The sequence below is a fragment of the Helicoverpa zea genome, chromosome 4, assembly GCF_022581195.2.
Source record: "Helicoverpa zea isolate HzStark_Cry1AcR chromosome 4, ilHelZeax1.1, whole genome shotgun sequence".
Taxonomy (NCBI): Eukaryota; Metazoa; Arthropoda; class Insecta; order Lepidoptera; family Noctuidae; genus Helicoverpa; species Helicoverpa zea.
The window spans coordinates 1,055,776-1,632,491 of NC_061455.1; the positions used below are offsets into that span (position 1 = coordinate 1,055,776).

General features: G+C 37.4%; 19 protein-coding genes, 1 long non-coding RNA gene, 1 other non-coding gene and 1 pseudogene across 28 annotated transcripts; 9 read left to right on the forward strand and 13 right to left on the reverse strand.

The window, feature by feature from the left end:
* Nucleotides 1–16,324: 16,324 nt before the first annotated feature.
* Nucleotides 16,325–45,556, forward strand: LOC124630000. Its single transcript, XM_047163703.1, has 6 exons — nucleotides 16,325–16,666; nucleotides 41,849–42,059; nucleotides 42,643–42,781; nucleotides 43,043–43,157; nucleotides 44,200–44,453; nucleotides 44,715–45,556. Exons 1-6 carry the CDS (start codon nucleotides 16,370–16,372, stop codon nucleotides 45,001–45,003), a joined length of 1,305 nt encoding a protein of 434 aa, XP_047019659.1. The 5' UTR covers nucleotides 16,325–16,369; the 3' UTR covers nucleotides 45,004–45,556.
* On the reverse strand, nucleotides 20,923–22,589 carry LOC124630001. The gene is made up of 3 exons (XR_006984365.1): nucleotides 22,177–22,589; nucleotides 21,825–21,970; nucleotides 20,923–21,736 (listed from the first exon to the last, which is right to left on the reverse strand). It is a non-coding gene; the product is annotated as an uncharacterized LOC124630001 (long non-coding RNA).
* A 6,290-nt stretch (nucleotides 45,557–51,846) lies between the features above and the next one.
* Nucleotides 51,847–59,456, forward strand: LOC124630132 (cell wall protein RBR3-like). Its single transcript, XM_047163868.1, has 6 exons — nucleotides 51,847–51,959; nucleotides 53,687–53,738; nucleotides 56,672–56,737; nucleotides 56,906–58,031; nucleotides 58,261–58,586; nucleotides 59,147–59,456. Exons 1-4 carry the CDS (start codon nucleotides 51,927–51,929, stop codon nucleotides 57,808–57,810), a joined length of 1,056 nt encoding a protein of 351 aa, XP_047019824.1. The 5' UTR covers nucleotides 51,847–51,926; the 3' UTR covers nucleotides 57,811–58,031; nucleotides 58,261–58,586; nucleotides 59,147–59,456.
* A 221-nt stretch (nucleotides 59,457–59,677) lies between these two features.
* Nucleotides 59,678–117,349, reverse strand: LOC124629621 (dynein axonemal heavy chain 2). Its single transcript, XM_047163112.1, has 80 exons — nucleotides 117,229–117,349; nucleotides 116,481–116,909; nucleotides 116,105–116,386; nucleotides 115,404–115,998; nucleotides 114,991–115,195; nucleotides 114,687–114,824; nucleotides 114,246–114,392; nucleotides 113,757–113,879; nucleotides 111,024–111,118; nucleotides 110,696–110,771; nucleotides 110,257–110,382; nucleotides 106,481–106,579; nucleotides 106,175–106,414; nucleotides 105,982–106,096; nucleotides 105,658–105,906; nucleotides 105,308–105,504; nucleotides 105,059–105,220; nucleotides 104,868–104,985; nucleotides 104,632–104,786; nucleotides 104,296–104,471; nucleotides 103,900–104,067; nucleotides 103,660–103,827; nucleotides 103,221–103,446; nucleotides 103,022–103,141; nucleotides 102,799–102,932; nucleotides 102,452–102,722; nucleotides 97,444–97,587; nucleotides 97,045–97,143; nucleotides 96,637–96,856; nucleotides 96,174–96,336; nucleotides 95,344–95,522; nucleotides 94,782–94,974; nucleotides 94,099–94,240; nucleotides 91,181–91,318; nucleotides 89,557–89,775; nucleotides 88,996–89,239; nucleotides 88,482–88,618; nucleotides 87,863–88,018; nucleotides 87,277–87,482; nucleotides 86,756–86,941; nucleotides 86,267–86,431; nucleotides 85,876–85,988; nucleotides 85,252–85,397; nucleotides 84,481–84,664; nucleotides 83,993–84,111; nucleotides 83,506–83,612; nucleotides 81,434–81,595; nucleotides 80,939–81,087; nucleotides 80,364–80,479; nucleotides 79,796–79,948; nucleotides 79,204–79,343; nucleotides 78,418–78,559; nucleotides 77,545–77,726; nucleotides 76,882–77,005; nucleotides 76,287–76,490; nucleotides 75,431–75,535; nucleotides 74,857–75,083; nucleotides 74,177–74,406; nucleotides 73,440–73,594; nucleotides 72,998–73,097; nucleotides 72,787–72,911; nucleotides 72,283–72,505; nucleotides 71,701–71,876; nucleotides 70,873–71,043; nucleotides 68,685–68,884; nucleotides 68,100–68,263; nucleotides 67,517–67,663; nucleotides 66,898–67,043; nucleotides 66,437–66,597; nucleotides 65,635–65,839; nucleotides 65,071–65,256; nucleotides 64,480–64,664; nucleotides 63,910–64,051; nucleotides 62,893–62,973; nucleotides 62,364–62,531; nucleotides 61,850–61,952; nucleotides 61,434–61,591; nucleotides 61,012–61,127; nucleotides 60,435–60,568; nucleotides 59,678–59,867 (listed from the first exon to the last, which is right to left on the reverse strand). The coding sequence occupies exons 1-80, from the start codon at nucleotides 117,347–117,349 to the stop codon at nucleotides 59,728–59,730; spliced, it is 13,515 nt and encodes a 4,504-aa protein (XP_047019068.1). The 3' UTR covers nucleotides 59,678–59,727.
* On the reverse strand, nucleotides 97,688–102,356 carry LOC124629812. Its single transcript, XM_047163377.1, has 4 exons — nucleotides 102,155–102,356; nucleotides 101,562–101,828; nucleotides 98,946–99,193; nucleotides 97,688–98,072 (listed from the first exon to the last, which is right to left on the reverse strand). The coding sequence occupies exons 1-3, from the start codon at nucleotides 102,200–102,202 to the stop codon at nucleotides 99,005–99,007; spliced, it is 504 nt and encodes a 167-aa protein (XP_047019333.1). The 5' UTR covers nucleotides 102,203–102,356; the 3' UTR covers nucleotides 97,688–98,072; nucleotides 98,946–99,004.
* Nucleotides 106,862–109,773, forward strand: LOC124629811 (DNA-dependent metalloprotease dvc-1). Its single transcript, XM_047163376.1, has 3 exons — nucleotides 106,862–107,165; nucleotides 107,438–107,672; nucleotides 107,830–109,773. The coding sequence occupies exons 1-3, from the start codon at nucleotides 107,008–107,010 to the stop codon at nucleotides 109,468–109,470; spliced, it is 2,034 nt and encodes a 677-aa protein (XP_047019332.1). The 5' UTR covers nucleotides 106,862–107,007; the 3' UTR covers nucleotides 109,471–109,773.
* A 1,697-nt stretch (nucleotides 117,350–119,046) lies between the features above and the next one.
* On the forward strand, nucleotides 119,047–122,079 carry LOC124629622 (RDS/peripherin-like protein xRDS35). The gene is made up of 7 exons (XM_047163113.1): nucleotides 119,047–119,223; nucleotides 119,370–119,579; nucleotides 119,965–120,057; nucleotides 120,187–120,287; nucleotides 120,393–120,492; nucleotides 120,970–121,110; nucleotides 121,873–122,079. The coding sequence occupies exons 1-7, from the start codon at nucleotides 119,062–119,064 to the stop codon at nucleotides 122,077–122,079; spliced, it is 1,014 nt and encodes a 337-aa protein (XP_047019069.1). The 5' UTR covers nucleotides 119,047–119,061.
* An 824-nt stretch (nucleotides 122,080–122,903) lies between these two features.
* Nucleotides 122,904–293,109, reverse strand: LOC124629730 (muscle-specific protein 300 kDa-like). Of its 8 annotated transcripts, none has more exons than XM_047163253.1 (50): nucleotides 292,605–293,109; nucleotides 238,018–238,079; nucleotides 237,359–237,454; nucleotides 236,768–236,944; nucleotides 234,280–234,443; nucleotides 232,927–233,203; nucleotides 231,517–232,697; nucleotides 230,557–230,763; nucleotides 229,948–230,181; nucleotides 229,317–229,493; nucleotides 228,296–228,539; nucleotides 227,709–227,888; nucleotides 226,930–227,304; nucleotides 218,552–226,594; nucleotides 218,396–218,470; nucleotides 214,294–218,021; nucleotides 214,037–214,214; nucleotides 213,561–213,746; nucleotides 212,843–213,190; nucleotides 212,408–212,668; nucleotides 211,572–212,042; nucleotides 210,188–211,486; nucleotides 209,588–209,761; nucleotides 207,462–207,563; nucleotides 206,892–207,129; nucleotides 206,464–206,798; nucleotides 203,803–206,253; nucleotides 195,000–195,132; nucleotides 194,458–194,630; nucleotides 193,355–193,506; nucleotides 183,314–184,106; nucleotides 183,087–183,245; nucleotides 182,801–183,013; nucleotides 182,436–182,711; nucleotides 170,874–181,901; nucleotides 168,846–168,956; nucleotides 164,280–164,462; nucleotides 153,619–163,749; nucleotides 153,216–153,416; nucleotides 152,709–152,887; nucleotides 151,905–152,031; nucleotides 133,125–133,349; nucleotides 129,638–131,953; nucleotides 129,273–129,461; nucleotides 128,703–129,082; nucleotides 127,527–127,565; nucleotides 126,705–126,867; nucleotides 125,840–126,421; nucleotides 124,988–125,049; nucleotides 122,904–123,239 (listed from the first exon to the last, which is right to left on the reverse strand). In XM_047163253.1, exons 1-50 carry the CDS (start codon nucleotides 293,092–293,094, stop codon nucleotides 123,011–123,013), a joined length of 49,797 nt encoding a protein of 16,598 aa, XP_047019209.1. In that variant the 5' UTR covers nucleotides 293,095–293,109; the 3' UTR covers nucleotides 122,904–123,010. The 8 variants fall into 8 exon arrangements, 7 of the variants coding, with proteins under 7 accessions (XP_047019209.1, XP_047019208.1, XP_047019207.1 ...); XM_047163252.1 differs by lacking the exon at nucleotides 292,605–293,109 and adding an exon at nucleotides 268,004–268,541 and having other exon boundaries at nucleotides 164,289–164,462; XM_047163251.1 differs by lacking the exon at nucleotides 292,605–293,109 and adding an exon at nucleotides 268,004–268,541.
* Nucleotides 293,110–309,442: 16,333 nt separating this feature from the next.
* Nucleotides 309,443–317,419, forward strand: LOC124629935 (STE20-related kinase adapter protein alpha). Its single transcript, XM_047163611.1, has 7 exons — nucleotides 309,443–309,793; nucleotides 310,333–310,565; nucleotides 311,598–311,775; nucleotides 312,278–312,473; nucleotides 315,173–315,296; nucleotides 315,742–315,863; nucleotides 316,304–317,419. The coding sequence occupies exons 1-7, from the start codon at nucleotides 309,629–309,631 to the stop codon at nucleotides 316,378–316,380; spliced, it is 1,095 nt and encodes a 364-aa protein (XP_047019567.1). The 5' UTR covers nucleotides 309,443–309,628; the 3' UTR covers nucleotides 316,381–317,419.
* A 634-nt stretch (nucleotides 317,420–318,053) lies between these two features.
* LOC124629934 (triokinase/FMN cyclase-like) lies at nucleotides 318,054–322,863 on the reverse strand. The gene is made up of 14 exons (XM_047163610.1): nucleotides 322,621–322,863; nucleotides 322,050–322,187; nucleotides 321,774–321,837; nucleotides 321,439–321,549; nucleotides 321,153–321,331; nucleotides 320,928–321,045; nucleotides 320,578–320,705; nucleotides 320,379–320,496; nucleotides 320,024–320,256; nucleotides 319,642–319,804; nucleotides 319,231–319,378; nucleotides 318,853–318,952; nucleotides 318,610–318,737; nucleotides 318,054–318,184 (listed from the first exon to the last, which is right to left on the reverse strand). Exons 2-14 carry the CDS (start codon nucleotides 322,185–322,187, stop codon nucleotides 318,070–318,072), a joined length of 1,743 nt encoding a protein of 580 aa, XP_047019566.1. The 5' UTR covers nucleotides 322,621–322,863; the 3' UTR covers nucleotides 318,054–318,069.
* Nucleotides 322,864–324,493: 1,630 nt separating this feature from the next.
* Nucleotides 324,494–331,006, reverse strand: LOC124630043 (neutral ceramidase-like). The gene is made up of 15 exons (XM_047163751.1): nucleotides 330,860–331,006; nucleotides 329,747–329,994; nucleotides 329,291–329,434; nucleotides 328,910–329,086; nucleotides 328,563–328,690; nucleotides 328,100–328,298; nucleotides 327,625–327,831; nucleotides 327,383–327,502; nucleotides 327,110–327,199; nucleotides 326,918–327,031; nucleotides 326,533–326,760; nucleotides 326,311–326,406; nucleotides 325,971–326,138; nucleotides 325,586–325,698; nucleotides 324,494–324,895 (listed from the first exon to the last, which is right to left on the reverse strand). Exons 2-15 carry the CDS (start codon nucleotides 329,987–329,989, stop codon nucleotides 324,715–324,717), a joined length of 2,208 nt encoding a protein of 735 aa, XP_047019707.1. The 5' UTR covers nucleotides 329,990–329,994; nucleotides 330,860–331,006; the 3' UTR covers nucleotides 324,494–324,714.
* A 1,670-nt stretch (nucleotides 331,007–332,676) lies between these two features.
* LOC124629883 (neutral ceramidase) lies at nucleotides 332,677–361,674 on the reverse strand. Its single transcript, XM_047163540.1, has 14 exons — nucleotides 361,412–361,674; nucleotides 347,830–347,937; nucleotides 341,816–341,971; nucleotides 339,754–339,930; nucleotides 339,175–339,302; nucleotides 337,832–338,033; nucleotides 337,183–337,392; nucleotides 336,748–336,867; nucleotides 336,291–336,494; nucleotides 335,710–335,928; nucleotides 335,488–335,583; nucleotides 335,120–335,287; nucleotides 334,494–334,615; nucleotides 332,677–334,194 (listed from the first exon to the last, which is right to left on the reverse strand). The coding sequence occupies exons 2-14, from the start codon at nucleotides 347,929–347,931 to the stop codon at nucleotides 334,017–334,019; spliced, it is 2,082 nt and encodes a 693-aa protein (XP_047019496.1). The 5' UTR covers nucleotides 347,932–347,937; nucleotides 361,412–361,674; the 3' UTR covers nucleotides 332,677–334,016.
* On the reverse strand, nucleotides 338,744–338,907 carry LOC124630156. The gene has a single exon (XR_006984389.1). It is a non-coding gene; the product is annotated as a U1 spliceosomal RNA (small nuclear RNA).
* A 2,112-nt stretch (nucleotides 361,675–363,786) lies between the features above and the next one.
* LOC124629760 (bacchus-like) lies at nucleotides 363,787–367,891 on the reverse strand. The gene is made up of 3 exons (XM_047163292.1): nucleotides 367,685–367,891; nucleotides 366,014–366,203; nucleotides 363,787–365,661 (listed from the first exon to the last, which is right to left on the reverse strand). The coding sequence occupies exons 1-3, from the start codon at nucleotides 367,787–367,789 to the stop codon at nucleotides 365,609–365,611; spliced, it is 348 nt and encodes a 115-aa protein (XP_047019248.1). The 5' UTR covers nucleotides 367,790–367,891; the 3' UTR covers nucleotides 363,787–365,608.
* A 795-nt stretch (nucleotides 367,892–368,686) lies between these two features.
* Nucleotides 368,687–384,411, reverse strand: LOC124629758 (DDB1- and CUL4-associated factor 8). Its single transcript, XM_047163290.1, has 11 exons — nucleotides 384,103–384,411; nucleotides 383,660–384,023; nucleotides 381,835–382,031; nucleotides 381,229–381,402; nucleotides 379,223–379,398; nucleotides 378,225–378,403; nucleotides 377,357–377,534; nucleotides 376,395–376,534; nucleotides 375,454–375,655; nucleotides 374,176–374,295; nucleotides 368,687–371,871 (listed from the first exon to the last, which is right to left on the reverse strand). The coding sequence occupies exons 1-11, from the start codon at nucleotides 384,221–384,223 to the stop codon at nucleotides 371,701–371,703; spliced, it is 2,022 nt and encodes a 673-aa protein (XP_047019246.1). The 5' UTR covers nucleotides 384,224–384,411; the 3' UTR covers nucleotides 368,687–371,700.
* A 302-nt stretch (nucleotides 384,412–384,713) lies between these two features.
* On the forward strand, nucleotides 384,714–391,560 carry LOC124629757 (tRNA (guanosine(18)-2'-O)-methyltransferase). Its single transcript, XM_047163289.1, has 7 exons — nucleotides 384,714–387,486; nucleotides 387,564–387,626; nucleotides 388,152–388,479; nucleotides 389,049–389,720; nucleotides 389,995–390,149; nucleotides 390,626–390,799; nucleotides 391,154–391,560. Exons 1-7 carry the CDS (start codon nucleotides 384,818–384,820, stop codon nucleotides 391,299–391,301), a joined length of 4,209 nt encoding a protein of 1,402 aa, XP_047019245.1. The 5' UTR covers nucleotides 384,714–384,817; the 3' UTR covers nucleotides 391,302–391,560.
* On the reverse strand, nucleotides 391,514–393,709 carry LOC124629759 (acylglycerol kinase, mitochondrial). The gene is made up of 3 exons (XM_047163291.1): nucleotides 393,496–393,709; nucleotides 393,009–393,307; nucleotides 391,514–392,758 (listed from the first exon to the last, which is right to left on the reverse strand). The coding sequence occupies exons 1-3, from the start codon at nucleotides 393,603–393,605 to the stop codon at nucleotides 391,914–391,916; spliced, it is 1,254 nt and encodes a 417-aa protein (XP_047019247.1). The 5' UTR covers nucleotides 393,606–393,709; the 3' UTR covers nucleotides 391,514–391,913.
* A 1,796-nt stretch (nucleotides 393,710–395,505) lies between these two features.
* LOC124630055 (transcriptional protein SWT1-like) lies at nucleotides 395,506–404,568 on the forward strand. Its single transcript, XM_047163768.1, has 12 exons — nucleotides 395,506–395,719; nucleotides 395,868–396,021; nucleotides 397,482–398,215; nucleotides 398,714–398,846; nucleotides 399,191–399,349; nucleotides 399,755–399,858; nucleotides 400,306–400,488; nucleotides 400,841–401,027; nucleotides 401,469–401,688; nucleotides 402,114–402,254; nucleotides 403,162–403,296; nucleotides 403,625–404,568. Exons 1-12 carry the CDS (start codon nucleotides 395,591–395,593, stop codon nucleotides 403,707–403,709), a joined length of 2,364 nt encoding a protein of 787 aa, XP_047019724.1. The 5' UTR covers nucleotides 395,506–395,590; the 3' UTR covers nucleotides 403,710–404,568.
* Nucleotides 404,569–409,231: 4,663 nt separating this feature from the next.
* Nucleotides 409,232–417,580, reverse strand: LOC124630077 (ecdysone oxidase-like). The gene is made up of 4 exons (XM_047163799.1): nucleotides 417,373–417,580; nucleotides 413,101–413,231; nucleotides 411,452–411,585; nucleotides 409,232–411,203 (listed from the first exon to the last, which is right to left on the reverse strand). The coding sequence occupies exons 1-4, from the start codon at nucleotides 417,453–417,455 to the stop codon at nucleotides 409,668–409,670; spliced, it is 1,884 nt and encodes a 627-aa protein (XP_047019755.1). The 5' UTR covers nucleotides 417,456–417,580; the 3' UTR covers nucleotides 409,232–409,667.
* A 4,233-nt stretch (nucleotides 417,581–421,813) lies between these two features.
* Nucleotides 421,814–428,918, forward strand: LOC124629977 (probable ATP-dependent RNA helicase DDX28). Its single transcript, XM_047163661.1, has 5 exons — nucleotides 421,814–422,404; nucleotides 422,499–422,770; nucleotides 424,018–424,190; nucleotides 426,967–427,243; nucleotides 428,278–428,918. Exons 1-5 carry the CDS (start codon nucleotides 421,894–421,896, stop codon nucleotides 428,524–428,526), a joined length of 1,482 nt encoding a protein of 493 aa, XP_047019617.1. The 5' UTR covers nucleotides 421,814–421,893; the 3' UTR covers nucleotides 428,527–428,918.
* Nucleotides 428,919–432,150: 3,232 nt separating this feature from the next.
* Nucleotides 432,151–485,176, reverse strand: LOC124629624 (gamma-aminobutyric acid type B receptor subunit 2). The gene is made up of 16 exons (XM_047163117.1): nucleotides 485,161–485,176; nucleotides 483,883–484,067; nucleotides 483,309–483,452; nucleotides 477,261–477,373; nucleotides 467,833–467,995; nucleotides 449,787–449,852; nucleotides 449,106–449,282; nucleotides 439,394–439,651; nucleotides 438,696–438,756; nucleotides 437,119–437,347; nucleotides 436,555–436,690; nucleotides 435,286–435,374; nucleotides 434,517–434,706; nucleotides 433,873–434,191; nucleotides 433,411–433,634; nucleotides 432,151–433,191 (listed from the first exon to the last, which is right to left on the reverse strand). Exons 1-16 carry the CDS (start codon nucleotides 485,174–485,176, stop codon nucleotides 432,283–432,285), a joined length of 3,279 nt encoding a protein of 1,092 aa, XP_047019073.1. The 3' UTR covers nucleotides 432,151–432,282.
* Nucleotides 485,177–567,782: 82,606 nt separating this feature from the next.
* On the forward strand, nucleotides 567,783–569,767 carry LOC124629627 (annotated as a pseudogene).
* Nucleotides 569,768–576,716: the final 6,949 nt, after the last annotated feature.

Sequence of the window (576,716 nt, forward strand, 5' to 3'; positions counted from 1 at the left end):
TACAAGCGTAGTTGCGTAAGTTTTAAGTGATTAGGTAAAGCTCATAGCCAGTTAAAGACAGTTTTAACTAAAATCGCTAGGGTCTTTTTCTTTATCTTTCTTTCAAAGAATCTAAGAATGGATGGTTAAACGGAAAACAGGGGACAATTCCAAAATTGAAATACACACTTGGCACAATTTTTTATATTATGTTATATCCATCCAGTTTATGTGTGAGTGGTTAAATAAAGGTTTTAAAGTTGTTTAAAAGATTTTTGCGCGATTTGAAAGATTGCTTTCTCCATAAACTTAGAAGTTAACAGCTGTGTTACGATGACTTACGATTTACTTAAACATTATAAATTCGTTTATTGATCCACAGTTACATTCACAAATCACTTCTTAATGTTATGAGGTAGATTACAATAAAGGTAAACTGTAACTATATTACTAGAGTCATTTTTATCAGTTCTGTGGTCCCCAAACTAGGCTGTGCCTGTATCTTGGGGACCTATTTTCTAATTACATTGTGTTTTTATGCGTAAACTCTGATTGTAGGTCAGATAATAACATTAACATTATTTTGTATGTAATCGGTGGACACTTAGGAATATATAAAACTAAATTAACATATATTAAAGGAGATCAGCAACTAAAACATAAATCGCATTCTTGCAGATAAATAGTTCTCTCTCTGGACATTAAAGTAATATCATCCTCCGAGCCTTTTCCCAACTATGTTGGGGTCGGCTTCCAGTCTAACCGGATTCAGCTGAGTACCAGTGCTTTACAAGAAGCGACTGCCTATCTGACCTCCTCAACCCAGTTACCCAGGCAACCCGATACCCCTTGATTAGACTGGTGTCAGACTTACTGGCGTCTGACTACCCGTAACGACTGCCAAGGATGTTCAATGACAGCCGGGACCTACAGTTTAACGTGCCATCCGAAACACAGTCATTTGGTGTCTAAGCTATACTTAGAAAGTACATACAAACTTAGAAAAGTTGCATTGGTACTTGCCTGACTTGGAATCGAACCCGCGCCCTCATACTCGAGAGGTTGGTTCTTTGCCCACTAGGCCACCACGACTTCTCAACATTAAAGTAATAAAAATAAAATAAAATTTGAATTAGGTTAGTGAGGTCAAAAACTGAAAACATAAGTTGCTTTTTCGTGCAAATTAATTGTTTTGTTTCTCTGGACAATTAAGTTCAAAAAAAAGAAAAGGATAAAAATAAAATAATAACATGAATAAAAGAAAAAGAAATGAAATCCTCTTCTTTTTAGCTAATAGGTAGATCTTTGTATGTTCTTGGTGTTTGTGTGTGATGTTTGGTGTTTGTGTTCGTGTTTTGTGTGTGATGGTTGGTTTTGTGTGTGTTTTGTGTGTGGGTGGTGTCTGTGAGGGTATGTGTGAGTTAGTGTGTCTTTTCAAGTGTTGATGAAGCGGTGAGAATATTCTCAGTTTCTTCGTATGTGAGTTCCATTAACAATTTCTTGATCACCTTTTTGCATGCGAAATACGGAAGTTCATTTGTGCTGCGGGATATACTACGGTTGACGTTGTTGAATATTGTAGTGTGCAGGTATGTAGGGCATCTTCTGGCTAGGAGGGAGATGGTGCGTGGTACTGGGACTTGGTTAGTTCTTTTAGATATCAGCGTTTGGTAATCCGGTCTTTTTTTTAGTTGTTTGAATGTGTGTAGGTATGCATTTAGAATATAGAGTTGACGGACTCGAAGTACACCAAATTCGTTGAATAAGGTGTCTGTGGGATATAGGAATGGTTTCTTGAGGAGCACCTTGATGACCGCCCTTTGGGCTCTCTCGAGTTCTATGAGAGTGGTTTTGCCAGCTCCTCCCCAGATAGATATTCCGTATTGAATTATAGATTGACATATGGCGTAGTAGACCATGCGCTGTGTGTCTTTAGATGTCCGATCTCTTAGTTTTTTCATAATATAGATGAGCTTTCTGACTCGCGTGGATAAAGACTGGATGTGCTCTTTGTACGACAGATTTTCATCAATAATTAAGCCGAGGTATCGAATAGAGTGAGTGCGTTGTATTTGTTCGCAAGAGCAGCTATCTGTTGGTGTGTTTGTGTGGCATGTGTGGAATTTGAGTGAAAGGTTAGAAGGCGGACTGGACGTCATGGTTTTGAAGAATGTGATTGCTTTGGTCTTTTTTATGTTTAGAGTTAATAGGTTATTGTTGAGTGTTTGTGCTACTGTTGACAGCCCCTCTTCTGCTAGGGAGAATAATTGCTCCCAGGTTTTTGCTTGAAATAAGATAACAGTATCATCGGCATAATTATGATATTAGTTCTGCACTGTGTATATTTAGGTTGAGTATGTCGTTTATGTATATAGTGAAGAGTGTTGGGCCTAGTAGACTACCCTGCGGGACGCCAAAGTTTATGGAAAGTTTGCTGCTAGTGAGACACTCTGATTTAACGTATTGGCTACGGTTAGTGAGGTAACTACGGAACCAGTCCAATGGTATACCTCTAATGCCGGAGGCGTCTAGTTTCTTGAGGAGAAGATCAGTAGAGATGGTGTCGAAGGCTTTAGCCAAGTCTAGGAAGACTGCCATGCATCTGTCCCCTTTTTCTATACAGTTTGCAATCGATTTTGTTAACAAAAGAGCGGCATCTTCAGTAGATTTTCCCTTCCTAAAGCCGAATTGCCTTTCTGAGATTATGTTATTTTTCTCCAAAAAGTTAACTAGTCGGGTATTTACAACCTTTTCAAGAATTTTAGACAATATGCTAAGAAGTGCTATGGGACGGTAGTTTTCCGGTTTATCAGGTGGTCCTCCTTTGTGTATAGGGCTTACTGCAGCGACTTTCCATTGTTCTGGAAATACTCCTGTTTCTATGCTAAGGTTAATGATATAAGTAAGAGGAGCAACTATGAATTTCTGTATTTTTTTAAGAGTTTGGCGCCAATTTTGTCTGGTCCGGGACTACTGTCTTTTTTCAATTGATTAATGAAGAGAGATACTTCTGTTTCGTCAGTGGGTTGAATGAAAAAAAGAGAGAGGTAAGTTTTTTTGTGGCGTGTATTTGTTTGTCAGGGATGTCTGTGTTTCGGATATTCTTGTGAGTATAGTGTCCGCGAGGTTCTTGCCTACTGTTGTGAAATATGTATTGTATTTGTTTAGGCAATCAATTGGGTCTGGGCAGTTTGGTGTAACACTGGATGTTTTATTCTTCTGGGTGGAGCTAGGATCGTATATCGATTTTAAAACTTTCCAAAGAGTTTGAGGATTTTTACTGTTTTCTTGCAGCTGTCGACTATCGTATTCAATTTTTATTTTTCGTAAGAGGTCGTTGCAGAAGTTTCTATAGCGTGTATATATCAGTTTTTTGCTGGTGTTTTTTGGATCTGCCCTCAGAGATAGATGAAGCCTGTCTCGGTGTTTGATACATCTCATGAGCCCAGGTGTGATCCAAGGCTGAATGTTGAGTTTGTTACGAGGTGTTTTGATTTTACGGGTGTGTTTTTCAATTAGGTCTACGAGGGTTGTTGTGAGCAAGGTTGCCGCCGTGCTCGGGCACTGTTGGGTTAGGACGTCTGACCAGTCCTTGTTGGCTAAGTCTAGGATAAGGTCGTCGTCATTAATTTTGTATTTCCAGGCATTTGGTTTTCTCCTTGATGCGTCAATATTTGGTAAACAGGCTATTGCTATGTCATGGTCTGTGATGGAGCTTTTACATATAATACCCCTGGGCTTCGGCTTGCTCTTAATGAATATGTGGTCAATACATGATTTGCCTCTGGTTGGTTTGGTTATGACAGGAAGCAGGGAGTGTGAAGCCATTAAGCACAAGTAATCATGGTGTTTGTTATTTGTGGTGTTGCATATGTCGATATTTGTGTCACCGGAGATAATAATTGTGTCGTATTTGTTCATTGTGGTTAGGAGATTGTCTATGGAAGCGATGAAATCTGATTGAATGACTGAATGAAAAAAAATGGCAAAAAATTGTCCCAGACCTGAGAATTGAATCGGAGACTCACTAGTCGTGATCACAACCACAGGAATTAAAGCGCAGACGCAGTCTAGTTAGCGAGATAAAAATAGATCAAACAAATATACCAAAATGCTTACGTGACCCAACAGACATACACACTATAGTAATATTATTAGAGTACCACCAAACTGCAGACTAAACAGTAGGCCGACAATTGAGGCGAAGATTGTTTTTTTTCTTAAGAAAATCTTGTTTCTAATCAAAGCTTTCAGTATGTCTGATACTGACTAAATACCTGATCTTTGTAATGTGCATACAGGCATACTACCATTCATCGCCATACTGATTTCTGAACCCAAACAAACTCATCATCTTCCGAGTCTTTTCCCAACTATGTTGGGGTCCGCTTCCAATCTATAATCTAACCGGATGCAGCTGAGTACCAGTGTTTTATATGGAGCGTCTGCCTATCTGACCTCCTCAACCCAGTTATCCGGACGACCCGATACCCTTGGTTAGACTAGCGTCAGACTTACTGGCGTCTGACGACCCGTAACGTCTACCAAGACTGCCAATGTCAGCCGGGACACAGTCATTGGTGTCCAAGATATATGTACTTAGAAAGTACATACAAACTTAGAAAAGTTGCATTGGTATTTGCCTAACCTGGAATCGAACCCACGCCCTCATACTTGAGAGGTTGGCTCTTTACCCACTTGGCCACCACTACTCTATCAACAAACTATCGACCGATTAAAAGTTTGCAGTGTGCGTTTACTTTTTTTAGTCAGCTTAGCGTCTGGGACGAAGCAGGTCGCTCCGTGACATATGGATAAACAGAACGCCTGAAAGCGGTGCCAAATTGGATGTAGTTTATTTTTCTTGGATAGATAGATATTGTTGATCTGTCTTAGAGTGAAAAAGAGGCTAGTTAATGTCAGTAGATATGTATTTTTTAAAGATTATTGGGTATTTTCTTGCGACACTTTTTGGGAGAAGTTGTAACTTTTGACGCAAAATTCTTATGAAATTAGGTTGAACGTGATGTGAATGAATGATATAACTTTGGGTTTCTTTACTTAACCCCTTTTTTCATAGAAAACTGGCAGCCTCTACGAGAAAATTAAAAAACCGGTAAGATGAGAATGTAGCCAGACAATTTTAAGCTTAATTAATTTATTTTCATCTTCAATTTACAGGGGGTGAAATAGTTGCGATAAGCCTATCGCTATCGTCCTAGTCAATACAGCGTATCTTTTACTTCAACAATCTTCTATGTGAAGTCATCTCACAACTATAGTTTTCGGCACGCATATTGATACCTGACCTTCACCTGCGCAGAAGCGATTTATTGGTTAATTGCCTTATGTGTACAGTGCGCAAAGCGATCCCCACTCTTCCGCTGAGAGCCCAATATCCGTGCCGGTAACTATAACATAGGTTTTCTTTAACTTTCCAGCTGTCATAATGTAGTCTTTCTTCTAAAAGACACTTAAGTAACTTATTCTTACCCATCATTTTAATTAAGTATTTATTAGCCAAATGAAATCTACATCGCTACTTTCTCTTCTCAAGAGTCGAAAGTAAGTACATTTGAAAAGAAAATACCAAGTAATTAAACGATGTTAATTTCTAAAGCTTCTTAAGAATCCGCAGAGAGGCAAGTCTTTGTGTTAATATTATAAATTCTTAGTATTTCTATAAAACAACTCTCAGAGCTACATTGTAGCCTACTTCTTTGAAACCAGACGCATTGAAAGACTTTGTAATGATGTTTTTACGATGCATTTAGCAATGCAACTACAGTGCACTCAGTGTGCAGCTGAACTGATATTTAATACTAGTCGATTGCCCCCAGTTTCACCCTCATCCCGTGCGAACTGCTGCCCGTACCGGGGTAAAATATAGCCTGTGTCATTCAGAAAGAGGGTAGCTTTCCAACAGTGAAAGAATTTTTCTAATCGGTTCAGTCGTTTACCTTTAACAGTCGTGTACAAACAAACGATAAAATGTTTCCTCTTATACATAGATGCCTGTAGTTTTAATTATAAATTTCTCTCTCTTTAGAGATGTAAGTAGTTTTCTTTGATAAAAGGAAAGTACATTGTCGCAAATTGTATTCTTGCATTGTTCGTTTATGCATTCTATGAATAAGAAAATCTTGACTTTGAAAGTCTATAAATAATAATACCTAGGCTATAAAATACTGCGAATAAAACATAGGAATTAATGTTTAGTTGCATATGCGGATTACAGTATAGGTATCTAGGCAGTTAACTTAACGATAACTGAACTATGTATTTTCAATCGTCAAAACGCCGATTTGTCCAATGGGCGGCAAGAACACGACTGGATATGGTTCGGTTATCGTTAAGGTTAAAGGGCACACCTCACCCCTAGTACCTAAATATTTTTACTAGAAGATTTAAAAAAAGAAGTGACGCAACCCACAACAATCTACATAATACAATTAGTAGGTACCACGTAATTAATCCATTAAATTACCACATCGTTGACTCTAACTTCTGGCCAGACTGTGGTCGAACACGAGCCTATGTAGACAATAAAAAAAATAAGTATTCAAATCTAAGCCAAAATATTTCGAAACAAAAGAACGATCATGTTTTAAAAACCTGTGCCCTAAGCCATTTGACCTCACGTGAGGTGCAGGTCAACTGCTGACATTTACGGAGACAGCTCTGTGTACGGATGTCATATGTGGACATGGACTCAAGAAGGAAATTGTAGACATGGCATCAATTTCAGGATGTTTTAGTTTTATTTTATGTTGGTGTGTTGTAGTAAAAAAGTTAGATAAAAAATGAAATTACCATTAAATCTTGAAGCTGAAGAAACAGTTTTTCAGTCGGTATTTCAACGTATCAATTTTACCGTTTTTATTCTTAAAAATGAGTGGAAAGCTAGCTAGTAGTTATCTAATAGATACACAGGTAGCTTTTTACTTCATCTGATAGTTTTGTGACTAAAATCTTAACCTTGTATTCTTCATTAAAAGCTTATTTCGGTTCAGACACTTAAGCTTTACAACACCTTTTTAAGATCCATGCTTATAAACAAAGATTTCACATTATGACTCTCGACCTGTGCCACCTAACATCATAATTGCTATTCTTCATACTTAAGTAGGTATACTGTTTTGTAACTGATTAGCTGTTACGTTTCAAATGTCGTATTTCTCAACCTTAAAATAAAGCCTCTTTAGTATCTTCCTTATTACCTACTGTCAACTGGGAGTATGATGCTCTTCTAGCCGATTATCGGCCACGGCGGCTGTTCTCATATAAGGAGATCAGCCAGTTGCGCAGGATATTTAATAGCGCAAAGCATTTGCGCAGACACAGGTGCACTCACTATTCCTTCACTCTCATAGCCCGATGGGATAGCAAATCGACACGACCGGAGAGAGATCAGGAGGACATCTAGGAGGCGATGTTAAAGTTATGTTGAAAATCCATTGGAATAAGGAAGCCAACTTTTTTAATTAATTATCAGTCATTTACTAGGGAGCAGTAAAAATTATCCCTTCCGTTATGGATGGAGTAAAGGGGAGTGCCTGACTTACTAATTCCTATAGATACCCACCACGTGATTCCTAAAGCCCTTTGTGTTTCATGGTTAAGTTGACTTTTTTGAACATTCTGCGACCATTTAAATCTGGTTAAATGTGTTAATAAAATATTTAATTAGGTAGGTATGCTGGTGCTAATGTGCCAATAAAACCATCAAACAATTTAGAACCTCGAATCATCGATCATGCGATGTTTATAGTATTTAATTATAGGCTTAATTAACTGCTTGTAGGAACTACTAACGCCCGGTTCCCAGTAGCAATATGAACATTATTCGTCTAATAGGAAGTGGGGAGTGGGACGCTCGTAAACCATCGAATAGGCATCCCAGTGTGTTAGAAATCGAGAACTTTTGCTTCCGAGTATTTTATAAGGACAGCTTGAAGAGGAATTTGTGTCACGGTTCCTGTTTTGTTTTGTTTTTATAATAGTTGTTGAACTTTTGAGAACTGATCGTGTTAATGGATTGTGGAAACAAAATTATATTTTGGAGGTAGCTCTGGTACACGTCAATTATATTGGAGAGCCGAAAGCTCAAAGTATCCTTTCATCGCTTCCTAGTGTGGCTGAGAAGAAGAAACGCTGATGAACAAACATACCAGCAACACAGCTGTCTATTACACTTTTAATCATTTCATTTTTTATTACTTTATAGATTCAAAATTATAAAAAATAACACTTTTGTCGTTCACTTCGAAGCTGCCATCTGTGTTTATCTGTGAAATCATCATTATCATGAATATTATAATATGCTTTTTTAATGTTTTCTAATTAATCACAGTATTTTCACGATGCTTCTTAAACGAGGCATGTGGGAACTATGCGAGTGAAATCGGGCAAAGACTTCTTATTCCTATTTCTAACAAGCTAGGCAATCATCATAAAATACCATAATAATGTGAATACCATAGTAGTCATCAATTGGAAAATAACTGAAATACCTACAAGCTAGTAAATTCATATTGATTATATTGTAATTGCAACTAAGAGCAATCAATTTTATGATGGAAGCTAATCGTGGAAATAATTGTTGTGACTAGATACCTATTTATTTAGAGGTAAGTACGTATGCGAAAGTTGATGTGTTATGCATGTTTTTTACATATACAATCTGCACGCGCAAACGGCTGAACGGATTTTGATAAAACTTGTCAGTAATATAGCATGAAAATGACATGCCCAGCCTACTCCCGCGATCCTGGTGTAGGAAGTAGTTAGTCCTTAGTATAAAAAATACCATCATCCTCCGAGCCTTTTTGCCAATCATGTTGGGGTCGGCTTCCAGTCTAACTGGATTCAGCTGAGTACCAGTGCTTTACAAGAAGCGACTGCCTATCTGACCTCCTCAACCCGGGTTGCCCGGTTAACTGATCGATGGTTAGTATAAAAAATACCAACATAGTCACTAAGCAATTAGTCAAGACATAAAATTACTTGATTTATGAACGTTATATAAGTAGGTACTTAGACCTAGAGGAATGCAATAAAAAACATTGTTATTTGTTAAATGACTAATCAATCGACGTTTAGTGTGGTATTCAATTAATTGCAATAAATTATTGCAGTCTGCGATTAGGTTTAGCTACAGAAATCTTCCTATCACATAGACATACCTCTGCTTATTTAATTATTTGTTATGAAAATTATAAATGAAAACCAGTTTTTAATCCATTTTTACATAGTTTATGCTTCTATTTTTTGTCTTACATTTTGAAGTTTTAAAATAAATCTTCCTTTAGTGATTTTTACCTTAATCGTTTATAAACCCTATTATTGTGATAGAACATTTTACCAGGTCGAACTCAAACAAGGAACTGTATTCTATAATAGAACTGTATCGTTCAAACCACAGCATAGTCAACAGCCTATAAAAACCTCGGGTTTGCCCACAGGCAGTCACGAAAAACAGTAAGGAACTCACAAATTAGAATAACAGTTTGTTCTATATTTTTATGCGCCATTTCTTATTACATCATCTTATTAAATGCCTACAAGATGAATGTGAAGTCAAAAATAACTACAGCTGTGTCTCACTCTTTATTTTTAGTTCGTGCGCTATTTTGGCGGCCATATTGGCATTTGTAACTGTCAAATTGACTTTTGATGTCAGCTTTTTTGAAGAGAGAATACTCTTTCATTCAGTAGTTTGTTGTTTTGGTTATATAATGATTAATTGGTATTATATAAACGGGTTTTAATTAATACGGTCCATTCATGCTTATTCAAGCCAACACGAATTTGGTGGAAGTCGGTCGGGGCGCTTTTAATTGTCAGTTACGAATAGATAACGAAAGAGGTTGAATTTTGTTAGTAGACTATCTAATATTTATTTATTTATTTATTTATTTACTTATTGGAAAACCAACGGCTATACAAAACAATGTTGTAAACATATATAGAAACAGAAAGCCAATTATAGGTTTTCACGGATAATAATGGAATAACACGCTTAAAGCTAGGTAATCAGCTGGTCTATGAGGTATTAAAATTATATCTATGAGGTATTAAAATATATTGCCAACACTTCTCACGGTTTTGCGGGAACTTTCTTAAAATTGTTTCATGAACGCGAAATTATAAAAGACATGTGAAAATCACTTTGCCTGTACTTAGGGCTTTCACATCAATACTAATGAACCGATTTAGATTTAAGTTACACACATAGGCTAGAACCTCTGGAAGGAAATAGAGAGAGTATATCTTACAAGTTTGCCGATTTTTTTTTCCAGGATGTAGGCAAAATCACGAGGAACAGATAAGTCGTCACTGCAGTTAGCCATAAATTCAAAATGAGGCCTTCATAGCTCTCTAGCTGGAAAAGACCAGGTGCATAATGCAATTATTCTTAAGCACTAGAATGCTCGACTGTGAGCAGACGGACGGGATTCTGGGAAATATCCTCAAGGATTACTATGCCAGACTATGCGGGGACAGCAGAACTGTCGCCTGGTGAATACGTAATGTGATGCATCTTATTGTTAAGGAATGGTTTGTGTAGGAAGCTCTTATATCTTTGACGAACAGTGATACCTATATATAATGGTATTTTTTGGCCATTTTTACATGAGAGCTGGTGAAGATCACCAGCTTATTAAACAATTAACATACATATATAGATGTCAGGAAGACTAAGTGGTGTTGTTCTGGTGTTTATTTACTTATTTAGGTAACGTGTACTTAAGTATCTACCATCAATCTAACTATGAAATCCTCTATTTGAGTCTGTTAGGATGGTTTGCACCATGTTATTTTAACCTACTGATAAACTGCGCCCATTGCATTGGTTAAATCTGCGATTTGATGGCTGGTTATGATTTGGTTATATGAATTTACAGTTACATGGTGCAACCCAGCTCAAGGTACCTAATGGTCTTGCTTTGTTTCATCCACTATGAAGCTTGCTTTGGGGAAAATCTATCTTAGTCTTCCTAACGGTCTCAATCGATGCTTAGATTGGGCATGATGTCAATAGGTTTTTCCACTTAGGATTCCTTTGCTAAATAACTGTTTGTAACATAAAGTTAGCGGGTTTTAGGTAAGTATACCCATGCACTGTACAGTGAAAAGTAATTCAACCTTCTTTTTGTTTATAAATCGGAGTGACTCATTTAAAATGATCAGCGTATGATTGATTTAAAAATTCTTTGAATTTGTAATGGACTTAAAATAACTGTTAAACCGTCAGAAAGGCATGTTCTTTTTTATGAACCGCTTTCTATATAATGTCGATACGATTATTATTGTTGATTTTAAATACTAATAAAAGTACCCGAACATGTAAAGAAAATTTAAAGTAGGTTAAAAATCATGTCACTAGAAATACGTAGTACGTAAATCATCATCCTCCGAGCCTTTTTCCGAATCATGTTGGGGTCGGCTTCCAGTCTAACCGGATTCAGCTGAGTACCAGTGCTTTACATGAAGCGACTGCCTATCTGACCTCCTCAACCCAGTTACCCGGGCAACCCGATACCCCTTGGTTAGACCGGTGTCAGACTTACTGGCTTCTGACTACCCGTAACGACTGCCAAGGATGTTCAATGACAGCCGGGACCTACAGTTTAACGTGCCATCCGAAACACAACCAATGGTGTCTAAGATATTCTTAGAAAGTACATACAGACTTAGAAAAGTTGCATTGGTACTTGCCTGACCTGGGATCGAACCCGCGCCCTCATACTTGAGAGATTGGTCCTTTACCCACTAGGCCACCACGACTTTTTACGATCGTATTTACGTAGTACGTATTTACGTAGTACGTAAATACGATCGTATAAACTACACCAAGTGGTTCTACATAAGTTATTCAATGACCAAACTTATCTGTTGAAAAGATATAGGTAAGTTTTTAACACATAATAAAGTGCTCAGGCAAGCACATATCTGACAGTATTGAGCACAAAAATTCATAATAATTCGTATTTAATTGAACCACCGAAGGTTAATGGTATTTTGATCGCAAAAAATGTTTAAAGTTCCGTACACACTGATGCGAATTCCATATAGGTAAGTTATATTGAACGAGTTTTTTTACACGTTCCAATATTCAGGTGCATAACAGTCAATTTCATAATATTGAAAGTGGTGAAACAAATTGAAATTACTTTAGATTTTTTTGCGCGGTAACGTTTTTTTGTTACTTTTCAGATGAGTTGGTTCAAAAAAGAGAGAAAAGAAAGAATAAATCAAGAGAGAGAAAAGAGAGAAATTGTCTTAGGAACAACCAATAAAAGTAAAACTAAGCTAAGTATTTAAATAAAAAAAGTATCTACTTTCACTTAAATTATTTGACTCAGGAATACAAAAACAGCTCAAGTTTACAAGGACCTTAACAACTGACCTACATATTTAAAAATGCAAATAAATGATCTAACGGGAAGGTGCATACAGCGAGTGAATTAAAACCTTTTACTTATTTTTTATCGACACCCAAAGATTGTAAAGTGAAATAAAAATATCTAAAACTTGAATGAATGTGATTTTTATTGAAGGTACACAGACAGGTAGAATTCAGTGCTAACTTTTAATCGGCCAATAATATGGTCCGAGCTCATAAATCAGTATGGAAATGAAAACATACATTACAAAGATCAGGTATTTCGCCGGTATCAGATCCACTGAAACTTTGATTGGAAACAAGGTACTATTTAAAAAAAAAATTGCTAATCATCGGGTCAACTGTCGGCCAACTGTTTAGTCTGCAGTATAGGTTTTCTAGTCTTTCTATTGCTAATTGGATAACCTAAACCTGATTTCACGGAACAAAAAGAACGAGCTTTTTGTTCCAGATATGGGTACCTATTAACTATCAATATTGTTTAGCTAGGACCTTTCCCAGAGGTCATATCTAACTAACCTTACCCTAGACTCTAGCTAGACGATTATGGTGAATTTAAATTAGATAATTTGATTCACCATATTTATTCTAGAACTTTCTGTGGCCCTTACCCTTAATACCCTTACTAGTAAGAACAGCACTTATTGAACCACGAAGCTCGCCGTATACCTAGGAAGAAAGAATCCTTAGCAATATAAAAAACGCGAAAGGTAAATTGTTTATTTGTTACGCTAAAACTAAAATTATTATATTTAAAAAATTATTGGCTTAGTTAAGTTTGGTGCTTAAGAGAGACCAATAAAGGCTTTTGGACGAAGTCGCGGACGAAATCTAGTGAGCTATATTTAAGACTTTTAAATAAATTATGTGTGTGCACCAATTGTCGGCCACTAGGGCATGCAATACCGGTTTACCGGTTTCGGTTTTACCGGTAAAACCGCCCATTTTCGCGATTTTTAATTTACCGGTAAAAATAATATGTAACCGGTAATTTACCGGTTTATACGTTTTTGTGATAATATATAGCAATTGTTCATTTAACGTCAAATCTTCATTATGTGGCCTGAACATAATGTAATATTGCATACATTACATATTGTAAGAGTGTTAAAATTGCTGTTTTTTAGGAAAGTAAACTTATGTGGCTCCATAACTACTCTAGGTTAGATACAAATCTTCATTCTCATCTTAATTTATAATATCTAAACAAATTTTATTCATTCGGTTATTCTGAATATCCTCATAGCTGTCAGCTCCTATTAGGTAAAAATGTAGGTTATGCTTATTTTACCTACTCTATGACCTTATTGAGCAAGGGCTTTTACTGCACTACCATGCGGACAGCTCTGAGGACACGGTGGAGCACACAGTCTAGGTGTGCACGGCCTGGGAAGGGTACCGCCGTGTCGTCGTCGAGCCAATAGGCAGCGGCGACCTCTCGCGTCCGGCCCTGGTTCAAGTCATGGTCCGGAGCGAGAGGGAATGGGAAGCCCTCGGCTCCTTCTGCGAAGCAGTCATGCTCGAGGAGACGGTTTAGCGCCTGCGAGTTCGCACCTCTCATCCCAGCCGCTGTAGTGGACCAGGAAGACACCACGGGCGCCGAGTGTCGAGAGACGACTCCCGGCCACCGTAGGCGTCGGTCTGTGGACGGTGAGTTCGGGTGGCTCATCGTTCCTCCGTCTGCATAAACAACAGACCCGTGTCGGCGGCCCGAGTTGTTCCACGCGCAGGGCTAAGGCCTGCCGGGGTTGCGGGATTGTTCGAAATGTCCATTTTTTCACGGTAATTCTTAGCGTTTATCCCGTCTTGTGACGGGGTCCGCTTTCCGTATCTTCTTCTTCCACTTCAATCTATCCAGGACATCTTCCTCTTCGAGTTCGTAGATATTCTTGTCATTCATTAGGACACTCAACCACCACCGTTTCCGTATATTAAGATACAACATTGGCGATGTATTCAGGTGGTCTCCTTTTTACATGGCCGAACCATCGCAGCCGTTTCTCTTGCATTTTGTCGGCGACATCACGTACGGATGGTACTGACATGTTTTTTGTTACGGCCCACGTCACAAAAAATGTTTACCACCTTATACCTTGTATTTTTAATTATTTTTTGCTTTTAGAATACCCAATCTTATTGATATAATATCACATTTAAAAAAAATACAAAAATTACCGTTTTACCGGTTTACCGGTAAAAATATTTTAATTACCGAATTTTTACCGGTAATTTTTATTTTACCGAAATTGCATGCCCTATCGGCCACAAGCTTTTTATTCATTGTTAAAATGCGTTTTATTGCAGCGTGATTGTTCGAATATAAACAATGCACTTCTCTGCATTGTCTGAGAGCTTTGATTGGACGAAATTACAGGGAATTTTGATTTCATCGTATGATAAAATGGCAGTATTTTTGTCACCGCCTTTGTGTCTGTGGGTAATTATTTTAATTTTACAATTTATTTCTTCTCATTATGAAGCCGAAAACAACTTTATCTGTCTATCTGTTACTATTCTAGTGCAAAACCGTTGACCCAATTTCGATAAAATTTTGTATGGCAATCGGGGAAGCACTAAAAATATTGTCGTTAGGTTGCATAAATATGTAGTTTTCTGGATATGAGTAAAATTAAGTCTGTATTAAAATAAGTAAATAGTCAGTCTTGCTAATTATTTTTAAAACCAACGGGTTTGTCCAAAGATTTAAAAAATATAAACAAATTGCTCTGTAGCAACAGCTCAAAACAGACATTTTTACCAATTATGGACCTTATTTCATACAGATAGAATTGAATTTATAAAATAGTGACTCATGAGCGGCAATTAGCGTGTTTTATAAACTAAGATAAAACTTCAAAAATAAACAATTGTATACAGAATGGTCCTATTTTTAGACCTTGTTGACAATTCAGAAGCTACATCTATAAAATAGAATGGAAAACACCCGTTTAAGTATTTCTTAAGTTTCATAAAATATTATTTTTTTGTAAATTTTGAACAAGCATTTACTTGTGTGTATATTAAAATCTTTGGTATTTCATTCATCCGGTGCAAGTGATAACACGAAATATATATTTTTTCTTCCGGCATAATGAATAATGTTGTGAATAGGTATTATTGCAAAATTATTTCAAAACATTATGAAAATGTATTTAATTGAAAAAAAAAACTAACTGGTTGAAGTTATTATAATTTAATTACTTAGTCTTCTATTATTTATATTATGGTCGTAATTTAAGAGATTTTCAAAAATATCTGTACTTACTTAACAGTTGTAAAGTGTCGAAGCGTGATAACAAATGTAGAATATCGCATATTGCATGAGTAAGAACATTTATTATCTTGTATTGTGGTAATCTTTAACCTGGGATATCCCTAAGATAATATGTTTTTAGGGTACCGCATTCTATGTTGCAAAACTGCACTCGCTATTAGTTGTTAACTTAACTCTTGTTTTCACATGAATAAGATCATCATCATCAGACTTTTAATCGTCCCACTAATGGGTAAAGCTCTCCTCTCAGATAGTCATGAAAGGATAAGCATAATTTTTTTATTAATAGGTATTTATGGGAGTTGTAATATTGTGGATAATATTGTTATAACATCGGTAATCAGGTCATCTTTGTGGCAAAACAGGATGAGATTTTAAACCCACATGAACATTTTTCTAATTAAAAAATACATGAACTGGCATACAGAATTATCTTAGAGAACTGACATTTATTGGTCCATTAACCTCATTAGCACTTCTTACACTATTAAAGAGCACATAAAAACCTACGGAACCACAACCAACAGACCTTCTCCCACTTAACAACCTACAACATTAGCAAAAGATTTGTATAAACACTGAATTAGATAAACCCGTACTCACAGCGCAATCAAAAAACGCCGACTCGATCCCGCTCCGTAGATCGGGCGCTTACCTACCTATCCCATCCCAGTCAGTCTTGTTCCGAACGCCGGACCGCAGACACGATGCTGCGTTTATGCCTCGTGATCTTACTGACCCACCGTATACGAACCGCACATGTAACCGACACACCGTTCACCAACCGTTTCGACAGATTATACCAAAAATTGGATCGTTTAAACTCTCTTTCGCCAGAATTGACGGATGAAGATGAAGAACAGTTGCTTTCGGCTATGAAGGCATGGGGAGGGTTGAGCTCGGAGCAAATGGATGGGGTGATGAAGGATCTGCAGAGGATGAAGGTCGAGAGGACCGGGGATACAGGAGAGCAGGATTATGGAGAGTCTTCGTGGGATGATGAGGTAGGTGATCGGTTTAGAACTGTGAATTTGATAAAGTGTTTTCGCGGTTGTGTTTTTAAGATGTGTGTGTGATAGCTGTTTCATTAGGTATTTATTTGCATCAGCTGTTTTTAAATAAAAGATTATTTAAAGTTTTACTCATTAAGTAAGCGTAGTGATTAACGCTCGATCCTTCTCCGTATGAGAGACCTGTGATGATAATGTTAGTTTTTAACTGATTCTAAATGTTCGTTTGTTAATATTTTAGCTAAATCCTAGTTCTTGTAAGTGCTACTTATGTCATAAAAGTGAACGTTTGCAAAGTTGTTTAAACGTTTGTTACTCAATAACGCATAAACAACTAAACTGATTTGACATAGTAGGTAATTAAACGTACCAAGTTTATTCATGTTTTGTGTGGATATCGCAACTATCTTAGTTCAAAGCGTTTCGCGTACTTAGTCAAAACATTAGGTACCCATTATTTTATCATGTTCAACAATTAGCTCTGATGGTTTATTATTAGTAAAGAGCTCTTACGTTACCTCTATAATCTACACTAATATTACCTATTTAATTGTTTGTTTTTTTTTTGTACAATAAAAGCTCCGGTCCTACGGAACCGATTTAAAAAAAATATTTCGCATTTGGCTACACCCTTCTCGAGTAACATAGGCTTTATTTTATTCCGTATTTTATCCCGACCCGCAGCAGGTCCCGAATCGAAGGCTATCGAATCGTAACATAATATGCAGGCAGTTAGCATACAAATCATCCAAAAATTGTACCATAGTATCTATATTACTCATAAAACTGTTTAAACTAAAAGCATGTGTCATATTTGTTCTAGTTTTTTGTCGTCTCAGCCTAATTCCGTGTTATCTCTTTATCATTATGCACTCAAATGCACCTGACTCGTTGTACTCAACATGAAGATATTAGTAGCATACGATTCAATGGAAGGATTTTATTATTTACTCGACTGCTTCAGAAGATGGATTATGTTTTTATTCATTTTGATGAAATTTTGAGAAAGTTCTGGAATTTTACAATTTTAATAGAGATATTTATTGTTTAAACAAACATAATTAATTTGACAGCCGAACCGTCGTGTGACGAATAGGTTTGAATTGTTTGAGGTTGCTTTAAAGTAATAATCTGAAATGGATTTAACAAAAAGTCGTGGTGGCCTAGTGGGTAAAGGACCAATCTCTCAAGTATGAAGGCGCGGGTTCGATCCCAGGTCAGGCAAGTACCAATGCAACTTTTCTAAGTCTGTATGTACTTTCTAAGTATATCTTAGACACCATTGGCTGTGTTTCGGATGGCACGTTAAACTGTAGGTCCCGGCTGTCATTGAACATCCTTGGCAGTCGTTACGGGTAGTCAGAAGCCAGTAAGTCTGACACCAGTCTAACCAAGGGGTATCGGTTTGCCCGGGTAACTGGGTTGAGGAGGTCAGATAGGCAGTCGCTTCTTATAAAGCACTGGTACTCAGCTGAATCCGGTTAGACTGGAAGCCGACCCCAACATGATTGGGAAAAAGGCTCGGAGGATGATGGATTTAACAAAATTGATTATCATAACTATAATGTTACGATTACTAACACCTCAGGAGGCTCTCGTTGGGCGGCTGGATCAAGGGACTGATTCAAAAGGCAGTACTCCTTGATACGGCACGTATTGTGAGGAGGTTTCTGTCTCTGGGACCTTAACCACCGGTACCTTGGACCCTGTGCCCGATATCGGTGGCAACCTATTTTTTATATTTTTAAATGTTTTTTTATATTTAATATTTAAAAATGTAATAAATATGTGCAAGAATAAATAAATAAAAAAAAAAAATTTTCGATTACTAAAATTATCTACATTTTTCAAATCCTGGTTAAACTGACCATGCAATTATCTCAGAACAAGAATTAAAAACCTTAACCGAAGTTCGTTAACTATTTACTGCACTTCCACTTAAACTGCACTTTCTTCAAATAAAATTATAACTAAGCCTCCGTTTAAATCATTTTTTTCTATAAATAAAATTAACACTTCTCTTTCATTATTTTTTATTTTTAACCATTTTACTGTCATCACAAGTTAAGATTGAAAGCCGGTTAAAACTGGGTTTAATTCAAACAGGCTTAGTTACTGGTTTAGTAATAAAAATAAATGCTTAACTAGCTACGCGTTAATTAAACTAAATAAGAATAAAACTTGTTACGGCGTCTAACCGCAAGTTAATTCTATTGGTTAACCTTAAACTCGTTTAAATAAATCTGTGGATTGTTCATCTGTGGAAAAGTTAGACATAAGTAGCTTTAACTGTGGTCTTCCTCTCATCCTAGACTGTTTAAGCGTAATTTGGAAAAATAACGAAAAATGATTTTCAAAAATCACGAAACAGGAAAAACTCAATTTTGGTGTGCATCGCTCTAGACCTCGTTATATAGATATTATTGCTGCTCACATTTGTCTATCTAGAGCGAAATATTTATATTGCAGAATCCTCCCCTTTTTGAAATCAGCTCAATATGCTCTTTGTTTCACTTTCTAAAATAAAAGGAATAAATGTATCGTGCACTACTTGCACAATTTTTATTTTATTTTATATACTGGTTACTTTCAGTAAAAGTTTTATTGTTTTGAATTCCTCGTAAGTATAAACTGAAGTTAGGTTTGTAGTAGGTTGCATTTTATTGCGTGTAGGTTACCTAATAAAATTCCTAATTCTCAGCACTTGGGTGGTCTAGCAATCCCACACTCATTCCGTAGTAAAACTGAGGTAATTGCATTTGGTTTTTTATTATTTTCTTACTCTAAAAAAGTAAAAGAACGTCTTCAAGAAAATTTTATTTCTAGCTTCTGCCAGTGGTTCCTTACACGATGATTATAGGAAAATTCGATTTTACCCTTTCTTATCCATATCAAATCATATCGTTTATTGCATTCCATATGTACATTAGGTTTAAACTTAAACATTAGCCAAATCTGTATTACAGCCAGTTTCTTCATTCAAAAGTTAAAGCCAAAGTAAAAGTCAAAGTAATGTCTAAAGTAAAAGTAACGGTCAAATTCAATTTTTCTATTAGTTTTGCTGTCACTTTAGCCTTGAAAAAACGTATTTGACCGTTACTTTTACTTTAGACATTACTTTAACTTTAACTTTTGATGAAGAAACTGGCCGTTAGTATTATAAAGCGGAAGAGTTTGTTTGTTTCTTTTTGTTTGCTTGAACGTGATAAACTCGGAAACTACTGGTCCGATTCGAAAAAATATTTCAGTGTTATATAGCTGATTTATCGAGGAAGGCTATAGGCTACCCCGGGCTATTTTTACCCGGGTTCGTGCAGAGGTTCCCACGGGATGCGGGTGATACCGCTGGCAGAAGCTAGTTATACCATTCAAATCGTTTGTGGTCTTGCATAATACTGAAACTGCCTACTTAATTTATCAGCCATGTAATTCCGCCATTACACATTAAAGATGTAACAACTAAACGCATAAACTAGATGATAACTATCGACTGTCATAGACAAAACACGAGTTACGTTTAGTTCCAAGTAATGCACTAACTGCAGTTACGTTGCATGAAACTAAACGCGATTGCGTAAATGATTAGATTGAAGTTATTTTGGTTTATAAGTAACTAGCCGTTTGATCGCGGTTTCACCCGCGTCCCGTGGAAACTGCTGTGGGATAAAATATAGCCTATGTTACTCGGGAATAGTGCCTATACCTTACCAACAGTGAAAGGTTCAAGAAATCGGTTAAGTAGTTTCAAAGTCTTTCGTCACAAACAAACAAATAAGAAAATGTTTCCTCTGTATTGTATTAGTATTAACCATGCAAATCCAGAGCTTTTAAATAGATAGACCTATTAAATATTGCACGCATTGTTTTAACCGATATTGACGACCTCTGTGGCGCAAAGGTCACCAAGCCGGACTGCCGAATCTGAGGTCCCGGGTTCGATTACACGTCGTCGTCGTCCGTCGTCGTGACAGGGGGGAGGGTACAATTTTGGCTCTGTTAGATTTTTCCCGCGCTTTTGATGCAATTAACACCGCTCTACTTCTGTCAAAGTTAGCTTTCTATGGTTTCGATAAGAATACGGTGGAGTGGTTTAAAAGCTATCTTTCGGGCCGATTTCAATTTGTAGAGATGCAAAGAGAGGATGGGTCCAGAGTATCATCCTCCCCCCTAAGCGTGTCCAGGGGCGTTCCCCAGGGATCGATTTTGGGGCCCTTGCTTTACATCTTATACAGTGCGGATATTGTAAAGTCTTTCACCCATTGCAAATATCACATGTACGCTGACGATATACAGCTGTACTTGTCGTTCAAGGTCGATGAAACATCGGAGGCGGTGCAGAAAATCAATGAGGATTTGCATAGGGTGGTTGTATGGTCGGAGATGAACTCACTGGTCCTTAACCCGCTCAAATCTAAATTTATGATTCTGGGTTCCAGAAACCAAGTTCTAGCTATTCAGTCAGCTAACCCTGAGATAGTGATCATGGGAGAGAGAATCGAGAGGGTTGAGCAAGCATGCAATCTGGGCCTGACTATGGACCCGGAGCTACGCTTCGAGTCACACATAACAAGAATCCTAGGAAGTTGTTTTTATAGGCTAAAGGTATTATATGGTATACGGAAATATTTGAGCATTCCTTTGCGCAAACAACTTGTTGACAGCCTCGTCCTATCGAAGTTAAACTATTGTGATATAGTGTATGGTCCATGTCTTCTCTCTAGAACCGAGCGCGTTATCCAACGTATTCAAAATGCCTGTGTTCGTTATTGTATAAATATTCCACGTAGAAGTCATGTTACCCCATACATTAATGAACTAAAACTATTAAAGATGGCTGCCAGGAGAAAACTTCATTTGGCCAATCTGTTGTTTGGTACTGTTAGGGCTCAAACACCAGAATATCTTTTCAAAAAGCTGACCTGGAAACAAAGCCAGATAAAGCATGGTCTTCGCTCCATAGTGTGTCCGCTGACCGTTCCCACGCATCGCACTACGGCTTTCAGAGGATGCTTCAAGTTTGCAGCCACGCGCTGCTGGAATGATCTCCCTCCCCCATTTCGATGCCTGAAAACAAAACATTCTTTTAAAACAAAGCTCAAAAATCTGTTATTACAAGAACAAATTACTTTTAATCCATAATATTATTCCATACCTCAGGTTTCATGGCACACATGCTTTGGTTTGGGGATCACTTCCTGCGGTGTGGGCTGCTTTTGAATCATTCTCTTCGGTATGGAGGAGCATCTGCTCTGGTCAAACTTATTTTCCTCATCTCTCTGTCATTTCCTCTATTTTTGTCTGCAATTTTAATTCAAAGTTTATTTCAATTCTTTAATTTTGTAATCACAATTTATATTCAATTCAATGGTAAGTATGTCAATTTCTAGATTAGTATTTGTGTCAGTCCTATTTTATAACTTTATATGTACAAATATTCATTTATAATTCAAGGAAGTGGCGTGCCTAGGCATAAAAAAGAAAAATATACAATAATTGTCACTTACCTACGCCATCCTGGTAGCAGGATTACGATCGACCTGCATACTCGTTCACACTTAATACGTTATTTTATTTTATTTTTCTTTCATAACACCATTTCAGACACTCATTTCCACAATTTGAACACAATGATGCCTTGCATAATAATTGTTGATAAGCACTCGTCGCCATTACGTAATTCGTAAATAGTTTGCATTGTGTGTGTATGGTCATTGGTGAACGGCTTTGACCATAGCTAATTATAGAATTTTGTGAAGCACGTCAAGTGTCACTTCCATTCACATTCGTTCAGAATGTTGTTATGTTAGTTAGTTTTTTCTATTTATATTTAGTATGTTTTTATAGCAGTATATTATATTTTATAAATATATATTACACACTTAGTATGTATATACTTAGTTAAGGTTACACACCGATTGACGTCACATGTTAGTGTTGGCCATCGCTGAAAACCAGCGCCGCAACTCTGTCTCGCATAGGGTCGCTGCATATGCTGAGCGAGGGCCATTTCGCGTGATCGTGACGCATATTTTCCTTTTCCCATTCTCTTTTTTTTTCGTTTTCATTCCTGTTTTGTTTTATTTTTGTGAGCTTTTATATGTATTCGTTTTTGTGTGTGCGTCACGAACGCGAATAAACGTTTTGATTTGATTTGATTTGAAATTTGATTCGATTCCCGGTTCGATCGACATTTGTGTGATGAGCATGCTTGTTGGTCGTGGTCTGGGTGTTATGATATATACCTGTAAATATGTATATATGTAGCTATATGTAGTTTATCAGTTGTGTCAGCACCCATAACACAAGTTAATTAATAACTTACCATGGGGCTAACCGACCGTGTGTGAAAAGTTGTCCCGACATTATGTCCCGACATTATTTATTACTGATGTCTGAAAATGTATATAGTTTAAATGTACCTAGTAGATAATATATTGCAGCCTAGTTCCGATTCTAGGATCAGTTTTATCCGGATCCGTCACGTAATTAACTCGGTTTTACAGCCAGTAATTACATACACTATAACTTTTATTGCACTAATAAACACAAGACACAGAAATAATAAAATTATGTCTCGTTACGTTCGCAAGCTTAGAAACTTTAATTAATATTCATGTTTATGTAGTTACAACATGATACATGTTTGAAAACAAATTGAAATACGCCCAATTGAATAAAATGTTTCTTACATACAGACGTATATTTGTTATGGTAATATATGGAGATATATTGCATAATGCAACATAACATGGGTTGTATAACCCAAGCTTTTATGGTATTCAATCAAATCGTGTGCCAATCAAAAATCAAATAAATCAATTTTGGAATTAAATTCTACGGGTATTGCATATAATTTAATCTCCAATTATTTTATATCAAAAAACCAGATGTGAAAATATTTCAAAATTAAAGTTACAAGCCCTTTACCATGTTGACAGAAATATTTTTAATCCAATTATAATAATGCTAAATGAAGTAATAAACTCTTAAACCAACGAACGATAATATTAATAAATCTTTCGGTATTTTAAAGCATATACATAGTTTAGCTTTTACCAGTAATTTCACCCGCTTCTCCAGGGAACTGCTTCCCGCACCCGCATGAAAAGTATCCTATATGTTATTCTGATATAGGCAAATAAACTTCCTTCTTCCAAGTTCCAACGAAATCCATTCAGTAATTTTAGCTTAAAAAAGAGTGTCATAAGTTTCTTGCCGGCTCTTCTCCATGAGACCAACTTTTTGGAACCGTGTAACAAACTAGTGTGAACTTGAAAAAGGAACAAACATTCATACAAAAACGTTCGTATTTATAATCTTAGCAGATATCACGATGTAAAAATTACCAACAACCTCATATCCAACGTTAGGTATTAAAGGCGAGGCATGAAAACCAAAATAATATTACTACTAACAAATATTACTAAAGCATTTATCTCGACTACACTACAAAATAGTTTCAACTAACTACAAATATTTAACAAAATATTCTACGCTACAGAAATGAATTGAAAGCGAAACAATGTTTATTTAATCTGAATCTAAATCGTCAATTAGCAAGAAAATGTTCTCTATTTACTTATTTATTTATACTATTATAATCAGAATAATTGAATGTTTAAGATCATTTCATAAATTGATTGCTACCAGCTGTTGCCATTTATTTCAAACACTTTAAGTAGGTTGTAAATTTAAATCAATTATTATGTCTCATAAAACGTGTTGCTAAAACAAAATTAAATGTCTGTCCGTATCTAATTCAATATATCTACTACACTTAGAAAATTATGATAACTGAAAAAAAGGTTTGAACGTGTTAATATGAGGTGTTACTGGACCGATCTGAAAATTTGTTCCAGTGTTAGGTAGCTCATTTATCGAAGAAAGCTTTTTATCAGGGTGCTCGGAGTAATTCCCATATAGGTGAAACTGGCGGAAGGAGTAAGTACGTAGCTTTTTAAAGACTTGAAATAATGTTGAAAACAAAAAATAAAACATGTATTTAAATATTCATGCTCAAAACCATAGAATGGTAAAGTGACACAAATATCAAAGGCATGCGGTCTCACAATCGTCAAATAGTTAACATAATCGTAAATTAACTAACTAATGTACGCGCCATTAGACTTTGACAAAACTATGACCGACCTAGAATAGCGAAAGACGTACTGTATCTCAACTCAATGCAAAAACTCACTACAATTGAAAAACGAGTATCTTTGTAATTATCTTTGTATTCACTTACACCTCAGCTGTGCAGCGTTTTTCCAAGAAAGTTAGGGTCGGCTTCCAGTCAAACCTCCTTCAAATGTAAAATGTAAACCTTGGTAAGTGTGGTGGTCAGACATTCTGATTAACCGTAACGACGACGGCCAAAGACGATCAAATGATATTCGGGATCCACAAATGTAGCCTGCCATCCGAAACCCACCATAGACCAATCAAAGCAGTCAGCTAGGGAAAATAATTGTTTATAAGCCACTAGAAATATTCTCTATCTGAACTCTGAAATGTTTTTCTCGAAGAAAATCAGGGAAAGAAAGTAAACTTTACCTACTCAAAAACTGACATCTAAAAAAACAGTTATAGAGTTGCGGAAGGTATCGAGAGCACATTTGAAACTTGTTCTAAATAAGTCAAAACAATTTTATGGGTGAGAAGTTGATTCATTAAAAGTTGCATCAAAAGTTTATCTTGGAGTAGGTACATGTGAAACCGGTAAGTCCATGCACAATCTCATTAATTTTATCTAGAGGTAAATAACTGGAAAATACCGATACATACATAAATAATACGAAAATATTTACACAATAGGTGCGTTAGGGATATAATGATAAAATGAAAATCGATCATTAAGAGCTCCGACTGCAAACTTTTAGTCGGACGATAATTTGTTTGGGCTTATAAATCAGTTCGAAGATGAGCGGTAATAGGTACCTGCGCACATTACAAAGATCTGATTTTTACCCAGTATGAGACCAAAAAAACTATATTCGAATCAAGACTTTCTTTGAGTTTTTTTTTGCTAACCGGATCATCTGTCGGTCGACTGTTTAGTCTGCAGTGAAGTCTTACGAAATCATAAACTCTTTCCAAGCAGCAGACACACAAAACAACAAAGCGAAAATCAAATGCATTAGTTAAAAAAATCGTTTAAAAATCCACATTCTTTGATCGCACTACTTTAATCTTCGAAATGTGTTCCAAAACTATAAAATGGCGGCGTTCGTTCGCGCCAGACTTGCTGTCGGTCACACCTAAAATTAAATGGAGCTCGTAATTGTGTCAAATTGTTAAACTAGACGTGACCCGTGACTTCTGTTGGATTTTGTAATAGTAGGTATATAGGTATGTAGTTGAAATTCCGTTGTGATATTATGTGTCATAGGATAGATAACAGCGAATGACTTACCTACTTCACAATTTCACATACCTAGTAGCTAGGTACCTATATCTATCTAGTTTTGAGTTTAAATGAGCTATACAATTGGTTTTTGGATTTATAGCACTTATTTTCAGAAAGTTTCTAATAAGAATATACTTAATATCGATTATCGGGACACCTTCACACGGTCGGTAAGTCCCATGGTAAGCTATTATTGATTAGATTTTGTTAAGGCACAAGACACACGAAAGTATGTAAGTATGGATGCGAATAATATTGTGTATGGATGTTTATTCCCCTTTCTCTCAAAAAATAAAAGCTAATTTACCTATCAGAATGGCATAAGTATTTCCCTTGAGATTACTATTAACTATTTACAATATAATTAACAGCATAACATGATACTAATTGATCTAAGATACAATCAATTCACAATCCTTTACCTTCACACTGCATAAAATTAAGTTATAAATATCTCCAGCTTCCAAGTTCCGATGCTCAGAGACAGGTAACTAATCTTCTTCCCAATAAGGTCACAGCGTGATGACACATGAACTACAGACGTGCGCACGCGACGATCATGGTCACAGCGCGGTTATATGATACGAAGGCATGGTGTTTATATTAATAGAGAATTTGAAGTATTAATATTGGGACTATACCTAATGTAACGAAGACTGTATTAAACTTGATAATTACCGCTTTAAAACTGAGATAATTTCTATTGAAAAAAAAAATCAAATGCGTATTAATTTTACTTATTATAACTTTTGGCAGCCAGAAGCCAGAAAGTCTGACAACCAGTCTTACCACGGGTTATCAGGTTGCTAAGGTAACTGGGTTATGGAAGTCAGAGGGGCAGTCGCTCCATTTGAAATACCGACTCCAACAAGACGATAATATGCACCAAAAAATATATTTCACTGTCGGGAAGGTAAGATATCTCCATGTCACGAAATGAAACAAAATAACAAGAAACAGTTATATGCTTTAGTATACTTTGAGAGTGAATTTTGGCCCACAATGAATATCCCACACACGAATCTATGTTATCTATTATCCTACAGGTCAAAGATACCAGTGCTATACAATTTTACGATCAGAAATTATGTATTTTAATATGCCCATTACCAGGTATAATAAAATAAAACATTATGCATCCTTGTACTATTGATTATGAACTATAAAATTTACTACAAAACATTAATTGCTTTGAAATATTGTAGCTACAAGATATATTGCTTAGATACAATGATGCGTTATAGGCATGTTTTATGATAATATTAATTAATACTTTTTGATGTGAACTCAAAAACGCAATACCTACGGTCTAAAAAACATAAATAACATCGAAACAGAAATATAATACAAAGCTCCGGATCTATTGTGACCCTTTTCTACTTTCCTTCAGAAGCTCGCTTCAATCTGCCTTTGTTTATTTAAGAACCAGAGGCCCGTGGCTTACTATTTCCTGCACCCGGATAAAAAAAAGCCTGTGTCCTTTCTCAGGCTCTATAGTAAGTACCTATTTCACCGAACTTCATGTAAGTCGTCGAAAAAGTCTTTTACTTATTTTGGCAAGAAAGCCGGACAGACAAATGTTATACCTTTATTTTTCACAAGGCCTAGTATGATTTAATGAGACATGGCGATAATATATTATCCGTGTAGTACATTTAAATTAATAAAGAAACACCATGTGGGCGAGTTATTTATATGCCTACGCCATAACTTTTACTTCCTCATAGTGAATAAATACATTAATACGGCACAATATTGATAGGGATAAAATGGCGGCCTATTTGGCTGCGCGTGCGCACATCTGCGTAAGGTTCCGGGTTTTCTTCCTGTGTTGTGACCGATATTTTATTGAAGTAAAAGTGGGATGGTTAATTAGTAGATTTTGTATTTAGATTTATGCCATACCACTAATGTTCGGAGATATGACTAGAAAATTTTGAATATTCACAACTCTAAGACTTCTTCTTCCTGCCCTGTTCAAAATTTTATTTAGGGTTGGCACAATATGTCTTCCTCTTTCATTCTTCCCTGTCACTCGTCATACTAACACTCACTCCCTTCTTATTCATGTCATCTTTCAGGCAAACCAACCATCTTTTCTTAGGTCTTCCTCTCCATCCATATACATTCATACTTAGCAAGAAATACAACTCTAAGATATTATGAAAAAATATTATCTAGGTATATTAATGGTGCTAACCTATAAATTTTAATATGAGTTTGTAGGAAAAAACCTAGATATCTGGAATAACATCATTAGTGTTATTTTTTATCCTAGGTTATTTTCCTGTTTCCTCCATTACTACTAGATTCCTGTGGTCAATCGTATCCACAGGAATGTATGTTGTTGCTTTATAAGGAAGCGAGTTGAGTTGCTGACGTTGGTCGTTTTTGTTGCCAACTTCTGGGTCCTGAAACATGACTGTAACTAAAAATATGAATGTTAATTAAAACACACAGATATAGGAACACTTTTGAAGTATCAGATTACTATTTATGCCGTATATTCGTGCCGGTGCCGTGCCTGTGCTGAATTGCTCTGAAGTTCTCCAAAAGAAACGGCCAACCTTTTTAGTTACTGACTCTCTCTCCCACTACACCTACAGCGGGACGGGGCATCAGATGTTTTCCAATTTCCAAAATATACCAAAAGGTGTCTTATTAGGTTATTCTGGGTGGTTTCACCCGCTTCCCGTACCAGGATAAATATCAAAAAAGTACCTAACCCGAAATTGTTGCGTCGGTGATCGAGGCAATAACAAAAGAAAATTAAATCATCAATAGTCAATAACATAGAAGGGAAAAGTTTAAAACTATTTCTGAAGTCAACAACCTCAACTTGGGCTGTAAATCAGTCGTAAAATTAGTTAAGACTCATTCGAGGAGAATACCTAGGTATTCCATTACGTCAGGTATATAATTACTCGCTCATTCTTCACGTCGAAATATTATTTCAATCGTAAATGTCAGGTATTTACGATTACGTTAATGCTGTACGCATTCTCGGGGTATTTGTTATGATCGTAGCTATGATGTTTTAAAACTCCATTTAGAATCCTAGATATATGTATGTATAATTCGTCTAAGCTGGAATAATGCACCACACTGGGCATAGAGATGGTTTGAAGGAGTTACCGCGGTCCTGGTACACAAAGGGTTCTAGAAGGAACATTGTGGGTTTTAGTTAGAAGCGGAGTCTGACACTCCCTCAAGCTGCACCTACAGCAGGAGGGATCATTTGATGATTTACCATCAGAAAAAAGAATGCGCCCCGTTTACAACATTTAGGCATTATTTGTATGCATCAATTCGGTAGTGGAGCGCTTAATTTCAGCTTAGACGAGTTCTTTCGACGTATGATTGATTTAACTGAAAAATAAGACAATTTTACTAAGGATAAGAAACGAACTTCTTAGTGCTTCTTCCCTAACTTTTTCTTGATAATCCGGATAAAAGGTATTTCCATGTTCTTTCTCAAGCTCTAGACTATTTGTCCACTAGATCGGTTAAATAGTTTTGGCGTTAACTTGTCCCTTAGACGACGACCTACAGTCATTTACCCTAAGTTCAGTAACAATCAAAGCAGCAGTTAATTTTAACCGCTTGATAATATTAACGATTGAGCGACGGACAACCTGACCCCACATCCTTTTAAGATAATAGTTATGTCTGTTATTAGTTTTCTTATACTACGTTAGCAAATACTAAGATACTTCTTAAAGAACATATATCAAAAATCGATTAAAAGATTTTGAGAGTTTCTTATACCTTAGCTGAAATGCTTACAATCATCATCTGAGCCTTTCCCCAACTATGTTGGGGTCGGCTTCCAGTCTAACCGAATGCAGCTGAATACCAGTGTTTTACAAGGTGGGACTGCGTATCTGACCTCTAAGACTGGTTGTCAGACTTACTGGCTTTGACTAATCGTAGCAACTGCCAAATGTTCAAAGCCAGCCGAGTAACAATAGAAGCCGAGAGACAGTAGGAGTAGATAACTATGTTAACTACCAAAATAATTGAGAGTTTTCCACGGTTAAAATAAAAATAGACTTTCCCGCTCAATTTTCCTCTACAACAATAATTAAATTTTCGCATCTCAACCGTGTTACAATTATATTACCTAAACTCTATTTATTGTTGTGACGTCACCCTGTCGGCGTGCGCGCAGCTATCGACCAAAGACAAGTGCACTGTGATTTATCTATCTGACACTCTGACACTTTAGTCATAAAGTCACAACTGAGGAACTATTACGATGTAACATTTCCTAGGAATGGAAAAATAGATAGTGTTTAGTCTTTGTAGTGGTCTTAAGTATTTCTGTTAAGTACTTAACTAGTTTATCGTCAGTGGAAGAGTTATATTAATAAATCTACTAATATTATAAAGACGAAAGTTGTATGTGTGATTGTGGTGAGAAAGTATGTTATTTTGTTCCTCTTTCACTCAAAAAGTACTGAATAGATTTTTAAGAAACGTGGCATTAATGTAGCAAATAGGTATAGATATCTGAATAAAACATAGGTAACGTTTTATCCATGTGCGGGAAATAGTGTAACCTAGAGTGTGAGCATCGAAAAATTTGACTTACACATTAGATATTCTTATATTTAAATAACTTTAAAACTAAATAATTGCTTGACTTGACATATTACAGGAATGTAAATTGAATTTATTAATAAAATCGAATATTGTCAAGTACTCCTTACACCTACATCGATTTTCGATTAAATTGTCAAAGTAAAACTGTAAAAAGAGCAAGTTTTTGATCGATCGGCGCAGGCGCAGCGGTTACTCTCTGACGTTACTTTGTTTATTTTTCGAAACGAGTTATTTCTGACCTCCTTGAAATTATTTATGTTCCCCTTTATAAATGTACGTGTACAATGAAAACATAATTCAAACAACGGTAATTCGAAAACAGGGTATGAAGGATTTTAAAGGAGAATTTTCAAAAAAGTAAGGAAGGGACTTCACGTTATTTATTTAATGAAAATGGGGTGAAGTGGATGGAATGACTCAAATGTTGTGAAGAGCCCTCTAATGATTAATTATCTAATGTGTGTATCAATATACGAAGAAACTTAATTTGTAGGAAAATACACATCAAATAGAAAAGTCGTAAAACGAAAGGGAAAGAGATAGGTTTTACCACTGACCTCTATATTTACCACTGGACAGGCTGTTGTCAACGTGCTTTTGTGCTCGTTTGATAATCGCCATTTTGGCGCTGTTAGACGTAGCGAGTGTCCGTGGTACTAAAATTATTTTACAGTGAACCAATGAACAAACACTTCTCTCACAACCATTTGAAATTAAACGTCAAAATTAGTTCTGTAGACACTTGCTTAGACGATATTGGCGCTTCAAATGGGCACAACAAAATTGCTGTCAAACGTACGGAACAGCCGGTCCAGTGGTAAATATAGAGGTCAGTGGGTTTTACGAAATAAATAACATACTATGTTACTCGGGAAGAGTGTAGCTTTCCAAAAAAGAAAGAATTTTTTAAATCGGTTCATTAGTTTCGATTTGTTTGGGGTACAAACCAACAAACAAACAACAGAACTGACCTATCTATAGATAATGATATCAAGAATGGTGCCAGAATTCGCACCACAAACGCAATTTAATCAATGACTGTTCCCTCTCATTGACTCACTTGAAACAATTGTTTGTGAACCACTTATAAACATCTGGTTATCGTTAAGTGAGAAGCTTTCAACTACTTTAATATCAACGGACACTGATGAATGGCTGGGGTACAATACAATGTAGGTATACAGGGCAGGCCCTCTGAAATGAGCCATTTTACGCCCATGAGATAGTGTTTAGGTTTTAATTCATAAGTACTAGAAATAACAATTCTAATATCTGCAAGTCATAAGCTCTAGAGATTCTAATATCTGCAAGTGTTACTGGAACAGTAAACCTGTCTCAAAATGTCTTGTTAGTATTTCATTTATTACGATTAGGTACCATTACATAGGTAAAGTTAAAATTCAAAGTTTTAATTTCAAATATGAATCGTAAGAAACAGTTGCAAGATTCGAAGTGGATCCCTTTGGCAAGAACCGTCAAAAAACTCCGTGGACATTTTTCAAAAATGATATTGTATACAAAAACTTCATTTCAATTATAATCATATGAGAAACTTATGTTATACTTAAACAGAGTTATTTTAAATAGAATAGTAGTACCTAGCTTAAGAATAGTCAAGGAAAATAAAGTAGAAAATCCAAGATTATGACGAAATGGAGTGGTTCTCAGAAACTAGCCATGTTTATTTATGTGCGGTTATGAAAGTACACACGGAGTTATATGTAGATAGGTATATATGAGTATGTATGACATTACTACATACATAGCAAAGGTGAGAGAAGATTATGATGACCTACATAGTAGTTAAACATTTAGGCGAATCACAACCCCGGTAGCCTGGCAAGTTACCTCTGTAAGAACCACAAAACGTAACTAAGAGATTTTTCTATTAAAAATACAAGTGTGGGACACAGGCTTATTAAACTATACTTAGGTCATATTAGATATTTTTGAAATCCCTGAATTGTAAAAACCATTCTACCGTACCAACTACTAGCCTCCGTGGAGAAGTTTTCTAAAAGCCACAATTTGACTTTGACCCTAATCCAAGATCACTCACAAGAAACATCGTTTTCGCGACCACTACACTGTCTAAATATTCGAGGACAACATAAAATAACTGGACTCCACTCAAACAGTACATAAATTAGGTTCAAAGTAGGACACGGGTATCAAGCAGTCCACCTGACTATTGTAAATCTTGACCTGTATACAAATTCCCGCTGTCGGTACACACGTACGGCTGATAACCTCCCAACTCCTCGGTGAATGGGCTGCGATCTGCGTGCGCGCATGTGACCCTAAACCAAACCGCTTGAATGCTTACTAGATAAAGATATTTATGTTGAAGTTTCTTGAATTATTTGCTGAGTTTACTGTTTATTATGTAAATGTAAGATATTTAATGATGGTTTATGTAGGTTAAAGAGAATGCTATTAGGGAAATGACAAATTAAAAAAAATAGCTTGGGGCAGGAGGATATTGTAACCGACATTCTAATCAGAAGGTGTAACTGATTTCTGTAACTTTTTATATTTAAACTACGAAATATATTATATCATGTATTCAGTAAGGAATCAGTTACCAAAAACTCGTAAATTTCCTTTATATGCTTTGTACTAATAAAATAACCGTGACTTCTTTTCTGTATTGCGAATTTACCGGATTACTTGCCATAGACTATCTAACTGTTCCTAGTTTATAAAAGGCATTTCTCAACTCACAAAATCAAAGCAACTATACCTTCCCTACTTCTATCCTGTAGGTACTAGTATTCACATAAAAGCATTTACGAGCAGCTACCGGTAGTGGTCGGTTTTGTGGCTACCGCGATAATAAGATGTTACCGGCGACAAGTAATGGTGTAGTTATCGCACCTCGCCATTACTGGTTGTGCCGGTAACATATACTGGTGTTACTGTGACTCCCGGGTTTGTTCGTAAAGTTGTCATCTTTGTGGAAAATTTTGATCATCTTCGGCATTTTAATTTTGCAAAAATGAAACTCTAATAGAGACCGTGCTGGGTTACAGACTATTTGACAAAATTGTACCTACTTAATTTTATAAACGTTATACCTAAGTATGTGTTTGTGTACGAAAGTAAAATAGATACGGAGTATTTTTTTAAACAAAATTATAATGTGTATGTTCACATAAACTGACAAAAAATATAAGTCAAGTAGGCTATAACTAACTAAACATTCGACAAGAGTAAATGGAGTTAGTATCACAAAATTATGCAAAAACTAGTTTTCGTTATAAAAATAGATACGAAAGAAAATTAAACAGTGTGAATTAGGAAACCAGAGGACATACAAACAAACTTTCAGAATAAAGTGTTAGTCAGCACCTACATAGCAACAAGAGAACATAGACATACAGATCGTAGAAGCAATCCATTAAACCCGCGGGTCGTTGCACCAACTTGTCACAGAAATAAGACAAAAGACGCGAGTGTTTGATGCTCTCACTGTTACCGGATTCCTTTAATTCCAAATAGATCTTTGACACTGTCCTTTGTTTTGGTATCGATTTAGAGGTTAAGCTATATTTGTCATGGTCAGACTTGGGATCGAGTTCAAATGGAAGTCAATGCCTGGGTCAGGCAAGGTTTAAATGTTATAAAATTGAATATTGCAGTCTGGATTTTAAAACAAACGGATTGTTGGGGGGATTTTGAGCTTTTAGACAATCGAGGAGTAGTATTAAATAATGTAAATATAAGCCTTTAAGCTAAATGGTCAGTTAACGGACTTTACCTATTACTTTGAAAATACCAACCTCATTCTATTTAATCCGTATTCGTAATTTTTACCGACCAGCATCTTACATTTTCACTGCAAAAATTATCGGGAAAACTTAAATCAATTTCTAGAGAAATATTACATATCATCACTAGCCAGTGGTATGCCGATAATAAGCAGCTTACGACTACGCGATCCCGGCAGATGTCACTAGCAGTAGGTTTACGGCAAAGCCGCGAGAAACGACCGGCTTACGCGAAAATTATCTGCTTTCCCCACTAATTGGTGGAAAGTTATTTAATTTGCCATACTAGTTGGTTATTAAAAAGGGATTATACTCATTTGTATTAATTGTATGTGTAAGTTTAAAGGTTCGTGATAATCTGTTAAGTGAATATGTTCTTCTATCTGTCAATTACCATTAGTTTGGCGCAGTCGGGTAAAAATAGACATGATATTAGATACATATTGACACCTAACATACAATAAAATTACGATGATATCGCCAGTCAGCATTATGTTTTAAAAATAACGAAATGTTTAAAATACCTATACCGCTATTTTAATAAGACCTTTTACAAAAATAAATGTAATTCAGAATCGCCCTTGAAAATCTTGCAAGACTCAGAATGATATGGGTGTAATCCAAAGACAGACTACAGTCTAATTTATACCAATATTGTAAACATAAATTGGCTCCAAAATACTGAATCAATTGTAAAATTCTTTCACTGTTGGCAAGCTACACTATTCTCAGATGTCAAGCACTCAAGCTGTATTTTATCAGAGCCTAATAATTTCTCCAGGACGCGGATGAAACCACGGGGACCACCTAGTATATTATACAATGTAATAAGCTCTCAATCGGTCAAGCGTGACCTGTACCCACAGAGCCAGTTTCTCCAGACATGTCGATATGATGATCAGTCATCGGAGAATGCAGCATAAAAACTGCCTGGAGAAAAACTTGATTGCCATCAATGTACCAGTTCCTCTTGTTGGTGTATTATGCTTATCTGTGCGTACGATACTTCTGTTGTGTTCTTTATTATAATGATTTTTTGAGAGGTGCGATTTAAAGTAGTAACGTTACTCAATATAGCTAGTTTTTTTGAAACTGTGTCATCTGATAACTTTGAAAATATCTGCAAATAGAGCTGGGTAATTTCAATGGGATATCAGAAGTTACCTACTTATTGTATATCCTGATGATCAGTTCAAATTCTACTAATATTATAAACTCGAAATTTTCTGCAAGCGGTTTCATCGGCTTCACAAGGGGACTACTTCCTTGACATATTTAAAAAGTAGCCTCATTTTATTCTGATATGTAAGCTATATTTCTGCCAGATTTTATCCAAATATATCCTGTAGTTAATGCATGAAAAAGGAACAACCAACCATAGGTTTAAACTTTCTCATATAAATAGGTATATCTATAGTAGGATACATGTCCCAAGTGATTTTGCTTCCAAATGGCTCTTAGATCAGCAACATAGTACAAAGCATGCACAATAGTAACCCGCTTATCTTCAGTTGTAAAAATGGAAAGCAGGTTACTGAGGTGTTCAGTGATAAGATAACCTCGTGGATTGCTATGTTTGAACTTTGTTGTTGCTGTGACTGACCTTAATATGTTGCAGCTTTGTATACACAAACTAGCTGTTATCCGCGACATCGACAATTTTGTGCAAACTTCTCATAAGCCATCTACTACCTAAATAGTCCGAACAAAGATTTAACCATTTAGTTTGGATAGGTGTGCCCGTTCCCGAGTTAAAAAATTATGATGACAAAAAATGACATTCGTTTTTATATTATAGAGAAGAAGATGAGTCCATTTCTTTGAAGTTAGTTCTAGAAAATACTGTGGACAATTTTAATGCAAATCTTGGTGAACAAACAAACTATAGAATTTAATTTATTTACTTGAAACGTGGTTACAATTTATTAGACAAACTATTTGATAAGATTGATTGAAGGAAAGAAGTTAAGGCGATGGAACCATAAGCGTTATATGTACGCGTTAATCTCAGGAACTATGGACCCAACTTCAACTAATCTTTCAGTGTTAGTTAGCGCATTTATCTAAGTCTATCCAGATAACGATTTTTTGGTATGAATCTAGTTTTAACATGAAGTGTACTGACGCAGCAGAGTGACTTTTCACAATAAGGGCAGGTGTAGTCTCTTCGGTTTGCCAAAACTTAAATAAAGCAAATAAAATACCTACTGATAATTCCAGTCATCAAAACATAATCAAGAGTAGGTAACGTTATTATTAACTCTCATATACCCTGTCCTTGACTAGTGAGTCTGCCCTTTTAAGACAAGACGATAAACAATCCAGCATTCCAAAACTGATATTACCGCGTTCTTCGAATTAAAAGCAGGTGCTACGGAAGTATAAAATCCAGAAGTAATCGCGGTGAAATTAGTTGGCATACCTACAACCAGTTTTCAAACTTAATCAAAAAACAATAAGATCCAATTTACAGCTACGTTATAAAGTGTTTTATGAGTGAATTTGACGAGGTAAGGTTTACACTTTCAAGAATTAGACGCGTGCGCTTTGCCAAGCCTGTGATGCCAAATTACTTGTTATTTTAGCTGCAGTTATAGAAATTGTCTACATTGTAAGATGAGTCATAATATTATTGCAATATAATTGGCTTTTCTGTGAAACTGTTTCGGCTTACTCAATTGTTTAGTCTGAGAGGTGAGTTCGAATTTATCTATTGGTCATGCAACACTATTTCTTTCTTCAATACATTGGAAGTGTGTTCTTGAAGTACCTACTGTTATTTGGATATTATTCAATTGCCTTGTTAGTGTGGTGTATTCTATCTGCAATCTTAGATGTTTTATAGCACTGATAGTGATTTTAATCCAATGCTCTCTTTACTAAAGTTTGTTAATCAGTTCGTAAATTACATCAGTCTGATATTTATGAACGCTACTTTTATCTGGTTGCGCTAAATAGTTTTTTCCTCGAGCCAAGTCGAAGAATACCACTAGTTCAGGTTGGCAAATAGTCTTAGAAACTACTATTATTCTTCTTGTAATTTTGACTAGTACAAAGTATATTTTGTCATCTATACACTGGTTGACACATTTGTACAACAATTGATATTGCTTGCTCTCGTTACATATGTTTGTAAGCAATTATGAAGAACCACGCGACGTATTTAGTTGTCATGCAGCTCACGTCCAGAGCTAAGATCAGGACTAAATAAATTAGGTATCCTGAAACATTCACGAATACTTGATATAACGTGATTTAAGATTGTTATGCATTATTGTATTCTAGCCAAATTGTAAGGAGTTCCTCAGGGATACATTTTAGGACCGATCTTACTTTGCCGTCAGCAAGAAGTAATTTTTATAAGCAGAACAAAACTTTGACACAATTAAAATGATATTTAATTATAATAATATTAAATGTAAAACTATGTATGACCAAACTTTCAATAACTTTTAAATCCATTTGCAAATACGAAAATCGAAACTCCAAATACCATAAACTAAGAACCACAATACCATAACCTTATAAAGATCAAAAACACTCAATAGATTATTTTTTGCTTTAAAGTTTATCGATTGACTCGAAGCTAAACGAAGAGAAAAGAAACACATGGCCTCCTATAAATACGGGAGCTATTCTGGGTAGCGGGTTCAAGCCCGGACGAAGCATTCCTAACGAGTGACTACACGCTTTTGTACTTAAGTTATAAGGCGTAACTTAGTGTACATGTACTGATTTGAGAGCTATTAATTGGATGTTATGGTCGCCATTTTGTTATGAATCAACAATAGCTTTGGTGTTGGTAAACTTTGATGGTTTGTACTGAGAAAGTTTCTCTTCAAATATGTTTAGAATAACTCGATAGAATCGATAAAATCGATAGAAATAACCAATAAAAACAAGTGAGTACTTCCTCTAACAAGTTTGTAGGTAATATTGTGTCGCTATTTTCAGGCATCACAGATTCAGACCCCCTAGGACACAGGTCGATATAGATACAGGTCTTAGACAATTTTAACTTAGGTTTAAGTTTTTTTATTTCCTTAAGGGTTGATTTATATTAGGCCGGGCTGTGTCCGGGGCGTGCCGTGAACGGGGCACGGACGTGAAACGTTACATACATTTTGTATGACGAGCGTCGTTTGCGGCCTGGACGGGCCACGGCCGGGCTTTTACTTCATACAAAATGTAGGTATGTAACGTTTCACGTCCGTGCCCCGTTCGAGCCACGTACAAGGCACGCCCCGGCCTAATATAAATCATCCCTAAAGAAGTGTCGGACATTCATTTATGTTCATCATTTATTTAATAAATTCTTACATAGGCTTACATAAATTAAATAAGCAATATTTCCTCTGGAAGTTTTTATTTTAGATTCATCAATTAGTACAAGTGTTTGAGCCGATTTAAATGTTTGAGTACTTATTTAATTTTAAACGCTGTCAGTGTAAATAATTATCTATCAGTAGAGAATGAATTGAATGTTGAATGAGTGCCAGATATCTATTGTATCCGCGACTGGCATCTTGTAGTAACTGCACTGTAGAATACTGAAATAAGACTAGTACGAAATATACATGAGATTTTTGTAAGATTTTAATTTTATTTAATTACTTACTTCCGTAAGCGGTTTCGCTCGCTTCTTGAGCTATTACTTCCGGAACAATTTCCAGCATCCGAATAAAAATTAGGTAGTACCTATGTTATTCTGATGGGTTAGTTTTACCTAATACTGCCAAGTTTTATCGAAATCCGAGCAGCTGTTAGCCCGTGAAGAAATAACCATAAAGTTATAAATATTATGTATTATGTAATATAAATACGCGTTTACAATAAAAACTTTAACTTTAGAAATCTATCTTCGGTAAGACAGAGGAACGTATTTTGATTTAAAAAATTCTTTCACTGTTGGAAAGAAGAAAGAGTACTCTTCCCGAGTAACATATTATGTAGGCTATGTTTTATACCGCGGGAAAATTACTGCATATATTCAAAGTGTGCTATTACTAAGGGAATTTAATTTATATGACAACACAGAGGTAGAAATATCAGAGCGCCGGTCGTAAATAGCGAACAGTTTACTTAACCACTCAGTGAACTAGGTCACTGAATGTGAAAACTATGTGAACGAACAAATTGACAGCTGAATTTACGAGTGCGTTAGATGCGTCGCCTTTTATAGCTATAGAGAACCTGCAGACCAAAAACTTTTAGTCGGCCGATAGTTTGTCTGGGCTCACACGTCAGTCTATCTCCCGAGCCTTTTTCCAACTAGGTATGTTGGGGTCGACTCCCAGTCTAACCTTATGCAGCTGAGCACCAATGTTTTACATGCACTGCCTATCTGACCTCCTCAACCCAGTTACCCGGGCAACCCAATACTTCTTGGTAAGACTGGTTGTCAGACTTACGGCTGGCTTCTCAAAAACCGTGACGACTGCCAATGATGTTAAACGACAGCCTGGGCTCATATCTGTATGAAGATGAATGGTAGTGTACACATTAGTACAAAGACCAGGTATTTAGCTTTAGGTATCAGACCGACTGAAAACTTCGACTGGAATCAAGATCTTTATAAAAAGTTCTTGCCCACTGAGTCAACTGTCGGCCGACTATTTAGTATGCAGTCTAGTCCTACAAATTGTATGCATTTATGCGTTGTACATGAACGTTGAATGCTCATGTTTGTTACAACAAATTGGAATTTAGACTGCTGGTGGATTTATTGCCTGTTTATAGTAGTTTGTGGGTTTATGTTATTACTTAATTATATTGTTGACTCTAGTTTCTTAGGTATCATGTATTTCTAAAAAATATGTTTCTGAGAACTCTGTTTTTGTCGCAAAATTGGTGGTGTATTTTAGACACAGTGATCTGGCTTTCTTTTTTATTATCTAGTTTTGAAGAACGCTTACAGACTAATTGCATAATATGGGTAAAAACACTATCTTAAACATTGCTAATAACAAGGCTCTACATAATGTATAATGAATAAACGCAGTTCTACCAGGCCTCTGTCACTCGACGTACTTGCGCGCGATAAATGCCTACCGCTCGCTGGGTTACCGGTAGCCCCACGCGGCTCAGGGCTTTCAACAGTCACACGCGCCGCGCACGCTCTAATATTATTATTTTTATTTCATGGCATGTTATGCTGTTGGTTTTTATTAGGTTTTTTAAGCTACCTCACAAACTGATGGATTATTTTGAGTTGTGTTGGTTTATATGCTACTATTGTAAGATTTAGAAACATTTTATATGTATGAACTTATCTAGTAATTCTATTTTTTTTTATAAATTAATACATTTCTACTTTATAATTTTAACAACAGAGATCATTAGGTACTTATTTTACTTTAGATACCTACGTAGTTATATGAACTGTATTGTGAGTTTTGTAGCTCATAACACATCTCGAGTGTAAGTAGGTATAGTTCCAACTTAATGACAACTCGGAACATTACGCGTGTCGCTACGCAGAAACCAATTTTAGGTATGTATCAACACACTCGACGGAGTTGTACCATATGGGGTATGGCACTTGTGCTCGAAAAATAGTTGGAAACCGACTTTGATTTTGACGAAAGCTTTACTTAAGTACTTACCTATGCTTACGTATTAGGTAATATTTAGTTAGTAATATATACCCATACTCCATTTTAGTAGGCAATACAATAGTTAACTAAAGAAAAATATTCTTGATATTACTTTTTATTTAAAAACTCAGTTTTAAAAATGGCTCTCTTAAAATAAGCGTAACTTTGTTTTCCTATTTAAATATTAATAAATTGTAAGAAGCAACCCTAAGCACGGCCACGGCACGGTTGCGGTCACTGAACTGTGCGCTATCGCATTGGAATAACAATCAAGCGCTCGAGCTTTTAGGGTCAATTCCCACTGAAAGAGCAGCGGCCGGCAGCGGCCGTAAGAGCACGGAAAATGTAAGAGCGCGGCGCGGTGCGGCGCCGCGCGGCGCCGCGCGGCCCGCCGCGCTCGCGCTCAATCCCTTGCAATTACGGCCGCTGCCGGCCGCTGCCGGCCGCTGCTCTTTCAGTGGGAATTGACCCTTAAGGTTCATTTTATAACGCAGATAGGAATTTGTAGGTAGTTGGGGAACTTGTAGGTGCTTATAACAGTAGGTATAGACTTTTTTGTATGGAGTGATTTATCTGTTACGTAGTAACTATTATATAATCTGTGGTTCTACGTTAAAAATCCTCCATTAAGTTAGCAGTACTTCACACCTTTTCCTAAGTACAATAGACTGCACATCAGTGGTAACTGTCATGTACCTTAACTCAATAGTTATAAGTACAATTTTCCTATAAAACTGTTACCACTGACCTGAAGTTGACTGTACGTGACAGCTATATAACAAGTCCCTCTCACTTCCAGGATTTTGCAGGCGACTACCCAATGGATGGTAACGAAGCCAATGATGACTGGGATTCTGATGACCTGACGGACTCCAGCTCCACCTCCAAGCCTCAGATCCTCGGGGTGACGCCTTCAGCCTTCACCAGGACGGGACCTGTGAAGACTGTCGTGGTGTCTGCTGTGGAGACCATCGCGGCTACTAATGCGAGGCCCAGGATCTTGGAAGACCGTGAGTACCTATTATTTATAATATTAAGAAGTTATAAGCAGTTGTATTAGTCAGAACTGTGTTGTGAAGGTTTGATATTGATCTTTTTACCTGGATTTATGCTGAATTCCGTCCAATCTGGAAGCTTCAGCATTGTTTAATTCGTTCAATGTGTTTCAAAGGATTTTTGTCGCATTCGCTGAGCAAGTAGGTAACTTGTAAATACCGTAGATATTAATTAATATAATGTTCATAAACGTGGAGACACTTGAAATACTTGTTTAGTATCAATCAAATATGTTAGTCACAAATTCACCGAAAACATAAATGTTACTTTCCTTTAAACAACTGTTTACAATGAATTTTCACTTTGAATTGAAAAAGTAACCGTTTTCTTTTAAATGGACGTTTTTGTACTTATTACTTTCGGAAATAGCTGACAATAAAATAAAGCACGCCGGTGACCATGGATGCTGTAAAGGATCCGAAACGTCGGGATTAAATAATATTAATAAAACCGCTATCAAATCCGTCAAAGTAGTTTTATTTAAATTACTAATATTCACGTAAGTGTCAGATATCAACGATAATGTAAATGTTCTAGCAATGACGCCGGTGGAGCGTGCAGCACTGCGCCGGGCTGCAATGGGCAGCATGAGCGACTTGCTGAAGAACGGCAAGTGTGTAGACCCGCAGCCGCGCTGGCTCATCGTCAGGCAGCTGGCACCAGCTGCTGACACCAGGTGTGTAATAAGTTATCACTAGTTTTAAAGTATCAAGGTAACCTAAAAATACAAAATAAATACAGGGTGACCCGACAGGTTCTCGATGTCTAGATGTTCCTAGGTAGAAGGGTTTATGATGAGTTCCTTCATGTTTCAAAAAAATAATAATTGTGACCGATTATTTTGCTTGACCACCCTCATAATATTTTAATAGAGATACGTAGTAATGCGTAGAGTTTTTGGACCACTATCCCAAAATTGTCTGGTGCACAATTGCAGATACCTGCCTCCATGCGTGCAGCTACACCGCTGCGCGCCCGACTCCGGCTGCTGCGTCAACGAGAGCGAGGTGTGCGCTCCCATCGAAGGCAAGAGTGTCGTCCTGCCCTTCTATGTAAGTATATTTCGTAGTTTTTTTGTAGGCTACCACTGAGTACTTCAATTTCTCCTTAAAGGCCTATTCAAACCTGAGCGATATTCGCTGCCGCTGTGGGTAGAGGTACATACCGCGCGGGTTTCGCTCAGGTATTTAGTATCAGGTAGGTACCGCGGCTAGAGCGACCTGAGCGATATTCGCTGCCGCTGTGGGTAGAAGTACATACCGCGCGGGTTTCGCTCAGGTATTTAGTATCAAGTAACGCGGCTAGAGCGACCTGAGCGATATTCACTGCCGCTATGGGACGCCGCCACTCACTCCGCATTATTCATATTGCACAAATTAATTACACTATATTTATGTATTTATAAAATTTGTATTAACCTATATATAAGGAACATTCTTTCAAGACCGAACTGCAAGCCTTACTATTTTTGTTTCTGTTTTTTCTTTATATGTGATTTATTGTAACGGATGAGCATATGATTTGTGTATTAATGTATAGTATGAAATTCTGTCTCCTCTTTAGTACCTCAAAATCTGTAAATGAATTGTAAAAGTGACAACGAATGAGCCTGGAACTTACGACACAGGGAATCCTAGTGTAAGTTTCAGGAATCAAAACAATTGCTTGTAATTTATAAACAATAAATTATTCTTATTCTTATTCTTATTCCGCGGAAATTTCTTACCTCTCTGAGCGAAACTCAACTACCGCGCGTTATTCTACCCACAAGGATAGCGAAATCCGTTTTGGTGTGAACAGTAATATTATCGCATACCCACTGGGTTTTCTCTGCCGCAGATGGTAGCGAATACCTCTTAGGTCTGAACAGTAATATTACCGCATACCCACAGGGTTTTCTCTGCCGCAGACGGTAGCGAATGCCGCTTAGGTCTGAATAGGCCTTAAATGAGATCATGCCTACTGCCATTGTCATGTAAGCTGCCACTCAAGTCCTCAACAAAATGAAAAGTAAATAGGAGGCATATACTTAGACTAAAAATTAAAAAAAATACTCAAGCAATTATTAACCAAAATGACATTCACTCCTTCCAGCTCCACAAAGCAATTGGGCCAATGAGCGTGGTGAAGATGCAGTTCTTCAACCACACGCGCTGCGCATGCGTCTCCCGGGACACCCTGCAGATGACCATCCCCTCCAAGGTGCAGCCCAACTACGAGAGTCAGGAGGAGCTCGAGAGACCCTCGCGAAGAGTCATGGTGGAGAGCCAGAACGACTGGAGAACCCCCACTGAGGAACCCAATTTGGGAAAAGATGATGAACCTACTGCGCCTCCTCAGTTGCGCAGGTAGCTATTGAAATGTCTATCCTATTTTAGTGAACTGTATATCACAGTTTGAAAATGTGTTATGCTCCTTTCTTGTTTGCACCTATTTTGCAAAAAAAAAAAAAAAATACAAAACTAATGATCGAACCCGAAAATTCTTTCCGTGCTTAATTAAACCCATTATTAATTTAGGACGACAGTAGTTTGGCTTTTATTGCGAAGTAGTTTCTTGAGACAAGGGAAACAGAACACCACAATCTCAACACCAACTTATCATTGCAGATGCACATGCCCAGGTTTATTCCTGGCCAGCATGACAGACAACGAGCCTTGCCAATGCGTGTGCGACTGGCCTGACTCCGCGCGCCGCCGCGACTGTCAGTACCTCGCCAAGGGGAGAGAACACTTCGGGCTCCGGGACCGCGTCTGTGTCGCCCGAGGGGACTGCACCACCCCGGCATGCGAGTACGGACCCTACGACAAGTCTGTGGGCAAGTGCCCCATCAGAAGGTACAGGAGAATGAGGTTCCATACGAGAGGAAGGTATCAGGAAAAAACTATGGTGGTGTGAGGGAATGACCGTGAGGAGTTAGGTATTCTATGGTATTATGCAAACAGGAGATTTTCGTAGCAGTCTCGCGATGTTTTTGTATGTTTTAAATGCCAAGTATTGGTTTGGTTTTAAGAAATTGACATGTTATTGACAATAGTTGAAAACGATTTCTGTATCTACAGGTCGTTTAGGTAAGGCCCATTTTCGCTGACAGCATAAACGTCACTTTTTTCTTAAAACACTGACTAAACTTTAGAATTTACAGTTAACAGTTGCTTTAAGAAAACTGTCGTTTATGTTATTGGTGAACTTAGGCCAAAAGTATATCCTGCAGTACATACATAAAAAACCGCTGATTTAAGCGGTTATTTTAAACACAACTGACGAAGTATATCAATAAGAGGTTTATGTGAACTTGAAGAGAAATCAATCCTGTTCCTTTTACAGAATTAATGAGGGTTTTCTAAAATGGCGTCCACGAGGTGGCAGCACAGAGTCGTCAGGTCCAGGTAACTGTCAAAGTGCTTATCTTTACTATGAATAGTGAACGATTTTAGTGTTTTTTTTTTTATTTTATAATTAAAGCACTGCATTATTGTTTTACTATTGCGGTTGAGTAAATAAAAAAAACTAAATCATATTGTGTTAACAATTTTTTCAACAAGCTTTTCCTTAGTACCAGTGACTTTTGCACCCTCTCTCTTAGCTCAATTTTTAGTTCGGAAACCTTATTCTGACCGTAGTCCATAATAAAATCAATAACACTTCCAATATAACAGAATTTCAATAAACAATAAGTTCGGCACCTACAATTCCATACTATTTGACAGCTGTTTGGACCAGACGCATACGTGGCGCCACCCGGTGGCAGAAAAAATTTAAAAAACCCTCATTCAAGCATTGTTGCTATAATAGGTTTCATAAGAGCCAGCCCTTTGCGCCATGAAAGTTCATGAATTATTTACGGCCAGTTTCTTCATCAAAAGTTAAAGTTAAAGTTATGGCTAAAGTAATGTCTAAAGTAAAAGTAACGGTCAAACTCAATTTTTCTATTAGTTTTGCTGTCACTTTAGCCTTGAAAAAACGAATTTGACCGTTACTTTTACCTTAGCCATAACTTTAACTTTAACTTTTGATGAAGAAACTGGCCGTTAAACTGTGCATACTGCGAAGATTAAGTTATAAAAATATAATCATTAATATACTCGTATTATTTGACCATGTGCTTGTAAAACTCTTATGTTTTATAAGCTAATGGTTTCAACAAACCGTCTTTACAGTTGTAAGTTTTTCTGATGTATGTAGCTTGCGTAATTAACTTACGCTTAACTTAATTCCTTAGATAAGTACAACTTAGGAAGTTACGCATTTTTACGGAAGCTACTACAAGTGTAAAGTCGGGGTTAGAATAATTTTCAGTAAAAGTCACATGAGCTACTGATCAAAATTGAATGTTTACGCAAATGTTTTTTTTTTTCATGTCACCTGTTTGTGCAAGTGAATTTTAAATGAGACTGCTTATTGCATGTTATTTTATTACGATTATATATTTAAATTAAGTTTAAGTAGGTACATTCGAGAAAATTCTGTAGGTACTTAGTTAAAAACAAAAAAAAACACCTGAAAAAAATGTGGAAAACTGTAAAATTTTTAATTAAGGGTGAGTTACACTATACAACCGTAACGCTAACCAAACCATAACCAGCCGTGTACTTGCCGCCTATTGGTCGTGGTGGCTTAGTGGGTAAAGGACCAACCTCTCAAGTATGAGGGCGCGGGTTCGATCCCAGGTCAGGCAAGTGCCAATGCAACTTTTCTAAGTTTGTATGTACTTTCTAAGTATATCTTAGACACCATTGACTGTGTTTCGGATGGCACGTTAAACTGTAGGTCCCGGCTGTCAGTGAACATCCTTAGCAGTCGTTACGGGTAGTCAGAAGCCAGAAAGTCTGACACCAGTCTAACCAAGGGGTATCGGGTTGCCCGGGTTACTGGGTTGAGGAGGTCAAATAGGCAGTCGCTTCTTGTAAAGCACTGGTACTCAGCTGAATCCGGTTAGACTGGAAGCCGACCCCAACATGATTGGGAAAAGGCTCGGAGGATGATGTACTTGCCGCCCATTGGTCGTATCGGCCAATTTGACAACTGAAAATGGTTCGGTTATCGTTATAGTTAAATGATGCAACTGACCGTAAGATTATTTTATATTTTGTTATCCAAGAATTCAACGAAGAATGAAGCCAGTGTTTTTTATACAAAGTTGTAGATTGTGCCATATCGCTAAAATGAGTCAGTATCATATTTTTTGAAATTAGTTAAAAGGGCATGTATGTGAACCCTTTTCCTTAATATTATTATAAGATTTACTTATTAGTACGAAAGTAGGTTACTCTAGTCTGTCTGTTTTGTTATAAGTTTTCGCTGTCTTGTTGCGCTAATTTTGGTTGTAAAGAAAATTAGCCTATTCTGCAGCCGAGTCTCAAAGGAAATATTTCTTAAATATTATGTAGGTAACTATCTATGTATTTCCGAATTTCAAGGATTACTTACCATTGCTTATTTATTTTTTTTATTTCAAGATCATTTATTTGTTAGATATGGGCAGGAAGAATAATTTTATACATGTAGGTAGGTAGATCTTATTATCGTATGTTTGCGAGATATATTGTCATATTTCTGATACATATGAGATTAATGTACGGTAATTTATAGGTAATCCGTTCAAAACAATATACAATTCTTCTTTAAAATATCTTCACGTATTAAGTGCAATTGAAAAACTTAAGGATTTGCATAGCTACTCATACATAAAGGTTGGTACTAAGTTTAGTTGCTTAATTTTGTAAATTCCGTAAATTGTATTAAAATCGCATAATATTAGATATTTGTAGTATTAAGTTGTAAATAAATACAATTTTAAAACATATAACTTACGTTTTTTTAACACACATTATTTTAACTGAATAAATACCTACCTGAACATCATTTTGTTAAGTTTTTTCAAAAAAATCCCAAAATACCTATATGTATATAGTATTCAATAAGTTAAAAAAAAAAAAAACTAAAAACGTTAATTTACCAGACGGGTCTACAATGTGCATGGGGTTATAAAGTTAAGGGCTTGTTCCCAACTGCTCCACAAATTCCTTTCCAACGGGTCCAAAGCGAAAAAAAAAAATTCTTTAAAAATAATAAAATCCTTCCCCCGTAGCTCCAAAAGATATGAAGATTTTGATATTTGGCTGACGATACACAAAACCCTTTGGAGCTATGTGGAAGGAATTTGAAGATATATTTTTATTTATTTGTCCTGCAAAGTTTTGGACACAAGTGGAAGAAATGTATAAAAAATTGGTGACAGAAAAGAAGAGTAAAGGGGAACAAGCCTTAACCGACCTACACAACATTGGTTCTCAAAGACTAGATGATAAATGAAGTATAAAATTACTAAGTACTTAAAGAAATATGACGCAAAACTGTTTCCCCAGCTTATAAAATTTTAACACGTAGCATGAAACATTTAACTGTCATTATCAACTTAATATTTACTTGCAGTTAAATAAAAAGAGAGGAAAAAGCAAATACAAAATATTCATTTATTATTTTGTCTCCAGAGATACATATTTATACAGATGCACTGTGCACCTAAATATATCATTTTAGCTTATTCTTCACTAGCTTAAACCGCGGTTTCACTCTCATTCTGGTAGGTAACTACTCAAATCACACCAATAAAAAGTAGCCTATGTCTGTCCCCTGGGCACTAATATATCTGTGCCAAATTTCATCTCAATTGGTTCAGCCTTTCTAGCGTGATTGCGTAATACTTTTCTCATTGTTAATAAGACTTATGTGGAAGTTTGATTCCTTGTGTGTTGTGTATTTAGGTCAGACTGGAAGCCGACCCCAACGTAGTTGGGAAAAAGGCTCGGAGTATGATGATGTGTGTTGTGTATTTAAAATCCGTGTGCATAAAAAACACTGAATAGCAAAAAAAAAACTATTCTTAGGTGCATCGGCCTAGAAGTCAGTGTCTAATGGATGTTCCTGAGTTTATACGCCACCGACTTCTAGGCCGATGCACCTAAGAATAGTTTTTTTTGCTTTTCAGTGTATGTTTGTATCGTATGTTTGCGAGATATATTGTCATATTTCTGATACATATGAGATTAATGTACGGTAATTTATAGGTAATCCGTTCAAAACAATATACAATTCTTCTTTAAAATATCTTCACGTATTAAGTGCAATTGAAAAACTTAAGGATTTGCATAGCTACTCATACATAAAGGTTGGTACTAAGTTTAGTTGCTTAATTTTGTAAATTCCGTAAATTGTATTAAAATCGCATAATATTAGATATTTGTAGTATTAAGTTGTAAATAAATACAATTTTAAAACATATAACTTACGTTTTTTTAACACACATTATTTTAACTGAATAAATACCTACCTGAACATCATTTTGTTAAGTTTTTTCAAAAAAATCCCAAAATACCTATATGTATATAGTATTCAATAAGTTAAAAAAAAAAAAAACTAAAAACGTTAATTTACCAGACGGGTCTACAATGTGCATGGGGTTATAAAGTTAAGGGCTTGTTCCCAACTGCTCCACAAATTCCTTTCCAACGGGTCCAAAGCGAAAAAAAAAAATTCTTTAAAAATAATAAAATCCTTCCCCCGTAGCTCCAAAAGATATGAAGATTTTGATATTTGGCTGACGATACACAAAACCCTTTGGAGCTATGTGGAAGGAATTTGAAGATATATTTTTATTTATTTGTCCTGCAAAGTTTTGGACACAAGTGGAAGAAATGTATAAAAAATTGGTGACAGAAAAGAAGAGTAAAGGGGAACAAGCCTTAACCGACCTACACAACATTGGTTCTCAAAGACTAGATGATAAATGAAGTATAAAATTACTAAGTACTTAAAGAAATATGACGCAAAACTGTTTCCCCAGCTTATAAAATTTTAACACGTAGCATGAAACATTTAACTGTCATTATCAACTTAATATTTACTTGCAGTTAAATAAAAAGAGAGGAAAAAGCAAATACAAAATATTCATTTATTATTTTGTCTCCAGAGATACATATTTATACAGATGCACTGTGCACCTAAATATATCATTTTAGCTTATTCTTCACTAGCTTAAACCGCGGTTTCACTCTCATTCTGGTAGGTAACTACTCAAATCACACCAATAAAAAGTAGCCTATGTCTGTCCCCTGGGCACTAATATATCTGTGCCAAATTTCATCTCAATTGGTTCAGCCTTTCTAGCGTGATTGCGTAATACTTTTCTCATTGTTAATAAGACTTATGTGGAAGTTTGATTCCTTGTGTGTTGTGTATTTAGGTCAGACTGGAAGCCGACCCCAACGTAGTTGGGAAAAAGGCTCGGAGTATGATGATGTGTGTTGTGTATTTAAAATCCGTGTGCATAAAAAACACTGAATAGCAAAAAAAAACTATTCTTAGGTGCATCGGCCTAGAAGTCAGTGTCTAATGGATGTTCCTGAGTTTATACGCCACCGACTTCTAGGCCGATGCACCTAAGAATAGTTTTTTTTGCTTTTCAGTGTTTTTGGCTTTTCAGAAACAAGCATAGTTGTCATTATACGCATTTGTGGAAAGTTCTCATCAATATGAATAATATAAGCCCAAACACGAGGTAGTTTACATATTCAGTTGTCGAGTTCCCTCGACCTTCTCTCGTCTCCATCATCAGGTCAGCTCCAAACCTTCACTGTTGCATAGTGTTATCAGACGTACACCTTATTGTCAAGTTGTTAACCTATGAACGCCTACAATTTTCGAAAGTTGCCCTCGATTTCTCAGGGTTTCCATCATCAGATCCTAACCTGGTGATTATGGGACCACCTGGAAGGTATACCCTATCAAACAAAAAAAAAATTTGCAAATCTGACCAGACATCTTCGAGTTATCGGTGAACATACATAAAAAATAATAAATAAAGAGATCCCGATGAATTGAGAACCTTTTTGGGAAGTCAGTTAAAAATCTGCAGTACCTATAGATTGAAACCACACTGTTCGCGACAGTTGACTTTCCATCGTGTGTCCAATAATTCGAAAGGTCAAAAAATAATTTATTTGTAGTCATCTGGACAAAGATGGTCGTGGTATCCACTGGTGCGTAATTTTTAGGGGCGAGTGTATTCAGTCAGCAATAGTACTGAATTCAGGTCAGTCTTTGTCATCATCTGCCTAGCCTTTTCTCAACTAAGTATCTTGGGGTCGGCTTCCAGTCTAACTAGATTCACTTGAGTACCAGTGTTTTACAAGGAGCGTCTGCCTATCTGACCTTGTCAACCCAGTTACCCGGGCAACCCTATTACCCCATGGTAACACTGGTCAGTCTTTGTGAAATAATTTTTTACTCATATGTTGTTTGTGAAGTGTTTTATAGTTTACAACTCACTAAATCACCAAAAACCAACAATTCCATGTGTCTTTAGAGTGGACTTCATGATGACCAATTCAAAACTAGTAATAATGTCCTTGGAACATTATTTTTATATGTTGTTTTTTTATATAAAGATATTAAAATTAAGTCAAATGAGTGGATAGATGAAATTAAGAAAATTCCTTGAACAATTTCATAAACGCGTACATAACTATAATAATAACATCTCGAAACAGAAGTGCATACCTATTTGCATTTTCGCGCAGTAGTTATTACAAACACTGAAACCATCTGTAAGTACCAATCCTTCAGGAAGTATAACTTGCACTGGGTAAATAACTAAAAGTATTAATTAATTTTTTCCTTATTATTTGTTCAGTTGGTATGGTAGTCAAAAACTAATATGGTGTTCGTATAAAAGGCCCCACATGCCGAACGAAGGTACAATTTGCTTGATCACCGAGCTACGGGACTTTACAACAACTTAAGATATTATATCTTCAAAAATGAAGACTGTTCTACTGTTGGTTGTTGTTATTGTAAGTACATTTTTTTACTATTGTTTTCATTAGTTATAACTTTAACTTTCTTACTAGAGAAAACCTAACATGTCACCTTTTATACTTCGGCCGTTCAGAGAATGCGTTCCTGACACCTATCAGTTAGTCACGACTAGTGATGGGCACAACATAACACTGAGTTCGTTACCGTTCCTTCAAAATGAACCGCCGCATTATTTTAAGATTATTTTCGTTTTAAATTGGCGGAATCATTTGTTTTATATTTTAGTTATTTAAGTGGAAACCAAAAAAAGGTAATATTCATATAATAAAATTGTTTTATTTATTCTTTGTTACAAGTACATTGAATTGAATGTGCGAACAGAATATTAATCAGACTCCGATTTGCTTGAGGAGGTGGTGTCTTCATCATCATCTTCGCCTACATGTATAATTATATTATTATCAATAACAGAATCAATCCTGATATCTCGGTCTAACAAAAGCCGGGTAATCAAATAAAAACAGATCGAAAACACTTGAAAAACGTGGTCTATGCGCACGAAACGACAACGGACGACTGTTTTAGCGTCACAAAATGGCGGCCCATAACGCCATTTGGGGTTACCATTTTTAATCTAAGTATAAAAATGCGGTTTGGTCATAGTTTTATTTTTATATTTCATAAACGTTATAATTAAGTCTTATAGTCCATTATTTTCCAATTCTTAAAAAGAAAATCAAAACGTATTATTTTATATTATAACTGTATAAGAACAGATTACGATACTTGCCTGTTATTTTTAGCACAGCACTACAAAATATAAACCGCTGACATAACCTTGTAATAGCGCAGTATAGATTTAGAAAAATATTGTTTACCAAGTTATTTGACACTCAGTTTGGCACAAAATTATAACATTCATTGATTATTGATATAATAATGTTGTTTTAATGCTCCTCAATTGTTAAAACGGTAAACAACCAGCAAAAATATTTTTATCGTAACTGCAACGCCATTGCAAAGTTACGTCGTCAGTTCAATCGCGACGTGTCAGGAACGCATTCTCTGAATGGCCGAACTATAGTTGCTTTTGAAAATGCCAACTCTATCCCTATATCTCATTAGGTAGTGATATCACCAATGCCTAAGTACCTATATGCATTATGAAATAAGAGCGTAAATGCAGTTTCCTAGGCACTCGTAAATCTGTAGTCTAGTTTCTTAGTATATAAAACAGTGAACCAAACTAATCATGTACAAAAAAGTTCGAAAGATAAATACCACAGATGACTATAATCCTCGTAGATTTAAGTTTATTTTCAATGCTAAGCTTAGTTTTAGTATTTTACATTTTAATCAAGAATCTAACAAAATTAGTAAACTCGTTATTAGCCGCTAATTTGGTAGTTTTCATATGAAATAGCCTACTTATAGCGCACGTATGTTTGAACAGTTGTAATTTCGTTTTACGAAATGACTGCGCAAATCGTGATCGTCATCACCAATTTATGTCCCTTTAAAAGTGCGTAGTGCCAAAGTTAATTTCTTAGATTTTTTAGTAATTTCGTATGTGATATTAGTGATCCTAAAATCTGTATGGCTTTCTGTTTTTTCTTACACATGAAAACCTTTGATTAGCTTCGTGTTACTTATACTATTGTTATTTGAATGTTACAGTAGTCGGTTCTTCTATGAATAAATATGTTTACCTTTTACTAGAAGCTGTAATTTAATAAAAAAAAAATATGTATTGTTTTCTTAGGCTGCAGTAGCGTATGCGCGAGATGTAGCGAGTAGCACCAACGCAGACCAAGGTATGAATTTAAAACAATATTTACCTACATTAAAATGAGAGTGCAATAAACATTTTAAAATTAAATTTAAAAAAAAATCTTTTTTCACAAAATAACTAACTTTTCGCTTACTAACTTGATAAAATTCTGTATTACAAAATGTTTTTAATTTTATATTGAAATTGAAGAATTATACGCTTTACAATCATGGATTTCTATACCTAACCGATCGATCAGTTCATTAGCGATTAGAAATTGATTTCGTCATCTAAATGATGTCCAATCACAGACAGATCGTTGATAGAAATTAGCAGTAAGGTATTTAATTGTATCTATGGATCATTGTAGGTAAGTAATCAGTAATCTTAATCTTACCTTACAGTAAGCCAAGATGTTTTAACAGATCAAGAAACATGGGTTAAAAACATTTGTTAGGTCCTCCAAACTTTAACGATGTCGTCGGTAACAATATGAAGAAGCCTTTCTTTATTCGTTTCAGTTCAGTTTCTCCTGATAAAGCAAGAGGATTTTAAAAATTACTCTCGAGTAATCGAAAGAACGCTGTATTGAGCCCTTTTTTTGTTTTTGTATGATGGATTAAATATACTGTTCTGTATTTGAAATTCCCATTCCTCGCTGGGATATCGCTGGTCTAGATGTTGCATAGCATAACTGGCATTCACATCTCCTTAACGAAAACGGCTGCAGCATCATCATCAGCCTTTTTAGCGTCCCTCACAGGTCTCATCTTACACAGAAGCCTATTAAGCATTAATCACTACGCTTGCGGGTTGGTTGGTCCATTATAAGTATATTCTGATTTCTAGTGGAGTCACTGTGTGACTTATAAGGACTTAGAGAACATTTGACTTAGGTAGATTGGAGTATTTGTGGGATTTCATCATCTTGGTCAAAATCGAATTCTCTTCTGTAAAATATTCTCAATCTTGATAAGTGACGCCGCCAGCCAGAGTGTACAAAATATTTTAAGAACACAAATTAACTTTGGAAAAGCCTGGTTTCAAGATTCATTTGTTGCTGTGTAGTTTCCAGTTTTGAATAGGGCTGATCCATATTATGCCGTGGGTGTCGTAAGAGATGATTAAGGGAACTTTGGATCCAGTCCATATCCCGCACAAGTGGGTCAACTCTCAGGTAGAGGGAAAATTACGAAGAATTGCATTCCCAAAGAGGGTTAACATCAGGAGGAGGAGCCAAAGTCATTTGCAGAGTAAAATAGCGGAAAATATATTGCGATATATTCCTAATTTGGAACAGGGCAGGAAGAAGAGGAAAGTTTCAAGATTCATTTCATAAAAGAAAAGATACCGTGGAAAAATCCCGGTCAAGCGCACATACACGAGGGATTATAAAGTAGGTAACTTTTGTGAATCTCTCCCTCCAACTAGACGACCTGCCTATTCAGTCGCTTACTTCAGGAGCTTGTCATACGGCGAATTCACCTTTCCAATACGAAAATTGTTCTACTTCAGCATCAGCAGAGTTGCCACATCAACTAATAATTTTCAGTTTGGGAGTGTTTGTAACACTCATACTTATAACGAGAGAAGCTGTTTCGTGCTTCACCTTTGATATTTTTGTATGAGCGTCTTCCTCAGGAACTCTTGTAAAAAAACTGGCTTCTAGACCTAGCGGTTTCAAGTGTGGTTTATTTTCCCTGCCTGGGATCATTCAGTCAGGCAATTCTTTCTCAGTTACTCGTTTCAGTCTTTTGCAAATGCTGTCGGACATGATTTGCCGCGCTGATGTTTATGATGCAGTCTGCCAGGAATGTTGCAGTACCTACACTTCCTTGAGGTTCATCACGACTACCAGATATGAAGATAATGATTTCACCTGAACATATTGCTCTAAAGCTGTAAAACAATGCTGTGAATATCATCTAAAGTTAGCCGAGGATGCTGAGGTTACCAATACCGCCCATCTAACATTTTTTATTGCTAATCTATCATTGACAACTGAATAATAAAATAAAGTAGCGTGGATAAAGATCGCTGCATGAAAATGACCTCACTTTGTTCAACAAAATCAAAACGAGTGTGAAGATAGGGCTTACTGTGAAGAAGAAAGACATCTAAGCTAATCTAATTATTTGGTCCACTGGGTTGCTTAGCACCTATTACAATAAAAACAAAAATCTTATTTCAAAAGCTGTGGTATATAGGGATTACATGGGATGATCCAATTCCTGAGGACATCAAACAAGAATGGATCAAAATCCGGCTCGGAGGACCAAACTGTGCGAGCCTCACATAACCCACACAAGAAGATATCAGAATGTCACAGGAGAATAGCTACGGGGAGTGTGCTTGTCAATAATATACGTCAGTACGAGTACATGAACTAATACATACCTATAAGAATAAGGTCGGTTTCATAATCCGACCCGACAAAGACAAAAAATACTTAATGCTAATAAACTATGTATTTAAATAATGGCTTGCACATAAGCAAAGCGATGGATATTACTCGCGGTGCTATCGTCCTTGGAAGATGTAACACGACATTTGGAGTGAGAAGTAAAAGCAGCAATTTGCTGTAAAACCTTCCCAATATTACAAATATCTCGCATTATTAATGTGACTTAAGGGAGTCGATTTATTTAGGTCTCCTAGAAATATTATCAAACAACAAATACGACTGTAACAGAAATAATATAATTAGGTATGAGACAGTAGAAAAGTAATTGAAAATAAGGGTTGGTAAAGACCAGCGAAGGTGGTGCGTCTTAGCGGAAAACATTACCTAATCTACTTATAATGTTTATTTTTCAAGATATATTTATTGATATGATAAGACGAAAATTGTTTGCAAATTGTTAAAACGGTTTTAAAACCCACGTTGGTCTTGGCTCCAATTTCAGAAAGTGAACAGAAGAAAATTTATATTGGTGTGTATAGGTACTAATGTTAATTTTATAATTTGGGTTATAGATGTAGTACAGTACAGAAACAGGCGTTCCCTAATCTCAAAATGGGTGAAAACTGCTGGTGACTCAGGTAAAAAAAATTCAAACTTAATCGCTTACAACTTACTTATTCTTATTGCTTACAATTTATTATTTCTTATCAATAAAACTTTAATCACGTTTTCAACAGCTTAGGAGCTTTTTTTTCATCAATGTTCAGTGTTGTCTGTGTAATTAATATTACTTGACTTCAATTCAGGCGTGACAGAGGACGACACAAGCGATGAAAATTCATCTTCTGACACCGCTTCAACAAATAGCCGAAAGAAGCAATCGTTATTACCGATAAAAAATATTGTATCAGGAACTGTTCAACACGTCAAAGATGACGTGAAGAAGGTAGTAGGAGGCACCGTGGATGCTGTTGGAGATATGCTGGGTGCTGTTGGCAGCACGGTAGGCACTGTTGGAGACGCGCTGGGTGCTATTGGCAGCAATGTAAATGCTGTTGGAGAAGCAATAACAGGAAGGGGTAAAGGCACCGCTGAGAGTGATAACACTACTACAAGCGATGAGGAGAATTCATCTTCTGACACAGCTTCAAGCTCAGATAATGCATCTTCTGACACAGCTTCAAGCTCGGATAATGCATCTTCGGACACAGCTTCAAGCTCTGATAATGCATCTTCGGACACCGCTTCAAGCTCGGAGAATGCATCTTCGGACACAGCTTCAAGCTCGGATAATGCATCTTCGGACACCGCTTCAAGCTCGGATAATGCATCTTCGGACACAGCTTCAAGCTCGGATAATGCATCTTCGGACACCGCTTCAAGCTCGGATAATGCATCTTCGGACACAGCTTCAAGCTCGGATAATGCATCTTCGGACACCGCTTCAAGCTCGGATAATGCATCTTCGGACACAGCTTCAAGCTCGGATAATGCATCTTCGGACACAGCTTCAAGCTCTGATAATGCATCTTCGGACACCGCTTCAAGCTCTGATAATGCATCTTCTGACACAGCTTCAAGCTCAGATAATGCATCTTCGGACACCGCTTCAAGCTCAGATAATGCATCTTCAGACACCGCTTCAAGCTCGGATAATGCATCTTCGGACACAGCTTCCAGCTCGGATAATGCATCTTCGGACACCGCTTGAAACGGCAAAATTTATAAAAATCTTGACTACGAACTATAACAGCTACTTATCTAGACAAGACACCACCGTTAACTTGCGAATATTGTCCACAATGTCAAGTATTTCAAGCAAAGTGAAAACAGTACCTTTATGAAATGGTCGAAAGTATCTACTTTAAAAAAGCAAATTGCTGCACCAATTTAATTACTTTATGTCACTGGGGGAAAATGTAAAGAACTTACTAATATTCGGCCATTCAGAGAATGCGTTCCTGACACGTCGCGATTGAACTGACGACGTAATAACATTCATTGATTATTGATATAATAATGTTGTTTTAATGCTCCTCAATTGTTAAAACGGTAAACAACCAGCAAAAATATTTTTATCGTAACTGCAACGCCATTGCAAAGTTACGTCGTCAGTTCAATCGCGACGTGTCAGGAACGCATTCTCTGAATGGCCGAACTATAAGGCTAACAAGAGCTGGGATAACGCTATAATGCACCTTACAATTTTGAAAACTTAAGTAATACACGAGTTTTATTGATGTAACGACGCTTCATAAGATGTCGATGTACTTAATAAGAAAGAGGTGTCAAATTACTTCAACCAAATCAAGATTCCTGTCATCAACTTCGGCAGCTTCTAATCTTCAGCAGCTCATATGCACGTCGCAAGACCATTTTCGTATTAAACAAGATACGATTATGTTTCGAGAATTTGTCAAGTGTCCAAGCTGTGTATGGCAGTTTTAATCATGTGATGCTTGACGGTATCTTCCATGTTAACATAAGGTAGGTGAACATTATCACAAAAGAGGTGAACTTATTTCTAATTTAGATTTAAAACTATGTAGCTAAACTTTTTGTCACGGAACATTGCGCGGGTGGCTGCGCAGAAACCAATTTTAAGTACAGTCAACTTCATGACAGTGGTAACAGTTTTATAGGAAAATCGTACTTATTACTATTAAGTTAAGGTGCATGACAGTTACCACTGATGTGCAGTCTACCGTACTAACACATGTGCATACTTCTGATCGGTATTTAGTTGAGGAAAGACACCGAGTATTGCGAAAACCTCACCGGTATATTTATATTACGACGCGACGTTAAATTTTGCAGCACAAAAACGAATATTTAGATGGAAGACTTGACTCCCAAATAAGGCAGTATCTCAATCTTATGTATTATATTTTAGTTTTTTTTTAATCACCGTGGTTGTTTATCATTTAATTTTAAAGAACACTAGGAAAACTAATACGTATATTGCTACAATTAAGTTCGTAGCTCAGAAACGTAGGTATTATCGCGAAATAATTTTCAAAATATTCAGACATTTTTGTACTCCACAGTGCTACAGCAAGCAGTTGGAGGTGACCTGGACATGAAGTTGCTGGTGGTGGAAGACGGGACTCCTAAAGGAAAGTGCTACTGCTCCTGCAATCTGAACAACCAGCCGGTTTTCCTCGAAATAGACTCCGATGATATGAACGGGGCGTATCCCTTACTTTGAAAGCGTCTCGCGCTAATATATCAGTCTCCAAAGCAATTTGTCGAATTACTGTAATATTCTGAATTAACTGTGGTAAACTTGTCGGATTATGTCCAACGTTTTTGCTTCGTCTACCGGAATATGTGAAATAAAAACTATGTTATTGTAAAGCAATCTTTTCTTATCCTGAGGTAGGGTATTTATAGTTCATCCAATTTGTAATGATGACTCGGGCTTTTCACGGAAAATCAGCAACTGAAGTACTGGTTTTTGTCTGCCAATTGATAACATATTGTGTGGAAGTCGGTTAAAAATAATCGATAAACAACGGCTCGAATGACAGGTTCACGATACTTTTCAGAGGCAAAATTGAGAGAATAAAACCCAAAAATATTGAAAAGCACATACATTTAATATCATAAGGTGTATAGAAACATATGACTAAGTGGCTAGGGTGCAAAGCATAGCTGTGCCCCGCTTGACCCAGAAGTCTGAGGTCTCCTTACCGGCGGGCAGGTCCACTGCCACCACGAACGCGCCCATCCGAAGCGGGTAGTAATAACATGGACACACGTATCGATCTACAGAATAATTTCAATTATTTAAAAATGGTTAAATGACAAGAGTTATCTATTCACTATAATCGGTCGTCATCTCATTTTTATCAGTTGTCTAAAAGATGTGAACAATTGACTAGGGTATTTTACAATTTCACTGAATCATATAATAAGCAATTGACTAAAATAAGGATCCCATTATAATATCTGCTCAACTCACAAAAACATCTGCTCAACTCACAAAAACATCTGCTCCTTTCACTAAAACATCTGCTCCTTTCACTAAAACATCTGCTCCTTTCACTAAAACATCTGCTTCTTTCACTGCATACTATCCCAGATTTTTTTATGTTTGATAGTCCATCAAATGTAAAATTGCAAATTACATAATAAGATACACTTTTTTTTTCAAATGACTATTCCCGCTATGGGTTAGAAACGTGAGGGAGTGTCAGAATCTTACTGACTAAAACCCATCAGGTTCCTTCTTTTGCCTTTTATGTAACAGGGCCGCGGTAGCTCTTACGAAGAATCCCACAGCCCCGGCAGGCCTTGGCCTTGGTGGGCTCCGCTAGGGAAGTAGGTACTTACTGCGCAGACGTTTGCCAGTGGCCCTGACAGGTTTGAAGTGTATGGGCGACATGGGGAAGACCAGCTGCATCGGCAGCGGCTCCTGAAGGTGTCCCTCCTTGCGGAACCATGATGCTCCCTCCAGGTATTGTCCTCTATGCCAGACAAATGTCGTTTGTTGAGAGAAAGGTGAGGGAAGTATGAAAAATCTATTCTCACACTAAATGATGTGTATGAAAACCGTTTTAGAATTAAAACTTTAGAAGTCGCGTCGTACCACAACGTCTGTTGAACATTTTTCTAAAATTTTGATTATAAAGTTGAAATAAGGTCCTTTTTGCAGCCACACTTTTTTAGACAAGTGTTCAACAGATGTTTAAGTTTTTGTAGTAAGGCTGTATGACTTTTGGATAACTAAATTAAAAAGTTAAAAAATAATTAACATGGTAAATTACTGAGACACAAAAAAAATATATTTAGGGTTTTAAAAAAATAATGTTTTTGCCAGTTATTTTTTTATCACTAAAGAGCAAGGTTTAGATTCCTTTTCATTCTTCGTAGCCTAACACAGTTATAAAATGAATATGTAAACTAGTACCGTATATAAACGCCTCCGTCCCTGGGCGGGCGGACGAAACTGGACTCCTCGAGCGGCATGACGGTGAACTCCCAGCACAGCGTGTCGATGGGCCAACTCTCGCCGCGAGCTGTCGTCTATAACATCACCGACCGTATAATGTTCACTCAACGAAGAGTTGCATTGCTAAATGTATTGAAGCACTATTGACACAAAAATGGCTAAAATACATGTAAGTTTTGAAAAAATGTTGTCACAAATCCTAAACATCCGAGGCTATTTTAAAGGTATGGGCACAACCATTTTCTTAATTGCCATACCACCAAACTCTGCAAAAATGGGTGATTAAACAAAATCAAACAAGCTAGCTGCATGGTCAAATTGGTCAAGCATGTTTGATGGCATGGCCAGCACAGCGTGGGGGCGGGGGGCACAGCACTGACCTGCATGACGGCGGTGAGGAAGCCGGTGGGCGCCACGAAGGCGGGCAGCCAGCACAGCGTGGGGGGTGCTCGGGGGGCGTTGGCCCAGCCCTGCAGGTGCGCGCCGCGCAGGAACAGCTCGCGGCACCACGCGCCCAGCGGCTTCATCGACGGACGACCTGCACGACCACAATACCCCACATTAAAGGCCCAAGAACACTAACAACACGATTTGACCTGGTGGGCCCCACTGGGGTTTGCTAACTCTCCCTGAGGAGCGTATGGAACAATGTGCGATGTCGATTTGGACCCGGTGTCTCCTAGGTGACGGAAGGACGATGATCCACCCAAAACTCACCGCCTACAGGCCCCGCGTCTAGAGTCGTTTCTCGAGTCTGCTGACACCGAAAATACTTTACTACTAAATATCTCTTTACCTCTTAACCAGAAGCTGGGGGTCCTGCCCTCAAAGATGCACAGGTACATGGTCTCCAGCATCTCAGACATCACCACCAGACCCTCGATAGCGCGACGTAACTCCTGCATCAAATACGATTATGACGTCAAGGGTTTTTGCTGTAGATCCTTAAGAGTAGACCAATCAAAATGTGGGTATATTTCTAATCTTTATATGAAAGCCGATCCCGACATAGTGGGGATAAGGTTCGGGAGATCATCTCTAATCTTTATATACTAAGCACACCATATTCTAGTAAAATATTATTCGAAGCATGTGAACTAAAAACAAAAAAGAAGCAGTCTTTACGACAGCAATACGTTTAATACTAGACCACGATTGTTAAATAAGTGTGCGTAAAAGACCCATTTTCATAACATTATTCCACCATGTTACAAATTCCGGTACAGTGTTCATACAAAAGCCCGTGGTCCTTTGCAAATCAATGAGTACCACTTAAGTTTATGATAATCATTCTCTTAACTGCACATTACCTTGAGTCCCATAGTAATCATGTTGATGAGCACGTTATAGTAGCCAATCTCCTGCAGTAGGGAGACGCACATAGGCATCACGATCTCGGGCCCCATCATGCGTTCAGTTGTCTCCATGTCGATACGAGCTGGCAGCTTGTTTAGCATCTCTTGAGCTAGCTCGTCAACCTAGTGGGGGATTTTTAATCAGACGTTTTGTACAAATTAAAACAATGGAAAACTAGCATCGGCTTCACCAGCTTTTGAAAAGTAGGCTTAAGTTGTAATCAATAAATGTAGTAAACACTAAAATAATATTTCAAATAGGTCCAGTGGCAGCGATTCTTGAGATTAGAGTGTTACATTAAACAAATGAACTCTTCATCAAAACATAGGCTGTAATATTTCTGGGCATACTGTTTTAGAACTGGTATTATGGTTACATATATGTAAATGTAATACTAAAAATGTTGAGGATTTTCAGTATACAGTCTACAGTATAGTGTAAATCTATCATAAACTATTATAGATTAGCTACAATATATGGTACCTTTTGGTCTTCCCCACCACCGGCGCCGCCGCCGCCCGTGCTGGCCAGCGCGAACAACGTCGAGCACATGATCAGAGCGTCCTGACATAACATTAGCGTGTTAATATATAGAAAATAGTTTAGAATACTAAAAATCCGCTATCTACACTACACGCTAAACGCTCATGTATTGTGTCATCAGAATTCAACATTTCATCCTAATCGACGACCGGGAAGTGGGTCAAATAAAGATTCTGAGAGATTTGCTAACTTAACAGATAAAGTATCCCCATCAAACGAAACATATACGACTTACTAAAAAAGAGGAGCTTCTTAATCCGATTAGATAAATAGATAAACATATAAGGGAATAGAATTTAAACTCAAGGTCACAACTTTACATGTTATTCCGAAGTGAATTCTATATCTACACGGTGCATGTGGCTGGATGTAGCAAGCTAACATGCGCAAGTGACAAGAGCACGCGGGTGGGTAATTTGCTTTGGCACATTTTTAAAATGCATGTAACCTGTGCATGTGCCTCAACATGCGCAAGCTACTAGCACTATGTAGACGCACCAATATGTTAGGTACGACTCCAGCGATCCATCCCGCGGGATGTGTTACATATATAATATAGACACATTGCATACCAATTTATAATAAACTAGCTTTCGCCCGCGGTTTCACCCGCGTCCCATAGCCAGATGGTGACAAAAACTATCCTTAAACCTTCTCCCGGGTCTAAGTTACTTCCCCTCTAATTTTCAGCCAAATCGGTCAAGCCGTTTTCATGATGTCGTGACAACGAAAACCGGGTTTCATTTTTATTTATATAGATTGTTGAAAGGTTCTTCTAACCTGCAGACAGACATGTGTTGCTGGGAAGTTTGTTGCGCCACTTCTTATTCCCAGCAAAAACACATAGGAAATGGTGAAGAGTGGGCATTTTGGGGGCTGTCTTTTGTAAACTGACGTTCGAAAAGTGCTGTTTTGCAGCCTAATTTGGATAAATGATTGATTTGATTGATGTGTTACCTGTGCGAGCGTGGCGACGTCGGCAGAGGCGTGCTGGCCGACGGACTCGGCGCGCTCGTAGGCCGGCAGCAGGTCCAGGAAGTCGCGGTACGACTCCAGCGACCCGTCCCGCGGGATGTGGTACGCCGGGATCGACGACAGCCTAAATACCAGATAGTTTTACTTGTCGGAATATTGAACGTACAAAAAAATAATAACAAGTAGGTTCCAAACTCCAGGCTGCCTGTCTGGAGACTATAGCTTACTCCTCAACTGGTCTTTATGTGAAAAAGCCCTATGTTTCTGATATAGGATTACAGAGGACCCTCATCATCGAGATAGGCTATTCTCAGCCGGGCGAGGAATCCGCAGGTTTAAACATGTATAACAGCTATAGTCTATTTATCTAATGATGAGGTGACCGAATTTTGCTTTGAGTATATGTAATTGAAAAAGATTTATTCGTGATGGGCAGATTTCTTCAGCCCATTTCATATTACCTCTGTTACCAAACAAACTGCTAACTAAACTTAAATACATCAAAACATCGAAACCACTTTCAATTTAGAATTTCCCACAATCCGCACTGACCTGTAAAAGGGTGTTTCAAGGGCATCCTCATTGAAGAACTGGTTTATATACGCTATCAGCACGCGCTTGTCCCAGTCGTCGGTAATGTGTCCGCCGTAGTTGATGATCGCGAACAAGTACCGGAGAGCGTCCCACGGCACCTCTTCGTATTCTTCTAGATAATTCGCTAGAAGATTGTCTGATACCTGGAGGATATTCCCAAAACTTCATATTTCTATGGAAATTGAATTGCTTATTTTACTGGTATGGTGAAGTGGATTCCAATGCTAAATAAACTCGTGTTTCTTGATTTACAACTTGTAGGAGGGATTTAAAGTTATCTACTAATATCGAAGCTCCAAATTCTTTTTTGTATCTTTCACCTTTGAGCACAATACGGAAACGTATCATTTCTATTTACTTAATCCAAAAAGTCTGTTAGGAATTTCACAAGTAAGAAGATTTCGCTGAGACGGATTTCCGAAAGACCTTAGAAAACAATATATTGGGATATGTATTGTTTACCATAAACTCTTTTGTGTGTTACCGTAAACTATTTCAAATTGCTAATAAATGCCACAACTCACTACACAAATAAACACAAAAACTCACATCAAAATCAGCATCATTGAAGCTATAAACAGCATTGTATCCCAACTGCCGGAATCTCTTCCGTGCAATCAGAGTGCAGTGGAAGAAAGACACGCAAAACAGTAGCCTCCGGTACTTGGGAGTCGCTTCGTCAAACTTGTCCTCGTTGATGTTCGCGAATAGGCGGACCAAGTTGCCTTTTAGACCCTGAGTAAGGTGGGGAGTATATAAGTCAGTTTTGGAGAGGTTTTTCTAATGAACCAAGGTCATGGTGCTGCCAGATAACACTTATTCTCTCATTCATATAGTCAAGTTTAACTGATCAGTGACACATTACTTGAACTTATATTTAATATTATTTTGTGATATGGGAGCAAACAAGCAAATGAAACGATCAAACGACTAGTGTCGCCCATACACACTCAATAGGTATCTCAGGAGCGATGACACAAGACTGATGCAGGCGTTACCGATTCGAATTAATCAATAAACATAATAGGTATATTTTAGGCTTTATCTTTATAATAATAAAATTGTGCCTTGTCTTTCATCTTCAAAATAAAAAAAAAACCTTTGCTAACAAACCTGTGGCGGTTCAGTGGTCATCTTGATGCTCCTCTGTAGCATGTTAAGAGGAAACTTGTCATCAGGCATGGAGGACAGCCACAGCCGGAACCGCGGGTGGATCTTCGGGTTGTCCAGGCCTCGGAGCGAGCCCAGCCACTCGCATGCCAGGTGACAGTTGGCGAGGAACACCCAGCCGCCTTCTTTCATCCCGTGTGAAAGCATCCTGATAACGGATTATTAAAGCTAGTATTAATCCTGAGGGATAGTTGCGTGACTTAAAGTGACCCTGGTACGTGAAGGACTCCAGAAGTCTAGAAAAGGTAGATGTTTAGTCAGTAAATAAGTTTTAATGAGTTAGAAAGATGCACGGAGTAAATCAAAGTTTAACTGATGAAAATATATGATTGTTCCTTTCTTATTCTTGGTGTAATTTTAATCCGTATTTATTACTATGAGAGTAATGCCTAAGTTAAGTTATCCTAATCGTCCGTTTTTCTTAAACAACTGTGTAATATGAAAATCGGAGTAAACAGTGGTTTTAGAAAAACTTACTGTCTGTGTTGTCTGTGACAACGTAAACGTAACTTAAACCTACGAGTCTGACACTCCCTCACCCTACACTCATACGGGGAGAGGTCAAGGACGATTTCCCATTAAAAGAAGCTAATATTAATCCATGCAAGTAAGTACTTAGTGACGCCTACAACCCTGAGTGGTGATAACAATCGAAAGATTAAGAGGAGAGGAAACGAAATGGGAAGGCCTTTGCCAGTGGGAACATAAGGGCTAAAAAGAAGCTAGTATTTATCTGTGTGTATACTTGGTAGCAGTAGGCGCTTGTCCCTGCCCCAGCGACAGCGAGGCGAAGCGGTCGAACATCTTGACGTCCTGCGCCAGCTGGATCAGCGCCGCCGTGGGGTCCACGCCCGGCGACAGCACGAACAGCAGCGACGTCTTCCACGACGACTCCTCCCATGCTGCCTGGGGGGAATGACAAGTCATGTATGTTGAGAAGTATAGCTCTGTATACTGGTGTTTATGGCGGTTGCACATAATACCGACTTCACACAGACTTCCATAGTTTTGTCTACGCAACAAATCCGCGCGTAACAAAGGGGTGGGAGAGGGGTAAGTGGGACTTCCCGGTATACCCACAAAACTCTGACCTCGCTTGAGTGGAGGGGGTCTGGGAATCTATAGCGTCCAGTCCCCACCAGCGACTGCCCGTCTTACGGTAGGCCCCTCATACCTCCCCCAGTGGGGAACGGTTGTTCAACTTACCCTAATATCGAGTACAGGCGGCTCCACATATCTAGGCCCCAGCACGTTGATGATGAAGGTGGTGATGCAGGCGGACACGCGGTCCACGCGCAGCGAGCGGATGAACAGGATCTTCTGGAAGTCGCTGCAGATGTCGTTCCAGTCACCTGAGGATATAACATGTAGGAGGGAGATGCTTCAAGTATCGGTGATAACCTTTTGTATGCGAACCATATTTCTAGCAAAATGTAGTTACTCTTCTGCTTTTGACTGTAACCTTTTTTTAAAAAAGGAACTCATCGAATGACGCCTGTCTCGATGTCGGTAGGTATTTGGTATGACAGTATCAGCGTATAAATGACTTCATGTGTTCGATTATTATTTATCCCCCTGTGTTCCAGGACCTTTTTATCCTTGACCATAATGAAATTCTGCTATTGGCAGTCGCAGTGATGAGTCTAGCATAAAATAATAAATAGCGTGCCAAAATTTCTACAATGCGCTTTGCAAGCGAGCCTATATGCTAGTAGTGGACTAGCACCATAACAATTCCTCATCCCCAATTTTGGTTGAATCTCACCATTCTACATATTTTATAAGCCCTTGCAGATTATTTTAAACGTTCAGTAAATCCTCTCACCAATAAGCGGCTGTGACTCCGGTTCGGGATGCAGGTACCAGTCCTTCCACTCCTTGCTGAGGCTCTCGAAGACGTCCACGATGCCGTGGAAGCCCGGCAGCTTGTCCATCTCCGTGATGTTGTCCCAGCAGTCGTCTGGCATCCAGTCTGTGAGGAGACGTAGCTAGGTTTGAGATTATGTTCTTGATAGGGTTTATTATGAGGTCTCTGTTGAGCAGAACTCAAAAGATATAAAATCTAGTAACTGGAATTAAACTTATAAAGAAAATACAATAGTACCTAACGGGTTTTACTTATTTTAGTCAGAACATAGAACGTTAAATGAAAAGAAAATACATAGGTCTGGAAGTGGGTGATTGATACACTCGTACATCGGAGAGCACGTTAAGGGTCCTGCTTGTGATCTCTCTCTGGTGGTGTCGGATTGTCGTCCCACCGCGCCATGAGAGAAGGAATAGTGGGTGCACCGCAGTCCAAGCAAATGCTAGAGCACTATAATATGTCCTGCACAGTTGGCTGGTCTCCTTGTGTGAGAACAGCCGACGTGGCCGAAATCGGTCTTGGACGCCATTATTATACTTACTAGTAGGGTTATCAGGCTGTTCTGATCTGTCCAGTACGACGCCTCCTTTCAGCAAGAACATGTACTCGTTGCGGGACATCTTGCCCATTTGGAACAGGATGCGGGACACTATGTGGAAAGATAGCAGGAGTTTGTGACGCTCGAATAGGGCGCGACATGTGTTTCTATAAGGAATAGAAAATTTGAAGAACAGGTAAAATTCAATAAGACTAGTATTCGTAATAACTACGAATAGATTTACAGTAAAAGTAACAAGTTTTCGAATTAATTAATATACTCGAGAGTAATACTATGAAAAACGAATCAAAACAAACTAAGTACCTCCTTTTTTGGAGTCGGTTAAAAATAAAGGACGCTCATGAAAATAAAGACTTATGATCAGTGGATTTCTGTAAGATGATCATCTTTGTGTATGCTTCAATGGGTTTCTGTCTGATAAGTCTGATAACCAGTGTTTAGGAGTTATCAAGAGGACAGTCACTTCATATAAAATACTGGTACTCATCGTCATCCGGTTACCCTGGAAGCCGACCCCAACAAAAAGCTACGCAGATCATAATGTCAGAATAGTTTCCTCATACTCACTTATAAACAGCATAAGTATGAAACTCGTTCAAATTATTAATCCTGTCTTCAAGCTCCCCGGCTTTAGGGCTTCGGTCTATAGAGTACGTGAACAGGTCGATGTAGGCGTCTAGAGAGAACTGGTACATTGGATCGATGCGGGATAAGTCGTTTAACGCGAAGAATAGCACGGAAGCCCGAACCGCTACGGGCACGTAGCCCTATAAAGAGAATTGAGAATTATATATATTAAGGGTTCCATGACAAGGGGTAAAACAGGACCTTATAATTTGATGGGTCCTAGTTGCCTAAAATAAATAATTAATACTAGGACTTCGCTTTGTTGATCTGACCTTATGTATTGTATATGTATTATGTATCTCATAAACCCTTATAGTTAAATAGTTGAAATTTTCATCAACGATGTATTTTTGTTATCGCTATAACAACATTTACTGGAAATATTTCATGAGCTACCACACAAAGTGCAAATGTGAAATAAAATTTTGTAAATATCTATGTATCGATACTACTTAAAAAAAATGTCTGAAGTTAACTTTTGAGAAACAATTTACTAATCATTGATCCATTTTGGTAGGCATTTAAAATTTTTGGTACTAAAATAGGTAAAATAGGCATGATGACAGTAATCAAAAATCATTAAAATAATATATTTATTAAATTAAACTTGAAGCTTGGAATATAAAACGCGCATTGTTTTCTTTATTAATAATGTGATTAATATGTATTTTTATAAAATAAAATTACGAAATAAGGCAATCCGCCATGATATCTTGAACACTAATCAGAGCTCGTGACGTCATCTCTCAAAACAACTCGCGCGAAAGCGCGCGAACGTCACATTTCGTTATTGTGAACTTCCACTGCGATCTTTGTTTTTAATTAATGAATTGTTTATAACACGAGTTATGGAGCCCGGATTTATCAAGGCAAACAGCGCTAATTTGCCTAGAATTGATATCATAATGCTGGGAAAGTTTTTGGCATCAAATGAAGATTTTTGTTCAGCTGAATTTAGAAATGTTAAAACTTCCATGTAAGTATACTAGTTTAATTAAAAAACAATGAGATGAAACCTAACCTCGAAATAGTTATTTACATTATAAACTATGCTAAAATCTAGAGAACTATGTAATAACTTACATCAAAGTGATCTTCACAAAAATAAAGTTGTACCCTGGGCAATATTGCTTTTGAATCTCGCCTTGCAAGTTTAAGCCACTTGTTTCGTATTTTTAGGGTTCCGTAGCCAAAATGGCAAAAACGGAACCCTTATAGTTTCGTCATGTCCGTCTGTCCGTCTGTCCGTCTGTCCGTCTGTCACAGCCGATTTACTCGGAAACTATAAGTACTACAGTGATGAAATTTGATGGGAATATGTGTTGTATGAACCGCTACAAAAATATGACACTAAATAGTAAAAAAAAGAATTGGGGGTGGGGCCCCCCATACATGTAACTGAGGGATGAAATTTTTTTTTTCGATGTACATACCCGTGTGGGGTATCAATGGAAAGGTCTTTTAAAATGATATAAAGTTTTCTAAAAAACATTTTTCTTAAAGTGAACGGTTTTTGAGATATCAGCTCTCAAAGTCGTAAAAAGTATGTCCCCCCCCCCTCTATTTTTATAACTACGGGGTATAAAATTCTAAAAAAAATAGAGGTGATGCATGCTAATTAACTCTTTCAACGATTTTTGGTTTGATCAAAGTATCTCTTATAGTTTTTGAGATAGGTTGATTTAACTGTAATTTACGGAACCCTTCGTGCACGAGTCCGACTCGCACTTGGCCGGTTTTTATTTTATTGTGAGGAACGTACACAATTAACTTATCAGGAGTTGTTTTGGATGTGTTCTTACACTGGGGGACCCCACAACACCTATGCCCTTTCGAATTCATATTTAATAACACAAAAAACTTAATTATTGCACGAGCGTTGTTTACTTGCGTCTTGTAATTTCAGTCGTGACGTCACAAGTGACGACATGACACTGACAAGCGTTTTCGCGCCGGATTCAAAGTGGACAGAGAAAAATGCAATTATTTGATAAAAAAACTTCGCATTTTCTAAAAATTAATAGTTTTTCATATAAAATAGACGTATACCTACATCATAAAAAGGAATTTAAAAATTTGTCATCATGCCTATTATATGAACATATTTGTTAGGATTTTAAATACTTACCGCTCTAGCCGTATCGATTTCCTTCTCCGTGACCTGCGAGGTGATGAGCGCCTCCTTGACGTCCAGCGAGGTGCGCTGTGACGTCTGCAGCGTGAGGAACAACTCCTCGTTCTCCAGAAGAGGCACCTGCGACTCGTACATGATGCGGAGCAGGTCGTTTTCTAAATCCACCTGAGGATAGGATGTAAGTCGTGAAATAAAGTTATTTTTATCTCTGTCTTATTTGGGGTTTGTGTTAAAAAGTTATCTCGAAATTTAAGGGCAAGAGAGGGGGGGGGGGGTAGTGGGATTCTGAAACTGTTTCTCCTGCATTTGGCGAGGAAGAGTTGGTTGAAGATTTTACATCTGGAAAAACTCCTGATAAAATATACACAATTACACAAAGTAAAACGGGTAAAAAAATGTTTCATTGGGTCATTTATAAATAACACTTTTATCATGAAAAATAATCAATGTTCAGTCTATTTGAAGTCTAACAGCCAGTTTCTTCATCAAATGTTAAAGCCAAAGTAAGAGTCAAAGTAATGTCTAAAGTTAAAGTAACGGTCAAATTCAATTTTTCTGTTAGTTTTGCTGTCACTTGGCAAAACGGCCTTGGCCTTGAAAAAACGAATTTGACCGTTACTTTTACTTTAGACATTACTTTAACTTTAACTTTTGATGAAGAAACTGGCCGTAAATAGAAATGACTAAACTATACACGAAAAATGTCCCGTTCAAAGGGTTCAACTTGGAAGAACCTCTTTCCTTTGCTCCTTGACCGCTTTGTTGAGCATGGTCGTCCTCGCGAGGGTGTGTGGAGTAGTGTAGAGTCCTCGTGCTACTCACGAGCACTTTCTTGTTGTGCGCGATGGAGAGCACGAGCGTGTCCTTCATCTGCTCGAGCTGCGGCCGCTCCTTGCGCACCACGATGCCCAGCAGCTGCGCCGTCAGGCCCTGCTCCTTCACCGCGAAGTTCACCATCGTCGTCTTCGTTAGGGTTTCCGGGGTGTACACTGGGTTGCCTGTAGGTCCAATAAAAAGATCATCATCTGCCTAGCCTTCCCCAACTTTGTTGGGATTGGCTTCCAGTCTAGCCGGATGCAGCTGATTACCAGAGCTTTACTTGGAGCGACTGACCTCCTTAACCCAGTTAATCCGAGCATCCTGATACCGCTTGATAATACTGGTTGACTACCTCTGCCTAACGACTGCCAAAGGTGTTCAAATGATTTGTTTATTGTGCTTTCCAAAACGCAACAGCAAGATGATCCACTGTCCCCGGATCGAAAGCGCCAAGCGATCAAAAATTTATTACACTGGATTCTCTCACACACTGGAGCAATTGTACTGACCACCCACTAAGATATGACAATAGACGTGAAACTGTGTATTTGTATGTGTGTCTGTAAATATTTTGCTATCGCTCACCAAGTTTAGTAGTCAAATAAAGATGGAAGTCCGGATGGTAGGACACCATCTTATCATTGAACTTGATGACCTTGGAAGCACCAATAGTTACTATCGCCTTCTCCAAGATAGGAGCAATGGAAGGATCTAGAACCTCGCCCACATTCTGTATCAGGATGGGCTTCCCTTCAGAGAGGCAAGTCTCCATTATTCGCAGGTAATTCGGCTGACCGAAATCTACCACCTGTGGGGGAGATTTTATTTATTTGTAGGGGAAATATGGGTGCTAGACGATGGACTGATTTTTATTTATTTTGAAGATAAATCTACTCTCTGGATGTAGGTATATCTAATAGAAGAACCTCAGCAATTGTTATCTAGCTGTCTTTTGTAAAATTATGTTAAAGAATCGTTATAGATTGCTACAATGTTATTGTAGAAATGTATTAGGAAACTGTTTGCTCTGGATGGTTCTCTTACTGGTAGACCTGAGAATAAAACAATTATTTTAGTTGACTTACTAACCTGTATGCCATTCTTCTCCTCGAGGCGGGAGATCCATATGAGTGCCTGTCCCTGTGGGTCCACGGCCAGCGGCCAGCGAGTCGCGCGGACTACTATGATGCCGTTTTCAGCACTGAAGTTATCGTCTGTAAAATAGGTCGTATTTTGTTTATTTTTGATATTTGGCAGTGGCAAATGCAAATCAACAGCTTGTTTATCGTAACCAGCTAACCAGGCAATCCCATATAATTCCAGTCTCTTAGCGTGGCATCGTCCAGCAAGAACTTCTTCATGCTAAGATCCATTGTCACCGGCAGAGATTCATTACATACCTACAGTGTAGATCAGTATTAATATTAAGACGACACGGGAAAAATACATTCAGCTATATCCCAATAAGAAAAGTGTAAAACTTAACATCACGCAAACATACAAAGTAATCGAAATTATGATTTTCGAAGGCATTTGCGATTACGTCATACACAAAGTATTTCCTTATCCTACCTGCCAGGGCTGTGGGATTGTTCGGAAGAGTTACCGAGGCTCTGGTACATAAAGGGCTTCAGAAGGAACATGATGGGTTTAAGTCAAAAAGAGTCTGAGACTCCCTCACTCTGCTAACTTACCAGGGGGCAATAAAAGGCTGATGAATGACACACAAAAAACTTTCTTACCTCTAAGAACCAGTCGTCCATAAGAGCTTCTCTATATTCCGACACGAATGGTCCAAGATAGGCCACGAAGCCAGTGGCGATCAGACAGTCGCCCGGCAGGTTGTCAAATTCCTTGTCCAGACGTTCCACTGTCATCTCCCAGCGTTCCTTCTCACCTAGGAGTCGTCAGAAGTGTTTTATACGTCTAATAATTAACTTAAGTATTTACTTTTTCTTTTTCCTTGAAACAATAATCTTCTAGCACCTATAAAAATGATTCAAGCTGTATCCGTGTCAATTAGTTTTGTTTTGGCACTTGCGCTGATGGCTAACAAGGCCCTATACATTTCCTCAAAACATTCCTGATTTCTATCATATGATGCTAGGTTGTCCGTCGTTTAACAAAAATTAGCATATAATTATATCTTTGGCGTAATAACGTCATGATTTCAAAACAATGCTAAACGCAACCCGCTATAGATAAAATCGTTAACTAATGTGCTAGCTTTTGCAGGCAATCCCATGTAATCTCTTTCACGCATCTTACTCAAAAAACGTTGACTAACAGCCAATTTCATCATCAAAAGTAAAATCCAAAGTAAAAATCAAAGTAATGTCTAAAGTAAAAATAACGGTCAAATTCAGTTTTTCTATTAGTTTAGCCTTGTAAAAACGAATTTGACCGTTACTTTTACTTTAGACATTACTTTGACTTTTATGTTTGATGAAGAAACTGGCCGTTAAGAAGCAATTCTCACCAGACAGCCCAGTGATCAGCGCCTCAGCCCTCTCCAGCTTGAGCTGCAGCATCCTGGACCTCCTCTCCAACTCCTCCTTCTGCGCGACCTTCTCGTCGTACTCGCGCTGCAGCCGCGCGATCATCTCGCTGAGCTCGCGCAGCTTGGCACGAGCTTCCGCGAGGATCTGCTGCTTCATGCGAAGGGATTCTAAGGCTTCTTCTAGACGCTCCTTCTTGGGTTTTACGATTCTGGATTCAGATTATTGGTGTATAAGGTTGAATTCAGAAAGTGAGTATCATATATAACTCATGGGACAGAGAAATTATTAAAGGTTGAGATCTTGGTAAATATATTAAATTTAGGGGTGCTGTGGTTTATAAAAACTTGTAAATGGAAAAACGAGACTAGAATAGTAGCAACAATAGTTATTTCAGGTACGAAATGACGATCAACAGAAAAGAATTATGTCAGTTCAAACCACCGCCGCTTGTCTTGAGATTGAAGTGTCAATATTTAAAGAACTAGCAGACCTCTGCCTACAATAATCCTGGACTGCATACATTCAATTTTCATCAAATACTTGACACAAAGACTTGGCAGCTGACGACACAGTGCCCACAATCTCAGGATCGAAGTCTGACTTCAAACTATAAGAACCATTCTTTTAAAGAAATGACATAGTAATGGTCTCTACTCACTTGAATATCTTGCCATACTTCTCGATGGCTCTCACCCAGAGACACAGAGACTTGGCAGCCGACGACACAGTGCCCACAATCTCAGGATCGAAGTCCGGCTTGACGGTGTAAGTGCCGATTTTCTTCAGCGTTTTGTCAGATATGTTATCCTTGTCGAAGTCACGAAGTCGGTCTAGGAAGTATTGGTCGCCGAGCTGCCGTTTCGCCTCGGCCCATGTTGGTTCTTTCTGGAGTATTGTAGATTTTTGTAAGACTCTGGATATTTTGGTTCTAATACTCAATCTACATACATGTATGAGGAACTTTTAATGACAATGTGTTCAAAAATTTGTGTAGCCAAAATAAATACAAATAACAAAATATATAGGATGACTGGTAATAAGTGCACGATAATGTAACAGCTGTTCCAAATTTTGAACTTTGTTTTCCTACTGTAATTATATTAATGAAAAAAAAAGTTTCTTTGGAAAAATTTATGGAAATTACGTGTTCGATTATCGGTCACTCCAGTCACCCTATTTATCAAAGTTTTCAGCCAATTGCAATGATAATAATTTAATAGTTTAGAATGTACCTGAAGCAATATAAGTACAGCTTCCAACACCATCTCGACCTTCTGCGGCGGCTTCGCGTACGACTTCACTTCAGTGATGTCTTTCTTGTTCAAAGCGTCCAAGGCCTACCGATAAATCAAGCGCTATTATATCATTATTCATAAGTTGTGGTGGCCTAGCGGGTAAAGAACCTGAACCTACCACCTCTCAGGAATGAGTGTGGGTTCGATTTCAGGTCAGGCTAATACCAATGTAACGTTTTTATGTACGTTTTAAGTCTATCTTGGACACCAATGACCGTTTTTCGGAGGGCACGTTAAACTGTAGGTCCCGGCTGTCATTTTAAATCTTTGACAGTCGTTACGGGTAGTCAGAGACCAGTAAGTTTGACAACCAGTCTTACCAAGGGGTTGCCCGGATAACTGGGTTGAGCATCAGCTAACCTCTAACCTCTTCCTCCATGGTCTTCTTACTCCTGAACCCCTACATTCTTACCTTGATGGCCTCTTCCAGCGCCGGCATGGCAGCAGCCAGGTCCCTCATGGCGGCATCAGCCAGCTTCTTGCACTGCACCTCTTCCTCCATGGTCTTCTTACTCCTGAACCCTGGACTAAGGTCTTACCTTGATGGCTTCTTCCAGCGCCGGCATGGCAGCAGCCAGGTCCCTCATGGCGGCATCAGCCAGCTTCTTGCACTGCACCTCTTCCTCCATGGTCTTCTTACTCCTGAACCCTGGACTAAGGTCTTACCTTGATGGCCTCTTCCAGCGCCGGCATGGCAGCAGCCAGGTCCCTCATGGCGGCATCAGCCAGCTTTTTGCACTGCACCTCTTCCTCCATGGTCTTCTTACTCCTGAACCCTGGACTAAGGTCTTACCTTGATGGCCTCTTCCAGCGCCGGCATGGCAGCAGCCAGGTCCCTCATGGCAGCATCAGCCAGCTTCTTGCATTGCACCTCTTCCTCCATGGTCTTCTTACTCCTGGCTGCGACACTGCGCTGCTGCTCATCAGCATTGCGTTGTTGTACATTGATGACGCCCATGTATTCTATGCATTGTTCCGTGTAGAGGCCCACTTGGACCTATAGTATAAGAGAATACCAATATAAGAATAACAATTACGATGTAAGAGTATGACATTGATGATGGTAATGACGACAACGATGATGATGATGACGACAATGATGATGATGACGACGATGATGATGATGATGATAAATATGATGATGATGATAACGATGATGATGAGGACAATGAAGATAACGATGATGATGATGATGATGATAAATATGATGATGATAACGATGATGATGGTGACAATGATGATAACGATGATGATGCTGATGACAATGATGATAAGGATGGTGATGATGACAATGATGATAACGATGATGATGATGACAATGATGACGATGATGATGATGATGACGACGATGATGATGATGATGAGGTTTTTGTAGGTTTGGTCCATACCTGTGCCTCGGCGAGTTCCTCAGACATCTGTCCGACGAGCTTGGTGGTCTCCTCCACCTTGCCGAGTCCGTTGCGCAGCTTGTTAGCTTGTAAAGCTATCTCATAGCGCTTCATCTTCAGCATTCTGATACAAATATGATTTAAATAAAATCTTTTTGGAAAATTACTTGATAAAAGAATTTCCGTATTTTTGAGTCTTTTATAGATGTGCAGTTTTTGCCAAGTAACTTTGCTGTACTGAACATGAAGTGTTTTAACAGGCTTTTGTCATGCCAAAAGCAGCCAACCTATAATAATAATAAGCCCTTTATTTCGGAAACCAGCTTTACCAGCCAACCTATACTTTTACAAAGACAAAGAAATGTGCAAGAAGTGAAATTGCTAACTTAAATACTCCAAAGTATTTAACACGCACTGTAAAATCAACAAGGGGTATTGGGTTCACTGGATTGAGGTCAGATAGGCAGTCGCTCCTTGTAAAACACTGCATCTCGGTACTCAGCTGCATCGAATAGACTAGAAGTCGACCCCAAAAAAGTTGGGGGGAGGCTCTGGAGTCGATGTAAAAATAGTTAAATAGCCTTATCCAGCATCATTCATACATGAACTGATGAAAACATTAAACGCCTACTTGTAGTACGGTGATTTTCACGATGAACTCACTCTTTATACCCAGCTACAAGTTCTAGATAGTTGGTGGGCGTGACGTAGTTGGTCCGACGCATCTCCTGCCACATCTTCAGCGAGTAGCGGCCCACCGACGAGTGGATCAGCGACATGATGGACGCCACCGACGCACGGAGGATGTCCTCACGACTTTCTATTAAGGACTCCATGCGACGTACCTGTAGTCATGGAATTTTATTTATCAATGAACAATGAACATGACATTACAACCATACAGAACAACAACATTTGTATAAATCCAAAAGTCCGAACAATGTTCGTAGTTGTTTTTGGACTGATTCAGCCTACCCCGCGTACTAGTAAGAAAATATGCAACGAGCTGTAAGGCTAGATGAAGCTAAGTGACCTTATAAGACGTTTGCACACACTGCACCACTACATTTCCACTGCATTACTTTCAATTGGGTAACCTTCAAGCTTACACACGTTACACACGACGCAGTTGTAAACTTTCTGATATTGCATACATAGTACACATTAATCAATATATGAGGATGATTGCTTTGCTCAACTTAATTAAATGGGAGCAAAAGAGCTGTATAAATTCTACTCCTTACGGACACATTAGAAAGGAGGATGAGCTATATATTGTATCCTCTTTACTTCAACAAATAAATAAGCTGAAATTAAGAAATTCTTTCCTAGTTTACACGGACCAAAAAGTGCCCCCTTACCCTAGGTCCAGTGATGGATGCCAGCAGCTCGACTCCATGCAGAAAGCGGTAGGCCACCTCCAGCAATGCCTCGCGCGGCCACTCCAGGAACCAGTTCGTCGTCGTAGCTTTGATCAGCCCCGGGTACTGACGGATGCGGTTCCTAGTAAGAGCAGAAGACCATGCTACTCCTTACCCTGGGTCCAGTGATGGAGGCCAGCAGCTCGACGCCATGCAGGAAGCGGTAGGCCACCTCCAGCAGCGCCTCGCGCGGCCACTCCAGGAACCAGTTCGTTGTTGTAGCGTTGATCAGAGCTGGGTACTGGCGGATGCGGTTCCTTGGAAAAAAAAATCAAATCAAAACAAAATTTACAAAAGACAGCCCCCAAAACGCCCACCCTTCACTACTTCCTATTTGTTTTTGCTAGGAAGAAAAAGTTAAAAGTCTGTAGGTTAAAAGAACCTTTCAACAAAGTACAGTGATTATTTTCATGGTCCACTGTTCGAAAATGAATATTCAAATTAAACAAGCAGCATACATATATGGCCAGGGTCAAATCGTAGATATTTCTTTAATGCTAATATAATAAATATGGGTTTTTATTAATACACCTTCGTCTACGAGAAATGAACTATACGAAAATATTATTTTTTCACCCAAATCTCTCAATAGATTTCCTTCCTAAACGCGGAAACTGAATACGTACAACTTAAGACTGTTTTTTTCTTGTTACAGCTTATTTATTTATTTATCTATACTAATATTATAAAGAGGAAAACTTTGTTTGTTTGGTTGTAATGGAACTCAAAAACTACTGGACCTATTTTAAATATTCTTTCATCATTAGAAAGCTATATTATCTGCGAGTAACATGGGCTATATTTTATCCCGGTGCGGACTGTAGCGCCCACGGGACGCGGGTGAAACCGCGGGAAAACGGCTAGTCTCGTAACTAGTCCCAAGCCTTGACCATAAGCATACCTGAACTCCTCCCCAATAGGGCTGAAGCACAGCACAATGTGGAGGTTACTCCTGACTCGCTCCAGCAGGAACAGGTACACCACCTCGTTGGTCTGCATCAGGTTCGCGGCCTTCATCGGCTTCTCTAGCGCTGACTTTATCTAAAAAGCCGTAAGTAATAGTGTTGCCTTATTTACAGGAATTTGATACGAAGCCTGGCAAGTGATAGTGTATAACATTAACTCATGTTATGACCCATATGAAGTCATGAGGTATGGATTAAGAAGATTTTACAAAAATACATCATCGTCAGGAAGTTAAACCTTTAAACATTTAAAGGGAAAGGGCTATTTTATATTGAATAATATGCGTACAAAAGAGTACAGTCATCATTAATTATTCCATGCGTCTCTATCTCTTCAGCTTCCTTCTATTGGTCTACGAATGTTTTTCCAGAGTTTAGGCTTCACAACTAGTAAGAGAAAGTTTCTTTTTTCTATCAGTCCTTTCGACCAGATGTCCATATTACAACTTGTGATTTTATGTAGCTATGTTATTCTTAAGTATTACGTAAACTTCTAAAGGTGATAGAACTTTATATATATAGACTTACATCTTCAAACTCATCAGGCTTATAAAGGTTGGTGATCTCCCCGCTGCTGAGCAAGTTGTTGATGATCTCGGTGAAGCATTCATCAGCTATCTGCGTGTCGGAGAATATGAACGTCGTCTTCTTGTGGTCTACGCCGCAACCCGTGTACAAAATCTGGTTTTGGGAGATATTGCTATGAATGGGATTTCTATAAGCGAAATTTTATTTTGGGTAGAAATTGTAAAGATTGATTCAGCTGAAATTGCTAAATAATCTGTCTAACCTTTTCTCAAGTATATTGCGGTCGGCTTCCAGTCTCACCAAATGCAACTGAGTACCAGTGTTTTATATAGAGACATTATTTATCTGATCTCCTCAACCCGGTTGCCTGCGCAATCAATCTAATACCCCTTTGTAACAATGGATGCCAGACTTTCTGGCTTGATATAAAAGTTCAAATCGACTTTACAGTGGCAAAATATGGAGGAACTCGTCATAACAAGATGGTCTAAAGACTAACATCGTTCAGACAATCTAAAGATTTATAAAAACAGATAATAGAGACTGTTTCCACGAAAATGGTACTAACCTTCAAGTCCTCTCTAAAGTCCTTGAGTCCATAGGTCTTGGTGACGACGACGGTAAAAGAGTTGTACTCGCAAATGTAAGTAGCCAAACGAGTCAGGCATGTACGACCGGAACCGCCTGGAATTCAATACATTCCTGTAACTCTCGAGGTAATTTGGTTTCCAGGGAGAATTTTCGAAAATTCAAGTAATGACTTACACACCATATTACGCAGATAAGAGTTTTCCAGATCAGACGTAAAGGAGACCTGACCTTAGATCCACTAAGAAGAAGGGTGGACAAAGAAGTTACAAGTGGGACTAGACAGTAGCTGTTGTTTTTACAGACAGGAGGTGACCTCGTATCGGAGAGCACATGAATGTCGGTACTGCTTGGGTTCCCTCTCCGGTGGTGTCGGATTGCCGTCCCATCGCGCTATGAGAGTGAAGGAATAGTGAGTGCACCTGTGTCCAAGCAAATACTTGCGCACTATATTATGTCCTGCGCAATTGGCTGATCTCGTTAAAGGAAAGCAGCCGACCTGAACGATTATCGGCCAAGAGGACATCATATACATATTGTGACGAACAAACCGACCGATGCCGACGCAGAGCATGTTGCCCCTCGGCTGCGAGATGACGCGGACGATGCGGCAGATGTGCTCGATGGCGTCCTTGAACAGCACCAGGTCCATCTTCACCACGCCCGGGCAGCTGTTGTACTCCTCCATCTGATTTGTTATGTATCTGAGAACAGAAATGATGAGTTACCATTCAAAATCTATAGAAAGGACAACATTCTTTCATGGCATCAGAATATACAAAATGTCGACTGGTAATCAGGTCTTTAAGACTCAAGAGCTTGGAAATTTAATATCCAAACAAGCAATAAACCTTTACAGCATCCGGTAGATAATTTGGTCCCTGATTGTGACACGACTGTGGTCACCAGCCATTTGGGTCTTTATACATAATACATTAATGTCTTTGTTTTTGGTTAGCATATATTTTACAGTGCTTACTGAGCAGTGAGTTCCGATCTAAGCGATTCTTCTGAACTCTGACTTTTTAAAGAGAAAGAAAGATGACTAACTTGCGCAACGCTTCGGGGTCATTCATATCGTCATACACCTCGTAAGGGTTGAGGAAGTGTCCGAAGAGCGGCGGACTCTTGGAGGGGCAGAGCGCGTGGAAGGTCAGCTCGAAGTGCTTGCCCAGCATGTCGCCGATGTGGTTCATGAACCAGTCGCGGTCTCTGCAAGAGGTAGCAAATAAATAAATATTAAATTAAATATAATAAATATTAAAAATAAACACACAAGCTTATTTGTGTTAAAAAAGGGATATTATAAATTGCATATCAAATAAATAATCGCCTATCAATAAATACTCATCATTTATATTCTTTTTTACATCAAATAACTTACTTCACTACAAATAAACTAAATGTTTAACAAAACTCAAACTGCAGATAATTCGAAATTATACATCAATATGACATTACTTTTTTCCTTATAATGCAATACAGTTAAATTTATTCTTGTACAAAAATACTACATACAAGCATTAAATACTGACTGCACAGCAAACTGCAAAGTAAGTACAACAAAACCTGTTCATCATATTTGTCTTAATTTTCAAGAAGCCATGCTCGGCAAATTTAATGATTATTATAACAAAAAAATCCTGTCACATTGCATTATTTCTAAAAGCAGAACAAATTAACTGAAAAATTGAAGCTAGTAACGAAAACGAATCGCTGCAAAACCGACTTCTCGTAGTCTTGTTTGCCCTACCCCTAGAGTGCAATTCAAAACCGCGTAGGCGCGGAGGGGCGAGGCGGCCTGCGAGCTGAAGCGCAGGTAGTTTTAACGCTCGCCGACGCGGTTGAGGCTGGCCGGCTCTGCCGGCCAGTAAGCCGAAGCTGCGGTGGTGAGCGTGAAAACCATCTGCGACGATAAGCTCGCATGGGACCGCCGGAGCCACGAAGCGCCGGAGCCGTGACAGAAGCCATGCTTGCTGCATGTTGCATGCTTACTTCCATATTGCATGCCTGCTTGCATGCTGCATGCCTGCTTGCATGCTTCAGGCTTGTTTGCATGCTTCTTACAGGAAAATAAAAATTCCAAAACTATGCCAAAAGATGATTCTGACTATAAACATTCTGAAATATGATAGTTCTGCCTTTTAATGACTACTAATATGAAATGTATGCCAAAAGGAAGTACTGACAATGACTAAAAATGCACCTGCCCCATTTGAACTATATGTGCAAGCATATCATCGGACTTGCGATCCGAGTCCGATGATATGCTTGCACATATAGATCCACGATCTCAAGTACGTGGCGCCACCGGCAGAAGCTAAAAATGTGCCTATTGGACAAAAAAGGAAGCGTGGACGCTTATTAATTCAATAAATCACAATTTTGTATTTAATTTTATATTTTTTTGCTGATCTCATTATGTGGTAATTAATAAATAATAAGATGACTGTGACTAATAAAATGCTGTTTTATTCAGAAAAACTGCTGTAAATAATATAAAAATAGAAGCTATATTTGAAAGAAAAAGAGTTAACATGTATAATGTGCATTAAGATTGTTAGCTGTGCATTGATGAAAAAGCTTTTGCTTTAGGAAAAATCGCTGTACGCTGCGAAAATAAATTGTAGTGTGTTTAGTGATATTTTGAGTTGAATATTTTGCTGTGCAATCAGTAATTTTGATGTGAATTCGGAATCTTATTGCATAGAAAAAGGATATTTTTTGATTTGCGTTTAAATACTACCCAAAATTAAATCAAATCATCTTTATTTTCAGGCCTTAATGGCCTATAGATAAATACCTTAAAAAGTAGCATACCTATGTTATTCAAAATTGTTAGTATACAAAAACTTAAAAATATGTTAGTAGCACTCCACTATGCACTATGTCACTGTGCGGTGCTGTGGCACTTGTCCGCGGAAGCGACAAAACACCCAGACAAAACAACAAGCATGCTCATAACACAAATGTTGACAGTAGCAGGAATCCAACCTGGGACCCAGTTCCAGTCAGTCGGGAGTCAGTCGAGTTCTGCAGCCCGGCCGAACCACCCGTACCGTTGGGACAACGCGGTATCAAATATGATAAGTCACAATAAAAAGGTTAAAAGGTAAACTTACTTCTCTTCCGTAAGGCGATCGCAGAACACTCGGAAGCATTCGTGTATCCAGAGGCGTAAGAATCGCGCCTTAGTATTCGTGTAATCTTTGTTGCTTCGTAGGAGACCCTGACAATGTCATTACAATATCTCAATTTTAAAACCAACAGTCTGCGAGATCTAAGTAAATGTGCACGGGTCGATAGATCAAGGGTAAGCAACGCTTGGCACGGTCGGTGGATGGTCTTACCTAGATATGTTGAGGAGGTCAGATAGGAAATCACTTCATGTAAATCACTGGTAATCAGATGCATTCAAGTTGGACTGGAAGCCGTCGATAACATTGCTTGGGAAAACCCTTGGCAAATAAATTTACAAGATCCAAAATAACTACCTACCCTTCGAAAGACCTACTTTTAAATAACGAAAAAACATAGATACCTACTCCTATATATCCTAGAACTACTAGCCTAACTATTCCAGCAGGAGAATGACCCTGTACACCTTACCTGGAATATCTTGGAGATGTCTCTCAAGTTGAACAGGTAGTGCATCTTGCTGGGCGTAGGCAGGAGCTTTGCCACGATGTTGTTAAACATGTCTATAGTCGCTATCAGCACCGTTTTACCTGTTAGCCAATCAATAATTTACGTTATTTATTGACGTTATTTACGCTGATATGAAGGGCTGGGGCTGTCTTTTGTAACTATTGAACGATTGGGGGAATGATAGAAAAATGTGCAATCCTGAAACGCAAAAAATATGTTTCTATGCTCTTTACCTAACCTAGAAACTTCAAAAGCGCTCAAGAGTCCAACTTTTTAGGTGTAGTTCTATTAGAACTTATAATATAATAGAAGTTGATCTTCTCGACGAACTCTTACAGGTGCTGATTTTGAAGAGCTATTCTCCCTACATGACATCCAAAAACACAAAAAAAATTTAGCCCTCTACAGAACATCCAAAAGTCAAGTCAAGTTTTGGACAGTCCTCTTACCAACAGACTTGGTTTCCTCGTCGAACTCCTGCAGATGCTGGCCCAGCATGGTGCCGAAGATCTTGACGAGCTGCTGCTGCGTGGGCGAGGGCAGGTAGAAGGCGTGGAAGCACGACAGCAGCCGCGCCGGTAAGGGAGACCGAGCACCGCCCGGCGGGCCCGCTGCGCCGCATAGTACCATGTTCTGGACGTAGTCGAATCAGGTATTGAAAACGGTTGTGTTTAAACTACGGAATTTTGTTAATTTAGACTAATAAGATCGTATCTTCATAAAAAGTCTTAAGCTAGGTGACTGTTCAAACAATAAGATAAACGTTTTACCACTGGAGAAAAATGACCGCCAGGTATACCGCTAGGTATACATACATTCCTTTTAAACAGATGACCGTTTTCTTCACATAACAAGGTGCCTCCGAATCTTGGAGGGCACATTACACTACCATGCTGATTTCTGGTAGTGTCGCCTTGTCGGCTTGCGATTTTATGAGAGTATGATAATGATAGGCAATGTGTACACACACTTTTTGGGCAGACATAAAGCCCTGTGCAAATGATCTCCCTAGAATTTGGGTAAAATTTTGAGACTTTGAAGTTTGCGATTACTGATAAGTAGACAGGTCAGCACACTACTATCTGGTAGTCTCACTAGCTAATAGTAGCACACATCTCACAAGGTGACGCAACTGCAGCGTGTTTATATGTTAGTTTTATTTGTTGTTGCGCTGTTTGAGTGAAATAAATGGTTTTTCTGTCTTTCTTTCTTTACTATACCTTGACGTTCTTCCGCCACTGTTTAGCCCTATCGAACCAGTACCCGTAGTCGTGCCAGAGCCGCACTAGCTCCAGCGGTGGCTGAGAACCGTAGTAATCCCGCACGGGCATGTTGATGTCGTCCATGAATGCTATCATCTTCTTGCCTAGAAGAAATTACAGTATCTTCCTTGATAGTGACCCAGTTATGGAACATAAATGTACTCTTCGACCATACTGGCTGGTCCACAGTCACACGGTAGAGACACAAAAGGAAAGAAAGGATTTTTAAATATATAACTTATTTCTAAAAGAAACCGCCTACAGCATACCTGCGAAAGTAAAACCTGACAAGAACCACATCGGGTAAAAATGGTTAAAAATTCGGTAATGCTTTACTGGACAGGGCTTATTCGACTCGATGATCTTAATATTTTCAGGGACAAATTGTCTACAATAAAACGATATTCGAAACATTTTACAGTGTTTTTTTTTTGGTTGGACATCATCAAATGTCCCCTCTCACTTTGGGTGCAGCGTGAGGAAGTGTCAGAATCTTACTGACTAAAACCCACCATGTTCCATTTTAAGCCCTTTAAGTACCAGGGCAGTAACTAACAATTCTGCAGTACTACATGTTCTCACCTCCAGCAGGCACATAGTTTCCTTTAGTCCTCTTCTCTAACCTGGACTCAATAATATCTTGCACGTTAGCCGCCGTGGTTTGGGCCGACATGTTGATAACTTGTGTGCTGTACCTGTGAAGCAACATGTGGGATGCTTTATGTCCATAAGGGATTTAAATCTTCTGTATTTAGTTAATTGTAGAAAAGACTAATTCGATACCAAGTTAAAAATTAGTTACAACAGAAAAACCGTATATTTTCTGAAGTCCGTCAAGTGGATTGGAAATAATTATGAAGACTCCTCAATGCAACAAATTTTATCTGCTGCAACTGATGCTGATCTTACCTCCTTCAGCGGAAGGAGTATTTTACTAACTTCGGACCAAAATTAAAATATTTCTACAACTTACTTGGTAGGATCCAACATATTCAGGGTCCCCTGGATAAGGAAAGTCTTGCCGGTGCCAGTGGGACCTCCCACCAGCACGCCGTACCCTGCCTTAAGCATCTCGAGAGCTACAACCTGAACGCGGATGAACTCCATCGTGGGGACCAAGATGGAGTGGAAACCGGTGCTGGAAGGAACGTCAAACTTACACTATCACACTAGCGGATTTTGTAGGGCGTATATGCTCAGTTTTAGCGACACAGAGTGTCAGACAATCCGAAAATAAAAAAATTGAAAGCTAGAGGTGAATTACATTTCTTTTGTTGTACCTACTATTGGTTCCAGGCATCATCTTTCAAGAGCGAACAATTCTACTGCCCAATCCATTTCAGATGGATTTAAGAAGAACCTGCATATTGTAACAAAACTACTAACAGTTCGGGAAGGGTAGTTAAGATATTCAGCTTCGTAATAATTGGTTAAACTTCACCATTACAGAGTAAATACTCACGCAGGATTAAACCTCCAGTTATCAGGCAACTTCTCCTCCCAGGGTTTGAACTGCTGCAGCCTCTCGTCCACAAAGTAGTCGTACACTGTATCTTTGAGTGGGAAGATGCCCTCGTGTTCCCGGATCCAGTTGTCCAGCTTCCGACGAGGTTCATCTTCTAAGGTCGCACATACTGACCAGATCATTCTATGGAAATAAAACTCGTATTGGCTCCTACACAAACTTAGATTAAATAATGTTAATTGTTTTTTTTTTCAGCAAAGCGAGATATAGATATGGGTTTAATGAATTATTATGGGCAAAATATCCAAAAAAAAACAGACTCGAATAAATATTTGTTTTTATTCCAATGTTTGAGTCTGAAAGTTCCTTCAAAAGTCGCCTTCATCCAGGTCCAAAGAAGGCATATAAGGGCGTAAACAGTAACGTTATGGCACCTCCGCTAGTCTTTTTTTTCTCCGCGGTCAGGCCACCGAAAAACACAGTCACCTAAAAAAAACAACCAGTCCTTAGACACTTACGCGAACAAGAACCTCATCTTGGCCAAGCCCTCGATGTCAGTCTGTTCGTCAGGCAGGGCTGGTGCTGGCTCCGGCAGCAGCGACAGCAGCCGGCACAGGCACCGCACACCTGTCAACTCCTGGCCCCGCACTGACTCACCCTCGCGGAGGTATAGGCGTTTGAGCTCTAGGACTGGGGTCAGGATTGAGAGGAAGAAGCGGCGGAGCTACCGGGGACAAGAGAAAAGTTGGATTTAGAGTTTTCAATACCCAATTCCTAATTTTATAACCAAAAAAACATAGTTTTAGAAGTATCAAGCAAGTCGTCGCCGTCATGAAAATGTACATGTATATTTTACTTTTACTTTATTTACACATAAGTATAGCTAGCCCGCTTTCGTGAAGGAATACGTGTGTACCGCAGGAACGATATGCTACACGATATTGACGCAATTTTGGTCGTTACAGAATTATGACAAACTGATCAAAAGATTTGGGAACATAAGTTATTAATTTTGAGAAGTAGGTAATAATGAATTCAATTTCATTTTACACGATCACGATGATACCTAAATAATAACTAACAATCACTAGAATCTGCACTCACCATCTCCCTATAATCAGCGTAATCAATAGTCTCCAGCCAGGAGTTGACGAAAGGCCACCAGCCCCAATCCTTGTAATCATTATACACCATGCCGTTACGAGACACGGTAGCTGGGGAGGCCACTGCCAAGTCCAGGGTCTCAATCAATAAGGTTACCTAGGAAATAAAAGGGATATTTGAGGGGGTAGTTGAAAATCCAAAAGCTAGAGAGAACTTACTTTTTAAATATCAAGAGGTCACATTGATTTTTATTTAATTATTTACGGTGAAGATCTTGACCGATAGGTCGCCTTAAAACAATATGGAAAGGAGTGCTAGTTTTTTGAGAGCGACGTCGTAGATAGGGCGAAGTGGAAAAGAATAACCAGGAAAACACCACTATGTCGGATATATAGCAGGAAAGAAAAAATATTTAAGGACCGATTTTCCAATGGCCCCAATGTTTATCTGAAGAATATGTTTGACGTTTTGTAATTTTTTGTATAGAAATATGTCAAACCTCCATATTTATTCCTCAAATAAAAGTTATTGAAATGTAACTATTGAAAAGTCAGCCCTTAAAAAAAAGTGGCAATGATAAGGCAACACAAGGTTTCAATATATTGGACTCTAAACTGACCTGTGAAGGCATGGATATTCTCTCGCTGTTGACCAGAGTTAACAGCTTGTTGTCATCCATTACAGAGTTCAGGTTCTCAATCCATATAGCGTCCACAGGACCATCGAAGATTATCCACTTGCTGTCCGGAGACTCATCTGTATGGTAGACAAAGTTAAGGACTGAATTTATTTACTTTCAAAATCAAAAACCAACCAACCAAACAATCTCTCTCCTGCGCTCATTTTAGGAACGCATTTGAAAAAGTATTTGTGTTTTAGATAGTCTATTTATCGAGAAAGATAATATGCTTCTTTTTAGCTCCCAGTCAGATTGTAATTGGAGGAAATTTTGCTTAATGGCTCACGGTAGGATTTAATTTCGGAATTTTCAAAATTCAAAATAGACCGAAACATGTGACACAAAAAAAGCAGCTCGAAGAAATCCCACTGAATTTCGTCGAATGTCCAAATACAGAACACGCTCATAAAGCTTATTTTCCGTAGCTGAATGAAAATTGGGGAAACCCACTTACCCTGACAGGTAGTCCTCATGATAGAAGACAGGACGCCATCCTTCCATTCTCCGGTAGCCAAGTTGTACTCCCCATACAGTTCGCCCAGGGTTAAAGCCTTAGGGTTCATAGGGAAGGTGTGGACTACCTCAAACCCTGGCTGCTTCTCATTGTGTAAGCGCGTGATGGTCAGAGCTAGCATCCTCCAGGATACGGATTTTGCAGTGTTTGTGTCTCCGAGAAGGATGCTTGAGTGACGGGAATTCTGGATGGGAGGATATTTGATTACTAATAGAGGGAAAATGGCTTTCAAACGCTAGTTTTAGAAGACTAGCATTTAGAAATACTTTTACATGTTCGACCCCTAAGGGGAAGACGAAAGACATGGCTACAGGCAATCATACATTGATTGAGTTTTATATAAACTCAATCCGTTTTAAACTGTCTGGCAAAAAAAGAATCACATAAAAAGCTACATTAATTGAAGTAAGCAGCGAATTAATTAAGCTTTGGAAAGTCATACGTAAGCAAATATCAAGTAAATAAGTTTTAAATGCAGAAAATTCATAACTTCTTTCAAACCTTCGTCTCATAAGTCTGTATAACTTTATGCAAGGCTGCCTTAACCGGCTGCAGACCAGCCAGCCTCATCTCGGCCGTGATAGCCGTCTCCAACAGCTCATAGTCCAGGGTCGGTATCTCCACGTCAGGGAATATATCCTGCATGATGCCGTCGAAAAGAGGCACGTCTTTAGCTGTCAGCCGGGCTACGTTCATGTCTCGCATTGCTAAGATTACCATCTGAAATGGGGAGTTTTATCCAAACTTATATTATCCAAACTTATATTATAAATGCGAAAGTAACTCTGTCTGTCTTTCTGTCTGTCTGTCTTTTCTTCACGCCTAAACTACTGAACCGATTTGTGTGAAATTTGGTTCATACATAGTTTGTAACTTGAGAAAGGACATAGGATAGATATTACAAAAAAAATCGGACATCAGCGCCATCTATTGGTCAAACAAAAAATCTGCCGGAAGTCACTATTCCACGCGAATTTGTCGCGGGCAAAAGCTAGTTTTCCCTTTAATTTTCCCAAACCAAACTTATTTCTTCAAAAAACATTGCGCATGAGTCTGGAAATTGGTGGCGGTAGTTCCACATTCGTTTACTTGTGCGTGGAATTCAGTTAACTGTGCCTGTAATTTTTTTTGTAACAGTTGGAAGCAAAGGAAACTTGCTCAGACGAAATCATTATATGCCCATTCTCAAAATAATTCGAATTTGATCAAATAAAGATTACATAACCACAGAAACGTACTCGTTATTTATTCGAAATGACAACTGGACGCCAATAGGCGCAGTACGAGAACTATCATCCTCATCATCCTCCGAGCCTTTTCCCAATTATGTCGGGGTCGGCTTACAATCTAACCGGATTCAGCTGAGTACCAGTGCTTTACAAGAAGCGACTGCCTATCTGACCTCAACCCAGTTACCCGGGCAACCCGATACCCCTTGGTTAGACTGGTGTCAGACTTACTGGCTTCTGAATACCCGTAACGACTGCCAACGATGTTCAATGACAGCCGGGACCTAACGATCATCCCGATATATGTCAATTCTCAAAATAATTGGTTAACCATTTGATCAAATAAAGATTACATAACCACAGAAACCTACTCGTTATTTATCCGAAATAACTGGACACCAACAGACGCAGTACGAGAACTATCATACTTGTAGATATGTAGATTTCCAGTGAAAAAAAAAAAAAAAAAACAAGTTATATTTGACGACCTCGATAGCGCAATGGTCACCATGCCGGACTGCCGAACCTGATGTCCCGGTTCGATTCCCGGTTCGGTCAGCCATAACACTAGGAAGTGAAAGGTGAAAGGTGAAAGGGGGGCGTTTTGGGGGTGCTGTCATTCTTGTAATTGACGTTAAAAAGTGCTAATCGTTATTTAGCCTACTTTAATAAATGATTTTGACTTTGACTTTGGTCGACATTTTTATGATGAGCATGCTTGTTGGCCGTGGTCTGGGTGTTACAATATGTATTTATGTAGCTGATGTATACTAGTTGTGTTAGCACCCATAACACAATTAACAACTTACCATGGGGCTAACCGACCGTGTGTGAAAAGGTGTCCCGATATAATAAAAAAAAAGTTACCTAAAAGATCCGCCTTTCATGTAACTCACCTCTTGTTCAGGTAAATGAGGATAAGCCCTCCTCTTAATACCAGCGTAACGGAGTAGAGCTACCATCGATCTCAGACCAAAGTCGTAATGTTCCTGTTTAGATAGCTGCTGCATAGCCAGCTGGTATAACGTGAACACCTGGAATTTAATAACTAATGTCAATAGATAAGTAGAGGCTAAAAACAAGGTAAATCTATACTATAGTATACAACGTTATTTTTTGTTTGTGCGAAACCTGAATATAGTTTGTTCAGAATCAGTAACTGAATCAATTCCAATAGTTTTTACACCATGTTATATTTTTTCCCAAAATTATCTAAAAAAACTTTGAATGTTGGACACCACAAATAGGTATTTATTCTCGCACAACGGCGGTCACGGCGAGTTCATAGCGGGCGCGAGCGCACAGTGCTATCGCGTTGCGCGGCATGTGTGCGTTTTGTGGTGATTATGTATTTTTACGGACAGTCCCGTAACTTAACAAGCTTATAACTTTGTGATTTTTCATGATACGGTTTTGAAATTTCGTACATAGATTCTTTACATAAAAATACTAGATAGGTGTATCAGGTTTCGCATAAACAAAAAATAACGTTGTATAATATACATAAGAGAGTACATAAGAGAGTTTATAAGAGAGTACATAAGAGGAATACATACGAGGAGTACATAAGAGGAATACATACGAGGAGTACATAAGAGAGTACATAAGAGGAGTACATAAAGGTGGATTTACATGAAAAGAACATAGAGCTAGAGCTAGTACAAGAGCATTCTTTCGTAATTTGTGTAGAGCTGGATCATTGAAGAAATCAATTGTTTTCCTCGGTTTATATTTGTCCATCAAAAAGTGCATACTTTTAAATGCAAACCATTTAGAATTATAAGTACAATCGGCACCGCTGCCTGATGGCGTACTCATTGTTTTTTGCCTTTCTCGGCGATAAGATGCAAGAAGCGAGTCCATCTTCTTTTTTACTTCTTCAACATTACATTTCAGTAGTTTTGCAATTTCTTGCCAAGCATCTTGTTTGTAAGTTGTATTTTTATAGTGTTCATACGTCGGATCCCACAGACATCTAAAATTTTGATAGGCTTCTATCATTAGTAAACATTTTTCTTGAGACCAATCCATAATTTAATCGATACAATCGCTAGAACACAAGAACGCTTTGAAAAGACCGCTCAGGGGCGCGAGCACGTTCGAACACGCAAGAACGCTCTAAGTAACTGTTCGCGCGCTCTAGCGGCGTTTACATCAAGCGAGCGAGCATTCTTAGAATATTCCATAGAAACTTTGCGAACGCACTCAGAACAACGAAAGAATGCTCTACGCCTGTTTACACTAAAATAATTTGACATAGTGGGGATAGAATGAGCATTCGCTCGTCTCATGTAAATCCACCTTAAGAGAAGTATATAAGAGGAGTACATAAGAGGAGTACATAAGAGGAGTACATAAGAGGAGTACATAAGAGGAGTATATAGAGAAGAACATAAGAGGAGTACATAGAGAAGTACATAAGAGGAGTACATAAGAGGAGTACATAAGAGAAGTACATAGAGAAGTACATAAGAGAAGTACATAGAGAAGTACATAAGAGGAGTACATAAGAGGAGTATACAATGTGTCCCGGGGATAAGTGACCGCCCGAAATTTTTTGAATATTTGTACAAAATTAAGGATAATTTCCTTTATATTTGGGACTTACCGCCTTTGGTTTTTTTTTTATGATTTTTAGTAAATACTGTGACGTGCTGCAGTTTTTTTAAGATATTTCCTAAGTTTTTACATCTTTTTAAATTCTTTTTTCTTTATTGACTAGCCGACATCATAGTTTATCAATTAAAATTATCAAACATAACAAAAATGTAATAAAACATTTATTAGAAAAAAAAGAAAATAAAAATTCAAAGAAAATAACGCCTTTTTTCAGTTTTTTCAAAATAAGTCCAATAAATGCCCCCTTAATATCACTTTCTTTTAATTTATTAATAAACTACATGATATTTCCTACAATAGCTCACAACAATGTTTGCTGCTATTTCAAACAAATGCAAAAATACAGTCAGTTGAAATTTGAAAAAAAAAAGAGCAAAGCCTGTTATTAACAGGCCTGACAATAAAAATTTTTTAATGATTTTTTTCAAAAATATAAAAGAAATTATCCTTAATTTTGTACAAATATTCAAAAAATTTCGGGCGATCACTTATCCCCGGGACACATTGTATAAAAGGAGTACATAAGAGGAGTGTATAAGAGAGTTTATATGAGGAGTATATAAGCTTAGTATAGAGACACCAAGTAGGTTATCAAGTTGCACAATTATTATTGAGTTATTGCAAAGAATACACGAATGCTAAATGCAAGCTCAGTATTTTTGATACTCTTACGAACACGCGGACGACATCGCGGGCATCAGCTAGTCAGACATATTTTGTCATTTTATATTAATTACTCTCCTATTCAATCCAGGCTGTAACTCGAAAAAAATACATTCTAAGGTTCTTCTGCATTCAATACGGAAAGAGACGATACTTCAAAAAAGTAAGTATGCTTTTAACCACCTTATTATAAAATGTGGTCTTCATCAAATGACCCCATCCGCTGGAGGGAGTGTCAGACTTACAGGACTAAAAACCGTCGTGTTCCATCATAGGTCTTTTATGTACCAGGGCCGCGGTAACTCTTTCGAACAATCCCGCAGCCCCGACAGACCTTGGCCCTGTTGAGCCCCGCTGATAAAATGTGGTCTCAAAAAAGTACCTACTTTAGTGCAAGGCTCAGACCACAAGCTAGACCTAAAACGTTAACTTAAAACCAGAAATAAAGCCGGTACTTTAAAACCACGATTTATAGTTAGGTTTTAACGTGGCACGAGTTTTACAATGGAAATAAAAAGCATGAAAGCTATACCTTCTTAGCGTTGACTTTGTAAGCAGTGAATCCATCAGAGAACAGCGTATTTTCTGCTATAATCAACGAATCGGGCACACACATCGCGATCGGGCGGAACATGGATTTCAAATTATCTGGCAACTCCGTTCGGCCCGCGTAACTACGGTCAGAGGAAACTTATTAATCTGTTACATACAAGAAGAAAAGTAAATAATGCAACCTACCATCCATGGCTAAAACTGGGCTCTCCGTGCTAAAGTAGCGAAAATATAAATCTTTCATTCAAAATAGATAGAAAATCAGCACTTTTTAAAGCCTAAAATTTTACAAAAGATGCGTACCCCCCAAAACCACTACTTAATAAATATGTTTCGCTGGGAAGAAGAAATGGTTGAACAAACTCCCTAGCAACACAATTCTGTATATATGTTTTTAAAAATCTTTATTTATTCCTTATTGCACACTTAACAATACATATAAAAAGAATAAAGACAGTTTATGTACAATGGCGAGCTTAACCCAGAATTGGGTTCTCTTACAGCCAACCTTAAAGCCATGGAGAAATTTGATAGTGGTAGGGTAGATTAGTTTTACATTTTCCTGGGAGCTATTTATACAGTAAATAATCCATATTTAAATAATTTTAAAGTAAATAATACTCTACTACTCTATCTACCAATTTCTGTCTACCGACAACTAACCCAGGATTCATAGTAATAAATATCCCGCAGTTAGGATCCAGCTTGATCTCTGCCCCCTCAAATATGAACCGCTTCTGGAAGAGCGACAACGCGAGCAGTACTGCCAGGATCTGCTGGGCTACCACGGACAATACTTCGATGTTGATTCGGTTAAACTCGTCGAAACAACCCCAGCAACCGCTTTGAGCGATACCTGGGTATGAAAGGGAGTATTTGAAATATATGCAGCTGTGCAAAACTAAGTAAAATAAGTAAGACGTGATTGGAATTGGAGCATAGAAGAGCATAAAAAATACGGTCAAATGCCAGTCATTTCGTACCATAAAACTAGAATCACGAAAGAATCTCGTTTGTTGTATGGGAAACCCCAAAATTCTAAAAATCAAACATCATCATTATATTCAACTATCATGGTTCATGAGATCCATAGGACCTGACTGATCCTTGTTTTACCCCCTTGGATAAGGATCTCTAAAAAGAGAAGCCAAGTACCTATCTGAAAGAACTCTGGTGATTATTATCAGCAATAATAATTTTGTTTATGAAACACTTCAAAAATTACCCGAAAAGCACTTGGCCATGGACTTATAATCGAGTCCATCTGAACAGTTGGTAACCACCACCCATCTAGCCAGCGCCCTGCCCAAGTCCTTAGTGGTCTCTGTCTTGCCGGTGCCGGCGGGGCCCTGAGGACTGCCGCCGCGAAACAGGTGCAACGCCGTCGTCAGCGTTATGTAGCATCTGATTGGATTATCAGTTTTAGAAGGGTATACAAGTTTGATGTTATTAGTTTATAAGTGGTATTAAAGAAATTATAGTTCGGCCATTCAGAGAATGCGTTCCTGACACGTCGCGATTGAACTGACGACGTAACTTTGCAATGGCGTTGCAGTTACGATAAAAATATTTTTGCTGGTTGTTTACCGTTTTAACAATTGAGGAGCATTAAAACAACATTATTATATCAATAATCAATGAATGTTATTACGTCGTCAGTTCAATCGCGACGTGTCAGGAACGCATTCTCTGAATGGCCGAACTATAGTACTACAATTTATTCTGCAATACTAAGAAGAAGATTGTCTTCTACTCTCTGCCATTTTATTGAAAAGATAAGGGTTAAACACATTCAAAGTTGAGGCACTACATCATAACAATGTCACAGAATGAAAACCCATGGCCGTCCGACATTACTTGGCAGCAGTAAATTGTAACAATTATTCTCAAAATATTCATATGTTAATTCATACATTCCACATCGAAAATAGCTTACAAATTAACAAACAGTAAACATTCGAACTTTATTTCATGGGTTTTATTAGTAAGAAAATAAATTATATCTGGCGGGCCACGGGCTCTACATACAAAATTAAGTTAGGGCTATGAAGTCACCTGTCAGTAAGCGGCGTGATAACCAGACGTCCCGAGTTGCCGATGTACTCGTACGTGTAAATGGAGTTGGTGTTCGTCTGCTTGATATAACAGTCTTCACGTTCACGGTCCCAGTAGAACTTCAGCTGAGAGAACCACTCGAACGCCGTTACGTTCATACAACCTACAATTATTATTGGTTTTTTATCCTTGCCTAACAACTTAACTGCTGGACGGATTTGGGTGAATTTTAAGACACAAATAAGCCTTATTCAAAATTGATCATGGCCTTATAGTAGCCCGGTTTGATACTGTAAAAAATCACGGAACTAAGCAACTAAGTCTTGACATCACCTTTCGGACCACCCTGTATGTCGTAGGGCTACAAATTTTCAACATCCGTTTACCATGTTTACCATCCACATAGAAGCTTCTTCTCTTGTATGTATACCAAGAAGACTGCCAGAAATAAGTCCAAACTTACCCATCTTATACATCCTATCGACGGTATCTCTAGAATGTATCTCAATAACGCAGAGCGCGTTCACTTTAGCGCGCAGAATCTTGCTGATCTCCTTACGGGACATCATCTGCAGGGTCGTGAGGATCAGGTTCTGCTTCTTGCGCAGTTTCTTCAGAGGCTTCTTCTCTTGCATGATCTCGCAGCGGCATAGGGTTCGAGTGCAGTCTGAGGTCCATTGAATCTAGTGGAAGTCCAATATATCTAATCATTAGAAAGCCATTTTATGACCTTTAAAATGCATTAAAAATAATTTGGCTAGCATGGGACCCATGACAAATAAAAAAATGCCCTAACTTTGTAGCTGGCACTATTTTTTGTTGCTCACATCCTGTTTTAGTAATATTTCATAACAAAATATTTTTTTCAAACCTTGCTAGACGTGATTCCAAGTTGACCAGGCCAGTCGTTGATCCAGGCTTCTCTTTGGTAACGGCACTTCCTCAGAGCAGCTCGAGTTAGTATCAATTGCTAGAAAAACACAAAGTAAATTGGCATTCAGATTTACCACGTATGAAACAGTTTTCTATAGTAAATCCTGTTATATTTTACTACAGGGTCTTGTAAATACTCTTTCAAAGCACCTAATGTACTTTCGCTACAACAAACTACTTACATCACTACAAATACACCTACTTCTATGTATGTATACTTCTAAATCTTTTACAGTTCCATCCTACAGAAAACCTAACTTCTTCTCAAAAAAGAAACCTACATTTCTTCTAAGCTACTGCGCCAACTTTTAATATGAACATAGTTTAAAGGTCTTACATCTCTAAGAACAACCCTCATGGTATGCTCAAGGCCTGCCAGCCAGATTTCAGCAGGCCCATCCAGCACCAGGTTATACTTCCACTCAACACATTCTCCGTCTTCTGAAGTCATGGCCTTAGCTACTGGCAGACCCATTGGGTTCTGGAAAATTGGCACTTCAAATAGAAAACTTCAATTTACAAAGTATAGAAAACCTCATCAACCTAAAAGAGTAATGTACAATCTCCAAAAAAATACTGCATTTTGTTTATAACATATTTATTCAAACAAACTTAACATTTATCAGTACAAAATTATATGTATTTCTCACTTAAATAACAAGTACAAGTTTCAATTCCAATTACGAGTCTGTGTAATTTCAGATTTTTGGAGACATGCAAAGCCTAACTTATTTACAAGGTAACACAGATAAAATCAAAATACACAGCATTTGTCATAGAAACATCCATCTGTATCCTTTTGTCAAACTTTTATCAAATCAACAGACATCTTACAGTGAGTTGTGCCATATAACTATAACAGAATCTTTTTGAGGTGTAAATCACTGATTTGACCAAAGGGGGCAAATACATGTCTAGTTATCACTATAGTTAAATGGCGCAAATCACCCAATGTGAATTAAAAAAGAATTATTGCGGGGACCAACAGAGGCTTATTTATAGTCATTTCGGTTGTGCACCATTTAGCAGAATTTTCGTTGGTGGCGGTCAAGGTGGTCCCCGCCTGCGATGCTTTCCATCAATATTTATAAATTAAATATTATTGTGGGGCTTGTTTTACTCTTTTTTTATTGTGCAGTCGGGTATTTTGTTTTTTTAATAATAATTCTTTTATTTATAACTTTTTAGCTGTTTTTATTTAACGAAAATGTTGTAGATGTAGAAGACTATGTATATGTAAGTACCATTTTAAATTATTTCGACGACATTTGGCTTTAGATTACGAGTGATGTTACTCCGCAACATAAATTTACCGCCAATCTGGACTGTTGGTAGTGAAGAAGAAAAAGAATTAGGTGAGTCATTACTGCTGAAGACCGTCAACGACGTGTGCCCTTATGCGTGTGCCCGCATTCGGGCTGTATACTCGAGCATATCCCCCTCCGCACCGCGCCGCGCGCCGCATGCCAGGCCACGCCCTATCTTTTTGCTTGCTAACGCATGAGTTGCTTTGCGTTGACGCAGAATTAACATGTTCCCGTGGGAATTTTGAGAAAAAACGTATCCTATATTAATTATTACTCCCGTGATTGAAATGAATCTAATGATACCGCATACATATTTTTTTAAAGGGAAATTTAGAAAAAATATCCTGTGGGACTTTTAGGATAAAATGTATCCTATGACACTCCCGTAATCAAGACAAATCTAACGATACCTCATACATCAAAATCCATCAAGCCGTTTAGGCTACAGGAGGTCACAAAGGAACAGACATACATACATACTTACATACACTCGAAAAACATTACCCTCCTTCTTTGGCAGTCGGGTAAAAAATAAATAATCATCTATTGTCACTTATGCTTTGCTCAATACATAGCTAACTTTGCATCTATTCATGAATTATCAGTATCATTATATCTACTATTTGTAACACCATGTATCTTCTCGGGCAAGGTAAGCAATATCTTCAAGACCGCTTTCTTCACTTCATCAGACCGGCACGCCCATACAAAATGTAGGTATTCATTCAATAGTCCCTTTGCTTGTGAACTTGGGTGGTACATTAGCAGGATTACTAGTGCCTGGAATAAGAAAGAAAAATATTTAGATATAGAAAGTGTGTTACATAATTATGCTAATTTCTTATTTTAAAAATGATGTATATAATACACTTCTGGACACATCTATTGGCCCACCTTAGAGTTTAGGTTTTGATGGCCTCTACCGAAATATGATTGCTAGATTGAACAAAAACTGATGATGCAGTTTTAAACCTGATACATTTTACCTTCTTTTTGGATCGTATTGTTTTAATTCAGAATACCATACGACATGGAGCTACGCCTAACAAGTCGGATATGTGCCTCGTTAATGGCAATTGATTTTTGAATAAAAAACATGTTTTATCAAATAAAGGTTTAATTTAAAAACGCGTGTTGCCTCCATGGGCATCTACCACAGCTCTCATACGATTAGGCATAGAGTTTATCAACCGCTCTATGAAGTTTTGAGGGATCATCTCCCATTCCTCTTCTAAGGCAGTTTTCAACTCCTGCATCGTCTGGGCAACTGGCTGACGAGCCCTAACACGTCTTTTTAGCTCATCCCACATGTGCTCAATGGGGTTCATATCTGGGCTTCTGGCTGGCCAGTCCATAACTGTGATATTCACATCCCGAAGATATTCCCTGACGATGCCGGCCGCATGGGCTCTTGCATTATCATGCATAAAAAGGAAATTTGAGCCCACATAGTCCGCGTATGGTATCACGTGAGGTCCTAAGCACTTACGAATGTACCTTTCAGCATTTAATGTTGGCAGCCGTGGACCTGTAACAACCTCAAGTTGAGTTTTACCACTCGCCGATATACCGCCCCAGACAGTCCTTGAGCCACCGCCATAAGCAACCCTCTCTTCAAAGCAGCATTGTGCGAAACGCTCTCCCTTACGTCGGTAGACCTTCTTCCTTCCATCATTGCCATGTAACACAATTTTAGACTTATAAGAAAAGAGTACACGGCTCCAATCTTGCTGTGTCCAATTTAAATGACTGCGTGCGAAATGAAGGCGCGCTGTTCGGTGGGCTCGCGATAGTTTGGGCTCATTAGCTGGCTTGTGTGGTACCATATCGCGTTCTTTTAACCTTCTCCGAACAGTTCGAGCGCTCACAGATACTCCGTGGAAGTCGCGAAGTTGTTTTTGTATCTCAATGGAGGTAAGGTGACGATTTCTCAAGCTGGTCGTCACGATGAATTGATCCTGCCTTTCAGTTGTGACCCGAGATCGTGGCCAGTCTCTAGGTACCTCCGATAAACATTTCGGACCGCAGATCGACTTAAATTAAGTTGAGCACTCACGTATCTTTGGCTGTGTCCGCCCTGAATAAGTGCCACAGCTTGGGCGGCGACTTCAGGTGAAGTATCCATAAATTATTGAGAGAACCTCACCTTAATGTTAAGAATAAGTAATGTTTGTTGCAAAACCAAAGATATCAATCACTTTTTCATCAAGAATTAAATCCAAGTAAACCAATAAAACCAAGTTTTCTTAGTAATCAATTGTTTGATATCAACAAGCAGGCTCCAAATTGTCTCTTGTTTCTTTAAATTCTGTATTCAAAATTCAAAAAAAGACTATTGAATGAAATTGTGAATGTGCAAGGTTCAAAGTGAAAACCTCGTAAGTGCAAGAGATAACTTTTCAGGATAAGGATTGGTATTCAATATTTTTTACGATTATCTTCCAAGAAATGCAATAAAAAAATATTGAGAAAAATGCATTTTTCAGGATAAGGATTAGTATTCCATATTTTTTACGATTATCTTCCAAGAAATGCAATAAAAAAATATTGAGAAAAAATGCATTTCCGAGGTTTTCATTCTAAGACGACGATAAAAACCTTTTGCTCAACCTAATATAAAAATTTAGCTAGGACCAAACGAAACTGAAAATACAAGGTGGGCCAATAGATGTGTCCAGAAGTGTATGTGTTTCTTAACTCAAAATGATACACTACAGTGACTTAAATTTACATTATTATTCAGTTGTAAATACAAGAAAATTCTTTTAGAAAAGGCCTGTGCTCTGCGGTGGGACCTATAACTAACATAACCAGCTAAAAGTTTGTGAAATGTTAAGAGATCAACTGTATAATAATTATCAAAACTTTATTTAAATAATGTGACTTTTAATTAAAATGTTTTTTTATTTTTTGGTGGGATATTATGTAATGCTAGGTGCACCATGAGGAAGTGTCAAACTCTACTGACAAATAACACCCACCAAGATCCTTCTTGAGCCTGTTGTATATCAGGGCAACGGTAACCCTTTCTAACAACAGTAACTCTTCCTAAAAATATGCATCATAAAAATGTATTTTTATGTACCCGTGTTTTTGCAAATAAATGATCTTTGTCTTTGAATCCCGCTGACAATTAAAATATACTTACTCTAACATACAAAGCGGCTTCATTAACATCCTTCCAATTATGCTGCCACGGCGGGAACTTCTTCAGTAAATAGAGCAGTTTATTCCAATTGTGTGAGTAAATGGCCTTACAACACGCTATCCTGTACACCGACTTGAAAGTTTTCAGATCAGGGTCCTGGTACTTAGCATTTATTCTACTTTGTTGAAGCTTCAGCAAGTTTCTTTTGCAGTATGTTTTGATAGGGTCAACTACATAGGGAGCGTCCATTAGGTCGATTACTTTTCTCTGGAATATTTTTTTCTATTATAAGTAACATCTTGAGTATAGATGAAGATAAATATGCTAATAAAATTGAGATGAATTCAGGAGTATGGTGATGATATTTGAGAAGGGACTAGGTGATTGAATACGATCCGGTATATTTTCCAAACTTTTATGACATTTAAAAGCAATCTGTACGAAAAGTGGAATAAGTTGAGGTTACTATTTTAATAAGTTGTGTTTAATAGAGTTATCTGATGTTAAAGCCAATGACTTGATGTATATGTCCCATAACAATGAAAAGCGTTTATTTAATACTCTAATGAAAGTTAATAGAAAACAGTATTTACCATCGTACTCATAGGAACGAAGTGACATTTTTCCAAGATTTCTTCCATTGTGAACAATTACACCTTAATTCAAATATTGTATACACTATGTTTAAATCAGAATTACGTTGGGAAAACCATAAATAACAATTATTAATTTAGAACTTTTGTATCACGCGCTTTCATGTTCTTTTGTTTTGTCGTTTTGAATTTACTTTTTTTTCTATTGAAATGTTACCATACTTTTCACTTAGAAAACTACTATACATACTTTTGTTTTTGCAAAGAGTTAATTTTCATAAAAAGTGTTTTAATTACCTTATCAATTCTTATCCTGTTAACATTATCAAATAACTTCTTTAAGTGTACTTGAATCAATGAAGGCCTTTTAGAATTTCCAAGAATTTCAAGTAAATCATCGTTGGATATGAAATAAAATCTTGGGAAAAGTTGCCGTTTCGTTTCGAGATATTTCTCCAGAGCTCGCAAGATTCCATCCAAGTTATCTACCATTTGGTTCAATTTGTTAAACAGGTAAGGCTGTGGTTTGTAAATGCAGGCTTCAATTGCATTTTTTCCTGCGTGCATGCTATTAACGAATAATTTCATAATTAGTTAGTTTTTACTTAACAAATCTGATCTATGGACGAGTGAGCTGAGCGTACCTGCCTGTAACTTCTGTCCAAGCAGCAGTTAGCGCATCAAATATTAGAACTTCCGCAGGTAATTGTTTCCTAATATCTTCACCAGAAAAAATTGTTTCAAGGTACAGGTAGCGACGTTGAACTTGTAAAGAAATCTGTTACGAAACAACGCTTAAGTAGGTAGTACCATGAAAGTCCTAGTCTAAGTTATGTTAAAAGTGAATTTTAATGATAAGTTTCTTACTTCAATGCACTCTGCTACATAGCCCAACGATTTCTCCCAATAATCTACTTCTTTTATAAACGGTTCGACATATTTTGTTGATTTCATTGATGACAGTTGCACTTGGTGATCTTCAAGGAACTGAGAATTTTAAATTATTATATTATTTAATAACAGTATACCTTGACAGATATATTATGTTGGATAATCTTAGCCGAACCTGCATGACATCATCAACAGTTTTAATTTTATACATATCTCCCCTGTGATGTTGCATTTCAAAGGTAGTGTTCTTCCACACCTCCCTGATAGCTTTGAGGCCATTTTCTATGTTCAGCTCCATAGTAGCAGCATTGGATATTTCAGCTATTTCTTCGGCATATGCTTGGAAGTTCAGTCGCATTATCAAGTCTAATTTGAAGTCTGCAGAGTTTTGGTCAAAGTCCCTACATGTTTCAAAGGGGAATAGGAAAGGAGAAGGAGTTAATTAAAAATAATTATGATAGAGCATGTTTTTAATTCTAGTATTATCTTACACAATGGACAGAAGCAGGCACAATTGAAAATATTCTCATCATTTTGACGAGTAATATACAAAAACGATTAAATAAGTAGGTATATGAAGAAATACCATATTCGAATAGAAAATAGAAACTTACACAGCCATGAGCGTTTTAATTCTGTCCCAATGGCGCTCGCGCATGCACGGATTCTTCAAATCACCAATTAAAGGCAATGTTCGTCTAAATGCGTCTACTTTAATTCGAGTAGTATCTATTATTTCCCAATTTTTGTCCTTTAGTTGTCGCGACAGCTTATTGAAATTTCTGTAAAAGAAAGGAAAGATGAGAGTTTGATTGTCGAGACTTTGATAGTTATTATTTTCACTTTTATTTTACCTGAACAAAAACATGACGTTCTCTTCCATCTCGTCGGTTTCCATTTCCCAAAACGATTGAGTTTTATATTTTTCCCAGGACTCTTCCCATTGATTGACCAATCCCCAAACTTCTTCCAACTTCTCCAGTTCCTTCTCCATTTTCAGAAGATCCAGATTCACTGGAGTACTACAAAAAAGTTGCATTAATGAGATAAAAATTAAAATATCATACGTTACCACTTCCATAAATCACGTAATAACTTTAAAAAGTCTTCGTAACTCAAGTTTACTTTCCGTGAACGTCCTACTGCATGGAAAGTAAATAAGGACTTTAAATAAGTCTAATTATTGGAATTCACCTACTACAGAGCCTGAAGCCTACATCTTTATTTTGATGAATTTAAACGAAACTAACGTCAGATTAAACACAGCAAGACCATCTCGTATAAGTTGTTCTTGTGCTCGCAACGCATTTAGTTGTTCTCTGAAAGCTTTCAATTGTGCCAGAGCGTCTTTGCCAGAAATATCAGAAGACACTGGAGCAGTCCTATAGAAATCTTCGCAAAATTCTTTAGCTTGCTCCTTAAACACCTAAGAGAAACGATATGAAATAATCATAAATGACAGAGAAGTATCGAGACTAAATGGGGTTCTTCCTGCGATAAAATTCTATTCAACTTTCTTAAAAATATTAAATAACTCTTTCCTAATTGATCGAGCTCCGGCTTTGTATTTATAACAAAAATCTTACTTCAGCTTGATCCAATAAATTCGTTTTGAATCTTTCTTTGTTCGCTTCAAGATTCTTTTTAGCTTCTTCCAAAACACCTAAATAGTCTGACCATAAAACCGGTATGTTCTCATGGCGAGTAATCATGTCAGAACTTAGTTCCACCTCGAACTTTGCTAAAATAGAAAGAAACATAGAATTTACATTTCATTAATAGTAAGCGAATTAGATAATAAATAAAATTTTGTTGGACTTACCCAGTGTCAACATTTGATCAGAAATAGGTGGGAATGTTTTCTCAATCGCAGTTATTTCCGATAGTAAACGATCGTAAGTTTCTATGCTTTCTTGAAGCTCTTTTAAATCTGTTGGTACCTATAAAGTAGAAATGAGTACCAATATTTTGTTCAATTCTTCAGTGATACTTCATCAAAATAATTTAACCAACCTTCATAGCTTGTTCACTACTCTTCTCTACGTAATTATAAACTACGTCAATGTCAGCCTCTGTGATTGTTCTCAACAGTTCTCCCAGTCTGGTTTGCCATACGATGCAGTGCGCTATTATAGACTTTTTCAATTCACTTGAGTTAAGAGTTATGAAATGAATCTGAAAAAGAAATTAGATCTCACACGAATTTGAAAGTAAAATATCCTTAGATATAAGCGAACGAGTGAATGAATACATAAAACATACCTGGTTTATCGTTTCCTGTATTTGAATAGAGTTAGCAAGATTGCTGTAATTTATAACAAGACAGTCAAAATCTTCAGCCGTGTGCCTCTCTGCTCGGTACTGCTCCAAGAACTGATCTTTGTCAACTGTCCAGATATGCATGTAAGGGTCCCACATTGTTAAATGGTCGTTCACTAGTTTGATATTGTAATCAATTTCTGAAATATAAAATAACTACTTGGAATTTTCTTCAAAACATAAGTACCAGCAAGAAAGTTTCTAAGAAATTGCGTTTAGGGAAGTCGGCTTAAAACAGATTCGTCATCTATTCCCATTACGGTTTTTCTCAGCAGAACCAAAATATGATTTACCATCGTTAATAAACCTCTGCAGCTTATTACAATCCTGATCTAAAGCTATAGCTTCGTAAAACTTTTTTAGTCCTCCTGCAGGTAAAGAAAACTTCTCGAACAAGCGTGGGACAGTGCTCATAATATGAACAATTTCTTCAAGAACTGTGGTGAATGTGTCTTGGATCTCAATTTTTGTTGGTATGTATGTAATGTTTTTCCCAGTTAAGTAGAGGTCCATTTTTATTAAAGGGGACGGTGCCATAGTGCCTGTAAAAGGGGTTAAATAAATTATTAAAGCTCGATTTCTAATTTTGCTTAACACTGTGACAAAAACTAACTTACCATCTCCATGGACGCACTTGTACATGTTTTGCATAGTGGACTTGATCCCTAATCTTAATGCGTCTTCTAGAAGTATGTCAAATCTCCTTACGTATTTAATCCAATGTTCTGCCATCTAAAATCAATTGAGTTGATATTTATTTATTTCTTACCAATAATAATTAACATTTAGCACGTACATAATAATTATTACCTGGGTAATATATGGTTCGAAGCCTTCGTAAACAATAACCAGATAAACCACTATCACTTTATACATATCTAAAACAGCGTCCATAGCCGTAGCTTCCATTTTTCGTATTTTAGCTCGTAACACTTTTATATCGAATACGTTATAAATATCGAATTCTACAAATGGAGTGTCACATATCTTTTCCATAATTTTGACTAAATTAACATTGCAGTTTTTGTATGTTGTCAAAAAATCTTGAAGCTGGAATTAAAGACAATTTTTAGCAATGCACATGATACATAGTTTATGACTGTGTTCATTACTTACTTCTCCAATTTGCATAACACAATCTGCGATGTACGCATCGGACATTGTAGAAGTCCATGTTAGCTTTGTTATTCCTGGTTGCACTTTCTTCTCACAAGCCTGAAAAAGAAATATTACCATTTAGTAGTATTGTGCTCAAATTGGCAAGTTTACATCAGCGCGCGTAAAATGGATTTCATTTCACGGAATGTTAAAAGTTATAACCAAACTACATTTCAAATTATTAAAATCTTTAAAAGAAATATATAAAACTCTAAGAATAAATAAAATAGTATATCGTAAGAATAAATTAATTAAGATGTAGAGGAAGGGTTAAGGGAAACAAATAAGAGACAGGAAATGCAACGGTTGTGAAAAAAGAAAACTAAAAACGTCAAATTTTGAACGAACAAACGTCATTCATTATTTTATTTGTCAACAATGTACGCGGGGGATTTTTTATGAATTTATTTTAAATATTACATAGTATTAATGTTTTAATTGTTGTTTAGTTTATTTTGTTGTAAAGTATTTATTTAGTAGTCAATATGAATCTAGGCGATCCAGAGCTAGAACTGATTGACCCAACTCCAAATGTACACTCGTTGTTCTTACACTTCGATAAAATGTTTTTCTGGACAAAACTGGCGAGCAGGGCTGTGGTCCGGTGGAGTAAAAGGATGTACTCTTGTGCTGGCGTGTGCTCGTAAGTTTTTCTCTATAGATCTTCCCCGCGGTTTTATTCGCGTCTCGAGGGAACTACGTCCCACAGCTGGATTAAAAGTAGCCTTATGTTATTCTGACTTATCATAATTCTTCACACTTCTATCATATTTCCCCCTTTCTGGAGAAATGGGCAGGATTTTGTTAATACAGGTATTTTGTTACCTACCACATGTCTGATTCCAAATAACTTTCTCATCATCATTCAGAATATCAAACTAAAGCATCATATGTACTACTAATGACTCTTTTCAGCTACGAAGGCAGAGGTGGGCTATGTGACATAGCTCTGAGTGAACCACTACTAAAGCTGAGACCTCGCAAAGACTTAGTTGAGACGCTACTCCATGAGATGATCCATGCGTTCCTATTTGTAACCAATAGGGACCAAGACCGGGACGGCCATGGCCCTAACTTCAAGGCCCATATGCACAGAATCAACAAATGTGCAGGACTGAATATCAGTATATACCATAGTTTCCATGATGAGGTAATTTTAATTGCATAATCCTCATATTTAATTCCACTGAATCATATCAATATTGATATAATATAACGGCAGAAATATTAAGATCTCAAACTTTATTCCTATAAGTTTCAATCATAATATCTGTAGTTATTTTAACAAACTAATTTCACTATTTTAGGTGGAGCTCTACCAAAATCACTGGTGGCGTTGCAATGGCCCTTGTCAAACGAGAAGACCTCACTTTGGTATAGTAAGACGGTCCATGAACAGAGCCCCAGGGCCCTGTGACTACTGGTGGGCTGATCACCTCAGAAAATGTGGAGGAACCTTCATCAAAATAAAAGAACCAGAAAAACAACAAAAGACTAAAGGTACAAAACCTACAGTTAAACCAAATGCAGATATCACGAAATACATAACAAATAATATCAAAACTATCAATAATATACCAAATACAAATACTTGCAACAGTCCAAAACCAATATTGAAGGATTCTAGTAATATAAAAGGCAATATCAAAACCAAATCAAACAGTTCAAGTACTGTGGTGGTAAGCAAGAAGGGTGTTGTATTCAATCCTACAGTGCCTAAACCTCCTACTCAGCCCATCCCAGTGTTTACTGGAAGTGGCAATACATTAAAAACTGATGCCAAACACTATACCGACAATGTCACAGAAACAGTTAGAAGCATATGGGCTAATAAACAAATACCTACTGCAGTAAACAAGAAACCTACACCAGTTAATACAAGTTTATTAGTACAAAAATCTAAGATTCAAAATGATACTGCTACATTCAAAATACCAGACAGTAAAATCGGAACTCCTAATCCTAAAAAACCTAAAATAGAGTCTCCTACTTCATCTCCACCTATAAAAATGAAGAAGATTGAAGACTATTTTAATGCTACAACAATATTAAAAGACTTATATGGTGATGATTACAAGTTAACTCAACCTAGTAACAGTAAAAAGTTAATAGCTGTTAATGTTAAAGTGGAATTAGTTGACTGTCCTATCTGTAATGGTAAATTTAGTAATGAAGAAATCAATAGGCACTTAGATGAATGTTTAAATAAGGATATTATTGAGAAACTTAGTAAGGATGGTATTGATAGTGTACAAGAAGTTCAACCTAGCCAAAATGAACTAATTGATGTTAAACCAACTGTACCTGCATTTGTAAAACCAGTAAACACTAATAATAATCTTGTAGACTTGACTAACTTGAACATTGAATCTACTAACATAAATAAGAACAAGGGTAAAAGAAAGACTGAATCAGAAGTAACAGACCCTGTCGCAAGCCTTGATAAAGTCATATCACTAGTCAAAGAAATAGAGGATGGCCAACGAAGAGTTATAGAAACAGTTAAAATAATTGCCAACACAGACATGCCACAGGTGAAAAGACGAAAAACCGATAGCCACATAACAACAGACAGGGGTGATAATTTACAAACTTCAAAAGTAGATGAGCAGGTATCAGAAACAGTTAAAATCAAATCAGAACCTAGTACAAGCAAGGAAGAGTTATTTGATCAAATATGTCCGTGCTGTGGTAAGCAATTTGACAAGCCTGTAGAAGAACATTTAGATGAATGTCTGATGTTCTTTGATAATAACACAACTATACCCGATGAAGGTGCCAGCACAAGTTATGAGAATAATACAACTATAGTCATTGAAGATGAAGATGATATATTTGACGAGTCTCAAGTATTCAATGCTACGGGTACAAAGACTCCTTGCCCGTGTTGTATGAAAATGGTGGAAGAACTTGATATGAATAATCATTTGGATTTGTGTTTGAAATAGATTTTTTTGATCATGGTAGCTAATTTTGTGATTAAGATTATTTTGTTTGATGATTAAATATTTATTGTTAAATCAGTGTGTAGATTATAATTGTCTGTTCAAAATGTTAAAATTAAGCTGAAATACATTAAAGGTTGATATGTAAAATTGCTGTAAATTGCATAGAAACCGTGTTAGAATCCTTGATTAATTTGATTTCCACATGTAATTTGTTAATGATGGTAGAATTGGTGATTGTTTAATATTGCTATTATGAGTTTGTTATGGCTTACGAAATCTTGCATTTAATAGTTATTTGATGTGATATTATAGTTCGGCCATTCAGAGAATGCGTTCCTGACACGTCGCGATTGAACTGACGACGTAACTTTGCAATGGCGTTGCAGTTACGATAAAAATATTTTTGCTGGTTGTTTACCGTTTTAACAATTGAGGAGCATTAAAACAACATTATTATATCAATAATCAATGAATGTTATTACGTCGTCAGTTCAATCGCGACGTGTCAGGAACGCATTCTCTGAATGGCCGAACTAAAAAATAGAATAGAAATAGAATAAATAATTATGTTATTAATTTATATTTTTTGCAGTTTTTTCTGAAAATATCCATTTCCGTTTTATATTATAGGAAGCTCTTAGCTGTGCTATATTTCGAGGATAAATAGACTGTTCAGCTTACCGTACTAAACTTATTTTACTTATATTTTGTATCCGTTACAAAGGTATGATTACATTATCCAACATTTCTTTACCTTGCCTTGTCAGAGATTTTTTGATAACTTACCAAGATTAGTGGCTTGAAGAGTAGTCTTTCCTCATCAGACAATGAATCTAAAATCTTATTGTATCCCTTGACCACTGCCAATACGCTTTCGTATACGTAGTTCACTGTTTTACTTTTCTGATATACCTGGTTAGGAAGTAATAGTGATACAAAATGTTAGCTCTTTTAAAGTCAAGTGCATTCTTGAATTTTTATTTCAGTTACTATTACATTTCTATATAGTTTTACTTGTGAGATGACGGCAGATAGAAGCGTATGGAAGGAGAAAAGATGCTGCGCCAACCCCAAATAAAATTAGGAAAAGGGCAGGACCCTCCTGCCCTTTTCCCTGATAATGCCCTGATAATGTAATTTATTTTTATTACTATTTCTTCGTGCAAATTATGATATGTATAGGTGGTTCAGATTTTCAAACTTATGGATTCCAGATAGGACCTACCTGGAAAGCGTGTACTGGTATATCCATACACAAGTTCTCCCAATGTGCCGCCTCTTTGCACAGCTCCAGGATATTTCTAAAATCAATAATCAATTATATGTCTCTCCGAGTTTAATACTGACTCACCATTTTGGTGGATAACATGTAAATGACTTTTGTAATTATACTGAACTCTTAAACATTCAGGAAAAGGTGAACCTTTAACCGATTTCTGAAATAGGACGATGTCCAATGTCCCACTGATATATTTCTCCAGCATTTGTCACCAGATTATTTTTTTTAATCCAGTTTAAGATCTTCATACCTTATCCATAGTGTTGCTACTCACATATCGATGTTACACTCCAAGAGTCCAGGGTTCTCAGCGCTCTTCCTCATCAGGGTCTTGTTGAGTCCCGCGCCACATTTCTCGTCCAAGTTGTGCTGTTGAAGGTATTGTTGATTTGATCTGTTAAATTTACCTATTTCATATTATGGATTGAATTTTTGCAGACACAAAATGAATCGGGCCAGGAAATTTATATTTTCAGAATAAAGTGTTCTAGCGACAAGTCATGTCTTTCCCCATTTCTTTTCAGCAACACATAAGAAGTGGTAAAGGATGGGCGATTTTGGGCGGTCTTAGGTAATTTTGACGTTGGAAAAGTGTTGCTTTCAAGTCTTTTGAATAAATATTTTTTTATTTTGATTTCAATGTAAAGAACACCTTTATTTTCAACTAGCTTTTGCCCGCGACTTCGTACGCGGATCCTGTCCCTTATGCCAGCGACTATGGGGTCAGCAAAATCAAAGATCTGAATAGTCGCAATAGACGTGACCATAGGGATAAAAGTAGTGATTCTAATTAGACCGCATTTAAGTTGTGTGTGGCAAAAATATTACACGTAGGTATTATTTCGTAAAAAAACATTAAATAGATGACAAAGTCGTGGTGACTTAGTGGAATTCGTGGTGGTTTAGTGGGTAGAGAACCAATCTCTCAAGTATGAGCGTGCGTCTTTGATTCCAGGTCTGGCAAGTGCCTGCCAATGCAACTTTTCTAAGTTCGTATGTACTTTCTACGTATATTTTGGATACCAATGACCGTTATTTGGAGGGGATGTTAAACTGTAGGTTCCGACTGTCATTGAACATTCTTGGCAGTCGTTATGGGTAGTCAGAAGCCAGTAAGTCTTACCAAGGGGTAACCGGGTTGTGGAGGTCAGATAGGCAGTCGCTCCTTGTAAAACACTGGTACTCAGTTGCATCGTGACTGGAAGTCGACCCTAACATAATTGGGACAAAGGCTCTTGAGATAATAACGACAATAATAATGAGATATAGGCACCGCAAGACATCTGAGGCTGATGACGGGGAGTAGCGACCCCGCGGGGCTATATATACTGAGTTCTCCAGGGAGAGTATACTGTCCCCCATCTCCGGCCGGTCGGAGTGAACCATGACGGGGGTAGGTCTCACGCCTCTGGCTTGGCTTGGCCGTCCAGAGTGGAGTCGCTAGAGCAGGATTAGTGGCCCTGCTCGGAGGGTAGGTGCCTCATGGTAAGCACAGGGAGCGCGTAATCCGCGTTTAAAGTCCGCCGAGGTATCCTCACCCTTCAGCCGCTCATGTCCCTATTGCCCTCTTGTTGCTATTCAGTGACTGGTTACAGTAAGTGAGGTGGCGAGTCTCCACCTGCCGTTTTTACATGTACCTAATACATTGTCATCCACTAACATCCCATCAAAATAGCCCAAGTAGTTTTCCTCCATAGTTAGCAATAGTTTAGCACAGAACCGGGGATTGTCTTTTTTTTAACGACGTCCACCGGGGATTGTCCTTGGGTTCATTTCTATAGTGTATAAAGGGATAATCGTCGGTTTTGTGTCACCATTTCATTAAAGTTGTCTCAAAAGGGCTTCAGCGTGTTGGCTTCGACCCCACGTTTGCCTCCCAAAAATTTGGAACTCTGTAGTCCCGAGGTCTGGAAGAGATATACAAAATAATAATGAAGATAAAACGCAACAAAGTTAGAGAGTGGAGGCTCGTGACGCCACGTCTAGGTATGTAAAATTTGTACTAAGCAGTGACTTAACACGAAATTCAAGCGTTGTTGTATCTTCGTTATTATTTGTTTGTGAGAGAGAGAAAAGAAAAATGCGTGTCCATTATTTTAGGGTTATCTAAAAGACGGACTAATTACTTATTTTGATTCACTATACCTATTTCATAACATTCATTTCTATACATTTCAAGTGTAGTATTGCTCTTGAAGTTCCACATCAGGTGTTCCAGATCTTCGATGTTTACACGTCAATAGAGAGTGCTTATCAGTTTGAACCACTTTTGCTAAAACGTCATATCTTTATAAGCTATAGTCTAGCTGGGCTCCTGGGTTTCCACATTAGGTGTTTTACATCTTCAATTTTTATAAGTCAACAGAGAGTGCTTATCAGATTGAACAACTTTTGCTAAAACGTCATACCTCTATATGCTATAGTCTAGCTGGGCCCCTGGAGTTCCACATCAGGTGTTTTAGATCTTCAATTTGTATAAGTCAATAGAAAGTGCTTATCAAATTGAACAACTTTTGCTAAAACGGCATACCTGTATATGGTACAGAGAAGCTGGGCTCTTGGGGTTCCACATCAGGTGTTCCAGATCTTAAAATTTATAATCTCAGCTGAAAATGCTCATCAAATGAAACAATTTTTGCCACGGCACCATATTTGTATCTCTTATAGTTTTATTGGTCTGTTGGAGTTCTGCATCAGGTCTTCAAGTTTCGAAGATAAATTATAGCCTATATGTTGACCAGGCCTAATACTGATACAACAAAGAAAAAATCATTGAAATCCGTTCAGTAGTTCGGAAGATTAGCGTGTACAAACAAACAGACATACAGACATACAGACATACAGACATACAGACATACAGACAAACAGACAGAATTTTTTTTTTGGATTTGTGCTCCATTACTGTTTCTAAACCCCACCCAATTATTATTTTTTTAATATATTCAATGTACAGACACAGTTTTTTTACAGATTTATTATATGTATAGATGAATTACTATGGCCTCACCGTCCACGATATCCAGAGTTCCCTGATAGCGACGTCGATGGCGCCCATGAGTCTGTTCACGTGCATGATCACGTCTTCTGAGTTGCTGCATGGCAGCAGCCACGCTGATGCGTCTGTCATTATCTGTTGGATATTAGAAAAAATACGATCTGTATTGGTGAATGTACTGTAGTTAGTTCTGCGGTATATATAGCCAAAGTTACCTTAAATCCTTCCTTTTGTACTACCCTTTCCGTTTTGTACACAGTCAAACTATGTGCCCCCTTATGAACTACCTTCTTATAGAGGTAGGTACATTCTTATGTAATGGTAGTGAAATATGAAAGGGAGTATACAGGGGTAGTACAAACGCGATTGTACGTAAGGGAGTTTATCCAGTACGTAAAAAGAGAAAAATGTGGATTCGGCATTGTAACTACTAGCTCACCATGACTTCTCAGTAGTTACAACTACCTATTCTATGGATCTACATATCAGCTAAAACCTTACATTCTTAAGATACATGAGCCTGTTCTTCCTCATCCTCAGCACGGTAGCTCTTCCTGCATACGAGGGCAGGTCTGCTGGATAGTAGCCTCGCGTTGATACCATGTCCTTCTTAGCCTCTTGTACTTCTTCGCTGAACATCGCCCACATCTGAGGAGCATAGCTTTGGTATTATTCTTTTGTTTGAAAAGATTGTCAGGAGAATGGTCGAAAAGACCTTCTACATCAGTATGTTCCTCAAATGCTTCTGGATAGATGCTGGTGGATGTCATGATGGTTGATACATAGTTAGTCTAACACAAACAATATCTCATCGATATTATGGAACCTGGTGACTGAAACTCAGGGCCTAGCATGAATACCGACCTTAAACCTAACGTTTCTGCTTACTGTATCAAGACTTTAAGCTAGCTAGCTTCCTAACCAGACTAAGATATGTCGTACCTCAGCAGTCTTCCTTTTGAAGACACGTTTCAGATTCTTCCGTTTGGAGTAATTGTTGAGAGAGTAAAGGGCCACGACAGCTTCTTCTACATGATTGACTCCTTCAAACACTGTGTCCACGAGGTTTTCTATTATAATCTGCGATTAATCAAGCCAAGTGTAAAGGGTTTTAGAAGTATTGTGGAGATCCATGTCGTATCACAAAGTTGTTCTATCTATGGGACAGGGCCTTGAAGTTTGATTCAATTCTTCGCTTACAAGATATCTAAACAAGAAACCTAAAGTTCATAAGTTTCTTTCTTACCTCAATATCCTTGATAATAGTCCTGAAAGCCAGTATATCATCGTACCAGGACGGCGCCTGCACGTCAAGTATGGTGTTACCAACTCCCTTCACGTCTAACAGGGCTGAGAAGAACATACGCTCTATCTTCTCGCACTTAGCTTCAAACTGATCGCCACGAGCACCAGCGAAATATGGCTTGTTTATATTTTCCATCTCATTGATCCTGAAAAATATTGATTTAAATATGATGGTCATCATGCTTAATTTTTTTTTTCGTTTTACTTATTGTAAATTTTTCCCCTTAGGTATGATTTACTCAAGGAAATCAATAGCAACCAATGGCTTTACACAAAGTAATCATACAATCGTATGCTTCCCATGTTACCAAAGTCCAGCTTCTAACGATTACTGTAAAAATATTCAATACTCACCTTCCGAAAATAATCATGCAATTACAAACATCAAGCATATCGAAGCACCTCTGTATGAAGGAATCAATATAGTTGAAGATGGACCCGGTGTCCAGCTCCCAGCTATTAGGATTCGCGTCGTTATGTGCCTCGGCCATAAGGTCATATATCTCTCTGTACTTCTTACAGCATTCTATACATTTCGTAAACTCCCCCAAAGCCTTAATAGTGTTCCCATCGAAGAGCTCATCAAGTTTGATATAATTTCGGCACAAAATAATGATCTGATTGCTCAAAGCTTTGAACAGATTCGTGATTCTCGTCTCGGAGTTATATGTTGGAGATTCCAGCCATATAAAACGAAATAGATTTATAATATGTGGAATATGTTTGGCTATTTCGTCAGGGTCCACCACACACTCGAGGACAGCGCAGGGTTGCTTGATGACCTGAAGATACTCTATGTTAGAGGTAGCTTCTCCAATCTTCTGCACTATGTCTTCGCAGAGAGATTGAAACTGGTGGATGAATGTGGAGTGAGTGGTGACCAGGATCTTGGTGATGTGTTTCACTGCTGGGTTCTTGAGCTGATGTAGTAAGGCGTTCAGGTTTTCATCTGGAATTTGAAGCAAAGGATAATATTACAAGATATAAAATTAAATGGTGATGGCCGATGCTGAGAATAGTTAGGTACGTTATGTAGTTAGCATAATATAACTCACGTCTATAAATCCAGAAGTCATATTCATCGCTAGGACACAGCAACTCCTTCTGAGATGCCACAAAGGCCTGGTCTTCCAAACACGACTTAATCTGATGGGTCCAGTAGACCACAACACCTTCTAGCCTCTTGACCAGCTCGCGGTCAGCACTGGCCTTCTCGAACGACATGTTTTGACCCTCTCGAGGAATGTATAAGACGGTAAGTCCTAACATTTTGTAGTACATATCTGTTAGTTTAGCGAGAAATGTGTGGATGTGGGTGCAGAACTCACTTTTGACACCTGAAAAAGAGATACGTTTACGAAATATAATATCAAATTAATAATATAGAATAAAGAGTATTTTTATCTCTTTACGGCATCAAATCGTACTTACTATCAGGCCACGTGTTAACAGCAAAGAAATACGGAGCATAAACGAACTCCATCATATTAATCACATTTGACTCTATAGAATCAATGAAGGTCCCGAATATAATATCATCATGGAAAGTCTCCGCCTTGAAGACAAAATCTGGAGGCCTTAAAAAGTAAGTTAAATCATAAACAGGAGATGTGGGAATTTCTGGTCCAGCTTTCAGCTTATCTCCCTTGAAATAGATGCATAGGATTAAGTTCTTTGGTTCTAGAATCCACTCCTCAATGTGCTGTATGGCATCTTCAGTCCAGTCTTCAGGACGAAGGTCGTAGATAGTGGTCATCTTCATAATGTAGGACTTCAGTTTTTCTAATTCTTCTGGTTCGTAAATTGGTTTGACTGGGGTTTCGGCTAGCTCGCGTTCCAGTTGGGCGAGGCGTTCGCGTTCTGGAAATATATTTAGGACAATAATTTTATGTGTGTGTGTGTGTGTTTGTGTGTGTAAGTAATGTTTTCAAGATTGCAGAATCAAAAGTGTTCAATGAAAATTAAGTCCTTCTGCTAGTAGGATGAAAAAGGTAAGTATTCGAAATTTACAATAAAATCCACCATATTAAAGCGCAACTCGCACTTGGCAAACTATCCTCTTCTATGACACGTTTGAATTAGGTATGTAAATATATTACTTCAAACTAACAACTGAGAGTAGGTACAAACTGCAGGTAAGTACCAAACTTTTAAAATGTTTGAATGGAACAAAACATACCTCTATCTTCTTCAGAATCATGACTCAAGTCATCGCTCCAGGCTATCTTCGGCCGTTTCCTCTTCTCCTCGGCCGCCGGCGCCGGCGCATCCGGGGCATCCTCCGGTAATGCCTCCGCCATATTGGCGGTAACCAACTAACACTAATTAACTAATCACCAGCTTAATTGATACAATAATAACGTGAAAATTAATATTATTCAATCAATTTTTATTCTATGTTTTTGACAGAAAACAATAGAATGTCAAATTTTTTGAAAAGTTCCCGCGTTTTTGCGTCATATTTATTTTTATTTTGATTATGAGAGTTGTATTCAGCCAGCAACTGCAATGATCGCAAGGAGTTTGGATATCATATCGATTTAACGTTGCATGGCTACGTGCGCCGGCTAAAAAGCCCGTTTTATGTGTTGTTGTGGGGCTGATCATTATCATGATTATTATGTATCATGCTTATGATATTGGCTAAGAGTTCTCAGCTTTTCTAATATCCTTTTTTGGCATTTCAAAGCAAAAATCTCATGTAGACATGGCCACGTTTATAACCGAATCGACTCAGAAAACTTAGACGAATAAACAACAAACAGTCTTACATACACAGTTAACATGGTAGGAAGGAGTGCCTATTCTAGCCCAAATAATACACGTAGATTTGTTTAGAAGTGCACGTGAACAACATCTTACCTAATATCCCTAGGCCACGAAAATAAGTTAAAAGTCACTCAAAAGAGAGTATTTTTATAAATTCGTAGACGGCATAGACTGAGTTAGTGACCTTATTTTCTAAAAACTTTTTGAGCCGAAGGTTTTCAGGTTTCTGGTTAACGTCAAAGTTATGTTGTCATTATCCCCTTTCCGTGAATTGTTGTGAGAAATAGCTAAAAATGTTCATACAGGAATGTGAAGTTTAGTGAAACTCTGGTTGTTGGTTGTGAATGTGCGGTCTTCAGTTTATTTAACTACTTACCTTCGGTGAAAACCTCGATAAGTCTAGTGCATTATAAGATTGAACAATCCAGTTGGCCGATTGGTCAAACTGGCCCGTGAATATTGTCATAATTAAGCTGAACTTGGCAAGGAATTTGTGATTATAGTGTGATGTTATATCAGATGTAAGTAATCATTAAATAATTAATGACTTCGGGTATCGAGCTAACCTTGTAGGTCTTTCCTAACTTCTTATTCGAGCACCGGCCTTTAAATTAAGTGGAATAGTAAATCGTCATTCGGGTACGAAATTGAGGTATTGAAGCTGCTCAAATATTTGAGTAGATCTCATTTATTTAAGTGGGCATAAGATCCTACCTGCAACTCGCACCTAAACGCACAAATTTTAGTGTGTGAGTAAAAAAAAATACTATGGCGCGGGATTCTCGAGCTATGGGTTAACGTGTTGCTTGGATAACTGAGATGAGATCAGAGGGCGCGGCGGTGAGACAGTCCATAATACCAGCTCAACTTGTAGAAAGATTTAGGCTGGAAACAGTGCTCGGCCGACGGTCAGTACGTCCCGACCGAATCACATACAAAATCACGCGCGTACCTTCAGCGTAGCTGTGTGCGCGTTCATAGACTTGCACAGATAAAGCTACGTCGACCGACACGGTCAGTGCTGACCGTCGGTCGAGCACTGTTTCCAGCCTAAATCTTTCTACAAGTTGGTAGGGTACTATTTTACTCTCTCTCGCCTCGACGTCAGTTAAATCAGTATTTAGGCAACAAAATCTCAAATGATGCTCGAGAACCGTTAACATTCTACAAAGACTAGTTCTTCCATTTAATGTAATCTGGCTACGTCCTCAGAGGCAGCTAGCATGCTCCAACAAAATGTTGGATGGCGTGGGGCGTGTTCGCGTTCAGTAGAGACGGCCGCGCGCGGCTAGCGGGGGTGCTCCGCGCGTTGCTCATCGCCCAGCTCGTGGTCTCCTTGTGCATGGTCATCTTCTGCTACAACACCAGTCTCCGGGTCATGCTGCTGCTCAAGCATATACATAAGGTAAATCATCAGTACATACTATAAAACGTCGCTTTTTCTGTCCCTGTGTCCCGCCTATGTCCCTATATCCCTATGTCCCTAAGCCTAGTAACGCACGTTTTGTAATAAGCTGGCTAGTATAATTTTCTTTATTTTCCAATCTCCAGGTAACAGTCCTCCTCCTCTACGGTCTGATCCTGTTCCAAGCTTACGGCATGAAGCTACATTACACAGGGGGGTTGCGCCTCATTGCCGTGCTGCTGAAGTGTCCTCACTGGAAGAGAGCCACGCTCGTCAGTAGCGTGTGGATGCTCAGTGGGTCGCTGGTGGCTGCTAATGGCATGCTCGTGTATGCTGCTTGTAGGGGGACTTTGAAGGTAAATGCGTAGATCAGGGTTTTCCTTTCAGGGTGTTGTTTTAGCTATATGTTAAAGTATTCTGAGTTTTGTCGAAATCGATTTTGGCCCTTTTGGTATTTTTTTAGGACGTCATCAAATGACCCCTCCTTCTGTGGGTTAGCTGCGTGAGGGAGTGTGAGACTTACTGACTTTCCTTCTTAAGCCCTTTATATACCAGGGCCGCGGTAACTTTTTTGAACGATCCTTCAGATACTTTTTGGTATCCCGCTGAAACCACTAGACCGATTTGAAAATTTCTTTCAATGTCCGACAGCCCAGTAATTGAGGACGGTTATAGGCTAGGCCTTTCGTTAAGTAGTTTTAATAACAAGAACAACGGTGCAATTAGCATGCTTGATTGCAGGCTCTGATGAAGGAGCTGTCTTCGTCACTACGTATCGGAATATCACAGTACTTGACGGAACCCACGTGGAAAGCGCTCTTGGATACCATGCAGGTTTGTCAAATAAAACAACGTTAACTCAAAGAACTATAATTTTTGCAAGTATCAGCTTTTTCTTCTTCATGAGACTTGCCTTCCGAATATTGTAGACGGATTTTAAATATTCTTTTTGCTGTGAACTAGGTGGAGTTAAGTTGTTGCGGGGCAGACAAGCCCACAGATTGGCATGACATACCGTGGATCAACATGGACTTTCTAAACGAGGGCTCAGAATTAGTTATGAAGTAAGCTTATAAATTTATTTTTATTAGACTGAGCCACTTTCAGATTGTTTCCCTTCAATTGCCTAGCTAAACTAGTTCAACTTTTACGTTTCATTTCCCACCAAGGCTGGCGGGGGCTGATGGGAAGGTTCTGCCTCCCGTGTCTCCGTACTCTTGTTGCACGCCGAGGGTCCTGGCACCGTGTTACCACGACCCCTTACAGCAGGTAGCTTTTTAATTATTTATGTATCTTCTCTGTTCAGGATCGTTAATAATTTACGAATCTACGTAGACGTGTACCTACTACTAGATGCTACTACATGGTTCAAAATTGGATTCTATATTAGGATTGAAATTAAAGTTAATAGTTCTACCTTATCGACTATTTCTTAGCGCTCATCTTATAAATTCCAACCTAGGTGAACATAGGGCTGAATTTAATTTGTGTTGTAAAACCTAAAATATTTTGTGTTTTCACCATACCACCACGTAGTTTCATCTTTATCTAATGGTGGCTCCACACTATTGCTGAGAATGGGCGTGAACGAAAATATGGATGGTTTTTGCTGGTGTTCTCACGTAGTCAGGGCTGTTCCTCGATCAGTGGCGGTATTTTGTGAATTCTCCGCAATAGTGTGGAGTCGCTATTACAGCTTAAGTTCTAGTGAATCCGTCTTTATACGGTGTATGTTTCCAGTCGGAGTGGCGCGAGGTGTGGTCGGAGAGCTCGCCGCTGCTGTCGGCGTCGCTGCACACGCGCGGCTGCGTGGAGGCGGTGCGGGCGCCGCTCACGCGCGCGCTGCTCGCGCTGCAGTGCTTCAACATGCTCGTCTTCCTCTTCCAAGTACGTAGCATGTACCTGCTGTACCTACAGGTGACAGGCGGAGTGGCGAAAGGAAGATCTGTTTGTTGACATCAGGGAAGTTAGCCATTGCTTCGGTCAGCCAGAACTCGTTATTTAATTTTCGTCTAAATATGATTTCGTCTTCTTCTCGTGTTGTGTCTCTTTTTGTACTTCGTTTTTATTTTTTAAGTCTGATTTTATGTACTTCGCTTTTTGTTTTATTTTTATTATGTCTAATTTTATGTTACTTCGTTCTTTGTTTTATTTTTATATCTAATTTTATATACATCGTTTTTTTTTTCTTTATTTTAATCTTATGTCAAATTTATGTATATATTCATTTGTTGTCCATGTGTCACACGCACATGAATAAATGTATTTTCTTTCTTTCTTTATTTCTTTCAAATATGTCGTAAACATTCTGATGCTTTATCTAACAGGCAGACCTCATCTCTACAGCCTATCTCATCCCATAGAGTGTTACTACTGTCATTACTGATACTAGCTAAGAACCACATATTATATCACTGGTGGAACATGCAGAACCGATTATTATCTACCATCCACAATTACCAGTGTTTACACCTCAAGGGCTTCCTAAGGACCATATTCTTTGATACAGTCTCATAAAGTTAAGGTGGTTTTCATTTCGTTTGTAAGATTCGGCAGTGAGTGTATCAGGTCAGACCAGGCCCATTTCTAACATCTTTCCTATAAACAGCAGTGTTTTGCCAGTACAGTAACCTGATGCTACTCCTACAGATTCTGATAGTGGTGCTGACGCAGCTGCTGCGCACGAGTGCGCGGGCGGCGGTGCTGCGCGGCGACTGCAGCGGCGTGGGGCCCGCCGTGCTGCTCGGCTCGCTGCCCGTGCAGATGTCCGGACCGGTAAGGAGCTTATGCTACCTAGTTTGTAAATACCCCTCTCTAGCAAGAAGAAATTCTGTATCTAAGAAACTGCACGACTAGCGAAACGTCTACTTCAAAAAATCAATGCAATGAAAAACTATTTTATTTCTATAGTACCATACGCAGATTTGAAAGAAAGAAAAAATATTTATTGACACAAGCCATAGGAATAAAAAATATAAAAGAAACAAAAGGTTGCGCCAAAAAGATCCAGTTCAGCATTATGCCAGACATCTAGTGTCTGACGCAATATATTTTCTATCTATTGTATTTGAATCATTATATAGAATCATAATTTTTGATTGTTTAAACAGATGTGTGTATCTAGGTATTGTGTTCTATCAATGTCATAATTGTTTTTAATTTCCCCCCTATTTGTTTCTATTTAATCTGACTTATGTTAAAAAATATTTAGGAAATCTTCTACTTCTACCAGTTTATAAGGTTTTTGTTGACTTGCAGCGAGGCAGCTCAAGTCGGGAAGAGCTACGAGAGGGATGCTCGAGCACGAGCGCGGTGGGCGGCACCTACACCGCCAACTGGACACATCGCCGCACGCGCCGGAGACACACCTACCTCCGGACCAGGACCAGCTATCCTTACTTGTCTTAGTATGTTCTTATGTGTATTTTGAAGTTTTTATTTAAAGAAGGAATATGTACTTTGAAATGGTTTTATTAAAACATTATGTTTCTTCTTCAGGCAGATCCTTTTTTGGCGAACACTTGTGTGAAGTCGCAGTGCGTGTGTTATTGTGTGGGGTATATAAAGTGACAATGGAAGTTTCAATAATGCTAGTCTATAAGGCACAAAATTCTCTTTTTTTCAATTGTGAAGTGAATAGACAATAATTTTGTAAATATCATGTAAATAAAACAGCAAAGTGAATCAATGCAAAGGCTTTATTTTCGACGTTTTATAAACAGTCCTTAGGGCTAATAATTAAGTAACGTAGCGCGGTCGATATGGGCGCGATGGAATGTGAGTGTGGCTAGAGGGGCGGAGGCCCGTCGGGGTAGCGCAGCACGGGCTCCAGGGGGTGTCGGGCGCGGCAGTCCGGCGCTGCGCTGGGGGCCAGGGCTGCAGCTCCCAGCAGCAGCAGCAGCAGCGCCTGGAAGGGCAGCGAGGCTCGCGCCACGCGGCACACGAAGCGCAGGCCGCGCTGCAGGCCGAACAGCGAGCCCTCCTCGTCGCCGGGGGACGCATCATCCACTACCGGTCTGCACAGGTAAGGTGTTCATTAGTTTTGTTGTGGGAGGGAGCCGGTTTTGCAGTTGATGTCAGTATAAATTATTTGATGCGTAATGTGGGTTGCGCCATTTAACTATTAAACGATAACCACACCATAAACGGCTGTCAAATCCCCGATTTGACCAATGAGCGGCAAATTCACGCCTGGTTATGGTTCACGTTATTGTGATAATTAAACGGTACAACCCAATTTTGACGACATTTTGTCTAATTTAATTAAACTGATGACTACTGATATCAAACGTCAACTGCAAAAACGGCTTCAATATTTTTGTAAGAGAAAATAACATTGAAACAGGACAGAAAATAATCGCAAGAAAGAGATCTTGGAGTCTTTTTTACTTAGAGAGAAAACAAAATTAACAGAAATTGACTAGACTACATTGGAAAACTGTTACGCAAAATAAGAGGTGGTTAGGCGTTCAAACTAAATTTTTATCGATGACACACTTTTGACGTCTAACTCTTTGGTCTTAGCAAATACTTTTCATGCCTCCCTATACTTCGGCCGTTCAGAGAATGCGTTCCTGACACCTATCAGTTAGTCACGACTAGTGATGGGCACAACATAACACTGAGTTCGTTACCGTTCCTTCAAAATGAACCGCCGCATTATTTTAAGATTATTTTCGTTTTAAATTGGCGGAATCATTTGTTTTATATTTTAGTTATTTAAGTGGAAACCAAAAAAAGGTAATATTCATATAATAAAATTGTTTTATTTATTCTTTGTTACAAGTACATTGAATTGAATGTGCGAACAGAATATTAATCAGACTCCGATTTGCTTGAGGAGGTGGTGTCTTCATCATCATCTTCGCCTACATGTATAATTATATTATTATCAATAACAGAATCAATCCTGATATCTCGGTCTAACAAAAGCCGGGTAATCAAATAAAAACAGATCGAAAACACTTGAAAAACGTGGTCTATGCGCACGAAACGACAACGGACGACTGTTTTAGCGTCACAAAATGGCGGCCCATAACGCCATTTGGGGTTACCATTTTTAATCTAAGTATAAAAATGCGGTTTGGTCATAGTTTTATTTTTATATTTCATAAACGTTATAATTAAGTCTTATAGTCCATTATTTTCCAATTCTTAAAAAGAAAATCAAAACGTATTATTTTATATTATAACTGTATAAGAACAGATTACGATACTTGCCTGTTATTTTTAGCACAGCACTACAAAATATAAACCGCTGACATAACCTTGTAATAGCGCAGTATAGATTTAGAAAAATATTGTTTACCAAGTTATTTGACACTCAGTTTGGCACAAAATTGTAACATTCATTGATTATTGATATAATAATGTTGTTTTAATGCTCCTCAATTGTTAAAACGGTAAACAACCAGCAAAAATATTTTTATCGTAACTGCAACGCCATTGCAAAGTTACGTCGTCAGTTCAATCGCGACGTGTCAGGAACGCATTCTCTGAATGGCCGAACTATAATCTCTCATTCCTTTCTTTCAACCGTTAATTCATCATCCGCTTCCCAATTATCCACAAAATACATCTATCCATCTTTGGTATGGTCTATCATTCACTTTTACATTCGTCACTCCTGTCATCATCGTCTTATAATTTTACATTCTCATCACTCATTCATCATCTTAGGAATATCACCTCAATACGTAGTTTAAAAAGTCTCAGAGCGTCAAAAGTGCATCACTGACTACAAATACTACGCGAGTGTACTTACTGTGTCTCGTCGAGCGGCGGAAGGTGCAACGCCGACAGTTCTTCCTCGTCCTCCTCCATTAGCTACGAACGACAAAATACGTCAACATACGTGCGAAGCCACTACTTAACGTGTTCTTACCTACACTTACTGCCTTGCTGACGCTACACGGATACTTTTTAAATGGTGACACTGACATTTCTGACAGCTGTCATTTTGACATTTCAACAACATGCATTGCGTTCTCTATTTGAATAGTATGGTCTGCGTGGTAGCAGAAGATGCAATGTATGCTGTAGAATTATCAAAATATGCCATTTTGAATGCCAGTGTAGTTTGATAGAAGCATTATTGGTTTTGTGCGTATCAGTATAGCGTGAGCATGGCAACTTCAAATAAGGGTATGACTATTTCATCAAAATCTGTCAACAAAACTATTGGAGTCGTATCTATGTTCTATGTAAGTTGTCAGTAAAACTGTTTACATGTTGTGTTACAAATCAAAGCTTGCTTGTGTCTGCCGTATTGTGCTGTGGCAGGTGAAGCGTGGGTGAGGCAAAATACTATAATGTTGGACTTTATTTGTTAGAATGTGTCGCTGTTAATAATTTTTTTTATCAATTCTTTGGAAGTTATGATTAATTACTGTAGGTAGTCGGTAACAAGGTAAATAAATTATTGCTGTAGCACATAATGGCGGCGTGTTAATTGTAAATTATTTTTGTATATTTAAGTTAAGAAAAAATCATGTTTATTTAAGTTACATGTAAAGTTTTTAGTGGCTTTTTGTGTATTTCAAAATTGTATGAGTTTGTCCGTTATGTGCTAGAGCTGTACCTATCTAGGTGTAATTAATAATGTTTAAGTATGTACCTGTGGTGCGAGCGTGGCGGCGGCGGCAGCGAGGCCGTGCATGCTGCCGGCGGGGCGGTGCGCGAGAGCAGCTCCCAGCTTCAGCGCGTACACCGAGCACAGCTTGCGCAGCGACTGCAACCGTAGTCTCAGCTCCGAGAGCCTCGTGTGCGGGCCTGCTCCCGGCGCCAGCAACGCCGCTGCCTCGTGTAACGCTAACACTCGCGGCTCAGCTCGTCTCAGCTCGTCACGCAACTCAGCAAACCGTCGGAAGTCACGCTGCAGCTCAGCTGGCTCACGACCTAGACGCAGCGGTTCTCTAGCTCGCACAGTCTTCTCAGCTGCCGCGAGTTGAGCAACCAACTCCACTACGATGTCGTGGAACTGTCGGTTGTGTAGCAAAGCTCGTTGGAGCTGTGCCTGCCAGTCGTGTGCGCGGCGGCAGGCGGCGTCCCAGCGCGCGTTGTCGGCGGCGAGGCGGGCGCGCACGCGCTCGGCGGCGGCGCCGGAGCGGGCGTGCGCCGCCACGTGGGACCCCACCACGTTGAGGGATACTACTATCGATTTGTGCGAGTCTAAGTCCAGGAGGAATTCACGGTGGTCCTGAATGAAGAAAAAGGAAACTTAATAGAGTAATAACAATGTGGTATGGATATGTAATGGGAAGAAATGAAGAAATCATTTATCAGTAGAATGTTTTCAGCCTGAAGTACCAAAAAATCGGTGAATTTTGTGATAGACGTTATGATCAAAAGAAGCCACTTCTGAAATCACATCAGATAGAGAAATATGGAAAAAGAAGACCTGCGTGTACCCTGAAAGTATAATAAGAGCACCAGGATGATAAATAAAATTGACCGAAAACACTATCTTTCTTTCTACATACCTGTATAACATCTTCAAGCGCATCATACTGCTCAGGAGGTCCGGTCCTGGCATCATCAGTAGCCTCAGCGAACTGCAGCCACTGCTCCAGCCGCCACAGGTCATTGTCCAACTGCTTCCAGTTACGCTCCGAGCACAGCGGACACGTCAGCCGGCCGGACTCACTGCGTTGGAGAACACAACGTGACAAACCGGACTAAAGTTAGCAAATAAAGCTATTTAAACGGGACTTTTGTGATTAAAATTATCAATGTTAGTCTAGTCTTTAAAAAGCCAAACTTAATGTTACTTTAATCTTTGAACAAACAGGACATCACAATTTTACAAAAATTGAATAAATATACTTTGTACATATAATAAATTGTATAAAACAGACAGAACTACACATGAACATATATTTTCCCATAGTAAAAAGCTAATAAAAACAGTGTAAAGTGCAGTGCAGATACACCAATAAATAAAAAGTGTAATTATTTCAATAACTACAGTAATACTGATTAATATCACATCATGCATATCGCATCCATTCCTGCTACACTGTGTCAGAGATCAATAAATTAAAAAGACACGACACATTCACAAAAATAAATACTTAAATCGAGATAAAAACAAATATTATTGTGTCAAGTAAAAATACACTATTGAATAATTTTAAAGTTATGAGGTAGATGTTTAATACTACTGATCTTATCTATAGTTATAGAAAACTAAAACTAATCCAATCTACTTCAGAACTACAATAAATACTAGTTCAAAAAATCTAAATATGTAGCAGAAATGTCTGTAATATTTGAACTACAAATATTAGGTAAGCAGTACTCACTGTTCGCACGTGAGCGCGTACGACGCTGAGTGGGGCAACCTATAGGACCAAAAACGCATGTGTTTAGAGCATGCCGGGTTAGGAAGCTGTTACACAAGTGACACCAACCGTGATAAAATCGATACGCCAGTGTGTACGAGCCCTTATGGCGTGATACATTTAGTGCTCAAGATTCACAGTGGAAAGAAAACTCGATAGGAAATCAATCGAGTTTGAGTAAATTAGATTTTAAAAGTGCTTAGAAAGTTTTTTTTGGGGCTTCATTCAGTATCAACAGAAAAAGGCAAAAAAGATATTGATAGATTTTGTAAAGGACAAACAATTTTGGTTTAACAGTAGGCACAATTTGTGACTTAAAATCTTGGCGTATCTATATTTTATCATTTAGTCTGTGTACTCCACGGCATTTAAAATTTTATCTTAGAATATTCAGTCTTTTATTTTATTTACAACTACTGAGATCACCTTTACATTAATTTAATAGTCTTATAATTGAATCAATTAAATAAATAATACTGTTTATATTTGTGTATAATTAAATGCAACAAAAAAGTACAGTCAGCTTCACAAATGAATGCCAAATTGAGTCAATATTTTTTGGGTCCTTCGATCCAATTTTGAGTGTCGCCGACTGTACATCACCAATACAAAATTGACTGTTTGAGAACAGCTTTAAGCCCCGTCACCAATTGCCGATCAGTGCTATAAGTGCTACCATATAACAATCATCAAATAAACAACATTTAAGACTTTAATACACGGACATTTCATACAATGACGTCTTTGCTAAGAGGTGGCAGGTAAGAACATTTTTGTGGAAATAAAGAAATAGTGCAAAGAAGAATTTTATGTATTTTTACGGATTCCTCAAAAAGGAAACGGTGCTGGATTTACATCAAAATGCAATGTGCATATTTAAAGAAAATTCAGGTAGTCTTTTATCGAAGAAAGTGAAGAAGAAATCCTTGGTCTTTGTACATGACCACATTAAATGCAAAGGATAAATTTTATCAAAGCATTGCTATACACCGTCATCGACATGAAATGTCCAGAAAAAGAACGTTAGAATCAACTCGGATAGATACTCAAATTACACCAGACGCCAAAATTGCACATAATTACAGATGCACAAGATCCATAATCGCTTGCAACCTGACTCTTTGAGTAAACACTCACCTCAAGTTGTTGATTTGTAGTTCGCGTTTCTTCGCTTGGCTGAGCAGATCTTCGTAGGTAAGGGAGAGAGATTCAACTTGTTTGAGCATGGCCTCGTCTTCTGTGGCGTCGCATTCCGTCAGGAGTAGTTCTGAGAGATGCTTGGCGAGCTCCAGTGTCTGTCCAGGTTTGGCACCAGCTTTGGCTATTTCCTTGGCGGCAGTGGCAAGTTCGTCACTGCTCGCCTTCTCGTTAGGTTGTGTGTCTAGGGCAGTTCGGAGTGCGTCTAAAGCTTCTGAAGTCTCTTTGACAGCGATCGCTAGTTCTGCTCTATAGGTTTCCTTGGACGTGAGGGTATCTACTTGGAGGGCAGCGTCCGTTTCCCATTTGAGGGTGTCCACCTGAAGAAAAAAAATAATCAATAGTAAGATTCTAAATATTATAAGTTGGTATGGTATATGTTGGCTTACTCAAGGAAATGAAGTCAGAATCTGAGGTATTTAAATGATACATATGGTTAACAACAATTTTTATCAAAATAAGGTCCTATTTTCTATGACTTAACAATCCTAAAGATTTTACTCTATTTACCTGTACAGCAGAATCAACATCGCCGACGACCTCAGCACGCGCGAGGTCGAGCCTGGTCCTGACGTCCGCGAACAGAGCGCGGTACTCTGACACCATGTCCGACACTCCCGACACTGTCGACACTGCGGCCGCCAGTCGGTCTGCGTCTTCTACCAGCTCCTGGCATTCTAGGAGTTCTTGTTCGACACCCTGGAGAGAGGATACGACCATTTTAAAAATAGCTATATGAAAGAAGAGAAAAAGCCAAAAAATACTTTATGAAACAAAATTACTACGTTAACTTTACCAGCTGCTAATGCTATTTTGTACATTAACAAAATATTAAAATATGAAAATGTGTTCTTTAATGTGTCATGAATACTTACAGCAAGTTCTTTCAAAGCGGTGTCCTTGTCAAGCGGTGTGGGTGCAAGATGTAACGCTCTCGTCAGCCTTACATCGGCTTCAGCCAGCGCCACCACCGCCCGACCGTGTGCGGCCACGAACTGTCGGTGCTGATCCGCCCCGGCAGCCATGATCCGCGCGCGCAGCTGCTGCCAGCGCCGTACGCCCGCGCGGAGCCGCGCACCGTCGTCCGCTCCAACTCCTCGAAGCTCCACGCCTCGAGCCGCAGCTATACGGCTGTAAGCGTCCTCTAACCTCTTCACATCCCCTTCCAAACCATCCAAATCCTTTATCACAGCTTTAGAAACACTCTCGTCTTCAGGCTCGCCCCGTTGCTTCCTAGTCTCAATCTTCTCCACTCGCCTTTCAATAGATTCGAGTTTCTTCTCCACTTTAGGCAGTAACGAGTGCGCCAGTTCAGCGGATTTGCATATCTCTTTGAGCGCATTCTTTCGCAGTTCGGACATCTCACAGATGTTCTTCCATATCTTTTCTACAATGTCGACGCCAGTGTGAAGGTTGCGGAGGTCAAAGTTACCTTTGAGTACGTCAGGGTCGTTGAAAACAAGCTCGCAGAGGTTCAGAGTCTCTCCGACCTCTCCGCTTTGCTTTTCAATAACCTTGTGTATGTCATCGCGGTCTTTGAACTTTTCAGTAACAGCAGTAGTCGTTAGTTGCTCCAATACAACAGGAGTAGATAAGTTAGATTCTATGGAATGTAGATTAATCCTAATTTCAGTAAGCCGTACTTCTAGTTGCGAGATTGTTTCCAAGAGCTCGTTAATCTTAGCTATTCTTGATCTTCCAGTTTCTTGCATCTTGTACCACCGTTCTTGTATGTCTTTTAGTTGCTTAGATGTGTTTTTACTGTAAGACTTTTCGTCTTTCTTGGATAATTCGACTAGAGAGGAGCCAGTTTCAGTGAGCCATTCGAATTCACGTTCCTTCATTGCTGTTTCAGCTTGAACTTCGGAGTTTATCCTTCTGATCAAGTCTTGTGGATCAATAGCTCCAATTTCAGTGCTCTGAGTTGAAGCTTCCAGGCGTGTTTCCAGTGTGCTGATCCATTCAACAAATCGTGAGAGACGGGAATCGAATATCGTGTACACTTCTAACCTTTCCTGTAATCTGTGGATGATGATGGACAGCTGATGTTCCAGGTCGGCGCGCTGTTGTCGCAGCTGCCAGACCCTCTGGTTCACTAACCTAATGTCCTGAGGACTTAAACATTCCTTGAGTTGTTCCTGAATAACGCTGAGAGCTTCAATCTGTGTTTCAGTTTTAACAATCTTTATCCTTAACTCAGAGTACCTGTCGATAGCTTTCTTGAGCTGTGGCCTGGATAACTTATCTTCATCAGAGTAAGTCATGATTTCTTCTTGAGTCTTCGAGTACAGTTTGTGCAGTTCATTGTTCGTCAGGTTTTCGTATTCATTAATCAAGCCAAGTATCCTGTTGAGGAAGTCTCTCCACGTGTCGAGGCTAGCTTGGAGGTTATCGACCCGCTTAACAATGCCAGCGTACTCCATTCTCACAGATGTCGCGTAAGCTTCTTCCGTGAATTCGAGCACCTTCTTCAGGTCACTCAGCAATTTGTCAGATTGTCGTCTACCTTCAGGGATCTTGTCTGAGAGATTCTGTATCTTGGAAAGTATTTTCTGTATCCTCTTTATGTGTACGTATCTGAGTTGGAGCTTTTCCTTCTCTCGTTCCATTTCTTTGAGCCACCTAAGTAGTTCCGTGTAAACTTCTTTGTAGTCATCCCACGCGGCTATCCGAGTGCACACTTCATCGTGTCGTTCAACTATTCTGGCTAATGTCTCATTGTGTAGGTTCGTGAGCGTATCAAACTTATCTGCTAAGTCCCGGTTCCTTGTTTCTCTGTTCTCGTTCATGAGAACTGACCTCTGTGATGTCAGCAGGTTTTTATGGACCCTGCACAGTCGGCGGTGTTCCGTGAGGTTTTCGTAGTCAGCCGGTACTGAGCCAGATAAGAATGATTGCAGATCTATTAGGTATTCGTGCCAGAGTCTCAGCGCTGTCGCTGCGTCTCCAGACCTGACGAGTGCGGTGGATAGCCGATGGTAGTGGAGGAAGGTATCTCTGAACATGGCCTGCCATAGTTCTAAGATCCTCACTATCGAGTGTTCGTCTGAAACGTCTCTGTCAATGTCTGGGAGCTCAGCCTTCGCTGGGGCGATGTCTGCTTCGCTCTTACCGAGAGCTATTAAGTTATCACGAAGAGCGATCAGTTTGTCTTCGACTATTTCACCGTCTTCGTGCACAGGAGTCAGGTCCTGCAAAGAGAATGTAATATTTAGTACTTTGTTTATAGCTGTGTAAAAGCCAATCACCTAGTCATGATGAAATAGAGAGATTATATAACTGAAGAACAGCTACAAATAAGAGAACAAACTAACGATTGCAAATCATTGCATTACGAGTGGCTTGTTCAATCGGTTGTGAATCTAGGCAGCTGTGCGTGACAATTGATTTCTGATGGCTACAATTTATCAATAAGATCGCGACCACTCAGTATTTGCTGGTCACTGACCCAGATGTCTAATGTTATCTGCAAAAAACAATTTTATCGACTGTTTATGTTCTTGAGCCGTCTAGATTTGGTCAGCTCACTTGATTAGCTTCACGGATTTGTATTCAATCACGTTGAAAGCCTCAAGTGGGTCTTTTCTTTTTCTATTATTCTTTTTATACCTTACAAGTTTCTTTAAGTCCGCTAACTTTTTGATTTATTCCTGGAAGATCGCGTCATTGTATTTTCCTTCTATCACTGTAGTATTAAATAGTCGATCAATAACTATATCATGAAGAATTATGGGTGCAAAGTACGCGGCAATCAATACTGCCGTTATGTTCATAATAAATTCACGAGGGCACACAGACTCAGCCGTTACCGACAGCGAATATGGGCCGAATGCTATCTGTTTCGGAAATGCTGTATTATGCTGATTAGTGCATAACGGTTTAATAAGTGCACCTTTAGGTCCTTATCTGAGTCCTTCAATCAGTAAAAACCTTTTTGTAAGTTACTTTGTGGTGTGATATCTGTCACGATTTGCTTTATAATAAATTGTTTGACCTATCTATCTACCAGCGAACGTCCGTTTGAGTCATTCACACTATAGCGTCACAATTGAATTTATGTACTTGAGCAAATGATTTACAGACTAACTTATAAATCAAGGAGATAAAGAAATGTAAATGCGTAAGTATCTGACTAAGAATAGACTGGCAAGTTCATGGTACGAGAACAACGTATTTCAGTCAGTTATTGTTAGCATTTACTGCTTCCGTTGCGATTTTAACAAATAGGTACTATCTACATATGGGAATCTATCTTGTTCATGTAGACACTTGACTGCAATTTAGACACGATCGTCCCTTCTGTTAAATACCTTCCAAGAATGTCACCTAAAGAATTACTATCGTTAAGATCATGAAACTCACCTGTCTCATATCACACAGCTTCTCCTTCGCATGCTGTGCCTTAGCCCTGGCCAGCTGCCTGGCTTCACCCAGGTCAGCTAACGCCTGCACTGCACCGGCCACGAGCTGCAATCTTCGCGCCAGTGCATCAGCATCAGCTTGTAAGGCCCGGGACCCAGTTTCTGCGGCGACACGCGCAGCTAGAGAACGGAGTTCGGCTACGCGGGCCTCCTGTTCTAAGCATGCCTGGGGAAGAAGAAAGGTTTTTAAATTATAGTGTTTAATGAAGAGGTGACAGTGTGTTGTGATAATATAGAAGAGAACTGGACATAAAATACCAATAACTTATGTAAGTAAGAGCTTCAGCTGTTACTAAGATTAACTTGATAATATTTCATAATAAGAACAACCAATAGGCATTCATAAGCTCTGAGATTAATCGTAAAAAAAGCTGAAGAATATTTCATAATCAGAGAACGTAACACAAAAGAACAGATTTATAATTATACTAAGAAATAAACAGTACTCGTAAACTTAAATTACTACTGATGTGATGTTTCGTAAAGACCGTAGTTTACACGACAATTCTTTCATGCTATTCCGAATACTCACGGATATATCGCAATAGTAGTTGTCATTTGTAGCTCCCATAACAAGGAAATAAGAACAATGTGTTGGATTTGTTTTGGATTTGCGGTACAAGTCAGTTACCAAGTTAATTCGGAGACTCTATTAAACTGTCTTCGTTGCATTCACGAAAATGCTATTGTGATTCTATCATTGTACCGTACACCAATTAATTTTAACGTGAAATCCGTTTAATGAAACGAAAGTTTTACATAGAAGTCTATAGTTATTTTTCGTTCGTCGACATTTAAATCAATATTTGGTACTCAGGAAGTGATGGAATATAGTTGTTTTGTTTGGCTAAGAATAATATATTCCGCATGTTTTATCGTAATAAACATAATTAAGGTATTAGTATGCATAGGGTCATAGGACCAGGATTGGTTGGAGACCTCGTGACCTGGTTGCTTAATGCTCAATTGAGTTGATGCTCATTCCTCGGTTACATAATAGGACTATAGGAGTTAGGCTCAAATAGTAGGCTAGAGGAGTTATGAAATATTTAAGCCTGAATGTTACAGTGGCGAATTTTCCCATCCCCATTTTTTTCAGCGACACTCATAGGGACTAGCAAAGTTCAAAGTAAGCCGAGTAAAAAAAGAAAAATTACAAGTATCATACTTATTAGAATATACAATAAGCTACCATCTAACATTAAAGAACTACCTATGAGTAAATTTAAGAAGTCCCTCAGAAATTGGCTTATTGACAAATGTTTGTATACATTTAAAGAATACCTAGAGGAGAAATAGAATTGTAATAGAAATTTAGCTATTAGGCATCGTTCACACCAAACGTATTGTCCGCCGCTGACTGTGAGCGCGCGTTACGCAGTTTATTGCTTTTCCATATATATTGAAATTGTCGTTCACACCGAACCGACTATACGCTGTTACGTCGTCTGTTGTAGCTGACTTTCAGTAGCCGATTATTTTACTACGCGACTATGCACGGCGGACGCGGATTGGCTACGCGGACGCAGTTGCCGAATAGCGCCGCTCCACCGCGTACGCACCGCCGCTCCGCCGCGTCCGCACCGCCGCGCAGTGATGCCAGATTGGGGGGATTCCCCTCAAATTTGGGGGTATTTTCTGCCCACGGGGGATTTTTTGGGGGGAACAATCCTTTGGGGGGATCAGCGGGAAACTACACAAGAAACTGTAAGAATTTTCACTGTACATGAAATATTTTTATTGAGCCTAAGTTACTATGGACGTCTGACATTGTTCTTTTCGCAATTGTTTAAACGTGATTGATTTGATTATAATAAATAAGTGTTGATTACAGTACAAGTTGTTTTCCTCTTACCTTAAAGTAATTGTCAATCTTTCTTCTGACTGAATAGCACGTCGATAATTAGTGTCCCTTTTATATAAACTTATACGTATTAAAGATAGTAACTCATCGAATGTTTTTACTGTCATACGAAAATATTTCTTGAACTTATTTGGATAAAGTCTATATTCGAAATATAAAGTATGAAATTGACCAAGAAAACATCTCTTCAAATTTAAGGGATGTACCCACAATCTCTTCTTTTTATTATTTTCGTCTTCCTCTAGAGCTTCGCAAATGGCAACTATCTGAATGCGCATCATTTAATTGAAATATCAGTAAACGTCCGATTTTTTTAAAAATACACTAGTTTTATCGTATGGGAACCACGAGTGATCTCAGAGATCGTTTATAAAATACTACGAGCAACTTCAAATACTGAGCTCTTTTATGTGTAGAATAGTCGGCCGCTCAGCGTACGCATCTAGTGTGAACCTACACGAGCGTATTCTTTTGTTCACACATGTAGCGCATCGTACGCTATAGCCTATTGTCGGCTTGGTGAGTACGCGTACTGCAGATTGAGTCGACGTTCACACTGAGGCCGACTGTGAGTATACTCACAGTCAGCGGCGGACAATACGTTTGGTGTGAACAAGATTATAGGAAAACTTAAATATTTGCATGACTAATTTATAAGTCGAATATAGTGAAACCATTTTTTGTTATTGTATTTACCATCATAATGTACCTATATTCTAGCAAATAAATAAATTTCATTTCATTTTATTTCTTATATTTAAGAGTGGATATAAAGAGAAGTAAAGATTATGTTTATAAATTCAGTTCTTTATAAAGATGCAAGGTTATCAGAACAAATAAACAGAAAACAAAAATATGTTATCATATCCCACCGTGAAGTTAAAATATCTGCGCGTGTATTATCGTACCTAATAAAGATCCTCTTAGGTATTTCATACAAATGTTAGGTGTTATCAGTTTATCAGTCACGTTTCTACAATCCGCCTTTCATAGGATAATTGTTGCTAATCGTATTTCTACTAACTAATGCCATACTGTTATCGTTGGTGACCTAATTAAACTAAGTGCTTAATATATTTTTTTTTCTAATGGGTCGAATTCAAAAGCAATACCAAACTAATTTTAAAAAATATTTGTGTTTTTGTCTGTACCTATTCTATATTGTTTTAACTTCTGGAGAACTCATCTCTATTGGCTACTAAACAATAAAGCTATCGTTATATTTCGTTGAACGCGATAATCTCAGGATTTACTGGTGTAATTTGAAGATTTTATTTCAGTGTTATATAGCCAATTTATATAATTAAAGTCTGTAGGAAGACTACAGACTTTTTATCCGGGTGAACTAAGTAATTCCACCAGGCCCGGCGCCCTGACTTTATAAACCTAGTATGTCACACATAAACAAAATCGCACAGATCATCGATCGCGTATCATACCCATCTTGCACCGTACGCGCACGGAAACAGCTCGCTCGGAGAGAATTAGCCAGTTAGAGAGCTGTCTAATGGAGCATGTAATGCATTTGGCCGACATTGCGAACCATTGTGTTCGCGAAATTAAACTGTCCACTGCATTCTAGTAAAGGAAGTTATAAAGATGGGCTGCGTTTTCACGGATCAATTCGTGTTATGTATAATGATTGATTGATGATTTTTCGGTTGAACAGCTCAGTAGTTTGAAGTTTCCTCGCTGTTTCACACGATTCCGTTTGAAACAAAAATGTTAATATTGTGTTATGTACTATAGCTTCCGACATCCGTTACTCCGCGCATCCGGACAAAAAGTAATTTTCATCGATAAATGGTTTGAAAGAATTTTGGAAATCAGTTCAGACTTTTCAACTTTAGGATATTATTTTTGAGAAGATACTCCCATGCGACAAAATGGATTGTCTATTCATGAACGTTAAATAAAATTGATTTTGAAAAAACGCAACAATCTTCCTATAAGTTTTCGCGGAAAAATCTCATGTCGTAAGTGGTGCCGGATATCCGCTAGAAACGTAAACCGGAGCTATCTCCGGTCGGCAATGTGATTAGTGCTAAAGAAATTAGCAAGTTGTTGTGCTCGTTGCAATAGTTTACAATTCAAATAATGGCGGGACCGTCTGACTGTGCTTAGATAAATAAAGTTTACTTGCAGAGAAAGCCTTTTGGGATGTCCGTCAATGCTGTACCACTTCTATACATGACTAGCCGTTATACCGCGGTTTCACCCGCCTCCCGTGGAAACTACTGCCCGTACCGGGATAACATACAACCTATGTTACTCTGGAAGAGTGATACATAAGTAAAGGATGGACTTGTTGTACGGTATGTAGACAGGCCATGCCCAAGTAGTTTCATAACTGAATCAAACTTGTCTATTTCACTTCCCGGAATCCACGAATTTTAGGAATGACGTCACATTTTTGCCCTTAACATGGAAAATTTTGTTAAAAACTACTTAATCTGTAACATTGAAATACATGTGGTTATTTAAAGAAATCTGTCTATCAACGAGGAAGCGATACTTGTGTAATCACGACCTTGTACTTACTAGATAACATATTGTCGTCACCGTAAATATTATGTTTGATTATAAAACGAAACGTTTTAGCTATAAAACGGTTTTGTGCACGTTTTTAAACTTAATCTTAAATAAACCTGTTTACCTTATAAATACGTAAAACTTTTAAAATATTCACTGAATATTAAAATCAACAGGTTTAGGTAATTTTAAAGTAGGTATCAATTAATTAAAATATTGAGCATCTTTGAAAATGTCAGAACATCACGAACACTTTACAGTTGACTGCATTTTCAGGTTTAGTTTCAGTTTATTCTGCTATCAATTTCAAACTACAAAAATATATATGAATGAGATGAGATATGAATGAGAAACGTACTTAGAAGCACTAAGTAAGCAACACTTATAGATTCAGAGATATCACGCAATTAAACGCATGATTACTCAAATTTCTATCTAATCTAAATTAACAATCACATTCATTAGCTGCACAGAATTCCTCAGATCAATACTTAGTGATTATAACTACACAGTGGATCGGCGCGTGCGCACCGCATTCCTGTGCGTTAGATCATATCCGCAGCGCATCTGTGCTCTTTCACGGTAGCGAAATAGATATGCAGCTTGTAAATCGATATTGTATATTGAGAAGATCCGGTTGAGGAAATTGTATTACAATGTATAGGATATCTACAGACTTAATACCTTAAGAAAAGTACCTCCACATTTCTTATTTGTATCTATATTTTTGGTAAAAGAAGTAACTAACTTCCCGGTGAGGCCATCTTTTATACAATATTTCATGGACGAGAAATAAATACTTAGATAGGTATATCATGGTGTAAAATTATGTAGGTTTAAGTTATTATCATTTGAGCCCTTTAACCAATATAAGTAACCTTCAGGATGCCTTGTCAATGTAAATATGTATGAATGTAGGTACGTAAGTGACTATACATTATTTATAATTTAAAGTAGAATGTCTGGAGCATATATTGTTATCAAGTAAAGTCATCGTGGCGTCTGTGAGAAATATTCTAATGTATGCAATTTTAATGATTTTCTATCCACGTAAGGGCGCATCATGTGTGTGATTTAATTTTCAGGTATATTACAGTTAACGTAGTGTAGGACGTCCTCAGGCACGGTGGAGTGATGACTTGCGCAAGACGGCTGGCAGGAGCTGGATGCGAGAAGCCGAAAATCGATCTCAGTGGCGTGCACTTGGAGAGGCCTATGTCCAGCAGTGGACTGCGATAGGCTGATGATGATATTACAGTTATTATAGACATAGGTACTAGTCAGAAGATTTTGGAAGGGATTTTTATTAAGTAAAGGATTTACCTAAGTGTTTTGCTGGAAAACTACTTTAAATTGCAAAATAAGTATTATGTCACTTATGTCATATCACATACACGTGACTTCTTTGTATTTATAGCTTAAACTGTCATACCTATGGATAACAACAAGCTTTATTATAAGGAAAATAAGGCATGCCCACTATGACTATATAAATATTGATGGCAACCGGAAAATATAGGGCCCATGTGGGACACTATCAACTTCCACTAAGTACTTACAATAATTAAAACAAGCCTATACACTCTTCGTGTAATTAAAAGGGTCAATAATATAAACAATGAGACTCGATTGTCATTTGTTAATTACTATATAAAGCATTGTTTGTTGACAAAAACTGCTGATTAGAATTTTGTTGAAAAATAAAGATATAGGTACTTTTATTTTGACCCAGATTTACGCAGAAATACGCATCATTAAATAAATTCACTCAAACGCCTATGAACACTTTTTAACCAAATTGGTGTCAATCAAATTCGGATAATTCTAAGTATATTTTAAACTCCAATGGCTGATAAAAAGTTGAACGTGATAAAAACATCTTGAAGAAACCTGGACTACTAAGTCTGAAATCACCAACCCGCATTGAGCAACCGTGGTGATTAATGAATCCTTCTCCGTGTGAGAGGAGGCCTGTGCCCAGCAGTGGGACGATAAAAAGGCTGTAACGTAACGTTAATTTGGAACTGGCAAATTAGGTGTTCACATTATTGCACATTCCGCTAGCTTACCCAAACAAAACACTACCGTCCAATCGTGTACTACATTACCTAAGCTGCGTTTACACGTTACTTCACTCTGAACCGGTCAACTACAAACACAGCACAGTTCTCACGGTATCACACGCCATACAATTTCAAACACAATTGGCTACAGTAAAAGTGATTTTAGCTGTTTCATTAGCTTTCATTATACTTTCACTTCAGTTAGTGAACGTGAGAGTTATTCTAATGATGGTCGAAAATCATGTGCCATATTAGGAGGCTATATATTATGCTATGTAAAGTTTCACTACCCTAAAAGAACTATGTAGTTGCTAATTGAAGTATGTCATCTGCCCAAATATATGAAAATTAAATTGAAAAATGTATGCCGTTGCTTACAACGGCTATAAACTACAATTACTCAACATCCGTTTGATAGCAATTGTTTTATCATTCAGAATGACACAATACATTGGCAAATTATTATTTTTACTCATTTTTCTGAAATCTGTACTATGCAGAAACTAATATGACAAAGAATCTCCATTCCTTAAGGCGAGGAAGTGGTCAACAATAATTCCATAACCGGCACGCGCATCTAAGGCGCCAAAAGGGGTCGGAGCGTCTGAGCGGGGCGAGGATAACAATACGCGCGCTAGCTTATAACTAAAAGTCGTAAGCGACAAAATGGTTTTGTAATTTTAATATTTAGAAATGATAATTTAATAAAAATTCCTACTACCATTTTAAAGAGTATGTATATACTCAACTACTAAAAAAGTTAAGAGGCTTAAATCGGTCCCGTTTGCCCATAATATGTGAATTTCTTTTTAAAAAGAGGTATGTTTGATATATTTTTCTCTGTTATAAAAGTTACCTAATCATGTTTCTACAACTAACAAAATAAGGCTTATATCATGAACTTTCAGGTAACCAAGTTGTATTTTGATCCGTTTTGTATTTACTGAGAAAAATTGACATCCTTGGCGCCAAAAATTCCAATTCGTCCTCTTAACGAATAGTAGGACATGGTAACATTTTATCAAAATCCGTTGATCAGTTTCGCAGCTCAAGAATCCACTTTATGTCCGGATGACTGGACCGCACAAAAGGGGAGTCTTACGAATCAAAAGTCAAGTTAAAAATACGCACATAATCACGAACATTAGTCATTACTGAGTAATCGTTCGTCCTAAATTAAATTAAAGTGTATCGCGATATATTAATGGAACGGGCACGCCTGTGCAGCCAATTCGCTTAATGGAAGCCAGGTTGAAACTACCCAGACATGCGACGGAGTATATTTGTATCGAACTGAAAGAAAGTGTTTTGAAAGCTTTCAGATATCTTTATTGGTATTATGTACATTAAGTGTAACAATTAAAAGGGATCATGTGTTTTAAATGCCCTATTTAAATGAATTAACAGACTCACACACATGTACCTGCCTAACTTAAGAATGGCAATTTTACTCACGTGTCTAATGTACCTTTCCTTTTCCCAACTATGTTGGGGTCGGCTTCCAGTCTAACAGGATGCAGCTGAGTACCAATGTTTAACAAGGAGCGACTGTATATCTGGTCTCCTCAGGCCAGTTGCCCGGGCAACCCAATACCCGTAGCTAATACTGGTTGTCAGACTTACTGGCTTCTGACTACCCGTGCTGCTAAAGATGTTCATTGACAACCCTACCTATATAAATGTAATAATATGTACCTATGTAATAACAGTTTTATTGGTCACAATAGCATCTTAAGAATTGACATAAAAATCTGGTACTTCTCTATTCCTAACTCGTGTTTTTGTTAAGCCTTAGTTAAGCTATCAACCATAATCTGTTGGTTTAAGCCCATGTAAGTGATATTGATTGATTACCGCCGCGGTGGGCCGCACGAACTTTGTTAAGCAAGGGCGCTGTATCGCGCCCGCAATTAAGACGTTCCGTTGTTTCTGACATAGAATTAGGGAAGAATAGACATGAACAGACATTTAAGGAGTTTTACTGTATTTGTGGTAAGACGCTAGAGTAACTGTCAGATTAGGATAAAGTTCAACATTTTATTGAGCGAAGAATAATTTTGTGACGTAGGTTATTTATTTAATTATACTACATTTTTTTATTTTATGATAGAAAATACGTGTTTCAAATAAGTTTATTATCTAGCAAAAATACATCACATATGTATTTCGTTATATTTATCTGTTTACTCATTTTCCTTAGTTATAAGTACACACAGGGGACGTTGCAACCATTTTCCACAATTCCACGGTAACATTAGGACCGGAAATTCAACAATACATTGCAATTTTAATTGACTGAACGATGATGGCATCCTTTAAACCGGTTTCTGTCTTGGCTCAGTTTAATTAGTTAACACAGCATTTGTATGCAACTGATAATCCCTAAGTGTTTACCTACTTTATTTATTTCGTGTAAATAAAACAATGCAATTTTGTACTGCAAAAAATCAACACACACTTGTTTTTGGACTTAGAATACATTTTACGATATTACTTGTACTTATTTTACTTGTCTTGTCAAAATTCTTTATTTAGGTACTCAAGTTCAAAAACACCTTTTCAGGTTAATATTGTCACAACAGCAAAGGTAAAGTGCCGTACTTCTCAGAATTACTGTCCAAACACAGGTTTATGTCCTCACTTAACGATCTGTGCTGGTTATTTATAGCTTACTTTAACTTAGTGCGAAACCGTTTCGGTTATAAACAGCAATTTTTCTCTCAACTTCCCAAGGTTCAGGTTCTAAAATCATAACGGTCTTGTTTCGTAATTGTGAACGCTTTTTTGTGGCTACTTATGAAGTAAGCAGTCAGTCAAGATTTAAGATGAGTCAGACTAAATTCAATGGAATAGACTACGCTAATTTCATTGCAGAGCCAAAAACTCAAAACCAATTCACACCTTTATGAAGAATTCCTAAGCGCATTCATGGACCGATAGCAGCTAGAGAACATACATATTTGAAGGAAGGTCGCAATATTTCTACTAGGTTACCAGCCCATCTTGATTCCTCAAAGCAATAAATAAACCTTTATAAGCATCACGACTTGTCACAGTCCAGTTTTTATACATATTAAGCATATCGGCTCACTTAATAAGTATAAAAAACATATTTATCGTCTACGCCTCTTCCTTATTATGGTGTTGAGAAATCTTAGCTTTTCTAAGTAGTGACAGATCACGTTGGCACGGTTAAGCTTGAGTAGTAATTAGTAGTACTTAGATGAAAAGAGTGCACAGGTGATCAGTTCTGGCTTCCTGCCTAAAAACTATCAGTACACACACACAGTACAGTAGTATAGGACATGGTTGTCAAATTGTAAAATGAGAGTTTATATAAGAATGATTTAGCTAGCGGAATTCGTGGTACTTAGATTCAAATTGATTGTAGATTTCTTGGTTATAAAATATATTAAATCTTTCGTTTTCTTTCGAGTGTAAACTGCATGCTTACGTCAACTTTAAATACAAGCTAACAATTTGAGAAGTAACCTTCGGAGGATTTCGGTGTTTATTAATACATTTCAAAATTAGAACGCATCGCTAACCAATGGCGAAGCTTGCTTACTTTTCGCGCCTCTTGCGTCATCTTGCAGACGATTCGCTGTCAAAATATGATTCGGTGAAGCTCGGATCACGGGATTTATATGCAATGCGCGTAGGCAGAAGAATTTAACCACACAGCTTTAAATGGATGTCTGCGTTTTATTGTGTAGAATATTTGGATACATTTAATTACTTCCTACATTTCAAATCAGTCAAAATAAATCGTTTTCAAATGTTCTTTCAATACCAAAAAACATAAAGTTAAACTGCAAATAGGTATGACGAATAACTAAAGCATAGTCTAAAAATAGTTCTTACGCATACTTTCAGACTTAGACAATACCTATCTAATTTACAAAACAATGCCATTTTGTAACATATTTGTTCTTGAAAAATGAAAATCAGCACTTTTGTGATAGGTATCTCTAGAGTTCAATAGAGTACCCTACATTAACACGCGTTTGTCTAAATGTGCTAACTATTCAAAATGGTAAAATCGACCTACATTACGAGCAAACAAATACACGTACAACGCATAATTAGCAAGTTAATACAAATACTCGAAATAGTGTGGGTACCTACTGATAAAAATTGTTTAATTAGGAAAAATAATAAATATGACGATATCAGAAACGGAAAAGGTTTATCCGTTTTTGTTACTAACGTCGTCGATTTATTTAAAAAAATTGTTATCTGAAGCTGAGCTTACATATTTTTATTTATTTCTACCTAGATTCTAGGCATCAGTCTTGGTAGGTTTACTGCCTAAGTGTTAATAGACTCTAAATACAATAAGTGCCTAACCTTCAGTATTTGACTAATATGTTTAAAAGAATTTTGTAAACATTATCAATATTATATCAATCCTAATTTAATTATTCTTGTGGCGTCGAGTATCGATAACATAAAAAAGACATGGTTTATATTCTTCATTATACATATATATAAAAACAAAATAAGCCGTTGAATTGGGTAAATTAAGTAAAAAAAAACTAAATTAATAACATATGGTGAAAAACAACCTATTTACTACCGGTTGCTTACGAGTAGATCAAGTTAAATTCAATAATATTTACGAATTCAATATTATTTAGTTCAAAACAATCATGAACAGGTTAATAGTATAATTTAGAGATTATCTAACAAACAATTTAAGCCATAATATTGATTCACGTTTCTGCAATCAACAACTGAAGTGCAACGGTCGTGCAACAACTTTGATGTAAAGTTACGTAACTGTGCTACTTTCTTATGCCGTGTCTAGACGTTCATAGAGCTACAGGATAGTGTCCTTGGCAAGTTAGCTCCGTGATAATCGCAATGGCATCGCCATTAATGTTTGTTTTTAATTATGTTTGACTTTGAAAACTTCGAATAGCTTGAACACGCGTGTATTTATTATACGATTAGAATTAATCATGTTTATGGGAAAGTCTGGATAATTGATACAGCAGTAGAAAATTGGCTACAATTTGCTTTATACTTAAACCAAAACTTGTACGCGGTTATGATTAATTTACTTACTGCATCAAAAACCCTGAGGTCCCGGGTAGTCAGAAACCAGTAAGTCTGACAACCGCTCTTACCAAGAGGTATTGGGTTGCCTGGGTAACTAGGTTATGGAGGTCAGATAGGCAGCCGCTCCTTGCAAATCACTGGTACTCAGCTGCATCAGGTTGGACTGGAAGCTGACCCCAACATAATTGGATAAAGGCTAGTCGGATGACGTTAAGGGCAATACTAAATAATACAAGTACGAAATAGCGCAACTAAATACGAAAAAATAAGAAAAACTACAACTCAGATACTTAAGTAAATTCTAAATTCCCTAAAAACTTTCCTTGTCACCCTGCCAGCTTAATTAAAGAAGAAGCTTAAAATTAATAATAATAATAATAAGCCCCGCAGGGCATCTGAGGCGGATGACGGGGAGTAGCGACCCCGCGGGGCTATATATCCGAGTGCTCCAGGGAGAGTATACTGTCCCCCATCTCCGGCCTGCCGGAGTGAAGCATGACGGGGGATAGGTCTCCCGCCTCTTGGCTTGCCTTCATCGGCCGGTCAGAGTGGAGTCGCTAGAGCAAGGTTAGTCCTGCTCGGAGGGTAGGTGCCTCGTGGTAAGTGGCGAGTGGGCCGGTGATGCTGGACCCACAGGGAGCGCGTGATCTGCGTTTAAAGTCCGCCGAGGTATCCTCACCCTTCTCAGCCGCTCATGTCCCTGTTGCCCTCTTGTTGCTTTTCAGTGACAGATTCCCGGGGGCCCAGTAAGTGAGTTGGCGAGTCTCCACCTGCCATTTTAACATGTATTTAATACATTGTCATCGGCAGGTGCCATAGCTCCCGTAGTTTCCCCATTCCTAGTCCATTAGCATCCCATCACAATAGCCTAAGTAGTTTTCATCTATAGTTAGCAATAGTTTAGCACAGAACCGGGGATTGTCCTTGGGTACATTTCTATAGTGTATACAGGGATAATCGTCCGTTTTGTGTCACCATTTCATTAAAGTTGTCTCAAAAGGGCTTCAGCGTGTTGGCTTCGGCCCCATGTTCGCCTCCCAAAAATCCGGGACTCTATAGTCCCGAGGTCTGGAAGAGACATACATTTATAATAATAATAATAATGTCGCGACACCTTTTCACACACGGTCGGTTAGCCCCATGGTAAGTTATTTATTAACTTGTGTTATGGGTGCTAACACAACTGATAAACTACATATAGCTACATATATACATATTTATAAATACATATAGTAACACCCAGACCACGGCCAACAAGCATGCTCATCACACAAATATCGACCGAACCGGGAATCGAACCCGGGACCTCAGGTTCGGCAGTCCGGCTTGGTGGCCTTTGCGCATTTTCAATTAGTTTTTGAACAAATTTTCTTTGTAGCAAGTCTGTGACCACGAAAACATGCTAATTGCTACTGCAGATATAATTTGGTGCCACAAACCATAACCTTGGGTTTGTTCTGACAAATTAACCGAACTTAGCGTAATTGTTACGAGATGAAGTAAATAAGTACCTATCTTAAATTATTTTAAAGCTGTCATTAAAGGTGTTGAGACAAACTAGTGAATTTATCGTTATTTGTGTTCATGAATTTCTAGTGTGTTATTGTAACTACAATTTTTTTTACTTGTGTACTTTATGGAAGGTAGAAATTGTATTAAATATATTGAAAATTGGTATTACCAGAAAGCTAGATCTCATTATTCTTTTTTTAAGATTAGAGAACCACAACGAATTTCCTTGGAATGCGTTTAAAATCGCACGTGCTTCCAGTTATACTATTATAATACAAAATACCTAAGACGTAGTTCATCTAAGATACACGCTGATAAGGTTTAATACCCATTGAGTATTCAAGGCTCTTTATCAGATGGAAATATTAGCTCATTGTAAGACTATTATTACTGTGAAAATGAATAACAGTAAACCAAAGAATAATAAGTACCTACTTGTTAGAACTAGTAACCGTTTCGGGTTAGACCTGTCACTTTTTATGCACTATTGAAATCCTTAACCTAGATTATTATGTATTTATGACGCAATAAGTACTAAATGTACCCGTGAGGTAAGATTACATAGTCACGTTTATAAATAACAGTACCAAAAGTTAACTGTGAGGAAAACAGGATAAAACTTCAATAATATTATGAGTTGCACGATATAACTAAATCTATATTAATATAGTTATTTTTTTGTTTTCACCCAAAATGTTCAGAAACTACTGAACAGATTTGAAAAATTCTTTCACTATTGGAAAGCTAAACTCTTACCGAGTAACATAAGCTATATTTTATCCTAGTACAGGCAGCGGTTCCCACGGGACGAGGGTGAAACCTCGGAAAATCGCCTAATATTCTATAAAACGATATAGCTTACAAAAAACGGTTTTCATCAAAACTAGACGTAACAATAACGACCTCATGATTGACCCCTTAAAAGAGACAGAGCTCCCAAATAGGACATCTCCCTCTATGCACAAGGGAACTATCGTTCCCTTTATAGCTCTACATCCGCAGTTATCCTGTTATTCTCATACTCTAGTACTTAGTTATATTATTTTTAGACTGAAAATTATATCAGAAATATTAGCAGTGAATATTTTCGTCGCGTATTTCCTCTGGCTTGATCGTGCGATGATCTCACCGGCTGCTATTTGCACAGATTACAATGAACTTTGCATTTAACTGAAGATATTCATACTAGCTATAAAACCTGCTTGCTGATAAATATTTAATTTGTAGACTAGACTGAGTGACGCTAATACCTTTGCTATAAACAATAATAAATCATCTATTCTGATACGAATTTAAAAATGTTTTTTTTTCGAACAGTAACTAAATATAAGTTAGGGTTGTAACGTCATGTTTCAGATATATCGATATATTTAATTTTGGTAAATACTTTTCACATATGTATTGAGATTGGATATTTTTCAGCTGTGAGAAAAGAGTTAAAAGTTTGCATATGACACTGAGGGTAGAAGAAGAGACGAATGATAGACGTGGTAGAATGTTAATCGCGCGCCTTAATGTGAATTTTGGTACGCAAGATGACGATAATATACCTATGTACTAAATAAGTAAATCTTGTATCTGATTAGATTACACTGAAGGACTTTAGCGTACAACTTATAAATAATATTTGCCTAGCGAGTATTAAAAAATGATTGATGATTACCTCCTGAAGTGACATCTTTGTGAATAAATCACACCGTGATCCCGTGACACATATTCCTTATCACTTCACAACAACACGACTATATCTCACTATTGACAATATCATGGCACTCAATCATTTCGCATTGCACTACTTCTTTAAATACACTTAATTATAAAAACGTCGATATATTTAATACACACTGTATACACTCACTAATAATTTAAACAGTAATTAAAAATCGATTGTAGAATTTAAGCTCGTAATTTAAATAAATATGCCGTTAATCACTTTATTTACATTTGAGGGTAAGTTTAACTTAATTAGTTGATTAAATATTTGTTTTGGTTCGTTTATATTTATTTTAGCAAATAAACATACGACTCCCGCTTATTTTTGAAGCTCTATGGTAGCATCACATCACCGTTGATTCAATTCGAATGCGGAATTCAAATTTTACAAATTTGGAACATCGCTTACAATGGAGTCACGGCCGAGTCTCAAGGTCGACATTGTATGCAGTTGCTGCTTTTATCGCCTAATGATCAAATGAAATTATGCATAGTCAACAACCTGAGCATTGTTTCACGCGGCGTGTGTGACCTTGGTGGTTATCGATTTGACACTTCGTATTAAATATATTCGATTATTCGAGTAATGTTTCGAGTTTGTTCGTTTGTTTGGCAGACGTCCCGCGAGTCGGACGTCCGCGAGGCGACTGGCGGTTGGCTGGTCGTATTATCACTCGCGTTATCAGCGCACTTTTATTGTGACTGTTCATAAAGTTTCACTTCATTAAAGTCGCCTTATCTTATGTTTTTGCACTACGAAGTGCTACATTATACCTCATTAAAATAACTGGATTCCACCGAATTTTGTTTAGAAACAGTTTTTATCACATTTTCTATTTTCTGAATTTTACATGTAAAGTTTTTCAGGCTCCTGTCAGAACTTGTTATAAAGTTACTTCAACCTGACACTCTGGAGTGCTTCCAATAAATTAGGCATCGCTAGATTTGTTTTTAGCACGCGACTAATAAACTACCCGAATTAGATATTAAAGTAAAGATAAAAGCCGTTTATACAGGATTTAAAACAGTTATGATAATAATTATAACTGCAAGTCTATTTAATAAATAAATCAGAATAAAATAACACTTGAAATAATTTATTTTCTGTTTACGTAAAATTAATTATAGTAAGTTTAAAGTGGAAATATAAACTTTATTTACTTACTATTTTGAGCTGTAGGTATTTTATTACAGCATATCAATCAAACAGTCTAGAGGTAAAATATTTTGGCAAAATGTCTGACGGTTTGTCTAACTGTTTCACACAATTTAAGCGGTTCAAGCACCGCTCGTTCACGCATTTTGATTACAGAACAATGAAACTACGGAGTTTTGAGATGTCTTGTTTTTACATAACAACTAAGTTAGATATGAGATTCGTTAGATAGTAATTTGAGGAATACCTTATTTTGAACTTACTAATTGATATCATCTTAAGTTTTTCATAAACGAAAAGATATTCCTTTTTTAATTTTTAACCGACTTCTCAAAAAGGACGAGGTTCACAACTCGGATGTTTTTTATATTCTTAATAGGTATGTCTTTCAGGACATTTTTGGAACAAGGGAATATTTTGAAGTTGATATTTATGTTGATGTTGTACGCAATACCTACATCCCGTGTGAACACCCCGGTCATTATGTCACGTACCTATGTGATATGCCGCGCCGATACTTTCCCAGAATTCATTAAATCTATGTAGGTAGGTATACTTAAGTATAATATTATTGTTATGTATTTGTTTAGGCACTTATTTACTTTAAACATAGCATAGAGTTGTTAGGGAGTTTGTCTTGTTGTTATCTTTTTCCCAGCACAACAATAGGTACATAAGTTTACGAAATGAGGTAATATGGTTATCACATAAAAATCTATTAGTATCGATATCTAAAACAAAACAGTGCTTTAAAATTTGCGGTAATTCTAAAAATTAAGACTTTACGTTAAAAAAATATACTGAACCACCTAATTACAACGCAACAACGTTATATAACAGCAATAACAAAACGGATGCACTATCACACATGACTATCAGACTGCACATTCAATGTCAAAGCGTGACTGACTGAATGACATCACCGCTCGCCGCTCGCGATAAATCGCTGTCATATTTGGCAGCAGTGACAATTATCGATATGCGCCGCAAGTACGATCGGTCGTACACCCCAGCACTATAGATAGAAGCTATGTTCAAAAGGAATATCGATATTCTATCGTAAAATAAATTAACTAGATTTTATTTCTCATAAAAACACTGGTACTCTGCATCCGGTAAGGCTGGAAGCTGACCCTAACATAGTTGGAAAAAGGCCCGGGGGATGAAGTAGAATTTATTTGCGATTTTTTTTATTTATATCCAGAATTGAAACCTAATGATTATTTTGTAGCCTGTTATAATATTTGTTTTACATTAAGATTGTATAGAATGTAAGATTAGCATCATAATCAGTCGAATGAAAAAGTCTGCAAAATATCCTTGAGAGTATAAAAGTGCGATTACGTAAATAATGTAAGTGCAGCTGTTTTAATTTGAACTAACAATCTGATTACGTATATTGTAAAAGTAAGACATTGTTTTTTTTCTATTTGCTTTTCAGCAACTCTATTTTTGAGAACGTCTGGACATAAAAAAGATTTTAAAGTAGGTAATATTTTGTTAAAATTTGTCTTATGTTTGCACCTGTCTTTTGAATTGAAGATTTATCAGATTGTAGGTACTTTTATGATTTAAGACAGCAAACCTCAGTACATAGACCCCTAAGTGTAAACAAAAAACGGACGCTACACCACGCCCACTCGCTAATTGTACACTCGAGTGCAAAAAAAAATGTATGTAGATTGGCGTCTATTATACAAATAAGCCTTCTTGTTGAGTGTGCGTTTTTTCGGACGATAGTTCAGTCACGTTACATGGAATCACTTATACGTGTTTGAAAGAAATTCTAAGTGCTGATACAGGAAGAAAAATATTTTGTAAATGTTCAAATAAGTTTAGTGACTACTTAGGAGAAATAAGTGGTACTGTTTATTAATCAAATGTTTTGGTGATATACATATTTCCATTAATTCCATAATCAATGTGTGTGTTTGTTTTAGATTTAATAACACAAAAACAGATCACAGCTGGTCAGATTTTTATACGATTAGCAGTTACACCTGTAATACTATTCACCCTTGATGTAAAAACTATAGTTGTAACCCCGAATCCAAAACAACAAAATCTCGAGAACTTTCGCAAAAAATATCGTGCAAATTGGTCCTGAAAACAGCCATATTTTACACCAGTTTACCAGAATGCAGCGTGTTAAATACCCATATGATATTTATATGTCCTTTCAAGGGATGGCGTGATAATATTTCAGTTCTGAAACCGTCGGCCATCGACCTGTAATCCATTAAGTTAGGCGCGGTCAGTTAGCGTGAGTCACGGTTAGCCGCGGTTACTGTATACTGTATTGATCTGGGATGGGCAGTTTTATTTAACTGCTAGTTAGTAAATAGAAGGTTTGTTTGCTTGAAGAGTTATTAGCTTAATGAGTTTGTGAGAAGTATTGAACTAAGTATCCTTTAAGTTGGCTTATGTGAAGATTTTTATATGATTTTGCAAAACTTGTGTTTTAGAACTACTGTGGATGGATGTTATTAAACGTAATTAAGTATCATAATTACGTCTAATGATTTTATTTGCAAAATATGCTACTTAAAAATTTAAATACCTAATACTATATGCCTATACATAATTACTATATGCCTATACATTTGATCTAATTTAGCTTAGAAATCAAGATATCGTAGTTTCCTTTATCGTAGTGTAGTGTCTTCTAGCAACCCGAAACCTAAATTGTTTCTGCTAAATACAAAATTCCTAAAACAAATCCAGCACATAGTACACACATTTCTTTTCCGGTACCGTTTACGATTATAGTAAGACTTCTTGTCTAAAACTCCCGTAAATATAAAGCCATGTACTCACTTGCGCAGTGTTGGGCGCGTCGTCAGGGCGCAGCGCGTGTATGCGCTGCTCCTGGAAGTCCGCGAACGCGCGCACGGCAGCCGCCGCGTCGCGGTAACGCTTCCAGAGTTCCACTGCTTTGTGGTACCTTGGGAGAAAGATATTATAATTATATAACACTTCATAAACCTTAAAGTATAAGCGGGACAACGTTTTCACGTAAGCGGATTTTCTGCTCGGTCCATTCGGGCGTGTCTCGGAAACGGAACAGCAAACAATTGACAACTACCAGTTTAAACGATTACATAAGAAGGGACAATGCACGGATAACTATTTAGAAAGAGTCAGCGCCTGTTCAAATTCTATAGCAATTCACACATCACATACTTTTCAATTTTAAAATCGAAATACTGCTGAGGAAATATTGAAAAGAGGAATAATTGCTATTCTTCTTTTATGTGAAGGTTATCATAAAACTCACTTGTCACACAGCTGGTTGAGGTTAGTGCAGGTGTGCTCGTAGGCAGCGGCGGCGTCGTCCAGCTCTCTGCGCAGGCTGGCGGCCACGGACGGCTCGGTGGAAGCTTCGAGAGGCTCGGCGGCGGCGGTCAGTTCCCTACCAGCTATCCCAGTAGGATGTACATATAACTCACTTGTCACACAGCTGGTTGAGGTTAGTGCAGGTGTGCTCGTAGGCAGCGGCGGCGTCGTCCAGCTCTCTGCGCAGGCTGGCGGCCACGGACGGCTCGGTGGAAGCTTCGAGAGGCTCGGCGGCGGCGGTCAGTTCCCTACCAGCTATCCCAGTAGGATGTACATATAACTCACTTGTCACACAGCTGGTTGAGGTTAGTGCAGGTGTGCTCGTAGGCAGCGGCGGCGTCGTCCAGCTCTCTGCGCAGGCTGGCGGCCACGGACGGCTCGGTGGAAGCTTCGAGAGGCTCGGCGGCGGCGGTCAGCTCGCCGACCAGCTCGCCGCTGCGGCGCGAGAGTGACTCGCTCAGGGTCTGGTGGAGAAGATAGGTGTTATTTATTTGTAAATAGGTTAAAGCTTCTACTGTTAATGAATACTAAGAACTATATTACATAGATGTGAATACCAATATGTATAGCCTATATGAAGTCGGTCAAGTTGCTGCTTTTGAACGCCTATGCCTAAAATCAAAGCAATGCTATAGAAATGTGCACATACAGTGCCTATAGATATGATGGCGCTCCCCTTTCCCTACTATATTTTGCACGATCAATAATGTCTGTCGTAAAATATTATTCGTCTAACATATAAAGTTCCAATTATATTGCTTTTGAACTCTTACATAAGGAAACAGAACTAACCTCAAGTTTCTCAGTGGCCTTCAGCAGGCGATCATAGTCCACTTGTCCCTGCACGGTGAGGAGTTCCACCATGTAGTCAGCTTCCCTCACGGCGCCCTGCACCAGCTCGAGCTGTCTCTCGAAGCGTCGCCACAGGTACAGCTTGAAGCGGAGCCGGCTGCTCAGGTCGCTGCAAGCTGCTTCTAGCTCTGCGTGGGTTTCCTGGAGAAGGTAGGTAAGGTGTGGGTAAAAGAGGTTATTACCGGTAATAAAAGATGGGTTCATACTATGTACTTCAGTAAAGTATACAGAATTGACGTAACAGATATAGATAGTTAAAGTTTTAAGATCGAATTATTGTAGTTCTGCTTTGACTTTAATATTAAACTGATGATTTTTTATATTGTATAAAGACAATATTTACCTGCAAAGCAGAGATGTCTTTCTCGACGCCCGTGGGCGACACGACGACACGCAGACTGGTCGGCAGCGTGTGCAGCGACTGCCGCAGCGCCAGAATATCGCGCCATTGAGACGCTAACTCTTCTATCAGCTTGTCACAGTTCTCCGAAGCCCTCTCCACCACATCACTTCCCAGTCTTTCAGCAGCTTCGCACTCTTCAAGCGTCAACCGAGCTCGGCGCTGACTCTTCTGGCATCTTTGAATGCCGACCTGCACCTGCACTATCTTCTCCTTCAGCAACATGCTGCGCTCCAACTCCTCAGATATCTGATCGTTCAGAATGCCAGACTGCGTCAACAAAGCACCGAGGCGCTCTGATTCAGCAGTAGGCAATAAGCTCAATCTGCCTAACTCGTTCTGTATCCTATCGATGCGTCCAGTCATAACTTGCAGTCTTTCAATGTACAGGTTCAGTTCGTCTTCGCTCTTGATCACGCCTTTAAGGCTTTCCAATGAAGCGCGAAGTTCTCTTAGTTCTTCTTCCAGGATGTTAAGCTTTTCACCCGAGGACACATCACGGTCTGAGATGTTCTGAATAGCAGACGAGTGGATGTTGTCGATCTTTGATGCCAAGTCACTCCATTTGTCTTCGATCTTAGAGAAGAATTGACGTTGCACCATTTCGTCAGAGACTGGTAAGATTTCGAGAGCCTTTTCGAATTGTACTCCTGATTCATTCTTCAAGTTGTTGTGGACTTCGTGTTGAGCCTTAAGTTCCCAGAACCTTCTGAGGTTGCCAGTTGTTGTAATGTTCTCTGGAGTTATGAACTCTAGCTCTCTGTTGGCAATCTTCATCCATCCTTCAATCCTATCGATGAGCAAGTCGTATGTCATCCAGTTCTCTTTGAAGGCTGTCAGTCTAGTCAACCTCGAGTCTACATCCTCCTGAAGTTTCAGCAGCGTATCAAGCGCTACAGAACACTCCGTTTCTAAGCCGGAACATACTATCAAGTTCTGTAGACTTTCAGTAATGGACAACAAACGCAGCATCTTTGCGTAATGATGAGAGACGTCCAAGCTAATGGACTGATAGAGATTGATGTACTGTTCGTGATCTCTTGATGTCACGTTGCTCAGGTCTGGGACTCTCTGCTGAGCTACCACGAGCCATTGCTGTTCCTCCTTCATGCCGTGTTGCAGAAGCGACCATCTTGACGCTGCCAGGGTCATTTGTTGAGCTCGACTCGCAGCCCTGTCGATGATAACTGTAGCTCTGTCATGCAGTGAATTATGCAACGATGAGAACTTTGCTCTGGTTTCACTGTCTAAGTTGTCTTCCAGTGATTCGAGGATAGCTCTGCAATGGCTCAGGTTTACGAAGAATTTTCTGTGCTTTTGAATTTCCTCATGCAGATGGTCTAAGTCTGATACGATGATCTTGCCATCGAGCAAAGCTTCTGCGACATCAGTAATCTGCCCAAAGTCCTGTAGAGTTTGTTCATATTCTTCCGCGAGAGAAGCTAGTTGTAACAGTCTATCTCTTTCTGTGTTGATAGTATTCTCCACTTGTTTAGTGTCATCATCGGCATTGTATAATTTAGATGGGCACTCCCTCTTAGGGTTCGCTTCGACTAAACTGCGACATCTCTTGAACATTTTCCTGACGTTTACAATATTGTCCAAGTTATCCGTTTCAATTTTGTCTAACTTGTCCAATTTCTGTTGCGTTGGTATTTCTGAAAGTATGATATCGTCAAGTGTACTCTTGACTGCTTCTACGGAGTCACTCAGTTTGTCTGTGTCTTCCAAAAACTTGATCCATTCGCGTTCCACTTGTTTTACTTTGTCCGAGCTTTGACTGTTCAAAGTATTAACCGCGTTCACTTGACGCGTTAATGTTTCGATCAAAGTAATAATCTCCTCATTCACTTCAGTCACTTCAATGATGGTCCTCAAATCTTGCACGTGCTTCTTGAGTGACTTCAGACGCTCAGCTTCCTCTGTCGGCTTGACGCCGCTGACGGTCTGTCTTTGGATCTTGTACTGTATTTCTTCTAGCCATATTGAAATAGTTTCAATGACTATAATAACACTTCTTTCTGTACGAACTGGATCATTGCTTTCTATCGAATTCTTCAATTCATCTAATTCTTTGTTGACGACAAGATTGTATGATTTCTCAACTGAGGGCTCTAATAATGCAACAGTCATGGAATCGTCAGGTATGGTCTTCTGCGGTTCTGTTACTGATTGAGTTCTCTTTTCAAGAGCGTCTAGCAGTCGAGCCTTCTCTGATTTCTGAGGGATGATGGTTTTGCTTGGTGATGGAGATTTTGATTTAGATCTTTGCACAACGTCGGAATAAGTTAACTTGTGTTGAGGTTGCTTAGGCATCATCGGGCTAACCAATTGAGAGATTCCTTCATCTATCGAAGAAGCGTCCTTGAGTGACATATCTTCACTTGTCGGTGTCATGGACAAAGAAAGTTCTGTGTTGATAGGATCTGACAGACTTTCCGGTGATTGTACAAGAGGAGACTCTGTTTTCTTCTTGGGTTTCCGTTTCCTCTGTTTGTATTTGTCACCCAAAATTGATTGCGGAGGTTCTTCAAAGGAGCGTTCACTCTCGATGAAGTCAGTTGTAGCTTGAGGAATGGAGATCTGAGCTCTAAGATGGACTTCGTAAGGCTCATCCGTAGATGTAGAAATGGAGTCTTCAGAATAAACTCTAGGTGATGTTTGTTGAGTGCTGTCAATTGTAACGACTTCTCTCCTTTGCAGGTCTAGTACCGGGACTGGCTCTGGAGCCGCTGCTACAACAGGTGGCCATCTCGGAGAAGTTTGTTGTGTGCTGTCCATAGTAATAATTTCCTTCTTTGGTTCAACAACAGGTGCAATGACTGATTCAACGACTGGTGTTGGCTCAGGTTCCGGTGCCTGTTCCACAGGAGGTGATGGTACTTTTGGTACTTCTGGGACTACTGGAACTTCTTGTACTACCGGTTCCGGTTCTCTCGGGGTGGTTTGCTGTGATGTATCAACAGTAATAACCTCCTCCTTAACTTCCAGTGTTGGAGCAACCACTTCTTCTCTTGGAGTCGTTTGCTGTGTGCTGTCAACTGTGATGACTTCCTTCTTGATCTCAAGTGAAGGTAGTGAAGGTACATCTGGGATTTCAATCGGCTCGACTTCTTTAACAGGCTCTGGTTCAGGCACATCAGACTGAGTGAAAGCACTAACAAGAGGAACTTCAGGTGTTTGCATTCCCATCTCGGTCAGCTCTTTCTCTTTAACAGGAGTAGTTGATGTTCCTTGTTCTGTGATTTCTCGTTGAACAGTCTGAATATCCGTTTCAGTGGTTTCGACAAGGACTTCAGTACTCTTCTCATCTTTCTGTACAACAGGTAAGGGTGAAGTTTGCATTTCTCTTGATTCTGTAACAATCTCAGGTGTTATTGATTTTTCTGGTACAACAACAGGTTCTTCAACAACCGGAGAGGTCTGTGAGAACTTCTCTTCAGGTGTGCTGATATCATGAGGAATAACCTGAGTCGTGGCTTCCAGTTGAACAATTTTTTCGGGAGTTTCAGACCTACTAGTTTGTATTTCTGTATCAGACATTATCTTTTCAACAACAGTAGTGACTTCTTCAATAGTTTGTGTGTGAGCTTCTTTATCTTCTACCGGCGTGGTTTGTGTAATGACTTCGCTCATAGATGTTGGCGTTGTTTGCAGTTCAATGTCAGACGTTTCAGGTCGGGATATCTCCTCGATAGGCTCGGTTTCCTCAGGTGATGTTTGAATAGAATATTCCTGAGTGACGATTTCTTCAACAACTGGAACTGGGAATTTAAGAATGGTTCCTACTTCCCTTTCAGCCGTCTCAGGACTGCTTTGGACGCATTCTTCAACGATCTTGACCGTGGTGATGTCTGAAGTTTCGCTTATTGTATGGTAGGATTCCTCCTTAGGTGATGTAGCTTCTACTTCAGTTCCTTGTTTAGGACTTTCAGGTTTCACTTCAGGTACTGGTTCCACTATCGGTTCTGGTTCTAGATCAGGCTCTGAAGGAGACTTCGCTGGTTCAGCAGGTGTTTTCCTCTTACGTTTCTTATCTTTCTTCTTAGAAGGTTCCTGCATTTCAACTGGTGTGGTCACAGTTGTATCATCAGTCTCAGTTGTAGTGATTACAGGGTAAGCAGTTTCCTCACTAACCCCATGAGGCTTTCGTTTCTTATGTTTCTTCTTTTTGTCAGGTGTTGCTACTGGACCCAAAGAAATGTCCTCAGCCTCATATCCTCGTTCCTCTGATATGGTCAGAGACTCAGATTCAACATACGAGTCTTCGATCACAGGTATCTGTGGTTCTTCAATAATTTGTTCTGCTGGTGTTTCAACTTTAGGTTCTTCAGGTACAACAGGTTCTACAATAGGTTCTGGTGATGCAGTTTTAACGACTGGTGACGGTTCTTTTACCGGTTCAGGAATTGTTTCTTGGACAACTGTCTCGAGTACCTCTTCTGTTGGTGTAGGAGATTCACGTGGAGGCGAAGTCGGAAGTTCCACATAGTGACTGAGAGATGAACTATCAGTACCAGCAATGCTTTTGTCTGTTTCAATTTCAGTAGACTCGCTTGTTGTTGAACCAGCCTTATGCTTTTTCTTCTTTCTGCTCTTCTTATGTTCTTTAACTGATTCTGGCGGTGTGATTTCTTTTTGAGGTTGTTCTGCAACAACATCAGCAACAGGAACTTTGACATGTTCTTTCGTGATCTTTACTTCGCTTGGCAGAACCACTTCAATATCTTTCTTGACAACGATCGGCTCAGCTTCGAAATCTGCAACCTTCAAATCATATTGTACTTTAGGTTCAACCTTCTTTGGCTCTCGGGATTTAGTTAAGGACAAAGATATATCTACTGTCTGCTCTGGCTTGTCGGGTTGTGTAACTTGAGTATCAGGTTTGAATCCTCGCAGATCGGTGTCTTGACGTTCAGACTGAAGTAACATGGACACATCATATTTAGTATCAGGTTTAGTTATCGTTGGTTGAGAAGGACCAACGAATTCAGTAGTTTGTGAAGGAACATCTTGTGTCTCAGGCTGGCCAAATGTCATCAAGAGTTTGTTCACACTGTCAGAAGAACCTTGGACTTGGGGCTCAAACTGTCTGATATAAGACGTTTCGGGTGCCACAGGAGTTTCAGTTACATCAGATTCCGAAATAACTGTTCCTACTTTCAATGGTTCCACTTCTACCGTAGACTGTGTTGGTGCCTTTTCAGTCGTAACGTGACTCACGACCAGCTCAATGTCAGTCTTGATAGTTTCAGGAACTTGTTCATATTTTTCGGTTCCTTCTTTGATAATAAGTTCTTTAGTTAGTTCAACAATGCCAATTTGTGGTGTGGTAGTCTCAGTTTGTAGGAAACCATCTTCAATAGATTTAGGTGTATCTTCCTTAGGCACTGGAATAGGCTGTTGTTGAATTTGTTCAGGTTCTTGTATAACTGGTTCTAGAGGTTTAATATCCTTTGCAACTGAAGGTACATCATCTTTGGGTTCTGGGATTGCTTGTTCTTTAATAGAGATATATACTGACGATGATTTATCATCAGGTTGTTTTGGCTCTGGTTCTGTAACAGTACCAACAGATATTTCAGTAACTTCTTTGACACTAGTCTCAGAAACGTCTTTTGGAATGTCAGCCAGTGGTTTATCTGAAGGCTTTTCTTCAGGCTTGGCAGAAGCTGGAATACTTTCATGTTGAATGCTCTCCTTGTCTATAAACTCTTTAGTGAATTCAGAGATGTTGAATTGCGTCACACCAGTTTGTTCAGTTATTTCTTTTGTGACAAACTCCACGCTGATATCTGTTGGTTTCTGTTCTGGTATAACATGCTCTTCGGTTAGTTTAGCCGTTTCTTCAATTTTCTTATCCTCCACAGGAATACCTGGCTTGACAGATTCAGGTGTGATTAACTTTTCAATTGTTTCCGTTACTTTGGTTGTGGTGACAGTTTCTGGAGCTACTGTTTCTTTGACAGGCGTTACAGTTTCAGGCACAGGTTTAGGTTCTTCCATAGCTTCAACAGCCATTTCAAGTGAAAACTCTCTTTTAATGGGTACAGCAGGTATTTTGGACACCACTGTATGGTCCATCTCGCTGCCAATAAAGCTCTTAGTAAGATCAACGAGACCGCTGTCCTTAGGCTCATCTGGTTGACTGGCAGGAGTCACAGGAGTCACTTCTACAGCTTGAGCCAACTCGGGTGTAGGTACCACAATTTCCTCAGTTATGCTAATAGGTTGTGGTTCAACTTCAATAGTTTCTTTAACGATTTTGACAGTTTCAGGTGCTTTGGAAACTACTGATTCTTGCACACTTGTTGTTGTTGTAGTTACACTGGTGACTGCTTTGCCACCATCAACAGTTATTGTCTCTTCCCGTTTAGATGGCTCATCTGATTTCGGTTTTTCAGGAATAACATCTGGTTTTTGAGGCTTTTCTACAGGTTTGTGAATTGTAGAATGGTCGATTTCAGTTCCAAGGAAGCTCTTTGTAATATCATGTAGAGATGTATCCTTTTGTGACTGGACAGTTGTTTCAATGATTTCTGTTGGTTGTTTATGAAGTTCCTTGTCAGGCAAACGTTCTTCAGTCAACTTCATTTCTACCGTTACTTTGGGCTTTAGTTCTTCGTCCTTAGGCAGTTTCTCATCAACTGACTTCAGTGGCTCTGGTTCCTTAGGAGCTTCAGGTTCTTTCTCCACAACCTGTTTAACATCTTTCGGTGCCTTAACAGGTGATGCTGGTATTTTAGAAATGGCAGAATGATCCGTTTCACTGCCAATCAAGCTCTTAGTTATATCAATGAGACTGGTATCTTTAAAGCCATTTGTTTCAGGAACCTCAGTAACTGTTGTTTTAGTTACAGTTTCAATAACAACTGGTTTTTCAGTGGCTACTTCAGTCACTTTAGTTGTTTTTGTCGTTTTAGTAGTAACTGAAATTTCAGGTTCAGTAGATTGGACAGTTTCTTGAATCTTTTGCATTACCGTATCTGGCTCCTGAGTTTTGTCTTGTGGGACCTGTTTAGGAACTTTTTCTTCTTCAATCGGTTTTGTGGAAGGTATTATTTCAGTAGAGCCTACAACTGTAACAGTTTCTTTTTGTGTGACTACGGGACCTGATTTCTCAGACGTAGTAATGGTTGTGACCGTCTTAGATTGTTCCGTTGGTCCAGTTACAGTAACCGTTTTAGTGATCACTGTAGCATCTGGGCTTCCGGATTTAATGAATTCGACTTCTTCAATTGGTGTTTTGTCATCTTTAGGTTTCTTTGTAACATCTTGAGGTGAGAATGAATGTCCGATTTCGCTTCCAAGCAAACTCTTTGTAGCATCTATCAAACTTGTCTTTTGTTGATCAGTAGAAGTCACAGTAGTAACTTCAGTTGAAGAATGTTTAGTTACTGTAGTTGTTTTGATTACATCCGGTTCTGCTGATGTAACTATGGTGGTAGTTTTGGGCTCACTAATCTTCAAAACTTCTTCAACGATTTTAACAGATGAATCAGGTTTATCACTCGGTTCTTCCAAAGCTGAAGGCACGGAATGGAGCATTTCTGTGCCGATAAAGCTCTTAGTCACATCTACGATGGTTGTGTCTTTAGATGACGGCATTACAGTAACGGTGGTTGACCTAGTAATTGGGTGGTCTACTTTCTCATCTTCTTGAATAACTTCCAAAACATCAGGCTTGCTTAACGAGACGTCAATTTCAGTAGTAATAGTCGAATCAGGAATGTATTCATCATCTGGTTCTTCAACGATTTGTTCAGTTACATGTTCTTTACCATCTATTATCTGCACTTGTTTAATGATTTTAATGCGTTTTGTTTTAACGCCTTCAGTTTGTATGCTGTGTGATACATTGGGTTCCTCTTCGATGATTTCAACATCATCTGGTTCTTCAATTACTTCTTCAGTAACATGTTCTTTGCCGTCTATAATTTGTATGTGCTTGATAATACGTTTCCGTGTTCTTGTAATCTTTCTAGTGACCTTCTGTACGACAGTAGCCACATTGGTTGAAGAAGATTCAAAGGTTGAATGCTGCGTTCCATGAGTTATGAATGTAGTCTGGCCTTCGTGAGGTTCTTGTACAGTGTAGGTAGTTTCATCAGGTTCTTGTGTTATATGCATTTCATCACCTGGCAGAATTTCAAAAGATTCTGACACCGTCACTGTTTTTACTGGAGTGCCTTCTCGTTCTTGGGAAGAGCGTGTAGTAGTAGTTTTTGTGACATGCTTACGCTGACTGCTGCTTTCCTTTTGTATGAAGTCCTGCATCATTTTCTCTAGTTGTTGAGCCTGGGTAAGCTCAATTGGTTCATCTACTTGTTGTGTTGGTTCTTGATCATCTTTAGGTTTTCTCTTAATATTATCATCGTCGGGCTTATCTCCAGATGGTTTGTCATCTCTTGGTATATCACCACGAGAAGACTCATCATCTTTGTGAGGAGGTAGGGCAGGGTGATCGCCTCCACCATCGTCATCATTTTCTTCGCCAGTTGTTGGTACGTCTCCTCTCTCCCTGACGTTGATAGAAACCCTTGGAATCTGTTCTTCTACGACTTCTACATTATCAGGTTCTTCAACAATTTCTTCGGTAACGTGTTCTTTGCCGTCAATGATAACAACGCGACGTATGATACGCCTACGCGTTTTGACTATTCTCTTTGTGACTTGTTGAACGACTGCCGTTACACTTGATGTAGAGGTCTGCACTTGCGGTAGTTCTTGACCCTCAGCTAGTAATAGTATCTGCTCTGGGTTCATATCCTTCTCCATAGTTATCATCATGTCTGGTTTAGATGTGAATTCTTGGATCGTTACTTCTCCTCCAGGTAAACTAGTTATTACCTGACCACCGAAAGTCTGGTATTCCATGTGTTGTACTGCACCATCATCCAAGGTTGTAGATGTTCCAGCTTTCTCATCATGAATAACTATTTGGGAGTAAGCCTGGTCTAGTGGGAGGTCACTTGATAGTATATGAGATTCACGTTGTTGGCTATGAACTACCTGCTGCCGTGTGACTAAGGTCTTTCGGACCTTCTTCACAATAATCCTCCTAGTACCATCAGCGTCGACTACTACTTCTGTGGTTGTTTCATCGGGTTCCGTCATTACTGTCTCGAAGGACTGTGGCAGACTATGAGTAATATTCAGTTGAGAATCTTTTCTTAAGTTATCATCCCTGTAGTTAGCATCAACTAGAAGAGATTTCTCATCAAGTTTCTGCTCTCTAATCACAGGTCTGCTGGCAATTTCAATAGTCTCATGACCGTCAGAAATTGTCTGTCTGACTTGGATGTTTTCTAGGATTTCTTTAGTTTCAGAGTGTGGTTCACTAGTTTGTACTGCCATTTCCATAGGAGGAGCGCACGTGATGGACACGTCATGCGTCACAATCGCCTCTGGTTGGCATATCACAGATTTGTCAGACACGGATGGAGGTTCTGACATGAGACTCTTGCCGGTCTGCGTTTCCATTGCCACAGTTTCTTTGACAACCTGAATTGGTTCAGGCTTCTCGTGACTAGGTTTGCTTTCCTGTACTGTAACTTTCACACTTTCTTCGACGGACGGCTGTTTAACCGATGGTGCTTTCTCTGATGGTTCTTTTTCTTTGACGATTTCTCTCGGCGACACGACTTCTTCAGGCATCGATGTTGAGTCGATTGTCCTGTCAGTCTGCGAGATGTCCTCCTCGACAGCTTCTGGTACTAATCTCATCTGCAGCAGCACTTGTCTTAACCTCTCTATCTCTATAATGACTAGATGTTTCGTTTCCTCTAACGCCTTCTGTGTAGCATTCAACTTCGCCCTTAATGACTGACTAGATTCATCTTGACTTATCACAGTTATTGACTTCAGTATAATCTCATACTCCTCGTACTCCCTGATGTAGCGCTCGTAAACTTCAATATATCGAATAATATCTTCCTCTGTGAGAACTTCTGACTGCACGGTGGTCTCCTTGAGTCCATTGTTGATGGTCTCCAGCCACTTGTCCAGTTTAGCGATTTTCTCCTTCTGCTCTTCAACCTCCTTCGCCTGGCGAGCCACCTCCACTTTGGCGTCCTGAAAACATTATTTAAAAAGGTTAGCTGAATTGTATAAATAGAATTACACTGAATAATCATGTTTTCTTACTAAATACGTGTGTATCTGAAGCATGCCAAACAATATATCTTTAAACATGTTCAAGTTAGTTCTAGTTCTCTAAATAATGATACAATATTGTAATCAAACAGATATAAACACTAGGATTTTCCCTAGCACCATGTGTTGATTAACAAACACCTCACATATGCAAACGATCAAGTGTACACAAATACTAAAATAAATATCATTACAATATTAACATAATATCTATACTAACATTGTAAAGCTGAAGGATTTATTTGTTTGTTTGAATGCGCTAATCTCAGGAAGTCCGATTTGAAAAATCTTTCAGTGATAGATAGCCCATTTATCGGGGAAGGCCATTTATCGCTACTTTTTATTCGGGTTCGTGCAAAGGTTCCCACGGGATGAAATATAGTAGAAGCTAGTTAGTAGTAAACTGAGCAAACCAGTTAGTTCCTGCGTAAGAAAGTGGAAGGCTTTACCTTTCTTACCTGGATGATGTTGATGCCGTCCCTGGCCTGCGTCAGCAACTTGCTGATCCTGACCTTCATGACGACCAGCTCCTTGAGCAGGGACTGCACCTCCTGCTCCTGCCGGTACTCCATGATCTTCGTCTCCAAGATCTCCGCCGCTTCTTCGCACTTGACTAGAATTGTGATGCCCTCCTGAAATTGTTCGAGTAACCGGTTAGTTTGGTTGTAGGTTGACAATATTTCTAAAGTTAAGAAAGTATTTTTATGAACTGAGTTACGATAAGCTAACGTTCAGGAATATTAGCCATAAATACCTACGTTTAAAAGAAGATTAAGCTTAAACTTGACAAAAGTTTAAAATAGAAGAAGAATATATAGATTAAGGACAGTAATAAGACAGAAAGAACAACAACGTTGTTTTTCAGAAACAAACGTGTTACACAATTTTATTGCTGGGTTTAACTCTGAAGATAAACGCAGTGACGAAATACACACTAGCTGTAAAAATCTAAATATGTTTCATGACTTCAAAATGACACTAACGGAGCCAAATGGTAACCTTCAATGTAAGTAGTGACTAGATTCAAAGAATAAAAATTATATAAAGACACGATAGTTCGAAGCTTTTTTGTCCTTCACAATTGACACACGCTATAATTGCCTCTGTAAACAAAATAAGATAAAGAAATAAACGAACCCAATAAAATAATAAAATATATGCAACGGAGAGCACAATATATGCAACGGAGAGTACAAGGTGTGACAATCACCGCACTATTATCTCAAATAAAATGCATCGCACACTAATTGAAGGAGATAAACCGAAAATAAATATGTTGTAACCATTTTCTGAGAAAAAAATCTAATAATAGACGTGATGTTAGCTGGAAAGTATGCTATTTGTCATACTTATTATGTCATGGACTAATAAAAATTAACATGTACATAGTTACAGTTGATCGTTACCTTTTGTAGTTGATTACTAGTCCTTTTCTCGTGGTTTCACCCGCGTCCCGGGAGAACTACTGCCCGTACCGGGATAAAATATAGCCTTTGTTACTCGGGAAGAGTGTAGCTTTCTAACAGTGAAAGATTTTGTTTAAATTGAATCAGTACTTTCGGAGCCTTTAGGTACCAACAAACAAAAAAAAACCTGTTTATTATATTATCTACTATGTAATTTAAGCTGTATCTTATTCTAGACCAGTCATCAGTCACTAGGTACTTTGTAACGTGTATTTTGACCCTTTTAAACAAATAAGGATATCGGCTACTAAATGTATGCACCTACAAGCTATATTAATGATTCCAATTAAGTATTCGTTTTATCCTTATTATTTGAGAACAAACAAACGTTTAACCCACATTTAATTAAGACTGTCAAGGTTGTAGACCAGGACAAAAATCTACGAATGTACTATCATTTTACCTACAAACGTGAAGGATGGACAGTTAGCTATAGGTCCTACTTTACAAGGAAAAAATAATTACGAGAAATAAGTAACTCATTTACGACTTAACACATCACTTATTTCTGAAAATCAATGTAAACATCACTAGGACACCTGAATGTCAAATGCATTCATCGTTTAATTGTAAGAATTATTCACAATATGACTCATTCAACATATTTGTATAACTTAGGCACGGATCTCGTAAAATATTATGAGACGCCCGCGGGTCGTTTGGTACATATTAGTTTAATGATTCGGTTAAAATTATCTTAACGCTCATCTTATGGGATAGTTTAATGTTCATTATGTAATTATTTTATCGTTCATAGACATGCTATTTGGATTAAAGACATTAGAGCTATCTGTAATTACTTACAATGGAGTTTCTTGCCGGTTCTTCTCCATGAGCCCAACTCCTTGGAACCATGCAACTAGCTCGACTTTTCATAAAAACCTGTATTAGGTCTGTTTTTTTTTTGTGAACAATTATTTTCCTTCAAATGTTTTGGAGTTCCTCACATAATTACATATTTTTTAATAGTATTTAATAATGATCTTAAGACCATATGTGTCCTCTTAAAATAATAATGAGCTACAAAAGAATCAAGTGATGTCATTGATCGGACGATAATAAGTACAAATTGTGAGACTACTTTGGAAATGATCGAAACAATGGCGTCATTCCTCGAAACAGCTGATGATAAAGCTTTTTGGAAACGCTTCAAAGCCCATTACGATTACTTAATACACCAATATATCTATTAGATCAATATGAGTTTATTTACGGATATAACATCAAAAGAATAAGAAAATAGTCATATATATTGTCATCTATGCTAATATTAAAAAGCTGAAGAGCTACTTTTTGACCTCAGGCTTGGGGTAAGTGGTTCCCACAGGACAAGGGTAAAACCGCTAGCAGAAGCTAGTTAAAAACTTTATAAAGCTCCAAGTACCTAATGTGTCAACAAGCATCGACTGTATATCCATTTCCACATCAAATTGATGAAACAAATATTGGTCTCTAAATATTTACTTCACCAAAATGCCAATGTCGTACAAAATGTAAGCTTGAATATAAAAATAGCTCGTAGAATTGGATAGTACATGATATTGTCGTTTACTATGCTCTTACAACTTGCGTGGGCAGGTAAACAACAGACGTAATCATTATTTAAGAAGTCACTGACATAGTTGTTTGCGATGTGACAAGGTGCAAATATACTAATACCTACTAGGGTTTTCTAAATTCCTAAGGGTAAGTTTCACCATTAAAACAAAACATAACCAGCCTTGTACTTGCACCCATTGGTCAAATTGGCGATTTGACAACTGAGAATGGTTCGGTTATCGTTATAATAAAATGGTGCATCACGCCGTAAGGTTTGTCTTTTACCAATGACGACTTTCTAAAGGTCAAAAAGCTATGTAAGGTAGAAGGAATAATCTTTATAACTAATGCCTAATCTGTGTTGCTGTAAATACTCTAGGTTCATTAATATAGACATACATAGGTGTCAGGGTAATTAACACAAAGTTGCTATCACCATACTTTATAAAACTACCGTACTAGGTATTCACTATCATCATCATCATCATCTCAGCCATAGGACGTCCACTGCTGAACATAGGCCTCCCCCTTTGATCTCCACAGATACCTGTTGGAAGCGACCTGCATTCAACCTGGTATTCACTATCGTATTACCTAAATTCAGACAGATTTACCAGACAGGTATAAATCCCACTAATCGTTATTTAGTTAGGCTCAGTTGGTTTTGAATGGTCGCCGGGTTTCACATTAATTGTATCCGAGTCGTTTCACCCGGCTGGCTGACCATAACTAACCCAGCCCAAGGCTTTAAATAACTGATTCAATAGATATAGACTTCAATAGCTATTGAAAATATACTGCGGATACTGTATTGTAAATTTTGAATGTAAAAGATTAAATAAATGTGCTAGATTTGCTTACAAAGCACAATTTTAGTTATTTGTGTCTATAACAACTTTATTAACTTTGCAAGGTATTTTGCTAGTCTAGTTTGAAATCATCTGGTATTTTTGAATAGTTCTTCAATCATGGACAAACTACTGCATAATAAGGATAAATACAATGTATTTAACAGGTATTGATCCGGCTCAATAACCTGAAGTACCTACTGGCTATTAACTTTATTCAGATAAAATAAATTGAGATTATGTTGTTTTGCGACCGTAGCGTAAGAAGACTGAAATAGGTTACATTTAATAATTACTTTAAGTTACTATTAAATATTCAAGGACCGGTACAGAACCATAACCAAACAAAAAAACGTAAACAAACAAACACAAACCTGTCAAAAATAAAGCCACTGAACCAATAAAAAAACACTTCACGAAAAACAATCGATTAAATCGATTCCATCGTAAAATAATTTTCATTCGAATAATTCGTATTCGTATCGACTGCACTGCGTTCGTTCACTTACTAGCCGTGGTCGAAGCCAAACACTAACATTATTATTAACCGTATGTCGTAACAGGTGACATCATTTGGTGAAACATCACAATATATGGACTAGCTCACTGTCAAGGCCACGCCTTTGCGGGAGATGACAGAACTGTCAAGTTATTTGTTGACTTTGTATGCAGCTATCGGTCACGTCGCTAATGAGTTGTGATAACAGGCTGTACTTTGAGTAAAATCTCGAGTTATATCAAAGTTTTCAAAGGGAACTTAAAATCAAGCTTTTAAACTATGCAGCATCATTTCCTAAATCAACGTTGCATGACCTAAAAATATCTTGTCGCGAGCCTACTTAGTCATATTTAAAGCTGAAAATAGTGACGAATTACAGTGAATCTGTTCGAGTCACAGTAACCTAGTTCTTTCACTCGCCACCTACGACCAAAACGATATAAACAGCTGATGGCACAGCTTCGTAACTCATCGTCATCGAACTAAATTCTAGTTTTGTTTATAAGGCAGCTATCCGGGCAATTTTGAATGAAAATTTATTTGAAATCTACTCTAAACCAATTTGTATCACGAGATAGTGGATCTATATTTACCAGCGACTACGTCAGTAGGAATTTGGGTCTGTTATTTTTGATCAATGGCGTATATACAGTGAGCACTTACCCTGAGGCCTTCCTCCATGGTCTCCAGACTGTCGTCGGGTAGGTCCGATAAGCGTGTTTGTACATCCCTTATCTCTTCAAGCAGTGTTTCTATATCGTTAGATAATTCATCCTGAGAACACACGCTTTGATTAGCAAATCACTCTGTCGCACTAGAGCGATATGGAGCCAAAAGTTTCTGGTTGTTCATTTAAAGTGAAGATTTGGATTTTCTTTCATGCAAAAGAATTGATTTTTAAGAATGAATTGTTATTTGTAAAATACTTGTTTTGGCACGCAACAATACAATTCAGTAGGTGCACGAGATAATAAGATTATTAATAAATGTGCATCCTGTAGTGTTTAAAATGTAAAACAACATGCACTATCTGTTGACGTGGGCAGTGGAAGCAAATCACGATTAAATACATCTCTGGACCAATAGTTTTGGATAAAAGCCAGAACATAAATTACAGGTTCGCATACTCGAGGAAATGAATGTAGGCATTCATTACGAATAAAGCTAAAATTTATGCGCAGCCGCTACATAGCGGAATGAGCGCAGTAACAAAATTAACTTCAGCACATAAACATTAGCGGCGTTATTATTTAATACCAAGATTCCAACTGTAAAGATCTTTCAGTAACAGTATGCGCAAAGTAAAACGTAAACTTGCAGCTAATCCAAATCTTCACCCAATCCATAACTTCTATTGTGAATTGTTTCTAAACTTTTGACTTCATATCGACTAAACATTTCAAAGGGTAACACAGTCCACGTGATCATTCCAATGGACTTACATGTTAGGAGCACAATACAACAACAAAACAATATAAAAAAAAAAAACTCAAATTAGTTCATAACAACAATGTTGGCATGACATGCGAACTCAAGTCTGCAAACGGGACGTTAAGGGAGCTATTGATAAGAAGCTGGTCAGCCTGGATTCAAGTGACCGGTACCGAAGTCGCGTGATATTATAGTGACATTCAAAAATAGCAAGTTCTTATAAAGACTTTAAATCAAGACAAAAGATTTTGAAGAGGTGTTTTTCAAATCTCAATAATGTTGAAGCTAAAGGGGTTTTAATCTTTTTAAAAAAAAAATACCTAATGCAGGTCGTACAAAATTTCAATAGTATTAATTAATTATGTAGATACCCCGTTAGCTACAAATTGTTGTTAGTTTTGTTTTGTCAATAGCAGCGTGGTGAAGCGTGTGCCATTCACATCGATAAGCACTCAGAACGTATTCGGTACGGAACACTTGACATGAGAATAATACATGATATCCTATGTTTCAACCAGAACTTAGTTCGGGTATCATTTCAAAATCACTGGACAAAAACTAATTTCAATAAGACATTCAATTAAATGCAGGAATTGTCAAAGAACCATTCATTACATTTTTGAGAGTGGTCTTGCATTCTAAACTACTGACATTCATAATGTAGCAAAATAATATGACTGACCTTAGCAAAATTCTCAAAATAAATTGCCGACTTTGTCAAAGTTCTTTGTGAAAATAATTAAGATTGCAGACTTTGGAGTCTTGTTTGTTCTTGGGTGTTTTCATCAAGTTTCTTTGCCCAAATACAGACTCTCTAAAACTTCTGTCTTATAAGCGGCAACAGTCTATCGTCTCGTAGTAGCCAAATTTTGACGGGGGTACACTAATCATCATAAAATAATAATAAAAACAAACTATTATCACGTGTAAATAAAACAATGCACGTCATTTTAAAGTTTATTACAATAAAATATCAGATGACTGACAAAGACTAGAGAGTATTCAAATCTGACTAGAGATGACTAGAATATTATAATTCACACAATACAAAAATTAACGACTAATCAAATGCGTCACTATACTACTGTAATAATTTACAGTGCACGCCAAAATGTGGCACTACAAGACGAGCTGCGGCGTGGCTAAATACATCACAATACAGAGCTTCGCAACATGTGAAATTAAGAATTTAGTTATTATATCATGCCAAACATAAAGTATATATTTAAAAATCGTACAATACGACTGTGGGTCAGTCACCTTTGCGGTCCTCAGTGGTGTCTCCTCCGGCTCCTGTTTGGATGAGGATGGGGCTGGTGCTATGGGTAGGGTGGTTAGTATATCCTCCCTAGACACAGGTTCATCTACAGCGTCATCAACAACTGGTGTCTCGACGCTCAAGTACGATGATTTGTCTTTCCAACTACATATGCCACCGGGAAGGTCCATGGATATGTAGTCAGGGTCGTAAGGCGAGCCAGATGCATCTTTTGGCTCTTCGCCTTCAGAGGAGTGACCAGAGCTTCCACCCTGATCTCTATCTTTATCATTTTGATCGTCTATTTTAATTTCCGTAGTGTCAACAGTGGAAGTTTTAGTTTTACGAGCCAATGAAAGGAAGTATTGGCATTCAGCGTCGTGATATAAATGCTTTTCAGGCCAAAATGAATTATCATTGATTATATTTTCTTCGACGCTAATGCCTTCATCGATATGAGGTTCATCAATGTGTACGTGAGTTATTGTTCTTTCTACAGAGTTACGTTCTCCTAATAGTTTTTCCGCATCATGTACATTGTGTTTGTCCGTCCAAAAGTTATCCGCTTTTAGGTTTGTGAGATTGTTAGTAATGGTTTCAGTGTTAGAAAGTGGGACAACGGTTACAATATCAGCTGTTTCCTTTTCCAAGATGCTTTGTTTTGTCGGTTTAATGTTATCTTGTTGGGGTTCTTCTGCTCTTGTCACTTCCGAAGGTACTGATAGTTCTTGAAGTTGTTCCGTTAGAATAAAGGAAGCTGCAGACTTTTTGAGAGAAACATCAGACTCAAGGGTCGTTTTCTTGGTTACTTCTGATTTTGAAACAGGTGATTCACTAGTTTTCTCTGCTTCAATGAAAGATGTAAGTTTTGTGGCTATTTGATCTTTCTTCTCTTCTTTTACATCAGGTTTTTCGACCAATGGCTTAACGTTCTCTTGTTTGTCAGAGTAGGGTACAGAAGTGAGATTGTCCAATGAAGTGTCAGTTTTGGTAATACTAGTAATTTTTGTGACCTCAGTTGTAATTTGGTGTTGTTTATCTATGGTTTGCTTTATTAATGCTTCCATTTCTTCTTTTGATATAACTTTAGGTTTATCCGTCGATGCCGACACATCTTCTTGCTGAACCAGTTTACTAACATCTTGTGAGGTTATGTCTTCTTCTTGCGTGACCAATAAATTCTCCGAGTGCTCCAAAGAGTGAGTTTCGGTAATTGAAAGTGGTTCGGTGTCATCCAACACCGAATCTATCATGCTCATACTTATGTGTTTGTCATCAAGTTCTTCAGTGTGTTTTTCATCTAACAGTGCCTCAGGTGTTTGTTCCTCTATTGGTTTAGATTCCAAACCTTCAGGATCTGGGCTAGCAAGAGAAGGGGTCATGTTATCTAGCAGCTCATCATATTGATATTCAATAGATGTTTGAGTATCAGTTAATTCTTTCGGAGAATCGTCACTGAGTGAGGAATCGTTTTCGGGTGATAACATTTCCTCTATTTCACGCTGCAAGTCAGCCATTTTGCTTTCAAGTGATTGGTCCTCAGCAATCGTATCTTCTAGCTCTTGAATTTGCGTTTCTGCTGACGGAATTTCTTCATGAACTAATTGTGTAGAAGATTGCACGGTTTCTATATTTTCAGATTGTACATTTGTGAGCTTTTCAGTGTCTTTAATTTCTATCTTATAACTTTCCGTTGGTGTTTGTTGTATTTCAACAGATATAATTTCAGACGTATCCAGGCTACTAGGATCCATCTTCCAGAACTGAGCTTCAGAGAAAACTCTGTCTTTGATTGGTGTCTGAACAGACTCAGGTGTTGAAGCAGGAGTATCCACCTTCTTTTTCTGGGATTTGGACAGTACTTTAGGTATAGGTATTGCTTCTTGTTCTGAAGAAGTAATTTCTGCAGGGGATGAAGGCTCAGTGGCATCTGCTATTTCTGAAGGCTTTTTGTCTTTCTTCTTCTTTTTACTTTTCTTTTTAGGCTCAGGTTGAACAGCTGAGGTAGCCGATTTTTCTTCAACCTCCTCCTCAACTTTCGATGGTTTTAGTTCTTCAACATCTTTGGGTTGATCTATCTTTTCTTCTAGAGGTTTAACATCCTTATCTTTTGATTTGGACGAGCGTTTCTTTTTATCTTTCTTAGGTGGTTGCTTGTCTTCGTCGCTTGTGCTCGTAGCTACCACACTTATTTTAGGTTTAACATCCTTCTCCCTTGACTTTGAAGAACGGCTCTTACGGCTTGGTTTCTTGGAGGGTTTCTCGTCCTCTGACAGACTCTGTGTTGACTCACCATCATCTGGTTTAAGGGTAGAAGTTAATGCTTCAAATCTATTTTCAGACTTCTCACGTGTTTCTCGTTTTTGTGAGGCAGTTGATTGTGAACGTGCATCTCTGGATTTTGATCTAGAACGTCTACTTCTATCCACAGTGATAAATCCTTCAGCGTCGACTGTCACTTCAGGTTTCAGATGGTCATTATCAGATTCGTCAACAAGAATCATTGGAGCTTTAGAAGGAATAGGCACTGGTGCTACATGTTTTTCTTCTTCTTTATGTGTTCTTTCAGGTGATGATCGCTTGGCAACTATATGTGCCCAAGATCCTATATTTTGCTCGCTACTTGAGGTTGATTGAGTGGTCTCTATAACATCCTGAATTGCGTGTACAGCTGGTGGAACAACTTGTGCCACTTCTGGTACATTTTCTGGCCTAGTTTGGGGTATTTCTACGTCTGTTGGCCTTTCCGAAACTAATTGTGTATGTTCAGCGTGATCATGAAGAAGACCTTCAGACAGAACATCAGCGTAAGTTTTCCCGTCTTCAGCTGCTTTTGCCCATACATTAACAGGGCATGGCGATTCATGCTTGGGCTTAGGTTGTTCACTAGGTACCGTCTCCGTTGGAGTCTTAACTTCCACTGACTTCAACATTGTATCCTTTTTATCTTCTTTTTCCTTCTTCTTTTTCTTTTTATGTTTCTTTGTTTTATTTTCAACGTGTTCTTCAGATACTTCAGCAGCAGGAATTTCAACTTCTGTAAGTTTTTCAGCAGTTTCTGTAACTTGGGGTATCTTTTCTGGACTCTCTTTTTTACTTTGTAATACTGATGAATATGAAATTTGTTGTTGCTGTTGTGTCGGAAGTTCTTCTGTAACCACTTTGATAGTATCTTCCTCCATAGTAATAGGTGCAGGTGCATCTTCGACTACATCAGATCTACTCTCAGACACAGTAGTAACAGTCTGATACATGTAAGAAGGTGTGAACTCAGGTGCATCAGCCGACAATTTTGAATACAATACGGTGTTCGAATAAGAGGGTTTAAATTCGGGGATGGAGTCGATTTCAGGAAGGAGATCATGCAAGCTATGTATAGGAGATTTCTCTACACGGCTAACAGTTTCAGTTTGTGTTAGTTGTATTTCCCTAGTTTCCCTTGAATCTAAACTTTCAGGTTTTGCGTCCGTAACTTTGTGCGTATCCATAACAGGTTGTGTTATTTCGGATTTCGGTAAGTTCCTAACTGATTCTAAAACTTCAGATTGTATGAATTCCGCCGAGATAGTTTCAGGCTTAGCATCGAGCCCTAGATCGACCGTAGGACCTTCAACAAATTCACTTGGATGAGGGATGGTAAAATCATCGTGGGTATCAACAATCTCAACGTCTTCTAAGGGAGTAGATGTTTCAACAATTACTGGTTCCTCAGTGACATCTTTTTCGGGGCTTGCAGATTGGACCGATTTGAGTGGTTCAGTTTCTAAAAGAAGTTCTTGTTTTTTATACTTGATTGAATTTTCGATGTCCTTAATATCACCGAAAACCACAGGCACAAGAGTTTCATTTAGGTCGTCGATAACGAAAGTTTCATATACTGGTTTAGTCCTTGTAATCGTTTCAGGTTCCTGGAGAGCTTCTTCAATCAGACCTTGAACAATTGTATGATCGTCGCTAGATTTTGGAGTTATAGAACGCACATTTTCCGTAGTAATGTCGCTTTGACTCGAGCCAATTTCAGTAGTACTTTCTGAAGCACTAAGTGCTAATTCGACTTTCTGTGGTACATTTTCAGACACGTTGGATTGTATTTCTTCAGTTTCAGAAACTTGTATAGTGCTAATAATGTCTTTAATTTCACTATGATCAATGATTTCAAAAGTATCTTCTTCCAATGAAACTGGTTCATCTTGACTAATTTGTAGATCGGTTTTAGTCGCATCGATCATTTGTATATTTTCAATATTCTCTGGAGCTACGGAGGAGACTAACTCTGCATTTTGACTTTCAAACACTGGCACCTTAAGTTCCAATGTTGGAGTCTCAACCTCCGCACTACCATAAACTACCGAAATCGGTGTGTTGCTAAGGTCGTCAACTTCGAATGAAAGTTCTATTTTTTCCAAAGGTGCCCTCTGCGTAGGATCCTCTGCAGCTTCATGTATTTGTTGGACTGATTCTGTGACGACACTTTCATGAGAAATGAATTCAGTAGTATGCTCAACGTCAGTTTTAGTTGAAGTAATTAGTTCATCTCTAAATTGAAGAGCGGCCACTTCTACTTCGGCAGGTGTTCTTTCATTAGCTGGTTGCTTTTGTTCTTCAACAAGATTATTCTCTTTTTCATCTAACTTCGTAGATGCTAGAACACGTTCAGCATCTTGGATTTCATGGTAACTGTGGCGTAATGGCTCGAGTATATTTTCCGCAACTTGCTGATCTTGCGATGAAACTGTCTCAACAGTTTCAGATAATATTTCTGAAGCTGGAGTAATATCAGCTGCTTCCGGCATTTCAATTTCTTGCACTGATGTCCGTGTGGACGCCAATAATACTTCAGCATCGTTCAACTCATGATAACTGAATCTTGGAACCTCGTAAATAGGTTGTATGGCCTGCACCGGCTCTGGGTCCACAACTGGAATATTCTCAATAACTTGACCTTCTATATCACCATTACCAATAAAGGATTCATTGTTGCTTATGTGATTCTCCATCTTTTGCACGTTGTCAGTGATTGGCTCAGAAATAATATCGACGTCTTCAATATTTGCAGCTTTTTCTTCCTCTTCGATTGCCAAGGTTGGTTCAGTGCTAGCTTCCCTTGATTTAGATTTTATAGTAGCCAACAAATGCTCTGCATCCGAAATTTCTTGATAGCTCACACGAGGCGTTTCAGCTATTAAATGGCTGGGCTCTTTGACCTTTCCATCTGACAAAGTTTCAAGTAAAATGTTTTCTTTCACAACAGTTTTCGTTTGTTCTTCGATTGCTTCAGTTGTTTTAATCGTAGTAGCTAAGAGTTTTTCAGCATCAGTTATTTCCTGGTAGCTTATAGAAGGGACTTGGCTTACAAGCTCGAGCTTTGGTGTTTGAGCTTTTTCTATATTTACATCAGTTGTAATTGAATTTAATTTGTCCTCCGTAATTATTGTACTGGTTGGCTCAACCAAACTAGATCGCGTATTTTCAAGAGCAAGACGTCTTTCGGCGTCAAATATTTCGTGATAACTCTGGCGCGGAATCTCCTCAAATGAATATTGCGGTTTTCCATCCTTATATTGTTCACTAGTTTGAAGGGATTCATTATCAGCAACCTCATGCTCTAATGACTTTGTAACTAAACTTTCGGCTGAAATCAGATCAACAGAATGCTCGGAGACAGTCTTTATTGTAGTTGTTTTATCAGAAGTGTTTGAAACAACGGTATCTTGCGTAATTAAAGCAAGTTCGGTTTGTTTCGCTTCATCTGGTTTTATGCATTGAACGTTTGAATCAGTAATGTCCGATTCAACATTACCGATGATCAATTCTGTTTGAGGCTTAACTTGAGATGCATAGATTAATTCAGCGTCTCTGAGTTCATGATAACTTAGCCTAGGTGCTTCTTCTCTTACAGGAGAAACTCTCTTAACCTCTTCTTCTTTAGAAACTTGTTCAGTATGTACTACTGATAAATCTAAAGCCTGACTTCCATCTGCAGTTAAAACAGTTCTTGAGACACGCAAAGAAGAATCTGTTTTTGCATCTGGAGATATGTCAGACAATTCCGGTTCAGTACAAATATTGGAGGCTAAGGTTATTTCAGCATCTTTAATATCTTGGTAATTTACTCTAGGCTTTTCTTCGTTTGTTAGTGAAATAAATGTAGGCTCTGCTGTAACATCATTTGCTGATTCAGGTGATGTTTGTTTATTTAAAACCTCAGTTATATCTGTTGGCGCCTCCAAGCTTAGTTGATCAATTTTTATTACTTCTTTTACACTTGGTACAGAAGCATCAACTTCATCTACGAGTTTCTGTGTTTCCACTTTGATAAAATCAGCAGTTTGTTCGATATCGTATCTTGTGGATGTCTCAATTTCATGTGTTTTAAGTAATTCATGTTGAAGTTTGTCTGGGATCTGTTCGGTCACTGCCAATGTTTCCGGAACAAGAATTGGGTTTTCAGTAACGGAAGAATCCAAACCGATTTCATAATCTTTTGTCCCTTGCTGACCAACTTCTGGTGATTTCTCTTCAATGTCGAAACCTTTGACAGGTTCCACAGACACGAAATCATCAGATTTATATTCCTGAAGTTCAACCTCGATATTCATATCAGTATTCTGAGAATCTCTTTGACTTATCATTAACTGGGAATAATCATAGTCCAGGTTATAAGTGTCTAAATTTTCTGAATATGACTTGACTTCGTTGACTAACTCTTGATATGGTATGTTCGAATGTTTTTCCTTGATTCTCTTTTCAGTGGATTTTCTGTTGCGATCTTGAACTGAACCGAAAATGGCTTCTTCAAGAATATCGGAGAAATCTTCCTCAGATAACGGTTTCTCAGGTTTAGTGATCGAACTTTCGTCCAGTTTCAGACCATGTTGAATCTGTTCAGAACCAGTACTTTGTTTCTCTTGATGGACTTGAACATAATCTGTTGTTTTAGATTCCTCATCCGGTTGAAGTACTGAAGTCTTAACTTCTTCAACGTCAATCTCTTGTTCCACAGTTTTCATAACATTATCTTTTGGTGTCATCTCAAGTTCTTCTGTTTCTGGAAGTTTCGTTTCAGAACTAAGTATTTTTTCTTCATCGATCAACTTCTCCGTTATAATCTTACTGTCTAAAAGATTATCACTAACATTAATGGAAGACTTTTCATCAGTGATTTTGTTAGTCACTATCGTTTGTTCACTTAAAACTACATTCTCTTCGATAGACTGAGGTTCTTCTAACGAGTTACTCTTACTCCTAAATACTTTCACTGTCCTGATAGGAGGGAGCTTTTTCTCTTCATGTGTGATTAAGTATATAGTACGAGTTTCAACATCTTGAGTGATAGGTTCATAATGTGTTATCTCTTCGACAATGTTATATGACCCTTCTTTCAGAACGTCAGGTGAAAAGAACTTATCGTTATTGTTCTGCTCGTTAGCTGGACTAGTCATAGGTGTTACCAACTTTTTATCTTCTTCAATTACAGTTTTTTCTACTTTATCACTTTCGGATTTTTCTACCGTTGACTTTTCTATATGAACCTCACTTGTAGAAGATTCCAATTTGTTGATAGTACGCTCTTCCTCCAATAACAAATTCGAGGCTTCTTGCAGTATGGTCACTTGGTTAGCTACAAATGCAGTTTCAGTAGAAGTTAAGTCCATTTCAGGCTTGCTGATTGGTTCAAAAGTTGTTTCAATAGCTCCTTCTTCTTCTTCCAAAAGTTCGTTCCAATCAATATGTTCAATAGGCTGAACATTTTCAATGTCATCATCGGGTGACTTATCATAGTCACTTGCTTTTGAAGTTAACTCGAGTTGAATTTCAGTTTCTTCTTTAGATTCCGTAGCTACCACCTTTGCTTGATCCTGTTTGCCTTTAGGTTTTGGCGTCTTCTCTTTAGGCTTCTTTTTAGATCCTTCAGAACGTTCAATTTCCTTAAGAGCCTTCTCGATATCATCATCGTCAATCTTTTGTTTCTTTGATTTTTTCTTTTTATGCGATTTAACTTCTTCAAAGGCGGGCTCGTCAACTTTAAGTTCTTCCACGGGGGATTCATGGATAGGCAATTCCGGTTGATCCGGAAGCTCTTTTGTTCCCTCTGGTTTTGTTTTACTTTTGGATTTCTTTTTGGAAGGCTTAACATCCGAAGTAGATTCTGTTTCTGCAATAACTTTAAGAGTGCTTTCAACTACTTCAGTGGGCTTCTCAATTTCTTTATTTTCCACAACCGTCGACGGTTCAATTGTATCTTCTTTTACTTCAGCATGTTTACCTTTTTTAGATTTTTTCTTCTTTTGTGGTTTCTGTTCCTCAACCTGTTCCACCAGATTTGGTATTTCGGTAACAACTGGTTCTATGACAGTTGTTTTGAATTGTTCGTCAATAATTTCAACTACTTCAGCAGCTTCCAAGGGTATTGGTTCTGGGGTCTTTTCATGTTTCTTTGGTTTCTTTTTCTTTTTATTTTTAGATGAACTATCATCTGATTTAACAGTGTCGTGTTTTGGTTCCAAAGGAATTTGTTCTATCGGTTGCAGCTCTTTCTGCACAAACTCTGTTTGCTCTATCTGTGTAGCATCCTGTTTGTTTGACTCTAGTTGTTCATGTGACATCGGCAAGGATTCCAGCTGCGGTTCACTAGGTAACAAGGTGGTTTTCGTTTCTTCTGATTCAAGTTGTGACCACTCAAGCTGCACCGGCTCTACTTGCACCAGTTCTGAATCTTTAGATTTTAACTCAGTTGGTTCTGGTTGTTCGATTTCAGTGTCAAATTGTTGGAATTTTACATCCAGTTGTTCTAGAACCGGTTTTTCCTGTTCCACTTGTACATTTTCATGCACTTTTTGTTCTGGTTGAATCTGTTCAGATTCTTTAACTATAAACTCTGCGATGTTTGCTTCAGTTTTACCCTTATTCTTATTAGATTTCTTTTTATTTTTAGAAGCTTTTGTGTTTAATTGCTCTTCATTTTGATCAATCTTTGTCTGTACTGACAAAAGTTCATGTTCTTTAGTTTCTGTAGCTTGTACGATTTCTTGTGTTTGCTGTGTAACAATTGTCTCAGTTATAGAAATCGTACTGGAGACTTCTCTCTCTACGTTTGCAGGAGTGTGCTCCTGTAAAGTTTGACTATTTCCAACAACTTCTTTCTGAGAAGCTATTAGAATATTTTCAAACCCTTCCTTAGATTCAATATTATCAGCTACAGAAGAGGAAATTTTAGGAAAAACTTCAAGTGAAGTTTCGGGTACGGTTTCTTCAGCACGTTCATCGACTGATGAAACAACTGGTTCCTCTATGATATCTGACTGCGTAAGAAGTTCTAGGACTTCGCGTTCGGAGGTAAGTTCAGATGTGGTATCAACAAGTGTTTGCACTGTCGAACTAGAGTCAGCAACAGAAAAAACGTCAGTTATGCTACCAGCAGAACTGCGCTCCGAATGCTCCGACTTATCCAAAGAAGGTTGTTTAGGACCCTTTTTCTTTTTCGACTTGGTTTCCTTAGTCACAACCTCAATTGGCGCGGTAGACTCAACAGTTATGAACTCAGTACTAATATCACTAGGCGGAACCGGTAATTCTTTGTGGTTTTTCTTTTTCTTAGACTTATTCTGGACATCTGATTCCTTGACTGGTTGTTTTTTCAATTCAATCACTTCTGGTTCTTTCGGAGTTTCGATTGTAATTACCTCAGCAATGCTTTCTTTACTCTTATCACGAGCATCTCTTGTTTTTTTCTTTTTGTTTCTTTCTAACTCTTCTATCTCTTTCAGAGCTTTTTGTATTTCATCTTCAGGAGACCTAGGTTTTTTAGGCTTTTGCTTTTTCTTGGGTTTTTTCGGTTCAACCTCTTCGACGGTGTTTTCGGGCTGAGAATCTTCTGCAACTATCTCAGTCACAGTCTCTACAACTGTGGCACTATGCTGTAATTTTTTTGTGACTTCCTTGAAGCCAGTCTCTATGGTCGGTTCTACCAGCGCACGCACAATAGGTGTATCCCTAATGGGTTCCAATTCAACCTCTACTGGTTGCTCAGGTTCATCAAAGTCTTGAACTTCAATGACCTTTTTCATGGTCTTCTTCTTTTTCATAGCCTGAACGTCATGCGCCTTTGTTGGTCTTTTTTCTGGTGCACGCCTCTGTCTTGGCATTTCTCTAGACCTACTTCTAGGAGGTGGACGGTCAGGTTTTTCAAGTCTTTCAATCCTACCAGGCTTATCTGGTCTATCGGGTTTGAACCTAGGCGGTTCAATCTTCTCAACTTTCGATTCATATTGCTGAATCGGTGGAGATCTTTCAACGCATTCTACTACGATCTCCTTAACCAGCTCAACATGTGCAACTTGTGGTTTCGGTAAGGACGTAACGTTTTGTGTACGCGCTTGTTTGCGTAGCCCTAGCGCTAATATTTCCGCATAAGACAACTCGTGCGATTTTTGTTTCTGTATGGGGCTCATAGCCCTTTCCGATTCTACTAATTGTACAGGTTGCTCCCCTAACGGTTGATCCGGCGACGTCCCAAGAGGTTCGGGTGATTCCCGATACACGGGTGCCGGCACATCGATTGGCATCTCCCGGTACTCTACTGGGGGTTCCGCATAGTATTCGGGAACCGGTTCCGGTTCCGGACGAGAGATATATTCATCATAGTAAACGATCACGTCACCGCCATAAGGCTCACTGACACTGATAGACTCGGTCACAGGGGCGTCACTGGGCACACACGGGTCCACTTCCACTGGCACATCGCGGTGAAGGGGCGGGGAGCTAGAGCGCGAGCCGGAGCCCTTGACTATCTCGGCGTAGGTGACGCCGCCCGGCGCCCAGCAGGGCGAGCGCGGCCGGGCGGCGGGCGCGGCGACGGCCAGGCGCTGGCGCCGCTCCGGCGAGCGCGGGCGCCGCGCGCTGCGTGCATGCGCCGCGCTCGACGCGAGCATGGACAGAGTGGCGGCCGGCTCGTCTGCCGCCGGCATCACGAAGTACGGGTCCAGCGCGTAGATTGCTCCGGTCAGCTCTTCGATTCGCCGGCCGATTTCCTGATACGCAAGTACGGACAAACACATGATTTACAAGGGTGTCTCTCAGACGAGCGGACGTGATGAGAGGTTGAGCGAAAGGAAACGACGGTGGCTGCGATGCGTCTCGTATATTTAACGTTTCGTATTATATGCTTAAAAAAATTACAGGGACGAGATGACAAGGAATTGACTTATAAACTAAACACGGCTAGATCGCGATCTACGCGTCTCGCAGCGGTTCGGCGTCGGGACTGCCGCGCTGCACTAGAAGCTTGACTCGCTCGTTACGCGCCTGAATCTTGCTCTGGAGCGACTTGACTCGCTCGCGACACTCCTAGCGGAGGATATCAGTTCGACGTGTTAGTAGCGGGGAGGGTGAGGAGGAAGGGTGACAAAAAGAAAACAAAAGATAAATAAAAGATGATCGATTCGAAGGCGGGTGAGATGAAGCGTGCCCGCCACCTGCCCGGTCGCCCTGAGAGCCTCGAGGTCGGATAAACAAAACTAGAATACTCGCTAGCCACGTACTGTCGGGGGAAGTGCGGCGCTTACCTGCTGCGTGTGGTGCGCGCGCTCGGGCTCGCGCGGGCTGTAGTTGGGCTGCGCCGCCTGCCGCAGCTGCTGCTCCGCCTGCAGCAGCTGCGCGCGCAGCCGCGCCACGTCGGCGCAGTACGCGTCCACCTGCGCCAGCGCCGCGCCCAGCGCCGCCGCCTGCGCGCCCGTCTGCGCCGCCAGCGCGTCCAGCGCCGCGCCCAGCGCCCGCGCCGCCGCCTCCACGCCCGCAGGCCCGCGGGACTGCGCCGCCACGCCGTCCGGCCCGAAGTGTACCTGCGCACACACCCGCGTGTTAGCTCTGCTCACTGCTGGTGCATACCCTGAAAAACGACATCATTCATTTGACGACGACGACGACTCACGTTGAGTTTTTCCACTGCATATGAGATCTTCGTCTTTTGCGTGGAGATGTCATTTATCAATTTCTCCCTCAGGGCGAGACGATCCCTGAGAGGTTTCTTTGCATTCTGGGGTGTCTCTAGAGTCCTAGACGTCGCTTCGAGCCAATGCCCGGCGTCCTTTAATTTTCTTTCGCATCGCTCCCATTCTTCCGCTAGTTCTTGTAATAGACCGTTCTGCAAGAAAAAAAATAATTTATTAAAATCAGATCAGACTGTTTTCGGTATTACTCTCAGTAGTTGTACTGACTGTCTTCGCTAATTTCTTTTCGACGTCAACGGTCGCGTTCTCTGCTGCTTCTAGCCTAGAAGGCAAGTCACCCGGACTTGTGACCCGTTCGATTGCCTCTATCTCCTTTGCCATATCTGCTAAATTCTTGGCTTGCTGCTTACAGCTCTTGAGCGCGTTCTGTAAAAAAATCATTATTATAATATTTGCAAATGATTTATTTATTTATCACAGAATGCGATATGTACCCCATATTCAGTCTGTTTCTGTTGCGCCTCCTGCAAGTCGGCCAATGGGAGTGGCCGCGCTAGGAATGCACGTTGCGTTTCAACCCAAAGTAGGACTTTCTCGAGCAGTGTGAGGAAGCGCGCGACGGCGTCGCAGGCGTCCTCCACCGCGGCCTGTCGCGCCTCCAGCTCGCTGCACACGGCCGCGAACTGCTCCGACAGCGCCGACACCGTGGACTGCACCAGCTGGCGCTCGGCGGCGTCGCGGCTGCCCTCCACGATGGCGCGGGCGTTGCGCGTGAGGCGCTCGACGCGGTCGGCCACGCCGGGCACCTCGGCGCGCGTGGCCACGAGGCGCTCGCGGTAGGGCTCGGGCGCCAGCGTGCGGTCGCGGGCCGTGAGCTCGGCCGCGCGCAGCCACGCCTGCACGTCCTCCACGTCCGTCGCGTACTCCGAGCGAGCCGTGCGGGCGCGCTTCCATTCCCTCTCCTTCTCTTCCATTGCTGCTGCTAGTGCCTCAGATGATAGTTCTAAGGAGGACAGCTCCTGCGCGACGTCCGCCGGCGCTGATCCTCCGTATCGCTTCCTGCTCTCCTCCGTGAAGTTCTTCGTGCGCTGCACCAAGTCCGACACTTCGTTTGTCAATGCGCGCACGCTATCCGCTTCGTCCTCGCCGAACACGTAGAAAGTCCTTACTTTCGCTGTCAACACTTCTATCTGCTGTCGGAGCTCGTCGATTTTCTCCGACACGCGATCGAATTCGGACACAATGTCGTCGATCTCCGCGAGCCGCGCCGCAAGAGTCTGTCGCAATCTGCAAAATAAAAGCGATATTAAAACGTACAGTTCGTACCGAACAGCACGGGATTGTGGTTAAGAGAGCGCGCGTGAGGTGTCGGTGCCAAAACGCGACGAAAATAATCCGGCGCGGCGTGACGCTGCCCGTGACGGTGCAAGGTCGCGGCGGCGCCGCTAGGCTACCTCGTCGTTCGTGCTCGTTCGCTCGCGGCGCTCCGCTCGCGTCGCCCGCCCGTCGCTCAATGAACCGTTCTCGATAGATTCGCTGGACGCATCTAATTTTAAATTCCACGCTCTAATGTTTGCACGGTGACATCATAGCGCGCGAGTTTTTTCGGTGCATTCGCCGCCGGCCAATGTTTACGTTTTGCACGCGCACGCCCAATCGCGTTTACCTTATATTAGGGTGACGCCAGCCGCGCGACCTTCGGCCGGCCGGCTACCATATGTTAACTTATAGAGAGCCGGATCGTTAGTGTCAAGCATGACATGAAAAAACTCGCGAAACGGAAGCGGTCCACGTTGTAACGCAACAAAAATCATGATGAATGGCGACCGCAACCGCATGCGGCATGGCCGGCTAACGCAGCCGTGGTTTTGTTCCACCGAGCACAAAGAATATTCTTTGATGTGACAATACGTACACAATTATACAAAAGATCCCGTGGGACAGAGTCCCCAGTCGGCACTAGCACTACTGTGCGGGTGAGTCATCGCGCGCCGGTACACGTAGGCACGGCCTCATCTGTATCACATAATTCAGCAAGAGGCGCACAAGTCGCGGCCGCCCGCCGACGTAGGCACGTCCCAGTCTCCTTTAGCATAAAAATTCGTTTCGATACTGTAAAAACAGTTTGCGTCGCTTATTTTCGGACCGGTCGCGGCGCCCCTGTTTCGCGGAAGGGAACCGTGCGATTGTCTCGGGCACTCGTTTCGCAACACACAACTTCACAGAGATACACTTTCATAGCGTTATTTAACTTGTATGCAGTAACGAAAGTATTTTCTTGTTGCTAAAATGGCGTGTCGTTCTAAGTATATCCCTGTAGCCGGTTCCAGTGCAGACTGCGAGGCCGTGACCCATTAAGCGCTGCGATCGCTCGCATGCGCACTAAGCTCGGAAATAGTAGTCTGCCAGTTTGAATAACGATTACACGTCTACCCCATGCCCTGTCGATTGTCTGGCTTTTGTTTCACTCGAAAATGAACTTTATGTACTATGGCGTAAGTATAACATTGGCTTTTGGAAGGGCATGACATTGGGCGGTTTGGTCGCAAATGTTGTTCTCTGATTGATTCTATTCTAGTGTATAAGTGCGGAGAATCTCTCGGACACGTGAAGTTGCTAAGCTTACTTCAAGAGCTTCGTTCAAAGATGTCAATCGATATAACTATGAAATATATGAAATTGAACTTTATTTTTAAGTTGAGATGAGTTAATTTACAGGTTTGAGCTCATTAGTTTAAAAAACTACCCATTTTCCACCCACCGTTCACTATTTCACGACAAACAAATAATAAAAAGTCAGAAATGTGTAATAAAAGAAAAAATTCAAAAAAATAAGCATGTCGCCAGAAAAAGATGCACTGTAAATTCTATACACGATTTGTCGGTATAATTAAGTCTGACTTTGAGGGGTGCACATTGCCGGGGCTTTCCTAAGACCCCTCTGAATATTACAGATAGACGTTATACGGGCATTTTAATATGACACCGTCTAGCCACAGATCCATACGTTATTGCCGCATCCCTTGCATACGGAATGCGAAAATGACAGTCGCACTGCAAATTAAATGTCGATTTTTGAGTGGCACGCAGCCAAAAACGGGCAATAAGTGCACAGGTCAATACTGTTCTGTCTCTCTCTGTCTGAACTTATGCCTGGATTTTATATTCGTAATACGGTCTGCAAGGCGTAGAAACTCGGATATGCTCAAGCTGCTTTACCTAAGTCTTAGTGACTCACGCACATACAAATAGCTAAGGCTACGAGTGACAAAGTGCCTAGGTTATCTAAATTAGGAATCTAGCGTCATCTCTCAATTTAAGACCAGGATAAGTAGTAATACACGTCCTTTAGATTATATTCTTTGTCCCTTTAATTTTCACATAGTTTTATAGGTAAGGACAGATATGTTGTCAAGGGAGGCACGTGCTATTAACGTCTATTACACTCGAGTTGATATCGTCATTATAAATGTCCTTCAAGGCTCGTAACGTGAGGTCACAATTGACAAAAACGCTATGATACATCTCAAACTTGTTTCTTTTGTATGTTTTGTTAACAGCTTCAATATTTAACATCAAGTTGTCAACAGTATTGAACAAATATGTTCATAAAATCTACAATGAAAGGAACTTGTATCTTCAGTCTCTGAAAATAGTAATTAGAAATCAAGTTAGTCCTCTGTCTAGTCGTTTATATTTCATCTAGATATAACAATAAAATAGATTTGAATAACAATATTTTACATACAATAAAGCGACCGTCATCTGACCTCCACAATCCACCTACTGACTAACATTTGTAATTTTAAAGATTTTGAAATTTTTGACAGATTAGGTACCTATGTAAATTAACATGATAGAATTAAAGACTTACTTATAAAAATCTCTGATCATCTTCTAAGCGTCATTTTAACTAATTACTACCTATAGTCTTAAGTAGTGATTAAATGTTAGTTAAGACATGCTTAAGCAACGTTTATAAGTAAGAACATTCTTACACATCCCTTAAGTATTATTTATTATTGAATTCACGTTTATAAGTAATGCTGTTACAATTTCTGACATTCTGAAAATATTGCCTGGTTTTCACTTTATTAGAAGAGGTATCTCTGTCATATATCCTGAGATAGGACATTAAAAAGTATGCATCATTACCTAACTATGTATACAAGTTTTAGCACGCTACACAACTATAGAGTGAGTTATGTCATCGTTATTTCCTGAACAGGAAGCAGGCAGGCATATTGTTCACTACTGTGACTTTATTTGTCATTAAATATAACTACACCATTATTTAGAAACACCGGTATGTTGAAATCGGGTTTCCTGTTACAAAATGGGCTTATTTTACCTTGTGATTTCAGGCACAAGTTCAGTGGGTTACATTGAAAATATATTGTTTATTTTATTTGCCTATATATTATTTTTATCCTACTTAATGTGTAATAATAAGAACACGTGGAGATATGGTTGTGTGTGCAGTATAGAAGTGAAGATTATGAAAGTCTGCATGTTCATCAATCACTTTTATTGCCGTCAGTCAGGCTAGGTAAAACTGTCTTCAGCCCAAGGTTAATACAGAAATAACGTCGCCACTGCAACTCCTTTTAGAACACAACATTGTTCATATTTGTCATTTTGGGAATCAAAACTTTAAACAAAATAGCTCTTACGGTAGGAACAAACTAAAGTATTAGAGCCAATTGTAATATGGAAAGCTACGACTAAAATTATTATAGAAAAGCTGATAGCTATTGCCAAAGACAAAAAGAAAACGGTAGCAATCACAAGAACAGATTCAGATCCAAAAATAAACAGCGCGGAAGTTCTGCACATACATAAGCATTAAAAAAATATATACTACAGAGTTGATAAACGCACATGCCGATAACAAGTCAACGACCCACCAAGCTATGTTGCCAAAGTGCGTTGGCAGAAATGTAGCAAGGGAGCTGGCACGCGACGGACCATAAACTAAGGGTATGGTTAACGCCTTTGTGTGCACTCAGCTGAACATTTTGCTATGGGAAATTGGATCTTAAAGTTAGGAGTATGGTGCCCTTTTTTGTGGTACCTTTCACCTGATGCTATGTGATATGGATACGGAAGATGTAGTGCAATACAGAACATGATATTTTAACGTCTATAGCTGTATGGTTTGTCACAAAAAATACTGTAGTTCCTTCCTATGTAATAGAGTTTAAGTGTTCAGTGTAAGACAGCTATAAATGAGTAATAAAATCATGTGTACATTTGCCAAAAGTGGTCATAAAAATAATAATAAATTCAAGACCGTTGGCCGAAGCGGTTTGAAGGGGAGAACAAACTTTGCAGTTAACGGTAAAACAGCTGTTATAGTCCCATAATTACAAGTTCAACCGTATTTTATAGGAAAATCAGCTGGATATGAGTAGCCTATGGCTGGGTTTGGGAAACTTGAGTGACTGACTGTTCTTGTTCTATGACATGAAGTAGATAAACACATTGCTATCGGTATTATTTGCCTCAGTGCACCATACTATGTGGTAAAGTAAAAGTTCAATTCCGACAACGAGATTTTCCGAGTCCCATGTGGCGCTAAGGTTCAATTCAATTTACAGCAAATTGCTATTTATTGAAGCCGTGTACAGTAGGCCACGGTCGCCACGAACTGCACACTCGTCACTCCTTATATTTCACTGTTTAATAATGCAATAGATAATGTTTTTATTGCACTTGATAATCTTGATATCGACGGTCCTTATGAGGCTACTTGTGATTCCGTTGAATCGTGCAGAGCTAACTTTGATGAATGGTGACGGTTATTTTTAAACCACTTCGTCTGCAAGGACTTTTAATATTTATGTTTAGATTAAGTAGCACACATTTACATATTTCGATTACATGCCTGCAGCTTGTATTGAATGTAAAATAGAAGAATTTATCGAAATGAAAAGCACCTCAAGTAAGTTTAAATTACAAAAAGTCGGGCTTCAATTGAAAAGTTGCAAAATGCCAACTCCCCCAGTACCATTATTAAACAGTAAACAAATTGATTTCCCGGTACCCAAACTCAAATTAAACGGGTTTTCCATGCGTCACACAACGACCCCTCGAAACCGCTACAAGGCGTTTATAAGCTATCCAAAAAGGGGTTAGGGGCTGAAACGGCCCTGCCCTACCCTACCGACAACATTATCATACCAAACTGCTCAATATGTCCGCTTACCCTCGTCTAGACATAATTAAAGCAATGACTTCATTGATTTACAAAGTCACATGGTGTTCTTGAATCAAGGTTGCGGTCCGCGCAATCCATCAAGACGTTATGCTCAGTAAATCTGGTTATTTCTAGTGTCAAGGTCAAAGTTATGTCGGTTTTAGGCTTCTGTTCAGTGTAGCGGAAATTGAGGCGCTTAGGTTTTAGCCAATTTTGTTTGCAATCCGCGTATGCTATGGTAAAAACTTGAAAGGTGGGGATCTTTAGATCCAGAAAGAGCGATTAATTAAGATTAATTCTTAAAGAGTCTCCAAAAAAGACAACATACATTACATGTACAATGATTTCCAGACATTGTTGCTTAGAAATACGCATTTAGGTACTGCGTACTTTCCTAGTGACCCAATTTTAGTAATGGTACTACATAATGCGTAATTGTGTCATCTGAGTATAAGACTGCGCAATAGATGCATCTCTCTTTCTTTCAAAACGCAAATAAATCGAGAAAAATGACACAAGGATATTGGAATGCAAGAGCAGGGAGAGTTTTCCTAGAATTCTGCAGATGAGATAATTTCAACACTTTTGCACCTACAAAAACTGTAGCTACAACATTCGTGACAATAAATAACACATGTAAGTATAGTCGTTTACAAATCGACCCGAATACTAAATAAGCTTATGACGTCACTTCACTTAGATCTAAGGGTTATTTTAATAAACTACGAGATTTCTTAGCAAGCGATGATATCATAGTAGACGGTACAACATTTACATATTTAAAGTGTACTCTAATGACTTGAGTGTAAAGTCTACAATACATTGAATATTATTTTCGCAAAAGCGGAATCATTTTAAGATCCTGTGTCATGATTGCGTAACGCGAATATTTGTACGGGGCCACTCTTTTTTACAATTTTATTGCGTTTTCCGTATTTTCTGTGATATTTGAATGGTTTCATTAGACAGGCAGATTTTAATCTTACGATCATGTAAATTGCCAAGTTACGTGGATGTTTATTTGGTTAAATAATTTTAGCTGTTACGTTTTTATTAGTAGACTCCATTACTACTAGTAGTAACTTTATTGTATGAAAGTAAAGATAGTAGTTTGAATTAGCATCGAGCTCTCTTTCATTTTTTCCATTTTCCCATCATCATTATTAGTGCTATGAACATGTAATTTAAATTCTTCTTTGTTTTTATCTGTACCTACATCTATATTAAATACTGCAACAACTAGAGCGAGATTTATAAAAATAAATGATTTTTCTAGAACATTCCTGTGCGGTAAATCAGTGGGGTATTATTGGTGTTCATGCAGCCGACATGTGGTCATGGCGACATGGTTTTATTCTCTTGCTCTAATAAAATCTATTTTATTTTAAGCTGGCTGGGCTTAGCTATGGGGCACTCGGATTTTTCAACGTTGAGCATTTTCAGGTTTAATTATAAATTAAGTATGGCTGCCAGTTCTTTGACTATATGAAGGTTTTTACTGTGTTGAGGATTAAACTAATGTAGCATTTATGTTCTATAGGTAGAATTGTTCTTTTACCTTAACAACATGGGTCCTAACTAATAAAAATTAATGTACCAATAATTCTCCTAATTTACTTAAGGAATTATAATTGGTTGTTTGAGTTATTTTGTTTACAATTTTAGCGTAACCTTAGCAACACGCAACTGTATCATCTGAATTTAATTATGTTGCTTTAATTTCTCTACATTCTTTCACGATATATTAATTTGTCTTTTTATTTACTTTATTGGCTATTTTGAAATTCCTTTGCCCCAATTAATTAAACACTTATTTTTATGTTTTATGCCAAAACTGTGGACCGAGTGTGCTATTAGTGTTTTCTATTGCTAAAATCACGCGTTCATTCATTATGTTTATAATTCCGCTGCATTTGTACATCCATAATACTTAGTATTCTATTCAGATCTTCCACACCCTACCGCGTTGCTAATACGTCGAACTGGCTGCCAATTAAGACAGAATTGATTAACGTAGCATCGCCCTTGATTGCACCATACATACCTTGTATTACCAATTACGTATCATTACTTTAAAATCGACCCCAAAGAGTATAATTTGGCTTGCCGGTATTAATGCTGGCAGATAATAATTTTGGCAAAACTTCTTGAGGTTTTTAAAACAATTTGGTTTGCTTTCATTGCAGCCTTTATTGCTTTTTAATAAAGTTTATTTTGGCGTTTATGTGTGGTCAATATAATTTTGCTATTTCGTCTGGGCTTCGCATGTTTGTCGATGTTTGGAAAAGAATTTTAATGTTGGGGAAACGAAATTAAACGTCGCGAACGCTATTGTGATTTCTGTTAGTGTCGATTTATTTAACGCAAACGAGAACGTTAATGAGATTCTAATTAACGTTCAGATTTAATTAATGGTTGAAGCGACCGGCATAAACTAAAGGTTGTTTAAAAAAATGGTTGGCTTCCTCAATGATCACGTGAAAAATTGCCGAAAAAACGTAAATATGGGCCAACGGTGCCATTCAACACATACAGATCTAAAAGCTATCCATCAACATTTCAACGCAGGAAACAAAAGTCCAAAAAAGTTGCCAAATATTAAACTAAGAAACACAGAATGTAAGACGCCAAGACTTTTTCTACCATCTATATCCGTTGATGATGAAATTGTGGCAAACGAATATGTGTTCTACGTCGAAGGTGAAAAGGTCTGAAATGATGTTTTTGAAGGAATAACAAATATTTTTGTTTTGAATTCAAGAGTGGCAGCCGTCAGCTAGTTGATGTTATGCCAGAAGATTTCTTCCGGAATTCATTGGCAGGGTTCGACGGAGAACTGGCCTACTTTCTGAGATAAGGTTTTTTATGTAATATTCAGTGAAAGCCCAGCTTTTGAGAAAGTTTTTTTACATCTCTGTGGGGGAACTGAAAGTGTACAATTTTTTTATGTTTTTATTACATAAGTGTGCCAATGACCTACATATTTAAAGTTTTATTCTAAGAATGTAATGATAATAGTTTTCACGGAAATTAATAGTTTTATGTGTGGAACCGGTTTTTCATCTGTCTCGTTAGAGTGTTAATTACCTATAACGATATTTTGTTTAACTAAAATTCAACAATACCTGGATATAACAGATTCTATGTGAAATATTGCAGTAGTTTTAACTTCAGCCCTCTAAGCTACAGAATATAACTTAAGTATATAGTCATAGATATGTAATCCTATAAGTGAAGCAAGTGTACCGTCATAAGTCATAACTTAGCCTATATCTGTCAATTGCCGTCAATCGACCAACTGGAAGCCTATTAAGTGTAAGTAACTGGTGTCTACTTTTAAGGCTGTCTAGTTTATGTAAAGTAGGTAAGTACCTAAAAAACTATCGTACCTATCTTAATAAGAACTTCATATTTCTGAATGGCTTGCATCGGTCGTGTTAACTCGATGCACCAATAGGCAAGTAATAAGTAGGTACCTAGTTAAACTCACTGAAGTAGGTAAGTATGAACATTTTCGATATTTGTGCACTTTTATTAACATGTTCGGTATTCTCTACTATTTATTAATTGTTAAGGTCATAGTTATTCATACGGTCATTTGTAAACTTCGACGTTATTTATTGTCACAATAAAATTAATATGTTGTGTTCAATAAGACTATCGAACACAACTAGAGGCAAAGTCGACACCGACATAAACCAGCTTATTTTCTTAACAAATCTTTGTTTTAGCAGTTAAACTCCTATTTGCACCTCAAGGTCAAATCTAACGTTTTGTTTTTAAGCTTTCCTGAGAATCTAACGATCACAGTTTGACGAATATTTCAGCACGAGACGAGTAAACACGGATTTAATGCAATTCTGTTGATTTGGCACCTCACGGGACACGGCGAATTAATTGGAATAATACGGATGGACAAAAACTTACCTTTGGTGATGTAATGCTGAAAGATACGCATGCAGCATGCAGATTGTAAAATTAAAATTATCTTTGCCTATTTTTTTGAGCTGGATTTGAGATGGATATCACTAGTGCTGCCATCTTTTGTAAGTTTCTGACAATTTCTGTTATCTGTTTAATTCTGGACATGTGTACAGGTTTGCTTAAAAAGCTACTTTACTATTCATATTCTCATGGGCAGTCCATCAATTTAGAACTCTTGCAATGACTTAGTTACCCAAAAAAATAACCTAAGCACCAAAAACAAGCTTTTTACCAAATTCAACATGGGAATCGAACCCAGAACCAGCTTTCCAGCCACACCCCAAATAACTAACACTTACAAAAAGCCACACACACACACCCACACACAAATCTACATTCCCACACAACTTACTTCTCGTAAGCTTCAACGAGTTCCTTGACATTCTTCTCGGTGTCATTGGCGGCGTCCTTAGAGTGCGGCTTCAAGATGTTGACAACAAAGTCTGCGTGTTCTAGCAGCTCGTCACGACTGTCTTCCAAGCTTGATACTTCGCTTTGGAGTTCCTGAGGAAGATGTGGTGATGGTTAGTAAAATTGGATATAGATATTCCTGTGGGCTCGATATTGAAGATTAGCTTCCTCTAGGTTCCACCGGCATCACGTGGTAACTACTTCGCATACCTGTAGCTATAGTATACTGTACTGAAAGATTTTTTCAGTAAAACTCGTCAGCGTTGTGAAATTTCGAATGATGTTTAAAAAGATAATACTATTTTATAACGACACACCAAATCTTTTTGTAATTATATATTTGAGGTCACGGAAATCCATCTTTCATGTGATGCTTTCTACAAAGAAAAACCTCTTATTTCAATAACACATACTCATTCTCAAGAGGATGAAAGCCTCAGTAGGCTGTAATTTTACATAGGTACTTGATTTGCATGGTTCTACATAATACGCCGTCGTCTACGTGACTACTTATGCAAGGTAAGTGTTGCACATTATTTCTTATCGTGTGCTAGCCATTACAATGGCAATTCTAGTTAGATTAGGTCAATGGGTACATGAACCTGACTTGTTGTAAGTGTAGCTTTTCACCGAAGAGAGTTTAGCATGAACATAAAGAAAATGTTTATTATGTAAAATATCCATATTTCCTATATTGTTCGGAAATAGCTGGACCTATTCTCTTCTTTTGGTCATCGCCGTTATTACATTGTGCACAACCACTGTATTTATATTTTTAAGTGTTTTTTTTTGTTGTAAATTACTATAACGACTTAATCATCACAACCAGTATACTATCCATATAATATATATGTAAGTCTGACGGTGATTTCATACTGCCGATTTTCAGAGTCGATCTTACGAGCGGAAGGTATCGAACAATTGTCAACTGTCAGTTCAAACGATGACACGTGACAGCTTTTTCATGGCTAAACCGAGCGGAAACTCTACCGGTGTGAAACTACTACTAAGCAGTTGTCTTATGTAAAGTAAATATGTAATTACCTGTAGAGCATGCCTAGTATCAACCGCACGCCTTCTAGTGCTGGGGTTGGCGTCCAACTGTCGCAGCCGGTCAGAGGCAGCCGTGATGGCAGCTCCCAAGGTACGTTGTACGTCGAGCAGCTGATTCCAGCGGTGGAGTTGCTGGTCGGCTGTCGCTGCGCGCTTGGCTAGGCCTGGAGAGAAGAAGTAAGATAAGTATGTGTATTGGTTTCAGGCAATTGCCATTGACTACGGGTCGTAGGACCCCTCCAAAGTATTGGGTTATCAAAACAAATGATCTTGAGGTCGGCAGTTTCATGGTTGTATTTTACAATAGAGTAAATTCTAGTAGCAAGTTATAGCCCACATTGCATTCAAAAGGGCTATATAAGGGGAATTTGCATTTGGCACATTAAGATAAATTACAAAAACATTAAATATATGTCATCTTTTACTTCAACTTACTGTGGCTATTATAAAATAAGAAAGATTGAAATAGATTCTACGTATGTTAATCATCAGCTACATTGGCTACATCAGCTACATAATAATCAGCTACATACCTTCACAGGCTACATTCCATCGGTCAGCGAGCTCCCTGGTCCTCTGCTCGACCCTCTCCCCACTAGCAGCATCAGCGCCGGAGCAGAGCTCGCGCGCCCGCTCCCGGACCACGTCCAAGAGCGGCTGCTGGTTCTGAAGATGTACGGGAGAACAGGTCATTTCACGAACAATATTTCGGCCCAAGTTCACCCGAGAATAAAAACGTCAGTTTTCTTAAGGCAACTGTTTAATGTGAATTGTCAAAGTATACAGTTGTGTTAAGAAAAAACAGACGTTTATGTTGTCGTTGAAAATGGGCCTAAGGATATAAAAAACTGAAAAAACGAGCTAAAACCTATCAGAGATCCTACATCCCTAACAATTCCTGAAGGAAGCCATTCTTTTGTTCATTAAGACTAGAAAGTTTAAGGTGTAGCTTCCTATCCATATTGTCAGAAAAATAATGAGGGAAAGGATTCATGAGAGGATAATTAGTTTGCGCTGGCGGGCCTTAAAAGCAAAATAAGCGTAATGAGGGGTACACAGATGAAAAAAATAACAATAGATATAGATTTGTGTGACAATATAGATAGAAAACGGAACATCCTTTTCCAGGAAATGACTGTATTTACTTTAGTTTATGGCTTCATTCAGAAATGTGAAGGGAACGGATACTGAAACATTTCATTCGTTCACAATTAAAATGACATCTAGAAATTATTACAGTTGGCTGGCTGATTACCCAATTTAAATTGCGTTTTCATACTCACAGACCGGTTCAGAACCTGAATACATATGAAAACAAAGAATCGTTTACGCATTACAAGTTAAATGATGATAATGTAATACCTTTCACGTTAATTGTACTTATTAAGTACATTGGAGTTATTTATACCTGACAGGTTGTGTAACTTCTTATAGCACTTTAAGAAAACTGCAGACTAAATAGTCGGCCAACAGTCACCCGATTATTGAAATTTTATTTTTTAAGAAAATCGTGGATTCAATCAAAGTTTTTAGTAGGTCTGATACTGGACTCGTGTATGATCATTATCATGTGAGAAATATTCATTTCCATACTGATATACCTATGCCAAAACAAACAAACTGTCGGTGTGCCCAAACAAACTGTCGGCCGACTAAAAGTTTGTAGTGTGTCGGTATTTTAAACACTGGATAAAATAAAACTTATTTTATACTAGTTGACCCAACAAACTTCGTATCGTTTAAACCTTCCCTGGACCTCTACAAACATTTTAAAACCAAAATCAGCTCAATCGGCCCAGCCGTTCTCGAGTTTTAGCGAGACTAACGAACAGCAATTCATTTTTATATATATAGAGATTGGTAGGAGTCGTATCTATAGAAGCAATAATTGCCGTACAAAAAACTGCAACAAAAATGGCCGTTTGGCATTGATTTGTCACAAAAAGGTAATTTCCACAAATAGAAATGAATAATGATAGTTTAAATGACGTCACTCTTGCTTTTAGTTTGTCGTATTGGTTTTCATAGATAATTGCGGATGAACGATAATGATATACCACAGAAGATTGTATTTACATTTGCAAATGCTGTTTTTTTGTCATAAGTTTAGTACCTACCTATAAAGTTTTACTTTGAAAAGCAAACTTAAGCAATTTTCTCACTTCAACAAAGTTTATTTGCAAACTTGCGAAAGTCGTTAAGTTATTGTATTTTAACAATAGTGCTTAGTTTAAAGCCGACAATGTGACATTGTATCTTCAACTTCAACTTTGTATTAACTTGACCTTGGCTTATGCCTGACTTGACCAAGAGCATTAATGGCTCATTGTGCGAGCACCGGATCTGACATCACATTGTTTTTAAAATGTATGGCAGACTGTTTTCTTTACATACAGTGCATTTTTGGAACCTATATTTTTTATTTATAGCCTTCCTCAAAACACTTCACTGAAATATTTTTTTGTAATGAAATTCCTGAGATTAGCTCGTTCAATCAAACAAGTCAACTCTATTCTTTAGTTTTATGATTGTTTTGATTCATAAAATACTGACAGTAAATTGAACCAGCAAAAACACATAGGAAATGGTGAAGGGCGGGCATTTTGGTAGCTGTCTTTTATAAAGACGTTCAAAAATTGCTGATTTTCAGCCTAAAGCTGATTTTCAGATTAAATTGCTTTTACTAAAAAGGGCAATTTTTAGCAACACATTTCGGAATAGCATCATCATTACCATTTCAAAACCTAGGAAGAACACCATACAACTTGATAACCAGCTCTGGGCTACAATAGACCTAACAAGGCATTGACTTGCAATTGAGAGGTCGCGGGCTCAGGTCATATCCGCTACACTATTGTAAAACCCGCACCTAGTAGTGCAATCACCAGTCATTTGCTGGAAGTGATTTATATAGGACTTGTCACGATACTATTATAGGCTGTTATAGGTAGATCTTTGTTGACTGTTCATGGTGACATTTATTTTGCAAAATTGTAATCTACTGATTGATGTGTAATAATTTTATGGGAAATGGTTTACATCTGAAACGTCAATTGGCACTGAATTTAGAATTTAGAATAGCCAAACTTGAGTAAAACTTAGGGCAAAATGAACATAAGTATAATTTAAGACACAGCTTGCTATGTAAATGTAATATTTTTAGTCTGAAACATCAATACCTATTAATAATATAAAGAGCTGTAGTGTTTACAAACACAAGTAGTTATTGTAAACTTGTAGATAATATCTTATCTTGCATCAAGTATTACAAGAATGCACTTATTTAAATGGCTGCAATAATCGGGTGCAACAAAATGCTGTTTAACTTGAACTTGACTGACTTGTATAATTACAAATATTATGTCGAAGGTCATAGTAAACAGAAATAGTCATATTCGACAGCTATGTGGACGAAATTTTGACGCTTTTTAGTTTTCGTTTTTTAATCTGAGGTGTTTTTGACGCATTTTAGTTTTAGTTTTTTAATCTGAGGTGTTTTTGACGCATTTTAGTTTTGGGATTTTGTTACTAGAATACTTTTTAATTTTAATTATAACTGTGCTTTACACAGGTCATATTAATAACTCTTGAAATGTAAATAAAGAAAAAAGTGTTCGCTTGAATAATGTTGATTGTTGTAAAGTAGCGACAGTTAACGCCATGAGGGTATACAATGTTATCGCAGCTGTAAATGATGACTGATAAGCTGGCATTGATAACAGAAGTGTTACGCTCTTGGATCGTTATGAGAAAAGTTATTTTTGTTTCTAGATGTGGCCTTTTATACCGTCCAAAATATGAAAGGAAGTATGAGTGAGTATGAGGATGATTTGGGCCAATTAATGGACTATCATACCGCAAGGGATATTTAAAATTTTTAGCTCTATGTATTTTAATGACGCTGAATTTTTTAAAAATTACTTCCTACTTAGAGGACGTGTGTCTATTTCGTTAAACTTCAGTACCTTGAAATGGGTCTCAAAACCACATTTATACCAATTTAGGTTGAAATAGGTCTAAATATACCTATTAGTTATTCAGCAAGTATCCCAGGCTGGCGCTAGCAACTGGCCTTGACACCTCGATCCATTGTGTCTATTTATAGCCGATGAGAAAAAAGCATTGACCACGAGATTGCACGCCTGCGCCCGCGCAGTGAACGAGCCTACATTCTTTGAGCTGTATTTACTTGCTGCTGAAAAGATTAGATTAGGAACTTTGTAGAATATGTTGTGTGCTAAAAATTTTATCATAGCAATTTTTTTGCGTCATAGACTTTTTATATGACGCTAAAATATAAAAAGATGATATTCAGTTTGAAAGTTGTTAAGAGACGAGCGAAAAGTTACATGACTTTTCCTTAAAAGGACCAAGGTAAAATAGAGAATGTGCAAATTCGTATTAGGAGTAAGGTAGCATCTAGATTAGAATATAATAGTGTTACAAAACGTAATCCCACGACTTACTTTCAGCTAATAAGTAGTTAATGTAGGCTGAACAAATTGGAACAATATCTATTGCAGCAGCCATATTCTCTAACTATAAACCTACACTGACTGAATGGGTATAGGAACTAGCAAATACAGTTATTGTAACTCAAATTGAGAGTCTCACTATACAAAAATAACATACTGAAATTATCAACAGACCAAAGAATGCACTTCAAAAACTAATAACTGCAGAAAGTCACTTCACCAAAGTAAAATTTAAAATATTTAGCTCCAATTAAATTTCACTTTAAAAAGCGACGCAATTCAGCGATGCCTTTCAGACAACCTCTGAGCTACTTACATAAAGAAAGTCACAAACGCCAGGCTGTATTGCAGGCCAAACTTGTTACGTTTTCAAGATGACAAAACAGATAAGTAAAATTTCACTTATAACTTTCACTGTATTGACTTTACTCTTATTGATACAATTGAGATTGCAGATTTCACTTATTGAATGCAGTTGATACATCTCCTGTAACGGAGGATACTGTGATCTCTTTTGTGAATCGTTTGCAGACACAATGGTTTGATTCAGTTCATTATGCAGGCGTGCAATCCTTGCAAAAGGTTATTGACACCTTCGTATACAATAAAGATACTCTCAATAGTAATATCTTTAGAGGTTTTTAAAGTTACTAAAGTTTGTACTTCGAAATTTCCTGCTACAGACGGCAAAATTTCCTCAATTTTTTGCACATTAAAGTCAGGGTCGTATGATAGTCATTGAAAGAGCATCGGCACTTATTGATGGTACAAAAGTAACTTCCCTTGAATTTTAAGCAGTGACGTAATGGTACGAATATCAACTGTGAGTACCACGGCCGTTGGACGAAAACGTGGGATAATAATCATATATGAGTCAGAAGGCCTTACCAATTATGGGACTGTCTCGTGAGTTAGGCCTCATGTACGAATGCGTATATATTGGAATTTTTCAAAAATATTTCTCTCTATTTCATTCGACTTTACTCTAAGTTATTCTCTACTCAAAAGGAAAGTTGGAGAAAAATAATAAGTAGATATAATCAGACATAATATTCGTTCAGTATCGATTATATTATCACAGAAATAGCCTGTTAAGTCAATTTTCATGGCGCTATCAATCAATAGATTACATGGAGCGGCCTCGATAGCGCGCCCTTGACCTTCAAGGTCATATCGTGTTTAGCAGTATTTACCCCTGTCGTGTAAACAATGTTTGCTATTTTAATTCTAGTATGTTAAATATTTACGCTTTAAGTAGGTATGTGTTTTGACCTTACACGAGTTTCCCAATTTTCGTTTAAAAAATACGTGAATAGTTTTCCAAAATAGAACTGACTCTATTAGTATGTGAAACATGACATGAGTATTTTTTTCATTAATATTTGATTCTGCGTGAAGACTAGAATCTAAAACATTGTTAGTGCGATAATTGCACGATGTAAGAAAGTATCTTATCTCCTGCGTGTATCAATGCTCGTAATGAGTTTAATTTCGGGTGCATTATAGCGGAAACCTTAATTACAGCGGTTTATCCACTTAAGGAGAAATAAACGACTAAAAGACCTTTTCGAAAGTTTACTGCACTCTCCTTATTTGGGATAATAACCGGTAACAGGCCACAGTTTAAGCCAAAAGTTCGATGATGTCGCTGAAAATGGTTTCAAGCGATGCGTTGGTGCTTAAATTCGCCATGCAGACGGCAATAGCCGTGAGATCACGTTTCGAGATCATAAAAAATCGCAAACACTTCGTACACCGGCTTTACCTGCCATCTTGGAATTCCATCAAACAAAGTCGTCTATGTACACAAATGAACACGAGGAAAGTGAAAACACAGGTCGTACACAAACCATCCGACCGTGACCTTGAACTTAACTCCAAAAACAACAACAGAACTTACACAACCGTCAGAAAACTAATTATTATCGCGATATCACAGACTTACCTTCCTTTTTCGCGGAATTTTGAATACCTACTTACTGACTAGATAGGAAAATTGGAAAAAAACTAATGTATTGATTGTAAACTAAGTGGGCACGTGGATATAACACTTGCACGATGTGAAAGCAAGGCAATAAGTAGTGTGTTTGTGTACAGTTCTCATTGCGGTGCTATGCAGTCACAGACTGGCGAGCGCGCGCGCCGCCCCGCCAGCGCCGGCCTGACATCACTTCGTTAAGGCGAATACGGTGAACTCATAACTGTTGTGCAATCGCTCATTGATGATTTTGACGTTCGCGACAACAGTTCGATAAGGGGACATGGTAATGATGATGTTTTTATTGCTGTACATGATAGGGTTAACATAACAATTGATAGAGTATTTGGCGATTTTGCTGATAAAGGGACTAACAGTCGTTTGAAGTTAGACGTGACTCATAAAGCTAGAAGAACAATTCATCTACGAATAAGAAACAGCATGTGATAATAACGTGTGAAATACCTAATTCAAATGAAACTGCTAGGTACACAAGAACATCATTTTGAAAACTATGACCTTGATCGCGATTTTTTACCTATTATGCTTATTGTGTTTAACAGGAAACTTTTTGCTGTAGATTCCAATTAAACTAGCCATTAAAATCCGGAGCATATCTAACTCATTCCAAAACATCCTTGTACTTGTATAGGCCACACATTTTTATAGCTCTCCTTAAAAGTCATGTTCGTGTTATGAATCTATATGAAGTTCTTGCAATAACTGATCGCGTCAGTCTTCTGTACGGTTTAAGACTTTAATGTTTTATTTGCAAAAAAGTTTTAATGTGTTTCTATTTTTTTTCCTGTAAACAGAAAAACAATCCAATTTCGCAAGTAGCGAAAACGTTCGGGATGCCAAAATTTGGTTCTTTTCAAGTCTTGAAACTTGACAGAGAACTATGTGATAAATATGCCTGTTAGAGCAGATTTTTTTTATCATTCGAAGGAAGTTTAGTACAAAAATGTATGATGTTTTTTTTGACCTTTAAATTTTTTTAAGTTTGCGGTTAGCTAATAACGTCACTGGTCAGTTTAGCAACGTTGCCTTAAGTCCAGAACAATGGGCCTTGAAACCAAGTGCATTAACCTAGTCGTACACAAACTAAGAACCAGTCAACTGCTGTAAACCGCAGGTTGTTTTACCTGAAAATTTTATCTAAAACGTTAAGCTGAGATGAAAAGAGACTGAAAATTCTGACTGAATTAAATTAACATAAGATGTATTTTGAAGCTGACACACATAACATTTTAATATCTTTCTCCGAGCCTTTTTTCCCAAACTATGTTGGGGTCGGCTTCCAGTTTAACCTGATGTGGCTGAGTACCAGTGCTTTACAAGGAGCGACTGTCCTATCTGACCCCCTCAACCCAGTTACCCGGGCAACCCAATATCCCTTGGTTAGACTGGACATAACATTTTAATAATCACTTGTTAAATCATGATAATATTTTGAAGAAAAATACTCATTTCCTTTATGATAATTATGTTTTTTGGGAAAGTGGATAACTTGCTATTTAACAATGACTCAGCAATATTTCTTTGTATCTATTTTTTTGTTTCGATAACCGTACTAAGTTTATCATTGCACCGATATACACAGATAAGGATAGTATAAATTGTACACTATAGGTATGATATCTTATCACACCATACTATGACAAATTATAATTTCTTCTGAAATTGTGTTTCAGTAGACTTTTCCAGAATAATTTTGAAAAGTGTTCAATCAAGTTAAAAAAATAATAATATTGGTAATTTTCCTGATTTCTAAATGCTATTGTAAATACTTATTTACCTATTAAATGCTTGTGGAAAGTGACAAAATTTATGTTTTATTTTAATCACATTTTTCTTCTATGACATTCTATTTTAAGATTACTAGCTTCATACAATATTTACAGACTACTTCAAGTATAATATTCTTCGAAGAAAAACACCGATATCCAGCAAAAACCGATGCACGGCGCCATTATATTACACTGAACGGTTCTGACTCCATTTAAAATTCTAATTAGCGTAATTACTATGGAATTTATTCATTTTCCGACGTGCCCGTATAGCAGAATATCGTGTTATTGGTAAATAGTTTTTTTAACTAGACTTGATTAAGTTTTACGAGATGTTCATGTTTTAAAAAGAGTTCAGTGTTCCATTTGGAGCGACATCTAACGGCGGCCTAGTGAACTGAATTTGAGAAATATGTATCTGTGTGTAGCTTATCAGCAGTTTCATATACGCGTATTCAATATCAACAATAGTATCGTTTGTTAGCTGACATAAGTACGGGGAAATCCCCAAATATAGAGAATATCAAAGAGGTTTTCATACTCCAAAACTTATGAAGTGGGGATTCCACTTAATATATTTACAGTCACTGACTCACAATACCAATTGAGGAACCATTCGCAGTCTAAATTGATCGAAATTGAATGATTTATTTAGCACTCGTGTCCGAAATTCCAATAAATAAATTGCAGCAGTGCCTAAGCAATAAAATTGGTTTCACCAATGAGGAAATTCTAGGCGTATAGATTACCTAAAAAAATGTATCATCGGCATCGTGTAAATGTGAATTACTAACACAATGAAATTAAATATTTGTCAGTCAATTACACCTGCTTATGACTCACTAAATGTGGTTTGCAAATCTAGTTGATTAAACATTTATCTAGTTATGCGAATAAATCAGCCAGCCAACTCACACAAATCGGATTTCCACTAAAAGTGGAAAAGCTATGAAAAATGTTAGAAATATCCGTAGCCCCAAACACTAAGCTAATAAAAAGGAACAGGATATGACCTTGAGTTCCATCACCATTGCTAATTATATTATGTCTACTCATTGTACAAATATGACGTTAAAACGGAATAGGCACTCACCTCAAGGTCATTCTTGGCATGATTCAGCTTCTCGAGATGCAGTCTGAGCGCGTCCACGGACGTCACCGGTTCATCTTGGATGTCATTCTTGTCTAGGATCGCCTTTATCTTGTCAACCAGCTGGCAGAAGTCCTTCCAGATCTCCAAGTCTTGTTCTAACTGAGCTTGACGAGATTTCGCAGAGTTCAACGTGTTCTTAAGAAGTTGGTTGTGCTTTTGATGGTCTTTCGATAATTCTTCTTGCTCAGAAGCAGCCAGAGAAGGCCAGATCTTGTCGACAATGTCTTGCATACGCTTGCCAACAAGATCCTTCATCGATGGTTCGGATGTATTAAAGAATGATTTGTGTTCTTCCAAATCAGATTCGATGTTTTCGAAGTCGGTGCCGTTCTTGCCCATGTCGAGGCGTATGGTCGCTTCGTTTACCCAAATGTTCAGTTTCTCGACGAGTTGCAGGTATTGCTGCCTGTATTTCTTGTTGTCTTGCAAGTATTTCTCTCTGTTGGCTAATTCTGCTGGGAGTGATGTCTTGAGAGAGTTGCCTTCAGACATCATTTCCAGGAGTGTGCTTGGGACGCCATCGTCGTTCTTGATGACGTCAGTGATCTTAGTTAGCTTGTCAAGGTATGACTGAATGTTCTTGACAAGTGTTGCATGTTCGGTAAGTTTCTTGTCGACACTAGCGACATCTCTGTTAAGTAGTGGTCGTGAATGTACAGCAGCTTCGTTATCATGCAGCCATTGAAGGATCTCAGATAGATCTGAGCCAAGTTTCTTATGTTCTGCAGCGGCTCTCTCATGTTCTTGACGCTTGGCTTCTACGGTTCTTCTCAGCGTCAGAAGCTGTTGTTTCAGAGATTGTAAAAGTTCGGTGATGTTGTTTCTGTCGATCACAGTCCCTTCAGCAGCGATCTGTTGACCCTTGTCTGTTGCAGTAGCAAGCAAAGCTTCGCAGCCTTGAATCTTAACAATGATGTCGTCATAACGCTTAATCTTGTCTTCCAAAGAGTCATTGGATTTCTCAATTTCGGATGTGAGGTCAGTGTATTTAGAGATGAACTCCTCAATTTCTTTCACTAATGCGAAGAATTGTTCACGCAAAAGCAGTAGCTGTTTCAACTTCGATATTTGGTCTTCAATGGTGCTCATCAAGTCATCCTGTTGAGTGAGGATATCTTGAAGGTCGTGTAGGTTTCCACCTTGGAGTTCATTCAACATTGCCTTGTTCTTCTTCAGGTCAGCTAAGATAGATTCGTATGCTTGAATGATAGGTTGGACATCTTCGACCTTGCTGCCAATAGGTTTGTTCAAAGCCTTCAATTTGTTCTGGATTTCATTCAAGAATTCCAGAGCAGCAGCGATCTTAGCTGCAGCATCCTTATATTCCTTGATGTGTTTGAGCAGGATGCCCTTTTTGTCGTTGATGATAGCTTTAATCCTAGCGAATCTATCTGATAAGACATTAACTTGTTCCTTCAGCTGTAGTTTGTTAGAGTCTGACAACGAGTCCATGATGTCCTTGGACTTGTCCTTAATCTTGCCAATATTCTTCTCAACATCATCAGCTTCTTTGCTGAGTTTTTCAAACTTGGCCAGTTGTTCTTCCAAAAGCTGAAGGCTAGTAGTGCGCAGTTCAGGAGTGGCAGCTACCTCAGCCTCATTCAACCAGCTCTGGCACTTGGCAACTTCAGCTTCAAATTCATTCCTGCCTTGTAAGCGTTTGTTGAGTGCCGCCAGTTTATCATCAATATCAACCTTAGCAGAAGTGTATGTTTTGTTAAGTTCTTCAAGCATAGCCTGTAACTTAGCCCTGTCTTCGGGAGAGCAGTCCTTAGATACGGCATTGCCTTGGCGCATCACTTCAGTCAAAGTATCATTGTGGAATTCAGATAACTCGCTCTGGTGTTTCTTATGGATTGCAATCTCTTTTTCAACCTTAGCAGCTTCCAGAGGCACTGGGCCGCCAAGTTTCTTAATCTCAGCAAGTTTAGCTTTGAGCCAGTTCTTGGCTTTTTCGATATCATTCTCGAGTTTCTTTCTGTCTTCAGCGCAAGTGCCTAACCTTTCAATCTCTTGTTTGATAAGGGAGGCCAATTGCTTTTGTTTCGAGGAAAGTTCAGACAATTCTGATTCTAATTGCATCTGTTCAGAAGGTTCTAATTCAGCCTGGATGTTGCTTACCTTCTTCTCCAAGGAATCAATGACTGTCTTCTTACCGTCAGTTTCTTTGAGAAGATTGGCTACCTTCTTCTGGCGTTCCTTGACGGATTTGCTCTCATAACCAAGAGGTTCGGGGTGAAGGATGTTGTCAATTTCCTTTTGCATCCATTCGTTCTGGGCGTTGACCTCACTCTTGGTACCATCGATCGCCTTGTAGGTAATTTCAAGCATTTGAAGTTTGCGTTGAATGCGTTTAGCAATGTCATTGTATCTTCGCTCGACTGATTTCATCTGGAAAAACAATTGGTTTTAGTATTTGCTTAATGACAAAATACCCACAAACTAATGAAAAAGTGTCGAGGTATGCGGTTGTAACACTATAATTTCCGTTCAAACAATAAGTGCTAATGAGTAATTTCATGGTTAGGTCATTACTACTACATACTAGTATTTGTCACGGTCATGTTCAGTAATTAGCTTATCTAAAATATTGACACTTACTTGTTCCTCCACTTGTTGAGACTCCAAATTGCTGACGATGTTGATAACTTGGGATCCAACAGACTTGATGCTATCAACCTTGTCTTTGCCAGCCTGTCCAAATTCAGAAGACAGTTCCTTGAGTGCGCTGAGCTTCTGAGGACATGGGAGACCAGAGCCCTTGTCAGCTAAGCACATCTTCTTGAGTGTGGAGTCGAACCAGTCGTGAATCTCTTGGCATTTGTTACGGAAGGCGTCGATGATGGCTTGGTTGCCCTTTTCTCTCTCAATCGCCTTGAGGATTGCTTGTTCTAAGTTGTCTAGTTCTTCTTCTAGATTAATTTCGTCTTCAAGTCCTAAATAATGTCACAAATATTTATTAAATTTATTCATTATTGTATAGTCTACTTCAAAATATTTTTTTTCTAGATTCAAAATAACAAACAAACCTTCAGTAGGAATCTCAGTAAGCAGCCTGTTCCTCTTCTCACTAAGCGAAGCGAGGGCATCGTTCATCGCTGCCATATCCTGCTTAGCAGCCTCCGGCCTCAACTTGGATGGGTTGGCGAGCCAGTCACGGGCTAATGCAGTGTGGACCGCTATCCATTCTTGGATCTCTAGAACTTGCTTCATAGCTTCTTCCATGCCATGGACGGCGTCTCCTAATTCCTCCAAGTGACTTTGTACCTGTACGATATATTTAATAAGAAAATGGTTTTTGCATTTGGGAAAGTCGACAACTTTCAATTTGAAGAGTGGTGGATACAAATTTAAGTGAATAATATTTTAGGTACTCGCTGCATATAAGCTGCTTCTAATGATGATGTGGATACAAAGATTTTTGTAATGATGGTGCTAAAGTAACAATTGATGGTATCCATAATGATAGAATAGAATTGAATAGAAATATTTTGATCTGTGCAATAGAAATGTTATATTTTCGGCGTTATCCTTTTGCCTTATTTCAATATGTTATATTTAAAAAAAAACTCCAAAGACAACAAACAAAGCATCCTTACCTTAGTTTCGAAAGTCGAAAGCTTTTGCCCAAACTCGGGTGCCTCAAGGGACTTAAGTATGAGTTCAATGCGTGGCGCGCTTCCTACTTCGCTCACATGTTTCTATAAACAAACCATGCATCACACACACGTAGGAACACAGTGCGGGTTAGTATTTACATACTTATTAATGAGTTTGAAGTGATAGAGAAAATAGTTGAAGCAGCAGATGACTTTGAAGCTGTAGATTTGGATAAGGCAGATCTAGCCAGAACTAGGTACCTAGTACAGACTCTTTAAAAAAGAACGTTGTGATCTTCAGAATTAAGTTCAAAATCCTAACAAGGAATCTAATTACCTTACTGCGCTTATTCCTATTGACAATGCTAAACAATAGTTCAAAGTTACGGTCATAGGTGTAACCTTTTTCTATTCTCATTACGGAATATCCTTTTGACTATCCGGAATATAGCTGTATGTATATCTTTATTTACTTCAACAGTTAAACTTATTTACATTTTATCTTTACTTAAGGATGTCTGCATATTTTCTCTATCACTCAGTACAAACGTGACATACGGCAAAGCGTTCAACTCAACTTTGTACTTGTGGTATTAGGTGTTGAAGTACTAAGTGATTCCTTGTTATGTTATATACGTGCCGTTTCTTCGTCATCATAAAACAGTGCTTGCCTTTAAACGTCTGAATGGAGATTATTGCAATAATATTTACTTGGAATTTTGATAATTTTCACTTATAATACCACAAGAGCTTCAAAATTATCGGGTATTTTCCGATAGGTTCGTTGCAAACAAATGAAGGAGTCAAGTTTTTCAGGTTAAAAAATAACGAGCGCGAAGCGCGAGTGATTTTTCCTGAAAAACTTGACGACTTTATTTGTTTGCAGGGAACCTTGAGGGAAATGCCAGATAATTATGAAGCTCGTGTGGTATTCGGGAGATTATTTTTCCGTCCCAAATGTCGGCCACAACCTGTCAGTTTGACGTAGCAACGACCAGAGAAAATATTCAAAAAATTTTCAGTATAATACCATGTAGGTTGTACCACGTGACGTCGAATGGTGCAATTCTATTGGTCGATATTTGGGTCGGAAAAATAATCAAATACATTGTTAATGTTTCTTATTTGTTAACGCCTGATATTTTGTTCAGATGTTGTTTTGTTTCTTTAAGAACTGAGTGTTGCTATGATAAAAAGCCACTATGGTAGTGGCATGAAATAGTTCGATAAATTATGGAATAATACACAATCTTCTACATAACATGACAAGGGATTAATCAGTATTATAATAATATTTTAGCTTGGGTACAGCCAGCTTCTTTATAAGTATTTATATGCGTATTTTTATGGCGCAAAAGTCAATGTCCGTGTCCTACTAAAATGATTAGAGATAAGAATTTTAGGACTTTATTAAGACACATTTTGCAATAATCTCAGTTCAGACAAAACCAGGTGCACAAAAGTTACATTGCCAACGATAAAGCCTTTACATTATTATTGTTCTAACTACGGTCTATCTACAACAATGTTAACTATTTAATAATTATTATTAATTATTAATAAGAGATCTTATCTTACATCAAAACGTTGGTTCTGTTCATTTTGTCGACCTGGCGAACTTATAAGCATAGTTTATTATTATAAATTATTGTTATTGGCAGATCATTCTTTTTTATAAGCTATGGGGTGGGTTGCGTTGCATTAAGAGTACTAATGATCAGTGACATATTCTATATATACTGGTCTTCAACAATTAGCTAGGTTAGAAAATTGAACTAAAGTTTTGAAAATGTTAATATTTGAGAAGTATTTACATTTGATGCCCAAATGGAAAAAAAAATGTATGGCTTCTCTGTATATTAATTCTATGAAAGCCTTAGGTAACTTATTTGCTCCTACTTAGTTATAAGTAGATATGAGTGTTTCAACAACACACGTAAACAAAAATTGGTAATATTTCAAACAAATGCAACACAGGTTTTTAAACTTTGTATATATACAAATCGCGAAAGTAATGCAACACAACCCCCCTCACTCACGACACACAACTTTCAATCAGCACATCGATCCAATCAAAACGAAGTCAAGACTTCAGAAGCGAGCACGTTACTAGAAGCTCTCAGTACCTGGTCTATGAGGTCCTCGAGCCGGGCCCTGACGTGCAGCTCCCGCGGTGGGATGGGCAGCGGCGCCGTGTCGGCAGGAGATGAAGGCCGGGAGACGGACGCGGCGGCGGCTGAGCAGGCTGCCACGGCGGCTGATAAACGGCTCTTTTCGGTTTGTAGGCGGTTGTGGAGACCCTGAGGAGATTTAAGGTTGGTTAGCTTTTGAAATCAGGATTGTATGCCTATCAAAACGTTACTTCGTTTGGGGTTGCTTAATTTTTTATTTTAAATTCATGTATCGGAAGATATTTGGCATGGAATTTAAAAACATCAACTATTAGATGGTCAGATTCCTTAAAAAAAACTGCCTCTGATTTATTTAAAAAGTACCCATCATCATCTTCATCTTCCGAGCCTTTTCCCAAACTATGTTGGGGTCGGCTTCCAGTCTAACCGGATTCAGCTGAGCACCAGTGCTTTACAAGAAGCAACTGCCAAAGTACCCAAACTTACTTAATTATATAGGGGTATGTGTACACTGACAAAATATGAAATAGTGATGTTGATTCTCGGCAGTACCTACATAATGGTTAAAATAAGAAATAAATAAGATCAACTCACCCTAGCTTTATCCAGGAGTTCGCGTCCATGAGACAGTCCATCAACCGGCACATCGAGTTCCGTGATCGCCGGCTCCATTTCATCCAAGTTGTTCAGGATGCTCTCCAGCGTGTCTTCATACTCCTTGAACTTCGCGAGTCCTTCCCTCAAACGACGCTCAATCTGTAGGGCAGTTGCTAGCAAAGATTTATGACTGTCGTTCACATTCTTCAGTTGTTTTCCAACAGTCTCACGAATAGATGGAGTTGTGGCTTCGTAACGTTCAATCTGAGCTTGTCCTTTCCCTTCAAGCTCGTCTAATGTAGACCTGTACTTCTGTATGTCGTCGAGAAGTACTGCATGTTGGGCTAGTTGCTCCTCAGTCTGTTCCCTGTTAGCAATGTACAAGGAATTGTGGGCCATGAGCTGGAAGGAGATCTGTAACAGCCATTTCTCGGTATCTTGTAACGATTGATGGTAGTTGTTATAATCCTTGATCTCAGATTCGAGTTCAGCTCTCTTGGCTGCGCATTTAGCGCGGAGAGCCTTGCATTTCTTCTCGATCTCTGTGACTGATTCTTTGATAGCAGGCTTCTTAGCCCAAGAGCTGAGTTCAGCGGCTTCGCTCTTTAATCTGTCTAATTCAGGCTTCTTGTTGTCAATTTCATCTTCAATATGCTTGTATTTTTCGAGAAGAGTCTTCATCTCTCCCAATTCTCCGCCTGTTGGTGGGACCTTGTCTAAGTTCTGTTCTGTCTCCTTGATCCATTGGTCCATCTTCTTCTTGGACTCTTCGAAGTCCTCCCATTTGCCGATAGCGGCCTTGAGCTGAGCTGTGATAGAGTTGAGGTCTATCTTCAGTTGGTCCCAGCTCTCCTGCAATACTTTGACGTCATTGCGGAGACCATCTTGTTCTTCAGGAGGAGTGTTGTTAAGAGCTTTCTTGAATGCTTCTTGTAAGACAACTAGTAAGTGATGACCTTCAGTCATTCTGTTGTTAACCAGTTTAACTGTCTCTAGTTTATCTTTAGTGGTTTCAATATCACCAACTCCAATGGAATCTTGGACAGTGCCATGAGCAGTCTCTAACCATTGCTGTAGGTCTTCTTTAGCCTTGATGAACTCAGTGTGGTCTGACAAGTTTTTCTCGCCATTGGAAACTAGACCTTGGATCTTAGTTAGTAAGGTTGTGTATTCGGTTTGCAAATTGACTGTCTTGTCGCGGACCCAGGCGCATGCGCTCTGTTCCATGAGGTTTTCACACCTGTCGTTCAGTTCTTCTAAGACATGTTTGTGTCCTAATGCCTCAGATAGAAGTTCCTGCAAAGGAAATAAAACAACCATGTAAAAAAAACAAAAAGATATTTCGTAAATTAAGAGCTGATTTATTCATGTAAATACTTACGCGACACTTATCAAGATGTTCAGGTGTGATCTTGTCCACCTTTTGCACAGTCTTCAACTTGTTATCAAACTCCTTCACCCACTTGCTCATCTTCTCCGATGTCTCCAAGTAATCAGACCAGGCCGACAGACATTTCTCAAGTAACTTCTTGGTATCCTTGCATATCTGTTGAAGGTTCTCCCATTCGATCTTCAGCTGTTTAATTTCTTGATTGATGTTATCTTTGCCTTCGTTTCCTGTAGTTTCTAGGACAGCATTGCTGAGGCTAATAGCTTTCTTAAGTAAGGCTTCACCTTTAGGTAAAGATTCGATGATCTTATTGACCTTCTGAAGTTTCTTTTGCACAGAGTCCTTCTCGCCATGGGAGTCGGAACACTGTTGGATCTCGATCTTGCAGTTTCTAATCCAGTCGTAGAAGTTGTCGTACGATTCTTTGTATTGGATGTGCGAGTTTACGTATTCTTCCAGTTTCTGAAAATGATTTTGTTGTTTAGTATACAGTGGCGGGTCTATCTACCTTATTTACTTATGACGTCATACTTCTTTTTACTTTTTAGGGACTCTATTATGCACTCCATCTCTAGTCACCTATATATTTCCCAATGTACTTTATGAACTCCTATGTACTTCTTTATATACTACCTTATGTTCTCTTCCTATGGACTTCCCATATACTACCCTTACTACCTACTTACCTCTATGTAATTTCCTTATGTAGTCTCCCTTTATACATTTACACCCCTAATCCTTATTTTTAACCATTCAAAATACTTGTATACCATCTTGACTGATGCTTTTAAAGGCATGTAAGTTTCTATGAATGCTGAAATACTCACCGCAATCATCTCATTGACCGTCTTCCTGATATCATCGTACCTCTTCAGCGTATCCTCAATACCTTTAGATTTGAGAGACGCATCTTCTTTCAGCTTCTCATTTAATCGCTTGACCAAATCGTTGTGGGAGTCAATATCCCTGTTGAAGGTCTTGAACTTCTCTAGCTTAGCCTTCTTCTCTGATAGATCTTGGAGAAGAGAGTCGTCTGACTGGATCTTCTGGTCGATGTCGTCTAACCATTCTACTAGGAGCTTGTGGATCTGAAATACAAAATTTATTATAACTGTTAATACTAGATTTTATTTTCAGCATCTCGATCTAGCAAATACTGATAATCGAATTACTGTCTAATCTTCTGAACATGAACAAATGGATAGATCATCATGAAAATGGAAAATAATACAAAGGTTACAAATATTTGTGGTAAATCTCACCTTAGAAATATCATCGAACTGCGCCGCTCTATTGGTCAGCTTATTCCTGACATCTTGCAAGTCCGCGATCAGCTTATCAAACTCTTGCTTCAGATTATCAGTGTCCTCCTGAATCTTCGCGGCTCCAGCCTGTTCTGTGTTCATAATCACCTTCTCTTTAAGTTCTAGAAGGTACCTCAGTTTGTTCTGACCTTGCTCCAAGGATTGACGTAGCAATTTCACAGTGTTAAGTTTGCTGTTAACTTCGGGTAAGTTGTTCGGTATTTCAGCACATTGGTTGAGTTTCTCTCTTGTTCTGTCGAGCCAGTCTTGGCATTCGCCGTACAGCGCATTGTGTTGTTGGTGTTCCTGAAAAGTTTTGTTTTATGAATAATGCTGTTTAGTTACTGAATGATACGCTACTAAAGCAGTCGATGTCAATATCTTTGCTTAAAATATCCTGTGGTTTTCATATTTTAAATTGAATACCATTTTTTTTTAAATAGTGTAAGAATAAGAATGTTTATTTGCAGGCACACCGTATTACAGGTGTTCACTTAAATTACATTATGTGCAGCATATCTCACCGCTCAATCGGTATGTACAGTTTTGAATAGGTACTGTTGTTTGTTTTTTTTTTGAAAATACCCCCCTTTTTTATCATAAGTAGGATCACAAATTAAACTTCTGAGTTTTACCTTTCCTTTATATCTTTGTTGACAGGTTATAAAGATCTTACCTGGTAATGTAGTTCCAGCCTCTTCATGACCTCCTTAGCCAGCGACAGCAGAGCGTTGTACTTAGTGGTCAGCTGTGTGATGCCGTTAGAGATCCTGGTGTCGGCGCAGGTCTCCAGCAGTGTTTGTGCTCGCACATTCAGCTTGTCCAGCTCTGCTTGCCAGTCGAATAGCATTTGGAGGTGACCCTAGAAGGAAATTAAAATCATATTGTCACAATTAAGCAAGTCATGTATATTTGTCAGTACCGAAGTAGTCGTAAAAAATGAGCCAAACCCATTTGCAGAGCAGGAAGAAGGCTGAAGTTGGAATTTTAGGACTAGGTATATTGCATAAATCATAAACGCTACTTGTTAAATGTTAATTGATATATAACAGATAACTCTAGAGTTCAGCGTATATTATAGTTTAATGAAGTTTTTTTTCTATGACCCCTTCTTTTTTAAAGTCGGCCATGTGTAAAACAAAAAACTCTTACCTGGAACTCTTCCAGAACAACCTTTTTCTGTTCCAAGTTATTCTGCAGCTTGTTAAAGGATTGCACTAATTTCTCAGTCTTTGACAACCAATCTAAGGCTTCCTTGTACTGCTCTTCGTATTCTGTCCACTTGACGATACCGCCTTCGATCAGAGCTTTGGTGTTGTTTAGCTGTTCACTGTCGACGAAAAATATACGTTTAAGTATGATAAAGTTACAAATTGATAATATAGATGTTAATTACCAAGAATACTTACACATAGGTATCGTACTCTTCCTGCATAAGAGCTACTTCTTCTTCAATTTCTTCTCTGTCTTCATGATCAGCCAAGCCGCAAGATATCTCACCCTGTTCCAGAGCCTTCTGCAGCTTCGCTTGACCTTCGGGCAGCTCGCTTTCCAATACTTTAAGTTGAGAAATCTTACTACTCAACGATTCCTTATCTCCGGTTGCATCAGAGCACTTTCCTAATCTCTCTTTAGCAGCTCTAATCCATTGGACGAAGTCTGAGCCAGCATCGATAAACGCTTGATGTTGTTCCACAGTCTCTCTCTGTCTCTCATACAAGTCTTTGGCCTGTTTAGACAGAGTCTCGTATTTGCTGGTGATCTCAGACGCCGGAGCTTGTTGCATAAGTTCTGAAGCCTTAGAAGTTACAGACTGAATCATGGGTTCAAACGAAACGATATCTTGCACAATATTGTTTGTTTGACGGAGTGTGGCCTTCCTCTCAGGCAGGCTAAGACCGGCCGTGAGTCCGGCGAGGCGGTCTTGCCCCTTCTTGGATTTGGCAACTTTTTGTTCACACACTTCTTGGAGTTTTGCTTCTCTGTCGGATATCCATTGCTGGAGCTGTGAATAACTTGAGCTGTAGTCAGCCCATTGGAGTAAGGCTGTTTCGAGATGAACCTTGGCCGTGCTCATCTTCTTGACCAAGCGGTCCCACTCATTTTGTAGTTCCTTAAGTTCGGTGTTAATCTTGTCCTTGCCATCAGACCTCGTGTTTCTGAGGACCTTTTCTCCGCTGTTAACCGTTGCGTGAACAAGGTTTTGGCCTTCCTCACGACGTTTAAGCAAGTCCTCGATTTGTTCTAGACGCTTCTGCAGGGCTTCCTTGCTGCTGTTACTACCAGCGTCACTGCCACTGCGAGTGATCTCCCAAGCGTCATCGATCCATTTCTTGGTCTTTGCGTAATTATCATCGTAGGTCTGATGCTGTTCGTAATTGGTTTCAACCTTCTTGAGTACATCATTGGCCATGTTCACAAGAACCTGGTACCTAGAGTTGAGATGACGCAACTGGTTGTTGACATACGTGTCTAAGTGTGAAGCCAGAAGACCAGAAGCTGAGGCATTGAACTTATCGATGTCAGCTTTGCCTTTGTTCAGCTGGTCAACTATTTCCTTAACTTCGTTGACTTGAGCACCCTTTTCCTTAGCTGTTCCAAGCAGTGCCAATTTCTGATTCTTGATAAGAATTTCCTTTTGCTGTAACCAATCAGACAATCTCTCGTACTCGTCTTTGTATTCTCGCCACTGGTTAACTGTATCCTCCAGTTGGCTCTTCTGTTGTTTGATCTCGTTGAACAGATCGTCAAAGCTTTCCTTCAAAGCCTTCATTTCGTTCTTGATGACTGTCTGGCCTTCAGGCGATGTGCTAGCTAGGACAACTTCACCAGTGTGTTGCAGATGTTCTAACAATAGCTCTCCTTGAGCCTGTTTGTTGATCAAGGCGTCCAGAGGTGCTACAGAATTTTCAATTGCCAATTTGTCACTCAATGGTTTAGATTTAAGAGAAGGTACCTTTTCTCTTGCTCTGCTTAACCACTGTATAAGCTCATCATGAGCTTCTTTGTACAGTCTGTGATCTTTGTATTGCTCTTCGCGGTCGGCAAGAAGTTTCTTAATCTTGTCATACAGGTTATCGAATTTGCTTAATGTTTCTTGGGCTTTCGATGCGGCCTGATTTTGTTGGCCACTAGCAATCATTTCAGCTGCTTTAGCCTTTAGCGTGTCTACTTCAAGACGATCGCAACGAGCCTTCTCCTCAACTTCCTTGAGCTTTTCAAGCTGAGCCCTCTTGTCGGTCATGGATGCCTCATAAGGAGTAAGTTCAACTAACATGTTCTCAAGGTATGTGTTGCTCTTCTCAATGAGCTGTATCTGTTCAAGGAATCCAGCCCACTTGGTGACTGAGTCATCCAGCATATTCTTGGTTTCGATCATTCTGGACAACAATGCCGACCATTGTTCTTGTAGAGCAACCAATGAGTTGTTGATTGCTTCGTGACCAGCTGGAGCAGTATTGGCCATAACGTTTTGGGCCAATTCAACAAGCGACTGGACTTTGGTAAAACCTTCATCCTTTGTTAGCAACAAGTTTTGAATCAATACCAATTTGGTTTCCAGGTCATCTTGAGAGCAAGAGCTCAAATCTGCACAGAAGTCCAGTTTGTCTCTGAGCTCTTCGATCCATTGTGAGCATTCAGTGACGTTGCTGGCAAACTCTTGGTGGGTCTTGACGTACTGTTGCCATCTGTTCGTCAAATCTTTAACCTTTTGTGAAAGAGTTTGGTATTTAACAGACAGATCTGATATCTGTGAAGCACGTGGTCCGAAAACGCCAGTGTGTAGGTGTTGAGCTTTCTCGGTAATGTTGTCAATCTCAAGCTCCTTAGCACGAACTTCACCTTGTAATTCCTGGAACTTCTTGAATTGTTCTTGTTTTTCTGGCAAAGTAGCCTTCAAGTCAACGGCATGGATCTGGTTGTCTGTATTCCTGATCCAGGCCAAGCACTGGTCCTTCATGTTCTCGTATTCGTTCCATTGTTGGATCTTATTCTCCATAGCTTCGATGGTCTTGTTAATAAACGACACGAGGCCTTCCCATTCTTGGTGGGATGCATCGATCTGGTTTCTGATATTTGCTTGTCCAGTGCTAATAGTTCCTGGCAGTACCTTTTCACCAAGAGAACGAATCTTGTCAATACGGTACTTTTCTTCAGGCAGGTTAAGTTGAAGAGACTTGAGTTTTTCACAGTTGCTGCTGAGCGCGACGCGTTCAAGGTTGACATCACCCCACAGTTGAGCCGTGTTATGTGTGGCCTCAACCCATTCTTCCAAGTCCTTGACAGCCTTGGTGTACTGTTGGTGGTTGTTAACAATCGCTTCATATTGCTCCACAAAGGATTTAGCTCTAGCAAGAATAGTTTCATGCCTCTGTTTTAGTTGGTTAATTTCCTTGGCAATATCTTTGCTAACATCAGGCAGGCTTTGAGCACGGGATTCCAAATCAGCAATATCTTGTTGATGGGTGATGGCATCTTGTAAGAAAGTCCTGTAGACATTGAGTTGATTGCGCTTTTCATCCAAAGTAGCCTTCAGTTCAATCTCTTTAGGCAGAGTCTTCTCAGCAGATGTCAGCCATTGCTGTACGGTCTTAAGGTTATCTTCGAATGATGACCATTTATTGAGTTCTGAGTCAAGGTCTCTCTCAGCCTTCGTGATGTTGTCGTACAAGTTGTCAATAGCTTGTTGGATTTCGTGAAGCTGTTGCTCAACAATTTCTTTACCTTCGGGTGATGTGGAAGGATACAGTTTCTCTCCCAATTCGAAAGTGTTGTTGACAAGCAGAGTAGCGTTGCGCCTTTGACTCAGCAAGTCGTTAAGGCTCTCTCGTTTAGCGCTGATGCCCTCGGGAGTGTTCGACAAGTTTTCTTTGCATTCGTCGAATTTGTGTTGCGCTGCCTTCAACCAGTCAGTGCACTGGTTGTACTTCTCTTGATAGGCATTATGGTCATTCACGGCTTGTTCGCATTTTTTAACAAGCTCCTTTGCAGTCGACTGTACCGATTGGAATCGTGACGTCATCTGTTGCAAGTTCATTGTGATTCTAGTATCGTTACAGTTCTCGATAAGGTCACTGAACTCGTCAGTCAATTTGTCGACGTCATTTTCAGTCTTCTTCAGGTTAGCCAAGATAGCCTGAAAATTAACATCAATTAGTTTATAGTAACAATAGAAACATGAGAGATTACGTTTAAACTGAACTACGACAACTACCATTAGTACCGTCATTGAGATAGTTAGACCTTTTATAATAAACTTTTGTCAGCATTAGAAGTACCAATAACCAATGCCTCTATATTAGTAAATAAAATAAAAATATAGATAAAATTATAGCCAAAACTTGAAGTATTGTAGTCATACACAGCATACGACTATGTAAGTATAAATATATGTAATTTTGTTATTAGAAATTATAAAGATATTACGTTCGTGAATTAGGTTTCTACTGAAAATTAGGCTATGTCCTACTGTGCTGACGGTAAAAGATTTTTTCTTTCATCAAATCTTACTTGATCCAAGGCCTCGCCCAAAGTAATGACTGCACTCAAATCATTTTCGTGATAATCAATCGCTTTACATAAATCCTGTTTAACATCATATCATAATTATAAATAAAAGTTCAATATAAAGGAGAATAAAACAAATAACAGTTTCGTTATTCTTACCTGGTATTTGTTGAGTTGATCCACCTTCTCCTCAAGGGTTGCCTTAGGAGTGTAGGTCTTGAGGCTCATCTCGGTGTCGCTCAGCCAGTGTTGCAGGCGGTCGTTGGCACTGTCAAACTCGATCCATTGCTGTATCTTGTCTTCAATGCCACGTTTAACGTCATGAACCGTTGCGGTGAACTTCTCCAAATCAGCTCGGAGCAGACTCAATTCGCGAGACATACCATCTTTACCTCTAGGAGACAGTCTGGCATTGTTCTTCTCGATAAGGTCAGACAACATCTTCAACTTGTTGTTTCCAGTTGGGATGGCATCTAACAGCTCTTGAATCTTAGCCAATTTGCTCTGCAATGCAGCTTTGTTGCCGCTGAAGTCGGATAACAAATGAAGACGATCCCAAAGGTGCTTTTGGTAATCCTGCAGTGATTTCTGTTGATCAGCAAACTGTTGATAAATGTCAAACGTGCTCTCATGTTTGTCAATGATACCAGTCAACCTGTTTGTAAGAGCGTTGTATCGATCCCACACTGATTTGATGATAGCAGTCATTTCATCGCTCTCTCCCTTTCCTGAGTGAAGAGTAGCAGATACACTCTTTGCTTTTTCAGTGACTGTCTCTATTACTCGCTTGTGTGAATAGATTTCTTGAAGTAAAGTCTTGTTCTTCAACAGTTTAGACTTGATTTCTTGAGCAGAGTTGAGTACGGCCTTTTCTTCCGCATCGACAATCTTCTCTTTCTCATCTAACCAAGCCAAAGTCTGCTGCAGTACATCTTGGTAACTTGACCACTGCAGTGTTTGAGATTCGAATTCTTTTTGTTGTTGAAGGATTGTGTCGTTGAGCTTGTCCCACCTTTCTCTGAGAGCTCTTATTTCCGCACGAATGTTCTCTCTGCCGTTAGCAGCAGTCTCGGGTAGAACTTTGTCGCCGGCAGTTGTAAGTATGCTGATCTTATGTTCACCATTTTCCCTCTCCATCAAGAACACTTGTAGTTTGTTGCCCTTGCTTTCAATGCTTAGCTTGTCTTCTTTAGTAACCATTTGTAATAGCTGTTCTTCTAATGGTTTCAGCCAAGCATCGAATTCACTACGGAGCTGAGCGTACTTCCTGTGGTCAGCGACTAATTCAGACCAGTGGTTAACAATTTCCTTGGAGATAAGGTGTAGCTGTTGATAACGACTGCTCACTTGAGTTACAAGAGGCTTGAGTCGTTCAGTACCACTCAGTTGGATAAGACTGTGAGATTCATCGACGAAGGCATCGATTTCCTTTTCCTTAGCGTTGATGTTATTGCGCAAGTCAACATATCTTTGTAACTGTGCTTCTTTGTCTTGAAGAGTGGAGCAAAGGCTCTGGTCGCGGCATTTTGATTCCATATCTTTTAGCCATTCTGTAATAGATTCTATTGATGAATCGAACTTGTTCCAAATCTCCAGAGTATGCTTGAGTTTCTGTTCTGAGCTGGAAATATTTTCTACAGCATTACGCAGCTGATCGTGCAGGTTATCAATCTCAGCCTTGATAGCGGTGTTACCGGCTTCAGACGTGCTCTTGCTAACATTTGCGAACACTGCTCTAATTTCGTCCAGTTTCGCGGAGCCTACTTTTTCAATGTCTTTCAGAGCGATGGCTGATTGCAGTTTCCTGATGATCTCAGGTTTCTCACCAGTTGCATTTTCAATGTCTAGGAGCTTCTCAGACTGTGAACCAAGCCATTCTTTGTACTGTTGAATAAGACGAACAAGATCTTCGTGTCTCTTCACACAGTCCTCCAAATTGTCTTGAAGGTTTTGAGACTTAGTAACTATGTTTTGGAACAGTTGTTTGATCGATTGCAGGTAAACATTGAGAGAAGCGTCATGGGTCTGGTCAACTAATTGCTGGGCTTTGTCACAGACAGATTCTACCAGTTGTTGGTGAGTCATAATCTCTTGATGCATAATCTTGTGGTTCTGCAACTGCGCCTTCTTCTCTTCAAGAGAGGCTTTAAGCTCGGTGTGTCGTTGCATGGCTCTTTCAACGTCCTTAAGCCACTTTGTCAGCTGCTCTTGAGCAAGACTGAAGTCTGAGAACTGTAGTAGACATTGGTCTAATTTGTTCACAGTTTCCTGGAAGCTGTCGCCAAAGCTGTCCCACAGTGTTCTTATTTTGCGGATCTTTTGACGAATAACTTCTCTGCCGTCAGGGCTGGTGTGTGTATACAGCTTTTCACCGAGGCTCAAGAATTCTTCAAAAGCGGGAGTCTTTTTGTTTCTGGTCTCATACAGTTCCTTGGCTTTGTTTTGTTTCTCTTGTAAGACTGCATAGTCTCCAACGATTTCGTTGAGATCTTGAAGCTCACCGAGCATTCCCATGAGCCAGTTCTCCATATTGCTGTACTCGTTTTCGAATGTCTGGTGCTCGGATACGAATACTTCGTACTTGGAAATGATTTCGTTAACAAGATTATTGAGCGTGTGGTATCTTGTTGCCAATTTAGATGTCTTATTGGTCAGTTCAGATTCAGTAGCTACATTCTGTTTGGTGTCAGTGAGTGCAGCAAAATCAGCGCTTCTTGCAGCAAGCTCATTCTGAATCTCCTTCACTTTTTGTAGATGAGCAATCTTAGCTTCCAGATTACTCTTAAGGCTTTGGTCCCTGACTTGGTTTTCTTTGACCTTTAGCCATTCTTCGAGTTCATCCAACGTCTTCTGACTTTCGGTCCATTGCTTAAGAGTATCCTTGAGTTTCTTGTCCTGTTCCTTACATTGTGTAGATAATTGGTCCCATATTGCTTTGAGCTGTTCATACTCGCTGATGAGTACCGGGTGTCCATTAGGACTGGTTGTCTCAATGACCGTTTCAAGTTGTGACTTAAGGCCAGCCAAGTTATTCTGAATGTCTTTAGCCTTTATCGTTACTTTCTCGATAGCGGCAATCTTAGCATCTACATCATCTTTCTGAGTAACAGAACCGTAGTTCAACATGCTGTTTTCAGCAACAATGTGGTTAAGTCTGTCACGGACATCTTCGAACATGTTAACGTATTTTTCATGGTCAGCAACGTGAGCTTCACAGGTCGAGATTCTCTTTTCAAGCTCTTTAGACATATCTCTGTACCTGTCAATAGTTTTAGACAAGCTCTTTTCAGCTTCCTCATCAGGCATTAGCTTGATCTTCTCAGTCAATTGTGTGAGCATTGATTGATGTAATTCAACCTCTTGGTGCAAGATTTTGTTAGCGTGAAGCTGTGCCTTCTTTTCAGGTAACGTAGGGCAAAGTTTGAATTCACCAAGTTCCTTTTCCTTATCGCCGATCCATTTTTGTACCTGATTGAATGTGTCGTCGAAGGATGACCGTTTATTGATTGTTGTTTCGATGTCCTTGATAACATTGTTGAGTGAATCCACGGAATCTTCGAAGTAGTCTCTGAGAGCCCTCAGTTCATTTCTTACTTGTTCACGGCATTCTGGTGTGATACCACTGAACAGAGCTTCGCCAGATTCGATGGCATTATTTAGGAGTTTCTGACCAACATCCTTGTTCTCATTGAGTTTCTTCACTTGAGCTAAATCAGCTGCCGATGGTTTGGCATGTTTGCTCATAACTGCTAAGTCCTTAATTTTGCCGTTGGCATCCTGTAGCCAATTCTTGAAGTCAGCAATATGTTTGTCATACTTGGCTTTGTTGTCTTTCAAGTCCTTGAGCCTGTTAAGATGACTCTCCATGAACTTGCCAACAGTTTGATATCTAGATACCAAATGGTTAATGTGTTGCAAAACACGTGAGTCTGGATTGCGAGCCAAGATCTTTTCTCCAATTTCTGTAAGCTTGCTGACCTCTGAGCCGTATTCCTTGATTTCTTTATCAAGGTTCTCAACTTCTGCAATTTTAGCGTCAATTTCATCCAAGCTCAGTAAATTGGCAGCTTCTTGCCTCACCTTGTTTTCTTTTTCCTTGAGCCACTCCGAAACGTTTTCCAACAAAGCTTCATATTCTTGCCAAGCTTCAATGTTCTCTTTCAATCTGTTTTTAATTTCTTCGTAATTAGCATTAAGAACATCGAGGTTCTTCTGTGCTTTCTCAGTTTGTTGTGCTGCTTCTTGAGCACATGCGGGCTCGGCTACAACTTTGAGAATGTCACGAGCTTCTTTCAATTCTGCGACTTTGGCTCTACAGTCAGCGATGCCATTTTCAACGTCTACAAGAGCTGCACTCTTAACTTCGAGGTTGTACTTATCACTAGTAACGTCAGGCATGCACCATCTTGTCTTGTCGTCCAAAATCTTCAAATTTCTGTTGAACATAGCAAGCTTGTCAGTAAATAGTTTTTGCAAGAATGTCAGAAGTGTGATTTCAGTTTTGTTTGCATGTACTAAGACACTCTCAAATCTCTTCTGCAAAGTGCTTAGTTCCTTGGGTACTAATGATTCGTAGAAGCCTGGGTAGTTAGCGTTCATTTCCGAAACATTTTGAGACAAGTTATCAATTTCGTCATTCAAGTTCTGAAGCTCAGCTTTGCAGGCTTGGCACTTCTTCAGACGATCGAGAATCTTAGCGTTATCGCCTGTCATGTCATCGCATTTAATGATATCGTCACGGATTTTGCTAACGTTGTCGGAAAGGCGTTTAATCTGGTCCTTCAGTTTAGTTTCCTTCGTTCCAAGTGATGATACCGCGCTTTCTAAGTTATCAGCAAGTGACTGCAGAGCGGCAAACTCGTTGTCTAAGTAGTCAATGATTGAAGATACTTGACTCACTGGAATACTCTTATTTAGATTAGTGATCTGCTCACATTTAGCTTTGATGCTGTTTTTAAGACCAGTGTATATTGGCAGTTCTTCCTTGTATTTCGTAAGATGGCTTTGTCCGAATCTGATTTCTAAGTTGTCACAAGCGTTGGCCAAGTTCTGACCAGTTTCGCTTAGCCAAGTGACGACTTGATTCTTAGTGTCATCAATCTGTCTCCAAACTATGAGTTGAGATTCCAGATCCTGTATTCTCTTGATAACAGCATCGTTGACCTTCTCCCATTGTGTCTGAGATGTCAAGAATGCTTCCTCGAGAGGGCTGGTATCAAATCCACCCAGCGTAGATGCCTGTTTGAGTACAGACTGTTTAATGACATCCATTTGGTCTAGTAAACCTTTAGATCTCTTGAGGATCTCATACGATTTCTTGGCCTTCTCCAGAGCCTGTCCGGTTTGTATGTAATCGTTAGGCGCATCCTTGCTTTCATTGTACAGTTGCTCAGCCCTGCTCATTTCTCTATCAAAAGCAACTGTGAAGTTCTTCAGTTCATGTAGAGTAGAAGACAGTAATATATACTTGTTCTTAGTGTCACGAACAGCATTGACAACTTGGTCCCAGTTGTTGTCAGCAGTAGACAAAGCATTCTGTATCGTGCCCATGTTCGGCTGATCTTCTCTCATTAAGTGAAGTCCTTCTTCTCTCAGCTCCTTACGGATGGACTGTTTCTCTTTCATTTCAGCGTCCAACTTGTCTAGCTGTTCTGTCATATCTTGGATGGTAGCTTCAGTCAATGGCACAGGTTTCTGAGACATTTCATTAAGCACAGATTGCACGTTATGCAATACTTCTCCCAAAGCATTGTGCTGTACATTAAACTTGTCCCATCTAGCGCCTACTTTCTGTACCAAGTCTCTCTTGTTGGTCACCTGGCTAAGCAGAGCTTCTGCCTTATTTTCGATCTCTTTTACAATACTTGTAGGAGACATAATACGGCCGGTGTTCTGGTCAGTTACCTTGACCTTTGAAGGTCCGTCTAACAGAGCAACATTGCTCTTCCATTCAGGTATTTTGGTGATAACATTGACAAGTTCTTGTCTCAAAATTTCATAACTCTCTGGTGTGAGTTTTGGACCTTCAATCTGGTACTGAATGTGGTTCAGTTGTTGCTTAGATTCATCATACCAGTTGAGTAGGTCGGACCATTTCTGTAGAATTCCTTTGTTTTGTTGAATGTTGTTCTCAATAATCTGATAGTGTTCGGCAATGTTAGAGTAAGTTTCGCTTAGCGACCGAGATTCGTCTGGGTGTGAAGCGAGCGTCATGTTCTTGATTTCATTGTATATTTCAGTGAACTCAGGAGCCTTTGCTGCGTGTTCTTGTAAAAGTACATGCATAGATTGTAGCGTTGGTTCTACCTTGTCGGCACCGATTTGATCGTAGCTTTCAGTCTTCCTTCTGAAGTCTGTAATCCAGTTGTCAAAGTTGTGTAGTTTGGTCATGAACTCCTGTCTGACAATGATCTTGTCAGATAGCTCGTTGACTCGAGACCTCACTGTCTCAGCGAGATCGTTTGTACGTTGCTTGATGTCCGATACTTTGTTCTTGAGTAGAGTAGCGCCTTCAGGCTGTATGTTATGGCAGATATTATCACAGGTCTGAGACAGACTGATGATTTTTGCTTGTTGCTGTGAAATCTCGTTTCCAAACGACTTGAGTTTGTTCAACTCTCTATCTAACTTCTCAACTTGTGGCGAGTCAATGGAAACGTTTCTGCTACTCAACAGTTTTTCACCGTTTTCGATCCAAGTCTCCAGTTTCTCGGCTTCACGTTCGAAGTTCTCCCAGTTGGTAACAAGTTTGTCCAGTTTGTTGTTCCACTGGTCAGCCAAGTCATGTACTACAGCCCATCGTGAATGGATGGCATCTACTTCATCAGGAGCACTTGTCTTACCGGACAGCTGGTGACTGACACTCGATAAGATCTGCAAGTTCGTCAGCTGTTTCTCACAGTCAGTAATCAAAGCCTTAGACTGTTGCTGTAGTTGCTGAGCCTCAGGCAATGTCGTAGGTTTAGGGACGTTGCCTAACTTCAGCTCAGCTTCTTCAATCCAAGGTTTGATTTCAGCAACTCCCTTCTGATACTTCTGGTATGTTGCCAAGTCATGTTCAACCACTTTAGTCTGGTGCTCAGTTGAACGTTGCAGGTCAGCCATCATTTTCTCCAACAAAGCCACTTCACCTTTGAGTCTGTTGGCATCTTGAACACGATGTTCCACAGCCAACTTAGTTCCTTGGTCAGCAACACCTCGAATGGTCTCGAGTTTTTCAGCAATGACTTTCTGTAGCGACTGGGATTTAATCACTCTCTCTTCAGGAGTGATGTTCTCAGAACGAATTTGTTGGATCAAGATCGGACTTTCCTTCTTAATCCATTCTCTGACATGTTCCAGTTTGTGTTCAATTTTGACCCATTCCTCGTTGAACTTCTCTAAATGCACGACCTTGCTGTCAACTTCATCTTGTACTCTCACCAGCTTACGTTCAATAGTTTCCAGATCTTTCTCAATGACGGGTTTTGGTTTATCTGCTGTCAGAGTACGTAACTGGCTGTAAGCCTGCTGTAACTGAGGCAGTCTTTCAGACTTCGCCTTTTCAATGTCAGTCTTAATCGTCTTCGTTTCTTGGAGTTCACGGCCGATGTTGGTGACTCCGAGTTCAAGTCCTGGGTGAACAACATAACTCTCATACTTGTCGAGGTCTGAGAGCAGTTCATCTTTCTGATACTCGTAGTTGGACCATACTTTCTGTGTGTCACGCAGTTTGTGCAGACGGTCCGTGGAGGTTTCGTAAGCTGTGTTCCAGCCAGTCTCGAGGGTCTTAACGTCCTCCCTGACGAAGGCAGGTGCGTTGGCATCCTTGATGAGGTCTTTGCCTCTTTGTAGCATTGCCATGACTGAGGGTCGGTGGCGGTCGAGTTTCTGTACTGCGGCTTGTTGTTCCAGCACTAACTGTTCTACGTGTTGTAGTGACTGAGGCTCTGGGGCAACCATGGCTTGTTCTTTAGCGTTTTCGAGTACACAAATAACTTCGTGCACCTCTCTGCGGTAGGTGTAGCATCGGGTGTAGGTCTCAGTCTTAATCATGGTGATCTCGATGGTAGGGATGAGGTTCTTGTACCTCGCGATAAGGTTTTCGAGTCGTACTTGTTCCTCTTGTGCCTCTCCCTCAGAGCAGTGGTTAGTGAGCATGTCAAGAGTCTGGACAAGCCACTTCATGTCTTCACGCTTCTTGTCGGCTTCGCGGCAGATATTCTAGAAATTAAATTTTGTTATAGTGCACCATTTTAATTCTCACTCTAAATAATAATGAATAAAAAAAAACTACAAAAAAATGTTGCAAACTACATTTAAACAGTGCTATATTTTGGACAAATACAACATTTATTTGTAACAATATTTACCATAAGTTCCCTCAACTATTATTTCCGAAGCAAGCAGGAGAAAAATACAAAGTAATTAATTCATTTACATAAACAGATTTAGATTTACTAAACAACATTCACCATAACCTAATCTTTACCAAATCTTCGGAAAGAGATATTTAAAACACACAATTCTTTACTTACAAAAATTAATTCTATTCTTACCTGGAAGATAGTCTTCTCCCTCTCAAACGCCTCAGCCGAGTCGACCTCCCTTACAATGCTATCCATGGTCTTATCCACATGGTCCATCCAGCGTTCCATTTCACGGAACTTCTCCCTATAAGCGTCCCATTTAGCCGGAATCCTCTGCAACTGCTGTCTAAAGTGTTCTACCCTTTGTACGGTAGACTCCCACATTTGTTCGCATTTTCTCACGGATTCTTCTAGAGTATTGTCGTTAGTTTGATGCGTGTAGCTGGTAGCTATTTTGTGCAGGTTTTGGAGACAGTGCTCCACTTGCATGATCTTGCCTTGGTTGCGGAAGTATTCTTCGTTGCGGATGAGAATGCCGTCGGCGTCGTCGCTTTGGTTGTACGCCTGGGGAAGGTGAAAATTTGTAAGTGTTGCTAAGTCAGTGAATGAAACATAATGTGTAACATGACTGCACTTGAATTGCATTTTATCACGTCATATTAGGTCAAAGACGGTTTAACATATTATTTACATTTTATAGTCTTGGGAACAATAACTATTTTATATTGGACCAGTTGGCAACTAAGGCTCGAGTTCACGGAGAATACGAACATCACTTTTATATGAGCCACCGTTAACTATGAGTTCTAAGGCTTAATTCACAAGTAAACGGTTGTTTTAAGAATAAGGGACGTTTTTTTTTGTCGTCGGTGAAAATGGATTTAAATTATTTTTTATTATGGATCTTCCTTCTGCACTATTAACACCAACGCTGTTGGAGCTGTTCCTTTATATAGCTATTTGCTCACCTGCTCCTCATACACGATCTCCCTGTCGATGTCCTTGATGCAGTGGTGGAACACGGTCTCGTCGAGGCGGAACTCCAGCCGCATGAGGTGCGGCGGCGCCCGGTCCAGCAGGGACCGCCAGCGCTGCTGTAGCTGTTCTACTGTCTGTACGATGGCTGGACGGTCTTCTTCGGATACCAGCTGGGGAAACAAGGGTGATAGGGTTATAACCTACACTACAGATTCAATGGAACACCTGGTAGGTTACAATTTGTACGCCGCCATTCACGCCTCGTTGGTCAATCAAAATGTTTACGTGTACGTAAACGTCGTAGCAAATTAAAGATGGCGCTGCTGAGGAATGAATTGCTTGAATATTTTGGTATTTTTTATGACTGTCTGTATTAATGTAGTATCGGATAAAATAAGCACTATGTTTTCTCTATTCATCGACTCTGTAACTTCGAAAAACTATAAGTTCTTTCGGTGCATAATGCAAAATGATCACTATAGTTCACCGCTCTTAAAATCATGAAGTATATCTAAAAATTCTGACATGTATTAAAACCGAATGAATTTAAACTATCAACCAGACTTGCTTCACTCACCTCAATCAACTCCCGACCAGACCTGACGAGCTCCGAGACAGCTCTCTCATCAGCTCCCTGGAAGAATCTCTTGTGGAAGTCAACGGCCTGCTTGGAGTCCACTCTGTTGTCGGCCAACAGTGCCTCAGCTCTTGAAGCCCACTCCTCAACAGCACGTTTCTTGGCGTCGAAGTCTTCCCAGGCGCGGACGAGACGCTGTAAGTCGGCTTCACGACGGGTCGCTTCCGATGATACGTGAGCGAACCTGCGAGAGTACGATGGTTGAAAAGGTGTTTTATTTAAGGCATTAAACTGGCGTTTAAGGTCTTAGGACTCACAAATAGGGCAAGAATAGATGAATTGATTTGTTAGGATGGTACCTTGAATCCAGCATGTTATAACGAACTCCCTTTTTGACAAAACATAATGACAATCTTCAAGTACAACATATCCGTATTACGTATTAGATTGAAATGCAATCCTTACAATATTATTATTGAGCTAAAGCTAAACATAGGAGCATAATGATGATACCAAATTGAAGAGGAGTTCATAAGAGAGTACATAAGAGGAGTATATAAAAGGAGTACATAAGAGGAGTACGTAAGAGAGTACATAAGAGATTACATAAGAGATTATATAAGAGGAGTACATATGAGGAGTACATAAGAGAGTACATATGAGGAATACATAAGAGGAGTACGTAAGAGAGTACATGAGATTACATAAGAGATTATATAAGAGGAGTACATATGAGGAGTACATAAGAGAGTACATAAGAGGAGTACATATGAGGAGTACATAAGAGAGTTCATAAGAGGAGGATATAAGAGAAATACATAAGAGGCTACATAAGAAATTTAATAAGAGAGTACATAAGAGGAGTATTTAAGAGAGTACATAAGAGGAGTATATAAGAGAGTTCATAAGAGGAGTACATAAGAGAGTCTGACAACTAGTGACAACTTATTTTTAATATTTATTTTGGAATATGAAGAGCCGGTTTACTGGCTTTTTTAACACTTATAACTAAATCACCCACCTCTCGTTAAGATCCCTCATCAGTTTGACCTGTTCAGTAACATCAGCGCTCCTGTCAGCATCGGCCGACTTGACGATGTTCTGGAAGACTTTGTTCTTGCTCTCCAGCATGGAGCGGTAGTAGGTGGTGCGAGAGAAGAATGTGCGGTGGACCTCGTAGCGCTCTGATATTACTTCGCTGCGGGGAGAAAATAAAGATTATGTTGGTGAACATAATGGGGGTGTATAAACCTCGAAATACCTAATTACAGTAACGACTTCTGTCGCAGAAATGTAGGTAAGTTTGACAGAGGCAGAATAATGTTTGAGCAGAGCTTAAAACTAAGAGGTGTTTCAGTATGCAACCGTAAACTTGTAAATTAATATTGATGTATTTGAACAAGAATCAACATAGTACTTCCGAGGGAAGGTCTATTAACTGAGCAGCTAAGCTCTATAAAGATAGATTTAAATACCAAATATTCCCACTGCATGAAAAAAAAGGACTTAAAAATTGCCTTTCAAAAAGGAGGATATTCTTAATTCAGATGCTTTTTTTTTGTAACTCATGTTCATATATTCTTGACAGTTTTTAACCAACGCAACCACGTCAAAGAGCTAGCAAAATTATTTCCTACTTCCATTTGTCTTACCGTCTAGTCTCTCCGGAACTCCTCAAGGCCTCCTCAGCCTTATCGAGCCAGGATCCTATCTCCTTCTGCCCGCTCTCCAGCGACTCATGCTGCACTAACAGCTGTCGGTACTGATGCAGCTTGACTGGCACTGTGGCCCGCACTCGGACGAGAGCTTCCTTCTGCTGTTTGAGCTTAGACATGTTGGCTTCTACCTCGTCGCGGGGCATCTCAGCGATCGCGTTTTGGAAGGTTCTGGAAATTGAATTATGTGAATCATTTTAGAACTGTCGAAGTTTTTTTCATGATAATAGGTTTTTACAGTGATATAACTACGGATTAAATTGGTGCCTTGTTGGGTCATTGTAATAATTCTGAGAGCACTTTTATATCAGAATTAAACCCTTGCGTAATTTTAGATTGTAAAGTTTGCAATGCAAGGGGAAGATTTTCCTCAGAAGCAAACACGAAAATTTTGATTGTCAATAAAAGTTTTTCTAAAAATCTTATTAAATTCATCCATGTAATATTGACATCTACGACAAAAAAATACTATAATATGCTTTCATCTATAATTTAAAGTATAACATTTTCCTTTCATTTTCCACCAACTTCATCTATAAAACTCACCTGCTAATAGTCTTAAACAGTTCCTCATGGTGTTCAATCTCCGAATTAAGCTGTAGCAGCTGGTCGATATAGGCCTGTATGTCCTGTGTGTTGGCCCTGGGTTGCCTGGTCAGCAGGTTGTCGGCGGCGGACAGCCAGGAGTCCAGCGCGTGGACGCCGGCAGCCAACTCGCGGCGGTTGCGTAGAGCATCGCCGCCGCGGACGTATCTAGGATAATAACAGTTACAAGTTAAATTTTACGCCTTTTTTTTTAGCGACGTTAAAAGTCATCAAATGACCCCTCGTCGTGGGCCGGCAGGCCTTGGCCCTGCTGGGCCCCGCTGGGGTTGCTGACATCTCTTTGACTCACGCGTGGAACAACGCGCGCCGTCGACACGGGTCTGTCGTCTAAGCAGACAGAGGGACGATGAGCCACCCGAACTCACCGCCCACAGACCCACGCCTACGGTGGCCGGGAGTCGTCTCGCGACACCCGGCGCCCATGGTGTCTACCTGGTCCAGCGCGGCGGCCGGGATGAGAGGTGCGAACTCTCTGACGTTCCGCCTCCTCCTTCTCGAGCATGACCGCTTCGCAGAAGGAGGCGACGGCATCCCATTCCCTCTCGCCCCGGACCATGGCCTGGATCAGGGCCGGACGCGAAAGGTCGCCGCCGCCTAAAGCGTCGAAAATAAAAGGCCTACGACGCCAAATTGGAAAAACGCATTTGTAAAAAATTATGACATCGTGATTCATCATAGTCAAAAACGCGATCATGCAATAAAGTCATTGATATAACATTTTTATTAATCCACTTTAAAGATATTGTCAATTCTTTAGAAGTTGATAATTGTAACGAGGACAGCTTCTTAGAAAACATAAATCATTTTATTATTATCAGATTATGAATTTAGTGGTATTGATGCATGTCCTAGATCACGTTGCCTTGATATTACAAGTAAAAATATTAAATGCTAGCTTACCTCTCAGCTTCTTCCCACACGCGTTCCCAACGCTCCGTGATCTCAACGTACTTCCTCTTGATCTCCTGACTGATTTCCTCAGAGCAGGTCGCAGCCAGGAACCCGGCTGCGTCACCCAACAGTTGGTGCTTCTCCTTCCATACCGTCAAGTCTTGGAAGAACTCTAATCTCTCATCTTCAGACACTCTTAGCATATGCTGTGCCTTATCTAGCCAGGTGGTGAAGTCATCTGCTAAGGTGTTCCACCGCTCCCAATGCGCAATGACTTCCTCTAGCACACTCCTGGCGCAGCGCACGTCAGACGCCACGCGTCTCCAAGACTCCGCGACGTCCTTCAAGAACGTATCAATATCTCTCGCTTCAGTCCTATCTACTTCACACACCCTCTTGTACTCCTCCGCTACTTGCTTAATATCAACGTAAGCTCTATCGAACTCCTGGAAAATCTTATTCTTAGTCACGAAATTATCATAATCTTCTAATAAGGCACGGACGTGGTCGATGCGACCGTACTTGCCGGTCCACGCGGCAAGCTTCGCTTTAGTCAGCTCTGTGAAGGCTACGATACAACACTTGTGCTCCAAGTACTTTAACCTGGCCTTCCTCTGCGGCGCCCTTCGACTTACTGTCTCTAGACGCTCCTTCATGTCTTGGAGTCTTTCACCTGGTATCCTCGCGGCGTCCGGGGATCTTAAAGCCGCTTCGAATCTGTCGATAACTTCAGGTAAACCAGCGAAGAAGCCGCTGTGTTCCTCTAATTTCTCGCTAATAATGGCAGCAGTCCTCTCGTCTAAGCTAGTGGGTATTTCGTCAAAGTATAAAAGGTATTCGGCCCTCGCTAACCACTCGCCGACATTTCTAAAGTCTCCGGGGAGTTCGGAGTCTAAAAGCCACAACCATCTTCTGTGCAGTCTTTCTAATTCTATCCAAAGGGAGACTAGTTCGCGCCAGGACTTGGGCGCGATGGCTACAAGGCTCTGCGTGTACATGAGTTTCTCTAGCTTCTGGTAGATGGGTTCTCTAGAGAGCCTTTCGTTCTCTGCGCGGACATAGTCCTCGTAGTGCCGCGAGAGAGTTCGCGAGTCGTATTGCCTCTGGACTGTGGTGACGCGCTCCGTCAGCCACATCCGTAGAGATTCGTACTCCTCCTGCACTGCCGCTACGGCATCCGGTCCTGTCGTCTGTTAACAAAACATACCATCAGATAATAGATAGACGAACACTTGTTAAAACAATACAGATCATGAATAACTTGGCACCGTGATTCATTCTAATCACATGTTTACTATTTAAGCACACATTATGCAAACGGAGAGAGAGATATGTGTCATTCTTCATTATCTTTATATCTTTTCTTAGATACAGTATGATACATACATTTCTAGAAATAGGTAAACTAATATAACGTACCTTGGGTTCAGGATATTTATGCAGGAACTGGGCTACGTATGTCATGATGGACCTTTCATCAGGCTTGTCAACGTCGACATCTTCAGCATCCAGCAGTCTTGCGATGCCGAGAGCGGTCTCAGCGACATCAAACGCGTGTTCTAAACGTTGTCTATTGGTCTTCCTCTTCATCTCTGCTAAGTTGATCAAGTTCGCCTTAATGGCGTCGATGATGGCGAGGAACGCAATACCATCACGCCATGATGGACCGAAATCTGTTACTTGGATGTTTGAATCCCTGGAAAAATAAATAATAACGTATGTAGCTGGAATCAGATCTCATTTTTCAAGAACACTGTTCCTAATTTATGATCCACGAAAAATATTCGAAATTGCCTCCCACAACCTATTTGTTGCATTTGGTCTCTCAATAAAGAGGTCAAATTATATTAACTGCAATAAAATTAGGCCACTTGGCAGCGTTTGGCAAAATTAATATTCTGGAATTAATAATCACACACAGCTAACGTCATGGCCGTCAATTTTATATAGGTCATTGGGATCCCCGATAGCAAAACAACGAAATAGTATCTCAACAACAGATCAATTATCATCATCTCTGGTCGGAGATATGTTCGTTTTTACTACAAAATTGTAAAAGCTTTTAGTTGATGTAAAACGCCTGTCGATAACACGTTAGCTTTAATTGATGCATCTATTGGATGGGTCCATTGTACAAGCATGATCGGTGTATTTGCGTGAAGTGGAAATCCATTACGCAAAGTATCCATTAGATAGCATGCTTTGTAAGGATGGTTATTCTTGTGTTTATTCTCGATACTTCTAACGGAACACTTACTAATAAGATATGAAAGTTTATTGATCGGTAACAGAGATAGAATTCCTTTGCAGCATATTTCTGCTAATAAGTTTAAAATTTTATATATACAAAAAACAAAAAACATTGTTGAAAGATTCTGCTAATCTACAGACAGACATGTGTTGCTGGGGAGATTGTTGCGCGCCACTTCTTATCCGCAGCAAAAACACATAAGAAGTGGTGAATGGGGCTGTCTTTTGTAAATGTTTGATGTTCAAAAAGTGCAGCTTTATAGCCAAGTTCCTTGATTGTTTTTTGTTTTTCTTGCTGTTGCTATTTTAGCATACTCCTTAAAATTATCCTATATACGTCTTTAGTATTGATTCTTGATTGATTTTTGTTTTTCTTGCTAGTCCTATTTTAGAATCAACGGCCATTTCGTCTATTGCAGACGATTTATGGTGTCTGTGTTACAGCGACTTTTAAAATACTCCTTAAAATTATCCTACTTTCCTTTTGAAAGTACGAATCTTTAGTATTTCTTGTATACTTACTTGGGCAAAGCATTAGCGACCCACTGCAGCAGGGTCTTCTTGGCGCCTTGCTTCCACTTGTCCTCGGCGCGCTGAGTCGGCGTGGCGGCCCCCGACTCATGCGACATGACGGACGCACATCTAGACCCGCCTAGGTATTCTAGAGCCCGGCTGTTCTCCTCGATCTGGTGGGTAGTTGGGAATTCATATTATAGAAAAGCATATGAAGCAAGTGGTTAAGTTCGGTACAGGGAGTTATAAAATCATGAATTACAATAGAGTTTAGTATTTGACTCCAATGTCTGTGTCGTTTGAAACCAATCAACTGAAAACGGTGGGACTTAAAACATGTATCGATGCTGTGTTTATCTTGGACAACTAAGCAGGAAAAACATTCGTGAATTCAATTTTGAGGATTCAATTTTGGAATTTTGATTCTGATATTTTCATGGATGTTATCAAATCAGCCGAAAGGAGATTCTGGGACAATAAACCAAATGCAATCAAAATGAACCTAACACAATATGTGGGATTACACTAAAATATGTCTATTCGAGGGGAATGCGAAATCAAACAAGTTGTGTAAAAAGCGAAATACACTAAACGACACCCAAATTCAATTTCGTGGTTCCAAGCTGACCTGCAAATAGTATGATGAAGGCATACTGTGACCTGACCCTGGATACACAACCTGTTTTGATGAAATATGATATAATGACAGCTGATGCAAAACAAAACATTAATTAATTTACATAAATGAATAGATTATCCGGCGCTGATCTTGGCACAGCTAACGATAATGTTTTTGCTGAATTTAATCGAACTTCGAGGACTTACAACTTCAATAATGTTTGGCCTTGTTTAACGTAAAATTATGGACATCAGTGCAATGGCTTTTTTAAAGGTTGATGTTTTTCAAAATTTCATTACATGAAAACTGTAGAAGCTGGCATTATTGAAAAAAACATTGTCTTATGTGCTATCGACAACAATCCTCAGCTTACGCTCAAACTAAACATGAGTGATCAAAGTGATAGTAAATAACCAATATTTGATGTGAAGTGTGAATCTGAAGTGATACCTGTGATTCTAAACCAATTACATTGGTCAACCAATAGCAGTACTGTGTAGTCAAAAGTCTCTGGCTTAAGAAAAATAATACTACTACAAATAATAAGCATATAATATTTCGCAAAAAAGCATTTAATGTTATGATCTGATGATGTAGCTGTTTTGACAGGATGTATAATAATATGTATAAATGCATTTATATTAGATATTTAAATTAAAAAAGCTTTTTAATTAAGAAGCATGACCTAAGTTAAATTAATTGATATTGCTTTACATATACATACATTTACATAATGTTATAAATATAAAATGCCAAGAGACCCGACTACTATAAAAGCCGTGATGCTGTTACCCACCTTAGTTCTTCTATCCTGTGGGTCCAATACATTGAGCGAAGCTTGCGCAAACAAAATTAGTTCAAGCCAATTAAAATGAGAATATACTGAGATTCAAATAAATGTAACAGATATTAAAACGATTATTAGTATAACGAATTTCAGAAAACTTAAAGATGTAGATAATGCAGTAAATCCTCATTTTAATGGTATAAATAGAGATACTATTCAAGATAATATTAGATATACGTTTCTAGACAGTGCAACTACTTTAGTAAATAGGGACCGTTAAAGAACAACATTAAAAGTATTTTACACAATTAGTAAAGTGAACTTAAAGACACTGGGTTATATAATAGTCTGCTATTGGCTGTTCAATTTATAAAAACTTTTCGAAGAGTTCCATACAGGGAATGATAATGTATGGATGATGAAGGAAAACCAAATATAGGAGATAAAGTGTAATAAAAGGTTTTCAATGGAGCAGACTGTGACACATTATCTAAATATATCAAAGTAGTAAACGTGTTTAATGCTAATGATCTTCGTGACTTTATAAATAAAACAAATGAGATCATTGATTCGGATTCTATAAACATTGATGATCCTATTAGATTTACAATGGTAGTAAAACTTTCTGAAAGTGTAGAGCTAATCTACCTACGCAATACTGTGTTCTATCCTAATTGAAATCTATTTCGGTACCACACGGTGCTGATTCAGTTAACAGTGAGCTACAATAGTGAAACTTTAGAAATACGATACACATTTAACTTTCTATTGTAATCAGAGATTTTTGAAGGTGCAAGTAATTTTATATCAAAAGGGAAAGTTGTTTAATGTTTGCTTTTTGGCAATCTGATAGTTGGATTTAGTTCAGCTTGTATTACTAGAAGACAACTATACATATTTTATATATTATAACATTAGGACTGCTAGTGCATTTACTGGTAATTTAACACTGACTTTGACTAAATTAAAATCATGTCTTTCTTTCATAAATCCAAAAATAATTTCATAACCTACTTAACTTACTTAATCAAACTATTGCAGCTCTCTGTTCATATATCAATACAGTCTAGCCTTGAAGAGCGTCTTCGTACCTGGAAGTACAGGATGATGGTCCAGATAAGGCCGAGCACGACAGCAGGCCTGCCGTCGACGAGGTCAGCGGCATTGATGTTGACCAGCTTGATGCGCTTGCCGGCAAGGAAACGTAATGCGGTGTTCGCGTTCGATAGGAAGTGCGGACGTCGCAGGACGCGGCCTCTTTCCATAGGCTGTTTGAAAGAAAGAAAATTAATTAATGATTATGTTCATGTTGACTGAATAAAATGTTTGAATATTCACAATTAACCCAAGTCTTTTGAATTAACTTTTAACACTTGTACTACCTATTTAGATTGATAAATTTTTAGTGTGACGAGTTGACATGGATTTTTAACTATGATCTTAAAACATAGGTTGAACGCATTCATATTTGGATGTACCAAAAAATCGTTTTAGAACAAACTAGCGTCTTCTCGCAGGTTCACCCGCGTCCCCTGGGAACTACTGCCCGTCCCGAGATAAAATATAGCCTACATATCTTACTCGGCAAGAATGAAGCTTTCCAAAGTGAAATACTGACAAACAAAGAAGTTTCTTCGTTTTATATATATGTAGGTAATTAATTGGTTTAACCAAGTACTCACCAGCTTCTCCCCGGACAGCACTTCGAGCAGCGCCAATAGTTTGGTTCCATCGCGAAGGTCATATATTAGGTCATCGATGCGCAGTGGCGGTATGCGCTGGAAGATAATCATCACATCAGTAGGTACATGTTAGGAAAACAGAATTATCATCAGCCTAATAAATATGCTCATCAAAAATATTCCTGATTCGTATAGACTCGCGCAGATAAGCTATCGCGTAAAAAATCTCCAAAAAATAGAGACATTTGAAATGAAGGTACATACGTTGAAATGCCAATATGAAGTTACGAAGAGTCCAAACGGTAGCGAAGCATAAACTTTGACCTAACCTTTTCAGTTATAACTTTATGCCCCAGTTATATTCGTGAATTATTCAACAAACCATTAACTGAGAGATTTATAATACTCCAAGTATTATCAACTAAACATCCCATCATTAGGGCTGGTAATACTGAACATAGGTTTAGCTGAAATTGCAAAGGACCGATATTGTCGTAATTGCTTCGCTTAGCTGTATCGCCTATAACACCGATAAGTAGGTAGTTATTACTCCCCATAAATTCTTTACTAGCTTTCCTCATGATCAATTTAGATAAGTGATCGTTGAAAGGGTCTCAGCGTGCTTAGTTACTCAAAAATATATTCTGATTATCCCTTACCTTCGATAAATGTGAATTGATCCAATTGACAAACGTCTTCTTCTGCACTCTTTCCTGTTCATCTGTAACAAGAGAAATTAAAAGTTTATTCACAAGCATATACGAACATGTTCACAACGATACACAAGTATACATAAATAATAGTTTACCCTACTTTATTATAAATCACATATTATGGCAGTCTTCCTAACATTTATCGCTTCTGAAAATGGCCTAAAACGTAAGCAGATCCAATAAAATGGTAGACAAACACTTAACCAGCTCATAAAGGAGATACACAACAACAAGAATAGTTAAGACGACTATAAAATGATGTTGGCTCGACGTCTAATGAGAGTCGAACGCCACATTTGGCACAGAACGTATGACCTAACTAAATCACAATAGTGTGAGTCACTTTCTCCTGCAGACGGTTTAGCTTGCCAAGTTCAGTGCACCAGGAGGCAGGATAATGTTCTGAGAAGCACCATTAAATATGTTAAATTGTTGTTATGACTCGTAAAGATATAGTATTGTCTGCGCGAATGGTACTTTAACTTTTGCTTTTACCATTATTATAACAATAACAATAAGAATTTGGACATCGATAAACTAGAAAACTCCAGTGTTGAGAATTTTTCCCGCAATTCCCAGTTTCAGATTTCTTCATTCGAATCATTAGCATTTTGAAGATTGGCTTCAGCCTTTAATGAGTCATATCCAGTAATAACGGAAATAAAGCCAATCTAAAATATACACAGAGCGAAATTATCAGAATTCTATTTGTAGTTTATGAGTTCATAGACTCTGGTGCCCTGCAGAACAAATATTTGGAGATTGCACGATCGAGGATGTTGATGGATTCTTACAGTGTTGGCTAAACTGTTGAAGATGTATTTTTAACTGAAACAGGTACTGTAGCTAATTACGATCGGATTATTTACTTTGTTGTTAAAACTGAGTGTTTAATTGGCTCGATTGAAAGAGCTTTCCAAGAGTTACCGAAACAAATTAACTGCTTTCTATAAAAGTAACAGCTCTTTATTTATTGACTTGAAACTGAATAAGCAAAAATGTAAACAAAGATTTTGACCACACGCAGACGTGATTGAAATTTTGAATGAACAAGAATTGGTCACGATGTTAAAATTTTAACGACCAAGGAAAATTAACCAAGCGAAGATCCTTATAAAAAGTTAGGTAAATAAAACAAAATACTTCATTAATAAGAAAGCAGTAAAACTTCATAACGGAGCTGAGCAATTTCCCGTAAACGCATTGTTTCCTTGGATTTCCTGGAGGCTCCGTCAATTACCAGTCACGCATCGGTCTGTCACTTGCTACTCCCAAACGGAGGAGCGCACGCATGGCACGACCAGACACGATCTTCCAACTTGGAGCAGGGTTGATAACCCCTCATCATTTTATAGTCGAATACTAAATTCGTTTCCATGGTTCCTCGCATATCTATACAGGACTTTAATTTTTCTTTGTGATGGTGCAATGTTTATGAACCGTTTTCCACAATTAGCATTAGATTTCAATACCGCTTCATGCCTTTGTTTGGTAAGTCTTACACTTCAACATTTAATGGTTTGCTTGTTGCATAAGTGATTTTCATCTCAAGCTTTTGTACTGCAACAAGTTTTTCAAAACAATGGAAGTTTTTGTTGATTCACCGTTATCGCTGAAGCAGCCCTATATTTTTACGATCAATTTCATAACAGTGATCGCGTGCCCGATAACTTTACAGGTGAACTGTTATCTGCAAGCGTATTTTTTATTTTGTCAACGATGTTATCGATACGAATTGTACCTATTTTATTTCTACGTCATTTGCATGCTGCATGCTATTCTTTCTTTTGTAGTCCTATTTTGTTTTGATCGCTTTGGGGGACAGTCTCTAAAGGAAGGTACTTGCAGTAGAATACTGCCACAAAACTTGCTTTTGATTTATTGACATATCTATTCCATGCAAACATGCTTCTATCGTTTTATTCTTCATTTCCAATCTTGGTAATGTTATCAGAAATCGAAGGCTAGGTTAACTAATCCTCATTGGGTTTCCAAACTAAACCTACCTGATTACTGATTAATTGCAGAAGTTAGGAGCGGCCATACCATTCCTATCTAATCTGACCGAATTCCCAACTAGCACAGCCCAGCGAAACGAACCAGAAGTAATTGTAAAACAATTATACCTTAGGAATCGTTTAATTTGAGTAGAAAGTCCGTAAACAGTTATTTGCCAACTAACAATTTGACACTAATTGTGTCCATTTCATGTAAAGTACTTTTATGGACGGTTAGAGCTTTCAGTGTAATTAGGTTTAATTTTACGAGTGGCTTACTGCGTGTTTGAATTTATTATCTACTGTTAATTGATGTTTTCAGAATGATTAATATAGACGTTTTATTTTGTGAAAAGACAAAGGATGACCTTGCTAGAATCTACTGTAGCTAGGAAGATGAAAAGCTGTTAAAGTATAATTAGAGGTTTTATCATACTAACCTGCCTACTAGCTGACTTTGAGTGAAAACCACATACCTACTATATGTACAGTTCAACTCGTCTCATTTGTTTTAAAGTAATTGAAATGCTAACAATGCTTTTACTACACCCCAAGGCACAACCAGCCCTCAAGAATTCCATGACATCATGCTCTAAAATAGCTTTAAAGCAAACAGCCGCACCCATTCTGAAAGTCAAACTATACTATGCACCTCACATAAGCTTCATTTGACATTGTGGCGCCTTCTGACGTCACCTGCCATTACTGCAGCCATTAATAGTCGTCACTATCTATGGGCAGATATGGTAGCCCTGACACTGTCGCTGTGACCTTAATAGACGGATTGTTTGAGTTAACTACATGGATGATAATGTTTTAGAGTGTTTTCTGACATTTGTTATAAAAGGAATTCTTTATGTTTCGTGTCGTTATGATGTTGTGTATCTTCAATCCTTTTGGCTTCGTCTAAGTGTCCTTTTCAGTCATGTTTTAACATAACGGCTGTTGATTTGTCTGAATCATTATATTGAACTTGAGCTACAAAGGTTTTGTTATTGCTGTGCTCATTAGCTGTAGCTCAATTTAGATAGATGAAGATATTCTTCTTAGCTAAGATCTAAAAATTCACATTCACAGGTTTAAAGCGATCTATAATTTAGATACGTATATCTTCAGCAAGGTTAACGTGGTAATTGAACGCTACATATGTTAGAGCACGTTCACAGTTACATCAAATTGGTAAGACAAATAACGACTACTTTTATTGTTATGAATGATTCACGATTTGAGCAGAACAGCTAATGGAAAAGTTTTAAATTTCTAGTTAGATATCCAACTTTACTACAAAACTATTTAAAAAAATATCACCCCCTTAGAATTAAATAAGCTTTAGTATAAAAGACAATTTGACATTGATGGCTTTTTAAAACCATAATGATGTATCCATTTGTTAACAGATCATCAAATATTCATAATCAGGAACATTTTATCACAGAAAAAAAAAACAAAGTCCAAAACAGACCAGACCAAATAAACTTGATATATTAACTGTTAACAACTCTCTACGATGCAAAAACTAACGGCCGAAATGAAAATGAAAACTCGCGCGATGTGTCCGCACGTTTACCAACAGACAAAAACGAATCGATGCCAAGGTCGCCCGATGTAAACACGACGCAAGAAGATTCTATTTCTATGTCTTTCTCTGTCGAGGTGGTGACAGGTGGCTTGAGGTCAGCATAGGAGGTGAGCCTGCCTGAAGCTGGACTTTCAAGGTCAAGTTGGGAGTTAAAAAAGCTAGTTCAAATGATCAAATTAAAAATTAGCTGATAGCAGCAATTGAAAATTGCTGCTATCAGCTTAATTTGATCAAAGAAAAGAATATGGAGAAGGTGATGAATTTGTACAAAAACAGATTATCGAATTACCTCTGACTTAAGAAATTTTAAAATATGAGAAAGATTATGTTAAGAAAAACATTCGGTCATCTACAAGAATACTTAATTATCTTGCGTAAAAAAACAATGTCGTCAATGATACCGGATAGCAGTTTGTATCAACTGGTATATATCAAGATATTAATGATGAGAAACGAGGCCAATCTTCTTGTAACATGTTAATTAAATAAAAAGACCTTTCATATCTCACTGGACCTTCTGATGTACGCAATAAATAAAAAAACAAGTAAACAAGCCGACCACAAGACGATGATCTAATGGCAGCCTTGGCACGTAACGGCATGACAGAATTTATTAATATTATGCTGCACTCAACTTTACTCGTGTGATCAATTAGATTTACTTTTGGAGCTGGATAGAAGTAGCAAAATTCTCTTACATACTCAGACTCAAATTCTGGAATGCTTATGAGGAGCGATAATATAAGTTAGAGAAGTTTTCAACGATCATTCTGCAACTTGTTTTTCTAGTCGAGGAAAATTAAGTACGCTAAAGAAGTAAACAGATTTTGCAAAAAAACAACCTCTAGCTTAAGTTCTTCTAAGTACGTGAGGTCTTAGAGAACAAGGAAAGTATTATTCCAAGAATATAAATTATGAATGTAGCAACTATAAATGGGTTAAGGATACCTATAACTTCAAGCATATCCTTGTTGAAAGTATAAACATCTTCCTTCCTTTTAAATCTATGAGATCATCTTAGTATCTGAAGAACATGAATTGTTCATCTACTGCGTGACTTCCTTACCTGACCAATAATTGACAAGATATTGAAAATGAATTGCATTACCACCCATAACGAGCAGATAAAGATGTAAAATAAAAGTAACCGTAGAACTGCAATAATCAAAGTACAAATAAAGATCGAAGATATCCAAAACAACACGGTTCTAGATATACTTTGGCTACAAATGGAAATTAAAAGTTATTATCAAAAAATATACTACTGTGTTTTTGCTTAAGATGGTTGGCGTGTTTACTAACTGTAGATATTTCATCTAATCATCCAACATCAGTAAATTACCAGTACATAATCACACCACACCAGCAAAATCGACCAAATCAATCAGTTTCATCTCTAATCATCTGAATTACTCCCATCAAGATTATAAGCTCAATTAGTCGTACTTTTAACAGCAATTAGTTGTACAGTCATATAATTAACAATTATGTCTGGAAGTGACTGTTTATCATGCGTTGGCACGGTGGCACAATAAATTTTTTGTCTGTCAAACCTTGGCTCTGTGGCCCTTGACGGTCGTTGACGCTCATTACATCATCGACTGAACGGATATAAACTTTTCTTGCTTTGATTTTTGTTATTATGTGTTGATTAGTTATTTCGTTTTTACTAATTACTGGTGTAAAAGGATTTGCTGTTTGGCTTCTAATAGTTACCTCTTAATGGTTTAGACTACTCAGTGTGAGGTCTTAGGCGCGGATTTCAGTTCGAGTAATATCTTTTGATGTTTCCATAAACAATCGGAACATAAACCAGGATTTAGTAAGTAGGCTCCACCAGATTTAGCTTTTCGAGAAAGTCTACAGCATTTTATGACAAATGTCATCTTCAAATATGTTTGTTCAAGTATCACTGTAGATAAGTTTCAAGAAGCAATAAATATTATCACCAAACAGCTTTCAAGCAGTCAGAGCACTAATATATGACCAACCTGTCATCGCCTCTTAGCTAGAACGATTTGTTTATATTGCCAATATATCTTTCTTGGAACTGTTTATATCTTCAACGACCTTTGTAGTACGAAATGATCCTTCCTCTTAATTGGTGACTATCAAATCACATACAATATCGTCTTGTATCTTGGTCTGCTTACTTAACCAGTAAAGTTTATCAGAGGTCGACAAATGACGGTTGGGGCTAACGGCTTAACTGACTTACCTAAGGCCCGGTTGTTCAAAGCTCGGTTACGTCAAGGTTAGGGTTAAATTCTAGTAACAGTAAAATTAACAGGGTTTACATTCAAAAAGCGTTGTTGAACGTTAAAATTTCATAATAAAAATGTCAAATTAACCGTGGTCCAAGTTGACAACGGTAGAATTTTAACTTTAACTTTACCGTAAGGTACGAACAACCGGGCCTAAGTATTAGGACACGGAGGATTGGGTAAAAATGGCTACCCATCTACAGAATGTTTTCGGCCTAGCTTAACGTCGTTATTAGGTTTTCTTTAATCAAAACCTTCAACCTTGTCTGGGATTACGTACGTAATTGACCCAAAAATTGGCTTAGTGGTTTTTACACAGTATGTTCTCTTATTAGTTTTACCTTGATCATAATTGATATCATTACTGCTTATAGCGTTTATTACTCGAAAATGATTGGTTTGATATGATAATTTTGTTACGCACTGGTCAATTTTGATTCTAAAGATAATTTTATTTAGTGTTGACATGTTGAAATTGACTATAACTTGGAACTGGTTTGCCAAGCCCCCAGTTTTTTCCAAGTTAAAGGTAGAAAATTCTTAAGCCAGGAGTATAGTGGCGCCTTCGTAATTTTAGATACCTAACCTATAAATCTAACCTAACCAAGAACAGACGCTCAAAGCTAAAACATAAGTCGTTGAGTATTCAGAGCAGACATAACATCGTGAATGAATCACTCTATTGTTCTGTCATTGCTACACTTCTTGGTTGCAAAGATACTATCACTATATAAATATTACATACTATATAGGTATATGTTTTGTACAATGTTTGGTTGCCGAATATTTTGGAGAAAGAAGATTAAAATTATCTTTAATGCAATTTACTCCAAAATTACTCAAATTATAACAATTGTATTTGAACCATACTTTTAAGTACCTTTTGGGAAAATTGGCTCTATCAGATCAGAATTAAAAAAAAAAAACACAGACATTAACTTTTTTCATAAAAAGTTAATGTCAATGTGTAACTTTTTTCATAAAATCTTTCTTCGTAAAATTTCAGACCTTTGGGTAAAAAACATGTTTCGCCATCGAAACGAACGGAAAAATAATAAAAACAGAAACATTTAAATAGCCACTTGCGTCACCCTTCATTTACCTGTTATTTTATAGTTTTTATATAAAGAATCATCATAATAAAACAAGTACGTTAAATACGATCCATTAGTGTTTGTAATTGTACCTAAGTATGTGAGATGGAAATGTATAAATAATTCATGGTGGGTAAACAAATCTTCATATTATCATAGTTAGAACTATGTATGTATCATCAATTATTATCACTCTAGATTGTAGATAAACGACTAATTTAGAAAAATGTCTCTCTCACTCTTAAAGCAAGATAATTAAAAGTTATTATGAATTTCACTGGTGGTATGTAGACATATACCTCTAGGTAAATAATATGACGCATCAGAACATTCAAGAAACACAACTATAAGAAACATTATCCACCCAATCAAAACATATACATTATCAAGATAACAGAAAAAGATAAACCAATAAACTTTATCTTTTATTCATAAACAATAAAGATACGATTTGCAGACGGATAATGTAATCAAATAGCTTCGTTTAGAAAGGTCGCCACTCTATCAGTTTATTTTCGTATCCGCTAGATATTATCGGGAGCTAATAATATCTGCAATTTATTATGATATGAAACAGATATAATGTTTATCTATTAGGTCGATTAAATCGTGTAACTAGGACTGTACACGCGCGAGGTTTTCAATTAAGAAAAGGGCATTAGTAAGAGACTTTATCCTTAACTGCCATTAATGCAATTTTTAATTTCAACAATATTATGAATACAATAAAACTAACCAAAGCTTCACATAATGGATCTGATAGTCTTGTTATTCTAGCCATGGTATAAGATAGCATAAATTATAATGAGATCCTATCAATCTCAAATATTGAAATTGATTTAAATAAAGCGTTAATAACTGCGCAGGAACCTACCACGTATAAGAACAATACAGCTCATGTACCTAATGATGACTTGATTGAAGGGAAAAAACCAAATAACATTTGATCAAGAGACGTTAGAAGATACACATGATGACAGCTACGAATAGCGACATTGCCTGGTTTTGAAGTCTGAATGACACCTACGCATGTAACGGCAATACTATTATGTTTGCAGAAATTCTGTCACGCCAACCAAAGAGATGAGTCTTAGAAGGCGTGATGGGATTTAGTTTTACTGACAAGTTACATAAATTATAGGGCACCAGTAAATATGCCCAATGAGCCTATTAGTCAACTCGAAATGCACTCTTTCAAACCCTGTAATTGATAAACTGGAAATCAATTCATACATACGTGAACTCAACAAAAAATGTATCAGCTTGAGTAGGTATCAAATTAAAACATAACAGACAGTTAATAAGCCTAATAAAATCAATTCGTCCCAATAATAACAAATTCCAATTCAGAATTCAGGTCTCCTTCCAAATATATGAACATCACAAACCAAAATAGACAATAAGATATAAAAAATAGAGTCTAATTTGAATTGTGACCACTATTCTGTATGACAGACACCATGATGTCATCAAGGTAAGTGGACATTTGCGTAATGCAATTTACATTGTATGGAATAACCGCCACACGACTCCTTGTCTAGGTCACTATGAAAGAGCTATGAGCCTTATTGGTGAAGTCCTGGGAATCGGGTCAAGTTAACTCTTTGCATGTCTCGTTGGTACTAAGAAAACAGGCAAAAAGCATGTTACCTAAGAGCTTCCCAGAAATTCAGAAATAACTAATAAGTTTCTAAATAAGTCCATGTAACTTTAGACAGTATAAATATTTGTAGACTGATTGATATTAATCCTTAATGATATGAACGCACATATCTAGTTAGTGCAAGACAAACAGACTCCTGTAAAACTTAGCCGAAATCGCTAGCAGCACAGACCTACAGGAAAGTTATGGTGAAGGAGACAAACTACAATAAATAAAATATTGAGGTAAGGATGATGATAATAAACTCACAAAATTGAACATATTTTTATGAATTGGAAGGAATTTTTTCTTCATAGAAGGAAGAAGAAGGGAGGAAAAAGCCTTGAGACGCAATTCTCGAGAATTTACCTGCCTTAAAATATGCAAAAATCGCAGTAGTAAACAGACAGGCATTTCCGTTGCATCTTGTTTTAAAAGACAAGTTGCATAAGATTATTAAAGAGCTTGCAAGAGACATAACGATTTATTGATATCGACTAGATATTATCTTAATTGAATGGCCTTGGCATTCATATTAATAATCGAGAAATTAATAAAATGTGATTAAAATAATTCCTGAAAGAATATTTTTAAGATGTAGTATAGAAAGAATATTCCAAGTGAGTTCAGTAGTTCCCGAGATACACAAAAACATCATTACAATATTAGTGTTGATTTATAGTCAGAGTCACCTAATTTTTAACCGACTTCCCAAAAAGGAGGAGGTTCTCAATTCGGCCGGTATGTTTTTTTTTTTTTTTTTTCTATGTATGTTCATCGATTACTCCGAGGTTTATAGACCGATTTACGTGATTCCTTTTTTGTTCGACGCGGAATAGCTGCCAGTTGGTCCCATAGTCATCAGGTCACGATCTGATGATGGAAACCCTGAGAAATCGAGGGCAACTTTCGAAAGTTGTAACCATACATAGGATTCAACCTTGACACTCATATGTATGTCTGATAGCACTATTCAACAGTGAAGGTTTGGAACTGACCTGATGATGGAGACCAGAGAAGGTCGAGGGAACTCGACATCTGAGTCTGTAAACTACCGCGTGTTTGGGCTTATATTATTCGTATTGACGAGACCTTTGCAACAGTGAAGGTTTGGAGCTGACCTGATGATGGAGACCAGAGAAGGTCGAGGGAGCTCGATAACTGAAAATGAAAACTACCTCGTGTTTGGGCTTATATTCTTCGTATCAATGAGAACTTTCCAGTTATGTGGATAGTGACAATAGGTCACTGAAAAGCTCGAAATAAAAAACTTTTTTACAAAAAAAATATAACCGACTTCCCAAAACACTAAAAAGCAAAAAAAATAACATTTAGATGCATCGGCCTAGAAGTCGGTGGCAAAATTAACTCAGGGACATCTATTAGACACCGACTTCTAGGCCGATGCATCTAAATGTTATTTTTTTTGCTTTTTAGTGTTTTTTGAATGTATATAGAATACCTAGCCAAACCTGTGTCTACGTGATGATAGAAACATAATTAATCATAGGTGGCGTAAGACGTTTAATACGAGATATTTTCGTGACTAACTTCTTGTTAATGAGCAGTAAGTGTTGTAGTCATAAAAATGTGATTAGTAAATAATCTACTCCTAGCAGCAATTAATTAATAACCCTCAAATGTTACAAACATATTACACAACTTAACTAATTTACCTTAACTACTTTCTTAAACTATCAGACGCTAAAGACAAACGACCTTATGTTAGAAGAGGCCAGCCACAAACCCTAAATTAAAGGAATCTCTCTGAAACGCAGTGAAATGTAATTCAGATTCCTACAAAATGAACATTTGTCATACAATTGCCAAATACCAATAAATTCCAAAACACACACTTATAAAGACATTTAAATAATCACAAACAATGGCTCGTTAACATTTCATTACTCCAATAGATTGTATAAATAGCCACATTATCCTTAAACAACATTATGCACGATGCGCAAGAGCACAGATAGTGCAACATTCCGCTTTTATCTTCCATTTTGAATTCCATCCACAGAGCGTCTGGACATTTAAGGTCGAAATTCCAAAATCACTCGAAACCCATCCTTATTTAATCAAAATAAAGTCCACTTTTGTAGAAGAAGAAGTTAATCTTGTTGTATTTTTTTGAAGCAAGGCCTTACGTAGGTGCACGCAATATTATTGATTTCAAACCGTGATTATTCAGTTTTTAAAAGCTGTTTCTAGCCAGGGTTTATCTAAATCAGGTTTTACAAGTAAATGCTTAGTCTTAAAGCTTAGGCTTATGTCTAGCTTGTAACTTATGAGAAACCAGATTGCGACTTGGTAAAAATCCAATTAACATGGATTTTTGTTGGCTGATTAATTAGTTTTTGCTGATATAATAGGGCACGCAATTTCTTAGGCACGTATTTTGCCACGCAATAAACTTTATACAAGTTTTTGTTGTTGTTTTGAGAATACAACAAAAAATAATTTGATGAAAAATTAACAGTCATGCCCTGAACTAAATCATTCAAAACTGTCAAATTCTTTAGGTTTCATAAAATGCTTTGCATGCACCTTTTTTACGCAACAATCTTTAAGACGGAGACACGGCATTTCGAAGGTCAATGTCAAGAATGAAAACAAATGATCGCAAGTTATTTTAAGTGCGCCTGTTAAGATACCAAGCATCAATTACAGGCAATATTCAGTACTTCGAGTAGCGCCGCCAGTAAAAACTACTAATGACCCTTAAGCGGAAGGCAGATACCTAAAACAACTACCAAACCAAAGTTGGGTCATAAATAGTTACAGGTTTTTTGTGCGTCATTCTAACTACCAATAAAGATTGCGTTAAAACTTCTATTAACGTGTACCTAAGGTCAAAACATTTGGCTATAGTTTGGCAACTAGTATCTCGCTAGTGGGAGGAGAAACACAATTTTAAGAATCGGTATAAATGTTCAGTTTCCTGTGCTAAAGTCAACTGACGGTCACCACCTTTAAGCAGGAATTTTGCTCTTAATATTTATACTCCGAATTCTGACCAAATATGAAAGTTTAATAATAAAAGTCGGAGAAAACATACAATTTAATAAAATATACAAAAGCTATCGCAAAAAAATCACGTATAAAATGTCATTAGATCACCATTTAAAGCGTTGGACCGGTTCGTTGCGCAAGCATGGTGAGGTCACCCTTAACCGATGACTGAGAAAAATGTATGTATGGATGAGTGAAATAACAAATGTGAAATTATGAAGAATTCAGGGTGTCATATGATAGGTTATAAGTGCTAAATTGTAAAGTCAACGCATTATTTTTCTGACTAATTTCTTGTATTCAGATATGGAGTTACGCAATGTTGTTTCCGAAATTTTTACTAAATTGAAACTTGAAACACAAATGTTTTCTATAACAAGTTGGCCGATAAATAACAGTTTTATTTATGGAGGTTTAAGTTTTATTTTTCCTTTGGACTGTCACTTTCCATAACGATAGTGGAATAGCCATGCTCTTGAAAAAAGGTCGACATTAATTTATCACTGTTACTAATTGCATCAATAACATGACTAATCGTACGCATGCATTTCTTGGTAAACGTTACTTCTAAACTGTTCAATCATGGAGAACGATAGAATACTATTAATATGGAATTATATTCTGAAATGATACATCTTCATAGTTTTCTTTTTAGAACATCAACAAGCATGCATTCGTAGAAATTATCTGGTACTTTTAGACCAAAGGTAAAAAATCTATTCTTAACTAAAAGGTCTCTTAGAAAACTATATTTATCTATCCTGCCATGTGAAAACTTATTGGTAAAAAAAACTTTTGACATTTAAAATTGCAATAATTCTCTTTTTAATTTGGCAATATATTGTTCCCTAAAATAACTAAAGTCACGCTCAATTTGCCACAGCGAGGCTTTTACGTAGATTCATGTCGAACGAATCCCTTTTATCTTGTATAGATCAACTCCCACGCACGTCTGGGCTATAATGGTTACAAAAAACTATTAAAACGAGCACAACCGGCGCGGAACACAAGGTCATGGATACTATGCATTTAAATATTTTGGCAATCATATAGGCCTAAATTGTTAAACTGGATTTCGTGAACATTACAACTAGCATTTTTAACAATCTCGTCATATCCTCTTTCGAAAGACCCATTTCAAAACTCTTAATCACAACACTAACTGCTAAAACTATGATTAAGATAATCAATAAATATAGTCCTTATTATGATTTTGTCTCTCATCCTCCTCTACTTATCTCAATTTTATTTGGGGTCGCCGCAACGTGTATTCTTCTTCTATCTGCCGTCATCTCACAATGATAGGTTGTAAAATGCATTACTAACATTTACTATTTACATAAAACTTAGAAAAGGCAGTTGTTTCCTATCCAACTATCTTGACAAGAAACGCCGACAAAATATTTTTCCATTAATGACATCATCTGAGTATATTTTATCGGTTTTTACTATGCATTAACTATTGGCATTCTTGCGCCATGTTTCACGTAGTTCACGGCTTATCACGTTCAATACTAAATGGGGCAAGAAACAGTGTTATTTATAAACGCAATTGAAGATATTATAGTTCGGCCATTCAGAGAATGCGTTCCTGACACGTCGCGATTGAACTGACGACGTAACTTTGCAATGGCGTTGCAGTTACGATAAAAATATTTTTGCTGGTTGTTTACCGTTTTAACAATTGAGGAGCATTAAAACAACATTATTATATCAATAATCAATGAATGTTATAATTTTGTGCCAAACTGAGTGTCAAATAACTTGGTAAACAATATTTTTCTAAATCTATACTGCGCTATTACAAGGTTATGTCAGCGGTTTATATTTTGTAGTGCTGTGCTAAAAATAACAGGCAAGTATCGTAATCTGTTCTTATACAGTTATAATATAAAATAATACGTTTTGATTTTCTTTTTAAGAATTGGAAAATAATGGACTATAAGACTTAATTATAACGTTTATGAAATATAAAAATAAAACTATGACCAAACCGCATTTTTATACTTAGATTAAAAATGGTAACCCCAAATGGCGTTATGGGCCGCCATTTTGTGACGCTAAAACAGTCGTCCGTTGTCGTTTCGTGCGCATAGACCACGTTTTTCAAGTGTTTTCGATCTGTTTTTATTTGATTACCCGGCTTTTGTTAGACCGAGATATCAGGATTGATTCTGTTATTGATAATAATATAATTATACATGTAGGCGAAGATGATGATGAAGACACCACCTCCTCAAGCAAATCGGAGTCTGATTAATATTCTGTTCGCACATTCAATTCAATGTACTTGTAACAAAGAATAAATAAAACAATTTTATTATATGAATATTACCTATTTTTGGTTTCCACTTAAATAACTAAAATATAAAACAAATGATTCCGCCAATTTAAAACGAAAATAATCTTAAAATAATGCGGCGGTTCATTTTGAAGGAACGGTAACGAACTCAGTGTTATGTTGTGCCCATCACTAGTCGTGACTAACTGATAGGTGTCAGGAACGCATTCTCTGAACGGCCGAAGTATACTTGTACTTGTTTGTTTCCGACGGTTGCCATAGCGACTGGGTTTAAATATTCAAACGTTAAAGGTCAACCAAAACTTGACTGGACTTCTATTTTCATCAAATAAATAGTAATTAATATGTAGATGTAGCAAAGAAGTTTAAATATATTCAGTCAAACAAATACCTATCCAATATCTTTTAAGTTATGTTGTTTTAAACTGAGATAAGAATAAGAAATTAAACCCAAAAAGGTAGGAACTCGCAATTCCTTGTTCTTTGTACCAATGAAACACTGCTAAAATGAACTGGTTTATCAATCTTGTAATCAAATCCCGTCTTTAACAACAATGGCACACAAACAGGTACTCCCGAGCGGATCAAATGGATCATTTGTATCAATTGACTATGGTGTCCATAGACCGTGAACTAGCAACCTGCCCCCATTAGTAGGAGTAGTGTCAAGGATACATCGGCTGATTTGATTGACTCTTTAATTAAAAATCTGGTAGTCAAACGAAAAAAAACATTAAGGTTCCTGCATACCAACTCTAAACTTTATATGAGGAATTCAAAATAGAGGTTTACCTTTACCCGTATTTTGTCTATTATCATCATCATCACTATTATAATCGTCAAGGTTAACTTAATTTCCAATAGCCCAGGAAAGTCTCTCCCCGCGTGGATTGGTGACTTCAGACTTCAAATCAATCCCACAGCTTGTCTTTCCTTCACAGTTAGATATTTTCCACCAAGTCCCATATATTTTCTCTCTACATTCTCATGTACACTTCGTACAAAACCACAGGTAAACCTTGATGGATTACCATGAATTATTCATACTAACGATAAACGTATGATTCTGTTTTTTCCCAGCAAGCAGTTCCAAATTGCTCCAAGTTTATCTATATGGCCTGGGGCCTTATACAGCAGTTACTCATTGAGCAATAGATGTAAAAAATGTCAAGTAAACTAGCAGTATTTATGTGTTTCTTACTTAGTTAGCCACATTGGCTTATAGACGATGAATAAAACTTGGTTTCATTTTTATCAGCTTTATTAAATTTCTTCTATTTCAAAACTAAATCCACCATTTCATATGACGTATATTTGACATTTCATAAATCTCTACATAGCGTGCCCAGACTTACACTTCAATATTTAAACAATCGTATCAGCCCTTAATTTTTTTCAGTATCGACCAAAATGACTCATTGATTTGTTCAGAGGGGGTTTTCATGCTTGTAGATATGAGATTTTGATAACTTTGACATACAATGAATTCATACAAGTATGTATTGTTGCGACAGGATTATTACGTTAACACAAAAACATCAATTTAAGAAGAACTTCTTCCTGGATTAGGAGCGCCGCGTTTTTGTATTTATAGTCAGTTTTCAGCAATGAGCTCTCTTCAATTTCCAAATATATGGACTATCTTCTCTTTCTTTATCAAAATAAATAAAATATTAGCTTCATAATATTAGTATAGATTGCAGCGACAGTTCATACCATGAAGCTACAGACAGATGACTGAGCCTTATGTTTCTCCCTATATCCTAACACTAATACTTACATACAAATCTAAATCCTTACATACATAAGTATTGAACCTTGATGTTTCATACATCAAGGTTGACACAATTTACTCATAAAACGATACAAAACCAAACACATTTCCCAAAAACAAACACTACTTAAATATTCCACTTCTCTATTATTAAACGTAAACAATGAAAACTCATTTGTTTTACAAAACACAACTATTTCATGTGGAGCCATGGCCTTGTAACATATAATGCGGGATCCTCGTTACATATGTTTACAAGTAAACATTTTTTTTTGATAACGGTGCTCTTTGTTGTTCTTTATTATATTCATCGTATATACTAATATTATAATGAAGAGAACATTTTTGTTTGTTTGTATCCTAAAGGCTCGAAACTACCGATTTGAAAAATTCTTTCACTGTTGGGAAGCTACACTTCTTTTGAGTACCTAAAGCAGGCTATATTTTATCTCTCTAGTAATCGCGGAAGGCGGGTGAATCCGCGGGAACACGACTAGTTTAACTTAATATCCAACTTCGATACCGGTAGAAGCAGTTGCTTTGGGGTGCTCAGAAGTGTATTATATTATCACAATAAAAATTTAATTGATGGTTTGGTGCATGATTAATGTTTCTATCGAATGTTAAGACACACATACATATATAGTAGGTGATATACATAGTATAGTAAATAAAAACTTTCCACAAGATAAATACCGTAACTCAGATATTTTACACTATCATGCCATAAGTTTAACGATCCAGAAAATTGCACCTTTCTTTGATCGCCTAAGAAAACACTTGGTAGCTCCATCAAGCTCCGAGCACAATATAACCGTTTTACACACAGGCAGGCAGTTTCTAGACTTTGCTTGTAAACGTCTGTCTAGATTGCCAATAAATACAGTGGTTTGACAGAGAAACCTTACGTTGTCGATGGAAATCGGCAAGAAATGAGGCCGTCCTACTTTGGGCTGCTTGTCAGACCACCCAAGCTGTATTAGGCATGGAATCAAATTAGTCATCTTGTGTCTCCCTGTTCGAAACTATTATGTTCCATGGAGTTTAAACTGCCTCGTTGGTCTAGCTGTCGCAAGTGCGGCTGCTGAGCACGAGGTCTCGGGTTCGATTCCCGAGTCGGGCCGAAATCGCTTTGTGGGTTTTAGAAGACTTTCACAAAGCAGCCCGGAGCCTGGAAGCTGGTGATTGATACACCCGTGCATCGGAGAGCACGTAAATGTCGGTCCTGCGCCTGATCTCTCTCCGGTCGTGTCGGATTACCGTCCCATCGGGCTATGAGAGTTAAGGAATAGTGAGTGCACCTGTGTCTGCGCAAATTCTTGTGCACTATGATATGTCCTGCGTAGTTGGCTAATCTCCTTACATGAGAACAGCCACCGTAGCCGATAATCGGCTAGGAGGACATCACATGGAGTTTACATTTAGAAACTAGAATTTGAAGAATGTAGAACAACAAAGTAGGATTGAACAAATGGATTTTGAAATCCTGCTGATAAAGAGTTTATAGCATAAAAGTTATGTATGTACAATTTATTGGCCTTTCCATTTCTTACGGTTGTGTACCTCCGTATGTCGTAAAAGCATTTTCCCCCCATAAAGCAACGATCCATCAAGTTATTTCCGTTTTCATACGATTATCTAATAGCTATAACATTGCTGTTGCCTTAAAGAATGCAATACAATCTTTATGTAATCTGAAGCCAAAAATATGGTCAGTTTCAGCCAAATTTGGTCGATTAGAGATTGTTTATGTTCTTATCTGACTGCGTCACACAAGAGAGGTTAATGTTTCAATAAGGGTTTAAAGTCATTACTGTAACCTTTAAGAGTTCAGCTTCCAGTTAATCCAAACACCGCTATAATGCACTAGATTTTTTGAATAAAAACACTTACTATTTCATAGTCATACGGGACACAAGAATGTTCGTGAGCGATACATACATACATTTTAATACATTAATCTATAACCATGACGATATTGTATGTCTCGGTTTAGATTTTTCGTTGTTCAATAAAATGGCTTGTGAGCACGCAAGTATACCTATACATAATATTATAAGAGATACAGCCGTTCCGTATATTTAGGCATGACTAGAAAAATAATGGCCTTACTACAAAAACTTTAACCACTGTTTTACACTTGTCTAAAAAAAATATGGCTCCAAAATGAACCATATGTCAACGTCATAATTTGTCATTTTTTTAGACAAGTCTTAAACTGACGTAAAAAAGTTTTTGTGGTAAGACGGTTTAGGTTTAGCGCACGTGTAAAAAGTTTTGTTTTTGAATTTCCGCCTCTACAAGACATCGATTATTGTTGTTAAATTTTGTTTTTACGAGAAGCAGCTGTGGACAAAATTATATGTAAATCAACTAAAGTACCTATCGACAAAAGTAACGTGATTGATTGCCACAGTAGCAGGTAGGTACAATTCCTATCAGTTTACATATACAGAACGAACAAACAAACGTATTACATAAACATTTTTTCTAAGTAATGACAGATCACCTTTATTTTCGCTACTCGATATAAAGGTCGTGCGATAACCGCTAGTTGTTTAATCACGAGAGAATGACATCACTCCATTAACTCGTGTGTATTCCTGGCCTACTACCCAGAATCTACGTGCTATAGTGTATTTAGTCATTTGTTGTGAATTATATTGTTTGTCTTTTAGGACGTTAGAAGAAGCTCGTGGCTAAGTCAAAGCCACGCGGATCAATCGAGCATAAAGTTAAGCAACGCTTGGCGCGTCATCACAATATGTTCTTCCGTGTTTCGGAAAGCACGATAAATTGTAGATCCCGGCTGCTGTCGTTGAACATCTTTGGCAGTCGTTACGGGTACACAGAAGCCAGAAAGTCTGACAACTAGTCTTATCAAGGGGTATTGGGTTGCCCGGATAACTGGGTTGAGGAAGTCAGATAGGCAGTCGCTCCTTATAAAACACTGGTAGGAGCTGCATTCGTTTAGACTGAAAGCCGACACCAACATGGTTGGGAAAAGGTTAGGTTAGGCAGATGATGACGGAGTATTCAGTCATTTGTTGTGAATAAGATTGTTAGTTGTTTGTCTTCTAGGATGTTATCGCGTTTAGATAGTGCCGGCGCTATTTTATACAATGTTACACATCGTAAACGCTAGAGATGTTTGTTTAGTTGGTTACTCTGTCTGAATTGTTTGATGTAACAGTTTATAAGATGCCATTGAATACGCTTTAAATATCACTTACACTTTGAATTTTTAAAGACCACTTATCAAAATTGACAGTACTGTTTAAGTAAACTACTTGTACATTTAATTCACCTTTTGACATACTAAAGGTCCCATAAGATATCATTAATTGCTATCAGCTGCATGACCAGATATTTGGCGTATATTCTATCCATGCACATAAAGTAACTGCCTTGCGAGTTGCGAGGTAAAACTATGGATCGATTGTGTAAAAGTCGGCATGGCTAGAAAGAGTGTTACTTTTGAGATGATACGGTAGACGTAAGAGGATGGAGGAAGAAAATATGCTCCGCAGACCCCAAATAAAATTGGGTAAGAGGCTGATGATGAGGTATCAATAAATCTGCGTAAACTAAAGGTCCAGATTATAGAAATCCACCAAGTGCTGGGAAGTTTGTTCTTCACCGATTCTTCTTTCTAGCCATAACACTAGGAAGTGGTGAAAGGGGTGCTGTCCTTTTCTTATATTGACGTTAAAAAGTGCTAATCTGATTGGCCTACTTTACTATCATTATCTAAGCTAATCTATTGCACAATTAACATAATACATGTGACGTCACACCGCATCACGTGTTCAAGTTCACAGTGGCAGACCATTGCTCTGATGGCTGCGGTTTGCGTTACGTGATACGCTTCAATGGCTGATGCCCATCTTGACGATAAATGGGACATTACAGCTGATGGTGATTTTGTGGTGTTCAAGAATGCCAATGGCCAATTCTTTGAAGGTTTTTATGACGCGGTTAGAAGTAACAAAGTATAGACAGATTTATAGGCTGCTTTGCTAGAAAGTTACAACAAAGATAGTGGCTTACATAAAGTGCATTTTAAGTGGGTAATTTGGATATGCACAGGTGTTCTGGCATTTAATAGACAATATTTTATAATCTTAGAAACCGGTTGACGAATAAGGATATCGCGTTGTTTATGTTCGTGATAAGAGGAAAACAACATTTTCAGCTTGTACATCATGATCTAATATCACGCTTGTTTTTCAAGAATACTTATGCGTAGGTATATCATCCATGTTTCAAAAGGTAGGCACTCGTATAATAAAGTCCTCGTCGCATTGCAGGATAATTATCAAGCATTAACAAGCTTAAAATTATAAAAGGTAAAAGTAGAAAAAGGTAGGCTACACTGCTGTATTCTACTAATTTTAAAATCTTACTCTTATTTTCTATCTTCCTTTTTTCAACGTCAAAATCATTTCACCAGTTTTCCTAATCTATTTAACCTACAATTTCTTCAATTCATTGCGCACCTATCCTAGAACCATAAACCGAATATCACACCTGCGATGCGCTCACGCAGGCGCCGGCACACTTTTCTCGCAATGAATCATCTAGTTTTCAAAACAGGTCAAATTATATGAGTTATGATTTGTTGAAATGCATACGACCTACTTTTTACTTTCTTTTGAAACGAGATATTTCCTTTGCGTTTTGATTTATGACTGAAATGATGGTGTGGTAAGAATCATTTTTGGACTCCTTTGATTTGGGTGCATCTGGGTATGTTAAACAATTAAGACGTGTGGAACTTTGTTCTAATTAAACACTGCAGCTTATGGCAAAACGTAATTAGGTAATAAATAAAATAAAATATCTTTAATTCAGACCCCAAAATAGTCCATACATTGATAGTGCGTTAATAACAGAATATGCTTAAATACTACATTATGTTAGTGTTATTAAAGCCATTTCTGCCAGTAATTGCTTAGGAAAAAAGATAATCTAATATGTTTAAAAAGAACCATTTGCTAATTACAGAAACTAATTTACAACCAGTCCACTATACAGTTCCTTTTCAACACTAGCACTTGTTTTTTAAAACTTCTTCTTTTTTTCAAGAACTACAAAAACAAAAGAAGATAACAGCTTACAGTCTGTCTTATCACTAATCTTCTATAAGGGACAATAGAATAGTTCTCCAAAGTTAGTCCATCCAATAAGCAGTTAAAGGAATTAAAGACAATTCTAAATAAAATTACAAAATGTCGACTAAAAATAGTGCAAAAAGCGACCGCAAAATATCTGAAAAAGTTATATGCTTTAAATGCAAAAAGTCAGTCGACATCAGGAAGACAGCTTTATGTTCAACGTGTAACAACCGTTACGAGCCGGATTGTGATGGTTATCCGGAACAAACCTACCGTCTTATGGACCAGGAATCTAAGAAGAAATGGCGATGCAAACTATGCAAGAAAAAAGGCCCTACTATCGATCCTATATCTGATATATCAAACATTACAACGAGAAAACGACCTAACCTACATTTTAAAAATCTATCCCCAGGCCCAGGACCTAGTGATAACTTCCGGGAAAATAAGCAATTTGCAACAGCCACCCTTAAAACTAACGACATCTTGGATTCCCACATACTATCCGAAAATGAATCTTCAGATGAGACATTTGATACACCTAATAAACTTTCTCACAGCGTTGATGGCACAATATCTGAAATATCTGAAACATTAACAGTTTTGGAAATGAAAAACACCATAGAAGTTCTTACACTTAAACTGGATAGTGCAGAAAATGAACTAGAGAATACCCTTCTAGAAAATAGCAATCTTAACCAGCAAATAAATAAATTAACTGCAGAAATAAAAATGTTAAAATCACTGTGCTATTCTCCAATAACCTCTGAAAACAGCCCAGCTTTCAAACAGAAGAGGAAAAGACTCTCCCTACTGCCTCAAAACTCGGTCTCTACACCTTGTACTCCTTTGCCAAATAAAACGAATATCGACTTTTACAAGAGCATTGAAGTTATTTCTCTTCAACAAAAAATCGCGGATCTTCAACAAAATCTGAAAGAAGCACAACAACAGATTGAAACTCTCACAAAAACAATGGAAACGATGCAACGTAGTAATATAACAGCTCGAACATCTACAGAGGCATTATTAAGAAGTAATCATGGAACTACAAATACTACAAGTAACCTCGACGCGCCTACTTACAGCGAAGAGCAAAAGCACGAACCGACGAGTAGGGTTTTTATCTTTGGCTCTCAGCAGTGTGTTGGTCTAGCAGCAGCCATGATACATTCGAGACAAAATACGAGGTATGAAAAGTATACGATCACCGCGAATACGAAACCAAACGCACTCAGTAGTCAAATAATAATGAGCTGCCGTTACGCTAAATTAAATCATAATGACAAACTTGTAATTTGTTTAGGAGAAAATGATCACAATTTAAACTATGTATTATCTCAATTACAAACTATACTAGATACATTTTATAATAACATGACCATTGTCTTAAATGTGTTTAAAAATGAGTTCTTTGATGTTAATAAACTTAATTATCGTCTTAAAAATGTATGTATAAATTATAAAAAATGTAAATTTCTTGAATGTAAATCTAATAACATATCCGAATTGTGTACTAAAATTAATTATCTAATTGACTATAATGATTATTATGAGAAATACCTTGATCCTAGGAACCTTGTCAATCATATGCGAAGTAACAAATCAAGTGCTAATAAGAACATCAAACTTAATAAACCTAAAAAAGGAACAATTCCGTTCTATTTTGATCGTGTAAGCCTTTCTCGGCAACAATCAGAAATCTTAATAACCTCCACCGAGAAACCCAAAAAAGGAACAATCCCGTATTATTTTCCGGTAATAAAAAATAATTCAAAGTTATTTCGAGTCAGAAATTCCGAGATCTCATAGTTTTAAAATACTACACCAAAACATTGCTAGTATCCTATCCAAAAAAGAGCTCCTTGAACTTACACTACAAGAACTCCAAGAGATAAACAATAGTCCAGACGCAATATGCCTCTCCGAGACCTTCATAAAAAAAGGTAGTGAATCGCATGTCAAAATCCATGGCTACAATATGACGGCTTATTTTTGCAGAGAAAAGCAAAGGGGCGGTACCTGTATTCTGCTTAAAAAAAATCTCGTTTATAAAGAATTACCTTTCATAAGTACATACGCGACTCAAAATACCTTCGAAGTATGTGGCGTAGAACTTCCACATCAGAAGTTGATTATTATCTGTATTTATAGAACACCTCACTCCGATCCCACAAATTTTTTGATTAAATTAAACAGTCTCTTGGATCATATATTTAAAAAATATAATTCCAAAATAAGCGTGGTCTTGGCAGGCGACTTTAACATTAATACGCTCCTAAAAAATAATATTGCTAATCAATTGCAAGAACTATCATACAATTATAACTTAAAATTACATATTAACAGTCCAACTCGCAAATCTTCCTGTATCGATCACATTCTAAGTAATATCCCCAATGCTAATGCTACAATACTGCCACTTCATCTATCCGACCACGACACTGCACAAATGTTGACTTTCCCCTTAAAACAGATACAAAACCAGGCAAGATATAATTTTTATAAAAGAGATTATAGTTTGGATAATATCAAGAAATTTAAGGAATGCATAGGTAATCTGTCATGGTCCGATGCCTACGCGAAGAACGACTTAAATTTAGCATTTAATTCTTTTCACGAATTAGTATGCCTTTTTCATAATCTGTGTTTCCCAAGAATAAAGATAAAAGTGAACCTTAATAGTAAAAGAAAACAGACCTGGATAACAAAAGGTCTAAAACAGTGTTGCAAAACAAAACGGTATTTGCGCTTCAAATATTATAAGAGCAAAAATGTAAGAAATAAAACCAAATACATCAAATACTCAAAGATTTTACAAAAATGTATTTACTCATCAAAAAAGAACGCTAACATCAAATTCATAAACAACAGTGAAAACAAATGTAAAGCTGTATGGAGAGTAATAAAAGATGAGATCATGGACAACACTCATAGGGATAGCATTGAATATATTCAAATTGATAGCAAGATGATTTCAGATCCCAAAGAAATAGCAACAGTTTTTAATCAACACTATATTAATATGGCGCATTCCTCTAGTAATTGTGTAGCACTAAACTGTAGCGAATGTTCAATAGCCCACTCTATGTTTCTTAAACCAGTATCAAAAAATGAAGTTAGAGAGGTGATAATGTCATTAAATAACACAAATTCTGAAGGCTATGATGAAATTAACACGAAAATTATTAAAGCATGCACTAATGAACTAATTGAAATTTTATCATATTTAATTAATTTATCATTTTCAACTGGCACTTTTCCTGAAGCTCTGAAGCTGTCAATTGTTAAGCCTCTTTATAAAAACGGAGAGAAGTCAGACGTTAATAACTACCGTCCAATAACCTTAATACCTATTATATCGAAAATATTTGAAAAATGTATGTATAAAAGATTAATAGAATTCTGTAATAAATTTAATATTATAAAGAAGGAACAGTTTGGCTTTCAAAAAAATAAATCCACAACGTTAGCGATTTACAATGTAATAAAAATAATATTAACGAATATTAATCATAATCATTACACGACAGGACTGTTCTTTGATTTATCTAAGGCCTTCGATCTAGTTTCTCATGACTTATTGCTGCAGAAATTGGAATCAATTGGCATAAGAGGCATTTCACTTCAATGGATATCGTCTTATCTAAATAATAGACGACAATGTGTGGCCATTACAAGAATGGATAATAATAATGATCTGACATTACACTATTCTGAAATCAGTTATAATAAATATGGCGTCCCACAGGGAAGTGTTTTAGGCCCTATTCTATTCCTATTATATATAAATTCGATAATTGACATAACTAATCATAAATGTATTTTATTCGCCGATGACATATCTATTATTGTGACATCTGATAAAAGAAACAATACAATTGCCGACCACGAAACTGAAATTAATAACGTAGTTGAGAGTTTAATTGAATGGCTAAAACAAAATAACCTATCTATTAATTTAAAGAAGTCCGTTTATATACAATTTAATAAATCAAATGCGAAATCTAATATTAAAATGAATATACATAGATTACACGAGGTAACACAAACGAAATTTCTTGGTGTAATTTTGGATCAAGACATCAACTGGAAAGCACATGTTGATACAGTTTCCAAAAGAATTAATAAGTTTGTATATGCACTAAAACAGATCAAAAACGTAACGAACATTAAAACGTCAATTACTGCGTATCATGCATATGTGGAATCGGTGCTACGTTATGGCTTAATTATATGGGGTAATAGCACTGATCAAAATAGAGCGTTTGTCGCTCAAAAAAAATGCATTAGAGCAATATATGGGCTTCAACCTGACGACTCTTGTAGGCCGATATTTAAAAAACTTGATTTGTTACCGTTGCCGTCCCTTTATATTTTAGAAATTTGTTTGTTTGTCCGAAGACATATAGAGCTGTTCACTAGAGCCAGCGATATTCATTCTCGAAGCCGTCGCGACCCTTACAGGCTCACATTAGATGTTTTGCCAAGACTTGCAAAATACAATAAAAATTGCATGTTTATGTGTGTCCGCGTGTATAATAAAATTCCAAATGAATTCAAAATGTTAAATATAAGATTATTCAAAATCAAATTATATAAATGGTTGTCTACTAATAGCTTTTACAGTGTCAAGGAATTCCTAGAGCATAAGATTAGATAACTTATTATTGTATTGTTATGCATGTAAAATTTGCACGCTTATGTATTGAGCAAAACATGTATGTTCAATTATATTTTAACTTACCATCTTGTATACCATGTTTTATGCAAATAAATGATATTCTATTCTATTCTATTCTAGGTCTTGATTAAAAGCGATACTCTCACTAGCTCTAAAAGATACAGAGATAACTCTAATAGATCCTTTGGCATTCGGTTCAATTAAGTTAATTGAATTAATCTAAAAGTGTGAGCTTTTAATTGAACTTAGTGGTGGATTGAAGACCTTGAGAAGTGGTGGATTACCTATGAATTAGATAACTATTTATATGGTTACTGAGGAAACTACTTCTCGCACCCGAATAAAACTTGCATATCTCTTGTTGGCTAGTGGAGACTTTCTGTGTATCAATCATTTATATCGGTTCAGTTGAGTTACTTTCGCATTAATAAATTTAGAGAGGATAGTTAAGAAAAGGATTTTAGTTCACTATTGAGGCAGAACGTTGTACGTATACATTCATGTCTTGACCACTTTTGTCTCTTTAATGAATAAATATCAATCGTAAAAATAAACTTTATCGTAATGACTTTAATTTTCCCATTTATTATCCTCGGGTGTTTAATTAAAGCGTTTTATGCAAACTATCTGCTGTTTATGTCACGTTACCATATTACCTACGTGTTTGATAACTGGTATGTAGGTATGTATTAAAAATACTCTCTTATCGATTACCCTTTTTTGCTAGTAAATCATCACATGACCAAGAGTCAGACACCTACTGAAAACCATCATCAAAACCCACCATGTTCCTTCTTGAGCCTTTTGTGTTATCCTCCCTACTATACTAAAAATAAGATAGATGCTGAAAAACATTCTAAAGTTTGTTTTGAATGTAAACGTTACATGGCAGGAAAAATAATCATAACATTCTGGCAATAATTTATAACAAAAATTTCTCCTGACCTATTAATGGTAATAAATATACCGCTTTATAAAAGTCCATCAAATTGCACTTACAAGTTACGTGATCCATAATCAGTATTGCAATTACGAGAAGATACCTATATTTAGTATTACTTTATCAAGTCTCAACAATGTGCTCGATACACTCAAGTTCTGAGTTGGCCATGCCCTTCAAACGCGTGTGAAACATCAACTTTATTGTGCGCAGTAGCAAAAGTACTTTCAATATAGTTATTGTATTTATCTTCAAGTGTTTTGACAGTGTCGATTTGAGGTTTTGTAGAAATCTTGCTAAACTTAATGGACATGAAATATCGTCACTGTCGCAGTTTCCAGGTTGAGTTCTGTTTGTCTGCTTTTAGGGTTCCGTACCCAAAGGGTAAAACTGGACCCTATTGTTTTCGCTCCTCTGTCCGTCTGTCCGCCTGTCACCAGGCTGTATCTCATGAACCGTGATAGTTAGAGATGATGTATTTATACAGAAAACTAAAATGAATATTTTGGGGGCTTCCATACAACAAACGTGTTTTTTTTGCTCATTTTTGCTCTAGTACGGAACCCTCCGTGCGCGAGTCCGACTCGCACTTGGCCGGTTTTTTTTTTTCTTGATAAGCTACCCAATTCGGCTGATTCATTTTGAAAGATGCCATCCAAATGACGCATTCGTAAAACTCGGAGCCCGAAATGCATTGAAACGAATCGATTGAACTCATAACCTCTACACTTGCTCAGTCTGTCTATCTTTATTTCAGTCAATTTAAAAAAGTTTACACTTGGCCTAACACTGTACATGTTAAAAGGCCAACAAAATGAACGGATGTATTAACACAAAATGTTGTTGTTATTCTACTCAGTGCTAATTTACTGAGAGAGTGACATCACACCAATTATAATACGCGATTACACATGCCGTGTGACGTCACAGTCACAGCGCCATTCAACCAGCCGCGACTATTTTATTGGTGATTTTCTCGGAAACATTGAATTAATTATACAAAGAGTATTAATGTCAATTTAATACCTATCCTTGCTAGGAATGACATCAGAAATAAATATAAACTGATTAAAATTGAAATAGCAACGGTAGCATTTCTCATAGTTGTTCCTATTGCAATATTTGTAGTCTTGTTTTATGGAATTGGTCGTGACTTCATTAGCAAATTCCCTTTGTTCCTGGTATTATGAGAACAGATTGTCATCTAACCTTTGCAGCCTTTCGTTAGGCTACATTTCCGTATTATAATGTTATCAATGTAAAGCATTGAAATAAATGTTTGGAGAGATCATTTATCTTTTATAAATATGAATAAAATATTAGAAGTTGAAGGAATGCAAGTAACGACCTTGCGCATATCAATGAATAAAATTCTTTACGATCACATTTCAGACATGTAATTTTTGGCGTTCAAGCGCAAATCAATTAGCAGCAAAGTGCAACATTTATCGCTGCGTTAATACCTGAAGAAGTGGCAGATAAGATAAAATAGCACATTTTCGAACCAGTCATCGCAAAAGAATCTAATCTCTGCACCTCTGGTATTGTGAAGTAAATTGATTGATTGAATTGAAAATTAGCGAAGTTTTTAACGTCCAAAGAAAGATTTGCCATCGCACAGCAATGACGGAACTTTGAATGAACAAAATGCAATAGCAACAGGTAAAAGTCACATCGTAAACACTTATTGAAGAAACGAATAAGCAACAGGTTGTGATTTTAACAAACATATTGTTCTAAAAGAAGTAAACATTAATGTAAAAAAAGTAAAAATAACCGCATTGCTATAATTATACCCCAAGATTCCGAGAAATCTCACCAGAAACAAGCATGATTGGATCTTAAGTAAAGACCGCGAACAATGAAGATTGATGTGTCCAGCCTAATTGCATTATAAGCCGAGACGAATTTGATAAAAGACGAGCTGAAACAGCAGAAGCAGAAAGCTACAACTCGTGGGTGAACGTACAATTATAAGAAAAAGGCTACAACGAAGTTTTTTTAGTTCTCTCATTCTCTCTCTCAGTCTTATGTCATCAAAAGCGACACAAAACTCTATAGACACAAAATGCGAAATAAGCACAGTAAAACATGAAACTGATACATGTAACGTAATACAGCAAAAATCTGGTTTCTAATGCTAAAGTTTGCGTAGGTAGACACCCAGAGCATCTTGTAGAACCTGAATATCGTCATCTCGCGAATAAAGGAATGATAACAGGTATTCAGCCAGACTTAGGTACGCGACACACGACACACTATATTTTTAGAAAAGGATATAACTTTACAATCTTTATATATTTTTTAATATTATGACTTCATCAGCATCATCATAAATTACAAATTATCCATCGATTGTCGAAAAAATCTTACAAACGCAAAATTGTAAACGTTAAAGGATTCGATCTTCGCATTATGACCTTGAACTTGAATTGAAGACAACAGCTAATTTGTTACAGTCTAACGTTTACTGAAACACAATTCTCAGACGTCTTCGTTTTAGTGATTCAATGGCTTACATAGTGAGAGCGTTGTTTTTATTTTTTCTCCCAGGCCACTCATGTGTAACTAAATCTTAAGGATTACAATTTACAACTTGGACATCACTAATTAGGATGATCATTTTGCAAATAGTTACGTGGTCGATGATCGATCGAAGGTGTAACAGCCAAAACAACAATGTCTAATTAATGATACTGAAGACCCTAACTAATGCATATTAAAATGTAGTTACTAACTGCCCAAATATAAATTAATTGTCAATTTAGAGGCCGCCGACTAATAACGAATACCATGAACTCGACAAAATAAATATTATAATATTTATACTTATCACGGAGATTAAATAAGAAGCATCACTTAAAGGATTTATTGGTATTTAGTTTTGTGATTATCGTCAACATGACAACACTATATGATGAATACAGAAGCAATCCTATTTACTTAGTAAAGTATAAAATGAAGATATATCCGGCATGATTAGCAAGAAAATATAGAACCACGCAGAACCTATTCGACTATTGGACTATGTAAACATTAGGAAGGTGAGCAGGGTAAAGATTCCTTCTCAAGAATACCAAAGAGGCATAATTTGTCTAACAACTAAAACAATAGCTACTTGAAAACATTTAACGTTATCTAAATTCTAATCTAATCAAAAGCAAGCCATTAAGACGCCAAACAAGGCGTAACAAGTCTGTTTTTTAACACTATTCAGTTTCGACCTTAAAAATATTTAAGAATGATGTCATTTTGGGGCATAACTCTCTAAAAAATCTATTCGTTTTGTTCGCAGATCCGTCAAACCACTAAAATTAGAATACCAAATCAAGTTGTTTACTACTGTCGATTGCCAAGGCCGCAGCGTACTTTTGACATTAACTAACACGATATAGCCTTCGGATTTGTTATTATGACTGAAGCGCATGGCCATAAATATTCAATAAAATGGGCTCTTTGTTGCGTGGCAATTAAGTTAATTGTCCACTGAAGTTTAATATATCTTCTTGGAGTTAAAAACTTACCGCGCTTTTCTGCAATGTGTGAGTCATATTCCGATTTGCTCCTCATGAATTCCATCCTGGGAGCAGTTTGCCATGTCTGCTGTTGGTACTCCGAGTACCACTCATGCTGGGGTGACTCCGCCCGGTCCTCACTCCGGGTTTCAGTCACAGTCCTCTTCACGACCCGCTCAAACTTGACGAAGCGGACGCCGGCAGCCAGGTCGCCCTCCTCGACCTGGCGCTCGATCCTCTCCACTTCCTCAGCGGGTTCCACATGCCTTAGTTTCAAGTTAGGGAAACTAGATTCAAAAGTCTTTGTAGGGGATTCTCCATCACGAGTATGTTTAAGTTTAACTTCGATTTTCGGCGACTCTGGCCGCCGTTTGCGCTGCTCTATACGTCGCTCTATTTCATCAACGTCAGTGGTAGCATCTACTGTGTCATTACTTGATTGTCCACTCCATACTTTCTCAAAGAAATGGACACGGTCCCGAAGACCGCTTTGCGACGGGGAGTCGCGACCGTCCGACATTGCGACATGACCTCTCCGCACGGAGGCTCGCTCGATACTAGCCGTTAAGTTAGAGGTTTGACTTTGCGCATGCGCTATGCATTCCCACGTGTGGTTGTAGACATCGCCTAGACGATGCCGGCGAGCTTCGGGGCGCTTTAAGTGAGCTCGTGACGGCCTTATGGGTCCAGAAAATGTCTCATGAATTTGGGAAAATCCAAAGTAACTTGTAAATGGAAATGCAACTTCAAAACTTGAACAATATTTTTAACATAATATTCGCACCGGTTGACAACAAACAGGAAAACAAAGATGATACACCGATGTGGTTTTACTATAAATAGTAAATGCAAATAATTTTAGTAGCATTGTGTACTGTGTAGCTACTATCATATTATCAGGCGACCAATAACAAGGTTGACGTAATTCGATTAACTCACTAATTATGTAAGACTTTTATATGTTATCGTTTATCAACTTTTCAGTACAACATTGATAACATTCGTTTATTTGAACGAACTTTGGTTGCTTGCACAAGATATGAATTATTTTGCACACATAATTGCTTATTTGTTATCTGAATACCTCGGTTGTATCGTGTGTGTATTGATCAGTGTTGCATTTTTTAGTTCTTGAAGTAATCATTTAAATTGAAACAGGAATGTGGTTTTCCCCATAACGTACATCGCCCATACGCCAAAAGTTCTATGTGATCCATACTTAGCAGTTACTACCAAAATAACTTTAAGTTAATCCCTTTACAAGCTTCGTATAATATTTCAGTTGCAGCGGGAGCCATGTTCTTTCGGCGGTGCATTGAACCCGGTTTATGTGGCGCAGTCACGGAGGCTCATGTACGAGGAGAACGGGACACTTCGTGTTCTGATAGTATCGGTAGGGCTAGGATGTAACTTCTATGACCTAGTCTTAGTAGAAGGTTTAAGGTATTTTTGTTAGGGAATTAGAAGTGATTATATTGTATGTAGGATCTCCGAAGTAAAGAATGTGCCTTGTTGAAATTTTAATATTTTTACAGAAGAAGTACAATTATGCCGTGATTTTGTTACAAATATGGTCCTCTTCGAATTGATTTGGATCAACAGTGAAGTCATATTTGTATCAACGAACTCCTCTGAAGTTTTTCATATTCCCACAAGGTTTTCGTTATTGAAAACAAACGAATCTTACTCAATGCTGCAGTACATAAGTAAAGCAATAAACAAAAATGACTAATTAGGACACAAACAATTTTACATGATCACAAACCCTGTAACAAGCGACGTACTAGCACATGGCCTAGTTATTGGTATACAATTTATTATGTCTCACGCGGTACCAGCCTCACTAAGTCATTGAGACAGTTCAGAATTCTCCATAGCTTAATGCCATAAGGTTTGTAGAACAGAACTTGACTTTCATTAGATATTGTCCCATTATTTAGAGTGCAGATTTCTATTTTCTTTTTTGAGATTAGTGAGATTTATTATTAGCTATAATAATAAAGTTGTAGCTGTTAGTAGTGTTTGAAAGAAAGTAAGTTTAATGGTATGGTGGACATGATAAATGGAAATAATGGGTTTATTTGATCGGTTTACAGAAAAATTCAATCATCATTGTGGTATTTTGGGTTTTAGATATCTTAGAGGTGTTGATGCTTTAAGTTATAATTCTTTCTTAATCGGCGTATCGTGCTGTAGCCGACACTGATAAATATGTATACAAGTTGGTTGTAGTAGCATTATCATCATTATCTTCCTGTCCTTACCACAAAATTTGTAATCAATACAGCACGTCTTCTCGACCATAATTCAATGACCTTATCTCACAACGTTGTGACTTATTTCCAGGCTTATGATCTTAGCTTTAGATATAGGTACATACGTATGTTGGTTATACATATTAAGCATATTTTAATTCGTATCTGAGACGCAATTTCCTAAACAAAGAGACGTTACAATGCTGCCTTCCAAGGGGTGATCATAAAAGCACCAACCATAACAAAATCCCGTTGCGTATGTCTAAAATCAGCTGATAGTACTATCGTCTATCCTACTCGCACTTGTGGCATGTCAATCACGCGTCCCTGTCGGGTGCCAAAGGGCCAAAGCCCTACTGCCCTTGATTCGCGTTCCTTAACCAACAGACTGTGACCCATTTGTGGGCTTCGTAATTGTTAAATTGGTTCACTGTAAATAGTTAGTGTTGGTTACACTTGAGCGTTGGATGATTAATATAGTAATTTCCTGAAATTAAAATAAAATTCCTATTTACATGTGACTAAAGTGATGAGTTTAAGACATTGTTGACAGTCACGTGGTGATAGCCAATTATTTCTTCTTTTCTTAAATCATGTGGACTTCTAACTTTTTACTGTCTGTGGGTGTTGCTTTGTACTGTCAGCTTTTGACGATTGTCTTCAAAACTAAAAAACGATATTTCCAGTGCTATAAAATCGAAAGAACATCGAAATTGCATTCCCTTGAGACAAAAACAAATGCAAATTTTTTAAATCCACTTACTTGGTAAAAGAGCCTTATTACTGCCCACTCTTAAGTCGTTACAGTATAAAGGCATAAACATACTTCTACCACGTAACATGTATGTAGTTACTATACAAGTATCTAATAACTGCGAGGCTTATAGAAAGCTGCTCTGCCTTGACCCGCTATCAGATGAGGTGTAGCTAAAAGCTTTGCGAGGATGAAGAAACTGCAAGGATTTCAAGGTCTCTACGTATCGGTGTTTCTCCTTACCAGTAGTAATATACAAACAGCAGTTTGTTCGTCTGAACGCGCTAATCCCTAACAGGGTAATGTTTATCTAGGATAAAGATGGACATTATGCAATAAATAAAAGAAACAAATAATTCCTACAACTCGGGGATCAATTTTAAATATTATTTCAGTATTGAGAAAGCCTATTTATCGAGGAAGGCTAGAAGTTGGTTTTAGTCCGGTTGCGTTATAATATTATAATAGTTCCTATGGGGCAAGGGTGAAACCGGTGGTGGAACATAGTTTGTGTATTGACGCGAATCTAATACAAAAACAGTATTAATTTTCTGGTATTAGAGGTATGAATTCATATAAAGAAGCTGCAGTGCTTAAACGAAGTCGCTGGTTACACATAGGTACTCGTATAGACAGTTACTCATGAAAAGTTATGTCTCGTGTTCTACCATTACAAGTAATGAAGTAACGGAAATCGACTGGTAATTCAAAACAGAATAGAATTAGCAGTTAGAGCTATACAATGCTAATTGCACTCTTCAACGTGCTTACACCGGTCTTGCACATTCATTCATTTGGAAAAGTGCCTCTTTCTTGTCTTCCTTCAATTGATAATTACAAATATTATTCACCCGCCTCCCATAGAAACTACTGTTTATATCGGGATAAAATATAACCTATGTCATACGGGAAGGGTGTTGCTTTCCTACAGTGAAAGAATTTTTCAAATCGGACCAAAAAAATTTTCTTTATTATATTTGTACTATATATTATTTTGTTATTTTGGCTTAAGTACTTTACTCAACCTTCCTATTAAATGAAAGTTCAAAAGGCCTTTAGTCTACGGGTTTGGACGTTCCTAAAACCACGATGCTTATAATGCTCATCAATATGAACAATGAAGGTTAAACATTGACTTAGCCTTTCAACAAATCAGCTTTATAACTTAATACAGATGCCTTTATTCTAGACAACACTTCTCTGTTACTAGCACAGAGCTTTTGTTCTTGTTAAGGAGGCTACTTTCTCTTTTTGCGATCATTAATTTTCCTGATAATTAGAAGTTCATTATTTTAGTGAGGACTAGAACTGATAGAAAGTATAACTGATCGTAGAAGAAATATGTACTGACTAACACAAGACATTAAGTGGTACTTTTTTGTCTATTCTTCAGCCATGAAAAGTTCTTCAGCAATATGTTTATGAAAGAAAAGAATATTGTCGAAATTAGAAATAAGTTTCATCAGATTGAGTGTCAAAATTGGAGATGGTCAGGTTTTAAATTGGTACAGTATATCTTAAAAGCTAGAGCTCTAGATACTTCAAGAAGACCGAAATCACTCTAAAGGTGCCTTTTATCAACCTCAAAAAGTCTTGACATGTCTTTGGCACATCAGTTAGTTCAGCACTCAAAATAACTATTTTCAAAATAAATGCTTACATCACCAACTTTCTTTGCATATTCATCAAACGTACAGTTTTGTGCTGTTACCCGGACAATAAATTATAGTGTCGTTGCAATGACATTAGTATCATACTTTATTCATGAGTTCATTATTGGAAACAGATTACAATATAATCTAGCATATCCCGTTGAGCATATTCATAGCCGATAGCTATTATTAGACTTCAATGATGCTAAGTTAAATGATGTAAATAAAATACTACATATGCAAAGTATGTACAAGCCAAGCATTTGCTATTGAGATTTTATACATAAGTGCGGTTTCTTTACGTCGAAGTAGGAAATTGGTGGTACTTATGAACATACTTTACAAGGAGCAGCTTTTTTTAATTTTGTCAAAGACGTATCAGGTCCATTTATCCTTCCAAAAGCGTACTACGAAGCTAAAATGATCAGCTTAAATTGTTCAGGTAAAAAGTTTTATAGACGGAGATCAACGAGCCAAGAATTTGGGCAAAAACTATCGTCAATTTTACGAATAAATAACTTAATTTTAATGCAGACGAAATAGTTACACGCAGTTGTTGCAATTGTGAAAATTGCGAAAAAGTTCGTCGTAGGCAGACCGCACGCGAGCTTAGCGTACTCAAGGTCTTTGAACTTTTCCTGTGCCAACTTTTCTTCTACTTTCTATCAATGCATTCAAAACTCTATTTCTGAATCTATAGGATCCAATTTACCTTAACTTGATTTTGACCAAGTTTTCTTCAGAAGTTTTCAAAGTAATTTGAATCTTATGCAGTTAACCCTAGGAATTATTGTCGATATTTACAAGTGTTAAACAATAAAACGTTATCGTACAATAGGTAGGTGTGGTTAAAACGAGCATGTCGCTAAGGCTAAACAGATATTTGGTATAGAGGACATAACTGTAGAGACCTATGTTAAAACTAGTACCCAATCATACCACATCTCAATATTTAAGTCCCTATAAAATATGCTTAATGCTTCTCTAATGTTATGGCATGTGTATGTAATTACAGCGCATTCACGCCCTACATCTCAAAAGGATAAATGATAATTGTATGCCTTAGTTGATTTCATTGAATTCACGGCTTGTGCCTATTAAGGTGCTCATCACTTAAGATGATATTACTGACGCTTTACAAGGCTCCCATCTTGAATAACAGCTAGATCTAAGTAGATACTTCTCAGTAAGTTTATGGCATATGTTAAAAGTATGAAAACTCCTGACTGCTACCGAGAAATTATAAAGACATACGTCACACGATGGGACCTTATGGCATACTATGATATTTCCGATATGTGTGTATATAATTAAGCGAACACACGCTCACCATCTTACTAATGACTATAGGACCGCCAATGAACCTTAGTTTATAGCATAGGTAATATCTTGCTGATAAACTCCATAGGTGGTAGTAATAACCATTATACGACACCGGGCGGGTCTGAAATGGTCCATTCTTGACCACCCAGCCAAATAGTCAAGTGAATTTTGAATAGCATTGTTATTTATATTGCACATTCAAAATTCATGACAACATCAGACCATGTAGGTGCAGTTCTCGTCAAATTACTTTGGTCCTGTGAAGTCCAAGTCATGAAAAGGCTAACTTCGAAGCGGCAATGTAATAGTGAGAAAGTTGAAATGTTTTGTTCACACATTTTGACTACTTATCACTTATCTTAAAAACTGTAACTTAACTTCAACTCCTAAGTCACGATTTGAAAACAAAACTTTTAAAAGATTAACAATCCGCGCTAGAAGCAGTTTGCAAAAGGTTCTAAGCCAAAGTGCATGCAGACAAATGTGTGTCAATCCGGTTAGGCCGGTTCGCAACGTAAGGAGACGTCGCGTCGTATTGTCTGTCTGTTGTACTAAATAGGAGCTAGGTTATTTGTTTTTTCAATTGAAGTTTCTCTTTTGCAGTCAGTGCAGTGTGTTTGTGAAATCAAACATATTATATCTATTTGCTTGTTATCAGCAGACCGCACTGTAGTTCATCAGATTCCGAACACGCATTACTGGTGCCGCAAAAATATTGGATGGAAGTTAGCCTGGAGGTGGACTACGGAAGCACGGGCGAAAATTTGGACAATTTCCTCAGAAAAGACTTGAAGAGGCTTTTTCACAGCAATGGGACAACATAAGCTACAGAAAAAGTTTCATGAGTTAATACAGCTAGATATTTACTAACATTTTCTTATATTTCTTGAAACTTATATGGAATTATACGATACTTGTCACGCCAAAGCAAAAAATAATCTACGTTTAATTTTTACAACAGCATCAGCCACTTCTATCCCGCTCTCCAAAAATCCAACAACAACACCGAAACCTTATTGAACGACAATACGAGACGAAAGTTTCGCGCTGCATCGCGAGATCAACGCACGCGCAGGAACTTGAAACCAGATTATATTAAGACGCATAATGTATTTATTCACCAGTGTCCCGAGCCTGTGCAGCCGATGTCGAGGTGGGTCAGACTATCGTGCAGTGGGCGGTCTAAGATATATTGTGCACATTTATCAATTGTCACCCATTATTAGATGTCTTCAATTATCTTTAGGTAAATATTTGTGCATTCCTGTTTGCAAAATCGGCAGTTTTATGGCATCTATGGTATTTTTATTACCTCAAATAACACGAAGAAACACAATAATATATCAAGTTGCAAAGCATCAAACTGGAAATAATATAAATGTTATGCAACTGGCGCCAATCCATTAAATAGCATAAGTTTGATCACGACTGAATAAATCTACTCTTAAGTCCGATTTAAAACCTAACTTCATAGGTACTTTTCGCAGAATTGCAGGTGGACTCCATAAAATTGATTCTGAGATCATCGCCTCAGTAAAGCCTGTGGAGGTGATTACATTAAGTACTCCATGAATTATTCTACTAGAGGATTGTTTTGTCATTCTACCTGATGAGGGAGCCTTTCACTGATTCAATCATCATTGTTAACACTACCAATGAGGTCGTATTAGTATGTGGTAAATAAATAAAATAAATAGAGTGGTCCTGAATGAAGGAGCATCTACCTCTATGTTGACAACGGACTTGCACCGAACAAGCACCATTTCAACTCTTAATAAACCGTACCTATTATGTGTTTAAGTTTATTTTTATTATATTAGCCACAGAAGTCCACTGCTGAACATAGCCCCCATTGTACCTACTTCCAAACTTTATCGTGGACTTCAAAAAATCTTAAATCGCTGGTGAAAACTACCCGTCTCTCTCCAGATGATGATGATGATGATTTCTTAATCAAACCTTGCGTAAACGAGAGAGAATAATTATTTCTATTAAATGTGATTCCATGAAACTTCATAAAGCTCGACCGGTGTAAGCTAAGATTTATAAGCTTGTTATTATTTCAATGTCAGTTAGGTTATCCCAGTATTGAATCTAAACAAGCTTTAAGCCTTATGTGCGGATTATATAAAGTTATCTTTCAATACCAGTATAAAGGTTAATTGATGTTTATTTATTTAATAGCGTTTATTTATAGAGCTTTTCAATTAAGTTTTTATACGATTAAATTAAGCTGTTATCGACTGTCAATTTGAAGATGACACGACGGCTGCAAAACTGTTTATGGACAAGCAATTAAAATGTAACGAACTCTGATGTAAGACGGAGGACCGCTGCAAAAATGCATATTACAACCAATAAGGCTAGAAAGGACATAGAAAACCTTAAAAAAAAGAAAATTGCCGGTCGGGACCACAAGAACGGAGTCTCAAAAAGGCAGTTCACAATAAAAGAGGGTACATATCTTAACGCCTACGTACAAGCGTACACAGGCCCAGACAAAGCAGATAGCCGGACCGGTCCGACGGGCTGCGCTAGAAATCCGAGCTAGTATTGTTACACCTAGGTCAAGTCGCGTCTAAGTATATGTATTAGTATTAAGTTTAAGTAGTACTTGTATGTTTTTGTTGGTGATTTCGTTTGAAAGTTATGTGGGTGTCTGTTAATTGATTGGCGATGTTCTGTTTGAAAGATGCAGTAATGAGGTATTGTTACTCCGTTATGTATTAAACTCTCGTATATAAAGATCTATCAATATGGTCTCTATATTAAGTTAAGGTTGAAGTACTTAAGTGTTTAGGTTCTATGGTGTAGAGGGAGAATTTATTGCTGAATGGAAGTAAAAGAAGACATAAATCTGCATTGCATTTATTCCTGAAAACTCCTTATCATTTTAACTGCCTTCAAAACCTTCATAATCCGCCCTTTCAGCATTAGTATTTTCTCCAGCATTTAGTACCGTTTCCTAGAAAATAGCAAAACAAAACAGGTACATTAGTAACGGGATGGTATTTCCTTTCAGAGCGACGCGTGATCGCAGACCTACTGGCAGTCACGTTCGTCTAGAAGCGAGGGCTGCTAGGAAATAATAGCTGCGATTTACTGGAAACTATTCTATGAATCAAGTGTTTGTTGAGGAATCAGGTTCCAGTATGAATTGGTGAATTGTTAAATTTTCATTACGAGAGAGGTATTGCATGGAACTTAAAGAACTTTTTAATGTTCTTGCTTTTTTTGATACTTCGCTGGCTACAATCTTACTGCGAGTTATAGAGGTATAAAACAACTTTTAGTAAGTAAAAGGTTACCGGTTTGCGTCAAAACAAATATGAAAATAACTTATTCTGGGTACCTACATTACTATTACAGGTTTCCAGTACCCAGTTATATCACAACTTTGCCTGAACACTACGAATCAAGTCACGTAAAATTGTAATTTTGATGCATCTTATACACGGAGATCTTATACTTTTAACAATAGTATGGAGAGATTGTTTAATAAACTTAACGACTATACAAAGTTTTGCTACGCTATATACCCAGATAGTATACGACCAACAAAAGTTATTTTTAACCGAACACACTGAACTTTCGAGTGTAATGTTTTGTGTAAAGGCTAGACGTTTAGTCTGGCTGAAACTAACGACGCATTGATGGATTTCAGCCTGTATCTAGGTAATTTGTTAGGCCGAAATGCAGGTCAAAATATTGTGAGTTAGGTGTGCCTGCGAATTCGTTTGTGTTTACTTCAAATTAAAAGATTTGTTGATATTCTTCATTCAACAGTGGATCGAATACGGTTGTATTCTCATCGTCAGCATATTTATTTATCAGTTCGATTGCAAATCTAATCTTAAAATACTCATACGTCACTTTAAGTTCAAGACAATAAAGGACATACATACATATCTCAGAAATGAACGATATATATTAATGTTTAACCAGTCCTTAATTGTGTTTCAATATTTGGCCGTAAGTCTCTTTTCGATATCAAATACAACTGGATTATAGTAATCAGATTTCTAAAACGAAGCATTTAAACTTTGAACTACCCTGACAATGATGTAGGTTAACATTATGCACAGCTGGTAAATAAAGTTGGCCTGCCGGCTTGCACCAATTAAGAGGACGAATTGGAATTTTTGGCGCCAAGGATGTCAATTTTTCTCAGTAAATACAAAACGGATCAAAATACAACTTGGTTACCTGAAAGTTCATGATATAAGCCTTATTTTGTTAGTTGTAGAAACATGATTAGGTAACTTTTATAACAGAGAAAAATATATCAAACATACCTCTTTTTAAAAAGAGATTCACATATTATGGGCAAACGGGACCGATTTAAGCCTCTTAACTTTTTTAGTAGTTGAGTATATACATACTCTTTAAAATGGTAGTAGGAATTTTTATTAAATTATCATTTCTAAATATTAAAATTACAAAACCATTTTGTCGCTTACGACTTTTAGTTATAAGCTAGCGCGCGTATTGTTATCCTCGCCCCGCTCAGACGCTCCGACCCCTTTTGGCGCCTTAGATGCGCGTGCCGGTTATGGAATTATTGTTGACCACTTCCTCGCCTTAACTCCGTGTAAGCACCAATTTTCATACTAATTGCATGCTATAAACTATCATGCATAATATACACGCCATATCTTCATAACACACATAACATGGTTCTTTACTAGGAAATAATGCCTTATAATATGGCATATCCACTCTATTTCAGTGAATTCTATAAAATACTTAAACTCCTACAGAAATAACAAGAGCAATTAACGCATCTACATCTATGGGCATACCGTTGCTATTGTATTCATTTTTTATTTAGGCTTGCTGCCTAAAGTGGGGCTTCAGTTTTAAAAAGTTACCTAATACTAATAACTTAAAACAAAAATAGATTTCAAAACTATCATAGCTTTTTAACCGACCTAATTTCAATACACTCCTGGGTAAATGCCATTGACTTCACACAAAACAGTGATAAACATAACAATATTTCCATTGAACAACTACAATACGGCAACACATTTACGACATCTAAGTCAGAGCCAATAAAGTGCAGTAACCCACAGCTCTATTTAATACAATGTTGAACAATACCACGGAGGTATGAAAGATAGCTAAGATGTCACGGCAGGTAGGTCATTTCAACGCAGTAGGCAACGTACGGTAGGCGTGATCAGTTACTACAACTAACGAGACGTTCGGGTTCCTTAAGACGTCCGTCAAAGATTGATTGGGTTCCATCACTCTAAAAAATGGCCGATTTCCATAGAAGGCTTGTAATTGCAAAGCTAGTAACGATGCTAGTAGCGGTCCCCTGAACAACTGCATTTTGGTGCGCTACTTTCTTAGGAGCTTTGCGTCATCACATCACATCTCCGCTAGCCATTTTGTTCTCCATGCTCACAACTCTATAAAACTACAATGTTGAATACTACAAACAAGTATTATCGCAATTGAAACTGCAGTATCCCATGCGATGACATCAAAAGAGCATCAAGGTTAACCAGCTCGTAAAAGGGTTATCAACTTGCAGTACATGTAAATGAGATGACCTAGACCTTATAAAATACGTGTACTATGGTTTACGACTCCTGGCTCGTGGATCGTTAAGGCAAGATTCTACCGGTCTGCAGCGGTGCAAATGTTTCTTCTGGTCTACTCGCACTAGGAAACAGTAACAAATGCGTGCGAACATTTCTATAGTATCCGGAAAATCTTAACTTGTTTTTTGTTCCCAAACAAATGTGCGTAAATCATTTTGCTAGAATCTCGGTATCTGTTCTGAGAGATCAGAGACTGCGTCTATCCAAGTCAGAATAAGACATAGATGGATGTCACATGTGGAGGTAAAGCTTGGAAGGTTTCGGTATAAAAGCTTTAATTGGCTAGAATCAGATCCAAGGCTATATGACTATATAGACAAACTTATAGTAAAACAGTGTCTACGACATATAATAGAAGTCTTTTATACTTTAAAAGTGAAAAGAACTATGCCAAAAACATCAAAGTTGAAACAATCTCAGTTAGGGTGAACGTCCATATTCCTGACTTTCAATGTTAACAAAATACAATCAAACGTTAGAGGAGTTCTGACCGTGTCGCGGTTGTCAGTCATCGCGGTGACCGCATTCTGCCGAAGTTTCCTATGAAAGTGCTGTTCAAGAATAACTGGGAACAGGGACATTGACCTCATCACGACAGAATTGTGGTTATTGACATTTGTTCGTCTGGAACTACTTTAGCAATTTCTGTCTCATTTACTTGAGTAGAGAAAGCAATTTTTACAGAAGCTCAGGCTGGCTGGCAAGAGCTAGGGATTCGAGGTAAAATATGATAGAAAGCTCGCACATGGCTTTCTTGAATTCCCATCATATTATTCGAACAGGAAAAATATGAAAACCAAAATAAGATAGAATAGTTTCGCACAGGCTAGATATTTCATATTAAAATCAGGATGCCTTAGAAACGTCAGAAAAAAATCAGATTCATGCAATCACGAAAACCATTTTGATGGTTTCGAAATGAATCGCCAAAAACTTTATACATAGAAAGAAATATACTTTTCTTGAAATAATTTTGTAGTCTTTGTAGTAATCTCAAAGAACGAAAGTGAACTGATCAGGTGGTATAGGAGGCAGGTTATCGTTCTAATAATACATTTGGCAAGTCTAAACCAAAGAATTAGCGATAGATTAGTCGCGGACGTGTGATGGGTTATTTTCGTCCCCGAACTAAGGTTGAGGCCGGCTGTTTCACGAACAAATACTAAAACAGAAACGCTTCTTGTCTATAGTCTAAACATTTGATTTTAGTGATGTGTCGGCTGATCCACGTGTTTTGAGATTGACATCACGCCTGTTTTTCGCGATAGGTAAGAATGAGATGTGTCTTCAACCAAGACAGAATGTAAGACATACATACGCTATTTTCCACCATTTAATTGCTGCTAGCAAAAACTAGATACCAAAAAGACCTATACAAACAAAATTAGCTGTAAGTGAGATAGCTGAATCTAAAACCACTGTCTCACTATTAGAACATTACTTATCCCTGTGTCTACAACTCAACCAATATAAGCATTAGGACCCCTGTTAATTAAAACTTCACTGTTACTGATTTCAAAAACTGCAGAAGTCACAATCTTGCAAACCGTGGTCAATGGAGAGACTGCTTAGTTAAGTTCTTTCATAATCTGAAGCTGCTAAAGTGATTTGTACCTCCTTTACATATACCTCTATGTAACACCTTGTAGGGACATATGTAAGTAGGTATGTATGGCAGAGTGCAAGGTAAGCAAAAACATGTGAGAGCGTGAGGTATGCGATGCACGGACAGTTACTGCACACTGGTCCGAGTGAACGGTTCTATCTGCTGGGGGTTTACGCGAAATATATCCGGTATCCGAACACCGTTGTTTCTCTCAACCCCCTGCGCCCCACGACCAGAAGAGGCAGTGCTCAATTAGGGATTCCGCCTAAGACCGATCTCTAAAACCTTTTACATATTGAATCTCAAATAAAAGTAACCTACAGTAACATTTACTGACGTCACAAGCACGCTACAAGTAAGCCAAGGATAAAAGCCCAGTTCCCAGTATTAGTACACTGAAATAAAAGAAGAAAAAGAACTATCAGTAGCATACACAACTTGGAAGATTAGGCCGTGAAAAATGGGTTAGTATGTTGTTCGTAGCTAGACGTAGGCGGCTGTCTGACTATAAATACTGGCAAAATGTTCAGTTTTTACTCAAGTTTATTGTTCTTTGTGTTTTACGTTAGCCTAGCTTAGAGGTTAAACAAAAATATAAACGAGCTTAAAGGTTACGCTGCTTTTACTGGTCGGTACAAGATTAGGTTGCATAAAGATGATGTTGTAGGTTTTGAGAAGTAACAATGTGACTAGTAGAAAGATGTCTAGAAAAGGGACAGTTAATTTAACAAAATCAATTGCAATCCAAAATAAGGTCAACAAATAGGTAACAATGCTTTAGATATTCCAAGTCAGAGGAATTAAGCCAACTCTGACACTAGGACTAAAGAATGCTCGGGATATTCTCTCCATAAATTTAAACCTATGGACACATAAAACTACATAAAATACAATGTATTATTATAGATCTAGTCTATAGATTTACTAATAATCGATACCATTCTTAGAAGTCATTGGAATAATGCTTTGGGTGATCTCATGGGCTAGATATGCCGCAAGGGTAGCAAAGTAGGAGTATTAAAAATGAGGACTAATACAAGAATAATACGAATACAATATTCAGATAAGACAAACTTGTTGAAACAATGTGAGATTATATAGAGTCTTCCTTTAACCACATTCACTAGCTCAGAGAAATCTACCACTGCAAGGAATTAAAAAATTACCTCGTCCGACTAACTTAAGAGATTTTGGGTAGTGCGGCCTCTGTTTTGGCGCCCAAAAAAAAAATAATAAACCCTGAGAAATTATTTGACGTTGCCGTACTTTACTACGTCAAATATAACCAGTAACATGGAACTAAAGTAGTAAATGCACTTCTACTTAACCCTATAGGAATGACACCCTATAGGAATGACAGACGTTACAAACTCAAAACCATCACAAAACTTCACGGTGATCCCGACACTAACATTATAGTAATTCTTATAAATAGATACGGAACGTAGGCGGTGTTGCTGACGGTACTTTTCTATATAAATAACTTTATTTATAAAACAACCACGTCTTTAAGTAGATACAAATTCGACTGGTCGTGTGCAGCGGGATTATAATGTCGCATACAAACAAATTTATGCTCTGGTTCGTTTGATTTAGAAGTGCTAATCGTTTAAAAGAATGTTAGCACTGCGGCGGGATGTGTGGATTTCCTAATGGGGTGATCAAATATAATTAGCAATAATTTCGTTTTGATAGCTGTAATAACACTTAATTCTAGTACACTATGTTCTTTAGTAATTGGATATAAGGGATCAGTTTTAAAGGGTAATTAGATAGTCTTTACATTCATAGCAGATCTCGCTGTAAATGAACATACACAATTACGATACACAGGTTACCACTTACAGAGCCTTTATTAAAATGCAAAACTAACATTTTAGTATTAATTAATACCAGTCTTGTTATTCCACAGTCTTTAAAACAACATAACCAGGTAATTGCTACCGCACTAAAACCGAAAACTAGCCTGATTCAAAGTTTACGGCAAAAACGTATATTTTACGAGAGCTACAGCATATCTTCACGGGAGTCTTTATTGGTGTGCTTCAGCAATAAACGCCTACAGGGTACTAAGATTTATACCTTGTTGTGTCTTACAGAAGATGAAAGCCATTTGATTTATTATAATTAACTAGAATTAACGGGTTAGTGTGTAGACGCTCTTCGGTACTAACGGCTACGGTTCTAAGAAGAAACTCTTGCTTAGCGACATCACTGAACACCTTTACTTATGTGTAGGTAATCAACGTCATGAAGGTAACAGTCGAGTAACGTAAGAGAAATTGTATTTTCACTGAGCAAAACCAAAATATTTAGAAAGATATGTGTTGTATTGAGATGTGTTGTTATCTAAGACTTGAAAAAAGTGTAGCTTCTAGAATAATGTGGGTTGAAAACTGTAGGCGGGAAATTCCCGTTGCATCACATTCCATCACATTAAACAAAATACGATCTATTCAAGAATTTGATGAAGCGCCACCGTATGTACCTACATTTATTTTCTGCCGCCCTAGCTTGACGCCAAAATATAAATAATAGAACATTCAAATGTAATACGTCCGTCGTACATTGCCAGATGAATATGATCTAACAGACCTTTGGCAAATTCCAATTATAACGCTCATGATAAACTGCGTGAGAGGTTCTTGGAAGTCGCTCATTCATAGGCAGAGAATACATTTAGGTCAGTTGTAAATAGCAAGTTTGTAGACGTGACAATTGTTCTTCAAATATTGTTGAAATCTTGGAATGTTGGCTGGCAATGGCTTTATAACAGTTACGAAATTCTGAACAAGTACTGAACAAGCTTTAGGTTTAAACTGATCCAGGATCAGTTTAAACCTAAAGCTTGTTCAGACAGCAGCTTGTTCAACAGAGCTTTAGGTTTAAACTGATCCAGGATCAGTTTAAACCTAAAGCTCTGTTGATGAATAAACTTTGCCACATTAGAACAGATCGTTTACAGATCGTTTTTGCAACGGAAATGGTATTCATTTTTGCAAAGTGAATAAGGCTTGAATTTGAAGCCATTCTCCGGAACACAGAGCCATTCTAGCATGTTTATATCTAACACACGTTGTCTACTAGGTATAATCACTCATGCTATGTATGTGCCAAAAGTAGAAATATTCTAATTTTAATAAACTTCCTACGGTAACGTTTCCGTGTAAACTAAACTCTACAGCCCACATTTATAAGATGTGGCGCGATTACTGAAATAGAACTAACCAACCACAATGTGCCACAACTTGTGCCGGATTTTGGCACTAATTTACTCGTCCTCATTGTGACTACAATGACCAGCTAATGGTCTTAAAAGCATTTGTATTTAACTAAAAGCATTATCTCTTTCAACCACCAGAATCAGTTTGCAGAAATTATTTTACAACCATTAGGGTGTGTCAGCTGACAAAATGACTACAAAATTCAGATGCATTTATGCTAAACATATTGTCTCAGCAAACACAAATATTATATCTGAGGAAATAATACTGATTATGTGAGTCAATCTGCAGACAAAACCAATTTATACAAGACGACGAAGACAAACATGATAATCATGCAGACAGTGTTCAGAAATATCGTGTGATAGGTAAAGCTAGCAGTAATAGGAATGACATCAAGGAAAATAACGACTCGTGCATCGACCTCGAGGTCGAATTTTCTAACACTTTCCTCGTGTCTTATAAACGATTATAGTGATGACGTCATTGGGATAAGAGCGGGGGCGGATGACGATCAGACTAGACTCGTATCAGCTGTAAGAGATGGCCAAACCGATATATGTATTTGAAGGCAAATTGCGCATGTGTATAATTTATGATTATTTCCGCGTATTTATAAGAAATGATACGGGAGGTAACGGAATCCAGCTTTAAGATAAATGAAAAGCTCTCAGCAGAAAGAAATAAGTAACAGATGAGTAAGTGCTGTCAATTTACAAAACAATAAATTATACTAACGTAGCGTTATTTATTGTAGAAGGAGAACAAAAAGTATAACTGAAATCGCCAGAGAAAAATACAATAAACATAGTTTTCTAAACACCAGTAGATTCTGCAAAATAATTTGTATCTATGTTATGGACCAAGTGATAAATTGGGCAGTATACATAATGCCCGGTCATTATGAAAAATGCCCAATATGAGAGTGCAATTTGATAATAATTATTTAAATAGTCAAATTGACCGGGCACTATACATATTGCCCGTGACCTTTTGGGCAAAGTAGTACAAACATATTTAATTTCAATTTTTTTTTATTGTTATTGCCATTTAATTTAAAATAAACTAAGTATCAAACGCTATGCTAGGACAAGTAGTCCAATTAGGCAGGTCCAACTTCGAGAAAGAGGTCGACCGCCGAATCCAACTCGGCTGGACAGAGTTCGGGAAACTAATATCATTTCGTCCGACATGAGGTATGTGCCTCAAGACGAAAGTCTTCAATCAATGTGTGCTACCAGTGATGACTTACGGCACCGAAACGTGGTCTCTCACTATCGGCCTCATCTCAAAGCTCAAAGTCGCTCAACGAGCTATGGAGACGGCTATGCTCGGTGTTTCTCTACGTGATCGAATCCGAAATGAGGAGATCCGTAGACGAACTAAAGTCACCGATATAGCCCACCGGATTAGCAAGTTGAAGTGGCAATGGGCAGGCCATATTGCTCGCAGAGCAGATGGCCGTTGGGGTCGTAAAGTGCTGGAGTGGAGACCACGGACTAGCAAGCGCAGCGTAGGACGTCCACCAACGAGGTGGACAGACGACCTTATAAAGGTCGCCGGAAGACGCTGGATGCAGGTCGCCTCCAACAGGTATCTGTGGAGATCTAAGGGGGAGGCCTATGTTCAGCAGTGGACGTCCTATGCCTGAGATGATGAAATATCAAACCACTTAAAAAATCAGCCTCATGATTTGGATTAATTATGAAGGACTTCTGCCTTAAAAATGTACTAGTTTTTGCATTTAAAAGTTAAGGAAAGTCATATTAAAAATATAACAAAAAATATTATTAAAAAAACAAAAATTTTACAACAAATCTTTGTTTTATAGAAATTACTTATTATTATTACAAAACAAAATAAACTAAAGTTTAAGCAATAGACTTATTATTTGGCATAATTAATATCTTCTCTTAATAAAAGTCAAATGAAAATATCACCGCGTAAAATATAGCTTTTTTATCAAATTGCCCAACTGTCATGTAGCAATATAATAATGCCCGTGCAATGTGATAAATAATGAAGTTAAGATAGTTATTAATCATGTGGCCCGATAAAGCTAGACATTATTCATAATGCTCGGGCATTATTTATAATGCCCGAATTAATCACATGGTCCATAACATCTATAACTGCTTAATGGGTTCTTATTGTCCTTTATTTCTTTAGGAATATATGAAACTTTGTAAGTATTTAATGAAGTAATCTAGTAGGAGAATCTGGCTGTCGGCCAGGCGACAGAGGGTAGCGCAGTGTTTAAAATTGGGGGGCGCCGGCGCCGACGCTCTGGCTAGACGGGGAAGTAACTCAAATGAATTGCCATACCACTCAAATTCAGGCAATAAAATTTTAACATTTGTCATATTTGGATTGACATAAATAGCTTTTGAGAGAAAAGGGAGTACCTAATATTGTAGGAATAAAATGTTACGCATTCCCTAAAATAATGACGCGGCACGATCATTTATTGTCTCCTTTCCTTTCATATAATAGTGTCAAGAACGTTTTCTACACAAGTTTTTACTATTGTAATTAAATAATTAGCAAGCATGAATTGTTCAAGACTTTTTTCACTAATGAGTAGCTCACATGTTCTACATTTATTTCGACCGATGATGCAAGTTTGGACCTAAATTCGCTCCGTTGGCATTGAGATCTTTTTATCTTACCTGATTACATCTAATCTCGTGACATTTGTCTGGCTAGCCAATACTAAATCTGTGTCTGTTTGCTTAGCTTTATTTGACAACATTTAAGAATTTTAAAGTTCAAATATGTGAACTTAATAAATTTTAATGAAATTAAAGTTTTTTAAGTTCGGAATTTATCATTTCTGCAATTTGTTTTTCTCATTCTGTTATATTTTGTCAATAAAGGTCTACTGAATCTCAATAGGATCACAATAAATGATTAAAATGGTGTACGCAACTCAAGTTCTTAAAACAATCCAAATAATTTGAAGCTCATCAACATTCTGGCACACATCCGTTAATTAAGCACCAGCTTCTGATTATGAATCAGTTCTCTGTATCACCGATGATTAATGTGCACCCATCCAACTGCACTTCAGTTAAAAATAACGCATGAACGCGATGAAAGAGCCCGCCAATGTCATTGTTGTGTTAGACAATGCTCGTTTAGAAGATGACATCAAAATTGAATTTTGCCATTTGTTTCTGGGAAATCATAGCCAAGTGTGAAAGGGTAATCCATCCAAGATCACCTTTGGCGATGACATCAATGAATATCAAGTCATCGTGATTGATGGTGATGGAAGGACTGAACTACCAGAAGAATTGAAGTCATCCGTGACAAATAAAATTAGAAATAATCTCATCGTGTAATACCGAAGACAATGGCGAACAAAATTAAATAGTCCTTTTTATTATTAACAGATAACAATACTGTTGAGACATTACGAAACTTTAGTCAGGAAATAACTAAGAACATAACATTCAATCGCGACCTTGCACACTTACCAAAAGTAGTCCATCTCCAAACGATACGCGAATTAGAATAGAAATGTCGTAACACGGGAAGCGTTCTTCATTCGCCCATGGATCCGGCAAGGTGGATGATCTCACAGGTTCACTGTTACATGTATTTGCACGTTACATTAGTAAAATTTGTTTTGGCAACCAAACTGATTCTTTAAACACTCGTGCAACATTAAGTGATGTAACTCCAATTGATAAAAGCGTAGATGAAGATGTAATTGAGGCAGAACGAAATTCCACTGTGATTTTAGAAGTGTATTCGGTTAAATTTTACAGCGAGCTTTATGATAACTGTTGATTTAACTGCTTGTCATCTTGCCAATGTAGTAACTAATGAATAACAACCATATTAATATTTTGTAGAAATCGTCAAGTAAAATTACTAAAATTTATCGTTTGGTTTTACAATGAAATAATGTATAATTTTTAATGACGAAATCCCATAACTTCAGATCGTAAGCTGATTATTTTGTAACACATTGCAAAAAGCAAACTCACCTATCAGTGAACTATAAGATAAATATCTAATAGATAATATAATATTTTTAATGCATGAAGAATCTGATGACACTGTAGACGCATTACCAAATTGCCGAGAAGATATCGAAATTTCGTACCTACAATTTCCTTCCAAACAGGCAAACACAACATGAAACCCGTATAAACGTAAGACTAGACGCACCCACCGTACAACCCATGAAGTATTGTAAAATATTTCACATTTAGTGAAGCTGCATCATGATTGACAGTAACACACATGTCCCCGATAGTGATTGACGGCTGTTCATGCATTACACCGCCTCGCAAATTATCGCTTTTGGCATATCACCAAGCTCTGTAACTTCACTTGCTAACTGCTAGTTATACGTTAGAGTATTCAGCTCAGTTGACATACAGTTACATACGATGCTAGACAATATCTGTCTAGTCAGTCTAAATTCTGCTTATAGAATCGAAAATAATACTACCTCTATATCGTTTTATTGCAGTTTTATATTTAAACTGAACGATAAGTAAGGATTAAGGGAAAGACAATATTTCATTGCGTTTACCGCTTCTAATACATAAACCACATTAATTTAAGCCATCATTTCTTCCCCCTTTTATTTCATACCCATTTACTTGCCAAATCGACTTTCCAAAGACTTTCTTTGTCTCCCCCATTCCTTATGACATGATGATCGTAAACAATGCACACAAATGGTTAACATACCATCAAATGAACATCAATCAACATTTAAACAAAGGGGAAAGGCACATATCCTCGACACAGCGTGACATCCACCAATAAAAGCTCCGGGGAAATTCGATAAAACGACGATACGAGAAGCAGTAACTAGGTAAAGTGAATTGGCCGACATGCATGAAAAAGGTACCTTCCAGATAACACGAACCTGACTAGAGTTGAATACATAGCGTAAACCCTTACCTAATTTGCGTAATTTAGCATTTGAACACAGATGGGTCAGAGGTGTACGCAATCGTGGCTCAAAATATTGGCCATTGAGATAAGTGGCTTCGGGATCGTACCAGCTATCTTAGAGAAGTAGTTTTAATCAAGTCCCATTTATTCCATCAGAATAAACTCCACTTTAGAGTTGACTGCACTTACAAATAAGTGGAGCAAGGTAAAAAGTACCTTCAACGAGATAGACAATATTCTACAAGATAGACCTTCATATTTCCACGTCATATCACATTAGGTTGGCCCATGAGAAGCCATCAAGAGTCCCCTATCACTGCATACCGTGGTCGCAGTGACGCACATGAAAGGCTCGCGGCTGTTCAATTTTCCACATCATCGCTTAACGAGACGTGTTGGCGAAACATTAACGGCACTACGTGGAGGAACGGATTTAAGATAGAAGAAAAAAAAAATGCTGTGAAATAATTTTGCGTGATACTCTTTTCTTGGTTAATGTACTGTAAACCCATTGACTTTATATTTATTTAGGGAAGAGCGAAAATGTATTTTGAGTTTTCCTTAAATAAATTTAACCTCAGTATGACTTAATCAAAATTTAAACAATAACTTATAATAATAATCTTCCACGCCGATTTCGGCAACGGCGACCACTTCGACCCTAATGGCGTGCGTGTGTTCTCATGTGGCTGGAGTATCCAATTTTGTGCGTGAAAGTCCGCGCACACTGCGGACATGTCAGGGTACCAGCCACAAAGTTGTAGTTGATAGCTACAGGTGGTCGAGCTTTCAACTCATCTCGTTTGGCATCCAACTCAGAAAGCCGGCGTGCTTCAAAGTCAAAGACTTTGGCTTTAACGAGGCTTCTCCAGTCTCTGCGGTTGGATGCCAGATTCTCCCACTGAGACGGGTCAATGGAACAGCTTTTCATGTGGCGCTTCAGCACATCCTTGTATCGCAGCAGCTGTCCGCCACGTTTCCGCTTGCCCTCCTGCAACTCGGAGTAGACGATGTGCTTGGCCACTCTAGTATCCGGCATGCGCAGTACATGCCCGCACCAACGAAGCTGTCTCCTCATGAGGTATGCTTCAATGCCACCTACATTGGCTTCCCTCAACACTTCTGTGTTACGCACACGATCAAACCAACGGATATTTAATATTTTGCGCAGACATTTGAGGTGGAAGCGGTCTAGTATATTCTATTCTGGTATATTCATAACGGCACAGCACAAACCTAAATAAAGATAAAATGGCACCAACATCTCACAAAATAATTTCGCTATAAATAAGTTCCCTGTCGCGATTTCAACGGACGATGATTCAAATGATTACGATCCAGCGACGAGCGTCAGTGAACTTGGTGAAACAGTAAATTTAGCCCAATCTGTTTGTTTATGTATCAACAGCTTGCAGTTTGTTGCAAACCTGCAATTTGGCAGCAGCTGGCGAAATTTTTGTGGTGTGATGAAATCTGTGTTAATGACAGGGCAGGACCAGTGAAACAAAGTTGGACCGGATTTAAATAGTGCAGATGCAAATTGGTCGCAAATGAAATAAGTTTGTATTCCTATTTGTTTGCTAATGTAATTAGTTAGTGTTGTGCGGTGTGGTGTGGGAGGCATTCGGTATGGAGTAACTGACAGTCCTTTATGAAAATTCTAAAACCGCAAAATCTTTGATCGATACTGCTATCTATAACAAGAAAATGCTAAGAATTATAGTTCGGCCATTCAGAGAATGCGTTCCTGACACGTCGCGATTGAACTGACGACGTAACTACATTCATTGATTATTGATATAATAATGTTGTTTTAATGCTCCTCAATTGTTAAAACGGTAAACAACCAGCAAAAATATTTTTATCGTAACTGCAACGCCATTGCAAAGTTACGTCGTCAGTTCAATCGCGACGTGTCAGGAACGCATTCTCTGAATGGCCGAACTATAGAATAAAAGTGAGCATACCAAAATGATGAACAGCAACCGTCTTAACCAATTTAAACCCTAGAAACAACGCACGTCAGGGAACGTTTCAGGATCACGTTCCACATACCGTTTGCAGTCTAGACCAGACGTTACGAAACTTTGAGTCACCCGCTCTCGAATATCGATAATGTTCCAAAATTAGGATCGAGTTCTAAAATCGTTCGCTCATACATAACAACTGCATGACCCACCTGTTCCAAACGGAACGATAAAATTGACTGACGTCTTTGAAAATCGATTGGTAACAAAACAAGAGCTCAGGCGTGGGCCGTTTAGCATACCTATAGATGTAAGCTATTTTCCTATTGTAAGTTCTATGCGTAGATACAGATACTGCTAAAGTGTTTCAGAATTGCTGTCTCAGAAACCTCATCATCATCTTTAGCCTTTTTATTGTCCCAATGCAGGGAATAGGTCTATAAGCGATGATGATGACTGTAAATGAGCGTCAATGTTCTACACCTGATCTTACTTGATCATTTTGGGGGTTACGATTCCATCGATCCTTGAAATATACATCGCATGTGTTTGTATCTGCATGTACATCTTATGTGTATTTGGCTAGTCTTCGTTAAGATTATGCACCATGACCAAGATTCGGTCTGAAGAACTTTATTATTGTTTTCCAACGGTACTTTGAAGTCACGTACTGTGATAATGTATTGGATTTTAATAGCATCGTTAAAGTTTAAGTAGGTACCTTATAATTAACGACATAGTCATCGATTTTGTTTGGTACTTGGCGTTGAGTATACAGTTAGTATATTCTCAATACGCATAAAGTTTGTCAAAAGGCAAACAAGGTTTAATATTTTGATATAGTCTACGATGCCTACCTCATAATATTTTATGATGACCAATTCGTCATCAGTCCCAAAGCGTACTTCTGAGATGCACAAAGTTATTGCTTCATAAAACAGTACAATAAAGTCTTCGTCGTGAATCATATTTTATTTCAGGTATAACCAAAATTATGACCAAAAATCTGTGACAAACGACTTTTAATTTTTTTTAGATTTTTTTAAAATACCTTGACTATTGAAATCGATTTCATCCATTAGCACTCAAATTAAATGTATCTTGCCTTAGAAGTAATCATAGGGAAACTACTAAGATGATATAATTTAGTAAATAACACTAGTTACCGCCCTAAATGTTACTGTTAAATAAATAGCTATAAATGAACGGTAAGAAAATATGTTTAAGGTCATCAACACCCTTTCGTTTTTGTTTCGAATTTAATATGGAATGTTTATTTGTCAATGCTTTCACATACCTTGCAATAACTGAATAGTCGCCTGATACTCTGCTAACTTCTCGTCCACGTAGCCCTCCTGCGACTGCTGGGCAATGATCTCCGCCGTGGAGGGTCCTCGCTCCTCTTCATCCTCCTCGTATATCATGGGTCGCGGCGGCGGAGGCGGCTCCAGGGGCACTCCCGCGTAATCGTACTCCCGAACTGGTTCGTAAGGCGACGAGTAATAGTACTCGGGACTTTGTCCCAATATCGGAGATATGGGATAAGGTGAGATGGAGAAATGAGAACTAGGTGATTGAGAATGCTGTCGTAAATTGTGCGGAGACTGTAGAGGTCGAAATGGTCTTGGGGATGGATGCACTGGAGGGGGTGTCACAATGGCTGTGGAGTGCCTGGGTCCTGATATGAGCGGAGGCGGGCTGGGAGCCCATGGTGATGGGGGACGGTAGTTGAGGGGGGAGGCGGGGCCAGGGGGCCGCGCGCGACCGCGCCCTGGCGGCTGGGACATCTCGCGGATTGATTCACGTCAACCCGGTGTCACGCCACCATGTGCATCGCTGCAACAATAGAAAGCAACTGTTAAGAATGTACAAACAACTACAAAGCTCATGCAAAGGATCCATAAATTACAAATCTATTCTAAAAACGAAACTCCTTTACACACCAAATAACAACATGCAAAGGGCTGAAGACATCTATTCCTATTCGAATTCTTCATTCTATTTTAGGGTCTCGAGAAGGGGTTACGACCCACATTTACACCGCTATACACAATGCTCACGAAACAGATGCCCTAATACTTTTATTAGGTACAAATGGTTTCTTAAGTGTATTTATTGAATCGTGATAATGTTGGAATGTATTGGAGGTTCGAGGCCGCTTGAAGAATTTTGGGAGCACCGCTCAACTCTTGCCAAATATTATACAAGACTATCAGCTTGTTGGAAACAAAATAAAAACAAAAACATATGTAAGTGTCCATCATGCAGTTTTTGTGAAGCTAAAACGAGACGTTGTGTTGGAAAATATCTAATAAGAAATACTCCACGGCAAGCATAGCCCAATAAGTTTATTTCTTTCGGGCCTTTCTCATTTTGGCTGTAAATCTGTCGCAACCGGCTATAATTTAGGTGTGTTTAAATACAAAGATAACTATGTGACTTACTGATTAAGTGGCCACTAAAGGAAACAGTAACATATTGGATGTGCTGTTGCTTTTCTATTTTGGCAAAATAAGTTAAAATCGCGTTAGTCCTTTCCAGATGCTGTCCCATTCTCTACTACAAATATAGAATTAGGAGGATAAAAACCGAGAAAACTAAGCATAATCTAAATGCCTCCCCTGATTATAAAATTAGCAAGAGGAAATGAAGAAACATAAATATTCAACGTAAGAGTTAAACCAGATAGGCAATAACAATATTTTTATGTCTCATCCAAATCATAAAAGCTAAAACCGCAGATATAATATCTGCCCTAATTACATAATCATAACGTCAAGCAGTTTAATAAAAAGCCAACGAAAACAGGCGAAAGGTCCCATTAATCTAGGGAGATGAACATATCAAATATTTATGCTAATTTATATAAATAGTCAAGCCATGGCTGCACAGTGCAATGGTGATATTTTGAAAGACATAACCGTTGAATAAATTATATTGGATATAAGCCAAGCAGGGGAATGGAAAAACTGTTTAGAAACAACTCTCTCAGTGACAGGAAAGAAACTAGAACAGTTCATGTAAGAAATCTTTAGGGAGTCTAGACGTGAAATGGTTTTACATATACAACGTGTTTCCAAGCCGATTTCAGTTGAAAAAAAAAGTGGGCGTTGGCTCACTAGTCAGAGGCAAAAGCAATTAACAGGTCCCTAACAGCTGTGTGTTTGGCAAATGTTAACGTGTTCATGTTCAGGCCTTTCTCAAAACACGATAAAAGAGGTGAGCCGTCACCACTTTTAGAAATTCTCAATAAAGTGCTTTTTCCTAATGAACCCAGGGAATACGTATAGACATCGTATAGACAACAAAGTTTTCATAGTTATAGACTGAAGTAACCGAACTCTTTACTACTCGTATTTAGTTGGCAAGGGTTTTAAGGTAAAGTAATACATAAACGCTTATATCGAGAGAGAGAGAGAGAGAGATTAAGAGAGGGTTCTATAGGCTGATAATGACCACAAATTAATAAAGACTCGAATTAAAATCGTGTTAAGAACTGTATTGCATATTAGAATCGGCTTACTAATGATTAAGAATTATTGAAATTCATGGTGAAATTAAAATCAGACAAGGGAATAATAACACACCAAAAATTTCAATAAATGAAATAGTCAACGAACTTCAACAAAGATGGCGTATAAAATGGCCACCAGCCAGACGAGCATATGTCAAAAAAATTACTCTCTGGGCAATGGCACGAGGTCTGGCCGGCCTCCAACCGTGCCAGCGTGAAGACCCCTTATGTAACAACCTGGAGAAATACATGCCAACCAGTGTTATGGGTTATTCGAAATACTGTGAATGACCAACGACGACAGGTGACTTCAAATTAATAGGCATGTGGCATAAACATTGTCTTGATGGGCCATTAGCTGTTAAAATAAATAACTATTAAGGTATATTTTATGGCTTTTTATATGAAATATGCCACTTCTGAGGATTAAGGTGTTTAAATATTACAGCTGATTTCGCCGAAAAAAAAACCATGAACTTATTTTGTTGTTTCTGAAATTGCAAATTATAATTCAGAAATCTAAAAATTGGTGGCACCAATTTGCTAACCATTTTTCAGGGTGAAAAAGTTTTTATATTATAACAGATGAATTTGACGAATTCGTAAAAATAGACCTTGAAAATATTTCGACCATGTAACAGGAGATCGGTAAATCACAAACGTTAACATTTATAAAAGTGTAGTAGGCGTGCGCGTGGGCAGCCATCAAAGTTACAAATAAAATATAATCAATAGTGTTTATGAAATATATCACACGCGAAATGGTGAACATTTGTAATTTGTAACACACGGGTAAAACTTCTATGATAAATCGGTATACTACCTGAAAGTATACAAGGAGCGGTTTCATTCCAATATTACTTAACAGTTTTTTGCGCTGAAATATTTTGACTTCATGTATGTCAAAAAGATAATGTCCCGATATCTTCTTCTGCCTAGCCTTTTCCCAATTATTAAAAATTACAATGAAGAACTGTCCAGGCTAATCCGAAAAATTACATTTACAAAATTCTTTGAAAATATAACATTTCGAAGAAAAATCATCACCATCAAGAAAAACCCTCAAATCAAATTAGTTCTAGCAATTTCAAGCTCTGACAGGTCTAAAACCAGTTTTTCTAGCTCAGTATGTCAATCTCAGCTGGAGTCAATATACTGGTCTAATATTGGCATCGCTTTGCAGCCAGTGATATAATCGACGGAATTAGATCCTAAATCCTATACAGCATGATATATGGCTAATTCTGTATCTCTTCTTTTAACTTTATTACGATTTTGACGTGCTTGATGTATCTTAGCGGCTATTGTAAAAGCTTGGAGGTTGGGTTAAGTAATAATTGGAACAGCTTTCGTCTCCTTGTCATCATTATACTTTTGTATTTTTGGTTAACATGGGAAAAGTTAACTTTTACTGACTTAAACCAAAATCAGGCACTTAAAGAACTTAACGAACGTCTTCAAGTTCACATCATTTACGTTGACAATACAAAAAGATAGCAGGTTTGAATTAAATAATCCCGAAATCAATCAGATTCCCCAAGTCTAATTTCAAGCAGGGCGGAAAGGGCAACGACAAAAGTGAGATTGCCATAAAGCCATGTATTCACTGAGAAACATTTGTTTATAAACACTGTTTCAGAAACAAAATATACTAACATATAATTTTGTTTCTGTGGACGATGTGGACGGCAGAATTTCCGAAACATTGTTGCTGTAAACATCTACGTGATGTTTCAGAAACTGTGTATCTGAAACATTGTTTCCCAGTGAATACGTGGCTTTAATCACTCGGTTTGTAGGTCAGTGACTTGTCAGCCTGAATCACGATACTGTTATATCTTCACACAATGATTGCATCAACTCCTGGAAAGAGATTCGCCAACTGTCCAGTTACAAAAATAATTTGATACTCATATCGCTTCTTTTCAGTGTTCGCGGAAAATTTCAGTTTGGAAATTTTTATTTCGTTTTTATTACGCTCAACACCTGCAGTCACTGCATTAGTTTTCTTTTTATGATTGTTGTAAGCTTTGCTTCTGACCATCATCTATGACTCATCTTGACTAAAGTCGGGCAAGGGATTTTGGTTTTTATGATCAGGAACTTAAAGTTAGTTACTGTTATCCTACCAACATAACTACTAAGGTCGTTGGTGACTTTATCTCTACATACCGCCGTAGCACTGCTACGCTACTAAGCTCGCTACGAAATTAATGTCGTTAAGCTACAAACATTGTCGCTTTTCAGCACTATGGTTATGCGTTTTCAGTATTTGAAAACTCAACTTGTTCTTATTCACTTTGTTGGCAGAACTTCATACTATGCACAAAATATTCATTGTAGAACGTGATGCAATCAACAAAAGCAACATTTTGTGCTACAAATTAACTACAACATAATTTTCGGTGCAACCAGCCGTACATATTGCTTGCAAAGTGTCCAGAGCATTTAAAAAATGCAAAACGATTTTATTTCTTCAACAGCAGAATATCATAATCCAATGCGAATAGTTTGGAACATTTTTCATCTGACAGTGTGCTACCCAATACGCTTGTTAGTAGTTTGGCCGACCGCCAGAGAACGGACAAAACTGCTGAACTTCATTTTAAAATGTACTAAACCTTCAAAACACAAATAATTAAAAACTAACCTAAATCGTGATTATTTTCAAAGTTATTTTTGTCAGACTGACCTAGTTGTTACAATTACTTGTAAAAGTTTTATTAAAAGCTTTAGCCTTGGGATTGAAGCAGCGATGATTTGAGCACGAGTGATTTGATGTTATCTTCAATTTGCAAAAAAACTAAAACTTTTCTCATGTTCTTCAGAGCCTTAGCAAATAGTATCATCATTGGCATCATGGCATTCAGTCAGTCAGATTCGGAGTGTTCATCCCAGCTAAAGAGTCAAATATTATATCTCGGAAACATAAAATAGTTTTAACCTCAAAAAAACAAACCGATACAATACGTGTATTTATTTTGTAAATAAAAATAATCCTTAGCTCGAATTCCAGAAGAACTGAGTTTTTGAGAGCAGAACTATTGCTGAACTGATTAAAAGGTATCTTTAAAGACTCCATGAGAAACCAACTACCACATACTGATGACGAGATTCTGCGTATGAATTGACCTTTATATAGCACTTCTAAATAGACCCAAACAACTAAAAATGTGTAATGTGTGTGCGAAGTGCAGATGTGGCAAACATTCCTACCTCATTCATGCAAATACAATAATTTTCTAAACTGAGTTGAGAATTACAAAGTTGCATAGAACGAATACGTAACACAATATTACTATTATCGTATGTGTTGCTATCACCAAAATTACTATGCAAACCCGATGACATAGTTTAGATACATGAAGCTGTCAGAGACAAGCTGTTACAAGCCAATGAACTTGTCAACAGCACCTACATAATATTGTAGGAAGACCACATATCCGATTTCTTGACGCAGTATCAATGTGAGAAAATGATGCAGTGTGACTATCTAACAAAGTACAAAGAAATAATAGCTATTAAACTTTCAGGTTCTAATTTTTTTTTTTAATAAATTCTAAAGATTTCCAAAATGTACATACATATCTAAAGACAGAACATGTAACTTGCTTTGACCACCATGTGTACACGCTGACTATACAAACGGATGTTGATCAAAGATTTTACATAAAGTTGATTTTACATCAAGTATATCAAACGGCCAAGTTTCTTCACCAGTCTTAAAGACATCCAGCAAGAGGAAAAAATGTTGGGACCAAAATAAGCAATAGTAATAATTATAGAACCTAAACAACCCCTTCAAAGACAAAATCTTTTTCAATTTAGACATTTTTATCCATTTGCTTATCAACAGCCATTTTCTTTTAAGAAATCCGGAACGTCGATAACACCTATGAATCAACGTCCTAATTCCGTGAGGTTTTGTTTGGACTAGACCGATATATCATTGGATCAAATTCAGTTTAATTTAGCGTTTGATGTATGGAAAGCAGATCAGTAGTATAATTCTCGGTATCAAGTGTGGATGATGCCAACGGTATGAGGAAGAGCAACCTATTAGTACTAATCGATGATCAATAGGGCAGCGGAATATTTACAAGTCATTTATTCATTACGCATATCGTGTTAATTTGTGTGCTTTTATAGGGCGCTTGCTCTGCAGCGAAATTCGCGGAGATGTCGCTTAGAAGTACATTTGCATCATTTATGAAGAGGTGAATGCGCTGCCAATAACTCTTATATGAACGACAATACTGGTTCTTTTCAAAAATTCAATGAACGAACCTTAATATGTAAACAAATACTACATCATTTTCGAGTAACAATCATAAAGTTCACCGCCCCACAAGTATAGAAAGTATATTTTTCAGTTTAACTACCCCTAATCCATCCTACAATACATTATCGTAAGCATACAACAAAGATCCGTATTAAATACTCATAAAAAAATTGCCCAATCTATCAAACTTTTGTTAGTAAACAAACAAAAGGGAGTCGTTATTTTCAGTCAGCACGCACTGGTTTAAAAGTATGGTAAACATAAAATGCTCATTTCAGGAACGCAACTGTTTGTATTACATGACCTAGTAAATGGAACGATAGGTTGCCCACACTGTTTGTGGTATCTTCTACAAATATGGCCTAATAGTCTAGTAGAGGCATGCTTTTTCATTGCGCAGTTTCCCTACAAATGGGCCGAGCTCAATGCTGACTTGAAATTAATCTTACAAATAAGTGACGAATATGAATGAACATGGTTTCTCACTTGGAAGAAATATGCAAAATTACCACGGTGTGGTAAATCGTACAATTTCTCTGTAATATAAAGGATTCTTTGCTCAGCAGTATCATCATCATCGTTCTATCCCTGTCCCATGGCTCAGCATGACCTGATAAATAGGCCGATGGCGATATTAAAATTTGAAGTGTTCATGCGTTAAATTTAATATTTAGATTGTGAACGTATACCCTAATTTTGATCAAAGGCTTAAGAACTCCTTTACTCAGATCATTGAACTTTATATGAGAACCTATATCTACCTTGTCAGTTTTGGTGAGGTATAGAAAAATCACAGAAAGAGTGTTGACAACACCTATAAGTATCGCTATTCCTCTTGTAAGTAGGGTGTTTTCGACATAAATATTTAATATTGATCCTTATGTAAAACTTGGACTTCAATTCGAAAAGAAAGCTTGTTATGACAGACATCTACCGTAACACGCCTTCTGTTCTTAAGACAAATAAACAAATACCCGAAAAACTGCCAAATGATTTCTGCTTCCTCATCGCAAGCCTCAGCTGAGATCTGAGATCACCATGTAAATTATCACAATTCGTTCATATTGCAGATATTTCTCCGTGCAAGTAATTAACGTTTATTATCGCGTGTGTCAAGGTTATCACTCATTAGATCATTTGCAATTCGGGTGTAATGAGTGTGCTTATGACGACGAACAGAAATAAACAAGGCGCCAATATTATGCGATGATTGCACTTTGGACTATTTTTAGGTGTTCTGTAGCGATTGTATGACATAATGTCTATCTTATATCGTGGCAACCGGTAAACAAACGATTTTTGAGGATAATGCCTCAGCAACAATTAAATCTGTGAATCCGGATAACATCATCATCAAATTAACCTCACACGGGTCACCTTCTACAAAGACACATACATAATAATAGTATCTATTATGCACTATTACCGTTAATTTTTCCTCTCAAAAATTACTTTGATTTTAAACATGAAAGCCTAAAACTTCCACTTTATTGATCGCCAAATGAGTTCTCATCAACATGAAAATTACATATCAGTGTCGCTACAAATTTTGCATATTGACCTCAGAATTCCACGTGGTACCGGACAGCATGTAGTTATTAACCCGCTGCCGGGGAAAAGGGGTGGGGAGGATATCAAGTGGGGGGATATCAATATCGATTAACTTACTGTACAGATGAGGTATGAGTAATATGAGTATAACGAAGTTGCAACAGGCGTGGCAGACGCACACTGCGCATATGAAACCAATTACTAGTACTTTTTGATAGAGTTCATTAAAGGGTTGTCATGTTGGTTCACTTGCTTTGTATAGACGGGTATCCGCCAAATATATCGATTTTTGTGCCAGACAACCAGACAGACGGAATGAATATGGGTTACATAGAAATCGTCATTGAAATAATTGAGCGTTTTATAAGATGTGGCTTAAGATACATAGTTTTTGACAAGTTGGTTATGCTGATTGAGTACAAATAATAAGTATTTTACAAAGCACACTAATCAATACTTTTGTGAAGTCACGCAACTTCAATAAAGTTATTCCCAAAAGAATTCTCTCTACCAATGAGTTGAATACATTATACAACCGAGGAAAAGAAAATTCATATTATGAGAAATAAAACTTCGAACGATGAAGCAATGATATTATTTTGCAAACTTCGTGAATGCCACCAAAGGTTTTATGGTATACAAGGCTTGTGTACGCAAAAACGCACACAATTACAAGGGAAAAGTTCCTTTAGAAAACATCTTGAACTTCGAAGTTCAGAATCCGCATAAAAGTTCCAACAACGTCCCTCACCTTCACCCTACACTTAGGTAAACTTTCAAGAATCACCGAACAATTTCAAGTTTAGTCATTTCAAACTATTAGCTCCAAAAATAGATACACGTGCTTCAAAATCGAAATACAGACCTCGGGTTTCAGTTGAATGAAAAAGTCGGCCGTAGGGTGATTTTCTACATCATAAATTATGAAATACTAAGACATGAAAGAAACAGGCTGAAAAAAGCGACGGTAATAGCAAATTCGCGTGACTACTGTCATGGCGACGCAAATCAGAATGAAAAGGCACGTGGCTGAAATGTAACCCTACAATTTCAAGAAATGAATCGTTAATGTTACAATCTTATTCTGTGCTGAAATTTTCTCTGACTTCTGTTTAGATAAATAGAGAATACTGGGAATAAGTGTAGCCTAATTCAATCGTCACTTGGTTAGGAACATATAACTTGACTCCTGATAAAATCTAAGTAGCAACGGGAGCATGCGGACTCCAATAACCTCTTGTCATAGAATGTTGTAATACTTTTAATAGCGAACTGGAGCTCTATACAAAAAAAAAACATTTTGAAAGAACCACTCTCAAATTTGATAGCTCCCAATTTGTTCCCATTAAACCTATCACCATGGAATAATTACAGGTTTAAGGGAAACAAAAATAAACTCCACATAACAAAGTGATCAAAGGCCACTTTACGACATTCTAGTGGATCTACAAACTTCAATAGGATGTGCCTTTATAACAAGCGTTGTTTGTTTTTCAATCCAAAATATAAATAAAAAAGTTCTACAGAGGTATCTTTGGAAACTGCATACGATCATCTGACGGATCATCGATGTACAAAGATTTTTTATTGAAAAATAAAGATTAGAAAAACGAGTTTAACTTTAGTAATAATTGCACAATGTTATGATAGGTTTCATATGACGTAAACTTTGTAGGTTCTTCACGAAAATTATAAATTTTTAGTTTCTTCAATGCTATTCAAAATCAGTTCTAATTTGCAACATTTCTTTTTGTTTTTTTCCTTGATGTTTAGACTGATCTCGAGTCACGTACACGATGTTTCAAAATAAACATGATGAACATTAAATCACAGTCTGAATTAGCAAATAGGAAGTCTATGAAAATGGCACCCTAACTGACCTATTTATCAATATGAATTCCAAACATATGGACCGGTAACAAACTGGGTAATCTTCTTTACAGACGAAAGTTATATCTTTCCATCATTACTAATATATGATGTATTTTACATTAAAGTTTTGAATGCCTACTACAGAAAAAGGTACATAACAGACCAATAAGATGCTGGAAGAGAAAAATCAATACGGTCAGCCTCCGCTGTGTCTAGACTACAGACAAGGGCCGGCGTCCCGAGTAACCTACAAGGAACTTAGGCGCAATGCGGGGAAAGAACCCACCCATATTGCAGGAAATGCATCAAAACTCTACACATGCAATTAAACAACACCAAACTTAATAACAACATGACACATTTAGAGGTTAGAAAAGCGGCCGGTGCGATATTAACAAAAAATGAAGCAAAATTCACATCGATAAGCAGCACACAGGGAATGACGGAGAAAATAATTTTGGAACAGGCAGGCGGACATATTGAAACTCAATACTCTCGCTCCAGAGCGATAAGCGAACCGCCAGCTAATCCGCTGTTAGTAAAGCGTTCATCTCAAACAGATAAAAAATAGTAAAACTATCGTAAAATCACTACGTTACCGGTAACAGGGAAAAACGTTCGAAGGTCCACAACACTGTCACTTCAAACACCGATATCGAGAATTCAAATTCACTGGATTTTTTTTATTTTTCACGGACGCGTTCCAAATTAGGAATTTGAAAATTTTTCGCGTGTACCGTCGAATGCCGTATACGGTGTGACCTTACCAAGTGAACGTTTCGTTACCGCGCGTTCGGTTGCGATGGTTTGGGAATGTCGGAGCGGCAGTTAGCGTTGGACTGAGGCGGGCGGGCGGATTCGGACGCGTTCGGCTCTATTCGGCCACATTTATATTTAGAATTTGGCTCTCTCCCCGGTTTTATATAGCAGTGAGTACATCGCGTATAAAGCGTATCCGAGATGTATACGTATATGTGGCTATAGCCAGTATATGTATATATAGGAATTACGACTTTTTATTGAGTGGATTGTAAATTTTTGCATACCGTCCGTTGGTGCGGGATGGCCGATATTTCTGGGCGGGCGGGACTATTGGCAATGTTAACTAAATGTTCACCCACACGCTGCATATAACGAATTCTTCTGATTCTTTACTAAAATAGGTTTTATAAATTATCTGACGTAACTGCTAAACAGTCGGAATAATGTGTGTACAACAGACGTTGCAATTATGAAGCCGTAATGTGCTAACAATACCTGCAGACTTACACTTCGGTAGTCCACTTTACCTCTAAGCTGATTACACTGACTAATCAATGCTAACACACCTTAATTAACTCCTGTAGATTGTAATGTGGTAGGCAAAGGTAAAAAGGTATAACTTTGGCTTGAAAATTCGTAGGACCTACTTCAATTTGGATTTAAGGTTTCAGCATAAATATAAACTTAGTTTAATGTCTTCTCGTTGCTTAAGAGGCTTCAGGATAACATCAACTACATATAAGGCAACACGAAACATTTTTAGTTAATATTTAACCGCATGGTACATAAAATGTTAAAAGAAAGGAATAATCTTCTGTACGCTTGCAATTCGAACTTCGTCTTAAAACTCGTACCTAACCAAGTTTTAATTACTAAGCCTACACCTCTAGCATTATAAAGCTAGAGGTTATTTGTATGTTTGTAACAAACTTATTTTGAACGCGCTGATCTCAGAATCTACTGCTAAGGGCTACTTCCTACTTATATTGGCTATTCTTTTTATCCGGGTGGGCGAAGTACTCCATACGATGCGCGTTTAAAACCGGTGACGAAAGCTATGTACCTAATGCAATTCCTATCTCTTATCCTCTCATCAATACATAAGGATGACGAAATAGAAAAATGCATGTATGAAAACTTTCGAACCTGCTATCTACTGTAAGTCTCACGCTAATCATGGGACGTCAAAAAACTACAACTTCTTGAGCAAACGTTGTTCCATCAATATTGATATACGTAATTTCCTGGTTCGCGGTAAAAATAAGCAATGACAACCTTGTGGTGTTGAGATGTCGCGGCGTCAGTGTGTTAATTGTGGTATTTTTTTCTAATCCAAATAGGACACCCGCAACGGATTAAAAAAAAGTTTTTTTTGTAGTTAAATTACCGAAACCAAGGCTACTTGCATGCTATTTTATTTATGGTAACAGAATCGTTTTCAGAATTCTTCACTAACGGTTGCTCTATTGTCGTTGCAATAAAGTAGGTATATGTACTTGATTTTGAAATGGAAACGAACAGTCTTTCTGCGAATGCGTTCTGAGGATCTGTGTAATAAAAGGACATACATGGGTCATTTTTAGGCACGTTTCTCCAGAATTCTACACACCACGTTCCACTATTGCAACTGACAATCTGCAGTTCACATTATTTTGGATATATGGATGAATCCAAAATCTGCGTCGATTCCTTCGGCGTCTGTTATGATGATAATATTGTATAATGACATCGTCATCTTCGCTCGATCCACTCGACATTTTTATTGCTTCCAATATTTCCCCTTGCTAGGTTTTTCGCACGTGTTTATTTTACTAGATAGAACGTTCCGAACAAAAAGCTTACCACACTGAAATGCACTGCAGACTATGCATTGCCCAAAATGGCAAATCAGAGCGATTTTGACACCTGCGTTAGATGGATGTCTATGAAACGACAATTATAAAATAGAAAATACATATCAAGGTATAAACTTACACATATAAACTATTCGAGAGTCAAGTTAGTAAAATTACACGCTGTTCATGCTATTACAACGCTTGTATATCATACTTTTCATTTATAATTCAATTTTACAAATATGCATTAATTTGTTCCCGCCATCTTAAATTATGGATTAAGAAAATCGTGCAGAAACAGATGTGCCATAAAACTGGCAGTAGGTAAAATATCAATGAAAACAGACTTCACTTTGTCATGGTATGTTCTTACTTTCAAGAAAAAATAATTAAATTCGCGAAAATTTGTGATAGCCCTCTTAAGAAAAAAAACATCGTAATTAATATTAAAAAAACCCTAAAAATAAGTTCCTGGTTTTAATATATTACATGGTTTTGCATTCACTTAGATATAAATAAACTTTTTGATATATTACATGATTTTGAATTCACTTAGATATAAACTTTTTGAGTAATGAAAAATGTAGGCAAAATACGAGCGAAAATATTATGTCACTTCTGCAATTAACATCAATGAGGATGACTACATGTCACAATACGTCAACAAGATGTCAACAGACGACATAAGCGGGTAAATTATTTGTATGGATGTTCTTGTCTATCGCTAGAATATATGTCAATGGTTTATAACTAGTTTGTTATTCTAATTACTGATTAATTCCGTCATATTTGAGTAACTCCATGTGCGGGTAACACCTCGTGGGGTGAGACGATCAAAAATTAAGGAACATGGTGCAATCGGGACTAGTGTTGCCCAAATTCAGTCTTGGTCTTGCAGTCTTGGTCTTGTTCTTGCGTTTTTGCAAGACCAAGACCAAGAACAAGACCGCGTATTTTTAGCAAGACCAAGACCAAGACTGACCGTGCAAGACTTGAGCAAGAACAAGACTTAGCCTGCAAGACTCTTGCGTCTTGCAGCTAGGACTTAGCGCTATTTCACTGAGTAGTTAGGTGTAACAGTTCGGTGTATAGGTAGGTACGCTTAGGAATTCTATGAGACGCTAAAAACTGTATCAAAGAATATGAAAAACTGGACCTATGCGCATTACCACTAATACCATAAACATAGCGTAAGATGTCGTACCGCATTAGCAAGACGTCAAAAGAGTTTTCTTTCCGTGTACCTTTATAACAAATTAAACAAAGCTTTAAATTTTTACCCATTCTCACTTCACGAATGTCAATCTAAGGTTAAAAACTGGCTTCTTACGCTAAACTATGAGGAAACAGAAAGAGTACTGCAGTAAAGCATACATACATACATAACAGACTTATACTCACACTTACATTCACACACTCACTTCACACATGCACACATCTCAACATCATCTTCAACAAAACATTAAACAAGAAAGTTGAAACTTTTTAAACTTAAAATTAATTATTGTTAATTTTGGTTTTGAGTCTTAAATAAAAATAATTAAAATTTCGCGCTCGCTCCGCTCGCGTATTCAGAAACTGTATGCCCTTCTTTTTGCATCTGTCAACAAACAAAAAGTTAAGGACGTTTGGGCTAAATTTTACGCAATATTTGGTTTAAGTCCGATAAAAATTTCGCGCTCGCTTCGCTCGCGCATTTGGAAACTGCATACAACATATGGAACAATATAACAACATAATATGGAAACATAGGCAAGTTTTTCTTTATTTGCATTTGCTTACCTACACAACTGCCGACATGCGTTTAGCAGAGTGCTAATTTAGGTAAACCGATGAGGTGGTCCCCGGCAAGACAAACTTTAGTTAAAGTGAAGTGGTCCCTCATGACTAAAAGGTTAAGAACCACTGGTTTTATAAACTTGAATGCTATAAGCAATACCTACCTAGATACAAGCCAAATTTCACGCTTAGGTATAGTTCCATGGAAACTATTTTAAGTGTTGGTCCCGTAAATTAAATTTATTTGTTAAACAGTTTAAAGTAGCCCCGCTTTTTAAATTATTTCAATTTAATATATACTTATAGGTACCTACTTCGCTAGCCTGCGTACCTAAAAGATATAAAAGAAAAGTCTACTTGAGAACCTCCCCCTTCTGCCGGGGCTGCGGGTTGTTCGAAAGAGTTACCACGGCTCTGGAACATAAAAGGCCTTCGACGGAACACGACGGTTTTTAGTCAGTAAGAGTCTGACACTCCCTCACCGCTGCTAACCCACAGCGGGTCATTTGATGATTTTTAACGTCGATACAAAAATAAAACCTTTTTTTGAAGTCGGTTAAAAATGACAAACGGCCAGTAACACTTGTTAAAAAAAAATACACGGGAAAATCGACGACGGGCGGCAAAATCGACGACTGCCCCGGGCGGCAGATACCCACGCTACGCCACTGGTCAGAAGACATAGAGTTTGACAACCAGTCATAGCAAGAGGTATCTATCACAGTGCCCAGGTACAGTTATCGCAAAACTCGATGGCGATCCGCAACTACATATTCATCCGAAGATAAAAATTCCGAGCACAAATACATGCATGCATGTCGCCAAAGGCTAGGCCTATGGATGTTTAGGTTCATTGTCGGCTTTAGTCTATGACACAGAACTTGTATCAGACGAGAGCTACTAGAGCGTGACTAGAGTGGCGACTCGCTACCAACTTCAGAGCAGTTACGCGTTATTTTCCCATCTCGCCTCTCGCGCCCCCTAGCGGCCCGCGAACAGCGTTATAAAAAAAATGGACGGACTTGCGCGGTGTTCCGAGCCGTTATTTTGTTTGAGTTAGCACGACCTACCTAGGCTATCTAGTTATGTAGGTACCTACTTTACGAGTTCACTCAGTCTTAAACCTACCTGTGGGCGGTGCGTTTCGGGTGGCTCGTCGTCCTTTCGCCTCGTGGAAGACAGACAGAAGACAACATTCCCGCGTCGGCGGCGCGCGTTGTTGTACGCACACCTCAAGGAGAGTCATCAAACCACAATGGGGCCCACCAGGGCCAAGGCTTGCCGGGGCTGCGGGATTGTTCGAAAGAGTTATCGCGGCCCTGGTACATAAAAGGCCTACGATGGAACAGGACGGTTTTAAGTCAGTAAGTGTCTGACACACCCCTCACGATGCTAACCCACAGCGGGAGGGGTGATGGTCATTTGATGATTTCCCATTTATAAAGTCTTAAACCTACCTGGTGCACTTACTGACTACCCACACGGCCGTCGGAAGACATTCGTAGGAAGGTGTCGTGTAAGCACGAAATCCGAGAACCAACATCATTTTGTCCAACAGTGGTCGTCTTTCAGCTGCCACGACGAAGACGAAGTATATGACTAGTCTTTAAAATCATCACAAGCTATTGAATTTGTTTTAACAAAGAAAAAGTAATAAATTACCATGATTTGCATTTTGATTTGTTTGGTACGTAGTAACTATTATAGTAATCTGTGGAGATACTGCACACTTGGTCCATCCAAAGGAATGTTCGAATACTTTACGTAATAAAGGATAATAATATAGTTTTTATATAATATTACTTACTGCGACTTTCTCATGTTTTACGAAGTTCCAAATTCGAATGATGGCCAAACATGGTTACTTACAATAAGTTTTGATTTTGGATTTGGAACCGGCACAGATATTTGTGTAGAAATTTATGTCCACCAATATAGTGATTATCATCATAGGTACTATTTTAGAAAGATACTAGGAAAAATTACAATTTTTGAATGTCTGAAAAGTGCACAAAAGTGGCGGGATTTTTTTATTTTATTTTTTAGATTGACATTTGACATGTTGAGTGGACAACAGATTGAAATACATGAAATAGCACAGACAACAAATAATCAACAAGAACTGACGAAAGGCGGAGATTTTAATAGTAGTTTAAGTACTGAAATAATTAATATTACGGTTAATAATAAATAATAAGGTTATCATGAATATCTGTACAAACCACATTTCTTTCCTGAACTGAAAAATACGGAAGAAAATCTGAATACCATAGGCGCGTTCCAACCACTATAGAAATGCCTATTTTTGACGCATAAAGTATCAATCGTTGTGATATTTATATTACCCTTATATAATTTGACAAATGCCACTTCTACTTGCTCCTTATTTTCCTAAATGGAAAGTATATATGTACATCAGTATAATTGACACTTGATTAATAAATGATGCACTAAAATAATAATGTTTAGTGTGACAAGGCGACTGCATTAATGAATGCTTCATTTCACAGCAATTGCTATTGTCGGTATCTGGAGCGCGCATATTGTCAAACAATATAAACATTGACCAATTTTATTTTGTTACTTATTTACTTTATAACAACACTGTCGTTTTAATAAATACTATTTTTAGACTAGAAAATCTGTTACCATTATGTGTTGTTGACGAAGGGAGCATTAGATTAGCATATTTACAAATTGCGATAAGTATTTTGCATCGAATAAAAATGTATAACCCTGATATGAATGACTATCAGCTAACTTCCATAATAACAGAGTGCTGCGGAGGTGTCGCGGTTGTTTACTCAGCGCTTTACAAGCCCAACAATCAAAATGTCGCTATCAAAAGATATTTTGTTGACAAAACGAAGGAAAACGCTAGTTTGATACAGGTATGTACCTTAAAGTTTTCCACTTAGATTACAAGCTCTTCAAACTTAATGCAAGTTGTAATAAACACTTGTGAAGTTCAAGGTTGACACCAAAATATTTGACACCCCCTTTTTCACTATTAAAGTCGAGATTATCAATTTCTAGGTCATTCAAGGGCTTCTAAAGGGCACTCCCTCATTAGACAGATAGAAATAGACATAAATTGAGGCTTGTCTTCATAAACAATACAGAAACTACTCACTTTTATTGTTACCCTGGTTCATGACTCTGCCAATTAAATTGTATAAATTCTTGTCCCAAGACATGTAAACTTTGACTTAAAAGGCATAAATGAAATAAATAAAAATCCCATATATTTTGGTAACAATAGCATTTCATCATCATCATTAATCCTTTTTGTGCATGACACTGCAAGTCTTTCTCTTTCTTACTTCAGACGGATTGTAGCAACTTCCTTCTTCTTTGTCAGATGCAATCTCACAACTGACATTGCAAAATTTCAATTTAATGAACGTACAAAATGATTTCTATTCTCCAGCAAGACATTCTAACAAGAAAGGAACTCAACCATGCGAACATACTACCATACCTGACGTCCTTCGTCCACGGACGGGAGCTGTACGTGGTGTCTCCCCTCATGACGTTTGGGTCCTGCCGGGATATCCTCGACCGATACTTCCAGGAGGGTCTCCCGGAGCTGGCCTGTGCTATTGTGTTGAGGGACACGCTTCAGGCTTTACAGTATTTGCACAAACAGTTGTATATTCATAGGTAAGTTATCAGAAAAATAATTAAGTATACTTTTTATATAGAAAAATTATAAAGAAAAAACATTCAATCAAAGGTGTGCTTTATTAATGTATAGTGTTAATAAGTCATTCAAATTACAAACATCTCCTTTTTTAATTCAAAATTATACTTATTGTTTTGTCTAATATGCTATAATTATGTAATGGGTGATCAATATTTTACTGTCAGCAATTTTGATGTTTTATTTTCATATTATGTACTCACAATGTAATGTGAGTTTCCTAGTGTGAGTCATGTTATAAGCAATTGAAATTAATTCAACCTCTAGCTTTGTTAGGTCATATTCAGTACAACATACAATAGACTTTAAAGTGCCTATATTTAGACATAGGTGACTCAATAAAATACTCTCCTTCTTCTAGGAAAGGGAATTGTCATTCCAGATTTTCATCTTTATATCCTATCATTATATTGGTTTATAACTTTATATTGGTGGGAACACTCAAAAGATCGAGAGGTATCACAGATTAGTTAATAGTTTGGAGGTATGGACACAAAATGGGGAGGCTTTTGCCCAGTAGTGGGACAATGCAGACTAAAAAAAAAAGAACTTTATATCCAGCTGCAAGAAATAGTTCACCTAGAATGTAGATAAACCATGGGAAGCAGCATATCAAATTTCAAATAGGTACTTTACTATACTCAGCAGTTGCCTATTTTTCCACCAACCAAATAGACAGATATGTTTTCCTAGGGCTTTTTTTTGTTTTTATACGACGTCAAAAATCATGAAATGACCCCTCCTGCTGTGGGTTAGCAGCGGTGAGGGAGTGTCAGACTCTTACTGACTAAAAACCGTCGTGTTCCGTCGTAGGCCTTTAATGTACCAGGGCCGCGGTAACTCTTTCGAACAATCCCGCAGCCCCGGCAGACCTTGGCTCTGTTGGGCCTCGCTGAGTGGCGTTTTGAGGGCTGTCTTTGAGTTTTTTTGACGTTCAAAAAGTGCTGGTTTTTACCCTGATTTGATTTAAAGGTTTCTGATACCATCAACAGGAGTGTTCGCGCTAGCCACGTACTGATCGGAGCGAATGGCGGCGTGAGACTGTCGGGTCTGCGCAGCGCCGCGTCGCTGATGGTGCGCGGGCGCAGGCAGAGGCACCTGCACCAGCTGCCGCCGCCCGACTCCGATAACACTAACCTTATGTGGCTCAGTCCTGAGCTGTTGGAACAGGTATGTTGAAGTATTTAATACTAGAGAGACTGAGTTACTTTCACATTTATATCCACTGGTAATGCCTGAAGTGATGCTACTCCTAGGTTTAACTGATTGCAGCTAGGTGCAACCGCCTGTGTGCGGCTAAACTTAGTTGTACGCTCTTATCATCCCTTAGAACCAGGTGAAGCCTTTATCATAGCAGGTACCCATGGCTGACGATAGGTGTAATCTATTTCTCATCGATTCGAGACAAAGTTTTTTGATTCAGTTAAGCATTTTGGCTTTGTTTTGAGATTCTTAGATATCATGTATTTTCCAGCTAACCTCTATGTATCCCTGTGTGTTAAGTCCTTCCCTATGTACTTCCTTATATTCTTTCCTATGTACTCCTAAGCACTCCCTTATATACTACCCCGATGAACTCCGTTACGTACTACCATTATGTCGGTAAATGGATAGCTACATACATACAGGAGAACCTGATAAAACCGTGTTAAAAAAATTAATAATATTCCAGAATCTAAAAGGCTACGACGAGAAATCAGACATCTACTCTCTAGGCGTCCTATGCTGCGAGCTGGGTAACGGCGCGGTGCCGTTCGCGGAGGTGCCCACCACGCTGATGTTCACGGAGAAGGTGCGGGGTAGTAGACCGCAGCTGCTGGACTGCAGCACCTTCCCGGAGCCCTGTCTCGATGATACTGAGATGAAGAGTGAGTACCTATACATTTTTATCCGTACACAGCTGTTTATCTGGAGAATGCATTCAGATATTATAAGCCTGATTTTTGGAGTTGCTAAACTGTGAGGATAATGAGACACAATGAAAAAAAAAATTTGATTGTATTTTCGCATGTGAAAAATAATCGACATCAAATCGACACCTCCCACGCAGAAGGTCGGAACACATTTTTTTACAAAAATCGTTTTTTTGCACCATTACAATCATCTTAAATATTATTACGTATTACTAAAATCCAAATTTTAATATCTTCTATAAATAGTGAGTTTTTTAATGGATAATGGTCTTAACATTTAAATTCTCCCGCGCATAAAGTCGCGCGGATAGTTCCGACTGTATGCTCCGATCGATTGGAGCGAGGACGGCCAATCAGAGCGCAGTACCGACGTCGTATGTCAATCGTCGTATTCTACCCGTCCCACGCAAAAGGTCGAAACGTTTATGTTTCGACTTTATGCGCTGTAATCATACGAGTACTGTGGTCAGTTACGACTTTATACTACTCAATAATTTAATTCTAGGAGTCGTAACTTATTCATAAGACCATATGCGAGGTTTAAATATAACAATGAATAAACGTATAAAGACGTATCATAGACATACGGCTGTATGCTCCGTTAAAAAAATAAGATACGATTCTCTGCTTTTCAATTATAGTTGAAAAATCATTGAAATTAACGTTCGAACTGCTTCGTTGGTCTAGGGGCCGCGAGTATGACTGCCCCCCACAAGGTATCGGGTTTGATTCCCGTATCGGGCAATATATTATTGGGGTTTTCAATTTCGCAATTCTCATAACACGGAGTCGGAAATAGTGCCTAGTGTTCGACAACAGGCATAAAAATGGGATTAATAACTGAGTGGACTGTAATATTCTCCTGTCTCTTACCTCTCTAACCTATGCTTACACCTTTGGGGAATAAAAGTCGTTGTAGTTATGTTTGAATTATGTTAATTTTTTAAGTCTCTATCTATGTATTTGTAACATGTGTAAAGGACAATGATGTTCTTTGTATAGTAGTCGGGCTCAAGTGTTGCCCACAATAACTGCATAGTGAATTATGTTCCATAAGCTTATATTAGGTCCCAGACCAAAGCATTTCGAAATCTACCCCAGGAGTCCTGAGATAAACTGGTTTCACTCTTATTCAATATTCTGAAAAATATGCTTACGAACGAAGTCCTAACTATTCCACTTTTATTACCTTAATTGAATTATATTAATTGACAAACACGAGTTATAGTATACGACAACTTTTTTTTAACCGACTTCCCAAATAAATCCGTCGTTTACCAACCGATTTAAACAAATATTTTATTGTTTGAAAGGTCATCCGGTCTAGATATGAAAAACCTAAAGAAATCGGGTGCAACTCCCGAAAATTATAGACACATAAAGAGGAAAACTTCTCATTCGGTTATATGTCTCGGATACCACAAAACAGTGGAGGTTAAGATCTGACCTGAAGATGAAAGGAAAAAAATTACTCATTCCAACTTTTTACAGCACTGGATCCTGACAGCCGGATCCTGAGATCAATGATAATTAATATGAACAAGACTTATTTGTCAGAAAAGTCTTGTCAGATGAATTTGTCAGGACCACTGGGAGCGATTTTAAAAATATTTGGATTTCGTGTTAAAGTGAAGTAAAGATCCTATTTAACCACTCCCAAGTACGGGGCAAAGGGCTCAGGCTTTGTAAATTGATTGTTCATGTGGAATATTACAACCGGTTTTCATGGGGACCTTTGGGACCAATATCAAAAATATTTTAATTTCGTGTTATGAGTGAAGTAAAGAATCTATTTTGACCACTCCCACTACTGGGCAACTGCCTAAGAATTTGTAAAGTGACTATGTAAGGAGAACATTTGAACCGGTTTTCCTCGGGGACCCCTGGCACCGAATTCAAAAATATTTTAATTTCGTTATAAGAGTTAAGTAAATAACCTATTTCAACTATTCCCACTACTGGGTAAATGGCACAAGCTTTATAAAATGACTGTTCATGTGGAATATTAGAACCGGTTTTTTCAATTTTTTTGGGAAACAAAATCTGTAACTATTTTCCTCCACTTTCTTATGCTTCTTTCTTACCATTTGACTTCATTTCTCTAGCTTTAAACTTGTTATTTATATAGATTTCGACAGTTTGCACGTCGCATATAGTCGTCATTCAAAACTTACGTCGTTATTCGTGTTGTTTAAATCAAGTTTATGAACGCATACAGTCGTAACAAGGAGATACGACCTTTTTCAATCAAGTATAAGGTCGTAAGTACGTAAAAAGGGTTTTTTTCGATAATTATAATTCTTTATAATATCCAACACCTGGGAATAAATTATTTGATTGTTAATTGACAGCATAATGCAAAAATCTCTGTTGAAAATCTTTCAGAATAAATTTTATCATCACCGTATACAAAAAACGCTCTCCTGTAAAAACGATTTTTTAGCCTTACGACCTTATGCGTAGGAGGCGTCGAAATTCTTTATGATGCATTTATGAATATTAAAACGTTTAATTTTCTGTCGCTTCAGAGATTTTTTTCGTTCAATCAGATGAGAGAAACACATGTTTTTCATGAGCTTACTTATATTTTTCATTATTTCATAGGGCTGTTAACAATTTTTCTCAGTATGGTCTAATGCTAATATTATCACCAGGCATGTACAACGGCGACAGCGGCGTGGGCGACAGCGCGGACGCGGTGTCGCGGCTGCGGCAGGTGTACGCGGGCCGCAAGCTGTCCGACACCTTCCACCATCTCAGCGAGATGGCGCTGCAGAGGTGACCAACCAATATATACGGGATCCATGACCGATTTTGACCACGGCGTCTACTGTCATATAAAAAGACCATCCAGCTGTGCACGACATATTATAGTGCACAAGTATTTGTTCAGACATGGGTGCACTCACTATTCCTTCACTCTCATGGCGCGATGGGACGACAATCCGACACCAACGGAGAGAGATCACAAGCAGGACTGATGTGTTCTCCAATGTATGTCCATATGTCCAATGTATGTATTTATGTGCTTTCCAATCTCTAATGCACGGGTCGCGGTGAAATATTTAGGTAATACAGTGGGAATTGTGAGTGGAACCGCCTTTAAACGCAATGCGACAGAAATAATATGGATAAGTTTTGGTCAGAAAGTTATTCTTCCTTCCTCTCCATTAACAGAGGTTGTTGCAAATCCTGATGAAATAAAGTTGTATTGGTATTTCAGGGACCCTGACAAGCGGCCATCGGCGACGCAGTTGTTGAACCACCCGTTCTTCAAACAGATCAGAAAGACAGACTACCTGCCCGGCCTCATCGGACGAGTCAAACCTATTAAACCTGATCTTAGTAAGTTTCATATTATTTCGTTTTTCTTTGACTTTTGGTTACAGAAAATTGTAGCCTTGCTAGAAGTTCGCCAGTTGGAAAGACCTTAGTCAATTTGACTTTCATAATTTATTCCAAAGTCCCCACTTTGGAATAAATAAAAAAAAACTATTTTAAATGGAAATTAAAAATCTTAAAATACGATTAAATATTGTTATCAACTTAATTATTGTTTTCTTTTTCTTAGTATTTTTTATATTTTCATATTATCATCATCCTCCTGCCCTTATCCCAATTTTATTTGGGGTCGGCGCAGCATGTTTTCTTCTTCCATACTCTTCTATCTGCCGTCATCTCACAAGTAACATTCTTTCTTACCATATCTAGCAACAAAAAACAATAGTATCAGTATTTTGCCTTTTTAAAAGAGAGAATTTTATCCAATCCATCAATTTCTCTAGATGACATGTCAGCTCTCCTCCTACAAGAGAAGTTATCCGAAATGGAGATTGAGAAGCAAACCGAATGGGACTTCTAGCGTCACCGACACATCTCTAACCTCATGCGAGTGTCGCTGGTCCTATTGTGCGGAGTTGGTTTCATCTGAATCTTAATACATTAGTTCTTATTTATTTGTAAAATTCTGGTTATTATTTTTACTTATGATATAGTGGTGCGTTTAGATTTGGTGAATGCATCGGTCGAAGTTAGCCATTTAAAACCTCGCGTATGTGCAATAACGGATCGTTTTGATCTCACTTGTAGGTAACTTCGGATTGGCAAAGTAATTTGATGAAAACTTAGCGTGTGTTCATGTTTGAGTTATGAGCCGTAGGCGTTGTATTCACTAAGTCTAAACGCACCGCACCACAATATGTTAAATGTTTCTCGTTGTATGCTAAGTTTTATAAATGCAAATTTAATCATTTAAAATTTGAATCCACTTACCTTTGTCTTTTTATCACATTTTTTCGGTGTTACGTGTTTTTACTATAAAATAATTTCCTAATTAGCTATTAATTAAATTCTTATATAATTATAATGTTATTACTCTTGTCGATTTTCTTGTAAGTGCTGACAAAATGTAAGGTTTCTTTATTCTGTGTTCAGATGCAAAACTAAAGTTCGTAGTGCAACAATATGGATTCCATTTGAACCATTCGGATATCAAAACAAGTCTTCCCGAAAACAGCATACAAACTAAAAACAAAATAGATTAAATTTAGCTAAAATTAATATTTATATAATATATCGTATTATATTTACAAATAATATCAAACTGCCATCGTAATTGCAATAATGTTTAAAGATGACTTTATATTTTTACAACTGACCGTTAAAATATGTTGTAGTCAATGACGCTAGGAAGTTTTCATTCGAACACTTAAATATATCAGGAATTATATCTATGACTATCAATTATATAACTATATTCATTCTAAATATATACGCTTTATATGCACCGTTGCCATTGACTAAAGAAACTTAGAACTCCAAATAATGTCAGCAGCATAGATTTTAAGACATATTAATCTTTGGACGCTACAGAAATTTAGATTGGACGAATTATGCATTTAAGATAAAGCAAAAACATGAAGCATTTTTCTACAAACGACTCACCCACGTAGCGCGAAGATTTCATCCATAATTCGACTTTAATAATAGACAAACTAAATAATTGTAGATGGCAATACTAAATGGTGTTGCCAGCTGTGAAATTAGTTGCACATAGATGGCGCTGTGTTTGTGATAACAATTAAATTATGTGTTGTATTATATCTGTGAAATATCGATTCCTCGCTTATGAAAAATTGACATCGTAAACTGAAAGAATAAATAGAAAAGTAATTTAATATAGTATAATCTTTATCTGTTAGATGGTAGGAGGCGTAGAAAGATATTTAAACATGAATTTGTAACGTTAATTAAATATAATTATTAGTTCAATTAGACCAGATGTTGCCACTGTGATTAATAAAGAACAATTTATTGTTATAATTATGTTTTTTTATTAATTCCCCTTGAAAATTTTATGTCATCAATAAGTTTGATTACTTTATTAATTTTTATGTTTGGTTCTGTAATATTGCTCGCGTATTCAATCTATCTGTTGATTTGCTTACTAAAGAATTTGAAATGCCGATAAATACATTATTGAAATCCGCATTAAACTGACACAGATTAATGTAATATATAATGAAACCAAAAACATCGTAGGTATAAACTCTTATATATTATTAGTTACATAGTTGAGTATAGCTTGCAGCCAGACGGCGGCTGCGCGGGCGCCGGCGTCCTCGTCGTTCATGTACCCGCTCGCTACGTATGACGCTCTCCCAGCCCTGTTCAACAAACAAATGGGTCTTAAAACGTTACTTTATTGGCTTATGTCAGTGGTTTCACCTGCGTCCCATGAGAACTACTTCGCACACTGGGTAAAAATCCGATAGACTTCGTCGATAAATGTGCTTCTAACACTGAAAGAAATCAGTGCGGACTGTGGATACAAAATAGGAATGCAAACCTAATTTACTTGCGACATCACACATATTTTCTTTTAGGTTCTCCCTTATATATCCCCCTGTGTACTTCCTTCTACATCGAAACCCTTTTTTTCTTCCTTAAGTACCTACTCCTTTATCTACTACCAATATAAACTCCCCATATGTACCACCTTATGTACTCCTCCTATATAGGTACTCCCTCATTTACCCCTTCTTTTATACACGTCAAACCAACCTGTACAACCAACAACGTGTTTACTTACCTTGCGACCATGTTAGCAGTAGCCTTAGCCCCTTGTTCGGAAGCTTCAGCAGTCTTCTTCATCAACAGTTTCAGATCAGCACTCAAGTTCTGTTTGAATGCCTCTGCAGCGTGATGTAATGTGTCTAACTGTGGGCAGAGTAAAGCATTTATTTAGTGCCTTTTCAAGTAGTAGGTAGGTATGAGTGTGTCTGCAATTTTTTATTCTCCGATCATTTCGTCAATGTGAATTTAATTGACTTACCATGGTCCTGTCTCCTGGCTCTGCTCCACCATATTTGCTAATAGCTTGAATACCGCTTTCCCATGCCGCCAGCCATGAAGCGACGTCATTTGACTTTGCACTGTAATTGCAAGAAAACATAATTAAGCATCAAGTTTCCTCTTTTTTGTTTAAACATCTATCTCGATGGTTATAGGCGGTGCCGGACTAATTATACAGGTAACAAAAGTAGCATTTAGGCCCCGCATCTAGTTCTAGAGAATTCTAAAAGTTCTAAGCGATTGAACTGAAAATTCTTTTTCGTAGTTTAGCTTCTCTTCAGCAGAAAATAGAATACTTGAGCCCCGCGCTTGTTTAGTTAATTCGGCACTGGTTATAGGTAGGCGACGTAATATTTACCTAGCCATGGCCTGTGAGGCAGCAGACAAGCCCAGACTGTAGATACCTCCCGAAGTGCCTCCCATGTCAGTCTCGGCAATGTCAGACAGGTCCCACAGAACGTTGGACGGGTATTCCACTGATGCTGTCTTCAAATATGATTGGATTGCTGAAAGTTGAACATTGTGATTTACATGAGTTTGGACGCTTATACGCTTAATGGACACAGTTCAGACGTGCAAGAATAATTTAATAGCTGATGTTTTCCACCTCCTGTTCTTGGTTATGTGCTTGTGGTCGTGATTACTGACTGAGGTGTTGAGTGCAAGACTTAATCTATTGTTTTCCTTCCCGAAAGAGACCTAAGGCAAAGTAACTATTTAGGTAATCTGAGCCTATAGCTTCATAGAGCACTATATTCAGTTCACTCACCTATTCCAAAATTCTTAAGCGTGATCCCACAGTCTCCGTCCCCGCAGCCAGAGTCCAGTTTGTTCAGAAGCGCTTCACTCTTGACCAGCTGTTCAGCTGCAGACAGCAGGCTGCCACGAAGTAACTCCTGTTCCTTTGGGTTTAGTGCTGGGCCTGATTTGGCCTGTAAAACAAACATATATATGTAAATTGCTTCAAATGCAGTTTTGATTTGTGTAATCTTTTATACATAGACAAATGCCCTTAATCTTGGTTTGTTCTTTAAACTAATAATTTAGGTATCTATTTACTCTGACGGAGCCCTAGATTTGATGTAGAAAATAACGTGAATTGGTCTAGCTTCCAGTCGACTCAACAGTTGAATTGATCAAAACAATCATACCTTCGCCCCATGACTTTGCAGCAGCGTCTCATCATCCACATGTCCCCCCTCACTCCTGACTGACAGCACTCCACCAGTCCAAGCGCTGCCACCAGTAGGAGCGTCCAGGGTCTCCAACCATAGATCCCCCTTCTCCTCGTTCAGGTGCAGCACGCAGATTTGGAAGCCCTGCATCTCTAGCGAAGTCTTGAAGTGCCCGGAGAATATGCGCTCCACTTTGATTTTTTTGCTTTCTGTGGAATGATGAGATATCATTATTTAGGAGAGAACATAAAATTATATCAACGGCCTATTTAATAACAAAGACCTGTGTTTACAAGGAAGAACCTCATATACGTTTGTACCTACTACATACCTAAGTGATCTTTGACCTCAGCGCTGATGATGTTCATCTCAAAGATAGAGGTGCCTCCTAGATTGTCAATGGTCACGACAACCCTGTTGCCGGCGACAAGTTTCAAGTGGGAAATTATCTGCAAAAGAGCGGTTACAAATATTAACCCAATAAAAACTAGGAATGGCGTATAAGATGTTTGTAATTATGTATAACTAACCTGTTCCAAGATCATAGCGACGACTTCCTTAGCAGTGCCCATCTTCATCTTAGTAATGCCAGCTTCCCCGTGGACTCCAGCTCCTAGTTCCATCTCGTCGTGAGCGATTTCGAACAGAGGTGGCTGGCCTGTAGAAACGAGGTTTTATTCCATTTAAAACTTGTGTTTAATATTTTATGTAATTTTGTTATGTCTGCTCATAGAAAAAAAAAGATAGGTACAGTACAGTTTACTTTGCCAGGAGAACATGAATGTAAACAATGATATATCTACGATTTTATCAGAAAATCCGAAAAAAATCGAGAATCGAAAGAAGACCGAGACTATCACAAAGATCTGAAGTAGCTCACCAGGTAAAGAGCAAGCGCTCAAGCAGACGCCCAAAGTAGCCATGTACTTGTTGAACTCTGCCGCCTCTTTGCGAATAGTTGCCAGGTCGTAACCTTTCGCTGCCAAAGCTCCAGCCAACTGAAACACCAGCGTGTTTAAGTAAATTCAAGGAGACAAGCAGGATTACTTAATCTCTAAGTAGATAAAAGGTAAATGGGATCCTAAATCCCTTGTATAAAGTTTACCTTGTAAAATAGAACTTCTCCGACCATGCTGCGACCACCAGTCTTGTTCTTACAAGATGCAACATCTTCACCTACAATGAGTCCTTCAACCTTGATACCAGAGATCTTTGCCTTCTCTATAGCTTTTCCAAAGTTTAATCTGTCTCCTGTGTAATTTCCGATGATAACTAGGACTCCACCTGGAAAAACATAGTTTCGGTATAGTGAACACCAAGGCAGAGTTCTTACCTCTGCTTTTTTAACACGAGGTCATGATGAAGAAAGTTTTGACAAACAATAATGTTACCTGAATTATATTTGTACAAATGAGCAATCGCGTAGAGGACGTGTCCAGTAGGAGGTGAAGCGAACACACCACCAGCTACTGCTCCATCTAACAAGCCAGATCCAACGAAACCTGGAAAGAAAAGTATAATGTAGTAAGGTGCTATTACTTATACTTTCGCAATCAACTTGTCAAATGCAGATGAAGAATAACTTTAGTAGTAGGTACCTGCTTAAATACGGTTAATGAATTTGTAGAAATGTGTTAGGAGCACGAGAAATCTCCCTATTTATGTAAACGTTCACAGGTAACGTAACTACGAATGAAAACGTATAAAAATTAAACACAATATTTACCTGCTGCAAAAGGCTCGTGTCCTGATCCCCCACCGCCAAGAATAGCCACTCTGCCAGTGTCACTCTGAAAAATATGAGAAATGTAACAAATGAAGACAACAAAACACTTCTATTGTCAAAAAATATTCTCACCAATCGCAATTATTGAGTCAAGGGGCCAGGAACTGAACGCTAAAAACGCCATCCTTGCCATGCGAAAATGCACTATAATAGCGTACCATAAGCTAGGTATTCAACTGCATACTTTTCAAAAGACTTAGGTGTATCTATGCTTACCTTCTGCCTCACAGTGATGACCCTGTGTTTGGGATGCAGCTGCAGCGAGGGGTAGGTCGCCACTACTCCTCGAAGATTGTCATCCACGCATGTTTGTGGTGAGTTTATTATCTTCTTCGTTACTGGCTTGTTTGACATCTGAAATTCACCGCACAAATATTGTTGAACCAGGTTTGTTTTACACCGACTGGCAAGAATGCTTTACCGCAGGGGCAGTGAGCAGTGGACATGATCAGACTTACGAACTACTGAATAGCCGAAATCATATCAGCTAGCTGAAGTGCTACTTTTTATTCTATTTGTTTTGTGCGTTACTTAATCGAACACTGGTGGTATGCAACCACGAGACCCAAAATAATACACTGAAATCCTTCCTATTTTCTCCGTTTTTCTTTGCCAAACTTTATCATCTAGAACTTTATCGTTGAACACTTATTTTTACTGTCATCAATTAAATCTTAAGAAATAATGTCTTAAGTCTGTACGAGTGTTATCCTATGTTTCTTAGTAAACACCACAACTAATTAGGTCCACGATTTAATAATAAATATTAACAAAAGACACAACTTACCTTAAAAACTTTATCCCACAACTGATTACAACAACATTATACTGTCAAACAATTATATAAGATATCATTATCGTACTAAAGTTTACGACCCCTGACTTATCAACAGATATAAAAAAAACAATATCTAAACTGTGTATCTCCCAACTTTCCTTACACAATCCATTGCTTATTTTCTTACGGAATTTTAAAATTATGTCTTCATAAACGGTGTATTGGATGCTATTTATCTCAAGCCGTGACCGGCAATCTGCTGGCCAGGCTTGTAGTAACTAACTTCAGTTGTGTTTTGCAAATCCGATTGGTTGAATTGGTTCGTCTCTCAGTTACCCATTAGTCTTGTTTGGTATTGATACGCTACGCTAATGTAAAACTAGTAAAAGTTTATTTAGATACTGATCCTAGTATAGAAATTATAAATACCAGATGTCGAATATGCAGTACTTTGTAACAACCACACATAACACATAGGTAGGTAAGAAGACTAGTTTCTATCTGAACGTGCATTAAAAAGGTAGTTCCTTCAGGTTAGTTTCAAAGAAGATGATTCAGGGATTTTCTTTTTTTTCTTTTCCTTTTTTCCTAAGCGGACGAAATTATCGTAAAGCATGCCTTTTTATAAATTCCCCCCTTGTTAATTTTAAGATATGTATAACAAAATGCAAACAAAAACACAATGTTTATCTGCCGCTAGTCGTAAAAGTTATCGCTAACAACTTATTAATTGTGCCTACAATGGATAAGTGAAGTGTGTTTATTCACTCCATTGTAACATTTTTTTTTTTGCAGTTTCTAAGTTTTATTGTTGCCTATATCCTTATTCTTTGTCCAAAGAACAAGCCAGCCTTTTGGTCACGTGAAGCGTTAACAAGCCTTTTCGCTATATCCTTGAAGAGCAACCAAGGGCCCGATTCTCCTAATTTTACTTAAGCGACATACGATTCACGTTCGACTCGATTCGACTGAGATCCGAACCCGACTCGATTACGATTGAAGCGTATGAGGCATTCCGCTATTTTTTCTATGAAATAAACGTTTTTATCCTTTTCTGTCATTCAATAATGAATCATTTTGTCTGCAAACGAGCATGCAATTTACGATTGCAAAATGATTGTACAGCAAACTACCGTATAGACCAAAATTACCAAAATAGCAGACCAATCGCATACCAATCAAATGTCAATCGAATACGATTGGTCTTTTATTAGTAGCAGAATGCCCGATATGGTTAAAACTGCTATTGCGATCATATTGCGATACGATTTCTATTCGATTTTGACATTATTAACTTAGGAGAATCGGGCCCCGGGAAGTTTAATGTTCGATTGGTAAAATTGGAATCTGTCAGATTCGGGTAAGTTGAACTGCTAGCGTCCGAACATAAGTATGGCTCACCCGCTTTCGTAAAATAAAACATAGATTCATACAGATGTTGAAATCTTGCAGCTCTACAACAACAAGCATGCTGTCATTGCCGATCGGGGAGTGCATTTGATATGGCATGGTATGAAAAACATACTTACATCTTTAAGAGGATAACTGGCTTGTTCTAAAAGGAAACTGGCCATTGTGAAGCAAATAAAAGGACTTTGTTATATTTAGCAGCCAACCGCAAATGCTACCTTGTTGGAAATAAGTGAAAATCGATCTTATACGTATTGGAATAAAGAGGAAAATCTATTGTGAGTTTTTCTTGTCTCATATGGATTGTGTTGGAAACCTAGTCCATAATAATGACATACTAATTAGCATGCACACATACATAACTATGTATGTTTACCTTGTCATCCTATTCGATCTATCGGTTTATGAAAACATCTTCTAATCGCACAATGGAATACTATACGGAGCATTTATGGAAGTAAAACACAAGAAAAACAATTTTTCAACAATTATTAATTAGGCGTTTAATAATATTAAATAACAATAATGTACATATTTACACAGAAACGTTTAAAATTAGACTTAAAAAAAAACATTATTTTGTACTTGAACATAATTAGGAGTCATTTTCCTCAAGACGAATAGTATAGGTACAAAAACGTAGATATAGAAGAAAAAACTATTAATCTAAATTATTCTTCAAATAAATTGAAATTATCCAATAACTTGGAAGGCATTGCTAACTCCTCGGAAAGGCGAGATGTTCCCAAGCAGGCCTTTGGACGCTCCGTGGTAGACAATACGGTAGGACGCCAAGATGGCCGATTCTGGTACTTTCCATTCAAACGTCACTTGACTGGTACCAGTGAGAGTGGATACACGTTCCCATGTGAACCTGTGAATAGAAAATAATATAAGTCAAATCATAGAGAGTTGTTGTGAAATCTAACTAATCTATTTTTGTTTGCTTGCTTGCACCCGCATTCTAACCGCAACTGCAAGTCTCCGAAACTACTGAACTGAGCAATCCTTTGATTGAGTATAAGGCTAGGTGCTGATTGCAACTTTTCGTCACCTTGACTTTTTGTCACTTATTCAAGTGCAATGAAAACTATACTGAGTGCGCTCATTATGGTGACGTGATAAGACGGTGACAAATAGTTGCAGCAGCAGGCAATGCCAGTGTGACGTGACTGTCACTCGCGTACACGTACGTACATTACAATGGGAGTCCGCTCACTGGTGACTTTTTGTCACTCAGCCGGCATACAAAAATGAACGCGATTTGTCACCCAAGAACAGATTCAGTGAGCGCACCGTGGGTGACAGCAGGTGACAGTGACAAAAAGTCACGGTGACGAAAAGTTGCAATTAGCGCCTAGCCTTAGAAAGCTACATTATCCCCGTCTGGCAGGTATTATTTTATCAGGGTATGGGAAGAATTCCCCCGGGACGTAGCTAAAACCGCGAGAAACGTTAAAACTCATTTGCAAAGATTAGTGTTATTCGCAAATATTATCTTTCTTTGTCCCCAAAGGCCTCTTTGAAACGTATGGTAAAGTAACAGGTTTTAAAGTGTTCTTACTTAGTATCCCAGTCAGCATCGTTGGTGTACTCCACCCACTGTGACAGCTCCAACCTCTCGATGACCGCGTGGCTGCCTTCCTGCTTCAGATCATTACGAGGATTCGCTGCCACCTGGAAACCACACACGTAAAGTAATATAAAATGAAGGCACTTACTTCTACCCGGGGAAAATTTTGTACCCCATGTCAAATAAGTGAAGGAAATCATGATACATTGAATAATAAGCTAAGCTTGTACATGTATCCCAAAATCCAATCTTATACAAAAGAACCCCCAGTTTCTTCGAATACCACGTCATACAAACAATATCATCAATTGACGATCATTTTATTTTATACATGTAATACATACTTGTTATCACATGCATTATAAAGTCAACTTACAAAAGTAGCAGACACCACATCTCCGCTGCGTGCAACACTGGGTGGCTGCCGAATGCAGTCTCCGAAGCGCCTGCCGAGAGGAGTGCCGTCGAAGACTACCGGTGTAATGAGGGAGAGAGTTCTGTCGCGGTTGTCTGCTGGCTCTGGTCCCTCTGGCACGTCACCACCCTGCAGGGAGAAGTTATAGGAACGTTAAAGTAATGCTATCTTGGATGTCAATAAAGGCCTGGTGAAGACTTCTCGAGGAAGAGCAGATATGTATTGAAGATCTTAGAAAAATGTACGATCCAATATAATTAATGGGGTATTTACTTCATACGAAAAGAGATAAATCACTTACCTCAATAGCAATGGTGGCGAATTCACTGAATTTGTTCAGGAATATGTCCAATGTGTTGGGACCGTAGATCGTAGAAGCTGCCTCGTATCTTTGTACCTGGTAACATAAAGATAGACTAGAAGTCAGACATCACTTATTCAGCAAACATTAGGAACATTTTATATTTAATCATTTCAGTCTACGAAATTTAAACGTAAGCATATTATGTGACGATATAAATACCTGATACTCCTCAAAAGTAGCAACATAATGTATGTACTCATTGCTCAACCCTGAGACCACGATTCTTGGCTCGAACCCGTGCCTCTCCATCACGTCGCCGACCACGGCCTTCATGCGCCGGCCGGACATGGTGGTTGGCTCTCCTGGCACGCCCAGGATCACCAGGTCTCCGAGCCAGATGAGGGTAGCTGATACGATGTGAGGATGCCATGGGATGGGGAAGTTGGCCTGAAAGGTTAAAACATGATTGACGTACTAAAATGTTCTGGGTATTAATTAAAACTATAATTTCTAGCACCAAACTGTTGACTTTTAATCAATTGAAGTTCGTTGGTATCTCCGGATTTTACAATTTCGCAGTAAGTAGTACTTTCATAGCACTTACTCGTCCGGTAGCCAGTAGAATGGGTTTCGGAGCCTGACATTCCACATCTTCAGGAGTAGCTTCAGCTACTATACCACCCACGAAGTCCAGAAGCGGATTACCTTCGATTGTGCCCTGAAAACCAATTGTACATCCAGTTAATAAAAAAACCAGGCCTTTAGAATATTTTATGGATATTGAACTTTAACTTACCTGAGTAATATTCAGTGTGTTGGCACCATCGATCGTCCCTGAAGCAAAACTGTAGCCCATGGCCGGAACACAGCCTTTTACTGGATTATTCTGGTGAAAGATATTGAATATAAAAAGTTTGCAACAAAGGATTAGGAATCGTATATACATATATGTGTTACTGCGGTAGATACAAAAGGAATGTCTACAGTACATATAGAAGATGCAAAATAGGTAAGTTCTGGCACCGGTAATTTTCATATTTTTTACGATATTTATGTTATGGATACTCACAACGTCGAAGGTCTGAGTGATTGGGTCATACTTGGCGACAGTTTCTTCTCCCATCTCAATGAACTGATGAATAACTTTCAGTTCTCCTGTCAACTCCTCACCTTCGGACTTCAGTACTTCCTACAAAAAGCATAAATGATGAGTCAAAGCTAGACAAATAACTTGAATTGCAGATCTGGAATTTTATCAAGCATCATTTGAGCCAGTGCAGAGACACTAGATTTTAGGCAGAAAATACAAACCCAAGCTCCTTCAAACACTGCATCGCCAATAATTTTAGTGCTTTCAAACATATCTCTGCCGGGTCCTTCAGCGAAGCACCTCTCCAGGTGATCGCAGATGATGAACTGGTTGTCACACTCCTTGCCAGAGAACTCGCAGCGGGCTTCACGGGTGTTGGGGGACACGTCGCCCAGGCTGGATGAGAAGAAACCTGCTACGATGTCGGGCTGGAAGTAATAATAGACAAGTTTAGTTTTCGTCTATCAATTACGTTTACTTCAAAGAGAACATGGCAATTATAGAGAAATAATATGCCAGACGTAAATAGACGGGGTTACGGTAATTATGAATTTCGTCCCACACTGTTTTAGTCGTCATTATCATCTCCCGAGTCTTCTCAAAACTATGTTGGTGTCGGCATCCACTGTCCTAGTGTTCTTGTTTAAAATTATACCGCTCTCTACATATCTTATAGCAAAAAAATCTGGAACTAACCTTGCCCGGCTTATTCTGAGGGTTAAGTTCCTTCTCCATTCTCAGCGCTGCATACCCGAGGTTGTCAGACGAGACGAGCTGGTTCGTCATGTTCATGCTGGTGGTATGCACGGAGTACCACGTCATCACGCCGTGGAGGCTGTTGTCTGCCTTCACGATTTTCACTTGAGTGAGGATGTCGTCTGTGTTGGAGTCGTAGCTGAAGAGAAAGATTAGCTTAAGATCACAATTGTAATTATAACGTCGTTCGAGGAACTAAATGCAGTCATGCAGAAGTTGTAAGTGATGGTGGAAGAACTGGTTGATACCGGGTGCCTGACTGACACAATGATAATGGCAACTAGTGATCCCCCTGTCCACAGTTTTGGTGACAACATCATATCGCTCTGTCAAACTTATCCACGATTTAGTATTTTCCTTAATTTTTCACCCAGGCTAACATATTTCAAGTAAAACAACTTACCGAGCTCTCTCGTCCTCAGGGTTGTAGTCATAGGAGTAGGGAGACCTGTTCTTGTGAGCGCCCGTTACCATCGTCTGCCCGAAGAACAGGCGAGCTGGTACTATGTTGTTGTGGGCACGGACTATACTCTGAAATATGATCAAACGTTGGTTATAATAAAAAATACATCATATACAATTGTCCTACTTCAGATATTTAAATAAAACGTGCAATTTATTTATAAGCCACGTAATTCCAAGAATAGCATTTGCTGCTTCTGTGTAAAAGGAGACAATGATACTATATTATCATTTACAGACTCCAAACATTTTCCCCTTAAAGCTGACATCTCACATCTCCAATCTTACCCTGGTTATGCCATCAACATAAGCATTGTAGGTCTCCTGCGAGAAGCCGAGGATGCTGATATCCAGGATAAAGTCCACCATGTGACCTCCAGGGCCACTGTGCGTGTGAGTGCCCGTCAGGATCACGTTCCTCAGGGAGTACATGTCGCCGTACAGGTCTTGGAGATTCTTCACCACCTGGAGATGAGATTGATAAATAAATCAGAAATATCTAATCAAATCAGATAAATAATTATTTTTTGTTGAAGAAAACAGCATCCAGCATTGCTCTAGGCTTTAGAAGATACAGATAGTGGAAGGTGAGTTAATCACAAATTCAAAATCTCCTTGTAACTTCATAAAAATTTAGTAAAATCATGAAGAAAATGAGAAAATTCTTACCTGTCTTCTGACTGCAATACCGACAGCTTGCACCTCAGCGGTGACCAGGACTATCCTGGTGTCTCCCTTCACGAAGATGAAGGACCTGGCGAACTGACGCAGGTGGAGACCTCGGCCGCTTTGCCCCACTTCTGCGTAACCCATCTGGAAACAATTGTAATTATGTAAAAACTTAAGACATCGTTGCTCAAATCAAAATTTGCGAGATTCTCCTCAACTTAAAGACTATTCCTCATTTCGTCTTTCGCCGTAATGGACCAACCTACAATCGGAATGTCCAATTTCAAATTGTAGCTCATCTCGCAATGATAATTATATGAACATAGGTACGTACTATATTTTAAGCAGCAAGTAAATAGGCATTTTCAAATCGATTGAACTCTCACAAACTTCTTGTAAGTACCTATACGGCACAACCAAGAACCAAGTTATTCTCAAAGCTTCATAAATACTTACAAAAGTAATATCCACGCAAGGCCCCGTCATATCGGCAATACCAACTCCCACTCGATACGGCAGATCCTCTCCCCCCACATCAGTAGTCGACACCAGCGTCGTAGGAGTAGAAGTGGTGCTGGTAGTACTGTCATACGCCTGGTCTTCTTCCGTCAATAGCAGAACTATAGTGGCTGTCATACCGCCGATCACGCCCAGGACTACGACCGTTATAATCAGCTTGGCGGTTATTGAGAGCGCCATGGTTTCTGTAAGGGAGTTTGGGTTTGTTAAATGGGATGGAATAGACCAATCGTACTTCAATGGCACTGAAATTCACCTATGTAAGCGTTATCAATCACGCATGTGGGTGAGTTATAATCTCACGTGCGGATGAGTTGTAATCTCACCTTTTATAAGAGAATCGGGATTCTTCTCGATTACTTCTTAGCAACTTGTCCCAAACATCAACTACAATTACGATATTGGAGATCAGAATCTTGATATAAGTAACTTAAAGACGCCAAGTACATAGCACGTATTAGCATTGATATCGTTAATCATTCGACTAATTACTTCGATAATGCTAAGCTTACCTGCCTATAAACTAATTTCCCGGATGCCTCCATTATGAGAGAACTATAGGTATGAAATATAATTACACATCGGAATACCGATATGTTTTTATAAACTTGTCTTATTAAAAACGAAAGAAAACAATACAAACGAAATTTTATAATGGTGTCCGAGAACCCAGTATCGGCCACGGTGGCTACTGGTTGTTCTCATATAAAAAGATTAACTAGAAGCGCAAGACATATTACTTATAGTGCACAGGAATCTACGCAGACACAGGTGCACAGTCTATTCTCTCACTCTCATAGCCCGATGGGACTGTAATGCAACACGATCGAAGAGAGATCAGATGCAGGACCTGCTTTAAGATACCAGGTACCGAAGGTGCTCTCTGATCTGATCTGTAAGTATCAACGACTTCCAAAGATCAAGTCAAAAGTTCAAATGTCCATCAACGCACTGATCGAGCCAAGCTTTTCTTGACCTTATGATCGATCGAATAGTGGAGTTTGTGGCTACGAGCACTGTAGTCAAAAATAATCAGCACAAAATACTCACGTTTTTAATGAAATCCTCTCTCACAAAATATGTTTTTCACAGCACTTTTTTTCTAATTGTTTTTATTTTAAAGACCCACTATCCAGCACTATCCCCGTATCAACGAGGCATAAGTACTGAAAGAAGATACATCAAACTAATAATATGTAATTAATCGATCTAAATAAGCCGATAAATGGTTATCGGTAACAAAATTATCTCAAATATTTCCATTATTTTTGATAATAAGAGATTTCTTCACCTGAATTAATTGAATATAGAGATTATATGAAAAAAAGTGCTGCTGCTGCTGTTACTTAAAATCCGGTGAAGTGCTAGTCGGACTCAGGCACGAAGGGTGCCCTTAAAGTATTTATTTTATTCTAGTTTTCAGTACTTATTTACTGTAAACGCGGCAACAATAATTACACCATCTGTGAACAACTCAACTGTCCAGCTAACACGGGTCATGAGAAATAGCTTAGTTCTATATTGTTAAACCTTGTCCAACCATGACACACGAGGTTCCCACGAAGTGAGTAAACCCGCGGGCGGAAGCTAGTATAATTTTATGTATAATCGTTTTATCTATATGTTAATTACATATTAGTTTAAACACAACATTAGCGCTGTATCTGATTATACTTATCGGATTACGATAAAAATTGAATACTTTTCAATCATTTATGACGCTGTTGTCATTTATCCATAGACGAATAAAAAAGCATATAATGATCTACCACAGTGCAAGCTTGTAGGCCTTACCTTCTTGCACAGTTGTAGATACTAAGCCGAAACATATGGGTACAATATAGAGAGCTTTTTAAAGCCCTTGACTGTTCGTACATCTCATCTCTCGAACGTGCCGGATATTTAGAAGAACGAGTAATAAAACAAGTAGTTTCTGAAAAATGTTTATTTATTACAATAGGCTAGTTTCCTAAAAAATAATAATTAGTCCGTCTTGTAGATTGTCCAAAATTAAGCGATACGTATTTTTTCTTTTTTAAATTGGATCAGAACTTGTTAAGATATAGCGTGTTAAAGTTGAGTGTGACGTCACAAGTTGCTACAATTTTCAGGACACTGTGACGTAAAAGGCCCCCACTCCTAATTTTTGAAGTGTATTATCTTTGTCATTTTATGTTTAATTAAAAAAAGAAAAAATACGTATCCAATATTTTTTGATTATCTAAAAAGCGGACTAAATATTATTTCATTATTTCGACCCTGGACACTACCCTATTGGCACTTTACATAGTAAGTCTACTTACTTACATGAAATACAATCAATTCCCCTTGCATACATATATATAATGCCTACATTTTGATTCATCACCGAATAGGTACAATAGAAGACACTATGGCATACAAAGTGACTGGACTCATAAAAAAATCTACAAACAAAATATATTTTAAATTCAGAAGGAACCTAATGTTGGGTCCACACGATCTAACTTCACACAGACTTCATAGAATTTCGTCTGTGTAACAAATCGGTGCATAGAAAAATATAATTTAAGTATCATACAAGAAATATTATACTTAAGTGATAGCGTTATCAATTTAATAAGCCCCTTTTCTGCTAGATATAGAAAAATCCATTTTACCTAATATTATAATGAACTTATTCGTTATCTACCTTCATATTATAACTCTTATAATTATCTTGTTTGATAAAAACGCCTTGGTGGGTCCAAGGCGTTTTTATCTATGGAGTTATTTAAAAAGCAATGTAGATGATAAAACTTTATGAGTAACATTATATTGCCTAGTAATAGAAACATAAATATTAAATCTGTAAGGGTATTAAACCAAACCTTTTACCTAAATAAATAGATTAAGCCATAAAGCTATCAACAATAGATTTAATAGAACAAAAATAATAGAGAAAAAAAATCGTGGTGTTCTAGTGGGTAAAGAACCAGCCTCTCTAGTATAAGGGCGATGATTCGATTCCAGGTCAGGCAAGTACCAATACAACTTTCCTAAGTTTGTATGTACTTTCTAAGTATATCTTGGACACCAATGACTGTGTTTCGGATGGCACGTTAAACTGTCAGAAGCCAGTAAGTCTGACATGACAACCAGTCTTACCAAGGGGTATTGGGTTGCCCGGGTAACTGGGTTGAGGAGGTCAGATAAGCAGTCGCTCCTTGTAAAGCACTAGTACTCACCTACATCCAACGGGAAGCCGACCCCAAGTCCCCAACGTTGTTGGGAAAAGGCTCGGAAGAAGAAGCAGAATAGATTTAGCGACTAGACTATTGAAGCTATAATTTAAAAAATAAACCTCGAATAGAGAACTTTGGTTTACAATATTTAGTAGCATTTATTTAATACGACAATATAAAGTTCTTTTAAATATCTACGGAACATAAATAAGGGTCGATTACACCGATAAGCCTATCTTGATCTGCTAATCTCAATTTAAGCGTGTGAAGCTACCCTCAAAATCAGTAAATTTCTGAATTATTTTATAAAAGTGAAACCAGTCCGTAGTTTACGAGCGCAACATAGATTGTGTTTCAACATTTTAAAAATAAAAATATTGTCTTTTCTTAAAATATTAGAACATTGAATTCTTAAGCCTACCTACTACTAAAAGGCACAGAAGAATTGCATATTTTGTTTTACGTTCGTTTGATAATACAACTTGCCTTGTATGTGCACTATGCAAATATGATCAGAGTGTGATATTCAAATCAGTACATTGTTTCAAGGCCCGTATATTATGTATAAACTATGAAAATAATCATTAATTTAGTACTGGCTTCATATTATAACAATACTAAGCTATATACATGTAAACATGAATATTACATACAACATTATACTTAAGAATTGGCAATATCTTATAGAAGATATTTATAAAAATTAAAGGCATAATGCGGCGAAAATCCATCTCTTTCTCTTTCTCTCTCTCTTTGTCCACACTTATAGTACGTAAAGTTACGTAAAATCACTGCACTATCTTGTCACTTCATCACGTTACAGAATTGTCTTCATTGGTCCCTTCATTAACAAACTACTTGCACAACAATTAAACTTTGCTAAGGACTCATATATATGTGTTGGTCCCTAAGTTAGAGATCACTCGAAGACAAAGTCCACAGTCCAATAATCTCCTTCTAATATCCCAAAATCATAGCGTAAATATGGTCCTTTCTAGGACTATCTAAGATACTTCAAAACTGTCAGTGAATCCATGGTAAGGATAAATGCCACCCAACACATATTTATAGTTCCCAAAATGATGGATCCTGTAGACTCCCTTAGGCGTCCCCACTGGGATCTCCCACTCGATCTCCGCGCGACTGGTACCCATGACTTTGGAGTCACGTATCCAGGTGAATCTGCGAAATTAAAAAGTATTGAATTGAACGAATGAGTTTCTCAAAGGAATATGTTTTGTACTTGACCACATGAAGATATTTGAGCTAGTATTTCACATAATAAGCATTATTTCCCAAGCAAAATCGCACTATTCTGTCCTTGTTCTTTCTACAAGTATTTCATAGGACTGGAATAAGCATTCCCTCTTACATCTATTAGTTTCAACGTATCCTTTATGAATTGCAGTTACTCTAAATAATAAGTATCCAGTTAGGTCCAGATCACATTATTTTCCCAAATGTTAATAAATGATATGTACTTAGTCTCCCAATCAGCGTCAGTGAAGACAGTTGTCCAGGCGTCATCTTCCTCCGACTCCAGACGTTCCACCGTGGCGTACCAGCGACCGTGACGGATGCTGTTGCGGGGGTGGCCTGATACCTGGAAGTACGAAGAAAGATCTTTACAGGTGAGGCAATATTACTCATACTTTTAAGAACAGATAGCTTTTATGCTAAGCACCATACGAAATACATTTGAATTTAACGATCAACCACAAGAAAATTGCACCATTATAGCATTCATAGATTGGAAAATCAAAATTGGGTCTGAATGTCTGTTTAACAAAGATTATTACGTGAACAACCAAATCTATACTAATATTATAAAGCTGAAGAGTTTGTTTGTTTGTTTGAACGCGCTAATTCAGTGTTAGATAGCCCATTTATTGAGGAAGGCTATAGGCTACTTTTTATCTCGGTACGGGAAGTAGTTCCCACGGGATGCGGGTGAAACCGCTGGCAGAAGCTAGTACTAAATAATGAGAGACAATACAAGCGAGGTGTCGATATAATCCTATCTGACAAGAAACAGCCTATTCACTCTCTAGAAATCATCACAAAACTTTATGAGTGTGACCTTGTTTCTACATAAAAAAAAACTCACAAACTGAGCCATAACAACATCTCCATAGCTGTACTGCTTGAAGGGTTGCTTGAGACAGTCTCCGAACTCATGTCCCCACGGCGCCGAGTCCCACAGCACCGGCGGCACCAGGGAGATCAGCTGACTGCTCAGGTCGGGTGGCTCAGGACCTAGGGGAAGGGATTTCTCCTGAAAGGAATGTATTTAATATTAGTCAGGATGCTATGGTAAAACGTGATTCGGTTGAAATTAGGTCTATGTCACAAAACGGGAAAAATAATATGTTTGCTAAACACTGTCGTCCAAATGGATTTCCGAGAGAGATCAGCCAACAGATGCAAGAACATATTTTACGGAATCGTTAAACAAAAAAAACTGTTGCTACTTACTGAGATCAGAGCGTTTGTTAGTTCCACATATTTGTTCAAATAGATGTCCAAAGTGTGTGGTCCAAAGATTGTGGATGCAGCCTCGTACCTTTGTGCCTATAAGAATGAAAAGCATAAGTAACGAGGTAATTGGGAATAGTTACATTTCTGTAACGTTAATCTACTCTTCAAAACAAAATGTGGATGCAAAAAAGACTCAATCATACCGAACCAGAAACTTACCTGATACTCCTCAGGCGTCGCAATATAATCAGAATAAATATTCGACAGTCCAGCGATGACGACTTTCTTGGCTTCGGGAGCAGTCTTCGCGATGACATTCCTGAGTCTCCTGCCGGACATGGTGGTGAACTCTCCCGGTACTGCTGCAAGAAATAGACCTCCGATGCGGGCTACTGAACAAGAGACCGTCTTCGGCTGCCATTCGTAGGGGAACTTGGCCTGGAAGAATGATTGCTGGGTGTATAGTCGTGTTGAAGGGTGTTGGAGCTTGTAGGTTTGGTAAATGTGGATGATTGGTGAACGGTGTGGATATGAAATTTTTTTGAGATGATAATGGTACTTGGAAGGAAATTATATAATTGATTAGATGAGTTTAAGCTTTCAAGTTGCTTATATCTTCTTGTCAATAAATTTTTTCAATATTTAGATATTTATTGAATGAGTTTTTTTATTGTTTACCAATTGCTATTCTCACAAAACTAAACTACTCGTGGCAATACCATTAATCCCTAAGTAAGTACATAATTCCTAAAGGTCCAGGATTATTAAAGAAAGTATTGTTCCTTAAAAAGTAAACCTACTCGTCCCGTAGCCAGTAATATCGGTTTAGGAGCTTGACACTTGATGTCTTCCTTAGTGGGCTCAGCGATGAAGTCTCTGACGGCATTCCACAGCGGGTTGGAAGTCGTGGTGCCTTGCTTGAAGTCGAAGGCGCCGGGCCCGTCTGTGGTGCCGGCTGCGAAACTATAGCCCATGGCTGGAAGACAGCCGTAGACTTTGGTACTCTGGAATTAATACGAATGACGATTATATGCAAATCAGTACCCAGGCGGTTAATTATAGCCATTGTTGGAGCATAGGTGAACGTGAAAGTCAAAAACAAAAATGAACATACTACGTACCTACTTATTATTTCCTGCATAACATAGATAAAAATTATAATCAGAATCTCATTAAAGACATTATTACGCTGCTTCGCCAAAACTAATTAATTCATGCAAATATTTCTAAGTAATTAAGAAGATATAATCTACTTACCGTATTAAAAGTCTCAGTGACGGGATCAAATGGGTAGACCTCCTCCTCAGGCATCTTGACGTACTGGTGTCTGATACCAAGTGGACCTGTCAGGTCCTCACCGGGTTGGTTCAGAACATTCTGGAATAGTATACGAACATTGTCGTATGTAATTTATGTAGATAGGTAATGAATACTTAATAAAGAATAAAATCCCAACTTAAATAATGTGGTTAAACTTAGGTTTGTCAAATACGTAAACTGACACTAGATTGCTTTAACGAACGATTAGTAGCTTTAGTGAAATCGGCCTCTCAAAGCTTCGGGTACACTTTGGGGCCTCATTTGCAAATCTTATACAGTTATATCAAACATTCTGAGCACTAAGCACTTTTAGCAACGTAATATTAATAGCAGGTACTTTGCAAAATATAGCTTCATTAAATATCCACTCACCATAGCAGTCTGGAACAACTTCGTCGCAATAATCCTGGTACTATCGAACATGTCTCTCCCAGGTCCTGAGGCGAAGCACCTCTCTTTGGGCAGCTTGCAAAGCAACTTCTCCTGGTCACACACAGCGCCGGAGAACTCGCAGCGCGGCCCGCGAGTGTTGGGGGACACGTCGCCTAGGTTCGTGGACGCGAAGGCGCAGACTATGTTGCCCTGGTGCGTATGAAGGAGGTTATAGGTAATAAAAATAAAAAGTTTTGAAGAAGTTTTCGAGCATTTTAAATGGATTGTTGAAGTTTGAAAAAGGGTTGTTTTATATTTGCGGACATGCTAAGACTAATCAAGTGCATCGATAACTTAAACATACGTTTTCTTAAAACCAGTGTTTACTTAGGATTTTCAGGATCAATTTTCAAAGTTAATAGTTGTTTTAAGAAAGTATCGGGGAACTCGGGCCTTAGGAAATAGCTTTTTACATTCCTGACTTTTTATATTTTATCAGACCTTTAAATAATAAATAAAATCATTTTGGCACAAAATTTTTTGTTTTTGAACTCCCAAAGCGCCGTTTACCTACCTCCTTCCACTTATCCACAAGAGAGCGTTTTACTTTAAATTAAACCCAAGTTTTATTACTCCATTACATTCTCACCTTCCCCGGCAACGTAGTATTCCCGTTAAGCGCCTTCTCCATCAGAACAGAAGCATAGCCGACATTGTCAGACGAAATCAGACGATTAGTGTTGTTCATGCTGGTCGGATGTACCGCGAACCAGTTGATCACGCCGAGGATCTTGTTATCGGGAGACACGAAACGTATCTGCGATAGTGTTTTGTCCGTGTCGTATTTGTACCTGAAGAAAAAGCAGGAATAGTAACTCGAGTTAGTATCCCTTAATAATCCTGAGTGCTCTTATATTTTATAACATACTAGCCGTTTTCCCGCGGTTGGACCCGCGTCCCGTGGTAACTACTGCCCGTACCGGGATAAAATATAGCCTGTTACTCGTGGATAATGTAGCTTTCGAATGGTGAAAGAATTTTTAAAAACTGTCCAGTAGTTTTTGAGCCTATTCATTACAACCAAACAAACAAACAAACAAAGTTTTCCTCTTTATAATATTAGTATAGACGAGGGGACCAAGGTACGTGCTTCGCTACGTATAAAGTCCACCATTTGGTTACAAAAAAATGTGATAAATGAACAACCGCTCGACCGATTTTATGCAAACTACATAAATAATCTACTGAAATGTCGAACAGAGTCTTAACATTTGGTTTGGATCAGTGAGTGAGCACATTCTTGCGTAATAAAACTACACGAAAAGTGGTATTATTTTTTATATGGACATGGAATATGGACACGTTAACATTTTAAAACGCAAACAGTCGTCAAACGATTTCTAATCTGAGACTGCGTTAACCGAAAATCTAGAACAGTAAAATGATTAATAACAGGAAAAGGATTGTAAGAGGTGGTGTTGTAACCTATCACAATTCTCCTAATTTTAATCTTTTCCTTTACAGTCTTCACGAGAAGAATAATGCATTTTATATAATTCTGAGAGGGACAGCGCGTACGCAGTCCCTCACTACCAAAAATAACGCGTCCGAGTTATCCACATTAGGGATAATCGCAGGGGTCAACCCATCCGCAGTGCAATGGATGGACCTCGCCCTGGGGGAACCGCCTTCTTGATCACGGTATCCCCTACGCCAGGTAAGTATGAGTTCACTGCGGTACACAGCGAGGGTCATTCGACGGCGGAGAATCTTAACACCGCGATTCAGAAAACGGCCTGAATTGTACAGCGCCATCTATTGCAGAAATGGGAAATTATTGCCGGGATACAACGAACATTTTTGTAAGACAGTTTACGTTGAAAGCATGATCAAATGTAGTTCATATTTGCTGCTAATTTCCGCGATATATATAAAATGCATTTATGGCCCATTTTTTATTATCTATCCTTTTGGCAGTATTTTGAACCTCACCTGGCTCTTTCTTCGGGGGGATTCCTCAAGTACGATGTGGGTGATCGGTTGATGTTTGCGTCCAAAAGTTCTGCCTCTCCGTACAACACCCGCGCTGGTGTCAGCTTATTGTGGGCTAGTACTATACTCTGGAATTAGAAAAACATTTATTTTATTTCATGCTTTGTTCCATTTTCTTACCATGCATTGGTGGCCATTGTTTTTCAAACTAAATGGTGGCCATTGTTACAGCATTTTTTTTTTAAGTTTATGCTACAAGATGGCGCTACTAGTCTCATCTATGGAACAGGTAACATTTTTTTTAGTTTTTTTTCTTCCAATTTTTCTACAAAAATGTATTTGTAATACATCTACCTAGATTATATTGACTCATGTCTTACAACCTGATGAAAAGTAGTTTATTCCCATCTCCACTATCATATCACTTATATCAATGAAAAAAAAAAACAGTTATTTTTTTCACACGTAATAAACATACAACTTCACTTAAAGGAGTAAGGTCATCATCCCCCGAGCCATTTTCGAGTTTTTTCTTTTAAAGGTAGGTCGTTCACGTCAAAACCCAGCTTAATCACCCACCTTATAAATCCCCACAATATATGCAGCATAGGTCTCCCTAACGAAGCCGAGGATCGGCAGGTCGAAGAGGAAGTCCATGAGGAAGCCTCCCGGCGTGGAGTGCGTGTGGGTACCGCTAATGATCACGTTGTGTTCGCCATACAGGTCCCCGTAGCGTTTTTGCAGACGTTTTATGACCTGGAACAGGGAAATTAGGAAGATATATTGTAACTAATTAAAAAATATTGTTTCAGAGTTTTGTATATTAAGTAGGTGTATGTTTACGCCTAGATAAGGCAGAATTTTTCTATCAACTTCTTGAGTAAGACTTTTCCATTAACTGAATTTCTTAAACTCAAACTCAAACTCAAAATCGTTTATTCAAATTAGGCTGATAAATCAGCACTTTTCGAACGTCAAAAACAAAAGACAGCCCCCAAAACGCCCGCCCTTCACCACTTCCTATGTGTTTTTGCTGGGAAGAAGAAGTGGCGCAACAAACTCCCCAGCAACACATGTCTGTCTGTAAGGTTTGAAGAACCAGAATGTATACAAAACAAGTCAAATAAAAATATCATTATCACATGATAACCATTATATAAAATTAGGAAAGAAAAAACAATACAAACTAACACAAGTAGGCTAGCACACAGATTTACACCCATAAATACTAAGCACTCAAGCATTACTTATAGTCTATTAACTGTATCTAAAGCCTCCTGTTACTGAAATAAAAATGTATTTTTAACATAAGCATAAAATCGGCGTGCCCACCCACATGCGCAGATGGTTATGTTGTAGCTGTACAACACAAACAAGGTGTACCTGCTAGGACTACAGTATTATTATTTTCTCCAAAAAAGCTAATAGAAAATCATACTATTATTAATAGTGTCAACAGCTACCAACACGACCTGGTACCGCCAGCAGCACCCGTTCACGAGTATAACGCGAGGATCAGCCATCGCCCCCTTCGCACATTTTTGAGGGAAGGGGACAACCCGACCCCCAACGCTACCGCTGGCCATACCGTCTAAGGGAGCATGACGTGCTTGCAGCTATTCAACAAAAGTAGAACATGTAAGAAGTACTGCAGTACTAGCAAGCCATAAAGCAACAACGCTAAGTAAAATTTAACAGAAGTTCCCAAAGTAATTAAAAAAAGAAAAAATCAGAATTAATGTCTGAAGTAATGTCAATCAATGTAAAAAATAATCATAATAAGTTTAAAATTTAGTTATAGCGATAACAAGAATGAGCTGCCTTGCGTTCAACTTAGCGACCAACTATTCCTATCATTTAAATAATCATTAATGCTATAATAAGCCTTCTCTGAAAGAATTGACTTTACTTGTAATTTAAATGCATGAAACGGTAATTGTAGTAAAGTTAGAGGTAGTTTATTGTAAAAGCGGATACCGAGCCCCAAAAATGATCCATGAACCTTATGAAGTCTGTGAGTGGGTACACACAGTTTGTGCTTGTTTCTAGTGTTAATACTGTGAACATCGCTTTTTTTGGTGTACAAATGAATATTTTGCCTAATGTAAAGTATATTGGCATAGATAAATTGTGATGCCACAGTAAGAATGCCTATTTCTTTAAAGAGCTCTCTTAGCGAATGTCTACTACCTAACCGGTATATCGCACGAACAGCTCGTTTTTGTAAAACAAATATGTTTTGAATATCAGCAGCTTTGCCCCACAGAAGAATACCGTAGGACATAACGCTGTGAAAGTAGCTAAAATAGACTACTCGAGCTGTTTCTACGTCAGTTACTACGTCAACTGCTACGTCAGTTATTATCCTGACTTACCTATTTCGACTACCTATGTTTTGTGTAGGTATGAGTTACGCTTGCTGTCAAAAGGTGGTCATTCTATTACGAATGGGTTACAGTTAGATATGTTTGTGTGCGCTTTTCATGATTACAATAAATGGTATTGATTTCGTCTATCTATATCATTATTTCTGTCCTTTTTACCAATTTAATTTGGGTTCGGCGAATCATGATTATATCTTCCTCTTTAGCCGTAATTTCATTGTTTCCTACTACACGATAACTTAAGATCATATCCTCACCTCTTTCCTCACTCCATGTCCCATCATTGCAGCGTCAACAGAGACGAAGACCAGCCTCTGTCTCTCGTCACCTTCGCCATCTTCCAGCACAAACGCCCTGGAGAACTGACGCAAGTGAATACCATGGCCTGTCTGCTCCAGTTGAGCGTATCCCATCTGGAATATCAAAATAGAGGAATTCGAATTTTTGCAAAGCTTATTAGAAGAAAACGTTTATCGACCAGCGATACCATATAATCTCTAAATTACATTATTCCTTTTACTATCTACTTTTTCGCAAAAATGCCTGTTTACTTAGGTACTTGGTAGTCAGAGGAAAAACTCAATCATCTGTTAAACACAAGGCGTACTGGTTACGCGGAATTATACAAAGAGCTGATTTATTTAAAGAACGCGGTCATAAAAATATTTTGTAGCAGCATTACGAGTTCCCAATTATTGTACTTATGAAACGAGAACTCTTCAAACATTGAAAGATGAGGAAGAAAACATTCCAAGGAAGAACGATTGAATTATCCGAGATCTTCCCACGATCCTTGAGTATACGATAAGCAACGACTGTTTGCCTCTCCCTTTTAGGCAGTATGAGCAAAAGGGTCAAAAAATTACAGGTCATTTTAAGTGCACATGCATTCACACTCACGTGAGTGACGTAATACATTTGACACGTCCCGATTCTCATATACCTATGTATTTTCTTTGTCTGCTAGGACTAACGACAGTTTCCAATGGAATTTGCACTGTTTTATAGCTAGGTGCATTATCTCTGCAATAAATTACTAAAACTATCAATAAAACAATGAAATCACAGAAGCTGGTCATCATTTTAAAGGAATTGCTCATGTCAAAGCTGACTTCATGAAAGCAATTAACAGACAAGCACGAATGACCCTTTTTTTTTCCGACGTCAAAAATCATCAAATGACCCCTCCCGCTGTGGGTTAGCAGCGGTGAGAGCGGTGAGGGAGTGTCAGACTCTTACTGACTAAAAACCGTCGTGTTCCGTCATAGGCCTTTTATGTACCAGGGCCGCGGATGAGAGGTGCGAACTCTCTGGCGTTCCGCCTCCTCCTTCTCGAGCATGACCGCTTCGCAGAAGGAGGCGACGACATCCCATTCCCTCTCGCCCCGGACCATGGCCTGAACCAGGGCCAGACGCGAGAGGTCGCCGCCGCCCAAAGCCTCGACGTGGACCCGGCGGTGCCCTTCCCATGCGGGGCACACCTGGACTGTGTGGTCCACCGTGTCCTCGGGGCTGTCCGCACAATGGTGACACCCGGGCGCCTCCTCACGACCGATGCGGTGCAGGTACCTCCCGAAACAACCGTGTCCGGTGAGGACCTGCGTCATGCGGTACGTGAGGGCGCCGTGACTCCTCCCGAGCCACTCCTCAAAGAGGGAACTTACCGCCACGATGGTGGCGTGCCCTAGCACGAATGACCTAAGACGGACCTGGCAAGTCACAAATAGGTACTGACAAGACCATATTTGCAGAACAAAGGCGTCAAAACGAGTAGGATGTCACTAAACAAGCACCGTGCTCCGTGCATGTGGCTAAGTACAGGATAATATCAACAAGCATTAAAACAATTGATATAATATACTTATGGATGGACACAAATACGTTCGTGATCTTAGTAATACAATTTCCTTGTTATATACCTAGTTAAAGTGTTCTTATTTTAATGGTACTTCCTTAGCTATAGATGCACAAGTGCGTCACATATTTATAATGATGCGTACTTTACTAACATTGATCCAATTCCTTGACAATCTACTTTGTTATGATCAGCCACGAGTCTTACCTCTGGGAATAAGAAAACAACAACAGCCAACAGCACACTTCGTGCCAAGACCTTCACGAACCACTTTTGCTGTATTCACGGTCTTTTCATATACTTGCATACCTTCGCAATTTCTGAGTAACTTTTAAGATTATTCGAACAGTAGACTTATAAACAATTCAATTTCTTTATTTATGCATAAATAACATCATCAACATCAACTTTGACATCATCTTCATCATCTTAAACCGGTAATTTATTGATATTAACCACCCTATCAAAATAGTTCTAATAGATCATGATTTGAACGATACTCAACTTACAAGACATGGCAATATTTTATTTATTATCAAAAGTATCTACCAGCTACTAGCGAAAATTCATTAAGAGATAGAATGTCTCTGAATGGACCAGTCCATTCAGAGACACAATCAAGAACATTCGAGCCACACAATAAGCATGCAATGGAGAGTTACGGACCATTTCCGCGATAAATTTTCATTGCCTTGTGATATATATCATTGTGGATTGTTCACGACCATCTGAACGCCATGTTATTTTTTATTCCAGCTCTATTGGAACTGTTCTGGAAGGTTACTTGTCAAAAATATTTCAACCTTTCTGGATTTCAGCATCTTAGATAATTTACAGTGATGAGTGATTTGTTCGTGTAAATCATCGTAATGGCGCGATAGGTACCAACTTAACACAGACTTTCATATAATTTTGTCTGCGCTAGAAATCGGTACACACAAAAGTCTTTATAAAGTCTGAGCCAATGATAAGTCTGCACTAATCTGCACAAACATCTTGTCATCATATTTTACTCAGACTGTATGGACTTGTATTGACTTGTGTGACTTGACAAATATTCATACAAACTTGAAGTATTTATTGTGTGGACCCACCATAAGTAAGCAGTTAAATAACAAAACCTACCTGCTTATATCAACACGGTTACAAATTAGCCACATTTATTACGAAACAAATGACTCAATTGTTATTATTCATATGTATTTGCCAGGTCATTTGAATTTATTGTTTCAGCAATAACTTCTTCTTGTATAAGTATTTGTTTTTATTACGATTTTAAATAATACTTAGCAATATGCTAATAGTTTTAATCATTAAAGTCATGGTCGAGGCACTAAACAAAGGAAGGCTTATTGAACATTACTTAATGCTCATTTAAGAAGAAGGGCAATGTGCTCATAAAAAGGTTAAAATTCAGGTTATTGGATAACACAAAAACACCACGCCACTATTATAATAAGTAATCTGCTATCTGGTACAAATCAGAATCAAATCTACATTGCCCTTATTTTATAGAAGCTACTTCCCAGTGGGAAAAATACTTTTTTATATAAATAGTATTTTTCCTCTATGTTACCTACTCTGATTTCTTTTTAGCTGGCTCATAAATTCATTTTTCTGTAGTGTCAACAAAGATGGACGGCAGACGGGATACGAGAGAATGACTCATTAACTAACTGACTTACTATCATACTTATTAACGCAAAACATCATAAAAATGTAACACTAACACACAACAGTGATGGCAACAATGACCGCATTATATGACGGGTCGGGTCACTAAACGTAACCGAACAACACGTTCGCCTTGACCTTAGAATTCTCGAACATTCCGAAGCAGGCCGTTGGAACAATTTTTTTTAAATGGTTCCAGAAATTTCTTCGCACCGTTGCATCTTTTGTAGCTCCGAGGGGAGGATGTACCAATAGGTTTTTTATTATCGTATGGTCTGTTATTGAATGCTGTATTTAATTTGGATTTCATTGATGCGTCGTCAATGGAACCCTTTATGTTCAGTTTGCATTGTAAACTTTTTGGATGGCACGCCTTACGGAGGTTGGTGAATGGAGTTTTGTATTCTGCCGGTACAAGGTACTATTTTTAGTTCGAAAAGTAATTTCAAAATATTTAGTACTTGTATATCAATTAATTTTGACTCACGGAAACGCATTCATTCTCCGATGGGAATATCCAAACCTTTGTTTCCATTTGATAAAGTTTATAAAAACCGGCAATGTTTATCTGCATCCCAATTCAAAATAACTGCACAAATAACGTGTTTAATAAAAATAATAAATAACATCCTGCATGAGAAGATAAATAAGTAATATTCGCCAATGTGATCCAGTTATCTGGAGTTTCTGGGGCACTGATCTCTATCAAACTCAAGGTCACGAGAGACGATGATTCATCATTCCATTACGAACATAGTGAACTAAAGGAAGTTACCGGAGGAATAAATTAAACAAGTGACGGAGATTGCTTAAGGCTGATTGTCAGATTATAATCAACTTTGTTTGTAGAAGGATCGGTGATTCAATTATTAGGAATAAACAACGGATTTAGGAGGCTCATTATACGGAATACAACAATTTGGGAAAGCAACTATCTTGGAAAATTGTGTCAAAAAAACAAGGATGCTGATACAATGTAGAACGTCAAACAGAGCAGACCATTTCTATAGAAATCATACAACAGAAAAATGTTGAAGACACGTTGGTTTGCAGCACGCAAACATGATGGAATACTATATCCACTAGTCCAAGTTTATGTACTATGTGTAATACATAATATATCGTTTCTATAGCTGAATCCTTTACCTGCTTTGTAATTTGGACATCCATAATGTATGATAATAAGCCTTCCACACTTATAAGCTACATATAATAACTGCAGTGCCATTGCAAGCGACTCCCGACCTTCGCTCTACATGGCGCAACGCTTGCAACGCTGGTTAACGACCTAACGGTACGTGCTGCAGTGCCTGAGTCTGCACTACTTGATTATAGTTCTCGTCTAACTTTGCTGATCTACATTTGTGACAATAAAGCAGTACAAGTGAAGATGGGCATTACACATTGCCAGAATGAACTGACTGATGGAATGGTGACTGTGGGAGAATCGTCGCGGCAGAAGACGTCCGCCTATAACATGGGATCGATGATATATCCAAAATAGCAGGACTAATCCATGCTTACATTTTCTGGTCTAAAGTTAGCCATATGAAGCTTCAAGAATGTGCAATAGTGTTTCGTTTGACAGTGAAGTCACTTGTAGCTAATTTAACGCATGTGCGTATTATTTAGTTTAACTGCTATTGACCTAGCTGTAGCTAACTTCGGGTAAGTAAGGTTACTGGACAAGAACTGCTCTCTTTATATTTATTACTTCCTGTACTATGTTCGTCAGTTTTACCGTTTTGAGGAAATACTCCATTAAAGGTAAAAACGTCTTTCAGTCTCGTTTAGGCTTGGTTGTAATTTTGTTGAAACTGGTTCAGCTGTAAGCCATGAAATTATGCATGCGGAGTATTAAATTACTACCTCATTCTTACTAAAAGTAAACATTCTTACTCTTCCGCATTGTTACAAAGTCTTTTAAGTTCACTGTTTCTACTACCCATGATTCTACATATATCTTAAAATTGTTCATTTGTTCTACTACCTACATCTCCATTTTTATCTTTAAAATATCCCATACTCTGCGTTAGGCTATTAAAACAAAAGAGAAACAGCTAGGATGCAATGCATTAGCAGGTAAACTATAACATATTGCAGTTCAATAAATCGTTCGACTTCAAGGCTCTCTTCGCCAATACCGTGTTGAGTTCACGCCATATATACCTAATTGCAGATTGCAGCCTGATTCACGATTTCGTACAACGATTTTAAAACCACTAATTAATCTACTTACGACCCAATACGTGTGGCTCTAGAAGCAAATGGAAGAATTCCAATCAAATAAAGGAAAAATTTCTAAATACACTCACCAGACTTTATCCCTATAGATTTAAACGTATATTATAATTAATCGTATATTTATTTACTTAGGAAACGCCATAGGAATAGGATTTAATCTATGTTGATCATCTAGGATGAACTCTGCAATAAAAGATCCTCGACAACAGACGGGACAAAAACTATATTTGGGATTTGGACTTTATCAACGTATGGGCAAGAAACCATTTAGTAAACTATGCCCTAGTCCCCCGATCTGTTTGAGTTTAGCCTTTCATTATTCTGAAATCTGAACCAGTCTGAAGACTGCAGAATAAACCTTAACTTAATCAAATATGGAGGGACTTCCTACAATTTCACATCAGGTTATTTGAATATGTTCTTGGTTCTTAATAAAGTTTTTTCTTACTTGAGGAAACGAAAGCATACAATACAAGAAACTGCACCAATTCTACTCACAAAGGCGATCTCAGCTGGCGGGCCGGTGACGTCAGCGATGCCGACGCCGACGCGCAGCGCGTGCGCAGTGGCCGCGCACGCGACCACCAACCACAGCAACATGTTGAGCTGAAAGCGAATGACATTGACACATGAAAGTTTGTTGTTTACGGTAGTAAAAATGCGTAAGTTGGTAAAAAATACTGAAGGTTTTCTTTGGTTGGTTGATACTTCATGAACGTTTTGTCATGTAAATAGGTAAGTAGTTGGAGTAGTTAGGCCCGGTTGTTCGGAGCTCGATTACGTCAAGGTTAGGATTAAATTCTAGTTACAGTAAAATTAACAGGGTTTAAATTTAAAAAGCGTTGTTGTCAAATTAACCGTGGTCAAAATTGACATCGGTTTAACTTTAACTTTACCGTAACGTACGAACAAACGTGCCTTAGGATCTAAAAGACCTATGTAAAGAGCAGTACTTAAGCACATTAATATATCAGGTTGGGAAGAAGTAAATAAAAAAGCAGATTCTTTCTTAAAAGTCTATGATAATGATCACTTTAAAACTTGCAAACGGACTATAAGAACCATAGACGATCGAATCCCAGAACCATTAGAGAATGCCCCTTTTTGATCAACCAGACAGACCATAGAAATCAAAAATATCCCATATGTATCTTGGACATTGGACAGACCAATATTTGAATAAAAAACGTGCGTGTACGCTTGAACGTCAAACCACACATTACCTACTAAATAGTTACTACGTCAAAAAATCAAATGCAAACACGAATCGGTCAATGACAGAAGGATTTATTGATTTATTGCTGCCATTTCCATCACACAACGTCATGAGCACTGCCGCAAACCTGTCTTCATTAATATTAAAGGAAGTTTTAATAAGGAAATGTATACCAATTAAGAAGTAAGGCACAGTAACACTCCCCTTTTGGGGTCTTACGCTGTCGAAAAACTTGATTTGTTATTCAATAATTCGACAAGGTCTGATTGTTTTTCTTTGGCGATACTTATATCAGTTCTTTGATTTTACACAAAACCTTATCCTTGAATATATAGAATATTTTACTCAAAGTCCAAGGTTTTAATGTGCCTTTCTGCCTAGGTTAAGTATTATCTACAAACAATTCTACAAGTCAAGAAAGACAGACAATTTATCATTCTATTAGTATTCAAACCACGGCTAAATTACTTAATAATCAATTAACTACAAGTAGGTAAAAAAAAAAACGACAAAAAATCAGTATAAAAAATTACAAAGTTACGTTTTACCGTCGCGAAAGTAATAATAGAACCAGAAGGAGGAATAGACTGTCTAATTCTGACCGCAAATAAAGTTGGTCATGATGATAATGATGTAGACGGGTCGCATTAATCAGTGATTCTCAACTTTGGCAGTTATTGAAATAATTAATGATGGGAATCCTCGAATACAGTAGAAGTAGTAATAATTATTTACCTACGTACAACTTAAATTTTCAATTTTAACGAATGAATTAAAGTTGAAGTTATTTAATTCCAAAGAATTTGATTTTCTTGTCCTGCTTAACTATTTGGCTGATTAATTTTACGTTGCCTGATTTTTCATGTTGACATTTGCCGTTTGTAGGTTCAACTTTTGTTTTTCTCATTCACTATGCTATTCCCTCCTAATTACATGACTCAATCATCAAAGGTTGAGAGCTACTGGTCAAAATCAATGAGGATTCCACTCACGCGCATGGCCGCTCAGATCAATGTCATTGTCAATCGGATCTTCCGTGCAACGTGCTTTGTGTCAACAAATTGACATAGGATAATATTTGCTCTGACCTTTTTGGTCATCTATTAACTTATTTTACCTTTAAACGATGTAAAGAGGTTCGTGCACAATGTAAACTTTTATGATTGTAGGCAGCTCTTAAATGTGTCTGTCTAACTCTTGTATTTTACTTAGTTGTTTCAGGAGATAATCTATTCTTAACTTAATTATTTAGAAAAAAACAGTTGCTCGTAGTAACTATTTAGAAAGTGCCGTTGCATAAAAAAAATCCTATGTAGCAGATTCATTTCAAATACGGTACCTAATCAATAGGTAAAGTCTGATTTTTTTTTCGAAAATCCAACAGATATCGTTAAGATATCTGACATCCTAAAGAAATTGTTTATTGCAAAAGTATTCTTTCTAAATCGTTCCGAAATAGTCAAAAAATCATTGATACAGATGCATAATAACAGGCGGAAGATTTTACCACACTTGAAACAACAAGATGAACTAAATACCAAATAAAGAAAAACAAACCTATAGTACACAGCTGTATCTTCTAATACCACCTTCAGGAAAAGTGGTCCATGCGCCAAACTGCAAATACTACCTACTCGAACGAGGACATTTAAAAAATTAAATGTATTGGAATATCTATTTCTTTATAGACAAATAGAAGGACAGACGGCCATTGCTCTTTTGAACCAATTAATTTAGATGCAAATTATTTAGAAGCACTTTATTATATTTAAATTAAATCAATAATAAACACATTAGCACACATTTTTATCCTGGTATCATTCTAAAAAAGTATTTGTAAATAAGTTGTTGGTGTGCCTAAATAAATAAATAAATAAAAAAACACAATAATAAATTAAAAACTTACACAAAAAACAATTATGCACTCAAAACAACAGATCTAACACACGCTATTCGAAATTCAAATGTTTCCGTAACAATGAGTAAAATAACACTTGTACAACCGGCCATTATCTCGAACGATAACTGAATGATCGCTGATATACGTAGTTTGTTGACATCGCAAAAACGTGTAACGCACCTCCTTGTTAACAAACGCTTGTAAGACGTAAAAGTGAAAATGTTCTCATTATGGAACGACAACAATTACTAGACTACATTACCTATTTTATGAACTGTTACATTTTATCATAACTTTGAGATTGTTATGGAAGAGTATTGTTTTTATTAAAATAAAACATAACTTGTCACTAAAATTTGACAAAGTTCAACAACGAATCTTAGGAAGGGGTATGCCCGGGTAATTGAATTGAGGAAATCGGAAAAACAATCGGTGCTAAGCTAAATCTGGTTAGTATTGGAACCGACCCCAACATGGTTTGGGAAGAGGCGTCAGATGGTGATTAATTCTGTCCCTGAAAAACAGCGCCGGGACAGAGTCAGTGTTATGCTTACCGAGTGCAGTTTTCACATCACAGTATCACATTATCACTTATTTTCTTTAATTTAATTGTTTAATGAACAAGGTGATTCTATTATTCTGTGAGTGTGCAAAAATCATGAAATACTGCTAACAACAAACTGCTCATTATCAGCTCATAATTTATGAAGTTACACAAAGCAATGAGGAAAAATATCCCGTCAGTATAGAACGCAATACCCATAGGAATCATTGACCTTTAGTACACGGAACACCATGAGGTAAAACATTCATATTGTTAGACAACCTTAGGTCTGGAGCATTTAGAATGATCTTTAACGATCTAGTGATGATAGGAAAACTTTGAGAACTGCAGTAATGATTTTATTAATTAACTCTTTCTTTTGTTTTTCTAGCGATAAGTGAATGCTGGGCGCTTTTGAGAGTCACTTTGACTTTGACATTCTCACCAGCCAAAGAGAGAAAAAGAGCTATTCTATCTACTTAGCTTAATTTAAAAATAAAATCTTGAGTAAATGGCTTAAAGAGCCATTTCATTTGAATAATCAATTCACCAATTAAATTTTAATTGGAGCAAACTTAATTTTGCGGTCAAATGCCATTGACCTGCTGCAATTTAGCTAAATGTACCAAATGCTTGTAACTCGTACGTGTGTTTGATATCAAGAAGTTCCGAACTTTAGTCCTGAAATAATTCGACTAGTAGGTACACCTGCCTTGGCAGGGCCTTTTGCCAGAGGAATAATTTCAAGGTTTTCACCTCATTATTCAAAATAGCTAAAGCATAAAAGGTAACCTTACCACATCAATTATGAATTAAGTAATAATTTTACAATATCCAAAGTCCACAATATTTTTGCAAGAATTCTCACAATTTTTATGAAACAATACTATTGAATTGGCTGATTGCTATCTTGCTGTCTTAAAATAGGAACAATAAGGGTCATGAACTGCTTAGTTAGGAAAAGGACAACCTTATTCGATAGCTTATCGATTGAGGTCGTTATCAAAATATTTTGCTCCGAATACCTAATTATACATACAGATGTGTTTTAGAAGAGGGACCAAGAACCGACTCGAAAAAAAAGTATTTAATTTTTTTTTTAAATTTAGGATTTCACTTTTAACTTTTTCGGACATCAACTCTAATATTTTGGTATGCGAAATTCTGCAAAGGACCAATATTTAATCTTTGATGAGTCTTTATTACTTACATAATTTAGTAGTCACAACGAATGATACCTAAGCTAGTCAGACGGAAGCGGTAACTAAATCAATTTACATGGAACTGTTCTAATTTGGAAGGTGCTAGTTTTCCGGCTTATTCCAAAGAAGAGCATAGACTTAATAGAAACGAACCACATTACCTGTATACCAACAAGGTTTTACTCATGTGGAATAGTAAAGAGGTAATAGGCTCTTTTGTGGAAAGATCCAATCCGAACATCGATTCGTTATACATTAGAAGACATAAAATTAAAATTTATATTTGATGGAGACATAAAATTGGTATGAAAGTAAAATCGAAAATAAAGAACGACGGGTGAAAGAAAATTCTTGTACGACAAATAATTTGTAACAATTCGCCTTGGCATCCGCGGTATCCAGAAATAGTTATAGACCTCTATGAAGGAAGTAGATAAGAAATTAGTAGAGCTAGTAAATAATTTAATGGTTGTCATACTTTTTTAAATAAGCGCATTGTTCAGCTTTAGTGAAGTTTAGTGTAATTAAACCTAACAAAAGAGCAACCAAAAGCAGCCCCGGATCTAGGGGGGGCAAGCCGGGGCCCATGCCCCGGGCGGCAAATTCAGGGGGCGGCAAAATCAGGCGGCTGCCTGATTTTAAATCCTACATCACAGATTACCATAATAGTTAAATACGGGGCCGTCTTAACCTATGGTGCAGGGTGTGCGAATAACCCGGGCGCCTCGGTCTCAGGGGCGCCGCGGGACGCCCCACCACCAGGAAATTTCGATGAAATTACACCCGTTTGATAAGGAAGTTCCATTGTATCATGATACTGACAAGCAAAGTTTCTAAAAAAGTTGCATTCGCTTTGTTTAATTGATCATTTAGATTATTTTTCACATTTAACATCCTCCAACTAAATGAAAAAATTCTCGTTCGCTACGCTCGAGGCTAAATGACAATAGGTATATGTCCTGTTTTTCTGATGGTTTATTATTTTTATTGACACACCGAATCAACGACCACAAATGGCACTCGCTCTAATCAGGGTTTCTTTTTATTTGTACATAATTCCTAGTTTAATTTGTGAGTCTTCAAACAAATATCTTAAAAAAGTTCGCGCTCGCTACGCTCGCGGCTACTTGTTGCTTTACAATCTACTTAGCCAGGTACTTTTTTGTCGAAGGCTCAAAAAATTTTGCGCTCGCTTCGCTCGCGCAATCATATACCTACAAACATTTCCTTGTTATCTTAATAAGTCAAATCCACGCTGTCTTATCTTTTACAAGTCAAATGTAGCAAAAAAAAATTTATGGAGTCCTCAAAAACAAAAACGTTTGCGCTTCCGACTGTTTGTTACTTTACAGCGCTTTTTAAAACTTATTAACTTTTTGTGTACCTACCTATATTAATCTGTCTCGACTTTCATAACTTAAACCTGGCCAACAGTTTGAGCCTACAATGATTTGGACATATTTTTTTAAGTCCTTTACCTACCAAAAAAGTGTCTTTCGTTGGTGAAAATAAACATAAGTAGGTACCTAGGTGGGGCGGCATTTTTCAGTTTTTGCCCCGCCTAAAAAAAAATTAAGATCCGGGGCTGACCAAAAGTGACGAATATTCCGATTCTCGTAACAATGCTGGCGCTCTTGAACTTGAACTTAAAGTATTATTGTTATCTGTGCTTAAAGGCGATCAAAAAAACATTTAACGGTTGTTTAACGACTATGCGTTTGTGTTCATACCGGTTAATCGTTTCTGGTCTTATTTTTACTTTTTTTAAGCATCTTTGGTCATTACTAAAGTTCCATAGGTGTTTGTCTCATACTCATACATGATACACAAAAAAATATTAATTAAAAATCAACTGTGTATTACAAAAAAAAAAAAGAAATGAACGGAAAAGGAAATTAACTTCAAGGAAAAGTCTTGCTTTAGATGTCGCTGCAAATCCTAGCTTGAGAGTCACACCAGCTTTGTACTGGGTGCTAGAACACAAAAATATGTAGTTTAAATATAAACTTTTAGCAAACTTACCTGCCCTTTAGTCATTAAAGGGCAGGTAAACAAAACAATACTTTGATAATGGTGCAGCTTTTACTTTAAACTTCTATTCCACTACTAATTAAAAACACTAAGGGAGCGTCCTTTTATCCCTTCGCCCAGTTTAATTGTAATATCAGTGTAGCTTTATTACAAAAAAGCTATGTCTATCTTGTCCATTTATCCATGTTCTGCATGTTGTAAGATGTCATTGCTTCTTAGAGATGAGCCAAGACTCTCACAAGATGGTGCAACTTTGTTTCTTTTACCGCAACTTACTATTTAACATTGTTATTAGCATGTTTTTAAATGGCTTGTCTTTGTGGAAATAGCTTGCTAAATATCCGCAAAATAAATTCCTGGACCACTCAAACGGACGTTTAAAACTACATACTACTCGTTCTTGGCCTAAAATCCGAGATGCCAACTCAGAAAATTTAAAGTTTAAAGTTATAAATGAAATTACAAAACATTAATTAAGATGGACGTAAACATGATTATATGATCCATAATTAATGTAATTTTGCTTGCATACTAATTTTACATCTGACTATTATAACAAATGTATGGTTGCACATTTTCGTTTATACATGTCAACTTCAAGGTCGCCAGAGGTAAGTCACTCGAATGCACACTTTCAAGTTGCATGCCATGCAATCTCAAACTTTTCAAGGCAGACCCAACGAGATTTTTGCAATAATCTGAGATCTCAAACCTGTCCAAAAGTTTTATTCTCTTGATAGTCTTGAATAGAATTACATCAACTTTGATGATAAAGATAAGATTAAACATAGCTTAAAACATTTTTGACCCAAAGATATAAGACAGATATAGGTATGTAACGTACAGTTATATTATTACAAGAACATTCTCCCAATTTAATTTTTAAGTCCCGGGAGATATCCTACTAGATAAAACTGGATAAAAAATATGGATTAAAACTCCACGGATATACACAAACAAATCATTAGCAATAGACAGCGAGAGTGGATGCACTTTGATGCACTTTCATAATATCGGCCATTGCAACTGCACCGCAACTAGTGTTGTCCTGATACATCTAACATTGACAGAGAGAAAGTTTTTATCGACAATATTGGTGACGGCGATTAATTATTGTTATAAGTTATATTTAACTGGTGTTACTTTTTGTATATCAATGGGTGTTACGCACTCAAGGTCAATTCCTGCCTATTATCGGTTTTGTCGATGTCACTTTTATTAAATCTTAGTAGCAAAAAGATTTATTGAAATTAAATGAACATACTTAAAGACTTTAGAGTCATAAGTAAGCCCCATAATAAGCTGACTCGTGTCTTAAATAATTAATTTCTTACACTTACAAATTAAAATTAAGTTGTAATTAGTATCTGCCAGGTTATACTTCGGCCGTTCAGAGAATGCGTTCCTGACACCTATCAGTTAGTCACGACTAGTGATGGGCACAACATAACACTGAGTTCGTTACCGTTCCTTCAAAATGAACCGCCGCATTATTTTAAGATTATTTTCGTTTTAAATTGGCGGAATCATTTGTTTTATATTTTAGTTATTTAAGTGGAAACCAAAAAAAGGTAATATTCATATAATAAAATTGTTTTATTTATTCTTTGTTACAAGTACATTGAATTGAATGTGCGAACAGAATATTAATCAGACTCCGATTTGCTTGAGGAGGTGGTGTCTTCATCATCATCTTCGCCTACATGTATAATTATATTATTATCAATAACAGAATCAATCCTGATATCTCGGTCTAACAAAAGCCGGGTAATCAAATAAAAACAGATCGAAAACACTTGAAAAACGTGGTCTATGCGCACGAAACGACAACGGACGACTGTTTTAGCGTCACAAAATGGCGGCCCATAACGCCATTTGGGGTTACCATTTTTAATCTAAGTATAAAAATGCGGTTTGGTCATAGTTTTATTTTTATATTTCATAAACGTTATAATTAAGTCTTATAGTCCATTATTTTCCAATTCTTAAAAAGAAAATCAAAACGTATTATTTTATATTATAACTGTATAAGAACAGATTACGATACTTGCCTGTTATTTTTAGCACAGCACTACAAAATATAAACCGCTGACATAACCTTGTAATAGCGCAGTATAGATTTAGAAAAATATTGTTTACCAAGTTATTTGACACTCAGTTTGGCACAAAATTATAACATTCATTGATTATTGATATAATAATGTTGTTTTAATGCTCCTCAATTGTTAAAACGGTAAACAACCAGCAAAAATATTTTTATCGTAACTGCAACGCCATTGCAAAGTTACGTCGTCAGTTCAATCGCGACGTGTCAGGAACGCATTCTCTGAATGGCCGAACTATAATATTGTTATTGTTTGACCAAAGAGGACGTAGGAGGCAAGAATGTGACATGCGTATTATCGATACAAATTTTCTTGTTGGGTGGACCATCACTAACATTTACAGTTATTACAGTGCTACTTGGAAAATCGGAACAGATGTTTGCAGCGCGAGAAAGCTGCAGCTTGTAATAGGTATAATATTAGCTGAGTCTGCTGAGTTAAACAGCAGTCATCTCTTCCTTGACACGCTAGGTAGGAAAGCATTTCATTAAGATACCAACGAATAAAGTATTTGTAGGTAGTAAAATTGAAGATTTTGAATATTTTTTGATAAGGAAATGTTAATTCTATCTAAGTAATTTTGGTTCTTAAATAGTATTAGAGGATATTTCCTATCGTTCATCTTCAATTACTAATCGTTATGCAGCACCATATAACACCCATTGGGCCTCTAATCCTACTAATCCGATCATCCTTAACTATACTTAATTAAAAAGTTAGCTTGAAAATAAAGCCTTCTTGGTAATTATCCATGCTATGGGAATTTGTTCCGACATTGGTGACACGGAAATCGAGCGATTTTGCATAGTTACTTACACGTTTGTTTGCGCTTTATAAATTAACATACACTGTGCAAAGATGTTCTAACTAAAATGAAGTAAGTATAATATGACCTTTTCAAGACGGTTTTCCTTCACAGTAGGTGTCTAAGTACCTACGTTAGACGCTTCCTTCATTTTAACGATCATTCGTTCAATCGCAACTTGCAGGTAATTCGTATATTAAATCGTAGGAAATGTATAAGAGATGAAAAGAAAATATATAAATTCATAAAATGAATTAAATTGTCATCGGGGGCGCTCTTCAAAACAGTGGCGCTTTAACGAATATCTCCTGCATCACACCAAGTTTTATACTTTTGTTCACATTGGTTGATTTTAACGATGAAAGTGTAACAAAAATAATTATAATACTTTCAGTTACAAACATAGATTACCTACAGTAAGAGTTTAATGCCTGCCAAAGTATAAACTCAGTGCAAAAATCTTGACAGATGCAGAACAACAACAAACATTCATAACGAAGCAAAATTGTGCAAGATGACTTTGACCTGGTTACAAATATTACCTGACTTACTAATAAACATATGAATTTGTTATTTATTGCTATGCTTTGTGCATACAAATTAGCTTAAGGCCTAGGCAACGAAAACTGCTTTATTATTCCAGTTTTTGTCAAGGCAACTTTTGCACTGTTAATTTAACCAAGTAGGTACTTAGTTTGACTATTTCATTATTTTATGACATCTTCTGTTGATATACCTACCATAGTTTGGATTTGAAGTATAGATAGATCTGAAGTGTGAATTGTGATAAAGTATGAAGAATATCGAAATGCAATGATATTCTAATTAATGTATTTTATTTGCCTAACATAGGGGTATCCAATGCTTAAGTTAGACATGATGTTAGGCAAATGATACCAGGTATTCTAATCAATATCAGGGCACAGATTATTTAATAGATTACGAAGTAGGGTAAATACGCCAAATGTCGGCCCCCTTAGCGATTTTCTGATTGCGGTTCGCTATAGCACCGTCAGTTTCCAACGAAAGATAGTTTCTGATGCGGTTTTGGATAGTTTGATTAATCTATGTCATGTTTATAGGCATAAGATTGATATTTCTACGAAAAGAAAAAAGTAATAAGGCTTAGATGCGTCGAGAACAGAAAAACCCTAAAGTCGGCCATTCACGGCCCAAGGTCGGTTGCGTTTTTTCCAAATGTCGGCCAGGTATAGGCTGTTTTAAATTAAGGCAGTGACAAATATTATTAACATGATTTATTTTAGCAGAATTATAATATAATACTAAGTATACATTTGTAATTGTATTTGTTTAATTTATAGTAAAATATTTTTTTTGTTTCCCCTAAACAAAAAAAGTCGTATTCACGACCAACCATTTATATTTTTTAAGCTAATAAGAACGGTTTAATAGATAGCAAGTATCAAACTATAAAGCTACCATAAACATGCCTACAATACTGTCAACTCCTACATTGAAACTTAACTCCTATACGATATAATGAATTATAATAAATAAATTATTTCATTTTGAGAAAATGAAAAAATATAAAAGTATTTTTTCATCAGCCTGTATAGTGGCGCTTGAGTTCGAGGCTGGTCGACATTACGATTATTTACGATTCTAATGTCGGCCCCTATTTCTTGTACCTTATTTCTCGAGATTCAACTAATATCACCCCGGCCGTTATTTGGCTATTAAACGTAAAATAGATCTATTTGCCTATAAGCTTTGCAAATTCTCTTGTTAAGCCAACGGAATTAGTACAATAGGAATTTATAAAATAGACTGCATTTGCTTTAAGTCGGCCACGGCCGAGACTCCGGTTTTAAGTCAAAACTGTTGTCCTAATGGCGGCCTCCTATTTTTCCTTGAAAAATATACGCAAAACGCTGAAAAAACTATCTTAAAATATAGTAAAAATAACCCATTAGTGACAATCAAGCTTAAAACAAAAATAAATAAATGTTTTATCGTTCTAATATCAATCCCCAAAATGTGAGTATTCACTTCGAGTAAGCTACTTTACGTGCGAATTTGATGTTTCAACGGCGCAATCGCTACTGACGCTCAGTATGAGAAGAGTAAGTGACAGAATCGGATAGTAACGATTTGTACGTATAGAGTATAAACCAAGGTTGCAATTCGAGGAGCAAAACTAACACTTAATTACCTTTTGAATGAATGCAAGCTGAAAATGTACAGACGGCCGAAGTTTGGGGGGAGGCCGACATTTGGCGTATTTACCCTACCAAGATTTCCACAACGCGCAGGCGATACATACCTATGATACGACTCACAAAACAAAGTCACAAAAGCATCAAAAAAATATCTGAAAAGCAATCCATCTCAATAAAAGTCAATCAAAGTAATTTCGGAAGTTACACAATTGCAATGTTCAAATCATCACTGTGGCGTCAAGGCTAGTTCTTGACATTTTGCTCGGCTAGCGTTAAATAAGAACCACGAATCCGTGATATTATCATTAGTGATTAGTTAAGCAATGGCGATAACTTCTAACCAAGGTTTTTTAGGGTGTAAATGATCGTGAGCTATAAAACATGTCAATTGTGTTAATAAATGCAAAAATATTCCTAGAATAGTAATGAGACTGATATTTATTTAGTTTTTTTTTCGTCACAGTTTAGTTGCCTGCATCAGAGCATAAGGAACTATGGGACTTTGGACTAAATCATTTCGACTAAATCCATGTGCCTTCATTTGTCCTTTGTGCTTTAGGGTTGCAGAAATTCTTTCAAACAATGCTGTCTGTTCTAACGGGTTTTAACCCTTGCCTAAACATACCTGCTTAATAAAGTCACAATCAATTAAAATCCTTATCAATTGTACTCAATAAAAGCTGTTGACATAGTAGAAATGAACACCACCAGCAAGCATTATCGGTATTGAATTGATTTTGATTACATTTTAAAATATCGCGGATTTGGTTGCTTTCGTTTGCAATCACAGACCACCAGGCCACTGGATGCCTCTAACGTGGCCATGTTTTGGACTTATATTTTGGTCATATAATATAATCTATCCAATGGAGGTACCTATACCAAAACATGTCGAAAGCGAAACAAACAAAAATGCCTAGGTAGGTAATGTAACTTTCTTTGTTACGGTATCTATCGTAGGTATCAGATATCGGTCGATATCCGATACTGGCATTAATCCGATAAGCAAGTAGCAACAAAAGCTGAGTCAAACAATAACAAAGGTGATAGAATAACAATAGATGTGCTATTGTTATTACGAGATGTTCTAACTAACATTTTCTGAAAGGTTAATCCTAAATTCAGCAACATGGATTTTCTCAAGAGATTGCTGTCTTGTCTTCAGCCTATCATAAAGGTAGTTTCACATGAAACGGAACGGAAGTATGATTGAATTTTATGTGAAGTTGACAGCTGTCAATTTTCAAGGGAAAACAGCATTTTTGTACTGGCTGATATAACTGACAAATGCACCAAAAAACGATCACATCATACCATAGTCATTTCAATAATTTGTTTTTCTTTTTTTTCTAAAGTAATCAATGATTGCAATAACCTGATGAAATGTTGTTGTTATGAGTCACAAAGAACTAATTAATTACGTTATCAAAGCCCACATCAAATGAAAACACAATAAGTAGGTAATTATGCTACTTTTTTTCGCAGAAACTGTAACGAAGCTGCGCAGATTGACTCATGCGTCCTTCCATAAGCAGTATTGAATTGATTAGTCTTGTTATTTGCGCTCTATTGCAATTCCGTCTAGGTATAGTCTATTGTCTTTGACGTTTTCCTGGAGACTTGATCAATACGGCGATGTTATTGTTGTTTTACTAGTTCAACGATGAAGTTCATTGACGTAGGTATAGTATTTTCCTATAGATATAGATTTCCTACTGATATAATCTTTCCCTTTACTTTGTATGGTACCTGACAATGCAGTAAATAAAGGAGTCCTTATTCTGTGATAATATATCGATACAATGTAGGACTTCATGTTTACAAAGCCCACTCAAGGGCGCTTTGCAAAATCCTGACACATTTTGAATTTCCCGGTGTTTCGTAATAATTTTGTAATAACACAAAGATCCTGAACCTTAATTGCCTACCTATATTTTTTAAAGTGTTTACCATACCTAGATGTTGTATGGTTGTACCTGCTATCAAGAACCTATTTATATATGAATTTCTTTTTTTTTTATTAATTTATTTTTTCATAAACAGTAGGTCCTAGTTATAGTTACAAAATATTTACCTTAATAACAAAATATATTTTACCTTTTTATCGATATCTGAATACTAGTTTAGCTACACAATCATCCATTCATCACATTTTGCTTGGCAAAAATTGTTCATAGACCTAATAATATTACGATGGGAACTTCGGACACACTAAACATAATTTTTATGTCAATTCGACAGTAAAACTTGGAGCACAAAGGTCAGTTTAATTTACAAATATACACACGAAAAGTGAATGCACTTCACAAGGACGAAACGAACAGACGTAAGTTCTCGCTCGCGGCATAAAACGAACTAAAATATTGCTGCCTGTTGGTACTGCGCTGAATCAAAGCCAAATCCGTATGGACATATTTGTCACAAACATTTGAGCCAATTAATCGGCTTATTGCAAACGCCACCTTTTTAGTAGCAGTCTGGAATGGTAAAAGTGTTTCTCAATTTAACCGAGTTATAATATTATCCTTTGTTGTGGCCTGTCGTCATTGTGATGCGACCCGTATTTGGAGACGGCACTATTGTTTAGCATGGCTTACAGTTATGTAGTCTGGCCAATAAATGCTGTTCCTCGAAAAGCGCGTCTGATTTAAAAGAACGATTGAAAATCTCTGGGATCATGAGAGTTGTGACAAGTTTATAGCATCTAAATAAATACCTAGAACCAGTTTTAATGGTAATGCCGTTTACTTGTAGTTCATTGTATAATTTATCTTATGGAACTCTATCCCGGTACCTGTGTGGTTACAGTAAAATAAAAAACAACATTTTAAATACAATCATTTTATTTTTCATCAAATGTATTTTCAGTCTTACAATATTGTTATAAACTAGTCTGTCTGTACCTTATACTTACACATATTCAGAGAAAAAGTAGTTGCTTATACAAATTAAAAGGCGTATGGTGTAGTGAAAACAATAGCGTGTGAGTTTTTACCACTTTTCAGATATTTGTTCAATCCAATATCATTTTTGAAACTTTATTACCAAAATAAATGTACTTACTAGAAACACGGTGATCTTAAATGTTAATGAAATGTGTATCAGATTACAAGCAATAAATCGTGGAAAACCACAATAAATAAATATAAAAGTAAAAAGGAAAAACTGGTTCCAAGATTTTTAACAGATGTAATACCACCCTAATGTTCTTCTCTGTGATCTCTATAATCTGTGGTCTGTGGCTTTTCGGGACTTCTGAGGTAATGTCAAATTCAAAACAGTTGAATTTTCTTCTCTATTCAAATATCAATAACATTGATTTGTAGTTGTTTTTCTACTTGTCCTTGTGTTAAAACCCGTGGTTAAAACTATCCTATCATGATCTTTTACCAGTGCTGTGATTTGTTTTGAAGTGGATTAGATTTTTTGCAAAATCTTGTTACGACTTGTACCTAAGGTAATTATTTGTAAAGTCTTAGTAGAAAAATGTTTACCTAATTCAGAAAGTTTAGGTACCTAGCTATGCACTCTGGCTAATTATATTTTATCATTTCATAAGTCTAAGCAATCGGAAACATTTTTAGATACGTACTTAGGAACGGTACCTATTGAAAAATTTATGAATAGTGCATTACCTGCGTGAAACTTTGCTTCTAGTTTGAAGCTTCATAGAGATCCAAATAAACAACCACGTAAAAAAGTATATTATTTCAAATAGGTACCCAACTTATGTTTCTCAGTGTTAAATTAAATAAAGCGCTGAAATTTGCCTACTAGAGCCATCTATGTAAATAACCGGAAATTTTGAATCAATGACCTTCGTTGTATAACGAGTGGCGCCATCTGTCATAAAGTGCCTTGTTACCTTAGTACCTTGTTTACAAATGTTTCGCGATAGATGGCGCTAGTAGGAGGTTCCCACAGATCCAAGGCTGTATTCACACGATAGCTTACCGTTATCTCTATGCTGGAACCTACGAGCCACGCTTATAAACTTACCTATTTCCACATTTTGATACAGACTAAGCAAGTTTTGAAATTCGGAATTTTGATTTAGGCTTTGCGTACCTAGGTACCTATCTGCTTGCCTGGCTGGTTAGCATTTCGATAACGGTTTAGTTAGCAGTTACCTGAATACATTGTAGATTAGGTAGGTAACTCGTGTTATATAATCAGCCGGAAGTTGTGGTGACTCTCGAATAAGGGTAGGGTTTCTTTTTAGAAGGGGAAGCGAGTTTTTGGTCACCCCTCGTTAAATGCATCTCGGAAGAACAAAATTGATATCTTGAACTAAATGTATTGTATTTTACGACAGTATGAACACTACCCAATGAATTGCGCTTCTCAAGACATGCGCCATATTTATTTTTATAACGCTATCTATAACGTCATCATAATCGGCTCTTGAAATTGAGAATTTCACATTCGGGAATATTCAATCCGATACTGTGGGACAAATAAATAAGCTTAAAAACAAAATAACTTTTTACTTAAATCGGTTGTATTTACATTTCGTCCATTGTAGAAAATCAATAGTGTTCAACATCACAAATAAATAAAATCGTACTAAGGTATTCACATAAGTCGTACATAGTACAAATATGCGACAGCTCATTCTTACCACAAAAAAAATGAAAAGGCGGGACAATAAGATTTACTCATAAGATAATTTTATTGATTTCCATGTCAATTTTCTCTAATGAAAACATCTTTATCTTTGCTCCCTTTGGTATTCGATCGCGAATGGAACAATTTATTAGCTAAATGCTTTTTAAAACATCTCGTCATTTCCGCCGGGGCCGGCTGCGTGAAAATCATAAGTCATCTGAAATAGGTGTCGGCACACCGACGCCCCGCGAAAGACTGAACGGAGTGAAAACGGATTCAACAAGAAGTATCAAAAAACGCTCATGTGACGATCGGCGTCTAGGCGGGTGGTGCGAGTACATCGCTGGCAGGCCGGTAGCGGGCCGGAGCAGCGATGTACAGCGCACAACGGGTGATTTTCCACGCGACAGAGCGCGTCGCCGCGTCGTGGTGCGGGGCGAGCGGCGAGCGGGCGCGGAGCCGCCGGCAAATCGAACGAGGCCACGCGCCGCCGCCCCGCCCCGCCCGTGGCGTCCTTTCATAAAAAATGACGTACATCCTACATACTAAATCACTTTAACCTAGGAATCTCTTATTCCACACCGTGAGACACTGGAGTACCGAGCTGGAGTCTATCCTAATTAACAGTTATGGACAAAAATTACAGGCCGGTTTGATATATTTTTATTATTCGCTATCGCGCGGCGGCGACCGTCGCGCTCTCTTTATCGGTCGCACAGAGAGCGGGCGGCCGGCGCGCGATGGGCGCGAGATAATGGCAAAATTGTGATGTTTTTCTAGTAAACGGACGTGTGGAATAGAACCGCGTCTCGTGCGGCTGCGGACGCCGGCCAAAGGTGACGCTTCCTCGTCCTGACTCGGTAGCCCTGGACGGTACCCATCTGTACCGGTTCTATCGCTAAATGACTAATTTTCTAAGGTTTATTTCGTTATCAGTTTATCACTCGATCCAACACGCGATCGAGTCGAACGAGGAAACGATTGTGTAATCGAAACGCGGCTGTGGATATTCTGTATAAAAGAAAACTATTAACCTGAATGCAACGTTCACACTATGTTACATTACTGATTATAAAAATCACAGGCTTCACTTATGCTAAATATGTACACACAAACTCTCATCGACAACAAGAAAATGAAGAATTGAGCTTTGTGACTTATAGCTTATTTACTATAACATGCCAAACCTGGCTTACTTCTATATTTTTAGTAACTGATAAGTTCGTACTGCATAGAAAAATATCACAACTTCACCATTCAACGGGCTCACAGGTAGACCTTAGAATACAGAGCGGATTTCACTTAGAATAAAGTTTACTTCCGAAAAACACATTTGTACATTTCATGACAAAATTCAACAGCATTCTACTAAGTCTTAATTACACGCTCGCTAACGAGCCGAAAAAGTAAAGATACAGCTTTCAGTACCGAACTTAAATAATGTAAAAAAATGAAAATCTGCATTGAATTTGACTTAATTAATTACATTTGTCATTTAAATAAAACTGCACCCGTTTTAGGTGGGAGCGTTGTCGGCCCCGCGTGTTCCCAACTGTTGTTAGTGTCCTGTAGTTGGGGCTGTCGCTGAGTGTGGACAGTTGAGGCGAGGCGAGGCCGCGCCAGTCCGGGCCGTCACGAGCACTAACACATCACTGTGACATTGTCCATAAAGAGGCACGAGGCGTATTACGCATCCTCCTCCTCCTCCTCTCCGAGTAGCTCCTCTTCCACCTCCTCGTCTGTAACAACCAACACGTCAGATTAGCGTCACAAACAAGCAACAATCATACCAACTAAACATCTAACAATTTTCGACGCCATGATCTTCAAAACGAGTACACGAATTACTTGTTTACAAAACATTGAAATGTTTTTTAATCCTCTTTGATGATATCAACTTAGAATCTGTTATCTTCATTAATTGCATTTAATTTTCGCTGAAGATGATCGCGTAGGAAAATGATAACCTTACCAACTCATGTATGTTTATGCACGTGTCGTGTTTGGCTTATGATTACATGTTAAAACATAGTGTGAGCCTATAAGCGTAGTGGCTATGATAAATCTCAACAATCGTGTAAGACTACTTACCCTCGCCGTCGAGATCGTCGTCCTCTCCCTCTCCAATAATTTCGTCATCATCTTCACCTTCTACTTCTTCATCATCATCTTCCTCTCCCTCGCCCTCTCCCTCTAAGTCTTCCTCTTCACTGTGTGGCTCGTCATCACCGCCTCCGCCATTTTCTTCCTTTCGCGCCTTTTTCGCTTCCGTCGTTTTCTCCTAAAAACGTAACAAATTAATGGCGGGAATCTGTATTTTTATTGTTTACGTACACCTTATACGACAATAAGCGGTACGCCTTGACGTACTCAAGATCAAACAAGTAATAACTGGCCATTAGCCAATATTATTTCAATTTCGAATGCACCGAGAGAGCTGTTTATGGATCATTTTGTGGAAAAACGATGCAAGTTACCTGCATAATAATGAGACGCAGGTGACAAAGATTCGTAACGATAAAGAAGCGTGGGTCATTAGTTGTTGTGTGGGGGAAAGAGCGCCGTCGAGCGGGGCCGGCATCATACGGCCCTTTTTCCCGTGGCAAAGTTGAACGGAACGCGGTCACCGCGCATACCTACCCAACCGATCGAGAAGCGATGCCGTATACAAACGAAACAACTGAAAACCGTCAAAATAGTAGTGAAACACTGCCTCGTAGCGTCGTTCATTAACATACACGTTTTAGATGGCTGAATTACGACAAGGCTAACCTACACAACGCCGTCTTTAATAGTCGTAAACGCCATGCGTCCTCGTGCACACGAGATATTTAGAGGGAAAAGGACAGAGGATATAAACTATTCCCAATTTAAGTCAAAATGTAGAATATTCAAGATTCCCGCTTAATTCATGGAGTCGATGAATGTTCACATGACTGCTTGCTATTAACAAGTGCTGCTAGAACAAAGGATACGTATACTACTTGTACACCTACATGCAAATAATGCCGGGTCATTGACTACTTTTCAGTGTACCTAAGCGCCGAAATAAAATAACAATTGTGCAAATGGCCTAAGCGTGACTAACTCATGACAGTCTGGTATATTGCATTGGATAATAATAAGAATATACTTGGTAGATAAGGCGAGAACATTTGCGCGGCGGTTGTGACAGTCCATCCGACTCAAACACTGACATTCGCGCCGGCCATGTTACCCATCTATCTAGCGTCACGCTACGATGAACGCAAGCCCTGAGAAAGTCTAAAATAACTATTTCCACGCAAATTAATCGATACCAAACTATGTGTAGGTCTTACGACACCTATATAGACAAGTTTTCTATAATAACCACATCAATGAGGACAGCGTACGTTCCCGCGCCATGTTTTTTTTTTCTCCAAGGTCATGCCTCCGTATCGAAAACGAGTAAACAAAAGCTAAAAAAGTGGTGCCCCGCGAAAATATACTACCTATGGTACAATTTACACGTTTGATACTTCAGCAAGTATCGTGATATTGGCTCATCGATTTCCCCACACACGCTAAAATGCATATCTCGACAGAAATGACATCCAAAAATACGCCGGTAAGAGTCAGCATCGTCCCCGTGCCTACACACATAGATCTCTGTTTAACACGTGGAATGATATACGAGGGTCATTTATATAGAGAGAATTAGTGTAATGCAGCCTTTATAATAGCGTTCAATAAAATGGCGAGCGATTATAACGAATACATTTGTTTGACATGTGCACTCACCTCTGCTGCCCTTTTGGCTCCTTTTAGGTCACTTTTGGCGTCCGCCTTCTTCTCATCGCCGACCTTGTCGACGGCCACTTCACTGTTATTTTCATTGGTGCTCATGATTGTTCTGATTTTGGTGTTAATTACTAGAATTAGTAAGTTAAGTTGTACGGCTGCCCGGGTCCGACGCGCGACTGACTGAGCGAGTGAGCGAGCGGTCAGATGAGTTTGAAAACGAAGATGGCGCGGGCTTCTGCACGCCTCGACTCTGATTGGTCCAAATCGTCCGCCATTAACAAGCTATGACTAGCATGTGGGCAAAAATGTTGAATTATATTTTGGTTATTTTACCATTGCGCTATAAAGCGAGTTATTAAAACGATGTTAAAACTAATGGTTATCTTGTTTTTGAAATTATTTTTACTCCACACGGTTTTAATTCAGATAAATGATAAATAATAAGATCGCGTCGGCTTCAGTTAGTTCCAAATTTTGACGCATCGAGCGCTGTTATCCAGCATGGAAAAGCGGGAAAATAAAAAGTTCATATTGATAAAATAGTTGAGAATTGCAGAAATGCAAAATTAAAATTGTTATGTTTGCAAAAAGCAGTTAGGTTATACAAAAAATAATCTTGTTGAGCTTTTACAACAACCAATTTGACTTATCGGAAAGAAAAACAAGGATACTTACTTTTGGCTATCGCGCCGTGTAATGACTTTATTGATTTTATTATTTCCTACCTTGAGGATGTCTCAATTAGATAGTCTTTCTCACTCGGAACTACTGAATGAACATTAATTTTATTATCATACCAATTTCGTATAGTTTGTATCTTTAATCAACTGACAATAATAAAAAGTTTTGATATTTTTACGAAATCGTATTTGGCGCCATTTTGAAAATTGATTATTGAACAGGATGTCGACTATTTACGTCACTTATATCAATAGGTAAGTATTTAATATCGAACTGTGATAATCTTATGCCAATTAATAAAAAAATAAAGAGGAAAAGTATTTCAAATCATCATTTATTTACACATTGGGACTAACCTTACATGTTTTACTCCACACACATTGGGAGGCGGTAAACGATAAATAAAATACACTCGAACTAAAATATAATCGTATGACCTAGATGAGCGGTGGCAAACGTAGCAAAGAAAAAGATTATTCTTTATATAAAAATCCGCTAAACATTTTAGACGTAACGGTAAATTCGTTATTTACATTTAATCTGTAACCCAATTCGATTTGTAAATAAATTCTTACTTAGACAAAATTGATTTGTCTTGAACACATTGTCGAGCCCTTTTACATGAGTGGCGATCGCATACCTACTTGAAAAGTCACGTCTAAAATATAAACTGTAGTTTATTAAAATACAATAATAAAAGAAAGTAACGTGAAAAAGTGTTATTTTATTAGGAGAGACGGTGTCGTGTTCCGTGCTAGTTTTGAAAGTCTACATGGTATTTTTCCTGTAGCTGCCTTATACACACGAACCTCAGTGGTCCGACTACCTGAACGGCGCATTTATTGGTACAATAGAAACTTATTCTCGCTACTTGACACCAAAATAGCACAAAACACGATAGTAGGCACAACATCATTATACCGTCCGGGATTTACCCTGTTATAAAACAACTAACCATTCGTTTATCTACATTATGGAGGTTAAAAGTTTACACAAAGATTTTAGTTACATACAGGAGAAATGGTTAAACAAGCGGGAATCCTTTTGCGCATGCAAATTATGATTAAACTGGATTTATAAAATTTGGATCATTCTTTCTAGAATATTCCATACATCTAAGATATTTTTGCGTACACTCTCATTAGGTAACCTTTTTAAGATATTCATATTTTTGTATTCACATGAAATGCGAAATACGATTATTATTGAATAATCTATCCGTTACGTCCACTAGCTTATGATTTCTTCTTCAAAACTAATAATAAACAAAGTATTTTCTAATTTATGAATCAAATATATCCATCAAATCAATATATCACAGGCATATACATATTATTTATTATTTATAGAATATAAAATTGTTTTACCTTCAAAACTACCGAACTATGGGACGCTTGTGGTGTTTATATATTTTTGGGACTCCATACAGCTATGCTTTGTTGAAATTGCATCACTAATATTGTATCTATCGTACCCATATACTTTACGTCACATTATTAAAATGTATATTATCTGTAGCGACATATAAATGTCCTTTTCAATTATGCTTCGTTTATGTATGGTACGGAAAGGAAATGAGTGCTGTTTTTCCTTAAACCAATTGCTAATTTGAATTCACGGAGTTGCTTACAGGATTACCATTTCTATCTGACTTTTAACACGTCGATTAAAAATGTATATTGAATTTTCTTATGTATTAGTAACTCTATGTAGATATGATTATACAAAAGACACAAAAGTACTATTATTCATATTACGTTCTATTTATATACATGTAGGATAAATGTATGATATAATTAAGTTTATATGGATATACTGCACGACATCAAGAGATAAAAGTAAACTTTTAAGCATCTTTTCTTGTTAATTACACATAGACTTACATAAAAAAATTCTAAAACCGTCTATTATCGTTTAGCCTTGAGATAGAATAGGCAAAAACTCACTACTCGTGTCTGTATCGGAAGACAAACACGCGTACACAAGATCTAGTACATAGTACAAGTCATTTGTAAATAGATATATTTTAAATACATCATGACTAACTGGCCAGTCATAGTTGCGTCAGCGCAGTGCCGTAATACGTGCGGAGATTACACATGACCTTTATTCAATCATTAATTGCAACCTTTTTGCCAGCTTGAAAATATTTGAGCTGGTAACCATGCATTCGAAATTTAAATCGATTAACGTTTTTGTGTAACCCCATGCTTAGATGTTTATGGAAAATTATATAAATAGGTAACTATGGTTAAGCGCTATTACAATAAAGTGTTAGATATGAATCAACTAATATTTCGATTTATCAAAAAATGATTGGCATGTAACTAGGTCACCGACATTCAAATATTGAAGATAACAGATTATTTATAAATAACTTTAATCTTTCCCATTTATATTTTAAAAACCACAAGCGTCCAACAACTATATAAAAAAAAAAACAACTAATATTAACATGTGTATGTTTGGCATTACATTTACAATATTTCAACTAAATAGTGAGTGAAAAGTTAGAAGACAAAACTTTATAGCCTAGTTATAAGTTTTATAGGCCAAGATTTAAATGCAGCGTGTACCATATTTTACATAAGCAATCGAAGTATACATTATCAATGAGACCTTATTAAAGGATGTAATATATTCAAAAAATGCTTTTCAAAATACACAGTTAGAATATACACTACTATGAAATGTTATTCTTTATATTCTACACATTGTACCACTAAGTACAAGACTGCTTTTTAATTTACGGTAATGTAGTCAAAAACAACACGTGATCAGAACAAAATTCTGTACACAACTCCCATTATTAAAAAGCCATCTATCTATAGATTATATTCTATTACAGCAGAAAATTTACAAATAGATCGTTTATTAATAATGGACATTTAAAAAACAAAATGGCCACATACAATGAGTGCACTATTAATACCTCTAAATTCTTACATCACTAACCAACCAATCATAAACAAAACAACAAGGAAATAACAACAAAAAAAATTTTTTATTCGCTGCGTTTAAATCTGTGCCCGCCGTAAATAAGTTCGGCTACGGAGTAAGAAAAGATGAGCGGAGATGCCATAATGCAGGTAGATCAGGCGCCTTGTTCTAGGTTAAACTCATACGGTGGGCATGACCAAAACGAACTAACGAGGCGTCCGTGTTTCGAGACATCGATTGGTATTACAAAACAAAAGCGGGTACAGGGAAGGCTTATAAGGGCGAAGACAGTAACGTTCCTCGTCCTCCACACTTTGGCCCGGTACTTTCTTAGGAGATTTTCGGTTATGGCACCTCCGCTGTTGACGTAGTTCTCGACGTGTGGTGAGCAGTTAGAAGGTGGTGCAGACGTTGCCGTCGAACTCGATGTTCCCGCCGAGCGGCGGCGCGGAGTCGTCGTCGCTGAACAGTCTGTTCTCGCCGCGCCAGGCGCTATATAGTGTAGGTAAAAAATCGTTGAACAACGGACTCCGGAGCTGGGACACTCCGTTTTCTCGTACCACCTGGAATTTTCAATTTTTGTGTTAATTTTGGGTCAGTACTTGATCGCAAGGGAGGTATGCAATAGAATAACTTTGATCATACATATAATTCATGGGAAAGGGAACCAGTTGCGAGTTTCTGTAAAGAATGTGGAGGACTGGAAATGGTATCAAAAATATTGGTTTCATACTTTTTTTTTATTGATTAACTATGCTCATGTGTTTTTACATAAATTCGGCACAATGGCTCTCATTTATCTCTAATTTGTACAGTCATTTATAAATAAACAATTAATATTATTGAAAAAATATGACCGCTAAATAGATTGTGTTATCGTTGTAAAAAACCTAATATCGCCACTGGGTACCTTCTATCTGGCAGAATTTTATTTGGCATAACACACTTCGCATAATTTTTTTTCAACGGATGTTTTTAAGGCATAAAAAATATTTAGCATAATATTCTTTCACCGAATATTTATATGCCAGAATTTACAGTTGCATACTTTTAAGATGGCAGAATTTTATTTCGCATAATTGCTTTTGGCATAGTTTAGAGTTTCGCATTATTTCGTTTAGTTAGCATAATGTATATTTTGAGAAACTATTATTTGATATAATCTCATTTGGCGTACTATGAGGATGGTAGAATTTTATTTAGATTCAATGTATCCTTCAATTAAAAATTTAAGCTAGTAACGAAAACGAATCGCTGCAAAACCGACTCCACGTAGTCTTGTTTGCCCTACCCCTAGAGTGCAATTCAAAACCGCGTAGGCGCGGAGGGGCGAGGCGGCCTGCTCGCATGGGACCGCTGGAGCCACGCAGCGCCGGAGCCGTGACAGAAGCCATGCCATGCTGCATGTTGCATGCTTACTTCCATGTTGCATGCCTGCTTACATGCTGCATGCCTGTTTGCATGCTTCCATGCTTCAGGCTTGTTTGCATGCTTCTTACAGGAAAATAAAAATTCCAAAACTATGCCAAAAGATGATTCTGACTGGCAACTTTCTGCGAAATGATGTTTCTACTATTTAAGTATTATGAATATGAAATTTATACCTAAAGATGATTCTGCTTGCCAAAATTATGCGTTTTTAATGTATGCTAAATGAGTGTATGCCACACGATTTTCTGCGAAGTGAAGATTATGCCAACTGTTGGTATGCAAAATAAGATTATGACATAAAAAGTTCTGCCATAAAGGGGGGACCCATCGCCACTACGTTAGTTTAGCCACTTCGCGCTCTTATCATGCATCATACGGTTTGCAAAAGCATGTTTTAGCTGATGCCCGCGGCTTCACTCGCGTCCTGGGAGAATTAATTCCCGCACCGGGATAAAACATAGCCTATGTTACTTAGGAAGAGGGTAGCTTTCCAACGGTGAAAGAATTTTTCAAATCGGATGAAGTTTCGGAGCCTTTGCGGCACAAACAAACAATGTTTCCTCTTCATTATAATGTATTAGTATAGATATAGACGAGTAACATTGTAGCACGGACTTCAAACTAACTAGATTACGTTTATCAGGACTACTATTGTATCTTATCTAGCAGTTAACTCTTGCGATTGTTGTTAAATGATAAATTGCGAAGACTTGTGTAATCTACCTTTAGTACTAGAATTTACCGATTGCGAAACATAGTAATTCCGCTTTATTTACGCACTACTACTATTAGGACTCGGTAGTTTTTTTTGTTTAGTTAGATAAATTGTATAGGTTATCAGTATCAGGCAAGCCCATATTCATGTGTAAGGTTAGGAATAGATAAAGTATACTATAAGTTTTAAGCGCTCGCAGGGACAAAAATAAACATTTAGGTGTGCCATATCGTATACCAACCTACTTGAGTGAGTAAATGACTATTAAATCCAGTCTAAAACAGATATTTTGTTAAGGCTTTGCCTTATCGGTTGTTGACCGAGAAAATGTTATTGTACTCTAGAATTTGGCGGCAGAATATATAAATGAAAGGCTGTTAACTTTTGGTTGGGTGATTTCATGATCCATGTCCTTTTCTAAAGACGATTTCAGATTAGCGTATTTTTCTGCGCGCTACAAACTTAAAAGAAAGAACTCTACATCTTCCCAGTTAGAACACATAGGAAGTGGTGAAGGGTGGGCGTTTTGGGGCTGTATTTTGTTTTTGTTTTTGGCGTTCGGAAAGTGCTGACAAATCAGCCTAATTTGAATTAACGTTTTTGAGTTTTGTATGTATGTTAGAAGGATCTTTTTGAAAATGTTTATCATTTACGCGTTAACTAAAAAAAGCGTATACGCCTATCAGGAACAGCAATAAATGGAATGAAATAATGTTGTTACCTTTTCTAACCCCTCGTACGTGGGATCGTTTTGACTCCTAGGTATCCAGATCTTAACGTCTTTGTCGAGTCCACTGGTGGCCAGCACCGGACACCGAGGATGGGCTTCTATACAATTCACCTGGAAATATAGCGGTAACAATTAATTGGACAATTCTATATAGCGGTTATAATCGTGACTAAGTAACAGCCGCATACGGAGATAGATTATAAATAGGGTCAGAAGTATCTAGTGTAAGTACATTTTCATCCAGTGAGACTAGAAGCTAACACTAAAATAGTTGGTTAAAGGCAAGGCTAGAAAATTAGTATTTTTAACTCATATCTATACTGACGTAATTCTATCCCAAAGACGATCATAACCTGAGGATTATATTTTTAGGCACCGGAATAGTAAATATAATATTTAACAATATATATATACAGGGTGTGTCGTTCACAATCACATTAAATCCTATCGCATATACTTTATGATATTCTATGGCGAATTGTAAAAAAATAATCTGATCCATTCAGTGGTTTAACCACAGGAGTCATTTTTCGTTTTTATAATTTACAACATCATGTGTAAAGCAGAGATAAAGTTAGGAGTATCGAATGTTTTGATCAGTTAACAGCTGTCAGTTTTCAAGGGAGAATTTCAGTTGTTTGTAATGACTGACTTTTATATGGTGTTCTAAATTTCGCACACTTTTATTCTATTTACTTTGTTTGAAAAATTCATTTTTTGTTTTTACGTATTTTTCTTTTTTCTTTGTGTTAATCGATATATATTAACCAGTATATTAACGCATTTCATTTAATGTGATTATGAACGACACACCCGATATATTTATTCGAGTACAAGAAGCATTTCTCTCAGGATGTGGGAGAAACCGCTGGTGGAAGCTAGTAGACAATCGTTATGACTGTTCCCCAAACAGTTATTTGAGTATCAGAAAATCCGACAACCTGTGCTGGGTTAACTGGGTACCTACGTTGTGGAGGTCAGATAGGCCGCCGCCTCATGTGGCAAACTGATGGAAGCTGAAAACTCACCACGCCGTTAAAATCTTGCAGCCATTGCACGATAGACTCAGTATTTTTATCCCATACTTATGTACTCTTACCAAGGGGTAATGTAATGAGTTGAAAGGGTAACTGGGTTGAGGAGGTCAGATAGGCAGCCTCTAAATGTGACACACTGATACACAGCTGCATCCTACTAAAAGCCGATCCCAACATAGTTAGGCAAAGCCAGATAATATTCTTAGTCCAACCAAAATGTGTTTTTACTGACCACGCCATTAAGATCTCCTTGCAGCCACTGGACAATGGACTCGGTATTCTTGTCCCACACGTATATATACGAGCAGTCGGAGCCGGAGACGATGAACTGGCTCTTGGGCCCGAAGAAGGCGACGCCCTTGAAGGTGGCGCTGTTGCGGTGCCCGCTGTAGCGGTGCGTGAAGCCGTCGCGAGTGTCGTCGTGAGCGTTGTCTCTGCAAGTTGAGAAAAATTTAGACCAATTTTGCCTTGAATAATTCACTTAGGCTGGAAACAGTACGTTCTCTGGACGCAGCTATATCTGTGCAAGTCTATGAACGCGCACACTACAGCTACGCTGACGGTAGGCGCGTGATTCGGTCGGCACGTACGTCAGCACTGACCGTCGGCCGTGCACCGTTTCCAGCCTTAAGAATTATGATAAAACCAAGGTACATCAGAACGAGCTTTATCCACTTTTTCCAGGTAAACAAATTGATTCCCCGAGACGTGGGCGATACGCAATACATAAATCCAAACTCGAAGATTTTTTAATACAGAATCTCAAACGCGACTCGCAGTAGTTTTCTGAATTAATTTTTTTTTCTATGTACCTTACCCTTATACCTGTACTTTTAGACACCGATCGACGTATAGCGAGTTTTCATGAAAATGTACTTCGAAGAAAGGCGTATATATGTATCGAACTCTGGCGTCACAAGCTCGACTGTTGAGCGTGAGACCAAGTATATACAACAAAATTAGATGATCATGATTTTGTCCTAGACATTTCTCAGAACGTATACCCACCTTATTATTAAACTTGGTTTTAATAAGTACCCGCGTAGTAATAGGTTTAGTTCACTAATTTTGTTCGGGACGGTGGTTTAAAGGCGGTACAAAGGCTGGTACTTTTTTTAAAACCATGTTTTATAATAAGGCGGATAAAATATATAAACAAACAACTATACTAACTTATCAAAAACATCATTTTTGACATCAAACAAGTATATATCCTCGTCGTTGTAGGAGCCGAGTATCTCGGAGCCGTCGTGGTTGTACACGGCGCAGGTTAAGTGCATCATCGATAGCCGCACTTTCCTTTTTACTGTGCCCTGGAATTTTAGAAAAATTGCTGTGTTATCCATAGTAATATCATCCTCCTCCGAGCCTTTTCCCAATCATGTTGGGGTCGGCTTCCAGTCTAACCGGATTCAGCTGAGTACCAGTACTTTACAAGAAGCGACTGCCTAACTGACCTCCTCAACCCAGTTACCCGGGCAACCCGATACCCCTTGGTTAGACTGGTGTCAGACTTACTGGCTTCTGAATACCCGTAACGACTGCCAAGGATGTTCAATGACAGCCGGGACCTACAGTTTAACGTGCCATCCGAAACACAGTCAATGGTGTCTAAGATATACTTAGAAATAGTTTAGATATAGTTATCCATAGTAATATAGTAAAAGGAATCATTTTTTTGTTTGTTTTGTAACCCTAAAGGCTCCGAAACCACTGAAATAATTTAAAAACTTCTTTCAATGTTGGAAAGCTACACTCTTCTCGAGTAACATAGTCTATATTTTATCCCCGTAGGTACGGGCAGTAGCTCAAAAGGTAATAACGCGGGATACCGCGATTACTCCGTAAAACGGCTTCTATGGCATAATGTCGAAGTTTTGCCGAGCTCTTGTTACCAGTAGGAAGCGCTTTATTCGACCCCTTTTTAGGATTGAAAAATGGAGGAGGAGGTAAGCGTCAAATTGTTTTAATTTGTCAACCGTCCCTTTCATAAAGTATTGCACTTCAGATATTATGTTTTTACAGATAATCTCGCAGCTTATATTCTGGCCTAGAACACATCCCACAATGTTCACAGTTTAGAAGTTCATCATATAAATCAACCTAAAAAACACATATCAGCATTAAATACTTACAGCATGTTCATTGAAGGCAGTAGGGCAGTATAAGGCAAGGGGCCGCGTACACTTGCGTCTGTCGTACATTCGTACGTACTTGTCGCGGCCGGCCACTATGAGTTCTCTCGGTTCGACTGGATGACCACACACACTGTATAACGGAACGATCACGCTGCGGTCTTTCACTTGGAATAGTCTGGAAGAGAGGTTGATGAAATGAGTGTATAACATTGATAATATAAATAAACATCCTAACTTTATAATCTATATTCTGTACCAATATTATAAATCTGAAGAGTATGTTTCAACGCGCTAAACTCAGGAAGTACTAGCCCGTTTATCGAAAAAAGTCTATAGGTTCAAACGGGATGCGGGTGAAACCGCTGGCAGAATTTGATTGACATGGCTCATGAATTTGAGATTGACATGGCTCCAGAAATCGATTTCTGCATGTCTTTTGTTCAGGACTTTGTTTATTTTGCAGTGTAGCTGATTTTATTTTTTAAGCCTCTTGGGGGTATTGGGTTGAATGGGTAACTGGAGTTGGGTTGTGGAGGTCAAACAGGCAGTCACTCCACGTAAAATACTGGAAGGTACTCAGTAGTAGTAGGTTGACTGTAAGCCGACCCCAACGTAGTTGGGAAAAAGAGATGATGAGCTGGTTTGTTATTTTTTTGTAAAGCCCTGATCTGGCAGTCATAACATATTTCGGTGTAAAGATATCATCAATATAAATGAAATAAGTGTTGAAACTTGATAGTAAGCAGAAAGTCGTTCCCTAGAGGTCCAAGTGAAATGAAATAAGCCTTAACAATTTGTGTGAGCGAAAAGTAGTTCTTTCGACGACGATGAAACCTCAAAACACATGTAGTAACTATGTATGTACCTGGAAGCATGTTCATCTCTAACATCGCACTGCATGACGAGCCCGTCCTCTCCCGCAGAGATGACGAGGTGCGGCTCGGCGGCGCTCACGTGCAGCTTGTGCGCCGCGCGCGAGTGCGACGCCAGCCGCCGCCGCGACACCGTCGACCCGCCGCTCGGGTGGCACTGTAGGAGCCGAACCTGACACCAAAACAATTAACAAAATCGTTTATTCAAAGAAGACTGAAGACAGCACTTTTCGAACGTCAAAAGTACATGAAACAGCCCCAACACCGTCTTTAAAAAAAGGAGGTCCTTAGTTTGACCTGTTTGTATGTATGTTTGTTAAGATTCGAAACCCAAAAGAAAAAAAACAGGAAAAATTAAGACTTCGCTGTCCTTCTGTATCGCATGATGAGCCGAGATAGTTAGACGGTTGGAATCAAGCACAGGTGCTGAAATTATTTTCGCCGCTCTGACAACAAATTAGGCATCGACACTACAAAACGGTTTTTTTTACGGATACCGGTGAATCTGAGTCGCACTTGGCCAATTCTTTTCAGAAAAATTCTGAAACGCCGTAGTTCGTCAAAGTGGAAACCAACAAAGACATACTACTTACACTATTGCAAGTAAACTTTTTACAAACTAAATTCTCACCTGTCCATCTCTAGCGCACGTGACGATGTTGAGATACTACTTTAGACCATACTACTTTAAAGTATACCAACAAAACGTTTTACAAACTAAATTATCACCTGTCCATCTCAAACTAAAACTGCAGAACTGATTGATATGAAATACAGCATGGCGATAAGTGGTATCCTTGAGGCAAAGATAGGCTACATTCTACTCGGGTGCTGGACACGGACTTAGTCGCGGACGAAATCTAGTAAACTATAATTTACAATGTCTAAAGCGTGGTGATCAACGCTCAATCCTCCTCTGTGTGAGAGGAGGCCTGTGCCCAGCAGTGCGACGATAAAAAGGCTGTAACAAACAGTATTGTCTAAATCTCACCTGTCCATCTCGAGCACAGGTGACGATGTTGAGCTGACTCTTGGCGTTGAGGAAGAGGAACTTGCTTTGGAACACGTTAGACTTGTGGCCCGTCTTGATCGTCTGTATGGCTGTGTTGCGGGCCCAGTCCCATACTACCACGTTCGTGTCGTCCGACCCCGACGCTAGGAGGTGCCCTGAGAAATAATGGTGAATATTACTGGCTGAAATTAAAAAGAAATTGATAGAATCTGTAAAGTAATTATAGGGTCGTGGTTGCTTTCTAAAGATCTGCGGATTACAATACAGAATAACATGTTGGCTACTTTTTAACCATGTGCGGGAAGTAGATCCTGCGGGATGCGCGTGAAACCGCTGGCTATATTCCCTAGGGAACTGTATATGTATACCCACATATAAAAATTATTCTATAGGCTCCCTCGATACACATCGAACCAATAGCTCCCGACGTTAGCACGTTCAAGCAAACAGACATACAAAAAACTCTTCACCTTTGTAATATTAATACACATGGATATCGATAGAATGAAAGCACCTGCTAGCGTCGATATGAAATATGTTCTATAAATATAGAATCAATGAATCAAACATTATACCGTTATAATATCAAAACAATGGAAAACGAAAACCATCTGTGTCCAGGTAATTGTAAGAACATAGGGTTATTATGTTTACAGAATAGATATATGTATATCTTATACATACATACATGTTCGAGTTAAAGGTTTTTATTGAAAACTAGATCTAGATTCTTTCACGAGCGTCCCGAGCTAATTACTTTCCAAACATTAATAAAAAGTAGGTATCTACTATCTTATACGCTACGTGTCCTAGCCGATTATCATCCACGGCGACTATTCTCATATCGGGTGTGTCGTTCACAATCACATTAAATCATATCGCATATACTTTATGGTATTCTATGGCGAATTGTAAAAAAAATAACCTAATCCATTCAGTGGTTTAGCCACAGGAGTCATTTTTCGTTTTTATAATTTACAACATCATGTGTAAAGCAGAGATAAAGTTAGGAGTATCGAATGTTTTGACCAGTTGACAGCTGTCAGTTTTCAAGGGAGAATTTCAGTTGTTTGTAATGACTGACTTTTATATGGTGTTCTAATTTTCGCACATTTTTATTGTATTTACTTTGTTTGAAAAATTCATTTTTTTATTTTTACGTGTTTTTATTTTTTCTTTGTGTTAATCGTCATATTTTAAGCAGTACATTAACGCATTTAATTTAATGTGATTGTGAACGACACACCCGATATAAGGAAAACAGCCAGCTGTGCAGAACATATTACAGTGTAAAAGCATTAGCGCAGACAGAAGCACTCCCTATTCCTTCACCTGAATTCGGCGAACACGGGAATCGAATTCTAGACCTCGTGAACAGTAGTCGCGCTATGCAACTATGTCACTGCTAAGTTATATCAAAATCTTTAGCCGTTAAGGCGTGATTGAGGAACAAACATCCAGATATCAAAACCCACAAAGTTTTACTCACTTACGCGGTGTCCTGCGTGAGCGACGAACGCGACAAAAAAAATAAACATTATAGAAATCGTTTATTAGTACAAAGAACGTTGCTGTCTGTACTTTAAATATGAACTTTCAAGCAAAATTGTACTGTACTTCTCCATGATTTGAGAAGTAATTACCAAAATCACGTAGGACATTTGTCGCGCATAGCATCGCGTCACATTACGTCGCGTCGTGTTGCGTCGCGTTTGTCGCTCACGCAGGACACCGCGTTACTGAAGTAAAATAACTGAGGGTGCGTCTACACAGTGCATGTAGCTTGAGTAAGTTAACATGCGCAAGTGACAAGTGACAAGAGCACGCGGGTGGGTATTTGGCTTTGGTACATGCCCGAGTCGCTGGACCCACACGCTTTTAAGATGCGTAAGCTACTTGCACCATGTAGATGCAGGCTGACATTTTTTTTTTCTGCTGTGCTCCTAGCCGCCAAAAAGCTTGGCGCGAACACACCGACAACTTACCTTCCGGATGAAAATTTATGGAATTAACGCAGCCTCTGTGTTTGTTGAGATGGTGTAGCTTCTTCAGTCTGTAGATCGAGTGCAAGGACCCGTAGAATCTTTGTTCGAACATGAGGTCCTCTTGCGCGATCTTGCCGCAGGGAAATGTCAGCCCCATCTCGCGGTTTATTATTTCTGTTGATAAAATATAATTTATTTGTTGTGAGCGGAGATTTTTTTAAATCTAAGCAAGAATGTGAGATAGTAGCTGTTTTCCACAGGTTCACCCCATCAAAAAATTTCTTCGAGTAGCCTATGTTATTTGGGGATAGTCTTAGCTGGCTGACCCTGGGCACCACGACTTGTAACAAGCAGATGCAATAAGCAGTAACACATCACTGCATAGTATAAAACCAAAGTAGCTTTCTCTGTCCCTGTATCCTTAAATCTATATCTATATGTATGCTTAAATCTTTAAAACTACGCAACAGATTTATATGCAGGTTTTTTTTTAATAGATAGTGATAGAAGAGGAAGGTTTATAATGTAAAATGTAGTATATTAAGTATCAGCATTGCACCCGTGCAAAGCCGGAGCGGTTGGTAGTAAAAATATATTTGTATTTACCTCTAAGTAATAAATAGCTGTGCTTTGGCCTCGTCTTGAGCAGCACGGGGGGGAGTTTGCCCTTATTCTCCTCAGTCTCATTATCGTCCGCAGTCCTGTGCACTTGTAGCTCGTCATCCGTGTCCGTGTCACCAGAGTTTAGGTCTATCATGTTGTCTGACTCGTAACTGTCATTGCTGTCTGAAGTACTTGTTGAGCTGAAAAAAGGAAATTTTTATAATACTAATTTTTATTTAATAAGATTTTTTTACATTCTTTAATGACTTGGGAACAGGGCAAGAAGAATATTTTTAAACATTTATGGCCTTACTACAAAAACTTTAACCACTGTTTTACACTTGTCTATAAAAAATTTGGCTCCAAAATGAACCATATGTCAACGTCATAATTTGCCATTTTTTTAGACAAGGCATAAACTGACGTTAAAAAGTTTTTGTGGTAAGACGGTTAATGTAAAAAAAAAGTGGCCACTGAAATTGGGAACAGGGAGAAGACATTCATTATTAAATTACAATTATTTTAATTAGACATTTTTATACTGCAGGCAGCAATGAATATTTCAAAAAAATTAAATAATGATTATTTGAAATAAAGATTTAACGATTATTTAAAATAAAGATGACATATTTATTTTGAGGTAGTAAAAAGGGTATATTTTAGAAGATGCCCCATTTATTTTTTAAAATAATTTGCTTAATCTGCTTTTAAGTTTTCTGATAATCGAAACATGCATAGGGTAACAGTAGTATTTTTTAACAAATAGCTTTGGACCAGTGACTGACAAGTGACTAGTCTTTCAATATTGCATGATTGAACTGGAAAACATCTACCAAATAATATCAGTAAACAATAATTTTACAATACAACTGGTAAATAACATTATCTGACCTCTTTAAATGTGTTAAAATTTATCGTATATGCATAAAAACTACTATAAATGTTGATAAAATCTTTTATCATTTAGCAAATTAAAATGGCATGACAAAACATGCTGTTTTAAGAATAATAATGCAATTTAGATTTATTAATTTAGTAAGTATGATTTTGTTGTTACAAGAAATTGATACATTATTACATAAGCCAGGGAACTATTATGCAATAATAAGACCAGTTGACAAGTTTGTAGTAAATAATGTTTATAGAGAACACTGAAAATATTCTGAGTAAATAATTTTCATTGGCAAAGAAAAGGAATGAAAACCATTCTCCACACAATATCTCAAAGTGATTGTATATAATTAGTACAATTCTAAAGGTATTTATTTGTTCACAGAATAGAATTGCTATGAAAATTAATTCAGGGGAATTATTTGGATGGCCTAAAAAGTACTCATTTATAATTGCATGACACAAATTGATTTTGTATTGTTTTATAATTAGTTACGTACAAGCAGTTAATAAATACATACTACATTTATAAGATAGTTTCAAAGAATTGAAATAATCTAACTAGTGAACATGAATAAACCCAGCCTTTTACTTTCCTCTGGTAATTTCGAAAATAAATCAAATTGATGAATTCCTGAAATGACTCCTACTCATATTGGCCTTTTTTTTAAATAAAAGAGACAATATGTTCAAAAAATCTGAGTTGTTTGATTTTAACCAATTAACAGGTGGGAAATAAATTCCTAAGTAGGATTGTCTTATTCAACATTAGTATTACTGGACATATTTATCAATCAGAAGGTTATCAAGAAGTCATGAGGGGTATTTTAAACTACAAATTAATAAACAACGATACTACACTAAAAAAATCTTGTTACAAATTAAATATTTCTTATTTATCATATCAGTATGATTGTAATATAACTAGCATACTCACCCACTAAAACTTTCTCCCACCGATCTTCGTAGATCATCACTCTCTGTTTCTGAATCCAAAAGAGCATCAAATACTCGGGGAGGTGCAATGGGCTCGTCTGTGGATAAGTCATCTGAATCCCTCGAGGAGGCGTTACTGTCCGAGTCTCTATCTGGAGTCTTTCGTTTCCTGTAGTTTCTGCCCCATTTAGGACGTCTGAGGTTCAGCAGGATCGCTCGCACGTTGCTGCCAGATGGGGCTACGTTCACTACCTCGTTCGAAGGCCCCTCTGTCGCGGCCTGACCACGATCATCGCTACTGGTGCTCTCAGACTTATCAGCAGACACTCCACTGTCCACATTCTCATCTTTACTCGTTGAACCAACTAAAAAAAACATCAAAATGGACACGAAGTTTTTTACGTCACATTTTTTTTGTAATCAATACAGAGATGAAAGTTTTACCTGTTTCTTTAATACTATCCTGTGAACTGCCGTCATTCAGTTTCAGCTTTTTTCCACCCGATTGAGGACTTGTAGGGGAATAAGGAATTTCGTCATCGCTCGAAGAATTATTATCTTCCATCGCTGCTTACGTTGAAATTGTATTCTACAATGAAATTATGGTAACTTCGAAAAGGGAAATTTGCAACGCAATAGAATTCCAGCTAATTTGAATGGTTAATTTTTAAGAATAAACTGAAACGGATTCTTGGTATTCAATGGAGGATTTTTCCTAAATTTTAGCGATTTTGGCAACAAGAACAAGGACAAAAATAATGATGTTGCTAACGTGAAAAAAATCATGTCCTCAATCTTTTCAGGGTCTAAATAGTTAAAATATTTTTTTTAAGGCAGACTTTGTGGGTAGCATTCGAAGATTATTGCTGTTCAATGTTTATTTTATTTCTTCTATCATATTGAGTCACGGTCACGACTATAACGTACATAAATGTGACCGTATCTTAGTTTCACTGTGTAGTCAATATGTGATATTATTTACACTCTGGCAACCACGGTTAAAAAACATCAGCTGTATTTTTGTCGGCTGTCAAATTTGTCAACAATTATCATATCATGCCAAAGCCATGCTACTCCACGAGCATGTCATGCCACTTGTAAAAATAACTTAATAACCTGAACTTTAATTTTGTTTGTAGTTTTCAGATTAAAAACCACAATGGATACTCAAGAAGAGTTGCTGTCTTATCTCGATCTTCTCGATTTAGACGAGGAAATCGTAGATGTGACATTAAAAAACCTCATGACAGGAAGTAAACATTCAAATAAACAACTTAAGAGTGCGATACTTTTATTGAAATATAAACTGCTTATAAACATTAAAGAAGGTACTGAATGTGAAAACGACGAAGAATTTGAGTTCGTCGTTAAATTACTGAAGGAATTGACGAGTAATAATGTGGATTACGTGTGTAAGTGCATCAATATTGTGCTTTGCCTCAACCCTAGCAGCGTAGTAAGTAAAGCAGAACATTTGCTGCAACAAATACTGTCTAATATTGAATTCCAGTCAGAATCATCAAGCCTATTGGACAAAGATTCTAATATGAACACACTATTAATGTTAAAAGCCGCTGATAGCATTCTCAATGCTGCCACAAAGTTAGGAGAAAAGCTGTCACTATTATTTTTTGAAACACCGCTAGAGAAGATACTTGACACACCAGACGAGACACTTAAAATGTATTTTATAACAAACACTGTCCCAAAAATAGTAGATGCAGTGATTGGTTACAACATCCTAGATAAAATATGGATTCATATCCAGTCTGTGAAAGCCAACCAAAAAGAAAATTCCCTGAAAGTTCTCAGCTGCCTTTCAGATTATTATTTACCCACACCAGATGCAGGGTATAGTAAGTTTGTATCAGACATCATATTCCAATATAACTTTTGGGACTTACTTTTATTTGGTATAATGTCTGACAACACTGCCATAAGAAAAATATCTGTTTATCTCACTAAAAAGGCTATTGATTGTATTATGGCTACCAAAAAAGACATAAATGTGAAGTCGAATAGTTCAATCATATTCCAATGGAAACATAATAACAGTCATGTTTTGAAAAACATGTGGGATAATTTCTTTGTACTCATAGACAGTTTAGAAGAAAAACAGAGTAATATAGTGATGCCATCTCTAAGACTATTTGAAGCAATTGATATTGGAGACTGCTGGATCAATGCTGCCTTCAACATTGGCCTAAAACATGAGAACACTCAAGTCCAGTTAAAATGTATTCAGTATAAACTCAAAACTAAGATGAGAAACCAACTGGAAGCTCAGATCTTACTAGAAGCAATAAATGATATAAATATTTATGATCAAAATTCTACTTTTGAAGTTCTTAAAACGGAAATTGCAAAATTGCTTGAAGATAGACAGTGTTTCATGGAAATATTTCAAACAATATCTTTAATTAAATGGTCCCCTGTGCCATTGTATCATATAACTGATGTTGTAGCTAATTTAAAAATAGATTTATCATCAATTAATGAATTAGCTAAAATTGTTATTGATATACTAAAAGTTCCTTGCAATAATATTGTGTTAAGGAAAGCAATACATATCAATGTAGTAAATTTTGTCAAGAATTGTGGTTCAAACCTTAATTGGAAAGATTTAGCTACAATTTATAGGAGCATTTCATTAGAAACCGACTTGCAAAATAATCCATTTACTACAATAGTAAAGCAAATTTCCCTAGCTGATGATAAAATAAACTATCTAAAAACTTTGTCAGAAGATTATAATAATATAGATTTAATCATTCTTTATTTACAAAGTCATGAAGAAGATATAAATATTGCTATGAATATCATTAATGAAAAACTTACTAAAATACAAGAAGGTGTCAACAGGCAGTATTCTGATAAAAACGATTATATCACTGATGTTGTATTTTTGTTGGATTTGTTGAACAAAACAAGAGATAATGACTCTTTTCTACATAGCATACATGTGCTGATTGCTAATCAAAGTAAGACTTTATTGCAGTATCTTTTAAGTCTATTTTCAAGTGACGATTTGTCTATAGAAGATGCTGTGAAACTTTGTGAAAAATATGATTATGAGTTTGAGGGCAAAGATCTGAAAGAGATATTACTGAACTTATACAAGACATCTGTATTATTCCTGAAGGAAGGTACAGATTTAGATAAAGCAGTCCTCAGTATTTTTACCTTGAAAATGACGCTCAAAAATCTCATTATGAAGAACTTTTATGAACAAGAAATGTTGAGTCTTAAAACGTTTTTAGAAATATTCTCCTCTGTAAAATTTAAAGATGCCCAAAATGAGAGTGTGGGTAGATCGAAAAACGTATTTTATGAAAAGTCTACCGAATTAATCTACCACTTCATTCAGAGAGAGAACGAGAATGGTGTAGATTCATGTCTAGCAGATATTATAAATTACATTGAAAATGTATTAGAATGTGGGGGATATGGATGTCTAAAATGGATTCTAAAGATAGTCAATGAAATAACACACCCCCTAATTAATGACAAAAGTAATTTCAACATGACACAATTCATAAATCGAGTTTGGAATGAAATTGAAGAACTAAAATCAAATAATCAGTATTCACCATGCATCGAGGAATTTGTTAAATTAATAACTCACGATGTACTGCTAAAGTCGTCAATGTATAATAATGTAGTAATTTCGTACTGCAACAAGATCATAGAGTATGGGCCCGTTAAAACGAATCCTCTGTTTTATTTGATCAGGGAGCTGAATAAAAAGGATTTTAAGGAGTATGGACATCTAGTTTATGTCCTATGTGAGATTTTGCTTTACTGTCCAGTGCCAAGGAAAGATCAAAGGTTGGTTCTGGAAAAAAATCTTAGTACCTATTTTTTTGTGGGAGAATTTTATTAATTTCTTATTCTCATTATTTCAGGATTGCGGACAATGTGACTTTGGATGTCTTGCAGAATCCAAAATATGGAATAAATAGAGATAGGTAAGAAAAACTTTTTTTTTTGTAAATCAGGTACAGTTAGCAACAAAAGTCCATGAACTCAATTAAAATTACAAAAAACTTGAACACTATTTAATCTAAAAATCAGTATTTAGCAACTATTTTAATTCTCTGATGTCCACTATTACCCATTTTGTTCTTTAGTGGAGACAGTTATTAAATACTAGCTCCCGCCAGCGGCTTCGCCCGCGTGGTGTGTTGATAAAAAGTAGCCTATGTGTTAATCCAGGGTATCACCTATCTACATACCAAATTTCAATGAAATCGGTTCAGCCGTTTTTGCGTGATTGAATAACAAACATACATCCATACATTCTCACAAACTTTCACATTTATAATATAAGTAGGATGAGTGATCTTAGTAAATAAAACATTATACTTGTTTTATTTAGTGTTTAACTTTGAGAATTTGCCGACTGTACCATAGATCTATCAGCCAGTGAACCATAGATTTTCAAAATTAACATTGTCAGAAAGTAATGTAACCTTTATTTAACTTCGTTTCAGTATCGACATCCACTTTAACTATGAAATCCAGTACCTAGCCATATCTACACTATGCAGCATCGAAGACTCCGAAACACTTCGAATGATCACCAATTTCATCACCATTCGCATAGACAATACATTAAAAAACAAACAACGTTACCACGGGAACTCGCACCTCCATAGAATATTGCAAACCTCTTTACAACACATCTTGATACTGGTGATAAAGAATGGTGATTTGAAAAATGGAATGTCTTGGGGTTTGGATATGCTGGTGAAGTTGCCTCATCAGCCAAGTGTTAGGATCTGTTTAGAGTGGTTCATCTCACTCTGTTTTTATATTCAGGTAAGCTTTGTAATATTACATTACTCTTTGAGTAAGTCGTGGTGGCCTAGTGGGCAAAGAACCAACCTCTCGAGTATGAGGGCGCGGGTTCGATTCCAGGTCAGGCAAGTACCAATGCAACTTTTCTAAGTTTGTATGTACTTTCTAAGTATATCTTAGACACCAATGACTGTGTTTCGGATGGCACGTTAAACTGTAGGTCCCGGCTGTCATAAAACATCCTTGGCAGTCGTTACGGGTAGTCAGAAGCCAGTAAGTCTGACACCAGTCTAACCAAGGGGTATCGGGTTGCCCGGGTAACTGGGTTGAGGAGGTCAGATAGGCAGTCGCTTCTTGTAAAGCACTGGTACTCAGCTGAATCCGGTTAGACTGGAAGCCGACCCCAACATAGTTTGGGAAAAAGGCTCGGACGATATATATACATTACTCTTTGAACTGAACTTGACTTCTTTATGGTCGTGTATCTACTTTGGTCTTGGGTCCAATAACAAAGTGAACACACAAATATCACGCACGCATAAGTATCACGCTATGCACAGGGCATGTGTTCATAATTTATTTTTTTGCAGCATATGGAACTAAATAAAGGGATGGTAGACATTTTAAAATCCAAAAATATACCATTGACGTCACAGTTCTTTATCCTATACTGGCTTTTGAAACATAAAATATGCAACAGGTCCTACGCTGACCATGAATATGACTTTGTATTAGACTTCTTACTTTCTCATACAATGGGCCAATTGTTCAATGTGAGACTCAATGCACAATATTTGGCCACAATTCTTTATAAAATGGCGAATAAGTTATCAAGATTCCGCTACACGATTGGCGTTATTGAGAAAACGTTCGCTGAAAGTAGCAGCGACAAGAATTTCCTGAAGCTACAGAGCGATTACTTCACCAAGCATTTCGACGCAGTTGCTAATCTGACACCTTATTTCGTTTATTATGTTTTGCCGAAATACTGCGATATTGATAGCAACGAGAAAGTTGATATAAACTTTATTAAAAGGATCATGAAGGATATAAATGAGAATATATGCAGAAATTCTACTGACGGTTTTGTGAATGAATGGAAAGGCTGTAGAAGGGAAGATGATCAGTTTACTGAGTTGGAAATAAAGAGGGGTGTTGATATCAAGAATGCTGATGATTCAGAGTGCTTGGGGACTATTCAGAAGAAATATATTCCTTGGCGAAATATGAGTGATGTCAATGTATATGATGTTGGGAAGAAGGTAAGCCGTGAAAGAAAATAGATTTTAATTTATAAATTGGCTTTTACCAATACTCTATTTTCGGGTTGAGTTTTAAATTAGTCACCTATTTTTTTTTACTAAATGCGACTTAGCTGTGTGTGTTCCCTCCTGGAATATGAATCACGAGGGTAGGTACTTGACCCTTTTTTCCGCGTATTGTCCCAATATATATTTTTTTCTTTACAACAGAATAGAATTTTTTACATTGGAGACTAAAAAACCTTTTCGTAAAATTATTTCTAAACTGTTCCAGAATGAAAACCCAAGTAATTTGATCGTGGTAGCTTCCCTGATCGATAAGCTACCGAACTTGGGTGGCATGGCTCGAACTAGCGAGGTGTTCGGGGTACAGACCTACGTCGTGGACAGCTTGAGGCACTTGCAGGACAAGCAGTTCCAGGGGCTCAGGTACGAACGCCATAAGTTCTTCAAAGGCAATACTTAGTGCGTCTTGAATGCTAGCTGCCGACTACATGTAGTCGGTTGATATCTGAGAGCGACCGCTTGTGCTGCTGCCGCTTAGATCCAAAACGGTTTCATGCAAACCAGTAATGCATCGGCCGGTTTCGTGCAGCCACGACATCTGCGATCAGCAGTTGCAGTCGGAGCTAACTTTTACTTACTTTACGTCTAAGCTTAAATGATGCGCCTCCTTGCATTTACACATGTTCGTCTCTAAAATAATGGTCACTTTCAGCTCGTGACGATATAAGCAGCATATTGGGAAGGTATACAAGAGGCGGTTAACGAAGACATTTGTCCTTGAGTTAGATTAATAGAATATAAAAAATAAAAAGTCCTTGACTCTTGCCATACATAGACCTCTCCCAAGTTGTGTCCGAATTTTGGCGATATTCCTAAACGTAATTCTTTTTTCAATTTAGCGTGTCAGCAGAACGTTGGATAAACGTAGAGGAAGTCCGTCCCGGCCGGCCCCTCAAGGAGTACCTGATGAAGAAGAAAGAGGAAGGCTATGCCGTGGTGGCTGCAGAACAGACCTCCACCAGCTCCAAGCTGCAAGCCTTCAAGTTTCCCAAGAAGACCCTGTTGTTGCTTGGGTAAGATTGATATGCAAAGGATTCTAGGATGTTTAGAAATTCCAATAGAGGATTTTTCTTTGTTTGATCCTCCATTTCCTCGCTTTTTCGACCCTCTCGTATTAGGTATTACCGCATATTTTTACCAAGTCGTAACACGTTAGCCGCCGTGGCAAGTAATGGCAGGGAGTAAACATTTGTTTATCTCTTGCTTTGCCACATAACTGTGTGCACAGGAATTACCTACGACGACTCAAGTGTAAAGCACCACATTTTTTCCAAAAATCTAATTATTAATTTTGGAACAATCTTTTGCAACTGTGAGTATTAAAATGACAATGTGAACCATGATTATATCCTTTTCTTTAATTTCAGGCACGAGAAAGAAGGCGTTCCTTGCGACTTACTACCCTTGATGGACCACTGCGTGGAAATCCCTCAGCAAGGCTACGTGCGCTCACTGAATGTTCACGTCACGGCAGCCATCTTTGTTTGGGAATATGCCCGCCAAAATGTGCTCTAGAGCTGTCAAATGTTCTTTGTTAAAGTTGAAGCCAGAAATAAAACTAATGAATTAATTTTATTTTTCTCGAGATGCACAATTTTAATTTATCTTCCAATTAAGAGCTAGGCAGGCAGCTTAATTTAATATTTGTATTTTATCTGTTAATTAATTTTCTGGCCTCCACTACACAAGGTGCTAATGTTGTTAATTATTAAAAATAGATTTAAATATAATTTTTATCATAGTTACTTTTTATTAAAGTCAATTCATAATTTAACATATTCGTTTTTGTACTTATCATAATTTATTTCAATATATTTACGAGATAAAATGCAATCTATTAGATCTGGTGTTTGATACTAAAAGCTTATGCAAATAATCGTCTGATTACGAAAGACATTGTGTCATATTATCTGAAATAATTGGCCTGCTTTATAGCTAAACATTCAGAAGCAACACTAACACTATAATTTTGAAATTTTAACCTGTAGTTGTGGTAAAATTATGATACATAAAAAATAATATAAAATGTACATAATCCAGCAGCCCTGCCTATATTCTCATCTCGTCTCTAACCAATTTACAACATAAAAGCATATGAGGTAGCCACTATATCAAATAGCGTGTATTTCATTTATCATAGTGTTTACAGAACAATTTCACAACTTTCGGCAATAGGGTAACTTTGATTGGCTTGGCTTCATACTCTTCCCTATCAATATCAATGACTGTTGCTCCGAAGTGCTCCTTGGGGTATAACACCACACTCCTGGCCAAAATCGCATCTTTGATTCTATTGTCGCGCACTCTAGCCCAACCTTCAGACACAAATTCAGTGTATTTATAATTATATTTCCCAATACCTATGCTCAAAGCAGGCGTGCTCTGAGTATTCTGTAAATTAGGTGTCACAATCCTGAAATCACTGGTTTGGAAGCAAATCTCTTTGGCAGAGTCACACTGGCTGTTCACTATATTTGAAGGATCATTGGTTTGTGCGTAAGACGTGGTGGGCATAAAGAAGGCCCATTTTCTCTTTATTTGCGGCCGCTTCTGCACACAATTGCTGCATCCATCGCAGGGTGGACTGTACTTGATTGTACCTTTACAGTGCCAGTTAAGAGATTGTCTGTAACCATTAAAGATGTACGATGCATATTCTCTCAGTGATCCGTACAGCCAGTATTTGTGTTTCTTTGCTGAGACATCTCTGAAAGCTCCCCATTCTACTGCACACAATGCGTATATCGGCTTCTTTAGTGACTCTTCGTCTTCTTCCTCAATGGGTTCTATTTTCATGGCATCCTTCCACACTGTACTACCTTTTATGATAGCCATAGAGGCTTCAATTAGTTGCTTAACTCTAAGCACGCCAACTCCTGGTTCAAATAGGAGGTTCCCTATGGTATTTGTACGTCCCAGAGGTAATATGCCAAGTGGAAAACGATTTGCTTCATCATTCCTTCGTAGTAGGCCTGTAAAATTATAAGCATTATAATAAATAAGGGTGTGTATAAGAATAATTTAGTTTTGTGGCCTTCTTCAGATTTAAAAAACATTCAGTTAAAAATAGATTCAGTCATTTTATCAAATAATCCAAACAGGAATTGCATAATATATTTACCTGGATTTAATATGATTTGTTATGGAATGGCAGTTTTAACTAATTATTTTTAGTGGTCAAAGTTTATCTACTTGATATGTACCACAGTATATATAGAATACCTGTAACAGTTTCGGAAACTGTGCCATCTCCTCCAGCCACAACAATCGCCTGTGTTCCTCGCAGAGTCTCTACCAGCTCCTTAGCGTTCCCTTCACTGGACGTCTGTATAACATCCACTTGCAACCCAGCTAAATGCAGGAGTGGTTCGCAGTACTTCTCAAAGTCTTGCTTAGCGTTCCTTTTGTTTGCAACAGGATTCAATATGACAGTTACATGGGTTGGGTTCTGTTCCATCGGTATAGGGCCGTCGCCATATTTTGAGGCCTCCCTGCATGCTGCGCGCATTAGTAAGTTGATACTGTGGGATAGAAGAGGTTCTGATCATACTGTTTAGGTAAATACATTAACTTACATGTTCATCAGAAATTATAACTGGCAAATAATGTTGGGGTCAACATTGATCAATATTGGTTTGTTTAAGCCATCTGGAATTTAATAGTTTACTGAGAAACAAATATAATTTACATTAAAAAAAACTTCGCTTACTCGTATTTCTCTTTTGCTTTCATAGCGCCATAACAGAAGGCAATGGCTCCCACAACGGACTTTTTCCAATTTGTTCTAATGACTATTTTTAAATTTGTAAGTCTCTCCATAATTTTAGTAAATTTTACGAAATTTAATAAAAATAATTGAGGTTATAATCAGCTGTTGCAGCTGATTTCTAATCTGACTTTATCTGACTGACATTTTGACGATTTTGAGCTTAGCTTCTTGAGCTTCTTGAAGTTTCAAAAAACAACGTTCGGAAAGTCAAATAGAAATGTAGGTACTGAAAATTTTAATTTCCGTTTAATTTAAGTTTCCGTACTAATGCAACGGGGGCAAAGCGCATTGGCATTTATAGAAAACGTATGCAACGATTTTTTTTTGAAGCCTGATTAAATTCGTCTACACCTCGCCCTAGAAAGACTAAAATATTGTTCATGCTTTAACAATGAAATAATGCAATCTCAGTAATTTTCATACCCAGCACAGTGGGCTTTAAGAATGCTGCCCCGTAAAACCGCTCGTACCATGTTATTAATAGCAAACGTAGAGAGAACTGCCTCATTAGTCTAGTAGTCACAATGTCGCATAGTAGTGGGTCAAGAAGCAACCCAAGGTCTCGAAAGTTGGTCATTGATATAGTTATCGGCACGGATATTGAGCCCTGACCTTCACCTGTTTATTGCCTTGTGTACAGTGCGCAAAGCGATCCCCACTCTTCCGCCGAGAGCTCAATATCCGTGCCGCTAACTATACTCCCTATATAAAAGTCTATCCTACCCAAGCATGCATGATCTCTCTCCGTTCGTCGAGTGATCTTGTCATATTTTCGCTTCAAAGTGAGGGAATAGGGATTGCGTTTGTGTCCGCAATGCTTTTTGTACTAGGGTTGGCGATTCTTTCCAAAAAAGATCGATTTTTAAATCGATTCGAATCAAGGTCTAATAAATCGATCCACAAAAAATCGAGGTCAAAAAGAATCGATTTTGCAAAAATCGATCTTTTTCGATTCGCATATTGAGTCTATGTTTTTAATACAAACACAAACCCATTTACTATTAAAGAGTTTTACTACTAAATCAAAGTAACAGGTAATAAAAAAGATATTTATTTCAGTTAGGTAGGTAGGTACATTAAAAAGTTATATATTTTTTTATATTTCCCAGTGCTTAATATCCAAGCTTTTTAAGAATAACAATCTGTCTAATCTACTAGGATCCAAACGATTACGCTCATCAGTTGCGATGTTGCCGGCAATCGAAAATAGACGCTCGCAAGGAACAGATGACCCCACAATACACATATACTTCATGGCTATTGAGTGAACGTGATGATAAATTGAATTCTTTTGTTCTTGCCAGTAAAGTATAGGATCATATTTTAGGTGCACAACTGCTTGCGATAAATAGTGTTTAAATTCTTCGTCTAATAAACCCTGATTTTCGTGTGCAAGTGTATTACAAGTGGAGAGCTGCTTCTTCATTAGTAAGTTGTGGAAATTCCATATTCCTTTTTCATCATTTTCTTCTGCTTAGCTGCTTAGAGGGTGAAATATCGATTCAATGGATCGATTCAGTACACAAGATCGATTTAAAAATCGATTTTTTTGGTCTAAAAAATCGATTCTTCGATTAATCGATCTCAGATCGCCATCTCTATTTTGTACTATAGCATCTTCTGCACTGCACAGCTGGGTGATCTGCTAAAATGACAGCAGTCGCTGAGACCTACCATCCGTAGGGCCGCCAATATTACGTAGACCAACTTGTATATGATGAGAGATACAATCTGTTGTCTTGTTTTATAGAAACCATATGATGAACAAGAACGGCGTTCAACAAAGCCGTATTTAAAAGTTAAAAATCCGTTGTCTCTGGCGCAAAGCAGTTAAAAAAGATACTCAGCATAAAATCCAAATGAAATTAAACCTTATATGCATGCAATACCGAGTATATTGGATAAATTCCTCTACAGGTTTGGTTTTCAAGTCCTATCATAGACAAAACTCAAATTAATTTGTCAAATAAATATCTATATTTTCGTTTTGTGATGTGTTAATGATATTTATTTTAATTTTCTTCAGTAATTCGTCATGAGTTCTGATAAAAAGACAGTCGTCAAATTAAACGACGGCTGGGTGCTTTGCACATCTAAATCGAATCCTGGTAGAAAGTATTATTTCAATAAGAGAACAGGAAAGTCGTCATGGACCCAACCACAGGTGAATATCATATTTTTTTGTTGTATACAGTCATTATTAACGCAAAACGGGTTTTAAAATCTATTTAGGGTAGATGAAGAATGTCTTCTTTTATCATTTGGATGTAAAATCGATCGTAATGATGTCTTTTTCGTCTTTAAATTTCAAGGCTACAGAAAAGTCTGATAGGAAACACAAAAACAGGAAAGAGAAAGTAAATAGAGAAAAGAGCAAAAAGGAAGAGGCTCAGAAGAATAATTTGAAGAGAAAAAGCGATCAGAGCAATGAGGAACGGGACTCAGCAAAGAAGAAGCAGAAAAAGGGTATGTCATGTTATTTACATATTTGTTGTAGATTACGAAACATTAAACTTGTTATTATCAACATCATCGTAATTCCAGAATATTGTAAAGTTAGAAAAGTCGTATTTATGTTCTCTTTATCACAGATTCATTGTTAATGTTAAAAATGTATCAACACTGTTATTTAAAGTAAATAACTTAAACATTTACCAGAAATCTATGGTTCTCATATGAATGAATATAAAATAAGGTGGTTATTCCAATATATGCAATAAAAAGTGATATATATTTATTCAAAATCAAAATTATTATGTGAATACAGTTTCGAAGAGGCCAAAACTCTGTATTTAATATGCCATTTTATTTAATACCATTCTTATAGTTGTAATGTTGAGAATTAACAGTAATTTGATGAATAAAACAAGTATCATATACATATATTATAGTTCGGCCATTCAGAGAATGCGTTCCTGACACGTCGCGATTGAACTGACTGAATTATAACATTCATTGATTATTGATATAATAATGTTGTTTTAATGCTCCTCAATTGTTAAAACGGTAAACAACCAGCAAAAATATTTTTATCGTAACTGCAACGCCATTGCAAAGTTACGTCGTCAGTTCAATCGCGACGTGTCAGGAACGCATTCTCTGAATGGCCGAACTATAGCTGCATACTGGAAATTGCAGTTTTGTTTGTGGGTTAGAGTTAAATTATAAGCAGCTAATACTTACAATGTATTTTTTGTTCCAAAGTTGAGATAATGTTGTTATTATACAACATTTACTTTATTAATTCATCAAAAGTCGTGGTGGCCTAGTGGGTAAAGGACCAATCTCTCAAGTATGAGGGCGCGGGTTCGATCCCAGGTCAGGCAAGTACCAATGCAACTTTTCTAAGTCTGTATGTACTTTGTAAGTATATCTTAGACACCATTGGCTGTGTTTCGGATGGCACGTTAAACTGTAGGTCCCGGCTGTCATTGAACATCCTTGGCAGTCGTTACGGGTAGTCAGAAGCCAGTAAGTCTGACACCAGTCTAACCAAGGGGTATCGGGTTGCCCGGGTAACTGGGTTGAGGAGGTCAGATAGGCAGTCGCTTCTTGTAAAGCACTGGTACTCAGCCGAATCCGGTTAGACTGGAAGCCGACCCCAACATGATTGGGAAAAAGGCTCGGAGGATGACTTTATTAATTCATGTGGTGTATTGTAAAGTTAAATTGCAAATAAATTCTAATGCAGCAGACAACAGATTATTTAGGGGCTAATGCATACAAAATATTATACAGATTATAGGTCTGATGCCAAGGATATATTTGTAGATTCAAAGTTGAAATGTTTAGTTAAAAAATATAATTTTCTTCCTCAAAATTACATATACATATATACACTTTTCATTTCATTACATACACTTCCATGAAATACAGCCAAGACATTTTATGGTAATCATAGATAACTAACAAAATTATCCATGCAGAAGCTGGCACACCAACTAAACAGAAATCTAAAAATGAATCACCTCAGAAACCTACGCCTACAAAAGAAACTCCCGAAAAGCAGACGCCGGTTAAAAACGCAGCAAATCAAAGACTTTCACAGCTCAGATCCCGGTTATCGGCCGAGGCTCAAGAGGAGAGCAGTAATAGTAATGACAAATCCCCTGTTAAACCTAAGCAGAAAATTAGCCCCAAACCTGCCGCTACTGAGACAAAAACATCTAGAACTGAAACGAAAAGTCCAACGGTTACCGAAAATAAGTGTAACACTACTCAATCGCCGAGTAGTGACAGTTTACAGTCCATGCCATCACCGTCTCAGTTCTTTGCGGCTAACAAAATAATCTCCTCCATGAAGGCCCAGTTGCCTGAAGAATACTGTGATAAAACAAAGCCAAAAGACACATTTGCTGATATTGAGCATGGTATATGCAATCAGACTTCTGAATATCCGTACATGAAGCATCCTGCCACGCCGCCTCAGTTCTCTGAAGCTAGTAAGCTAGTATCTGCTATTAAATCTAAGCTCACTAAAGTAGCGGGTAAGGATGGGAATATTAAGACATTTACGTCCGCTAGTGACCGGATGGAAGCGTTACGGAAGAGTTTGGGAACTGATTTGATGGACACTGAGAGTGAATCTTTAGTATTAAGTAATATTGTAAGCAGAGAAACAAAGTGTGTGTCCGAAGCCATGGAAGTGGATTGTAAGGAGGTTAGTAATCTTTTTTCTTCTTTAATTTTCTAGATATTAGATAAGCAAACACATTAACATTTTCATATGCAAATGAGTTATTGATAAGGTCTGTGCAAAAGATACAAAGAAAGACTGTTTCCAATGGCCTGACCTATGACCAGAGACTAAACATACATCTGTAGAGTATGTGAATAGAATATTAAAAACTTTTTTGTTGAACTGTTGATTTTATCAGGAGTCATAGTAGTTTCCTGTATGTTTTTTCCATGATATTTACCTGTATTCCTCTGTAGTTTACCCTATTAAATATTAGTCTACTGACTACATACATCACCCATATAAAAAAGGCCTTATTTCCTTTCTCAGTTTTTATACTATCTGTGTATCGAATTTCATTTAAATTGATCCTACATACACATGTACATACCTACTTATAATTCTGGAAGGAAGTTATCCTAGGAAGATTACTTGAAAGTCTAATAAATATTATATTGTGTACAAACATGTCTGTTTCAGATAAAGCAAACAGCACCTCTAGTGAATTGTACAAAAGATAACATAAATACCAACGTTGTTTTAGTTGTTGATACAAATATTTTTATACATGAATTGGACATGATCAAGATTGTTCTCAATTCTAATATTAAAGGTAATTATTGTTTGTGAATAGTATTTTTATAGAATTACATTATTTCATAACTAGCCAGACTGGTTGATCTACCTGAGTTGGTGACTATCTCTTTCTTCTTGGGTTCCATCTGAAACTGTCACTGTTGTTGTTGTACCAAATAATTCTAAATGAGAATGGCTGGATTTGGCTTTTTTTGGTTTTAAAATGTTTGTAGATGTCCAGAGAAGATTTCACCGATACGGAGTTCGCAGGATTAGCTAGTAATAATTATAAACTTATCAGTTTATGTGTACCAGGCATAATTAGTATTTTAATACAATATTCTTCTAAAGATGAAGCCTCTTAATGTATTTTTTTTTCAGGATACGTAGAACAGCCAACACTCCTAGTACCCTGGCGGGTAGTGAATGAGCTGGACCGGCTGAAGGATAATAACAATTGCAACGGCGCGATATGGAAGAGAGCCAAGTCCGCTATGGACTATCTATACAAGTCCATACCTGAGAATAGTAGGATACGAGGTGAGATTCTTATACATATCATTAAAAAAACTTCGTATTCTCCTGGTTCTTGGCGGAATTACTTCATATAAAAAGAACAAATGGTAGGCTTTAAACATTCTACCTTCTTACAAAAGTAGTTTTGTAATGCAGGTATAGAAAAAAAACATTCCTGAAACTAAATATTTTACAATGACGACAATCAGTGTTACGCTTGCTTATGCCGTAGAGATGGTCTTTGATCTTACAAGTACATAATATATTACTAGGGGTACCTTTTTGATGTTGGTCAGCTTAAAAATTATGGTGAAAAAATCTTCTACCATGCCGCCCCCGACATACGTCAAAGATTATTTTGCAACATTTTTGCTGAACTATACAGGACACCTTCTCTTTTTCACATGTCTAATAATATATCTTGTCCAGGACAACCGCTTCGTGACGCTAACTCTCACATATACCCGTGCGAGTCTCCGGACGATGAGATCCTCAACTGTGCGCTGCAACAGGCTGAGAGGGGCAAGGATGTGGTAAGTTACTAATGTAAAAGTCTTCAAATAGGGCCATCAGAATATGCAATACTAGTGGTCTAGTACGTGCTTCGCCACTTATAATGTTCACTATTTTGTGACAAAAAATGTTATAAATGAAGAACTGCTTGACCAATTTTGTACAAATCTCACATAAACCATCTACTAAGGGCTGATTTTTTAATCGCCAGATAACTGTTATCTGAGGAATATGTTTGACGTTTTGACAGCTTTTGTATGGAAAATATGTCAAACCGCCATATTTATTCCTTAGATAGAAGTTAACTGATGATTGAAAAATCAGCCATTAATAGTATATATTTAATGCAGTTGCAGCTTATATCGGAATTCCTCCTCTTTCTTATAACCTTGCTCATGTCTCATGTACAGCTATAATTTTCCTATGCAAACATATTTCAAACTTATCCTCCTCATTATCTTCCTTAGATCCTCCTATCAAACGACAAGATGCTATGCAGTAAAGCGATCATTAACAACATCAAGAGTCTCAGCCTGTCAGAGCTGAAGGAACTCCTGGAGACTACTCCTCAGGAGACAGACCCTGACGCCTTCGACAACTTGAAGCATTACCAGGCGACAATCTACCAGCTGTTGGCGAATATTTTAGAGGTTTGTACCTTCAATATAACTTACCCAACCAAAAATAAAGAGGGTTTCAGCTTATCAGGACTCAGGAGACAGATTCTAATGCCTTGGACAATGCCTCTGCCTAGGTTATTCGATACCAAGTGGCAAAACTGGGTGTCAGACTTTCTGACTACCGTAACGACTGCCAAAGACGTTCAAATAACAGCTGGGACCCCCCAATTTAATGTACCTTCAAAACTCATCATGATAAGGTAGTCGCCCTTGTATCGACCGCACCAAGCGCTGCTTAACCTTAAGATTGACCGACCTGTACCGCTATTACTTAGCCACCAGCTCCATTGCATAATGTATAAATAATAAAACCTTTTTCCAGAATGAAATGCGCGCGAAATACAACAACCTATGGCAGCACGTGCTGTTCAAGGCACCGCCTTGGACGTTGGCCGACGTCCTCCAATGTTTGCTCAAACATTGGATCGCCGTGTTCAATGAGGTCTTCCCGAGGATAGAACACCTTATTATCGATCTGAAGAATGCTCTCACTATTGTTGATCAGAAAGGTAAATATTCCAAATAGGAGTATCATCTGCCTAGCCTCTTCCCGACTACGTTGGGGTCAGCTTCCAGTCTAACGAGATGCAGCTGAGTACCAATGTTTTACAAGGAGCGACTGCCTATCTTACTTCCTCAACCCAGTTACCCGGACAACCCTTGGTTGACTGTTGGTCAATATTCCAAAAAGCATGATGTCAAAAATTCTAATCTACGTTTGCTCTCTCTCATTGAGGTTTTAGGAATCTACCTATCGCATTTAAATAAAAAATTGTAGACATGCCTTTTTTTAACAGACATAATTTTCACAAATGTAATATTGATGGACCCCTACCAAAAATATATTACACTAACAAACCAATATACCACGAAATGTTTGTCTTCTTAACATCACCTATTTAAATGTTATCATATTCCCCACAAATTACTTCAAACCCTTTTATTTGCAGATTCAAAATCCCTCCTAGACTCCGAAGTATCGAACTTCAAGGATCTCTGCTTAGAAGTGGCGAAGAAGTGCCAGATAATACCGGAATACATGGAGCTAGCTAAGATAACTGTAGACCGGTTGCTGAACGATAGAGCGTGTGATGCGGAAGACGAGAAGCATGGGGAGTTAATGGTTATAGACGCCTTTGAAAACGTGTGGACTGTTATGTCTAGTTATTGGTGAGTTTTATGGCTGATTTTGTGCTTAAAAACAAAGATTTAATTTTTTAAATTTAGAAATTATCTGTACCTAAGTACTAGAAGTGTCAACTGTATGAAATGTTAGATTAAGGAGATATTAAGAAACTGCTTGGTAACATCAGTACAGATTTAATCGTAGACCAGAATATTATTGCCAAAACGCACAAAACACTGATTCTCATTCGAAGTCTCTAACTGCCGTTCTTAATATTCTATCTATTTCATTTTTATTTATTAGAGATATGAATTTGACATAACTTGCCCCTCAAGTTATGTAACGGCTAACGTCAAAATTCTATCTCTAGTAAGTAAATCAACCATTAGATAGATAGAATATTGACAATGGCCCTAAGCCGGCAAATCTAAATGCTTTCGTAAAAAAATGTTTTAATTTTCCTTCTTAGTGCGAAGTTGTCGTCCCGCATGGGTGTTCCCCACACGATCGAGGACAAGTGGCCGGCGGCGGACGAGCCGCTGCCCGCGCTCAGCACCAAGCTCGCGCTCTTCACCAGCCAGATCTCCGCCTTCACTACTGCCATCAAAGGGTAAGGCACTCTCATCATCATCCTCCGAGCCTTTTCCCAAGTTTGTTGTCTGCTGTATGGGTCGGCTTTCCGAGTCTAACCTGAAAACACTATATACTATCTGTTTTTTAATCTCGTAGACTAAACTGACATTACGAGTGTGGTCAGTTTATTGCAAATTCTTAAATAGTGATGTGGCACGACCGAAACTTAGTCAAGTATAGTTTTTTTACAATAAGTCATCCTGAAATAATGGGCTTATTCTTGATCATTACGCAAGGCGTTGCGTGGTCAGATATTCCTGGCAGTTTGTAGCACGTCGTGCAGCCGTGTGTACGTACGTGAATTGTAAATATAAAACTTTGAATGAATATTAAATTCGTCTATTATAGATAAAAAGTTACGATTCAACAAATCGGTATCGTAAGTACAACACTGCACAAAAAAACTAGCAACATTATTTGTAAGTTTGACATTTTGCAAGTGTCAATTTAGTCTACGAGATTAAAAAACAGACTGTAGTACTCAGCTAAATCCGGTTAGACTGCAAGCCGAAACTCAAACTTTGCTACTAAACAACAGTTTTTGAACGTCAACATTTACAAAAGATAACCCCCAAAACTCCCACCCTTCACTACAATAAAGTCTGTAGCAAGTTTATTATTGGAAGGACAGTTTAGACATAAATAAAGCGTCATGCGGCTTGTGGCGAAAAATAGTATTCAGCGGGCATCCAAAATGTAATTCAAAATTGAATAAGTTACCAAAATATATGGCTGCGCAACATTTTGCGCTATTGATCTGCGCAAATCTTCTTTGTGCGCTAAATACTGCGCAAAATTATAAAACAATATCTAAATGAAATTGCTTGCACGAAGACCAACCTACGGGCTCATGTTATCCCTACTAATATAATGTTTTTTCACAGTGTATTAAGTTCAGAGAACCCGGAGTCGTCTGTCGAGGATCTAGAGAGAGCTTTCAAGGATAGTTTGTCGCTCATCTGTATGGATAACGAGTACATCAGCAAGAGTAGATTAGCCGTCTTCTGTACTAAATGCAGGTACGTACATAAGGGAATTTTATTGAGTGTAAAAAAGTAAAACTCGAGATTTTTATTGTTGAGTTTATGTGTAAAATCTTCAGGAAAAGTTAAAATATTTTATCCGCAAATCTGTTATTATAGAATACATGAGTTTTGTTTCCAACCTTTTAATGGCGTTACTAAAGACTACATATATCAATGACTTAATCTCCTACCTAGCCAGCGTATGAGTAAATAACTAATTTCTGCGTTCCTAACAGAAAAGACAGAACACAACCGTTAAATATCTGGCAAAAAATAAATGTAATTTTTCAATTTTTGCTAACGATAGTACAATTATTTCCAGAAATATGCTTCAGGAGGCGTACACAAAATTCTCACAACTAATGGAGTTAATTGAAATATGTAAAAACACCCTCGAAAATCAATAAATATATTATTTACTATTTACTATTACTATGTACAGCCGCGGTCACAACGGTGACGTGTTAATAGTCCAATGTGTACAGTAGATCAAGTGTAACCCAATATGTACCTAGAATTATTATTATTTAGTAAATATTCGTGATTTTGTACTTCAATATATGCACACAATCTTTTAAGACTAAAATGTATTTATATCGCGTAAAAAACTTTAAATAATACTAACGTAAATGTTTAAAAAAATATATGGATAGAAACTCTTTTGACCACGACTGTACTGTCTAGTCCGTACTGTACAAAAGTGTACCAATTAGATAAAAAATGTCTTTGAATTTTATGAAGAAGTTCCTTTTGCTAAATGTTTCCTTGATTTGACTCTTAATGTGATTTAAAATCTTTATTGATAAGATTTTTGTATTATGGTGTAAAATATGTCTATGCCCATTTATTCTTAAAACTACGATAAAGCCATGCAGTTCAAAATAAGGCTTAAAACATATTTACAGTTTTATAATTGCGCCTTTAATTCTACATTCTTGAATTGGACAATTCAAAAAGTAATTTTCTTATAAAGTTTATGCCAGAGTTGAGCTTAAAGTAAACTGGCAGACAGATATACAAAAAGTATAGACATGAACGGCAATTAACTTTGCGAAATTCTTCCGGTAACCTTAATATTATCTAATACCTTTTCTTCCATTATGAGTTAAGAAACATAAGTCATTGTTATAACATAGCCATGGTGAATAAAAAAGTAATGAGTCCGTTTTTTAGGTAACTCTAAAATAATGGACACATATTTTTTATTTTCTCTCACAAACAAATAATAACGAAGATACAACTAGATTGAATTAAGTTCTTACTAGCTGATCCCGCGAACTTCGTATCGTTCAAACCTTCCCTGGACCTCCACAAACATTTTAAAACCAAAATAAACCAAATCGGTCCGGCCATTCTCGAGTTTTAGTCAGACTAACGAACAGCAATTCATTTTTATGTCTAAGATGATATGTGTTCAATATTTTTTGATAACCTAAAAGACGGATTAATTAGCATCACATTTTTTTTACCCAGTCTATAAGTGTATTCAATATTACTTGGATACTAACACAAACGGAGCTTCTAATCATGACCTCATGTATTTAAACCACGTGTTTCTAACGCGAAAGAACAACTTTAACAAATTGTATATACAGTGCGTTTGGAGAACAGTAACTGGTATTTAAGAAATAATATTCATTTTTGCTGAATCATTTTTTTCCAACATGTATTTTTAGATCTTAAAGTCTTTGCAATGAAGTTCATATTTCAATGAAAATACATGAGTGAAAGTTCTCCAAACTTTATGAAATATCTTCCAACATTATTTAAGTGATAATATGAATGTGTGTTTCTAATAAAGGTACTTTTTGAATGCTAGCTGTCGACTGCACTTGCTGTTGCCCCTTCGATCCAAAACGGTTTCATTTAATGCAGTCACGGCATGTGCGGTCGGCAGTTGGCATTCAAAACGTAACTTAACTTTAAAATTAAAAGCTATAGTCAATAGTCATAAACAATTGGTTGCAATATTTTTTCGTACACAAAAACGGACTTTACTGTCTTCCAAGACTGATTAATTGTTATATTTTTTATTGTTTTTCTAAAGTTTTTTTTTTCTTTTTGCCTCCATTTCTTCCTGCACAATTAACATGGTTTGTCGTAATAAATTATACATTCTGTTGTCATAAGGACGTATGTGCTATTTAATTTCAGTAGAATGAATTCTTCACGACAGAATAACACATGGATTTCGAATAAATGTAAATTGTTAATGATATAAAAATTAACATATCTGATCAATGTTTTTTCTGTGTCGAAAATAACGTTATTATTTAAGCCTATTCCTTTTTTTGAACTGAAACAACAAACTGAAAATTAATTAAAGTGTACAAGTTCAAAATTCAAACAAATCAAATGAATCTATTCAATATTGGGTAAACTTGAAAAAATTAATAATTATTAGGTCTCGTAGGAACTTTCTTACAAGTCAGGATAATGTTCATTTTTGAAAGACAACAGCTAGTTAATGTTTTTAATAAATTTATACACTTATCACTCCATATTTAAGCCACATAGCATTTTTTCTTACATTTACTTTGATATGTTTACAAAATATAATTACTTTCAGTGTTACGGGTATCTGTGTAATTACAATTGTAAATATAATCTGTAAAACTACTTGAAATTATCAAACGTTTCCTTTTTTCTTTTTTTTTATGGGAGATCATCAAATAACCCGTCCCGCTGTAAGTGCAGCGTGAGGTGTCAGACTCTTACTGACTAAAACCCATCATGTTCCTTCTTCAGCCCTTTATGTACCAGAGCCGCGGTAACTCTTTCGAACGCACCCGCAGTCCCGACAGGCTTTGGCACTGAGATGTGTTGACTCTCCTTGAGGAGCGCGTGAAACAACGTGGGCCTGTTGTCTCCTAGGAGACGGAAGGATGACGAACCTCCCGAAACTCGCCATCCACAGACCCACGCCTACGGTGGCCGGGAGTCATCTTTCGACACCCGGCGCCCGTGGTGTCTACCACGTCCACCGCAGCGGCTGGGACGGGTAGTGCGAATTCTCACTCGCTCCTCCGCCTCCTTCTTATCATGACCGCTTCATAGAAGGAGGCGATCAGACCATGGCTTGAGGCCAATGCCGGGCGTGAGAGGTCGCCGCTGCCTCGACGAGGACCCGGCGGTGCCCTTTCCAAGTAGGGCACTCCTGGACTGTGAGGTCCTCCACGTGCACCCCCCTTAATTGTCCTTTTAACCCCTTTTGGAAGGAAACTCACTGAATTATTTGTTCAAAATAAAAGGAACATAATTTGTTTTATTGGTGACTAGATTAAATATAAAAAGGTGATGAAAGAAACAGTATCACAAGAAATAAAAGTAATCTAAATATCATCAATCCCTTTCTATGTTCAATTTCCTTTTGTAAAGTGCCACTACATATTTTTTCTGGATGGACTGTATTTTTTTTGTCTTAGCAATATTAATAATTAAACTTGATGATGTAAAATAAGAAATATTTTCTGGCATATGAAATCTTGCGCATGCTACGAAGATGACTTAAATTGTATACTTTATGGTGTCAAAAAACATAACACTTCTAGGCAGTCGGGTAAAAAAGAGTGCAATTTCATTGGAGTAGCTTAGGACCAGAGTAAAAGTAGTGAAGAGTAGTAGATATATCAGGCATTCTTAACATCCGAAGTAAACTGTGTTTACTGACAAATATTACTGTATTACAGCAATTTTACTGTTTATTCATGCTGTTATATTTATCAGTACCTGATTTTTGACAGATGTTAATTATTTGCATTATTTAGACTTTAGTCTGTTTACAGACAGAAGTTATGCTGGGTTTATGCAAAATATTTTAACGCAAGTACTACTGATGAACTAATGTTAAGTTTTTGCTGATTTTCAATGAAATATATTGTTATATCTAGCATTAATTCCTTGTAGTGAATTATAATATTCAGTATGTTAATTCTTTAATTGTTACTTGCATATGTCGGTTTTTTAACTTGGACAATTGCGCAATATTTGCGCAAAACATATATTTTTGCTTAATGTCCCATTTTATAAGCGCAAATAAGAACTATTTCATGCAAAATACTGACTGATAATTTTTGAGGAAACATGGTTTGGTAAATAACCAGAGTTTTCAACGCTTCTTTCCCGATACATTTTGCTTTTGTGGCCAGTATCAAAATAGTGGTATGTGTAACAGATTTTTTTTCTAAATTTCTGGATGTGTCTATGCATGAATTTTGAGAATGAAATCTACTCAAAACGTTATTCTTAACATTATTATATCAAAGTTACATGACCAGTATAATCTAGAAATAATTGAAAACAAGTTTATTTATTTTTATTGTTAAGGTTTTAGCCAATTAATTACGTAGGATAAGAATAAGGTATTAACGTTTCAGATAAACGTAGGTCGTAAAAAAATCGTTAGTTAGCCGTCTCTAGTGATTATTTAACGTGACCTGTCATATGATATCATAATGTTATTACGACATTTTGTCTGTTCAATGTGCCTTCCACATAAACATGTTCTATGATTTGCATTCATTAAAGTTGTATAGTAATTAATTCGAATCTCGAAAAAATCGTTACAGTTCACACCAAAAAACTTTCACGTTTCACGCATTTCTGAAGTTAGGCATTTGACGTCTTACAGCAGTAGTGTTTTGTTTTACAAGTGTAGAGTCAATATTAGCCAACTTCGGACAAGCAAATCTTCTCGACAATAGTTGTAGGAACAAATGATCAATGTCAAATGGCTGACTTCAGGGTTACCAAGTAATTTGGAACGAACCTGTACGAACCGATTGCTCATGAAACCTAAACTCTTCCATTTTTTATAACTAACGTCCATCTAAATCAGTTACTTACTTTTTATTTTAGTTTACTTAATTTTTAAACTATTAACTTATTGATTTATTATCAGATTTAGTTTAAAGTTTTTAGATAATAAGTTTCGGATTTTGATGTCGGGTATTTAAAATTTATTTTTATCGAATTACTCGTGTATCAATTTAGAGTAAATAAATAGACATATTGTAGTAATGTTTAGATGTATATGGGCCATGCTAATAAGAGTAACAGTTACATGAAGGATGTACCTATTTTAAAATAATTTGGATAACTTGAAAACATACAAATTATATCGGGTGTGTCGTTCATAATCACATTAAATGAAATGCGTTAATATACTGGTTAATATATGTCCATTAACACAAAGAAAAAAGAAAAATACGTAAAAATAAAAAAATGAATTTTTCGAACAAATTAAATAGAATAAAAATGTGCGAAAATTAGAACACCATATAAAAGTCAGTCATTACAAACAACTGTAATTCTTCCTTGAAAACTGACAGCTGTCAACTGATCAAAACATTCGATACTCCTAACTTTATCTCTGTTTTACACATGATGTTGTAAATTATAAAAACGAAAAATGACTCCTGTGGCTAAACCACTGAATGGATTAGGTTATTTTTTTTACAATTCGCCATAGAATATCATAAAGTATATGCGATAGAATTTAATGTGATTGTGAACGACACACCCGATATATAAGCCAAGACACAATTGATACCTTCGATCGCTATTTGAAATTAAATTTAATAAAAGGGGAACTATCTGAAATAAGGCTCTTTTTTCTTACGGGACAGACTTTACTCCTTTCCACGCTTAACATTTTTTTAATTTCAATTGTCTATACCTATCTACCGCAAAAGTCTTATTTCAGATGATACCAATTGTTTGCTGTGCGTGAATACATATATACTTGATATACTTGGATGGATACACTTGGATATAATTTCATTGTTTGCCACTCAAATTTAATACTGGAAGGTATTTTGTGTGTAAATGAATTAATATCCAAAATGGCCGCTGCAATTTTGAAATATTTCCGAAATGTTCCCTCGTGTGGATTCTGATCAATAGTTATTTACAGTTTATATCTAAATAACGTTATAAAAGCCTTCGTGATTATTTTCTATAAGTTTATTTGTATAACTTTTGTAAATATCTTGTATAAAACGATGTTAAATATTTTTACGTTAAATGTTAGTTAAAGCTATAATTGTTGTAAGGCATTCAAATAAACAAATAAATGTGGAAGTGGATGATGGAAGTAAATATTAATGATTTTATTTTATCAAATTACCTGTCCGTTCAGTAGATCCTTGAAAGTACTTATAGTTTCATGGAAACATATTCAACAACTTACAAGGTATTATTTGGATAAAAACCACTCAAATCAGTTGTCAAAAATATATTATTTTTCACTTAGAATATTTAGTCTCACACTGACACCTAATTATCACTTGTATTCCGTCTTCGTTAATCTTTATAAAAGATTCTGAGACATTCGCTAATATAAAACTTACAATAGCCTTATACGGTTATAAATATATTCCATGATCAATCTTGATCATATCTGAAGCTTTTTCAGCTATCATTATCACCGGTGCGTTTATATTGCCACTGGTGATGGATGGCATTACACTAGCATCTACAACCCTTAGACCTCGCACACCCCTTACTTTTAACCTCTCGTCCACTACCCCTTTACCTTCTACCCCCATAGCACAAGTACCTATAGCATGGTACTGAGTACTCGACAAGTTCAGAACATAGCACTTCCAATATTCATGACTTCCGAAAACCAAGTCAGCACACTGGCTGACTTTAAAATCAATGATTTCAGACTTCACCCTCCTGAAATATGAAGTATTTACCACGCTCACATAATCTTCTATGTATTTTGCAAAGTTGTCCAAGTCATCTTTATGGCTAAAGTATCCAGAATAGATTAGAGGACTGTCTTCAGGGTCTGAGCTATTTAGCCGGATTTGACCTCTGGATTTTGGGTGTAAATGTGTTACTAGAGCGAATAATGCTCCTCTTTTTTGTGTTGCATCAGCTAAAGCAATACACGAAGTATCTTTTAACGTGAATGTTGTAGAACATAGCAATGGAGGAAGTAACGCAGCAGTGGGAGTTGGTACAGCAGTCACCTGATAATCAGGGTAGCCTTGAGACTTGTTCAAAGCAACAAAGCCCAAAATCGATGGTATTGGAAAACGATCCAGATTTTTTAAAGGCTCGATATTATCCAAAATTGAAGAAATCTTTCTTTTTACAGTCAGGGCTACGGGAACTAAAGGATGGTCTTGCATGTTATTGCCAACATTCGGTGAGTCTAGCACCAAATCTATGTTCATTTCGTTTAAATGGTCTTTAGGTCCGATTCCGGATAGCATCAATAACTGAGGGCTGTTTATTGCTCCTGCAGATAAGATTATTTCATTTCTTGTATATAGCTCTATTATTTCTCCCTCAGGTAGTTTCACTTCAACACCTGTTGCTCTTTTAGTCTTGTCGAATAAAACTTTTTTGACCGATGTATTTTTAAGGACGTGAAGATTTTTTCGGTTTTTGATCGGACTTAGAAAGGCGTTAGCAGTGTTTTGGCGAATGTCATCAGCAGTGAAACTAGAGGGAGAGTATCCTAATTGTTCATATCCGTTGCTGTCCAAATGAAGTGAATGACCATTTTCGCTGAAGGCCTTGAAGTATACCCCTGTATCGTGATCCCAATTCGGTTGTGTGACTCTTAAATACCCTTTGGTGCTGTGTAAGTCAGCGGATTTACTACTCATTATGTGCTGGTCTTTTAGTTTTTCGCTTTTTTTGAAGTATGTGGTGACGTTTTCCCAATCCCAGCCTATGTTGCCCTCTTGGACCCAGTTTTCATAGTCTTTCTTATTTCCTCTGACGTAGAACATGAAGTTGACCCCGCTGGACCCTCCAAGCATCTTACCTCTGCGGTTTTGGATTCTCTTGGTCTTAAGCGCTTGACTGGAGAAGCCATCGTCGACCGTGAAATAGTTCCAGTCGGGTAAAGCTGGCGATACTAATACTGATAATCCTGGTATCTGGAATAATTAACGAACTTGTTAGAAAACTTTCAAGAAATAAAATTCTTCTAGCGCATACTTTATCAGATCTTTTTTGACAAATTGTTAATAGAAGCTGTCGAAGGCGAATTTTCAGGGCTTAGTTTCATAAGCCTTAAGACGAAAGGAATAGGTTCCAATGAGTTAATTACGATTACTGTAAAGGCTTTCAGAAATCAGTACGTATTTAGGTATAGTCTAGCTAAAACGTGAACGAAGTATCTTACGATAGAAGCTCCCGGCGGGTCGTCTCCAGCTTCAATAAGCAGCACATTCCAGTTGGCTATCTCTGTGAGTCTGTTCGCCATCACGCACCCAGCAGACCCCGCTCCAACGATTATGAAGTCAAAAGACTGACCATCTGAAACATGAGGCAACGAATTTTTACACCTGCTCGAAAGGTAAGAAAGTATGATATAGGTGTATTTTTGGCAAAGAAATGATTGCATAATATGCTCATTCTTTAACTTCCAAAAACGAAGTAAAGGGCGTTTTCTCAGGTACCTGCTTAGGTGCATATGCAGGTTTTTATAGGTGTGTTTAGCTGGTCACTTTGACTGTAGCTGGTCTACAATGATAATTTTATTTGTTCTCTTTATTCGCAGATCTGATTCAGATCTAAAGGATATTAGTCATCTCCAAGCCAAGGAGCAATCACTCTATTATACCACGAAGAAAAACCCCTAATTTAGAGTTGTCTGTTTAAATTGAAGAATTTACGAGCTCGTTACTATATTTGGATCAAGTAGATGTGATCTTTTAAGATGACTTGCACTGCAGGTCCTTATATTACTATTTTTAAGTATTGATATGTTAATATAAGGCCCACGTGTATTACCACATTTCATATATTTAGGGTTCAGCATTATTATGTTATACCCGTTATATTAGTTAAACCCGTAGGTACGTGTTTGAAGAAAAATACGGAGTACTGTAAGACTAAAGTTTGTTGTAAAATAAAGAAATCTGTAAGCTGCACCCAAGTTTAAAAGCAAGCGATCAACTAAAACTAAGTAAGGTACCTATATATTCCTGTAAGTGGGCAAGGGGCCAGGATTGACCGAAGACTGAGGATTGAGGCAACACCGAAGACGAATTTGTGTTGCGATCGTTTCGCAAGGGCTGATAAAAATAAAAAAAATACTACGGAACCCTGGCCCCGAGGTGGCCTGACACTTGTCATATTCAAACTCGTCTTTACAATAATAGTAAAGGTTAAAGTTGATCGGCTCAAAGTAAGTAGCTTATTTTTAGACAAGCAAGTAAAAACCTAATTGAATTTTATTATGTAAGATGAAGAATACAAATTATTATTCTAATGGATAATATTTAAAAAAATTTTAACATATTCTTTTTCTTTACGCGATTTAATTATGATTATTTTTTGTTATACATGGTTATATCATCATTCTAATTACCTACTTACTTGCTGAATAAAATCCGAAATAATCGCAGTGTTTTTATTTTATTTGTGGGCTATAATATGGCCTGTGTAGCTGCCTGGTTGCCATTATTATTTTTAAACCATTTTAACGGATTTCAAGTATAACGTTAGAAATCATTGGCCACAGAGCACCTTGGTCAGATAATTTTGGCAATGCTTGTCTATGCGGTTATTAGTGCCGCAAGCACTTTCTTTTGTGGCAGAACAAGCCACTAGCTGCGCGACACTTCTTGCCGCATTTGTCGCAGGTAAAGCGCGGGTCGGCCACGGGTGCAGCGTTATTGATGCGAAGCCTTTTACATGCCTCTTACATGGTTCTTATTACATCATCATCCTCCGAGCCTTTTTCCCAACCATGTTGTCGGCTTCCACTCTAACCGGATTCAGCTGAGTACCAGTGCTTTACAAGAATGGTTCTTATTACATGCTCACCATATACAGTAGCATGTGGAGGGTACATCGATGCATCAGTCGTATAGAGACTGACAACAGCCATTTGCATCAGTTGGATAAGCGGGAAAAGCACCTTTACTTCTGCCACAGATGCCGCATGCAAGATGTTCCTGGAAAAGCATTTTACAAATTGAAATTATTAAAAAAAAATCGTCATTAATTTGTCTAAATTTTGTAGTTATAATATTTTAGTAGTTTCAAATTCTGGAAAGTAAAATTATTCAGTTGCTTTATTTGTCTTATTTATTGGCTACTGCACCTACCATCATATTTACTCTGCATCAATTTTTTATATCAATTTGGGTTTTTGTGTATCAAAGGCATCATCCTAAGGTTGACTGGAAAGAATGCCTATGGCATTACGTCCGCCTTTGTAATGTTTTGTTGCAAGTAAATAAATAAGTGGGAATTTGAAAATGATAGTCAGTGAATGACCATAAAGATCATACCTACCCATTTTGTAGGCATCTACCATCGCGACTAAATTATTTATAGTTACTATATTTAGTTGAATTACCTGCTTATTTTTCGCACGAGTTATTTTTTTTTAATTATTAACATAAGATGCAAATACTGACTTATTACGTTGCTAATTATATGCATATTTTTATTTATACACACAGGTTAATTGTAAAAAAGTTGCCTTTCTCACGTTTTATTATAACAATTATTGTTTAGGTGTAACATAATAATATTATCAGGATTTAAATAAATTGTCTAATTAAATGTTGGCATGTGCAACTATGTACCTACAACGGCCCTGCCTCATTGTATAGAACTTGGTACCTAAGTACCTATCCGAAATGTCTCTTTGGTCAAGTATTCGTAACATGGGCGTAGCCAGCTTTGGGCTCAGGGTGGGGCAGCAGTCAATCTCCGATTTTTTGTATCTTGAGCCGTTAATCTCAAACTTGTTAATGTCTTAATTTGAGAGGTTTATATTTTCAGGTACAGAAAATAAACAATCTCACACAGGATAAAAGCCAAAAGTAAGGGCATATAGTTTTTGAATACGCGAGCGAAGCGAGCGCGAAATTTTTATCGGACTTAAACCAAATATTACGTAAAATTTAGCCCAAACGTACTTAACTTTTTGTTTGTTGACAAATGCAAAAACAAGGGTATATATAAGTTGATAAGTTATTAACTCTATTGCTGACGCATAAGGCTTATAATTGTTTGTCCTTAGTGAATATTTCGGTATTATAATCTTGTCAACCGAACAAACATGTTTTGACTCGAAATACACATTTTGAACTAAAATTTAATTTTCACGTAAATATTAATTACGTAGGTAGACAGTCCTAAGCCTAAGCCTGTGTAAAGTATGAAGGGAAATCAGAAGGCTATTTCCATTTTTATTTTCTAATACTTACTAAACTAATGCTTATACTCAATACTAGATTGCGATTGACTATTCATTGAACTAATTAATATAAAAGAAGTAGGTTGTACCTACAGTCATAAGAATAGTATATTTTTTAATTAGAAAAAAGTTGTTAAATCGCAACCGCTCAATATATCAGAAAGATGCAAACAACCAACCTATCACTATATCTGAATGATCTATTTGAATGAGTGAGCCGCACACGAGTTTCGAGTTTAAACGAGCTACTGAGTTATACTGAGCTACTGATATAAAGATATGAAAGAGTGATTCATATCCCAGTGATTGAAAGATGCATATCTATCTTTTCTTTTCAATGACACATTTTGCCCATGTCTAATGCCTCGCCTCTCGCGGCTCTCGCTCGCTCGACCCGCATCCCGCTCAGGGGGGGGCAGCTGCCCCTCCCTGCCCGTACCTCGCTACGCCCATGATTCGTAATGCGGCGAACGTTAACTGGGGTACGATTCCTCGTTTGTACTAATTGCAAATAGCAGTATTTATTTTATGTAGGTGCTTGGCGGTCTTAAATCTAGTGCCTGGGTGCTATGATAGAAGGAAAAATTGGACTTATTTTTCTACATAAGCAGGCTCTTAGGGAAAGTATCTATTACAAGCTTTAATAAAAGCTTGATTAAAATTGGAGTGGTCTCTTAAGTAACCCAAGTTCACAGATATATTTTTACTTTTTTTAAATGTTCGTACATAAGGTAAGCGGATATCACACAACCGGTGTTCTGAGAGTCCGATTCATTGAAGGTAAAAACAATTAAGTACCTACTTACAGATAATAGCATAGTTTCAGTACATATTTATCATAATTTAAAAACATTCCAACATACACTTAAGTTATTATCGGTTCTTAGACTTAAGTACTATAATTAGAAAAGCGGTAAATGGCTTTAGTTTCTAAACTTTGTTACTGGCTAATACCACCATAACGTTCGCCAAACAGAAGAGGGCTTCAGTAGGGATAGAAGCCCGGTCGCCTTTTGTTTCTTAATGATAATGATTTATATTCTTCATAAATGGTTTTAGTTTGTAAGCTGGACCCTCGCACCCGCAACCTGGTTTGAGAAGTCTCAGTTTATGATTTTCAATCCAAAAAGCTAGTAAGTAAATACTTGACTAAAAAAAAATCAATGCAAAGAATATACGTGCTGTATTTAATTCCTTGAACCTGCCGGGGCTGCAGGATTGTTCAAAAGATTTACTGCATATAATAACATGGCAGGTTTTAGTCGGTAAGAGTCTGACACTCCCTCACGTTGGACCCACAGCGGGAGGGGTCATTTGATGATTTCCCATAAAAATGGTAAGCCCTTGAACAAGTAAAACTGCAATGGGACGACGATGCATGTATGCAATTACATGATTTGCAGCAAGTGACCCGAGCATTTGCTGTGTTTCTGCTTATTATGCTGCACCTACTTAAGGCCGACCGCCACTCAAAATAATCGTTTCGTAATAATGGTTTCCGTAGTTGGGAACGGATTTACTGAATAACCTTCCAATTGAAACTGTTTATTTTCGCTTGTGAGATGATTTATGCAGACAGAGAAGGTATGCAAAAAGAGGTCGTGCTGCGCAGACCCCGAATAAAAATGGAATAACAAAAATTTAAACCTAACTAAGGTTTTTTTTTTGGCTGCATGGTTCTTAACCTGATGTATGTCGGATCGCAAATAGGTATAGGCGCGACACAATTGATGGTTTCATGTCTTAAGGGTGCTAACTGTGCTTTATAAATCTCTGTCTCTCTTATAGGTAGTATTCGATGTCCGTCCTATCGGTCTGCCTACAGGCGGCTGAATACTTAGTCGAAACTTGGTCGGCTAATTAAATAATTTAAGTAAAATATTGCTGCCTTGTTTAACCTTTCTTAAATTACTAAAGTAATCTTCTAAAACCAGGTATCTAACTAAACCAAAATGCTAATTTCTGTATCTCGAAATCTCAAAGGGGATCAGTTACCGAAGTCATTGATAGAGGATCAAGGACGTACATTTTTGGAAAGACAACTTTCTGCGTGTCTGTAGTCTGTCTGTAGCGAGTAGTGATTTTTATTCCTTATTGGAATTGATTCCACCATGGCCTTGGTCCCCAATGTAATGTCCCTGTATTGACCCTAGATGGTTATGATGACACTATCGGTCATCTCATGCGGCTCTATTTTAAAATCATACGAACGAAAAAAAAAATTGCAATATCTTTTTAACTACCTAGTCTTAAATATTTTTTTTCAATCTATCTGAGCTTTTTTAAAATCAAATGTAGAAAAGATAGTTCTGTAGATATGGTCCTAAAAGGACTTGTACCTTACCTAGGACTTTAATTAAAGCCCTTCATTAATTTGTAATATTTATCTATTAGCTTTGTATTTACCATGTCTCTGCGAATAAAGATTTTCATTTTCGCGACTTCGTACGCGGATTCTGTTCCTCATGCCAGCGATTACGGGGTCGGCAAAATCAAAGATCTGATTCGTCTGATATTAAATTTTAAGGGACCGGGGACGGTAAAACAACGGGATAAGCGGGACCATTCGAAACGTTATAGGTAGGTACTTATTTCATTTTTGTAAGTCAACAGGAAAAGCACATCAGGCTAAACAAAACGCTGAGAACTCAAGCGCAATAGGCGTGACAGCCGGGATAAAAAATAGTTAGGTATTCTAATTTAGTCCTCATTTTAGTTAATCTATATAAATAAAAATGAATTGTTGTTCGTTAGTCTGATTAAAATTCGAGAACGGCTGGGCCGATTGAGCTGATTTTGGTTTTAAAGTAGAGGTCCAGGAAAGGTTTGAACGATACGAAATTCGAGGGATCAGTTAGTTTGAAATATTTATCTATCAGACTTACTTGATTTGGTGTCCAATAAAAACAGCCAATACTACACAAATAACACACAACACATTCCATTTTTTGCGCGGGAAAAACCCCATCCTTATTTTTTACTAAATATTTGTAAGATGGCACCCGTCTGCACTCTTTCAGCCTGATATTAGTTATGCGAGTAGCTCTGACTCGGAACTCAGATAAAACTGCTTAATATTAATGTCCTTAGTGAGTATTCAATTAAATTCTGGCGAACAATGAAATAAGTAATACACATTTTATAAATATTTATTTATGTATTCATATTTTTATATCCTTTTTTAATTTTATGTAAAATAGACAATGCAGGCAAGATGCTATCAGCAGTGAGCTAAAAATATGGCACATTCATTAAAAGTATTTACTGACTGAATTCCAAAAAGAGCATCTCAGTATTAAAAGTAAAACATGTTTTTTGTTTATCTAAGTATGTATTTACTTAAACTCAAACGTTTACAGGAAATTAGGTATGAAGTCCTGTCCGCTAATTAAATCGAAATGCTTTAATGTCTTAAAGAGGAAAGAATTGTACTTTTGTTTGTTTGTAATGATTTAAAAAAATCTTTCACTGTTGGAAAGCTATACTCTTTCCGAGTAACATAGGCTATATTTTATCCCTAAACGGGCAGTGGTTTTCACGGGACGCGGGTGAAACTGTGGGAAAACGGCTAGTTGAATATAAATAAAAAATAAAATCATGCAAAGCTAATATTTCCGTCCCGCTTCGTTTTGAAGTTTTGTCCCGTCTAGGTAAGTACATCCGTAGTTTCTAAAACGATAACGATAAGTGGAGGCCATAAGGAAAAAAATTGAAATACGCTTTAACCGCTCATTACAGTATTAAAATACTTCATTGGTTTAATGTCAATAATCTTCTTTTAAATGAATCTAAAACGAAGTTAATTAAATTCTCAACGCCTAACGTAAGGCAGTTACACACCAATGTACAACTTAATGGAGTAGAGTTGAAGCCTGTTGAGTCAACGGTATTTCTTGGTTTGACCGTTGATTCCAAACTCCAATGGGGCCCACATATAGTTAAATTGTCAGGAAGGCTTAGTTCAGCCGCCTATGCTATTAAAAAGATCCGACTTATCACCGATGTGGACACAGCCAGAATAGTTTATTTTAGTTACTTTCATAGTTCAATGACGTATGGGATTCTCCTTTGGGGAAACTGTGCGGATGTTGAAACTATATTTATTTTACAGAAAAGAGCTGTTCGAGCCATTTATAATCTGGGTCCAAAAGTTTCTCTCAGAGAGAAATTCAAAGAAATAAACATTCTGACTGTTGCCTCTCAATATATTTTTGAAAATTTAATGTACGTTCGTAAAAACATTTCTAACTTTGTTCAAATGTCTGATGTTCATTGCATAAATACTAGGAATAAACATAATCTTGCTGTACATGCTACTCGCCTCCACAGAGTAAGCAACTCGTTCATGGGTCAGTGTATACGCTTTTACAATAAACTTCCCAAAGCGGTTCGTGATTTACCTATCAGGAAATTTAAAAATCATATAAAATCCAAACTTTTGAAAAAAGGATATTACAAAATATCTGATTATTTAAATGATAAAGAAGCTTGGGAATGAGCTGCTCGCTTAGTGAGTGATATCTTTTTAAATGCCTGTGTATTGTTACTTTTGACATTTAAATATTATTATCATCAGATAACATTTTATTAATGACATTCTTCTTATTGACATTTATATGTTATAATTGTATTTATTTTATTTTTTTTAATTTATTATTATTATTGTGAATGTGAGTATCGTGTATGCGAGCAACATTATATATCCTTATAACATAAATACTGTCTGGCGGGTTTGAGTATTTTTGAATGGCCTACGCAAATGTTCTGCAGATCTGGTATCGTCGTGTGACAGGTCGTTGAGCTCCCTAAGATATGGTTGAGCTACACGACGACTGATGCATGCGTGCCGTCTGTTGGGACTGGTCAGCTCCAGCCTGATGTGGCTCTTTCCTCAAAAGGCCATTCCAGACCGCGTACATGGTGACACTCACACATAATTATTTCATTTATAACATGTTTGGACTTTAAAAGAGACTATGACCCTTGAGTTTGTTTCGGCGTTTCTTCTCAGGGATCAGTCAGTTAGGAAATGCCGGCCTCAGCGTTCTTAAAATGACGTGTAAAAGTGATGTAATGTCCAACTTGCAAAAATAAACAATTTCATTTCAATTTCATTTCATTTCATTTCAAAATAATTTATTAATACCCACTTAGATAATTGCGTATGTAATGCAATAAATATGCATTGCATAAGAACAATTTCCTCACTCAGGATAGGATTTCTATTGTATGTTGGTACTATACATAAATAACAAGTAGGTACCTATACCCTACGATACTACGAATTAATTCCTTCGGTAACATCAAAAATAATGTTAGCAATAAGGTAAAGCCCATGGATTATGGGGTGAATCCACTAAACACAGATAAATGTTGCAATGCATATATCTAGATATTGAACATCGATATATGTATTTTTTTTTCGTTTAAATATCTGTTTTCATGGTATTTTATTTTTTCGATAATTATCATATTTACATAATACTTACAAAACAGTCGTGGTGGCCTAGTGGGCAAAGAACCAACCTCTCGAGTATGAGGGCGCGGGTTCGATTCCAGGTCAGGCAAGTACCAATGCAACTTTTCTAAGTTTGTATGTACTTTCTAAGTATATCTTAGACACCAATGACTGTGTTTCGGATGGCACGTTAAACTGTAGGTCCCGGCTGTCATAGAACATCCTTGGCAGTCGTTACGGGTAGTCAGAAGCCAGTAAGTCTGACACCAGTCTAACCAAGGGGTATTGGGTTGCCCGGGTAACTGGGTTGAGGAGGTCAGGCAGGGCAGTCGCTCCTTGTAAAGCACTAGTACTCAGCTACATCCGGTTAGACTGGAAGCCGACCCCAACATAGTTTGGGAAAAAGGCTCGGAGGATGATGGATGACATAATACTTACAAAATATTTACATTAATTTTATAAATTAAAAATAAACTTATATATACAACTTAAAACTAATACATTGCATCAAAAAATTGCTCCTCATCGCTGTCACTGGTTAATGTACCCAGAAGGCTGGCAGCATTGCCACGTTGGATGGCAATGCTCAACCTCTGTGCGAAATAAAAGCCAGCCCTTGGGTCACGAGAAGTGTCAACAAGGCGCTTAGAATATATGTATTATTTTTAAACTGCGATGTAAAAAGTGCTAAGAGCTAAATTTAAAGCATGAACCGATTTGGATGCAGTTTTTTGTTACCCTAAAGTTTTGTTGTTCAGCAGTGGTTCTTAAGGAGGTATCATTTAAATCGGTGTAGCCTTTATATCGACTATTGTATTTTTATTAACAATATTAGGGTTCTCAGGTACAAAAAAGCAGATAATATATCGTTGTTTTTGATTTCATTCAGATTGATAGTTTAAAAATATTAAATTAAAAACTACCTTGCAAAAAGCCATCAGCTAAAAGGTCGAAAATAAAAATTATACAAGGCGCAAGATGTGTTGCACATTGGCGATTATGCGAAACTAAACGTAGTTTGAGTCATTGACATATATTCTAGCGATAGACAAGAACATCCATACAAATAATTTACCCGCTTATGTCGTCTGTTGACATCTCGATGACGTATTGTGACATGTAGTCATCCTCATTGATGTTAAGTGCAGAAGTGTCGCTCGTATTTTGCCTACATTTTTCATTACTCAAAAAGTTTATATCTAAGTGAATTCAAAATCATGTAATATATCAAAAAGTTTATTTATATCTAATTGAATGCAAAATCATGTAATATATTAAAACCAGGAACTTATTTTTAGGGTTTTTAATATTAATTACGATGTTTTTTTTTTCTTAAGAGGGCTATCACAAATTTTCGCGAATTTAATTATTTTTTCTTGAAAGTAAGAACATACCATGACAAAGTGAAGTCTGTTTTCATTGATATTTTACCTACTGCCAGTTTTATGGCACATCTGTTTCTGCACGATTTTCTTAATCCATAATTTAAGATGGCGGGCGGGAACAAATTAATGCATATTTGTAAAATTGAATTATAAATGAAAAGTATGATATACAAGCGTTGTAATAGCATGAACAGCGTGTAATTTTACTAATTTGACTCTCGAATTAGTTTATATGTGTAAGTTTATACCTTGATATGTATTTTCTATTTTATAATTGTCGTTTCATAGACATCCATCTGACGCAGGTGTCAAAATCGCTCTGATTTGCCATTTTGGGCACTGCATAGTCTGCACTGCAGTTCAGTGTGGTAAGCTTTTTGTTCGGAACGTTCTATCTAGTACGTAGTACATATATATCGATGGTTTGAGTTCTTTATGGCTGTCAAGTGTCACGTGTAGTCAATGTCCAATGTCATTCTCTTTGTGACACTGACAGTTACATAGGTCATGTTGTTTTGTGTGTGAGACGGCTTCATTTGATTTTGTTAATTAAAGCCACAGAAATGTCGAAACTACGGCCTATATTAAACTTATCGTATTGCCGGTATTATAGTGTTAAACAGGCGACCAAAAAACTTCCTATAATATCGTGTAAAAGGCCTGAATTCAATCATTTTGAGGGCCAAAGTTACAGCAAGTTTGAAGGCATACCGCTGGCTTCCAAAGGCTGGTTAAGCAATAAAGCTAAGGGGGATTACTTTGTTATATACGGGAATGCTAACAAAAAGGAAGAAAAACAGGTTTATCGAAAGAGTTTTGAAGAGATCGGCGTGGCTCCAAGTTTGATTGAGGTTATGTCTGAGCAAGGATTTTCTTTGCCTACTGCTATCCAAACTAAAGCGATTCCCTCCATTCTGAGTGGCATTAACGTTGTAATGACTGCAGAGACTGGCTGCGGGAAGACGTTAGCCTACTTGTTGCCAATTTTCCAACATATTTTAGAGTGGAAACCATCTATAAAGGAAGAATTCAATAGCCCTTTGGCTGTTGTTATAACTCCTAGCAGAGAACTAGGTAAGCTTACTTAAAAATATTAAAACTACATTGGCACCCCTTAATTACTTAATATTTTAAACTATTTATACTAAATAATTATCTTAATTTTCAGCGTCACAAGTAGGAGAAGTAGCTCAAAATATAGCCCAACGTCTGAACCTTAACGTAACCACTCTCGTTGGAGGTCGAACAAAACAGAAGATGTTAAACCCACCCATAGAATACTGTGATATACTCGTCACTACGTTGGGAGCATACAGTAAACTGGTTACTACCGGAATATTCAAGATTAATAATGTACATCACATAGTTTTGGATGAAGCGGACACATTATTAGATGATACTTTTATTGATAAGATGGCACATCTACTGAAGAAATTCCCGGTAAGAATAAACTTATGACCAAACATTAAAAAATACATAATGATCTCTACAATATCGGTCTACATAAAATTGTAAGAGTATCGCAATTCTGTTTACTTACCTGTTGCTTGTAGTAAAAACAATATATTATATATGTTATATTCACTGTACTGTGTGTACTGTAGAAGGTTACTGCCACAATTTTGAATGCAATTTAACTGCAGTAAAAAAATACATGTACAGTCTAATGGACACACTCAGAGACATTTAATGGTTACTTAAGCCATTCCTGGAGTGTGTAAGCCGTAGGAGTGACTTAAGTAATCATTAAATGTCTCTGAGTGTGGGGGTAAGTCTCATTAATAAGGTTAATTGACGACGCTGGAACCAGAGTGATCTAGGGCACAATAGTATGTTTCTGAGAAAATGAAGGAAATGCATTACGCGTTAGTTTGAAATCGATGAGCTTTTTATCATTATTTTTTTAGTTATATGTACTTCATGTAAGTTTTAAATAATAAAATAACAATTTTTATCAGTACCTATGAGTTATTTATTAAAACAAACATTCTTAGTTTTACAAAAAAAAAATCACTTAGATCATTATGGCAGTGAGATGTTGTGATTTCTCAAGTAAATTATACTGGGAAGCGCTTAGATCAGTATGGCAATAATTATGATATAATAGTTATAATTATGATTTTTCCATGCAATTGTGTAAAAAAACCATTTTTGCCAAAAATGTCACTTAGATCACTCTGGTTCTAGCATCGTCAATTGTGAGTATGCTGAATATAGAAGAATATCACTCACCTTAATGAAGTAGTGTTAAATGCACCAGGGTTGACTTGTTTCAACAGAGCTACACTTAAATTCCATCTCCATGGATCCTCCATCTTGAGCTGTGTGGCTAGTAACAACATTGTTCATAAATAGAATATAACAATTTTATATGAGAACAGATTTTTTTTTATGGATTTTCATGAATCACATTGTTAATAGGTTTTCATTATTGTTACTGTTCTGACAAAAATCATTAAAATTCAAGAATGGAACGCAATAATTAACTTAACTGTGTCGGAGCACAGATATATGCGAGACATAATTGAGTATCTGTTGTTTTATAATTAGCGACACAAGAGGTTAATCCATAGTTTCTTCCAAACTTTAGAAAGTCTCTTAACACCTCAGAAACAAAATAAGTGGTTTCATTTCAACACTTCAGAATATAACAACACAATTTAACAAATTAACTATTATTTTAACAGATCCAACACAAAGTCCAGATCCAAACGCCACCAGTAGGCTGTCAGGTCACCCTGGTCAGTGCGACGATGCCTCACGAGCTACCGGCAGCGGTGAATGCCTTCGTAGACCCCGAGTCTCTGAAGACGATCACCACCAGCAACATACATAGGGTACTGCCACATGTGCCGCAAAAGTAAGTTTTTATATTTTTATTTATGAACTAGTGACCCGCACCGGCTTCGCACAGGATAACATTATTTCCCCAATATTTAATGGATGTTATCTATACTTAATATTATAAAGCTGAAGAGTTTGTTTGTTTGAACGCGCTAATCTCAGGAACTACTGGCCCGATTTGAAAAATTCTTTCAGTGTTCGATAGCCCATTTATCGAGGAAGGCTATAGGCTACTTTTTATCCGGGTTCGTGCAGAGGTTTCCACGGGATGCGGGTGAAACCGCTGGCAGAAGCTAGTGTTATAACAAAACTGACATTTACACTTCGTCTGTGAACTTATGCACCTAGCTATTGCTATTTCATAAGAACCTGTAATAAGTCTGTATAAAATTAAAAATCTTTGACCTTGTCTTTGAACTTGGGCCTTAAAAGTGATATCGACGGTTAACCACCAATAACTCCAAACTCAATATGTCAAAACTTTTCAGTAGAGGCACAAAAAAGCCACCAAAGTCCGCGCTCGTAAAGTTAGTAGATAATTCCATGATTGTAAAAATACCCGAAATATTACGAATTATAAATAGAAGATTTTTCTATTACATGAGATACAATATTTTTGAATAGAATCCGCGAAACAAACTCTTCAGCTTTATAATATTAGTATAGAAGTGAAGTGATTGCTTGGAAAATTTGATGGATATGTTGTTGGCGATCTTGGGCCTAAATAAGCTGTTTTTATTTACTTGGTAAACAATAGCATATGAATTCTAATTAATTTTCAAGTTTATTTAGAACTAGCTTTTGCCCGCGACTTCGTTCGCGTGGAATAGTGGCATCCGGCAGATTTTTGGTTTGAGCAATAGATGGCGCTGTATGTCCGGAATAAATTGTATTTTTTATTTTCATTTTTTGTAATAAAAACTATCCTATGTCCTTCTCCTGGCTCTAAGCTACCTCCCTACCAATTTTCAGCCAAATCTGTTCTGCCGTTCTTGAGTTATAAGTGGTGTAACTAACACGACTTTCTTTTATATACAACATGTAACTTAATTAACGCACATCCTGAAATTAGTTTGTTCAGAATCGTTTACTGAATCGATTTATATAATTTTTAATATAGGTAATTTTTTATCCCAAAAATAATTAAAACTACGGAAATTATTGTCATATTAACCCTGTACAGTCAAAACAAATTCAAATAGACCGTAACTCAAAGTAATAAGACTTCGTGTGTTGTCGGTTTTTTCCATAGTTTCGTTATGTTGTGTCGAGTCGAGAGGCGCGCGGCGCGATATTTGCGTGCGTAGTAGTATGACCAAAAAGTTCTCCAAGAATTGGTATAACTAATTTAGTAAATAACAATGCATATGCATGTTAAATTAAAAATTCAGTGTATGTATTATGATTATAACATAATATTCTAATTGGCGTGTTTGAGGGTGTGCGTTAATTACGTTACATGTTGTATATAGATTGGCTTCTGTCCGCACCTTTTCCAGTAAGTTATGTAGATAAGAACCAGCCACTGATAATTCAGATTACCTTCGTTCATGGGATATTTTTTCTTAAATTGGTTCATCTTTTTTGAGCAAAAGATTTTGATGATACTTGGCATTAGAATAGCTTAGACATCAGAATAACATGCAGGTTATTTTTGTCCAGGGGTGGAAAGTAGATCACAAATTTTTTTTCGCTGTTAGATACTTTTTATGCAGATTCACGAAGTAGTTCTCTCGAGATGCGTCTGTTTACCGCGAATTGATGTTAAAGTGACAATAAGAAAAAAATAAGGGTAGTATTTTTTTTGTCACTTCAGTTATGTAATCAAACCAAATCTGGGATATGGTTGGTAAAAACAAGTGTAGGTACTCAAGTTCTTATTAAGGTCTTGAATGTAATTACTTATTGTATGACTTATGATATCATTACCTTTTTGCGCTAGGCTTCAATCAACTGCAGATACCTATATATGTACCTATTGGCAACTAATTACACCTAATATTATTACTTATTATTTATGCGATCTACGATGCGTCCAGAAGCGCGTAAAGTCGCGTTAGAACTAACAAATAAATAAATACATTGTATATTATAATAACATGGAACTACTAATTACCTAGAAGAGGCAAAGGAGGACCAGGTTTTTTTCCAACGTGTAATAGCCTCAATATAGAATTAATTAATGCTTACCTATTCATACAAGTACATGTTTTACGACCTTTTAGGCCGGTTCTATATTTTTTTATTATCTACGAAATATTCAATGTCAACAAATTATCATAGTCAACAACAAAAAATACCGGTTATTGTTTAGCCGAATAAATGAAGGTTTTTTTCTAATCTTTATTTTGAAGGGACTTTTGAACACAGTTCACGCCAGTCCCGTCGTAACCTAATTTTAAATGTTATCTTCCTCGTTGGTCTAGTAGTTGTATAGCGAGACTTTGCACTGGGTCTAAGGTTCGATCTCCGGGTCGGACTGAAATCTGAGCAATAAGCATCGGAGAGCACGTAAATATCGGTTCTGCGCTTGATATCTCTCCGATCGTGTCGAATTGCTCTCCTATTAGGCTATGACAGTGAAGAAATAGAGATTGCACCTGTGTCTGCGCAGCTGGCTGATCTCCTTCGAAAGAACAACCGCCCGTGGTCGACTATCGAAATTAACAATACAATAATGTATATTTTTTACTCTCTCTCTGCCTTTGCTCAACCAATTAGAATTTACAATTCTTTTTAACCAAAACTATGACATCAATACAAGAGTTATAATAACAACATTTCTTTTTCAGATTCCTACGCCTAGGCAAAGCGCAAAAACCCCTAGCATTACTGAAGGAAGTTCAAGCAGATGTGAACCAAAACCGTGCAGTCATGATATTCTCCAACCAGACTTCGACTTGTGACTTCGTTTCCATGTTTTTAAATGAAAATAATATCGAATGCATTAACATTAATGGAAGGATGGCGGTCGCTTTGAAAATGGGCAAGTTTGAAATGTATAAGAGCGGGAAAGTCAATGTTATTTCTTGTACCGATATTGCGTCGAGAGGATTGGATACTATTAGGGTAAGTTTTTGCTGTTGTAATAGGTTTATTTTGTTTGTGTGTACTAATAGAATAACACTAATTGTTAATGGCATCTAAGGACGATTTAAGCCACGGCGACTGTTCTCATAATATCAAGGGATTAGAGAGTTGCGCAGGGCATAATATAGTGCACTCACTATTCCTTCTCTCTCAGCCCGATGGGACTGTAATCCGTCACCACAGGATAGAAATCAAGATCACTCATGATTCTTCTTCCTGTCCTGTTCCTAATTTTATTTGGGGTCGGCGCAATGTTTTTCTCTTCCATTCTTCCCTGTTACTCGTCTCCCTTCTTCTATCTTTCGTACCCTTCCATTTATTCTCTTTCAAACATGCCACATTTATTCGTCTTCTCTTTAATACTTACATCCGCTAACTTTCTGGCTCATCCAGTGATCGTTCTAACATTCCAACTTGCATACCTCAATCTTACTTCAAGAGATCAAGATCATTATACAATAATTAACATATCGTCAGTTTAAATTGTATATTGTATCTCGTATCTGTAATCTTATTATTTTTCCAAGTAAGTAATTTACTAATTAATGCCAGTATCACTGTTAAATGATATAAACATTAAAATGTTTTTTTTTTGTTTTTTGTAAACAAGAAGTTGAGAGGTGTCATATCTAGAGCAACGTTATTATTTAACTATTTGAATAAAAAAAAAACGTAGGTAATATATATCAACATCTAATGCTTATTGCTTTGTGGCTTAGTGTTAGGCAATCAGTCTCTATGTATAATCTATCTCTGTTATTGGTCTGCGTTTATTAACAATCAAAATTGAACATAATTATCCTATAGGTATTAAATAAATACATTTGCGAGATTGTTCGAAACAGTTACCGTGGCCCTGGTACATAAAGGGCTTAAGAAGGAACATGATGGTCAGCATAGTCTGACACTCCCTAACGCTACACCCACAGCGGGATTTGATTTTTTGATTTGATGATTTCCCATTCAAAAAAAGGTATTATATACATACTTATTATTGTTTTCTTTTCTTACAGACTCACCACATAATAAACTACGATTTTCCCCTCTACACGGCCGATTACATCCACCGATGCGGTCGGACGGGTAGAATCGGATCGCCCGAAAACTGTAATATCACCAACTTCGTAGCGTGGCCGAGAGAAATACAACAAGTGCAGAGAATAGAGCTCTCTGTGAGAGAACACAACCAATTGCCTAGGGTTAATGCTAATATTAAAAGGATTATCGAAGACAGGATTGTTAAAATGGCGGGCGGTGTTTAAATATGGAATGACGGGTAGTGACGTCATTTGTCGGTGTTGCCAAAATTTTGTCATCATTATCGTCTCATCTCCAGTCAGTAGCTTCCAAAAGGAGAAATTCTATTGGTCGTTTAAAAATTCCTCAGCTCTGCTTGGGTGGAGTCTGAGCCTAAGTTTTATCCTAGACTGCGCGCCATAACTCTAGACTAGCGGAAAATTGTGGAACTATTTACTTTTGCACGTTTCACTAAGTAATGTCATAGACACTAACGCCGTTCCATGGTCTTGAGAAAGATGGCGGTCAAATTGTTCACTTTTGTGAGAATTGGTAATTTAGCTGTTAATATATTATGTATGTTCGTTTATTCATACAAAGTATGTATCGTTTAAGTAAATACAAAAATATACTTAAATTCAGGTAGTTTTATTTTTCATTTTTTTATATGACTTCCTACCATAGTGTAAATATCTTCTAGTCAATTCCAGTAACTACAATGTCTGGGAAGCGATAATAATACGTTTGCTGTAAATACCAGCTCATAAGTAAATACAATACTGAAATTATATAATTTCAGTTAAATACTTAACTTCTGCTATTATCTGTATGTATTTTTGTTATTATCTTCACGGCATCGGAAAACCTCATTGAATACGCCTTATTTGACTAACTATTTCTAACATTTAAGAAAACGTTTTTATAGCAAAAATCATACAGATGTTATTGTTATGGTTATGTGAAAATGAATAAATATCCTATTCTATTTAACCAGTCTTACCCCTTCTAAGTCTAATACCCCTTATTAGGTTGACCCGGGCAAGGGTCAATAAGGGTTGAGAAGGTCAAATAGGCAGTCACTCTTTTCAAAACACTTAATTGGGCTACCCGAGTACCTAACTGGGTTGTGGAGGTCAGATTGGCACTCGGTTCTTGTAAAACACTGGTACTCAGCTGTTAGACTGGAAGCCGACCACAACATAGTTGGGGAAACGGCGATTCTGACAGGTGATGATTCTATTCTAACCAGGCTTAGCCAGCCACCAATAGCGATTTAACTGTTTAGTCAATTTCATCACACATAGTCAAAAAATCAGAGACTCATTTTCATGTGGGTTAAATGAACCAAAATTTAATTTAAAATCCAATAAAATTGTATTCATAATATTCACACGTTTCTAAATCTACGTTTACACACAAAAGATCCCATTTACACAATTGAACACTTTGGGACCGTTCCCTAAAGGGTTTCTAGAACACATGCTTTTCTAAAAATAATATGTCTGACTTATAACGAAATACTTTCATAGCAAAGTTCTAAAATATTGCTTATTATGAAGACTATTTAGTAATTAGCGAGAGAAATACTCTCTTTTTATAGTAAACTTATAAGTTATAAGTACCTATAGTTCGGCCATTCAGAGAATGCGTTCCTGACACGTCGCGATTGAACTGACGACGTAATAACATTCATTGATTTTTAACTTATCCTCTTATGCCGAACTTTAACTTATCACTATAGTTCGGCCATTCAGAGAATGCGTTCCTGACACGTCGCGATTGAACTGACGACGTAACTTTGCAATGGCGTTGCAGTTACGATAAAAATATTTTTGCTGGTTGTTTACCGTTTTAACAATTGAGGAGCATTAAAACAACATTATTATATCAATAATCAATGAATGTTATAATTTTGTGCCAAACTGAGTGTCAAATAACTTGGTAAACAATATTTTTCTAAATCTATACTGCGCTATTACAAGGTTATGTCAGCGGTTTATATTTTGTAGTGCTGTGCTAAAAATAACAGGCAAGTATCGTAATCTGTTCTTATACAGTTATAATATAAAATAATACGTTTTGATTTTCTTTTTAAGAATTGGAAAATAATGGACTATAAGACTTAATTATAACATTTATGAAATATAAAAATAAAACTATGACCAAACCGCATTTTTATACTTAGATTAAAAATGGTAACCCCAAATGGCGTTATGGGCCGCCATTTTGTGACGCTAAAACAGTCGTCCGTTGTCGTTTCGTGCGCATAGACCACGTTTTTCAAGTGTTTTCGATCTGTTTTTATTTGATTACCCGGCTTTTGTTAGACCGAGATATCAGGATTGATTCTGTTATTGATAATAATATAATTATACATGTAGGCGAAGATGATGATGAAGACACCACCTCCTCAAGCAAATCGGAGTCTGATTAATATTCTGTTCGCACATTCAATTCAATGTACTTGTAACAAAGAATAAATAAAACAATTTTATTATATGAATATTACCTTTTTTTGGTTTCCACTTAAATAACTAAAATATAAAACAAATGATTCCGCCAATTTAAAACGAAAATAATCTTAAAATAATGCGGCGGTTCATTTTGAAGGAACGGTAACGAACTCAGTGTTATGTTGTGCCCATCACTAGTCGTGACTAACTGATAGGTGTCAGGAACGCATTCTCTGAACGGCCGAAGTATAAGTGAGGAATTGTGCTCACGAATGAAATACCATGATTGAGATTTTTTTGGTAAATTATTGTGGACCTTAGCTTCAAGTACTTAGCGCTTATAATTCTTTGCCGATATCAGATCATGGTGACTACATTTTATAAATTGTAATATCTTCATTGGTAAGTTTTAAGTTATCCCCTATTATAATATGTTAAGTAAATACTAAGAAAGGTAAATAAGTAGTTACCTGTACGATTTTTCCTTTTAGCAGGATTGCTCTATGAATTTTGAAAACATTCAAGAAAGAAAAAAAATTTTTTTGCAATGAATGCCGTTTCATTGGTGAACGCTGACCTTTATGTACCTATGTAAGTATTTTTTTTACTTCTTAATGCTATGAGATTCTTTATTTTATATAGTATGATGAGCAGATTATGATTAAACTTTTGGGTTTGCTAATTCTCTTTGTTGCAACTCCTGCTTGCAACACATTGCTGATTATTATTTAGACCATATTATCTATTATAATTAATTCCTTTCATGAGCATTTAATTTTCATAATTATAATTTTATTAAAATCTCCAGATACTTTTCGTACCTATCTATAAGTTTAGTGGTCTTAAATATATCTTAAAATTCTATATGGCAATACCAATTACTAAAATAAATAGGTAGTTTAAAGTTTATACGTAGATACATAGTTATTTATTATCTAATAATTTCTACAAAATATACTATGATTAGTTTAGTAACACAGATAATCCACACATATAGAAATTTATAGAATATTTACATTAGTATTAAAAAGGCAGCTTTTAGGTCTTTTAAATATTTGATTTATGCATCTATGATATTCAACTGTTGACATATTTTTTTTATTTTTGGAAATCTGCACTATTAAGTTATTTTTATGAAAAACACTAAAGTCCATTAGACCGATAAGGGAAAATACCCAATATTTAAAAGACCAAAGGACCAACTACTTTGGCACACGATTTTGAGCCATATTGGCAGAGTATTTAAGTTAATTTTCTATTTACATGCTAATTTATTCTTTGTTGTTATAATCCTTTTTCTCATCATGATATTATCACGAATCTTTTATATACAATAACATTTATTAAATCATAAAACTGAGTAAAATAGTTCAGTTTTTAGTCAATTTTCTACAAAGGGTTTTCACGAATTCAAAGGAAATAATAAGAAATTTGAAGAAAAAAAAAAACGAGTATTTTCGTTCCAGATAACTTTGGTATCTAAACATGTTATATTTTTATAATAACTCCACACTAATTTGGAATATGTTTGGCACTGTTCACACATGTCTAATCTCTAGAAGAAGGACCTGGTCTCGCGTCTTCTGTAGACTTCCATCTGCTTTCTAATACCGACTTCCCTTTCGCATCTTGGTTGACATTCTGATGACTGTACCGTCTCTGCTCCTCAAACACCCTGGCAGTTATGTTAAACACACTATCAGCGCTGGTTTTCCTCCGAGTATCAAGAGTCGTCAAGCTATTGGCAGCTGAAGGTGCTATCCTATGCGGAAACCTTGGAGAACCTTTAATTTTCTCACAAGAATTCTGATGAGACATCGGTCTTTGATGCGTAGCTGGCAGAACGAAGTTCACTTTCGTCTCCGGTTCAGCAATATACTTCTGAGGCAAAGGTCTCGAAGGTTCGGGGACATACGAACACGAGGGCTCGTCATCAGTCACTCGTATAATAGGACCGCTTTTCGCGTAAGATTCTCTCCTTAACTTTAACTCAGGATGGGGTACATGAAGGGTGTTACAGGATAATACCATGGAGTGTTTTCTATTCCCTGGAACAAGTCCTGCTATCATGCCCACATGCATTTTGAGTGCAGCCGCTATGCTTGCACCTGTGGGGTCTGCTATAGACATGGTTGAAGCTTTCCTGCTGGTCGGTCTACTGCTTCCGAAGAAGCTCTTTATCCTGCTGAGTAGACCGGTGTGTTCTTCTCTTTTGTTGAGGCAAAGGTTGTATAGGTCTATGGCTGGTTGTGATTTTCTGTAGTTGAGTTTTGGTTGTGAGCTGAAACTGACGGAGTTGCGTCCTCGGAAGGCGTCGGTGGAGGGCCAGCTGGCGCGGGGGATGACTGGCGGGAGGACGGAGAGGAGCAGCATGGGCAGGCCGCCGCTGACGCTCGGGGTGCGGCGCTCGTTGGCTGCGTGAGCCATGCCTTCTTCTTCCACTGTGTTTAGTTCAGTCTGTGCAATGTAGAACAAATGGTTAAGCTTCATGATTTGGTTTTAAAAATAGTTAATGTATAAAAGAAATAGGCGATAATAACGCAATGTATTTTTGTAGGTTGTGGCTTTGTAACACTTAATTTGACAACTACAAAAATATTTCTAGGTCCGTTTTCTAGTCCATTACGATCTGTCATATTTTATACATATTTGGAGGTTGGCAACAGTAATACTTACTCTTTTATGCAAAGATAGCGAAGCATTAGATCCACTAGCCGAGTCTAGTGGTTCTGCCAACAGCTTCTCAAGTCTGCCTATCTCCTTGTCTAACGCTGCGACTTCTCTCTTATACACTCTGTTCTGTATTTCTATCCTGAAGTGTAACTCCTGCGTCTCGTCTGTAACGAATCTTCTCGTCTTACACTCTAGTCTTAGGCCCATGCTTTGTATTACGGGGTCTTCTTCCGCTGAAAAATACAATAGTAACTTTCATGAGGGTTATTTTTTATAAGATTTACTCGTAAGTTAGACATCATACACCAAGTTATAGTATGGAGAAATTAAGCAAGTTTTGCTTAATCAGTCTATTTTAAAGGTTTTTGTAGCTTGTCAATTCTATTCAATATTTTTTTATTTATTTTTTAACTTATGAACAGTAGTATATGTATTTGCTTTATTTTCTTTAACACAGAAACTTACCATTACTCCTAATAGCAACAATCTTCGGCAAAAACAGCAAACACAAAGTCGAAGTCGTAGTAATCAAAATCAGACTGGTTATCGATATATACGCTAGGGTTGCCCTTTCAGAAATTATAGTTCCAATCACCACAACGCTGGCACTGGTGATTACCACGGAATAGACACTGATTCCGATGTATTTGGAGTCGTTAAGGGCAGAAATCTTGACATTTCTGGTCTCCCAGGCCATGTAGACGCCGACGATGAGGAGTAGACCCTTGTACGCGTAGAGGGCGCATAACCAACCGGTCGTGTTTTGGGATTTGCAGACTTCTATCTGAAAAGAGGTAGGGCGTAAGTTAGAGGGGTTTTAACCGTTTTTGTAAATAAAGAGTTAAATATGTGGAGAAAAGTAGATAGTTTGTATTTCAAAAATATTGTCGATTCGCATTGTTTTAAAATTTACTAAAAGGTCTAAAAGAAGGTCTCTTTGTCTTACGATAACAAACCACGACTAAGCTCAATCTAGATAATATTTTGGTTTATTACTTGACATTTTTATATTTACAACAACAGCAAATTGATACCTATGCTTATGAAACAGATTTCTTTTTACATTACTTTCAAATTGTTTCCACAAAATAAATGGTTTCAGTCCAAACCTGAGGCTGATAAATCACACTTCTATCCGTCGTGCTGATCTCCGTAGTCAAGTTCTTAAGATGCCTCTCCATGGGATCCAGCATGGCCCACAGTGTGACTATCATCCCATCGATCACCAGTAGAGCACAAACCAGGGATATTAGTGGCGTGTCTTGAAGCAACTTGGTTTTGCATACTCCACTGCGATTGCTGGAAGAAAATGGATCATTCTGTAGCAGCAGTGCAGGTAATGTTGAAATGAAACAGCAATAAAAGTGTAAAAATAGAATAGTTTATATTATGTATTTTTTTTTTGTATGGCATCTCGCAGTTCAGCCTAGGAGGCCGTGTACTGCTTAACCGGACTTTTCCCTGTGGATGCCTAGAATTTAAGGCCTCCAGCCAGGGGCTTATATTATGTAAATACAAAACGAGCTTAAGTAGAAAATCACAGGTGCCGAAGTAGTGCTAACGTTCAGGCGAGAGCGTCGCGTGATCGTCCAATAAGAACGCTCTAACAAGACTGTGAGTACCTAAAAGAAACGAGATAGGTGCGCGCGAGCGAGATAGCACTAACGTAAATATAACGCGTTCGCGGCGCGACCGGTCTTCATTCTCATGTTGCGGGTGGTGCAGCGAAGCGTACCTCACAATTCAATCAAGGAAATGGTTCCTAACGAAATTTATGCAAATCTGATGGCAGCTGATTGACTGTTTTTTTATGTATGTTTCCTTGGGGGTAAAGCTTAAATGAATAGTATATCATGCTATGTGTATTTGGATACTCACCTGATAAATATCCTATGCACTCGATAAGTCTTTGCGAACATTGAGCCAAAAGCCAACGAGAATCCAGCAGACAATATGTAAACTCTTCCCTGAAAAAGCATTAAAAGATAGGTATTACATTACAACACAAAAACTCTAATGATGTCGCCTAAGTCTTAGACTGGTTTTCTTTTCTTATCATTAAACTAATAACAAAATGATTGAAATTAATCCTGAGTATTTATGAAAATGGAAAAACCTAAACTTTCGCGAATAGTGCCGTAATTTTTACAGCTAATTCACACGAGCAGATTTTCGATTCGTACTGACTGTTAAGAATATACGCATTGACAAATAGGTACCAGTGTGAAAGATGATGTTTAAAACCGAATATATGGAAAACCCCCTACTGCTATAGCGCAGTTAAGCATGAGGACCTCAGTAGACTTTATTCATATTCATTATTCATATTTTATTCATATATTACAATACACAAATAAATTAATAATAATATATATGTATATATATAACTATATAAATATGTACACTACAAACAATACTATATAATAACATATTAAGAAAGTTAATTTGAAACTGACTATTTATGTTTCTGCCAATTTCCCAAGATAGTGGTCACGAACTTTGAGTTTGAAGGTGTGACGGGTATTTACCATCCTGATCTCCAGAGGTAACTCATTCCAGAGAAGAATAGATTTTACAAAGAAGGAAGAGTGTATGATATCAGAACGATGTGTAGGACATTGTAGAAGGCGATTGTTGAAAGAGCGTAAATTTTTGTCATGATGTGAGCCAAGATATTTGAAATGAGAAGTTAAATAAGAAGGTGAAGTAGGAGTGTGAAGAATAGAGAAAAGAGTAGTCAATGCCCTCACCTCACGACGCTGCCTAATAGGTACCAATAATAATAAGGTAACAATTGTTTATACTGTTACATTTTAACATAAATATTCTATAAACTAAGGTTAGTATAACAATTTCTTATAGGTTAGCACCGCATGCCCCATAAATTAACAATTAAAATGTGCTACAAACACTATCCTAAAATTAACTATTTATAATTACAAAACAAAAAATTAATAATTTGCATTGAGCTTTGGGACTTGAATAAAATAACAACACGGAATGAAATAAAAACACAAATAGAATACTTAAAACAACATACATAATCAGGATTATTTAAACATTATTTGAAATGATACGGCGGAACTTGCTTAAGGAGTCGAAATGGACATCTACCTTATCACTATAGCTGTTCAACAGTTAACTCACTGTGCACATAGCAGAGAACGGCACATAGGACGGCAGGGTGGCGTTGTCGACGCCTAACAGTGCGACTGCCGTGTACACCAGCACACAGCCGATCAGCGTCATGTTGTTCAGCCGCGGAGATGATAGCTTTATTGACCTGGAGTGGTAGTTGAATCAGAATATTGTTAATCTTGAGAAGCATATCATAATTATGAGTTCGGCTGGATTACATTGTGTTAGGGATGCCAGTGTGAACATACCAAGTAAACCGATGCTTTTGTGTTGAAAGTATTCGAGATGCGAAGTAGCGGTGTGGAGGCATAAAACTGTGGTTTTGACTTCTTCCAAGTAAATGAATAACACTGTTGGTCATTAGCTCACTCCTAGCCCACATTATGTAAAGCTCTTAGCAAATATTATTATAGTATGTATAATCGACATGCCATGTTGCAAATTATGTCTTAGCTTAATTTTTATTAAAGTTGCAGTTCAGCACTTTCTTTATTATTCTATCTCCATAATAGGCCAGAATTAGGCTTATAGAAAAGTTCACTACAAAATGATTATCACAACAAAACAACATACCTCCGTTTACTATAATGCAAGTTGAAGACCAAGAAGGCCAGTGCTAACGCGACTCCCAAAGCCGCTAACGCAGCCACAGCCATCCTAGCTGGCGCCCACACGGAGTCAACCCGGAGGACCAGGACTCTTCGAGCCGCTGGTACTCCGCCCGCCCACTGGGGTCGGGCGCAGTCAGGGCAGGTCATCTCGCGACCGTGGGTGTAGAGGGCTACGGTCTTTGGTCTGCCACCTTGAAGAGGATATTATAATTTGTAGATTCATTTATATAGTGCAAAATGTATACAGTTACAGAAATGCATCCATATCATATATATAGGGTTATAGGTAAAACACTAACAACCTCTCAGGACCATATTACTAATATCATAAACTAAAACTTTTGTTCTATGACTTTTACGAATTCACAGATTTTAGTTCATCAACATTTTCACACAAAAATTAAAATATTTCAAGTGTACGCTCTAAAATTTACGAAGTCTACAGTAGTACAAAAGACAGCGGAGGGGAGCGAAGCTCGGGCGGGCGGGGGAGCGTTTGAACTTGACCTATTTACGAGCGGCCGTCAGTCGTTTTTATGCGCAAGCGTCGCGTCATATCATACGTGTCCTTGTAGCGAAATTCGGTAGTGTGAACGTAATTATCTTTACAGTATGGCATATCGATATTCAAATGTCGAGTACACGGAAATGGTGCGAATGCTTGCTAGGTGTGATGACAATGTTTCGGAAGCCTGTCGCCAATACGCCATACGATTCCCAAACATCCCTACACCTAGCTGAGTAACAATGCTAGCCGCCACACAGCGGTTACGAGATTACGGGCACGTCCGGCATGCCATCAGGGATAGTGGTCGTCCACCGAGGCACACAGTACGTGAAGAAGACGATATTTTTTTTTTATTTTATTTTATTTGACCTTTTCTTAAAAAGGCGGGAAATCGTATCGTAGCGAGTTACCAATTCAAAAGTATGGCTAGGTACGAGAATAGTACGCGGGAGGCGTGGGTAGGCAAAGATCTTGCATTAATTCTAAAAGTGCAAACCCTCCACCAAACGTATTTATTGTAATGTGTGATAATCTCGACTCATCCACACACTCTAAGGTCGACTAATCGCTCGACTGGTCTCGATCGGGCCTTTAGTTGGTGAAGAAATGGTAGGGGCGTGCAAATTTCATCACTATAGCAAAATAGAGTTGAAATGTGTTAGATAGAACAATAAAATCTTGTAGGTTTGTTTTTGGCAAATGTATTATGTTTTATAAAAAGTCATAGAACAAAAGTTGTAGTTTATGATGTTAGTAATACAGTCCTGCAAGGTTGTTAGTGTTTTACCAATAACCCTGTATATATGGTATAGATTGTATTAGGTAAATTTTACATGATTTTACACACACATAAATCACACAGCACAAGGTACAAATATGGAATAGAATCATTGCTATGAGACTACATAATAAGCTGTACGAAGGCTAAATTCATGAGCGTGAAAATCACAGAAGACTACAGTTCCAACGTTATTTAAGCACATGACATCAAATTAAGGCTTATCACGTAGGTATTTACTCTAAAAACTTACCTTGGATTTGGTAAAAAGCTGAGGTACCTATTCTGTCCGCACCATTGAATGAGACAGGGCCCTGAAAAATATTTACGACTTAGGTACATAAAAATAGGTACTTTTCATTTAGAAGTCAAACAAATGGTAGAGGCAACAAATAAAATGAAAATGCCTATGGCTTTAAATTATTATACGCAGATATAGAATACAGATTAGATGATAATTCATAATTAATGAAAAGCCACTAAATTATCAGGCTGTACTAAGCATCTGTTTTGCAATATTCAAATATATGATAATTTCAGTTCATCCATACGCTTAAATTTATTAGTTTGACGTGAAACGAGTGATACAATTGTTATTTGTAGGACATAATCATTAATGATTTTGTGATAGAGGTCCAAAAACGGGCTAAAATTTACGAAACAGTTGCTGAATTATTCCATTACTGCCTACCTAAGTAATTATCAAATTTATTGAGTGATGACATCAAATACTAATACTTAGTAGACCCAGTTACTACACTTAAATACATGTTAGTGTACAGTCACATCAAGCTTCTTCAATTTGTAAGATTTTCCCAGTCACCTTATTCTTTAGAAGTAAAGTTGAAATCTATTCAAAGAAATTAGACATATTGTAGTAGCCTGATATGCTGTCGTCTACATAAAAGTTAGTAACTACATTAAACTTACAAATAGTAGACTAAAACTTACCGAAACACCAACAAAGCTAAGATTCGCGAGCTGATCAAGGAACTCCTTCGCCATATCCTGTCTATCATAATCAAAATGGCTCAATCCAAGTCTGGTGGAGTTCGTTCCATCACTCCTTCGGTTGCCTAAGGACCTCCAGAGCTGTTCAGCTTTGCTCAAAGCTAGGGCTATGGCCCACACTGCATCGTATGTTTGAGGGGCGTAAGGAGACACTGCAACTCCTGCAGCTTCCATCTCACGGTAGAACATTTCGTTGGTCTGACACAAAAGAAGATAGATAGATAGATTGATCGTTTTTGTACACCTAGAAAATTAACAATACCGATCATCACAATACACAAAGAAAAGTATAAATGGCGGTCTTATCGCTAATCAGCGATTTCTTCCAGACAACCTTTGGATGGAGTTTATTTGGATATAGATGGTTATCTGAAGATGGGTATCTAGTAGTAAGCTGCCGGTCCTATTAGAAAATGGACATTAAAGCTGCTCCCAATATTAGGTATATTGTTTGCTAATAGGTTATGTCAAATTCCTACTTCTAGTGAGCAAAACGACAAATACAAATAATGTTGCGAATAGCCTTTATGTCCAGTTTCTATAGATAAGACAAGGTTCGCTTTCCGTGGTCTGTGTTGGAATTAATAATGTGAATGTTTATGTAAGTTAATAAGCTTCCGCCAGCGGTTTCACCCGCGTCTGTGGGAGCCATTCCGCGTGCCTGGATAAAAAGGATCCTTCCTCTATATGTTGCCTACGCTTTATGTAGATAAAGCAGCAAGAATTTTTCAAATAGGTTACAAAAAACTTCTGCTTTATGATATTAGCATACCTTCATTAGTAAACATAATGAATTATGTGATCTCACAAAATTATAACAGTCCAATTAAAGGAAAACTAACTGTGGGATACATTACATCCTAAACCACAAAATAATTATACAATAATTGCATCATTATTTTGTTAATTACGATTCATCATTATCATAGTGGTCGTTAATAATACACATTTATCATTGATTTCTAAACCACTGTGGGTTGCGGTTTGTCGAACCGTAAGCCGCATACCGGAACCGAATACCGCAGCCGCTCCGGTTCCGTACCGGTACCGTACCGCCGGTTGTGCATCATAAATTTTGTGTGGGTTAGGTAGGAGATGTCATAGAGTGACGGTAGCTAGACTGATAGCTCAATGGCGGAGAAAATAATAAGATTTGATGGTCTGTCATGCGAATTTAGGGTACCTATTTGTTTTTGACAGTTGTTTTTTTACCTTCCAATATACCATCTAATCAATTTTTCAATTCAAGCCGTTTTCCCGCGGTTTTACCCGCGTCCCGTGGTAACTACTACCCGTACCGGGATAAAATATAGCCTATGTTACTCGTGGATAATCTAGCTTTCGAATGGTGAAAGAATTTTTAAAAACGGTCCAGTAGTTTTTGAGCCTATTCATTACAACCAAACAAACAAACAAAGTTTTCCTCTTTATAATATTAGTATAGATTTCATTTAGTGCGATTATGAACGACACACCCGATATACGCACTTCTGCAAACCCGTTTATAATCCAATTAACTGTACACCAATATAATGGATGTCGTCTATACATTTTTATTGCTAGCTATCAGATTCATAGCAATGAATAAGGCATAGCCTTCGAGGCATTGCCGTAGCTCCGAGATTTATACGTCTTCAAGACGATGTACGAAAACTATAAATAAAAGATGGAATCTGGAGTTAGGGCGCTATTTTAAGAAACCTGTCCATACGATATTGTGTGGAAACGCAGACAGTTGATCTATAATACCTACTGCATTTATATCTTTTGTCGTGTTTTTGTTTTGGCATTTGCGTCGGCAGTTGTAATCGGCAGTTGGCATTCAAAAAAACCGGCCAAGTGCGAGTCGGACTCGTGTACGAAAGGTTCCGTACCATTATTTATAAAACGGACAAAAAAATCACGTTTGTTGTATGGGAGCCCCCCAAAATATTTATTTAATTCTAGTTTTTATATGTTGTTGTTTTTGTATGTGTTGTTATAGCGGCAACAATAATACATCGTTTGTGAAAATTTCAGCTTTCTAACTATCATGGTTCGTTAGATACAGCCTGGTGACAGACGGACGGACGGTTAGAGGAGCGAAAACAATAGGGTTCCGTTTTACCCTTTGGGTACGGAACCCTTAAAACGTTCCTAAATAGTCCTAGTTCCAAGTTCAACGACAAAATAAACGTCCGTTTTCTTAATACAATAGGCATGATGACAGTAATCAAAAATCATTAAAATAATATATTTATTAAATTAAACTTGAAGCTTGGAATATAAAACGCGCATTGTTTTCTTTATTAATAATGTGATTAATATGTATTAATCATATATAATTAATCATATATAATATATATAAAATAAAATTACGAAATAAGGCAATCCGCCATGATATCTTGAACACCAATCAGAGCTCGTGACGTCATTTCTCAAAACAACTCGCGCGAAAGCGCGCGAACGTCACATTTCGTTATTGTGAACTTCCACTGCGATCTTTGTTTTTAATTAATTAATTGTTTATAACACGAGTTATGGAGCCCGGATTTATCAAGGCAAACAGCGCTAATTTGCCTAGAATTGATATCATAATGCTGGGAAAGTTTTTGGCATCAAATAAAGATTTTTGTTCAGCTGAATTTAGAAATGTTAAAACTTACATGTAAGTATACTAGTTTAATTAAAAAACAATGAGAGATGAAACCTAACCTCGAAATAGTTATTTACATTATAAACTATGCTAGAATCTAGAGAACTACGTAATAACTTACATCAAAGTGATCTTCACAAAAATAAAGTTGTACCCTGGGCAATATTGCTTTTGAATCTCGCCTTGCAAGTTTAAGCCACTTGTTTCGTATTTTTTTATTGTGAGGAACGTACACAAATAACTTATCAGGAGTTGTTTTGGATGTGTTCTTACTTGGTCCCCCAGTGACCCCACAACACCTATTTTCGATTATATTCGAATTCATATTTAATAACACAAAAAACTTAATTATTGCACGAGCGTTGTTTACTTGCGTCTTGTAATTTCAGTCGTGACGTCACAAGTGACGACATGACACTGACAAGCGTTTTCGCGCCGGATTCAAAGTGGACAGAGAAAAATGCAATTATTTGATAAAAAATCTTCGCATTTTCTTAAAATTAATAATTTTTTATATAAAATAGACGTACACCTACATCATACAAAGGAATTTAAAAATTTGTCATTATGCCTATTGTCGACTATGAATTTTCTCATTCAATTTTCAAATGAGTAGCAGTAGTTTCAGTAGAATCCGACGTTTATATTGATGAACTAGGGCTTACTAGGGTCTTAATCTTAAGGATATTAGTTTATTTTCTAGACCTTACTTCACGAAGGAAGCCCATAAGAAATAGCTGTCAGTACAAATAGTTAATTGTATGTCAGACGCACCCTGATCAATCAACCCTTTTACCGTCTTCATTTGTTTAGACTGTTCTTTATTTCGTAGATTTTCCTATGTAGGTTAGTATTAGTATATCGGTGAGTATATAGGGAACTACATAAGGGAGTAGGTTACGTATAGTAAATAAATACATCTAGACACACGGCAGTGTGTCCGCCAAGTTCGAGCAAAAAAGCGACACACCGGCCGTGGGTTATATTACACGAACCATTTCGGGCCAAATTCGACCCCCCTGTAACTCAAAATCTATTTTATTTACGCATATCAAATTTCTAGTATCTGTTGAGACCCCCTCACTTATCTAAAATACAAAATTTCATTAATATACCTATTGTAGGTCTTGAGATATTGACGTCAGAAAATCGCTATTTTTACTATACACTTATTCACTTATTCACTGACTCACTCATCAAAAACCTAGACCACTTCCAATGGTCGTATTGACTTGAAATTTGGCATGGAGGTAGGTCTTTATGTCAAGTTAAAGGGAAAAATCTGAAAATGGCCAAGTGTGAGTCGGTTTCAAAATAATGAAGGTGTTTTATACCCGGTGTAAATTTATTCCCCTAAGGAACTAAAACGAACTAAATTTATCTATATTTATATAATATATCTTCGAATGGTACAAAGGTTTGTATTTAGTCAAAGTAAAGTAAAAATCTGAAAACGGCCAAGTGTGAATTACTTTCGAAAATAACGAATGTGTAACTTTGATCCACGAACATAATATATGATAACATGTCATGTCAGTCAGTTGGTAAATCTAGTCCATTTAGTTAATCTAGTTCATTTCTTTGTAAGAAACATAGTGCATATTAAAAAATCTAAAAAATAGTATAAATGAGACATTTCTTTAACTAACTTCATCATAAGAAAAAAATAAAATAAACAACCTTACAAAAAAAAAATGAAATCCCACCCAAAACAAAAATGTGAAAGACTGCCAAGTTCGATAATATGGGAATGCTTCGCCTATAAAAGAAGTGAGATCTGAATAAGTACCAAGTTCCATACACATACCTCAGTTAAAAATAGTTACTTTTTAATGATGATTACTTGGCAAGTTTTAATAGAAAATTAAATACTTGATTCATTGCGTTTAGTAGGTTTATAACAAGGTGTATGAAAACTTGCCAAGTAACATCATTAAAAAAGTAACTATTTTTAACTGAGGTATGTGTATGGAACTTGGTACTTATTCAGATCTCACTTCTTTTATAGGCGAAGCATTCCCATATTATCGAACTTGGCAGTCTTTCACATTTTTGTTTTGGGTGGGATTATAGTTACAAGCACTGCCTCGTTGGTCTAGTGGTCGCAAGCGCGGCTCCTGTGCTCGGGTTCGATTCCCGGGTCGGGCCGAAATCGCTTTGTGGGTTTTCTTAAACTTTCACAAAGCAGCCCGTAGTCTGGAAGTTGGTGATTTATTCACCCATGCATCGGAGAGCACGTAAATGTCGGTCCTGCGCCTGATCTCTTTCCGGTCGTGTCGGATTGCCGTCCCATAGGGTTATGAGAGTGAAGGAATAGGGAGTGCACCTGTGTCTGCGCAGCTGGCTGATCTCCTTAAGTGAGAACAGCCACCGTGGCCGAAATCGGTCGTGGACGCCATTATTATTGTTATGTCACAAGTATTTAATTTACAACAAAATTGTAGACAGTAACAAGATAAAGCAGTTTTAAAATAACACAATGTGCACAGCCTAGGACTTCTAAACCAATTTGGAAAATTCTGTCACTGTTGGGAAGCTATACTATCCCTGTGTAACATGGGCCATATCTTATCCGGGTATGGGAAGTCGTTCCCACGGGACGCGAGTGAAACCGGGTAAAAGCGAAATACTGATTCATTACGAAATAACTATAAACCCTTACAAACTTGAAGGGAGGTAGGTACTTTATGGAGCGAAGACATGCGTTAAGGAGGGATTTACGAATATCTACTCCTGCGGGGTTTGAACGGAGGTTGGTTGGTTCAGTAGTTCACATGGAAGATATGTTTTTGAAATGAGGGATTTAAAGTTAGGCAGTTAGCCTGTTTACGATAAAAAAAATTGTACGAGTACGAAGTCGCGGGCGACCGTATGTTTCCAACGAGTTTGTAAGATGAGTACATAAAAGAGTACATAGGAGAGTACATAAGAGAGTACATAAGAGAGCACATAAGAGAGTACATAAGAGAGTACATAAGAGAGTACATAAGAGAGTACATAAGAGAGTACATAAGAGAGTACATAAGAGAGTAAATAAGAGAGTACATAAGGGAGTACATAAGAGAGTACATTAGAGAGTAGATAGGAGAGTACATAAGAGAGTACATAAGATAGTACATAGGAGAGTACATAAGAGAGTACATAAGAGAGCACATAAGAGAGTACATAAGAGAGTACATAAGAGAGTACATAAGAGAGTACATAAGAGAGTACATAAGAGAGTACATAAGAGAGTAAATAAGAGAGTACATAAGGGAGTACATAAGAGAGTACATTAGAGAGTAGATAGGAGAGTACATAAGAGAGTACATAAGATAGTACATAAGAGAGTACATAAGAGAGTACATAAGAGAGTACATAAGAGAGTACATAAGAGAGTACATAAGGGAGTACATAAGAGAGTACATTAGAGAGTAGATAGGAGAGTACATAAGAGAGTATATAAGAGAGTACATAGGAGCGTACATAAGAGAGTAGATAAGGAAGTACATAAGAGAGTACATAGGAGAGTATATAAGAGAGTACATAGGAGAGTATATAAGAGAGTACATAAGAGAGTATATAAGAGAGTACATAGGAGAGTACATAGTAGAGTACATAAGAGGGTACATAAGAGAGTACATAGGAGAGTATATAAGAGAGTACATAGGAGAGTACATAAGAGAGTACATAAGAGAGTATATAAGAGAGTACATAGGAGAGTACATAGTAGAGTACATAAGAGAGTACATAAGTGAGTACATAGGAGCGTACATAAGAGAGTACATAGGAGAGTACATAAGAGAGTACATAAGATAGTACATAGGAGAGTACATAAGAGAGTACATAAGAGAGTACATAGGAGAGTACATAAGAGAGTATATAAGAGAGAACATAAGAGTAGATAAGAGAGTACATAAGAGAGTACATAGGAGAGTACATAGTAGAGTACATAGGAGAGTACATAAGAGAGTATATAAGAGAGAACATAAGAGTAGATAAGAGAGTACATAAGAGAGTACATAGGAGAGTACATAGTAGAGTACATAGGAGAGTACATAAGAGAGTATATAAGAGAGAACATAAGAGTAGATAAGAGAGTACATAAGAGAGTACATGGGAGAGTACATAAGAGAGTACATAAGAGAGTACATAGGAGAGAACATAGTAGAGTACATAAGAGAGTACATAAGAGAGTACATAGGAGCGTACATAAGAGAGTAGATAAGGAAGTACATAAGAGAGTACATAGGAGAGTATATAAGAGAGTACATAGGAGAGTACATAAGAGAGTATATAAGAGAATACATAGGAAAGTACATAAGAGAGTACATAAGAGAGTATATAAGAGAGTACATAGGAGCGTACATAAGAGAGTAGATAAGGAAGTACATGAGAGAGTACATAGGAGAGTACATAAGAGAGTACATAAGAGAGTACATAGGAGAGTACATAAGAGAGTACATAAGAGAGTACATAAGAGAGTACATAGGAGAGTACATAAGAGAGTACATAAGAGAGTACATAGGAGAGTACATAAGAGAGTATATAAGAGAATACATAGGAAAGTACATAAGAGAGTACATAAGAGAGTATATAAGAGAGTACATAGGAGCGTACATAAGAGAGTAGATAAGGAAGTACATGAGAGAGTACATAGGAGAGTACATAAGAGAGTACATAAGAGAGTACATAGGAGAGTACATAAGAGAGTACATAAGAGAGTACATAGGAGAGTACATAAGAGAGTATATAAGAGAATACATAGGAAAGTACATAAGAGAGTACATAAGAGAGTATATAAGAGAGTACATAGGAGCGTACATAAGAGAGTAGATAAGGAAGTACATAAGAGAGTACATAGGAGAGTATATAAGAGAGTACATAGGAGAGTACATAACAGAGTTCATAAGCGAGTACATAAGAGAGTACATAGGAGCGTACATAAGAGAGTACATAAGAGAGTACATAGGAGAGTACATAGGAGAGTAGATAAGGAAGTACATGAGAGTACATAGGAGAGTATATAAGAGAGTACATAGGAGAGTACATAAGAGAGTACATAAGAGAGTACATAGGAGAGTACATAAGAGAGTACATAAGAGTAGATAAGAGAGTACATAAGAGAGTACATAGGAGAGTACATAGTAGAGTACATAAGAGTAGATAAGAGAGTACATAAGAGAGTACATAGGAGCGTACATAAGAGAGTAGATAAGGAAGTACATGAGAGAGTACATAACAGAGTTCATAAGCGAGTACATAAGAGAGTACATAGGAGCGTACATAAGAGAGTAGATAAGGAAGTACATGAGAGAGTACATAGGAGAGTACATAAGAGAGTACATAGGAGCGTACATAAGAGAGTAGATAAGGAAGTACATGAGAGAGTACATAGGAGAGTACATAAGAGAGTACATAAGAGAGTATATAAGAGAATACATAGGAGAGTACATAAGACAGTACATAACAGAGTACATAACAGAGTTCATAAGCGAGTACATAAGAGAGTACATAGGAGCGTACATAAGAGAGTAGATAAGGAAGTACATGAGAGAGTACATAGGAGAGTACATAAGAGAGTACATAAGAGAGTACATAGGAGAGTACATAGGAGAGTACATAAGAGAGTACATAAGGGAGTATATAAGAGAGTACATAAGAGAGTACATAGGAGAGTACATAGGAGAGTACATAAGAGAGTACATAAGAGAGTACATAGGAGAGTATATAAGAGAGTACAAAAGGGAGTATATAAGAGAGTATATAGGAGAGTACATAAGAGAGTATATAAGAGAATACATAAGAGAGTATTTAAGAGAGTACATAGGAGAGTCCATAAGAGAGTATATAAGAGAATACATAGGAAAGTACATAAGAGAGTACATAGGAGAGTACATAGGAGAGTACATAAGAGAGTACATAGGAGAGTACATAGGAGAGTACATAAGAGAGTATATAGGAGAGTACATAATAGAGTATGCTAAACTATTACTGCTCCGCTCCTATTAGTCATAGCGTGATGACATATAGCCTATAGCCTTCCTCGATAAACGGGCTATCTAACACTCAGACTTTTTCAAATCAGACCAGTTGTTCCCGAGATAAGCGCGTTCAAGCAAACAAACAAATTCTTTATTATTAGTATAGATATATACATTTTCTGTATGTTTGTTTGCACCCCAAAAGGCTCCGAAACGGCTAATAAATTATATTTTTGTAATACTGAATACAGAAATCCCTCTTAAAGTTAAAAAACCCTCAATCTGAAATTTAAAATTTCGCAGATATATGCAAAGAACTCTCAAATTGTCATCCCAGCCCAAAACTCTGTTATAGCCTCAAGCGATGCCGAATTTCATGTACATTATTCGATTCAGTTTCTGCTTTCCAAATGAATGAATATTAAACAGTCAACCAGTTTAATTTGCGGTTACACAATGACTTTCCGTTCTTATTCATAAAAAAATCAACAAGAACATTATTGACGATGGAAAGGAAAAATTTTAATTGGAACTTTTAACTTTCAGAAACATAATAATGAGAGAAAACAAAGAAGAAGAATAGATTATCAAGTTATTAACTTCCATTGACTTTTTCTAATCGCTACCACAATCCAGACAGATAGTTTTTTGCAGGCGCCGTGAATGGCAAACACCATGTTTTTCCACTAACAATAGATCTACAAACACTTATTTTAACTGAAAAGTAAATCGCAACTCTCATCTAATATACACTCTTTTTTTTGAAATTATTTTGAATTCATTTCTTAGATTCTGACCAAATATAGATACACCGTCAGTTGCACAATGCTCCATTAAAGTTAATGCTTCTTTTTTGTTGCCGACTCTTTCTTTGTCACCCAGATAAAAAGTGTGAGCAATAGACTTAATGAAGCTTCAATTTTAATGGAGCTTTGTGCAACTGACGGTAAGTATTTGAGAACGCTGTGACGTAAATACCCACAAAAAAGACCCCATTTTTAATACTACATATTTTACCTCTACAATAACAATACATTTTCTCCTCAATACTTACCAACCCAGAGAAAGAAGCGCCATCGCCCACAATGCCTCGGTGCGCAGTCACAGTGACCAGTCCTTCTAAAGCCCTGGCAAGTTGAGGCCTGGCACATGGAGGAGCACCACGGATCCTCGGCGGCATACCGGAGACCAGCCACGCGTATTCCGCGCCAAACATGCCCAGTCTGAAGGCCTGCGATCTCAGAAACATTGTGCACTTACTACTTTAGCTTTGGGAGGGTTTTAAGAGCATTCTTACGTTAGCAAAGTCGTGCAACGTGCAACATATTCCGAGCGGGAAAATATTTGCCGCGTGGTTCCAGGCGCCATCTTTGAACCGGGTTGTCTATTGTTTTGAGCGTATACACGCAACAACCCAAGCATATAGGCAGGACCTGAGCGATACCACGGTAAAAGTCGAGCGCAAATTCCGCTAGTATGAAAACGCTCGTATGTAACCTACAGTGTATGTATACTAACCTACAGAGTAAGTTCAGTCAAATTAGCTTGAAATTACGTTCCACTAAAGTATGACTGACACGAATGCTGCACACGAAATCACACAGGTCATTTCATGTTTATTGCAATTCATTTAGTCTGTAGAAGAAATATTTAGACGTATTTTTTCATAGGGTACATTTCCATGATACAATATTATTTGGTTCTTTAATTTGAACTTCACTTGAAGCCGACTCACCTCACAGAATATTTTGGGTATCATCTCTTGTGAGAAGCTGCCGATGATGATGCGGGTATCCAGCTCCTAGAACAGACGGAAACAGTTAACTAAAGTTCATTGGTTCATTGGTGTAAATGTGTATTGGGTTGCCTAGCTAGGTAACTGGGTTGAGGAGGTCAAATACGCTGTCGCTCCTTGTAAAACACTGGTACTCAGCTGCATCTGATTAGACTGGAAGTCGACACCAACATAATTGGGAAATGGCGCGGGAGATGATGATGATGGTTCACTGTTAGAAGATTTGTGAGAGCTGTCTGCTCAAAAGTGCGGTACTATAGCCTATTTTAACGCTTAGATAAAAACGTTAGTAAATAGTTTGTCATTATTTAGGAAGAAAAGATATAGGTAACCTATTACATATTATCGAAGATCTGTAAAATTAATCGACACAAAACAGTAACTAGAATTTTAAATTTTAATTTTTCGAATCCCGAAATACCGAAAATCGTCCAAAAATACAAGTCACAGTTTCCAGTCATATGCAGCACTTAATTAGTCAGTTTTGTCCCAGTTCTCGAACATAACCGTCGAATCTGTGATATCCATGGAGAACAAAATGACTAGCGGAGGTGCCATAACCGAAAATCTCCTAAGAAAGTAGCGCCCCAAAATGCGATTGTGCGGGGGACGAGGAACGTTACAGCCTCGCCCTTATACGCCTTTTTTGGACCCGATCATTAAAAAAAATCGTTGATAGATGTCTCAAAGAACCCGAACGCCTCGTTAGTTCAGTCGTAACAGATCGTTTTGGTCATGCCTATCATACGTGTTTGACCTAGAAGAAGGTGCCTGACCTATCTGCATTATGGCATCTCCACTATCTTTTTCTTACTCCGTGGTGTTGTCACTACCGACCCAGACTGATTGATTCAAAGCCTCGAATGTTGTCCAAACAACCGATGTTTGACGACTGTATTTCGGCTGAATTCGGACGTGAAGTTTTAGAGTACCCTGCACACAGTAGACTAAACAGTCGGCTGAGAGTTGACTCGATTTCCGTTTTTTTTTTCGGAGAGCACGTTAATGTCGGTCCTGCGCCTGATTTCTCTCCGGTTGTGTCGGATTGCTGTCCCATCGGGTTATGAGAGTGAAGGAATAGTAAGTGCACTTGTGTCGGCGCGAATTAATGCTCGTGCACTATAATATGTCCTGCGCAGCTGGCTGATCTCCTTATATAAGAACAGCAGCCGTGGCCAAAATCGGCCGTGAACGTATTATAGTTCGGCCATTCAGAGAATGCGTTCCTGACACGTCGCGATTGAACTGACGACGTAACTTTGCAATGGCGTTGCAGTTACGATAAAAATATTTTTGCTGGTTGTTTACCGTTTTAACAATTGAGGAGCATTAAAACAACATTATTATATCAATAATCAATGAATGTAGTTACGTCGTCAGTTCAATCGCGACGTGTCAGGAACGCATTCTCTGAATGGCCGAACTATAGTTTTAAGAAAACCTTGATTCCAATCAAAGTTTACAGTCGCTCTGATATCGGCTAAATACCTAATCTTTGTAATGTAAGTACATACAACTTCATACTGATTTATGAGCCCAAACAAACTATCGGCCGACTAAAAGTTTATAGTGTGTGGGTTCTCTTAATCAAATATTAGGCTCAGAGGGCTGTATTCGAACTTGACTTGTGCGGTGATGTTTGATTGGTTGAATCAAGTTTTGTGACAGATTTATATAAACTGAATGCAGAATATATATCTAGCAAAATTCTCCTATAGCAATTGACTAATAAGATTACACGCCTTATAGAAATCTAGTAGACGCATTAACTTAGGCCACTGATCCTGCTAAAGTATCTTCTAAGATGATTTGCACTACAAGTACTTTCGACCCTATAGTTTAGTTTTATAAATGTCAATAGGATTATTTTACACGACTCTTACTAGAGCAGTCAGTCAGGATCAGTCTTATAAATGCAAGTTATAAAAGTTATTAGCAAAGTGTGACTTTTGATCCGATAATCGCATTTAGTAAGATTGTTTTATCTTGTTAACGTCTTGTTTCATTCTTCTATAAGACATGCACTTCCTATAAATGCCACAGATAAAGCTGCTAGAGGTAAAGATATTATAGAACAATTTTATCTTAGTCGTGACCCTTAACGGATTTTTAGCAGCAAGCTAGCACAGCCTCTGATTTTTATAAGTAAGGAACCTTGAAACTTAAATATGGTGGCGTAGGTATGTCATGTAAGCGTCTTAACTTAGATTAAAAAGTCATATAAAGGTTCTGATAAATGCAATGTAATGGCACCCTATGTCGGACAGGTATTTATTAATTTATTACTGAACTAGCTTCTGCCCGCGACTTCGTACGCGGATCCTGTCCCTTATGCCAGCGACTACGGAGTCAGCAAAATCAAAGATCTGAATAGTCGCAATAGACGTGAACATAGGGATAAAAGTAGTGATTCTAATTAGTCCGCATTTGTGTGTGGCAAAAATATTACGTAAAAAAACATTAAATAGATGACAAAGTCGTGGTGACTTAGTGGAATTCGTGGTGGTTTAGTGGGTAGAGAACCAATCTCTTAAGTATGAGCGTGCGTCTTTGATTCCAGGTCTGGCAAGTGCCTGCCAATGCAACTTTTCTAAGTTCGTATGTACTTTCTACGTATATTTTGGATACCAATGACCGTTATTTGGAGGGGATGTTAAACTGTAGTTTCCGACTGTCATTGAACATTCCATTCTTGGCAGTCTTTATGGGTAGTCAGAAGCCAGTAAGTCTTACCAAGGGGTGTTGGGTTGAGCGGTTAACCGGGTTGTGGGGGTCAGATAGGCAGTCGCTCCTTGTAAAACACTGGTACTCAGTTGCATCGTGACTGGAAGTCGACCCTAACATAATTGGGACAAAGGCTCTTGAGATAATAACGACAATAATAATGAGATATAGGCACCGCAGGACATCTGAGGCTGATGACGGGGAGTAGCGACCCCGCGGGGCTATATATACTGAGTTCTCCAGGGAGTGTATACTGTCCCCCATCTCCGGCCGGTCGGAGTGAACCATGACGGGGGTAGGTCTCACGCCTTTGGCTTGGCTTGGCCGTCCAGAGTGGAGCCGTCGCTAGAGCAGGATTAGTAGCCTTGCTCGGAGGGTAGGTGCCTCATGGTAAGCACAGGGAGCGCGTAATCTGCGTTTAAAGTCCGCCGAGGTATCCTCACCCTTCAGCCGCTCATGTCCCTGTTGCCCTCTTGTTGCTGTTCAGTGACTGGTTCCCGGGGGCCCAGTAAGTGAGGTGGCGAGTCTCCACCTGCCGTTTTTACATGTACCTAATACATTGTCATCCAGTAACATCCCATCACAATAGCCCAAGTAGTTTTCCTCCATAGTTAGCAATAGTTTAGCACAGAACCGGGGATTGTCTTTTTTTTAACGACGTCCACCAGGGATTGTCCTTGGATTCATTTCTATAGTGTTTAAAGGGATAATCGTCGGTTTTGTGTCATCATTTCATTAAAGTTGTCTCAAAAGGACTTCAGCGTGTTGGCTTCGGCCCCACGTTTGCCTCCCAAAAATTCGGAACTCTGTAGTCCCGAGGTCTGGAAGAGACATACAAAATAATAATGAGATATAACGCAACAAAGTTAGAGAGCGGGGGCTCGTGACGCCACGTCTAGGTATGTAAAATTTGTACTAAGCAGTGACTTAATACGAAATTCAAGTGTTGTTGTATCTTCGTTATTATTTGTTTGTGTGAGAGAGAAAAGAAAAATGCGTCAATAGAGAGTGCTTATCAGATTGAACCACTTTTGCTAAAATGTCATATCTTCATATGCTTCATATAGTCTAGCAGGGCTCCTGGAGTTCCACATCAGGTGTTTTACATCTTCAATTTTTATAAGTCAACAGAGAGTGCTTATCAGATTGAACAACTTTTGCTAAAACGTCATACCTCAAATTCAAATTTCAAATTCAAATCTTTATTTGCGTTCCATATGTAATACAGGTGGTATTTTTATAAAGTTTAAACAATATATTGGAAACAATATGGACCCGGTAGGGCACAGCATAAAGAGGTAGGAGAGGTTTGCAGTACTTATTTATTACCTACCATACCTCTATCTGCTATAGTCTAGCTGGGCCCCTGGAGTTCCACATCAGATGTTTTAGATCTTCAATTTGTATAAGTCAATAGAAAGTGCTTATCAAATTGAACAACTTTTGCTAAAACGTCGTACCTGTATATGGTACAGAGAAGCTGGGCTCTTGGGGTTCCACATCAGGTGTTCCAGATCTTAAAATTTATTATCTCATCTGAAAATGCTCATCAAATGAAACAATTTTTGCCACCGCACCATATTTGTATCTCTTATAGTTTTATTGGTCTGTTGGAGTTCTGCATCAGGTCTTCAAGTTTCGAAGATAAATTATAGCCTATATGTTGACCAGGCTTAATACTGATACAACAAAGAAAAAATCATTGAAATCCGTTCAGTAGTTCGGAAGAATAGCGTGTACAAACAAACAGACATACAGACATACAGACAGAATTTTTTTTTTGGATTTGTGCTCCATTACTGTTTCTAAACCCCACCCAATTATTATTTTTTTAATATATTCAATGTACAGACACAGTTTTTTTACAGATTTATTATATGTATAGATTAACAAATAATGAAAATGTTAAATTTTGAAGGCGTATGAAGATATGTTTATTAACGTCTAACATTTCATCAATAAAATTATTTTCGCAAGTTGTGTAGGCACTCTTTACGAAACAGGCACATGGCAAATGTTACATAATGACAAACCTCATTATAATGTGACTTTACTTATCTTTTGAAAATAAAAGAGGATTCAATGTCATGCACAAGCACAGTACAATGAATTAACGAAAAAAGAACGAATGATCGACTGAATGAATCTACTTATGATATTACGCTGATCACTGTAGGACCAATTACTCTAGTAGCGGCACACGCCAGACCATAAAAGGACCAATCGCTCTTTTTGGATGCATTTACCGGATTTTTATAGGACAAATATATTTTGTTAAAGCACTTGATAAGGTAATTATAAAATCAAATAGCACTTTACCGGATTATAACAAAGCGACTATAGGGCGAAATAGTCCAATAAACTGCGCCCAAATGCGGCTATATTATCGTTTACAGGATTTCTATAGGATTAAAAAATACGTGCTCCTAGGATAATTACAGAGCTACATTTTGCTACTTGGTAACATAGTGAACTAACAAATAGTAAATATTTAATCTGATTAGCAAAGCGCTTATGACACACAATAAATTCAACGAAAAGAAAAGAAACATTAAAAAACACAATTCTTTTACCATAAACAATTAATTACAAAAACCAGAAAAATCCGGATAACATGAAATTATTCTCACAAAACTTTATCCTGGTTTACCAACACATTGTTTTAACCGGCCTCAAAGCAAAAGTTGTAACAAGTTTGCCTAGCCATTGTGAACAACCACAACACAATACCTAATTTAAAATTACCCCTAAAAGTATTCCCGGGAATTAATAAATCAAACTAATTAATTAAAAGTTGTGGCTTTAATTTAACCTAACTTTACTTCATTTTGTTTATGTTAATATCTTTAAAGAATTTTAGTACGTTACGCTATTTGTTTGACGTAAAGACTAACGCCTACTCGGTGCTAAAACTCATTTATTCAAATTATAATTTGCGCTCAATTTGGTAAAAGGTTAACGGTGATAATGTTCTAATATTCGAACGGCGAACAATTTTCGGCGGCGCTTGAATCTATTAGACGAGAGACGGTAAAGAATGAAAGCTGAGTGATATTTGAGTGTTTGCATTAAACGCTTAGTAAGAAATGTGTCTTTGGCTTGATCAGGTGTCGGAAATTTTTAAACAACCAATAGGTTATACTATTGCTTGTTTAAAAATTTCTTCGCTTTGATGGACTTTCCGCATAAAGCCAGTACAGAATCACCATTAGAAAGCTACATTCTCTGCGAGTAGCATAGGTTATATTATATCCCGGTATAGTCAGTAGTTCCCACTGAGTGAGTGTCATATGACGAGTGATAGGGGAAAATGGAAGAGGATGACATATTGCGCCGACCCCAAATAAAATTGGGAACAGGGCAGGAGGAAGAAGAAGAGGTCAGTAGTTCCCACGGGACGCGGGAGAAACCGCGGGAAAACGGCTAGTATCTAATATATAATCTTAATATCCTATCTCGTATTCTATCTAGAACCACGTATCCTATTGTAATGCATGTATTGTCTATTTGCTTTGTACATAAACACGATTGTAATTCCTGAACGCTCGGCACATTGTCAACAAACATATGGACACTAGTATTTACTGTTCACGCTCCGTTACGTTATGCAAATACAATATTACATGTCTATGTGGATATATATATTAAATGTATCTATATTATTACTAGCTTTCGCCCGCGGTTTCACCCGCGTCCCGTAGCCGGATGGTGACAAAAAATCCTAAAGGTCTCTGCACACAGCGGGCGCGGCGCGGCGGGACGGGATGGCGACGTGACACAATGTACTAGATCGTCGCGTCGCGTCGCGTCGAGCGGGACGGCTCTGTGTGGCGGCCTCCGTAATATCTAGTACATTACAACTGGTCAGTGTCGCGTCGCCGTCCCGTCCCGCCGCGCCGCGCCCGCTGTGTGCAGAGACCTTAAAACCTTTTCCCTGGTCTAAGTTACCTCCCCTCTAATTTTCAGCTAAATCGGTCAAGCCGTTTTCATGTTATGTCGTGACAACGGAAAGCGGATTTCATTTTTATATATATACTAGCTTTTGCCCGCGGCTTCGCTCCCGTCAACTGACTTCTCTACTTTACCCTATTTTTTTTTTCATAAGAACCTTCTCCTGACAATAACAAACACAACAAAAAAAGAATTAGCCAAATTGGTGCAGGCGTTGTTGAGTTATGCGCTTACCAACACATTTTGCGATTCATTTTTATATTTTAGATTGTATAATAGCCGTTTTCCCGCGGTTTCACCCGCGTCCCGTGGGAGGTACTGCCCACACCGGGATAAAATATAGCCTATGTTATTCGCAGATAATATAGTTTTCTAATGGTGAAAGAATATTTTAAATCGGCCCAGTCATTTTTGAGTTTATCCATTACAACCAAACAAACAAACAAACAATGTTTTCCTCTTTATAATATTAGTATAGATATACAACATGTAACTTAATTAACGCACATCCTGAAATTGGTTTGTTCAGAATCGTTTACTGAATCGATTTATATCATTTTTAATATAGGTAATTTTTTATCCCAAAAATAATTAAAACTACTGAAATTATTGTCATATTAACCCTGAACAGTCAAAACAAATTCAAATAGACCGTAACTCAAAGTAATAAGACTTCGTGTATTGTCGGCTTTTTCCGTAGTTTCGTTTGATGTCGTGTCGAGTCGAGCGGCGCGCGGCGCGATATTTGCGTGCGTAGTAGTATGACCAAAAAGTTCTCCAAGAATTGGTATAACTAATTTAGTAAATAACAATGCATATACATGTTTAATTTAAAAATTCAGTGTATGTATTATGATTATAACATAATATTCTAATTGGGGTGTTTGAGGGTGTGCGTTAATTACGTTACATGTTGTATATATATATAGATAAAGAGTTAGTATATTGATTTCTGACACTTACGCAAACATTTGACATTTAAATAAAACTACTTTTACGGATTTTATTGCGGTTATATTGTTATTATTCAAACCCGGCATTTCGGACCCTTTATAATAATACTACGATCCGTTGCGTGCGATACGTCCGTTGCGTACGATACCGACAAGTGGACGCTTAGCTTTTACAACAACCATGGTCACGGGCAGTTTGCTCGTTGTTTGTCGATGTTTTATTTAAATAAAGAGTAAGTTTTTTAGTTGTGACATTATAGGGTTAATTTCCATATTCACTGAAGCGATTTTGAAAATTATTTTGACAGTAAAGAGTCATTTTGTTTGGGAATGTCAGGGGCTAATATTTTACCACGGTACGGGAAGAGATTTTCTTAGGACGGGGGTTTAACCGTGGAAATAGTTTTCTGAGACTAAATAGGAAAATTTCGACATTGATTTGTCCCTGGCTATATTTTATGCATTCATTTGAACAGGGTGAGTGCGTTATTGGTTTATCCCTGGCTAACACAATATTTTATGTATTCATTTGTGCAGGGTGTACAATCAAAGCTATATTTCAAATAACGCATACTGTACCAGTAACAGGAGTTTCCACTAGTTTACGTTTTTCAGCTGGCTGCTGAATTGTCACAATAAATCGTAAATAATGATACACTCTGCCGGAGCGTAACATTGAAAAATATACATCAAGTTGTAGGTTTAACAGGGAACACTGTTATACCGGTGTATACTAGTTTTTAGAATATTTTTTTAATCTATACTAATATTATAAAGAGGAAAACTTTGTTTGATTGTAATGGATAAACTCAAAAACTACTGGACCAATTTAAAACAAATCTTTCATCATTAGAAAGCTACATTATCTGCGAGTAACTGCTATATTTTATCTTGGTACGGACAGTAGTCTTTACTAAAAATTTTGCTATACAAATGGATGCTTGCACAGTGGCGGATTTACAAATTTGCCGCTAGTAGGCCATTAAATTTTTGCCGCCCCTAATGATTGTGAACTTAACGATATTTCTGTCAAGATTGTTTTTGCCCGCTATGTACCGAAGAGTTTAATGTTGACCTAACAAGTTTATTTGACAGCGACTTTAAAGCGTAAAACCTCTGTGTCTAAGAACACTCGCCCGTAAAACACCTGTAATACAAAAAAAACTAAATTGAAATCGGTTTATTGGTTCGGGTGCTATGATCAGTGGCGGCGTAGCATCGGGTGGCACCCGGGGCGGACTACCTATTGAGCACCCCCAAAAAAAAAAGTACAAAATATAATCACGGACTAAAATTGTAATTGAAGTACTTTAAAATCGTGTAGAAATCATTCATGGTGCTTTTTGCTAGGTTTAACATAAAGAAACCGGAGTCAGATCACTGCTAACTTATAAAGCGCTAGCTAGTTTTATTAACACCCGTGTGAAGTGAAAATGCCTCGAACGCAGCGAGCGCGAAATTTTTGAGTTTTGGAACAGTAAAGTACCAAAACGAGTTTTTTAGTTTTGGGACACAAAAGTACCCAAATCATCCTCCTGCCCTTATCCCAATTTTATTTGGGGTCGGCGCAGCATGTTTTCTTCTTCCATACTCTTCTATCTGCCGTCATCTCACAAGTAACATTCTTTCTTACCATATCTACTTTCACACAATCCATCCATCGTTTCTTTGGTCTTCCTCTTCCACTATATCCGTCCACGTTCATACTCATCACCTTCCTCACAACATGACTCTCATCCCTCCGCATCACATGCCCATACCACGACAGCCGGTTTCCACGCAGTTTTTCTGATACCGGCGCTACTTTCAAACTTCCTCTTATATACTCATTCCTCACTCTATCCATTCGCGTAACTCCACACATACCTCTTAACATTCTCATCTCTGCCGCATGCAATTGTCTTTCATTCGTCGCTTTTGTGGGCCAGCACTCTGATCCATACAAGACAGCAGGCCTGACCATACTCTTGTAAATTTTCCCCTTAACTTTAAGGGGAATACGAGGGTCACAAGTTGTTCCCGTTACCTGCCGCCATTTCATCCATCCTGCGTTAATTCTGTGCGTAACTGTCCGATCTATTTCGCCATCGCCCTGAATAAGCGAACCGAGATACCGGAAATCGGAGCAGACTGGAAGAAGTGCGTTATCCAGCGCTATGGCTTCAGGACTGGAGAGACCGCCGAAATCGCAGAACATATATTCGGTCTTGGTTCTGCTGATTTTTAAGCCAACATTCTCCAGTCTCTGTTGCCAACTCCCCAATCTGCTCTGGATCTCAGGTCCGTCTTCACTAACCAGGACGATGTCGTCGGCAAACAGCATGCACCAGGGTGCCTCCTCCTGTATGTCCGCCGTCAAGGCGTCCATAATAAGCAGGAAGAGGTAAGGACTTAAAGCAGACCCTTGGTGCAGGCCCACAGCCACACTGAACTGGTCAGTATTGCCGGCCGACGATCGGACATACGTACAGGACTGCCTGTACATCGCACGAACTAACTCCACATACTTCCCAGGCACACCTTTCTCTTTCATGGCCCACCATAACACTTCCCGAGGCACCCTATCATACGCTTTCTCAAGGTCAATGAACACCATGTGCAGATTCCTGTGCACACGTCTGTACTTCTCGCACAATTGGCGAAGTGCGAAGATGGCGTCCATTGTTCCTCGACCTGGCATAAACCCAAATTGGTTTTGGGTAATTTCACTCTCTTCTCGCACTCTTTTCTCTATCACTTTCTCCCATACCTTCATAGTATGCGACATGAGCTTTATCCCCCTATAGTTGCCGCAATCTTGCACATCCCCTTTATTCTTGAAGATGGGCACTAGCGAACTACTGCACCATTCTTGCGGGATGACTTCTTCATGCAGCAACTTATTGAAGAATAAAGTCAGCCACATACATCCGTTCTTCTTTAACACCTTCCACACCTCAGCTGGTATATCATCAGGACCCAAGGCCTTTCCATTCTTCATACTTCCAAGTGCTCTTTCTACCTCATCCATGCTAATTTCTCTTACCAATCCCTTATTTACTTGTGCCTCTTGGAGTATTCCATTCCAAACATTCTCTTCATTCATAAGCTTTTCAAAATAAACCTTCCATGTCTCTTTTATTTCTTCATCATTACACAAAATCTTGCCAGACTCATCTTTTATGCATTTTATGTGGGTTATGTCCCTCGATCGTCTCTCTCTCTCTTTCGTAATTCGGTAGAGCTCTTTTTGGCCTCTTGGACTGTCCAGGGAGTTGTACAACCTCTCCTGCGCCTTAGCTCTGGCAACTGCTACCGCCTTCTTTGCTTTTCTCTTCCATTCCATGTATATTCTCTTTCTGTCATCCTTCAGACTTGCATTCGCTATTTCAACATTCTGCCATTCTTTGAATGCTACTTTCTTTTCTTTCAAAACCTTTTGTACTTCATCATTCCACCACCATGTATCTCTATCTATCAAACCTTTTCCTCTCGACTCTCCGCACACGTCTTTTGCGACTTCCCTTATATGGCTTGCCATTTCACTCCAACATTCATTCACACATCTACCTTCCATCTCCTTCATTTCTGTCATTTTTTCCACAACCTGACTCCTAAATACATCAGCACATTCTTCCTTCTCTAGCATACGCCACCTAATCCTTGGAGGGGGCCGATCTTTGTTGCTTTTGGGCGAGACAGTTACTTTGACATCCAGAATCACAAGTCGGTGCTGAGTGACTAATGCTTCGCCTGGCAGCACTTTGCAGTTTTTGACACAGCATAGACTACTCCGCTTCACCAGGAAGTAATCTATCTGTGTCGCGTGGTGGCCGCTCTTATATGTCATGAGGTGCTCCTCTCGTTTATTGAACCACGTATTTGTTATGGCCAGGTCGAAGGCACAGGCAGCTTGAAGTAATGTCTCGCCGCTTGCATTCCGGGTTCCAAAACCCCTACCACCATGCACTCTCTCATATCCATCGCTCTCTCTTCCTACGTGACCATTAAAATCCCCACCCACATAGACTTCCTCACTACCCTGTACATTCATCATCAAGCAGTCAAAGTCCTCCCAAAACTTCTCCTTTACACTCTCCTCGCAGCCTGACTGCGGCGCATAAACACTTATCACGTTTATGGCCTTGCCGTCCACAATTAATTTAACCGCTATTAATCTATCATTCATTCTTTTAACATCTACGACACATTCTTTCAGCCTGTTGTCCAAAACTATACCCACACCATTTCTCTTGCCGTCACTTCCACAATAGAAAAACTTATATCCTTCGCCTATCTCTCTAGCCCTTGCACCCTTCCATTTTGTCTCTTGCACGCACGCTACATTTATTCGTCGCCTTTTCAAAACATCTGCTAGCTCTCTTCCTCTTCCAGTCATCGTTCCTACATTCCAACTCGCATACCTCAATCTCAATTCTCTCACACTTCGAGCTCGCATCTTACGTCGCACCCGCCCGTTATGGTGCGACAACCCTTGTCCATTTCCCACAGGAGCCGGGTGCTGCTCCTGCGCGTCGCCTGTGGGGTACGCCCTAGCCCTATCGCTCATAACTATATTTTCTTTCCCCATGCTGCAGAAGTTTTGGCTTAGGTTTTATGGTCGGCCGCCTGCCTGACACCAACCCTCTTTGGGAATGCTATTGTGGTGATTTACCCGTCACCGTGCGGGTGGCCCAAAGTACAGATGTTATGTACTGGCCTTTAGGTTCCCTTTAGTCGCCTCTTACGACACCCGCGGGAGAGAGATGGGGACGTCCTATTCTGATCCGGGATCGTTACGGAATGTCCAAAACTTGAATATTTTGAGTAATTCAGCGGAGATTGTTGAATAAATGAACGTTAGTTTTGACAGAAAATCTGGTGAGCTTAAACCAAAGGTACATAAGTCCCTTGAGTTAAAACTAGTAAACTACAAAATCAGTTCTGCAACAATAGGCATGATGACAAATTTTTAAATTCCTTTGTATGATGTAGGTATACGTCTATTTTATATGAAAAATCATTAATTTTAAGACACAAAAGTAACACAAAAGTACCCAAACAAGTGTGAAAACAACAACCACTGCCAAAAGAAGAAGCCGCGAGCGTAGCGAGCGCGAAATTTTTAATTTTTGGTACGCAATGGTACCTAAAGAAATTAGAAAAAAGTCAATGTCAATTTTTGAGTCTTGGAAACAAAAATATTCAAATAAGTTTGAAAAATGACCAGTGTAAAGTGAAAAAGCTGCGAGCGCAGCGAGCGCGAAATTTTTTGAGTTTTAGGACACAAAAGTAAATAAGACAATAAACTTGACCGGCTTCTCAATAATTGCATTCGATTCGTGTTTAATCTTCGCAAGTACGATCATGTGACAGTGTATCGAACGCAGCTCAGATGGCTACCGATTATGCAGCGTCGTGAGGTAAGGGCATTGACTACTCTTTTCTCTATTCTTCACACTCCTACTACACCTACTTATTTAACTTCTCATTTCAAATATCTTGGCTCACATCATGACAAAAATTTACGCTCTTTTAAAAATCGCCTTCTACAATGTCCTACACATCGTTCTGATATCATGCACTCTTCCTTCTTTGTAAAATCTATTCTTCTCTGGAATGAGTTACCTCTGGAGATCAGGATGGTAAATAGCCATCACACCTTCAAACTCAAAGTTCGTGACCACTATCTTGGGAAATTGGCAGAAACATAAACAGTCAGTTTCAAATTAATTTTCTTGATATGTTATTAGTATTGTATGTAGTGTACGTATTTATATAGTTATATATACATTTATATTATTAATAATTTCTTTGTGTATTGTAATATATGTAGGTTTATGTTTCATACTAGTTTTTTGGATTTTTTTGCACATACCAACGCTTTCTCTCCGCCACCCAAAGGTAGACTGGTAGAGAACGCCTAAGGCGTTATGTCCGCCATTGTGCAAGAAGTATTAAATAAATAAATCAGCTTAGAAATCGTCAGCGTAGAGAGTCAGTGTTTTTGCTACTTCGGTGCTTTAACTTTTTGTTAGATTGAGGACTCAAAGAGCGCAGAATTAACCAGAAATGATGGATTAAATTAAGTAATCAAAAATAAACAAGAGATATGTGCCGACCGAGAGAGGCACCCTTCGAGACCGGAGACGTGGTACCCGGGGCGGACCGCCCCCTCCGACTTTTTATTTTATTTTTATTGAAACGCTATTGGAATATTTTAAAATTCATGATCACATAATACCTACCTAATTTATATTACAGTGCGTTTATTAATCGTTTATTTATATGTGAATTGTGTACCTACTCCTATAATAAAAAAATCTGTAAAAAAAAAATAGCTAAATTTGCCGCCCCCCTAAATCTGCCGCCCTAGGCACCGGCCTACTTGGCCTATTGGTAAATCCGCCACTGTGCTTGCAGTAAATATTTGATGTGCCTAATCTTTCGACACAGATCGACGACTTACATATATCAATAGAATCTGTCAATCGATGCGATTGTGTAGGCAGTAGTGTACCTACTGGGCTGCTTGAAAATTGAATAATTTGTAGAATGTCCTGTTGTTTGTATTAGTCATAGAAACTCGTGTCAAAGTAAGACAGCAGTGACCAGATCTACTAACAAAACAACACTTTTCACAGGAAACAAAAATGATGATAAATCTGAATATAAGTCAAATAAAAATACTGCATAAAGCAGATTAGAAGTAGATATGAGAAATATTCCAATTCACCAAGCAAGGCTTAAAACTTCTCAAGACCATATCGAAGATGGTTACTGATCGCCAAAATCTGACCCCACTCGCTCATCATCAGCTAATATATAATATATTATGCTACACTGGCAGACAAAATTGACGGTCCGTTTATAAGACACTGGGCAAGTAGACATGTGCGTGCTGACGTCCATGTCAATAATTAATACATTACAATTGCTGTTGTTTTGTTACTAACATTAGGATAAGGAATTACTAACACTTGTATGGATCTTTGGTCTGAAATAAATAATTTATTATATTATAGAATACATACATAAATTGAAAGCAACCACCACATAATAGACTCTATTAAGGCTCCAAGCCTGAGATTGTTTAACCAACTGGATACGCCATTGCCTTAACCTTTGCCAAAGGTGAGACCGCGGGTCATGATCGTATATGTACTACATGCGTGCGTCAACTTTATGCTTATTTTCGAATTAAAATAAGAAACTGTGAAGAGGATTGGCACTGTTTATCCTTAACATAGACTATCTAAAAGTCTAGCAAAGAAAACAGCACGTCATCCACTTGATTGTCATAATTTTAGGAACTATCCATTTTGTAAATCATGCTACAATCTGTTTACTCTAAATCAATACAGATTATTTATTTATTTATAATTTTGTACTGTGCAACGATATAATCCAAAACGCATGAGTGAGCTATCACTATTTGTGGCCTCGGCCCGCGTCCTTAAATTGACAGACTTTCTCATAGAGATCTACGCTCTTGGCGGTTCCTGTAGTTACATGATCTAAGGTTCCAGGTGATTGATTCCCCCCACATCGCGTCTTCAAGCGAATAACGAACTAAGTTTGACAAATGGAGGAGAAAATTCGAGAAAATTCAAAATTTTAATGATGTTTCAGAGAGATTATACAAAATCAGTATACATTCGGCCTTCACTTTGATTCGGTACTGTTGTTTTGGACCAAAATTTACTTATATTCTTCGCTCCTCACATATATGGAAGCACCCACAAGTTTTGGACAAAGTTGACCAAATTATCAGAAGCACCCTCACCTCCATCCTCAATGTGGCCTTGGACGATCGAGCCTGGCAGCAAGCTGCACTCCCAATACGCATGGGAGGTCTCGGCGTCCGCAAAATTTCAAGTGTTAGTTTACCGGCATTCCTCTCCTCGGTTCACAGTACTGATACATTAACCAGAAAGATATTGTCGTCTTCTGCACTGGTTGATGTTGAAGTACCGTGTTTGACCGACGCGCTGGATGCCTGGAAAATGGCTACTCCCAATACGGATTTGCCCGGCAACCGCTGCTCTCAGAGACAATGGGACGGGCCGCTCTGTAGCACTATACGGAATAATCTATTAAATACGTGTAATAGTGCTGCTGAGCGTGCCCGTTTGTTGGCTGTGGGAGAGTGGGAGTCGGGCCTCTGGTTACAGGCGATCCCGTCATCTAGCATAGGCACTATGCTGGATGACACAACGTTCCGCATCGCTACATGCTTACGGTTAGGCGCTCCCTGTGTTGCTCCGCATCGCTGCCATTGCGGTGAAGCCGTCGACAGCCTCGGGCACCATGGTCTGTCGTGCTGCAGAAGTGCTGGTCGTATTGCACGGCATGCCAGCATTAACGACATTATCCGTCGTGCTCTTTCCACCGCCGGCGTGCCAGCCGTGTTAGAGCCTAATGGACTGGTACGTGACGATGGAAAGAGGCCAGATGGTATGACGTTGTTGCCATGGAAGTTGGGTAGGCCCTTGGTGTGGGATGCAACGTGCGTCGACACCCTGGCGCCATCGCATCTTCCCTGCACGGCAGGTCATGCTGGTGCGGCTGCTGCTTCTGCAGAGACCACCAAGCGGCGCAAGTATAGTAACCTTATTGGGAACTATACTTTTGAGCCATTTGGGGTCGAAACGCTCGGACCATGGGGCCCGAGTACGCGGTTACTTTATAAGGACATCGCGAAAAGGCTTGTCGACGCTTCGCGTGACCAGAGGGCTGGCTTATTCTTCGGACAAAGAATTAGCATTGCCATTCAACGTGGCAATGCAGCCAGTCTTCTGGGCACGTTTCCGGAGGACAGCGATGCGGAGGAATACTTCGACGCCTGATCGATGCTCTTTTATATTTTATGTTTATATATATTTTGTATATAGTATTTTATTTTTAGTTTTGTTTAAAGATAAGTAGTTTAAGTTTGTATATATGTATAGTGTGTACATTGTAGAAATAGATTATAAAAATAAACCTCAAACTATTATCTTTGACAAATTATATTGACTTCAAGAGAATTTTACTTAAACATTGGAAATTATTAAAGTTTTAAATTGCTTATTTCTATGTAAGGAGTTGCGAAGCGTGTTAAGTGTTGTACTTAAAAGTTTCAAGTATGTTCAAGTATCTTTGTTTTTAGATAGTTTTATGGATATTGTTTTTTAGGTAGCTGTTTTGACTTAATAGTTGATTAGAGTGTATCAAAGACACTTGGTTTGTCTACAGTTTGTAGTATTTACGTAGGCACATGAGAAAAAGTATCAAACTCAAAAACGTTTTTTCAAATTAGGCTGATAATAAATAATAATAAATAAATAATATTAAATAAATAATCACTTAAATACTAAACTGATAAATCAGCACTTTTCGAACGTTAAAAATAAGACAGCCCCCAAAACGCCCACCCTTCACCACTTCCTATGTGTTTTTGCTGGGAAGATGAATGCCATGTGTTGCTGGGGAGTTTGTTGCGCCACGCAACTAACTCCCCAGCAACACATGTCTGTCTGTTAGGTTAGATCAGAAATGAAATTATTTTTACAATAAATATAAAAGAACATTATTTGTTTAATTGACTGAAACAAATAATTGTCTTTTCAGTTTGTTAGAATCATAAAATCAAATCCAATTGAAACTTTTTCTATTTCATAACATTGAGGCTAATAAGAATTGTTTCGGGGAAAAGGTGTTCCAAATATATAAATAATTATGCAAATGTAACACAACAATATGCAAAACAACAATAAATCAAATGAAAAATCTTGAACATTCTTCTTCTGTCAAGAATTTTGTTTTCTTCAAAACTAAAGAAACCTTCTTTTGTTTATTTTGAACTGCGGCCATCTTTGATTTATTACTTTGGGAAATATGAGTGTTGGCTGGAAACGGTAAAAAAGTTAAATAGGGTTTAAAGCTTGACTTCAATTTTTTGTCCAAAAAATTAAGCATTTGAAAATGAAATATAATACGAAGGTCTATAATGTCTCGTTGCGGTACTTTTTCGTTTTTAAGATACCAGAACTTCTGAAGAAATCCTTCCACCACATAGATAGAAAGTAGCCTGTTCGTTATTCTAATATACCTACTAGCTATATTACTGACAAGTTTAATCAAAACCTTACCCGTATTTTTTATGTGAATGAGGAAGAAACTTCCATGCATACAAAGAAAGAAAGAAAGACATACAAACTTGCATGAAGTAAAAATCAATAGGATTACTCTAAGGTTGGATTGAACCGAAACGTCTTTAACCAAACCAAACCATAAGCAACCGAAATTCCTGCCCGTTGCTCAAAATTGATTTGACGGCTGGGTAGGGTTTGGTCCTACCCTAAAAGACGCAGTACCATATAACTTCATGACCATACCTTGAGCTGCTGCAGTTGCTCCTTAAAATCCGATTCCGCGAAGGTGATGGAAGCTGCACACGTGATGTTGGCGGCTTCCAACTGGGTGACTAGCTCGTTCACAGCTAAGGAGTATATCTCCTCATTCTGGGAGAACGCTGTTACTGTGTCCCAGCCGAATTGCCTGTAGGAAAATAATCGGGTTAGTAATTTTTTTTTTTGCATCTTTTATTCAGGTAGACATTTACATTGGACAATGTATTAACATTATCCGTCTTACCACAAAAACTTTTAAACGTCAGTTTATGCCTTGTCTAAAAAAATGTCAAATTATGACGTTGACATATGGTTCATTTTGCAGCCAAAATTTTATTAGACAAGTGTAAAACAGGGTTTAAAGTTTTTGTAGTAAGGTCCTATATATTTAAACTCGCCATCATCCTCCTACTCTTATCCTGAGATATTTAAGCTACATATTTTATATATTTATTTAAAAATAAAAGGAGAAATATAAAAACTACGGATCAAAAAAATCATCTTGTTGGATGCTTTTTAGAGTCTACAGTCTAGTAGGTAAACACGATTTTTTCTTTTGACTGTTAATAATTACAATTTAAAAAATGCTATTTCCAAAGAACAAAAAGTTATGTTCATCTGCCTAGCCTCTTTTCCAACTATGTTGGGGTCGGCTTCTAGTCCACAGTGATGCAGCTGGAGCTGCAGTTTTACAAGGAATGAAAAAAGTTTGTAACTGGTGCGTAGTATTTGCGCGTAGCCAATGCTACGTCACGACACGTAGCGTCTATGCTACGTGAGCGTAGCCTGCAAACTTTTAGCGGGCCTATTGGCTATGTGCGCGACGGTGGCGACGCGTAGCGTTTACAACTTTTACGGAAGGTGTCAAATATTATAATTTTCTTTGCAAATATAAATAAAACCAAAGATTAAAATAGTATTGTTGACATTATTTAAGTGCAATTTATTCAATAGTTTTACTGTAAAATGAATATAGAATAAAAACTGGGTTTGAAACTATTACACATAATATTAGTTTCCAACCACAAACTGAGACAAAAGGCAATAAATTAGTATCAGCCGAGCATGTAAGACATGTGGAAGAACTGCGACATTACGAGCCCACGTAATTCGTCAGACATCTGTGGCACTAACACCATATAAAACCAGTTTAAACGTAAGTAATGTTTATGTGATGCTATTACATGTAAGTCATTTCCAATTTACTAATTGTAAGCTTCTTATCCTTCTTATTATTTTTTACAGATTAATGGTGTTCGTGTCGTCACTGATGTAAAATGTGACTGTGTCTATAATCAGAGCGGCAAGTGCAAGCATGTTAGTGCTTTAATATCCTATGTTAACAACACCACCAGCTTGTCAAAGACCAGTAATGAACAACAGTGGGGCAAACCTAGTATTCGGCAATTCGTTCAAAATAAATATTTTAAAGGAAGATACTTCGCAACAACAGTCATGGCCCATTTCTTTACTTTGATTTTGTACTGCAATCAACACATTTGACAGCTGATCATCCACATTTGTTTCCAATTTCTGCCGTGTTGTGCGCTGGGGTCGTTATCTGTCCGCCACTACTCGCTTTGCACATAGCCAATAGTTTGAGCGGGCTCATAAATCGGTATGGAGATGAATGGTAGGGTGCACGTTACAACGATTTAGGCCGACATTTTAGTCTGAACTGTGTCTAAGTCTGAAGTTTTCGTATTTCTATAATGTTAAAATATTATATGAAAAATTGAATTCACTATGAAAACCTAATGTAAGAACGTTACTGGCGACTTAAAATCCAATAAAAAGCCAACATTTAAAGATATCATTTATTCACTACAGAATTCCAATCTCAATCAGAAGCAAAATCCGATCAAAAGCCTGTATATTGAATCTTAACAATTCACCACAGCATCCCTCTTAATGATTTGAACATAACGAAGTCTGTATCGCATCGCTTTCGCATTAATGAGTCCGGTACTTCCCCTTTCATTGCTTCCAACATAATTGGACTCATTAAATTAAACAAGTATGAAGTACACTTCCTTGCAAACTCAAGGGAACACGCATAACTTGCACGTAAAGGAAATAGTTTTTATTTATAAAACTTGCATTTATTTTTTCCTTTCATCCAACGTGTTTCGAGCGGTCGGCTTCAAGTGTAATGTGTTACGGTTGAATATAATACTTTTGAACTAGCTTTTAGCTGCGATGCCGGCCGTGTTTTTAGTTCACATTTTTTTAATGTAAATAAGTTTCTTTTTAAATATCAGCTAGGTTTGCCCTATGCCATTCAAAGTGCTATCAAAATAAGTCTAGACTTTGCCGATATTAAATGGTACAAACATACAGTTAATGTAACATTACAGGTGCATTTACTAAGATCCAGTATTTAAGTTACATATCCATTTTGTTTCTAGCTGACCCAGTTTTAATGTAATCAAGTTTCTGCTACCTGTAACTGAAAGGCTGCAACTTGAGCTGTAACTGCATTTGTTGCGAACTTCATTTGATTTGTGCAAGCCTGGCCACGGAAGTTAGCAACGGTTTAAGGTTGCAGCTATGATTATTGCTGTATAGAGAATAAAAGTTGTAGTGTTAAATGAGTCTAGATATGCTACATGGACTTAAACAAAAAATTTACTTTTAGTAATTTTTCTGGTAGGGAAAGGAGAATGGCAGATTTCGTACCGCATATTTTTGTCGTTGTTCAGTTATAGAATTTGTACCAATTATTAAGGCAACTAAGTCATTTATTTTGATGTTAGTGTAGTATTTTTAGAACTCCGGATTAATTAATTATACCAATAAAAAGATTCAAGTAATTAAACGTAATATAATCTTAAACTAAACGCAACTAAACGTAGTTCTGTTTTTAGAAGTTGCCATTTGTAAAATATCACGAGGCTCGAAATGATAAATAATTATTTAAACATAGAAATAACAGGGAATATAATTAACAAATTACATATTATACCTTAAAATGAATAATTATTGCATAATATCTTAATAATTAACAATTTAATTATATAAATTATTTTCACCATCAATGTTTTTATTTTGTATTGGCAATTATTTTATTGACAGGTAACGGATATCTTTCAGAGTCTAGTCTCTGTCTGTCAGTGTCTGTTCAGTTCTTTGCTGTTGTTTTGGATTGTGGTTTGTAACTGCATCTGAGCAATTTAAGCAAATTATCTGGTCATTTTTACGTTGAGTCGAGGAACTGCTCCTCCGTACTCTATCTGTTGATAGTACTTTCGCGAAAGGACGCTTTATTACTTGTGTTGTGTGTATGTACGTGCTTTAAAATTACGAGTTTGCAATGCATCAATTGCAACGTTTGCTTGTCGCGAATACGAAGGCACGCTTTATCCGATGAGAGTGAAGATATCGTCAATACTATTCGGCTGTGGACATATCCTAGAGATGTAACTAGTTTTCAAATAACATTTTGCGTACGAGTGTGCCAGTTACGAAGTGAGAACTTTTACGTGTTAAAAAGTAGACTCACCATATAAACTACACGATTTCATACTAAAATAATATGAATGTACCTAAAACTAATCTTAACATTATTTGAAAAAATAACAAACATTGTTGTTGTAAAAATATTTACAGTTTGTCCTGTACACGATCATTGTTGTGTTTGTACATTAACAAACATATAAGTGATCTCTTACATGTATTGTTTACTTGCCTAACTTGGTTTGTGTAACACTGTTAAAATAGTTATTTAAAGCAATGTTGAATCATACTCAAAATCACTTAAATATTTTCCAGATAACACCTGCTGACAATGTTTGCCGCACGGAACAAATATTTGAATGATCTGCAAGTAGTTGTTCTGGGTCTGGGTATTTCTGCACATGAGTTTCTATGTTGATGAAATAATACTAAGAATAGATTAAATAATTATAAGAACAATAAAATAGATGTATATGCCTACAAAAACAAAGTTGTTTTATTATACCACACTCGAAACCCGAGAACTTGACCATTATCAAACTGTTGCAGTCCGCTGCTGGACAGGTATCTCCTAAATGCACTCTACTGAGTGGGTACGATCCTTATCTATCTATTAGGGCATGCAATTTCGGTAAAACAAAAATTACCGGTAAAAATTCGGTAATAAAAATATTTTTACCGGTAAACCGGTAAAACGGTAATTTTTGTAATTTTTTTAAAATGTGATATTATAACAATAAGATTGGGTAGTCTTAAAGCAAAAACTAAATAAATATGCAAAGTATAAGGTGATAAACGTTTTTTGTGTCGTGGGCCGTAACAAAAAACATGTCAGTACCATCCGTACGCGATGTCGCCGACAAAATGCAAGAAAAATGGCTGCGATGGTACAGACATGTAAAAAGGAGTGACACCTGAGGACATCGGCAGTGTGAATGTGATACTCAATCTCAATATACTCGGTCAAAGGCGCAAAGGCAGGCCGAAACCGTGGTGGTTGAGTGTCGTAATGAATGACATGAAAATCTGCGAACTCGAAGAGGAAGATGTCTATTCAGGAGGATAGAGCGAAGTGGAAGAAGGAAGATACGGAAAGCCGACCCCGTCACAAGACGGGATAAACGCTAAGAATTACCGTAAAAAATATATTTTTAATTGAAGGGAAAGCCCTTTTTTATGGTAAATCATCAAATGACAGACTCTTTCTGTCTAAAACCCATGTTTTTAGTAGGTGTTTTATGGACCAGGGTAGCGGTAACTCTTTCGAACAATCCCGCGGCCCCGGCAGGCCTTGGCCCTGCTGGGCCCTACTGGGTTTGCTGACATCTCCCTGAGGAGCCTGTGGAACAACTCGCGCTGCTGACACGGGTCTGTTGTCTATGCAGACGGTGGAACGATGAGCCACCCGAACTCACCGCCCACAGACCGACGCCTACGGTGGCCGGGAGTCGTCTCTCGACCCTTGGCGCCCGTGGTGTCTTCCTGGTCCACTACAGCGGCTGGGATGAGAGGTGCTACTCGCAGTCGCTCCGCCGTCTCCTTCTCGAGCATGACTGCTTCGCAGAAGGGGCGTCGGCTTCCCATTCCCTCTAGCTCCGGACCATAGCTTGAACCAGGGAAGGACGCGAAAGGTCGCCGCTGCCTATTGCCTCGACGACAACACCGCGGTACCCTTCCCAGGCAGTGCGCACCTGGACTGTGTGCTCCACCGTGTCCTCAGAGCTGTCCGCATGGTGGTGAAGTAAAAGCCCTTGCTCAGTAAGGTCATAGAGTAGGTAAAATAAGCAATAAGCATTTGTACCTTGTATGAGCTGACAGCTATGAGGAAAAACAGAATAACCGAATGAATACAATTTGTTTAGATTTTATAAATTAAGATGAGAAAGAAGATTTGTATCTAACCTAGAGATAGTTAAGGACACACAAGTTTACTTTTCTAAAAAACAGCAACTTTAACACTCTTACAATACGTAATGTATGCAACATTACATTATATTCAGGCTACATAACAAAGATTTGACGTTAAATGAACAATTGCTATATTTTATCAGAAAAACGTAAAAACCGGTAAATTACCGGTTTCATATTATTTTTACCGGTAATTTAAAACTCGCAAAAATGGGCGATTTACCGGTAAAAACGAAACCGGTTAACCGGTATTGCATGCCCTACTATCTATCTATTTACCTAATTGTACGTACCTACCTAAAACACACCCAAGATTAAGAGACAAGCTAGGTAGAACATTTATTTTATCATTACCATAACAATGTTTATGTACCTAGCTAAAACAACTTACATGGGTACTCTGTAGGACATAACCTTCAAGAACAAAACTGGTTATAACTTTTACTTCCCAAGTTCTAAAAATCTAAGAATTTACAAAGGGCTTGCCTATCATATTACCCACCAATTATAACCCATAACAATGTTTATGTACCTAGCTAAAACAACTTACATATATGGGTATACTGTGGTACATAACCTTAAAAAACAAAACTGGTTATAACTTTTACTTCCCAAGTTCTAAAAATCTAAGAATTTACAAAGGGCTTGTCTATCATATTACCCATCAATTAAAACAAAAAATATCCCAAAACACTAAATTTTATTAGCGGTACGAAAGTCCCATACAAGCCTGCCATTCGCCTTTCAAAACAAATTATCAATTTGCTTTTAAATCTGTTTTTTCTTTGCATACATCTTGACATGAATATTTTTTTGCTTCGTGCTTTTAATTAAGTCGATAAAAGCATAGAGAATTAGATTTATACTAAATAAATTACATCCTCAATTTGAACTGGAAATCGAACCTAACATAGTTGGAAAGTAATGATGAAGTGACTCTTATATAAAATTCAGAATCCAGAATTGGGTAGTTGACACGATCGAAAAAAAATAGGTAATAATAACGTAGTCATATTCATTCTGACTTTATGCTAATGCTTTAGCTTTATGTGAAAAACCTTTGACATCATAATACAAATTGCATAGAAAGTAACTGGGTCGTTTTCAAAAAATTTGTAAAAAACAGATATGAAACAGATAGGAAAGCTATATTGTTATAACGGAAAAGTAACAGAGACGAATTATTAGGGTCAGTATATAACGACGTACTTTTAAAAGAAAATAAGTAGATAGTAGTATTCGAATTGTTCTCTATAATTTCGCTGTCGTCCACCTGGTGTTAGTGGCATATTGCCTGTGAAGAAAAGAAAACCTTAATACATAAATATTAAATATTCTAAAACAAACCCCACAGCAATTCTTATACCCGAACTAAAGCCATTCGTAGGTAGGTAACTATCCCAAACTTATCCCATTATAATACATGATGTTACCTGCAAATATCGATTGTAAAAATGTATATCGATAGAAAACATTTTCGAGTTTTATATTTTATTAGTGGATTGATTTTTATTTACTCTGTTCATGTCGACTTTTCGTAAAGATACCTTTATAAAATTATAAAATAAAAAGAAAAGTGGTAGGTTTGATTACATACGTTTTTATCTCGGTACGTACACTGTGAACAAACCTTAACCGTTCATATCTGATATGATAACCGATATGAATAAATTGCTTGTGTCTAATCTAAAAAAATCTCTTTTTCAATGCTAATTCTTACTTTAAACGAAACTTGTATAGTACAGTGATAGTGTCAATATACATTTATTCTAAGCTGAGTTATAAAACAGTAAAAGTACTTACCGATACTTTAAAAGTCTCACAGTAATAAGTAACTTTTAATTGTCGAATAATCACTGCACCACAATATTTCGTGCTTGTTGCGCTTCTCAAAATTACCGAACATTTTTTATTCGTCGATTCTTTTGACAGTTCAGTTGCTAATGTTTTAGGTAAAATAATTTTGATATAGTAAGTTCAACTCAGTCGTGCGCGCGGCCCTATGTGTGGGTAACCCTTGTACATATACAGTGACTTTGTGTGCGTGACAAGAGGTACAGTCGGGTACAAATACAGTTATTTAGGGGTTGTATACGGCTGTTTAAAGTACAGTTATTACGTAATTTAGTTTATTTATTTATAATGATTCTGTATCGCTACTTGAAAAATCAAATGATGAATTTTCGGATTTGCTACTTTCACCAATGTTAATTATAAATTCAGACTCCATGTCAAAATGTCTATAGTATTCTTCTTTTTTCTTTTGTACATGTCGACAAGTATTACCCAACATCCCTTCATCAATTTGACTTAAACGTTCATTTATGAGTTTCATTATTTCCGTCTTATTTTGGTCGACATTATGCGAAGCAATATAATTTTTTAAAATTCCCCACACATTTTGTTTCCATTATTATACTAAATTATAGGTCTTTTACATTCTTAGTCCACACATTTATTTATTGTCCGCGTACCCCGAGCTAGAAAATATGTAAGGAGTATTTAATTCATCTTAGATATTTCACTTCATTTATTTCTTAGATACTGTCAATGTCAATTTGAAAAACCGTATGAGAAAATAATGATAAACTGTAAAATGTAATAATAAAAAGCTTTGAATGTTGTTTCATTTTTTTGAAACGCTACCTGACTCCTTAAAACATTTTCTCCGTGAAGAACTAGACATTTTCGTAAACGACTGTACCCATAACAAAAAGCGATGAGAACACGTCATGCTCGGACGACGTCACTGTCACACGAATGAAAGTTGTATATTTACAAGCCGACGCACACATAGGGCCGCGCGCAAATCTGAGTTGAACTATCTATAACTACTACAAAAATATTAAAATTACTAATGTAACAGACAGGAATAACAGAAATGAAGTGAAATCAAGACTTGCTTTAATTAATTATTCCTGAATTCTGCGTGTTATATTTCATGATAATTTTAGCAAATTCCTTCAGGTTCCACAATGCTCTGCTAAGAAATCAATTATTTGTCAGTTAAAATACTAATATTGAATAATAAAATGTTTTCTAAATGTCGCGCCAAGAATGTGGACACGCATTGCTTATATGAAAACAAATGTTCTACGTTGTAGTTTTCTTTTAAAATTAATCATTCATTGAGGATTATGGGGCGTTATTTTTGTTTTTCATAATGCTGAAATAAATGTTTATTCTGTTTTAAGAGTAATTAGCTAGTAGCTATTCTTTAAAAAATAATAACTCTGTTGGACGTTTTAATATACAATTTTTTTGAATATGTCCCAACTGTTTTTTGTCAGTTCAAGAAAAGTAATGAATTTGACTTGTTGGAAACGTTATTCTCTTGTGTACCTATAAATATGGGTAGGTATACCATATGTGGCTTTGAATTGAATCTTGAACTTTCCCGTGAAGGGCACGATCTGAATGATACTCGTACTTGACGCGTTCCGCTTAGATCCTCTACAGAATTATCAACACGTTCTTTTCAACATATCCTTTTTTGTCAAAGAGCGAGGGAGATCCTCTGGAGAATTTACACGAACTGTATATTTATTAGATTCGTTTGTTATGTTAATTTGGGTATTTTATGTGAACATTAATATTAGGCGCGTTTTGGCACCAGTCACTGAAATGTTGAAGAGGTGTGTTTATCGTTGTGAAAGTAGGAAAGATTAGACATTGTGAAAATTGGAATATACATAGAATATTGAAGTTACGCTTCAGTTGGTGACGAAAAAATTTAGTAGTACCTAGAGGATAGTTACTGAGGGTGTGTAGCAGAATCTATTACCATTACGATAAAGAAACCATTTGGTTTGGCTATCGTTATAACTTAAGTACTTTACTTATTATAATAATTTTTTAATATTTTTTAACTTTAATATAATAGTTTTTTTTCCGACAAGCTGAAGACAGTATTTATACTGGCTTTTTGATTGCACCATGGAGTAAGGTCAGTAATATTGAGAAGCAAAAAGAAACGCTGACATTTCCTCCATATAGCTTCATCTCGCAATCAGATCTTATCAAAATAGCAGGTTATATGAACTCCTTACCTGATGAAGGCAATTCTAGCAGGATTGTGTGAGGAGTCAGGAGCCACCGTCCTGCAGAACAGAGGGAACTCCGTCCTGTCGCTCAGAGCTGGTGAAGTGGACCCGAACGATACCTGGACAAAATATATAGAAGGCTTAAAAGCATCATCTTATAAGCACGGTTTAGAAATATTCTCTTGTAAATACATAGTTGTGAATCTAGTCGGACACAAACAGGGAATAAAATGTATAGGTAAGTATGTCTAAAGTTTTCCTAGAATCAAGAGATAGTTCCGATGCTGGAAACTTTGTTGAACGAAATTAACTGGATAAATGAATATTCTCAGTGATATAGAACACGATTTAACTGCTTATATGTCGCTAATTATATTATGGAACAATAGAAAAATTGTGTATCGCGTGTATCTGCGCTCCGATATGAAACGGATTAAGTAGGTACTGTTAATTAATACAAGGCTTAAGAAAAAATCATAAATCATTACTGTACCACCTAACATAATCAAGATATAAACTGTATAAAATCCACCGCCAAGCTTCAAACCAAGCACGTATGTGAATGAACAAAAGTAATTAAGCAGCCATCATTAATATTCGCTCTATTACTATATGTAAGTACAATTAACATTAAGTCGTGTGTGAAATTAATCACAATGATTGATAATCCTTTTGTTAGGGATGACGGCTGTGATCCGGTTCGTGGCAAGATTGGTTCACTGCGTTTAGATCTGTATTACAGGTGGTTATTTTTGGATGTTGTTAATTTTGTAACTCATAATAGACGTGATGACTGGGTGAAAAAATAGTAAGTGTAATTAGTCTGCATTTTAGATAAAATATTTTCTAAGATATAACACATCAAAAATCGAGAGTGGGGGCTCGTGAGGTCACGTCTATGTTTGTACTTAGAACTGACGTAACAAAAAATGACGTAACCAGGACTTAAGGTGGGTTTTAGTCCAAGTAAAACTATTTTTAAAATTAAGTAAAAAATTACATTAAACAGACTTCGAAACGTTTGGCTTACAGTTTACAGCGCTTTGACACTAGCGAATTATCCGCTCTGTTTTTCCAAGCAAGGATCCTTGAGATGGCTATAGCTTTTATGGGGATTGTTTATAGATCCAATAATAATAATTCAAGTTCTTTTCGTCCACAAATAATATGTTTTATTCTACCAAATTACGAGAGCAAAGAATAAGACCGATTTACAAAACTGGCAACCCTGGGTCGCTATTGTTAAAGCTAGATTGATACATTGTATTAATGTTAGATACATTTGATTGGAAATTGATTTATTTCTGTTGCTAGCCAACCCTAGATTATTTCGTTGCTTAGTACCTACATTTTCATTACTATTTGCAGATCCACATTTTGATTAATCTTTAGTTATACCTACATGTAATATAGCTAAAGAGTTTGTTACTGGATACTGGGTCGATTTAAAAAAAAAAAAAAACAGAATTAGATGGCCCGTTTACTAGGTACTTTTATTTGGGTGCACGGAGTGAGACCGCTAGAGTTGACGAAAACTGCTTAGTAAGGAAGCACGAAATTTTATGAAAAACTTATTCATTTTAAAAATGTGAAAACTATGGTTAAGTATGAAACGGGGGCAATATTCAATAACATACTACCAAAATAATTAAGGTAATAGAAAAAAAAATATACACAAATGAAGCGTATAAGCATTGCCTTTTCCTTAAACCGGTGAGAAGCCGATATGAAATAAAGCAACGTACTATCTAGTTCGTATCACAAAACGACAATTCCGTGCGAACATCCCGTCCATTGTAACGTTTGATTGAATGGAATCACTTCTTCTCTCAGCTAATACGATTACAAGCAAAACAAACCTTCCCAAAATTCAAATATTGGACTTCCCATCCACACACCGATCCTTGTTCAACCCGCAATCGAAATTACACCCTATGTACCCCACACACAAAGTTGAAAATTGAATGACGCTACTATTTCGTCTCAGATGCTCCCTATAGACTGAAAATCGAGTTGTCTATCTAGGCTAGGTTCGTTTGTTGGAGTTGACGTCGACGGTAGCAGGTAAGTACCGGATTGAAGTGGATAGAACTGGTTCAAACTGGTTTAAAGTGGTTACAGTTAGTTCGTGACTAATTTGGACGTAGTCATTTTGATGACTGGATTTGAGTGGTTATTGATGGTTAGCCTAGAAGTTATAATGCATTCTCTATGTTGTTGTTGAAGCAATTTATATCGGGTGTGTCGTTCACAATCACATTAAATCATATCGCATATACTTTATGATATTCTATGGCGAATTGTAAAAAAAATAACCTAATCCATTCAGTGGTTTAACCACAGGAGTCATTTTTCGTTTTTATAATTTACAACATCATGTGTAAAGCAGAGATAAAGTTAGGAGTATCGTATGTTTTGATCAGTTGACAAGTCAGTTTTCAAGGGAGAATTTCAGTTGTTTGTAAGAACTGACTTTTATATGGTGTTCTAATTTTTGCACTTTTTTATTCCATTTACTTTGTTTGAAAAAATCTTTTTTTTTATTTTTAGATATTTTTCTTTTATCTTTGTGTTAATCGACATGTATTAACCAGTATATTAACGCATTTCATTTAATGTGATTATGAACGACACACCCGATATATTAGAAATAATATCCTTGACTAGAGTCGATTTTTGTCAAAATAAGTAAGACAAAGTATACATTATAAGAATTTGATAAAGAAATTATAAAACTACTTTAACATTATTCGGCACCCAACCGTAACTTTCATTTAGGGGCTGGCAAACCTTCTTTGACCCTTATTTATTTAAAAACAAAAGAAAAAGTAATTATAGAAGTTCCTTAACCCCTTAAACCCTTTTACAAAAACTATTTGAAGAAGCGAGCATTTTGGAGCCCGAAACTTTTTCGCTATTGTTCAATTAAAGTACGAATATTGCTCATCCGACGACTTAGAGCATTTAACCAACACAACAAAAATATAAGTAAAAAAAGATAATTATATAAAGTCTGTAACTTAACACGAGGGGCCTTGGCTTAGGGCACGCCACCATCGTGGCGGTAAGTCCCCTCTTTGAGGAGTGGCTCGGGAGGAGTCACGGCGCCCTCACGTACCGCATGACGCAGGTCCTCACCGGACACGGTTGTTTCGGGAGGTACCTGCACCGCATCGGTCGTGAGGAGGCGCCCGGGTGTCACCATTGTGCGGACAGCCCCGAGGACACGGTGGACCACACAGTCCAGGTGTGCCCCGCATGGGAGGGGCACCGCCGGGTCCTCGTCGAGGCTTTGGGCGGCGGCGACCTCTCGCGTCCGGCCCTGGTTCAGGCCATGGTCCGGGGCGAGAGGGAATGGGATGCCGTCGCTTCCTTCTGCGAAGCGGTCATGCTCGAGAAGGAGGAGGCGGAACGCCAGAGAGTTCGCACCTCTCATCCCGGCCGCCGCGCTGGACCAGGTAGACACCATGGGCGCCGGGTGTCGCGAGATGACTCCCGGCCACCGTAGGCGTGGGTCTGTGGGCGGTGAGTTCGGGTGGCTCATCGTCCCTCTGTCTTTCTAGACGACAGACCCGTGTCGACGGCGCGCGTTGTTCCACGCGCTCCTCAAAGAGATGTCAGCAACCCCAGCGGGGCCCAGCAGGGCCAAGGCCTGCCGGGGCTGCGGGTTGTTCGAAAGAGATACCGCGGCCCTGGTACATAAAAGGCCTATGACGGAACACGACGATTTTAGTCAGTAAGAGTCTGACACTCCCTCACCGCTGCTAACCCACAGCGGGAGGGGTCATTTGATGATTTTACGTCGCTAAAAAAAAAAAAAAAAAAAAGGGGCCTTGGCTTCGCAACGAATACTGACAGAATGCATTTTCAATCATAAAGTTGTTAAAAATAAGCGTAACTTGATAAATATGACCGGCCATCTCACATCTTTAGCACTGTGCAAGATAGGGCAATGGCGTCTCTTGTTGGTTGAATGCTCTTAGACTTTAGCCGTCGAGGTAATATTAGCAATTTGTCGCGTCATAAACTGACCTCAATTAGAATTTTCCAGAATATAATGGAACTTATTTCAGGTTATTTCTTTGGAGAGGTGTCTCAACGTCTCAAGGATTAGATAAATAGGTTTCGTGGTCTCATTTCTTTTATATAAATAGATTCGCAGCTTCTACGAAAGAATAAGGTTTTATTAGACACAAATTCTGATAAATACAGGTTTTGTCTTTGGAAGAATATATTGGCGTAGTGATGAGTTCTTTGTGAGGTCTAGACAGTTTTGTTTACTTGTTTTTGAGCTTATTTTTCTGTCTAGAGGGCTCATTTAGGAACACGTTTCTGATAGGATAGATTTGGAAGTGTTTATAAGGCCTTTAATTTATTTGTCATGTTTTGTTATAAAGGCCTGCTGTGGCTGCGGGATTGCTTGAAAGCATTACCGCGGCTTGGTACATAAAGGGCTTCAGAAGGAACATGATGGATTTTAGTCGGTAAGAGTCTGACACTTCCTCACGCTGCTAACTCACAGCGGGAGGGGTTATTGATGATTTCCCATCAATTAAAAAAAGGTATCTAAAAGGGGTTTGAACAAAGCCAAAAACTCCAGTCTTTGTCACCGCTTCATAAAAACATTTTCAAAAAATTGGACCCGCAAACCACCAGCAATTTACAAAAATGTAGAGGAAACTGCAAAATGCCTGTTTTTGACGGTGCCGTGTAGGGGCAGTGAAAATTGGTGTCTCTCAAAGGAAACTGATTTTGTCTACGTGCGGGGATATTGGAAATTGTTGAACACAGTCATCTGTTGTGGATTTAGATCACCGGTAAGTACCTAGTTATTATCTTAAAAGTTATCTCTCTGATCTATCAAAATATGTGTTGCTGGGGAGTTTGTTGCGCCACTTCTTCTTCCCAGCAAAAACACATAGAAGTGATGAAGGTCGGGCAGTTTTGGGGCTATTTCATGTAATTTCGTGTGAATTGATTTTTTTATAGTGTACCTATTTAGAAGTCAAACTACCGTCCCTCTATTTCATTTTTCATAGACTTAAGTTCCTACACTAACTGTGAAAGCTTCGACCATACATCCTCCGAGCCTTTTCCCAATCATGTTGGGGTCGGCTTCCAGTCTAACCGGATTCAGCTGAGTACCAGTGCTTTACAAGAAGCGACTGCCTATCTGACCTCCTCAACCCAGTTACCCGGGCAACCCGATACCCCTTGGTTAGAATGGTGTCAGACTTACTGGCTTCTGACTACCCGTAACGACTGCCGAAGATGTTCAATGACAGCCGGGACCTACAGTTTAACGTGCCATCCGAAACACAGCCAATGGTGTCTAAGATATACTTAGAAAGTACATACAAACTTAGAAAAGTTGCATTGGTACTTGCCTGACCTGGGATCGAACCCGCGCCCTCATACTCGAGAGGTTGGTCCTTTACCCACTAGGCCACCACGACTTCACCAAGAAAGCTTCGACCAAGAACGGAAATTATTGGCAGTACGATTTTACATTTTGAAATATTTTTGCAAATAAAAACCAATACTACTGATTTTCATAGCTTTCAGTGTCCATTCCGATGGCACAGTAATTTAACTTTCTCAACTACCTGGCGACGGTTTTTTCAAAGAAAGAAACGGCACAGGAAATTACGAAAGGCTACGAATATTTTACAATCTGTTAAAAAGTTTATTTCGTTTTTCAAACTCCACGTAAAACAATTTTAGTTAGGTATTTTTACAAATACACAGGCATTGAAGTAGGTGTGAGTGTATGTGCTACTGACAAAAAAAAAAACCTACTCCTCATCTTCATCAATCTTTTGTCTCTCGAAAATTAGTCTCGTTTTACAATTTCACCCATTTTGTTCTCGATTCCTAGAATCTATACATACAGACCTCTCTCTAATTTTACGATCAATTCTAAAAAAACTTCAAAACCCAAGAGATTTTTTGTCCTTCTTAATTCTGGCTCATACTTATAAGTCGCTCAGTCTGATTGTGTGGGAAAAACGTGGGAAACCACTACGGAATCCGGGATGGTCTTATAGTTCTCACCTGCACAATATTCCAATAGGGCACAATCTTGGCGATGCTCTCCGTGACCTCTGAGCAGGCAGTGCCCAGCAGCATCACCATGCGGGAGTCTCGCTCCGTGTACAGCGCGTGGAAGAAACGGTCCACTCCTACTCCTGGGTCGCACTGGAACAAAATTATCATCATCAGTTCTTTTATTGTACACAGCAGTATAGAGTCTGTTCTTTCTCGGGCTTTCTTACTGTGTACCAAATGTATCTCTAATTTAAATCGGTCAAGAGGTTTTAACGTGAAAGCCGAACGTTATGTTTTAACCAAGGAGTGTCTCGCCCGTTCTCCTTCATAGGAAGCTACTTTTGGAATAGGGCAACAAGAATCAAACTTGTTGATTTCTGACGTTCATAAGTGCTTGTAAAGGCCTGCATGAAATAAAATGATTTGACTTTAACATACCTAAGTTAGTAAATAAGTTAAAAAAATATTAAGTAAGGATGGTCCACGGTTCAGATCAAATACTTTCTAAACTTATTGGGCAATATGACAGTTGATTTGAAAGCATCGTACATGCTTTTATAGGCTTATAATCATGATATACCTTAGTATCATTAGTGATGAGATGCAGCCTATACCCTGGCAGCAGACCCCGCTTGTTCACATGTTCCACAGCCAGTCTTGCAGCAGCCAGCTCTGATACTCCATCAGCTCGGGGCGCGTCTCCAACTGACAGCTCGAAGAGACCCAGGATGGACACGATGCGGTTAGATTTGCGTTTTGGAAGGTCTGTGAACAAAAAGATTAATAATTAGAATTCGATTTTAATAGAAAACTTGAATCTGACCCTAGAGCTTGTCAGGTGAATAAACACCTACAGCTCATTCTATAAGAAGGATGGACGAATTTAAATACAGTTTAATTTAAGAAATAGGTTAGTAAATATGTATGTTTTATCGAAATCAATGTTCAGTTAAAAATTTAAACGCAGCAAGAAAACCGAAACAATAGACTTTGCATCTTAACTTTCCGTATTACCGACAGACTTAACAGATCCATCGCATTATCAATTAATCCTTTATACACAGAACCCAAAAATGAACCGAAAGGGATCCACGTTTTACAAGACAAACACCCGCTTGGGCTTAACACGGGTACATGATGTTTCTGAGAAAGATGAAGGGATAACAACATGGAGAACAAAATGACTAGCGGAGGTGCCATAACGGAAAATCTCCTAAGTAGCCCGCCAAATTGCGGGTGTTTCGGGGACGAAGAACGTCACTGTCTTCGCTCTACGCCTTCTTTGGACCCGATAATGTTTTGTAATACCAAAAATCGTTGACAGATGTCTCAAAGAACCCGAATACCTCATTAGTTCACTCGTAACTGATTGTTTTGGTCATGCCCACCGTACGCAGTTGACCTAGAAGAAGGTGCCTGACCTACCTGCATTACGGCATCTTCGCTCATCTTTCCATACTCCGTGGATAGCATAAATAGCATCTAATATATTATGTAGCAGCTATTCTGTGTGATGAATTGTATGTCGACACGGTAGCAAATAATGTTTTGTTTATATCATGGCCGTGTCCTGTTGCTTTTGATTTAGGCCGTTAATATTTTTGGTAGGATGCTTGGATTAAGGAAGATTTTATGAAAGGAAAAAGTCTCGTAAGTGGTATTATTTTGTTGTAATATTGCTTGATCAATGCGGGTTGGTGATGTCAGACGTTTTTTGTTAATAATATTCAAGTTTTCACTTTTGACACCCCCGAGTGAATACACTTTTTTTGCTGAAATCTAGCTGTTGCCGGTTTTACCGGCATCCCAAGGAAAATACTTTCTTTAGCCAATTAGCTAATGTCAGAGTCCAGGGTACCGGCAGAAGCAGCCATTTAAGCGTGATATATTATTATTAATACACAGAGTTACTTTCGCATTTATAATATTAGAAGCATCGGCAAACATTTATATGCTGATGTCAATATATTTACTCTTCACATGCATTACAATATGAACCATATACATAAATAAATAGAACATAATATACAAAAGCAAAGCACTCAGGTGAAAATCACCCTTCATTGTCAACACGGAACGTCAGTCGCAGGCTTATTGTAGTACAAACAATATGAGTGCTAATGCAAATACTCTTAAATGCGATATTTGCATGAGAGTGTGCAGTATTATGACTGTTTAAGCTTAAGCTCATTTTGCTGCTGCGTTGATTAGCCTAATGTAGACCTGGATTTGAGGATTATTGTATTTGTTCTCATGTACATAACAGTACTTGTTAAGTTAATCATAGTCATCGTGTGTAGAGTTTGTGGCTAAGTAATAACCTTACATAACATAAGGTTGAGCAACGCTTGGCGCGGTCGGTGCTTAAATGGGTGACCGTCTTGTCATGACGAGTTATTCCGTCTTTCCAAAGGCACGTGTAATTGGTGGGTCTCGGCTGTCATTTGAACATTTTTGGCAGTCCTGGTAGTCGTTAAAGTCTTACAACGTCCAAGGGGTATCAGGTTGCCCGGTAACTGGATTGAGCGGATCAGATAGGCAACCTCTCTATGTAAAACTTTGGCACTCAGCTGCATCCAGTTATACTTTCAAGAGAATTAAAATATCACTGTGAAAAGGCTAGGTAGATGATGAATGCAGTACTCGACGCAAAAGTTTGCCATTCTAAAGGCAGCCATTATGTTAAAGATCTCACCTTATGGACAAGGTACATTAAGCCTTAAATTTCTTGGAACCACAATAATTATTCTGCTACCTTCTATACAAGTTTATGGTATAACTTTACTCAGTTTCCAGCGTCATCCGTGATTACAACACAGCTCGTGTTTTGGTTAAATTCGAACTGTTTTACCGTATGAATGGAACATCGTAATAATGGAGAATAGTAATTAATTGGATACACCGGACGTTTCAACTAATGAACTAGTTTGGGTATGAATTAGATCATGCATAAAACGGATGGCTGATTTAATACTTATGGACTTCGAAATCGAAATGGTCATTTATATTTTATGGAGTCTCTTACCACATTTACATACAGTGATTTGCAAAATTTTCCTATAATGAACGATAACCAAACCATTTTCAGTTGTAAAATTGACGACTGCCAATGATTTGGTTATCTTATTAAATAACAAAGTTGTAAAGTTACTTTTACAAAATAACTTTGGAATATAAGAAACATAAAAAATAAATAAAAAGCACTGACTTAGAACTTCAAGTCACGTTTTTGAAACAAGAGTACTAACAAATAAAACCTCCATACGACTTTTATCCTCCATAGCATACTTATATTCATACTCCTTTAGTATTACAGTCCCGCACACCGAAGACTAAACAGTCGACCGACAGTTGACCCGAAGGTTGACAAACTTCTTATTTAATCTATCTATCTTATTAATCAAAGTTTTCAATCACTCTGGTACCGGCTCAATACCAGATCTGTTCAATACGCGTACTACCAAAATCAACAAAAAAGGAAACAACAGAAATTTTTGAACGTCAGTTTACAAAAGACAGTCCTCAAAACTGGGCCCTTCACCACTTCCTATGTGTTTTTGCTGGGCAGAAGTAGTGGCGCAACAAACTCCCCAGCAACACATGTCAGTCTGTAGGTTAGAAGAACCCTACCATTCATTTTCATACTGATCTGAACTATCGGCCAACTAAAAGTTTGCAGTGTGCTCTTACAGTGTATATTGTGTGGGCGTTTAGTACTGAGCACGTATCAGGTAAGAGTGCGGTTAGCGTTCCTTCGTCCTCTACAATGTTAACGTACAATTATTTTATAGCTACGTTTCTAGAATATTCCACGCTGCAGCTGTAAATACGAAGATGTAGATATAATGCTCACTAATATATCTAAATTGAGAGAATAATAGATTTGTTAGAAGAATATAAAAGGTAATAGAACTTGAGAAAGTATAGAGGCTAATCTTTAGCCGGGTGCGGGAAGTTGTTCCTTCGGGACGTGGGGAGAACTGAGGTGACCATGTTTAGGTTGACAGCACTTAAAAGAATCATTTATCCGGTACGCAAAAAAGATGCAAACTTCTAAAAATTCATCTAATTATGAAAGATATCGTTTGGAAGATAATAAAAAGCAAACTTGTTTCAGAGCTATTTAAAGTTCTAAGATAAGTATTGATTTGTGGCAAACTAGTTTATACCGACTTTCTTAAACAAAAGGCTTTGTAGTCCCTTTATTTAAATGTTTAATTTGATATTATCTTTCGCGCGTAGAAAGCGAGACCATTGTAAGTCGTGGTGGCCTAGTGGGCAAAGAACCAACCTCTCGAGTATGAGGGCGCGGGTTCGATTCCAGGTCAGGCAAGTACCAATACTTGCCTGACCTGGAATCGAACCCGCAACTTTTCTAAGTTCGTATGTACTTTCTAAGTATATCTTAGACACCAATTACTGTGTTTCGGATGGCACGTTAAACTGTAGGTCCCGGCTGTCATAGAACATCCTTGGCAGTCGTTACGGGTAGTCAGAAGCCAGTAAGTCTGACACCAGTCTAACCAAGGGGTATTGGGTTGCGGTATTGGGTGCTGGGTTGAGGAGGTCAGGCAGAGCAGTCACTCCTTGTAAAGCACTAGTACTCAGCTACATCCGGTTAGACTGGAAGCCGACCCCAACATAGTTTGGGAAAAAGGCTCGGAGGATGATGTGAGCGTATTTTTTAATAGGGAGTTGTCAATTGAATCTGAGGACACGGCAGTGCCCCAGCCTATACATATACTTAAATCTAGTGGGTTGCTCGCAAGGCAAAACCAAGGGAAAACTCATCTGTGTGAAAACGCTGTGAAGCCTAAAATAGCATATCCCACGTAAAACAGATTTTATGCAATGATCCTAATTCAAAGTGCTATCTAAATCTTTTTGTCCTAAATACAATAAGATAGGTTTACTGTAATCTGTCACGTGACAAGCTGCATGCGGGCAGCATCTGTACATGACAGGACTGACAATATCTCCGTTTCACTAACTAAATATTCACTTTAGTTTACGTAAAAGGGCTGCCGGGGCTGCGGGATTGTTCGAAAGAGTTACCGCGGCCCTGGTACATAAAAGGCCTACGACGGAACACGACGGTTTTTAGTCAGTAAGAGTCTGACACTCCCTCACCGCTGCTAACCCACAGTAACCACAATGGGAGGGGTCATTTGATGATTTTTGACTTCGTTAAAAGAAAAATAAAGTTTATGTAAAAGGGAGATTTTTCGTAGCTTACCCACGCGCTCTAGCAGCTGCTTAGTAAAAAAATACATTACGTCCGTGTGAATATTTCTGCAATGCCCGTGACTGCTACAAAAAAGTGCAAGCTTTGTGAACAAACCATAGATAATGTAGAAGAAATTAGACCTCTTCAGAACAGAATATTTTAGTGGACACCCGTGGCCGAATACTTGTTTTTGAAATCTTGTTATAACAGAAACATTTGCAACCAATGCCTTAAAAAGAAAACTTGATAAAAACTTTAAACTTATTACGAGCAAAATGGAATTGAAACGAAATAAGAAAATTTTCTTGTCGTGTTTGCCTCTGTATTTACTTTAAAACTAGTCCAAAGGGGCATGCGATGCCGACTTCTTCTGTAAAGAGGGCAAGAAAGTCCAATAGTTTGAAGACTCTATTTCAAATAGTGAGAAAAATTGTAATGAATTTACTGAGTTACAGCTTTTTCTACTGAAAAATCACGTGCATAAGCTAAGTGTGATACTTTTTATTAGCTGTAGGAACTACTTCGCACGCCTGGATAAGCCTGTTTGTTTGAAAGCGCATAAAGATTACATGCATCACAAACTTGTAGATATGAATATCTGAGAATCAATAAGCTACTTAATTAATAAAAACAATTACGATGTAACGATGCTTACATCAGACGACTTTTCACTGTAAATCAATATTCATCTCAACCATAATAAATCTTTTTTCGTACCATTGAACACAACAGAACAAAGCATTTTCCCTTTAATTAATCCCTTAGTTTATTGACAAATTAAACAAAGGCCAACTATTTTATATACGGAGCACGTTTCAAACCTCGTTGAATGAGCAGTAACGAACTTTGTAGAACAACCAATAAGGTTGCTTATGTCAGAAAGTAAAATATGGAACCTCTTTTGAATTTCGTAATTTTATTATCTGTGCTGTGCCCGCGGCTTCGCGAGGACATAGATATAATATTACTAAACAAGATTGCGCACGCTCAAAATATATATTTACGAAAATGAACTCTATTCTAACGCAATAAGGTACTAAATTGGTTGCATAATACACAGAGGCAAATCCGAGCCGAGAGGGATAGTTCGAACGGAGGCTGTTTGTCTCTTTCTAACACCTTGCCAGCATAAAAAAATGTTGTGATCAAAAGTTTTGTCTTCCCAAAAACAATTGAATCACTTATATTTTTATCTTATTTTAACAATTGTAAGTCAACAAATTAATAGCAATCGCATTAATTTATTCGTATTTATTATTAAAACATAAACAACATAAATTTTTATTTTGCTTTTTTTTATTTTCTAGCGGTAACCCTGAACATTCTTGGCGCGTAATCAGCATTTAAAATTTTGTTTATATTTTTTTGTATTAAATCAATTTAAACTATTAAAATGGTGAAAAAGTGTTGCGTTTCTACTTGCAAAAGTGAATCCTATGGTGGTTGCAATATATCGTTCCACAGGTTAGCTAATAATAACATTTTCGTAAACCAAACAACTAGGGTGCCCATGAATTCTTGTAACGAGTCAAAATATGGGTGATGGATTTTAAAACTGTTGTACTATTGTTATAGCTTCCCAAAAAATGAAGAAAGGCGACATAAATGGCTCAGCAGTCTATATATGAAGTAGAAATACAAAAAAAACAGTCTTCACTTCGAATCTTCCTGCTTTTATACTGCTAATTTCCGCTAATTATTAAAAGCCTTTATTAGTATCTTAAGGTCACAAACTGCGCAAGTTAAAACTTCAATACTAATCTGTGTTTAATAATCTTAGCAAATTCGGATTTGTCTCACATAGCTTAATCTCATAGTCACCCTATTAGAAAGGGACAGACAGCCTCCGTACTAACTGTTTCACTCGGCTCGTTTTTTGGGTTTATATGCGCAGTCCTGTTTACTAATATTATGTCTATGCGCGAGGACTACTGATGTTCCAGATTTAAACTTGGCTGACGTTGTGTTGGCGGGAAAGTTGAATAAATTATTATTATTTTGCAAAATGAATGAGTTTATTTAGCTCAGAGAGATGAATTTTTGAATTTATTTGACTCCTGAAAGTGTGAACATAATAACTTCTAGGGCAAGATCTTTGATTATATTTTGGCAAGATGTTTGTATACAAAACTCGTTTCATATTCATATTAGGTATTTATTTGCTTGCTTATTTTTACTTGTCTTGTGTGTCTGAGTTGACTATTTTTAATACAAATACTTTCCTGCACGTTTTAGCGCATCATTTACTTTTAGGTATGATTTTTTTGCCCACTGAACAGCTTTGGGACACTTCCTTCCTCCCAACCTTCTCCCTATTCTACGTAATCATACAAAACAAACAGCCACCAAAATGCGCATCTCTAGCGCCACCTCTCAGAAATCAGAAATCAGAAATTTATTTGCTAGAAACATGGTATGGTATTATATGATGTTACAGTAGGTTTGTGTTTCACATGTCTCGCCGTTTAACCGGCATGCAAATTTCTTGACTCAAACAAGCAACTTCTCTCAGTTCGAATCTAAGCAATGGCCGACCGGCATCAATAACTGCGCGCGCGGTGAAAAACCTAAGTAAAACAGTGAATTACGACGAAAAGTGATATGATGTGGTGATCCCCGGCATCCAGTAAGTACCTAGCAGTTAATCCTTTTTATCTCATAGCCTGTATCTAGCAAGATAATTATTTTATCGACTCGTCCCCGGCTGGCCATTGCCAAGCCTTTTCTTCTGCCAAAGGTTTAAAACTACTGGCTATTATGGTTTGTATGTATGTGTCCAGTTTATGCTTGTGATTGACATGTGTCGCACGGACATGACTGAAAATGTATTAAACTCAAAATCATTTATTCAGACTTGGCTGCAAAACAACACTTTCTGCACGTAAACCTAATATAGCCTCATAAGCGGCCACCCTTTGCTGAGCTAGTGAGGTATTTTTGCTTTTTAGTGGGAAATTATGTAATTATGTAAATGTGAAAATAATCAAATTATGAATGTATTTTGTTACTGAATGATCTAAGCTAGAAGTCACAATGTAAAGGTTACCCATCAGACTATAATGGCTGGTCGTAAGATACACATTAGGTCCATGTATCTCTAATCTTGTTATAAAATTTATAACGGATAATGCTTTTAGATCTGAAAGGCTGTAATTTATTTAGGGACGAAAATCTAGGGTTAGTTTCGAAAAAGGGTTTTCTTTTTTTGGGTACAGTCAGCTTTAAATATATTACGAGCCAATTTTATCAGATTGACTTTAAAATGTTCACATAGGTAAGTTGCACCATTTTACTATAATGATAACCATAAATATACGAACGACGTAATAAACCATAACCAGCCGTAAAATAGTCGCCTATTGGTGATCATCTTCCAACTGCTTAGCCTTTTCCCAACTATGTTGGTGTCGGCTTCCAGTCCAACTGGATGCAGCTGAGTACCAGCGTTTTACAAGGAGCGACTGCCTATCTGACCTCCTCAACCCGTTATAGTGCAAATCGGACAAGCCACCCATTGGTCAAATTGGTGATTTGACAACTGAAAATGTTTCGGTTATTGTTGTAGTTAAATAGTTCAACTCAACGTTAGATTTATAAGTCAATGGTTAGTAATATTAAATGTGTAATGAAATTGTTAAGTTTTCTCCCATTTTCGTAATACAACATGGTCTTTATTAAATTATTAACCGCGGGTAAGTGCTGCTTTTAAGTGTCGTACCTTTATACCTAGATGTGTTAATGTACCCTTTACATCATTTCAGCGATTTCCAGTTAAATTCTATTTAATTAATCTTTACATAAAAACTACGAACACCCAGATTAACAGCCTCCTCCTTTTTGGGATGTCGGGTAAAAACATACACGTAACATCGATCACGGACCGATCCAAATCTTTGACGATATTAAAAAAAAACATTTTTTCCAACGTCTGGGCCAACAGTCGACCAACTGTTTAGTGTGCAGTGTTTCGCGTTACTAAAACCTCAATGGAAATACGAACTAGGTGAAACCCTCGGTAATTTCATGATCCTATGACATTTACTGAGGACACGACCGCTCGGTACAAAAGGTCAGATGTGACTGCCCCAGTTCCGATCATGCAATGTTATTCAGCTACAGATTATATTAAGTGAGGCAAAAAGCAACGCGGTTTGTCTATGCCATGGTTTATATACAAACTATTTGTAAATTTGTATGCAGAAATGTTTGTGTTTTGATAAATGGTGGGATAATTTCTTGCAGGTTTTGCTGTGTCATGTTTATTTTAGTGAAAGGGTAATAGACCTTTGCGATTTTGATATTAACTAGCATTTAGTTTAAAAAAAACCACGGAGGACCGAATTGTTCTTCAAGAAAAAAACAATCATAGGGTTGCAAGTAGTGTTTTGTCTTATAAGTGGATAGAAAACTTCTACCTTTCCTTGCACAATAAGTACATATAAATAACTGTACATATATAAAAAATACCTAGTATTACCTAGTATCGGGGCTAGATAAGCCTATAATTTCAAAATAAGCCTCATCAAAAACGTATTACTTTCCTGAACAACTCGCTCGCCAAAGACCAGGTATCAATCAAAAAGCAACCACAGAAGATCACAAACTATTCACGTCTGAACATTAGGACCAAATGCGGATTTATGGCGAAGGATATTAAAAGATCATCACACATATCCCTTCCTTCCTATATTAATACATAGATAAAAGATATAGATAGATAAAATTTTGTTTGTTTGTATGCTAAAGTACTTTCTCTGGTTGCGAAACTACTGAATCGGTATGAAAAAATTTTCAGGTAACATAATGTAAAATCTTGGGAAAAAGGCTCGTGAGATGATGATGATATCTTAATGTAATAATTAAAAAATATTTGAAAATATGACTGACTATATCTTATCTAGGCACGGAAAGTAGATAAAGCGGGTGAAGCCGCGGGAAGGGTTTAGTACGGGATAATTTTACGTTTATATTCCTTACTGAATTTATTCCGGACCTAAGCCTTCTATTTTTATATTGAGACCCATCCTAAAAGACTAATAAAACAGATATATTGAAATGTTAGCCTTTTCCAATTGAATATTTTTATGAGGGTTTTCAATCAATTTCTCTAATAACATAAGACTTTATTTTCAGTTGATAAAGCCGTGGGCTTGAGTGGGATTTTGTCTGAGAAAAATTGGGGTTGCCGCAGCTTAATTCGAGAGATCCATCAGTGAGCTATGAGCCTTCCTTTGTACCGATGTAAGATAGGTTCGACTTAATTGAAATTAGATAACAATAACATCACCCAGGAAGGGTTCAGTTTACATAAAGCAAGGCGTATTTATGCGTAGTTTGAAGCTTAAAGCAGAAATCATAATTCTATTGTACCGGACTAATTGAATATCAAATTAGCACTTCAAGAAACAGCCAAGATTTTAAACGAAAAGGTTAACTTAATAGACAGCCTCGCAAAACTTTTATTTACCCTCAAAATTGAATTCGGGATTGCTAAGGATAATTATGAAGCACTCGTATTTTTCTTCCCTTACAAATTCAACGTTAAATTTTTTAGTTCACCAAATTAACTTTTTCCGAAAGTCTTGAGAACTTAATGCGGGATAATAGCTGAAGTTTTTGACGTCTCTGTCGAAAGTAATCTTAGTAAAATTAGGTTCCCTTACGGCTTTAGAATTGGTCCTTTTTACGACTTATTCTACGACAGTAGGCATAGCGACTTGAATATTTGATTGCTTCAATATTCTACCACAAACGACCCACGCAGATACTTAAGCATTTTTTTCTTAAAACTACAGGACATTTCACACTAATTCCACAAATAGAAAACTAAACGACAGCAGCAAAAACAAATGTGAATAAAAACCATTTAGAACGACACATAAATCTCTTTACTGACTGGCATTCTAATTAATCGGCAGGCAAAATTAGCATTCGGAAATATTAAGCCATCCGGACACGACAGCGTGAACGGCCATGCTCTCTCGTACTAAAAAGCTAGCAATAAATTCTAAATTGCAATTTTATTGGACAATCGTAAATCCTGGGCCTTTCTTATAAATCTAATAAAATGCGCTTCATCCACTCGAGACATTGTAAGATCGCTTAAAAAGTTAATTTCCTTAAAAGTTTTCAAAATGGCCGCTGAGATTTCGCGCGCTAAGTGCTCGGAAGGACTTCAATCAAGTTTTTGTGGGCATTTTGATTGGATTTCTTTCTTCTCGTTGTGTCTTGAATGTAATTGACGGATTAAGAATTAATTTGTTGTTAATGGTCGTCGTCTGAGTTTGTTTTGACTTATGAAAACTTTTTCTATAAAATTCTTGTTATTTGCTAATAATTTGGTACTTTTCATTTCTCTTCCATTTTCAGATAGAAACGTTAATGTTTATTTTTGTAAGAACTGAAATAATCTACTTCATTATCATTTTCATTTAGAATCTTGTTCCTTTGTTATCTTTAAGAATAGCTAAGGCGACAACTATTTTCAAGACAGCAAAGAATCTTACTAACACACGAACATGGCACACGATGCTACCAAAACCCAACACACGACTAAATTGTATTCCCAACTAAAACCCATTCTGCCAAGCAAAGCCCAACCTCTAGTTTAATTTACGATCTATAGGTAAAGCCCCTAACTAACCTGTTGACCTTTCATCCGAGACCTTCGGGTCTAAATGCACTTACTGGATCCTGGGTTTTCAATTAACACCCTCACTAAGGGTACTATGGAAATGACTTGCGGGGTCTATTTTTAGAAGACCCGCGAAGATTCTGAAGGGCTTTGGAAAGGGAGCCCACATTGTTTGTGAATTCGAATAATTAATGCTGATCTCTCATCAAGCGTTGTGCTTTATTTGGCTTTAATTTGGTTTTCGTTTTATGTTTATTTTAGATGAATTTTAAATGTATTCTATTTTGCTGGCTAGCGAAAGAAAGATTTATCATTGCTTAGGTTTAGCGCCATACTTGTAGGCAGCTTTTTTCACAGAATGTATGAATGATATATACCTATTAATACATAGTATATGTAATAAATAGAATATACTTAGCTTTGGTATACAATATAGCATCAGTTCTTACCAAATTTTTCAAAATGACGTAAAACATAACTATTATCCCAACCTAGGTAGATCATACAAAAAAAATATACCAACCACCTACGTGTCTACAAAAACCAGTCTCATATACTGAGCTCTTGTCCAAATAATCTAAATCCAGGACGATCCAAATCTGTTTACTAAACAAAGCCAACGTACCGTACGGTGGACGTTCACAATATGCCCCTATACCGGACAATGTACATTATACTGGACATTGTGCCTTATACTGGACAATGTGCCTTATACTGGACAGTGTGCCTTATACTGGACAATAGCCGAATATAGGCTTTGTTAGCGGTAATGTTTCAGCTAAATGAGGCCGGATTAGGGTCAATTCATTATGGTTTAGAAGTTTTGAATTTTGAATAAATTATTGCTGTTTTCGTCTACTCTATACATATTTAAAGTTTTTAAATAATATAAGCTGTTATTTGGCAGAACTTTTTGATAGCTGTTTGTTAGTAAATTCCTTTCAAAGAGATGGTGTAAACTCTCAATCATCATAGCAAAAATTTTTGTAGGTGTATTTTCAACTTGAAAGATTAACATAGCATTTGTGGCCAAAATCCCACCCAGTTAAAGGAAGATATTAACCTAATATTTTACCTAAAAACATAATTTTATTGAGCTGTTTCGTATAAACTCCGAGTTTTTATCATAACATTTTAATTAAAATACCCTGTGGAAATTTTTGTTACCGGTCCTATGGATACGGAAATTTTTGGAGTTCAAAAGTTTAAAAAACAAGGGGGTTCATTATGGTGTCAGGTGAGCTTTGGGGATGACGAAAAACACGGCTTTTGATGACAAAAAAAACTTCGGCCATCAAATTTTTTTGGCCGAAATGTCAATTGATACTTTTGGGGACTGTGTTATAAGACTGAAGTTTAAAAGTTAGTTTCATACGAATTTACAACTTTGGCAAATTTTAGGAACCTGGTTTTAATGATCGAGTTTTGTGGTAAAAAAAATTTAATCTTTTATAGCTATAGTAAACCTCCATAATTTTTACTTGAAAGCAAAGAGATCTTTTATCTCTATTAATATAATAAAGAGATAAAGTTTTTTGTCCACCACTGAAGCGATTTGAAAAAATATTTTACTTTTGTTCCATATGCTATATGTATAATTTTATCCCGGTACGGGCATTAATTCCCACAGGACGCAGGAAAAACCACGGGAAAACGTACAGGTTTTTTTATTATACTTAATTCTCAGAAACTATTTCTTTACTTTAGATTTCAGATTCCATAAAACTTCTATCAATTCCATTCATTCTTTGTCGATAGGAACAATTGAATCTCACATTACAAACAAGCTTCCGATTGTCTACAACTTTACCTTTTCAAACTGCTCACTTTCAAAAGTCAAGTAGTGCCGTCAAAAATCAATTAAAGACTTGCACAGTTCCAAAGTCTTTGAACTAATTCAAAGTTCAAAGACTTTGGGACCGTAGTGAGTCCACAATTGCTTTGAGTGTCACTGACTGGTTTAATTACTGTGTCAGATTCTGCGGCTTGGCGAGTATTGGTCGGTGTAGATCCAAAATTAGAATCTTTGATTGGAAATAGATCTCAGTTACTTTTGATCGTACATAGAACAGCTACTTTCTCCATTTGTTTTTTAAACCAGACTTGTTTTTTAAAGATTTTTTGAACCAGACTAGTAGTTCCTAAGATTAGTGCCTTCAAGAAAATGAACAAACTATTTAGTTCTTTAATATTAGTATAGATTGAATTTTTGTTTTATTTTTAAGGAGCGTTGTACAATTCGTTAATCAAGCATTAATGGTAGCAGTATTTAACGGGTATACAAATGAACTAGCTTAAGGAATGAGGAAGACGGAACATGGACGATTAAGACTACGAGTTTCCTTCCTGCTGCAAAGACAGGATGTAGTTAAGAAGACTGATGAATTGTACGTCAGTACTTCTGATAAAGAGATTTTATCTGTTAAATTTCGAAGTTCTTAAAAATAAACGTAAAAAGTAAAAAATATTGATGACATTGTAATATGGAAGTACAAAACAATGTAGTATTTTAACCAACGATTACAAAAAGGGAGTAGTCTTCAATCGGATAAGGCAATATTTTTAAAGTCTGTTACTGTTACTGCCTTTTTTTATCGTCCCACTGCTGGGCACAGGCCTCCTCTCACATGGAGAAGGATTGAGCATTAATCACCACGCTTGCTCAATGCGGGTTGGTGATTTCAGACTATAGTCCAGGTTTCCTCAAGATGTTTTCCTTCACCTTTTTATCAGCCATTGGTGTCCAAGATATACTTAGAAAGTACATACAAACTTAGAAAAGTTGCATTGGTACTTGCCTGACCTGGAATCGAACCCACACCCACATACTCGAGAGGTTGGTTCTTTTAACCACTAGGCCACCACGAACTACTAGGCCGCCACGAACTTAAAGTCTAGTTTAGTAAAATTCTTTTTAAAGTCTAGTTTAGTAAAATTTTATATACGGGGAAAATTGAGATAAAACGTGTCATAAATTAGTTAATAAATTTTATACATCCTGGTAACCTTTTAATTCACTCACAATATCCCAAATAACCGAAACCATCGACAAAACAGTTTTTTGCCCTAAAAGCAGACGCCTGGACTAACAAAGCGGAATAATCCGTTTTAATGGCAGCCGTATCACAAAATTTCAATAGGCTTGCATCCCGGCTGAACGCAAGTGCATTCAAATGTGGAGGGTCGGTTGAATGCACCCGGTGCATCGAGAATAAAATGACTAGCGGAGGTGCTATAACGGGTTGTGGGATTGTTCGAAAGAGTTTCGCCGTTATACGCCTTCTTTGGACCCAAGCATTTTCTGTAATATCAAGTATCGTTGACAAATGTCTGAGGGAGCCCAAACACCACGTTAGTTTAGCACGAATTTGACGTAGAAGATGGCGCCTGATCTACTGGCATCTCCGCTCATTTTTCCTTACTCAGTGACCGCGTGCATCTCGTAATACCGTTTTACGAGTCAACGGGGTTCTGCTGCCATTTTGTACGGGTATGGTGATTTTGTGTGGGAAAATTTGTTACTGTATAATTTTGGTTGTTGTTTTGGAAAAGGCTGAAATATTGGTAGATATACATATCTAAAAATTTTCAAAAATATATTATTACGTTGTTTTGGTTTATTTATTGATGCTGATAGGTAGGTGTCACTTCACTATTTATGATATGGAAATAACATGTAGGTGCAACACTTAAAGCGTATTAAAAAAAAACATGCTCTAAAACACTCCAATCAATCTTTAATACACCTATACTACAATGTTTCGTCATTTTAGTTCTAACTTAGGGTATAATATCATCCTAGATTGTATACCAAGGAAATATGTATACCCACGAAATTATTTGTTTCGTCATAAAATTATATACGTGTTTTATTTTTATGTGCTATGAAATATTTATGTCGTCGCCTATACTTTCGTAATAAGAAATAAGGATAAATATGGCGTGATTTCTTCCGAGTGTTATCTATCTATACTCATAGTAAAAAAAAAAATGTTTGTCTGTTTGTACTTTAAAGTCTACGAAACTCATCCTCCGAGCCTTTTTCCTAACTATGTTGGGGTCGGCATCCAGTCTAACTGGATGTAGCGGAGTACCAATGTTTTAAAGTCTACGAAACTATAAAACCGATTAGAAAAATTCTTTCACTGTTGGAAAACTAGACTCTTCCCGGGTAACGTAGGCTCTATTTTTTCTCGTTACGGGCAGTAAGTAGTTTCCACAGGACGCGGGTGAAACCGCGGTAAATTGGCTGGTAAGAAATAAGGAAAAATATAGTGTGATTTTGTCTCGAGTGTTATGTTACGATAAACTAGAAGCATTTGGGCAAGTGCCAAGTGAAGATGGAAACTGAAATTAAACGGATAAGATTACTTGGAACTTATGATAGTTGGTGTGATAACTTTTCATTATTAGAGCACTTGTTTTAATCAAAGTGCAGGTTACATTGTGATATTTTCCAGTTATTTACTCTGCAGTTAGTCAGGAAAAAATGAGATTTTTCGTTCTATTTTAAATTAATGTATTGTCAATGAAACTTGTCTCACAAAAAATTATTTAGCCGATGTCATAGACTGTCCCACACAGACATACATAGAGGTCAATAACGCCCTTCTTTTTGCATCAGGGGTAAAAAATAGTAATGAATTTATCGTGAAGCAAAGGACCATTTATCTATACTTATAGTATTATAAGGACAAGCAGAGATTTGAAATGCAGGCAAAACTGTAGGCTACAACTAATAAAAAACTCGTAACTATATTTTCCATTTTCTAACGTAGTATAGCCACGGGTATAGCCTTTCTTTCAAACACGATTTCAAATGCATTGTTATTTTCAAGGTTTTACATTTACCATTTACCGGGATAGTGTATCAAAGCGTCGAAACACAAAATAAATCGTTGTAGGTACCATTTCTCAACAGTTCCATGAAAAACTACAGCAACACGTTTTTCAGTATTTATTGTAAACTGAGAACAGAGCGAGGTGTAAACTATTTGTAAACGAATGCCAAGTAAATGCTTTGCGATGCAATAGAGGTGCATTCCGGGCTTTATTTATTGGGCTTGTTTGGAGTGGTGAGGAAGTAATAAAAACAAGTTGTGACAGCATGATGCTGTGATGCATAGATAACAGAGGTAAGATTCAGTCAGAATAAAACAAGTAACATAAATGTAAGGATGTCTGTTGTGCATGTTTTTTAGTATTTCACGAAAAACAGGCATCGTACAAATGTAACGTTTTTGAAACCTAACCAAAAACAGACTCAGAATTTGGCAAACAAAAAGTTGATCATAACATGATAAAATTGGATAAAACACAAAATAAAATAATGATATGTTTGGGGTATAAGTAATTCGTAATACGTACCAATTACTAAATAAAAAACCTTAATTAATCGCTTTTACACACAATCTATGAAAGCGTTAACCTTCACTGCAGACTTACCAAAACCAAACAGCCAACGGTTGAGAACCAAACCGCGACCCGACAAAAACAAGTCAGAGAAAAAACTCCAACTTCGGAAAGCAAACAAAAAACAAACGCGAGTCAACAATAACAAGTATTCAAAGGCTGGCTACAAACGAACCGACATAAACTAACTGTAGCATTTGTAGCACTGATATAATTGCTGGCAAAAAATATGGCTGCTTCAGTGAGAAAACAAAACAAAAGAGAGTAGTGATTAGTTACTCTGTTTTGTTGTAATTGTTGTTTTAGGCTCGGTTTCTACATACCTAGGATGTTACTGTTTGTAAGTGTAATGAATAATTTATGGTTTGAGTGTTTAATTTGCAAAGATATGAAGGATGCAGTCGTTATTTAATAAAGTGAACGTATATAAAATAGTAGTGTTATATTCCTCTATATTATAACGTTTTTAATATCTCTTTCGCCATATAATCCCCGAAGAAAAATTTCAAAACCTTTAATTACCATCACGAGACCAATTTTGATGTAAAATTTTCTATATTTTCTTTTCAAAATTTAAAAAGAAAACAAAAGCAGTTTTCATCCATTCACCCCATTGTTTTCAAACACAAAAGTTTATATTTAATCTCCTCAGGATCCATATATCACGTTAATAAGTTAATTTTACCGTCGAACATAAATAATAAGGTTAAAATTTATTTAGCCAGCGCCGCGGCTTCTACAGAAATTAAAGTTGATCTATGCTGCTATTAATATATTGTGTTATCCCAACGGGATTGTTTTGGTGGGATTTCTTGCTTGCGAATAAAATCGAAAAAATAGTACAAGATGTACCTAATAACATTTGTAAGATATCTTGAACTAATTTAATTATCTTAAATCGCCAATCCACCTTGACCAAGCGTAGTGATTATTGCTAATTCCTTCTCCATATGAGCAAAGGCTGATGATGAGATTTCATGATTACTAATGGAATCATCAATTCGATATTAAAGAGGAGTTTTTTTGTTTAAGGCTCTGAAACTACTGAAGCAATTTGGGAAATTATTTCACAGTTGGAAAGCTACACAATCCTTGAGAAACATAACCTACCTATATTTTATCACGGGTCGCGGGTGAAATCTCAGGAAAACTGCTTGTGCAACATATAGGATTGTATAATATGTGTACCACACACACGTGTTCATTTAGTTGCAATTATCGCCATGTCATTGATTTGCAAAAAATGCTATATTCACATCATAAACACGAAGCTCAAAAGTGTGAAAACAACAAAATTGCAAACTTTAATACTCTTAGTAACACGTACAAGGATTTCTAACCGAGTCAACGTACAAACTAAATTAAAAGGTGGATTACAAAAAATCTGTATGAACCACGAAGTAATCTGAAAAACCGGTTTAATTTCACTTGTTTTATATCTCTTTTTATGCGATGAAAAGCTTCGCACTACATGTGAGTAATCCTATTGTTTTTGGAGAAAGAAAACTAACGATTTTTTATTTCTTTGTTGTTTTAGTGTAAAGATAACTGTAGCAATGACAGTTGCATACCTCATGGTCCATTTAGCTTTTTTGAATTGTAAAAAAATGCTTTACATAGCAAAAAAGTTTATTATCTATAGGCACTAATCATTATAATACTGAAGATTTTGTTGGTTTAAGACTTCAGGAACTATGAAAAAATATTTCAGTGTTAGATAGCCCACGTATCGAGGTGCACTATAGGTTACTTTTTATTTATTTTCTTTTCATTTAATAAGATCCAGGAGAAAGTAGAACTTACGGAATTAACGAAACAAACCTATTTTCAGTTGCTATAGTATTTCAGTTAACGTAATTGGTTTCGTGTAGTGTCTTGACATGGCGAGGCGTCGCGGTTCACCGCAGAACGATAGACAAGGCTACAGGCACTGGCTATTGCTTGACAAGGCGGGAAAATTGGGCTACTAGATAGTTTAATTATTAAATTTAATATATTATTACATTTCTAACTAATATGAATTATAAATGCGATAGTTATTTTGTCCGAGTGCAGCGCTTTCTCGTCAAACTTACTGAACCGATTGGAGCCTAAGAAAGGACGTAAGCTACGTTTTACCCAGGTGCGGGCAGTAGTTCCCTCGGGAAACAGTTGAAATCGCAAGGTTCGAATAACAGGCCACGGTATACTGGTATGTCTTATGTTCCTAAGTGAATAAAATTCGCTAGTGTAAAACCACTGTTATTCCAAAAAGATTTGCAATTACTTTCGCATTTGAGCAAACATGCTCTTACCAGTAATTTCCAGTGCCATTACCTCGTGAATTCCGTTCATATTACGAAGCATTATATGCCTGTATATAGTTATCCGCTGAAGTAGTCCAAGTACGTATTACGCTGCACAGTGGTACTCAACCGCGAATCTCGGACAAAAGCACGCTAATGTGAGTTTCCACTTAATTACTTTTTATTTATTTCCATGCGAAGTTTCGGAGAGGAATTTCAGTGAAACATGCTTGTTTTATGGCTGGTTTACTGATATTATAAATGCGGGAGGTTTTTGTTTTGTATCTACAGAATGCTTTTAATGCTTTTTCACATAGCTTCGTTGTTTTTTTTGGAAACTATGCTATATTCTACAATAATGTTATTTCCAGTTCTATTAATCAGCACCATCGTCATCAACTGTCTTTTTTCTCAACTACGTTGGGATCGTCTTCAAGTTTATCCACAAGTACCAACGTTTTATTTACATGGTGTAACTAAATCTGACCCCTGTCCGATTTCCTGGGAAACCTCTTGGTAAGAAGAGTTGTCGGACAGTCAAAATGTCATAGTCTTATTACAGCAGAATTGTGCAACTAACTAATTTGTAGCTATGTACTTGTTTTTCATATCCATAATAAATCTTCTAATTAATATTTCCACCACATAAATTCTCTTTTCTCGATAAACCAAGCCATAGAATCGCTGAAAACCTTCATCCAACACCCCCAATTACTTTCGCAGACCATGTACAAAAGTAAAAAGAAATGAACACGATGTACGAAAGAAACCAAAAAAACTAAAACATAGGCCAGGAGCCCGTGATCGAAAAACCTTGGTCTTTTTAAATGGCACCGTTTGAGGGAAAAGTGCAGGGATAAATTGCATGTGATTTTTTTTGGGGGTGGTTTTGAAAGAGCAAATGTGTCAAAAGGCTCATTTTTAAGTCATGGGTACATTTTAGTATAACGTTAATATGTTTACATATATAATTATTATTTTTATGCAAACAAATTCACCTGAGTAAATTAACGCTGAATCCTTCTCAGTGTGAGAGGAGGCCTATGCCGCAGTGGGAGGATAAAAAAGTCTGTTAATGATAATAAGGCAGGTCTACGCTAGACGAACCGAGCACGAGCAAAGCACAAGCGGAGCCGCTCTCGGCTTGTCGTTCGCGGCGTCAAGTGTGGACGTACAACGAACCTACAACTATAACGATCACTGTTAGCAAATCCCTTTGTGTTCGTAAAAACCGACAGCAGGCGGAACGCAGCCGAGCACGAACGAAATGCTCGCAGCGCGCTCGTTAGAGGCTTGTAAGTTGGTCCACACTAGACGAATTGTGTTTGGCTCGTGCTCCGCTCGTGCTCGGCTCTCCTAGCGTAGACGCAGCTTTACATTTTACATAGCAAGCTGTGCAGCACGCCATCTTTCACTTGAGAAAAAACAGTTTATTTTTATGAAATCATTTTTTATTCCTATCAGATAATTATCTCATTAGGTGATGAGCTCTCCAACTAACCTCGTGAACTCCAAATGAATTTGGTGCATGACACGAAATGCAGGTATTCCGTATACAACTTTGGAATAAGCATTTGTTTATTTTTCTTTTTATTTAGCTCGTTAGCTGGGGAATGTAGGCAGAGTGGGCTATTTTGTGAGAGTTTAAGGTTTACACTGAAATATGGCTAGAATGTGCATTGCTTGTAAAGACCTGGAATACAGTGTGCTAGAACAATGTTGAATTTGTAGGCTGCAAAAGGCCTATTAAAAAAAAGAAAACAAACGTTTACTATAGTGTTTATTTGATTGTTACGCGTCTACGCTAAAACAGCTGAGCCGATTGAAAAAAAGTTTGGCTTGGGATGAAGATAGATAACTTTTTGCCGCAAGAACGTGTACAAAGCGGGTTAAATTTATAAATATAATAAAGCTACTTAAAACCAGTCACTATCCCCAATCTCATAAGTTACTTTTGTCAAACAAAAACGCATTACTAAGCTCTGTATGAAAATCAAAACGCATGGTTTTTGTTAAAACAAAACCTATGTAACCATTAGTCAGGGTTTGTCCATTCTGTTAGAGGGTAGAATAAATAATAGTGGTGTAACGCAAGGCTGGCTGAGTAAAATATTCGGTCGCATTAATATCTGTAAGTTGGTGAAGCTGTGATTGAGAAATTCATGGTTCAAGATGGTTCAAGTGTGCGTTCTTGGGTAAATTATTTCAACCCCTAAGATTTATTTTTTAAGGGGATCTTGTAAAGAGCCTGCTTGTGAAAGCTGCATATATTGAGCAGATAGATATGGGTTGAAGTTAGAGGGCCTTCTGGCTAGATAAATAAGCAAGTTTAGCAATACTAGCAACTGACCCTCAATCAAAATTGTACAACTGGTTTCAGTACTTATGCACATATTAGTTGAACGAAAGTGTAGGTACATGGTAGGTGTAATTGTCAGTAGATATCACTACATTTTTACCTTTTTACTTAAACAATATCAAAGTCAAATCATTTTATTTCAATTAGGCCTTCACAAACACTTATTTATGAACTTCAAAAATATAAATAAGATTTATCCTTCCTAAAAAACGAGACCAAAATGCACCCAATCTTTCAGTTTCAGTGACAAACTCAGTCGAAACTTACACAAACGCGAAAATAAACTCTAAGTAATGCATGTTAAGTTCACAAAGTTGCTGGCTAAGCTAAATTGGTTCTTGTACAAATGAAACTCTGGCAATTGTAAGTTTTCCTACTTTTGGTAAACTTTGATTCGTGCATTGTGAACGTAGTAGAATTTTATATGCATTTGAATATGTTGTTCCTGATATATTGTGGTGTTTATTACAAAAAAGTTAAATAGACACCTGTGTGTTTAAGACCATGTTGTTTGAGGATTTTGTATTTATTTTGTAATATCACCATACGTAAATGTTCAAGAACACACTGCAATAAGTCGACATAGCATGATTAAACTCATAAATCAGTACGGAGATAATTAGGTATTATTGAGCACATTACAATGATCAGGTATCAGACCGACTAAAAAGTATGAATATAATATAAATCATTAAGCCAAATATCGGCTCACAGCTCAGTTTGCAGAAAGCGGGGCTGTTATAAACATTAGACTTAGATAATAAGGAATCATATTTTTTAAAGACATTTCGCATCACAAATCTTCTGCCCAGTCTTAACCAAACATACATTATTACGTTTAACACTTTAACCACAAACAACAATGATACATCGCATCAAGTCCAGACACCTACACTATTTCCTTTACATCCCCACACTTGAAAAACGAACCGTACCCCTATGAAATAAGGTTTAATTTAGCTTGTGTTTTTCTATAGCATATTCCGACTGGTGAATGAACCCTATGTCTTTACGATAAGGTCTAATTTAGCTTGTGTTTTATAGAAGATATTTCGACTGGTGAATTAGGAGATGTATTAGTAATTACAAGGAGTTAATGTGTGAGTCTGACGTCATATGCTGTGGTGATGCTGAACTAAGATGGATTAGTCTCAGTACGTTATATCATGAAGGTACACTTCATCACTATTTACATATTATAAACCAGCTGTTTTCCTATGGTGTCATCAGCGTCCTGTAGGAACTGTTGCCCGTACATATAAAATATAAAATAGTAATTGGTATAAAATATAGCCTATGTTACTCAGGGATTCTTCATCACTATCTACAAATTGTAAATAAAAGAAAGTCCTCTACTGTACCTGTCTGTCTTCAAAAATACTTATTTCTATGAAACCAATAAATAAATCAACATTATTTTCGTAGGCACTTTACCCGGTAATCGAACCTCATCACGATCAGAGAAGGTACTAGCAATCACTGAAGCATTAGATCTAATGTGTTGTGTGAAGGGTACACTAATGAAGACGAATGGAGGATCTTTCGCTTAATTAATGAGAGGAAATGTGATGATTATTTGTATGAAATTGCTTACTTATTTGGGCAGAAATAGAACTCAACTATTTCCGTTATGTAAGCCAGGAATCGGAAAAATTGCAACTTCTGGAGACCCACAAATGTCAATAGCCACAATAGGGGTATAGTTTGTATTAAAAGCTGAAAAATTTCTTTATATTCTTGTTTTGTTTGTCGGTTCGAACACCCAATCTCAGTTCTAGCTCAATTTGAAAACTCCTTATAACTACTTACTCAGTATACGAAAGCCCATTGAGGCTGTAAGCTACTTTTATAAATATTAATAAGTTGTCGTTGATTCTAGTTACCCTTCCAAAAGTAGCTTCCTATGGAGGAGAACGGCCAAGAAACTCAGTAACCAAACTTGGAAACAACACGTGTCTACCAAATGGAGTGGTAACATCTTATCACCAAAACCTCCCAGAAACCGATTAATTTAATTACGCTGTGTAACCGACTGTCAACGGGAAATCAGTTACAGATTCCTCTTAACCGCATCGACAACTAACCTTCAAATGTTAAAGTTAACCCGCACACTGCAGATTAAACAGTCAGCCAAAAATTGACCCGATGGTGGGCTTTAAGAAAATCTTAATTCCAATCTTTTCATTCAGTCCAATACCTGCTAAATATCTGAAATGTGCGTACTAACTACCATTCATTAATTTCACAAAGCTGTCCGTGGTCTAGAAGTTGATGATTGATACATTCGTGCATTGAAGAGCACGTAAACGTAGGTCCTGCACCTGATTTTTCGTCGGTCTTGTCGGATTTTCCGTCCTACCATACTATGAGAGTGAAGGAATAGTGAGTGCACTTGTGTCTGCGTAAAGCTCGTGCACTAATTATGTCCTGCGCAGTTGGCTGATCTCCTCATGTGAGAACAGGCGCCGTGGCCGAAAATCGGCTAACAGGTTATCATCACTACCATTCATCTTCATATAGATTTATGAATGCGGCTGTTCTCATGTAAGGAGAACAGTCAGCTGCAGCAGTTATTAACTCAAACAAACTATCGGCCTTAAAGGACTAAAGGTTTGCTGTGTACGGGTATCTAAACCTCACGCAGGAATGCAATAATTCAAGCTGCTCTAATTTAACCCGTAACCGCTGATTCGAGGCGACCGATTAATGGCCAACTTTGTTCAATGTAACTTGTTTGTTTCGATCATTGTAGGGTTAACCGAATTATTAGGTGTTTGTCGATTAATTTTAATGATGTATTTTGTTGTTTATTGAGTGAAAGTGGTAATGCAAACTTCTTCGTTGTTCAATTTAAGTTACCTTAAGATGGAAAGTGTTCACTTTTCGGTTTTGATTACTTAATACTTCGACGCCTGATCGATGTTCTTTTATAGTATATGTTTTATGTTTATACATATTTTGTATATAGTATTTTATTTTTTATATTTGTATAAAGATAAGTAGTTTAAGTTTGTATATATAGTGTGTACATTGCATAAAACTTTGTGATTTGAACTTAAAAAAAAAAATTGCTATACTGATCAATTTTGATTAAAATACCTACCTATTTTGTAATGTTGAATTGTGTTACTGAAACAAATTCGTCTAGAGTAACTCGCCAAATATCCACAAAATTCTATAAGTATTTAGTCCACTGCAAAATATGTAAATTAGAATAAAATAACAGTAAAATATTTAACAAAGATATTTAACAAAGTAAAGTTTTGTCAAGACACTAAAACCATGTTCATTTAAGGACGAATCTACCTTTTCAAAGCTTACCAGCAAAGATATCAACCTAATACCTTTGGGAGGTAATTAACTTAAAGAAATAGTTCGCAATACGGCTTAAAAGATTAATTGCCCATCTTGCAAAGATAGAGGAAATAGTTAAAAGAAAATGGAATAAGCCCTAGGAACCCTAGTTAAGGAGACCATCTTTTTGCTTTGAAGATTGAAGAAGTACTTAATTAGTTTTTTATCCGCTTAATTTTCTTTGGTGAAGGATGCTTGCTGCGCTCTTGTAGGGCTAGAAGTTTCTGAGGAACGCAATTTATGTATGCTTATAACAAGGTACCTATTCATGAACATCAAATTAAGAGCATCTTTAAAAAAAAAATGAGTTTGTAGAAGTAATTTCTGGATCTGCTAAAGCTATTTTAAGAATTCTTTTTTACGACTGCAAAGCGACTGTATTTATGAGTGTCATAACTTTAATATGGAGAATATTTCATTCCTTTTCTATTTTATTTTGGACTATGTTATGACTACTGCCTGCTGAGTATGTAATTATTTTTGTACGCTCAGTATTTCATTGATCATGACATTTTGTACTTACTTTTATTTATTTATTTATTTATTTATTTAGTACACTATGGAGAACTTACAGCTAAACAAAAACAAAATAAAAAAGGAAGTCTTAGTCGATAGAGAGCCAATTAAAAGTCCTCGCTTATAATAACAGCCTAGCAATAACGTGATCACACATCAGTGCAACTTTTTAGAGATAATAATATAAAAAAAAAAAACAATAGCATTTTAAACACAAAGAGAAAGAAAGAAAGGTAGATCTAAATTTCAAAATAGTAAACTAAATCTGGGATACTAAACTACTTGAAGAACTTAAGGCTCAACGACCTTCTGGCTGCCGCCACACTTGTTGAGAAAGGATCCAAATCATGCTGCTTGCAAATCATATTGAAGTGCCTGCCCGCACGCACAACATAACTGTTTTGCCTATAATTCGTGTATGAGTGGGGTACATATATGGGAGGATTAAAACGTAATACTCTACTCGGCACGTTGAATTTAAATTTAGATAACAACTCCGGGCTGTCAATATCATTACGCAATATCTTTAACAGAAACAGACAATCGGCAATATCACATAAGCTTTTGCCGATTTTGCCGGTTTTCTTACATAAGCTTTTGCCGATACCTGTTGAACTTATAAACATGAAAAGCAGTTTCCTTCTCAGAACTTTTACCCGGACTATACGTACTAATTCATACGCCATTTGCTGAATGACCGCCACAGTTACGAAGGGTCAACAGTTTTCCCTATTACGGTAATTCAGTAATTAGGGGAACTCATTAGCCAACAGTTGCTTCTTGTACCTTCTACTGACTTGTTCTTAGAAATATTACTTATTTATTCAGTGGATAAATCGCGAGAGTTTGTAATTAACGGGAATGTGTATAGTGGTGGTATTTTTGTATGGTCGTCGTGACGGTAAGGTTTTGATGTTTTATAACTAATGTGTGTTTTGGTTTGAAGTGCTCGTGGCTGAATAACAGCCACATGGTTAAGCAATGCTTGGCGAAGTCGATTCGAGCATGAGTGATTTAACATCGTCATGACATGAGTGATTTAATATGGTGGCATGTAAGGGCGCTATAAATTGGCGAGTCCTGTCACTTAAAAATCTATTAACTTGTCTTATCGTATCTAGAAATCTCTATGTGTGAAAATGTCTTATGCAAAGATGGTTTAATCAATCAATCAAAAAATTTGGTACATGAATATTGATACTGGCCCAGTATATAAATTGAAGAAACATAAACAAAAGCATTACAATTTCAGAACCAAATCTGGACACAGGAAGCATCCATTTCACAGTTTCGCTTTTCCCAAAGAGCAATGTGCTCGATGGCGAAATTCAACGAGGGAAAATGCAGTTGCATGTGCATTTAGGTGCTGCAGCCGAAATTCTCGGTTGCATTGCGGTGCCACTAGCTGGCAGGATGTCAGGTGGCAAGAATGCATTCATTTTGTGGGAGTCAGCATGGTACAAAATGGGGTGTTTCATTTTGTTTGGCCAAAATCTTTGTGTATCATTGAATATCTGGATTTAAAGCTTGCGTAGTTTCAATTTGTCTTCATAGCGCTGAGTTTGTATTGGCTACTAGACAACTGATAAAAGTACATTTTTAATCCTAAATATATAAAAACAACGAATTTAGAAATTGCTTAAATAAATTGTAATTAATTGTTTTAGTCATGTATTAGCTTCTTAATATTAAGTACTTCAACTTTACTGTCTCTAACGAAGCATATTAATACTTGAATGTTATGTACAGGAATAATTGGACTTCAGATTTATGTACTGTATGCTAACTATTGTTTTTCTTGATTGTCTTAACCTGTAGTCTGTCACTGTACTTATTAAATAAATAAATAAACAAACTATAAAGTACATAAAACCCTCAAATCACACGTAAACTTTAAATTATATATAGAGGTATCAAACCTGACAACGTAAAAGGCAGATTGGCTGACACCAAGTCGTCTTTTTATTAATTTAAAAAGCTCTTGTCTGCGTTTAAACTAAATTAAATGTTATGACTATAGTCTAATGCCCATTTTCACCAACAAATTATTCCTAAATTTAAGGATCCCCTAAGTGCATTTAGGGAACACTTAATACGAATTTCGTTTTCACCAAAGTTTAAGTGCCTCTTATAACCTTTTGCCCATTTTCACCAACAAATACCTAAATTAAGGGATCCCCTAAGAGCATTTACGGAACACTTAATAAGAATTTCGTTTTCACCAAAGTTTAGGTATCCCTTATCCATAGTTATTTATGTCAAAATTGGGAGAGCCCTTATTCTAAGTGGCACTTAGATTAAGAGATTGTTGGTGAAAATGGGCATTTATTATTGGGGGAACCCTTAATCTAAGTGACACTTAGTTAGGGAAACGCTAAGAGATTGTTGGTGAAAACAGGCATAAGACTATCTCTTGATAGAAGAAGTGCATCTTAGTGCGAGACAAATCTAATATTCTTAGATATTGCGCGTACTTTATCTTACAGGTAAAGGAATAAAAGCTTTCTGCTAGGATAGACTGATTTTACTGAAACCATTGCAGCGAAACTCCAGCATTGAGAATTTTTAACTGTCAAACTTTTATCGTCATTATCTTCATCGAAATAGAATCTAATATCAATTAACGGATTTTTATCGTTGTTTTAGATACAAATCCAATGAGGTTTCAAACTCAAACTCAAAAACGTTTATTCAAATTGATGCTGATAAATCAGCACTTTTCGAACGTCAAAAACAAAAGACAGCCGCCCGCCCTTCACCACTTCCTATGAGTTTTTGCTGGGGAGAAGAAGTGGCGCAACAAACTCCCCAGCAAAACAAGGTTAACTGAAATAGTAATCTGACGCTGCTGAAATGCTCCTTCATAGGCTTCGTCATCCTTTGGATTTCTTCTCTTCACACTATTCGCTTTATCTAGATTTAGCCTACATTAATAATTTTCCATCATATCCAATAAAACCTCACGAATATAACCCACACTTGCATTGCTTAGAACTAAACGTTAACATCATTAAATACGTACATACATATCGTGAACAGCACGTATTACTACAAAAGCGGGACAATTTGATATCCTTGCAACGACTGACATTTCAACTTTGCACGGAGAGTAGGGTGACCATGTGTTTGGTATGATAAGAATTATTGGTACATGCATGAGCTTTTCATAAGTATCTTATGTATCTATAAGTATCTTGTGGAGACATCATAAGTTCAACTAACTACTTTGTGGTTTCGAAAGAGCTTTTATAGGCCTATTTGAAAAAAAAAAAAAATGAGTTTGAGTTTGAAATAATGTTGAGTCTAAAAAAAGTTTCACAAATATATTACGTAATGATGAAATACTTTAATCAGCAGTTCGAATACCGCAATAGATTTTACCGAAAAGCCTCTCAAAATATAGGGACTATAATTTACATTAAAGATCGTAAACCGCGAATAATATTTATTTCTGTTAACAGATTTAACGCTCAATCCTTCTCCTTGTCAGAGAAGGCCTGTGCCTAGCGGTGGAACGATAAAAAAGTAGCGTAACAGATTTTAAAAACTTTTTAGGTCGAAATAATTTATTTTGATACTAAAATTCAACTGACTTTATTTTTCACAATCATTGATCATCATCAATCCAAAAACTATCATTCCAATTTCAACGATACAATTACTATAAAACTACATACTCTCAAAAAACATAAAGACATGCAAACACACACAGTCGGCTCTTGACGGCAGACATCTTGAAGAAGCAGAGTGGGATCAAATCCAATATCCCCTGGAGTGTCAACAAGTGGTACTTGAACTTCACCAACTTGTAGCAATTTCGTCTCAGGTACGGCTTTTTGTAGTAACAAGTTTTGTACTAATAGGGATTTTGTATTCGATTGATTCTAGAATATTCTAGGAATATTCTTGGATGTTCTATTTAAGTGTGGGACGCTTCTTGTTATTACACGATAGCCTAATTATAATCAGGCGTATTTTTTTTGGAACCGTGCAACTGGTGTGGTGTTTCATAAAATCCGTCATATCGACGATTTGACAGCTGGTTAGTTACAGAATGTATGTATATAGGTACCGAACCTAAAAATAGACAGGTTTTAAATCTGCAGCTTAAATATAAATGTCTCTTTATAATAAAAATAAATAAAATAAAATAATCTTTATTTTGGATAAGTGACCGTATGGGTTAGTAAACAAAGAACAATATAACCTATGTTAGTAAAACCTAATATCTATCTTAATTTATCTAATTAATCTATTAAAAATTTTGACACGAGGTGGTTGTTCACGATGCATCTGTGAACAACATCACCTAACAGAGGAGAATCGTACCTCCCCGCTATGGTCTTCAGGATGGAGTTGGAGCTAGCCCGCACTCTGCAGAGCAAAGAGGCATAATAACGATCAAATGTTTTTGTCAATTTCATATCTCTAAAAGACTTGTTTTATTTTGGCTTGGATTTAAGCAATTCCATGTGTAAAAGTTAACGTCATAAAACTGAATAATAAGTCTTGCAAAAAAAACTTAGAAAAAATCATTTCATAAAGAACCAATTTACATTCAGAGCCAAGTTAGCGAGCACAAAAGTAAACATTTCGCTTAAAATTTTTAATGAGACCCAACCGTCCTTTTTCTTCGTAATGAGTTAATTAGCAAACAACGATCAGCGATTCTCTGTTTTGTAACAGCGATAATTACTGAAATACTAACGATGGTTATTTTTTTATAACTGAATAAACATATCTGTTATTATTTCTGTAGATAAACAATTGTTTTTATTATATTTTAATAACGACGGTAATTTTTAATAACTGAATAAATATATCCTTTTGTGCATAAATAATAATCTTCCTTATCATCATCAACTGCCTGCCCTTTATTCTATTATTGTTTAAGGTCAGCGAAGCATGTCCTTTTCTTCCTTACTTCTCTTCCATGTTTCGGAAAGTAAGTTAAACCGGTGGGTCCCGGCTGTCATTTGAACATCGTTGACAGTCGTTACGGGCAGTCAAAAGCCAGGAAGTCTGACAAACTGGGTTAGGTGGTTGGGAAAAGCCCTATGCTACCAACTCCCTCAGGACGTGGCTGAAACCGTGGGAATAAATTAGTTCATGATGAGGAAAATAAAATAAGACAGGTACAAAGAAATTCTTTAAAAGTATTTCGCATTATCATGAGATCTGGTTCATATCTATAGTTCGGCCATTCAGAGAATGCGTTCCTGACACGTCGCGATTGAACTGACGACGTAACTTTGCAATGGCGTTGCAGTTACGATAAAAATATTTTTGCTGGTTGTTTACCGTTTTAACAATTGAGGAGCATTAAAACAACATTATTATATCAATAATCAATGAATGTTATAATTTTGTGCCAAACTGAGTGTCAAATAACTTGGTAAACAATATTTTTCTAAATCTATACTGCGCTATTACAAGGTTATGTCAGCGGTTTATATTTTGTAGTGCTGTGCTAAAAATAACAGGCAAGTATCGTAATCTGTTCTTATACAGTTATAATATAAAATAATACGTTTTGATTTTCTTTTTAAGAATTGGAAAATAATGGACTATAAGACTTAATTATAACGTTTATGAAATATAAAAATAAAACTATGACCAAACCGCATTTTTATACTTAGATTAAAAATGGTAACCCCAAATGGCGTTATGGGCCGCCATTTTGTGACGCTAAAACAGTCGTCCGTTGTCGTTTCGTGCGCATAGACCACGTTTTTCAAGTGTTTTCGATCTGTTTTTATTTGATTACCCGGCTTTTGTTAGACCGAGATATCAGGATTGATTCTGTTATTGATAATAATATAATTATACATGTAGGCGAAGATGATGATGAAGACACCACCTCCTCAAGCAAATCGGAGTCTGATTAATATTCTGTTCGCACATTCAATTCAATGTACTTGTAACAAAGAATAAATAAAACAATTTTATTATATGAATATTACCTTTTTTTGGTTTCCACTTAAATAACTAAAATATAAAACAAATGATTCCGCCAATTTAAAACGAAAATAATCTTAAAATAATGCGGCGGTTCATTTTGAAGGAACGGTAACGAACTCAGTGTTATGTTGTGCCCATCACTAGTCGTGACTAACTGATAGGTGTCAGGAACGCATTCTCTGAACGGCCGAAGTATAGTCCGATACAAAAACGACCCTGATTTTGTATTTAAATCTTTATTTCAATGACTGTAAAGTTCAAAATACAACACAGACACCTCGCCTATGAAGTAGATATCTTGAATTTATACTTCGGCCGTTCAGAGAATGCGTTCCTGACACCTATCAGTTAGTCACGACTAGTGATGGGCACAACATAACACTGAGTTCGTTACCGTTCCTTCAAAATGAACCGCCGCATTATTTTAAGATTATTTTCGTTTTAAATTGGCGGAATCATTTGTTTTATATTTTAGTTATTTAAGTGGAAACCAAAAAAAGGTAATATTCATATAATAAAATTGTTTTATTTATTCTTTGTTACAAGTACATTGAATTGAATGTGCGAACAGAATATTAATCAGACTCCGATTTGCTTGAGGAGGTGGTGTCTTCATCATCATCTTCGCCTACATGTATAATTATATTATTATCAATAACAGAATCAATCCAGATATCTCGGTCTAACAAAAGCCGGGTAATCAAATAAAAACAGATCGAAAACACTTGAAAAACGTGGTCTATGCGCACGAAACGACAACGGACGACTGTTTTAGCGTCACTTGAAAAACGTGTTATTTTATATTATAACTGTATAAGAACAGATTACGATACTTGCCTGTTATTTTTAGCACAGCACTACAAAATATAAACCGCTGACATAACCTTGTAATAGCGCAGTATAGATTTAGAAAAATATTGTTTACCAAGTTATTTGACACTCAGTTTGGCACAAAATTATAACATTCATTGATTATTGATATAATAATGTTGTTTTAATGCTCCTCAATTGTTAAAACGGTAAACAACCAGCAAAAATATTTTTATCGTAACTGCAACGCCATTGCAAAGTTACGTCGTCAGTTCAATCGCGACGTGTCAGGAACGCATTCTCTGAATGGCCGAACTATAAAACTTTGAATTATCAAAACAAAAGTTCAGTTCAAATAGAAATATGGGCTGGCAGTTTTGACAGTGGTTCCAAGATAAAACAATTTTTTATTGCAAGGGTTGTTTTGGAAGCCAAGATTTCACAAAAGAAAATGTCTGGCAAAAATATGGTGTAGTTCATATCAAGTGCTGTGAAACTCCACTTTCTGTGGGTTTCTAATTCGCCCGTGTCCCATGGGAATTACTTCACGCACTCAGAAAAACAGTAGCGTAATCTCAGGAACTACTGGGACATTTGGAAAATGTATTCAATGCCAATTAATCGAGGAAAGCTTATATGCTACGAGTGTGTGTAGTAGTACCTACAGGATCAGGTCATTATATCAAAAATTATTTTTCACCAATATTGTTTTTTCTTTGTCTTTTAACCATATCATGGTCACCGTAAAAACATCTAGTGAAAGGTCACGGAGCAAGTTTACTAGTTCGGTTCTGTCTTACAAAGTTTATCCACTCCCCCGACGAATTAGGATAGTTCATAAAAACTTATATGAAGTGTTTGTAAGTGTCATCACTTATCACTTTGGATGGTCAACTAAGAAACTGCTGACTGGTTTTGCTTTTTCAGGTAGTGTGTTAGATATTATTTTTGTTTATAATTACACTTATATGTTTTGGATACTTTGGTGATTTTTTGATTTTTGATTTAAAAACTACAGACTGAGATGCTTAAGTATACCTGTATCAGAATAAAGTAGAAATCTATTAAAAGTGGAAATAAAGTGTTCCATCGCGGACACTATAAAGAACCGCGAGGATCACGCAGTGTTAATGTACGTTAGATATCAATATTTACATTCTAAAGCTGGAGAGTTTATTTTCTTAAACGTGCTAGTCTTAAAAACTACTAGTACTACTACTTTTTTTTATTATGTAGTATAGTAATCTGTGGAAAATGTTGTGGATAGTATAATTGTTAAGTTTAATGTTAAGACAGCACTTTTTACTCTTAATGTACCACTGTTTGTATTAATAAATAAATCGTTATTTTTCGTCAGTGCCAGATAGACTATTTATCGAGTACGGAGTATCAGAGTTTTTCCCACTGAATGCGGTTTAGGTATATACTTAATTTATCATTTGACCAACAAGAACTGCTCTTTTATGTTTTCCTTACAAAATAATGTACCTTTCATACACGAGAGGAGCAACACAACTAAAAATAACTTGTATACAATACGTGCATCAATTTCCCTGATGTTAAGCATAGACGATACAAGTCTACCGCTACTTAACATGGTTAATGAGGAATAGTTAGCGCTCCGCCTTACTAACTGACTTAATAACCAACTTCCTCACGAGACGGGGAAGTGGCTGAAAGAAAAAATCCCGTCTTTCGTCAACGGAGTTTAGTTAAATCAACGTTTGACTTTTCTATCTCTTACTAGGTCAGTTCTCGCTGTGTTTTGAAGTAAATTAGGATGTATATTTCGTATTTTATAAAATTACGATAAATGCTGATAGTCTGTTTCTAAATTTTATATAATTGAATTTTCAGTAAGTCTTGTGGGTATTTTTTAACACGCTTATAATAGCTTCACTTGTAACTATGTATGTAAGAAAATCTTGGAATCTTAATTTGACCCACTTCCCGGTCTTCGATCTCTGAGTTCTGATGACAATACATGACTAGCATGTGTTTTAGTTTTTTTAAACTATTATTTTTTATAAACACTATATTCTAATTAAATCATGACCACCCATTGCTTTGACGCATACACCTAGAAAGCTTAACATTTTTTTTAAGATTAACCTTTCTTATATTTCTTAATTATCGCGTGATGGCAATGAAATCTTTCAGACAAGAACTGGATCACCTTAAAGTCTCATAATATCTAAGTACTTCACTATCTCGGTTACTTTAACTGTCGGTGACGTAACTTTAACGACTTCTAGACGCTTTCCTTTAGACTAATTTCCTTCAGTTGATTTTTATGGTCCAGTGTTTGTTCATGGGAATGTTATGATGTCATTGGTGCTTTTACTATCTTCGGTTTTTGATAGATATAGAATTTAATGTGTGAGTTAAGTTTGATTGAATTATTAAAGTGCTCGGTGATGGTGACTCGTGTCTGTGATTAAAACGTAGTACCTATTTTAAGTGTTTTTAAAGATTTATTTTTACTTACATCAATTGAAGCTGTCGGGGACTACTGAATAACAAGCTGCACTTCTTGCTTTATCATTATTGTCATTTAAGCTTATCCCCGTGCTAAAATTCCTATTTCTGGTTTCTACAGCATATCTTCTTACATCCCTTCTTACTTATTTACCTTATGTTATTTCTGAAGAACTTATACTCCATTTACATGCCTACGCCTCGGCGTTCCCACTGCGGCTCCGCATCGCTGCCAGTGCGGCGAATCTGTGGACCGCCTTGGGCACCATGGTCTTTCCTGTAGCAAAAGTGCTGGTCGCATGGCACGACACGCCAGCATAAATGACATTATCCGTCGTGCTCTTGTCACCGCCGGAGTGCCAGCCATTTTAGAACCCAGAGGCTTGGCACGCGACGATGGCAAGAGACCAGACGGGATGTCTATAATGCCTTGGAAGATGGGAAGGTCTTTGGTGTGGGACGCAACCTGCGTCGACACCCTTGCACCTTCCCACCTTCCCAGTACGGCGAGCTGTGTCGGTGCAGCTGCTGCAGCCGCGGAAAACCTCAAGCGGCACAAATATGTAAACCTCACCGGCAATTGCATTTTTGAGCCGTTTGGGGTTGAAACCCTGGGACCATGGGGCCCAAGTGCCCACAGACTCTTTCGAGAAATTAGTAAGCGATTAGTGGAGTCCACTCGTGACCAAAGGGCTGGCCTATACTTCGGTCAAAGGATATGCATTGCCATCCAGCGTGGCAATGCAGCCAGCCTTTTGGGCACGATCCCAGCTGACAGCGATGCGGATGAATATTTTGATACTTAGTTTTAATATTTCCCTATAATAAGATCATTTTGTAAAACTATTGAATAAAATACAACATTTAAAATAACATTAGAAATTTAAGTAAACCTTTTTTACTGTTTGTTCAACCGATTTTGACTTCTATTGCGTTAGTAGTATGATTAATGGCGGCTGCAGTAAATACTTGGTGTTGTAACCACTATTTTGCTTTCAATTCCGTTCTTTTGTCTACGGAATAGAAGTCAAAATCGGTTGAACAAACAGTAAAAAAGGTTTACTTAAATTTCTAATGTTATTTTAAATGGAGTATAGGTAATACTACATGTAACCATATTGTTAAGGAAGACGATATCATCTTCCTTACAAATCTACTTATATATTTTTACTTTATAGTTTATAGCTTATATAAGTAGTTCCTTGCCAAAAACCTCAAAATCCACACATTAAACATTCACCCATTACAAAAACGAAACTAAAACACGTTGGTTATATATAATAACATAAAGTTTAACAAGAAAAACAGTACGTAGCCTACCACCTGAGCTAACTAAGTAAATAGTAAAGTTGTAGGTACCGCGGCGGGCGTAACCGCGGCTTAGAATATAGACACTAACTTTAAGACAAGAGAATTATTTAATAAGCACGAATGTTTTATTCTGTTGGAGTTATGTTTTGTGTTAAAACTAGAATTTGTACGCGACTTCGTTGCTTAAGTTATGAATACTTTGTCTATTTGAAGGGGATTTCTATCCAGTGATATCATGAACAATTCTGGTGTTCTATACATTGTCGAGCAGTATGAAGAAAGTGGTATGATGATGGTGATGATGTCCTCCTAGCCGATTATCGGCTACGGCGGCTGTTCTCATGTAAGAAGATTTTTCAACTGCGCAGGACATATTAAAATGCACAAGCATTTGCGCAGACACAGGTGCACTCACTATTCCTTCACTCTCATAGCCAGATGGAATGGGATGAAAAAGTGGTATATAGAAGTGGTTGTATATGCGATTTATGAGAAGAACATATTTGTTTATATCCATAATTTATTGTATTTTTTTATTCATTTAAGAATGTTACTTGCGAAATGATGCCAGATAGAGAAGTATGGAAACGAGGCCCAGACGGCTAAAAATACATGGTTCGCCAGGGCCAAACAAAAATAATGCTCGATTTATAGATGATGATAATTTATTTATACGTACTGTTAAACACCCCAATTAAACAAATACATAAAATAAAATATAAGGCGGTATCTAAGGCACACTACCCAGACTTTTTCACTTCCTCCAACAAAGGACTATTTCATACCTTTACCGTAACAGTAAAATGAAATTACCGCGTTTCACAACACGCAGCGTTCACTACCGATGGTATAGCCTGTTCAGTTTAAAGACCTATGCCAACACAATGGATGGCAATCTCACGAAGGTCATAAGGTTCCTTTCTGTTAGGGTGGTATTACATCTGTTTTGGTGTTCTTAACTGGAACTGGTTCTTAATTTGGAACTTCCGTACCAGATAAAAAGTAGCTGTATGCTACTACCATGTTATTCTAATCAAAATCTGTTCAGCTGTTGAAGCGTGATTTAGGTACAAAATCTAATTTAATCCTACTTGTTATATGACTGCCTACTTTTTTTCGCTCCTGCAGCGTGAGGGAGTATCCGAGTCTTAGTGACTAAAACCTATCATGTTCCTTCTTGAGCCCTTTATGTACCTACCAGGGCCGCGCCTACTGTTTCGAACAATCAAGCATCCCTGGAAGGAATTAGGATAACTAGGATTTAGTTATTGAAATGTCATCAATATTTGATAATGTGCGTTGGTGTTGTCAGCAAAGTTGAACTCGTCAAAAGATAAATGTGTTACCACCCTTAGGTAGGAAAACTATAAAGAAGGTTGCATAGAGGAAAGGTTTTTGTTAAACGCGTGCGAGTTAAATGTTTGTTGTTATTTTATAGTTTCATGGTGTAGTTTGCTTTAAAACGATTTTATGGTTTTAATATTGTGAGTTACGCTCTGAATAGTGACTTGTTTAGCAATCTTATTTTTTTTTGACTTTCACCCACTGAAGGAACTACTTTTTGCACACGGATAAAAAGTATAACACGATGTATAAGCTATATCACTGCCTAGTTTCATCAAAATCCGTTATACACATACACTTACAAACTTTTCAATTTATTTGAAGACGTTCTTATTTTTGTGTGTACTAACATTCCCCCTTTCCATAGATAGATGGAAACTTGTGTATACCAACAATTGCATTTATACAGCTTACAAACCCACAATAGTAATATTCTCAAGCTATTAGACCTTTTTAATAATAGATAGTTGCTGTCACCCTATGTACAAGACCGCGACCGCGGGATGACGGCAGCGGGGGATGGGTGCCCAAAGAATAATTGAAGAGACCTAACTGACTATCCTTTTAATTCTGGCGATGTTAATAAACTCTTTTGCAAAGAAAATGGGAAATTCTGATGAACTTGAGTTTTAGGACTTTAACTTTTAGTCACTAAAAACCCAAAACGTTTTTCGCAAGTCTCCGTTTTTTTTTTCCGAAGAGTGTATTTTCATTATTTTGTCAATAAAGGTTTCTTTAGCATATTTTCAAGTGAAACTGGTGTTAATAAATACGAATGTGGAAGAAAAGACCTATATTAGAAAAGTTTTTATTAGTTCTTAGATTATTATTTATTTCAGGATTCTGTTATTAAAATTTATTTTCGTTTGATTAATCGCAGAACATAAGGCTTAATTAATAAATAAATCGTCTACATAGTCCTATTTCTACGACATGAGCAACTTTACTTCGAAAATCATACAATAACTTTTAATTAATTCTATTGGGAATACAACAAATTCAGACTGAACTATGTTAGTGTGACAGTTCAACGCTTGGGGATTATTTCGAAGTCCCATATGTGACTTTGGCACGCTTTTATGTAAGTTAAGGTATATAAAAAATACGATTAGAAAATCTAGTTTTTTCAAACGCCGAATTGTTTAATGTTTGGAATTAACTATAATAAGTAGTCAAGCGGCTGTATTGTTACTATAATATTATTGTTCTTGGTCGAGTGGCCTAAAGGTTTTATTATCTCACAAGATGAACTTGATGTTGCTTGCGGTCTCTGACGTGGAAATTAGCGATGGTTGTAACAGTCGAGAATCGTGATCTTTTGCACATATTTACACTCACAATAATTGAGTAAAATAATTTGGTCAAAAGGCTCTTAAAAACACTTTAATCAAAACTCGCAACTAAAACGATGAGACACGTCAAAATTACTCCAGCTTTTTTCTTGAATGAAAACTTTTGAAAATATTAAGCACGTCAATCGTTCACTCAATTAGGTTTCTTTTGTTGTCAAAACCAACGGAAATCATTTCAGGCCAGATATATAAGGGTCTTCAAACTTAGCTGATTTAATTCCGTGAATTATGAAGAGATTTCGACCATTATTTATTTATTGGTTTCTAGAGTTATTTGGTACTTGTTCAAGAAGAAGTTTTGGCTTTTAGGCTGTGGATTCTGGGAATATTATGATTATTTTCTGTGAATAGGTACAAGAGGTATAAATTTAAATCAAATCAAGGACAAAGGCGTGTTTTGATCCGAGTGTGGGCCGCAGTTCCTTTGGGACGCTGCTAAAACCGCAGGGAACAGCTAGTTTTCCAAAAAAACAACTGCAAAGCAAAAACAAACAGTATCACTTTCACTAAAATAATAATGCTCTCTCCTAGTTTCAAAGGAAAGCTTATAGACGGCTCGCGATCTATAATACGACCGTTTGATAGAGAACACCCATTGAACCAGCTAATCTCAGATCAGGTCTCTTGGCAACTGCAAAACTAGGATAGTAGGCTTTCAAAAACTATCGTGTATTTTACTGGACCTTAGAATTTTGCTTATTATTTTATGAAGGACCAATATTTTGAGCCTTAGTACACCCCAAAATTTTAGTCGACCGAAGATGGGGCTCATAAATTAGCGTAGAGATGATTGGTAGTGTGCACATTACAATGATGAGGTATCCGGACGGTATAATCCGACTTAAGGTCTCTGCACACAGCGGGCGCGGCGCGGCGGGACGGGACGGCGACGCGACACTGAGCAGTTGTAATGTACTAGATATTACGGAGGCCGCCACACAGAGCCGTCCCGCTCGGCGCGACGTGACGCGACGATCTAGTACATTGTGTCGCGTCGCCGTCCCGTCCCGCCGCGCCGCGCCCGCTGTGTGCAGAGACCATAAAAGGTTTGAAGGCCAACTATCGGCCGACAGTTTAGTCTGCAGTCTGCAGGAGTTCTTAACTTTGATAAATGTTTTTTTTTGGTTTGAAATTGTAAAGTCATGCATTTGGAATGTTTCAGGTGCGTGGCTCAAAAATAAATTGGTGAATTGCTTTTTTAAAAAACGTAATATATTATGTTAAAATATATGAGTTATGGTTAGTGTTATTAAGACTTCAATGTCGTATAAGAAAAAAATATGGGTACTTAATTCATAAGTGTCTTGCCGGTTTTTCTTCTCAGGATCTTTTCTAAAATTATAATTGTGAATTATTAACGTCTCTAAACTTTAGGGTCTAAAGTATAACCTCTACAGAATGTACCTCTCATTCACCTGTATTGACCACCAGTGCGTTTGAAATCTAAGCCCGTCAGAATTGTGATTGGATTTCGCGAACAAAAATCGAGGGGTGTCCGATTAATGGCGTTGGTCCCAGTTTCAGATTTGACATCGTAATTTACATACAGTTACCTGTAACAGCACGGTCGGTATATCTACTAAACAAAACTAGTAGGTACATACTCTATCTATCTACTATATAATACATGCCATAATGGTAGATTGTACAACATCATAACCACTTCACAAAAACAAATTCCGCCTGCATTTAATTTTAATCTTACCAGTGTGGCAAGCGCAGAAAATCAAGCCTTACATGTCGAAAATAAATTGTGTATTTCATTAAAGTCAAACTTTGGTATAACGATAACAATGAAATAATACCTAAAACTTTCAACCTCATTAAAATGTTTGTAAACTTTGTGCAAAACTACGGAGGCGTTATTATTTGGTGGTAACACTGGTTGGGTTATGTTATGTTGTGACCACGGAGGAAGGAAGGATAGCGGAGATGCCATACGGAAGGTAGGTCTAGCGCTTTCTTGTAGATCACGCAAAGTACGGGAGGCGTGATGATCAGTTACTAGAACCAACGAGGCGATTGTGTTCCTTGTCAAATCAAAACCAATCTGGAAAAAATTGGTCTTGATTGATTCGTGATTCAATTTTGAAAATAATGGGCGGGTTCTATGGAAAGCGTGTAACGGTGGACCTAGTAACGTTCCTCGTCCCCTGAACACCCGCATGTTGTCGCGCTACTTTCTTAGAAGATTTTGCGTTATGACATCTCCGATAGTCATTTTGTTCTCCATTGTGGTAATACTTACTTGACGTGAATGTTTGTGAGTTTGGGTGTTTGGTTCTTAAACTAATATGCGAGATATTTGTTTCATTCACTAGTAGGTGTGTTTGGGTTTGGTTTGCGGTTTATAGTTTGCTGTGTGAAATATAAGGATGAGTAAGTATTTTAAATTCGCCGGAGTAAAATATGTTGTGATGGTTTAGAGGAGCTGAACTATTTTGCTTCATGGGTAAAATGCCCTGTCTAAACGCTTCCTTTAAACAAAATTAAATTACATTTATCCATTTTATTAAAGTTTTATTGCATTAATAATATGATTTACAATGAGATGAAAATAATTTAAACAAAGATGCCAATTTCCCATCAACAAAACACAGCTATCCCGCCAAAATAACTGTCACTTCTTCACTCCCCATTAATTATCGTTCATTTTCCCTCCAAAAACGCTTTGTAAATGCATTGCGGATCAAACAAGACATTACCGGTTTTCCATCAAAATGGCGCCCAAGTCAACAGTAGCTCAACAAGAGTTTCTAAACCAAAAGGTTTTAAAGAACTTGGTGTAATGTTATAAGTTATCTTAAAAACATTTTTCTTTTAAAAGTTTGAACTTGATTCAGGAAATGTATATTTGAAAAGTTAATTAAAGATTTAATAAAAGGAGCTGCTTTTGCAACCTCTAGCATAGATAGATATAATATTTTTTATGAGATTGGATGTGTGGATTTCCATTACAGTTTCACTTAAAAACTATTGAACAACCTTCACTGAAATCTATCTACGTATTTGAATAATATTTTAAGATTAAAAAAATTAAAAGCATCCTACTTTTAGCCGAGTGCGTGAATTACTTACCTACCTCAAAAACCACATGCAACAACCAGTATAGAATATTTTATTTAAACAAAAGTAAAATCCAAAACGATCAGACAATACAGAATCCACATTTATTCCCAAATAATATCAAATCTAATCTATCTCTGCCATTCCAAACAATCGTTGTCAAACACCCATATAACTGTCAAATTGTACCAAAATCGTTCTGAATATGTATTCGTACACGGAGGAATCAAAGGTATCGGAGATGCCAAAAGCAGGGTAAGTCAGGCGCCATCATGTAGGTCAAGTAACGTATGGATAGCGTGATCAGTTACTAGAACTAACGAAACGTTCGGGTTTAAGTGAAATCAAAAACAATCTGCCAAAGATTGGTCTTGATTGATTGATTGGTGATCTTATTTTGAAAATACGGTGAACGGGTTCCAAAGTAGGCGTGTAAGGGCACAGCTGGTTGTCCCCCGAACACCTGCATTTTGGCGCGTTATTTTCTCAGAAAATTTATGCGTTATGACATCTCTGCTAGTTATTTGGTCATGTTATTCGTATGTTTTGACATTGAAATCTAATAACAAACCAACACTGACAGAAGCTTTGTAAACGAGATACCGTTTCGAGATAAAAGGGATCGTATTTTAACCGTAGCCAATTTTATTTTTGTTCGTATAGATAAAAGCCGTTTGTTTTAGCTTTTAGAATATTTGGATGAATGTTACAAATTGTTCGTATGTGAAGAAATTCATTGTGTGGCGTGAATTTAATTTTGGAGCTACATATTGGAAGAATGCGTCGATGATTTTTAATTCTGTAGCCATTTTTATGTTAGGTAAACAACTCTCTCGAATCAACTTGTGTTATAAGTGTTTTATATTTTGTAGAAAAAAATATAAACCATATTAGAATCTTCACTATTGAATGGGGCTGTTAACAAGAACAATTACGTGGAAATGTTTTTACTTAATACCCTTGCCTTCGATTTTGTAGCAATCTCTTAACAAATCCTCTTAAGACCTCAAATTCTCAAAAATCTTAAAATCAGTCTTATTCTGAAGAACATAAGATTTAAATTGACTTACCGTCTAGAAAGCTCGGCCGTGGCGTTTGTTGAACATCCGTAATTGAAGGAACATGATAGGATGTGGGAAACCGTGTGGGGAATCCTAATGATTCATTCGAGAGCCCCTTTATATCTTTGGCATGTACTTCTGCTTTCATCTCAACACTATCTCGTGTCCCATTAGTTTCACTAACAACATCAATTTTAGATTGGTTCTTGTTAATTTTAACTGTTTTAGAGAAATCATTGAATATTTTCGTTCTAGTTTCATCGTCTACTCGAAGTTTCTCCATAGAATTGTTGTCTAAACCACCTTTGTCGCTATCATCATCTAATTCAAGATCTATTTGATACTCTTCAATATCAAGTGTGTTATTTACAACATTTGTATTTTCTGTAGTTATGAAATCTTTTCTTCTAAATCTGTCTATGAGTGTTTGATAGTTTTTGCTACTTACTGTATTAATAAGCTCGTTTCCTTCATTTTTTGGTGTGATTGTATATTTTTCTACTTTAGTATAATTAAGATTAAGATTAATTTCGTTTGTGATATTTTTGTTTTTATTTGTTAGGACCATTTGTGTGTTGGCTATGGGTAGTAGTAAGAAGGAGAGGGAGAGGAGGGTAGTTAGTATGTTCAAGGTTGGATCGTAGAGGGGTGAGCAGAGGTGTAGGGGCGAGGCGGGACGTAGTGGACGCGTCATGCCAGGCCGGCGTCAACGCCGACTATCCTGGAACAGAACAAAATTATACATATTAGTAAGTAGTAAGGTAACCGACCCCAACGTAGTAGGGAAACAGGCTGGGAAGATGATGAGTAGGTAGTAAGAGACCAGTTGAGATTGCTTAAAGTTTCTTGTGTAATAGAGTTGGAAGCAATACAGTATTTGGTAAATCCATATTAGTATAAAATCTTAATGTGATCAGCAAAAACAGACATGATTGTAATTCATTTCGAAAGAGAACCTGCGGAGAAAATTACTTAAACCAAACCTTCAGAAAAAATATTCTGGAATCATCCTTAATTTCGCTTCATCGCTTAGAAAAATGTAGTTTGAAACTTTTGGGCCTATTTTCTCCGCCTAATTTGAAGTTAGGATGAAATAAATTTAGATTGATGGTAGTTCTACCATTCAAAATAGTTATCTGGAGCTTTCAAATTCTTTTATCGTTTTGACCCTAAATATTACACTTAGGAACCAACAATGTGGGTTAGATTCAAAATTCTTAAGCCGAGGCTAGGCCGAGATAATAAGCGACTTAGTGCTCTAGGGTCTGTTTCTGTCCTAGTCTAGCTGTTGTAATTTGACGTGTGTAAGACAGTGACAGGGATATAGCTGGGCTACAATACGTAGTACTAACTTCAGTTTATTTTAGTTATATTGTTATAGTACCAAACTTTTTCGAGTCTATTTATTGACTTAGTGCTTACTTTAGAGTTGTACAAGTTTTGTGGTCTCATTTTTTTTAATGTCTTTGAGCATTATTTTCCTTTTTGTTTTTGGGTAAAAGAAACATGTTCAAACGTGCCCGTATGTTATTGCTTTTGAAGTTCCTCCTGATTAAGGAAAAGCCGAGTTGACAGCTTGTTACGTTATGTTATTTCAGAAACACTATTCGTTTTGTTTTTGCGGTTTAGGGAACTGTAAATAATGCTTCTTATGATTGGGTTTCATGAGGGGGGATGGTTAATACCTTTGACATAAGAAACGAAGTGGTAAATGATACATTATAACTATATGGTTACGTTAAACGAAAAGATTGTATGTTTGATACTCATAGTACTAAATGTAGAGCATTTATCTAGATTAATGTTATCGCTTAGGCTATCTGGACCCGATTATAAACTTTTCTAATTAGACCCTAATTTAACTACGTCAACAAATTGAACCCAACCTAAAAAAAATTGAACGCAAAAAATAATGTTCAATATGCCATACGATTTCCAACAAAAAGAAACCTTACAAAGTGCGGAATTACTTCATACCTCTTTTCTTTACATCGAGTATCTTTCCCTACCTTCACAATTCTTCCATTATTTCCTTTAAAAAACCCATCTTTTCCGATCTTGAATCAAGTTTGTCCATTGTCATCTGAATCACAATTAAGAGTGGCTGCACACTGTAGACTAAACAGTCGGCCAACAGTTTGTTTGGGCTCATAAATGTGATAAAGATCTATCTATATCTATATATATAAAAATGAAACCCGCTTTCCGTTGTCATGAAATAACATGAAAACGGCTTGACCGATTTGGCTCAAAATTAGAGGGGAGGTAACTTAGACCCGGGAGAAGGTTTTAGGATTTTTGTCACCATCCGGCTACGGAACGCGGGTGAAACCGCGGGTGAAAGCTAGTTATATCATAAAGATGAATGGTAGTACGCACATTACAACGATCAGGTATTTGGCAGATTACAGACCGACCAAAACTTTGGTTAAAATCAAGATTTCCTTGAAAAAAAAAATTTGTCTATTATCGGGCCAACTGTCAGGCGACTGTTTAGTCGGCAGTGTGAGGGTACTGTGTTCTACTCGCTGACAAAAGTAACAATCATTTGCAAGGCTTTCAAATTGTCAAGCGTACTCTATATTAAACCTTTTGTGTGAACACAGAAGGACCATGTTTGATTAATAGAGTGCGAATAGAAATTTTCATTGAAAGTTAAGAAAGTCCCCTTCGCTTGATTTAAGCTTTTGTGTTGGAAGTGCGTAGGTACTTTTTTTCGTGTATGTTTGAGGAATTTTGTTGATGTTTAAATAACAATATTTGGTGTAAACTGACCTTTAACATTTCCGATTTTCTTGTCCGGCAAAGTCTGTTTATTGTAAGCCTGAATTTATAGAGATCATGGATAGGAGTGTACATAATAATTTCTTAACTGTTTGAAAATTGCTGGATAGAAAGTCAGCTTACAAGATACGTAATCTTTTAATCAAGATAAGCACATATTTATTATGCAATTTCCACTTACTACACAGTTAACACTATACGGTTTATTATTATTCAGTACTATCGGTCATCCTTTACGAGCCTAACTTCAGTCGCAGAAATTTTAGTTTGAAGTTTTGCTCAGCTGTTTCAAAATCATAAACATGTTGACTTGATCGATAGCGATCAGTTAATTTCCTCGGCTATGAGAGAAGCTACAAGTTTTCATATTGCTACCTAGTTTGGACGCTGTCTGTTTGTGAACTATTTATATTGGCCACCTCTATATGTCAATAGGTCTATGATTTTGAGTTAATCTATCTATACTAATATTATGAATAGGAAAACGTTTTTGTTTGTTTGTTTGTAGCCTAAAGGCTCCGAAACTACCGAACTGATTAAAAAAAATCTTAAACTGTTGGAAAGCTACACTCTTTCTGAGTAATATAGAGTAGGTTTAGTTTATCCCGGTACGAACACCACGGGACACCACGGACATCACGGGACGCGGGAAGACGGCTAGTGCGTAATAATTAAAATGCAAAAAGGTTCGTAAATAAGTATAGTTTTTCGTGACATTTACGTTTTTCGTACAAACGAGTCACTCAATTAAAAATCGTTATTAAACTATGTCAAAAATGGCGTAAACGATTGACGAAATCAATTAATCATTCACTCGTTCATCCATTCACTCACTCACATATTGCAACTGAATGGAAGAATGCGAAGGATTAATTAATTTTGTCAATAATGCCTTTGTTGTTCAATACATTCATTATCAGATCCAATCTGTGTATTTGACGGAGTGTGATGAATATGACGAAGATAACTTACTCGACTGCTGGAAAATGTGTTATTATTTCTTATTAACAAATTGCACTAAACCAAGTCATTATTTTATCTATGTGGGTTCTCGTGAATAGTGGTGGGTGGGGAACAAACTCACAACCTTTCGATCGACAGGCCAACACATTAGCCAACACTGAAACTTGTGTATTTTAGGTGCATTTTGAGGATCATATATCCAAAGGCAAATTACTTCTGACAGGCTACCCTGTCCGTTTGTGTGTGTGTCTATAACGTTCAACATCTGCCTAGACTTTTCCCAAAGTGTGTTGGGGTCGGCAGTCTTAAACTGATGCAGCTGACTACCAGGGTATTACTTGGAGCGACTCTTATCCAGTTAGGCATAATACCTACGCGAACTAAAAAAAAACAGTTGTCAATTCCTAACAAAATATACTAGCGACACAAAACGAATAATATACGCACGAAAAAATATTATTCTGTCTCTACATAGGGATGCCCATGCTGCCTACGATATTTCTTATTTATTAGCTTTTCTAAGAAATATAGTGCTATTAAAATGCCTAGCCTGTAAAATGTAGTATGGTATTATTTATTTTTATTGAAATGGTATGTCGTTATAAATGAATATTTTTGGCTGGCTCTTAATTTGTGTGACAGTTATCTAGGAGAATATGTAGGCAGATTGTTGTAATTGCGGTCCCAAATCTAGGAAAACTCCGCCCCTAAGACGACCCACTGACCAAAACTTTTTATATTTATCGATATCAGCTTTACAAGGTAGAACATAAAATATAATATTTTTCAGAGACATGGATCTGTCTTTTTTTGTAATATTCGTGATACATGCACACAGCGTTACTTAGTCTCAAACTAAGCTGAGTTTGTACCAGGGGTATTAGACAACTAATAAATGGACTTACATATACTACTACTTTTCATCGTTAAATTACATTAAATACATTTTACATATACGCACGTAGAATAAACAAAACACTCATATTCACGCATAAAAATTATTAACTTATGCGAAAAGCAAACCCACAACCTTCAGTACCACAGGCTAATTTACTAACTACTACGCAATCTGAAAAAGAAACCTGATTCCTTTGTTTCAGTGCCTAGATACATATTACAGAGTTACAAAGTTACGAGGGACAGACTTGACAGCCCCATTATGAACAAACCACGTAAATCTTCTGACTTTTTAACTGCCTTTGTTTTAACCGTAATTGTAACTTAAAATTAACAGACTTCCAAATTAGCTAAAAATAAAACATTTTTATTTAAATCATTTATCTAAGGTCACTTACAATTAACTTGTTGACATTTCAAAATTGAACGATATATCGGGAGAGCAAATATTTATTTAACAAATACGAGGGTTCGATTTTAAAAATGTTAGCACAAAATTCAGGTACTCAAATAAGTAGACTTTATCGATAAATTTATTTACGCACTAGACAGCCCTACTCGCGTCCTTCAACGGAAACTTTTTAAAAAACCCACGTACCATGTAGACTGTTGCCCAATAAAATATTTACACGTTGGATTTAATCATTTCGTTTCGCACCTCGTTAATTATTCGGGGGTAAAAGGGAAGGGGAGATCGGGGGAATTACATATTATGATGTGTACTTCCCACGGAGGAACGAAAGATAGCGGAGATGCCATAAGGAAGGAAGGTCGGACGCTTTCTTGTAGGTCAAGTAACATAGTAGGAGGAATCAGTTACTAGAACTAACTATACGTTCGGTTTCCTTGTCAAATCAAAACAAGTCAAAAATTGCTTGATGGGTGATTTTATTTTGAAAATAAAGGGCGGGTTCCATAGAATGCGTGTAAGGGCGGAGCTAATAACGTTCCTCGTCCCCCGAACACCCGCATTTTGGCGCGCTGCTTTCTTAGGAGATTTTGCGTTATGACATCTCTGTTAGTTATTTTGTTCTCCATGTTACGGGTTCGGGTGTTACATTCGCCAGGGTAAATTATTCGATTTGTCGTAGAATTAGATTGACTGTGGTTATTTGCCGACGTCGATCTGTCGGATTTTTGTTTATTGCAATTCTGATGATATTGATTTCCGAGTCTGATGTTGGTTTTACGATGTTAAGTGTTTAGGTTAAAGGGATATGAACGTTATTTCGACTTACGTAGCTCTGAATAAAATATACTGTATTTATTCAGTTTTTAGAGGCGGGTCTACGCTAGACGAACCGAGCACGAGCGAAGCACAAGCGGAGCCGTTCTCGGCTTCTTCGTTCGCGGCGTCAAGTGTGGAGGTACAACGAACCTACAACGATCACTGTTCTCGAACGTAGTTTTCCGCAGTGAGTTCGCGGCTCTTGGCGAATATGGACGATATTAATAATATTGCAGTAGCCGCTGCTGTTGCAGCCAACCAAGCCCTTTTTATAAAGTGCGTCACAAGGGCAAAACCGACAACAGGCGGACCGTAGCCGAGCACGAACGAAATGCTCGCAGCGCCTTCGTTAAAGGCTTGTAAGATGGTTAAAAAGTAAATAACTGCCTCGTTGATCTAGTTGTCGCAAGTGCGAATGTTGTGTTGGTCTCGGGTTTTATTCCCGAGGCGGGCCGAAATCCCGGTCTAAGTAAAATGAGTGATGCCATCTTTATTGAAGTGAATACCTTTTAATTACTAACACCACATAAAAGAAATGTCTTACTAAGTTATTTTAAATTAGAATTTGAATCATATTCCCCTCACTTTTTTACTTAACGGCCCTTTCACACGGCAGTCCAGTTTTTTGCAGGATACCGTTTTTTGCAGGATCCCGTTTAATCGCAAAAGATATTATAATACTAGTGTTCACACGAGCAAACTGCATGCAGGATCCTGCAAAATGCTGTTCCCGTCGTAATATCTTTTGCGATTAAACGGGATCCTGCAAAAAACGGTATCCTGCAAAAAACTGGACTGCCGTGTGAAAGGGCCGTAACTGTCAACTAAAACTCGTTCCAAAAGCTATAAATTGACAGAATTCAACAAGTTGATAATCACGCCATTACTCATACAAAATCTACGCTGAACGGCTTACATAGACAAATGTAGAATTCTCAAAAGCCTAAATTCTAAAAAGCCTTTAGTAGGTAAATTTGTCAATGTCAAAATTTACACCACTAAAGCTGGTATCAGACAATCTAGTAAATGCTTCACTTTCCTTTCACTCCATGTTCACACGACAATGCTTTTTTTCTATGGGAAATCATCAAATGGCAAAATCACCAATCCCTCCCGCTGTGTGGGTTCACCGTGAGGGTGTATCAGACTAAAACTCTTCATGTTCCTCTGCGGGATTGTTCGAACGAGTTACCGCGGCCCAGGTACATAAAAGGCCTACGACGGAACACGACGGTTTTTAGTCAGTAAGAGTCTGACACTCCCTCACCGCTGCTAACTGCTAACCCACAGCGGGAGGGGTCATTTGATGATTTTTGACGTCTTTAAAAAAAACTTTTATGTATCAAGGCCGCGGTAACTCTTTTGAACAATCCCGCAGCTCCGGTTGGCTTTGGCCCTGGTAAGCCAAACCTCTTTTGTATTCACACTGATCATTTTCACTTTCAGTCATTTCATACTGCAATCATGTTTCATTTTATGTTCAGACATTTCGTTCCAAGTGAGGGGTGAAAATGAAGCGTCTGATATCACCTTTAAGTCTTTCCTACCTCTCAAAATCAACTGAACAGATAACAATATAAAGGGGAGTACACAACATAGGTACTTCCACGGTTCGCTTGCTCTCATCCGATGTGTGTACCGCTTAAAAGAGAAAGGCGTTCTTTACGTTAATGTTTGCTCATGCAATAAGCTAGAAAATTCATGTTTTAGCTTTGTTATAAATGATTAGATCGCTGGAGATTTGGGACGTGTAAAATTTTTATGTAACACTTGAATTGTTTTTTTTTTGTGTCGTTATTTTTAATTCTTCTTTTGTTTTTAAGTGATCGTTGGGTGACATAGTCGAATTATCCTTAGTAATATTATGAAACACAACGATGTTAAAACTACTGAAGTACTTTTTATTTATTTATACTTTATGTACAAAAATTATACATAGGCGGACTTAATTGCACAAGGTATTCTCTACCAGTCAACCAAGCCACCTGCCAACCAAAAAGGATTTTATCCGAAGGCGCTGGGAACAGCGACTGAAAAATAATGTCTCTACCTAGATCTGTCTTACTTTTTGCAGTCCCCGATAGACTTCAGTTGGTACAATCCAAAAAAAAAACAATCATTTTATAAAATATCAGGAATATCAGATTCCACATACATATATTAGCTTTTTACCATCTGAAAAGTTACGAGCTAAACCTTAAACAGATTCTGTTCTTACATAATTTCTTTTTACGAACAAGTTATTCTAAACCAATATAATCTCACATATTACCCAAAAATAAAAAAAAGAACAGTAGATACCTAAGTAAAAAAATGACATTTTCAGAAAACATCTGTTGCCTTCTCCCATCAGTGTTATATTATAATAACGCGCTTGTCACACGCGCATAATGTGTGGAATACTAACAAAAATGGGGGTGTAGGGGGGAGAAATAAGTAATTTTATTCTAAGGTTTACAATATACGAGGCGTTTCAATAATGTATGACATTTGAAAATTAATCAACCTTTTTTGAAGTTAAGAAAAAAATTGGTTGTTTTTGGTTTGCAGTTGCCATTTTAATGTCCTGTTTCTGAGTGATTTAACTTTTATTTAACATTGAAAAAGCAGTAGATAACAACGGACAAAAGTAGTCAGAAACTGGTCATAAATAATATGTTTAACATTCTTTTATTCTTCCAAAGGAAATAAATACATAGTTGCGAGTTTACATGGGTATTTGATTGTTGTGTATTGTATTGGCTACATATGGTTACATATACATTATATAGAAAAATATTTTAGTAACAATTTGATATATTTCAAGAATTTTCCATCTACATATCTTTAGCAATAATTAAATAGTAAAAATACCAGCTTTATTTCAAAATTAACTTACCATTCACACTTGGGTAACAAGAATAATCACGCAATATCTTCTCCTTTAATAACGTAACGCTTCGATTCTTTAGCGTCAAAACAAACGACAACTACGGTTCGGACACGCATATTAATGTGGGACGACCCGCAGAACTTTCGAGAACACATGTAACTCGATATTACCGAAAATAGATGGTGATTTATTAAGGTTCGACCGGCTTCTGGTACATTCTGTAGGTACAGGTACCTATTGTGAAATATTGGGGACAATTAGCTAAAGGTATATTAGGTAGAAAAGCCTTGTGGTTATACCTACGTGGTATATGAAATATGTACATATCGATAGGTGAACAAGATATTATATTTATTGAGTACTAGGTGTCCCCTCCGGTGCCATATGTTTAACAAGTTTTCTTCACATGTTTATTTCCCGCACCAGGCTAAATAGTAGCCTATGTCCTTTCTGAGGTTTTAGTAGACTATCTGGGTTGGTTCAGTAGTTTTGCCCTTAAAGAGCGATACACAGATAGACAGCAGAGGTATATTATATTCGCAATTTTAATATTAGTACACATAATATTGGGTAAACAGTTTTGCACTTTTAATAAATTTGCCAAATCTACATTAATTTATTCACAAAACAAACAGGCTACTTCAAAAATAACAACCACAGCTAAAAATCTTAAAAAAAAACATTCCTAAAGATTAAGTTACTAAGATAGGTACTAGGATCTCATGAATTTATAAGGAGTCAGGAGCGAGCACTCAGTTCTTAAAACGTCACTAAATGAGATTGGGGCAAAGGTTCGGGACGCGGGTATCTAATGATCAATAGAAAAGTGTTTGTAAAAAATGTTTGTTTGGTACGAGGTAGGTACCTAAGCATAGAAGTTGGGAAGAAAAAAAATGTTGTTAATTTAGAACTCAATTTATGTAGTGATTAAAAGGTTTAGGAATAACAGTCATGCATTTATCAAAAAGTAACCGACTAAACATGGTTTCACCCGTGTCCCGTGAGAACTTCTTCCTGTACCGGGATAAAATATAGCTTATTTACTCGGAAATAGTGTACCTTTCCGACAATGAAAGAATTTTTCAAATCAGTTCTGAAGTTTCGGAGCCTTTAGACACAATGCAGACTAAACAGCCGGGCGGCTGTTCACCTGGTGGCAGGTTTTTTTTATAAAGTCATGAATTCAATCAAAGCATTAGTCGGTCTGATACCGGCTAAATACCTTATCCTTGTAATGTGCGAACTACCATCCATCTTCATACTGATATACGAGCCCGAACAAACTATCAGCCGACTAAAATTTTGCCGTATGTCTCTAATTGTTATTCTTCCTATTACAATACCAGTTTCACCTACACAGAAGCTAGTATGAAAATAAAAGATACCTTTTAAGGGAACATCAACTTACATCGAGGTATGAATGTGGCCCATTTTCCTTATAGTGGGGAGATAAAAGTAAAGATGTGTAAGCGAAAATGCTATTCTTATCTTCATCTGAGGATAAGATAATGGTCTGTAATAACGTGTTCGTATTGTTTTGTAAATATGTGTGTGTGTGTGTTTGTTTAGTATGTTTGATGACGTAGTAGTATGTGGTATCTTTAAGAAGGTATTTCGTTCTATTCTTAGTTTAGGTAAAGTGTTATCGGTTTGACATAAAGAAAAACCGACTTCCAAAAAAAAGGATGTGTAAAAAATAATTGAGGTAGGTCTAGAACATAACTACAATGATACATTTTTTAAACCGACTTCTAGAGCTTTATTCCGAAAATGTTTGCATGTTGTTAATAGCAACATGCAAAAGTAAATCTCTTTTTTTTCATGTAATAATTTTTTGTAGATACATAACATTAAACCAAAAATGCCATTCTGATTTTGATATGTTCTTGCACTCTTGGTAATATGAATTTGAGGAAAGCCTTACTAGTTATACGAATAAAATAATTGCTATTTGTTTTTCAATACTATTATTTACTACTATTATTTATATACTATTACTATTTGTTTTTCTCCTAAGTAACACAAGAGACATTTATCATCATTAAACTAGAGCAGGAAAAAGCGTAGTAAAAACCGGCTAAGTGCGAGTCGGACTCGCGCACGCACGGTTCCGTACCATACAAACTAATATTCTACATCTATATACATATGTATTTATCGAAATCGAGCAAAAATTTGCAAAAAATTCACGTTTGTTGTATGGAGTCCCCATACAACAAACGTGTTCAACTCTCTAACTATCACGGTTCATGATATACAGCCTGGTGACAGACGGACGGACGGACGGACGGACGGACGGACAGAGGAGCGAAAACAATAGGGTCCCGTTTTACCCTTTGGGTACGGAACCCTAAAAATCAGTACTCTCACAGTTTAAATTTTCACTTAAAGCACGTAAGTACACGTCGTTTTAAAATGCCCTTCGTTTTAACGATGCAACAAGATTTAAGATTCTCTCTCACGTAGGTACCTGAACACGGTATTCTAGAATGTTCGCTCCAGAAGCGGAAATTAGTTGGCTCTTCATCTCCTTTCGTTTAGCGGTATTATAACATACATTCACTTCGTTTTAGAGTATACATACGGCAAACTTTTAGTCGGCCGATAGGTTGTTTGGGCTTATAAATTAGTGTGAAGATGGATGGTAGCAGACACATTACAAAGATATCATTGACCACACAAACACATTACAAAGATATCATTGATTTATGATTGATTATGCATCATGTGACCTAGTTTTTAAAAACAAATTCGGGTTCGCAAGTCACTACCGGGCCCATGAGCGAAGACAGATTGCCGGGAATTGACAGGGTGTCGCCGTCGACGGGCACGTCTGGGAGGACATCATCATCATCATCACAAAGATAAGCTATTTAGCTGTATCAGACCGACTAAAGGGCTTGACTAAATTCAGTCGTCTTAAAATGATTCAGTCACTAAATTCGGACAAATGTAATCGCATTTAGGAAGGTAGGTTTCATTAAATTACTTAGAAGCCTAATTAGACAAACCTAATTAGGCTACTGAATTTAGTCAAGTAGGTATAGTAAGCCCTTATAATATCTGTAATCAAGATTTCCTTTAATATTTTTTTTTGCCCAACTGTCGGCCGACTACAGTGTACTCTTATCCTGAAGGCGTTAAAATTTTAGAAGAAAGTCGTGAAAATCCTTTAGATGAAATTTCATGAATATGTGAAATTACGCATGTTAGGATGTTATGGAACATTTTTTCGCAAGATTTTTCTGATGAAAGATTGTTGGTACTGCTAGGAATTTGGGCTGGAATTTTTTTTTGCTTGGTTGAATGAAATTGTGTTTGCATGTATTATGGAAATGAAATAAGACTTGATTTCTGTTACATCTCTTAGAAGTAATTGGGTGACTTTTTCAAAGTGTTTGGGTAAAATGTATTCATTAAACCCGATTTATGTAAATTCTATGCTGAATAATTCTCTTGTAGTAAATAAACATACTTCTCTCAAAGTCAAGGAAGGCATTGCATACTTCTATAACTTCATAAGATTTAACGTATTTAAAGATTTTTTTCTGAACAAAAAATAAAACATTCATTGGTATACTCGGCGAGTTCACCTAAGATAATTATGTAAATGTGCTTTCTCCAGTAGTAAAGATTGTAATTAATGCAAACAGTGGTAGATACTAAATAAATTTTATCAGTTACAGATTATGATCAAAAGGGATCAAATCCAAAGAGAAAATGCCCAAAATCAGTACTAAAAACTCCGTAGTAATCAAGATTCGTGTAAAAATGTTGCCAATTCCGAAAAAAGTATGGTAATACTGGCATTTACATATGAAAGGTGGACACACGTTCGCGAATTTATTTAAATTTTAAATATGGAATTTTGTAGCGTATTGCAACACTGGATTTGAGTTGTAGATTTATCTTTTACTTCTTAATTTATTTACATCAAGGACTGTGATAACTTTTTATAAGAGTAGGTAAATTACTAGACCACTCCCTTATTTACCTAATTTTCCTCCATCACGTTGGTTGTCCCTAAGAGATCGCTTTTAGCGATAAGACCGCCCATTGTGTCACAATTTTTTTAAAATATTTAAGTTTGCTAAGGAAATTGGTGGAAATAGTAAAGAATATATCTCTCAAACATAGTGATACTGTTTGTACTATCCCAGAGTAACTATGAATCTCAATAATCTATGTATAGTTTGATTTGCTTACTTGTTTTTGAATTTCTGTTTAACCCCAAATAAGTTGTGACAATCATTTTATATTTTCTACCTAATGTACACTATGGAATACAATAAAGACAATATGATATGAAGTTATGTCAAATTTACAGAAAAACGGTTATTGAAATCTGCCTTTAGAGCAGGCCCTTTCTTTTAAAATTATTTTAATATAATGAAAAAAGTATGATGATAGCAATATTTTCTTATCTAGCTTATTGTTACGCCTGTGGTTTGAAAATACAACTAAAATTGTAATCAAAGACCATTTCTAGATAAAACTAATAACATAAACGGGTACCACCAGGCTACAAAACTTATATAAAATAATCATAATAAAATCTGAAAGCCGAGCTCATCACAAATAGGATTTACACTTGTTCAGACTAGTGGTTTGCTGGCTCGATGCCAAGTTGATGCTCAAAGATGCTTCAAGCAGTCATTAGCGACACAGCGTAACACTATACTAATTCTTTTATAAATATTATCGCAATTTTTGACCTCTGAATGTCAGGGTAAACTTTTTGCAGTGAATTAAAAATTGCAATTCATCTTGACATAAATAATGCCTGCATGCGGATAAAAAGAAGTAATTCTTAATTCCTTTCTCAGGCTCTAAACTATCTGTGTATCCAAAATCATTAAAATCGTGATCAGACAGAAAAACAATCAAATTAATATCCGTTGTCACTCATACGTCTTCCAATAATTATCATCATATAACTGCAGCTCCTCATATTCTATACTCTTACAAATTAAACCAAAAGCGTTCCCTTATTTACTTCTTAAAATCAAGATCTGTCTTAAGATCAAGTCATTTTGCAAGCCCAAACGCAGTTCAAACAAAACGAATTTTAATAAGTGTCGTCATTATGTAAATCGCAATTAGCAACTGATTGCTTCGGGTCGCGTTGACGCCGACGAGTTTTTGGCACTATCCACTATCCAGCTACTCGGGACGTGGAGGAAACTGCGGGCAGAAGTTACAAATAAGCCCAAAAAATCTTTCCTTATTCAATCTCAAGATCAAGTAATTTTGCAACAAAATGGGTTTTAATAAGTGTCATCATTATGTAAATCGCAATTAACAACTGATTGCTTCGGGTCGAGTTGACGCCTAGAGGTTTTCTGAACGAGATCATTACGTTCAGAGAGGTCGACTTGAGTGAATTGTCTTAGCCTTAAATTGTTGTTTTGCTGGTTATTCATAAGATGAGCCGAGTCTTGAAATAGATACTAATTTATTTATCTCTATAAATATATCCAACTGAAAGTCGTGTTAGTTACACTATTTATTTATTTATTTATAATACTTTTTGCACAAATAGTACAATGGCGGACTTAACGCCTTAGGCGTTTTCTCCCAGTCTACCTTTCTACCGTGGTGGGGAAATAGCAGTGGTTGGTGCAGTTATTAGATATTATCTACATGCAAAGAAAAGAAATATATATATATATAAATATATATATATATATATATATATATATATATTATATATATATATATAGGATATATGGACAATAATAAATAAAATATATACTGTTAGATATGAATCCTCCTTGCTACCAACCTGGACTGACCAGGCTGGTATAGAAGAAGAAATTATGACGGATAGAAGGATGACGGACGTTGAAGATGTCACATCGTGATCATATAATTAATTATCGATATTGTATTTGCTATTTAAAGTTGGCTTCTGATAAATCCTTTGTAAGAAATAAACCTTACCAGGTTAAATGTTTATAGACGTGTGTTATTCATTTTCAAGTACCACTTCTGATCTGACCTCTAAGATCAGAAGTGGGATCGCCACGCGTTCTTTACCCTTTGCCATCTGAATCCAATAATTATTTATTTTGTTCATGAAATTACACGTCAACTGTAAGTAAGTCTTATTTCTTACACTCGAGAGTATTCTGAAGAAAAAGTATGAACTAGTTATAGTTCCGATACCGTTGCGATTCTATGAATGATCCTCATGTGCTGTGAAACAACCACGATATAACCGACAGCACATTGGAAGCACAACATCAACATTATGGCAAAGAACTGGTCAAAGTCTTGACTAGAAATTGCGAGAGAGGAAAAGTGACAGCTGCTGTGTCTTGTTTGTAAAACAAAAAGCGATCGAATGCTGGAGATACTGAAGATAGTCCACCAGCTGGAACAGCCTCAGCTCGATCTTACGAAGATTCCTTTCAGCAGCAGATTTGTGTTTTAGAGTGAACCTCTTCTCTTGGATTTCTTTTTCAGGAGCTGTAAAGCACTGAAGCTCGAAGACAGTGGCCCTGAAAAGCCATGTTGAAGTCACAAGTTACACATTTATGACCATCTATCCGATGTTTAGATTATGAATGGTGCGGATAGTGCATCTACCTCTAAGATCAATATTTTATGATCTTGAAGTTTTACAACTTGCACATAATAAATTTATGATCAATATTTTATGATTTGAACAGTTTTGGATTATGAATTTTGCAGATAGGGCTGAAACTTTTCAACTTATCATAGTACGAGGTATAAGTATGTCTGGCGTTGAGAAGGAAGTAAGAAGCGCTGTATCGTGTCGCTACCTTTTATCACGCTTTTAGAAAATGATTTCAACATAAAGCCCTAAAACTTCCAACTGTTAAAACAAATTGAATATTCTGTGCGATGCATGATTTGCTGTACTAAAAATTGTGTTGAAAGAAGAGTATCGGTGTTGTTTTCATTATTCTTGGATACATTTTAAGAAATAATGGGAAATAATTTCTACTTATATAACAAGGCCGCTTGTAGCTACAAAAAATATCACCGGTTTCCATGGTGACATATCAAAGTTGTTATCCAGTTATTGTGTTTTTATGTTTCATGTGGTACATTTGTCTTATGGCGAGAATAGTATCTAATACGTGAGCTGGGAACATGTATCCTGTCTGTCGAGTGGAGCAGCTCATCAACATATCGCGAGGTCGCTCGTGCGTTTCGTGTGGAAGGAACCTCTACTCCTGTCTCGCTGTGGTGTCACATAATGTGATTCCCTGCTGTTATCATAAAGCGCAAAGGCCTAGCGCTGTTTGCAGAGATATTACAAGAAGCATGGAGTGATAATGCCTGGTGAGATCAATCCAGTTCTTATGTATCCCATCATGACCTTTTACCATTATTTTATAAAAGATGATTAAAACTGCATACGTGTCAATTTTAACCGTTGATCACTTATGTTTGTTGGCACTTGATATGAGTAATGATGATATTTTGGATTACTATTTTGATTTTATGTGTCAAAGTTATGTGTGTCGTGCAGCTATTGGCTTATTTAGCCATAAAAGAAAGTGATTGCGGCACTAATAACCGCATAGACAAGCACTGCCACAATCGTCTGACCAAGATGCTATGTGGCCAATGATGATGATGATGATGTCAAAGTTATAATTAAGTCATGGATTTATTTCTTTGGAAACTTAGATCCTTCAAATGAATGGTCAGCAGTGGCCGAGCGAAATGTGACCTCCTTGGCTTTCTTTGAGAGCTGCAAGGCAATTTGACCATGACAAGGACTTTGAGGACGTTCGAATGTACATGAGTCTTTGTGTGCGTGCCATGAAAGGGTGCATGAATATTGATGTGTTGATCTAATTGACCTACTTTCAATGACTGATTTTGACCTTGACTGTAATTTTAGCTTGGAAATGGTCTTTTCCTTGATTTTGACTTTGACATACTGATGGTGCTAGTTGTCTAGACCACTTTGAGAGAACATACGACGGTATGGGTCTCTGTTCCACGTCTTCATAGTATGCTACCTATAGCTTAAATGCGTGCCTATGCTATGAGCGTGTGTAATGACAAGCAAACTGGGAGCCTCTGTCACCGAGAACATACAACGGCATGGGTCTCTGTTTCACGTCGTCATAGTATGCAACCTATAGCCTAAATGCGTGCCTATGCTATGAATGCGTGAAATGACATGCAACATTTTTTTTTGTTACCCTTCCTTTTCTCCTGCTGCAGACTTATACCTACACAAAAACGACTACTACGAGTAAATTACTTATACCTTGCTTAACATGTTTCAGATCATGAGCAACATCTCGGTGATCAGCTTATGGGTAGTTGATCTGATGCTGAAGAGTCGAATAATACTGCTGGCGAGGACGCCGCAGGGTCAGGAACGGCCGTGTTAGATATGAATCCTCCTTGCTACCAACCTGGACTGACCAGGCTGGTATAGAAGAAGAAATTATGACGGATAGAAGGATGACGGACGTTGAAGATGTCACATCGTGATCATATAATTAATTATCGATATTGTATTTGCTATTTAAAGTTGGCTTCTGATAAATCCTTTGTAAGAAATAAACCTTACCAGGTTAAATGTTTATAGACGTGTGTTATTCATTTTCAAGTACCACTTCTGATCTGACCTCTAAGAATACATACATACATATTAAATATATACATTTGCCATGAGAGACAAAGGAATAAAAAAAAATAAAAGAAAATAAGCTATGGTAGCGATTCTGCCAATTTCTTGTGAATGTGGTCGCGTAATTTCTTTTTAAAGGAATATCGACTGTTAACCATCCTGATTTCCAGAGGAAGCTCATTCCAGAGAAGAATGGATTTAACGAAAAAGGAAGAATGAATGATGTCTGAACGGTGAGTAGGGCAGTGCAGAAGGCGATTATTTGAAGAACGAAGATTTTTGGAATGTTGAGAACACATATATTGGAAGTGAGGAGTTAAATAAGAAAGTGAAGTGGGAGAATGTAGAATAGAGAAAAGAGTAGTTAATGCCCTCATCACACGTCGTTGTCTTATCGGTAGCCATTTAAGTTGCGCTCGATACGCTGACACGTGATCGTACTTGCGGAGATTAAAAACGAATCGAATGCAATTGTTGAGAAGCCGGTCGAGTTTATTGAGCAGATCTGCATTCAGGTCATAGTAGCAAACATCACCATAGTCGATTATTGGAAAGATTAAGGTTTGCATAAGCGTCTCCTTAACCTTGAACGGCAGAAAATTTTTCAAGCGATAGAGGAACCGTAGCGTGCAAGTAACTTTCTGACTGACAGCTGCAACCTGTGATTGCCAATTCAACGTGGAGTCAAGGTGTAGGCCAAGATTTTTCACAGTGCAGCTGTACGGAATGAGGATACCATTAAAAAGTAAAGGTGGAAAACCAAGACCATCAACCCTGCTCATAGCTCTCGAGCCCCCAATAATAATAGCTTGACACTTGGTAGGGTTAACCTCCACCCCAAACCTGTCAGACCAATTCTTCACCACTTCCAAATCTGCATTAATTTTGTCAAGCGTATCATAACTCAACAATGGCTGAACCGTATAAGCTAAAAATTAGAGGAGTTAGCTGGAACCCGGTAGAGAGACATAGGATAGTTTTTGTCACTATCCAGCTACGGGAAGCCGTTATCTCGGGACGGGGGTGAAACCGTTGGAAGAATACAGTTACAAATTAACCCAAATTCATCCCTTTTTCAATCTCAAGATCAAGTCATTTTCCAAGCCCAAACGCAGTTTTAATAAGTGTCGTCATTATGTAAATCGCAATTAGCAACTGATTGCTCCGGGTCGAGTAGACGCCAAAAGGTTTTTTGAACGAGGTCATTACGTACAGAAGTCGACTTGAGTGAACTGTCTTATTAAAGAGATTACGGGGATTTTGGTTGCGGTTGTTTGTGTTAAATTGGTGTTTTGGTTAATTATGGGATGATATTGGACGCTTTTTAAGAGATATAAAACGGTAAATATTATAAATAGCATTAAAAAAAAAAAAACAAAATAATAATTTCGACAGAGAAATGTTTATATTTCAATCATGGTTATTTTATGTGTTATTTGATGTGCTAAAGTAAAGTAATAAATAAGCATGTTAAGATTACGGCTTATACTTTCCTCAATTTAGAATCTTCTCAAAAACCTTAAGATTCCACTAGCCAACTCTAAGGGACGTTTGTCTCGATATAAGTATAAATAAATAACATCCAAACAAAAGACGATCTCTTTCTTATAACCCCTTTTAAAACTTCGTTTCAATGCCAACATCTCACAAGAAGCCAATATAGAATGATCGCACAATTACCGCGCGATCGTTACTCGCTCAAATTACACAATGAAGCTGACGTTACGAGTTGCATTGAACATTACGAACAAATAAAATAAAAGTATTAATAAATCGTTGTCGCGTTTCATTATTGTTGTTATGCTTTACGATAAAATTAAAGGGGTTGACACAATTTTAGTGTTAATGTTAATTAATGTTGTAAGAACTTTTAAGAATCGGTAAGTAGCTGTTTTTTGCTGTATTTTATTTTATCCGAGACGATCTAGAACGAAAGATAAAGATAGCCGCAGAAAAGCTTTGCCTATGTACCTTTTAAGTTAAATAAATTCAAAGAAATTGATACAATTCTTAAATTACGACTACTAAAATGCTACGAGTCTAAAAAGCAGCAAGGTAACTTAGCTTTGGTCGTAAGGTGGGTCAAGCAATTTCTGATGTTTGAAAGAAAATATGGGTAAAGAATTCACTCGTGTAAAAACAGAGAAACATGGAAGACAAAATGCTATTGCGCTAAATAAAAGGTGAACTTTTATTCCATCTTTATTTAGCGCAATAGCATTTTGATGATGATTTCAACTCATACAAAAGAAAAGTCCCCTTCAAAACGTATATAATTTTTATTCCCAACATCCTCTCAGCTTATCCCCAACAAGATAGCATAAAGATACCCACAAATACAAGTTGTATACTTTAATCCCTCCCCTTTAGGGATTTGGAACAATTTCGCCGGCAATTACATAGGTTCCCGAGCGTGGGAGCCAAAGCCGTAATAAGGTAATGCACACATATTCAGCAAATAGCTTTCACCCGCGGTTTTACTCGCGTCCTTGGAGAACTACTGTCATCTGCCTAGCGTTTGCAAATGTTGGGGCCGGCTTTAAGTCTGCCTTATACGGACTGATCGCACCATGGTCAATGAACCCGTGCGGCTGTTTCTTAGTTGATACCTGGATAAAAACTAGTTTATATCCGTCTCCATGGTACTACTTATCTCTGACTAAATTTTATCTCAATCGGGTCAACCGTTTTAGCGTGATAGTAACACAAATTTTCGTAATATTAGTAAGGATTGATGTACAAGTATAAGAAAGTAGGTAGGTATGGATGTAATGGTGTCGGTGTCAAGGGATATCGTGGTTCTATTCTATTTATATCGAGATTAGGGGTTGATTGCTTTGGTTATGGAGTTTGTTCATCTGTATATCTTTGATAGATGTATCGAGATGCGATTCCCGTTTAGGGCGATCACGCTATCGACGGCCAATAAGGAAGCTTCTTTTAGTTTGGTATATTATTGCAGGACGTTTGATTGACACCCAGTGGACACCTACGGGTCAACAACGCAGACGGGTAGGCCTGGAAAAGACAACTTTGATTGAGACTGGTGAGATCGGTCGAAGGATCGGAATGCGTAGAGATAGGATGCTTTTGCCCAGTAGTGGGACAGCATAGGACAATAAAAAATGGACGTTCGATCTTCGTGAGAGAACACACACAAAATTGTGCTGTGCCTAGAAATATGACTTCAAATTACAATATAAAAAGGTTGTTACAACAAAAATGTCTCGACGAAAACGCCAACCATGAAATTGCTACAAAAAGGCTGGTTCTTTAGATGATGATACAAAAATTCGTATTACATGACAGTGTTTTTTGTACACAATTGAAAAATAACACCATAAATAAGGGTAGCCTTTTTGAAATAATCCCTTCGTCGTCTTATGAGGCCCGTGGGAAATTATGACAGCGGGGATGGGAAGGGGAGGGGAAGCTGTGGTAAACACACCGTTCTATTTCCCATTGGCTGGTTAGACTGGATTATAAAGTTAGGTAAAATGGTTGAAGTTCGAATAAATTATAAGCCTTACTCGAATTCTGTGATGTAATACACGGTTGAGTGATAGCTCTCAATGTAATAATGATGAAAGAATATGTATAATGTGTAGGAATGTATAGTAATGTAGCGGCACTACAACTGTTAACACCGCCATCTACACAGTCGCCGACGCAACTCTCAAAACAAGTGTTCGCGCGCACATTAATACGCGTAGATCACCCCGACAACAACTGTCGGGCAGTAGCCCACCGGACAATATCACCTGTCCGGTCGGAGGATCCTCCCTTTAGTGCGAGGTATGATGAGCTTTACTCTCTGCTCTCATACCTCCACAGTGGTGTCCACGACGTGATATGAACACGCAACTTTCGAGCTACGTGACGTCATCAGCAAGACCTTCCTCAAGCTCTCGAGCGACGAGTCCTTCAGCCAGCCAGCTTCAAATGGGTAGTGTAAAACTGGGCTCTCATACCTCCACAGTAATATATAGGATGCGGGTTAAACAACATTTGGGTTGGCTTACCCAACTAGCACAGTGGTGGAAATAGCAGCCTATTTTGCAACTGTTAGCTGTACAGTAGTGCTTTAGGGGTTCCGAAAGTAACTTTAAGTTCTACTATTGCTTCCGTAGCTGCTCATGGCTGTAAATATCACTTAAGGCAGCAGAAACTGAACCAAATGTCACTCTAGGTTTTACAAGAGATCATTCTACAACCCATTTGCAGCCTACATCTTTAAAAGAGAGTTCAAACAATTATGTTAAAGGTTAAAGCTGCTAAAAAGTTTCTATTGCCGCTGATGTACGCGTTAGAACTGCATAAAGACTCTAATTGTAGACTTTTTAACGGAACTGTATAAAAGATATATTTATCACTTTTCTGCCACTAAAGGTTCCATTGCAGAAGTGATTTGTTCTTTTGTGCAGGCTTAAGTAGGAATTTGAACCTCTGTTCTACTTATAGCCACATTAAGGCTCCACAATAGAAGCAAGAGGTTAATAGACATTGCCTGCTCATTTGGATACATTCTGTTATTTTATTCACAAACACAAGCAAGAGTCCCGTAGATTTTGTTTTCTCAATTACTGATAACGAATCAGTTACAGAGGAAAAATAATGTTTGTTTTGAAGTAAAAAAAAAACTTATAACAGAAAATATGTATTTATTCAAGAATATAAAAAAAAATCAGTAGCTCCATTTATTTACTCTCAAGTATAGTGAAACACTCCGTTTTTCCCATTTAGATGGACAGATGCAAAGTTCTTGTTTATTTTGTTACACAATTACATTTTTTAACAAAATTACTTTATTTATTTTGAAATTTTAAAATTAATTTGTATGTTTAATTTCTAAAAACAAATTCAGGTCATTCTTTAAAAATAAGAATACTGAAAAATGATTTTAATTTCAGAAATCTTCCTATAAAAGAGAAACAATATCTATACGATAAGGTCTATTTGTAATAGTCTCTAGAGAGAAGTTACCGGAAAAAAATAACATGCTTATCAGACTAACCTTAAAACTCGTACTGATAAGATATCTTAGGGACAGATCTGCTAAACCTTTTGTACAGGATCCGCAATTGCCTTTCTGGACCATCATATCTTTATGGAAAAATCGTTATCTTTCTAGTTGAAATATAAAGGAAAGATATTAGGTATTAAAGTAAACGTTGGTATAGAAAATATGAGTATTCCTTTCGTTAGGATCCGTGTTTTCAGTACTAGCAGTTGCTTCCTGTTTCACCGTTGCTGGGGAAGACGGTTTTTCGGTAGGTACTCGGATGAATATTATAGCTGCATATATAAAAAAAATGCGTCATATAGAAAGAATACTAGCTTTTAAAAAATCTTTAATATCCCTTATATTTTCAAATAATAATACTTTAACGACAGGTCCGTTATAAACCGGTAAAATATAAAGTCTGTTCAAGACTTTAGTTATAACATCAGTATAGAGCTATTAAATCGTTTAATCGACACTTTTAACCGCTTATACTAGAACATAAAAGTCCCATAACATACTAAGTCTTGCAACATGGTAGTAAGGAACAAAACCTTCAGGTTTTAGTTCATAAAGTTAAAGTTCACCTGTGTTATGAGGAAAATGGTTTATGAACCAGAAGATATTATAAGTTCTTTATATTTTAGCCGCAGAAGTTAAGTTGTTGAGAGAAATAAAAGGCTCAACTTAATACTGTAACAATATAACGTATATTAATAAAAATGGCACTGAGTGTGTCGAGCGGTAACGCGCATGCCGCTGCGCTGTCTCTGGCCGAATGTTCTCGGCGCCGCCGTCCGTCACCCCGCGCCCCGCTGTACTGGATGCGTTCCGTCGCAGAGCGTTTGGGCGCGTTCATAAGTTCTTCCGATTTTAATAAATGTCAGTATTGTTCAAATATTAATTTAAATAAGTTTTATTTTACTATTCATAAAATAATACAAGCAAACTGGTTAAAATAGCCGTGTTATCAAACTACCTAGCCTTTTGACTGAACAACGCTCCGTCACGTACAAGTGTTTGTTAATTAACAAGTGGTACAAGCTAATTTTATAAATAAATAAAATACCTTATAATATGTTTTTAATTCAGAGAAAGTCCATTTGGTTTGTACATAGGTACAAAATACATCCTAGAATCTAGTTTATACAGATATATTTTTTTATACTTTGAATGGCTACACTGGAATCATAACCAACTGAACCGTGATACAAATTCGTGTTCCAACCTTATTCAATTTTCTGTCACAGACTATCAAAGCTCCAAGCACACATTACCAGTGGACCAAGACAGTCATGAACACGAATGTATCTCGCATGACTGACCTAATCATTTTAGACTGTGGCTAGTTTTGAGGAACCAATGAACCCTGCCGTTACGACTGTTAGCAGTTTCCAGACCACTGGGTCCATACGACCCGAGGATGTGGAAAGAATTACGTAATTCTTGATTTTTAGGGCGTAGGGTTTTTTGTGTGAATGTGAAATTTGATGATGTGTTAGGTATGTCTTCGAGGTATAGAAATCTTTTTGTGTCTCATTTTATATGTTTCAATGAACATAGCTAGCGAGCGACGTGAGTTTATCGAGGAAAACATTTTGTCTGTTTGTACCTTAACGGCTCTGAAACTATTAAACCTATTTGAAAAATGATTTCACTGTTGGGACGCTACACTATCTCCGGGTGTAATCCTACTATAATATTATAAACGCGAAAGTTTGTATGTATGAATGTATGGATGTTTGTTACTCTTTCTCGCAAAAACTACTGAATGGATTTTAATGAAACTTTACAATAATATAGCTTATACATCAGAATAACACATAGGCTACAATTTGTAAACATATTGTTCGAAATACTAAATCTGCGCAGACGAAGTCGCGGGATCCAGCTAGTAGGCTATATTTTATCCGGGTACGGGAAATCGTAATTTATATTGGTCACAATTGAAGCCGTACCAAATAGCTAGTTGTACGTAAGAAAGTAACATAACTGTTAGGGTTAAGTATTAGTTTTGAAGCAACCTAAAAAAACATAATAAAATATCATACTAAATATCCATTAAATTCTATCTAAAAAGATACATGCTTACCAAAATACCTCGAAGCGACATTCAATCTAAACAATATTAGGTTACATTTGCGACGATCAAACGACTTTCGAAGTTTTATTTGGAAGTCAAACGTGAGTGGGACATTGGGACTTTCGCCGAACGAAGTCGGAGTCCAGTGGGAGCGATAAATTGGTAATTGCCAAATCTAGTTTTAGAAAGGGCCAATAGTTGGGACAAGTTAGATGTTGTAAGCTGTTTATAGTGCATTTATATAGAGAAGTAAAGTGTAGTTATATATCTGATATTTTTCTGCACTTAAAAACATCATCATCATCATCATCATCATCAGCGTATCGCAGTCCACTGCTGGACATAGGCCTCTCCAAGTGCACGCCAACTAAACATACATGTACCTAATCTATACTAATATATTATTTTTGTTTGTTGGTTACCCACTCCAAAGGTTCCGAAACTACTTGGCCGATTTTTCTTTGGATCTTTTACTGTTGGAAAATTACACTATCCCGGGTGACATAGGCTATATTATATCCAGGTACGGAAAGAAGTTTCTCGGGACGCCTGCAAAATCGAGAAATAGCGACTTCTCGATAAGGATCTTGAGGTCCCCATAATACCACAAGTACACAGCATATTTTAACACCTATGTAAATACAACATCATAAGATACAACCATCAGAACACGTAGATTCAACATAACATGTTCAAGGAATATCCTTTTTAAAGCTACGCAGATGATCCTTTTTTAAATAAATATCCTACACGGAACCCTCAAATAAAATATTTGTTGTATGAAACGTAGTCACATTGAGTAGGGTCAGGTGTTATTTACTAAAGTAGCATTTTTTTACTTCCCCTCTAGATAATATGGAAGGTATTTGACTTACCAATTCTTTTGGAGGTATTTTCCCTTTCATGTTTACGAATTTTTTTTTTTTATCTTCGCTGTGTCGTTTTGGTATGATGTCTGGTATTACATATTATTTTTTGTTCGGTCTCGGTACCTTAGATTTTACGTTATTTTGATATAGACTTAACTAGATAACTAGATCTCACTAAAGCCTGCCTTACAACGACTAGACGAGTATCGAGGCATTCAGGCCTAGCTATGGCCTTAAGAATACTAAGAAAGTTGACTATGATATTCAATCCATGATTGGGTAAAATACCTTTAGAAGTTTGTGAGGACGACACTCAGATTTTTCATAAAGTAGCAAATAAGCTGCCAGAAGAAACAGGAATGCTGACCCCACCATTATGTGGGATACTTACCTGCAAAGACAGAGAAAGAGCAATTAAAGACTTTAAAAACAAAAACAGTATTCATTGATTGATAAATAAATAAAAAAAGTCCAATTAAAACTCCCAAAAATACAACAGGGACAGCTGTCTTATCAAAATGCTAATGTTTAACTAATAGCTTAGAGGGCTTTACGGACTTGGAGCATTCTTATTAATGACTCCAATCTTGATGTTGATTACGATTGAGTCTTAATAATGACCCGAATCGGGGTAACATTCGATCTAACTGTCTCAATTTCTTGTAAGAGGAACTAAGAGCATTTGACCAACTGGATACCTATTGCTAACACTCTGCTTAAGGTACTAACTGCTAGTTATACTTTTATGCGTCAAGTTTATGCATGTGTTTTGCAATTTTTTTTTGCTTGTTTGTTCTGTGCATGCGCAACGATGTGATCTAAACTTCATGACTAAGCTATGGCTATTTGATGTATTACTTCATGTAAATTAGCAGATTTTTGCGCTTGGTCTGTGTTCATTTCATTTCCAGCTGGTTGAATACTCCAAGAAGAGGAAGTAATTAAGATCGGTTGGAGATACGTTACGTTTCGGAACTATCTTTAAAGGTGTTTTGATGGCAGATAAAAAGAAATGGGAAAGGGTCGTAGTGTGAAGGTTGTGAAAGGGTAAACTGTTTACGTGACGGTGAAGTAGGGTAGAGTTTGTGTTGGCACGTAGAAGCCAGATAATTAGATAGCTAATACGACAAAAGTTTACTTAATTTGGTAGTTAATAGAACATTGTAAAAATAAGCTTCTATACTACAGTGTACTATGGAGTTGAGGAGCTTTTTTGTTTCCATCTTCTGTTTTAAATATTTTAGCAAGCAATAATTCAAATATTAATTAGCTGTACAGTTTCAATAGCGTCCTGAAAGAAATATACCTACATAAAAAGTAGCCAGCATGTTAGTATGATGTATGTAAGATATATTATTATTTTCCTGCTAAGTTTAACAATTATCTGTTCAGTAGTTTCTGCGTGTACAGACAAATATTCACACATGGATTTTTGAACGTTTATAATATTAATGTGCTGTGTCGTGTGGATTAAAATGTTATTTTCGAACAGGTTATTTTGACCTTGTGTCAAGCAAAATAAAATATGAAGTATGCTTAGTATGCGGCTGGTCTGAAGTCAAAGACTAAATTGCAAGTAACATAAAGTTCTTGCACAAAATCACTATACTTTTAAGAGCACGATAGAGAATCTTTCAAAGATTTTTCACCGTCTCTCACCGTTACCTCAGACGCAGGTTTTTGCCGACTCAAGCCATTAGGAGCGCTCATTATCGCCTGATTCGATGTTAAACATGTTCTCACTGCATTTATATTGCTGTCGTTAAGGTTAAACTGTGGTAACTGCAGTTTGAATATTTGCGTCTGTTAACTTTAACTGTTTGTGGAGAGGGGCTTATGAAAATGAATATTTTTATTTACTCACTCACAGTTTTATTCACGTTCGGCAGACGAACTTTTGAATTGATGACCATTTTCACAACTCATCTTCTTATACGCGACAATGCATATGTTTGATTGGGACCACTGTGTATTTCCAAAGAACAGTTATACATACCCAGAGTACAAAAAATAGTACGAAATCGCACATAGTGGAAAAGCACTAAAAATATACTATATGTTAAAATTACTCAGTATTATAATGATGACCAATTCCATCATGTTAAGTTAGACTATTTCCAAGAACAACTTAAAATTACCTTCTTTATGATAAAATTCCTCTCAGTTTCTTACTACTAAAAATCTTCACTAAATCGTGCCTCGACACCGGATTCAACCCGAATGCAAAATATAAAGCCACAAAATCTTCGAAGGAAATTGGATTCTATTACAAAAGGGATTAAGTTCAAATTGATTAGTTAGACAAACGAGCAGACAGACGCGGTAGAGCGATTTTACAGCTCAATAGATATATCGATTTTATTCTCATAGTGATTTATTTTCACACTACTTTTCATGTGGTGAATCAGAACATATGGATTATACGATTATACAGGGTGGCCCCTCCATAGGCGTCCAAAAGAAAAATTTAGAAGCTCTATGCTATGGGGTATCCGAATCACCCCCATGTATGTTCTGCGATTTTTTGTAGTTTAGGAGCTAGAATTGTATTTAATTTTTTTCCGTAATTTTCATTTCAACGTTGTTTTTTCTATTTTACCTTTTTCTCATAACGTTTACAGATGATTTTTTTTGTAATTAATCAACATGATAATAGCTAACACCTGAAAAAGGCAGTTTGACTAAACATTCTAGAACTTACATAAAATTTTATCTGAAGTTTAAAATTACTGTTGGAGTTCAGCAGCCAAAAATGTAAAGGGCTTAAAAAAAATAATAATAAGGGGTTTCTAAGCAGGTTTCTAATTTTGAACTTCAGATAAACATCTGTAAACGTTAGGAAAAAAAAGATAAAATAGAAAAAACAATGTTGAAATGAAAATTACGGAAAAAAATTAAAAACAATTCTAGCTCCTAAACTACAAAAAATCACTGAACATACATGGATGATGCATGCATGGATGATGATGAACATACATGGGGGTGATTCGGATACCCCATAGCATAGAGCTTCTAAATTTTTCTTTTGGACGCCTATGGATGGGCCACCCTGTACTTAATTTAGTGCACTCGATTCTATTCCTATTCCTGGAGACTGGTACGAACTAGTTTTAATATAGTAATTTTAGGCAGTTACGTTTGTTTTTTAATGTTCTGATACTATTGAATTGAAGTTCTATGTATGATGAAATAAAAAAAATATAGGTCAACTCTGAGAAATCCTACAAATATATATTTTTTAAATAACGCAAACTTTTGCTTAAAATAAAAATACAATATTTGTGACAGATATTGTAATTTCTTAAAAATGAACTTAACACGAAATTAACTTTTTAACTAACACTTTTAAAAGAAAAACCTTATGCACTATGATATTAATGGTTGTCTATGAATATAAAACATCGAATTTAAAATCGTTTTGAACAGCATCGACACAAAGGAACTTATTATTTATACATTGCACTAGTAAGTTGCGGAAATTCGACCGGATTTCACTTTAGTTCACAATTTTATCTACAATTTTATTCGACGAGGATTTTACTGTCTACATATTTCTGTGTGTATATTCAGAACTAGCCGGTTTTCGGTGGTTTCACTCGCTTTCCGTGGGGATTACTGCCTATTTCGGGATAAAATCGGAGCCTGGGTACAAACAAAAGTACAAGCAAAAAAAATGATATTAATATAGATTACCTGTGTTCCCACAGTTTCACCCACGTTCCGGAAAATTCTTCCCTTATCGGGAAAAAACCTTGTTGCAGTCCACTGCTGGACATAGGCCTCTCCAAGTGCACGCCACTGAGATCGATTATCGGCTTCTCGCATCCAGCTCCTGCCAGCCGTCTTGCGCAAGTCATCACTCCACCGTGGCTGAGGACGGTGAAGTGATGACTTGATGGATGACGGACTCCTACACTACGTTTGCCGAGGCGTGGTCTCCACTCTAGAACTCGTTTACCCCAACGGTTATCGGTTCTTCGGCTAATATGGCCAGCCCACTGCCACTTCAGCTTGCTGATTCGGTGGGCTATGTCGATGACCTTGGTTTCCAAAAGTGAAAGACTTTTCAAATCAGTTCATTAATTTAGTAGCCTTTATGGTACAAATAAACAAACAAAAAATGTTTCCTCTTTATTATTATTAGTTTAAATTTTATTCGTCGAAAATTTAACTGTCTACAGCTATTGTGGTCACGAACGAATGGTTCAGCAGTTAACATTATATTTTCAGAATTTATTCAAGCAAATGTGGAAACAATACATTTTGAATAAACGTAAATTGTTTTATTGTTTCTGTGGTTACCTTAACATATCTACAAAGATAATACTAGTTGATTTTTGCGGTTTTATCTGCATGCTGTGAAGATTTAATGGTGATATTATTTCCACCTGTTTGCTTATTTTCGGCTACCATTTATGAACAAAATATGAGAATGAGTAATGATAACTATGAGAACCAACGTTTTAAAGGACTATACTTTAAAACACGGGGTCTGGTGATTATAAAAATTGGAGACAACCCAGGACTAATTTATATTCTTAATATTTAAGGCAATCACGCCTACAAATGCAAGTATCGCAGCATACTGAACTTTATGTATGCGTATAATTATCCGAGCAACATAAAGACTATTTTTTATCCGGTTGCGGGAAGTAGTTTACCCAGGAAGCTGGTGAAAGCTAGTAGAACACAATATTTATTATAAAGCCTAGTGCCCACAAACTGTGTTTAATATTCAATCTCTGCACAACTAAGGCCTAGCGGCTATTCCTGATAGTTCGTGTCTCGCGGGAAATTGTGGGAAGAGTGTCTGGATGTTACGTTGAGTTGGTACTACCGTGACATACCTGTGAATCTATAGTTAGGTATATAAATATGATAAAGCTGAAGAGTTTTATGTTGTTTATTTTGGGGTCGAACTCGTTAAAAATAATGTGTAATCTTAGGATTTGATAAATTATTTTAGTGTTAGATAGCCCATTTATCCAGGAAGACTGTAAGCTTATTAAGAGGTACAAAATACCAACAATTTGTCAGCTTAGCTTTTTCGTTAAAATTTTCTTTTTCAAAGGTCGGATTTTCGATACTACATTGAAACATAAGGATTAGTACATAGTATTAAGAAACATATACTTTCGTGTATAGAAAGCTTATATAAATATATTTTTAGTCCGACAGTCACAAACAAACCAATTTATTCTAAACATTGGTAAATATTCGTAGCAACCACAATAAAGCGTAGCCGTGCGGCTAAATGCTACGCGCGTAGGCGGCTACGGCGGCTACGCGTAGCACAAGATACTACGCACGTAGCCGCCTACGCTTGTCGTAGCGATTATTTCTTACCGTGTAATTTCTTTAGCTATGAAATGTTTTTTGTAATTAATATTTTTGTTAAATGCTTGATGATAACAGTGTTAAATTAGTGTTATTTATATCTTAAGCTGTGATATTATGACGGAAAAAGTAGTAAATATGACATGTACTACAAATTAAACTGGCGGCCGACTGTTGGCCCGATGGTTGTAAAAAAATATTTTTTGAAGAAAGTCGTGAATTCAATCAAAGTTTTAGTCCTTCTAATACCGTCCAAATACTTAATCGTTGTTATGTGCTCACTGCCATTCATTCCCGTAGGGATTTAGAGTCCGAACAAACTGTCGGCCGACTATTTAGTATGCAGTGTGTTGTTACTCTAGTGTAAATAGTAGTTACAGCCTTTTTATCGTCCCACTGCTGGGCTGCGGCCTCCTCTCGCACGGAGAAGGATTGAACATTGATCACCACGCTTGCTCAATGCGGGTTGGTGATTTGAGACTATATAGTCCAGGTTTCCTCGAGAGATGTTTTCCTTCACCTTTTTATCAGCTATTGGTGTCCCAGATATACTTAGAAAAAATGTACTAGTGTAAATATCTAACGTTTATTTTAACCTTTCTGCCTTTTAAGCACTAGTATTAACTTACTAACTTATATGAGCTCGAAGTTGGCCACAAAATGGTTTGGAGTTTCAATATCTTACATACGGGTATCATAAGTTTTAGAGTATTTTGCTATAAAGTATTAAGATGAGCTAGATAGCAACTAGCTGGTTGCTTTACTGTTTAACTTAGGCTATTAGGCCTGATAGAAGTAGGGGTTTGATGTAAAATTGTGGAGATTATTTAAGATGTAACTTTTTATCTTTAAAATTTAGTATGTTTATGTATAGTTTCATTAATTCAGGACATTATTGTCAAGACTATTCATCATTATATGATGTATACATCTTGGCCTTAGGAAAGTGAGTAGTTATTTTTGAGTCTATTATTTATTTAGAAAAAATCTCGGTCACCTCAATATTTTTTCTTAATATTTTTTCTCTTCAATATTTTTACATACGGCTTCTTAAGATTAACTGAAATACTCTGCCTGATCTAGTGATCTTACAAGCAGCGAATCTTAATGCTGCAATCAAATGGAATCAATCGTAAAATCCACAACAAAAAACTAATCGAAAAATTGCTTCTCAATTCAAAACAAGAAAATAACTTCCAACTCGTTTTTCTAAATACATTTTCGCAACAAAAGGTTCAAAAACATTGATACCGAGCAAATATTAAAAGGATATTATTTATTTCAATTTAAAAATACACTTCAAAACGCCAAATGATAGGACAGGAACAAGCGGAAAATAAATTGGCTATTTCTTGCGAAAAACGAATTTTAGCTTAAAGGAGAATCGCGTAAAAAGGCTTAAAGCAATCTATTTTGGTGCTAATAGAATTTTTTTCCATGAAATTGTTTGGGAATACGCAAATTATGTATTGTGTTGGTAAGTATGTCTTTTTAGGTCGTATATAATGATTGACTCGTACCACTTATTTTGTAAAAAAACGTATTATTCCAACTTGACTATTTGTACTAAATATTATAAAAGAATATTCGTGTGTAATTTGACTGTCTTCGAAAAATAGAAACAAAAATTGCTTTAGGAGTCGATTTCAAAATATTGATAGTTGAATACAAACCGCAATTAGGCACTCTAAGAATTTCAAAATTTTTGAGTTTGAAACTTATATAAGAAATAGACAACGATGAAGTCATCATAGTTTTGTAGAAAACATTACATTTAATTTAAAAATTAATGCTCGGCATTAATTTTTAATTTCTAAAAGGAGATCTCGTAATTAAAATGAAATTAAAGGTCTCTGCACACAGCGGGCGCGGCGCGACGGGACGCGGCGTGGCGAGGCGGCGACGCGGCGCTGGCGCGACGGTATCGGTCACACTGCGGGCGCGATCACGTCCCGCCCCGCCTGTATTCGTGTGCGTTGTATACGTGACTTGTATTCCCGCTCGGCGCGACGGCGGCGTGGCGCGACAGTTACCGTCGCGCCGAGCGGGACGGCTCTGTGTGACGTCGTCCGTAATATCTAGTACATTACAACTGCTCAGCGTCGCGTCGCCGTCCCGTCCCGTCGCGCCCCGCCCGCTGTGTGCAGCGACCATAATTTATTCCAATTTGAGAGTCAGAATGGCCGATTAGCAATTATGAATAATCAATATTGGAACAACCTTCGGCTTATAATTGGGAACTGTTAACATTTGCATTAGTTCTCAAAGTTTTCTTCAATAGGCATTATTATGGAAATTCTTGAGATTGTTATATTTTACGTAGTATTAGATGTTACTGAACAATAAGTATAACTACTTTGAGTTTTGTCCAGCCATGTTGGGGTCAGCTGCCAGTCTGACCGGATTCAGCTGAGTTCTTTACAAGAAGCGACTGCCTATCTGACCTCCTCAACCCAGTTACCCGGGCAACCCAATACCCCTTAGTTAGACTGGTGTCGGACTTACTGGCTTCTGACTACCCGCAACGACTGCCAAGGATGTTGAATGACAGCCGGGACCTACAGTTCAACCTGCCATCCGAAACACAGTCAATGGTGTCTAAGATATACATAGAAAGTACATACAAACTTAGAAAAGTTGCATACTACATATAGTTGAAGTACTTTGAGTTTTGTAGTGACAAGATTTTTTATAAACCATCACCGATTTAATTATATTTCTGAATATACACGTATTACAGAAATTGTGTAAGAAACTTTTTACGTTAGTTTAGTAAAAGATTAAAGTAATTTATTAGAAAAAGGCTGAAAATCAGCCCTCAAAAAGCCCGCCCTTTACCACTTCCTATATGTTTTTGCTGGGAAGAAGAAGTGGTGGAACGAACTTTCCAGTAATACAATTCTGTCTGTAAGTATGGTTTGAAGTACCGGTTCTATATATAAATGGTAAAAACATTATTATACAAAAAAAAATAGTTTGAAGTCTCGGAAATCCATACCACTTCTTATTTTCAATCTTAAATACTCAAGATAGTGACAGTTATTCTGATCACTACTTCGTCGAAACATTTTTCAGATATTGTAATCAGTCTCCGAAAAATATTACAATTTCAATCCAAGTGATTAAAGATGAGCATTCCTGCATTCCGTGTCGGTTAAAAAGGAAAGATTTCCAATCTCCGGCCGACGGAGACACTTACAAATGAAGAAAAACACGTTTTTTTATTAGTCATTTCCAATGGAAAAGTAATGAGTTATCTTTCAAAGATTTCCGGGTACCGTTGTGTTGTATGAATATTTAAAATTGGGAATTATTCTGAGAACCATTTTGAGATTGCAGGTAATTGTGTCTTCTTAAACGAACATTTATATTTTCTTCTTGACTATTTGAAAGTAACTGTGTATTACGGAATTCCGCTGAAACGGCAAAACTAATTGAGACTGAAGGCACAGATGTACCTGCATAGGTGGAGGTCACTGACGACACGTGTAAACCCTAAAAAGGGCTTGTTAGTTAATTATGTCAATGTTAAATATTTGTGTTCACTCTGATTAAGAACTTACCGAGAGTATGTAGCAAGAACAAATTTTAACCGACTTCCTAAAAACGAGACATTCATGATTCTGATAACCGTGTAACTTTATTGTTTACATTGCAACCCACCCACTAATAAAATTCTCAGTGAAAAACTACTTACATTCCTCTTCCCAAAACAACAAACTTTTACTTAACAAATACTCATAAATACCTAGTTACAAAAGTATAGGCATTTCCTTTCCATTAAGTAGTGAGCTAACTGGTACTTAGCGGCACTATATCGTACAAGGTCAGGCTGCTGCAGAATACATCCTCAGAATCGTACGAATGGGGGGATAACACGCGACGGCGCAGGGACGGAGTTAGGGAAGTAAGGTTTCTGCGTAAAACTGTAAAACAATAAACCTATATTTGTATTAAAATTACAAATAGAAGACTAATCAAGCCCAGCCTACTAACTAGCCAATTAGTAGTATTATAAATAACAAACAGTATCCCTGCTAATAAAACATACTCAATTGTAACATATAATTGTAATCTTTAAATAACTTTTTATGTATCGTAATGTGTATCCTTTATTGGAGTTTCTATCTGAATAAAATAAAATAAAATGCCTGACTGCCTGACTGATTTTTTAATCAAACCAAGCTCCAACTTTTTATCATTTTACAGTATACAAATGGAATGGAATCTTTTGTGGAAATAATAATATGTGCAAATATAAGTTGTAAAACCTACCTAAATCCGTCCCTATGTTAACAGCGGTATCTTCACTAATACCCGTGAAGCGCTGCGCCGTATATCACACGAACAGGTTCAGAGCTAAGCTTCAGCTGAAACAAGCTGTATTCACATGGCATTTCTATGAATATAGTTTATTAAATAATTAACATAATTTTAATTTAAATAGTGGTTTCTATATGCAAAAGTGGTGTCATGTATCAAGAGCAGATTTTTAATGAAATATTTTACATTTAGATAATTTTATACATAGTGTGTAAATATCTTGTTAAGTTTATTTAAATGTAGGCAATATTTTTTTTCAAGAATTAAATATAGTTTTAATTTCAATCAAAATTTTAACATGTCTAGTAATTAATACTAACCTAACTAAAAATAGTCATTGAGGTTTCTATCTGTAATAAAATGAAAGCTTATAGCCCGGTCAAAATAGACATAAAAGTAGTGGTCAAATAACAAAAATTCCCAGAAAGCTGATTTTTTGTGGAGAGCTAGATTTGATCATTACAAATAAAATACTAAAAGTCCCCATCGATCCCATGTGTGCGTCAAAAGTTATTCGAGGTCAAATGTCAAAATTTTTGGTTTTTTGTGTTTTTTTCGAAAACGGTAAGTTTTATCAAAAAAATACATCAGATCAAAATTGTAGATTATAAAATTTTCTACAAAAATGACATTAATAGTTTTCTCCTAAATGTTCCCATTCCTGAGATATCGCGCTTCAAAGAGTCACACTACACATGATATGCACATATGAGCCACGTATATGTCGCAGGGATATTATAAAAACAGGGATTTGATCAATTCCCTTAGGAATTTGATCAAATCACGGAGGATGTTAAAATAACAACACGATTTTATCTTTTCCCTAAACAAATCTAGTGAATTGAACAAATCCCTAAACTGGTGCAGTGAAATGACAAAAAACATGTCAGTTCTTATTTGTGTCGTGCTTGCAAACACTAGGCAAGCCGTAAGTGTCTGTCACGCACGATGCAAAACGAATAGACGTGCCTGTAAGAAAAATAATGTTTTATGTAATTCACGATGCCACAAATCAGCTACATATTTTAATAAGTGATTATTACAAATAGGCACATCATACGCAACTTAAATATTTTTTAAAGAAAATTTGTTCATTTTTTCAAAAAAAAGTATTGTTCTGAGTAATGGTGGTTTTTTATATCAATATTTCCTTGTATTGCACACACCTGATTATTATAATTATGTATAAATCTTACCCAATAAACCTTTAAAATATCAAAGCAAAATTATTTTTCTCGTTTCACTGAACCAGTTTAGGGATTTGTTCAATTCACTAGATTTGTTTAGGGAAAAGATAAAATCGTGTTGTTATTTTAACATCCTCCGTGATTTGATGAAATCCCTTAGGGAATTGATCAAATCCCCGTTTTTATCATATCCCTGCGACATATATACAAGGGATGCCTTTTAGGTTGTGTCGTGGGAAATAAGGGTAGACAATCTAATAGGTTAATAACATTTATTGTTTATCAAAGAATTCTCGGCGACATTTAATGCACTTTTGCATGCATTTAAACCAGTTCTTGAAACATTTATTCCATTCTGAGGTGGGGATAGTCAAAATGGCCGATTTGTGTGAGTCAACAGCTTTTTCAGGTGTGCTGAAACGTTGACCACGAAGACTTTGCTTAATTTTTGAGGAATGTAAAATAATCGTTATGCCCACGGGTCTATGTCACGGTATGTAACATGTTGGTCTGCGAGAATTAACTGCCGCTTAGCCTCGATATTATCTTGGGTCGTGACGGGTTTTGAACTACCTTCACTTGGCTTGTCACTGAAGCCAAAGTGCCCACGTTGAAATTCTAAATCAAAATCAAAATCCTTTTATTTCAAAAAGGCCTTTGCAGGCTCCTATGAAACAAAAAGTTGATCTCATGGAGAAGAGCCAGCAAGAAACTCCATAGACACTCTTTTAAAAAGTAATATTTTCACAAACAGTCTATTACTTAACAATAGTAAAATTATACAATGCAATTGAAAGTTAAACTGTAAACTCCTAACTCCTAACTTTATCTCTGTTTTACACATGATGTTGTAAATTAGGGCACGCCACCATAGTGGTCGTAAGTCCCCTCTTTGAGGAGTGGCTCGGGAGGAGTCATGGCGGCTCACCGGATACGTTTGTTTCGGAAGGTATCTGTATCGAATCGGTCGTGAGGAGGCGCCCGGGTGCCGCCACTGTGCGGACAGCCCCAAGGGCACGGTGGACCACACAGTCCAGGTGTGCCCTGTGTAGGAATAGCACCGTCGGCTCCTCGTCGTGGCTTTAGGCGGCGGCGACCTCTCGCGTCCGAGAAGGAGGAGGCGGAACGACAAAGAGTTCGCACCTCTCATCCCGGCCGCAGCGCTGGACCTGGTAGACACCAAGGGCTCCGGGTGTCGCGAGACGACTCCCGGCCACCGTAGGCGTGGGTCTCTCATGTCTAGTTAATAGATAAAAAACCCGTGTCGGCGGTGCGTTGTTCCACGCGCTCCTCAAAGACATGTCAGCAGCCCCAGCGGGGCCCAGCAGGGCCAAGGCCTGTCGGGGCTGCGGGATTGTTCGAAAGAGTTACCGCGGCCCTGGTACATAAAAGGCTTACGACGGAACACGACGGTTTTTAGTCAGTAAGAGTCTGACACTCAAAGCCCTCGTATATACGTTGCTTATATGTGCATATCATGTGTAGTGTGACTCTTTGAATCGCGATATCTCAGGAATGGTAACATTTAGGAGAAAACTGTTGATGCCATTTTTGTAGGAAATTTCAAGATCTACAATTTTAGTCCGATGTTCTTTTTTGATAAATGATTAACTTACCGTTTTCGAAAAAAAGTCAAAAAGCCTAAAATTTTGACATTTAACCTCGAATAACTTTTGACGCATACATGGGATCGATGGGGACTTTTAGTATTTTATTTATAATGATCAAATCTAGCTCTCCACCAAAAATCAGCTTTCTGGAAATTTTTGTTATTTCAAATGTCTATTTTGACCGGGCTATTACTAAATCCACCCCTGTATTTACAGCGGTAAGCTTCAGCTGAAACAAGCTGTATTCACGTAGCATTTCTATAAACATGCATGCATGGGTACGACATTATTTGAATGGGAAAGTTTTTACTTTAAACATGTTTTTTTTTTTTGTGTAAAGGAAGGTTGTGTATTTATTTCTTTACGAAAACCTGGTTGGTGTACTTTTTTGAAATAAATATTATAGTTTATAAATTTTAAACGGTTATAATTTTCAAGCAAGTACCGATGTAACCTTTCTTGTTACATATTATGTTACTTCTAAGTATACCTTGGACACCAACGACTGAGCAAAGGTGAAGGAAAACATCTTGAGAAAACCTGGACTTAAAAAAAATTTGATAAGTATCAAATCCGCCCTGAGAGCACTAGTCATAATCATCGGCAAGGATATTGAGCCCTGACCTTCACCTGCGTAGAAGTGATTTATTGCCTTAAGTGTACAGTGCGCAAAGCGATTCCCACTCTTCCGCCGAGAGCTCATTATTTATTTATTTATTTATTTATTTATAATACTTTTTGCACAATCAGTACAATGGCGGACTTAACGCCTTAGGCGTTTATCCGTGGCATTATCCGTGCCGATAACTATAATTAACGCTCATTCTTTCTCTGTATGAGAAAATGCAAGTGCCCTCCCAGTACACGGACAATAAAAGGGTAATGATGGTCAGGAAGAATCCACAGCAATACTAATCAAACTACAATAAACATATTATAATTATAACACATTATAATTATAATGTCGGGACACCTTTTCACACACGGTTGGTTGGCCCCATGGTAAGTTATTAATTAACTTGTGTTATGGGTGCTAACACAACTGATAAACTACATAAAGCTACATATATACATATTTATAAATACATATTATAACACCCAGACCACGGCCAACAAGCATGCTCATCACACAAATGTCGACCGAACCAGGAATCGAACCCGGGACCTCAGGTTCGGCAGTCCGGCATGGTGACCATTGCGCCATCGAGGTCGTCAAATAAACACCATACAATATAATCACAATCACACAGACATTCAAAATTAACCCTCTCACGACGTTTCACATCAGTGCTTTAAGACTGCGGTTTAAACGAGGGGTGTAACGTTAGGATAATTATACCGTGGTTCGTAACACAGACCAGGGTTCAACCTCACTATCGTTGTGGTCCATGTTGAGAGTAACAAAGGAGATTAACACGCTTTCGTATTGTATGGAGAGTGCATTTACATAAATATGTATGTGCAGTACACAGGCTGGATTTAACTACAATTGTTTGTAAATTAAATATGAATGTTTGATATAGCTTTTTAAAATCTTAAATGGAACATTGAATATATGATATTATACAAACACATACATAGGCTAATAGAAAACCTTTTCCTAAGTGTGACAAGTACTATGCTGAAAACTGTATCAAAATCTGTTCAGCCAAACGTAAGATAATCGCGCAAAAACATACGTACTGTAGAGATATAGTATTTAGTTAGAAACTCCATCCAATAATCCATTCTTTTTCATAGAACGAATTTAAAATGATTGCCCGGGCAGTACCAAATATAATAAATAAAACCTTACAATGAAAAAGTTTCTAACTAAATGCATTACAGTACATATAGAGAGGCCAAACTGGAAACATATATTTTTTACTATTTTATATACTGTGGTAATTACTCACCATAGTAAGAATGACGGCATAGTTTTTAGTATGATTATAATGTGACCTTAGCGAGAACTTACGACCCAACTGTAAACCTAGTTTACTAAAGAATTTATTATTCAAATAACCTTTACTTTAGTGCCGCTGAGCAAAATATTTTCACCCCTCAACCTTAGCCGGCAAGGTTGAGTGGAACTCAAGAGCTGTTAACACGATTTCAGTAGTTTTTTCGACCTCATCTTGCGTTGGAAAATCTTCCCTTTTAGGGTTCCGTATCCATGGAAAACCGGGATTAAGACTTTGCTATCCGTCCGTCTCGCATTAAGTAGGATGAATTTTGAGGATGGATGAATCTTATAAATCGTGATAGATAGTCGTCACATGTGATGTATAAAGGTGCGTTTTGAATTCTTGCTGCCGACTGCCATAACCGCTGCTGCCATGCCGCTATATCAAAAGAATATAAATATTTTTGATGGGTCCTTTCTAGCAAACTTGATTTTTGGCCGTTTTATAGATAACGGTACGGACCCTTCGTCCATGCAACCGACTCACACATACCCGGTTTTCTCTACACTTCTTTTTTTAGTTAGAAAATCCTCCCTTTTACCAAACATCTGTGCGGTATCGTTGGTCGAATTGACAACGAAGTTGGGTTCGTCCAATCATAGTGAAGTGCTTGAGAGTTGTTGACAGTCTTGTGACTAGGAAAGTGGATAGACCAAGGTTATAGGGTAAGAGGTTATTAAAACTGCTCAAAGAAAAACACTAGACTTTTTAATAAATACCCATACAGTCTGAAAACACAACTACCTCTTCCGTAAAGAAATAAAAGTTTTACCTACTTAACACTTACATATTTTATAAATACTTACAACAGTTACATTTCTTTTCGGTTAGTCACTTAAATGGTACTTAGCGGACGCTCTTATACAATAAACCTGATTTTTAGCCATTAAACAGACAACGGTACGAAACCCTTTCTTCACCAGTCCGACTCACACTCGGCCGGTTTCTATACATTCTTTTTTAGTTTAAAAATCTTTCCTTTTTTAACCATCTATGCGGTATCGTTGGGTTCGTCCAATCATAGTGAAGTGCTTGAGAGTTGTTAGAAAGAAAGAAAGAAAGAAAACTTATTTATTGACACAAACCATACATACACATAGAAACAACAAAAAAAAACAAAATAAAAGAACAAAAGGTTGCGTCAAATAGGTCCAGTTCAGCATTATGCCAGACAGCTAGTGTCTGACGCTGGTTTTCAACTGGACCTATGCGGAGTTGCGGATGTCCATCGGTATGAACTGATTTATGCTCTATAGAAAAAAATAATAAAACTACTAAACTATGTACTATTTAAAAAAGAAAAAAAAAAGAAACGTAAATCATAATCAGAAGGATTAGTCACAAAAATTAAATAAAAATAAAAAGTGGAGGTAAACGTAAATAAATTCATACCGTGACTAATCGCAATCCTGAGGAAGCATCGCTCAGTGACGATTTTATTTCACACAGATGAAATGTTACAGTGTGCACACATTCAAAGAGCCGTAACTGGTTGCAACCTCTGTTATCATTGCTCAGCGTGCCACCGATCATTGCCGACATATATTAATGAAGAACACAGACAAGCAATTATCCTTCGGGTCTCAACCGAAGACGATTACATTTTACTTGCAGCATTACATGATATGATGCTATCTTCGTCACACCTTTAAAGCTATAATATCTAAAAAAAAGAAACCTGTATCTTCTGTCTCACTCCCCCCTACTCCCGAGTGCGCGCGCCACTGCTTGTCATTACGTGTTTTTGTGTTATCGGAATCACACCTACTTTCGTAACGGCTTTCAGTAATTTGAAAAATGGGAAAAAGAAAGCGGTCAAGGTCGAGAGATAGTGATTATAATAGTATTTTGCGGAAAGTTAAGAAGTTGGAATCAAAATTAAGGAAAAGACAGCGTTTATCATCATCGGAAGAAAGCGACCACGCGGTTCGTTATTATGATGAATATGAACAATACGCGGATATGCCAGGTAAATAAAAACCTTATTACAAGTGCATAATACTTATAAATTTGGTCAGTTTTCATGCAAATATAATTTAGTGATTACCAAGTACCCACAAATTGTAATATTTAATTTTGTGAGCAATTTGATCGTCGTAGTTAGCCATTCCTACATAATGATAAATAATCATAAGTACCCACTGGTAGCTCCATGTGCACCATGATGAGGAAATATTTACTTCACGTAAATCGTGTAAGTACTATCACTGTGAAAACTGTGTATTAGTTTTTTCTCCGCGTACATCGTGTCGAGACTTGTTCGTGTTCTCTCCACATTCGTGTTGAGGCTACTTCTCCACATAAATTGTGTCGAGGCTTTTATTTCTCCACGTAAATCGTGTTGAGGTGTTTCTTCTTTTTCTCCACGTAAATCGTGTTGAGGTGTTTTTTCTTTCTCCACGTAAATCGTGTTGAGGCAATTTCTCCACGTAAAACGTGTTGAGGCATCATCTCCATGTACCTATAGCATGTTGAGGCATCACTCCCACGCAAAGCGGTGTCGAGGGTGTATTTCCACGTTAACCCAGCATTTGCATTAATCTGATTGTCTGAGATCTGATTTCGTTTATTGTATTGCTTCCCCTTAGGAGAAGATACCGCAAATGAGGTCATAAACATCCACGATGATTCTCCGTCGGACCCAGCAGAACCAATCGCCGGACCGTCTACACTGGTTTCAGTGACGGCACCACCTACTGTGCCTACAGCAGAATCGGTAGCACCTGCGCAGGCTGGCCAGTCGATAACGATTGCAGAAGAAGCCCAAGCATCACCGACGGTAGATGAGAATATATTTACATTAGATCCAGATATTCTACAACTACTAGGCGAGGACCCTACCAATTAAAAAAATTATGGAGATAGTCTTCATAAAGACATTGCGTCAAGGTGGACGCATATATTAGTCAACGGGTTATCTAAGGAAACACAAATGGAGCTAATGAAATGCTACTTACCACCAGAAAATTGTCCCAACATGAAAGCTCCTAAATTAAATTTAGAAATCAAGGCAGCTTTGTCAGATGTTAATATTAAGAAAGATCTATACAGTCAAAGCAAACAAAATCAACTTGCTAATAGTCTTGCAGCTATAGGACGAGCTTTGAATTGGGCCTTGTCATCTAATAATACAGTACCTCAGGATATTATTAAATCCCTCAGCGATGCCGGTCGGCTCGTATGTGATAGCCATTATAAAGAGTCGCTATCTCGGCGTTATGCAGCGCTTAGTACTCTCAATAGAAGCATTAAAGATACCGTCAAAAATACAAACATCGATGAGCATCTGTTTGGATCTGCATTATCAGAACATATTAAGACCTCGAAAGCCATAAACAAGACTGGTTCTGAAATTAAACAAAAAATTCAGCGTCCTCAGTATAGGACCCTGTCAGCAACACAAACTAGGGGTGCTTTAAACTCGAAGGGGGCGCCGCCGCACGAAGCAGCAGCGGTCCAGCCGCGGCCGACCCCAGCACCGCGTCGACCACCGAGGGACCGCCGACAGGAGGCGCCGCGAGTCCGCCGCCCCACCAGTAACGCGCGGCACCAGACGCGGAGACGATAGACGAAGAGGACGTCAGACAGGTACCTGTTGCAGGCCGCTTATCATATTTTTATGATAAATGGCATGACATTACTAAAGATCAGATCATTTTGAGTTGGATTCAGGGGTATAAAATACCCTTCATTGTAGAACCCTCACAAACATCGGAGCCACAAAATAATGCATGTAACTCGCAATCACAAATTAAAATAATTGATCAATGTGTTTCTCAACTACTAAGTGCTGAGTTCATATCACCTTGCGAGTTTTGTGAAAACCAGTTTGTATCGCCAATTTTCACAGTGCCTAAGCCGAACGGAACTCATCGTTTCATATTGAATTTAAAAGAACTTAATAAATTTATTAAAACTGATCATTTTAAAATGGAGGATTACCGGACGGCACTCAGACTATTGAATCGAAATGATTTCATGGCTACAATAGATATTAAAGATGCATATTTTTTGATTAGAATAAATAAACCTGACAGAAAAAAGTTACGATTTCGATGGAAGTCACAATTATACGAATTTAACGTCCTTCCGTTCGGCCTTTGCACAGCACCGTTGGTTTTCACAAAAATTCTCAAGCCCGTCTTAGAATACCTACGTTTATCTGGTTTTCTATCAGTCAATTATCTTGATGATTTTTTATGCCTGGCCAGCTCGTACTCTGACTGCTTAAAAAACGTCAGCAATACCTGTGCTCTTCTGGAATCTTTAGGGTTCATCATCAATATTAAGAAAAGTGTCATGGTACCTACTCAGACTTGTAAATTCTTAGGTTTTATCTTTAACACCACGGACATGACTATTAAATTACCAGACGAGAAGAAAATTCGGATAAAAAATCGAGCATCGGAGATCTTAGGTAAAACTAGATGTACCATTAGGTTTTTTGCCGAATTCATAGGACTTTTGACTGCCGCATGCCCAGCTGTCAGTTACGGCTGGATGTACACTAAATTGTTTGAAAGAGAAAAATTCTTGGCGTTAGATTATACAGACAACTATAACAAACTTATGAAATTAGAGGAAAGCCTTAAACATGATCTTTTATGGTGGACAAATAAAATTATGACTTCTTTTTCACCTATTCGTAAAAATGACTATTATTTATTGGAAATTTTCACTGACGCCTCAAGTACTGGCTGGGGTGCGGCATGCGGCAATCAATGTGCTAATGGCAACTGGTCATCAAACGAATTGGCCCTTCACATAAATGAAAAGGAGTTACAAGCCGCATTTTATGGGCTAAAAATATTTACTACTAACTTACAAGAATGCAATATTTTATTACGAATTGACAACACAACGGCCATTTCATACATAAATCGAATGGGGGGCATTCAATACCCACATTTAAATGATCTTGCACGAAAGATATGGCAATGGTGTGAGTCAAAAAGGATCTTCGTATTTGCATCTTATGTCAAGTCGTCTGATAATATTTTAGCAGATCGAGAATCTCGGCGAATCAATATCGATACGGAATGGGAAGTTTCAGATTATGTCTTTTCGCAAATTATCAAGTCCTTAGGAGAACCAGAATTTGATCTCTTTGCTAGTGCTCAAAATTATAAATGTAGAAGATACGCGTCGTGGAAACTTGACCCTTATTCTGAGGTTGTAGACGCATTCACAATTTGTTGGAAAAATATAAACTTTTACGCATTCCCCCCGTTTTGCTTGATCACAAGAGTGCTCGAAAAAATTATAACGGAAAAAGCAATAGGTATCGTTGTGGTACCTTATTGGCCATCCCAGCCTTGGTACCCTTTATGGTCCAGGCTTGTTGTATCCGAAAAAATGTACTTCGGACCAGATAAATTCTTACTACTTTCTCCTTTCAGAATTCACCATCCACTCCATACGAGTCTTATCCTGGTGGCAGCCAGATTGTCAGGCAATCAATGATTAAGCGCGGCGTTCCACCAGCGTCCTTAGACATAATGATAGCTTCCTTTGCAGCTAGTACTTTAAATCAATATAGTAGTTCTTTTAAATCTTGGTGGATATATTGTAAAGACAAAAATTTGGATATTTTCGAAGCTGGTAGTTCCAAAGTTTTGTCCTTTTTAACATTAAAATTTGAAGAAGGTGCGAGCTATAGTAGTTTAAATACACACAGGTCTGCTTTATCAATTATATTAGGCACTCATGTTACGGTTAATGACTGTGTCAATCGTTTCCTCAAGGGCGTGTATAGGCTAGCTCCTCCAACTCCAAAATATAGTACTACGTGGGACACAAATATAGTGCTGAACTATCTTTCAACAATGTATCCCTATGATAATATTGATTTAGTTGATTTATCACACAAAACTTGTTCTCTTTTAGCAATTGCATCTGCGCAAAGGATGCAAACTATTATATAGTCTTATAAAATTAAAAAATATATCAAAACATGACAATTAAATTGTGATTAAAATTAGCGATTTAATTAAAACTTCAAAGCCCGGGGCTTGCCAACCACTCATCAGATTGCCCTTTATTCGCACAAACCCCAGTATTTGTCCGGCTCTGGCAGTTGAAACATATATTGAAAAGACCAGAGATTTGCGGCATAATTTGCCTGAGGAACACTTGTTTATTGGAGTGCGTAGACCTCATAAAAAAGTTTGTTCTCAGACGTTAGCACGCTGGGTTAAAACAGTGTTGCAGGCAAGCGGCATAGATATTTCCGTATTTGGAGCTCACAGTACCCGCTCGGCTTCCACATCTGCCGCTTACCGATCTGGAGTTAATCTAGAGGTGGTCCGCAAGGCCGCGGGTTGGAGTAATACCTCCAACGTATTTTTTAAATACTACCGTAGGGATACTGCTAACAGTAATAATAATGATTTTGTAAATGCCTTATTCGGCACGTAAATAATTGTGATAATATAGCTCGTAACTGCAGTATCAATTGCATTTATTTTATTAACAAATTATGTTAAGAAAACAATAAATGTATATTGTCTGGTAATAAATGTTCTTATGTTATATGATTAAGCTGTACAAAATCTAGCAATTTTGTTCTTCAATTAAAATTTTCCTAATTTTCTAACGTATTTTTTATTTTATTTTTTTGATTTACGTTGCTCTAAACATCTGCAAGTAAAATGTAATCGTCTTCGGTTGAGACCCGAAGGATAATTAAGAATCAAACGAACTTACCTGGTGAAGTTTGATTCCAATTATGCGAGGGTCTCAACCGAAGACGATTACATCCCATCCCACCCTACCCAGAAAAATAAAAAATAAATATTTGCAATAACACAAAAAGTACTCTAAATAATGACAAGCAGTGGCGCGCGCACTCGGGAGTAGGGGGGAGTGAGACAGAAGATACAGGTTTCTTTTTTTTAGATATTATAGCTTTAAAGGTGTGACGAAGATAGCATCATATCATGTAATGCTGCAAGTAAAATGTAATCGTCTTCGGTTGAGACCCTCGCATAATTGGAATCAAACTTCACCAGGTAAGTTCGTTTGATTCTTAATTATAAATTGTGAAATTGTGCAAAATCATAAAACAGTTTTTTGTTTTTCTTGTTGACAGTCTTGTGACTAGGAAAGTGGATAGACCAAGGTTATAGGGTTAAGAGGTTATTAAAACTGCTCAAAGGCTTGTTTGAAGTTCAGACTGTAAGTGTGGTCTTGGACGAGTTTTGTTTAATTATTGATTTGTGGAAGTTTTCTGTATCTGTGTGCCTTAAATATCCTGCGCAAAGTAGCCAATAGGTACCGATGGAACGCTATAGAGGAAGTTATAGTTTTTTCATGAAGCCTTTTTACTATGTAACATGTTATCTAAAGAAAGAAATATTATCTAGATTTTAGTAAAATAAAGAATTTAGACCTAAAAAGGCAACACAAATTATTTTATTACTGAACCAAATCCCGAAAACCTGACGCAGCATCCAGAAAAATAGCTGTCCAGATTTTATTTTATAGGCTCAAATATTCGTGTGCTTGTGTACTTTCTACAGCACAGTCATAACTTAGGTTTAAAGGCTTGTTATAAATCATTGTGACAGCTCTCTGGGCCTTCACCGCAGTCCTCCCAACTTGGCGATGGTGATAACGAAACACTTTTTCTGTGAAGTCGGCTAAACGTCTGTCATTGGTGGACAGGTAATTATAGCAAAAGATAGTGCTGGCTGTTGGTTTGGTGGTCATAAGCAGTGACGCTTTTTACATACGTATGGTTTAGGATTTGATTCCTGATTCGAGTGCAATTACTAAATATTATTTTTCTTGTCCTTTTCTAGTCTTTGGAGTCTAAACATCTCGAAGTCTCAGTGCTCTTTTTAGAAGCAGGGCTAAATATTTGTGGTTTACACAATATATTCTCACAAACTCAAAATGAAAAAAAAAAAAAAAATATTTTTATGTGACTTTAAAACCTGGGTAACCTGTTAAGACTGGTATAAGACATCGCAAAATTGTAGGTAAAATCATATTAATTATTAAACTTACCTTTTTACAAGCTTGAATACTCACTTAAAAAAGAAACCAAAAAAAAAATTCAGTGAGAACAAATTGTTCAGTATTATCCGTCTAACAATATTATCCCCAAGCAAATAACAACAAAACGAGTTAAAAAAATCCACTTTTGACGTCTGGCTTTCTAATTTATATTTAAATTATTCACTTTAAACGTCACTGTTGTTACCGGGATAAAGATCCCGGGATACGGGACGTCTCCACTCTAATCCCGGGTACTTCTATCTATACTAATATTATATTTGTTTGCTTGAACGTGCTAATCTCAAAAACAACTGGTCTGATTATTTGCCTGTGGTATTACCTTCTTACATAGATAGGATAACAGTAGCTTTGATAAAAAAAAAAATATTGTACCTTTTTTATCACAAACGGTAAAAGAACTATGCTGAATAATGTCGACACTATTAGTTTGTTGCAACATTATTATGTACATATTTTCCAGTTTTTATGAACATCTCTATTTCTCACTGTAAAGTAGAATAGTTTTAGTTTTCCAATCGTTGGTTCCAAGCATTGTTACGGATTCCCTTGGCGGTTGATTTATATGCAAAGTTTTTATTTTAAGACAAGCCCGTGGGTTTGCTTGAACAAAGTTATTGGAAAACTACAGGAATATAAGGTAGCTAGTGGTTAAATGGTCTGCCAAAGTTTGTGATCGATTAAGTGGAAAGGTGTTGTTGAAATATTATATTCTTTGTACTATTTCATACAAGCTATTCCGCGTGTTTTCTTGACGCCCTTGACTTCTTGTGCATTTTATCGTATGTCGAGAAGATTAGCTTATACGAATAATTTTCAGTAGTAAAAATATTAATTAAAAATACTTAGGCACATGCATAAGGAAAAAAATGGCTAACTTTAGTGGCAACTTTACTTTCTGCCAACATACGAAGCATAACTACTAAGCAGCCTTTCAGATCGATGATTATCAATCTATCTAAAAAATTGCTCCACAAGTTACTCTTATCCGCACTTCGTCTTTCATCGAATAAGCGTTCAAAAAGGTTTTAAAAATATTACTCGCTTTTTGATGAAATATTGGTACGTCAGCAAGGTTGGTAAAAGGGCAACCGCTGGAAAAGTGCTTGACTAGCAGAAAGGAATTTTAGAATTAAGTAGATACTTTTGAAACAGGCGAAAAACTGCAGTGCTAAAATATAGAACCGTCGAGTACAGTGGTTAGTAATGAAAATATCCAGATCCCAGATTGTTAATGGGCGTTTTGTTAACATACTTCAAAATACTGAAACGTTACTTATCTCTATATTCTGTTTAAAAGTAATTTTGCCGCAATGTAATTGTAACTAAGATAAAATGACTTTCGAACAATCTTTAAAATTGTGTTTTGTCCGAGTATTCAGCCGTTAGAGTATAGATTTAAGTCTTTACAACCTGCTTATAGTAAAAACTTCCTTATTGTTAGTGTGTGGGCCGGACCCACTAATCTCGTGTCAGAGTTTGCTCAAATTCTCCTGTCGGCCTCTGACATGGAATTATAACAATGATTGATCAAGCATTATCAAAAGTTAGGTGTGTTAACATAACTTATGAGGAAAACAAGACTATTCATTTAGAGATGTAGTCTGAAACAAAACTTTGTATGTGACTAATCCTCACTAAATAAATAAATGCGAAAAGACTGACTGTATGTTAAGCTTCAACGCTAAAACTGATTGACCAATATAATATATGTATACAACATGTAACGTAATTAACGCACACCCTCAAACACCCCAATTAGAATATTATGTTATAATCATAATACATACACTGAATTTTTAATTTAACATGTATATGCATTGTTATTTACTAAATTAGTTATACCAATTCTTGGAGAACTTTTTGGTCATACTACTACGCACGCAAATATCGCGTCGCGCGCTGCTCGACTCGACACAACATAACGAAACTACGGAAAAAGCCGACAATACACGAAGTCTTATTACTTTGAGTTACGGTCTATTTAAATTTGTTTTGCCTGTACAGGGTTAATATGACAATAATTTCCGTAGTTTTAATTATTTTTAACCGACTTCCCAAAAAGGAGGAGGTTCTCAATTCGTCGGGATCTTTTTTTTTTTTTTTTTTTTTTTTTATTTTTTATGTATGTTCACCGATTACTCAGAGACGCCTCGACCGATTTGCAAAATTTTTTTTTGTTTGATAGGGTTTACCTCCCAGGTGGTCCCATAGTCACCAGGTCAGGATCTGATGATGGAAACCCTGAGAAATCGAGGGCAACTTTCGAAAATCGTAGGCATACATAGGGTAAAAACTTGACACTAAGGCGCATGTCTGATAACACTATGCAATGGTGAAGGCTTGGAGCTGACCTGATGATGAAGACCAGAGAAGGTCGAGGGAACTTGAACAATGAATGTGTAAAACACTACCTCGTGTTTGGGCTTATTTTGTTCGTATTGACGAGACCTTTGCAACAGTGAAGGTTTGAAGCTGACCTGATGATGGAGACCAGC

What these genes read in the sequence shown, in the direction of transcription:
- LOC124630000 (XM_047163703.1), top strand. Translation starts at nt 16,370, where the DNA reads ATGCTGCGTTTATGCCTCGTGATCTTACTGACCCACCGTATACGAACC. An exon ending in AGTCTTCGTGGGATGATGAG is followed by an intron (nt 16,667 to 41,848) that starts GTAGGTGATCGG and finishes TCTCACTTCCAG; the next exon opens with GATTTTGCAGGCGACTACCC. An exon ending in GTGTCGTCCTGCCCTTCTAT is followed by an intron (nt 43,158 to 44,199) that starts GTAAGTATATTT and finishes CACTCCTTCCAG; the next exon opens with CTCCACAAAGCAATTGGGCC.
- LOC124630132 (XM_047163868.1), top strand. Translation starts at nt 51,927, where the DNA reads ATGAAGACTGTTCTACTGTTGGTTGTTGTTATT. An exon ending in TACTGTTGGTTGTTGTTATT is followed by an intron (nt 51,960 to 53,686) that starts GTAAGTACATTT and finishes TTGTTTTCTTAG; the next exon opens with GCTGCAGTAGCGTATGCGCG. An exon ending in TAGCACCAACGCAGACCAAG is followed by an intron (nt 53,739 to 56,671) that starts GTATGAATTTAA and finishes TTTGGGTTATAG; the next exon opens with ATGTAGTACAGTACAGAAAC.
- LOC124629812 (XM_047163377.1), bottom strand. Translation starts at nt 102,202, where the DNA reads ATGGAAGAAATCTTGGAAAAATGTCACTTCGTTCCTATGAGTACGATG. An exon ending in TCGTTCCTATGAGTACGATG is followed by an intron (nt 101,829 to 102,154) that starts GTAAATACTGTT and finishes AAAATATTCCAG; the next exon opens with AGAAAAGTAATCGACCTAAT. An exon ending in AAGCCGCTTTGTATGTTAGA is followed by an intron (nt 99,194 to 101,561) that starts GTAAGTATATTT and finishes TTCTTATTCCAG; the next exon opens with GCACTAGTAATCCTGCTAAT.
- LOC124629811 (XM_047163376.1), top strand. Translation starts at nt 107,008, where the DNA reads ATGAATCTAGGCGATCCAGAGCTAGAACTGATTGACCCAACTCCAAAT. An exon ending in TCTTGTGCTGGCGTGTGCTC is followed by an intron (nt 107,166 to 107,437) that starts GTAAGTTTTTCT and finishes GACTCTTTTCAG; the next exon opens with CTACGAAGGCAGAGGTGGGC. An exon ending in ACCATAGTTTCCATGATGAG is followed by an intron (nt 107,673 to 107,829) that starts GTAATTTTAATT and finishes TCACTATTTTAG; the next exon opens with GTGGAGCTCTACCAAAATCA.
- LOC124629621 (XM_047163112.1), bottom strand. Translation starts at nt 117,349, where the DNA reads ATGGCGGAGGCATTACCGGAGGATGCCCCGGATGCGCCGGCGCCGGCG. An exon ending in AAACTATGTGCCTGCTGGAG is followed by an intron (nt 85,398 to 85,875) that starts GTGAGAACATGT and finishes AATTTCTTCTAG; the next exon opens with GCAAGAAGATGATAGCATTC. An exon ending in ACGTCGCCACGCTCGCACAG is followed by an intron (nt 62,974 to 63,909) that starts GTAACACATCAA and finishes ATGTTATGTCAG; the next exon opens with GACGCTCTGATCATGTGCTC.
- LOC124629622 (XM_047163113.1), top strand. Translation starts at nt 119,062, where the DNA reads ATGGCGTGGGGCGTGTTCGCGTTCAGTAGAGACGGCCGCGCGCGGCTA. An exon ending in TGCTCAAGCATATACATAAG is followed by an intron (nt 119,224 to 119,369) that starts GTAAATCATCAG and finishes TCCAATCTCCAG; the next exon opens with GTAACAGTCCTCCTCCTCTA. An exon ending in TGCTCGTCTTCCTCTTCCAA is followed by an intron (nt 121,111 to 121,872) that starts GTACGTAGCATG and finishes CTACTCCTACAG; the next exon opens with ATTCTGATAGTGGTGCTGAC.
- LOC124629730 (XM_047163251.1), bottom strand. Translation starts at nt 268,514, where the DNA reads ATGTCGGACGGTCGCGACTCCCCGTCGCAAAGCGGTCTTCGGGACCGT. An exon ending in CTCGTTGAAGCTTACGAGAA is followed by an intron (nt 184,107 to 193,354) that starts GTAAGTTGTGTG and finishes TTTATTTTGCAG; the next exon opens with ATTGCGACAGACTCTTGCGG. An exon ending in ACATCATCCAGGTAAGAAAG is followed by an intron (nt 163,750 to 164,279) that starts GTAAAGCCTTCC and finishes TAATGTTTTCAG; the next exon opens with GACGCCAAAGTGGAGGTGGC.
- LOC124629935 (XM_047163611.1), top strand. Translation starts at nt 309,629, where the DNA reads ATGTATAACCCTGATATGAATGACTATCAGCTAACTTCCATAATAACA. An exon ending in AAACAGTTGTATATTCATAG is followed by an intron (nt 310,566 to 311,597) that starts GTAAGTTATCAG and finishes TACCATCAACAG; the next exon opens with GAGTGTTCGCGCTAGCCACG. An exon ending in CGATGATACTGAGATGAAGA is followed by an intron (nt 312,474 to 315,172) that starts GTGAGTACCTAT and finishes TATTATCACCAG; the next exon opens with GCATGTACAACGGCGACAGC.
- LOC124629934 (XM_047163610.1), bottom strand. Translation starts at nt 322,187, where the DNA reads ATGTCAAACAAGCCAGTAACGAAGAAGATAATAAACTCACCACAAACA. An exon ending in GAGCGCTTGCTCTTTACCTG is followed by an intron (nt 320,706 to 320,927) that starts GTGAGCTACTTC and finishes TCGTTTCTACAG; the next exon opens with GCCAGCCACCTCTGTTCGAA. An exon ending in TCGCTATGATCTTGGAACAG is followed by an intron (nt 320,497 to 320,577) that starts GTTAGTTATACA and finishes GCTCTTTTGCAG; the next exon opens with ATAATTTCCCACTTGAAACT.
- LOC124630043 (XM_047163751.1), bottom strand. Translation starts at nt 329,989, where the DNA reads ATGGCGCTCTCAATAACCGCCAAGCTGATTATAACGGTCGTAGTCCTG. An exon ending in TCACTCAGACCTTCGACGTT is followed by an intron (nt 327,200 to 327,382) that starts GTGAGTATCCAT and finishes ATCTTTCACCAG; the next exon opens with AATAATCCAGTAAAAGGCTG. An exon ending in ACACACTGAATATTACTCAG is followed by an intron (nt 327,032 to 327,109) that starts GTAAGTTAAAGT and finishes ATTGGTTTTCAG; the next exon opens with GGCACAATCGAAGGTAATCC.
- LOC124629883 (XM_047163540.1), bottom strand. Translation starts at nt 347,931, where the DNA reads ATGTTGCTGTGGTTGGTGGTCGCGTGCGCGGCCACTGCGCACGCGCTG. An exon ending in CCCCCCGAAGAAAGAGCCAG is followed by an intron (nt 338,034 to 339,174) that starts GTGAGGTTCAAA and finishes CTTTTTCTTCAG; the next exon opens with GTACAAATACGACACGGACA. An exon ending in AGTTGTTCCAGACTGCTATG is followed by an intron (nt 336,868 to 337,182) that starts GTGAGTGGATAT and finishes ATACTATTCCAG; the next exon opens with AATGTTCTGAACCAACCCGG.
- LOC124629760 (XM_047163292.1), bottom strand. Translation starts at nt 367,789, where the DNA reads ATGAGCACCAATGAAAATAACAGTGAAGTGGCCGTCGACAAGGTCGGC. An exon ending in GAGCCAAAAGGGCAGCAGAG is followed by an intron (nt 366,204 to 367,684) that starts GTGAGTGCACAT and finishes TTACGTTTTTAG; the next exon opens with GAGAAAACGACGGAAGCGAA. An exon ending in CGACGATCTCGACGGCGAGG is followed by an intron (nt 365,662 to 366,013) that starts GTAAGTAGTCTT and finishes TGGTTGTTACAG; the next exon opens with ACGAGGAGGTGGAAGAGGAG.
- LOC124629758 (XM_047163290.1), bottom strand. Translation starts at nt 384,223, where the DNA reads ATGGAAGATAATAATTCTTCGAGCGATGACGAAATTCCTTATTCCCCT. An exon ending in AAAAATGATGTTTTTGATAA is followed by an intron (nt 375,656 to 376,394) that starts GTTAGTATAGTT and finishes CTCAACTTGCAG; the next exon opens with AGACAACGCTCACGACGACA. An exon ending in AAGGAGATCTTAATGGCGTG is followed by an intron (nt 374,296 to 375,453) that starts GTCAGTAAAAAC and finishes CTATATTTCCAG; the next exon opens with GTGAATTGTATAGAAGCCCA.
- LOC124629757 (XM_047163289.1), top strand. Translation starts at nt 384,818, where the DNA reads ATGGATACTCAAGAAGAGTTGCTGTCTTATCTCGATCTTCTCGATTTA. An exon ending in CACTCTGTTTTTATATTCAG is followed by an intron (nt 388,480 to 389,048) that starts GTAAGCTTTGTA and finishes ATTTTTTTGCAG; the next exon opens with CATATGGAACTAAATAAAGG. An exon ending in TATATGATGTTGGGAAGAAG is followed by an intron (nt 389,721 to 389,994) that starts GTAAGCCGTGAA and finishes AAACTGTTCCAG; the next exon opens with AATGAAAACCCAAGTAATTT.
- LOC124629759 (XM_047163291.1), bottom strand. Translation starts at nt 393,605, where the DNA reads ATGGAGAGACTTACAAATTTAAAAATAGTCATTAGAACAAATTGGAAA. An exon ending in AAAGCAAAAGAGAAATACGA is followed by an intron (nt 393,308 to 393,495) that starts GTAAGCGAAGTT and finishes TCTATCCCACAG; the next exon opens with TATCAACTTACTAATGCGCG. An exon ending in AGTTTCCGAAACTGTTACAG is followed by an intron (nt 392,759 to 393,008) that starts GTATTCTATATA and finishes ATAATTTTACAG; the next exon opens with GCCTACTACGAAGGAATGAT.
- LOC124630055 (XM_047163768.1), top strand. Translation starts at nt 395,591, where the DNA reads ATGAGTTCTGATAAAAAGACAGTCGTCAAATTAAACGACGGCTGGGTG. An exon ending in AAAGAAGAAGCAGAAAAAGG is followed by an intron (nt 396,022 to 397,481) that starts GTATGTCATGTT and finishes TTATCCATGCAG; the next exon opens with AAGCTGGCACACCAACTAAA. An exon ending in TGTTGGCGAATATTTTAGAG is followed by an intron (nt 400,489 to 400,840) that starts GTTTGTACCTTC and finishes ACCTTTTTCCAG; the next exon opens with AATGAAATGCGCGCGAAATA.
- LOC124630077 (XM_047163799.1), bottom strand. Translation starts at nt 417,455, where the DNA reads ATGGGGTTTTTCCCGCGCAAAAAATGGAATGTGTTGTGTGTTATTTGT. An exon ending in TTTATTGGACACCAAATCAA is followed by an intron (nt 413,232 to 417,372) that starts GTAAGTCTGATA and finishes ATGCTTTTCCAG; the next exon opens with GAACATCTTGCATGCGGCAT. An exon ending in ACCCGCCGGGAGCTTCTATC is followed by an intron (nt 411,204 to 411,451) that starts GTAAGATACTTC and finishes TAATTATTCCAG; the next exon opens with ATACCAGGATTATCAGTATT.
- LOC124629977 (XM_047163661.1), top strand. Translation starts at nt 421,894, where the DNA reads ATGTCGAAACTACGGCCTATATTAAACTTATCGTATTGCCGGTATTAT. An exon ending in AACTCCTAGCAGAGAACTAG is followed by an intron (nt 422,405 to 422,498) that starts GTAAGCTTACTT and finishes CTTAATTTTCAG; the next exon opens with CGTCACAAGTAGGAGAAGTA. An exon ending in ATCTACTGAAGAAATTCCCG is followed by an intron (nt 422,771 to 424,017) that starts GTAAGAATAAAC and finishes TTATTTTAACAG; the next exon opens with ATCCAACACAAAGTCCAGAT.
- LOC124629624 (XM_047163117.1), bottom strand. An exon ending in GCTAGAATTGCCTTCATCAG is followed by an intron (nt 467,996 to 477,260) that starts GTAAGGAGTTCA and finishes ATTTTCCTACAG; the next exon opens with GCAATTCGGCTGGGACACAG. An exon ending in TACCCAAAATATTCTGTGAG is followed by an intron (nt 449,283 to 449,786) that starts GTGAGTCGGCTT and finishes CTGAGATCGCAG; the next exon opens with GCCTTCAGACTGGGCATGTT.